The sequence below is a fragment of the Narcine bancroftii genome, chromosome 5, assembly GCF_036971445.1.
Source record: "Narcine bancroftii isolate sNarBan1 chromosome 5, sNarBan1.hap1, whole genome shotgun sequence".
NCBI lineage: Eukaryota > Metazoa > Chordata > Chondrichthyes > Torpediniformes > Narcinidae > Narcine > Narcine bancroftii.
In genome coordinates, this window is record NC_091473.1 from 23560117 (window position 1) to 24089567 (window position 529451).

Below are 529451 nucleotides of genomic sequence, written 5' to 3' on the forward strand. Positions count from 1 at the left end.
AAAGAGAAAGATTTAGGAAGTACCTTGATGGACACTTAAGTCACCGAGGTATGGAAAAAGTGTTGAAAAAAGGGGTCAGTGTAAATGGTTTTCAGTCATCTGCATGAATAGAGTGGGCTGAAGTACCTGCTTCATGACATTTGCTTCGAAATCGGATCAAGCGATGCTTGTTCAGATCAGGCGAAGCTTGTTTTACCAAAGTTGTGTCTTTACTCAAAATTAATTGAAAGAATGATCATTTTCAGACTAAACTGTGAGCCTCACAAAATTGAATCAAGTACTTACCTTGGGCAAGCATGCCTTGTCATCACAGAGCACATCCAATGAAACCCCATTACTGACCCAGCACAATTCAGTTCCTTTTGACTATTGGACCTCATTTTTTGAGGCAAAGTGCCAGTAAAAATAAAAGGATCATAATGCATTAAAGCTCCCACTGAGATATGAATTAGAGGGTCTCCATTCTGACTTTAATGATTTGATCGCAATATCTGATGGACATGTATTCTAATGGTCATTTAACCTTGCTCCATCATGGTTTACAGCCATTTACGCAGTGATGTAGTGATTTCATTTCACTGATCATTCCACACTGCACCACTGCTGCATTTGGTCAGTTGTGGGATGGAACTCTACAAGCAAAGTGGACAATATGATGGTGCAATGGCTCAGTGGTTATGGGAAGGTGGGAGGGGCAATGGCCACGGTCACTGATATCCAAATCACCCCTTCATCCCATCTTCTTTCCTTCACTCCACAGCTGCCTTCTATGGTCCTGGTTTGTGGCTGCCATTTCAGATTTAATGAATTCCCTACATGAAGTTTCAAAAAGACACCAAGAAATGCATATCTCAAGACTTATCATCTCTTTCATGGCATCCTCAATGTCAGTGTGACTTCAACGGCTTTTGCGACCAGCTTCATGATTTGCTGGGGGATCCAGCATGACACTAATGTTCAACACAATGTTACTTGACCAACCAAATGGATTCCCTCCAGGTTCCAGGGAATGGATCCTTCAACAACACATGGCATGTGGTCTGAACATAAACAGGATGGAAGATACAGTTTTAAGACTTAAAGAGCCCTAAGAGCAAGAAGATGGAACTTTTATCTTTCCCTTTGCTGGAATGTCAGAAAATGACAGAAAGAATGAATTGCAGGAGGATCAGCACAGCCTGAGAGCTCTGGTGGAGTTCATTTTACTTTATGCCATGAGTGCAAAGTGTCCAAATGAAGATCAGTTGCCCCTTGCAATTAAGGTAGAAATTAAGGAAAATTGGGTTTATTGCTTTTCTGGTAACATTTAACTTACCAGCTCTATATTATCATCAAATGTTGTGTGTCATTAATGTGAAATTCAATCATTAGCTCTCACAAATAGCAGGGGACCTTAGACATGACACAAGGAGGAGAAATAGAGAGATTTGACTCTGTTCACCAGAACAAACAAATCCATTGTCATCAACAGCTTGTGGTGTAGATGCTGAGACTTAAGGTAGAGAAGGCAGAGCAGGTTATTAAACTCCTCATGCCCGCTCTGCCATTCAATGAGATGATGGTTGATCCTTTACATCAATGCTACATTCCTGCACAATCCCCATAAGCCTTAATATCTGAAACTCTATCTCTTTTGTCTTGAGGATATTGAGCGATTGAGCATTCAGAGCTCTCATGAAGTAATTGCAAAGATTCACCACCCTCTGTCGGAAAATGGTTCTTCTCATCTTTGCCCTTCTCAACTGACCCCTTCTTCTGAGACAATGATCTCTGGTTTGACTCCTGAAATTGTCCTCAACTGAAATTCTCAGTTGAATAAATTCTTCCAACAGCATATCTTAGGTGAATGATTCACTCAGTGAATACAAAAAATGCGAACTACTCGGGGATTTTCGGTTTTTCTTGGGCAGAACTCTTAGCATTCAAATTTAAGGAGAATAAACAGGTAAATTTTGATCATTTAATAATGAAACACATTTTCATATAAAATGCAAAGTACAAAAACTCAAATAAATACTTTTTTCTTACATTTTCACAACTTCCGTTTGGTCGCTTGTTGCTGCTGTGCATCTGTGGCTTTTACATGTGCACACATGCACACACACAAAAAATCAAGAGTTTTCGATTCGGATACTCAAGTGGTCCAGATTTCAGGTGATAGTTTTCGAGAGGTCCAGATGTCTGGATTTCTAGCATCTGAAATTTTGGACTTTTACCGGATAGAGAAGTGCAATAGCATTGAATAATACGACACAGTTAAGGCATTGAACAATGTAAAAGCATAAACAAAACAAGGCAAAGGATGGAAGTAAAAAGAAAATGAAATGTTGAAAGGAAAAAAATCAGGTAAGAGTTGGGAGCAACTTTTGTTTAATGAGGGTAGGAAAAGATTTCCCTAAAATGTGAACAAAATGAAAATGAGATCCTGAATGTGGTAATTATGCTGGCCAGTGTATAAAACCATAAGTAAGCAATAAATATCAACAGGGGTTAGCATGCTGTGCTGTGAATCTAATAAATTAAAGCCTGATTCAATCATTAACCTCCATTTTGTGTTCTGCCTAATCCTGCAAATCCTTGATTTACCTAAAGTCTAAAATCCTATCTTCCAATATATAGGGGACTAACCCTTGAAAGATCCCTGGAATAGACAGTTCCAAGGATTCACATCTCTCCTCATAACAGTTTTAAATAGATAATCCTTTATGCTTTGGCCCAGTCTTAAATTCTCCAGCAGAGTTATGAGTCTCATAACATCTGCCGTATCAATTTTCCAGCAAAACAGATAGCATCATGGACCACATAAATAGAAACAATGGGTACAAAAGCGGTAATGACATCTTTGTGTAAGAGGCTGTTGTCCAAGTTGGGTGTATAAGTTTGGGTGCTGTTTTATCACAATCAAAGGGCATCCAACATTAATTCATGAGTGCATTACCAAGGAAACCATGGTGCTGAGAAAATAGGAAATAGTGGGATTAATTTCACTAATGCACGGGAGGATAAAAGAAGATTTAATGGAAATAGTTTAAAATTTTGAAGAATTTGTATGTAATAACTTAGGGAGAGGCTATTTCCTCTCAAGAATCAATGAATTTAGGAGTCAAAAAGCAATAGTGGAATCACTTAAGCAAAGGAAAGCTTGGTAGAATACTTAGTTGCAGTATAATTGTGGCAAGAACCTTTGTATCTTTGAGGGAAATTTACAGGGCCATGGGTAGAGAATGAGGGAATGGAATTAATTCTAGTTTCACAGCAAGGAGCTGTCACTGAAGTGAAGGGCTGTAAAATTCAACTCTTCTGTAAATCCGATAAAACCAGCTGGTTTGCCTTATGAAGTGTAAGGAATACAGCAATAATCCTTTGGAGTAATAAAGTGCATAACACCAGCTGTTGTTTGATTCTGCTTGCTTTGATCCTGCAGTTAGTCACTAAGCTTCAAGATATTTCTTCAAGTGGAAAAGTAATCATCATAATAAATATATTTACCAGAAGATTTCAAGGTAACTTTTACATTTGGATGCAAGTGATTTAGTAACAATTTATGCAAACGTACAAGCCATTGGTGAGTCTACATTTGGAGTTTTATGTGCAGCTCTGGTCAATGAATTGTAAGAATGAAATCATTAAACTGGAAAGAATGCAGAAAAGATCCACAAGGATGTTAACATGACTGGTGGGCTTTAGTTATCAGGACAGACAGGATAAGCTGGAGTATTTTTCATAGGAGCATAGCAGGCGATGGGGTGACTTAATATAGGGATATCATATCATGAGGAACACAGATAAGGTGAATAGTCACAGACTTTTTAGACAATAGACAATAGACAATAGACAATAGGAGCTGGAGTAGGCCCTTCGGCCCGTCAAGCCAGCACCGCCATTTTACAGATCATGGCTGATCACTACCATCAGTACCCCTTTCCAGCCTTATCCCCATAACCCTTAACTCCTTTGCCCACTAGAGTCTTATCTAACTCTCTTTTGAGCATAATCAGCGAATCTGCCTCTACCACCCTCTGTGGCAGAGCATTCCACAGATTCACACTTCTCTGGGTAAAAAAATGTTTTCTCTTATATTCCACTTGGAAAATACCAATGAAACTTTTGGAATACCACCCTTTTTTCAAATCAGAATCTAAAATGCTCATCATATGTTTAAGACTGTGGTATTGCTGTTGGACTGTATCTCTATTAATACATCACTAAAAAAGGGTATGTCTGAATTTTGTTTTATGTTGCAGTTTTAATGTAAATGTAATAACAGCTTAAGAAATAGACCCGAGGATGTGTCTACTCTGAAGAACAAACTTGCACTGAAGTATACTGTTGAAATTTATCCTTTGTTAGTGACACTAAACGTATAATTTATTCATGGCACTTCAGGTACTGCCTCTGGAATTCATGCCAGTAAATTGGGTGAAAAATCACTGAAGTCAGACTGGCTCTCTGCCGTGTTTAACATTCTCAACCCAGGATGAATTCTTGGCAACTGTTCTTTTTCCTGGAAGGTGGTCACAATCTTTGAATTGCTTTGAGATACATCAAAGGTTGTGATATAATTTAAACATCACAAACCTTTGCCAACATTAAAATATCTCTTGCCACAATAAGACAAATAACCACTTCACCAATTCTTTTTGGTTTAATTTGAGGGAGAGATGTTTCCCGAGAAGTTGCAATGTGAAATTTAAGAATCGGAAGTCAGACTAATATTGCTGATGCAAAAATTCCAAGTCACATTGAATCGGTTGAACCATTTTTATACAGAGGGCCTAAAGTTGGACTCTTTTGAAGATTCAAAAATTGAAATAACCAGATTCCTTCACAAAATAAAAGGCATTCAGGCCAATGAAGACAATAATGCTTCCAACTGAAAGCAATAATTGAAGTAATCCTTCATTTGGTTCCAAAGACTCTGCAACAGATGTGATGCAGTGTGGATTAATGCACTGTCTCACTTGCATATAACTTGCCATTTTTCAGGGTGGCAGAAAGCCTCGATTACCTGCACATAATGGCTCATGTCAGGGAAAATAATGATTGTAAAGTTTATTAACGGATTAAATTTTCATTTCTTCAGGGAACAAAATGAGTAATCCCCTTGCCTTCCAGATTTCTTCATATCATAAAACTGCTTTTATCTCTAACTGTTGTCTGTCCTGATGAAAGATCATCGATCTGAAATGCACTTGTACAAGACCTTTTGAGTAAATGTCTTATTTGTGAGAGTGAATAGGACCTACAATGAACACTGTAAATTTCAGCACACACTTTTCATATTGCAGCTGAACAGTAGTATCATTACTACTGTAATATTATGGTACAGGTACACGATCCTTTATCGAGACATCTAAAATCCGGAAAGCTCCAAAATCCGGCAAGTTGGGAGAGAGGTGGCAGCGCGGGGAGACCGGCAGTGCGAGTTGAGTGGGCGAGGGGGGTGGGGGAGACGACGGGGCGACTGGAATGGGGTGGGGGTGGCTGCGGCAGCACAATTCAGGTGGGCTTAAATCTGGCTTTCCAAAATCTGGAAAAATCCGAAATTCAGAACACACTGTCCCCCAAGGGTTCTGGATAAAGGATCGTGTACCTGTACTTGAAATTATACCAAAATTATTTCACTTTTATTTATTTTTTAGAGTGTAAATAATGCTCTTAGAGACTCAAACCTATAGTAATATTATTCCAAAGCTGAGAAACCTGTTCCTAGTTTTCGCTACCATTGCTGTGTGTATGTGGACTGTTTTATTCTGGTCACAATTGTCTACTTTCACTGATGATCTGCCTGAGATTCGAAATGCAACTCAGAGTCCTTTCGACACAAGTTAACCAGAAACTAAGCCTATTCCCTTCCCTTGTTATATACCTAGAGCAGTAGTCCAACATTTTAAACAATGTTTTCATGAATGGTCTTTTCTTGCTGTTATTGCTCCAGGACTGCCAGGTACCAGTAATTCTATTCGTGCAAGCTATCATTACGCTAGAATATGTAATGGGTGACATCTATAAACTGTGTGATATAAGTGCATAATGACCCAGACACAATCCAATTTAAATACAAGAACTGACAAACAAAATTTCATAAACTATCCACCGCAGATTTTCAGTTAGTTTTCATCCCCATGCAATTATTATTTTCCTCGGTGAAACGGTATGAAATTAAACTAACCTAATTGGAATTGTAGAAAATCCATGCAATATTCTTATAGATTGATGGCAACTTTTATGTGCATAAACAAAAGCACAGTAGAATTTACATTTGCTGAAATGATTTGATATTCCGGTCTGGTCTGTTCATTGTGAGAAGCCACTATCCGAATGAGTCAATAACAATTTTCAATCATACAGTAGTCTACTTTTCATATTATACCCACACTCCTGTTTGGCTCCGAATCATGGGTCCTCTACCGGCATCACCTATGGCTCCTATAACGCTTCCACCAGCGTTGTCTCTGCTCCATCCTCAACATTCATTGGAACGACTTCATCACCAACATCGAAGTACTCGAGATGGCAGAAGCCGACAGCATCGAATCCACGCTGCTGAAGATCCAACTGCGCTGGGTAGGTCACGTCTCCAGAATGGAGGACCATCGCCTTCCCAAGATCGTGTTATATGGCGAGCTCTCCACTTGCCACTGAGACAGAGGTGCACCAAAGAAGAGGTACAAGGACTGCCTAAAGAAATCTCTTGGTGCCTGCCACATTGACCACCGCCAGTGGGCTGATATCGCTTCAAACCGTGCATCTTGGCGCCTCACAGTTCGGCGGCCAGCAACCTCCTTTGAAGAAGACCGCAGAGCCCACCTCACTGACAAAAGACAAAGGAGGAAAAACCCAACACCCAACCCCAAAGAACCATTTTCCCTTGCAACCACTGCAACCATGTCTGCCTGTCCCACATCGGACTTGTCAGCCACAAACGAGCCTGCAGCTGACGTGGACATTTACCCCCTCCATAAATCTTCGTCCGCGAAGCCAAGCCAAAGAAGAAAAAAAAGAAAAAAGCTCAACTACACAAGTCTTTACATGGTAGCTTTCACACAAATTTTAAATGGTTTGAGGTGAGGTGGAGAGATGTTGTTTATGAATTACATTTTTTCAGGATCTGTGTTCCCAATCTCCTAATGTTCGGGGTTTGTTTTAAGAATGTTTTGATCAAGTTTCATTAATAAGAAGTCACAGGTAATTTATCATAACATTTGTAATGTTAGTGCCACTTAATGACGTGAGAGCATTACTGTGACTTGTGCGTCCAGAGAGCATAGTGACAATAAATAAAAATTTGGTAAAGTTTTTCCAGCAGGGAAAGAGTGCATGAAGGTAGCTGAAGATGGAGATCCAGATTTAATCTATGATTTTAATTTTCTGACATATACTTGCAAGCACACACTGCTTCTGGACTGGTGAATTTATAGTTGTATATGTATGAATTAGAAACATTAATGCAATCAGTATATTCATACTCTGAGCCTGAGGGATTTTTAAATATGTTCGAGCTCCTCATTTTATGACTTTCATATAATATGTAATGTTATCAACTCATGAATGCTGAAATTGAATCTTTCTTTAATGTGGTTATTTGAGTTCAAGTCCAAGCCCAGTCCGACAAATGTTACTAATTTTAGGATACAAAACTCAAGGATTTATGACACAACAATCCAGGAAATTGAGCAATGTGTGATGATTCACCCATGTGGAAAGCGAACCAGTTCCAGTGGTCCACAGCCAACGGCATCCACGGGGCAAAGCCTTGGCTGAGAAGCCAACATCATTTCCACCCCACAGGGCGCGAGGGTTGCTGGAAAGTATGGCCTCTTAAGCGCATGATTTTGAATTAGTAAATCAGTTGACTCATCGTTTCCTCACAGTGGCATAGCATGAACTGTACACTGCAAAAAATGCTCACATTTGATGAAAAGTGATGAAAGGATGAACTAGTTCAAATGCTCTGCTGAATGAAATGGACATGGAAATATGTAGAATGCAATTTCAAAGTTGTCTTTTGTTTTATAGTAGCAAAGAAAGATGAAGGAAATCGAGACAATGGCATGATATACAAGTAACGAAAATCCAAAATGAAGATTCATCAAAAAAGATTAGGCAAAATCTGCTAGTTGGTCTCCAAACGTCCAAAACTGAGAAATGCCACCCCATCAGATAAGACCATTAGTACTGAAAACATTCCATGACAGTGTGAAAAAAAAGATAGATTGGTCTGAATAGTCCTTCAGTCTGTCCCTTTGCCTTGTGTGGGTTCACCTTGGATAGGGTTCTCCTCACCTCGGCTGCAGCTATGCAAGGATCCTGTGCATTAGGGGGACATAGAGCATTATTTGGCATCATCCTGTTCTACTCATCAAACCGTGCATAAAAGATGTTCAGTAGGTCAGGAAGGGAGGTGTTATTTGCCTTAATTCACAAGGTTGATTTGTGATCCATTATAGTCTTGGTCCCTTGCCATTTGCGTCTCATATCGCCAGTGCCACACAGGTATCTGTGGATCTTCTGTGCGTACCCCTGCTTTGCCTTCTGGATTGCACGAGAGAATTCGGCCCTGGCTGATCTTAGTGCCACCCTATCCACTATCCTGAAGGCAGCATCACAAGCTCTGAAAAAGGCCCAGACCTTTGCATCTAAGCATGATTTCTGGTTACCCCTGGTTGTTCCCGTAGCAAATCTTTGTTGGTAATTATTGAATAATTCAAAGAATGTTTTTTGAATGTTTGTCAGTATTAATTCCAAAAATACCCAAAACTGACAATGTTTATCAGTTGACAAACATGTCAACTGGTCTATAAATATTCAGTTTATCCATTACTTTCAAATTTGTGGTAAGACACTATTAGTCCTTCAAATCTCTGAATTTCGTCCTGCAGCCAGGGTCATTGCAAAATTATGATTCAATTATCTTTGTTTCTTTTAACAGCCTGGGTTATCTTTCTTTCAGGCCTGGTAATTTATCCATCTTCATAGATTTGTTCAGTAAGAGAGCACCCTTGGAGTGTAAATCCACTTTGAAGAAGCAGGACTGCTGGACAAGTGACAACAAAGAGATCCAAGATGCTTTGCTTAATTAACTGAAGCACAAGATTCAAAAGCATAGGGGATATGATAGAATTGGTTACTGCACTTCTTATTTCACTATGCTTATTCCATCTGAGATTCACATACTTGTTTTCTAACTACATTATTCTAATCTTTCAGGAAGACAGAAGCAGTATCTGTTGCTGAGCTTGGGTTTCTTCTTGATCTGCAATAGCATTTCTCATTCATTAGCTGCCTTCCTGATCTCCATGAACATATCTGGATTTTCTTTAATGTTCATTCTTTGCTTTTCTCCTCTCTCTTTTAAATTCACATACTCTTCCTTTGTTCTGCTTTTAGCTTACGATTCCAATGTTTATTTATTCTAAGCTCTGTAGACCTTGTCATCCAAGATACCCAAGATTTCAGAGTTAAGACTTTTTTGGTGAAATGTTTACCCCAAACTTCTTTATACTTTCAAACCTTATCAAACTTTACTCAAACTTTATCAAACTTTCAAACTTTACTCCATATCACAAATGCTTCTTATTAATCTGAGTCTGATATACCGATTCTGATGAACTTTTGATAAATCACTTCTTAACATAGCAAACTGGGTGTACCCCAATTTAGAAAATAAACTTCTATTGCATATTTATTTTTTATTTTCTTGTCTAACTATGCTAAGTCTAAATGAATTATGTTGAATTATGATAGCTTCTTGGGAGTCACTATCTCGGAGGATCTTTCCTGGACCCAACACACTAATGGCATCATGAAGAAAGCGCATCACTGCTTCAACGTCCTCAGGTATTTGCAAAGGTTCGGTAAGGTATCGGAAACCCTGGCTAATTTCAACATGTGTGTGGTGGAAAGTGTGCTGACCAGCTGCATCATGGTCTGCTATGGGGACACCAATACCCCTGAGTGTAAAGCCTGCAAAAGACATCACAGGCAAAATGCTCCCCACCATTTAAAACATCCACAGGAAACACTGCTGTCGAAGAGCAGCAGCAATTGTCAAAAATCCACATCACCCAGCATACACTCTGTTCTCGTTCCTACCATCAGGAAAGTGCCACAAAACTCACACCACCAGGTTCAGGAACAGCTGCTACCTCTCCATCATCAGACTCTGTATTGCACAGTCAGTTTGTTTACATTTCTTTATTTGGTTATCTGTGTATGTAGCTTCTTGAGTAGTTTTTTTGCACTACCATTAAGTGGTAATTCTCCTTTTCCTGTAGGAGACAGTATCTCAGGGTTGTATATGAGGAAAAACCCAACACCCAACCCCAACCAACCAATTTTCCCCTGCAGCCGCTGCAACCATGTCTGCCTGTCCCGCATCGGACTTGTCAGCCACAAACGAGCCTGCAGCTGACGTGGACTTTTACCCCCTCCATAAATCTTCGTCCGTGAAGCCAAGCCAAAGAAGATATGTACTCTGAGAAAAAATCTGAACTTTGAACTTTGATTGCTACCACTAAAGAACTCTCCCAGTGATTTCTTTTTTTTTCCCTTTTGCCAAGTTCCATTTTGAAAACCTAAATTCAGAATCCTCTTGTAAGGTTTGAAATGGATTACATTGAACTCTAGGAAATATACGTTCAAGATCCCCAACTGTAATAATTTGGTTTCCGAAGCTCTCCTCGAATTAATGCTTTCATGATCGACTTATGCAGCTTAGTTAAGGATACTAGTAACAATTGAGTTTGTATGAGAAACAGCTTAGCAATAGATTTGCCCTTGAACACTCTATTCATGCGGATCCAATGTGAAGGTTGCTGAATTCAATCTTCTCAAGCTTTACCACAGTTCAGGGATTTTATGAGCATGGATAAAGGTTGCCTGTCATCTTTGCTTCAAAACAGAGATTCATACATCGAGTACGAGGTGAGAAGATCCAGTTTCAAGAAGGTGTTGTCATTTTGGGACTGGGACTGTCTAGTGGGGATTCAGTGGTAGAACTCAGTGCTGTAAAATGGGGAAGATTTGTGTGGTATCTTAACTAAACAAAATGATGCGAATTGAATGCAGTTTTTTTCCAGGTAACCATAGCATTAAAACAATTTCAATGTTTCTGTGTTAAATAATGCCAAAATATCTCTGGATTCCAGCATATTATAAAAGTCCTTTCATCTTCTTACCTACTGTGTTTCAATGGGACATCATAAAGGGCTTCTTGCACTTAATTGATTTTTACTATTTTGGGTCAACATCTCTTTTTTTTTTCCTTTTGGGTGTGAACTATAAAGTATTGTCAAATTTTGATTTCCAGCTTTCTTCACAAATTGCTGAGGTGCAGTTGTAACCTAGTTACAGCTGATCTATTCACTTTTATCAGCAAGATCTATCTTTTTCAATTCTCAGACTTTCTTCATGATGCAAATGATGGTGAGGACATGATCTCTAACATGAATTATCTTTAGCACCATTGGACTTCCTGTCACTAAATGAATGAAGAAGCCAGAGAGATTTGGTCATTCAGAGGTAAAGATTTGAGGGAATTTCTGATGTTGATATAGCTTATTTGAATGTCTTGGTAAACTCATGAATTCACTTGGTCCTTGCCGAGGTGAAAATTGAGCTTACTAACAGGACAAGGAATATTGCCAACAAGGTGGACCTGGGGATAATTTAATGTCTCAATTATCCTGAATTTGTGATGAGAACTACAAGTGTAGGATTGGAACTTAGTTTGGATTAAATAATACTTCATTAAAATAGTCACAAAGTTCTTTCAAGAAACAACATTAAGCATTTATAAATAATGTAATGCAAGGTAATCTCAATTAGACAAATATTTCACTGTCTAAATTCAAAAATTGAGCTTACTAACAGGACAAGGAATATTGCCAACAAGGTGGACCTGGGGATAATTTAATGTCTCAATTATCCTGAATTTGTGATGAGAGAACTACAAGTATAGGATTGGAACTTAGTTTGGATTAAATAATACTTCATTAAAATAGTCACAAAGTTCTTTCAAGAAACCACATTAAGCATTTATAAATAATGTAATGCAAGGTAATCTCAATTAGACAAATATTTCACTGTCTAAATTCAAAATATTGAATTCCTGTGGCTTGGATTATGCACTGGAACACAAGTAATGCATGTCGAGCAGAACATTCAACAGTTTTGAGGACGGGGATGTGATAAAAGAAATTACCCTGCATTAGCTTCAGTGATACTGGTAAGTAAGCTTGGTTAATGCCAAGAGTGATCTCTTGTCTGTTCTCTGCTCAGTGATAAACGTACTGGAAGTACTGTAATAAGCAGTGTTAATGGGGGGAAATCTATTGAAGTTTTCCTCATATCAGCTATAATAGTGGTCAAGGAGTCTACTGGCAAACCACATCAAGATCACAAATAGGAAATCACCAGTCAAACCAAATACCAGAGAATCCAGAGTAACTGCATCTCAGAGAAGGCAACATTAAAAAATAATTTTACATTTGATATTGTTCTTTGGCACTCATTAATAATGTTTCCTAAATCATAAAAGCACTGTTTTGATGGAACACTGCACATTCAGGAAATAGTTTTAAATGCCAAAATATATTCCCCAAACCTTCTGGGATTGTCAGAATGTTTCAGACTTGCTGTAACAGATTGCATGCATTATCAGTTTTCATGACCATTAATAAAAGAATCAATATTAAATACTACCCATTATGTTTTTCCCGAGGCTATTTACTTTTATCACTATCATGGCCAGCTTTATGGTTGCATAATCCTTGGCTTTCTGCCCATTACTGTTGTCATTACATTTTTTTGTTCAGTGTTAAAGTGAAAATTGAAAAATGTTCTTGCATCAGCTCTCTAAAGCGAACAGACCAGCACAGCAGAGTGTGCGGGGAAAATGCGGCATATGATCTTCTTCTGCGATAAAGTTGATGATGCAATAACTTTAATAAGGGCACCTTTGTTTTTGTCACCCTATTCTGTGGAACTAATTTGAGAGATGCTTACTGCTGCAAAAAATAAAGGGCAAAATGCTTTAACTGCTTACTATTCAAAGAAATAGGAACATATTGAACACGTAACTACTTCTGTTCTTAAGGAACTATTGAATCACATGCTGCAAATTGTCCATGGACTGGCTATTCAATTGTCTGCAAAGGCAATTACTATTTTCTCCACAACAAAAATGAAGACATGAAAAATAAGTTGTTGATCTTGCATAGGTGGTTGGTAGAGTTGGGGGAAGGGGTTTTGGAGGGGCTGGTAGAGTTGATGGGACTGTGAGGTATTACTGAGTCCAGAGGATCTCAAAAACCAGGAGCAATAGATATGCACTACAACACAGGGTTACTTAAACAAAAGTAGTTTTTAATTATATTTGAACAAGAAAACAGAATTAAACTTTAACTTATTACTTAACCTACCTAACTATTTAATCTCCCCCCCCCCCCCACCCCATAGTAAGCGCAGGTGTGTGTAACGTATATTTAAGATTCAAAAAGTTATTTGGATCACAGTCCAATCTCATTGGTTGCAACCAATTCTTGTGCTGGGCATAGAGGTTAGCATTAACAAAGTTCACCAGTCTTTGGTGCTTAACAGGCAAATGGTTACCACTCAGGCGGGTTCTTGCTGTTTTTCAGAGAGAAATTCCTTTTCCAGGACATCCACAACTGATTCCTTCTCAATCAGTCTTGCTGACAAAACTTTCCCCCTTCAGGGTTCTCCAGATGATCCTCTTCCTTTCATGTCACCTTTCAGATTGCCAGTCTTCTCCTTTGACCAGACAGCCTTCCAAAGTTTGCCAGCTTTGTCCTTCTGGAAATAATTTCTGTTACTCCTCTCTCTGTTTCATACCCTCCCTCTTTGAGAGCAAAACTGTTCTCCCCTGCCTGCAGTTCTGCTGTCGATACTTTGTTGCCTCCTGCAAAAAGCATTCTGAAAAAGTCCTGCAAATCTTCTGTTTTGAAATGTATGTGTGCAAGCTTCTCTAACAATTCCTCCCAAACCACCTCTAAATACTCTGTCACAGAGGAAAATATGCTACAAGGAACAAATATGGGAATGATTGTATTGTATGAATGTATTGTATGGGTGCGTGTAACCCTGTTCCAAACCTATGATGTTACCTAAGACATATTGATAGGAAACATAGCTTAACATTGACCTAAATATTAATATTAACCTCCTTCCATAAAGGAAAATGTTGGACTTCTAAAATGTCCAGATTGGGCAACAGTTTTTTCCCCCAAAGCCATCAAGCTCCTGAATTCCCAGAACATTTGTGGATAATGTACCATGGACCTTTACTGTACAACTTAATACTTCAAATAGCTTTAACTTCAATTCTAACTTATATTTATTTAAATACGCTCTGTGATCCTGGAGAAACACTATTTCATCTTTACCATGTAAGCACGCATGAACGATAAATAAAGGTCACTTGACTTGATTTGATTTGACTTGACTTGAAATGGGGTTGCTCTGTGAGGCATTAAAGGGGCTGAAAAGGCTTCTTGCAATGCCACAAGGAAATCTGGAAAGTATCCACTCACGAAGCAAGCAACACTCTTCTAGCCACTGGAAAGTATTTTTGCTGAAGATTGAAAACTTCATTGATAGAAGAGGATGAGAAGAGATTGCCTGAGTTCTAAGGAGCTTGGACATTATGTTAAATAACAGAATGATAGTTCCCACAGCAAATGTGTTTTATGCAAGGGGGCCATGGAAGCTATCCAGGCCCCAGTGGAGTCAATAATGTAAGGTCTTTGTGAAAGTCTGCAACACAGGAAAATCTGTGTGTCTGCTCCAGTGGTCTGAAGAAAAAGTAGATGAGATTTTATTTTCTGTAGTACAGAATTTTAATGAACTTCGTGAAGGGGGAAGTTGCACAAATTGAGAATTTGGGAAAACCAAGATCAGCATGAGCAGCTGGAATGATTTTGAAGCTAGGAGGCTGGTACCAGTCTGGTATGGGCTGGCAGCGGAACATCCCATGGAGATACGTTTGTGGGTTGTGGGAATTGTGGAATCAGTGAACCCTTTTCTCTGGCTAAGACGGTGCTTCCAGTGTAAGTTTTCCAACAGTGCAATCAGGTGGGGATTTCCAGTGTTTTGAAGGGAAATCTACAATCACTGCTCTCCCATGGATCTGCTGTAGTTGTCCTTCTTGGGTGCTGTAGTTGTCCTTCTTGGGTAGTTGTGGAGGCCAGGTCATTGGGTGTATTTAAGGGAGAGATTGATAGGTTCTTGATTAGCCAGGGCATCAAAAGCTCTGGGGAGAAAGCTGTGCAGTGGGGCAGAGTGGAAGAATGGATTCGCTTGTCGCCATCTGCTACAACAAAAAACGCACACTTGGAGTGTTGGAGGTCAAGCTCTGAGATTTATTGAGGGTGGAAAGGCTCCTTTTATACAGTTGAAGTTCCCGCCGTTTGTTTGATTGGCTGACATCAGCCGCATGAATAACAATCATTCTTGCATGTGAATACCCTTCTTCCCCAGCCTGTTAGTGATCTGTTAGCTGGGCAGCTTGGCCAGCGGCATTTTAGGGCTGCTGGTCTTGTACTGCTCCAGCTTTCAACCGTGTCGGTTTACTGCATTAAGGGACGTGTTACAGTGTGTTATGCTGCTGCTCACTACTGTGTGCGCCACAGTGGTGGGCCACCACAAGCTCATGATTAAATTGCGGGACATACTTGAGGGGCCGAATAGCCTATTCCTGTTCCTATGTTCTATGGTTTTAGATGGCGGCTGCAGATCTGTGGGAGAGTGAAAGAAATTTGATGTTCCGTAGATCTGGAAATACTACTAGAAATGACACAAAAGGAAGGCACGAGTCTTGTTTTGGGTCAGACGTAAACAAGGTCAGCACATGAATGAGGAATAACCAGAAAATGAAGAAAGCTTCTCCCTCAGAACTGAATGTTGAAGACTGAGTACCCCATTTACCACCCCATCTCACCCCATTTACCAAAATGCTGATAGAAAATAGACAGGGAAGCCAGAGTTCACTGGGCTTATAGCATTGCTGCCAATATTAAACTGGAGAATGTATACCTCAGGCTATTTGATCAACTTTAGGAGTTTGATACTACTCCGTACATGCTAAAGAAATTGAAATAAAACCATTAAGAAAAAGTATGGTTAAAACTGAAAATCCTCCAAAACAGCACAGCACTGAGCTAAGGAAATGGAGACATGTTCTAGTTATTAGGGTTATTCAACATTTAGAACTCATGACAGTGAATCATGAGACTATATGCATACTGTACGTCAAAACTCACTGAACACAATGCAGGATGGATTGAAGCGAGAAGAAGAAATTAGAAAATACTCTGTGACTTCAAATTGACTCCAGGCTTTCACCTAAAAAATTGTGAGCCATAAAATTACTGAAGGTTATATAAAACAAGAAGGGCATTAATGAGCTTTTTGATAGAAATACTCATCCTGGTGTGTGCTCCAAATAACTTCAATCGTGGTTGTGATGAAACAGAATAATAAAATCTGCCTGTTCATCAATCCAAAGCCACTTCACCAAGGCACCCAGCATAATCACTATGCATTTCAAACCACAGATGAGATTTTGTGTGAGCTTTTGACAAATAACAAGTTAATATTTGTACATTTATCTAATTGGACTTATTACATAATAAAGAACTGACTCTTTTGACTAGTTATCATGGCATCAATTGGAAGATGCTAATCTTCAAACGGTAGAAAATGAGGACAATCAATAGCAGAGATTTAAAATATTAGTGGTCTTCGCTCATCAAATTTCGCAAATAAACAACAATGTCATGTGCCAAGGGGATGTGGGGTGAAGTGGGTGGGGGGGGGTGGTGGTGGTGGGTGTAGGGAGAAACAAAATAAACTTATGGGCTAAAACTAAAAACATTTACGGGATAAATAAACAAAGTTTTTGCAGTTCATGTTGAAGTTTATTTGTCACGTTATACCTAGTTCAGTGAGAAGAGTTCTTCTGTGAGTGGTCTAAGAGGTCATTCCTAACATTCATATCACCATGTAAGGAGCACAATTTACAGAGTATAGATTGGAAATGAAAGGAAAGATAAATTAGTATTAAGCAATGGCAGCATTGTTCTGGGATTCATTCTGGAGCCTGGGCTGTGGGAAACAAACTTCCTTTAAGCCTATTGCTGTGCACTTTCACACTTTTGAGCTGATTGGCGGAAGGAGAAGAGATTGCGCCCGGGGTGTGATGTGCCCTTTCGCATGTTTTAGCAAAAGTAAAAGGGAGAATTATATGTAGTGAGAAGAATAATGTGTAAAAAATGATTGTTTAATTTATTAACATAACAATTACAGCACGGAAACAGGCCATTAGGCCCTTCTAGTCCGCACCGAAGCAAACACCCCTTTCTAATCCCACCTCCCTGCACAATGCCCATAACCCTCCATCTTCTTCTCATCCATATACCTGTCCAACCTTTTCTTAAATAATACAATTGACTCCACCGCCACTATTTCTCCCGGAAGATCATTCCACACAGCTACCACTCTCTGAGTAAAGAAGTTCCCCCTCATGTTACCTCTAAACCTCTGCCCCTTAATTCTTAACTCATGTCCTCTTGTTTTAAACTTTCCTCCTCTTAACGGAAATAGTCTATCCCTTTCACAATCTTAAATACTTCTATCAAATCCCCTCTCAACCTTCTACGCTCCAAAGAATAAAGTCAGATGATTCTGTTCTGAGAATTGTGATGCATTTAAATCCTTGACCTACTGGCAAGATTTTAATGTAGTTCTTGCCTTTAATGTATCTGCTCCCATACTTTATTAAAAAGGTCTGCCTCTAATTTCTGATGTTCACAACCTGATAATTTATGAAATTATGAATGTGTCCCCCCTCTACCACCAAATGTGACTAAATCTGGTGATTAGCTTTAAGCTGCACAAATTAATCAATGACAATAATATTCCCTACTTTTCGGAATCAGTCAGAAAGGTGGCCTGTGATGTTCAAGTTGGAAGGTGATTTTTAAATCTGAGTCTGCTCCACTCAAGAAATACATAATTACTTTGGATTTGGCTCATAATAGCTTCACTTTACTTCTGATAATTGCTTTCTCAACTTTGTATAAGGCCAAAGTAAATTTCAGCCTCTGGATTGTTTTACTTCTTTATATTAATGACAGTGTGTCATTTTCCATTTCCAATTTCTTTGATGTGAGGTTCTCATTTGCCAAAAGCATTTTTTGTGATATAAATCTGAATAAGCCATTACATATGTAGCAGTTCCCATATGTATTATCCTGGAACTATATCAATTTGTTCAGCAATAACCTCTAATGCTTTCCTTCAGTTAGAAGGCGGCAAATTTCTCAGCAGTTTCAAATTGAATTATTTTCTATTTATTTACACAGGCCGCTCTCAAACATACAGTATAACCTTGCCAAACTCACAACACCTGTCACCAAAGGAGCCATCATCAAATGCATAGAAACACCTCCACATGGAGATTTCTCCACACGGTGGCATATCCCCTTGACATGCAACATTCTTTTATTGTTTCCTTCTTTTACATCCGGGAACTTCCCCATCCACATCACAGGACAGCGGCAATCCAAGGAGATGCCTCACCTTCGTCTTCTCATGGGAATTATGGGATGAATGATATACACAGGCTTTGCCAGTGGTGCTCATGTTCTGAAAAATGAATAAATAATGAAAGGGGAAATGGGAAGCCCAGTGTTTTGTGATATATTTTTTGCACTTTATAAAGCAGGTTATCAGTCAAGATTGATACTGAATGACATTGAAATCAGTTGCAAAAATCTATTTATTTCATTTATCTACAAGATCATTGTTGGGACTGCAAATAAGCATCCAGAAAATCAGCACTTGTACCAGGAATGAACTGGAAGAAACACCAGATCTATCCTGACACAATTTGAGCTCTACTTCAATTCACCATGGAGTCCATTGTAGAAATAAGTCACTTTGAGCTAAGCAAGGGATCTTCAATTTCTGCCTAAAAGGGAAGATTAAAATTGAAATTTCCAGCCTACCAAAGTGTCATCACCAATGATTAATTTAATTGTCAATTGTGCTACAAAATGAAAATGTTAATTTTTGCACCTGAGTTCATTTCTGCTGCCTTTTGACCCTCTTTTACCCAGCATGGGTTATTTCTGTGCAAGAAGATAAACATGGCTTGTTTTTTTCAAAATCCTGAAAAAGCAATAGAGCTGGTTCCTGTTGGATATGCTGATGTAAGGCAATACTTCACTGTTCTATCTTCCAAGACACAAGCTTACTTGGCTTAAATAGCAAGAATTTAATCTACAAGAAATTCTGGACATAAATATATGTCCTTTTATTTCACATGCATTGATTCATTGGTTATTTTTAAAGCTTATTCAAGAGAGGGCACATAATCATCATATATAGTGATCATTTCTTTTCAAAGTTGTGACTTCTTTTGACCAGCTATATTTCCAGCTTTGCATTGCATATAGAGATGCAGTTTTGCAGCTCAATTTTGTTTTTGGGAATCAGAAATATATTTATTTTTTAAAAATATTAAAAATCCAAACTCAGGTCATTGAAACATCACAATGAGCAGTTTGTCCTGATGAGGTTCAAGGAGGCCAATACACTCCAATCGTCCAATCTGTTGTGAAGTTATGTTTTCCTTTCAGTCTATTGAACCCAAGTTGCCACCTGTCTCTTGCCATCTGCTTCCTCCTTTGTTCAGAGTCAGTCAGGAAGCTTGGATTTTTTTTCCCCATGCTAAGGAATTTTCACTCAACAATATAAAAAAATAAAAGCTTTGGTGGGACGCATCTGCTTCTCCAGATGCACAGTCAGACAGAAGCCATTTTCCTCTTGACAACTGGTCAAATTGCTTTTTTTGAAGGGGAAATAAAGCTAATTCTTTGTTCACTGGTTGCAGGATAGATTCTCATACTCAAGATCTTTCATGAAACCATGTAGAAAAAAAGTCAGACTAAAAGGACATATTCACTAAACTGTCCACGGTTTGCCACTTTAGAAATGTAAAGCTTTATAAAAAGCAGAATAAAACACAGCAAGTGAAGTTAAAGTGCTAAACAATTGGAATCGAAGTCGGAACAAAGCGATTTATCAAGAGGGACAACCTCTTTTTAAACTGAAATGTGAAGTATTGGAAATGTCAAGAAATGAACCATGATAATCAGTGTAACTGCATTGCGATCTTATAGGATGCATTCAATTTGTTTTTGGAGGGGGTTAAGTCTAGACTCAGGTGAGTAAATGTAGCAATGGAAAAGATAGAACTGCTGAAAATATCAACTTCTAGTCTTCTCAAAGGGAAACATTAAATAGAATATTAAAGCAACAACTTATATTGCATTTAAGATACAACATTTACATAGAAGGTTTGTCCAAAATATAATGCTTGCAGTTAGCCACAAAGAAACTAGTAACACTGGACAACAATGATTTTGTTTCCTGAACACTTTTGGGTGCATTTTATCGATTTTGAGCTGGCGATCATGAAAATGACCTTAACATTTTCCTATTAAGTACCATTCTTTAATATATAACTCATTTTTGTGATTTCGTGTCATATTTTAAGTCTACCTTAAACAAACAAAACCATGAAGCGCAACATGTTATTGAAAATTCATTTTCTGCATTCGCACTTGGACTTCCTTCCCTGGTGATCTTGATGAACATCATGAAAGGTTTCACCAGAACATTGAGACTATGGAAAAGCGATACTAGGGCAACTGCAATCCATCAATGCTGGCCAACTACTGTTGGACACTGATATGAGAGGCATCAGATGCTGAGAACAAATGAAAATCAGTGGCAAAACATTTTCTGGTCAGTTGAACTAACGCAATGTGTCAGCTTCATTATGCGATTAAACATGCCAAATTCAATAAATGTTTCTCCAACTTCCTACATGATACAATAAATCTGAAATTATCTTTGTGTTCAGCTTGAAGTTATCTATCATTATCCCCAATTTTTCTTCAGGACCAAACCTTTTGAAAAAATGTGTTGTCCAGGGTACTGACCAAAGAGGTTTTATCTATTATAACAAACAAACTACCTTTTAATTACATGCAGCTACTCACTTACATGCCAGACCCCATTTACTTTGAACCAATAAATCCCTCTGCATTACTTCAAGGCAGTGAAATGCAGAATTTCTCCAACTGTGAAGTAACAGTAAGATAGATCACATTTCCCCCAGAACAGAATGGATCAAGTGCAAAACTGACACTGCCATTGCACTCATCAGATATCAAAATGCTAAGGAGTAAACTGCTGGTCACTAAATTAGTGGCAGAGATATTTTTTCTTGAAATAGGATGAATTTTGTTCTTTCACAGAGACTTCCAAGCTCACCTGAAAATAAGAGCAGCATGACTATGGGAGAATTACCACAGACACCAGGTGGACATACTTTTCTTTTTATTGTCTCTTCACCAAATTCATGAAACAAAGGCTGTCGCCATTCAAAAATAGGGACTCTTCAACCCCATTGAATGTAGGCCATCCAGTGAAGTGTGTGAAAGAATGGGATTTACACTAAACATCCACAAAACACAGAATCTCTGCACACCTGCAGTACAACACTGTCCTCCAGCATTGGATAGAAATAAAATAAAAAAAAATGCAGGATAAGACCCTGAGAAATGTGAACCACCTCTCCTGCCTTAACAAAGTTCCCCATCACTTTCATTTCACCAGTTCAGCCTTTGCAATGTGAACAAATATATGTTTTACAACCAAGATCTCAACTCATATCCAATGCTCATTGTCTATTGGCCGTCAATGTTCTCTGCTCTCCTATACTCTCTATGAAGACTGTGTGTGATGTTTAATTGACATAGATGATCTAAGGTAGTAATCACTGGAAATCTACCATTAAAACTCTGCAAATTCCTCGAACCCATTGTCAGAATAAGTGAAAGAATGTCAACATGGTCTATGAGGTCAACATACCAATTAATGAAGTAATATAACCACAGTGCACAAAGTTTGTATTCAAACAGCAGTTCATCATTACTTGGAATTCACACACCATATCCATGAGCATCAGATGTATTCTAACCCGACCCTTCCTGTACTATTGAAATTCCATAGTTTATAGTTTAAATGTACAAATTATGTTTTTGATCGCAAATATTTAAAGATGTTGACTAAAGTTCAGGGATAAACATCAGTTCAGAAATCTTTTGAACAGCTGCCGAAAGGAAGTATTGCATTTGGGCAGCATGGTTAGTGTAGCTAAAGCATGATGTTGTTACAGTGCCAGCGACTCCGGTTCGAATTCAGCACTGTCTGTAAGGAGTTTGTATGTTCTCCTTGTATCTGTATGGATTTCCCCCAGGTGCTCTGATTTCCTCCACCCTTCAAAATGTACTGGGCTGTGGGTTAATTTGGGTGTAATTGGGTGGCACAGGTTTAAATTGGCTTCTTCCTTGTACCCACAAAAAAAATAAATTTGAATTTGAATGCTGAACATTTCGATCTAATTCTTAAATTGGTATATACATTAGAATATGTATGGGATAAATCTTAGAATTTCATCACTCATCTAATTCTGTCTATTTGATCATGATTTAAATTCTCACACTGCACATGTTTTTCAAAAGGCTGATGAGGACAGAGGGTGGTATTCATTCATTGTAAGTGTGTTACTTCAGCTAAGTGCAGAAGTTAAGGAAGCACATGGATCTGCCAAGCACATCACATGACCAGCAGACAAGTCATGATATATTTTCTTTTGCTGCTTTTATCTTTATTATTTGCATGAAAGCATCGCTCTCCAGCTCAGGCTCTCAAATACAGAAAAATATATGTAAGTCGACCATGAAAATAGTCAGCATGGCAACATAATGCTTGGAATGGGCCAATACCTCAAGGCTTTTGCCCATTACAAGGGCATATTTTGAACTCACTTCTGAGTCACTCCCATGTTCTTTGTAACAATTAACTTGAATGCCTTTTAGGATATAAAAAATGAACACTGCTGTCTTTTGCTTGAGTCCTGCTCAACATATTTCCTTTGTGCATTTTCCATCAGTGCAAAATTGAATTAAAAATTAGTTGGCATTTCAAAATGAGAGGTTCGATTTCAGTAGGGAAAGTAAACACAAGAATCAAACATTTTTGAAATTAACATTTCTAACAGATCCTGCATATTAAATCAGCCGCTGAACTAGTTTGAAGATGTATTTCATTTTTTGACATTTTTTAACTAACCCATTGCCGTATCTTATAATATTTTAATTAAAATCATGCAATCTCAAAAAGTGCAGCCGCTACTGAGATATAGAAAATCAGAATCAGCTGGGAGACAGGATGTTATTCAGAATATCACATGATACCACAAGCAATGCTTGTTCACAAATGGATGAACCATAACCATATAACCATTTACGGAGCGGAAACAGGCCATGTTGGCCTTTCGAGTCCGCACCGGTTCACTGATATTGTGCGCCCTCTTCAGGCATTGGTCCCGGTAGATATTCATTCCTTGGTGATGAAACAGATAAATCGCAGTGATATCTGACACAAAATTTGTGAACAACCTTGTTCAGTTTTAGAAGATGGCAGAGAGGGGATGGAATTGATAGCAACTGAACAAAGTGAATAACAGGGTCCAAAGCCTTTTCACTTTATTGGATATTTTGTGACAAATAAACAAGTTGTTACCATATATCTGTTAGATAGAAGCTTTTATTACATAGTCAATGCACTGAATTGCCAAATGTTCAGAAACTGGCACAGTGAGATGCAGCCTGCTACTAATTATTGTGATATGTATTGACACAAGCAAGCCTTGATTTAATAGCAGGATCTCCATCTTTGAGCCAGTAGATAATGGATTTGAGAGCTTCTCCAGTGGGAATGCTGACTGAAAACATTATAAAATACTTCAAAAGCTGGAAATCTGGGAAAAGAGCAGAGAAAATGTATTTAATCTGAAACATTAACTCTTGTTTCTGTTTTCATAAATGCTCCCTAACCTGTTGAATATTTCCATTTATTTTCTGCTATGATGTGAGATGGAACCAGGGTTGATATCTACCAGTTGACTCACAGAGCAAGTTTTCCGTGTTCTTTATATTAGCCGAGGGAGCAATGATGCATACCAACATATACATCCAGCCACAATGGTTTTGTTTGGTCCGTTGACCATCTGGTTAGTCACTACCAATAAAATCAATCTGGAAAACAGTGGGAGAAATGGGATCTCTCCAGTGGTACGCTATGGAAGAGAAGAATAAAATGTTTGTTTTAAATCAGCAAGACACCCTAGATAAGCAAATGATGACCAAGGGAAGGATAAAAAAACTAAAGGAACAAAAAAGGTGGGACTTTTGTATATTTTTAAAAAGTGTCCACAGAACAATTGGGAACCAAATTGTTACACCAACAATGTTCTTTAAAGCTCCAACAATGAAGCTATATTGAAATGGAGGGACAGCTAACCACTACTGTCTTAAGAGTTATACCATGTGACATAGCCCAATTCTTGAAGGCACTTCACACAGTAACATGGTACTACATCCCATTAGGCAATTCACATACAGTATATTGAGCTGTAAAGTCAGTTAATTATTTTTACATATGTAACATTTTAAAAGTTCTATAAATGTGTTTCATCCCAGATTCTATCAACTCCTAGCTTTCTCATCTGCAGAGCTTACCTAGGCTATCTTTGGCTTGGCTTCGCGGACGAAGATTTATGGAGGGGGTAAAAAGTCCACGTCAGCTGCAGGCTCGTTTGTGGCTGACCAGTCCGATGCGGGACAGGCAGACACGATTGCAGCGGTTGCAAGGGAAAATTGGTTGGTTGGGGTTGGGTGTTGGGTTTTTCCTCCTTTGCCTTTTGTCAGTGAGGTGGGCTCTGCGGTCTTCTTCAAAGGAGGCTGCTGCCCGCCAAACTGTGAGGCGCCAAGATGCACGATTTGAGGCGTTATCAGCCCACTGGCGGTGGTCAATGTGGCAGGCACCAAGAGATTTCTTTAGGCAGTCCTTGTACCTTTTCTTTGGTGCACCTCTGTCACGGTGGCCAGTGGAGAGCTCGCCATATAATACGATCTTGGGAAGGCGATGGTCCTCCATTCTGGAGACGTGACCCATCCAGCGCAGCTGGATCTTCAGCAGCGTGGACTCGATGCTGTCGACCTCTGCAATCTCGAGTACCTCGACGTTAGGGGTGTGAGCGCTCCAATGGATGTTGAGGATGGAGCGGAGACAACGCTGGTGGAAGCGTTCTAGGAGCCGTAGGTGGTGCCGGTAGAGGACCCATGATTCGGAGCCGAACAGGAGTGTGGGTATGAGAACGGCTCTGTATACGCTTATCTTTGTGAGGTTTTTCAGTTGGTTGTTTTTCCAGACTCTTTTGTGTAGTCTTCCAAAGGCGCTATTTGCCTTGGCGAGTCTGTTGTCTATCTCATTGTCGATCCTTGCATCTGATGAAATGGTGCAGCCGAGATAGGTAAACTGGTTGACCGTTTTGAGTTTTGTGTGCCCGATGGAGATGTGGGGGGGCTGGTAGTCATGGTGGGGAGCTGGCTGATGGAGGACCTCAGTTTTCTTCAGGCTGACTTCCAGGCCAAACATTTTGGCAGTTTCCGCAAAGCAGGACGTCAAGCGCTGAAGAGCTGGCTCTGAATGGGCAACTAAAGCGGCATCATCTGCAAAGAGTAGTTCACGGACAAGTTTCTCTTGTGTCTTGGTGTGAGCTTGCAGGCGCCTCAGATTGAAGAGACTGCCATCCGTGCGGTACCGGATGTAAACAGCGTCTTCATTGTTGGGGTCTTTCATGGCTTGGTTCAGCATCATGCTGAAGAAGATTGAAAAGAGGGTTTACCTAGGCTATACATACATTATAAAAGTCTACTTCACATACTGATAATCTTGGTTGGATCACTTCGTCAGGTAGGCATTTTCTACAGCTGTTAAACTGATTCATTGTAACTGCCCTGAAAATCTCAATCACCCTGCACACCTTGAGCATACACTAAATGGTCCACATGAACATTTTCACATTTGTTCACCACCTTCACTTGGATCTCCTGGCCCAAAATTATCCACACAATCTTTCCACTGAGGGGAGAATAAAGTGGGATTAGTCTAAGTGTACAGTTGATGGTCAATGCAGAATTGGTGGGATAAATAGCTTGTTTCCATTTTACATGTTTATGACAACAATGAAACCAAACAGGTTGAGGAGGAGATGTTTGCACTGTGCCAGGTGCTTCTGTAGGCTCTTGGTTATTATGCTGACATTCTTCTTCTTCTTCTTCTTTGGCTTGGCTTCGCGGACGAAGATTTATGGAGGGGGTAAAAAGTCCACGTCAGCTGCAGGCTCGTTTGTGGCTGACGTTAAGGCTCAAGTTATAGACATCACTTTCTCATTGGCACTGGCTGTCTCAGAAAGTGATATTGCAGTTGATAATTGGAAATGGAATAAACATTTGCTTATAAGCAATGTGACTATTAATATGAGATCTGCACCTGTGTTGATTATCATTTGTATTAAAGACCATTTATAGAGTTATGTAGCATGGAAGTACCTTTCAGTCCAATTTGTCCATGCTGACCCAAATATTCAACTATACAAGTCATATTTGGCTCATAAACCTTTCCTATCCATGAACCTGATCCAAAGCCTTTTAAATGTTGTTTTGTATCTGTCTCTACCACCTTCTCTAGCAGCTTGTTCCATATACACACCACTTTTTTCCCCTCAAATCGCCATAAAAATTTCTCCTCTCACCATAAGTTTATGCACTTGTTGTAGAATTTCCTGTCTTGGCATAAAACCATGATGGCTCACCTGCTCCAGTACACTCATAAATTTATTGACCTCTATAAGATTATTTCTCCACCTCCTAAGACCAGGGAGAACATCCCCTGCTGATCTGGTCTCCCCTTATAACCTAAAACCACCAATTCAGACAACATTCCTGTGCACCTTTTCAGCACCCTCTCCAGGTTAATCACATCCTTTCTACTGCATGGTGATCAGAACTGCACACAATATTTCTTCTGAGGCCGAACTAATGATTTGTACAATCTTGACTATATCTCTTGGCCATAGCCTTGTGATCGCCATATTGTTGAGACCCACAACCACAGTAGCAAGTGTTTCATTAATCCTTGGGACTACCAGTGCGCTAGCAGCCCTCTCACCTGAGGAATGATATACTCTCTGATGCTATTTCCCCAGTGCTGGTGAAATCTCCCTGGTGACTGAAGCATTTCCCAATTTTTCAGCTGCATTCACCTGATCCAGTAGTGTGGATGAAGAAGGAAATGCGATCAATGCAATACCTGTGGGGTTTGTTCTGACTCTCACACCCATCCCAAAACCAGAGTGGCTCACACTGTTAAGTGCTCCAAGTCGAGCCACGAGCTCCAAGTTTCAATGACCCTGACCTCCAGTGTCATCTGAGTGGAGTTTACATTTTCTCCCTGTGACAGAATGGGTTTCTTCCGAGTGCTTTGGTTTCATCTCACACCCCAAATATATGCTGATACATTAATGGGCTGCTCTCGGTGGTGGGAGAATCAGCAAGCAGTTGATAAGTAAGGTCAGAGAGTATAAATTGTGGGAAACTAAGTGAATGAATGGAACCGATGGGGATACTCCGTCAGTCCTCGTAAAATTGACAGTCTAAATAGTTGTGGTGGGAATGTGGTGAGAAATATATAAACCTATTCATCTCCATACTGCTTACTATATTCTCCCCTTAACATCAGACCTCAAGTCAAATATTTCACTTGAATTCTCCCATAGGCTAGTCCACACTCCTACTGACCTTACAACATCCAATTCACCAAGGACTGAATGTTACACTTCAGTGTTATATTTTTTAATTGGGTTCAACTGTCTTCTCTGATCCCTAGCTGCAAGTGATGCATTTCTATCTCCCTTAAATTCTCAAATATATCTTAATACAACAACTCTTATGTTACCTACAGTGAGAGTATTTTTTTTCAAGATCAAGTTCAAATTTATTATTCTAATCCAATTAAAATACAACTGGACGAGGCAGCGTTCTTCAGTCTTTGGTATAAAAATATGCAAACACATAGCACACATATTTACAACCAATTTATATGCAATACCTTTATCAAAATAAATATACCGTGGAGTCTCAGAGGGTTTATACGAGCAGTCGTTCAACTGTTTCACTGCCTTTAGGAAAATGTTTTTCAGCCTGATGGTTCTGGCTCTGATATTTCTGTATCTCGGGGGTAGCTGGATGATGCTGGGTGGTGGGGGTCCTCAATGATTTTGCGAGCCCTCTTCAGACAACGATCCTGGAAGATCATGTCGATGAGGGTAGGCGGGGGTTGGGGGGGGGGTAGGTGGTGGAAGATCCTTTCTGCTGCTCCAATGGTCCAGTGGATTGACTTCTGATCCAATCCAATTTTATGTCTCTGACCTACCACCTGCATAGCATATGTCATTTCATGTATTGTCATATTTCTTAAATATTTCTTCACTCCTGCAACTGTGAATATTTCTTATCTCTTTATCTTTCATATTTATTATCTCTTTCCTTATGGTAATTTGCTATTATTTTTCTTTTACAAAGAACTTGTCTGACTGCAACAAATAAGATTTCAGTGCATATACACATTATACATATGTGTGTAACAACAAACTCCTTATCATTTCACATTCCTCTAGCGCAAGACCTCTCCTACAACTTCAAATATATCTCCACACTGTTCAGAGATAGAAACTGTTCAATCTCTTCCTATTTTGGGAGCTCCCGATTATGCCCAATGTTTGCCATTTTCATGCTCTCTTTATCACATGCACTCTAATTCATCCAGTCAGGTGATGTATCTCTGGGTTTCCTTGAAGCAATGAAGATACATCTAGGGTGAGGTGGGGCATTATTGACAAGTGATTTATTCAAGGTATAAAATGCGAATTAACTGCACAATGTTCGGGCACAGAGTTCATCATGATACACTCCAGTTCTCGGAGGCACCCTACACACACGTACTGCATTAATGGCTGCTGGCTAGAGGTGCAGTGCTGCCAGAGCTTACCAGTGCACCACTCTGGCACCTCAGGGGGCAGCTCCAGGCACCTCAGGGGCAGCTCCAGGCACCTCATGGGGCAGCTCCAGCACATCCTTGTGGCCGTTTTTGATGAGCTCTGGCACCTAAAAAAAATTAGCACTGCACTCCTGTCAAAATTGCTCTGGAAACCCATCAATCATACACACACAGGACCAGCTGTTTGCAGGAAATCGCATTTCTTGGATTGCTACTTCTAGGCCAAGAAGAGTATAATTTCTGCCCAACCTGAAATAAAGGAGTATTTAGATCAACAGATCTTGGGAATATATTGAGAAAGCTCATGAAATAGATTATCATTGGGAGTGATATTTTTGGAGTGTATGATTGAAAAGTCACTCTCCTGAAGTTTCTGATTGGGCAAATGTATTTGTGGAACTGATGATCCTAGAAAAAAAGCATACTCAACAATGCTACTTAAACTCTCAGAACTAATGACTAATCACTCAAATCGCTTGAAGACTTCCAAGACAGCTGGGACAGAGAAAATTGTAACTGTGAGGGCACTTGACTTTCATAGAGTAAAAAAGGGGGCATAACCCCACCAATTATGCTCCAAGCTCTCTTTTTGCTTCAAGGTGGCTCTCTATCCCCTTTTGAGTGCAAAATAGCAGAACATTGAACTGCTTTTCGACAAAGTCTTCCAATTGTATATAGAGTTGACAAATAACTGCTGGAGGAGTTCAGCATGACAGAGAGCAGCCTCGGGTAGAAATAGTCAGTCAGCATTTCGAGTGTGAACTGTTATCAAGTCTAATATAGTCTTATCTGTATAGGGGGCTGCGCTGGATGGGTCACGTCTCCAGAATGGAGGACCATCGCCTTCCCAAGATCGTATTATATGGCGAGCTCTCCACTGGCCACCGTGACAGAGGTGCACCAAAGAAAAGGTACAAGGACTGCCTAAAGAAATCTCTTGGTGCCTGCCACATTGACCACCGCCAGTGGGCTGAAAACGCCTCAAACCGTGCATCTTGGCGCCTCACAGTTTGGCGGGCAGCAGCCTCCTTTGAAGAAGACCGCAGAGCCCACCTCACTGACAAAAGGCAAAGGAGGAAAAACCCAACACCCAACCCCAACCAACCAATTTTCCCTTGGAACCGCTGCAATCGTGTCTGCCTGTCCCGCATCGGACTGGTCAGCCACAAACGAGCCTGCAGCTGACGTGGACTTTTTTTTTTTTACCCCCTCCATAAATCTTCGTCCGCGAAGCCAAGCCAAAGAAAGAAAAGTATAGGGGGTGGGGGGAAGAAGCTGGGGGAGGGGCTCAGAGGAGACAGAATATAGAACAAAAGGTCTGGGAGGAAGAGAGAAAGTGGAGAGACAAGTAAAGGGAGAAACAGCAGTCAGTAAAGAAGAGATGGAAATAGTGGAATCAGATGGGGCTGGGGGGAGTGGGGTTATCTAAAATTAGAAAAAAAAATCTTAGTGCTGTTAGATTTAAGGCTGTCATGAGGAATATGATTTGTTGTAGCTCAAGGTTATGTTTAGCCTCACCCTTACAATGGATCACCAAGGATGGATGTGCCATCATCAGAATGGTTGGGGGAGTTAAACTGGCAGGCTTCAAGAAGCTCAAGTTTAGATGTACAGAGAATAGGTGTTTAGCAAAGTGATCACCCAATATGTGTTTGATCTCACTGATGTAAAGGAGGCCACACCAAGTACACAGAATGCAGTAGTTTGAACTATGTGAATGCAAACGTCTGCCTTATGTGTTTGTGGTCTTGCATGGAGGTGAGGAGGCAGATGTAGAGACAAGTTTTGCAATACCCGTGGTTACAATGGGAAGTGCTGAAGGGGATGGAAAAGTGGGTGGGAAATGAAGAACGGGCTGGAGGAGTGTCAGAATGACTTATCCCTGCAAAAAGCAGCCAAGGATGGAGAGGGGAAGTGTACTGAAAAGTGTCGGTGTATAATTCGACGGATGTGGAGGCTGGTAGGGTGGAAAGTGAAGACCAGAGGGACATTGTTTGTTTTGATAATCACCACACCCATATCGCCTCCATTTTCCGTATGTTTCTCGATTGTATTGTTACGTCTCAAACCAGCAACAATAGAAGACACAAATCAAAGGGTTAAATTTTAATTTTTATAAATAACTATTAACAATGTATCGTCTGATCACAATTAACCCCACTGTAAGTATCTATAGCAAATATTCTTCTTTCTTTGGCTTGGGTTCGTAGACGAAGATTTATGGAGGGGTATGTCCATGTCTGCTGCAGGCTCGTTGGTGACTGACAAGTCCGATGCGGGAAAGGCAGGCTCGGTTGCAGCGGTTGCAACGGAAAATTGGTTGGTTGGGATTGGGTGTTGGGTTTTTCCTCCTTTGTCTTTTGTCAGTGAGGTGGGCTCTGGCTGCGGTCTTCTTCAAAGGAGGTTGCTGCCCGCCGAACTGTGAGGCGCCAAGATGCACGGTTTGAGGTGATATCAGCCCACTGGCGGTGGTCAATGTGGCAGGCACCAAGAGATTTCTTTAAGCAATCCTTGTACCTCTTCTTTGGTGCACCTCTGTCTCGGTGGCCAGTGGAGAGCTCGCCATATAACACAATCTTGGGAAGGCGATGGTCCTCCATTCTGGAGACGTGACCCACCCAGCGCAGTTGGGTCTTCAGCAGCGTGGATTCGATGCTTGCGGACTCCGCCAGCTTGAGTACTTCGATGTTGGTGATGAAGTCACTCCAATGAATGTGGAGGATGGAGCGGAGACAGCGCTGATGGAAGCGTTCTAGGAGCCGTAGGTGATGCTGGTAGAGGACCCATGATTCGGAGCCGAACAGGAGCATGGGTATGACAACGGCTCTGTACTCGCTGATCTTTGTGTGTTTCTTCAGGTGGTTGTTTTTCCGGACTTTTTTGTGTATTCTTCCAAAGGCGCTATTTGCCTTGGCGAGTCTGTTGTCTATCTCGTTGTCGATCCTTGCATCTGATGAAATGGTGCAGCTGAGGTAGGTAAACTGGTTGACAGTTTTGAGTTCTGTGTGCCCGATGGAGATGGAGTAGCAAATATACAGATATCATATAAACAGTGTATTTGTGAAAAATCTAGACCGTTAGCGTATGAGCCCAATATTCAAAAAGGTAAAATCCCCAAAAGCCCCAGGTCAGCCAGTCAAGTAAGTCAGTCCAAAAACACAGTCCACAGAATTCAATCTCAAAGTTCAATGTCCAAGTTCAGTTCTTTAACTGATAACTAAGGACATTGTATTGAACTTTGGAGAGAGAAATGACTGATGTTGTGTTGCAGTAAACTTACAAATCCTCACTTATGAGGCATGTGCATTTCACTCAACTTTCCAGCTGCCCTCTGCCACTCCAACTGCCTCTCGCTGCTTCACAGCTGGATTCTCGCTTTGTACTTGAAAGTTCAAAGCATTTAGTGAGCCAGCACTCAGCTGTACCACATGTAGCACAGAGGTTTTAGCAAAAATCTATCCTCTCTGCTGCCCTTGACCTCTGATCTGATGATCCACAGCAACCGTACCACATTATGATGCAGCCGGCCAGGATGCTTTCCATAGAGCTCCTGTACAAACTTGATACGATGGTGGCCAGTAGCCTTGCCCACTGCAGTCTTCTCAGAAAGTTCCATCATTGCACCTTCCTGGCAAGTGAAGAGATATTACATATCCAGGATAGGTCTATTCTTAAGTGGACTCCGAGGAACTTGTTGTTCTCTACTCTCTCCGCAACCAAGCAATTAATGCGAAGTTGGAGGTGGTCAACCATGGTCTTTCTGAAGTCCACAATCATCTCTTTCGTCTTTTCCATGTTGAGACTCAGGTTGTTATTCTCGCACCATTTCACGAGATTTTCCTCCTCTTCTCTGTCACATCTGCCAACTACTGTCACATCATCTGCAAACTTGATGACTCTGTTGGAGCTGGGTTTGACATTACAGTCATGGTTCAGAGCCATGAACAAGAGTGGGCTGAGGTACTTGAGTGTTCAGTGTGACAGGGCTTGATGTTCTGCTGCCAACCCAGACAAATTGTAGCCTTTCTGTTAGGAGGTCCAGAATCCAGTCACAGAGAGGGGTGTTTTTTTTTGACATACAGGTCAATGACAGGTCATTTTGGCTCACGAGTCTATGCTGTACATTTTATACCCAATTGACCTACACCCCCAGTATGTTTTGAATGATGGGAGGAAACTGGAGCCCCCAGGGGGAAAACCCACACAGACATGGGGAGAACGTACAAACTCCTCATAGACAGTTTGGGATAGGACCCTCAGTCCTGATTGCTGGTGCTGATAAGGGATGGTGCTAACCGCTATGCAACCAAGCTGCTGAGTCCCAGCAGATGGCTTTACTTCAAGTAGTGTCCTTGTAATTCACTTGTCATTTTCAATCTTGAAAAAAAAAATCCGAATATGACTTTAAAACTTTTCAATTATCCCTTGATACTACAGCGAGGTCAAATTTTGCTGAAAGGCAGGCTTTTAAAATCACTTTGATCTGGCGATGATATCAACCAAACAGGCCTTCAAGAGGTAATGTAGATAGATGGTGATTTGTTACCTTCCCTGCTAAAGCTATTATTATTCACTTAAACAGTGAATGAATGGATGTTTCTGTGGATGTGGACAATAAGGAAAATTACATATATATATAGGAAATAGCTGGTACCCTCTCATTTGTTAGGACTTTATCTATGTTTGCACTATACAAATTACACAAAAAACTCTCTGATCTTCGAATAGCTCGTAAATTGCGCTGTGTTCCTGAATTAAACAGATTTCAGATACTGCACACTGGAAGTGCAAACACTCAATGGTGTTTCTACTCCATAGGAAGTGCTTACGCATCTTCCACCTGGTTTCTTTTAATTCATCCATGCGCCTTGGATATTTCTGTGAAGCTCAACCACCCTAACAGATGTGATTTTCCAGTTTCTGGTGGTTTGTCACTTAGTTCAACATAATTAAGATCAGTTTTGTGAGATACTGGAGTCATTTATACTCAGCTTTCCTTTCCTTATGGCTATTAGCGAAGCAGTGATACATTTTATGACAACAATATTGAAAAGATAAAATCCACAGTGGGATTTCATCTTGAATATAAACAGAGTGGAGAGAGTGCAGCGAAGGTTTACCAGAATGTTACCTGGGTTTAAGCATCTAGAGTATAGGGAGAAATTGGACAGATTAGGTCTTTATTCTTTGGAGCGTAGAAGGTTGAGAAGGGATTTGATAGAAGTATTTAAGATTATGAAAGGGATAGACAGAGTGGATGTGGATAGACTATTTCCGTTAAGAGGAGGAAAGATTAAAACAAGAGGACATGAGTTAAGAATTAAGGGGCAGAGATTTAGAGGTAACATGAGGGGGAACTTCTTTACTCAGAGAGTGGTAGCCGTGTGGAATGATCTTCCGGGAGAAATAGTGGCGGCGGAGTCAATTGTATTATTTAAGAAAAGGTTGGACAGGTCTATGGATGAGAAGAAGATGGAGGGTTATGGGCATTGTGCAGGGAGGTGGGACTAGAGAGGGGCGTTTGGTTCGGTGCGGTCTAGAAGGGCCTAATGGCCTGTTTCCATGCTGTAATTGTTATGTTATGTGTTATGTTATTTCTGAAGTTCAGTTCAATACTACACCTGATGACTTTACATTTTATTCCAAAAATGTTTTTTTCCCAACACAAGGGTTTATCAATGCAGTCCATGTGGAACAGTCATATTTTATGAGTTATGACTGGTCCATCAGATGGCAAAAGGCAGAGTTGGTTAATGTTGCCATAACATTTTATTGTACAAGGTTTAAAACAAATGGTTTGGTGGAGATCATTATCAGAGAGAACAACAATCCTAAACAATCTTAAACTCTTGGAATATTTACTCAAACGACAAATCTCTTGCATCACCTTCAGAGTTCCTCGGAAGCTGGAACTTGGAAATTGTAGCGGTGAGATTAACCAATTGAATAAAATATCCATAATGTTAGATTTAATATACAGTACCACAGTATAGATAGAAATCACTTTGGAGAATTAGGGAATAATTTGAAGGTGGATTATATTCTTTGATTACTTATTTCCTTCAGGACTTTAAATGACTTGAGTACAGTTTCAATGGGACTTGATCTGCTTCACAGAATCTTAAATGTATCATTTTATGCTGTGTTCGTGGAAAATTATAATGAATCAAAATGCCACAGCAAAAGATTTATAAGATCTTTGTCGTACTTGAATTGTAGTTTTTGGTGTCCATGCCGATCCGAATATTTAATACATTACTCTCAGAGGCCCTGGCTTTCTTATGTAATGTTATGTTCTTTATTCAAGATTCAATTTCTTGCCATGTAATAAAACAGTGTCATATTACACAAAAGGCAGATAGATTCACCAGTGGCAGAAATTGTCTGAACCACTTCTTACAGTTAGAGTAAGAGAGGTCATCGAGTGTCTGTAGATTCACCTCCAGCGCCCCCTGCAGCCACGCAGAGTCCAGGCCAAACTATTGGCATCCTAAACTCCAGATTCTAACCTCTGACACAGTCAGGAACCCTTCAGGACCCTCTCGCATCCCGTTTCTGATACCTGGCACCCATTCAGACAGTTTCAAGCCAGTCTCCAGCAGCCTGGCACAATGAGGCAGATGAGGCCATGAAAAATTTTGTATTTTCCTTCAATCTTGCTTTGAGGACCTATTAAAATTATATAATTCAAATTTATGTCCAAATTCTTAAGTGTTCAATTTTTCAGTAAATCTGCAGTTTAAAGCAGAACAAACCAATGACAAACAGACAGAAATTGCAATTAATTAGTTTGAACAATGCTTTCAATTTCTTTTTAGATTGACATTTTGTAAAAAAATATGGTATAAAACTATATTTAAATTGGAATGGTCATGAATGTGTCACAGCACTACTTAAATGAATCTACCCTCAGCACAGACTCACAGTGGAACTCATATCCCATTTCTCCTAAACAATACCTAGGTTTTGATAGTGAGATTCATTAAGGGACAAATTCCAAAGCATTATAATTGAAAAGCACAAACCATTTTCCAGGCATTGGATGAAATTAACAGAGCAACCAATCACTTTTGAATTAATAGAAGCATCCTCTCCAGTAATACTTCCTGTGTTCTCAAACACAAGGGAATGTTGCAGTGCATGGGGGGGGGGGGGGGGGGGGGGGTGGTCTATCTTCATACCTTTATAGGCTCTGGCAAACTTTGTTGCAAGATTTTTGACCTTTCAATCAGCATGACTTGCAGCATGACTTGGAACAGATTATTTTGTCAATCACTGCATTGTTTCTAATAGAGCACTGGGCTGCCCACTTTTGCTTTAAGTATTTGTTCCAACAATAACCTTCTCTGCTGTACTGCATTTTGGGTCAAATGGCAAAGTAATATTAATATCTGATCCCCAGGTATTGCCCAGGATTTTATTCAGGAGAGCTGCACGTGTAGTGAAAGTCAGCATATTGAACATGCAACAAGTTGATCTAGCCAGCTATTCTGCAGGCATACAGCAGTCAGGAGCAAATAATATTTGTGGTGAGTGTGTGGGGTGAAGTAGATTTCAAATTTCCATCTGAGTGGTCTGCAGCAGATAATATTTTCCTCTATTCTCTTTCCAGCTGCCTTTGTGTTGGTCTTTGTAAAATGTTTACCACAAACCAATGTAGCCACCTCTATCAGATTATCCATTCTTTATTGAGATCGCTGATTGGGAACTTGAAAATGGCACACCTCCCCCTCTCCAACAATAGGGTCACGGCTTCAGAGAATAAGGTAAGATTCCAACTCTTTGATATGGGACTTGAATCTTCAGATGTAGACAAGAGTGATACAAATTGAGCCTGCTCATGAGGATTAGCATGGGAAAATGCAAGCGTCAAAGATGAAATGTCCATAGAAACAACATAGAACGTATTCTGTCCAGATGCATCACAGTTTGGTATGGGATGCAATCTGTCCAAGACCGCAACAAGCTGCTGAGTTATGAATGCAGTTCAGGCTCTCATGCAAGCCACTTCTCCTCCAGTGACTCTACCTTCACCTACCATTGCCTTGTGGACACAGCCCATCAATCTAAACCCTCTCACCCTCTTGTCAGACAAAAGATTCACGAGTTTGAAAATGTGCATCTCCAGATACAAGGACAGATTATTTCCTACTGTTATCAGACTCTTGAAAGGACGTCTCATAAGTGAATGATGATGCCTTGCACTGTTTAACTGTACTTTTATCCTTAACACTATACACTGAACTTTTGCCTTTTGTGACATTATACTCAGCATTTGTTTAAGTGCAACACTATCCCCTCTATTTGTGTTGCCAGAATAGCAAGCAAAACAGTTTTTTTTACAATATCTCAGTACACTTAACACTAAAGAAAACTCTGCTCTGGAAGAGCATCACAAATAAGATTTAAGCTAGATTTGAAAGGGAATGGGAACCAGAGTGTCAGGGCAGTGAGGGGAGTAGAGGAGGAAAAAGATAAAGTGAAGATTGCATGTAATGCCAGAAGTCAAAGGGTTGTACATGGTGGAAATCTTTGCAGGTGCATCTATTTTGATGCAAGAAGGCAGAAGAGCTTAGAGCATGGATTGGCATGTAGAAATATGATATTGTGGCCATTAGTGAAACTTGGTTGCAGCAGGGGCAGGACTGCAAACTCAATGTTCTGGGCTTCCATTGTTTCAGACCCAACAGAATGGTGGGGGAGGGGGTAATGGATGAAAGGGGGAGAAGTGGCATTGCTCATCAGGTAAAATATCACAGCTGTGCCCAGACGGGACAGATCAGAAGGCTTGTCTACTTAGGCTACATGGTTGAAGTTGAGGAATGGGAAAGGTATGACTACACTAATGGGCTTGTATTATAGATGGCCCATGAGTCAGTGAGAATTGGAGGAGCAAATCAGTAGAAAGACAGGAGACAGCTGCAGGAAACATGAAGTTGTGATAGTAGATTTTAAACTTTACACACATTAAATTTTTTATTTTAAATTTTAAAATTTAGACATACAGGATGGTAACAGGCCATTTTTGCCAGGAGTCCATGCCATCCAATTTATTACAGCCAATTAAACAACACCCTCAGTTCATTTCAAATGGTGGGAGGAAACTAGAGCCCCCAGGGAAAACCCATGCAGATACGGGGAGAATGAACAAACTCCTTGCAGACAGCATGGGATTTGAACCCCTGTCCTGATCACTGGCACTATCTGGACCAGCTGGGAAAAAGGGGAGAAAAATGGCAGATCGAATTTAATGCAGATAAGTGTGAGGTGTTGCATTTTGAAAGGAAAAACCTAGAAAGGACATCCAAGGTAAATGGTATGGTACTGAGGAGTGTGGTGGAACAGCATGATCTGGGAATAGAGATACATAATTCCTTAGAATATTGCCCTTCATAAATGAAAGTGCAGAGAAGTACAGAGGTTACCTGGTCTTCAGGAACTGAGTTATAGGGAAAGGTTAAACAGGTTAGGACTTGATTTCCTGGAGTATAGAAGAATGAGGGGAGGTTTGACAGAGTAAATATAGATATGTTTTTCCACTGAGGGTAGGTGAGATACAAATCAGAGGTCATGGGTCAAGGGTGAAAGAGGAAAAATTTAGGGGGAATATTGGGGCAAACTTATTCACACAGAAAGTATTGGGATCGTGGAACAAGCTGTAATCTGAGGTGGTGAATGCAGGCTCAGTTTTAACATTTAAAAATAATTTGGACAGGTACATGATGGGAGGGATATGGAGAGCTATGGACTGGGTACAGGTCAGTGGGACTAAGTAGAATAATACTTGGCACAGACCATAATGACTGAAGGGACATTTTCTGTTCTGTAATGTTTTCCAGTTCTATGGTTCTAAATACCTAGCTTGGCTAATAGCGTGGAGCAAAATAGTGTAGAGATTATATCAAATATGAAGGCAACAGAAGCTGTTGTGGAGGATAAAGTAAAAGGCATTAGCAATAGAAAAAGTGCTACTTCGCTGAATCCTTTACCAGTTCATTGCAAAATTCCTGATGACAGGCTGTCTGCATTTAGTTGTAGATCTACCATTTATGATTTATTTCAAACATACAATTTTATGATTACTGGTAATTCATTTTGAAAGTAATTAATAGCAGATGAGTATTCACATTGCTCGATGTCGACAAAATCTAAGTGCAAACAATTAAAAAATACTTTATCGGCAGTACAGTGCTGAACCCTTGTACCAACTGTTGACAACCAAATAATTTCCCGTTCTGGCATTTGCCATCTATCACATGTTCAACTACAGCAAAATTCACCAAGAAAACCAACAACTAATTAGATTGAAGAATTCTCTGGCCATAGATAGCAAAGGCAGGATATAAAATAGTGGATCATAAAACAATAATTTTAAAGAAATAAAAATAAAGCTTGGAGCACACAGGTGGGACAGATCAGAGGATGAATTGTAAAAACAAGGAGATTGAGATATTGGCATATCCCATAATAACTTGGTGATCAACCAACCATTTAGCACAATTTAGCTTGTGAACCAATAGTTGCAATTACATGCATGGCTGAAGACCCTGGGGTTTTGGTATTATAGACAATACATTTCATTTTCGAGGTCAAAACTATACGGCCTGCTTTGTCTGCCTGGGAGTCCAATGCTCCCAGGCTCAGTGACAGCAGAGGAGAGTCAGTATTATGAAATGTGGTAGTGATGATGGATCGAGGCTGGGGAAAGGGAGGGGGTTGCCTTGAGTGGGGTTTGCAAGGAAGCATCTTGTGAAATGCGAGGTTGCTGTGGTCTGGGGGCGAAGCAAAATAAAAATTGGAAGCTGAGAGTGGTCAAGTTTCAAGGGAGGTTGGGCAGGGATATAAAGGCAAGTGGAAGGCCCAGGAGTGTCCTTTCCTCTGCAAGGTTAATGAAACTTGGTTTTCCAGAAATGGCCATCAACTAACGGTAGTCTGCAGAAAATAAAATCGCACCTGCCTTTGCCACCGACTGATCCATTTTGTAGGCGAAAATATTTTAATATCTGACTTTCTACTTCAATTAACAAATAATTATGGCAACTAAATTTTCCTCACAATATTGTTTAATGCATTTCAGAATATCATATAATTTTTTTTTACTGTTTAAAAACATGATTCTATTATTTGCATCAACTACGACATTTGAAGAGCCCACTGTATAGTTAGTAGAAACTCTCCACAGTGTGTGGTCCACACAGTGGCTGAATGTTAAACAAAACAGTGACAACAGATCATTTAAAGCGCAATTTTGGATTCATGTTAGATTCAATGAAATGCTTATAGATATATAATCAAATGCAAATTTTCATTCAAATTACAAATCGTAACAAGGAGCTGATTGTTGACCTCAGGAAGGGAAAATTATTGTACAATCCAGTAATCGTTAAGATATCAGATGTAGAAGGAGAGAGCAGACCTGTAGGAAAAAGAATCTCAGGGTTCAATGTGATGTCATGCTTGTATTGTGACAATAAATCTGAAATCTGTATATCATTGCTCATTTCAAATATTCATCCCATAGATTAAATAACCAAAGTTACAAATGCCAATGAGATAAATGGATGGCAGGAAGTCTAGCAACACAGGTATGAATCCAGCACTGTCTGTAGGAGTTTGTACATTCTCCCCATGTCTGCATAAGATTCCTCTGGGTACTCTGGATTTTTCCCACTCTCCAAAAAAAATGTACAGGGCCCGTTGTTGAATTGACGTCCAGTATTTGGGCAGGATGGGCTCGTGGACTGGAAGAGCCTGTTACCGTGCTGAATCTCTAATAAAAACCTGATGTATAAGTGGCTAATTGGCTTCAGTGAATAAAATAATCTTGCTCTTTAATGTTTCTTTTTCAGTATTATGTTGCCAGCAAAATATTATGTGTGTTCAGATATGGTCTAATCCTTTCTAGCACGTTTGAAATGTAATACAAGTACTAACAAACAAGTTTGTTAAAATAGAGAAAATATATAATCTAAAGGAAGATGATAGTTTAAAGAGGAAAAATTGGTGATGAACACATTGTCCTTCTGCATCAAAATTGAATGAATCAGGTTATCTATTTCAAATCATCCATCTCCTCCAAGGACAACCTTGAAGAAACAAAGCATCACAATGGGCAGTTTGCCACATTTTAGAAAGGCTAGAATTGCCAGAATAATAACTTAAAAACATGAAATCTTCTCTTTCCTACCAATTGATGGAAAATATTTCTTATCAAGCTTCCATTTTCACAAGCTGAGTTGTCTGTTGCTTGTTCCTTTCAACAATAAGAGAGAGTATCAACAGAGAATGAAAAAATATCCTTGGAACAAAGGAATGATGGCTACCTATGATTATGGTAAAAAGCAAATGTTTATTAAATCAAAAATTTTAACACATCCACAACTGTCATCCTGTGCCAATCACAATTAACAATACTCTGGTTTAAATGCATTTTACAGATCTGGGAATTCTTTCATCATCCTGTAAGTATGGAAACTGTGCTATATCCACATTTAATCATTTGCATTTTAGTCAGACTAATGCTAGATACTTGTCAAGTAAACTAACTACGATGCATAGCATAACTCTCAAGGAAGCCAATGTTTGTAAAAGGCCTTGAAGGGCAGCACAAATTTTTGTCACAAACTGTATTTCCTATGGCACTTTTATCTGAAGGGAGCAATTCAATATGTTAGCATAACCCATTGCTGTTTATTACAGCTTCATCCTGCAGCCTGATTTTAAGGATTCCTTCAACTTCTTACCCTCTCTGTTATATACTGAGGAAACTTGGGACTATTTTATGCTAGACCATGAACTCGAACACTATAAGAGCCACATCACACTTGAGAGTGGCTCTTACAGTATTAGTGTGCATGCTCTAGCATAAAATAGTCCCAGTTTCCTCAGTATATAACACTCTCCCCATCAATTTCAATAGCAATAAGAAATGGAATAAAGCCTCTACAGAAAACAAAGAAACGATTCAAGACCCAAAGGCAGTTAAACCACAGAGCTGTGGAAGGTCATAGACAATTCAAAACAGAACCCAAAAGGAAAACAAAGGATCTACACATTTAATATGGAATTGAATATCTTCTGTGCATTAATTTAGTTAACGGGATCAAACAGACCACATCATGAGATCATGCCTTTGACAGACATATTTAGGACAGAGTTTCTCTCAAAGAGATCATACAGTGGATTTATAAACTTCAGATTCAATTGATAAACATTTCTCCCGCCTCTGAAATTTGAAAAGGACCATTGCTCTTGACCATTCAACTGCCGTGAATAAAAAGGTCAAGCCTTAAAGAGTTCTGCATCTTTAGCTCAGTCATTTGTTGTGAGTTTGGTGCCTATCAATGGCCAAAGCAGGAAACAAAATGATCAAAAGGCAGTAAACTTGCAGATCCTGGTGTTGCTTTCAAATACACAGCACAACTTTTAAGATTATTGCTACAGACAAAATATATTCATTGCTTATTGCATTCAGTCAGGGTACAAAGCTTCACTATGCACCTCAATTCAGGCAGCAGAGAGGCTTCAAGACGTGAAACATTAGATTAAATTTGAGGCCATAGGAGGGTTAATCATTTTCTACAGGGTGACACGCTATTTAATTATTCACAAGACAAAAAGGCTGCACCAAAGTGTGTTGGGCTCAAGGTATGGCCAACCTTTCAATTTTCACTTAAGTACTGAAATATGAAAACCTACTTTTTCCATTTTTATACTCATTAAAGAAGAGATTGAGGATCATTTAACCTCAGTTCCACTTACAAAAAATTATACCTCATCAGTATTGGTCCCAGCTCCACAATAACCTTTTTATTTGAAATGATTCATTGATATTGCCAGGTGTCAAAACCCACTTCCCATGATCAGCTTAATTTTTTCCCACAATCAAAGAATTAGCATTAGCACCTCAATTTGTCAAATGTCACACTGCAGAGGCAATAGGGATAACCTCAAAGATGAACACTTTAATCAGAGACTCAAAGTTCTATAAAAATCAAGATCAAAACCATGATTTAATGTAGTTTTGTCCTCATTTTACAGTCTACTTCTCACAATAAAATTCATGTTAAACCATAGATACTAAATGCTATTAGAGACATTCAGAAAAACCTGGCAGCTAAAATCCCTTCATAAAATCTCCTAAAATGTACCCTTTTAAAGGAGAATTTTTAAGCATTTTATTCTATTATTGTTTTATTAAATATTAACCACACATTTTTCTAAGTTGTAGAACTAATTCAAGCAAAGGTAGCAACTAAAATTCACAGATATTTGGGTTTTCAACAAAAAAAAAGAAGCAACTTATAGTTGATACAACAATACAATTTAGTTAGCTAACAGCATTCAATAGAAGAATGAAAGGGTCTAATCCCATATGTCAGCTTCAAGATTCTAAAAAAAACTAACATGGAAATGCATCAGTGTCTGATAATTAAAGAAAAAAAGAGCTTTTCGTGAAAAGACTGGCCTTCCAAAGGTTTGTTGTCCTTTTAAAAACAGGTACCCTGGACTACCACTAATTTATTTTTGGGAGTTCTGCAATGGAGAGAAGAAGGAATAATCAAGCACGGTAACTGAGGCATTCAACAAGATAAATGGAGTTGCCTTTTTAAAAAAAAATCCAACAAAGGCGATACGCTATACTAAAAGTCTGAAATATCCACCTGTCCTCACAGCTCTGCCACAAGTTAGCAAAGTCAAAATACAAAAAAGGTTCTGAACTTTCACTTTTGCAGATAAAAGCAAAAAAAGTCTTGTGCTCCCTTAGCTAGAAGCAAAATTCCTCCAGTTACCACACATAATAGCTTCTTGATGTGTCGACAGGTGTCGATTTCACGTCAGAGGAACCATCTTTGTCCTTCTCGCTGTCTCCATCCCATAGATTTATAAGTGGTGGATAAAGCTCATTCAAGGGAATGGAGGAGGTCTTCTGCATGTATTTCTTCAATGAATGATGGTAGTTCTTCCGCTTGAGGCGTTTGGCAATATAAACACCTATTGAAGCAATGCTAATGGTGGCAAACATTGACCCCATGACAGCTGCAAGAGCAGTGCTTGTCCCTTGATCAGAAATATCCAGTGAGAAGGTCACACCTTTCGTGGTGACGTTGACACATGACTTCTGAGTTTGTTGGTGGATATTGGATACAGTTAGGCAGACCTCATATTCTGTAGAAGGCTGGAGATGAGTCAGGTTATATTCATGGACATCAACAGGGACCCTTGCAGTGTATGTAATGTGAGGGTTGTCAATCTTCATGGTTGCTGAAGACCACTTCAAATTTGAAGTCATGACATTAGAATTCACTCTCCACGAAACTAAGATAGAATGCGATTCAGCTTGCTTCACGTATATTTTCAGTACCTGAGTTCCATCGAGCAAGGTTCCATTTACTCGAATGGTTGCAACGCTTGTATCTGCTCCCTCAGAGTTCTGAGCAACGCAAGTATACCGCCCAGAATCCTCAACGCGAATGTGAGAAACCTCAAGAGTTCCCTCACTGCTTAGCTTGTATTTGTCTGATAGGGTGTCTACTGTGATCTTGCTGCCGAGAGGTGTGACCCAGTAGATTTCAGGTTCAGGCTCTGCCATAGCACGGCAGTCTAAGGACACAGTCATATCCACATCTACATTCAGATGATTTGGAAAGGTCTCATGTGCAATCATTGGAAGACAATGTTCAGCAGTCTCCTGCATGAGAACTTCTTTGACTTGTTGTCCTCTATATTCTGGAGGCATCGCACAAAACATAGACTGAGGCTCCATGAAGCGAATGGTTGTCTTGTTTGAATTCATCCACTGAATTACACAATCACACCTGATTGGGTTGCTATGAATGCTTACTTCACGCAGATTAGGGAGGTTATCCACTGTCTTTTGATAAAGGGCATTCAATGCATTATTATTCAGCATGAGGCTTTCGAGGGAAGGAACTTCCCGAAATGCATAGCGATGAATATAAGACAATTTTGGATTATTTGTGGCTTCCAGTTTTGTAAGTTCAGGGAGATTATCCAAGGCATACCTGTCAATAGAAACAAGTTCAATCATATTGTTGATACCGAGTTCTTTCAAGCGAAGCATGTTTCTGAAATCACCTTCTTGAATTTTGTGAACGGGATTTTTGTTCAAATCCAGGAATTTCAAAGCTGGCACCTTCTGAAGTGCAAGCTGAGGCACTCTTCCCAATTTATTATCATAGAAAGAGAGACTTTCCAAACTGTCCAAGCCAACCAAAGCATTGCCAGGTATTTCTGTCAAATCCATTCCTGCTAAAACCAGACTTCGCAGATTGCTCAGAGGTTTGAAGTTCATATCCAGAATGCCAATTACTGGGTTTTCCCCAATCATGAGGATCTCTAGGTTCGGTGTAGACTCAAACCAACGGCTATCAATCACCCGCAGCTTGTTGGAGTTTAGATGAAGTCTCAACAAATTCCTCAAGCCAGAAAAAGCTTTGGCCGATATGCTACTAATCTGGTTGTGATTTATGTAGAGCTCCTGGAGGCTAGTAAGATCCTGCAAACAAAAGTCAGGCATTTCTGCAATCTGATTCTCTTCTAGGTGCAGTGTGGTAAGATGAGTAAGGTTGGTCAAGCCCACATCTTGAATATTGGTAAAATTATTCTGAGAGAGATCAAGCTCAGTGAGGTTAAACATCTGCTCAAACTCATTGGTCGTCCTGGCAATATTGTTGCTTTGAAGCAAGAGCACCTGAGTGTCAGCTGAGAGATTACTAGGGATTCTGGTTAAACGCAGATCATTGCAGTCCACAGTGGCGGCTTCTCTATATGTTGATTGTGGTGTGAACCATGGACGGATTTCACAAACACACAGCTGAGGGCATTCACTATGTTGCAGGGCTGCTTCAGTTAGGCACATAGTCAGGAAGCCTATCATCACACAATGGAGGAGTGAACAAATCTTCCCTTTTGCCATTTTAAGCACTAATGTTCTCTGTAGAAACTAATTATCAAGGGACTTCAATGCTTGAACAACTTAAACCAACAGATGTAGAAACCAAATGCAGAAGAGTTGTGGATACAGTGAGATACCTGATGCATTAAATGCTGGACTTCTATTGAGCTGGAATTATATTGATCCTCAGAGATGCCTTAGTTATAGTGCATTTGAAGAAGTCTATCTTGTTCCCAGTGGTTTCTGCAAAGTTGAGAAGAAGAAAAAAAAACAAAATCACACTGTTGCAATTTTTTTTAGAAAAATAGAGAGACCCTGAGCTTAACTCCATCTCATGGAGTTGGGTTAGGAAAAAAAATACCTTCTGGGCACATAATTAACATTGTTCAAATAACTTGGAAACAGTAGAAATAGTGATAGGATTTCTTTCTCATTTCTGTACCTCAAAAGCGTGGCTTCAAATAATTAGAATGTAGAATAACAGATAATTATAGATACTGATTCCAATGGCATCTTCAGCAATATACATGTAAAAAACAAAAGTTTGCAGATACTGTGGTTATAATTCTGGAGAAACTCAGCAGGCCAAGCTCGAAATGCTGGTTATGTATCTTTATATTTGCTATATACACTGTTGGCCTGCTGAGTTTCTCCAACATGGTGTTTTTACTTCTGCAATATATGACGTTTACATACATTGTTCTCCACTTAATTGGCTCTTTTGCAGCTGACACCAATACTTGATTTATATATTGCATTATTATTAGGCACATTCATTTTTCCCCACTGATCGTCCCACCTTCATTATATTTTCCACCCAAATGTAAAATCTATTTCCTATTACTTACAACAGTTATTTGGAAATGTGCATGGGCACCTTTGGGTGAATTAAGGTATCATCAGTTTCAACCATGTCAGTTTCCTTTGATATGAACTGGGCAAAAGTACTCCACAGAGGCGAAGAGTCAATGACCCCATTTGACAATGCAGTAGAAGTCTAATAATCCACTGGCCAATCATTCAGAAATCCTGATGTTTTGCCATTTAGTTTAACAGATGATATTTATTCATTCCTAGGGCCATAGTTCCTGTATTTCTTTCAAACTTGCCAGGCCGTAGTTCCCATGCTTCGTTCCAACAAGCTGAGAGCCCATGCCCCGTGCTCCCATTAAACTTGTCAGGTTAACTGGGACATTGCGTTACAACACAGTTGAATATTTTAAAAGTGTGTATTTTAAATACATGTTGGATACAACATCCAATAACCTGAAAAATCTGCCAGTAAAGTCCTGAACATGCCAGATTATCAGATTTTGACCTAAAAGCTCAAAACCTAAACACTTTCTTGATAGAGTTTGAAAATCTAACTGAACACCATGGCTGAAACCCATACACAATCTGTGCTAACTCTTTAAGGCTGAACAGAGAGAATGGTGTGCAGCTTAACACACCATGGCATAGTAGGAAGGCAAGGGGTTTCCTCTTACAATAGATAGGAAGAATAATGAATCCACTATTCAAAGGAGACCTCCAGAGGTCCTTCTCAATATTTAATCCTCAAATCAATCCCTGAAACAGCTGATCTTGTCTTTATTTATTCCTAATAGAGAAATGGGAATATTGGTGCTTTAATTTCTTATTTCCCAATGATGGTCCCCTACAAAAATAATGTGATGAAGCAATAACATTTGTAGGCCAAGGTGACAAAATAACCAGACCAACACCTTGTTACACTGAGTGAAATGAATGACATCTGTCAAAAGTAAATCACAATAATACAAGGTAGGAGGGGAACATTCTGTCCAACTTGTCGGTGATGGCTTTTTGCTGTTTAATTAGTTCCACTTCCTTGCACCTGTCCATAAAATGAAACATTTCACCCTTCAAGGATTTCTCTAATTGTCTTACACCTTGTTAGGAATTCTGCTTCTACCAGCCTGTCAGGCAATACAACTCAGATCACAGTAGATTACAGTATAAATTAAACATTTTCTTATATCACCTCAGGTTTAAAGCAATGAGTAGGAAAGAACTGATGTCTCTCCATTTGCTTATTTATTTTGTGTATTTGTTTATTTACTCCATCAGAATCATTCATGAACTTGTTCATGAATATCAATTTCAATGGCAGCTATCAAAAAAAAATCTTAGTCTTTAGTTATTATCATTCTTTAACCTTGAAATAACAACAGTCTCTTTTATTAAAATGTTCAGCTTGAATTCTGCAGACTTTTAATGACCCTCTGCGATTGACAATTTTATGTGGAAAGGTTATCCTCAACAAAAAAATTCTATCATTTGATGAAAATGCTAGAATGCATTGACATCACAAAATACCTAATATTCCTATTTTGCATTCACCAACAACGAAAAATACTGTACTGTATTGTGGACTTTGCTGGATTTTCCACTGAAAATTCTTAAAACCCAAATGTTCATAAAGTAGAACGCCTTGAACAAATCCTCGGGCACTGTATAATTTGGCAAAGCAACTGTGGGCCTTCATAATGAGAGTGAAGAATCATCAATAAGCAGCACAGAGCATGATAATCTACATCCTAGGGTACTCAAGGAAGTGGCCATTCAGATAGCAGATGCTTTAAGAATTATTTTCCAGAACTCGATAGACTCAGGATCAGTACCCATGGATTGGAGGGTAGCTAATGTTACACCACTATTTAAAATGGGGGGTAGAGAAAAAGCGGGGAATTATCGGCCTGTGAGCCTTACATCAGTAGTGGGAAAAATGATGGAATCCATTATTAAAGATGTAATAGCGGAGCATATGACTAGCAGAGAAGGGATCGGACGGAGTCAACATGGATTTACAAAAGGTAAATCGTGCTTGACAAATCTATTGGAATTCTTTGAGATGGTGACAGGTAAAATAGATGGGGGAGAGCCAGTGGATGTGGTGTACCTGGACTTCCAAAAGGCCTTCAATAAGGTCCCGCATTAACAACTGGCTTCCAAAATCAAGGCTCATGGGATTGGGGGCAAAGTATTGATGTGGATTGAGAACTGGCTGGCAGGTAGAAGACAGAGAGTTGGGATAAATGGCTCGTTTTCTGAGTGGCAGGCGGTGACCAGTGGGGTACCACAGGGATCTGTACTGGGACCCCAGCTGTTCACAATTTACATTAATGATCTGTATGAGGGGATTGGATGTAATATCTCCAAATTTGCAGATGACACTAAGCGAGGAGGGGTTGTGTGCACGGAAGAGGGGGTCAGGAAGCTCCAGTGTGATTTGGATAAATTGAGGGACTGGGCAGATACATGGCAAATGCACTACAATGTGGATAAATGTGAGGTTATCCACTTTGGTAATACAAACTCGGAGGGCAGATTACTATTTGAATGGCAATAGATTAAGAGATGGGGAAGTGCAGAGAGACCTAGGGGTACTTGTACATCAGTCTCTGAAGGCGAGCATGCAGGTACAGCAGACGGTTAAAAAGGCAAATGGTATGTTGGCCTTCATATCAAGAGGGTTTGAGTATAGGAACAAGGATACCTTACTGCATCTGTACAGGGCCTTGGTGAGACCCTACCTGGAGTATCGTGTGCAGTTTTGGTCACCTTATCTAAGGAAAGATGTTCTTGCAATGGAGGGAGTGCAGAGGTGATTCACCAGGCTGATACCTGGAATGGCAGGAATGACTTATGAGGAAAGATTGCGCAAATTGGGATTGTACTCGTTGGAGTTTAGAAGATTGAGAGGGGATCTCATAGAGACATATAAAATTCTGGCAGGACTGGACAGAATGGATGCAGATGGGATGTTTCCAATGATGGGAAAATCCAGAACCCGGGGCCATGGTTTGAGGATAATAGGCAAACCATTTAGGACCGAGATGAGGAGGAATTTCTTTACCCAGAGGGTGGTGAATCTGTGGAATTCATTGCCACAGAGGGCAGTAGAGGCAGGTTCATTAAATATATTTAAGAGGGAATTAGATATATTTCTTCAGTATCAGGGTATTAAAGGTTACGGAGAGAAGGCGGGGACGGGGTACTGAACTTTAAGATCAGCCATGATCTCGTTGAATGGCGGAGCAGGCTCGAAGGGTCGAATGACCTACTCCTGCTCCTATCTTCTATGTTTCTATGAAATTCCAAGTCCATATTTCAAATTTAAATTTCAAATCTGGTAAAATAAAATAGCAAAAGTAAGATAGAAAAAAGTTGGATAAGAGATACAAGAAACAAAAATTAGCTTTTTGCATGAATTCAGATTTTTTCCTCTCAGAAATGTTGCATGACAATAATAAAGATTTATCATACCATTAGTTAAAAATGTATGAATGTGAATTGTTTAGTTCCTACCTGTGAACCAAGGACAAGCGTTTTGACCTGGTTTCACGTCCTACGATGGCAAGTCAAATGAGATTGTGTTGTGGTACATTGGGATGAGCTCCAAAGATTCAGAATTTACTTTGTGTTATGGCTGAAGAAATTGTAGGTTGATTTCATTATATTTTTTTTAATTGCAAAGTCTGGCCCAATGTCACCAAAACAAACCCAAAAGTTAAATTGAATCCAACATAAACCAGGGGCAAAACACAGGATTCTGTTGACACCATGGTGAAGCGAAAATACACACAAATGTTGGCGATGTATCTTCACCTTTGCTACATAAAGGCACTGTTCGACCTGCTGAGTTTCTCCAGCATTTGTGTTTTTTCACAGCATAAACTAGAATGATTATTTAGATAATGCATTATACCACAAAATTACAAATACATTTAGGCTAGCACAAAATCCTTCACCACAAATGCATGGGGAAATGAAAGCAGAATTAAATGTACATTCCAGGATTAGAATATTATATTAGAGATCAGCTTCTTGCACATTCAACTGCACACAATCAGCAGCATTTTATCTCTCCCTTGTCAGCAGAGTAGCTGCAGAGCTACTGCACACATCCACACAAAATAATAAACCCAACTCTGAACCAATTTCACTTCAACAGCATGTCTTCAACAATCTCCAATGATGACCGTTACCTCATTGCCTCCTGGATGTGATTTGCCTCTCTAATTTGGAGCTAGTTTTCCTTTTCAAATGATATTCCTTTTTGATGGTTCAACATTATTGCCTGGTTTAGTGCAGCCTTGGGGCATTTTAAACAGAGCTGCCTGCATAACCGTGCACTTCTAATTCTTGCTTTGGAAACCATGATAATAATGATGTTATTCACATGCAAATTGTGGATGGGGCAATCCACACTTCAGAAGAAAATGAAAGTGGTTCCACATTTCTCCCAGGCAAGCTCCAATTGAGGCCATGATCACTTTTTATTTATTGTTGACCCAATTAGTCTGGAATGGAGATAGTGTGTTAACAGGTAGAGGCCTTAGTACTGAATAAATTGTCCACTGGTACAGTGTAAATATCAGTGGGTGTAATTATTCAATAGTCAAAACTTTTCTGTCAAGCAGCACATCACCCATCAGCAACAATGGAGAATATATCAACTTGTTTTTTTTTTGCAGATCCAATGTCAAATTGAAAGGCAAAGTATCAGAGTCGTGTTATGTTAATGCTGGGGGAAGGGATGTCACTGAGGGGAATGATTGAGAAAGAGTGTGGAAGAGAGATAAAAGAGAAAGGGGGAGAATGGGGAGAAATTACAAACAAATCAATTCAAAAATGATCTCTCATTTTCATTCCTCTCTATCAATTGGATTAGGATTACTGTTCTAACAGAAGGTCTCACCTGGTACAGGTTCTGAGTACAGTTGATTTAAGAACAGGGAAAATGTTACAACTTTGTGCCCTGCCATTGGATGTCATGAAGACTCCAACGTTGGAACATAAATTGGAAAACAAAAAAGCAAAAATTTTGCAAGGCGATGTTCTCAAATTCCAGGCATGGCAAAAACAAAAAGCTCCTGTATATTATTTTGTAGACCATTGTTTTTACATATCCACTAGAAAGTATTTTTTGTTCAATTAGTTGGGAAAATATTTTCCCATTTCTCGACTGAGTAATCTCAAAAATAAACACACCAATCCTACATTGGGGGTAACAATAAAAATCAAACAAATGACATTTAAATAGCACCTTTTACAATTTCTGAATGTCGCAATGTACAGTTGTTCTAACCCTTTCTTTTCAGATTTTTTTTTTGTAATGTTTTTCCGAGATTACAATTTCTTTCTATAATTTATCTACCTCCTTGAGATAATTTTTCTTAGTTTTAATTGAATAACTTATTATTTGGCCTCTTAAATAAGCTTTTAATGCATCCCATAATACAAATTTATTATCAACTGAATTAACATTTGTATCTAAATACATCTGTATTTGACTTCTCATAAAAATCACAAAATTCTACATTTTTTAATAATGACGAATTAAATCTCCATCTATAAATTGATTCAATTCTAGCAGAATTTAAACATGACATCAATAATGGTGAATGGTCTGATAGAATTCTGGGTTTATATTGTACATACGAAATCCTTCCTTGATATGAGCCGAAATTTAAAAAAAATCAATTCTAGAATAAGAATCAAACCAATAAGAATAAAATGAATAATCTCTTTCTTTAGAATTCAATGTCCTCCAAATATCTACCAAATTTAACTCTTCCATTAATGTCAATATTCTTTTAGCCATTTTCATTTTTATTAATGAAGGCAATGTACATTTGTGAATAACTAAGTAATGCAGGAAATGGAAAAAGCAAAAACACGCAAAATTCCCTGAAACAACAGTGATATTGATGAGATTGCGTTAAGTGAGGATAGAAATGTCAGGTTGTGTGCTGGGGTGCTCTGGAATTTTTTACATGCTTCTAAAGGGCAGCACAGTGGAGTACTGCAGAATCTGTGTCGACTACTGAAAGGGAAATGAATCCATAACCTCAGTCTGTGAGAATGTGCTTGGAAAAACACAATCCTGGAGAAATTCAGCAGGTCAGACAGTGTACTGTAAAAATACAGAACAAATATTTCAGGGTTGAGCCGTTCATCTGAAGGGCTCAAGCCTAAAAAAAAATCAGTTATGTATATTTATCTTTGTTATATTAAGGACACTGTTTGACCTGCTGAGTTTCTCCAGTGTTGTGTTTTTACTTCAAACACGGTGTCTACAGATTTTCGTGTTTTACCTCCTGCGAGAATGTGCTACCTGTTAAGCCACACCCAATATCCAATCATTATATATTTCTCTCTGGTAGCTCTGCAATCCATCTTGTGTTTTAGAATGGGTGATCAATTTAGCCACTCCAAGAGCTCTGCTTATTTGCATTAAGCATCAGGGAACAAATGACATGAATGTTTCCTCAGAGAAAGTCTAAAAGCCCCCCTGGGTGCAACTACAATGTAACATGAGTCCCAACCATGTCACTCCTTACTATAAACACTGGCCTTCTGTTTAACTAATCGTAGGTCTCATCACTGTTGTGTTCTCAATCATGGGAGTAATTTGAAAACATCAAACCCGTTTTATTTTTTTCTGCCAGCCTTGTAGTAGGAACAATAAACTTTTTCACATTACATCAATATGCCAACCTTTGGTTGAGATAAATCACTGCTTATGCAGCCCTGTGTAAAGGTTCATTTTACAGGTTGAAGCAATAAAAAAAATACCAAGTCACCTCTTCACTCTCAGGACATTAAAGGTTGAAGTTTTAATGTAAATAAATGCTGGACATAAAGAAATATATGAGTTTTTCCTTATATTCAAGTATTATTAAATTTTCAGATTTAAGAGTCCAAGCATTCATAATATATGCCAAAGAAAGGGAGATTGGCTGAGTTAACTATAAATAGAGGCAGGCAATCTAAACAAACACTTCAGTCTTCAACAGAATGGGAGTCGGGAAAAGATAGGAAAATGAAATTTTTAAACTCGTCTCACTTCCTCCAAATTAAAGGAGTAGACATGGGTCCCAGCTACACCTGCCTGTTTGTGAGCAATTTATGCTGCAAGCCTACGCAAGCACGACTGCTCAACTCTTACTCTGGTATATCGATGACTAGATCGGGGCTGCCTTATGCACTCGTGATGAGTTTGTCAATTTCATCCACTTCACAGCCAACTTCCACCCCTATCTCAAACTCACCTGGTCCATTTCTGACAACACTCTCCCCCTCCCTGGATCTTTTGGTCTCCATCTCAGGAGAAAAGCATTCCATTGACATATATTACAAACTCTCCAACTCCCACGACTACACTTCCTCACACCCTGTCCCTGCAAGAATTCCACCCTCTTCTCTCAATTTCTCCATCTCTGCTGCATCTATTCCCAAGATGAGTTCTTCCAGTCCAAATCTTCTGAAATGTCTGCCTTCTTCCACAAACGTGGTTTCCCCTCCACCATTATTAACTTGGCCCTCACCTGCATCTCCTCCATTCCCCACTCATTTGCCCTAGCCCCTTTTGCCCCCAGAAGCAACATACATAGAATCCACCTCATCCTCACCTACCACCCAACCAGCCTCCGCAACCAACACATTATCGGCCAGAATTTCCAGCACTTACTACAGGATCCAACCACCAGGCACATTTTCTCTTCTCCTCCTCTCTCGGCCTTCTGCAGGGACCACTCCCTCCCTCTTGCACTCATCCCTCCCCACCCATCACCCCACCAACTCCTCCCACCCCCACCCTGGAACCTTCTCCTGTGGCCACGGGAGATGCAACACATGCCCATACCTCCTCCCTCACCATGGTCTGGGGCCCCAGACAGCCCTTTCAAGTGAAGCAATACCTCACTTGTATATCCACAGGACTGGTTTACTGCATCTGGTGCTCCCTTTGTGGCCTTCTCTACATCAAAGAGTCCGGTCACAGATTGGGAGATTGTTTCACCCAGCACCTCTACTCCATCTGGCACAACGAAGACCTCTCAGTAGCCAACTATTTCAATTCGGAGTCACAATCCCACACTCACATGTCTGTCCATGGCCTTATGTACTATCCCACCCAGACCATCTGGAGATTGGAGGAACACCTTATTTTCCATCTGGGCACTCTCCAGCCAGATGGCATCAACATCGATTTCTCTGCTTTCTGGCAACTTACTTGCCTTCCAGCCATCCCTCCACCCCCTGGTCATGACTGTCCCCTCCACCTATCATCTCCTGAACTTTGCCACCCGCCTCCCCCCCCACCTCCATCTTTCTGTTTGGGTGCCTGCCAACATTCTCTCAAACTTTAATGAAAGGCTCAAGCTCGAAACATCAGTTATGTATTTTTACCTTTGCTACATAAAGGACACTATTTGACCAGCTGAGTTTCTTGAGTATTTTGCATTTTTACTTCAACCATGGCATCTACAAAATTTTGTGATTTACTCCTGAACTTTTTAAACCTTTTTTTCTAGTATCACTAAAACCATGTGCTGGTTATTCTCCATATTAACCTGCTGGATGCAAAAGCTTGATTATCAAATTTAAAATCATCTGCAGAAAAAAAAATCCTTCTTTTTGATAGATTAAAAAAAAGTTAAGTTGGAGATCACACAAAACCTTCAAAATCCAAACCAAATTGACCAAAAACTAAAAGAGTTTCTCTCTGCCATCTATCCATTGCTTAAACGTATGAAAGGTGCAAATCAGTTTAATTTTGCACATTATTATTGTCAGTTAAGATGCATAGAGACAGCATTAAATAATTTAAAATTAATCTGGATTGCCTTGAACTACCCATATAATTGTCAAGATAAAGTAATTATTACTCTTGATATGCAATGAATCTATCTTTGTATTAAAAAGTTATCAGATATTATGTTTGATTCTAAGGATTTCCAGGTAAATGATTTATATTTGCTGAAGCCTATAGCAATTTGGTAGAAAAATTGCAGAGTTGGAAGAATTTTAATCTATGCTGCATCTGTAACCGTGCATAGTGTTTTGTATTTATGATCTTTACATCATAGAGCATACCATCCAGCCCAACAAGTGCATGTTTATGCTTGCCAGGAACCTCCTTATCATTTCCCATTAACATGGAACAATAACTATACTGTTTTAAATCGCTAAAAAAACAAAGACAAGAGCTTTTAAGTGAGAAGTGATGCAATTTGAAAATCATTCTAAAATTATTAACTTAGGAATTAATTCTGAAAATGTAAATCTTGCTTGTAAATATGCTCTCCGTTAAGTATCAGAATCACAGTCAGATCCTTAGTCAATAATCTGTTGTTGAAGTAAACAATAGTCCATTTTCAGTGTGGAAGAAAATATGTGAGCTCCTTCAAGCAAGTGGACCTCAGTTTTCACTTGACTACAAAACACCCAGGTCAGGTGAAACATGTACCAGCAACATAATTTAGAGATGACAGTGGCATGATCATTGTTTGGTATCACTCATGTTATTTTGACATTCAACAGGTTAACTATCCTGGCATTAAATTATGTGCAAACAGAAACCTCAATTGCAATAGTGTTGCCACTAAGCTATGTTAAACGACTGACAAATGAAGTTCACGTGCTTTTCCGACAAGATTGAGAAATGCACTTCATATCTCAGTAGCTTCCCAATGCCTCAAGAAACAAATTCCAATATATTAATTCTAACAACACTCCTTAATTCCAACAATATATGCTGAATATTTCTTTTAATATTAAGTTTGTTTTCCAGAAAGAATTATTTTTATTTCTAGTTCTGGGCCTCCCTTCAATTTTTTATACTCCAGAAAACAAACACATTCTCCCTCTCCCTCTCTCAGAGAATCACAATCAGAATTTATTGTTATGAACATCTCACAAAATTTATTGTTTTGCACAGCATCACAATGCAAACATTTCTATAAACGACATTTCAAAATAAATAAAGTTGTGCAAGAAAAAGAAAAAGACAAAATAAGGCAGTGGCCTGTGGTTTATTTTAGTAATCTGATGGTAGCAGGGAAGAAGTTGTTGCCCTGCTGAGTTCTTGTCTTCAGGCTCCTGTACTTTTTTCATGATCATAGCAGAGTGAAGAGGCCATGCCCTGGGTGGTGAGGGTCCTTGAGAATAGAGGTTGTTTTCTTAAGACACCACCTCTTGTCAATTTCCTTGGAGTGAAGGATATGTCGCAGGCCAAGTTAATAACCCTCTCTCCGGAGCTTTTTCCTGTCCTGAGCCTTGACACGTCTATACCAGACAGCGATGCAACCAGTCGGAATGCTCTCCATGGTACACCTGTAGAATTTTTCTAGAGTATTTGGTGACATACGAAATCTCTTCAAATACCTCACAAGGTATAGCCGCTGGTGAACCTTCATGATTCTTTCAATAGGGAAGCTCCAGAACAATTCCTCAGAGATGTTGTCATCCAGCAATTTGAAGTTCTCGACTTTCTCCCATGCTGACCCCTCGATTTCCTCCTGAAGTTCTCATTCTACTCTTTGGTTTTGCTAATGTTGAGTGTAAGGCTGTTGTTATTACACCACTCTCTGTCCTGTATGCTTCCTCACATTGTGATTCTGTTGCCCACCATGGTGTAAATCCGTAAGTAACATTTGAATTGTGCCTAGCTACACAGTCGTTGGCGTAGCGAGAGTAGAGCAGTAGACTCAGCACACAGCTTTGAGGTGTCTCTGTGTTGATCATCAGCGAGGAGGAAACATTGTTCCAATTTGAAGTGACTGGTCTTCCAATGAGGAGGTCCAGATGCAGAGGATCAGGTTTGGAGCTAGCCCCCCCCCCCCACACACCCACCCTCTCACCCTCCCCCTCTCCCCCTCCCCCACCCCCCCTCCCCCACCCCCCCTCCCCCACCCCCCCTCCCCCACCCCCCCTCCCCCACCCCCCCTCCCTCACCCCCCCTCCCTCACCCCCCCTCCCTCACCCCCCCTCCCTCACCCCCCCTCCCTCACCCCCTCTCCCTCACCCCCTCTCCCTCACCCCCTCTCCCTCACCCCCTCTCCCTCACCCCCTCTCTCTCACCCCCTCTCACTCTCTCTCTCACTCTCTCTCTCACTCTCTCTCTCACTCTCTCTCTCACTCTCTCTCTCACTCTCTCTCTCACTCTCTCTCTCACTCTCTCTCTCACTCTCTCTCTCACTCTCTCTCTCACTCTCTCTCTCACTCTCTCTCTCACTCTCTCTCTCACTCTCTCTCTCTCACTCTCTCTCTCTCACTCTCTCTCTCTCACTCTCTCTCTCTCACTCTCTCTCTCTCACTCTCTCTCTCTCTCACTCTCTCTCTAGGAACTTCTCAATCAAATTGTGTTTGTCTCCTACCAAAGTCCCAGGTAAGGACTAACAAGTTCTGAAGTACTGCAGGAGAAATAAAGGGAAAAATGTAATTTTCTTGACTTGGTTTACTTAAAAAGTGCCAATTTTAGGCACAGGGATCCTAAGTTTTTCAAATGCAGATTAGCAAATGTATAAAAAATGTCATTACGCTTTCCCAAGGATTCAATTGCCACAAGAAACATTCAGACATAATTTAAATAGGTTCGGTGTCATGCTGGGGGGTGGGCCTCTCCCCCCCCCCATGAGTTATTGTGCCCCCCACCCACCTGCACCAATAACTTCACTCGAGGGTTGCAGAATGCACTGGATGACACCATTAGAGGGGCTGTTACCAAAATGAATCACGTGACATCATGGCAGGCAGAGGAGGTCCATGGCAGGTAGGGCACCCGCTCCCCAACTGCTCCCACCCCCACCTCTGCTGAGTGAGTTTGAGTTTCCCCCTCCCACCTGTGGTTACCCTAATGTCCTCCTGATTAGATCTCCTGGTTGATTCTGATTCAACCTCTAACTGGTGCTTCAGCTGCTTGACTGGTGTTCATTTAGATTATTGCATATTCCTCAGGGCCAGGGGTGTGCTTTAAATAAGCATCCTGTGAAACTATGCACATCATTACTTTCACTCAAATGAAATGAAGATGTCTCAGGTAGAAAATAAAATTTGCAACAGATAGCCACATCGTTGCAGCACAGGTCCCCCCCCTACCCCCAGCTCTTATCACTGGATGACTTGCACATCTCATCTCTATCACCTCATCATTAACTGCTTCAAGCTACAGCCATGGCTATTCCTTCCCCCAAACATCTACCCTTGACCTTTTCACCTGCAGGTGTTCCCCTCAATTCTTCCTCTTGCTCAAGCATTTCTTCCTCTCACAGAACATCTTCTTGGCTCAGTGGCAAACACTATGTTGCTAACATCCCAATGATATGCATCTTGACATTTGTCCCACATTAAACACACAATTAATTACAAGCTTCATGTTGAGTTACTGCTTCCTCTGGAAGAGAAAGAGTATCCAAGGAATGTGCCAGTTCGCTTACTGAAGACAAACAAAAGCAAGCTGCTGCAAATTTAGGAGATAGGAAGCTCAAATCACAAATCCCTAACAATATCATAACAAAAAAATCTCTTAACTCTGCAGTTGATGCAACTGAAAAGAATAAACTGAAACAAGATGATAATAAAAATATCACGTAATTGCTCCTCTCATTTCAAGCAATACAGCACCCCTAAACATTTAAACCTGCATTAAAAAAAGGTAAAGCTTACTTCTTCAGAATGACTGTGACAACATAATGCTGCATGTGCCGTTATTATTCAGGTGCCTCAGCAGGCATGTTGATGGCTTGTTACCAACACAACTGCGGCCAGTGGCCCATCTCACCTGGTAACAATCTAATGTTTACGTCCCTTGTACTTCCAGCACCCTCCTCACAGCGATAGCTGAAGTTGCAAGGTTATATTTTGAACAATGATAAAAATATTTGTAGTCTTCAAAGTTGCAGTAACATAAGACTGCTTTAATTAAGGCCATCATCTATTTCAAGTGGCCGAGAAAACATTTGAATAATCTTTCAGGGGTACAAACTAAGGCATTCAGGTTTAAGATTAAGAAATGAATTGCACTTTTTAACCATTTCCTTCAAGGTGTTAATAAGCTGGACAGGCATCTTCCTTAATATCTTCCCAATTAAAATTGAAATTCAATATTAATGGACCACCAACTAAGAGAGACCAATAGCAAATATGAAAATATGATGCACAAGTCAATGTTATCTCAAAGCATTAGGAAAACCAGCAGTTCTAAGAAAAAACAATCAATTTTGAATACAAGGTTTCTCTAAAGTATCCTGTAAAATTCCTGGAATTCATTCTGCGGTTGGCACAGCCTACCTGTTGTTTATTGTTATATATTGCACCATCCACATTGCATTGATGGAGAACAGCATAGAGATGGGCTTCCAGTAAGGAAGGTAGGTATATCGTCACAAGTTTTCCATCTGTTCACCAACTCTGCAGGATCCAGATTTTAGCTTTGGTGCCAGGTGCATCAAGCTGTTTTTCACATGGACATCTCTCCATGGACCATCTGCTTCTGTGGTGGATGCAAACTAAAGCAACCCAGGTACCATCGGAAGGCAGTTTATTTCCAGATTAAAGTTCTTAAACATCAAGGAAGATCAAATTTTCATATTCTCTCATTTACAGTTGAAGTTGTGCTGAGAAGCAAACATTTTAAACAAAAAGGCATTGTTTCTATCCACATTATTAAGGAAGTTTTTTTTTTCCCATTTAAAGCACGAGTTATAAATATAATACAAGTTATCCAGTTTGCCACTTCAATATTCAAACCAGACCCATCATCTGAATAGATATTTTAAAAAAAGATGCTGAAGATCTGAATTAAAAATAGAAAATGTTGGAAAAATCTCAGTCGGTATCTGTGAAAAAGAGTTAATATTTCAATTTCAATAATTTGGATGGATGGGCTTCAATCTGAAATGTTAATCATTTCACTTTTTATAAGCACTGACCGATGTGCTGAGAGTTCCCAGCATTTTTTTGTCTTTTATTTTCTGTGAACTTTTGTCTCCTGAGGGTAGAAGAACAATTACCATTGAGATCCAAGCTGGATCAGTATAGAGCACACATGTCAAACCCTGGCCCGCGGGCCAAATTTGGCCCGCGATATAATTATATTTAGCCCGCAAGATCATATCAAAAATGTATTAAAGGTTGCCCGCTGGCCGCCACGCAAGTATAGCGCATGCACAGTAACCGCTGTGTCCCAGGGTGAGAGAGAGAAAAATCCTGGTCCTTGAAAAGTAGTGGTGGGTGGTTTTATAAACACGCTGTTGTGCCCCCGCCCACCCCCCCCACCGCAGCGCGGCCTGGCTGGTGTCAGGGGAAGCCAAGGCCGCTTCCCAGTGGCACAGCGTTTCTTGGAGCTGCAGATGGAGTCGGGACGCCGGAGGGAAGATTGGGGCTCCCCGCCGGGCGATGGGGGCGCCGGCCGCCCTGCGCCTTCCCACCGGACCAGCAGCGGGTGCCCGGAGTACACGTGGAGAGCGAGGCTGGTCGGGCAGGTAGGGTGGAACCCCCCGCCAATCTCGGGAGTGGCGTGGGCTGGATCAGGATTAGCCGCGCTCACCTGCTCCTCCACCACTGACCGGGATCCCAGCGGAAAGGTCCTGGGACACCGGCACGGAAAGAAAAGGGGGACCGGGAGAAACTCAGCAGGTCAAAGGGGGGTCCGGGAGAAACTCAGCAGGTCAAAGGGGGGTCCGAGAGAAACTCAGCAGGTCAAGGGGGGTCCGGCAGAAACTCAGGGGGGGCCTGACCTCGCCAGGATCGTTGCCCACTCCCCCTCCCTGCCACAGGCCGACCCGCGACTCACGGTGACGGGGCCGCTGATCCGCCGAGATGCCGCCCTGCAGCGAGAGCCGATGCCCCCGCACTGTCGTCGTCCAACCCGATCGCCCGCAAACCCCGCCCTCCCACACACAGGCCTGAGTAAGTATTATGAACTTTAATCTCAGGATAAAACAATCTTCCAATAATTTCATGTCACAGTCATAAATATATTCCTGGTTAAAAATGGTCCTGCACCTGGATACAAGCTCATTAGGCATAAAACTTGAAAAGTGTGTAAATCAAAGGATATCTGTACCAATGGAAAAAGGGCATGGCAAATAACCCTGCTAGAGTTCATGCCCACAATCAGTCACCCATTTGATTGTTTCAGGAATCATGTTATTCTCCCACATTCTCAATAGCCCTCAGATTTTACTATTCGACAGGACACTAGCAACATTTGACAAATCCTCTATAGAGAAATATTATTTATTGAATATTTTATTTCGCATTTGTTAATGCTTCTGGAAAGAGTTTATCCAAAACTATTATTAAACATTTATTTTAATAAGAAAAAGTTTAACATTACATATGTTGAAAGAAGAGAAAACATGCAGATGTTGTTGAAAATTTTCAATAAATATTTAGTTCGGCCCTCGACTTAGTCCAAGTTTTTAATTTTGGCCCTCCGTGAATTTGAGTTTGACACCCCTGGTACAGAGTGTCCCACTGTTGAGGTTTTGCCTCACTTGTTGAGATGTTAAACCAAGACCAGGTCCAATCTCACAGGATGTACAATTTTCTGAGGTGCTTATTTTGGTGAGTAAGGGAAGTAATATGCTCTCCAGTGCCCTAGTCAGTATGTTAGCCCGAAAAGCAGATTATCTGGTCATTACTGTGCTGCTACATGGCATATTTTCAGCAGAATTTCCCCACACTATTACAAATATAAAGTGATTTTGAAGTGCAGTTTGTAAAATGCTACAAGGTAACCAGAAGTTGTGAAGCAAAGTAATTATTAGTTATTTCCATTCATAGAGATTAAGGTCGTGATGAGTAATTTGGTGTGCCAATTTATTTTGCAAGTATTGGAACTTGTGCACAAAGTAACTTCTTCAGAAGTATTTCTGTAATGTGATAACCACTATTGTAATATTGTAAACATTTCTCCCAGTTTTCTCTCAGCAAATTCTCAAGGTTCAAGATTCCTTTTTGTTATGCAATAATACATTATATGTAATGTTACATGAAATTGCCTTCTGGTTGCCATAAGACAAAGAGTCATCATTAGTGTTGCCCGGAACCCCTTACAGCACGGGAGAAAAAGAAGCAAAACATAGTCCCTTCAGTCGCTGAGCATCCATGAATTTACCTTGAGAGCTCCCACATCCTCTGCAGCTGCACAGGGTCCTGCTCGATCCTTCGGCAACGAGAGTTCCAGATCCAAATTTCTGACACGATCAGGAAGCTTTCAGAGCCCTTCTTGCCTTCAGCACTCTCTCAAATCCCAGCTCCAATAGCTGGTTCCCACGAGCCAGTCTCTAGCAGCCCGCAGCTTGTATGGGCACCTTCGATCGCAAGCCACCACCAGCCTATGAGGGCCCCTCAGCTGCTGAGCCCCTAGCAGGTTTGCTGCTGTGGTTCCTGCCCTGTAGGTCCGTCTCCTCTGGTTTTCCTTCTGAACGGGGAGTTTTCTCACCTTTTCTGGTGCCCTGTGCCTGTCTGCTGCTCCCCCAGAGTTTGCAAACCCCTGTGGCCAGTGCCGAGCACAAATGCTGTTCAGAGCTGTCGGTATGACTAGGTGGTTGAGCCCTTTGGTGCTGTGTCTCTACTCTCTGGCATCTGCACCAGCAGCAATGCTGTCGCTACAGTATCTCTGACAGCACTGTCATATTTTTGTCTGTGTCACATGCAATATTTCATGTTTGCAGTGTAGGTTAAATGTTGACTGTAGCCCAAGTCATTGGAAGAGTTAGTTCAACACTCTTCTTTAATTAGCAGTACAAAGCAAGGTAGCATGGTTAGTGTAGCAGTTAGCTCAATGTTGCGACAGTACCAGTGACCCTGGTTCGAATCCGGCACTATAGGTAAGGAGTTTGCACATACTCCCCATGTCTGAGTGGGATCCTCGGGAGCTCTGGTTTCCTTCCAAAATGTAATTGGAGGTAATTGGGTAACATGGGCTTGTGAGCCAAAAGGGCCTGTAACTGTGCTGTATGTTTAAATTTTTTAAAAATCTCTTAATCTCCTCTGAAGCCAGCAGGCCATGCCTCAGTTCAGTATCCCACCAGATCATTTGCATACAAACTCAATGGAGATATCTCAGGGGAAGTTTCTCAGTTCTGCCAACTTCAGGATGAGGCCTTAAACCCAAGGCCTTCACAACCAAAAATAACCTCAATGACCTCAATGTCCTAAGAGGGAAAAAGCACAGGAAATCAATTATAGAACAGAATAAAATCAGCTTAATTTCAAAATACCACAATCCTGACATAGAGGTGGTTGCAACCCACCATTTCATTTGAACACTATGAATGATTTCCACGTTTAAAGAAAACTGATCAAGAAGAGGTGGCCAAAGGTTAAGCTGCAAACAAAATTTCAAAAGAAGAGAATCAATACAAAGATACCATCATCTCAGCTCCTAAATTGTGGAGAAGCAATTTCACAATTATTGATCATCATACTAGACTGAATGATGGTCATTGTAGTTTCATCTCTCCTTCCATTTTCTTGATTAAATAACCTTCCATCATTATTCAGTGCCTATTGATTACGTGGGCCATACATCACTGAACAATAGTGGCAGTACCTCAGTCATATGGCCACCTAAACAAATTCCTGGTCTCCAGTTAATTTGGTTTTAAAATCCAAATTAATGTATTGCTTCAAAACTTGAATAGATCATTCCACCTCCCCATTTCAAATCCAGCAAAAAGCCAAGAGCTGAACACCCACAAATAACTAACATGGACTCAAAATGATTGAAGTTATATCAGAGCAAATTGGAACCAAACCCATTGTTCAATTCATTTCATTTACTTCAGTTGCAATAATGTGAGTATTTGGATCAGAATAGTAGTTGAGGTGCATGACTTCATTAGATTTTCTGCTCATAAGGAACAATGCTTAAAATCAACCCATAAATAGGAAGCTATCAGGATCTTAGAAGGTGAATTGGGTAGAATCTATTCTTAATTTTCCATAATCTTTGGTTTCACTCAGTGATTTTAATATTAATTGTGGATAAAATCTAAAACGGTTCCTTTTCCAGGTAGGGACCCTACCCAGACTTTTTATTAGCAGTGGTTCCAGCAAGCAACTCTTAGATTTGGTGAAGACATCATCTAGAAATCTGTGATGTTGGATTCATTTGCAGATAATTCCTTTTGCAGATTTTCTGTAGCTCAATCGTTACTTGAAGTTCAACCTGCAGTTTATTGGGAACCTTCCTGAAGGGCAAGTGTGACCAAAGCAGCCATTCTCAACCTTTTCTTGGCGATGACCCCCTTAGGATACTGCTCAAAGTTTTATGGGACCCCTTCCCTGTGGAGCAGTCAAGCATAATTGGTTTCTTCCAGACTTCTCTCCTACCGACAAAAGGAAAAACATTTTAAAATAATTCATGATTCCAGTCCATGGCCCCTTAAGTGTGCTGTGGCCCCCTCAGGTATGTTTCTCTCTGGAAGATATGAACGGCCCCCACTGAGCATGGCTGCACTAGAGAAATGTTCACTCTCCAGGAACAAATTAGATAAGCTAACAGTGATATGACGCAGAAATGCTGCTTTTTGTATGACCGCATCTAAGACACTGGGCATGCTCAGAACTATACTGTATAAAATGCTTACGGTATTTGAGAAGAGAGCAAAATTACATCAGGGCCTGATGATTTCTCCTCATAAAATGGTAGCACCTCATATGTAGCAGCTGAGTGGTAACTGATAGCAGCATCGATGGAATATACTCAGTTTTTCCAGCATTGGAATTATCCGTTGTGACAGTGGAAGCCATTGAGAACTTTGAAGGAGGATGCATTTCATGTTTTCAAACCATCACATGCTGTGTCTGATCATGGAATCTCTTGTGGTAATGTCAAATGTCTGTGTGTCAGAATTGCTTACTTGTCCATGAGGTTATTTTTTTTCAAGGTCTGTAATCACTGGCTGTAATGGTGACAAGCAAAACTTGCATTTATCTGAATTCTTCCATATTGAATATTAGTATCAGAGGTAAAAGACAGGATTCTGTTGACACTGTGGTTAAGTGAAAAATCACACAAATGCTGGAGAAACTCAGCAAGTCAAACAGTGCCTTTATGTAGCAAAGCTAAAGATACATCACCAACGTTTCAGGCTTGAGTCCTCCATCAATCATGTTCCTCTCTGGAAGATATGGCACAGATAATATGTGCAAAAGAAAAAATAACCACAATGGCAGATTTCCTGTCATTAAAAATGATGTCACTCTGTAATTCCATAAAAATTTCTGAAGTTCTTGCTTTTTAACTTTCCAGTTATCCATTATTAGCTTTCACCTGGCCACACAAATAAGTGATCAGCTTTGAAGTGAGTAGCATTGACAGAAGTAGAAATGACATTTTTTGCACTAGAGAATTTACTACACCTATAGTCGTCAACAATGACAACTAAATGATCATGAGAATATCTTTGGCTTGGCTTCGCGGACGAAGATTTATGGAGGGGGTAAGAAGTCCACGTCAGCTGCAGGCTCGTTTGTGGCTGACAAGTCCGATGCGGGACAGGCAGACACGATTGCAGCGGTTGCAAGGGAAAATTGGTTGGTTGGGGTTGGGTGTTGGGTTTTTCCTCCTTTGCCTTTTGTCAGTGAGGTGGGCTCTGCGGTCTTCTTCAAAGGAGGTTGCTGCCCGCCAAACTGTGAGGCGCCAAGATGCACGGTTTGAGGCGTTATCAGCCCACTGGCGGTGGTCAATGTGGCAGGCACCAAGAGATTTCTTTAGGCAGTCCTTGTACCTTTTCTTTGGTGCACCTCTGTCACGGTGGCCAGTGGAGAGCTCGCCATATAACACGATCTTGGGAAGGCGATGGTCCTCCATTCTGGAGACGTGACCCATCCAGCGCAGCTGGATCTTCAGCAGCGTGGACTCGATGCTGTCGACCTCTGCCATCTCGAGTACTTCGACGTTAGGGGTGTAAGCGCTCCAATGGATGTTGAGGATGGAGCGGAGACAACGCTGGTGGAAGCGTTCTAGGAGCCGTAGGTGGTGCCGGTAGAGGACCCATGATTCGGAGCCGAACAGGAGTGTGGGTATGACAACGGCTCTGTATACGCTTATCTTTGTGAGGTTTTTCAGTTGGTTGTTTTTCCAGACTCTTTTGTGTAGTCTTCCAAAGGCGCTATTTGCCTTGGCGAGTCTGTTGTCTATCTCATTGTCGATCCTTGCATCTGATGAAATGGTGCAGTCGAGAAAGGTAAACTGGTTGACCGTTTTGAGTTTTGTGTGCCCGATGGAGATGTGGGGGGGCTGGTAGTCATGGTGGGGAGCTGGCTGATGGAGGACCTCAGTTTTCTTCAGGCTGACTTCCAGGCCAAACATTTTGGCAGTTTCCGCAAAGCAGGACGTCAAGCGCTGAAGAGCTGGCTCTGAATGGGCAACTAAAGCGGCATCATCTGCAAAGAGTAGTTCACGGACAAGTTTCTCTTGTGTCTTGGTGTGAGCTTGCAGGCGCCTCAGATTGAAGAGACTGCCATCCGTGCGGTACCGGATGTAAACAGCGTCTTCATTGTTGGGGTCTTTCATGGCTTGGTTCAGCATCATGCTGAAGAAGATTGAAAAGAGGGTTGGTGCGAGAACACAGCCTTGCTTCACGCCATTGTTAATGGAGAAGGGTTCAGAGAGCTCATTGCTGTATCTGACCCGACCTTGTTGGTTTTCGTGCCCCAACCAACCAATTTTCCCTTGCAACCGCTGCAATCGTGTCTGCCTGTCCCGCATCGGACTGGTCAGCCACAAACGAGCCTGCAGCTGACGTGGACTTTTTACCCCCTCCATAAATCTTCGTCCGCGAAGCCAAGCCAAAGAAGAGATGTTTAATTATAACCCTGTCCTTGATAAACTGAAGCGCAATGTCTACAAAGTGCTGTATTTGTATCTATATCCAACTCAAGTCAAGATTGTTGTTATCTGATTGTACAAGTACAACCCAATGAAACAGTGTTGTCCGGTCCTCAGTGCAAAAACATGCAGACGAACAACCAGACATAACACACACACAAACAATACATACTGTATATACTCTGTGCAAGATTGGAGATAGTTGCAATTGATAATTTATTGCAAACTTTGTGCAGACATTGGAATACTTGCAGTATCATTAAGGATAGATTTTATATGTCTATATTTTTAGGACTGAAGTCTTGCTAGGCACAAAGATTGATCATTTTGTTTTGTTGACATTTTGATTTCATTATGTGTTTGTAACTTTTGCACTGGAGTGTCATTTATAATAAAGAAAAATTACATTGTCACAGGTGTAATACTATGAAGTGTCCTGGCAGAATTGGACCACAGTGAATGTGTTGAAGGTTTGGTTTCGGGGGCGTGGCAAGATGGCGTAGGGAGTAGACGTGGGATTCCACATCTCCCCAGCTGAATAATTAATACCAAAATTTTAAAAACTGTTTCTACTTTAAAAGTATTTCTGATAGAATTTGAAGGAATTCTGAAAGCCATAATGAAGGGTACTAAAGCTCAAACTTCAAAAATGCACAGTTTAAAAAAGCAGAAAGTGCAGAAGAATTAAGGCTTACCTCGTTGAAGGATCCACAGAGGTTGATTTTGGAGCAGCCAAAGACTCAAAGGATCAGTCAGGCAAAGGTATCATTAACACCAGTGCCCTCGACGCAAGATGGTGCTGCTACTGGTCACTGGCTGGAGGAAGGTCGCACCTGTGATTCAGAACATGCTCCCGGGGACGCAAGGCCTTATGAGAGCGGGAGCCCCACTCCCGATAGTGGCCACGTGCACATCAGACTAGCTGACGACGTGCCGAGCCCAATTGTGGTGATGTCGAGCCTTCGATATGGAGGCCAACTGGACATGTGCGGGGACTCGTGCATGCGCGCGACTTCTGATCGGACCCCGACAATCAGGGCAGCTCTCTCCTGATGGCCCGAACATGTCAGGCCTGCGTGGGAGGAGATGCTGACCCAGACGGAGTAGGAAGGCCTGGGCAGCAATATTAATTTTGGAATCAGAAGAAGAGGAGTTAATGGAACAAACTGAAGAAGATGCTGAAGTAATATTCAAAGTGCTAAACTTCTTCAAGGTAGACCTCAAAAGCTTCAAAAACTTTAAAAACTCCTAGTACTAGATCTCCCACTCTTCAAACTTTTAAAACAGTACAAGTGGAGGAAGATACCACTTTTTCTGTTTCAGAGGAGTTTATGCGGCGTATGGATAATACGGCTCTTCAAGTTACCTAAGGTTTTCAAGAAAGCAAGCTTCAATTTACTGAATTAAGAGAAGTGGCATCAATTAAGCAGGGTGTGATTAAATGTCTAAGAGAAGTAGATGTGGTCCAGGGTGAATTTACAGATATTAAGCGAGCATTTTGTGATTGTACGGACACTGTAGATCGATATACTGAATGAATAGATTATATGGAACATTGTCTTACAGACTGAAATGTTCAGAGGTGTGAATTTTTGCAGAAGATTGGTTTGCTGGAAAATTAAAGTAGATGTAACAATGTTAAAATAGTGGGTTCGCCAGAAGATTTCGAAGGAACGAATCCGGTGAGGTTTTTTCAGAAATGGATCTCTGAAGAGTTTGGAAAGGATGCTTTCCCAGAAGGATAAGAACTGGACAGAGCACATAGGGCAATACGAAGAAAACCTTTTCCTGATCAGCCTCCACAAACAGTTCTTATTCGTTGTTTAAGATATCAAGATCGTGAGTTAATTTTGCGATTGGCAGTCCAGAAAGCTCGGCAGAATCAGGGCCCTATAATGATTCGAGGTCATAGGGGTTTTATTCTATGCAGATTTAAGCCAAGATGTGATAATACATCGGAAGGAGTTTAATCCAGCTAAGGCTGTGTTATGAGAGAAGGGTTATCAGTTTGCTTTTAGGTATCCCGTTGTGTTGAAGGTGTTCTATGGAGATTTTCAGGCCAAGTTCTTTGATGATGAAGCTGAAGCTTTGTCTTTTGCTAATTCTTTGTCGAATAATTCACAGTGTTCTAAGTTACAGAAACAACAGAAATCCCAGGGTTTTTCGAAGCATAATGGGAATTGGAATGGGAACAGCAGGAAGAATGTTCAAGACCAACATTCAACCCAGAAAGAAGAGGATTTATCTTTTGTTGCAACTGGTGTTCAGGACCAATCTGTTGGAGTTGTGGGTGTAGTAGATTGAATTAACATTGTTATTTAGGTGATGTTTTGAGATATATGAATATCAGTTGGGCGGCGGGGGGGGGGGGTGGATGACACTGCAGCTTCTGAAGTCATCTGCCACTAGTGGTTTAGACCACACTCAGTCAAGTGGGGTACCACTTGGTGGTTTTCTTTTTTTAAAAAGAGGGGTTTCTTTCTTCCCCCCCCCATTTTTTTTCTTACGGTTTATTTGTATTTTGTATTTAGAGTAAGGGAAAGGGGTTGTTTGTGTTGGGAGTTATTTGTCAAGATAAAATGTAAAAGCGATAAATCATCCGATAAAGAGGAAGCAAGTTTTGGATAATATCAAGAAGATGAAGGTGGATACTGCTTTTCTACAGGAGATGCATTTGACAGAAAAGGAACATTTGAAATTGAAGCAGGATTGGATTGGACAGATTTTGACATCTTCTTTTAATTCCAAAGCTAGGGGAGTGGTGATTTTGATACATAAAAGGGTACCCTTTATTTTAGAATCTGTTTTTGAGAATACTGGAGAATTTTGAAAGTGAATTGTAAATCATTTTCGGAAGCCTGGACTTTATTGAATTTATATGCACCGAATGAAGGTGATGTACAAATTGTTACTGATGCTTTTTAAAATCTGAATCAATCAAATGAGAATATAATGGTAGGAGGGGATTTTAATTGCTGTTTTGATCCACTGTTAGTAAATCTCCAAAAGTTGTTACAAAAACTAAGATGGCTAAAAGGGTGATAGAATTGATGGAGGAGTTAAATTTGGTTGAAATATCAGACCGAGAAGAATTATTCATTTTATTCTGCTCGTCAGGAGTCATTCTCTAGAATAGATCTTTTTTTAGTTTCAGCTCATTTACAGGGAAGGGTTGACTATGCAGAATATAAGAGTAGAGTATTATCGAACCATTCTTTACTGTTGATTTCTTGAGAGACTGTGGAGTAGGTTGAAATAACTTATCGTTAGAGGTTTAATGAGATGTTGTTAAGAAAACCTGAATTTGTTTTGTTTTTGAGAGATCAGATTCAAATTTTTTTGGAGATGAATGAGGGATCAGTACAAAGTAAATTTATGCTGTGGGATGCTTTGAAAGCATATTTGTGAGGCCAAATTATTAGTTATATAGCCAAAGTGAAGAAGCACTACATGGTGGAACTTCTGGAGTTAAAGAAGGAGATTGCAGATTTAGAGAAAGTTTCAGGAAAATGCAACAGAAGATAATAAGATACAGTTATCTAATTTGAAACTTCACTAGGAAGCAAACTTTTAATTATGAGAGATTACTTTTGAGATCAACCAGCGCTATTATGAATTAGGGGAAAGAACACAAAGTATTGGCAGGGCAAGCTTCTAGAACAATTAATGCAATACAGGGAAATGCAGGTATTACTTATAAACCACAGGAGATTAATGAGGAATTTTGTGCTTTTAAAAAAAAAATTAAAAAAAAAATCGGGATTTGTATGCATCTGAAGGGAATGTAGATACTGAACAGACTGACACCTTTTTGTCTAAGTTGAATTTATCTTTATTGGAGGAGAATGATATAAAATTGTTAGATGCTTCATTTACGGATTTTGAACTTAAAGAGGAGTTACAATCTATGCCGATTGGTAAATCACCTGGTGAGGATGGGTTTATGGTAGAGTTTTATAAGGAATTTCATGATTTGTTGTTTCCGGAGAATATGGATGTATTGAAGCAGGCTACAGATACAGGGTTGTTCCCAGAGTCATTTTTGAGAGCACTGATAACAGTTATACCAAAGAAAGATACAGACCCATTAAAGGTTGCGTCTTATAGACCTATATCTTTATTGAATGTAGATTATAAGATTGTAGCAAAAGTTTTACCAAAGAGATTGGCTAATTTCTTACCAAAATTGGTGCATGTAGATCAGGCACCAATAGATATTCAGCTGATAATATTACTAAATTACTTACAATAATCAATGCGTCAAGACAGCAACTTAACCAACCAATGATACTAGCGTTAGATGCCGAGAAGGCTTTCGACCAAGTTGAGTGGAAATTTTTGTTTAAAGTGTTGGAGAGATTTAAATTTGGACCATTTTTTTATTGGCTGGTTAAAGGCATTATATACTAATCCTTCTGCACGGGTGGTGACAAATGGACAGATTTCTCAGGTATTTACTTTGTTTAGATCAACTAGACAGGGCTGCCTATTGTCACCAGCCTTATTTGCGTTGGTTATAGAACCTTTAGCCCAGGAAATTAGACAAAATATTACGGTTGGACAACGGGAGTATAAAATGTATTTATTTGCGGATGATGTGTTGATATATTTATCTAAACCTAAGAATTCTTTAGGACCTTTACAGCTTTTATTAAAATTTTATGGATCAATGTCAGGGTATAAGGTAAATTGGGGTAAAAGTGAGATATTACCTATATCTGATGAAGACTACTCAGATTGTATGCAAATTAATAAATTTAAATGGTCAGATAAGATTAAATATTTAGGTGTAATTGTTGATAAGGAGTATAAGAATTTATATGGTTTAAATTATTTACCTTTGTTAAATAAGATCAAGTCTGATTTAAATAGATGAAGAGATTTACCATTAACATTGATTGATCAGGTAAATTGTATCAAAATGAATATATATCCTTGTATTCAGTACTTGTTTCAATCAATTCCATGTCCTATACCGGGGAATTTTTTTAAAGAATTAAATGATACATTTTTTTTTTGTCCAAAGGCAAATTATCTCGAGTATCGATGGAAAAATTGACGTGGACATATGACTTGGGGGGGGGGGGGGGTCTTCAGTTACCACATTTTCAAAATTATTACCAGGCAGCACAGTTGAGATTTATTAGTAGATTGTTTGATATTGACCAACCACCGACGTGGCCTTATGTGGAAATGGATCAGATACAGGAAAGATCAATACATCATTTTATATATAAATGGAATTTTTTGTTTTTACAAGCATACAAGTTACCCGTACTGAGTCATTTGTTTAAAGTATGGAGTAAGTGGAATCAATCTATTGGTTTGAAGGATGTATGTTCAATTAAAACTCCATTATATCAGAATCAGTTAATTCCTGTTTCTATGCATAATCCTTATTTGAAAGATTGAGACTCAAAGGGTTTGGTATTAATTGAAGATTGTTTTGAGGAAGGTTCATTTCTTTCATTTGATAGGCTTAGAATGAAGTTTGACATATCACGGAATATATTGTTTGCTTATTATCAAGTACGTGTGATTTTTTTAATGAACTGTTTTGGTCAGGAAATGATACTGCCAACGCAACCGAAGTTTGAAATGTTATTTATGGATAAGGGAAAGAAAGGGTTTGTTTTTGGAAATGTATTAGTTGTTGCAGGTAAAAATGAAGGTAGGGGTATTGAGAATAAGAGATAAATGGGAGCAGGAATTATTTACTTTTATTTCTGAAGAAGAATGATCAGATCTGTGTTTGCATAGTGTTACAAAATTAATTAATGTGCGTTATAGTTCAGTTAATTATAATTTTCCCCACCAGTTATGCTTAACTCCTGAAAAGTTAAAGAGATATGGTTTTAGTGATTCTGATTTGTGTTTTCAGTGTGGAAATCAGATAGTTACTTTTGTTCATTCTGGGTGGAATTGTGTAAAAGTTAAGCCTTTTTGGGAAAAGATTATAAAGTTTTTTGCGAGATTTATTCCAAACAGATTTATCTGTGGATCCATGATTGTGTTTATTAGCTTATATGAACCCATTAACAGCACATTTGGATAAATGCCATCTTTTATATTTATTCTATTGAGTCTGGCAGTGGCTAGGAAATGTAAGGCAGTAACCTGGAAAAATGATGCGGAGTTAAATATACAAAGATGGCATAATGAAATTCAATCATGTTTACGTTTAGAACAAATCACATATAATTTGCAAAATAATTATTCTTTTTTTGAGAAAATGTGGAATCTGTATTTGGAATATATGAATTTAGATGTTGTAATTTTTTTATTTTGATTTTGATTGCTGAATTGATATATTGCAACCTAACCCACTTTCTTTGTTTATAAATACTTTTTTTGTCTATATTAAGCTCCGAAGGGGGGGGGCGAGGGATAGTAAGGGGTGGGATAGTAGGGAGGAGGGTGGGTGGTGGGGGTAGATTTAGATGGGTTTGTTTTTCTTTGTATTTTACATCTGTATTTTGTAAAATTTTAAATAAAATTTTCAAAAAAAAAAGGTTTGGTTACTTACCTTGACAGAGGTGGGTGAATAAACTAGAATACTGATTCACATGTTGTAAATAGTCACTTATCCCCAGGCTAACTTCAAGTGCCGTGAGCAACACATTTAAACCTTAAATTGTAGTTGACCTCTGCATTGCCATTTACAGTTGCCACATGGCCCAATGATTTCTGATGTACAGATTTGCTGAACAGCAAACTCTCATGCAGTGAATTAACTTTCCACAGGACTTGCACAGTTGCCCTTGGTGGGAACTGACTGTGGGGCTAGCTTGTCACAACAATAATAGTGACTTTGTGTTCTTTTATCTTGATGTTGTCTATTGTTCTTTGCCGACAGATTTGAGCAAAAGGTTCTGCCCCACTCTATCACCTTTGATCCATTCACAATGATATTGTGATCTTTCAACCCATGCTGACCTATTCTCTAAAAAAAAGTGCTGATATTTTAGTACCCTTGCCCAATGCAATATTCTTCCTCTATGCTTTAATGATCAGGGTTTCAGCTGTCACACAAGATCAGAAAATCTACATTTGACACATTGGCATGGACATGTGCAAAATTGACCAATTGTTTGGTGCAATTGACTCAGCACAAGAAAGGCTCCAGTCATTGAATTAAGGATCAACAGCAGAAGGACATTCTCTGTGGTGATCACGGACAAGGAAGTGTTTAAAGTTACAACAGGTGCAATTAGTTTATCAGTCCTCATCACCAATGTAAACTGTGACCGGCAGGTTTTTGATGTGTCTTGTGAAGACAAACAAGGACTACAGTATTTTATTACCACACCCAAGACACTGGTCATACACCAACTTAAAAGGAAATGTACAACTCCCACAGCAGTAAACAATACTGCTCCAGAGATCTGGGAAAAATTGAAACCATCAGCATTGTCTATACAGAACTAGCACATTTTCCCTTTGACTACATCCTTTTCTGCCAAGTGCTTTGAATATTTTCCCATAGTCCAAAGACTTGCTGAAAAGTTAAGTGGCTGGTCTAAATTACCCAGTGGCAAAAGAACCACAGGGAGTCAATCAATGTGAAAGAGATAACGGGGGGCAGGGCTACAGGGGAAAGGGGATATTCTGATATAGATCCTGTGGTCTGTTTGAGCCATAAGCAGCAATACCAGCATTATTTCTTTGGCTTGGCTTCGCGGACGAAGATTTATAGAGGGCATTATAACAGCAGCACAACGGACACACGTTCTTCACCCAGACTACATTCTGTGCCTTTTAAACTCACCACATAATTTCGTGCAAGCATGAAATATACATTTATCACCTGAGTAAGGGATGGCAGTAGGTGGCTCATGCTGGTGTCAAGACCTGGTCACTCCCTCCAGAACGTCTAGGAAGACAGAACATGTGGAAGAGGGGCTGGGCGGAAAGGTGTGATTGTGTAACCAAACACTAGGCTCCTGGTCAACTTGTCTGTGAAACAATTCTCCCAAATTCTAAAACTTAACATTTAAATTTAATTTTTTTAATATTTACATACAGCACGGTAACAGCCCTTTTGGCCAACGAGCCCATGCCATCGCTTAATTACACCCAATTAACTTACAATCCCTTGTATGTTTCGAACAATGGGAGGAAACCAAAGCCCCCGGAGGAAACCCATGCAGATGTGAGGAGAACATACAAACTCCTTACAGATAATTTGATATCCATGAAGCCACATAGAATTATGCAGATCTTGAGAATTCCAATGGGAGGGTGCAGTCATTCGCTGTCTCTCATTAGCCCAAGCTTCTTGGAATATAGTCAATTTCAACCAATTTCTCCAATCAATAAAAAACATTAGATAAACCAAGAATTGCACTGTAGTCCTCCAGAATGGAGGACCATCGCCTTCCCAAGATCGTGTTATATGGCGAGCTCTCCACTGGCCACCGTGACAGAGGTGCACCAAAGAAAAGGTACAAGGACTGCCTAAAGAAATCTCTTGGTGCCTGCCACATTGACCACCGCCAGTGGGCTGATATCGCCTCAAACCGTGCATCTTGGCGCCTCACAGTTCGGCGGGCAGCAACCTCCTTTGAAGAAGACCGCAGAGCCCACCTCACTGACAAAAGGCAAAGGAGGAAAAACCCAACACCCAACCCCAACCAACCAATTTTCCCTTGCAACCGCTGCAATCGTGTCTGCCTGTCCCGCATCGGACTTGTCAGCCACAAACGAGCCTGCAGCTGACGTGGACTTTTTACCCCCTCCATAAATCTTCGTCCGCGAAGCCAAGCCAAAGAAGAATTATAGATGTCCATGTTTCCAAAGGTTATTATGTAAATTTATATTTCCAGCTAAGACTTCACTGGTGATGTAAAGGCTATGTTACTCAGACAGTTCTGTCTGCTCGACTGCCTGATGTCCCAATATCAGACTTGGAAAGATGAAAAAGAAAAACAGGCCATGAGCTTGTGCTAGATATCAGGACATCAGACAGTCCAGCAGGCAAGACTCTCTGATTAAACACATCAGAATCAGATCAACTTCACGGAGGTCAATATGAAGAAAAAGTTCTTAAATGAGAATAGCAACTAGACTTTATATTTAAATGAGGTAGTTTAAATGTATTGACTTGTTTGCCACTTTGTATGAAAGGATTTAAAGTCATTTATCTCTGGTGATGTATCAACATTTACAAGTTTTAAGTGTCAGTAATATTATTGATAGCTTCAGATATCCAAGCCATTGTGCATTTGCAATTGGATGCCTGTGATAGAAGGCACTTTAGTGCAGATCTTCCAGGATAAGATTGCACCTGGATTGCACTGAAATGGGTGACTTGATTTGAGTGAACATTTATTCAGTTTGATATCCACAATTGGCATTGGCAGCAAGATTAGTGCAATGCAGTTACAGCACCAGCGATTTGGACCTATGTTCAAATTCCACACTGCCTGTAAGTTTGTTCATTCTCCTCATGTTGTATGGGTGTTCCCTGGGGGCTCCAGTTTCCTCCCACCCTTCAAAATGTACTAGATGTGTAGGTCATTGGGTGCAATTGGGTGGCACAGGCTCATGGAGTGAAAGGGCCTGTTATAGTCACAGTAAAGTTGTTTTCCTGTCTGGATTGCAGGATAAAAAGTATCTCAGGGTAGTATGTGATGTCATGCATGTACTCTGGCAATAAATCTGAATGTTGAACTTTGACTAACCAGAACAAAATACCCAACAAATTAATCAGCATCTATTGAGTCAAGAAAGGCCCCACTTGTAAAAAGTTAAGGATTCTACTTACAATTCAAGTGTTAAATTGCTAATCCTAACTAATCCCTTCAGCATTGCAGTCCCACAATTGAAAGCTGCTCTACAGATGTGCCATTTGTTCACTGTAAAATCCAGTCTAGATTCATCACAAAACAAGTGGATGAGTTAACTCAACTGTAAAAGTAAAACCTCAAATCTGCCCTCAATTACCCAATTTTGAGTTCAACAGATGGGACAATGGGTGATGAACCAATGTCAGAAATGGGAATGTATTCAATGGAGGTAGTAGCAGGTTCAATATATGTGTTTTTGAAATAAATTGGATTAGATAAGTTAATGGGCCCTGATGTTGGAGCTTCATCCATTTTGAAGGTGTACTGAAAAATTGATAAATACTTCCAAATATTCCATGGTGATTCTAACTTACAAGGTAGCAAATGTTTCCTCATTAATCAAGAAAGATGGAAAAGATAATACAAATTATAGAGCACTGATCAGATTTTGCTCATACCTTGATGAAGGGGCTCCGCATAAAACAGAAGTTATGTATCTTTATCTTTGCTATATAAAGTACACTGTTTGTCCTGCTGACATTCGCCAACATTGTGTTTTTACTTCAATCACAGTGTCTGCAGGCTTTCATGTTTCATGTTTTACTTCTATTTTAGATATCGATGTTACCATTTACTTAGCATTGAATCTAACATGGCATTTAGGGAATAATAAGCATGTGATTTAAAAAAAAAACAGAAATCCTATTGGATAAGTCTCTTAAGTTGTATGTGGGTTGTCTCTTCTCTTTGGCTTGGCTTCGCGGACGAAGATTTTATGGAAGAGGGTAAAAAGTCCACGTCAGCTGCAGGCTCGTTTGTGGCTGACAAGTCCGATGCGGGACAGGCAGACACGGTTGCAGGGGAAAATTGGTTGGTTGGGGTTGGGTGTTGGGTTTTTCCTCCTTTGCCTTTTGTCAGTGAGGTGGGCTCTGCGGTCTTCTTCAAAGGAGGTTGCTGCCCGCCAAACTGTGAGGCGCAAGATGCACGGTTTGAGGCGTTATCAGCCCACTGGCAGTGGTCAATGTGGCAGGCACCAAGAGATTTCTTTAGGCAGTCCTTGTACCTTTTCTTTGGTGCACCTCTGTCACGGTGGCCAGTGGAGAGCTCGCCATATAACACGATCTTGGGAAGGCGATGGTCCTCCATTCTGGAGACGTGACCCATCCAGCGCAGCTGGATCTTCAGCAGCGTGGACTCGATGCTGTCGAGTGGGTTGTAACTAGCAGCTAAAAGAGCAGGGAATCCAGCAGATGAAATGTATTTAGACTTAAAGGCCTTTCATGAGGTGCCATAAAACAAGAAAGGATACCAAAGAATTGGGTAATAAGTGGGCATGGGTTGAAGAATTGTTCACAGGTCATTCAAGTTGGGAGGCTCTGCCTAGTAGACTGCTGCAGGGATCAAGGGAGCCCCTTTATCTATATCAATGATTGGGATGTGTGGTCCAAGGCCAGACCCTCAGGGGGAGAGATAATAGGCTAATTAAGTGAGCAAGGACATAGTGGGGAATACAATGTGAAAACTTGGGAGTTCATCCACTGTGGAAGTGAAATGGAAAGGCAGAGCACTAGAGATTTAGAGATAATCTCTCCCCAGTCAGTGAAGTAAGTGATGTGTCCAGCAATGAGGTCCATGGAATTCCTATGTGGTTCAAGGAAACGTGCCATCCTGCACCTGACTTTGGTAATTCCACATCCCTCACTGTAGTTGATCAAATGACCCTAAAATGGCCCATGAAAACTCAGCATAGGGGACAGCTAGGGACCAACAAAGGCCCTCAGATGTTGTGATATGGTAAAAACACAAACGCTGGTGGAACTCAGCAGGATCTCGCAACATCCATAGGATTGACATTTCAGGCTTGAGCCTTCAAGTTATGAGTACAAGCAGGCACGTGTCTGAATTAAAAAGTTGGGGAGAAGGAAAAAAGGGAGGGGGGAGAAGCACAGACCAGCAGATAAACAGTCTTAATTGAATATGGCTGGGACACAGGAGAGAAGGAAGGGGTGTTTCCTTTTGGTTCGGTGGAAGCAAGGTTGGTGGAAAAGAGACAGGGAAAAGGGGAGAAAGAGAGACAGGACTTGAGGAAAGGAGACATAGGGGAAGACAGTTGTTCTTCCAATTTACGGGTAGTCTCAGTCTGCTCAACAGAGAGTGCCAGACTGAGATCACTTGAATATTGCAAGAACTCCTCCATACTCCAATCGGATGGCATTGACATGAACCTCTGGTTGTGTTAGTCCCCCCCCCTCCCCCCCCTCCCCCCCCCTCCCCCCCTCCCCCCCCTCCCCCCCCCTCCCCCCCTCCCCCCCTCCCCCCCCTCCCTCCCCCCCTCCCCCCCCTCCCCCCCTCCCCCCCCTCCCCCCCCCCTCCCCCCCTCCCCCCCCTCCCTCCCCCCCCCTCCCCCCCCCTCTCCCCCCCCTCTCCCCCCCCTCTCCCCCCCTCTCCCCCCCTCTCCCCCCCTCTCTCCCCCTCTCTCTCTCCCTTAGTTCTGCTTCCACAGATCAAACTGTGCAAATCTGCATTTCGACATCAAACTTCCCTATGTCTCTCTCTCTCTCTCTCTCATATTCCCCTGTCTCCTTTCCCTAGATCTGCTTCCATAGATCAAACTGTGCAAAATCTGCATTTCAACATAAAACTTCACATTTTTTACATGAGAAAACATAATTGCACAGAGAACAGACATTCTGCAGTCAATTATGGTCTATTTTCTTAAAACAAAATCTGAAATGCACCCAAGAATAGGAATAGTGCAAGTACAAGCTGGAATAGAACTACAATCTTGCACCCTAAGGTAATATCCAGCACATTCTTGACTAGTTTTCCACACTGACCTAGATAAGCTTTGTTAGTATGAGTTAACTGTATTATTGCTGCACAAGTTCCTTTTCCCCCTTTCTATCATTGCATAAATCAAACTGATTTCAGATACTTTATTCCTACTCTTCCCCTGCCTGCTGTCTGCTGGGCGCAAGTAACAAAAGGCAACAGTCGTGAATATTGTTACTGCATTTATAATTATGTAGCTTGAGGACTTGAGAAATACAATGAACAAATGAGGAAGGTGGAAAGGAAAATACACAAAATATTTTTTCTACCATAATCAGCTACTGCAGAACAATTTGAGACTTATTTGATTTGTGCTAAAAATACATTAAATGCAAAGCATTTATCTCACGTGGTCAGGTGAAGGTTACTACATACTTTTGTCAGCTAGAATATACCATTGCCTGTGGCATTACTCAATGCTGCAATGTTCAATTGCCTGTAAAGTGTCCCTTCTAAAACTTCATCTTGCATACCAGTCCAAGAGTTTAGGTGTACAGGTAGTCCTGACTTACGACAGTAATCGGGATTGATGGATTGGTCACATCTCAGAATAGATGCAAGTCAAAAGTACCAAAACAGTAATTTTTCCTCCAGGTTTTCTTTCAGAGGCAAATTTATGGAATACCCAATGCGAAACAAACAAAGACCACCTTTGCAATGAGCAGGAATTAGGATCAGATATCCAAAGTTAATTGGTGAACAAATCTGAATGTGCAAAGTCAGACTGCCCCCGAAAAAAGTAAGATTCAAGTCACATTTCAAGATTTAGCTTGTTAGAGAGATGCAATTTCTGTTTGGATTGACTTTAACAGAAACATCCCCATGCCTGTCAAGAATCACAGCAAGTGATTTACACAGGCAAAGAGCAGTTCTACCATCTGCAGCCAGCTGCAACACATTTTATCTTGCATATCCACAACTCCAAAGTGACAGGGCGAAAAAGACAGTTCGTCTTTTTTTTGCTCTCTTGGACTATATGACACTCAGGCAATAAACAATACCCTTATAAAAGTTAATTTAAGCAGTGAAGCATTTTATTTTGAATTCGAATACTGATGAGTAAAATGTCACAGAAATCCATTGTGTTCGATTCAGCCATTGTGAATATATTCAAATGAAACTCTGGTCCCTTTATAATATTTTGAATTGAACTCAGCAACAGGGAAATTACAGTCCTGATGTAGAGACCCTGCTCAGTGCAGCCAAAATCTCTGCAGATCTGACATTAAAAGTCTCCTCTCTTCATTAGGCAGCAGTTCAAGAGTAGAGTATGAATAGCTGCGGTCGACATTGTCGCAAGATTAAGCGATGCAGGAACATGGCTGGCCACATGGATGGCACACAAGAATGGATGCCATTGAGAAATAAGCTTGTTTATACTTGGTTTCAAGAATTTTAAACCCCATATCACTGAAGGTTTCAAATGGACAAATTAGAAGTGTTAGACTAGGGTACATTTTGTTTGCCGTTTTGAATAAATACCCACGCAGCAATCCAAAATGTCACCTCACCAAGAAATGCTGGATTCTAGTATTTAAAACATTCATAAACATTAAAGCATTTATAAATATGCAAAGTGCATCAGAAGATACTCATTACTGGGGTAAGGAAGGAAGAATCCAAGGGTTCAAAGCATGCAGAAAACAAATACAATTAAAGGTCTCCAACTTCTTCATTGCAAATATGTGGGGAAGCAGTTATGTGGAACAGCTTAAAAGGGAATATTTGACATTTTAAGTCTTCCTAAAGACAGTAGGATACAGGATCCTTTATCTGGATAGAAGGGAATATCAGGGAAAGAGTTTACTCAGTCAAATCTCAGCGGATTTTTGGCACAGTTCAAGAGTATTGCTTATGCAGCTGCAGTGATTACCTTTTGGGAATTATGACTGCACAATTCTTGTGTTAAAAAAAAACTTTGGAAGATGGCTGATAATCAGCAGTGACAACCAGAATAGATAATCCAGTTTCTGTTTACATGGAGTTTGTAACCAGTCACCTGAGCTCAACCTAGCATGAACCGGCAATGTGATTGGAGCCAGGGAATATTACAGCACAGAAAACAAGCCATTCAGACTTTCTAGCCTGTGCCGAATTATGATTCGGCCTAGTCCCACTGACCTGCACCCAGTCTACAGCCTTCCATACTGCTCCCATCCATGTACCTGTGCAAATTTTTCTTATATGTTAAAATAGAGCCCGCATTCGCTCCCACCACTCTCTGCATGAAGAAGTTTCCCCTAATGTCCCCCGTAAATTTTTCCGCTTTCACCCTTAACCCATGTCCTCTGGTTTGTTCCTCACCAGACCTCAGTGGAAAAAGCCTACTTGCATTTATTCTATCTATACCTCTCATAATTTAGTATACCTCTGTCAAATGTCCCTTCATTCTTCTAGCTCCAGTGAATAAAGTCATAACCTGTTTAATCTTTCCTGTAACTCAGTTCCTGAAGTCCTGGCAACATCTGAGTGAATCTTCTTTGCACTCTTTCAATCTCATTGATATCTTTCCTGTAACTAGGTGACCAAAATAGCACAAAATATTCCAAACTTGGCCTCATCAATATGGTTATACAACTTTACCATACCATCCCAACTCTTGTACTCAGTACTTCGATTTTTGAAGGCGAATATGCCAAAAAGCTCTCTTTATAACCCTATCTACCTCTGCCACAACTTTCAGGGAATTATGTATCTGCATTCCCAGTTCCCTCTGTTCGACTGCACTCCTCAGTGCCCTACCATTTACCATGTATGTCCTACCTTGGTTTGTCCTTCCAAAGTGCAACACCTCACACTTATCTGCATTAAGTTTTATCTGTCATTTTTCACCCCATTTTTCCATCTGGGCAAGATCCCTCTGCAAGCTTTTGAAAGCCTTCCTTGCTGTCCACAGGACCTCCAGTCTTTCTTTGAAAACTCATCCAGGCCACTGATATAGATGACAAACAACAATGATCCCAGCACTGATCCCTGAGACACACCACTAATCAGAGGCCTCCATGGAGAAGCAATTATCCACTACTACTATCTAGCTTCTCCCGTCCAGCCATTGCCGAATCCAATTTACTACCTCACCGTGAATACCGAGCGTCTGAACCTTCCTGACTAACCTCCCATGTGAAAGCTTGCCAAAGGCCAAAGTCCATGCAGATAATATCCACAACTTTTCCTTCATGAAATTTCTTGGTGATGACCTAAAAAAAATTGTAAATTTAGAATGAAATGTAGTGGATTCAAATCAAGCTATAGAACTGGAACACATGAACCTAGTTGATGTGACAACTCAGGACACATGGGAAAAAGTTTGCATTTTGATGGATGGAGTTGGAACTTTGTGGACTGCAATCATCTAGAATCTCAATTATTCTCCACTATTAGCTCAGCATCTATTAAGAGATCTATCTTATCACGAAGACAGACCAAGAATCTGCCTTCTTGCAACACCAGATGTACCCAAGTTGGCTTGTCAATCCCTCAATGGAATCTTCCTATATGAAGGAGGAAAATGTGACAGTCAGCTCATTTATAGCACTTTTTTTGCAAGCTGCCCGTGTGGCATGCAAAACTAAGCATTTCACCAAGTCCTCTGCACGTGTGACAATAAACAATTCAATTATTGTACAATTTATTTTATGCAGCATGTTAACAGACATTTCCCAAGGATATCAAGAACTTTCGCTGTTTCATCTGATGACCTGTTGGCTGAGGAAGGGGGAGGGGGAGGGGAACATCAGCACAAATGATATACAGGATCATCCAGCATGGAGACAGGTTCTTGATACTGACATCAAAGAATCTAACAATTGCCTTTTGTGCAGGCCAGGTTAAATAAATTACTACACAGCTTTCTACGCTTTATGGGTTTGAATGTCACACCCATAGATTTATTGCCCCTGCAGGAGGTAAAGATTTGTTACAAATGGAAATAGCAGGCACATACATACAATGTACAAGAGCTGCATTGGTCTTTCCTGGAGAAACTCCTTTCATTCTTGCTGGGATTTTCTTCAGCTTACACTGAAAGAACGAGAATACCTAGAAGGAATTCCAGATGGCGTCTGTGACCAAGCCACATGGCATATCTCACCAATAATAATAAAAATATGTAATAATAAAACATATGCAGAGGGGAGAAAGTGGTTGTTCATTAATTTCCTCACTTTAAATTGACTGCAGCATAACCAAACCCTTTTAAGATGAGCTTTCTCTGATCAGAAATTGTTGTTGCTCTCAATAAATAGGGTCTCAACAAGAAAGCAAGTTGTAAAATCAAAAAGACACGTGACAATACAATTTTCCTGAGGCAGTTTTATGAAAAAAAGCAACAAGGAATTTCATGAAGTAATGGGTTCACAAAATTATTTAAACCCAGGACGGACTTCAGAATAATTCTTTTGAATTGATCCCATATTCCCACATTTAAATGGTAGTTGCCCACCCAAGCTATTTCTAAAATTTGTATTAGTGGCAAAACAACATCATCTATAATCTCAACAAGCTGTATTAACCATCCATCGAATCAATTATATTGATAGGTTATTAAGACAAGAAGATCGATTCTCTGCCAGGGCATTTACCAGCATACTATCCTCTACTGACCATTGCTGCCCTGAACTCTGATTAGGGGCCGCACAGTTAGCGTAGTGGTTAGCGCAATGCTCTTTTACAGTGACCAGGATTAAATCTGGTGTTGTCTGAAACGAGTTTATATGTTCTCCCCATGCCGGCTTGGATTTCCTCAGGTTACTCCCACCATTCAAAAACGTACTGTGGTTGTAGGTCAATTAGGTGGCACTAGCTCATGAGCCAAAGGGCCTGTTACTATGCTATATGTCTAAATTTAAATATAATTTAAATGTAGCCCAGACCAATGCTAAACTGTTGAGTATTGTGTCTGCATTTCATTCCATCCCTATGGAGCTCTATAAATGCCACCACTGTCTACTTCAAGAATAAACGAAGGGACATCCGCACAGTGCTCATGCTTGCCAGGACAACCAGACACGTGGACTGTGAAGTCTTTGTTTCTGGTCACATTTGATGCTGTTACTGAAACAGCTTCTCTTCAGCTAATTAAAACACTCAATTAATGAATTGAACTCAAACAGCATTTCAGATTAAAAAGTCAGTTTAATAACAAAAAAAAAACAAGAAAATAGAGATTGAACAGTTGAAGACAAAGGGATAAAATTGTGACAAGAATGCTATGATTTGGAGGCTACAATCAATTATTCACCAGACAACGAAGTACCGAAAAAAAGTGATGCTAATAAGCTGTAGATCGAACAGTGTTAAAAGCAACTCAAATAACTGACACTGTGTATCCCATGTATATCCAACAACATTAATAGAAAACCAAAAGCGGTTATTGCAGCATTTCAAATTTAATAACAAAATCACAAATTATAGTAAGCAGTGCTCTGGTAAAGTGGCAGGAAGATGAGAATTTGGAGCAAGTGTCCAATTAACCCTCAAGTCTTTCCTTTCTCTGCTGCTGTATTCAGTTCTTCTTGTTATGGTCCTTCATGCCATTTATAATATCTTGTTGACTTCTGAATTGGGGATTTGATCGATTTACTTTTTTCCCCCAACAAGTAGAAATTGCCCCTCAATTTAATTCCATCACCCTAACCAGCCAGAAGCACCAAATTGAGCGGTGACATACTCCTGGATAGTTACTAATGTTCTTTTCCACTGTTAAAGATTCTCACTTGGTTAAAAACAAAGTATGGCAGTTCCTTCAGGGGGTCACTGGGATTAAGATTGGGGCAGAATTGGGGATGAAGAGTTTTGATGTTTCCATGACAACTTCCATTGACAGTTGAATTTGCTTCCCAAATGAAGCAGAAAAGGATTCTTTTTAAAACAGAACAGTTCATTTAAATGCATTCATTGCACCAGTTTCATTTAATAGCTCGGTTTAAAAAATCTTTAACTGGTAGATTCCATGACCTAAATGGCGGCTGACTCAATTTCTTCAAGCTTTTGATTCAAAGTAGTTCATATAAAGATGAGAGGGCGACCAAGGCTTAAAATGTGAAAGACAAACTTATTGCTAATATTTCAAAGTTCTTCTCTTATAAATAAACTTTTGTGTAGAACTAAGACAAGTAATCGCTGTCTGGACAAATGATTTGGAGGTCGAGGACATGTAGCTTAGATAACCCATGTTGAATTTAATGGCTTCCTTTAAACCCTGCCTTATGATTATTTAATCCATTCAAACTTCTGTTCACAGCGCGTGGCCCCAGAATGAGGTTAAACTCTGTTTAATGCATAACGAAAGAAAATGAGCTTACTCTACAATTTCCAAAGGCAAATGATTTCTGCACTGTTGCAAATGTTTTGGCCGAGTTATGATGAATTGGTGAAAAGAATCAAGCAAGATCAAATTGGCACCTTAATGTTTTAAATCGAGTTAAATAAAAGTAACTATTTCACTGCAGAGTTTTTCATAACACAATTCAACACCCTCACAGAACCTGACGATAGTGTTAATCGTATGCTTTCATTCCTGGTAGACATAGCTGCATATGCCTTCATCATGAAATAGAGGTCACTTGCACTCAGTACCCCCTGCTGAAATTTCTCGCGCTAATGCAGAAAGCCAGCCAAAGGAATTTAGATGACTTCATTAATATTTATTCAACAGCATAACAATGTTGGAAAATGGCAAGTCAAGATCAGTGAACTGGTACCCTCAATGGCATCTAACTAGTTTTCAGTCTCCCTATCCCCCCACCACCATCTAACACCAACACTTTGGCAAGAAAGCAAGCAAATTTTTTGTAATTACAGCATTAGACTATCAGAATTCTAAACAAGATCCATGCTGACTACCCAAGCCCGGACATGCATTTATGATAGACAAAATGATTGATGGATTTTAAACTCACTGAAATGGATGCAACACAATAAGCAAGGAGGCTCTGCCATCAGCTGTGTTACAATTGCTCACAGATTATTTCTTCAGGTGCACAAATTGCATTTTACTGCTCTTTTAGGACATCCCAAAAGGGTGGTGTAGTCAGTGAAGTACTTCTGTAATATAATTACTATTGAACAACCACAATTTTCGTACAGTCAAACTGCACAAACTAAGCATCTACAAATGGAAATTTTCCAGCTAACAGCAAATACTAGTTCAAATCCACCTCATAACTAGGGAAAAATAAACTCAAGCAAAATATTTGGAACAATGAATTACTGAATTTATTGTAAAAGTTTCTCTGATTCATTAATATTCTCTCAGGGAAGGAGATTTTCCATTTTTACAGTCTGCCTATACAACTCTAAACCCACTAAGATGGTTAATGCTCAACTATCCTATGAAATGGACAAACATGCTCTAGTTCAGGGAGCTTTTTGGTATGAACAACAAATACCAGCCATACCACTGATGTACAAATTCCCTGATGGAATAACAAAACATCAGATATTTCGTTATTTGCGACGTCAACATTTGCCAAGGCACCAGGGATCATTTTCAAACTATTGCTTTGTGATCTTTACAAGACAGCAAATCTGGCTCAGGCAGTACCGCACTCTGAAGTTGTACTCAAGTCTGTGGAGTGCAACTTGAGCCTACTGACGAACAAGAGGGCAACCCTATCTACTGGACAAGGTCTCTAAATTACTGATAACATCATAAAATCTAATCCCAAGTCTATGAACACATTTCATGTGCAAATTGGTTGGGACTGAAGAGTTGTCTGCAGCACTTGTCCACTAGACAAGGCAATGGACAAACAGTTAGACATTGCAAAGTTATTTCAGAGAAGGATAAGAAGGCATCTGAGATGCAGCGAAAGTGGAGAGCACAGTATTGTTACTATTTGAAGTGATTTGCTCTAATTAATGTTTTAACTACCAAATGTGGACAGGCATTGGTAAGGCATTAAAATCTATAATTAGAATTTGACACTAACAACTATCACTGGCTAAGTTCACATCTTTAAACTGGATGAGGAGATCATTTTCTGGGGGAAAAAACGAATGCATTGAACTGAAACCTATCCCTGGTGTAAACATTTCCGAGCACCACTGAAATGCAGAATTTTTTTTTAAAAAAGTAAATTTAAATATTCAGATGCTAAAAATCACAATAGGTGGCAGTAAATTAGATATAATTGACATTGGGGGATAAATAAGCAAACACTGGGTTGCATTTCAATGTTGTATTTGGAACCCAGCATTGGCCAAAATAAAGGAACTGGCCACTATTCGCTTTTACTGCTTCAGGAAGTCTTTCTGAATAATTGCAGGTTCTGCCGATAAGAGGACCTGGGTGATTGCTACCAAGGCACTGTCCAAGCAAAGCAACTTAGGAAATTGCAGAATCAACTCAAAACACTTCCAGAGACTAACTCCACAAGCTCCTTCAATCTGTGTGAACACAAACATGTGGTTTTTTTTTGGAGGCCAAAATAAATTCTAAGAATAAAGAGCAGCATGCTTGAAAACAGAGACACAAGTTTCCTGGAAACAAAAGAAGCTGTTCATTTTGTTCCATGCCCTGTATTTTTTTTTGGTAAATAACACTCTAATCAAGTTATTTTTGAACTTTACTTTCAAACTTGAAACATCGGTTGTCTTCTTTTCACCAATACCCCTTAATATTTCCACTTATAAAGGGGGAAAGAATCTTTGAACAAAAATAACTGACACGGAACATGTGTTGTGTGTGTCAAGCCGAAAAAGGGAAGGGGCAGTAAAAGGGAGACGGTTGGGGATGGGGGAAAGTGGATGAAGAAGAATACATCCCCAAATCGTGGTGCTTGACAGAAGCTGTTTCTTATTCTCTTCCCCCCCCCACCCCTCCCAAAGCTGCATTCTTTCCCAAGAGCAACTGCCAAGAAGAACAAGGGCAAGAGAGCAGAGCCACACTAGTCTAGTCTCCAGCAGCTGCAAGGCTTGTTTGCATACCTTGAGACAGTCCCCAGTTGGCCACTCAAGACTCTTTTGAAAAATCATCACAATGTTGGGATGCCCAACCCTTCACTCGTTTCCCTTCCCCCAAGAGAAGGTATTCCAAGAGTGGGGGAGTGGATGGGTCCCTCCCTTGACTGGTTTGAGAGCAGGTCTGGGCCCCAGTCACAGCCTGATTCACTCGTGCAACTTTGGTCCGCGAGCCCTCCTCGTCTGGTGCTGAGGTGAGGCGCCGTCTCGGACAGAGCAGGTTTCTGCCCAGTTCCTTCGGCAGCTTTAAAAGGTGACCGTTGGCTTTCCGGACCTGGAAACCCAGGGCCCACGCTGAGCTTTTCACTCCCTTTTTAAAGAGGCCCATTGTCTCTTTCGATTCTTGCCTGTGAATCAAGGCAGGAAAGCTCCTTCAACAATGTAGCTTCGTTCAAACGCAAATCAGAGTTTAGGAGAGGCAACGTGGGGGCGAGCATGGTACAGATATATAAAAAAAACCTGTGCTCAAATTGCTGGAGGAATGACAGCTCCAACACTCGTTAGGAAAGAAGAGCAGAGCCTTACCCAAGTCAACTGAAGGGATGCATCCAGCTGCACGGAGTGAAACCTGCTGGCACGGGCGCTCGGTCGGGGCTTGAGTGCAGTCACTGTGAAGGACTCCTTTAGTTCATTCCAAGCAGCCGATTTCAGCCAAATTTATTCCATCGGCTCCGGCGCGAGAGAAAGATTAAAGCTGGGAGATTCCGATTCAGTCACAGGATGATCGTTGCCTGCAGACATCGATTTCCCCGGCTGCAACAGCACGCGAGTTGTCTCGCAGCTGGGAGAACCCCGGGCGAGCCAAGGCAGGCTCTTCCCCCCACTGCCTGTGCCAGTGAGCACCTGGGACTCTATAACACAGCCGTCGACTGACTCCGAGCGCTTGATTGGTGGTTGCCCGCTGCCTATCAAGGAACACGGCCAGGCAGAAGGCCATCTGCAAAGCTGAGCGCGGATACAAAAGCGGGGCTTGCCGAGAGACAAGGGGGGAGTTGGGGCAGAGGCCAGTCATTGGAGTTGGGGCTTCCTGACATTATTATTATTTTCCCCCCCCCCCCCACCCCGTGGTGGACCGAGTTGCAAGGATGGTGGTGGCATCACCAAACGTTCCTACTCGCTCATGACAATATTGAGTTTTGCCTGAAGTCTTATCCTCCGCGTCTCAAAACTCCCAAGTCAGGACTGCTTTGGGGGGGGGGGGGGGGGTGGAGTTCACTGGTTTGATAAGATGCCCCGTCTTATTTGATATGATGCTGGGGGGGGGGGGGGGGTGAGTTCACTGGTTTGATAAGATGCCCCGTCTTAATTGATATGATGCTGGGGGGGGGGGGGTGAGTTCACTGGTTTGATAAGATGCCCCGTCTTATTTGATATGATGCTGGGGGGGGGGGGGGTGAGTTCACTGGTTTGATAAGATGCCCCGTCTTAATTGATATGATGCTGGGGGGGGGGGTGTTTACTGGTTTGATAAGATGCCCCGTCTTATTTGATATGCTGCTGGGGGGGGTGGTGGGGGGGGGGGTGAGTTCACTGGTTTGATAAGATGCCCCGTCTTAATTGATATGATGCTGGGGGGGGGGGGGTGTTTACTGGTTTGATAAGATGCCCCGTCTTATTTGATATGCTGCTGGGGGGGGTGGGGGGGAGTTCACTGGTTTAATAGGATGCCCCGTCTTATTTGATATGCTGCTGGGGGGGGGGGGTGGAGTTCACTGGTTTGATAAGATGCCCCGTCTTAATTGATATGATGCTGGTGGGGGGGGGTGAGTTCACTGGTTTGATAAGATGCCCCGTCTTATTTGATATGCTGCTGGGGTGGGGGGGGGGGGGTGGGGGGAGTTCACTGGTTTAATAGGATGCCTGGTCTTATTTGATTTGCTGCTGGGGTGGGGGGGGGGGAGTTCACTGGTTTGATAAGATGCCCCGTCTTATTTGATATGCTGCTGGGGGGGGTGGGGGGGAGTTCACTGGTTTGATAAGATGCCCCGTCTTATTTGATATGCTGCTGGGGGGGGGGGGGGGGTGGGAGGGATTTCACTGGTTTGATAAGATGCCCCGTCTTAATTGATATGCTGCTGGGGGGGGGGGGGGGTGGGGGGGATTTCACTGGTTTGATAAGATGCCTCGTCTTAATTGATATGCTGCTGGGGGGGGGGGGTGGGGGGGGAGTTCACTAGTTTGATAAGATGCCCGTCTTATTTGATATGCTGCTGGGGGGGGGGGGTGGGGGGGGGAGTTCACTAGTTTGATAAGATGCCCCGTCTTATTTGATATGCTGCTGGGGGGGGGGGTGGGGGGGGAGTTCACTGGTTTGATAAGATGGCTCGTCTTAATTGATATGATGCTGGGGGGGGGGGGTGAGTTCACTGGTTTGATAAGATGCCCCGTCTTAATTGATATGATGCTGGGGGGGGGGGGGGTGAGTTCACTGGTTTGATAAGATGCCCCGTCTTATTTGATATGATGCTGGGGGGGGGGGTGAGTTCACTGGTTTGATAAGATGCCCCGTCTTAATTGATATGATGCTGGGGGGGGGGTGTTTACTGGTTTGATAAGATGCCCCGTCTTATTTGATATGCTGCTGGGGGGGGTGGTGGGGGGGGGGGGTGAGTTCACTGGTTTGATAAGATGCCCCGTCTTAATTGATATGATGCTGGGGGGGGGGGGTGTTTACTGGTTTGATAAGATGCCCCGTCTTATTTGATATGCTGCTGGGGGGGGTGGGGGGGAGTTCACTGGTTTAATAGGATGCCCCGTCTTATTTGATATGCTGCTGGGGGGGGGGGGGGGTGGAGTTCACTGGTTTGATAAGATGCCCCGTCTTATTTGATATGCTGCTGGGGTGGGGGGGGGGGGTGGGGGGAGTTCACTGGTTTAATAGGATGCCTGGTCTTATTTGATTTGCTGCTGGGGTGGGGGGGGGGGGGAGTTCACTGGTTTGATAAGATGCCCCGTCTTATTTGATATGCTGCTGGGGGGGTGGGGGGGATTTCACTGGTTTGATAAGATGCCCCGTCTTAATTGATATGCTGCTGGGGGGGGGGGGGTGGGGGGGATTTCACTGGTTTGATAAGATGCCTCGTCTTAATTGATATGCTGCTGGGGGGGGGGGTGGGGGGGGGAGTTCACTAGTTTGATAAGATGCCCCGTCTTATTTGATATGCTGCTGGGGGGGGGGTGGGGGGGGGAGTTCACTAGTTTGATAAGATGCCCCGTCTTATTTGATATGCTGCTGGGGGGGGGGTGGGGGGGGAGTTCACTGGTTTGATAAGATGGCTCGTCTTAATTGATATGCTGCTGGTGGGGGGGGGGGGGGAGTTCACTAGTTTGATAAGATGCCCGTCTTATTTGATATGCTGCTGGGGGGGGGGGGGGGTGGGGGGGGGAGTTCACTAGTTTGATAAGATGCCCCGTCTTATTTGATATGCTGCTGGGGGGGGGGGGGTGGGGGGGGGAGTTCACTGGTTTGATAAGATGCCCCGTCTTAATTGATATGCTGCTGGGGGTGGGGGGGGGGGGAGTTCACTGGTTTGATAAGATGCCCCGTCTTATTTGATATGCTGCTGTGGGGGTGGGGGTGAGTTCACTGGTTTGATAAGATGCCCCGTCTTAATTGATATGCTGCTGGGGGTGGGGGGGGGGGGGAGTTCACTGGTTTGATAAGATGCCCCGTCTTATTTGATATGCTGCTGGGTGAGTGGAGAATTCACTGGTTTGATAAGATGCCCCGTCTTATTTGATATGCTGCTGGGGGTGGGGGGGGGGGAGTTCACTGGTTTGATAAGATGCCCCGTCTTATTTGATATGCTGCTGAGGTGGGGGGGGAGTTCACTGGTTTGATAAGATGCCCCGTCTTAATTGATATGCTGCTGGGGGGGTGGGGGGTGGGGGGGGGGAGTTCACTGGTTTGATAAGATGGCTCGTCTTAATTGATATGCTGCTGGTGGGGGGGGGGGGGGAGTTCACTAGTTTGATAAGATGCCCCGTCTTATTTGATATGCTGCTGGGGGGGGGGGTGGGGGGGGGAGTTCACTAGTTTGATAAGATGCCCCGTCTTATTTGATATGCTGCTGGGGGGGGGGGGGTGGGGGGGGGAGTTCACTGGTTTGATAAGATGCCCCGTCTTAATTGATATGCTGCTGGGGGTGGGGGGGGGGGGGAGTTCACTGGTTTGATAAGATGCCCCGTCTTATTTGATATGCTGCTGTGGGGGTGGGGGTGAGTTCACTGGTTTGATAAGATGCCCCGTCTTAATTGATATGCTGCTGGGGGTGGGGGGGGGGGGGGGAGTTCACTGGTTTGATAAGATGCCCCGTCTTATTTGATATGCTGCTGGGTGAGTGGAGAATTCACTGGTTTGATAATATGCCCCGTCTTATTTGATATGCTGCTGTGGGGGTGGGGGTGAGTTCACTGGTTTGATAAGATGCCCCGTCTTAATTGATATGCTGCTGGGGGTGGGGGGGGGGGGAGTTCACTGGTTTGATAAGATGCCCCGTCTTATTTGATATGCTGCTGGGTGAGTGGAGAATTCACTGGTTTGATAAGATGCCCCGTCTTATTTGATATGCTGCTGGGGGTGGGGGGGGGGGGGAGTTCACTGGTTTGATAAGATGCCCCGTCTTATTTGATATGCTGCTGAGGTGGGGGGGGAGTTCACTGGTTTGATAAGATGCCCCGTCTTAATTGATATGCTGCTGGGGGGGTGGGGGGTGGGGGGTGGAGTACACTGGTTTGATAAGATGCCCCGTCTTATTTGATATGCTGCTGGGGTGGGGGGGGGGGGGAGTTCACTGGTCTGATAAGTTGCCCCGTCTTATTTGATATGTTGCTGGGGTTGGGGTTGGGGGTGGGGGGGGGGGGGTGGGGAGGAGAATTCACTGGTTTGATAAGATGCCCTGTCGTATTTGATATGCTGCTTGGAAACCTACCAGCCTCAGTTAGTTGCACTGCAGTGCAGAAATCCTTCTGCCGTCTTTGTCCAAATGTCACTCACCGTCTGAAAGGAGAAACCAGGGTCAGATTCCGCGTGCAATTTAAAAAAAAATGTTTCTGTGGGTCGAAGTTGTCCAGTTAGCAAACTTAAGTTAACGTGCAAAGTAGTGACCTCCTGAAAACGAGGTTTTGTGTCTAATTTTTTGTCCCTCTGTTGTTTTTTAAAACCACAAGAGAAGTGGGTCTTTTCCCCCCTGCAGTAGCCCGAAAAAAACAAGATGATATGCTGTCTGGTAATTCTGGTGAATAGTCAATGTTTCGTTAACGCTTAAATTAAAGATCTTTGCTTATTTTGAAGGGATTGAATAAAACACATGATAGTAGATTGATTACTTTTTGAAAGTGGGAACTATCTATATCTTCTCATTACTATCTGCCCTTCTATTTTCTTTCCATTTCCACACTTGGCTACCAACACTATTATTTTGGGGAAAAAAACACAAATGCCCGAAACGTTGGTGATGGATCTTCACCTTTGCTACATAAAGGCACTATTTGACCTGCTGAGTTTCTCCAGCATTTGTGAGTTTTTTTTTCTTCACTTAACCACAGCGTCAACAGAATCCCGTGTTTTACCCCAGCCTTATTCTTGTGACTGGTGAGACGGGATTCGATGCAGATCTGTATCTGCTTGAATACTTTGAAGGTCAAATTGAGCGTCTCCAACAGAACCAAGTGTGTTTTTGCATACCTGCAGTTTTATTTTTAGTATTGTTTTCTGATTCCCTTTCGCCTCGAAATGAAAGTAGGGAGAGGTGTACTTGCAAAAGTGGGCTTCCTATGATGGGATGCTCACCCCTCCAGGGTACGTCTGGGACCTCATGGAATGAAAAATAAAATGATCTCCTGTCATTGTAATTGAGATAAACAGGAAAATAAAACACCATGATTAATTTAAAATATTAATGTTGCTGGCTGTTCTTTGTCCCCATATTGTTCAATTTATTAAGTATTAAATGATGAAGAAGGAAATCATGTGATGAAATATGCGATCATCACAGCTGGGGGATTTATATTCACTCAATTAAATAAATCTGGGTTAAAATCATGCATTCAAATTAACTGTGGTTATATAACTAACAAATTGTTAAAAGCATTTCTGGCTTCTCAGTTGGGGAAGAAAATCTGTCACTGTTGTCTGTTCTGACCTACATGTGATTTCAAACTGACACCAACTTCATTGGCTTGGAACTGCCCTCTGATAGGGCTGATTGCCTCACTGAGTAGGTCATGCATTACAATGTGCTCGAATGAGAGTTAAAACAGCATTGACCTCTGCACTGGCAAAGATGCAATTAGCCTATTTGCAATGCAAACTCTTCCTCACTAATGACTGGAAGTATGCCATAAATAGATCTGTGAATCTAGTTAAGTGAGACCAAGCTTAGAGAAGCATAGTTTCCAGCCCAAACTCCTTCATCAAAATCCCCAAGGATGTTTTGTTCCCCTGACGTGGAAATTCCACTGACATGACATGAACCTGGCAGCACTACATCCCTAAAATTATTTCTGAAACCTATGGAGTTGCATGGCATTAAACAAATATGGACAAGGTAGCCCCTTGTCATCTCAATTTTCCATTATGTGGAAAACAGGAAAGCCAACTTGGGACATTGTTCTTACCCTGTTGCAGATGCATCTGCCAATGGAACTCTCCAGAGGCAAAATCCCATCTTCACAATGAAAACACAATCATGAGACAACTTCACAGTATATCTGGAATCTGAAAATTGATGCTTTTGCTACTTTATCAGGAGATACATCCCTCACCTTATCATTGCCATCAAGCAGGGGATCAACACTGGTTCGAAGAGGAACATGGAAGAACATGAGGGGGGTGGCACAGGTGCGTCTAAAATAAGGTGCCAATCTGACAAGCAACTGCACAAAGATGGCTGTGAAATTTGCTTTGCTTTTATAATGGTGTTCCTAATAGTCGCTGATTCTATAGCCAACATATCAGATCAAAGATTTGCAGCCCTGCCAGAACCTGTTATGAATGATGAGGATTATATCATAACTAATGACAGGAAGAAGAAGTCTCCACATACATTGCCATTTACGAGCTTCATCATTCCCTATGATGGGAAATCTGAAGTGTGCAAAAGACAGAACCATGTTCACCCAAGAACAAAACACATGCCTGATAACATTCAATCCATCCAAAACATTCACTCCCTTCCCCAATGAGGCAGCATCATATACTAATTGCAGGATGCTCTGCAACAACTTGCCATAGCTTCTTTACGAACTCCTGCCAAGGCTGGATGGTCGGGCCAGCAATTACATGCAAATATCACATGGCTTGGGCCATCATACATGCCCCCATTCTGCCCCACCCACACCACATCTATAACTCCCACTGCCCGAGAAAAGTAGCCAACATATTCAAAGACTCACCCTCCTCCCATCAGGAAGAATATTCACAAGTAACATCACACCACTGACAGAGTATATAGAAATGTTTTGGGGAGATAAATTGGGAAAGGTTTGTTAGAGTAGGTGACATGAAAACACTTAAAGATCTTATTTGAAATACTGGAGACATAGTGGCTTCTCGCACCTTTTTGCAAGAGCTTTGAAGAGTGCTCAAAAGATGTCACTAATGGATTATTGTTTATCAAGAAAACAGATGAAAGAGCAGGCTGGAGCCATTATTGTCTGCAGGAGACTTGCTGTAAGAGGGTCATGTGGTTTTGCAAGCAGAGAGTCAAACAGGCTTTCTTTCAGTCTCAGAGTGAGAGAAAGAGACACACACACACACACACACACACACACACACACACACACACACACACACAGTGTAGAAAACAAAAAGCTGGCAAGAAGCCCTATTGTGGAAGATGGCCTAGTCACAGCCCTTGTGGTTCATGCAAGAGGAGAAGACTGGCTGTCTAATGTTTCACTTGGAATAAGTGAAAGAAAAAGGAACTCTGTGGTTACATGAAAGAAAGAGGTTATCATCTGGAGAACCCTGATGGGGCAAGTTTTGTCAGCAAGGCACTGAGGTGACTGATGGAAGTACATCAAGTGTGGATGTCCTGGAACAACATATATCTCTCTGAAAGCCAACAAGAGCACCAAAGCCTGGTGAACTTTATACATGTTAAATTTTGTGCACAGTATAAGAATTGCCTGCAACCAGTGAACTTGGAAGAATGAGAAGTGAGATTGACCTGTGAACCAAAGAACTTCCACACACATTACGTACATGTGCGCTTAGAATTAGAAAAGGTTTAAGTTAGGTTAGTCAAGTCAATAGTGATCAGTTAAAGTTTGATTCTGTTTTCACGTTTAAAGATAATTAAAAGCAACTTTTGTTTAAGTCACCATTTGTCTTGGTGAATATCTATTGCTGCTGGGTTTATTGGTCCTCTGGGCTCGTAACACCAGGAAATCCAAGAAAAGTTTATTGCTTGTCTTATTAGACTCCTGAATGAATCTCAAAATAGTATTATTATCTTGCCTTTGCTCTGTAATAATTGATCTTTGTCTGACATTCTGCACTTTTATTCTATGCCTAACATGTTATACTTTATACGAAATGTATAACTGGTCTGCTTCTAAATAAACATCTGCCATTACATCTTAGACATGTGACTATAAACTGCAACCTGAAATATCATCAAATGCCTTCTGTAGGTCACAGACTACCCCCACCTCTCCATGCATTAGTTTCCTTTAATATTATTGCTTTAAAATCTTGTTACTGCCTTGGAACAGTGGTTCATAGAAAGAAGAGCTTGGAAACAAGAGTTACAATTACAGGTAACTTTAATAAACACACAGGAGGCAAATAGGGGAGAACATCAAATGATACTCAATTATTATATTTTTAAATAACTATATAAACATCAGGCCCAGACTGGACTTGGAAACCAGTGGTCACCTATACTCCTCACACTCACACACATGTGCACACTCTATGGAAAGGGATTTTCACACACATTCCTGATCCCCTGTATCAGCGGTGGTGTGGCTCTCTGCAAGCACTGATCTATCGCAGTACTACGGCTCAGCTTAAGTGTAGTATACACCTTACCCGTGATTCTTCCAGCGATGTCCTCAGTAGGGACCTGGCATGGAGCGATGTCCAGGGCTTGGACCACGAAGCAGAGAGCAAGAAATGTGGTCTGCATCAATGCCTTATACAGTTCTGAATTGGACGGCTTGCCAATAATGACCCTAGGTAATTTAAATGAGCCAATGGCAAGGTGTGCACTAATGGGTGGCAGGAGTCCAACCTTGATTGGCAGGTGATGTGACCTCAGAATAAGTTTCAGACAGGGAGGACACATGACCATCTGCAATCCACAATATTTCAGACAGACAGGTAGGCCACACTTCCCCACAATCAACATTTAACACTGACCAATCAGCAGCATCATGGGGGCACTAGCTGAAGAAGAAGACACATCCGCTCAGGCCAATTTAGAATGGAAAGTGAAGCCCAGCCTTGTTACTGATATTCGTGTGTCATCAATAAATTATTAAAATAGAAACTTACCCGAAGACTTCTCCATATTGAGTGAGGATGGACTGGCTTTGGAGATGGTGCAGAGAAAGTTCATTGTTGATTCCAGAAATAAAGGGGTTAGACTCTGAGGATATATTGAAATGCCTGGGACTGTACTCACTGGAATTTAGAAGAATGAGAGGAGATCTTATAGAAATGTATAAAATTATGCAAGACAAGTTGTTTCCATTGGTGGGAGAGACAGGAACTAGGGGACATAGCCTCCAGATTCAGGGTAGTAGATTTAGAACAGAGATGAGGAGGAACTGCTTTTCCCAGAGGATGTGAAATTATGGAATTTGAGGCACTGGAAGCTACTTCAAAAAATATATTTAGACAAAGTTGGATCGATTTTTTAAAAATAGTAAAGGAATTAAGGGATATGGGGAAAAGGCAGGTCAGTGGAAATGAGCCTATCATCAGATCAGCTATAATCTCATTGAATGGTGGAACAAGCTCGATGGGCCGATGACCTATTCTCGCTTATATTTCTTATGTCCTAATATTCTTATTAGAGTTAACAGACCAGCCATTATTCGATTGACCACAGTAAGTGAGTAGGCTGGTCAGCTCTCTCGGTCATTCATAAATAATTGGGTACTGCTCAAAGCCTACCTCAGACTGTGCCTCAGATTGGGGAGTCATTATCTGCGTAAGAGTGCTCTTCTTCCCAATCTGAGATTAACTTGGCCAATTGTCAAGATACTCCAGCACATCAGATATGGAAGAGAAAGCCAAAGATGTTATAGAGTACTTGAAAAAGAACGGGACAATGAGATCAAGTTTACATTGTTCCAGTAAAGTGCCTCTACAGATAAAATGGGGAGTTATGGAAAATGAATCCACACTTGTGCTCTTATGGGGCTCAGATAATACTTTGTAATGAAGCAGCCTTCTTCTACATCCCATGTGAGATCCCAGTACAACCTGTAAGTCACCTGCTGAAGGAAGTCACATCATATTTGAGCATTACAGTCTGACTCTTCTGATAACCAGCTTTTGCATTGTTTTGCATTGAGTAATGCATATGCCAAAATCTATGTTAAGAAATGACTGTCTTTCAATATTTCTTAATCTCCAGTGAATGCCAGTGAAGACTAGGATATATCTTCTGCTCAATGCAAAACAAGATTCAGGGTAGCAGAGAAAAATTCTCATTTTCTGATTGCATGTCTTTACAAGTTTCTCTTGATTTAATTGGTTCGAAATCAGAAATGAAAATTTTAAAAAAGGTGGGAAACTTCTCACATCAACTTTCATTCTGTTACTATTTAATTTCCAATATGTGGTAGATGCTTTATTTCTATGCCACTCTTCAACCCAAGTGATTCTGAGAGAGCAGAATCAGATGCAGGAGCTTGCTGGTCAATGATAAAAGATACATGATACATATGATCACCTTGAGCAAGTTGAATTGTAACATTAAGCTGAAACATCACTACAATCTTTCAGCTTACTTTGATTTTATAGTTACATTTCTCAAATAAAATGTTAAAATGGCCTGGATCAGATTTCTGTGGGAAGAGTTGATTGTTTTACACCAATAACTCATGAAATTAATAATTAATCAGTGCAATTTTCATTTATTGACAGTCTAATAAATTTAAATGGAAGTTGTGTCATTGGAGATTTTTCTCTTGCCAAGAAGAAAATTATTTTTTGCAAACATTTGGCCTTGGTATTTTAGATTAATTGAGGATATGATGCAATTTTACTGTTGGCACGACTTATTGCTGTCAATCTTTTTTTAAAACTGGGATGTACATACCACACACTTGAAAATAAAGAAGTTCTGCAATTATATTTCCTTCATACATGTTCATTTGCTCATTTTTTCAAGGGATGGGCATCACTGGCAAAACCTTCTCCTAAATCCCCTTGAAATGAATGGCTGGGTTGGTCTTTTTATTGATCACCATGCAGGTGTGCCTGGAGACTCATAGAGAAAACAGATTTCCTCCTTTCAAGGGTACTAGTGAACATGATGGGGTTTTGTTCTTATTATGAATAGCTATATTTAAATTAATTTTCTGGATTATTAACTTAAATTCCTTCGATAAGAATTGAACACAGTCTCTGGATTTTAGTCTTAGCCCTGGGATTACAAATCTGCTCATTTAACTTCTGCACCTCTACCATATCCTTTTTCTGTTCTCATTCCTACCCTACCCTTACCATCATTCCAAACATAAATAATAATGCAAAATTGCAGATTGAACTACTGTACAAAGCTGTTAATTTTTTTGTTTCCACTTTGCAGAATAAATGATTACCTCCTGCTGATTTCAAAATCAGCCAGTTTGAAATATTTTCTGAAAGGTTAATTTAATGCGCTCACAATGGAAATCTATTGGACTCATTGTATCCAACTGTGATCTAGGAATTCTTGAAAGTGTTACGTAATACATCCTCATTTTCTAAAAAACTACAGCATTGTCAAACATAATTCTTGCTCCTACGATTCTCTCATTTGTTGGATGCAAATTTAACAAACAAGAGAACCGTAGCAGCAATAATCAAAGATACATCAAAGGTCTGGTTTTGTAAAGTGTACATCAAGTTGCATCAAATGTGTATGTGTGTTCAAAATAGGTTCTACGTGTTCAAAGAGAATCAAGGCTGGACATCTGTTATTAACGAACAGTGGTCTTTATTTATGCACATACGAATTCACAAAAGGGCACACACTCACTCAGACTTACCCAGAATAATACAAAAATAACAGCACACTGGGTGCAAATAAATCACTGCTAAACATTCTCAACTCTCAACTGGGAATGCAAGGGTTAAACACATAATACCCACCACCCTTCTCCAGCACTCAAAATCACAGCACATTAATAAACTGTAAATTTATTACAACTAACAAGCAAATCAAATGAACCAGATCTCTAGCATCACCCATGGCTCAGGATCCAGGACAAATCCATTACAGTCAACCCTCCAGAGCTGCTTGTGGTCTGCAGCCTGGAGTTTAGTGATACCCTCCAGGCAGCAGCAAGAACAGAGGGGGAAAAGAAACTCAACATGATGCTTTTTCAATGCAGGGCCTGTCCACATGCCTTAGGAGGACCAATTGCAGGTCAGCCTCACCTGGGGGGAAAATTTAACCATTGATTGGCACATGGAGGACAAATCACACATCAGCTGCAAGGGCCTATTACACATCAGCCTCACAAGTGGGCAGATCTATCCCTTAATTGGTAAGTGAAATGACATATGACTCGGTTCCAGCCAGAGATGTCATATGATTCTCTGCAGTCCACATTCCAACCAGGTTCCAGATGGAGAGGTCACATGATCACCACAATCCACACTGCAGTGTATCATATTTGCCATTGTCTTCTCAGAGTTAATGTTCAAGTACAGTGTAGATTGCAGAAGTGAGCCCCGTCATATGCAGAACAGGCTTGAGGGTCTGAACAATCCCATGATACATCAAAATATCCCATGCGCAGTGCAGGTGGGCGCCTGTTCCTGTGAAAGAAGATATGAATCACAAAGTTTCTGCACTATGGTCTGTTCTGACTTGATTAATTGGTCTGGAATTTTACTTAGCCTATAGATTGCAAACATGAAGCGACTTCCTTCAGCATGACCACAGTAGTCTATTTCTTGACCATCCTCAGAAGTCAATCATGTGGGCAGTGATGCCCATGGAGTGGCATGTGACTTATTTATTCACAGTACAAAAGTTGACATGTCCCTAAATGAATCAGGTACCAGAAATTGTTAAAATTATGTATTGTCTGAATCTAAATTACTGCCCCAGCAACATTCAATACAATGTGCTCTTTACAAGAGCATCAGGAGGTGCATCAGGTTGCAGACCATCTGTAGTTCTGGAAAATGTAACCTGCTGATGGTCTGCTCTTGTCTTGTAGTTGACTCAATCAAGCAGATCAGCTCTTTTTCTATGAAGCATAGTTGATTATGTCTGATATGTTAAAATTTCACGTCATGATTTGAAGACACACACATCTCATCTCAGAGATAGTTCACCCAGTCAGCAGGTAAAATGGATATGCTTGCCATAAATTCTGGATGGCATATGGTAAAGTTTTGCTACCTAATGCTGTATTTCAGCCTGCCCTTTGGGAAATGGTCTTAATAAAAGAGAGAATGGAATATAAAATTTTTTTGGAGTACCTTTCATAATGACAGTGTGCCCCAAAGAAACTCAGAGCCATAGAAGCATTTCAGAAGCAGTCATTTCAAGCTATCAGAGACACAGCCATCTCATGCCTAACAGTAAGTTCCCACAAGCAATATTGTTCCATTGCTGTTGTTTCTTTTTATTTTAAATGTTTTATTTTTCACACTATGAAACATACTGACCAAAATACACTCAAACATTTCCCTCTTGAATATACAGTGTCATATTCTCCCCTTTTCCCCCTCCCTTCCCTCCCTCCTTCACCCCCCATCCCCACCCACTCAACATTCAACATATATGATACATTAAACCCATTAAAAACTGTTGTCAAACAATGAAAATAAACAAGAAAATTGTGTCATCTATTTTACACACTAGGTCAATTCATTTCGTCGTCTTCTCCATCTGTCATTTTAGGGGGGTGGAGGTCCGCAGTAGAACTTCTCTGTTGTGTTCCATGTAGGGTTCCCAAATTTGTTCGAATACTGTGATGTTATTTCTTCAATTATATGTTATTTTTTCCAATGGAATACATTTATTCATTTCTATGTACCATTGCTGTATTCTCAGACTATCTTCTGACTTCCAGGTTGACATCATACATTTTTTTGCTACAGCAAAGGCTATCATAATAAATCTTTTTTGTGCTCCATCCAAATCGAGTCCATGTTCTTTATTTCTTATATTACTTAGAAGAAAGATCTCTTGATTTTTTGGTATGTTGCTTTTTGTGATTTTATTTAATTCCTGACTTAGATCTTCCCAAAACTTTTCCACTTTCTCACATGCCCAAATTTCACGTACTTTTGTTCCCGTTTCCTTCTTACAGCGTAAAGATCTATCTGATACTGTTGGGTCCCATTTATTTAACTTTTGGGGCCTGTGTAACCAATTATATTGTATCATGCGTAACCTCATGTTTATTGCATTTCTCATAGTTCCGGAGCATAGCTTTTCCCATGTTTCATTCTTTATCTTTATGTTTAGATCTTGTTCCCATTTTTGTTTGGGTTTACAGCTTGTTTCCTCGTTCTCTTTCTCTTGCAGTTTGATGTACATGTTTGTTATAAATCTTTTAATTATTATTGTGTCTGTAATCACATATTCAAAATTGCTTCCTTTTGGTAACCTCAGCCTGCTTCCCAATTTGTTCTTCAAGTAGGTTTTCAATTGGTGGTATGCAAACATTGTACTGTGAGTTATACCATATTTGGACTTCATTTGTTCAAAAGATAATAATTTATTTCCCGAAAAACAATTTTCTATTCTTTTGATCCCTTTCCTCTCCCATTCTCTAAAGGAAAGGTTATCTATTGTGAAGAGGATTAGTTGACTTTGTGTCAATATTAATTTTGGTAGTTGATAATTTGTTTTTTTTCCTTTCTACGAGAATCTTCTTCCAAATGTTGAGCAGATGGTGCAGTACTGGTGAATTCCCATGTTGCACCAGCTTTTCATCCTACTTATATAGTATATGTTCAGGTACCTTCTCCCCTATTTTATCTAGCTCTAATCTGGTCCAATCTAATTTTTCCCTTGTTTGATAAAAATCTGATAGGTATCCTAACTGTGCTGCTCTATAATAATTCTTAAAGTTTGGTAGCTGTCAGCTCCCTTGTTTGTACCATTCTGTTATCTAGCGCTATCCTCAGTTTCCCCCTTTCCATAAGAATTTCCTTATTATTTTCTTTAGCTCCTTGAAGAATTTCTCTGTTAGGTGAATTGGCAATGATTGGAATAGGTATTGTATCCTTGGGAAGATATTCATTTTAATGCAATTTACCCTTCCTATCAGTGTTAGTGGTAAATCTTGCCAATGTTCTAAGTGGTCTTGTAATTTCTTCATAAATGGCTGATAATTTAATTTGTATAGATGGCCTAGATTATTATCTAGTTGAATACTTAGGTATTGGATTGCTTGTGTTTGCCATTTAAATGGTGATTCTTTCTTAAACTTTGTGAAATCCGCATTATTCATTGGCATCGCTTCACTTTTATTTGCGTTGATCTTGCATCCTGATACTTCTCCATATTTCTTCAATTTCTTATGTAATTCTTTTATTGATAATTCTGGTTCTGTTAAGTATACTATGAGGTCATCTGCAAATAGACTGATTTTATATTCCTTCTCTTTTATTTTTAGCCCTCTTATTTTCTTTTCTGTTCTTATCAGTTCTGCTAGTGGTTCTATAGCTAACGCGAACAGTGAGGGAGATAGTGGACATCCCTGCCTAGTTGACCTGCTTAATTTAAATTGGTTTGATATATATCCATTTACTGTCACCTTCGCCAGTGGTCCCTTATATAATGCTTTAATCCAATTAATATATTTCTCTGGAAGGTTGAACCTCTGTAGTACTTTGAATAAATAATTCCATTCTACTCTGTCAAAGGCTTTCTCTGCATCTAAGGCAACCACCACCATTGGCGTCTTGTTTCCTTGTACTGCATGGATTAAGTTAATGAACTTACAGATATTGTCCGTTGTTCATCTTTTCTTAATAAATCCAGTTTGATCTAGTTTTACTAGTTTTGGTACACAGTCGGCCAATCTGTTTGCTAATAGTTTAGCTAATCTGTGCTGAGTAGAGATATTGGTCTATATGATGCTGATGTTAGTGGATCTTTCCCCATCTTTGGTATTACTGTAATTATTGCTGTTTTGCATGAATCTGGCATATTTTGTGTTTCTTCAATCTGGTTCATTACTTCCAGGAGAGGAGGAATTAATAAGTCTTTAAATGTTTTATAGAATTCTATTGGGAGTCTGTCCTCTCCTGGAATTTTATTGTTCATTAGATTTTTTAATATATCCTGTATTTCCTCTATTTCAAATGATTTTATTAATTTATTTTGCTCTTCTTCTTGCAATTTCGGTAGTTCAATTTCAGCTAGAAACTCATCTATTTTGTCTTCTTTCCCTTCATTCTCAGTTTGATATAATTGCTCGTAGAATTCCTTGATGTTTTCATTGATCTCTGTTGGGTAATTTGTAATTTGTTTGTCCTTTTTCCTTGATGCCAATACCGTTCTTTTAGTTTGTTCTGTTTTAAGCTGCCAAGCTAGTATTTTGTGCATTTTTTCTCCTAGCTCATAATAATTCTATTTTGTCTTCATTATGTTCTTCTCCACCTTATATGTTTGTGGTGTTTCATATTTTATTTTTTTGTCGGCCAATTCTCTTATTTTTGTTGTATCTTCCCTTGTTGCTAATTCTTTTTCTGTACTTGCCATTTCCTTTTCCAGCTGTTCTATTTCCCGATTGTAGTCCTTCTTCATCTTAGTTACATAACTTATTATCTGTCCTCTGATAAACATTTTCATTGCATCCCATAATATAAATTTATCTTTCACTGATTCCGTATTATTTCAAAGTACATTTTAATTTGTCGCTCAATGAATTCTCTAAAATCCTGTCTTTTAAGTAGCATGGAGTTTAATCTCCATCTATACGTTCTCGCTGGGATGTCCTCCTATTGCTAATAACGGGTGAGTGATCCGATAAGAATCTAGCTTTATATTCCGTTTTTCTAGCTCTCCCTTGGATGTGGGGTGACAACAGGAACAGGTCTATCCTTGAGTATGTTTTATGTCTACCCAAATAATATGAGTATTCCTTCTCCTTTGTGTGTTGTCTCCTCCATATATCCAAAAGTTGCATTTCCTGCATCGATTTAACCATAAATTTGATTACTTTGTTCTTTCTGCTCATCTTTTGTCCAGTTTTGTCCATTTTTTAGTCCAAATTAAGGTTAAAGTCCCTCCTATCAGTATATTCCCCTACGTACCTGCAATTTTCAAAAAGATACCTTGCATAAATTTTTAATCCTCTTCATTAGGCACATATACATCGAGCAAATTCCAAAATTCTGAATATTTCTGACACTTTATCATTACATACCTCCCTGCTGGATCTATTATTTCCTCCTCTATTTTGATTGGTACATTTTTATTGATTAATATAGCTACTCCTCTGGATTTTGAATTATATGATGCTGCTGTTACGTGCCCTACCCAGTCTCTCCTTAATTTCTTGTGTTCCACTTCCATTAGATGTGTTTCCTGCACAAATGCTATATCTATTTTTTCTTTCTTCAGTAAATTTAACAGCTTCTTCCTTTTGATTTGGTTAGGTATTCCATTCATATTTATAGTCATATAGTTAAACATGGCCATTTCATACTTTGTTTACCTTTCATTTCCGCTTCCTCATCACCACCTTTTCCCCTTATCCATTTCTGTTTTTTTTTGAACGCACTCTAAGACAACACTTCTAAAACATAAAATATTTCCACTATTCCCACATCTAAAATTCCCTTAACCCCAAATGTCACCCCCCCTCTCTGAGCTGCCCCTTGTCCCTTGCAGTGCAACCGCAACTCCCCTCTCCATTTGGATTGCGAACCCACTCGCAAGTGTTAACTGATTTCGCAGTGACTGTTATTCTCTCCCACCCAACCCCCTCCAGAAAAGACTTTTATCTTCACATATAACAAAGCTCCCCCTCTTAATTCCCCCCTTACTTCATTTCTTCCCTTTTCTTCCCCTTCTTTGTTTTTACTTATACATTATTTTTCTTCTTTATATAAAGTTTGTCGTCATTCTTGTTCTTGTTGCATCTCTTCATCTCTCTTTCTGTTTTGCAGGCATTCTGCAAATTCTTGTGCTTTCTCTGGATCCAAGAACAGTCTGCTTTGCTGCCCTGGGATAACTATTTTAAGCACCGCTGGATATCTTAACATAAATTTATAGCCTTTCTTTCATAGGATTGATTTTGCTGTGTTAAACTCCTTCCTCTTCTTCAGGAGCTCAAAAATTATGTCTGGGTAGAAAATTTTTTTTGACCTTTGTATTCCAGGGGCTTTCTGTCTTCTCTCATTTTTTTCATTGCCTTCTCCAATATATTTTCTCTTGTAGTATATCTCAGGAATTTTACTAGAATGGATCTTGGTTTTTGTTGTGGCTGTGGTTTTTGGGCTAATGTTCTGTGTGCCCTTTCTATTTCCATTCCTTCCTGCATTTCTGGCATTCCCAGGACCCTGGGGATCTATTCTTTTATAAATTATTTCATATCTTTGCTTTCTTCATCTTCCTTAGGCCCACTATCTTTATATTGTTTCTCCTATTATAGTTTTCCATTATATCCATCTTCTGAGCTAACAACTTCTGTGTTTCTTTAACTTTGTTTTCAGATTCTTCCAATTTCCTTTTTAAGTCGTCCACTTCCATTTCTACGGCTGTTTCTCATTCTTCCACATTGTGTACTCTTTTCCCTATTTCTGTCATGACCAGCTCTAATCTACTCACTTTTTCTTCTGTACCTTTTATTCTTCTTTTTATTTCACTAAATTCTCATGTCAGCCATTCTTTTAATGCTTCCATATATTCTTGAAATTTTTTTTTATCCATGTACTGTCCATTCTCTTCATCTTCCATTTCTCTGTGCAGAGCTTGATGCTCTCCCTCCTCTTCCCCTGTGTCCGCTCCAGGGCCTGTGTCCTCTATCTCTCTTCCACGTATCTGTGTCTCCCCTGAGCTTCCTGTTGGGCTGTTTGTCTCAGTTTGCTGGGCATTTTTTTTAATGGTGTCTTGTGTTGGTCCTCTTCTTCTGGGATGGTCATCTGCTGTGTCTCTGATTTCCTTTTTTCATTCTCCTCCCTCCTGTTCCTGTTATTTTCTGTATCTTCCCGCTGGGTGCCCTGCTGTCGGGTCTTTCTCAGCTGGTCACCACTCCCGTCGGTTGGCAACCTCTGTTTGGCTCTGTATGCCATCTTTGTAGTCCTGCGTCTGGTGGGTCGTGACCCTGCGGGGTTTCCACTGACCTCAGGGAGTGGGCTCCTCTTTCCACGGCGGGTCCCTGCTTCTTTGTACAGGTAAGGCCTTCACCTTTCTCTTCCGCCGTCTTTCCTTCTTCTTTTCTTCCCTTTGTTTTTGGCTTTTCTTTCTTTGATGCCATTTCCTCCACACTTTTATTTTTTATTTGTTGTGGTTTGTGTGTCTGGGGCTTTGCTTTTTCTTTACTTTTTTCCTTCTTTTCTGGAGAAGGCTGGTATTCTCCTACCGGCCACTACTCCATCACGTGACTCCTCCATTGCTGTTGGTTGAGACCTAAATATCAAGATGACATGAAGAATTCCCTGCTCTATTTCAAATAGTTTTCCTGCTATAAGAATATAGAATAAATCCCATTTAATTATTCATCTTAACCGTGAAGATTGCCTAGTGTGGGTCGCTTTGGAATCTAATTCTGTTACAAAATTTCCTATTATCTCTATTCTTGGATCCTCACTTCTCTTAACTTTAAATAAATTAACTGACAATCTGGTAAGGATCTGGATATGGTTTAGAAAACATTTTGGTTCACTGAAATTTTCTCTTTCCAGTTCTTTTTTTCTAATTATTTCTTTAAACCCATGATTGATGTAGTTTCAAAGAATGGTATAGTTTAGACATTAAATGTTTTAAAGATCTATTTATTGAAGGAAGTCTTGTCTTTTTTGAACAAATGTCAATTAAATATAGTTTCCTGAATACTCCTTTTTTTCTTATTTACAGATGAGAGATTTTTTGTGATCGCTAACAGTTTTGACAAGATGCAATTTTTAATTTGCAACCCTTTTATAATGGTTCAATATCTAACATTTATGACATGTTGTTGGGAACAAGAAGGGCTCCTTTAGATAAAATTTAAAAAAAGCCTGGGAACAGGACCTACAATTTTCAATCTCTGAAGAAATCTGGAATTTAATTTTTAAATTGGTTAAGGCCTCATCTTTATGTGCTCACCACTCCCTCCTACAATTTAAAGTAGTCCATAGGGCCTGCATATACAAAGTTAAACTATCTCGCTTTTATGATGGATACAATAATGGAGATGCATCACTAATTCATATGTTTTTGACTTGTCTGAGTCTTGGGATATACTGGAAGGAAATATTTTAAACTTTTACTGTATTTTTTAAAGTAAATTTTAAGCCTAATCCTTTAAATGCTTTGTTTGGTATTGTTGGAGAGAGAGGCATAACTGTAACAGCATCTGATTTGCATGTATTGGATTTTATTTCTCTAATGGCTAGGTGGGCAGTGTTCCTTAGATGGAAGGTCGTTGCTACATCTACTTGGATTGTGTGACGTTATGTTATATTTAAATTTAGAAAAGATTAGTTGCTCAATATCTGATTTGAATTTAAATTTTCAAACACTGTAGGGACACTTTTTGAATTACTTTTAAAATCTTTGATTTGGTATCAATGCAGAGGTGTTAGCTAATAAGGTAATTTATTACTGCGACAGGGAATTTTTTTCTCTCCTCTTTCCCGAACAGCTTCGGTTTTGGTAGTGAGATTGCCTTAATATAAACTCTTTGATTAAAAATGTGGGGTACCGTGGACGAAATTTTGAGTGTAGTGCGTTTTGTACTTCTTTATTTTTTGACTTTTAATATGTATTCTTATGTACTCTATTTTTTAAATGTGAGTTTCAATTTCAATTTCAATAAAAATATTGAAAAAGAAAGAAATGATTTATCTTGTCTATTACTGCAATGCCAGAGTGGATTAAGTGATCTTGAATCATACTAATATGCTCAATTGTATGACTGAATCTTGGAAAGTGTGAGGAGGTTGTATTTTTCTAGATGAGGTTGTGCATTGTTACAGTTGATGGGAGTGGTGGGGGGGGGGGGGGTTGGTGGCAGGAAATGAATTAAGCTAAACAGAATCAGAATTATATTTATGTCCCATTCACACATACTGCTATGCCATCAATCATTAAACCATTGGAGCCCCCGTTGCTTGGAAACAGTTGAATAGGGTTTCTGGCACAATCCAAGACTGGATCTCTATTCTGTTGTATGGACTGAGAATGTGATGACACAGACATCACTGTGCAACAATTTTTTTTTCTCTGAATTAAATACAATTGACTAATTGTCTAACAGTTGATCATGTGTAAAGGAAAGATTGTCATGACTTGATCAGTGTGATCTCACTTTTGAATAAATCTCTTCTGAGTGTGGCAGCAAAGGTGTAAATCCATGAGAAGTGTTTTCATACATCAGCAACCAGTTTCAGACCTCCTACAGTCACTTTTATCATATTGGAAATTGAAACTAGCACCAACCATTTTAGAATTGTTTAGAAAATCAAAATGACACTATGACACATATGGGCACTTGAGGTCTGAGTTGTAGTGGACACCAGATTGAATCAGAGTCAATATCAGAATTTATTGCCATGAACGTGTCACGAAATTCATTGTTTTGCAGCCACACCATAGTGTAAATATCCACATAAATCACCTTACAAAAATAAATAAATAATGCAAGAAAATGGAGAAAGTGAGGTACTGTAGTGTCTGTGGTTCATTATGCATTCAAAAATCTGATGACAGAGGGGGAAAAGCTGTCCCTGTGCCACTGGGATTTTGACTTCAGGCCCCTGTACCTTTTACCTGATGGCAACAATGCAAAGTGGGTTCCTTGAGGGTAGAGGCTGTTTTCTTAAGACACCGCCTCTTGGAGTGAAAACTGGTGCCGTGTTGCCACTCACCCAGTTAACAACTCTGGATTTTTTTTCTGTCCTGTGCATTGGCACCCCTATACTTCAGATAGAATGCAACCAGATAGAATACTCTCCACTGTTCACCTTTTGAGAGTTTTTGGTGACAAACCAAATCTCCTCAAACTCCTCACGAAGTAAAGCAACTGGCAAGCTTTCTTCAGGATTGCATTGATATTGATTGCATTGGTGAGAATAATAGCACAACTGCACTCAATGGCAACCAGAAGAGCACAGACTCATCAGTTCATGATGTCTCTCAGCATAGAGCATTCCATTTAACACCATCTCTTAATCCCATATGACTGAATACATGTTAAGCAGTTGGAAGAACTTGCTTATTTATCTAAAGAATTTTGCATGGCCATGAGCTAAATTAATGGTTGATTTCCTCAGACTGTTACAACTATCCTCTAAGTGTTTGACAGAGACTGAAAATTGTTTTGCCTTCTTATGGTCTCTGTATAAGTGGTTGATCTTTGAATATTAGAAAGTATTCTCCAGGAATATTACTTAATTTAATTTAATTTTTTTTCAGATTGTGGCATCATTGCCAAAAGGTCAGGAATTATTGCTCATCATTAATTGTTTACATCAATTATATCTTATGCTGCAGAAGTTAGATGGCCAGATTTATCAGATCAATGTTTTAGATGTGGTCAGGGGATAGGTACTTGTTTTACACTTTACTTGGTCCTGCCCTAAAGTGAGACCTTTTTGGATGAACTTGGGAACTTTTTTAGAACAGGTTATAGAAACTAAATTTCCACAAAATCCAATGTTTTTTTTTTAATTAGGTAATATTGTAGGGATAAGACAAAAACCGAAATTAACTATGTATCAAAAATAATTTGTAAAGATTGCATTAGCAGTAGCAACAAAATGCATTGCAGTAACATGGAAATCAGACTCTTATCTAGTAAGGAGTGATGGAGTGCAGAAATGCTTAGTTTTGTTTCCCCTTGAGAAAATTACTTATAATTTAAGAAATAAACAAGATGTATTTTTGAAAATTTGGCACCCGTATTTACAAATTGTGGGAATTGATTTATAGATATTTTCCTTAAACTTTGAGAACTTCGTTAACCTCCTTGGAAGAATTAAATAATGTAAATGGTTAGAATCGTGTGGTAGGTGGTGACTTCTTGGCAACCAAGTTTCTTTATTCTTTTCTTTATTTTCTCTTTCATTTCTTTTCTTTTCTTGTTCCTTTCTTAACATTTTTCTTTTTATTTGGGATTCTTTGTTGGGGCGGAGGGGCTAAGGGGTTTGGGGGTTTTATAATGAAATTGACACTAATAATTGATGATTGCATTTTGTATTTTGCTATAGATAAAAATTTTAAATGAAATATTCAAAAAAATTAATTGCCCCTGAGCTCATGGTAGTTCGCTTTCTTGATTGCGCAGTTCCTTCTGTCTGGGAGGGAGTTCCAGGATTTAGAACCAGAGATGATGAAGAATCAACAACATATTTCCAAATGAAGACTGATATGTGATTTGGAGGGAAATAGGAAGGTGGTGGTGGCATCTCTACACACCTGCTGCCCTTATGTTTTTAGGGATAGAGATTTGGAGTTGCTGCCAAATTAACCTGGGAAAGAAGTTGAATACATGTTGCAGTAGGCTCTGTGCATTAGTAGTGGAGGGAGCAAATATTTAGTGGGATAGAAGGGTTACCACTCAAGGGTTTGCTTTGCCAAATGGGGTTGAGCACTTTAAGTGACATTGGAGTTGCATTCATCAGTCTAATGAAGATGATTCCATCACACCTTTAAGCTGTACTTAGTAGATGATAGAAAGGTCTTCTGTTGTTAGGAGGTGAATCACTTGCCACAGGATACCTGGCCTCTAATCTGCTATAGTTTTTCGGTGGTTGGTGCAGCTGAACTTCTCATCAATGTAATCCCCAAGATGGAGTGGGAGGGGTGGAGGGATGGTAATGATAGTGAAAATGAGGAGAGGGGAAGAGGAAGACAGATTTTCCATTATTGGTGTCTTCATCTGCTGCTGTTTTTGTGGCACATGAACTACTTAGTTCTCATCACCTCAATGCAGTCCAGGTGTTTTTGCATGCAGGTGTGGACTCTTGTATTCACTGTTGAGTTGCAAATGAAATTGAATGTTTCACAGTCATCACCAAACAATCCCACTTCTGACCTGAATATGACATGAAAACCTAAGGAACTCCTGTAATGATGCCCTGGGGTTGGGATGAGGATTGTGAATGCTCAACTACAACTACCTTTCGATGCGCAAGATGCAACTCCAATCTTTGGGGTGCTTTTCCCCTTGTTACCTATTTATTTCAATTTTATCAGGACTCCAAGTAAAATTTAGTGAAAGGCTGCCTTGATTTTCAAGGCCATCACTCTCACCTCATCTTTGGAATTCATCCCTTTGATCCATTGTTAACGGATATGCAGTCTTGACAAATTCTCATTGGGCATCATCAAACAAGTTAATGGAGTGAGGGCACCAGTTAGCATCTTTTACATCATTAGCCAGATTGGATTCATCCTGCTATCTGTGGACAAGATCTACATAGTTAAATTTCCACACACCAGGGTTGCTGTGAGAGTTATGACTGGATTGTCGGGATGGTTGGAGGCACAGCTGGTTCTAGAAGGCAAGTCTTTGGTACCACTGTTGGGATTTTGCGTGGAGTCATTAAGTTTGCTGCATCCAGGGATTTCAGCCATTTCTCAACAATTAATTAAACTAGCTGAAGACTGGTTCCTTTTGCGGGGATGGGGGGTTGAGGAAGGAAGACAAGTTGGAGAAATTACTTGGCAATTCAAGTAGAACATGTTTGCAAATCCTTCAATCTGATCTTTAGGACAACACAAAAATTGTGAACGATGGTGTGTTCTGGGAGTTTCATACCTCTCATTCACTGTTAATTGTTTAGCAACATTCAACAGAGTTTTGATATGAGTTTTGATCATGGGATTATTTATCGTGACATTTAATATTGTTTTATTGTTGTTGCAAGTCTTGTTTTTTTTTAGAGATTTACTTTAGGGGTTGGAACAGGGTGCAAAAGCACTCACAGATTTCACCACAACATTTTTACAGAACCAGAGACACCTGAATTCAAGTCATAAACAGAGTTAATGGTCTCAATTAAGAGCCCGTACAATGGATTGTTTATCTAAGGAAAAGTCATCTAATTAATGAGTCATTTTTTTGGGATGTTGAAACTGAAACCAGTATTGATCAAGCAAGTGATCTAAAAACACAGAATCGAAATGGATCTGTGAAATGGACACTTCTGCAGTTTCTCTTTGTCAGGAAGAACAGTGAAACACCATGACCATTGTAATAGTCATTTTTGATTGACCTATAATTGGGTAAAAGTACCAAAAAAATTGCTTCATCGGATCATGACCATTCATGATGTTCATGACCTAGATGGTCATTTCATCTCACCCTTGACTGGGTTCTTGGAAGTATTGTAGAAGTTATAAGTTTTGTTTCCCTTACTCAAGGAAGAGGGGAGTTGTGACAATCTTTTGCATGAAAGAATATTCCTCTTGAAGCAACTCAACAAGGATTTATAAATTTTTTTTGCAGCCTGATGACTCAGTGTCTCACCTACTTCATGAGTACTTCTGATCAGTTAAAAGTTCTGAATTTCAACACAGGATTTTAAGACTGAACTTCAGGAATTGACTTTCAATAATTGTCTAAGCTGTAATCTTCCCCCTCCTCCCTCCCCCCCCCCACACACACAGGTATATTTGCACATAGTTGGGGTTAAGTTTAGATTTAAGTACGATGTTATATTATTAGTAAGTATTCTTAAAAATATTGTTTTAAAAATAACATTGTCTTGGTGAATTTCTATTGCTGATGGTCTATGAAAGGGCCCCAGCTATGGGCAAATAGCACATGTCATACTGGCAGCAGGGGCTGGCAGCTGTGACAGAGCGTGGGAAACAGTTTCCCTAGTGGTCTGCAGCAGCAAACTCAGTGGCCGAAGGATCCGTAAGGATGATGGCCAGCGAGCATGGTCTTGGAATAGACCACTGATGGGCAATCCCGTGTCACTCTGGCTGCCATGCTTAGCTCTCCATCAGGCCCAGTGGTGTGGGACCCCAAGGGAGGTGTTTGGCTGGGAAAGCACTCGCCCCCAAGTCCTTGCCCTGGCTCATGGTGCCTAAAGAACCATGGAAAACAGAACAAAAGTTCAGTGAGGACAGAAGAGTTACAAAGCACCGTGTTCATCTTTGCTTGCGAAGGGATGGGCCATGATGATGGTCTATGATGTAATATCGTGCTGGCACCTCAGTTTAATGTTTCCCTGATACTGGTCCGAACAGGACTTTCAGAGGTACTCACTAAACCTTGCTGGAGAGAGCAACATAGTGAGCCATAAATTTATAAAATATGTTGTGTATCACCGGCAGCTCATGGCACCTCATTTTTAGCTCTGAATTCATCTCAGCGTGATTTTGATATGTGCATGACAGTGTTGTGGTTATGAAGAAGGAACTTCTCCACACGGACTTTGTGGTAGTCAATGCAGTCATGGATGGTGTGTCTGAGATGGGTAGTTTGGTGGATTCAAGGTCCCCTCCTTCCAGTAAAAGTACACCCGCAATGCTGTTGGGATGGAGTTCCAGGAATCAGACCATGTGATGATTAAGAAAGAGTAATATATTTCCTCACTACCTGCCAATAACCCACTTGAACATTCATGTCTTTTAGGAATTGGCTGACATAGTCATCCCCTGCCTTTGTGGATACTATCACGCTGCTTCCAATCCATATATTAGTTGTCCAGTGTTTCAGCAGTGATATCATCCATGCATTCTGTGTGAACTGACGTCACTGACAGCTCCTCATTCAAAGTTGCTTCATTATGATGCTTGCAGGAAATTAAGCACAACAGCTTTGACTTGTCATAAAAAACAGGCATAACATAATTTAAATCCCAGTCCACAATCATTATGTTTCTAGCAGAAGTTGTTCATTAAGAAACAGTACTGACACAATTAATTCAAAGAGCTAATACAGTGCTTGTAGCTGATTTCTCTTTTATTTTGTGTCTTTGCAATTGTGTCTTTAGATAAATGAAATGGCTGGGTACAGAAATTGCCACCCATCATGAAAATAAAACATGACTTGTGAAATCAATGCGAGAAAATTTAACAGTTTAATTTCACTGCTTCAGCTATGCTTAAATTAGAAAGTTGTGTGGTTGCTTCCCACTCCGGCTCTTGATTACATTATCTTGGGTGACAGAATTTTGCATGATATCAAGTAATTCCTTCGTTGAGATAAGTCAATGCGCCGGTTGATGTCTCAGGTTCCATGACACACTTTAGGAGAAACAATGACCTGGTCTGAATTTTTCACACAAATAATCAATTAACTCAAGATGTGTAGCTGAAGTCTGTCCACAGTGATTGCACTTGAAACATGGTTACACATATCTGTAGAGCAGTTTAGGGGATCATCTGGATCCCATTGGAAATTAGAGCCTTTCCAATGCAATTCCTCATTCCTCAGCATTATTGGTACTTACAATAGCCCTTTTCACATTAGGTAACCGGTAAATTGGCAGTTTGATGAATGGGTTCAAAATAGCAATTTTTGCTGTTCACACTGGACCAATGTTAACCAGTTCTCTGTATCATTTTACACTCACCACCTGGCATCCAAGAGCAAAGGGGCACCTATCCTTCAGTGGTGACGTCTTGAATACCCCTGTCCCTTTCACACTGGACAAACCATACGCCAACTCAAAACGAATCAGTAATGATATACCCTGCTTAGGCAGTTCATCCCAGGGCAATCTGATGTCTGTGTGCCAGTTTGTGAGCATTCACACTGGCACATTAATTCATAAATTGATGGTTAATTAGCAGGTTAAAGTTCCAGTGTGAAAGTGGCTATAGATTGTAAAATCTAATTGGACCAGTTAGTTTCATGGGTGCCAGGAGAGTTGAGGAATTGCTAATCTCCATTTGGTGGGCAGAGACTCCAGAAATGATACATCTGTTGGATGAGAAGAGTCTTGGTCAGTTGACATCACGAGTTTTCTTTTATATTTGTCAAAAATTATTAAGGCACTTAATGCTATTGTTTACCCTTGGTATAGATTATTTTATGCATGAATATCATGTTTCAATTTTGTTTAATTGCAAAACGCACAAAATCTCCCATATTCAATTGCACTATTTAACAGTACTTTTTAACACTCTACACTACAGTTTTGTTTTATTTCAACACTGTCCCCTCCACATTTGTTTTTATGATTACATGGTTTTGTACTATTTATAGGTTGACTTGCCTGGATATCTGTTGTGTTTGGAAGTATCAGGTTTGATGGGTTCACAGAGAGATAAGTCTGGACACAAATGTCAGAAAGGCAACTTTATTGAACACATGGGAGACAAACAAGGGAAGACATCAAACGATATTAATTACTCTACTTTCTTGGCCTCCATTGGTTGTGTTTGACCATGGTTATTGTGCCTCTGGTAGTCACTGGTTTGTTTAGCAGCGTCAACTATGGCTATGGAGACCAATCCTAGAATGGCAGGTTCTGCCACAGTTGCTGCAAATATAGGGCATAGTTGAATTGTTGTCCACTGTCACTGTGCTCTTTGCTTAGCTCTCTGCTCCTCAAACTGACTCAAGATCACTCTTTTTCCTGGCTCTAGGTGTTAATGAAGAGTAACTCACTATTTATTGTGATCATGTGCTGTATTCTCCCAGCAATCTGTGTTGATTTTTAAGGCTTTCACGTCATGCTTGGAGAGGTCCTTGAAACAAAGCTGGGGCCTACCAACATTCCTCTAGCCTATTGCTAGTTCTCTGTAGAGGATATCCTTTGGCAGTCTACCATCTTTAATTCGATGGATATGGCCCAACCAGCACAGTCTATGTTGTCTTAGAAGCGTGAACATTGTGGTAAGTCCAGCATGGGAGAGGATCTCGGAATTGGGACTTTGTTTCTCCAGGTGATGCCGAGGATACGGAAAAGGCTGTACAGGAGAAAACTTTCCATCTTGGAGTAGGTGGTCAAAGTCTTGCTACCATACAGGATGGTGCAGATAATGCATCCATTATACACAGCAGTCTTGGTCTTTGTAGCGAGTTTCTGATTCTCCCAGACCTAAGAGGAGAGACGAGCAAGGATCAGTGGTGCTCTGCCGATTCGCCTATTGATCAAAGGAGAGAGTGTCATCAATGATTTGACCAGAAGTATGTGAACTTGTAGTTGTTGACTGGTGTCTCCATATGTTCTGGGCAAGGACATTTGTTTTCTTTAGGCTGATGATAAGTCCAAAGTTCTTGTATGCCTTAGAGAAGCGGTCCATGAGAGTTTTCAGTGTGCGAGGTTATAGCCAGCATCCTCAGCAAACAGCATAGTAAGATCTTTTGCACCTTTGTACTTGCTCTCAGGAGCACAGGATTGAACAGCTGCCCATCAGACTGGTGTGCCCATATGCGTGCTTCAATAGCAAAGAGAAGAAGCTGCTGAATAAAGTTGGGGCCAACATACATCCTTGTTTGACTTCTCTGTGAATACTGAAGGGTTCTGATGAGCTGCCCTCGAACTGAACAGTAGCCCTCATGTCGTTGTGAACTAACTTGATGATACTATGGAGTTTCGTGGTCAGCTGAACTTGGGGAGAATCTGAAAGAGTTCATCCCTGCTAGCAAGGTCAAATGCTTTGGTCAAGTCGATAAAAGCAACATACAGGGGTTTCTGTTGTTCCCTGAACTTGTCCAGCCATTGATGTCATTGACTGTCCACCAGTCATGGATGAACTCAACTCCGAACCAACTTTTAAGGACTACAACAAGGCAATTGACAGTCTGGCACAAGGGAAAGCTCCTGGAAATGATGGGATCCCTCCAGACCTGATCAAAAACTGCAAGAGCTCACTTGTCCTTCATCAGTGTTGGAAGGAAGGAGCCATACCACAGGATATGCACAACTCTAAAATCATCACTTTGTACAAGAACAAGGGTGATAGAAGTGACTGGAACAGCAATCCTCCCTCCTGAGGATTGTTTACAAAGCCTTTGCTCATGTAACTCTGTCACATCTACCATCTCTGGTGGAACGAGCCTACCCTGAGTCTCAACATGATTTCTGTGCAGGGAGGTCAACTGTTGACATGATTTTCTCACTCCGTCAACTCCAGGAGAAGTGCAGGGAACAACAGAAACCCTCTATATCACTTTCAATGACTTGACCAAGGCATTCAACCTTGTTAGCAGGGATGGGCTCTTTCATTATTCTACTACTAAACAACTATATTGACATTCAGATCGGTCTCAGGCTGGACTCCAATACCAGTGGCCGTATATCTCCCACACACTACTGCATGTGTACACACTTCACAGACAGGACTTTCAAACACACTCCCGACTCCCTGTACCAACAAGGGTGCAGTTATTCTGCAAGCATTGATCTATCACAGTACTACGCTTCAACTTAAGTGTAGTGCACACCTTAACCACAACTTCTCCAGCGATGTTTACAGTAGGTACCTGGCATGGAACGATGACTAGGACTTGGACCAAGAGGCAGAGAGAAAGTACTGTGGTATGCATCGATGTTTTATACTATTCTGAGCTGGGAATCTACCCATTGATAACACTGATTAATCTAAATGAGCCAACAGTAAGGTGTGCACTAATGGGTGGCAGTTGATGCAACTTCTGAATAAGTTTCAGACAAAGAGGTCATGTGACCCTCTCCAATCCCCAATGTTCCAGACAGGGGGACCACATGTCCCTCCACAGTCCACATATAACAACAGTACACACAATAAAACCTTCCATTGTATATTGGTAAATGTGACAATAACAATTCAATCAATTGATAATGAATGGAAGTAGGAAATCCAAAAGTAAAATGGGAACACACTGCGATAAATGGTAGAGGTGAGGATTCATTTCTCTGAAATCTGAATTTGGAAACTTAGAGGAAATGTGGTTGAGGGGGGGGATTAGGAAGGGGGCATAAAATAGAATGTTAGAGAGGCAGAATCCATTTGAGGGTGGATAAGTTTCTTGAATTATTACATCTATTATTGCAAACGAAACAAACATCACCTTCACTAATGACTTCCTTCATTTGTTCTCCAATGAACAATTTTTGAATGATCACTTATCAGATTCCAAATATAATGTAGTCACTGGACTTTCAGACACACATTTGCAATGAGTATGCGGAATCATACGGATCATTATCGAAAAAAATGATAAAACAAAATCTAGGCCTCTATTTAGCTGAAATGAATAAATCGCCCCTTTGCAGTTCCTTTGACGTTGTTCTTCTCTTGTGGTCTCTATCCAGCTGTTTTACATCATATATTTGATTTTAACTATTTCAATTAAAGGTCATGTTCCCGAATTATTGAATTTCCTGACTTTTAAAAAAATCCTTATTTTTAGATTTCTGCTCCTTCTGCCTTGTCGGTTCTTATCAGAACCTTTTCTCCTTTTTATCCCTGGCTCCCTCAGAATTTCATTAATGGTGATTTTACCTTGCCCATTAAGATAAATGGAAGTAATCGCTTTCCTATAAAACACTGCCATTTCAGTGCTCTCTGTTGGCTGTGAATGGTCTCTGATGAAGGGAAAGACTTCAAGTGAATTTCCTGAATTGGTTGGAACAAAATATGTGGGAAGGTTTGCTGGTGCTGCTCTGGTAGGTTTAAACTAGATTTGCATGGGAGGGGAACCAGAGTGCCAGAGCAGGTAGAGGAGTGGAAGAGGGAAAAGATTATGTGAAAATTGCATGTACCATTAGAAGTCAGCGGGGTGTACGTGGTGGAAATGTTCTCTGTTGCATCTATTTCAATGCAAGGAATATTGTAGGAAAGGTAGACAAGCTTAGAGCATGAAGGGGCACGTGGAATTATGACATTGTGGCAATATGTGAAACTTGGTTGTAGGAGTGGCAGGACTGGCAGCTCAATGTTTCGTGCTTCCGTTGCCTTAGATGCGATAGAGTGGTGGTGGGGCGGGGGTGCAGGGGGTTGGGGGGGAGAGGATGAAAAGGGGACGAGTGGCATTACTCATCAGGCAAAATATCATAGCTGTACTCAGGCTGTGCTCAGGCAGGACAGACCAGAGGACTCTTCTACTGAGACTTTTGGGTGAAGCTGAGGAGTGGGGTTGTATTATAGACCGTCCAATAGTCAACGAGAATTGGAGGAGCAAATCCATAGAGAGATAGCAGACAGCTGCAGGAAAAAAATAAGGTTGTGTTAGTAGGAGATTTCAATTTTCCACAAATTGACTGGGACTTCCATACTGTAAAAGGGCTGGATAGCTTGGAGTTTGTCAAATGTGTTCAGGAAAGCTTTCTAAATCAATATATAGAGGCTAAAAAAAAGGTAAAGGTTCCATTATTGTCACATAATACTACATTCATAATGCAACAATAATGAAATTCTTTAACTTTTACCAACTATAGAGAGTGCAATACTGGATGTCCTTTTAGGGAACGAGACAGGACAGGTGACAGAAATATGTTTAGGGGAACATTTTGGATCCAATGATCATAATGTCATTAGTTTCAAGTTAATTATGGAGAAGGATAGGTCTGGGCCTTGGGTTGAAATTCTAAATTGGAGGAAGGCTGATTCTGAGGAACTGAGAAAGGATCTAATGTGTGGATTTGGATAAGTTGTTTTGGGGCAAGGATGTGTGAAGTAAATAGAAGACCTTCAAAGGTGAAATTTTGACAGTACAGTGTTTGTATGTCCCTGTCAGGATTAAAAACAAGGCATAGGGAACCTTGGTTTTTGAGAAATATTGGGATCTGGTTCGGAAGAAGAGAGAGGACATGGTAGAGGCAATGTATGGCATATTTATTGGAAGCATTGTGGATTTGGTGCTGCTGCCTGGTCCTGTCAGCCACCCTGTGACTTCTACAAATGGAAGCCAGGAAATGATCAAGCCTGGCAGTAGAGGGAACAGCTGCCTATTGGCACAATGGCTGCCATGTCTTCCTCAAAGACCATCTCTTGGGTGTTCAATTTCTTGTTGGTCCCTCCAACCACAGAGGAATACAGACACCCCAGTATGTTATGTGATCTTTCAGCTGCGAATGATTCTCATATTCAAACATATGGCCAAAATCCACTCACGCTGGATTTCGGTCTCAAGAAACCTTTTTGGTGTGTTTCACAGTTGAAAACGTGGAAAATTCCATTTTGGGAGCATATTTCTTTTTACATTTTTCTTTGTTGGTGGATTTGAAAAATCACTGTGTTGCGGACCACAGCTCTTGTATGAAAGTGAGCTGCATTTGTCATCCCTCAAATGTCATCAGCCACCTGACAAGTCATCAATCTGGTTCCTGGCCTTTCTGAGCATTGCTCAAGTGTTTCCCATGCCAAGTGACCCCATTCTATTGTCACACAGATTTTAAACATACAGTAACCCACCATATAGAGATTCAGGGTCCTCCGGTGGTAGTACGGGCTTGTAGTTTACCCCCAGTTCATCTTAAAATCTCCTGGGAATTGACGGCCATGTGGCAATTATCATGCCCTGGACTAATGCAGCATTCCCAATTTACAAGACTTCTCAGCAAACCTCCAGAGCAAACATGTATTTGTGAAAATACATCTAGTACATGTTTATTATCAGATTCCAATTGAGCCTCTGATGTCTTGAAGATATTAGTAATTATACTTTTTGGCACATTTGAGTTTCTGCGAATGCCATTTGGTCAGACATTCAAGCTGTTTATGGACCATGAACTCGCTGGCCTTGATTTTGTGTTTGTTTACATTGACAATATTCTGGTCGCAAGTGTAGATAAAGAGGAGCACAGGCACCACCTTATCTCATAGTTTCAGGGGCTTGATGAGTTTGGCATTGTGATCAATTTCAGTAAATGGGGTTTTGGCACTGCTGATCTTATATTTTTGGGACATAGAGTTACACAACATGGTATTTTGCCTGATGAATCGAAAGTGCAAGAGATTCGAGAATTTCCTATACCATTATGTTTGGGCCAGTGGTGATTTTTTTTAGGCATGATGAATTTTTATTGCTGATTCCTGCTGAATGCTGCAGTATCTCTATTACCCCTTACTGAACTATTGAAAGGATCCGATAAGTCCGTGTCCAAAAGACCATTAACTTTTGTGCCTTCAACAATGTGAAGATGTGTGCTTGCAAATGCCACGATGCTGGTACATCGAAACCCCAATGACTTGCTCTCTCTTACCACAGATGTGCCTGCACGTGCTGTGGGAGCAGAGCAAGAAACTCAAGCCCGTGGACAATTGGAACCTCTGGCATTTTTTTCAGCCAAACTATTACAGGCTCAGGCAAAGTATAGTACATTTGGTTGACAATTCTTGGACATCTATCTCGCAGTGAAACATTTCCGCTTTTTTATTGGAAGGTCATCCTTTCACCATTTATCTAGACCACCAGCCACTTACACATACCATGAATCCAAGCACACATCTCCACTCACCAAGAGAGATTCAGCAGTTGGACTTCATCTTACAATTTTATCAGACATACGCCACATCCGAGGAAAAGTGAATATCATGGCCAATGCCTTAAATATAACTTCTGCCTTCGATTTCACTGCTATGGCTCATGCACAGCACACCAATCAGATTTCAGATTTATTGTCAGAGTGCATACATGATATCACATACAACCCTGAGATTCTTTTTCCTGTGGGCAAGGCAGAATTACTACTAATTGGTAATGAAAAAAAACTGTTACTGGTCAAACATGTAAACAAATGAAGAACTGTAAACAAACAACAAATGTAAACAATTAGACTGTGCAATACAAAGAGAATAAAAATGAAAATCAATAAAGTGCACATGTCAGAGTCCTTAAAGAGTCTCTGATTTAGATTGTTGTTAAGGAGTTTGATGGTGGGAGGGTAGCAGCTGTTCCTGAACCTGGTGGTGTCAGTCCTGTGGCACCTCTACCTCTTTCCTGATGGCAGCTGCAAGAACAGAACACGTGCTGGGTGGTGTGGGTCTGTGATGATTGCTTCTGCTGTCTGATGGCAGCATTCCCTGTAGATGTACTCAATAGTGGGGAGGGTTTTGCATCTGATGTCCTGGGCTGTGTCCATTACCTTCTGGAGGGCTTTACACTCATGGGTGTTCCGATCTCATCTGGTATTGATGGATCATCTCTGGTCTCCAACTTCAGGATATAACCCTGGATGAATGGGGTGAAAAGTAGTCTGAAAATTTTCCACAGGAAGTCCTAGGCCTTCTGTGTCAGCAGCTATGAAGCAAGATATTTTTCAGTCTCTTCACAATCAATCAAACTAGAGATAGAACATTTTACCTGGCCTCATGTTAAATGGGATGTTGGATTATGGGCAAGGACCTGCTTGCCGTGCCAATGCTCAAAAATCTCTAGACACACGAAATCCAAGCTGGCGGATTTTGTTGTTCTCGATTCCCATTTCCAGCACATGCACCTAGACTTGGTTGGCCCACTTCGATCATCTCAGAGATAAACTTATCTGCTCATGTGTGAAGATAGGATTATTAGGTGGCAGGAGGCCACTCCTATTACTGACATCTCTTTGGAGACAGTCGCAAGAGCTTTCATGGATCATTGGATTCCATCTTTTGGTGTCCCAGTCACTATTACAATGGATCAAGAGTTTCAGTTCGAGTTGGCGTTGTTCCAAGCTCTTGCTAATCTTCTGGGCACTACCCGTATTTGAACTAAGGCTTTACCATCCTCAGGCCAATGGCCTCGTTGGGCATTCCCATTGACAACTGAAGGCAGCATTAACAGCAGATGATGTTGCATCTATGTGGAGCAAATGTTGGCCCAAGGTTCTCCTTGGCAATTGTACTGCTGTTAAGGTAAATCTTGGATGTTCAGCAGCAGAGCAAGTACATGGCACCACGTTCACCTTGCCAGGTGAGTTTGTGAATCCGAGTCCAAGCACAACGCTCTGTGATCCCGCTAGTATGTTGATTGGATCTTCAGTTGATTCCTATGCTTATTTCTGCTAGTGCATTCAAGAATAGATCCCAGTTGAGTTTTACAAAGAAGTGAAGAAGTTCATTTATTGCAAAGACTAAAGTTGAAATTCAATTTTAAGTTGAAAAATACCAATGTAATTGATTGAGATTCCATAAAATAAATCATGGGTAGAAATAGTAATAAACCAATAAAAGACTCCAATTGAAAAAAAAACATATAGAAACATTTTAAGGGCAATTTTAATGACAATGGCAAATAACTAGCAAATGGGTATTAAATAGATTATTTTTATTCATGAAGGCAATTGCTAATCAAAGATAATTGTAGTTTTAAGTCAGGTTAATGTACAAATACGTTGATTTACAACACAGAACAGTTTTGCTCAGGAACAAGCCTTTTGCTGTGTCTGTGCCATGCCCAAATCAAACTAAAAATCTGTTGTTGTTCCTTCAATTAACCTTCATCTTCATTTATTTATCTGGTTAGTTAATTTCCTTGTTCTTTGTGCTGCTGAACTTCAAAAGTCATTGAGCACAGTTAATGCATTCACCATCTCCAGTGGCTTTAACAGATCAGCAAATGACCCTCAAACCTAATAACAAACCCAAATCTGGCTGACAGGTGCCTGCTTACTTCAGTGAATCTTGACCACAACATAATCAGTTCTATTGTCTCTTTACTTTTTAAAATTTAAAATTTTTTTTCACACTATGATCCATACTGACCAAAATACACATAAACATTTCCCTCTTGAATATACATGACATTTTCTCCCCTTTTCCCCCTCCCTTCCCTCCCTCCTTCCCACTCCCCTCCTCACCCACTCAACGTTCAACATATATGATACAATAAACCCATTAAACAATGTCATCATACAATGAAAATAAACAAGAAAATTGTGTCATCTACTTTTAGCCACTAGGTCAGTTCATTTCGTCTTCTTCTCATTCTGTCATTTTAGGGGGTGGAGGTCCGCAGTAGGACTTATCTGTTGTGTTCCATGTACGGTTCCAAAATTTGATCGAATACTGTGATGTTATTTCTTAAATTATATGTTATTTTTTCCAAAGAAATACATTTATTCATTTCTATGTACCATTGCTGTATTCTCAGGCTAACTTCTGATTTCCAGGTTGACATAATACATTTTTTTGCTACAGTTAAGGCTATTATAATAAATCTCTTTACTTAAGCACTGTTTTAACCATCTTACATAAATATATCTTTGTACACACATTTTTTTATACATGGTTTTAAAGGATTATGGTTAGCACCACACTGTTACAGGCCAGCGACCTGAACTAGGGTTAGAATCCCACGCAATCTATAAGGACTTTGTACATTCTCCCTGTGCTTGTGTGGGTTTCCTGCAGGTGTTCTAGTTTCTTCCTACCATTCAAAAAGTATTGAGGGATGGAGGTCAATTGGATGTAACTGGGCGGCATGGGTTCATGGGCAGAAAGGGCCTGTAACTATGCTGTAATATAAATTTAAAAAAAAATTAAAATGCGCACACAAATGAAATTGTAGCACAGTTTGCATTAATGTGAAGAAGAGATTTTTTTGGATCTGTATTTCATTTTAATTTTACCTCACAGAAAAATATAAAACTAAGCAATTTTTCCAGATAAATTTTCTTTACAGTTCCTGCAGTGAATTAACTTTACTTATCAATGCTGATAAAGGTAGAAGGCACCTAGGAGCACAGTCATTTATATTTATAATTGATTGGAAAAATCAGCTTCCAATAATCTTCCATTTACACAATTTTGGAAAAATGTATAAATCTGAAAACATCTATAATTATGCACTGAACTTTTATAGCCTTAGCATATTCAAATGTGCTTCATAGCCAATTTTTTTAAGAGTTGGAAATATGGCAGATAATGTGGACACAATAAAATCCACAAACAACATGCTAATAGTCATTTCATTGGTTGGTTGAGGGATAAATATTTGTGCAATATTAGGTTTATTTTAGTTCACCTAAAAGGAAGCATGCTTCATTTTAATGTCTCACACAAAAAGCAACAACCCCCAACAGTCCAGTATCCTTCATTACTTCACCAGTGTCACCTCAAATCCTATCTTAGGAGTAGGATACCCAATCCTCCCTCCCTGGTCAAGAATCTGCCGGAATGAGCAATTGGCCTTTTAAGAGCAGGTGCTATTGGTTCAGGTCTATTCTGCTCACACAGGTTGGGTGCCTTAACTTTTATCACTTGGAACAAATCCATGTGGTCCATTCCTGGAAGGCACACTAACCATTTGGAACGAACGTCATGCTTTTTTTTGGCATGGAGCCAAGAAAAATTGCCTAGAAACTTTGTGACTCTTGAGACAGTAATTTGGGCAGTGTAGTATGGATTATGGAGGGTCATGTGACCCCCTTAATCTGGAATCTGGTGGGAATGTGGATTTCAGAAGGGCATGCGACCTTTCCATCAGGAACCTGATCAGAAGTCACCTCACCTGCCAATCAAGCCTTGCCCACAGGTCACTGCACATATGGTCATTGGCCCCTTTAATTGCCTTATCAATGCTTGGGCTGTACCCGTGAAGTGCCAGTTAATGAAAAAGACGAAGGCAGTGTAGTCAACCAATAATCATGGCTTTTATTACAGAAACTAGTGGTATAAAAATGAATGACAATGGGTGCATACACAGTTATACCCAAGGGGAGTGTCCTAAGTGGTAGAGATAATATGCGTCCAATGTCAGTAAAGCAGGGCTAAAAACAAAGAGAGACTGACAGCTCAACATAGATTACCACAACCTGGCAGATGATAGCACTATAAGGCCCACCACATGTGAGCCATCTTCCTCAGAACCCAAGCTCCACAACAGGTTGGGAACCATGGGCAATGTTGGAGAATCATTGGTATGATGTGGGCAGACAAAGGTTTGTGAGCTGAAGTATTGTGTGCTTAGTGTCCCTAGTGTAGTTAGATAAGAGCCAGGAATAACAGGGGGTGGTGGGTATTATATGTTGTAACTTGTTTGTAAAGCCTTCTACCCCTGAGTGGATGCAAGTGTATCATTTAATCCAGTGAGTTTGTGTAGTTGTGTGTCTTTTATCCCTGTTGTGACTCCCCAACAAGTGTAAATAAAAACTACTGTTCAATCAGCTGTGTTCAAAACTTGCCACCCTTGGGACCCATTGAACTGGTTTCACACACACAACAGGGAGTAAAAAAAGTCCATTATAAATTGGGAGAGGGTGAGATAAAAAAAATGCAAATGGCACAGAAGTGAGCTTACATTCAGCCTTCATTGTGCACTTACCTTGGATACAAAAGGAGAGAGAAAACTTGATGGATGAATGCTTCCTGGACCTGGTCAACTAGGTTTTAACGGTGCCAGGATCTCACCTGAAATCATCAGGCCATTAGGATGGTCCAAGCCCCATCCACAAACCTCCTGAGAGAACATTTGGTTTGCAAAATACTGTACTCCATAGCTTTTCATGTACAAAGCCATATGTTTACGCTTAGCCTCTGAACGTCCCTGATTCTTATTTTTATTTTTGCGCTGTCAAAAGGTGAATATGTCCATTGGATCCCAAGCCAGGCTAGACTTCAAGTTCACAGGGGACTTTTGGACTAAGGATTGGGAGGTAAGTTACTTTTTAAAAAAGAGTTTATTCCATTTCAGTGAGTTTATTTATGTGTTTTAAACTCTATACAATTTTACATTAAAAAGTCTAATTTTCTGAATTGTTAACTTAAATTTTAATAACTTAAAAATATTTCTCAATATTAGAAACATCGTAAGCACTGACAGGTTGTACAGCAGCAGAGGCAGTTTTTCACTAGTTGTGTAAGGCTCTCAGGAGCATTAGGGTTTCTTGTGTCCTTGATATGTCCAAACAGCAAATGTCAGGGTTGAACTCTTACAGCTGAAAATAAATCCCTTATTGAGGGTACCTGAAGCCGTGGCTACTGCAACAACATATCAAAAGTCCTACCGACTGATCGATCAATTCTTCAAGGTACACTCACACTCCTATACATTCCAAATGTAAAACAAAGCATTCAGGTACAAGAGACACATGACTAAACTAACTTCTGCAAACAAATGGCAAATGTTACCTGTTCAGATGTCCATGAGATTCAGTTTTACATGGTTAGTACCCCAAAAAAAAGGTCACGTGATTAAATGTATTATAATCAATTTTCTAAGAAAATATCAAAATAGAACTGTGTCCCTATTCCAGGATGGAGTTTGAGCACAACTCCCTGATCCAGAACGAGAAGTCTAGTCACCATATTGATTAAGAGCCAATAGCTGATTGCTAAAAACAAGCACCAAAGATAAAACCCTAATTACAATACAAATTGAATTATTTGTAATGAAATTGAAGTTGCATCTCACAGGATGTGGTCTTGGCCAGGGAAGTGATCCTCGGTCCCTTCGATAGGTGGGTGTATGTCATGGTCCAAGGGTAATTTCATCCAGAACAGAAGCAACGATTTATTTCACGAAATTGAAAAGTTCCTGAAAGGAGAAGATTTCCATCAATGCTCTGGGGTACATCATTCATTCATTAACAATGAGCTGAAATATTTCAACGGAGCTTCAATTGGAGTACCCTTTGAGGTAAAAGATTTATTTTCTTAAATCTAGTTTTTAATGTAATTTGTATAAATATTTCCACATTGTGTGTGTTCTTTTCAACAAATAAGCAAATAAAAGACCAGTTACTATTGAAAGGCCAAGGCAATGAGAAAAGATCAATGTCCATCCAGTTCATAAAACAACAAAAAGTGCATGATTCTAACTATGAATGAACTGCAGCTGATCTGGGGCATAGATAGGACTATCAAGATTCCTTAAAGTGTTATGGTTCATTGATGAGGACTGAATGGAGATCATTTGAAATTTGTTGTGAATTTCCCCATATTAATTTATCTATCCCCCAACAGATTATAATATTGCTGCTTTCTCTTTATTCCCAGATACTGTATTAAATAAAGATATTTGTATTTTTATCTCAGAGAACCAGCAGCACAGTTTTCCACCATTATCTGACAAAAACACTTGTCCGATGACTTTGATTGTTACAACGCTTCATTGATGCACATGGAATGCATTGCTACAGATGTTTCATTATTCTTCAAACAACATCATCTGCTAGCTGTTCATAGTTTTCGAAGTGAACTGTGAAGCTTCAATTCTATCAATGAAATAAATAAAGTATCAGTGTATTTTTTACCCTGCATCAGAAAATGATTGAATGTTGACAGGCATGCAAAAAATGAAATTGATGTACACCATGGAAGACCCTATAACGGTAAATCAAATGAGAACAGAATTTGATTATTTCACAATCATTAAGATAAACACCTCAATTATTTCCTTTATTCACTGTAAATAATTTCTTCATTAAACAAACAAGGTAGAAATTTGACAACTGTGGCAGATATTTAGTTCATAATTCTGTTGATTTGGATGTCTTGTTTCCCAGTCCTTCCATTATCAACAACATTTGCTTTGTGTTCATGTGTTGGAATAAATTCATAACACTAACAGATAAACTTGAAGATCACAGGAACTGTATATGAGCTATTTTATCAGTGAAGAGAATTTTTTACTTCTGCGTACAAACAATTACATAATAAGACATGAAACAAGGACAACTGAGAAAACCACCATCTGTCCAAAGTGAGTCAGAAGTAACAATTGACACAGAATTAACAGAACATGCTGGGATTTTGGAACATGAGCAAATGTAGGGCTGGCAAGGGCCTTCATGCATCACAACTTTCATGCATGCATGCATGCAGAACAAAGTGCAGTAGATTTCAAAATGCTGTATATTTCAAACTGCAACTTTCATCTAATCCACAGCCTTTAAGTAGATGTGGATGAAAACCGGCTTGTTTTTAATGGTGCTTACTCTGAGAAGGTGATCTATCACCCTGAGCAACACATCTGTCATCTGATTTAAAGTGTGATATATAATAAATTAGCTGAGCTCTGCAATATTACCGTCAGGGGCGTGAAATATGCTGGAAACATGGAAGGTAGGAACAGCTGTTACTCTTTTTAAGGCAAGCCAAGCTGCACTGGTAGCAAATCAGTCCTGAAATCAGCTCCTGTTTGTTAACAGAGACCTCAAGGGAAGATTCACTGTATATTCTACACACAGCAAATTTCCGAAACAAATTCTTTATTAACTGGCTTCTGATATGATTTCAAATTTGGCTGTAGATCTAAAATATCAATGGACCTTGAGAGCTGCGGAGTGTAATAATCTGATGCGCCCTTTATGATGGTGACTTCATATCAATTTTATTTAATTCCACTGCAAATCCAACATTTCAGAGGAGATAAACTCTGCCATTTCCTCTCTTTTACCAAACCCATCTACATAGTGGAGAAATTACGACAACTTCAATGAGGTAAATGCATGCGCAGAAATGGCTCATAAGGTGGACTTAAATGTTCAACAGAAATATGTGAGGTGTTCATTATTATGTCATAATTGTTACTTTATTGTCCTGAAACTGTTCTGACTTTCAATATCCTTAGAGTTGATCTTAACATTAATTTCTTGATTTTGTGTTTGGTTATCTTTCCTAATAACTCTTGATGGGATTTGATGTTGAAATATTCCTTGAGATACTATCATTTGTTAAGGGCATTATATACAGTAAGTTAAAAATGATGCTATACTTCATAAACATTCATGAAACATAAATAAATATTCAGAGAAAAATTAAACACAATACATGTAAATGAGTAAATGCATTAATGTTCAAAGCTATCTTTATTTTTAATATTTTTATTGAGTTTAACATATCCTACATACAAAGTCCACTAATATAACAAAGAACATGTCATGTTATACATATCACAAATCAATATAAATGTAATTCAAAATACCTATCCATTTTTGTTCATTTAACATTATTTCTTAAAGATAATTCTGGATAGAGTCCAAGTAAGTTGGATTATACAATCCCTTGGTCAAGACACAGAGTAATTTCTGTCTAACTTGATGATACGATCTAAGACAACCATAATTAAATTCATATATAAGCAGTTATCTAAAAAAAGGAATAAAAAGAAAAAAAAGGAAACAAAAAAACTAAAATTAAATGTAATCTACCCCTTCCCTCTAATCAAGGTTGCTTTGTAGAAAATAATGGACAGATATGGATCAAATAGCAACCTTCAGAAACTAGTCAGAGAATCGCCAGAGCATCTGAATTTCTTTGAAAGCTATCTTAGGCAATAGCTTCATATTTGTTACTAAATGATACTCTCCAAAGTAGAGAGTTTTTAAGTGTGATCATAGAACTGTACAGGTGCAGTATCCCTTAACCATATGAAGCTAACAGGCACTGATATAATTTATGATTCATGTTCTTTCTTTCTTCTTTGGCTTGGCTTCGCGGACGAAGATTTATGGAGGGGGTAAAAAGTCCACGTCAGCTGCAGGCTCGTTTGTGGCTGACCAGTCCGATGCGGGACAGGCAGACATGATTGCAGCGGTTGCAAGGGAAAATTGGTTGGTTGGGGTTGGGTGTTGGGTTTTTCCTCCTTTGCCTTTTGTCAGTGAGGTGGGCTCTGCGGTCTTCTTCAAAGGAGGCTGCTGCCCGCCAAACTGTGAGGCGCCAAGATGCACGGTTTGAGGCGTTATCAGCCCACTGGCGGTGGTCAATGTGGCAGGCACCAAGAGATTTCTTTAGGCAGTCCTTGTACCTTTTCTTTGGTGCACCTCTGTCACGGTGGCCAGTGGAGAGCTCGCCATATAACACGATCTTGGGAAGGCGATGGTCCTCCATTCTGGAGACGTGACCCATCCAGCGCAGCTGGATCTTCAGCAGCGTGGACTCGATGCTGTCGACCTCTGCCATCTCGAGTACCTCGACGTTAGGGGTGTGAGCGCTCCAATGGATGTTGAGGATGGAGCGGAGACAACGCTGGTGGAAGCGTTCTAGGAGCCGTAGGTGGTGCCGGTAGAGGACCCATGATTCGGAGCCGAACAGGAGTGTGGGTATGACAACGGCTCTGTATACGCTTATCTTTGTGAGGTTTTTCAGTTGGTTGTTTTTCCAGACTCTTTTGTGTAGTCTTCCAAAGGCGCTATTTGCCTTGGCGAGTCTGTTGTCTATCTCATTGTCGATCCTTGCATCTGATGAAATGGTGCAGCCGAGATAGGTAAACTGGTTGACCGTTTTGAGTTTTGTGTGCCCGATGGAGATGTGGGGGGGCTGGTAGTCATGGTGGGGAGCTGGCTGATGGAGGACCTCAGTTTTCTTCAGGCTGACTTCCAGGCCAAACATTTTGGCAGTTTCCGCAAAGCAGGACGTCAAGCGCTGAAGAGCTGGCTCTGAATGGGCAACTAAAGCGGCATCATCTGCAAAGAGTAGTTCACGGACAAGTTTCTCTTGTGTCTTGGTGTGAGCTTGCAGGCGCCTCAGATTGAAGAGACTGCCATCCGTGCGGTACCGGATGTAAACAGCGTCTTCATTGTTGGGGTCTTTCATGGCCTGGTTCAGCATCATGCTGAAGAAGATTGAAAAGAGGGTTGGTGCGAGAACACAGCCTTGCTTCACGCCATTGTTAATGGAGAAGGGTTCAGAGAGCTCATTGCTGTATCTGACCCGACCTTGTTGGTTTTCGTGCAGTTGGATAATCATGTTGAGGAAAGTGTAGAGAACAAAACAAAGGACTCTACATCACCTTTGTTGACCTCACCAAAGCCTTCGACACCGTGAGCAGGAAAGGGCTTTGGCAAATACTAGAGCGCATCGGATGTCCCCCAAAGTTCCTCAACATGATTATGATTCATGTATAAGAGTGGTATTCATCATCTCGGGGGATTATTTTCAATATTCATTTTCGCACAAAGTATGCATGAACACTTCAACACTTTTCCAGACTTAAATGAAAAATGCAGAGTGCCAGGAATTCTTTTGATCTTCAAGCGTACTTTACTTCATTTCAACTTGATCAGTGGTAGATGCCTGTCAGGCAAACTTATTTATATGAAATACATTTGCATGCACTGTATGCAACCAATTCTCTAGCAAAATAATGACTGAAATAGTATTTACTGACATAGCTCTATCTCTTCATCAGCAAGTCGCATCAGTAACATAGCTTATCAACCTGAGGACCATGACTGCAAAGATATATTTGGTTAACCACTGAGAAGTGAGTATAGCCTTTGATGTTATTGTCGTCCAGTCTATGCCCTTACCTTCCTAATCCAGAACAGTGAGCACTTGTATTGCTGTCCTGTAACCTCCTCGCCCAGCACACATGAACAACAAACCTGGGATCTCCACGGCAATCAGTGACTTATAGTGTGAACTGTGGGGATGTGCGAGGAACAGTAGAAGCAGCAGAAGTTGAACCCATAATGTGAGTTAGGCAGTCTGCCATTGCCAGTGCATTATCAGACAATGGTTTGGCTGCTGGAATATTCTTTGAAATAAGAGTAATAACTGGACACAAATTTGTTAATATAGTATAAAATGGGTTATCACAAAAAATAGGGATCAGTGTCTGGTCTACTACCTGAGAGATCCTAATATTAAATGACTAGTACAAAACTGTTCATTGGTTATGTGTGAAGTAGTCAATTTCATTCCAGATGATGTTTTGAAAGGATATATTTCTCATCCTGCAACTGCAAGAATTTAAGGTCTGCAAAAATGCGCAAATAACAGGAACATGGGGTTGGGGGTGGGAAGTGGTGCTGAATGTGTTGGACCAGTTTCATGGCCTTGGCCAATTCCCCTCAAAATGAATCTCAGACAAACGCACAAGACTGTGAAAACCTGGCACACGCAAGACATGAGTTGGACTTGCCACTGCGTGATGTAACTGAGTTTGTGTGTTGTGTCCCTCATAACAGTGAAAGCCACAATCTACACTGCATATAGATCTGGAAGCTTTTTAACATAAAAAAAGCTACATGCTTATTGACTCTTAAACATTTTAGGAACAATTACAAAATGGTTAAATAATCAATATAAAAACCTGAAAGTAAATTATAAAAGAAGCTATTGTGGATACTTTTGTAAAGCAAGCGGGTGAAGTAGATATCTGTTTCCATTAAAGACAACTAATTACATGCTGATGTCCAGGCCTCAAGGTTGTGGAACAATCTAAATTGAGATTTAGATGTTGTTGAATGGAAGTGAGGGATAATGGAAGTGAGGGACACATGGAAAATTCATTGAAAATTGAAAGAATGGTGTAACTGGGAGAGCTGAAATGCAAAACAGCATCTTAACAGATGGCACCATTGTGTTTAGAGAGCAGTAGTTCAATAATTCTGACACTAGACCATTGGAGTAAATCTGGCAACACTCAATTTTGCATATGAATGAGAAAATTTGTCTTCCCTTTTGTTTAATCATGTATTTGGTTACTTACTGCTCCACAGCATGAAGGAAGCAACCCAAATTCAAATTTCAATTTCAATTTCCCTTTAAGAAATTCTGGTTTGTGAGTCTGGCAGCATATTTCCTGTCATCATCATTCAGAAGCCTTCCCATTCAGCATGGCCGATCATGGCTCTCCATCCATGATGGTCTCTGACCCTCCAAATTGTAGTTGTGACCTCCCTTGTTCTCCTTCGGTGAAGGCTCCATCTTTGAGCTGAGACTGTAATCAATGTTGAGTTCATGATTATTTATATAAGGGAAAAAAGTTGTTTCCTTTTGCCTCCTTCAGTTGCAGTGTCCATATTTGACAGGAAACCCTGGCCATTGATCACCACATTCATCTGCACAGTGTTTTTAGTTTTACAACCATAAATTCCAAAATGTAGAATCTGCTTGTTAAAAAAAAATCCACCATCTGCAATCCATGGCTTCACGTGACCTTGACTGGGAGGCTAAACAGGTACTACACTTTGCCCAAGAGTGACCTGTAGGATATCGGACGGAAGGAATGCCTTACACCTCCTTTTGCTGAGCACCGACTCCAACATATTTCCTTAAGCTTCTACAATATAAGGATTTTTTTCTATTTTTTAGCAGTTGTTTAGAAATATTGTTTGACACTGAATGGGTAGTCAGAGGGAAGTAAATGTTGTTTTAGATTAGTTGAATAATTGCATTTCTCTACTGTCCAACTGGTTACATGTACATTGGAAGAAAGTTTATATGGCCCTTTTCATGACCTCACGAATCCAAACTCTTGCTTATCCATTGATGCATTTTTGAAGTGTAGTTACTATTGCAACAGAAGAAACACAACTGTTAAATTGGCACATAACAAGATCCCACACCAAGGAACAAGAAGGTAATAATGAGATGACTTCAACCTTATTCACAAATATTGCCACTGCACAGTATTGTTTTGACATTAAAAATAAACATAAAACACTAAGTGGAATCTTTGGCTTGGCTTCGCGGACGAAGATTTATGGAGGGGGTAAAAAGTCCACGTCAGCTGCAGGCTCGTTTGTGGCTGACAAGTCCGATGCGGGACAGGCAGACACGATTGCAGCGGTTGCAAGGGAAAATTGGTTGGTTGGGGTTGGGTGTTGGGTTTTTCCTCCTTTGCCTTTTGTCAGTGAGGTGGGCTCTGCGGTCTTCTTCAAAGGAGGTTGCTGCCCGCCAAACTGTGAGGCGCCAAGATGCACGGTTTGAGGCGTTATCAGCCCACTGGCGGTGGTCAATGTGGCAGGCACCAAGAGATTTCTTTAGGCAGTCCTTGTACCTTTTCTTTGGTGCACCTCTGTCACGGTGGCCAGTGGAGAGCTCGCCATATAACACGATCTTGGGAAGGCGATGGTCCTCCATTCTGGAGCAGAACAACCACATTTTTGGCATAAATAGTAAAAATTCTCTTCTGGGATGTAAATGGAACAAGCTGACATTTAAAAGAAAGGGATGGATATTCTAGATTTGCATTTGTCTGCATCACCTCTCTGGATAAATTTGCCCACACATCTCACTGAGAAGAAAAGAACTGAGACACATTAATAGTTTCATTGGTGGAACTGAAGGACGAGATCTATTCCTCCAGCTAACATTCCAGGTTATAGTTTGATTGGAAGCTAAGAAGTTGAATGTTGACTTCCTTCATTTCAATGATGAGGAAGAGAAACCTGAGGTATTTACTCCTTTGTATTTGTTCTGTTTCTGTGTTATGGATATCTAGAAGTTAAGATGTCCATTTTGATGCATTCCTTACATGTTTATAGGACTCCCCAAATATTCCAAATTTGGGCGCAAACAAATGCATAACTGTTCTCATATTGCTTCCACTCAAAAATCATCTTGTGTTACGACCTCCACTGTTCCCAGCAGAAACACTCTTAATTTATTAGAGCTGTTGCTTTTCACTGCAGAGCAATCACAGAAACAATGTCAATCTTTAAAGACGCATTCCCCTTGGCAACCCTACAGCAGCTCATACAATAAGTCTATCTTGGAGGAGAGAGAGAGAGAGAGAGAGAGAAAGGTTAGAGACTAGGGGGAAGGAGGCTTCAAGGTCCTTGAAGGAAACCCACATAAAAGTGAACAATATATTATAGGGCATCACTAGATATGCTGAGTAAGATAACCTCTACAATATTAATACTGAACTTTAATGCTCAGTCATGCACATCTCCAACATGCCTCTATCCTATAAATCACATGTTTCCCCAATAACCCTCCATAAATACCTTCAGACTTTGAATGGGGATAGGAGGAAGCAGAGTTACAGGTTGAATTTGCCTTCAGTCAATGAAGTGGATCCAAGGACCAAGAGTAGGATCAGGGTCAGATTTATTGACCTAAAATGCTTAGACTGGGAGAGGCCCTGTTCCACAGCATTGTGAGCCAGTGCATAGATCTACCTTTGACTGGGTTTACCCTCTCAGGCACTAGAGGTGTTGACTAAGCTCGTTCTTAACATAAAACACAGGATATTTAACACAAGAACATGCCTTGTTATATTTAACGGTCTCCAGCATTAATTTTACTGAATAAACAAAATGTGAAAACTCGAATATGGCCTTTTTATTGAAGCCCTTACAAAAGAGGATAGGACATTGATGTAAAATGAGCCAGGTAGTCATATGGTGAGGAGTTATATAACTTTTAGTCAGTTAGGGAGCTGACTGAAATTTGACTTCATCTGGTCCATTAATTGAAGATCTCTGCGAAACATCAATTTCATGAGCTATTGTTGAAAGCTCATTCGCAATCTACCATTTTGCTTCATAAGACATCCTAATGGCTTTCCTTATGTGTTTTGTGCCTCAACAAAGTCTGTAACTACAGTTTTTTGAATAAAATTAAAAAGCATGTACATCATGGAAACAAGATTTTTGGCTCAACCAGGCTGTTTGTGATAAACAGGGGCCTTTTCCTGCATTTATTTATTGTCGCTTAGCTGTTTGCTCCTAACCTCCACATAACATTGTCTTGTCTCTCCTCTTAAACTCCCTGGTTTCCTACAACATTTCATCGACTCACTGGCTGAGTCGATGAAGTGTCATCTGGACACTTTAACTTCTTAATGTAGGTAAATGGCAAAATAATCAATTGGGAGTTCATGGCTATATGTGAGAGTGAGTACATTGCAGGGCTTCTGGGAAATAAGGAAAGGGTGCTAGAACTGATGGTATATTCTTTTTGGAGCTTGTATGTTCAATAGGCTGAATTGCCTCTTTTTGTGCTGTAACAAGCAAGTTATATTGGAGATGTTTCCACATCTGTTTGGGTCATAGTGCAGGATTTTCCTGGCCTGATGCAAGCAAACAAACCTCAGCTTCAGCAAACCTTTGGCATTGTAACCCTCCTACTTGTGAGGTTCTTGCTGTATCATCACTCAGGTTGGATTGATCAATCAAGAGGTAAAGGAAAAGTAGTAATCTTCAATCCCTTCATTCCACCCATTTGATTTAGGGATGAAGAAGCCATGTGATTTTTCTGAAACCTTCTGTCATCACATGCACAATGGCGTAACTAGTAGATCTGCGATCTCACACCTCCAGCAACTGGGGTTCAATCCTGACCTCTAGGGTTCCCTATGTGGACTTTGCACATTATTCATGTGATCACATGGATTTCTTCCCACATTCCTAGAACATTCTGTTTGGTAGGTTCACTGACTGCTGTAAATTACCTCTAGTGTGTAGGTTAGTGGTGGAATCTGGAGAGAGTTGATGTAAACATACAGAGCATAAAAGGGATTAGGGTAGGAGTTTTATGTAAATGGATGCTCAGTGGTTGGTGTGGACTCAGTGGACACATTTTGTATCTCCCTGTGGCTCGATAATGCATTTCTTCATCAAGAGGAATCTGTCTGAAATCCACAATGATATTTGGATTGAGTGAAGTGCCCTTCCTCTACGCAAAGAAGTCAGGGCTCTTAAGATAATCGCTGTTCACATTTATGGGAAGCCAGCAATGCTGGCAAATTCCTGTGGCCAAGATGCCAGATGCGGGGCCCAGAGTACAATGGGCTGTGTGGACAGGGTCAGAGATCTGGAATATGTCCGGAGTCAAGCGTGCATCCAGAGCTAAGGTTGGGTTCTGGAACATCTGATATTTTTGCAGTCAAAGCTGGGATCTGGTGTTCCTAATTGTTTTCCATTTTCTTTAAACTTACCATGTTCACTGTATAAGTTGTATTGCATAAGGTGTAAAATAACGTGAAATAAAAAAATACTGAGGTATTCTTGGGGAGTAACCTCTAATAGTCTGGAAAATCTGTGAGTTTGGCACCACCAAAGTCCCAATTGTGCTATGTTAATAGAGTTTTATCATAGATGAAATAATTCTTACAAACACAGGAATCACCAGGGTAATTTCTCTGATGCTGCAGTGAACAGAAAATTGGGAGACATTTTTGAGATCTTCAGGAGCCACTTGGAAAATTCTTGTGGGGATGACAGGGTAAGTTAAGATAAAATTGACCCTGAGAAGGGAGCAATCCAAGTTTGAGGATAATGACACAGGTCTTCCAATTGGATTTAACGATGGTCATTGTCATGGAGTCATTGAGCGTGGAATCAGGCCTTCAGCCCTTATTATGTATGCCGATGAAACTGGCATTCTGGGCTAGTCCCATTTGCCTGCATTTGATCTATACCTTTTGAAGCCCATCCTAAGCTCTGTCCAAATGCCTTTTGAAAGTCAAATTGCACCCAAATCAATAGTTTCTTGTGGCACCTTGTTCAAGAACGAATCACTGTGAGAAAAAAGTTGTCTCTCAAGTCTCAAGTTGACTCTCAAGTTCTTCTTACCATCAATCTATGCCCTCCAGTTCTAGAATCATCGACCCCAAGGAAGAAGACTGCAAGCCTTCACTTTATCCATGCCCTTCATGATTTTGTAACCTCTGTAAGGTCACTCCTCTGCCTACTACACTCTTCAAAGGAATAAACGTCCAGGTGATCTACTCTCTCCCTATAACTCAAGCCCTCTAGTCGGCAACATCCTTTCCAACTTATTAATACCCATAGTTTGGTGTGCAGAACTGTAAGTGTGGTCTAAATGAGGTCTCACAAACACTTTGTGCAGCTGAAGAATAAGGACTCAACGTTTGTACTCAATACAGCACCCAATGAAGACATGTGCGTCAAACACCAAATGCACCAACCTGTCCACTTGAGTTGCCACTTAAAAAAAAATATGTAACTATAGACCCAAGGTTTCTCTGTGATATAGCACTCTCCAGGACCATCTCATTCATAACTATAACTGTTTTTTGTGGTCCTTTCAGCCATGCCTATGAACCTGAGTTTGTCCAGTTCCAACTCTAGTTCTTGCAATGATTTCAGCTTCAATTTCAGGTGGGGTGGTCAGACATGAATATTACATGAATAACAGTGCCTTAAGACTTACAGTGAAGCATGAGAGAAATCGTGCAGGCCTGGTCCCAATTCACATCTGCAAGAAGTTCACCCGGAATTGATCACCAACATGACCCAAAATATGAGTGACCGTGGAACGAATTCTGAGGATTTAACTAATGGGTAAAAAATAGCCACCAGTGGTTTATGTGTCATTTGAAGTAGACTGTATGAACACAGTTTTGATCCTACTTGTCATTTAATATGATAACATGGAGATTTGGTTGCAAAATCCTGAGGGTTTGGTTTAAATATTCTCCTCACAGACCCTGCAACAATGGTCAAGAACTTCTGAGTACCCCTTTAAGTGAAGCCTGGTTCACCCCCAAATGGCTGGTCCTTGATGTGATAGTACATCAGGACATTCACTTGCCACAAAATATAGTGCAGCCTCCATACTGAGTGCTAGCAGGCATTTAAAATGGGAACCAGTAATTTAACAGCATCCAGGCAGACAATCTAGGAGTTGCTGTCCACCTAAGAGGCTATTTCATGTTCTCAGATGGTTCCACTGCCAATGCAGCATTTCTTCAAAACTGAAGTCCCAGGTGATAATAAACATTGAAAACTTCATGCTGACACTGCTGTCAAGGTATATGCATTGAGTTGTACAGCATAGAAACAGACCCTTTGGCCCACCATGTTCATGCTAACCAGTGAACCTACCTACACTAATCTCGTTTACTGCATAAAATAATAGATTTTATCGGACAATACCTTTCACTTTTTATTGATCTTTTGAGCATGTTCCCATGATCACTAGTAGGTGTTTTCCTCATGTGTTTCATCTCAGTTGTTACAAATAACAGTGCAGAGAGGAGGAGCTGATGAGATTTAAATTAAGATTGTGCAATTAAAAATAATCGTGATATTACAGTCAACCTTAGCATGGCCAGAGCTAAGAATTTTATCTCGATCCATAATTTCTCCAGAGACCTGAATGGCAACTCATTCTTCAGTGATGAGATGCTTATGTATTATTGTATTTCAGCCTCTGCCTTTCTATGTATCGATGCCACAGATAATTAATGACTTCATACTTCAAAACAATAATACTCCGCCTTCCTTTGCAGCCCACTAGAAGCTGCCGGACTGAATGTTCCTCAACAGCGTAAGTTCAACAACAGTCCTGTCATCCAATTTTGATTGTTTTGAATTGGCTTGCACTAGAAAGAGGTTGACTATAACATAAACACAGCTGTAGCAGCAGATATTGCAGCTGTCATTACAGTCATTAAAATTACAAAGGTTTGCAGTGTGGATTTTTAAAAAAAAACCTAATCAACTTGTCCTGAAGAATACTCAAATACAACTGCCGAAAGACTTGGAGCAACTAAAATACAACACAGTGTGTATCGTTCTGCAATGTCCTACACAGCACATGTGTGTCAGACTCTATCTGGATTCAGAATATGGCACAAACACAATTATTGTGTTCTTTTCGACATTTTTCATATCAAAAAGCCCACCATGCTCGTTATTCTCTGTCATAAAAAATGGGTTTATTACATCACTGTCTCAGCATATGCTGCTGTTGAGGTTACAATGCACATTCTTCTCTGTACATCCTGCTTTGAGGTACTTATTCCTGCGTACACCTCGTACTGAGCTTATTCAGAGCTTTGTCCCCTTCTTTTGTCCATTCATCTGTTTACTCCACTCTAAATCAAGCCAGGAGACTTGGCTGCTGTGTACACTGGATGACAGTTAAACTAACAGGTTGACAAGAACAGTGCTATTTTTGCTTCCTTCAATTCAAGCCACACAGTGAAATCAGACATCATCATCCTCTTCTACTTCAATGACTCAAATGCAGATTGGGTGACCAATTTATTGAACACCTGTGTTGTGTTTGTGGGTCCAGGCTTGAACTCCCGTTTGCTGACCACTTCACTTTCTCTCACCAGTTCCCCTTGTCTGTCCTCAGTCTCATTCATAGCCAGGATGAGGCAAAATGTAAATTTGAGGAACAAGACATCATATTTTTCTTGGACAGCCTTAAATCCAATGGCATGAATGTCGAATTTTTTTCTAATTTTAGGTAGCTTTCATCTCTATCTGGTTCCACTCCTTCCATCTTTGATTTATTGAATCACATTCTTACTTTTCTCTCTAACCTTTCCTCAATGATATTTTTCTTGAAAATTGATCATATTTAATACTCTGTGCAGACAGCATGCTTGAGGAAAATGCAATATGTACTAGTACCGCTATGATGAGTCTATAGATGACAAGCTCTGTGAATTTTGTCGACATGTGCCCAGCCTGCCCCTATAACCACATGCCATTTGAAGGGAATTGTGACCAAAGTGGCCCCACTAGTTGAAGAAGAAGCAGGAGTTAGCCTCAGACAAAAGGCTTGAACTGTGACAAGAGATGAAAGATTATACATACCTTTTGTGGGACTTTGCTTTCAGTTTTCCTTTTATGTGCACTTGCATGCAGAAGGCCTAGCTCATATGATTTAAACACGCACAACTCTCTTGCATATCATACACTTTGGAATAATGCTCTCCGTAGCTTTGACTGAACTTGCCTCAGGCATCCAGCACAGTGTTAACACAATGTGCAGAAATATTTCTACCTTGTTTTCTATAATGCATAGTTCCAACTTTAAAAAAAAATTTAGAATTCTTTCTCTTTAATTCTTAACAGCCTTCTCTTCCTTGAGAGTAGCCAATAGTTACTTCCATACAATTGATATTTTTGCTGAAATGTATGCAATAATGCCAGAAGGCAACAGTGACCTTCACATGATTGCTTTCACTTTTCACTGAAGCTTTGCCAAGTTTTGCTACTTACAGTTATTGCTGTTACCTGTACAAGCAAAGAGTTGCAGTCCCATCATGTCTGAATGCCTCAAGGCCCACTCTTGCTGTAAAACAGAGTAGCGGTCTCTATACAAGGAGACAAATCCAACACTTAATGAAATAATGTTGACTCCATTCCAATTTCTCTGACACTCCCCAAGATTGTCCTACCACAGATAGCAAACAGGACAAGACAGACTAAACTTCCAAAATTTGATTTAGTTGGAGGTGGGCTAGATGGGCAAGATTGTCTTCACTGAGTTCTCGAAGAAAAGCTTGGGCCTCCTCTGTCCCAAGCTCCCCCTCTCGAATTGTGATTTTACTGCCACCCCAATGACTCTCTTACTTACATTAGGAACCTGTCAACTATTTGTTTTTGATTATTTGTTGATTTTTGTTGGGAAATAGTATGCAAATGCCAAAAAAGTCTAGATATTGATGTCAGCTGATGCTGCCTTTGGTTTGTAAGGTTTCTTTATTCCTGGCCTGGAAGTAAAATTGAACCCATGGAGTGTGCCTGATAGATTTTCTGAATATAATCCTTACACCTGTGAGGCAATTCAGCTGTCATACAGAATGTGGTGCTCCATCTCCAATGGGATATTCATCACCAATGATAGGAGTCATCTGTGATGTTCTCTTTGTCACTCCTTTCAGACATGAATGAGTCATTGGTGTTTGAAACTGTATACCTGCCAGCAGTGTGGATTCCTTCCAATGCAGATAAATCAAGCAGCAGTAAAACATCTCTGAACATTCAATTTGAAAGTACTATTTAAGAATGCTCATAAAGGTGACACATTTAAGGTTTTTAAAAATTAGCATGCCCGCTTTGAAATAAGACAAGATAGAATTTTGGCCTGCCATTAGTGTATCATCTCATCTCTGAAAAATCTCAATGCATTTTAGGTAAGATGAATCCAAGCTAGCCAATGGCATAATACACAATTGCAAAGAGATGAATGACCAGCTAATTACCTTTGATTTTATTGCAGGGCAAACATCGTGCCTTTTCATGCAAAATCTTCATGGTTTCAAGATGGTTAATGCCTCAGATGAAGGACATCAATAATTCAGCTCTCCGTCAATATTTTCATTAATTTCTCACCAAGACTACATCCTCAGGTCCTATTATTTTATTTTATCACCATATGCAATTCCTCCATGTGCCATATATGTCCTCTGAGAAACATCGTTCCCTTTTAAGGAATAAGCCACCATTTATGCAGGCAGGTTGATGTTCATTCTTCACTTCACAAAATGATATTGGTTCTGCATTATGAAACTATTTTAATGCTTCTAATTTACATCTGCATGAGGCGGTGTCTTAAAACAGCACCCTCAAACCTCAAAGACCCCGACCACCAGGCCACTTTGCTATCATCGGGTACAGGAGCCTAAAGATGAGCACTCAGTGGCACAAGGTCAGCTTCTTCCCCACTGCCATCACATTCCTGAGTAATCAATGAACTAAAGACCCTGCCTGACTTTTCGTGCACTCTTATTGTTAATATTATTTTATTGTATTTTTTATAGTAACGTTGTGAGATGGTTATAATATGAATGTTTGCACTGTGACGCTGCCACAAAACCCCAAATTTAATGACAATAAATCTTGATTCTGATTTTTGGACTAAATTCTTCCACAAAAAATGTATTGTTAACATTCATCTTTAACTTCTGTATTTGTGTGGATGTGTTCTGAAGGCAATCCACCCATGAAACACTGCAGTCAGCATATTATTGTTTCAAAGCAATGAGGATTCACCTTACATTCATGTTTTGATGTACCAATGATGAGTTAAACATGGCAAATATTCTCTCCATTACTGATTCAATGTTGGTCAGGATTCCCTCTCCAGGACAAAGTGCTGACATTGTTTACACTGGCCTAGCTTCAAGGAACAAGTAACTCATTATCAAAGCAGTCCAGATACAATCTGTGAGGTCATAGGGACATTCAATCCCACAGAAGGGTGGACCTGTAGCCTCATTAATTTGCTCTGGGTGAGGTAACATTGCTGAGAGTAGTACAGGGCAGCAGGAAGATGATTGAGAGGGGTTTTGAAATATGTGCTTTAAAGCACAGTGGGTGTTAACGTGTCTGCTTGTTATAGTCCTTCCGTGAGGCTGTAGTAATATTCGTCAAATAAATATCAGGCATTATTTGAAATTGTGCAAGCTCAGCTCTGAATAATTGTCTTTCAATTCTACAGAAACAAACAGAGCAAATTTTCAAACTGACGATAATCCCATAGACCATGAGGTTGATGCCGAAGATGCAAAAAATTGATGCCTGTCAATGGATTGTATAATAATCAAAAGTGCCACTACCTTTATGCTTTTGAATGGAAATATGTAACATGATTAAAATATCTTAGCACAAATAAAGCATATAACCAAAAAATAAAGCGGATAAAGCTGATACCTAGTTCCCTCTTTTCATTTATACAAACAGAACATTGTCTTTTCTATATAAAACATAAATTAATGTTAATAATCAAATTCTTCTAGGCTGAGGAGCATGTTCACTGCAAAAATTTAATTGCAAATGTTTAATAGTTGAATGATGCCAATGCACTATTGTGAAGTAATCTCACTCACATGAACAGTGTGAGCTACATTTATTGGCATATGAGAAGCATTATCTGTCCAATTCACTTTGAGTCAAAGCCCACACCAGGATTAAGACACAAAACTTCAGAATCAGTTTTAGAATTTATTGTTATAAACAAGTTGTGAAATTTGTTGCGTTGGGGCAGCAAAGATTCATATAAACCACCTTACAAAAAGAAATAAAAAATAATGCACAAAAAGTCAAAATAAGGCAATGTCTTTGGTCCATTGATCATTTAGGAATCTGATGGCAGCGGGAAAGAATTTACTGTGAAGCCCAGAGAGAAGTACCTTTGAGGAATGTTTAGTTTAGAGATACAGCATGGTAACAGGCCCTAACGGCCCACAAGCCTGTGCCTCCAATTACACCCATTTAATAAATTAACCATCTAACCCATATATTTTTAGAATGTGTGTGTGTGTGTGTGTGTGTGTGTGGGGGGGGGGGGGGGGGTGGGAAAACAGACGGACTGGAACAACCCGGAGAAAACCCACGTGGTCATAGGTCAAACATACAAACTTCTCACAGCGATGGGTTTGAACCTAGGTCATTTGGCGCTGTAACAGTGTTGCGCTAACTGTGACACTAACTGTGCAGCTTTGTAATTCTCCATGAACTTTTTTTCAAATCCTTGAAGTGATGTGTGCATTAATTTCTTTATTAGAGGGTTATTTATAAACCAATGCATTTTATTTTTTTATAGAAACCACTGAAGATTACTGAGCATAGAGCTTTGCAATATTTATATTATCCGCACTTACTGCAATAATTTTACATTCATTGAAATCCCAGTTGATTATTTTGCTAAATATGAATTATTATGGACAGCCATCACCTTTATTTGCAGCTGGCACAATAAATGAAAACTGATGAAGCTGAAGACTTTTTCCATTACTGACATCATCTATTTCTCTGTTACAGACCCAGCATTTAATTTCAGTCCAGGGAGATAACAGGATGCTCGCTCTTAAATTGTATCCAGTGCATGAGCATTGGCTTGGCTGTGCTAAACAGCTGTAAAATCTATTGTTCAGTTACTGTTCAAAGTGATGATATTGACTTTCATTTCTAAAATTTCAGGCTGCTCTCATTCCTCTCTGATATTATCTCACCAGCTGCCACAGAATAAAAGATTCCCAGCGAACAATCCACCTTGCTTGAAGTGATGGATGACGCACAAATTAGCTCTGCCGATGATAAATTGATGGCAATTTATGCAAATACCAAAATCTGATAACCTCAGCTGCTGGATAAACACAGAATGAAATAACAACACTAGCAGCTACTTTTAAAATTGGATTTTGTAATTAATGTTAACCTTACTCCCTCATTGACAACTGCTTTACATTCATATGTGAGTTCTAATTAAGAAGTATTCACTTTAATAGGAGCCATTGCTTTGAAGGACTCATATACTTACTAATAAAAGATAAAATACCAACAATCAATTCATGTAAGCATTCAAAACCATTGTACGTAATTTCTTCATTTAAATGTGGTAACATTCAGAAACATTTTTATGAACACATTAAATTGTTCCATTCCGTCTGCCAGAAATTACTATGAGGTGTTAAAGATTTCAAACATAAACAACAAATTCAGTGAACTTGTTGACAATAGTTGCTGAATGGCGTAGTTTCCTCAAACATAGCTTTTATTTCTTAAGAGGGTGAGAGAGCTTAAATCTCCATAGGATACAAAAAAAAACAAAGCTCTGGAGCAATTCAACGGGTTGAGCAGCATTTATGGTGAGAAAGAAATTGTCAGGTCAAGAGCATGTATGAGTCTTGATGCATTGTCTCATCCCAAAACATCAACAATTCCTTTCTCCATAGATACTGCATAACTGGAGAGTTCCTCAACACTTGTTTTGCTCCAATGCCAACATTTGCATTCTTTTGTGTCTCCCTAGGTTACAATTTGCTTTCTGGATATCTTTGTTCTATTGTCTACAATATTTAAACTGAGGATGAGAATATTACATTGAAATCTAATGCATAGTCAGTGAAATCTAACATGCATTTGTTCACTACAAAGATAGAACCAAGAAGCTCTGGTGCAACAGTGTACTTTTGAGCTCCATTTAACCGACTCACTACATTGATATTTTTGCTGCCCATGTACACTTCGCACTTGCTGATCTTTTTGCTGGGAGTTGTCATGATAATGAATATGTATGATATGTATTAACCTGACCGGAAGTCAGATGGTATGCACTGGAGGTGGAAGGTGCAGGATGATGAAATAAGGGAAGCAGGAAAAAAAGACACGGAGATGTTCAACTGGTAAAGCATGTGGTGATAGTGTTATTAATTTCACATTTCGGGCCACAAATGTGACATTGGCGACGAGGATAAACATTTTGGATTTTAAATGTGATAAACATTTTGGATTTTGAATCAGTGGCTTTGAGCTGGAAGGTTTTCTTCATGGCAGTCACAGGAGCTGAATTTCTAACACTTCGAGGTGTTCCTCATTTTGACCCGACGGGTGATGCAAGCACTGTGAGTGTGAAGTGGAAGGCATGGCTGGAAGAATTTGAAGCCTACGCCGACAGTTGTGGCCTATTTCTCGATAGCAGTACGGCGGAACAGAAAGCGCAGCGGAGGGCGTTACTTCTCTTCACCGCAGGACCCGCAGTTCGGGAAACTTTTAAGATGCTTTCGAATACTGGAAGGAAGGAGGAATACCAGAAAGCCGTAGATGCATTGAATGCACACTATGTGGTGACACCGAATGCTACATTTCAACGCCATTTGTTTCGCAAAACAAAACAAGAAGATGGAGAAATGGTTGCCCAGTACGTGACGAGATTGTGACAACTGGCTGTTGGATGCAATTACGTGGCAGCTGATTTGGACAACCCGTTATTGGATCAAGTCGTGCAGCACTGCAGATCAGACAAACTCAGAAGGCGACTGCTGGAAAAAGGGGGTGAGTTGAAACTTACCAATGCTTTAACAATGGCTGCTGCATTAGAGGCTGTTGAGGGGCAATTTCATACCATGAAACTGAAAGACAACTCAAGCCAGCCCAGTAAAGACAAAGTTGGTCAACAAGTAAATAGGCTCTCGCATAGCCATAGCCAGCCAAGAAATATGCCAACACATGACTTGGAGTGTTACAGATGTGGAAACAGAGGTCATTTTGGAAAAGACCCATGCTACCCAGCAAAAGGCAAAGTTTGTAGAAAGTGTGGAGGTAAGGTCCACTTCACAAAGAAGTGCAAAAGCAAGTCAAATGCAAACCAGAATGGGAAGAGTACAGCTTCTAAGGGCAAAGCTTGGGGGAAAGGAAAGTATCCTGGAAAGAAAGGCACTATTCGCCATATAGAAGGTGACCAGAAAGTGACGATGATGATGACAACCAGGATGGGCAGAAATACTATCAGTTTACATTGAATGATGTACATCATGAGAAGGTCCCAGTGATAATTGGTGGTGTGACAGTTCCGGTCATTGTAGACACAGGCAGTGACAGTAATGTAATTGACCGACATTTATGGGAGAAATTGAAAAGAAAAAAGATCATTTGTACATCAAAGAAGTGTTCAAAGAAACTGTATCCATACACAGCAACCAAGCTATTGCAGACCATTGGATGTTTCACTGTGACTGTTGAAGCTGGTGACAAGTACACCGAAGCAGAGTTTGTTGTTATAGACGAGAGGGGAGAACCATTGCTGAGTAGATGCACGGTGCAAGACCTGGCAATACTTCATATTGGAGCTCGTGTCAATTCAGTTCAGTCATACGAGGATATGAAGCAAGAATTCTCTGCAGTTTTCCAGGGAGTAGGAAAGCTGAAAGGTCGACAACTAAAGCTAGCAGTGGACAAAACAGTCAAACCCAAGGCACAACCAGTGCGCAGAACTCCATTTGGACTTCGTGGGAAAGTCGAGGCCAAAATCAAAGAGTTGATCGAGCAAAACATTATTGAACCTGTAGAACATTCAACACAATGGGTCAGCCCAGTAGTGATCATGCCCAAACCAGATGGTGACATTAGACTGTGTTGATATGAGGATGGCCAATGAAGCTATAATTCGAGAACGACACCCCATACCAACAGTGGAAGAAGTACTTCAGGAGTTAACTACCAGTCAAGTGTTCTCAAAAATTGATTTAAAATGGGGCTATCATCAATTAGAGCTGGACCCAGAATCCAGGGATGTGACAACATTTGTGACTCACTGTGGATTGTACCGGTACAAGAGACTATCGTTCGGCATCAATGCAGCTCCTGAGATCTACCAGTACGAAATCCATCGAGCGATTCAAGGCATTCCTGGAGTTGCCAACATTTCTGATGACATCATAGCCCATGCGGCTACAAAGGAAGAGCATGACAGATGGTTGAGGAGTGTGCTATCCTGACTACAGGGGGCAGGGCTTACTGTGAATGGAGACAAGTGCCAGTTTGGTGTCTCAGAGATGGACTTCATGGGACACAGGCTTACACGGGAAGGACTGAACCCAGCTGATACTAAGGTGAAAGCTGTTGCAGATGCACGTGAACCCCAGAATGCAACGGAGATGAGGAGCTTCTTGGGATTGGTTAATTATTGCGCAAAGTTTATCCCTAACTTTGCTACACTGGCAGAACCACTGAGGAAACTAACCAGGAAAGGTGTACCATTCCATTTTGGCCCTGAGCAGAAGGAAGCATTCACAGCTCTGAAACAAAGTCTGACGAATGCTGATACTCTTAGGTATTATGATCCGGCTGCAACAACCAAAGTCATAGCGGATGCTAGTCCTGTTGGTTTAGGAGTCGTGTTGTTCCAGATGCGTGATGTGGGACCAAGAATCATTACCTAAGCCAGCAGATCTTTGACAGATGTGGAAAGGAGATATTCTCAGACAGAGAAAGAAGCACTCGGACTTGTATGGGCCTGCGAGAGATTCCATGCATATTTGTATGGCATTGAATTTGAACTCATCACAGACCATAAACCATTGGAGGTGATCTATGCCGCCAGGTCCAAACCGTGTGCCAGGATAGAACAATGGGTGCTCAGACTCCAACCGTACAAGTACAGAGTAGTTCACATTGCCGGGAAAGCAAACATTGCTGATCCATTGTCCAGATTGTTGAAAGATGGATCCCCACAATCCAAGTCAGAATTGGGGACAGAAGCAGAGAGTTTTGTACGCTTCGTAGCTATTCAGTCGACACCGGGAGCTGTGACAACGAGGGAAGTCGACCATGACCCAGAACTCATGGAAGTTACAGAATGTATCCAAAGTGGACAATGGGACAAGTGCATTCACAAGGCATATATTCCCATTAGAGACAAACTTTGTTGCATTGGGCAGTGTGTATTGAGAGGGTGTAGAATGGTGATACCACAGAGGTTGAGACCGAAGATTGTATCATTAGCTCATGAAGGACACCTAGGTATTGTTGGTACCAAGCAAAACCTCAGAAGTAAAGTATGGTGGCCAGGTTGTGATAAAGACGCAGAGAAATTCGTCAAAACTTGCCATGGGTGTCAACTCACAAGTAGGAGTAATCCTCCAGAGCCGATCTGAAGTATGCAACTCCTGACAGGACCTTGGATCGATGTAGCTGTTGATTTTCTCGGACCTTTACCAACTGGTGAGTCAATCATGGTAGTGGTAGATTACTATAGCAGATACTATGAGTATTCTGTGATGAGGTCAACGACCACTGAAAAAACAATACAAGCATTGGCAGAGATCTTCGCGAGATATGGATTGCATGTTACACTATACTCTGACAATGGTCCACAGTTCATTTCAGAGACATTTTCTGAATACATGAGGACCACAGGTATCCACCATCATAAAGTAACTCCTAAATGGCTGCAAGCCAATGGGGAAGTAGAGAGACAAAATCAGTCCATCGAAAAATGATTATGGATTGCTCACGCAGAAGGACAGAACTGGAGAGAAGCATTGCTATCCTATATAGCTGTCTATTGGGCAACGCCTCATGCAACCACAGGAAAAAGTCCAGCAGAAGTACTTTTTGGGAGGAAAATCCACACAAAAATGCCCGAAATAAAGGAAATTAGGGACGACCAGGAGATGAGGGACCACGATGCTGAAAAGAAGGGAGCAGCAAAGCTGTATGCAGACTCGAGGCGTGGGGCCAGATACACAGACATCATGCCTGGAGATAATGTTCTTGTGAGGCAAGAGAGTGGTGGTAATCTAGACACACCTATACGGTTGTATCCAGAAGCGGCAGTATGGTGACAGTCAAGTCTCCAGCTGGAGTCCTGTACAAAAGAAACGTGTCTGGTGTAAAAAAAGTACCAATCCAGAGCGACACCGAGTGTAGTGGTTGGAAGTCCAATACGAGATGCTCAGCCTGAGGGACCAGATGATGTTCCAGAGGTAGTTACCAGCATTCCCGATGAAGTGGCCAGAGTACCAGAAACACCAGGGGCCGCAGCGAGCAGTGTTTCCGATGCTGAGGGTGAACAACTAAGTTGCAACAGTAGCATTGCAGCAAGGCTGAGACGGGACAGGAAACCACCTAAGCGATATGAAGATTTTGTGCCATATTTCTAATCTGCCTGCATTATCACGAAAGTGAAAGTTTGTGATAGTTGGAATGAGTTTCAATGAAGCGCAGTAATGTTACTCACCAAGGAAGAGAAATGATAATGGGAACATTTGGACAGTGATTTGATCAATACATCATAAAGTACATGTATGAGTGCTGTATGAATTGCATTTTTGTTTAGTCGACTATTTGGTATTAAATGAAAAAAAAAAGTATTGGAATTTAAACATGTGAGGTGTATAAATTTAAATGTTTACATTTTGCATATGAGGTGAGTATTGTATTAGTATAATTACAGAAGAACAGTTGAGCTATTATATTACATTTGGTTATAACAGGTTTATGTTACATTTTGTGAAGAGGGAATTTGAAGTTTTTTTGTTTTGAATTTGAAGTTGTTTTGTTGGTTCAGAAGGCAGAAAAATGCTATTGATAGTGTTAAAGTGTTTACATTTAAACATAAAGATATAAAGTTTATTTCTGGTGAAAGGAGGGATATCATGATAATGAATATGCATGATATGTATTAACCTGACCGGAAGTCAGATGGTATGCACTGGAGGTGGAAGGTGCAGGATGATGAAATAAGGGAAGTAGGAAAATAAAGACACTGAGATGTTCAACTGGTAAAGCATGTGGTGATGGTGTTATTAATTTCACATTTCGGGCCACAAATGTGACAGGAGTCAGTGTCAGTACATGGAGAGTATACAGTACACATGGGTAATATCAATCATTTTGCAATCCTGTATTGCAGGCTTCCCAGTAAAATTCCATCATTACTATATAATTAACACACAGTTTGAGACAGCCACAGGAAAGTGTGGCTTTTTAGTAGGAAATTGGTTTCCAATAATGTTTTTTTCATGAGACACTGGTAGACTTGCTGAGTAGGCAGTGCAATTTGCACCAGGGACTAGAAGAATGCCACTGCAAGTGGCGTGATGAATGCCAGAGAGCTTTATGCTTGAAATGGTGGTCCTATTTGAGTGGTAGCTTGACCAGCTGCTATTGGAGAAGTCTGAAAGACGTCAATTATCCAGTTTCCCAGAAATGGAATGGACAGAATATTGCCTCGATCCCAGTTTCCCACAAGTTGGGTGTGTTACTCACAGTTTCCAAGTACTTGGTCTCATTAAATGCTGTAGTGGCCCATTTCCCAGAATCAGGGTACCTTGTTCTTTGTGCCACTGATCACTTCATCCTGGAAGTGTCAGATCAGAAGTGGAACGTGACCTTTGCCTCAAGTGCAACCATTTCTGCCAATTTTCATAAATGAAATTCATTCCTCTTTTCCACTCTCTACTTTCACAAAGAGTCAGTGATTGGGTGTTCTACTGCAAACCAGTGACCTTTTCCTTTTCCTCCTGGAGTGGAGGGCTACAAAGGCATGGTTTTGGATAGCAAGGGGGTTATTGTCCAAACACTGTGGGCCTGTTTCAATGGCAGAAGACTTTATGACCACAAACTCCTCTTCCCTCAAATGACTGAGCTCTTGGGATTGGAAGGGGTCCCCACTTGTTTAATGATTTTGGTAGGAATTGCTGGCACCATTCTGTTTCACAAGCGATGAAAGGGTAGTTCTGAGTGTGTTTTGCTTCCAGGTTATAGCTGCAGGTGTCTGATATACAAGGCATATTTGATCGAGTTCTGTGAGCGAAACTGGTGGACCTGTCAGACAGCCTGGTGGATGAATCCACTACCCTAAGTGAGATCATCAAACTTATTGCACAAGGTCTCTTTTCATGCCACCTCTCTCCTGGCAGTCTGTTCCTTTTACATCTCTACGTATTGGCACTTGGGAACACTGGCAGAAAGTACTTCACTGTACTCTTGAACAGAGTGCTGCAGTTACCATCGACAAACTCTGGCAACCTTTTCTTGGGGTAGATCCCCTGCAGCCATCCTGAAGACACTTAGTCCCTTGACATTTCAGGCAGTGTTCAGTGGTTAGCCTCTTTTGGTGTCAGTTACTTTTGATTGATTTCCATGGGTACACAGTGTTGCTAAAATGACAAGTCCTTAGTGCATGTTAATGAGAAAATCAATGCATGACATGCTTTAATCACGCACATTTTAGGAACAGAATTTCCCCACAATATTCAGAGTAATTATAATTCATTATTAAAAAAGAAAGGATTATTCATGTCTTGTTCATTTTTAGAGTTCTCCTGAAGATGTCTTGGTAAATAAGTCAATTTTAGAAGAGCGAGTTATCATCTACTATACTCTTGATATCAAGGGAAAGATTTCTTCACTAATCTATGCCAACAGATATAGAATGTCTTGGACATTTCCTGTGCAATAATAGACATGATAGATTGAAGAGTTCTAAGCTAGGGCAGTAATGAAAAGTCATTACAAGCATTAGTTGCTGGCCCTGTGTCTTTTCTCTCATCTTTTTCCCATTAGCAACCTCTCCCGATAGTACAGCATGCAATAAGAATGTTACTGCACTTTGTGCCTTGGGGCTGTTTGCAGGGGCGCTGCTGTTTTTAAAATTACAAGCCAGCCTTCAAGTTGTTTGGCAGAATAGATGACTTGAAACTAAAAAGCTTAACAGCCATGGTGTTCCTTTCAAGTAAGCTGCCAAATGGCATAATAGTTGTAGTTTCAAAATTCTTTCTAAGTCCATAAATAGGAGAAGGGGAAAACATTCAGCACCCTGTTCCCTATTCAATATGATAGCTTTTCTTTTATATCCCATTCTTCTTCTTACCCCTTGACCTCACATTCTTGAATCCCAACACATCCAAACATTTGATGATGTCCGTGTTGACTGTACTAATAATATTCCAGATGAAAAATTGTAAAGATTCATAACCCCCCAAATGTTTCCTTATCTCAGACCAATGTCTGCTGCACTTTCCTCCACATTTTGAGCTTTCCAGCATAGATAAAAACATTCAGCAATTAACCTGCCAACCCTTATCAGAACATTCAATTAAATCAACAATCAATCAATCCTACAAAGAAATTCTAGACATGAAATGTGAAATGTTTCTCTTTCTGGCATTTTCTGTTCTTATTTAAGATTTCAACTTTTTTTTTGATTGTCAACCGTTAGCAATAGATGGGCTTACAATGTGCATTGGTTCTAGGTCAATTCACAGAAGTTGAGGTGCAGTGAACTGAGATTCACTGGTGGTGTGTTGTACTGATGGCTGGCTCTGCCTCCGGGCTCCACCCTATCTACCCATATATAACTCTAGTTTCCCACCTAAACCCTGAACACTTCTGAAGACCACTGTAAGACCCTACCCTCAGTTATAAGCTAATAAAAGCATTTCTTCTCCTTCCAGTCATTGAGCTTTTATTCCTGCTATAATTTTATTAGCTTATTCCCTAAATGATGGAAGTGCTGCTCAAGCCAGGTATGCTACTGATCGACCCTCGGTCCCCTGACAAGGCTGAGGCATTCACATCTGGTCTAGACTGCTTCCAGGCCAACCTGAAAGTGACCAGAGATGCCTTCCACACTGATGAACTCAGGAGGTGCACACTCGTTTCGAGGGTAGGAACAAAAGGGTATGCAGTCATCAGGGACTGCTCTACATATGACCCCGCAATCGAGGCGTTGAAGGCTAGGTACCTGAAGTCACAAAATGAGGTCCTAGAGAGGCACCGACCCGCTCAACATCGCCAGTGGCCAGGAGAGACATAGAGGACCATCTGCTGGATCTATGGACACTTGCCAAAAAGTGTAGGTATGAAGTGGCTACGGGCCACGTTCGTGAGGAAGAACAGATCCATGACACTCTAGTTGTGGGGGTCTGCTCGACGCACATGAGGCAGCGACTGCTCGAATTGGAAAAGAAGAACTTGGCTAGCCAAGTCGAGCTGGCAAAATCTTTGGAACAGCCCAAGATCAAGGACTGTCTGCTCCCGCTACTCCAGCCCTAATGGCTGCCGCTTCCCATGCAAGGGAGTGCTCCTGCACTAGGGAGTGCTTTTTCTGCTGCAAGAGCCAGCACCCCTGATCTCATTGCCCAGCTAAAGACTATGGCTGTGGCAAGAAAGATCATTGGGCGAATGTTTGCTGCGCAAGGGGAAGCCTGGGGAAGTCCATGGCCTGCACTGCTCCCGGACCCGATTTTAGCCCCAAATCGTCTGCCCCAAATTTGCCTGTACCCACTTGCTACACTACACTCTGAAGGAGGGTGACTGTGAGAAAATGGCGCGAAAAGGCTCGGCAGCCATCTTGCCGCAACAAAAATTCAAACTCGCCACCTTCATCGTCGGATGAGGAAGGAGGGCAGCCATCTTGCTGTGCCACGAGGTCAACACCATCTCAGAAAAGCCAGGACGGTGGGGGCCACTCAAGTGAGGAGTACGGAGTCTCCAGAGTCCTAGCCTTGATGGTTCTAGATCAGGACAAATGTCACTAGCTAAGCAACTCCATAGTGACTGTGAAGGTAAACGAACATTCCATTAAATACCTAATTAACACAGGCTCTACTGAAAGCTTCATAGACTCACGGACTGTACAAGAATACAACTTGAAGATACATCCTTCCAATTATTGTATATTCCTTGTGTTTCATTTGCACTCTACCCATATTCAAGAACATTGTACAGTACATTTGTCATTTGAGGGGGGTGGGAATTTTGTAAAATATGCCTGAATGTACTTAATGAATTGTGTGCTCTGGTGTTGTTGGGTCTGGAGATCCTGTGTCACCTTAAAAGCATGACCTTGGAGTATTCTGGTCCCCTTCCCCCATAATGATTCAGAACGAAGGGCCCCTAAAATCAGAACCTCTCCACACTGAATATCGACCACCCCCCCCACCCCACATCTCTTCCAGAATCTATCCTCGGACTGCAAACCTATTGTTATCAAGGGCAGGAGGTACAGCACAGCAGATAGATTCTGAGACACAATGTTTACTCAATGAAGGTATCATTGAACCTAGCACCAGCCCGTGGAGAGCGCAAGTGGTGGTGGTAAAGGGGGAAAACAAGTTAAGGCTAGTAAATGACTATAGCCAAACTATTAATCGGTATACACTCCTGGACGCTTACTCCCTCCCTTGAATTTCGAACATAGTGAACGATATTGTGCAGTATTGGGTCTATTCAACCATCAACCTGAAAGCTGTTTATCACCAGCTGCCAATTTATTTTGAGGCCGACAATATACGACATTTGAGGCTAATGGTCATCTCTATCAATTCTGGAGGATCCCTTTCTGTATCACAAATGGGATTTCTATCTTCCAGAGGCAGATGGACAGAATGGTGGACGAGTATGGGTTGAAGGCTACCTCTTGCTGCCTCGATAACGTCACCATCTGTGGCCATACCCTGGATGTCCATGATGCCAACCTTCAGAGTTTTCTCCACGCAGTGAAAGCCATGAACCTCACTTATAATTCAAGCAAGTGTGTGTTAAAGACTGAACGTCTGGCTATGCTTGGGTATGTGGTGGAGAATGGCATCATTTGTCCTGACTCCGATAGGATGTGCCCCCTGTTAGAGCTCCTCATTCCCAAGACAACAAAGGCTTTGAGGAGATGCCTGGAGTTTTTCTCATATTACGCGCAGTGGATCCTTCAATACACTGATAAAGTTCGACCCCTTTTAAAAGCCACTTGTTTTACCCTCTTGGCCGAAGACCTAATGACTTTTAACAACCTCCAAAACCGCATTACGAAAACTGCCATGCACACAGTGGACGAGAATGTACCTTTTCAGGTGGAAAGTGACACTTTAGATGTAGCCCTGGCCGCTACCCTCAACCAGACGGGCAGGCCTGTTGCATTTCTTGCCTCGGACATTACAAGGCCATGAGCTCCGAAACCCCTCTGTGGAAAAGGAGGTTCAAGCCATTGCAGAAGCTGTGAGGCACTGGAGGCACTAGCTGGCTGGTAGAAAATTTACACTCCTCACTGACCAGTGCTTAGTTGCATTTATGTTTAATAATGTCAAGAGTGGAAAAAATCAAAAATGACAAGATTGCTAGGTGGAGGATCGAGCTCTCCACCTACAATTATGACATTGTCTATGAACCAGGAGCCCTTAATGACCCTCCAGATGCCTTATCTAGAGGAAGCTGTGCCTCTGCACACACCAGTCAACTGCAGTCTCTACATAATGAGCTCTGACATCCAGGGGTTACCTGCATGGCTCATTTTGTCAAGGTGCACAATCTGCCCTACTCCACAGAAGATGTCAGGGAAATCTCGAGGTCTTGCCAGGTCTGCACAGAGTGCAAGCTGTACATCTACTGCTCTGCAAAGATGCACCTGATTAAGTCATCCAAGCCTTTCGAATGGCTCAGTGTCGATTTTAAGGGACCTCTCCCCACCAAGAACGGGAAAATCTTCTTCCTCTCTATCATTGATGAGTACTCCCGCTTCCATTCACCATCCCATGTCCAGACATGTCCACTTCATCATTCACAAAGGCCCTAGATTCCATTTTCACCCTATTTGGGTATCCCAGCTATATTCATAGCGACCAGGGCTCATCTTTTATGAGTGACGAGCAACATCAGTTTTTGCTGGCAAAGAGCATCGCATCCAGCAGGACTACTAGCTACAACCCCCTAGGGCAATGGGCAGGTTGAAAAGGAAAATGCCATAGTCTGGAAGGTGACAAACTGGCCCTCAAGTCAAGAGGCCTTCCAGACTATAGCTCTCCATTCCATCTGGTCGCTACTATGTACAGCAACCAACGCTACTTCTCATGAGTTCTTATTCAATTTTGAAAGAAGGTTGGCATCAGGAACTATATTCTCAACCTTGCTCACCACTCCTGGAAGCACGTGAGCAGAAGCAAGACCAACCCCCTGGTGGAAAGGATGAAACTGCTCCACGCCAATCCCATGTACACCTATGTGGAGTACCGGATGGCAGGAGGACACTGTCTCCATCAGGAACCTGGCACCCACTGGAACAGAGGATCTGTTGCCTCAAGTGCCCTACGAGCCATGGAACTCATTCTTGTCACTCCCAGTTAGGACCTTAGGGAATCTTGTTCAGGAGAAAAGTGCATCCTTCTCCACCGTAGAGCCAGAGATCCTGCCCACCATTTCTCCCCCACAAGGAGACCAGGAGACTCAAGGAGCCCAAGGCCCTCCTGTGCTTAGGTGCTCCACCAGGATCTCCAGACCCCCAGACCGCTTAAGTTTGTAAATAACTATATATTTTTTTAAATTTCTGAATCAATGTTTTGTGTCTTCATCCATATACCCTAGATTCTACAGGAAGGGGTGAATGCAGTAAACTGAGATTCACTGGTTGTGTGTTATACTGATGGCTGGCTCTGCCCCATCTATCCATATATAACCCTGGTTTCCCACCTAAACCCTGAGCCCTTCTGAAGGCCACTGTAAGACCCTACCCTCAGTTAAAAGCTAATAAAAGCCTTTGTTCTCCTTCCAGTCGTGATAGATTTTTTCACGCTACACGAGAAACAGAAGTTGATGAAGATGGTTCAAAGTGTGTGTGTGAAGGTCAGAACTGCTATGTCCCTTCTCCATTCTCCATCTTCATCACATCATTTGGAAGGTTCCACCTTCCACAACAGTATTGCTTGGTGTGACTGTCACCTTAAAAGTGTGATGACACAAACTCAGTGAAAGATAACCATCTTCGTATTGGGAACGACCTTTACAACCGTCACCACCATTTAGCTTTAATGCAATAGATTGTGAACAGTTCTAGAACTCAAAATTATGTATTCATGAGATGGCATAGGTTTATGTTGAGTAGGAAAGGACCTCATGGACAGCTTTTTACACACAGAGAGGGTAGAGGGTGTGTGGAAGGAGCTGCCAGAGAATTTTGAAGAAGTGGGTACAATCTTGATGTTTATACCTATTGAAATGTCTGTTAATCAATGGGAGGCTGGAGGGACTCAGCAGGTCAAGCAACATCCATAGAGAGAGAGAGATGAACAATCAACATTTTGCATCGAGGGCCTTTCTCAAGACCAGGATGGGAAGGGGAGATAGGAAACATTAAAGGGTGGTGGAGCAAGGGCATAGGAGGGGTTTAGAGGTGATAGTGCACTGGGAAAGGTGAGGAGAGGTGGAGAGAAGATATGGAGAAAACCACAGGGGAGAGGGTGTGGTGGATAGAGAATGTTGAGAGAAAAGTGAATACAAGAGTGGGTAAAGGAGAGATGGCAACACTGGAACCCAATCAGGCTGGGAGTTACCTGAACTTGGAACATTCGATGTTTAGGCCACCCAGGTGGAATATGATATGTTGTTCTTCATATCTATGTTTAGTTTCACCTGAGCAATGGATGAATCTGAGAACAAACATGTCTGTGAGAATGGTCAAGGCAATTGAACTGACTGGAAACTGGGAATTCCAGACCATTTAAACAGTACATGGACAGGAAATTTTTTAAGGGATATAGGCTAAATACAGGTAATCGGGACTAGGTCATTAACATGGATGCTTTGTCTCTTTCAGTGCTGTACAACTCTATTGCTCTATGAGGCACTGTGGGCTATCAGTAGCAGTAGACTTGCCTTCCATACAATATGAAATGTCATGGTCTGTTATGTCCCCCACTCTGACAATGTTATCAAGCCTTTACTTCAGTGAGGAATTCAGAATAATATGACAAGGGTAGCATTGTGCAACTAAAATGTGAGGCACCAACTCAGTGAAGCTCCACCTCAGACATGGTAAAAGAAATATGTAATAAAAAGGGCTAAGTGATTTAAGAACCACAAAGACAGTTCAATGCTCTGCTCTTGTGCAATATATTTATGTGGGTGATAATCCAGCCAGCAGAGAAGAAGGTAGAAGAACATTAACACCAGATTCAGGCTCCTGAATGAACTCCAACATAGTAGAATTAGGTTGCCTCTGCTCTGTGTCAACTATCATTCCCAGTAACTGCATTGTATCCTACTTGTTGTACAATCATGTCTACTGGTCTGCTCACAAAACAGTCTCCACCTCTATATTTCTGACAATAAACTTTAACCTGAACACATTAAGGGTAACAAAGCCTAGCAAATTATTTCAAACGACATGCCTGAAACACTTGTATCTGTATTCAATCAGTTGTGCCAAGTGGATGATTCATCTTGGACTCCTCCAATTCTTCTTCAAGGTCTCATTTGAGAGTGTGCAAGAGTCTCCACTTGCCCGGATGAGCGCAAATCTAAAAATGCTCAAGATATTTAACATTATCCAAAACAAAGCACTGAATTTGTATGCATCTATCTTCTCTCCTCAGCATTCACCCTGCCCTAAACACCTCTCCATAATTGGAGTATGCATCATTTGTAAAATATATTGCAGTAAATTGCCAAGGCAACTTTGTCAGCAGCTGTTGGACAAGGAACAGGTTCAACGAGTCTGAGAAGTCTAGACATAGATTAGTCATAACAAAACTCTTTATTTGCTTGTGAGGGAAATTCACCACAGGGAATCACGCAAACTCACATGCAATAACTATAAATTCAATGGAAAGACAGTAAAATGAAGGCTCGTTAGTGTACACCACAAAAGCCCCACACCTGCACTGGCACACACCTTGGTGTCGATTCTCCAGCATTGGCTCTGCCTCAGAACCTGGAGTGGAGTTTGAGTTCATTCCTCAGGAAAAAGAGACCCAGCTGCTCCAAGTGTTGGACAGTAGGGCCGGCCCAGGTATGTTCAAAATGCAGCAGATGATGGGTGGTCTTGACCTTGATTGATAGATGTGGTGGCTTCCAATCAGGAACCCAGCAGAGAAGTCACCTGACCCCTCACACTTCATTAGCTCTCAAGTATATGATGTTCAGTGCATGACAGCAAACACCATGCCCCCTCAAGTCACAAACCGGCTTGACTTGGAAATCTATCTCTGTTTCTTTAATCCTGACTAACCTGCCTATTAGACCTGTGAAGGGACTATGTCTGAAGGGTTGCAGAAGTTCAAAAAGATAGCACGCCCTCACCTGCACAAGAGAAAGTAGAGATGGACAATAAACGCTGTCTCTGCCAGTGATGACCTCATTCCACATATGTATGAAAATTAAATAGCAGAGAATTGTAAACTTCTTATTCTATTTTGAAGTTACTCCTTTAAAATGTGCATCCTTTGCATTATGTGATGTCTTAATAAACACAGTATGGCTGACATGACAAAAAACATTTTTAGAAATTGTTCAGATTCTTATCACGCAGTGAAATTCCCCACATGATTTCTCATTCTCAACAACAGAGTGGAAATATTTTCAAATCCTTCAACATGAAATGGTGTCTATAATATGAGACCTAATAACTGGCCAGAATTTAATTTCCCTACGACTGAGGTGAAATGATCAATTGCTATTGCACTAGCTTGGGCCATTTCAATGCTGTCTGTCACCCAGCCACTCTCTGTGCTTAGTCTAGTTTTCTGTGTCCAATAAAAATCACAATTAGTAAATATGCAATGCTGGGGATCTGTTCACTCCATACATGCAGAAACTTTGAAATGAAAATGCATGAAATAACGAAGAGGTCAGGTTGTGGATCAACTGATGTTGAAGGTGCAGGTCTTCAGGCTGGTTTATGGCACCCAGCCACATTAATTACTTGGGACCAAAGATTGGAGTTATTAATGCACTGCTATTTGCCAGGGCATAAGGGGAAGAACTTTAAACCGATCACTTCAAGATTGCTGATTTTTTTTAAAGGATTCCCCCAAGTATCAGGTGTCCACCTTCTAAATGTTGGCATTCTTTTGTTATTCTGGTTAGCGCCTGTGTTGACAGTGTATGGCTATGCATTGACTGAAAGATTGCTTCAAGATATTTTTAAAACATTTTTTTAAGCCCCCCCCCCCCCAATGATAAGTAGTACTGAAAATGCAACTGACCTTTGATTGGTTGCATCCGAATGAATACAACTAGAAACTTTAAAAAATGAGGAATCAGGCCTATCGAGCCTATGCCACCATTCAAGAAGATTATGTCTCATCTGACCATGGACTCAGCTCCACTTTACCTGCCCATTCCCTTCATACTCCTATCTATCTGTGCCTTACGTATATCCAACCTCTACTGCTTCCGCAGGCAGAATGTATTTTGGTTTCAAACAGGTTTTGATGGAATGCATAATTTTATTCAGCATTGCTGATATAGGCTCAGAAGGATAGAGGGTGGTGGATACTGGCCTTGCCAGCATTTAGCTTTTTGGTATCTTATTTCACTATTGTTACTGAATTTATTGTGCATCATTGGACTAATGAAGTATCAGGAGAGATTGAGTAGGCTGGGACCGTACAATTTTGAGTTTAGTAGAATAAGAAGAGATGATACTGGGAAAAAAAATGGAACAGGATTGATAGGATATATGCATTGATGGTGATTTTATTGGATGAGAACTCGAGGACCAGGGAGCATAATTTCAAAATAATGGGTAGGTCATTTTGGACTAAGATGAGGACCTCAGAGGAGGTAAACCTTTGAAATTCTCTGCCAAGAGAGCTGTAGGAGCTCAATCATTATATTCCATTGAAACGAAGATCAATAGATTTTGAGGCGTTAAGAAAATCAAAGAATATAGAAATAGTACTGGAAATTTATTCAGTTGTGGAAGTTCAACCATGAACTTGATCAAGGATCAACTGGTTTCTTATGCTCATATTCCTTATGACTGTTGCATTTTATCCAGAATAAAGCAAAATATTTCATCATCAAACGTGAAAGAACAAATCAAACCAATCCAATTGTCTCTCAAAAATGTTATATTGATTCCCAGTAAGAAATAATGAATTATTAATCAGAAAGCTCCCTTTTTATATACTCCAACAGATGGGTTTGAAAATAACAGATTTCAATGACAAAGGCTTGGGGCCATGTGGAACATCAAGTAATTGCAAAAGTAACATCTCCAAGTGGAAAAGGTGTTTATAAATTATTCATTGACCGACATTACCAATAAAACATTAGTGTTGAATAACTTTCAAATATCAAAGCAATAAGTTGCAAGGTTCCCTGTCATACTTCTATAGTTCATTGACAACTGGAAATGACATTTTTTAATTAGTACCATGTTACCTTCTAAACTTAACTTCAGTGCTTATCAAGGTTTAGTATAGGAAAGTGCAGATCTATCACACACGCTGAAGATAATATCCAATTGTGTCGTATCTTAGCAGCTGGACATTGTGAAGGAAGGAATCAGATTTTACATGATTGAAAATATGTTTATTATAAGACATGAATGTGGTCAAATTATCCTGTGTTTTGTTTATTTTCTACCATTTAAAAAAAAACATGAACCATAGAGAAATTCATGAAATTGAAGTGCTTCAGTATGTAATCAGCATTCATGCATTCGACAGGCTTTGTCTTCAGGACTGGCCCAAAACGTTGGTTACCTTTTACTTCTTATAGATGTTCCATGATCTGCTGAGTTTCTCCAGCACATTTGTGTATTGTTCTGGAGAGTGTATTGAGCTCCAACAGTGTCATCAAGTTTGCAAATGACACAACAGTAGTTGGCCTCATCACCATCATAACAAGAGGTGGAAAATCTCATGATTATAGTGCAAGAGCAAAAACCGGTGTCTCAACATGGAAGAGGAAGGAGATGATTGTGGATTTCAGGAGAGCCAGGAATGACCACCCTCCTCTACACATCAATAACTCTGAGGTAGAGAGCACCAAGTACCTTGGAGTGCACATAACTAGTGACCTATCATGGATACACAACATCTCCTCACTTGTCAGGAGAGCACAACAGCAACTGCACTTCCCGAGAAGACTGAAGCCGTCAAGGCTACTGACCACCATTATGTCAACCTTCCACAGGAGTTCTATCGAGAGTGTCCTGGCCAGCTACATCACAGATTGCTGCAGGGAAATGGATCGAAGGTCAATCCACAGAACCATAAGAGTGACAAAGAGGATTACTGGAGACTCCCTTCCCCCGAATGACATGATCCACCAGGATCATTGTCTGAAGAGGGTGCACAAAATCATTGAGGACCCCTTTCAGCTGCTCCCATTGAGATAGATATACAGGAGTATCTGAGCCAGCATCACCAGGTTAAGGAACAGTTTCTTCCCATGGGCAATGAGAATGCTGAATGATCAAAGAAACTGCTCACATTAACCATCCGAGACTCTCATATTTCCAAAACAATATTCATTTTTAAAATTTGTATATCTGAATACTTGTCCTGCATATATATTGTTTGTCTGTTTGTGGGTTATGTACCTTGTACATGAGATCATCAAATTTTTGAAATTTGGTCTCATAAAGGGATCAGATATATCCCTGTGAATGTGATGAGCAAGGGCAATTGATGTCATTTGAACAACAAGAATTAATACGGTATTCTTAATAATTTGATATTTTGCTATTTTCAAATCAGAGCATATTTATGTGATAAGGTGGGTCCAGCAATGTCTTTACCAAAGTGAAGCGACATAGAGACTTCAATAAGAAATGGAAATACAGCAATTTCAGCAATATATCACTTACTTCAAATGGGGACCCCTAAACTGGGGTTCCATAAATCTAGACATAGATGGGATTCAGACTTAAATGTGATAATAGATGAAAAGAATTGGGCTGATTTATGTCGAGATTGTACACCTAATACAATAAATGTAAGTTATAGACTGGTACAATATAATTTTTTTTATACAAGTTTTATCTCACACCACAAAAATTAAATAAATTGAAAATCAGATTTATCAGATCAGTGTCTTAGATGTGGCGAAGAGGTGGGAACATTCTTACATTCAACATGGTCTTGTGATAAAGTAAGATCTTTTTGGCTGGAATTAGGAAATTTTTCAGAACAAATTACAGGAGCCCCATTTCACTGTGAAAACTGAAGAGCAGCTGCTACTGGAAGAGGAGCAGCAGGGAAACCAGAATCATTCGGGTCATGTTGCTCAGTCTGAAGAGTAGAAGAAAGAAGAGGAGAGAACATGGAAGATGACTTAGGGGATCACCCTGATCAAGAATAAAAGTCTTGCTGCCAACTGAGTGGGAAGAGGCAGGAAATATCCACATGAGAGAATCCCTGATGGGGGGACACTTTTCACAAGGAGCAAGTCAATTAAAGGTTCAATTGCAATGCACCTGACCCTCACTACATTCCACTTCCTAACATAGTACACCAATGAGCAGGCAGGAAAGTCCAGACAGTGCATAAAAACCTCTGACAGCTTTCTTTACAACTCCACAAGCACTGTCTAATACAGGGGTGTCAAACTCAAATTCACCGAGGGCCAAAATTAAAAACTTGGACTAAGTCGAGGGCCGAACTAAATATTTATTGAAAATTTTCAACAACATCTGCATGTTTTCTCTTCTTTCAACATATGTAATGTTAAACTTTAGGATATAACTTTAGGAGGATAATGTTACAGGTCAGGAGTAGGTAGCTCAAGTTCACCCTTTGCTTGACCTGAGGGAAACATATTTGGTCCCTGTGGAGATGTAGTCAGCATTCACAGGCTGTGTCCATTTTGGCCTGCATCAGGACTCAGCATTTCCTCCTCACTCCTCAGGCTCTAGGCCTCTATTCACCCTCGACCTACCATCCCTCTACCTGACCAGTCCTTTACCCAACCTCTACTCACCCCTCACTCCACTCGCTCTGCCTCTACCCACCCCATCCTATACACGCCCCTCTACTGCCTCTCCCCTCAACCTGTTCCTCCCTCTACCCATCTCTCACCCTCTAATCACCCCTCCCCTACTCACCCTGCCCCTCCCCTTTTATCTCTTCCCTATCCACCCCTCCTTCTACTCATCCCTCCCTCTAACTGCCCCTCGCACCACCATAACTTCCCCTGCCCATTACTCCTCACCTACACCCTCTGCCCACCCCTGCTTACCCACCCACTCAGGCCCAGCCCGCTGCCGATCAGCCTTTGCGGACAGCCACCATCTCTCTCTTCACGTGCAGGGCCGAACCAGCCGTCCCTGGGGTCCGCGCGGGTGGAAGTGCTGAAGGCCGTGGCGACCGGGAGAAGTGCGCTCGTGCTGTGGAAGGGCCGTCTGGTGCCAGTCGCGCGGGGCTCGCGCTGCCTGGGGGCCGTGCACAGCCTGCCATGTCCGTCGCGCCGACAGGAAATCACAGGCGCTCGCCAATCCGCCGCACCGCTCAACAGGTGGGAGAAGTGACTGGTTGTGCAGGGAGCCTTCCAACTGGCTTGCCGGCTGATGACATCGACAGACTTCTCGTGTTACAATTTCTCGTGTTACAATGGGGAAGGATGTGCAATGAAGGGGGAGGATGGTGGGGTGACATTACCAAAAAACAGCATCGACTCTTGCTGCAGGGCGGGCCACCTCTAATACATTTTTGAAATGATCTTGCGGGCCAAATATAATTATATCTGGCCCGCGGGCCAGAGTTTGACATGTGTGGTCTAATATATCAGTGAATCCCTGATCACATTACTTAGCAGCAACTCCTCTGTTCATCCTGATGAGAGATACCTCACTTAAAAGACTGACCTCTATATCTTGTTCATGGGATCTACTACCTGCATCTGTAAACATTGAACCTTTGCACTGCCATTCATCATCAAAGATGGCGATCTACCTTTATGGCTAATGTCATTGCGGGTGATTTGCATCACAACACTTTGATCAGATTGTATCATACTTTAAAGGTTCCATTATTATCACATAATACTAGATTTAGAATGTCAAATACTTGAAATCCTTTTTAACTTTTGTTTACCATAAGGCAGACAGAGTCACCACTTTGTCCAGCGCCCCTCACAGAAAACCTTGGCAATCTCCCCTCCAAGTACCGACCAGTCCTCTTCCTGCTTAGCTTCCGAGATCAGACAATTCCAGGTGTATTCAGGGTATTAGGTGCTGTAGTCAGGCTATTAAAGATGAAGACAAGAGGTCCGGGCAGAGGGTAGGCGGCGGCAGCCCCGATCCGGGCAAAAGCGAAGGGGAGGCGGAGGCCCCAGCCTTGGTCAAGTGAGGCAGGTGGAGGCCCCGGTCTGGGAAGAAGCGAGGGGGAGGCGGCGGCCCCGGCCTCGGTCGAGTGAGGCAGGCGGAGGCCCCGGTCCGGGCAGAAAGAAGGAGGCGGCAGCCCCGGTCCGAGCACAGGGAAAGCAGCGGTGGTCCCGGCCCCAGTGCAGGCAGAGGGTAGGCGGCGGCCGCCGCGATCCGGGCAAGAGCGAAGGGGAGGCGGCGGCCCCGACCTCGGTCGAGTGAGTCAGGCGGAGGACCCGGTCCGGGCAGAAGCGAGGGGGTGGCGGCGGCCCCGGCCTAGGTCGAGTGAGGCAGGCGTAGGCCCCAGTCCGGGCAGAAGCGAGGGGGAGGCGGTGGCCCCGGCCTCGGCAGAGCGAAGTAGGCGGAGGCCCCGGTCCGGGCAGAAAGGAGGCGGCGGCCCCGGTCCGGGCAGAAAGGAGGCGGCGGCCCCGGTCCGGGCAGAAAGGAGGCGGCGGCCCCGGTCCGGGCAGAAAGGAGGCGGCGGCCCCGGTCCGGGCAGAAAGGAGGCGGCGGCCCCGGTCCGGGCAGAAAGGAGGTGGCGGCCCCGGTCCGGGCAGAAAGGAGGCGACGGCCCAGGTCCGGGCAGAAAGAGGCGGCGGCCCCGGTCCGGGCAGAAAGGCGGCGGTGGCCCCGGTCCGGGCAGAAAGGTGGCGGCGGCCCCGGTCCGGGCAGAAAGGAGGCGGCGGCCCCGGTCCGGGCAGAAAGGAGGCGGCGGCCCCGGTCCGGGCAGAAAGGAGGCGGCGGCCCCGGTCCGGGCAGAAAGGAGGCGGCGGCCCCGGTCCGGGCAGAAAGGAGGTGGCGGCCCCGGTCCGGGCAGAAAGGAGGCGACGGCCCAGGTCCGGGCAGAAAGAGGCGGCGGCCCCGGTCCGGGCAGAAAGGCGGCGGTGGCCCCGGTCCGGGCAGAAAGGTGGCGGCGGCCCCGGTCCGGGCAGAAAGGAGGCGGCGGCCCCGGTCCGGGCAGAAAGGAGGCGGCGGCCCCGGTCCGGGCAGAAAGGAGGCGGCGGCCCCGGTCCGGGCAGAAAGGAGGCGGCGGCCTCGGTCCGGGCAGAAAGAAGGAAGCGGCAGCCCCGGTCCGAGCACAGGGAAAGCAGCGGTGGCCCCAGCCCCAGTCCAGGCAGAGGGTAGGCGGCGGCCGCCGCGATCCGGGCAAGAGCGAAGGGGAGGCGGCGGCCCCGGCCTCGGTCGAGTGAGTCAGGTGGAGGCCCCGGTCCGGGCAGAAGCGAGGGGGAGGTGGAGGCCCTGGCCTTGGTCGAGTGAGGCAGGCAGAGGCCCCAGTCCGGGCAGAAGCGAGGGGGAGGCGGTGGCCCCGGACTCGGCAGAGCGAAGCAGGCGGAGGCCCCGGTCCGGGCAGAAAGGAGGCGGCGGCCCCGGTCCGGGCAGAAAGGAGGCGGCGGCCCCGGTCCGGGCAGAAAGGAGGCGGCGGCCCCCGTCCGGGCAGAAAGGAGGCGGCGGCCCCGGTCCGGGCAGAAAGGCGGGGGCGGCCCCGGTCCGGGCAGAAAGGCGGCGGCGGCCCCGGTCCGGGCAGAAAGGCGGCGGCGGCCCCGGTCCGGGCAGAAAGGAGGCGGCGGCCCCGGTCCGGGCAGAAAGGAGGCGGTGGCCCCGGTCTGGGCACAGGGAAAGCAGCGGCGGCCCCGGTCCGGGCACAGGGAAAGCAGCGGCGGCCCCGGTCCGGGCACAGAGAAGGCAGCGGCGGCCCCGGTCTGCGCACAGGGAAAGCAGCGGCGGCCTGGTCCGGGCACAGGGAAAGCAGCGGCGGCCCCTGTCCGGGCACAGGGAAAGCTGCGGCGGCCCCGGTCCTGGCACAGGGAAAGCAGCGGCGGCCCTGGTCCAGGCACAGGGAAAGCAGCGGCGGCCCCGGTCCGGGCAAGGTAGGCTGAGTGAGAAGTCAGAGGAAATGGGGGAAATTTTGAATGATTTCTTTGCCTTGGTATTCACTAGGGAAAAACATATTGAACCAGTTGAAGTAAAGAAAAATAATGGGGAGGTCATGAAGCATATAAGGATAATCGAGGAGGTAGTGATGGCTGTCTTGAAAAAGATAAAGGTGGATAAATCTCCGGTATCGGACAAAATATTCCCAAGGACACTCAGGGAGGCTTGCGGACAAACAGTGTGGCCATTAACAGAGATATTTAGGATGTCACTGGTCACGGAGGTAGTGCCAAAGGATTGGAGGGTAGCGCATGTGGTTCCGCTGTTTAAGAAAGGGTCCAAATGGAAACCTTGGAAATATAGGCCCGTGAGTCTGACGTCTGTGGTGGGTAAGTTGATGGAAAGTGTTCTGAGGGATGGTATTTACAAATATTTGGAGGTATAGGGATTGATAGGGAGTAATCAGCATGGTTTTGTCAGGGGTAGATCATGCTTGACAAATCTGATTGAGTTTTTCGAAGGGGTTACAAAATAGGTTGATGAAGGGAAAGCTGTGGATGTTTTCTATTTAGACTTTAGTAAAGCTTTTGACAAAGTTCCCCACAGAAGGTTAAGAAAAAAGGTGGAGGCATTAGGTATAAATAAGGATGTAGTGAAATGGATTCAGCAATGGTTGGATGGGAGATGTCAGAGAGTAGTGTTAGAAAAATTTGTCCAATTGGAGGCCGGTGACTAGTGGAGTTCCACAGGGATCGGTCCTGGGTCCACTATTGTTTTGTTATATATATTGATCTGGAAGTTGGGATGGAGAATTGGATAAGCAAGTTTGCGGATGATACAAAGATTGGTGGTGTTGTGGACAGTGAGGAAGATTACCGTAGATTAAAAGGTGACTTAGGAAGGCTGGAGGTGTGGGCTGAGAAATGGCTGATGGAATTTAATACAGATAAGTGTGAGGTGCTACATTTTGGAAAGGCAAATCTAAATAGGTCATATGCATTAAATGGTAGGCTACTTAGATGTGCAGAGCAACAAAGGGATTCAGGAGTGATGGTAAATAGTACCCTCAAGGCTGATACTCAGGTAGATGGTGTGGTGAAGAAGGCATTTGGAATGTTGGCCTTCGTAAATCAGAGTATTGAATTCAAGAGTAGGGAGGTTATGATGAAATTGTACAAGGCATTGGTGAGGCCAAATTTGGAGTACTGTGTACAGTTTTGGTCACTAAATTATAGGAAAGATATAAACAAAATAGAGAAAGTACAGAGAAGGTTCAGAAGAATGTTGACAGGATTTCAAGGTTTGAGTTATAGGGAAAGGTTGTGCAGACTAGGGCTTTTTTCTCTGGAGCGTAGAAGATTGAGGGGGGACTTGATAGAGGTGTTTAAGATTTTAAAAGGGACAGAGAGTAAATGTGGATAGGCTTTTTCAATTAAGAGTGGGGGAGATTCAAACTAGAGGGCATGGTTTAAGATTGAAGGGGGAAATTTATAAGGGGAACATGAGGGGAAATTTCTTTACGCAAAGTGTGGTACGGATGTGGAATAAGCTTCCAGCAGACGTGGTCGAGGCGGGATCATTGGTTACATTTAAGGATAGACTGGATAGTTTCATGGAGAGGAGAGGACTGGAGGGGTATGGACCGGGTGCTGGTCAGTGGGACTAGGAGGGTGGGAATTTGTTACAGCATGGACTAGTAGGGCCGAACTGGCCTGTTCTGTTGCTGTAAGTGGTTATATGGTTATATGGTTATTTGTTAGTGAGTCTACCTAGCAGACTTAATGTTAGAAGTGGTTTGTGCTTCTGTGATGCTTCAACCCATGAGGTGGACAATGATTTGCTGTAGTCTGGAAAGGTACTGTTCTTGTAAGAACTCTTGCTTTCATAACTGGAAACCTCGTCCTTTCCATTCCTCAGTATTCCAGCTTAAATGGGCATGAAAGGACTTTGAATGATTTTTTTTTCATTGTTCTGTCTTTGGAACATTGAACCTTATGAGGGGATGGAGGCATTAGACACACAGGGTATTGAAAGGTGGAGTGTGTGTGTGTGTGTGTGTGTGTGTGTGTGTGTGTGTGTGTGTGTGTGTGTGTGTGTGTGTGTGTGTGTGTGTGTGTGTGTGTGTGTGTGTGTGTGTGTGTGTGTGTGTGTGTGTGTGTATATATAAGAGAGAGAGAAACAAAGAGATAGAGAAAAAACACACACACAAAGAGGGAGGGAGAGAGAAAAAGAAAAAGAGAACAATACCTTTAATGAACTGCATTCGATATGAGATGCTTTCCATCATCTCTTCACATCGTGGATATTCTGACTCCTGGAGGACACAAATCAAGCTATATCTTACCAGTCAAGTCTTTTTGGCACACACAGCTGTCCTGCTGGCATGTCTCTGACTAAAGAGTTCTTGTATGCCCATTTCAGAAAATGGTTGAGTTCTCCCTCCCTTCCCAACAGCCCTAGTGTATTCTGTTGCTCTTTAGTTGTCAGGTGACTTTGTCCTGACAACCTTCTGTGATTGCTGGAGAACAACATGCCAGCAGCTGCACTGAATTGAGACTGATGTTCTTGGAAAACATGCAGATTCCACTTTAGCACTTGTTTTGGGGTGTACACAATCCTAAATTGTTTTCACAAACTCTACTTTAATCAATATACCAACTTTTTTTTCCAAGAACAACACTCAAAGAAACAATGTTTAGTTCACCAAAATGGGTGAACTCTAGATTTTAAGTGACAATGTAATTTGGCCTGCTTATAAACAGGATTGGACTGCCAGAAGAAGCTGTTAAAGCGACTAAAGAATTACAATGAAACATGCTTCATGTATAAGGAAGGGCACAGCTGCACAGATAGAAACAGAAAATTCAGAGAATGTGCCATTAGAGAGGTACAGTGTAGAAACAGACCCTTAAATCCATTTTATTCCTTCCACATTTCCATCACTTCCCTCACACTACCACTTACCAAGCCACCAGGGGACATTTACAATGGCTGGTTAAGCCACAAACCCACACATTTTTGGAATTTGAGAGGAAACTGGAGCATTCAAAGGATATTCCACAGCCACAGGGAGAAGATAGAGATTCCACACAGGCAATGTGATTAGGATTGAAATGAGGTCACTGGAGTTGTAAAGCTGCAGATCTAGTAAGTACCACCCTGAAATGCTGTTTGTCCAGCAAGGAAAGAGGCGAGTGTCACATTTGTGGCCCGAAATGTGAAGCTAATAAAACATCGAACACAAGTTTTATCAGGTAAACTTCTCAGAGTCTTTATTCTCCAGTTTCCTTTGTTCTCCTGCTTGTGCTCTTATGTCCCTCTCATACCACGTGACTTCCGGTACATCTCATACATATTCATTATCATGACATCCCTCCTTTAATCAGAAATAAACTTTACCTTCACTTACCAATATCCCTCGAAAACCTACAAACATCGTAACTAATGGTAATACTATAACTCAACTACATAAAATTTACTTCCTACAGCACTCATACATGCACTTTATGATATAAGATTAAAATACTGTCCCAAAGTTCTTATTAAAACTATGGCACAAAGTCTTCGTATCGTTTGGGCGCTTTCCGGTTTCGTTTCGGCCTGCCTGCGATATTGTCATCGCTTCTCGGTTGTTCACTCTCAGTGTCAGAAATACTGCTCGCCACGGCTTCGGGTGTTTCTGGCGCTCTAGTCACTTCACCAGGAGTGCTGGTAACTGCCTCTGGAACATCATCAGGTCTCTCAGTTTCAGCATCTCGTATTGGCCTTTCAACCTCTTCACTCGATGTATATCTGGACTGGTACCTTTTTACACCTGATACATTTCTCTTATACAGGACTCCAGTCGGAGATTTGACTGTCACCATACTGCCACTTCTGGATACGACAATATAGCGTTGATGGTAATAAGGTGTGTCTAGCTTACCACCAGTTTCATGCCTCACTAGAACATTATCTCCTGGCATGATGTCTGAGTACTTGGCTCCACGTTTCGAATCTGTGTACAGCTTTGCTGCACCTTTCTTTTCAGCATCGTGGTCCCTCATCTCCTGGTCGTCTCGGATTTCCTTTATTTCTGGCATTTTTGTGCGGATTTTTCTCCCAAAAAATGCTTCTGCAGGACTTTTTCCAGTGGTTGCATGAGGCGTTGCTCGATAGACAGCCACATAAGATAGCAATGCTTCTCGCCAATTTTGTCCTTCAGCGTGTGCAATCCTCAATCGTTTTTCAATGGATTGATTTTGTCTCTCTACTTCTCCGTTGGCTTGCGGCCATTTCGGAGTTACTTTATGATGGTGGATAACTGTGGTCCTCATGTATTCCGCAAATGTCTCTGAAATGAATTGTGTACCATTGTCAGAGTATAATGTAACAGGTAATCCATATCTTGCGAATATCTCTGCTAACGCTTGTATTGTTTTTTCAGTGGTTGTGGACTTCAACACCACGTACTCATAGTATCTGCTGTAGTAATCTATCACTACCATAATTGATTCACCCGTCGGTAAAGGTCCAAGAAAATCAACAGCTACGTCGATCCATGGTCCTGTCGGGAGTTGCGTACTCCGGATCGGTTCTGGCGGATTACTCCTACTTGTGATTTGACATCCGTGACAAGTTTTAACAAATTTCTCTGCGTCTTTATCACAACCTGGCCACCATACCTTGGTCCTGAGGTTTTGCTTGGTACCAACAATACCTAGGTGTCCTTCATGCGCTAAGGATACGATCTTCGGTCTCAATCTTTGCGGAATCACCAATCTGCAACCTCTTAATACACACTGTCCGATGCAACAAAGTTCATCTCTAATGGGAATGTAAGCCTTGTGAGTACACTTGTCCCATTGTCCACTCTGTGTGCATTCTCTTACTTCCATGAGTTCTGGATCACGTTTGGATTCTCTCTCGACTTCCTTCGTAGTCACAGCTTTTGGTGTCGACTGAATAGCTACGAAGCGTACAAAGCTCTCTGTTTCTGTTCCCAATTCTGACTTGGATTGTGGACCTCCATCCTTCACCAATCTGGACAGCGGATCTGCAACGTTTGCTTTCCCTGCAATGTGGATTACTTTATATTTGTAGGGTTGTAGTCTGAGTACCCATCTCTCTATTCTGGCACATGGTTTGGATCTAGGTGCATAGATCACCTCTAATGGCTTATGATCTGTGATGAGTTCAAATTCAATGCCGTATAAATATGCATGGAACCTCTCACAGGCCCATACAAGTCCGAGTGCTTCTTTCTCTGTCTGAGAGTATCTTCTTTCCACATCTGATAACGATCTGCTGGCATAGGCAATGATTCTTGGTCCTCCATCATGCATCTGGACCAACACGGCTCCTAAACCAACCGGGCTGGCATCCGCTATGACTTTGGTTGATGCCACCGGATCGTAATATCCAAGAGTATTTTCATCTGTCAGGCTTTGCTTCAGCGCTGTGAATGCTTTCTTCTGCTCAGATCCAAAATGAAATGGTACACCTTTCCTGGTTAGTTTCCTTAGTGGTTCTGCCACTGTAGCGAAATTAGGAATGAACTTTGCACAAAAATTGACCAATCCCAGGAAACTCCTCACCTCTGTTGCGTTCTGAGGTGCACGTGCCTCTTCAATAGCTTTCACCTTGGCCTCTGCAGGGTTTAGTCCTTCCCGTGTAAGTCTGTGTCCCATGAAGTCCATTTCTGACACACCGAACTGGCACTTGTTTCCATTCATGGTAAAGCCTGCCTCCTGTAGTCTAGATAGTACACACCTCAACCGTTTGTCATGCTCTTCCTTAGTTGGAGCATGGACTATGATGTCATCAGAAATGTTGGCAACTCCAGGAATGCCTTGAATCACTCGACGGATTTCATATTGGTAGATCTCCGAAGCTGCATTAATTCCAAATGATAGTCTCTTGTAACGATACAATCCACAGTGAGTCACAAATGTTGTTACATCTCGGGAACCTGGATCCAGCTCTAATTGATGATAGCCCCATTTCAGATCAATTTTTGAGAATATCTTGCTGGTGGTTAGTTCTTGAAGTACTTCCTCCACTGTTGGTATAGGGTGTCGTTCTCTAATTATAGCTTCATTGGCCATTCTCATGTCAACACATAGTCTTATGTCACCCTTTGGTTTGGGCACAATCACTACGGGACTGACCCATTGTGTCGAATGTTCCACCGGTTCAATAATGTCTTGTTCGATCAATTCTTTAATTTTGGCTTCGACTTTCCCACGAAGTCCAAACGGAGTTCGGCGCATTGGTTGTGCCTTGGGTTTGACCGTTTCATCTACCGCTAGCTTCAATTGTCGACCTTTCAGCTTTCCTACTCCTTGGAAGACTGCGGGGAATTCTTGCTTCATATCCTCGTATGACTGAACTGAATTGACACAAGCTCCAATATAAAGTATTGCCAGGTCTTGCGCTGTGCTTCTACTCAGCAATGGTTCTCCCTTCTCTTCTAAGACCATAAACTCTGCTTCGGTGTACTTATCTCCAGCTTCAACAGTTGCAGTAAAACATCCAATGGCCTGCAATGGCTTGGTTGCTGTGTATGGATACAGTTTCTTGGAACACTTCTTTGAGGTACAGATGATCTTTTTCCTTTTCAACTTCTCCCATAAATGTCGATCAATCACATTACTGTCACTGCCTGAGTCTACAATGACCTGCACTGTCACTCCACCAATGATCACTGGGACCTTCTCATGATGTACTTCACTCAACGTAAATTGGTAACAACTCTGTCCCTCCTGGGTATCATCATCGTCACCGTCTATCTGGCGGATGGTATCTTTCTTTCCAGGATACTTTCCTTTCCCCCAGACTTTGCCTTTGGAAGTTGTACTCTTCCTCTTCTGGTCTGCATTGGACTTGCTTTTGCACTTCTTTGCAAAGTGGTCCTTACCTCCACACTTTCTGCAAACTTTGCCTTTGGCCGGGCAATATGGGTCTTTTCCAAAGTGACCTCGTTTTCCACATCGATAACACTCCACGTCCTGTGATTATGGCGATGTGAGAGCCTCTTAACTTGCTGGCTTGAGTTGTCTTTCAGGGTCATGGTATGAAATTGCCCTTCAACAGCCTCTAATGCAGCAGCAATGGCTAAAGCATCGGTGAGTTCCAACTCACTCCCTCTTTCCAATAGACGTCTTCTGAGTTTATCTGATCTGCAGTGCTGTACAACTTGATCCAGTAATTGGTTGTCCAAATCAGCTGGCATGTAATTGCATCCAACAGCTAGCTGGCGTAGTCTCGTCACGTACTGAGCAATTGTCTGGCCATCTTCTTGTCTCGTTCTCCGAAACAAATGGCGTTGAAATGTAGCATTCGGTGTCACTACATAGTGTGCATTTAATGCATCTACCGCTTTCCGGTACTCATCCTTTCTTCCAGTATTCAAAAGTGTCTTAAATGTTTCCCGAACTGCGGGACCAGCAGTGAAAAGAAGTAACGCCCTTCTCTGCGCTTTTTGTTCAACTGTACCGGTATCTAGAAATAGGCCACGACTGTTGGCGTAGGATTCAAATTCTTCCAGCCATGCCTTCCACTTCACACTTACAGTGCTTGCATCACCCGTTGGGTCAAAATGAGCAATTCCACTATGTGTTAGAAAGCCACCGTCTGTCCCAGCCATGAGGAAATATTCCAGCCCCAAAATACTGAGTCAAAGAGAAAATTCTTATCACCTTGAAGTTGTCTGTTTAATCCTCTGTAATCTTCTTTAGTCTTTAATTTTCTTCAAGCTTCTTTCATCCTCGTCGCCAATGTCACATTTGTGGCCCGAAATGTGAAGTTAATAAAACATCGAACACAAGTTTTATCATGTAAACTTCTCAGTGTCTTTATTTTCCAGTTTCCTTTGTTCTCCTGCTTGTGCTCTTATCTCTCTCTCATACCACGTGACTTCCGGTACATCTCATACATATTCATTATCTTGACAGTACTTTCTCTGCATAACCTTTAATCATCATGTCAGACATGCAGTTGGTGTAATCTGAATGAAAGGAATGATCTTCTTCTCTTTAAATTCAGTATACGTTGTTCGACAATGCTTCTATTATCAGGCATGCAATATTCCTTTTTATTTAAAGGTTATCCAATGCAATAATGATCATTAACTAGCTTGGCAGATTTTGAGACCAAATCCAAAAACAGCTGTTCTTCCCTTGAAGTTTCTTGTTCATCCCTGGGGCACCCAGGAAGATCATTCTTGAACTGTCACTCCCGTAGCTCATCAAGTTTAACAATTGATATCTTGTTGACACTTATAGCTGACTGGTCCTGAACTTCATTTTTTCCTCCTAATGGTCCATTAATCATCCAACTAAGTATAGTTTTGAGAGTATAAGGTCCATCTCCCACTCCTTATGGTTCCAGAGTTTTTGGTACTAACCAGTAACTTAATCTCAGTTGATTTCACATAAAATAACATTCTTCAAATGCGTCCACAGTTCGTCATTTTGATGTAGGATGTTTCTTTTAAGCTCAGGCATAGTTTTCCGAATGTATACGCCTAGAGTTCACAAAAATCATTACTATCCAACAATCTCTAAGCCCAAAATAACACTGTTTTCCGTTATTTTAACTTGACATCGTTTTCAATAAAATTTTGACCTTCTTCCTTGTTAATTAGCCGCACGATACAAAATGATGCAGTGCTTCCTGGGTCAAGAAATGCATAAGTATGCTCTATTGCATTAGGGTTGTACAGGTACATTTAAAAGTTTGCAGTTGTTCTCACTGGCCTCAGTAAAACCATTTTTCTGTACTGAGGCTACAGCACTGGTTTCATCTGCTTCTTTTCTTGCTGTTTGTTACTTTTCTGCATTCTTCTTTTCCGAGAAGATGTGTAGCATTTTGGAAAGCTTTTGACTGCATACATCGTAGCTGAGTCACTTTTTGCAGATTTTGCTAGTGTCCTTTACACGAACAATCAAAACATACTCTATTTTCCTTCAGAAAAGCATTTTTCTCACTATGGTCTTTTTGTCCAACTGTGTACACTTTTCCAGAGCAATGCTTACCTTTACAGAACAAACATTACTTCACAGCGGCAAACTTACCTTTTCCTTCATTTCTTTATCTGAAACTGCCACGGAGGTGTCAAATGTACTTTTTTCCAACTTTGGTTTAGGGTATGATTTGGACTTTTCAACTTCTTTACTTACTGTCTGAGTGCCTTTGATAATTCCATACACTGGATCTGTGACAACGTCCACAGAGTTCAATGAACTCCACCAAATCTATAAAAGCAGCCATTTGATCATATTTTTTTCTGGTATTCAACAACTGAACTTCTCTATAGTTCTCTCATCTGGTAGGGTATTTTATTTTAAATGATTAGCATATTAGTAGACATGTCCAGTTCTTGTAGATGGCCGATCTCAGCCACGATATTGCAACATCCTCTTAGAAACAGGGCATAAGCTTATGGAACTTTCATGTCATCCAATTTTACTGACGGCCATGAGTCTTCTGTAATAAGCTGTAGCAATTTTATGCCAAAATGCTTCTTTAGTAAAGACTTAGGCCTTTCAAATCCCTCCATCAGAGGCACATGATGGCAACTGTAATGGAGGATTAAAACCATGTACTCAGATGCTTTTTGCTTATGTGGAACTAACGACACTGGGTCCACACGCAGGTCACCTTACTTTCAGAACTAGCAGATGTAATTAAACTCAGCCATGGGGACTTATCTGAAGATACACTTTGATGGAATTCTACTGTGAGGCCCAGGGAAAGCAGTTGTCAAATGCAACACTCTGAAATTGACGAATTGGTCACAACCTGTTTTGCTCGAGAAGTTTTAATAAGTCTTTGTATCTACGAGATAAACCAGGAAATCATAACATCCTGGTTCCATAATAATTAATCTTCTAAATTGTAGAATGTAATGTTCAGTTTTGATTTTGACTGACAAATATTAGAAGGAGTAGGCGCATGATTAATTGTTTTTGGGGTATATAAGCCTGTGGTCCTGCTGCTGAAGTTTAGACTCTCCGAGGGGTGGGAACATCCCTTGTCAAGAAGGAAGAACAGCCAGAGTCCGAACAACGTCCCGGTCGGGGGAGGTGGAGAAGCTGCTACCAACGCCCTGACAACCTACTACAAGTGTGCAGTCGTTGCCTCGCTTCGGCAGCTGGGACCAGTCCAAGCGTTGATAAGTATAGTTGGGAAGGGCTTGCATATTATAGTGTGAAATCAGCTTTTGAATTAGTAATAAACATTTGTATAAACTGAACTGCTCTTGGTGTGTGTGTCTATTTTCTTTCGGTAGCTCAAACACTGTGACCAATCTAAAATGAACAAAATGAAAGGTATAAGTTTACCCAAGACAGCAACTCCTTACAAGTTCTTTTGGTCGTCTTCTCGTGAACTGTTCCAAATAATATAGACAATCCTCTGAGTGTTGGCTCTTACTTCAATACTGTGTTCTAAACTTCTCATGAACACTTGGAACTGAAGTGGGTCACCATTAAAAACTTGAATCTCTCTCTGGGGGAGAGAAGAGACTGTAACTGGATTAACAATGCAGCCATTTCATCTTGCCTGAGCATACATTACTTCATTCACCTGGATTTCTGTTACCTGATGGGAGCATCAAGTATTCTGCATCGAAAGATGGTATTTGGCTCACATCTCTGTCCACTGTGGTCATTGCTAGGGTTTGGCACCACTGTGCGTTAACATGATTTGTTTGGGTACATACATCTTTCGTAACCGTGGCAATGGCTCTGCCTTGGTATAAAATATTTTCTTTTTCTGTAATCCTTCCTCAAAATGTGACTCCATAACGTTAAATGCTTTAGATAATTTACTTCGAATACCAGATTCCTCTGAGTCTTCTAGTGCCTTCGTCCTGGCTTTATTAACAGCAATTTATGTTTCCAGTTTCAGACATTCCTTTCAGCTCTTTAGCTGCACCTCCCCCCTTCGTATCTACTCCTCCTGCTCTTCTAAAGCCAACATATTTTGAAGCAATTCTTGTTCCAATTTAAGAATGGCCACGTCAGCTTGAACCTTTAAACATGCAGATGCAGTACTTGAAGTACAGGAAGCTCCGAAGCTTAATCTGGAACTTCTTGTGCTTCTTCTGCTTCCAGAATTCGACACACTATCACTTAGTGGTACATCATATGGTATGTCAGATATTGCCTTAATATCTGACTTTTTCTCTAGTTGGAATTGCACATCCTTTGCATCTTCATCTTCTTCACCACCAGCTTGTGACACATCTTCAGCGATTTCCTCGTGGCTGATCTTAAATTCTGTTGATGCTTTTTGTTGTAATTCTGTGGGGTTTGTATTCCCAGCAATCAAAACCTTCTCTGCTTCTCTTGCCTCTTTCAGTCTTATTTGAAGAGCAGTTTTGTTTTCACTTGTATCCAAGTCCTGATGTTGTATAATTCTTCTCTCAGTTCCTTGACCTTCACCTTCTCGATACGTCGCTCCTCAGGGGCACCAATTTCAGCGGCGACTGCCATATTATCCTTATCCATCCAGCTAACCGCCTGGTTCTTAGGCACCAAGCTTAATAATAACTCCAAACCCAAAACAGTCCTCAAAGGACAAGCGGCTATTTCTCCAAACTGTGTTCAAATTTGGAATAAACACACAGAAGGAATCCTTAAGTAAGGCTTGCCGCTTCCAAAGGCCTTGATCCTACTGTTAACAATTGCATCTCCAAGAGTTCTAAAAGCTCTACTGAGCTGAATCAATCCAATTCAAATTCCAAATCCAATTTCCAGTAGTAACGACTACTTTCCATTATAGTCATTTAGAGGATAAAAGAATCTTGTTTTTGTCGAGCCTCATTCAAACAAATTTGAAAGTTAAGTTTTCCAAACTTTATTAAGTGATAAGAAACATTGTTAATGTTATTGTAAGTTGCTAAACTTTATTACATCCATTAAATTTTGTTAGATGCCTTTTAAACGTTGTTAAATAGTCAATAGGAAATAATGTTGGAGCATTCTGTGTCCTCCATTTCGCAGCCATAAGAAAACTAAAACTAAAAGCCTATCTCTCCAACAAGCTCAGAGACCCGCTATGACCCTGGCTCAAAGATGTTGCTAGGAGACAGCATAAAAATATGTTAAAATCACAAAGCCACAAACGGACTGCTTGTGAGTATGAAATACATTTGAACCCCTACAAGCACATACATCATGGTGAGTAGTTAGTGTACATATACAATTTACTGGCCTTTCACCATTTAAGGTTACAATTTTGTAATTAAATATATAATATTTGAAAATTAGCAAGTACAAATGTAATAACCTTTCAATATTACCTTGAGTCTGAGCCAGATGCAGAAGTTTGTAAGTGACATAACGGCCATTCTCTACATCCTGCAATGGCCCCTCTGAATTCAGCTTCTCCAACTGGGCGAGTAGACTCTGAATACGAGAATTTCTGAAGGCAATAAAAAATAATTAGTTGAAAAATAGGTAATTAGAACCTTTGAAAAAAATCAAGTACATGTCGTCTTGAAGAGTCTTAATTTTGTACTTTGGATCTGAACAATAACGTTCAGATGTGTTCCTTTCACATCCACAGTCAAGTTTTAAATTCCCAAACAACAATTCCCAAGGAACAAATGAGAAGATGTACTATTCTGTAAATCTGCATTATTTAACTTCCATATGTGGATGGCCTTACACATTTAGGAAGTCTACTATCAGTAGCTGAAATCATCCACAACTTTAAGACTCCTGGATTTCTTCCACCAGCACTGGTATAGTGATTATAATTCTGAACTATAAGATTTCCAAACTTCTAAATACAACATTTATCTGCAATTTTACTGTACATCTCATCAGGTGTGGTCCTGTTGTCCTCCATCTACCAACAGTATTCCTCAGCCTACCATACAAGGGTAATCAACTATCATACTTATGTGGAAAAATAAGACAAGTGGAAATTTGTAAATATCTCCATTGTTATGATGTCACAAAGGCCAGCTACATCACAAAACAGCTTCAAACCATTGCTTAGGGCTACAAATTTCACAACAGTATTCGGTTCCTTAAATGTAATGCCCATTATAAATTAAATGGTCCATGACATCCAGCAAAAAAAATCACAAAATTAATTTTTTTCAGTAAAGTAATATCCTGAAGTTTTTCTTCAATTAACATTGGAGACCATATAATAGTCAATTAGGTCAGAAGATCAAAACATTAAGCAGTATTGGATCAGATGAGACGAATAAACTATAATTTCTTTTTTTCTATAATCCCCCTGTATAATAGGCATTAATGGTTAATAGATAATCTATACAAAAGAACAAGTAAATATAGAAAATATAAGATTAGAAATCAAAACTTTCAGCTTCCTGTAAAAGACAGATTATAGTAATAGGTCTATTTAAGTAACCAGACTTGCTGAACGAAACCTTTCTTGTTTGGAATTGTATCCATGGTTTTCCCTAGCAACCAAAAATTTCTTGATCATCCATAATAATTACAATCTCTCCACATACAAAATTGAATTTAGCTTTAGATCATTTTTGTCTCTCGTAATAATGAAAGTTATTCTTTAATCCATCCTTTCCAAAATAAATCTGCAATAAATTGCACTTGTTTTCATCTGTGTCTTGCATAATTATCTTTTTTGAAATTTGATATCTCATTATCAAATGCCTTTTTCTGACAAAAACAAATTATCTCCAATTCAGCATTCTTCAACTCATCGAATGTTAGGTAACAACATTTGAGTCTTCAGATTCTCTTTCTTGACACGATTTAAAAGCATAGTTTTTAATCTCAGAATCCACGCTACTACCTTTTTCAAATGAAAGAGTGATAGTATATTAATAAAGTGATCGGACCATTTTCATTAGATATTTGAATAGTGTTTACATTAGTGCTTTGGATTTCAGGATGCTCCATTGAAATTTCTTTTAATTCTTCCAGATTTTTAAGTCAATCTTCTTGAGATTGTGAAAGAAACTGAGGAACAGACACCCATGTGTTGGCTCTTTTCAGAAAAGATTGAACTTTTGATCCTCATGAAGCCATGTCAGCTGGATTATCCACTGTTTTTACATATCTCCATTGATTAGCATGTGAAACCTTTTCGATTTCATCAACTCTGTTAGTTACAGAGGTACAAAACCTTGTGGTTTTGTTATTAATGGATTTAAGCACTGATGTACTATCAGTCCAAAACATGGAGTCTGTTAACTCCATCTGTAATTCCCTTCTTAACACAGTGTCCATTTTGCTCGCCATAGTAGTGGCAGTCAATTCCATTCGAAGTATAGGGACTGGCTTTAATGGAGCCATTCTAGGTTTTCCCATTACAAATCCACAATGTACTTGCTCTTGGCTATTTCACAGTACTAAATAACTGACAGTATCAAAACCACCTTCACTTGCATCAGCAAAGTGGTGTAACTGAGCAAATGTGGCAATTCCAAAGTCTTCTGGTTTAAAACATCTGTTGACTTCAAAGTTTTCTAACATTTTAAGTCTCTCAATCCAATTTATCCAATCCTGTGCGATGGATTCTGGTATAGTTTCATACTATCCAAATTTTCTTTTGCACAATTCTTGCAGAATTTTCTTGACTATTAATACTACCTGTGCCATTATTCCCAAAGGATCATATATTAAACTTACAATCGAAAGAATACCTCTTCTTGTTAAAGGCTGTTCTTTCAAAACAATTGAACTTGAAAACATCAGATTGAACACACCATTGCACTCCTAGAATTCTTTCGACAGGTAGAACATCATAATCTAAATCAAGATGTTTTATTTCCTTCACTCTTTATGCCTCATGAATAACAGTCAATACATCTCAACTGTTGCTAATCCATTTTGTAAGGAAGAAACAAACTTCTTTATTACAGATCTCCTTTAGGCCACCATAACAATCGATAAAAAAAATCACCATCTTCTGATGGTGCTTTTACTTGATGAAACATGGCTTCAATATCTGCAGCAATAGGCTCTTTAGAAAATCTTATCAGAACACCCATTAAAGTACTGGTTAAGTCTGGACCTTGAAGAAATTGAGAATTCAATGTAACTCCTTGAAATGATGCTCCAAAATAAAATTCTACGCAGAGTTTCTTCTTTTGTGGATTTTTAACTCCACGATTAAGTAAATACCATTTTCTACCATTTTTACATTCCAAGATATCTTCTGATACTTTTTGTACATAATCCTTGGCTATCATGTCCAACATGACATTTGCATATTCCAAATGAATGGAAGAAATTCTCTTGAATTTTCTCTTTAAATTCAGCATATGCTGTTCTGCAATAATTTCATTATCTGACATACAAATTTCCCTTTTCTTCAAAGGGAATGGTATACAGTAATGACCATCAGCATGTTTTACAGAATTTGAAACTAAATCCAGAAACTGCTTGTCCTCCTTTGAAGGTTCTTGAATTCAGGAAAGACATTCAGGAAAATCAATTTTAAACTTTTGTTCCCACAGATCATTAAGTTTCACAACTGAAATTCCGTTGAAATTCACATTCAACGTCTCCCGATCATTTTTCCACCCAATGGTCCGTTAATCGTCCATTCACAGCATAAGCTCTGTTATTTTAACTCTTTATTGCTTTCAGAGGTTCGAGAGCTTTTGGTATATCTAATCTGATTAGCATCTCAATCTTGGCATCAATCTTAGGTAAACAAACATATTTTAGATGAGCCCTCTGTCTGATATCATCCTGATATGGAATATTCTCCTTATTCACCAGCTATTCAATCCAGAAATTTCTAAACCTGAAACTATTTTAGTTTCAATGTTCCTTTCATTATTCATTGTCTTCAATAAGATCGGTGATATTTTTTCCATGAAGATTAAGTTTATTCATTAATTTAACAGTACAAAATGATGTGGTACTTCCTGGATCAAGAAATGCATAAGTCTTCAGTATGAAGCTCCCCTATTTAGCTTTAACCTGCATAGAAATTATTCAGAGAGCTTTGTCACTGCCCCCATTAAGACTGTTTGTCTGAACCAAAGCTGACTTTGACTATCTCTAAAGTCTTGGATTCAGATTGTTTTGAACTTGACTTCGTTGAGTGACTTGGGATGCTTTAAACTGCATATATCACGGCTGTGTCGCATATTACAAGTTTTGCTGATGTATTCTTTACACAAGCAGCCAAAACATATTCCATTCTTCTTTAAAATGATTAATTTCTCATCATGCGACTTTTTCTCCAATCGTGAACATTTTTTCTAAAGCATGTTGTTCTTTGCAATACAAACAGCTTTCCTGGACAATTTGATCTTCCTTCTCCTTTGTTTCCTTGTTCTTTCTTGTGCTTATATCTGACACAGCAGTTTCTGTTGAGACAATGACTTAGACCTTTTTACATCTTTAGGAACTATTGAACTATCCTTAATATTTACAAATACCAGTACAGTGTTAACATGCACATGCCATTCCAAAAATTGTACAACATCCTCAAAAGTGGTGTCCCTCCCAGAAAGAATCTTAAGCCCTGCAATTTTGGTTCTCCATAATTCCTCATCTTATAAGGGAATTTGTTTATAATAATCAACAAATTAACTTGCAAATATGCACTACTTCCCATTGTGTTACAACCTTTTATCAGAAAGAGTGGATATGCTTGTAAACCCTTTGTGTCCTCTGATTTTATTGCTGACCAAGAAAGAATCTTGTCTATGTGGGCTCTTACAATTTTATGTTCATCACCTTAATGATGATGCAATAATTATTTTGCCTTTTAACTCCTCCAGTATACCGTTCGAAGTAAAAAAGACGATCTTTAGCGTTTTTATTACTTTTAATGTGATGTTAAAAGGATTTCATAAATGTCAGATATTGTAATGGATCTCCATTAAAAACTGGAATTTCCTTCTTAGGAAAATCGTATGAACCTTGTTGCTGCGCTGTAACATAGCAGAGATTTTATTTTGTCTTGTCAACCATGGCTTGCAACTGGTTGTCTTGAGGTGAATGGAGAATATGGATCTTGAGCTGGTGCCATAGGTGTAGGGCCTTGAATTTTAAGTAATGGCAATGCTGGTGCCATAAATGTAGGACCTTGAGTTGTAAGTGATGGCATTGATGGGTATCCTTAGGTTGTAAGTAATGGCATTGATGGGAATTCTTGACTTGTAGCTGGTTCTCCAGCAATATGAAGAGTCATCAACTCGAATGGTTGAACGTTTTTGAAATACCCTCTTTTCGGGAAGATCCATATATTGTGCACTCTGGAGAGATTGAATGTTGCTAGCTCTTTCCATAGGATTGGTCATTGTCATTGGAGCACTAGCAGTGACACCGGTGGCTCCTTGCTCAAGTATATTTTTTTCTTGTGGCTGTGTTACCCATGCTCTGCTGGAAGGTTAGGTGCTATCCCCTTGGGTATTTCACTTTAAGTGACAAAATCTTGTAGAAGCCTGAGCTAATGCTTTCACTTTGGCCATATTCATAGCATATTGTTCCTCAAGCTCTAGTCTTTTCTCTATTCAATAATCTATTTTGTTCTTCACTACCCATTTGTAACTTCAGTTGCTGATTCCTAATTTCAGCTTCTTAATCCTCTAAAGGATATCTTTTCTCCAACCACTGTTGCTGTGCACAGATAGTAGCCAAGTCTGCTTGGGCCTTAGCATGCATAGCTGATATGCTTGAAGCATGCGATGCTGTACTTGCTATAGATGCCTTTGAAGATCTTCCTGTGCTTATAACCTTGGAAATGCTATCATCTGGATTCACATCTGAACTTTCAGATACCACTAATTGAGTCTCTCTTCTGCATTTCGCTTGATACAGCACCTATGGGACTTTGCGACATACATTCATCTGTTCCAGTTCCACTAATTTTTAAGCCAGTGAATAAAGCCTGCAGTGTCTTGACAGAGTCTCCTTCTTGCTTGCTAGTTGAAGCCACTTCTTCTTTAACTACTGGCTCCAACCTCCTGCCAAGCATTGTCAGTCCACCTTGGTGGCTCAACTCACAAACAGTTCTTTAAGAGGAGCTATTTGCTCAAGGTCGTTAGCCCAATGAGACTTCTTCTTATCCATCTTGGGTTCTTCACACTGCAACCTGGCTTCTGCCCTGGTTTCTCTGGTTCCTGGGAACTGTAAACAAATTTTGTATCAGAGTTTGTCCCTTTAAAGGAGTTGCTGATGGTTGGCTTGTCTCTGTGTGGCTCTATACAAGTTTTCTTATCTGGCTGTTTAATGTTTATAGGAACATATTCTGGGCTTCATGCCAATTCAGCTGCCAGGGCTCTGTCTTATCCTTTCAAGGTCGCAGGTGTCTGGCCAGCTTTTGGCTCAATTTCAAACTGCGCAATTCACAGACAGTTTCCCAACATTTCTAGAATATTTTGTTGTTACAGCGTGGATGCCTCTGGACTTTAAATCAAGTTGCTAATTCTTTTAGACAAATTTTACGAGCTTTTCTTCCAAATTAAGTTCACAATTAAATTTTTCTTTGAATTAAAATATACACAACACTTTCCTTCTTCTAATATACTGTAATTTCAAACTATCATCTTCCAAAGCGTGAGCTACGATATCCCAAATTACAATCTCTTTAATCCAAGAAATCAAACTCTCTGGTTGTTACTTTATGTAGTTTTAATTCATTGATAAAAATAGCTTTGCATTAAGACTTTCATAACGGTCAATTACAAAGCATTTATTGTATAATGATATGAAAGATATATAGAGATACTAGCTTAAAGAAATACCATAACTTTAAAGAGATACACAATTCAAAGAAAAATTTCTCATGCTCACGCTTCCTTCACATCTGGTTGAATGAAAACAGTTAGATGTTGACATATTACATCACAATCACTACAAACAGGCACAAAATTAACTAAGAATCAAAACACAAGATTTTAACCTTTACACTCTGCTCAGGCATATATTCAACATGACTCAAGTGGCTAAAAACCTGCCACAAATATATTACGCATAGTCATTTTTAAAAATACAAAAAAACTTCAGAAGCTAGAAATAAAATCTGCAGACATATCTGCATATGTGAAATCTTTGCTTTTATCAGATTTATAAGCCATAGAATTCTTTCATAGCAGGAGGGAGTCACATGAATACCAGTTTTAGAATACCAGCCCTCTCCAGAAAAGAAGGAAAAAAGTGAAGAAAAAGCAAAACTCCAGACACACAGATCACAACAAATAAAAAATAAAGGTGTGGAGAAAAAGGCACCAAAGAAAGAAAAGCCAAAAACAACGGGAAGAAAAGAAAGAAAGACGCCGGAAGAGAAAGGAGAAGGCCTTACCTGCACGAAAAAGCAGGGACCCGCCATGGAAAGAGGAGCCCGCTCCCCGAGGTTAGTGGAGACCCTGCAGGGTCACGACCCACTGACCGCAGGACTGCAAAAATGACTCACGGAGCCAAACAGGTGCGCAACTGTGCACGACAAAGAGAACACCGACGGGAGGGGGGGACCAGCTGTGAGTGAAATTCCACAGCACGAACAGCTGAGAGAGGCCCAACAGCAGGGCTCCCAGCTGGAAGATAAAGAAAGCAACGGGAACGGGAGGGGTGAGAAAGAAAAAAGGAAGCAAGAGACACAACAGATAACCAGCCCAGAAGATGAGGACCAACATCAAGAAACCGTGGGGAAAAAAAACCCAACAAACTGAGACAAGCAGCTCAACAAGAAAGTCACAAGAGACACAGATACAAGGAAGAGAAATAGAAGACACAAACCAAAGAGCAGCAGCAGCGGTGGTGGCGGCAGAGGAGGAGGAGGAGGAGGAGAAGACAGCACAGAGGAATAGGAGGTAAAATGAATGGACAGTACATAGATTTTAAAAAATTTCAAGAACAAATGAAAGCATTAAAAGAATGGTTGCCACTGGAATTTAGTGAAACGAAAAGCAAAATAAAAAGTACAGAAGAAAAAGTGAGTAGATTAGAGATGGTCATAACAGATGTAGGGAAAGGATTAGAAAATGTGGAAGAACGTGTAATGGCGGTAGAAATGGAAGTGAACGACTTAAAAAGAAAGTTGGAAGAGAGTGATAAAAAAGTTAAAGAAACACAGGAGTTGTTAGCTCAGAAGATGGATATAATGGAAAACTATAGTAGGCGAAACAATATAAAGATAGTGGGCCTTAAGGAAGATGAAGAAGATAAAGATATGAAAGAATTTATAAAAGAATGGATCCTAAAAGTCCTGGGAATGCCAGAAATGCACAAAGGAATGGAAATAGAAAGGGCACACAGATCATTAGCCCCGAAACCACAGTCACAATAAAAAACAAGATCTGTTTTAGAAAAATTTCTGATACACGACAAGAGAAAATATATTGGAGAAGGCAATGAATAAAATTAGAGAAGACAAAAAACCACTGGAATACAAAGGTCAAAATATTTTTTTCTACCCAGGCATAAGTTTTGAGCTCCTAAAGAAGAGGAAGGAGTTTAAAGCAGCAAAATCGATCCTATGGAAGAATGGCTATAAATTTATGTTAAGATATCCAGCGGTGCTTAGTTATCCCAGGGCAGCAAAACAGACTGTTCTCTGATCCGGAGAAAGCATGAGAATTTGCAGAATGCCTGCAAGACAGAAAGATAGATGAAGAGATGTAACAAGAACAAAGAACGATGACAAACTACATGTAAAGAAGTTAAAATAATGTATAAGTAAGAACTAAAGGAGGGAAGGAAAGGGAAGTAAGGGAGAAGGGGGGAAAAAAGAGGAGGGGTTAAAAAAAATTAAAAGAAAAAGAGAAAAGAGGGGGAGCTTTGTTGTAATGTGAAGATAAACGTCTTTTCTGGAGGGGGTTGGGTGGGAGAGAATAAGAGTCACTGTGAAATCAGTTGACACTTGCGAATGGGTTCACAGTTCAAATGGAGAGGGGAATTGTGGTTGCCCGGCAAGGGACAAGGGGCAACTCAGAAGGGGGGGGGGGGGGGGACACTTGGGGTTAAGGGAATTTTAGATGTGGGAATGGTTGAAATATTTTATGTTTTAGAAGTGTTTCATATAGTGCGTTCAAAAAAAGAAAACTGAGAAATGGAAATGGGGAAAAGGGGAAAGGTGGTGGTGAGGAAGCGGAAATGAGATGTAAACAAAGTATGAGATGGCTTATGACTCTTCAATTCAGTCTAAAATGTAACCAACATACTACAACCATCACCCTGGAAAATTCAGACAAGGGGGATTTCAAGACAGGCCTTGAAAAAGTCTTGGTATCAACACCAGGATGAGGACCATAAGGTATTGGCAGGATGATTAGCAAGGAAGAAGGAAAGACTCCACTGGAGTTCTTCTCTTGACAAAATGGTAGAAGCACACTCATCACAAAAGGCATCTGGTTTCATCAATAGGACAAGCAAACTACATCATGACAACATAATGAGCCAAAGAATCACACATTAGATTATAGCATAATCCTGGTGCCATTCCTGGCAAGCCCTTCTGCTGTTCTCAATGAATAGGGGTAATGAACTGGCATGAGAGCAAATTTGTCAATAATGCTATAATAGGGGGGCAAGTATCAAATAACGATGTTGGAATACAGGAAAGAGAAAATGTATGAAGTTATTGTTCCAAGATAACAACCTCTCTCAATGTGAATATGATGAAGGCGATGATTACTGCCTCAGAAGAGAGGGAAGAGTCCATAGCCCCGTCCACATTATTGGCACCGAAGTTGAGAGAGTAGATAGCTTCAAGTTCTTTGGAATAAATATCTCCAATGATCTGACCTGGGACAAGCACATTGATTTGATGATCACGAAAGTGCACCAATGCCTCTACTTTCTTTAAGACTAAGTTCAGCATGTTCCCCCGTCGTTCAACAATGTCTGCAGGTGTACCATCAAAATGCATCCAAGCATGATGTGGGAGCTGCTCTGCTCAAGATCAGAAGAAATGACAGAGGCAGTAAATGCAGCTCAGAACATAATTAAACTTTCTCTCCCCTCCTTCGATTTATCTACATCCTCCATTGCCTAGGAAAGGCAGCCAGCATAGTGAATAATCCATTATACCCTAAACACACTCTCTTCTCCCTTCTTTCTTCAGGAGAAGGTTGAAGAATATGAAATTATGCTCCAACAGGCATAAAGATAATTTCTTCCCTGCAGCCATCAGGCTCGTGAATGAATGACATAACAGTGCCCTTATGTTAATTGATCTTCCTTTCCATTGTAATCCTATACTCTGTAAATTGTGCTCTATACATGGCTGTGTGCAAGACTAGCGATAACTTGATGATTGGTTTCCAGAAGAACTCTTCTCACTGTACTAGATAGGTTGTGACAAATAAAATTAAACTTAATAGTGAAGTGAGGAATATATTAAGCCATGAAGATTGTAGGGCCTACATTTCTACTCCTATTGTTCAAGGTCACAGCAACTAAGGAATGTCAGTTGTTCACTCCAAAAAAATTGTTCCTCATATCAGATTTAGTGCGCTTGTAGAGCAATACAACTTAATATGTATCCATATGAAGATGGTCTACACAATAACTCTGTAATGGTCATTTCTACCATTGCCATTAAAGACAGTTATATTGGGTGCTGGCACATTGGCGAGACCAAGGCTAAATTTATAGCTCCCTACATTTGGCTCTCTCATTTCTTGAATAGAGCATTGAATGTACTATAATGTAGATAAGTGTGAATTTATCCACTTTGGAGACAACAGCAAGAAGATAAATTGTTTTAACGTCAAGAAATTAGGAAAAAGAAGAGGAGTAGTGGCCGGACGGAGAACTCCAGCCCTCTCCAGAAAAGTCGGGAAAAACAAGAGAAAATACAAAGGCACAGAAATAAAAGTTAAAGAAAAGTGAGTATAAAGGTGGAAAGAAGATGGAGACAAAAAAGAAAAATCAAAATCAATGGAAAGAAGAGAGGAAGAGAAGACAACGGAGGAAAAAGGTGAAGGCCTTACCTGTCCGAAGAAGCCCGCTGTGGAGAGAGGAGCCCGCATCCTCAGGTCGGTAGAAAAAGAACTACAACAATGGCTCGCAGAGCCGAGTAAAAGTGCGCAAACGCGCATGCGCGAGGAGTCGCGCATGCGCGATGCGCATGAAAAATAACACACCGACGGGAGGGGGGACCAGCTGGGGAGTCGATCTCCACAGCCGGCAACGTCAGCTGCAGAACACCTGCAGCAAGAAGAGACCACAGAAAACAATGAAAACAAGAAAGAAGAGAAGGAAAGGGCAACAAAGAAACAACAGATGGCCAACCCAGAGGAAGAAGAAGAGGAAGAATACAGTGAAATAGATGAAGGGAAAGGCAAGGTAAAGGATATACTTTCTCTTGTTAGAGGATACATGGAGTCATTTAAAGAATGGCAAACACAGGAATTCAATGATTTAAGAAGAAGAATAAACAACACAGAAGAGAAAGTGAATAAAATAGATATGACCTTAACAGAAATGGGGAAAAAAATGGACAAGATGGAAGAACGGGCAGTAGCAGCAGAAATGGAGGTAGAAGACTTAAAGAAATTGGAGGAATCTAATAAAAAATCTAAAGAGACACAAGAACTACTAGCTCAAAAAATAGATATAATGGAAAATTATAACAGAAGAAATAACATAAAGATAGTGGGCCTTAAGGAAGATGAAGAAGGCAAGAATATGAGGGAGTTTATAAAAGAGTGGATCCCTAAGACCCTAGGATGTCCAGAACTACAGCAAGAAATGGAAATAGAAAGGGCACATAGAGCATTGGCCTCTAAACCACAACCACAACAAAAACCAAGATCTATTGTAGTAAAATTCCTAAGATATACTACAAGAGAAAAGGTACTGGAGAAGGCAATGGAAAAAGTAAGACAGGGCAACAAACCACTGGAATATAAAGGGCAAAAAATCTTCATTTATCCAGATATAAGTTTTGAACTCCTAAAGAAGAGAAAGGAGTTCAATACAGCAAAGGCGATTTTATGGAAGAAAGGGTATAAATTTATACTGAAGCATCCTGCGGTATTGAAAATATTTATTCCAGGACAACAAAACAGACTATTCTCGGATCCAGAAGAAGCACGAAAATTTGCAGAACAATTACAAAAATAGACTGAGGGATGAAGACGGGTAATGAGAGTAAAAATGATCACGATTGATATGTATGTGGGTAAAGACAAAAATAGACTGAGGGATGAAGACGGGTAATGAGGGTAAAAATGACCACGATTGATATGTATGCGGGTAAAGAGGTATAAGAGTGAATAGAGACAATGTGCATACGTGAATGTATCTGTAATTAGAGGAAAATATAGATAGTATAGACAAGAATTAATAAGGGAAGGTAATGGAATAGAGAGAATAAGGAGGGAATTAAAAGAGTGACCTTTGTGACATATGAAAAGTGAAATCTTTTCTGGGGGGGGCTGGGTGGGGGAAAATAGCGGTCACTGCAAAATCAGTTGACGGTTGCGAGTGGATTCGCAAATCCAAATGGAGAGGGGAGATGTGGTTGTCCGACAAGGGATAAAGGACAACTCAGGAGGGGAAGGGGAGATTGGGGATAAAGAAGATAGAAATAGGAGAATAAGGAAAATGTTGGATGTTGTAGGAATGTTGTCTTGTAAAGAGTTGAAAATAAGAAAACAGAAATGGAAAAGGAGGAAAGGTAATGATGGAAAAACGGAAAGAGAAGATAAACAAAATATAAAATGGCTACGCTGAACTATATGACTTTAAATATTAATGGAATACATAACCAAATTAAAAGGAAGAAACTACTAAATTTACTGAAAAAGGAAAAAACAGATATAGCATTTGTCCAAGAAACACACTTAACTGAATTGGAGCACAAGAAATTAAAGAGAGATTGGGTAGGACATGTAACAGCAGCATCGTATAATTCAAAAGCAAGAGGAGTGGCTATATTAATTAGCAAAAATGTGCCATTTAAAATAGAAGAGGAAATAATAGATCCAGCAGGGAGATATGTTATGATAAAATGTCAGATATATTCGGAGCATTGGAATCTACTCAATATATATTCACCTAACGAAGAAGATCAAAAGTTTATGCAAGATATCTTTTTGAAGGTAGCTAATACGCAAGGGAACATACTAATAGGAGGGGATTTCAATCTGAATTTGGATCCAAATATGGATAAAACGGGGAAAAAAATTAACAGGAAAAACAAAGTAACCAAATTTATAATTAAATCAATGCAAGAAATGAAACTTGTGGACATATGGAGGAAACAAAACCCAAAAGAAAAGGAATACTCATACTACTCGACTAGACATAAAACATACTCAAGAATAGACCTATTTTTGTTATCAGCTAGTATGCAGGATAGAGTAAGAAAAACAGAATATAAAGTGAGAATGCTATCGGACCATTCACCCTTAATACTGACAGTAAAGCTAGAGGACATCCCTCCAAGAATTTATAGATGGAGATTAAACCCCATGCTACTTAAAAGACAGGATTTTAGAGAATTTATTGAAAAACAATTAAAAATGTATTTTGAAGTAAATACGGAATCAGTGGAAGATAAGTTTATACTATGGGACGCAATGAAAGCATTCATTAGAGGGCAAATAATAAGTTATGTAACCAAGATGAAGAAGGACTACAATCAGGAAACAGAGCAGTTGGAAAGGGAAATAGTAAACATAGAAAAAAAATTAGCAATGAAGGAAGATACAACTAAAAGAAGAGAATTGGCGGATAAAAAAATAAAATATGAAACATTACAAACATATAAGGTGGAGAAGAATACAATGAAAACAAAACAGAAATATTATGAACTAGGTGAAAAAACACACAAAATCTTAGCATGGCAGCTTAAGACAGAGCAAACTAAGAAAATGGTATTGGCAACAAGGAAAAAAGACAAACAAGTTACATATAATCCGAAAGAAATTAAGGAAAACTTCAGAGAATTCTATGAACAATTATACCGAACTGAAAACGAAGGGAAAGAAGGGAAAATAGATGAATTTTTGACTAAAATGGAACTACCAAAACTACAAATAGAGGAACAAAATAAATTAACAGAACCATTTGGAACAGTAGAAATACAAGAGATAATAAAAAAATTACCAAATAATAAGACACCAGGAGAGGATGGACTCCCAATAGAATTCTACAAAACATTTAAAGACCTATTAATACCGCCCCTCCTGGATGTAATCAACCAGATTGATGAGACACAAAACTTACCAGATTCATGTAAAACAGCAATAATTACAGTGATACTAAAACAAGGGAAAGATCCACTCTCACCAGCGTCATATAGACCAATATCTTTGCTAAACACAGATTATAAGATAATAGCTAAACTATTAGCAAACAGATTAGCAGAACAGGTACCGAAAATGGTAAATTTAGACCAAACTGGATTTATCAAAAAAAGACGCACAACAATATTTGTAAATTTATTAACTTAATTCATGCAGTAGAAGGAAATAAAGCACCTGCAGTAGCAGTTGCTTTAGACGCAGAGAAGGCCTTCGACAGAGTAGAATGGAATTATTTGTTCAAAGTATTGCAAAAATTCAGTTTACCGGAGAAGTATATTAATTGGATTAAAGCATTATATAAGGGACCGTTAGCGAAAGTGACAGTAAATGGACATGTATCAAAGCAATTTAACTTAAGCAGGTCAACACGGCAGGGATGCCCACTATCACCGTTATTGTTTGCGCTAGCTATAGAACCACTAGCAGAATTGATAAGAATAGATAATAATATAAAAGGAATAAAAATAAAAGACAGGGAATATAAAATCAGTCTATTTGCGGATGATGTGATAGTGTACTTAACAGAACCAGAACTATCAATAAAAGAATTATATAAGAAATTGAAAGACTTTGTGAAAAAGCTCTAACTGTGCTCATCCCATTCGCAACGACATACTTACGCGAGTCTGGATTTAGGGCCCTTTTGTCAATCAAGACAAAATCTTGAAATCGCTTGGGTGAATAGGCAAACATGTGGTTTGCTATCAGCAACAAAATGCCACGTTTTGAAAAACTCTTAAGCAATAAACAGGAACAAAAGGGTCATTAAATTTAAATTGGTTGATGAACATTTGAACATTAGTTCTTTAATTTTTTTAAAGAAATGAAAATGTAATTTTTTTGTAGGGTTTTTTGCAATTTTTAATTTGTTGCAATATTTTTTCCTTCCATATGTTTCATGTTTGTTTATATATTATTAAAAAATGATAATACAAATTTGTTTTGGTCACCTCACCTTTATTCTTAAATAAATTATTACTTTAAGGGGTACGAGAACATATTAAAATTTCTTAGGGGTACGGGACATAAAAAAGGTTGGGAACCATTGCCATAGAGCATTGAATGGCAAAGGAAAGTTGCATGGATCCGCATTGTAAAACAATTAGTGATTTTGTTGAAGGTGGATCGTCCATTTGGTCCAAAAATGTGTAGGGGAAGAGTGGGATATGATGAAAATATTTAATATCAGAAGGCTGTCTTATGATATTAAAAGAGAAGGGACCACAGAGAGCATATGCAGATGGAAAAGTTAATTTCTGTTCCTTGCCAAGGTAAACCACACTCGCAGAGCCAAGGAGGTAGGCACAGGTCCATTTCAAAGCTGATATAATACAGTTGATAGTTTAGAGCAAATCTAAAGGAGTGTTGTGGAGAGGAGAAGATACTCATCGGGGTCCCAAATGCCCTCTGAGCAGGATATGAGTAATCTCCTAGGAGATTGCTTCACTCGACGCCTCCTCTCTGTTTGCAACCACAGAGACCTTCCAATGGCCAACACTTTCAATTTCAGGTCATGTTCCCATGTCTTTCCATGGCCTTACACACTGTCCCACCCAGACCATTCACAGATTGGAGGAACAACACCTTATTTTCAGTCTGGGTACCCTCCAGCCACATGGCATGAACATTGACTTTACTGCTTTCCATTCATCTTGCTTGTCTTTTCTTTCCCCTCCCCCCTTTTCCTGTTTTTCCAGTTCTTTTACCCACCCATCCCAGCCATCCTCCCTCCCCCTCATGGCTAATGTCCCCTCCCTCCTTTCTCCTGCCTTTGCCACTCCCCCGCCTTCCCCATCCCACTCTTTTGTTTGGATCCTTGGTGACATTTTCTCATACTTCGATGAAAGGCTCAAGCCTGAAATGTCTGTTATGTATCTTTGCCTTTGCTATACAAAGGACACTGTTTGACCTGCTGAGTTTCTCCAGCATTTTGTGTTTTTACTTCAACCACGGTAGTCTACAGATTTTTGTGATTTACTACACATTGAAAAGATCTGATCGTTTATTTCAATGCTGCATGAAAATTAATGGCCTAGATGCAACAATGGCTGCACTTCATAGTCATAGAGTGTTACAGAAGAAACAGGGTCTTCAGCCCAAATTGTCCATGTCAATCAAACAATGAGAAGCTGGAGGGACTCAAAAGTTCAGCAGTGCCCTATGGATAAAGGGGCTCGATCTGAAATGTTGACTGACCACTCCTGCCCATTGATGCAGCCTGACCTGCTGAGTCCCTCCAGCTTCTCATTGTACGATTGACATGGACAATTTGGGCATAAGGGCCTGTTTCTTGCTTGCTCAAGATTGCAGCATTTTCAGTTTTTGTACTTCTCAATCAACAGCTGATAGGTTGACAAATGCTTTGAAATATTGGTCTTTTGTAAAAGGCAAGGAAAAAATATATTTCTATCCATTTTGGTGAATATAAGTTGTTTTTTTTTTCAACAAAAATGATTAATACATGGCAAAACATCCTGAAAATACAATTTAATTTAGATCCAAAGATTTTCAAATTGGGGAATTTACTGAAATGGTTTTGGTTAATAAATTAGATAAATTCCAAATAGCATTTTTACGATTAGCGTTGGCAGTAGCGAGGAAATGTATTGCGGTTTCATGGAAAGATCAGATAGAACTTAATCTACAAAGATGGCATTCAGAAATTAGGTCTTGTATACCATTGGAGAAAATAACTTACAATATATGGGATAAATATATATTTAGGAAGATTTGGAGCCTATATTTGGATTGCTTTAAGTTGAAAATTTGAGAATGGCAATGGGTACCACTATGACTTGTCTCTAGTATGTTGACCTCTGCCCTTCCCCAAAGCAGAATCCAGTATGATATACTTATTGTGAGGGGAATGTCACAGGGGTGTTCTGCACTGTCTGCATATTCCTCTTTCCCCTTATAACAGTCACCCAGTTACCTACCTCCATCACTGTAAGTGATGGAATGATAAGTTATTCTCCTTACTTTCTTTCCTTTTCTTTCTTTTTGTTGGGGGGGAGTAGATTCTAGAATTAGTGGGGGGTGGGTGGGGGGAATTAGGATCTCTTGTAGGGCTTTCTGTAGTCTTTGTAGTTTATTTTCTATGTCATCATGTATTATTTTTGGATAGTTGCTAACGTTTCAATTTTGTAATTGTGGTTATAATTTTATCTTCTAATAAAATATAGTATTAAAAAAACAAGTTAAAAGAGTGGCTTGAATCATTCTCTTATCTCTACCTTTTGATTGTTGTGATATCGCACGTTGGAGGGTTTGCAGAAGTTATAAGTTATATTTACTGCAGAATGACCCATCTCAGCAGTTTGATTTCACAAGGCAAAGCAGCAAGATTTCGAGACAAATGAATGTTGTGCAGTCATATAAACACAAGTTTTTGCTCTTATACTTGGTCACTAGACAGAAACCAAATCAAAATATGCATGTGTCGAGAATGTATTTCACCCAAGTGTGAAGTTTAGATGAACCTAAAGAAATCCTATGTTTCTGTTAGAACATCGAACACTACAACACAGTCTAGCACCTTTGGCCCTTGATGTTATGCCGACCCATATATTCTTACCAAAAAAAAATACTAAACCCTTCCTACCTTGTAATGTTTTTTTTACTATGTGCCCACCTAAGAGTCTCTTAAATGGTCCTAATATTTCAGCTTCCACCACCACCCCTGGCAAGCCATTCCAGGCACCCACAACTCTGTGTAAAAAAAAAATTACCCCTGATGCCTCTCTTCAACTTTCCACACTTCATTTTGTATTTATGTCCTTTGGTATTTGCTATTCCTGCCCTAGGGAAAAGGTGTTTGCTGTGCACCCTATCTATGCCTCTCAAACTTTTGTAGACCTCTATTAAATCTCCTCTTCTTCACTCCAAAGAGAAAAGTCCCAGCTTTGCAAACCTTGCCTCATAAAATTTAGTTTCCAATCCAGGTAAATCTTCTCTACACTATATCCATAGCTTCCACATCCTGCCTATAATCTGGCTCCTCATCCCCCTGCCTGTAAATACTGTGAACTCAATCAGAGATGATCCTGATCCTGGCACCTGGGAGGCAACATACCATCCAGGAGACTTGATCTCATTCACATATCCTCCTATCTGTCCCCTGATGACCATAGCTCCCCTCTTCTCCCCCCTTCCTTTCTGAGCAAAAGGCCAGACTCAGTGGCAGAGACATACCACAATGACTTGTCTCTAGTATTTTGACCTCCCCCCTTCCCCAAAGCGGAATCCAGTATGATATACTTATTGTGAGGGGAATGTCACAAGGGTGCTCTGCACTGTCTGCATATTCCTCTTTCCCCTTATAACAGTCACCCAGTTACCTACCTCCTTACTTTTGAAGGTGACTGTGTCCCTGAAACTCCTGCCTATCACTGCCTCTGGAGTTCAGCCAGCTCCAGCTCCAGTTCCAAAACTCAGTCTCCAAGGAGCTGCAGCTGGATGCACCTCTTGTGGGTGTAGTCATCAGGGACAATTGTGCTGTCCCAGATTTCCCATCCTGCAATTGGAGCTTTCCACTGCCCTAACTGCTGTCTCCATTACCTTTTCTTTGTTTAAATGTAAAGATCTTACCTGGCCTTAGCTTACCTGAAAGCTCATCCTCAGCCTCTTCTTGCCAAAGTTTTGTGAGCCAAAACCTCAAAGTTCTACTCTGAACCCCCACTCCTACTCTGACCTTCAAAATCCCACTCCTCTGACCCTCAAAGTCCCACTCCTATCCTGAGCCACTCCTACACTGGTTGTCTCTGCTTGAGCTTCCCCTCTTTTTATTTGTTTCTGCCCCTTATCTGCAGTACTCACTCCCACCAATCACTGATCTGTTTAAAAATGTCTTCCATTCCCTTTATAAATGCATTTACCCAAAGCCTGGTCCTGATACTTACTGTTTTCCCAAGTCCTTTACTCCTGTTGCAGCCATGGTCTTGACACTACAAACTAACAAGGAAGATTCTCCATGGTTCAATGGTTGAATTTTACATTCAACATGATCTGTTAGATATTATGCAAGTTGTATTCTTTGACAAATAATGGGGAATAGTTCTGACAAAGGAAGTATCTTTGACATGAAATGTTAGCTTTTGCTTCCTTCTCAAATGCTCTCTGACTTGTATTTGTTATTTTTTTAATTCAGGTTTCCAAAATTTGCAATTTTCTTTGCTTTTTAAACACAAAATGGTCATCAGCTTAAGGTGGAAACTCGAATAACTAATTGTATGCTTGGGGTAGATTTTAGCTCAAAGGGATGGCAGCCCATTCTACATCCCTGCTGACTTTACTTGATTTCTGTTGGAATGGTTGCCAACATGATTGGCTATGAGGAAGGGCTGAGCTGAAGGAAGGTCCATGTGGCCCAGATCTCAATTCCTGATTATGCCAGACAACTATACATTTCCTATTTTAGGACTCCACTTTCAATAATGTTAAGGCACAATTTATTCATTGGAATCTGACCCACACATCTTACAAAAAAAAAGTCCGATAAGTATCTGTCTTGCTTGCTGAAAGGAGTGGATGAAAAAAATTGTGGTTAATTCACATGAGCCATTTTAACTGCCTGTTTTCCCAGTTTCTGCTGAATGGACAGGTTTAAATTTGGCTCTAATATTCAGGCAAATAAACAGCTTGAAAATACACAGATAAGGGCATATGGTATCTCTGTTTTATGTTCACTGGATAATTGGGCCCTCAAGCTAGAGTTGAAATGCAAAGATAAAATAGAATGGTTGTGTGTCCCACATATTGCTCAGTAATGAAATAACTTAGAATTCTGAAATGTTGCTTGTAAGTTCGGTTTAGCATTATACCCTTAACTTTTCTGAAACAAACATAGGAGGCCCTCCAAAGCCCAAGGTCAGACTCATTTTGATATTCCCCATTGAAAATTATGACATTTTTCCATGAAGGCATTTAGTATTTGAGTGGATCAGATCATCATATTTTTGATCCACTTGAACCACAAAGAGAAAATGAAAAGTTGTGCACCAAATTTCTGTGAGAGATTGTCTAAAAAATAAACCTGTTCTACAAAGTACATCAGAAAGATCAAGTTTAATGAGCTACCTTAGTATACTCAGATACTCTGACAGAGGCTGTTCCAATGAACAAGGAATCATATTTATTTTTGGATGCTTCTGACAGAAAAAAAAATAACATTATCATTATTTTACTTCAGGCTAAAAATGGAAGGCAAAGTATGCTCCTGTTTGTGGCATCATTAAGATTTCTGGCTTTTAAATTCCTTTCAAATTTGACAAATGAGGAGACTCCAACAAGTAACATTGGTCAGGGAATAGCAAAGGAAATTTTCTTGAAGATTCCAAATATATAACCTTTATAAATTAACCACTGAAGCACTGGTTGAACATGGAAAGCTCTTAAATATAATGATAAACTTATTTTAGTACCATGAATTGAGAACCTGCATTAAAGTGTCATTTATTTAGGAAAATGTTAAAAGATTGTATTTAAAAACTAATATGGCTGTATATTTGAAAGGCGATCTATGTATGAGAAGGTTTGCTTTGAACATACTCAAATTAGGACTTTTGAGCAATTATCTCCTCCCTAAATTTACTCTTCCCTAATTTCCAGTCTTTTAGATATCTACAGATTAGAGATTTTCTGAGAAACTAAGTTACTACTTTTCCGTTCTCTCATGAGAGTAATTGTATTGACTTATTTTTTTGGTTAAATCCTTGTCAAAAGAGTTTAATAGGATTCATTTCTGGATTAATTTCTAAAATAAGTTGCACTTCCATGAATAAAATTAAGAGTGCTTGGGAGAGCGACTTACAAACTAGTCTTTCCAAGAATATATGGACCAAATGTTTAACATTGGTCCATGCCTCTTTCATTTGTGCATGTCATTCACTTATTTAATTCAAGATAGTACATAGAGCATTTATCCAAAGATAAATTAGCTAGAGGTTTTTCCTACTTTCACCCTCTATGTGACAGATGTCATAATGGGGTTGCTGTTCAGCATTAGATCACTATTGGAAGGGAATTTTTAATGGATTTTCCCATATTTTCTTGGTTACTATTCAACCTCATCCCATTACAGCTTTATTTGGTGTGATGATAGAGAACAATCAATTATTGGTGTTGCATTGCCATGTGATAGCTTTTGCTATTTCAATGGCGAGATCTATTTTGCTAAGAGGGAAGGAATCTATCCCTCCCGGTTATGCATAATGGACAACCCAAACCTTATCATCCTTGAACCTCGAGAAGATTAGATGCAAGGTTTTGAAAATTGAAGTTAATTTTGATAAAATGTGACACACTTTTATGAGATAAGTTAATGTTTAATGAATAATACAGTGGTTTACTATTTTGTATATTACATACGAAACATTGATAATCTCTTCCTGAACTTGCTTATTTACATACAAGCCAATTCACCAATGTACTATTATTCTTTTAGTGGTTTAAATCATCCCAGTGGCTTTTTCTTTTACTAAGGGGTTATAGATTTGGGATAAGCTAGTTAGTCTATTTTCTATTTTTTAATTATTTCTGCAGAAACAAGAGATATAATACTGAATTCTGTCTGGTTATCATTAGTTGCGATGTTCATTTTTATTCTAGGATACATTGTAATTACTCTGTACCTGTACAGTGTATGTTCATACATTTTTTGGTGTGTGTGTGTGTGTGTGTGTGTGTGTGTGTGTGTGTGTGTGTGTGTGTGTGTGTGTGTGTGTGTGTGTGTGTGTGTGTGTGTGTGTGTGTGTGTGTGTGTGTGTGTGTGTGTGTGTAATTCAATTTATAAAAAGACGTGAGGAAATGAAACACCAAGTCTCAATGGGAAATAATTTGATGCATCACATCGTTACCTCACTTCATGATCTGATGCAAGCTATTTTCCCAAATGTCGCTAAACACCATTTGATTTACCAATAGTTGTGTAAAAGAGCAATATTAGCACCAAAAAAACAAGGCCATGCAGGCAATGAATAACAACCTTCTTTCTTTTCTTCCCAGATAACCTGTAAAGAATTAAATACAGTGCAGCAGACATTGGTCAGGTTATACATTTTCCTGTCAAATGTTTAACTTCTTTAACCATCTGGTGTGCCATCGCTTAGTCTTGGTCAAGTTCCGTACAATAGTTTTAGACATGCAGCATGGTAACAGGTGCTTCCAGCTCATCATGAGCCCATACCTCCCAAATATACCAATTAATTTGCAATCCCTGAATGATTTTGGAGCGTGGGGGGGGGGGGGGAATGGGGGGGGCAGAACCAAAGCACTTGGAGCAAACACCCACAGACATTGGGAAAACATATAAACTCCTTAGACAGCTTCGAACCTTGGTAACTGGCGCAGTTAAAACATTACACTATCCGCTACACTCACCATGCTACCCTTAAATTCTGAACGTTACATTCTAAATTTTACATTCAGATTTGATGATTAAATCAGAATTTTTACCTCTGCTCATTTTTTCCATATTGCTATCTCATATGAAACCAAACAAGTGACTTTCAGTAGTCAGTGAGCTATTTAATTGTGTTCCACATTATAAGTTTGCACAGTATATTCCATTACAACAGAAGCAAAATAGGCTAATCTGTAAATTTATCAGCAAACCCCAAGCAAACTCAGCTTAAAATCAGATGCAAGAGATTTGGATTTTATGGATGTGTTATGCCTCAAAACACATGTAATCAAATCTGTGTTTTTTTCTTTTTCTTTTTCAATAGTTTATTGAGTTTTATAAGTAAATTGTACATAGGTAATAAGAAGAAGAATAACTATCCAACAAAGTAAATATGGCTGCAAATTACCTATGATACATTTGAAAAAGACAAAAAGATGTAAAAATTGTGCTAATATTCTAACCCCTCCCTTGTGAAATTATTGGTTGAACATATATGTTCCAATATTATAAGACGGCAAAACTAAACCACAAAATGGGATCTAAGTAACCTTATACATTATGAAAATAATTAAGAAAAGGACCCCATAAACTGACAAAGTTAAAATTCATTTCAGTAATAGATCATCTACTTTTTTCCCCAAAGTCAAGCATGTCATCACGTCTAATAGCCCTTGAATATGAGTTGGAGAGACGGCATCTTTTCATCTCAGTAATATAGCTCTTCTAGCAATAAGGAGAGCAAAGGCAACTACGTGGGATTGTAGCCCTGACAAATTCAAGTCAATCGGCTTACTTGTTCTATACAGGGCAAGAAAAGGATTAGGATTCAAATTAATATGAACGATTAAAGACAAGGTACAAAAAAATACTTTCCAAATACATGGAATGTAAAGGACATGACAAAAACATATGTCATATTTTGAAGAATTATTAGAATAAAATTTAGCCAGTTGAACTTTGGAGATGTAAGCTCGATGTACCTCTTTAAATTATAATAATGAATGTCGGGCACATAGAGAAGATGAAGTTACCAATTTCAAAATAGAGTCCCATGTAACATCAGAAAATAATTGTTGAAAATCTTGCTCCCATAATTTCCTAGTCTTGTCCAGGGATTTACCACTAGACAATAATAATGATATCAACTTTTTATGATTCAGTTTAAATTATAAATCTTCTCTATCATATTTAATTCCAGATCTTGAGGGAGTCTTAATACCAAAGACTTCAAAAAGTCCCTAATCTGCAAAATCTAAAAAAAAAGTGATGTTTAGATAGTTTAAACTTAGAAGATAATCATCCAAATTTTGGTCAATAAAAAGATCTTGAAAAGATTGGATACCTAATTCCGGTCATTCAAGAAAACCAAAATCTTTTACCGAAGATAAAAAAAAGAATTAGTTAAAAGGAGACTGACCAGCAGAAATCTATGATATCCAAAATATTTTCTGCATTGAAACAAAATTCTCAATGTATGTTTAACAATAAAATTATCAGTTAATTTAGAAGTAGAAAAATGTAATGGTGTTCAATTTCAAGATTCAATTTCAAGATTAATCCAACTTGCAGCATCTTGTTTATCCTTATGATGAATTAATAAAGTAATATATCTAATATTAGCTGTCCAATAATAAAATCTAAAATTAGGCAATGCCAGATCCCCTTTCATTTTTGAGTTTTGAAGTGAAGTTTTGTTTAGATGGGGTTGTTTATTTTTCTTTAAAAAAAAGATAGTTGAATCAAACAAATCAAAAGAAGCTTTGGGAGCAAATATACATGCAGCTTGAAAAATATATAGAAACTTAGGTAGGATATTCATCTTAATGATATTAATGTATCTAATTGAGGACATTGAGAGAGGAGAACACAGAGCTAAGTGCTTTGTGCTTTTTCTGAGCTTGGTTTGAGTTCCAATACAGTTGAATTTGGCTCAATTTTCATTCGTGCCATAGTTCCAGTTGTAATTCAAAGAGGCAACTGCTGATTGATTAAGTTACTGAATACAAAAGAATGAATGAAAAACATCAAAGAAGCTAGTTATCAATCAAAAACCCAGCAGATGCTGAAAATCTGAAATTTAATATGAAAATGATGGAAACACTCAACGGGTCAAGCAACATTCAGAACACAGAGCATAGTAAAACACAGAAACAGGCCCTTTGCTCATTATCTCTTCACTGAACATGAAGCCAAGTTAAACTAAACCTCTGCTGCTTGCACATGATACATATCCATGCATATTCAAGTCTATCTGGAAGCCTCTGACACTACTATCACATCTTCAGGCCCTTAAATACCACTATTGTATCTGTAATCTCTTAAATTTTACCTTTATACCATCTCTCTGCATCATATTTTTAAAAGAGAAACAGAGTTAATATTTCAGGTCAAAGACGCTTCAGCAAACTGACCATAAAGTTGAATAGTTCTGAAGCCAATTGTTTGGTTTAATACCAGCTATCAATATGGACGAAACATGTAGCTGATTGACCTTAACTTTTAAGTCATTTTCAATTACTTTAAATTAGGGTACAGTGCATATTTTAAAACCAGAAGAGAAAAAAAATTGCATTATGCTGGTTCCCATTACTAACGTGCGAGTGTAGTTTATCAGACACTCAAATATAATCAAACCAGTGAAACTTTAATTGAGATTTTCCAATTGCAGACAAAATGGATGCACTATTTGCTTGGATCATTGTCTTGATAGTTTTGATCTTAAGATCATACCACATAATTATTATATGCATTAATGAGACTTTACAATTGTTCTGAATTCAGATGTGATGATTATATTGTGGCAGATCATGCTACTTAGTTCTTGAACCGTCATTTGGAGGTTCAGGCTCTTGCAAGAGTGGGAGACCTGGACGTGATGGGGTCCATGCAGCAGACTGGTAACGTGAGACTGGGTGGTTTCTTTTCTTCTCTCTGAGTCAGCAGGTCAACTCGCATTTTCAATCGCAGATAACAAAATCTGAACTGAAATGTTGAATTATTAAACTTATTGTTTGGAATGAATTGTTAAACAATTAAACTCAATGTATGTACAATTCACAAACAACTACAATATCAATATTTCTACCTTTTGAGGTTTCTTCCATATTGATAGCTGGTATTAAACCAAACAGTTGACTTCAAAACTAGTTAATTGTGATTTTCACATTAAAGGTTTGCACAACCTCATGTTCCTTTACAACTGTAAAAATATAGGCTGATATGGAACAATTGTAATAAATCTGTTACCAAGATAGGTGGAAGGAATGATCCTGGATGTAGATTGGAGGGTGGGTTGAGTTGGCATGAATTGTTCAGTGGTATGCAGAAAGGCATTGGATGTGTTGGAGAGGGTTAAGTTGGGTGGTGTGTGGATGTGAGTTCAGTGGGGATGGGTTGCTGAGTAGGAGATGGCCTGAGATGGGTGAAATTGTGGGGTGACTGTTGGATTGGAGGTAATGGGATGAGCTAGGCTGATGTGCACTGAAGTGAGTGATGGTGGGTGGTGAGTTGTTTGGATTTGGTTATTGAGTGAGTGGTGTGGGAGCATCTTTGATTGGGGCAGTCTGTTGGGTGAGATATAGTCAGGGGGTTGGGCTGCGATGGGAATGTTGGTAAGTTAATTTCAGGTGAGTTGAGTTGGGTGGAGATACAATGACAGGGGTGATGGAATTGGTAGAACTGGGAATGATGTGGATTTGCGAATAGTTTAGACGTGACCATCTTTCAAAATTAATTATTTAATCAATGTGAATTCACACTTACATTGCTTGGTGTAGTTACAGTAGATCCAATAATTTATTTATTAATAAATTGAAAAAAAATTAATGTTACATTCAATTTTAACAAAATGTGGAATTAACTCATAAGCTATACGGTTACATTCATAACATAGATGCTTCATTTTCTGTGCCTCCCTATCAGCTGGCGAGGGTACACACATTGCCAACCATTGTCCATAAGAAAGTGAAAACCAGTATGTTATTTACTATAACATTTGGAAATACAAGCAGAGAAAAAAGCTGCAGATTGCAGGAGGAATGTTTATGTGCAAGCTATGAAGCAAACATCAATACATGGTCAAATGAGGCAACAGATACAAGAATTAAAGACAAAATTAAATTTTGCCATCATTTACCATCTGCTGGATTTTAAAATTCTAGCATTTCAGCTCTGTGCTCTAAACTTATATCATTTGTTAATTTCACACCATCAACTGTGAAATAGCATATCCATTCACTTTCACAGAGGGCAAATATTAAAAAAAAACCTGTGGAGGAGAAATTAAATAGATGCCTATGCAAAGCATAATCTGGAGCCCAGCTATTGAATCAGCAAACATAAAGGAAGTTTCGATAAAAACGGATATGAAAAATCAGGCAATCAGTGAAGCCTAATGATTTCAAGTAGAGAACATTGTCCCTCTACTGATGTGAAGGTTTCACTGGTTTCAAAATAAAGTAACAATATTTTTCCTTTAAAATTGTGTGCAACTTTCATCTTTTATTTCAGTTGTCAGGAAGCAAAAGGAGAGTTGAATTATAATAGCTTTAAATATCTCCTTGTGTTTCAAATTACATTCTCTTTGTCACTTTTTGGGCAATGGAACACTTTAACAAATGGCTTTTTTTTGTCTGATGTCTCTTGATCGCTGAAAATGTAGATAATAATTTGGCAGATGAAACAGAACATAAGGCCCAACCACCCTCTATCACATGCACATAATAGAGTTCTTTTAACCTTCTGTTATTCATCAGTGAGTTGTGTCCCACCTACGTAAACCATCTCATGTTGGACTCCCGCAGGCCCCAACTGCTCATTGCTTTAAAACATGAGCATTGGTTTTCTTTTCTGTCATTCTCCAGTTCCAGGTGGGTGTTTTACTCCATCTAATTTTATTCAAACAGTAACTCAGCCACAATCTATGACATTATTACAATGGTTTTAGAGTATTTTATAGAGCGAGTTTGTGCAATATTCCTCATTTTGTTCTTTACTGATTGGGAATATTGTTTATTGAGTTATTTTTACATGGCTCTGAAACCTCCAGAATGGAACCTTTGGCTCTATGTAGCAGGCTAAACAATTAACAATTCTATTTATAAAGTTGTGAAAAAAACTCAGGACATTTTTTTAAAGATCACAGTAAATAGATGTGACATGATGTTGATTTTACCTGAAAGAAACACTCTGAGGTTTGAAACCAGTTTCTTTAGTTACAGATCCTTCAGCCTGAAAGGTTTACCAACTTCCATGAATCAATTTCCCACATTTCCTCACTTCCTTTCCTCATTTAGTCAGTGTTTCTGAATCAGTTTGCTTTACAGATTTACCACAGGTTACTCAGAAGAATCTCATAATCACAAAAAGTTTACATTATGTTAAGGCTGCCAAATCAATTCCACATAAGAGCAATCCCATTTGTCTGATTCCCTTAACCTGTCATCAAACCCCACATTGTGAATCATTTAACGTACTTGTCCAGTAATTTTTCTGAATACCACAAATTAATTTGCCTCAATGATTTACCTTGCAGTCACCCTCCAGATCCAAAGTAATCTCTGTATCAAATCATTTTGCCTCATGTCATATTGTGATTTTATTCCATTTGTTGTCATTCCTTGCCTATAGGTACTTGAACCCCTCCACCAAAGAGTCCACATCCTACTTTATTTTAAATACCTCTATTAGATTTCCTCTCCACCTCCTCTACTCCTAAATCTAATCTCATGCAAGCAATTGGTTACAAAGCCAAAAGCAAGAAAAAAAGATGCTTTTAACTGAGGATTGAGATATTTTTCATGGATAATAATATTACAGAGGTGGAAGAGGGTGTTGAAAAAGCAAAGCCAAGAAAAGCAGAAAGAGAATAAAGTCATTGAAATTTTCATTTGAAGCATATATCACATTTATCAGCTTGGTTACTCCAAGAAAGCCAATGACTTGACCTTCCAAGACACTTTGGATTGGAGAGTTTTTAATTCATGTACTGACAGGTAGATTTGTGGGTGGTGGCACACAAAACTCAAAACGGTCAACCAGTTTACCTATCTCGGCTGCACCATTTCATCAGATGCAAGGATCGACAATGAGATAGACAACAGACTCGCCAAGGCAAATAGCGCCTTTGGAAGACTACACAAAAGAGTCTGGAAAAACAACCAACTGAAAAACCTCACAAAGATAAGCGTATACAGAGCCGTTGTCATACCCACACTCCTGTTCGGTTCCGAATCATGGGTCCTCTACCGGCATCACCTACGGCTCCTAGAACGCTTCCACCAGCGTTGTCTCCGCTCCATCCTCAACATTCATTGGAGCGCCTTCATCCCTAACATCTAAGTACTCGAGATGGCAGAGGCCGACAGCATCGAGTCCACGCTGCTGAAGATCCAGCTGCGCTGGGTGGGTCACGTCTCTAGAATGGAGGACCATCGCCTTCCCAAGATCGTGTTATATGGCGAGCTCGCCACTGGCCACCGTGACAGAGGTGCACCAAAGAAAAGGTACAAGGACTGCCTAAAGAAATCTCTTGGTGCCTGCCACATTGACCACTGCCAGTGGGCTGATATCGCCTCAAACCGTGCATCTTGGCGCCTCACAGTTTGGCGGGCAGCAACCTCCTTTGAAGAAGACCGCAGAGCCCACCTCACTGACAAAAGGCAAAGGAGGAAAAACCCAACACCCAACCCCAACCAACCAATTTTCCCCTGCAGCCACTGCAACCGTGTCTGCCTGTCCCGCATCGGACTTGTCAGCCACAAACGAGCCTGCAGCTGACGTGGACTTTTACCCCCTCCATAAATCTTCATCCGCGAAGCCAAGCCAAAGAAGAAAAGAAAGAGTGGGAGATAGTCTGAGCTTCGGGACAAAAAAGGTTCACATTTGATTTGACGTAGGATTGTAGATTCCATAGAGTTGGCAGCCAAATAATGATGAGAAAATCTATCTTTCAGTTGTTATAAAGATTATTTTGTCAGATTATACTTGAAACTTATTTTACATTCTTTTTTATTAGTCATGCTTAATCATTAAAATCAGAATCAAACTTGAATTATTCCATTCAAATGGATGTGCTACTCTCTGCCAATAAAATGCCTGAAACATGATCTAGCAAGCCTGAAATGTATCTTTTCACCCCATATTACAACAGTAAAATCAGGTAAAAACACAATGCTGGAGAAACTCAATAGGTTAAGCTAAGATAATCTTTCTAGTCATTGCACAGGTGCAATGAAATTTAGAGCACATCCTGACGGTGCACACATACATCAAAAAATAAAATATAAAAACATCACAATAAAACAGTACAATATTCAATATTTGGCGGCATTCAGTTCATGTATAGCTGTGGGGTAAAAACTGTTTTTAAGTCTGTTTGTCCGTGATTTAATGAACCTAAAACACCTACCTGAGAGCAGCAGGTCAAACAGATGATGACCAGGGTAGTAAGGGTCTTTCAGGATGTTGGCTGCTCTACTGATGCAGTGAGATCTGAATAAATCCTCCAAAGAGGGTAGTGAGCAGCCGATAATCTTCTGGGCTGTACTGATGACCCTCTAAAGGTCCCTCTTACTTGTTGCCAAGCAGCTGGCAAACCACGTAGGAATGCATTAGGCCAGCACCCTCTCGATGGAGCAGCGATAGAAGGACACCAGCAATTTCTCATGCAGTTTGATTTTTTTGAGAATTTTTAGGGCATGGAGTCATTGGCGTGTCTTTTTAACTACTGTGATCGTATTTGTAGTCCAAGAGAGATCTTCAGCAAAGTATGTATCCAGAAACCTGAAAGCAGTGACCCTTTCCACAGTCTCCATTGATATATAATGGGTCTGGAAGTATACTGTTTCTCCTTAAGTTCAAGATGAGATGGTTGTCTTAACATCATGCTGTCAATCTTCAGACTTCATCCCTATATGCTGTCTCATCTCCTCTCGAAATAAGTCCAACTTCAGTTATGTCATCCGCAAACTTAATGATGGTGTTGGAAGAATACGTGGAGGCACAATCATGGGTATAAAGAGAGTAAAGGATGGGACTCAATAAATACCCTTGTGGGGAGCCGGTACTGAGTAAAAGGGTAGAGGAGAGATGAGTGCCAGTGTTAACAATCTGGGAGCAGTTCGTTAAAAAGTCCGTAATCCAGAGACAAATAGATTGGGAAAAACATAATTCAGCAAGTTTGTAACCAGGATGAGGGTGTTAAAGGTAGAGATGAAGTCTATAAAACATCCTCATATAGCTGCCCTGGTGTTCTAGCTGAGTTAGTGCAGTGTGGAGAGCAGTGTACTTAATACAGCAAAGAATAAGATATATAACCACCATCTCGAGCTTGAGCCCTTCATCAAGGTACCTTTTGTGTTTTAGTAGTAATATCAGGTAAAATGTTTACTTTTGAGGAATAATCTAAATTCCTTGGCTAACCTTCATTTATAAATTGGTTCATCCTTTCTTTTCCTTTTCTAATGCAATGAAATGCAGCTTGATTAATATTGCCTGCAAACTTATGTGAAACTGCTTCCACTTGAAGTTGTTTCTTGGTGTTATCTTTCCCCATTCCTCAAAATGTAACTCTGATATTAGTGCATCACTTTAGGTCATCGGTTTTCTCGCTGCTTGTATCTGTTGAAACTAATAGCTGCATTACTTCTCAGTTGACAGACAGCCAATTTCCATAACAAAGTGTATGGCCGTAGCACTAATTCTGTATATTCTCATCAATACGGTAGAAATGATTTTGTCATGGGATATCAGCAGCTCTGGCAAAGCCTGCACCTTTTACTCAGCCTTAATTGCTGTGAATAATGTGTCAACATGAAGAATATAATCTAAAACTGTTGTTAGACTGAGATTTCCAAGATTTGGACTCACGACCATTAAGTAATGAGAAATTATTTCCAATCAGAACAATATTAGACTTGGAGTCAAAATACTAAGTGGTGGTGTTCCCATGTATGGACAGCCCTTGTCTGTACAGGTGTTAGAGACTGTGGGGTTGGGAGCTGCTGTCAAGGAAGCCTAAAGGAGTAGCAACAGATGGTACAAATTACAAACACATTTTCCTCCTATTAAAGGAAGTTAATGTGGGAAGATTTTCTGATTTTGGTGAAAGGTTGGCATTTCATGCATTGCCATTTTTGTCTCCTGAGTTAACACAATCCATCAATCTGCTGCATGACATGAACATTCTTCTGGATTTTCTACTGTCAAATTCCTGTATCCTTGAAATATCATAAATTCTGTAATTTTGAAGACAAAGGGTTGGAAGTGGGAAGGAATGAAAAGAGACAGGTTGGAATAAATAAAAGCAATGAAGTGAAAGTGAGGAAGGAGAAGGAGGAGTGAAAGCAAAGGAAGTGAGAGATAGACCAATGTCAACAGTGGGTTGACTGGTATAGATGAGCTCAGCTCAGTGAACGAAGAGGTTTGAAGTCTCTCCTGGTATCATTTCACAAGAAGAGCATGGTCAGTTTTAAAGAGGAAATTTCAGCTGAAATGTATTGCTGAAGATGAATGTATGTGAAGAGAGCAATAAAAAGAAAAAGTACAAATAAATGCTCCTTTCAGGATTTACCTTGTTTGCCTTGCTGGGCTAAAGGTGGGTAAGAGAAGGTGTGAGTGCACTCAGAACTTACTGCACCTGAGGATGAAGTCTGTGGGTTCTGATAAAGAACAGTGTACTTCAGTATTACATGGAAAATCCAGACTAGAGTTGGGAGAGTAATGTAATGAATTCATGTATAATATTTATTTGTTTAATTTAATTTTACAATTAGATTTTATTAACCTTGAAGTTTTCATTTGCCGTGTTCAAAGAGAATCTGCAGCTTGTCTGTCTTCCTGTTAATTAGGAAATGAGCGGAATGTGGTTAACTGAAGTCAGGTAAAACAGAACTACCAGAATGTGGAAATAAAAGCTTTGAGTTTTGCTAAGCATGGCATGGTTTAGCACTGCCAACTGCCAATCTTTGGATTGTGCTTTCCTGTGAGTGAAGAGAGACTGTGAAACGTCATATTACATTTAATGAATTATTTAATTAAAACAGTCACAGAAAAGATGATATATTGCAGTTGTGAAATTCAGGATTTGATGCAATCTGTAATATCTCTGCAGCCTGATGAATTTGGCCTAAAAATGGTGAGCTGCAGTCTGTGATTCAGACACCATGATGCATCGTGGAAGGGAACATTAACCTGGGAGCCGTGGATTAGTTGGTTAATAGATTATTGAATAGTTCCTGCAGAATGGAAGAAGACAAATGTGTCCATCCATCCTATTTAAGGAAGGAGAGAGAGAGAAGAAGAATAAGGAGCAAAAAAAAAGTCTCACAACAGTAAAAGAGGAAATGTGAATAACCATTATGAATAAAATGGAAAAAGTGCAGTCAGAAAATAATAATAGGATACAGTAGAGGCAACAGGGATTGATAAAAGTGAAATCATGCTCGACAAAGCTGTTAAAAAGTTTTTGAGAAGTGATTGACAGAATGGATAGGGGGAAATCAATGGATGTGATTTCTTTGGACTTTTAGAAGGCATTCAACAAGATGCCATTGTAGTGCACGTCGAAAGAATCAAAGGCTTGTTGATCCAAACTAAGGCTTTTATTAACTAGAAGACTGGAGCGTATCACATGTAGGTCGACCAGTCCAGAATGACCTGGGTCTGGCTAGGAGCAACTCTTTAAGACCTGGCAGTAGGCGTGGCTATGCTCTCAGCCAATCAACACCATCCTATACCACAATATATACATATACATATTGGTGATAGAATCTGTACTATCACATTCACCCCTTTTTTGAGAACTGACCCCGGGGTGAATGGAGGGCTGTAAAAAAGAAAAGGGGGGGAAACTGGTGGGAGGTTAGGGGCTGTAACGGATGGGGGGGGCCTGATCATCTGGCGTGACCGCCGTGGTGCTGGGATTGGGGTCGCTGGAGTTGTGTCACTGGCAGCCTCGTTGGGTGCAGCCACCGCTTCGCTCAATTCCCCAATGGCGTTCTTGACAGGCTGGCCTGAGTTGGTAGGGTGGTGCTGATCCCTCTGTTCGAGCACGTGACCTAGGGGAGAAGGAGTTGGAGGAGATTGGGTTGGGTGCTCTGCTTGGTCCGATCTGGCTTGGGCTAGGTTCCTTACTGAGACTGTGACTTCCCGCACGTCCGGGTACTCAATGTATGTATAATGTGGGTTCGCATGGAGCAGCATCACTCGGTCAACCAAAGGGTCGTTCTTTGAGTACCGGTTGTGGCGTCGCAGGAGGACAGGCCCGGGAACCGTGAGCCACACCAACATGATTATTCCCGATTCAGATTTCCTCAGGAAAGAGAACATCCTTTCATGGGGGGTGGCATTGGTTGCATGCATAGGAGGGAGCAGATGGAGTGTAGGGCGCTAGTGAGCACATCCTGCCAGCGAGTGGTGGGGAGGCCTTTGGACCAGAGGGCAAGCATAACCACTTTCCAGACGGTGGCATGCTCTCTTTCGACCTGCCCATTACCATGTGGGTTATAGCTGGTGGTCCTGCTTAAAGCAATACCACGCTCCAGAAGGTACTGCCACAGCTTGGTGCTCATAAATGAGGACTCCTGGTCACTGTGGATGTAACTGGGGTACCCGAAAATGGCGAAGATGCTGTGCAGGGCCTCTATGACTGAGGAGGCGATCATGTCCGAGCAAACGGGAAGCGAGAATACTCGTCGATTCTCCACCTAGCGATCTTGTCGGTCTTGATCTTACCTCACTGGGTATTGCTAAACGTGAAGGAGACCGCACGCTGGTCGGTCAGCAGTGTAAAGCGCCTGCCAGTGAAATAGTGTATCCAACAAAGTACTGCTTTGACTATGGCCTGGGCTTTCTTCTCGGCAGAGGAGTGTCGGCTCTCAGGGCACGGGAGGGTCCTGAAGAAGGCGGCTACCGGCCGGCCGGCCAGGTTCAAAGTGGCCGCCAGTGCAAAATCAGATGCATCGCTCTCTACTTGGAATGGAATGGACTCGTCGATGGTGTGCAGCATTGCAGCAGCGATGTCCGATTTTATGTGGTCGAATGCCGCTTTGGCTTCAGCTGACAGGGGGAAGGAGGTGGTCTTGATAAGTGGCAGTGCCTTGTTGTCATAGTGTGAAACCCATTGGGCATAGTACAAAAAGAAACCCAGGCAGCGTCTGAGTGCCTTCTGGGTGTGGGGGGTGGGGAACAAGTCCATGATGGGATGCATGCAGTCAGGGTCTGGCAATACCACCCCATTCTCCACCACACAACCTAGAATTGTGAGCCGAGTGGTCCGAAAGACACATTTGTTGAAATTGTAGGTTAAGTTCAGCCGAATTGCAGTCTGAAAAAATTTCTCGAGGTTGGCATCATGGTCCTGCGTGTCATGGCTGCAGATGGTGACATTGTCCAGATACGGGAAAGTAGCTGTTAGCCTGTTCTGGTCCATTTCCCGCTGGAAAACCACGACACCATTCGTGACCCCAAAGGGTACCTTGAGGAATTGATACAGCCACCCGTTCTCTTCGAAGGACGTGAAAAGTCGGTCTTCTCGGCGGATCAGGAGCTGGTGATAGGCCAAACGTAAGTCAATGATGGAGAACACACGGTATTGGGCGATCTGATTCACCACATCCGTGATCCGTGGGAGGGGGTACACATCCAGAAGCATGAAGCGGTTGATTGTGTGGCTCTAGTCAACCATAATCCTCGGCTTCTCCCCTTTTTTAACCACCACCACCTGGGCCCTCCAGGGACTTGAGCTGGGTTTGATAATGCCCTCCTCCAGCAGTCTGCACACCTCGCTTGTGATGAATTTCCTGTCTTCGTAACTATACTGCCGTCTTTTGGTGGCCACTGGTTTCCAGCCAGGGGTGAGGTTTGAGAAGAATCCTGGAGGAGCGACCTGGAGGGTGGAGAGGATACAAGTGGGACACCGGGGCGCGGGGGCTGGTGGTGTGGGCTGTCGCTGGCAGGAGGCCTCCGAGGTGGAGTGGTTACAGACAGAGAGTGGGGCATGGGGCCCCCCATAGTGCAGGGAAACAGTTTGGAACTGGCACTGAAAATCCAGTCCCAGCAATACGGGAGTGCACAGTTGGGGAAGGACTAACAGTTTAAAATCGGTAAATGTGATGCCCTGGACTTTCAGGGTCACCATACAATACCCCTTACCCCAGTCGAGTGTGATCTGGTCGTCAATGAAATCTTCTGGTCAGTGGGGAGAATGACCAGTCCGCAACGGTGGGCCAGGTCTGGATGGATGAAACTCTCGGTTGACCCCGAGTCAAATAAGCAATTGGTATGGTGTCCATGCACTTTAATCAGTTCCATTGCTTTTGTAAGGGGATGGGGGTAGTCCTGGTCCAGGGTCACTAATGCAGAGACATGTGCTGGGAACAATGGATTCTTACGTGATGACATCACGCAGCACCGGGCCTGAAGTACACTACGTGTGGTTAGTGACATCACAGAAGCAGTCGGGCTGGAACTGTCAGCATCGAGGAGCTGGGGTTGCTGCCTGCAGCCTGCTGCGGGTGTCGGCCAGACAACGGTAAGTGCTGTGGATCATGCTTGCAGTCGGTGGTGCTGGAGCAGTCAGGCAGGCAGTCGTTGGCAGTAGTGGTGATGGGTACCGGGTCGGTAGTGTCATTGGGTACCAGGTTGGCAGCGTCGGTGGTGGCGGCAACGTCAGTAGCGGCGGCAGGTACCTGGTCGGCAGCGTCAGTAGCAGCAATGGCGGAGGTGGGTATCTGGTTGGCAGCGCTGGTAGCAGCGATGGTGGCGGCAGTGGTCATTGAAGTCGGGGCTTGGGCCTGGGCAGTCATTGCTCCGTGTGGGAGGTCCAAGCAGGCCAACGTCATTGCGGCGAGGCTGGGCTGTACCTTCTCCACTCGGCGCCTGCCTCGTGATGTCAGGTGCCTCCACGCAGTGGAGCCCTCACTTTCATTGGACAAGAGCTCTGAAGGAGAGATGTTTGAATGGGAGGGTGACGGTTGGGCCTCACACGAGGCGCTGTGTTTAATGGTGGCCATTTTGGAGCGACAAACTACAGCAAAGTGGCTGTTTTTAAGGCACTTCTGGCACCTGACTTTCTTTGCTGGACATTGGGACCTGCTGTGCTTATCCTCGTGCAGAAGTAGCTGAAAGGCCATCGGTGGGCCGTGGGGTAGTAGGGTTGAGGAAGGGCATCCTTCTCACTTCATAGCATGGGGTCCAGCCCTGAGAGTAAGCATCCATACTTAAGACCACATCCTCCATTGTCTCTGTGATCCGGATCACGTCCTCTAGGTTTTCTCCCCCGTACTCTAGCAGGCGTTGCCTCACCTCATTCGGTCGGATCCCAGCCACATAAGCATCCCAAATTAGATTGTCGGTGGTCTCAGCCGCAGTTCTGTCTGAACAGGCACAGGCTCTGCCCAGTGCCCTTAGAGCTTGGCTATAAGCTCTACAGGACTCATCGGCCAGTTGCCTCCTCGTCGCTAGTTTGTACCGGGCGTTGACCCTGTTTACCGGTCCTTTCAACACCTTTACAGCTGCGGCGTAAGTGGCTGCATCCTGGATGCTCTCATAGACTCTCTAGGACACCATAGACATCAATACTAGTAGTCGATGGCCGTTCTCCTCCACAGCAGGATCAGAGAGTTGTAAGTAAGCTTCAAAACACCTCACCCAGTGCTTAAAGTCATTCGAAGCTGTAACCGACTGCAGGTTGATGTTGAGGCATTCCGGTCGCAGCATACGCTCCATCCCTTGAAAACTTTCTAGTTAATAAAATTGTAGTGCGCGTCAAAAGAATCAAAGGCTTGTTGATCCAAACCAAGGCTTTTATTAACTAGAAGACTGGAGCATATCACATGTAGGTCGATTTGTCCAGAATGATCTGGGTCTGGTTAGGAGCAATCCTTTAAGATCTGCCAGTAGGCGTGGCTACGCTCTCAGCCAATCACCACCATCCTACACCACAATCTGTACATATACACATTGGTGATAGAATCCGTACTATCACAGCCATACAGGGTTATTCATCAAAATTAATATACACAGGATTGGGGATAATAAACTGATATGGATTGGTTAATGGTCAAAGAATAAAAAGAAGGTATAAATGATTCATCATCATATCAGAGGCAGTGCCCAGAGGTTTAGTGCAGGGACCAGCACCAGGGCTCCAGTTGTTCACAGCCTATATCTTTGAATTGGATTAAGGGTCCATGTGTACAGTAGTCAAATTTCCTGATAATACAAAGCTGGGTGGTGACATGGGCTGTGAGGAAGTGACAGAGAGGATGCAGGTGGGTATACTTGGGCAAAATAAATGCATGAGGACAAGAAATAGACTATCATGTCAAAAAATATGAGTTCATCCACTTTAGTGGATAAAAGGCAAGTGAACAAATTATTTAAATGATAACAAGTGTTGGCGTGCAGAGAAACTGAATGTCCTTAAACCTGATTTACTGGAAGTTAACATGCACACACAGCAACTAACGACATATTGATCTTCATTGCAGGAGGATGGCATGGGTTTTCACCAGACTACCATCATTACTGGTAGTACTGGACCACAGTTTTTTTTACAAAAGGTTTGCTTTTTGAAAAGAATTTCAAAATGAACAGAAAGAATTTCAGATTTGTTGTATCCTGTAGGAAGTTCAAGAAACATTAAATGAATTTTTATTGAATTTAGCATGTTCAATCGCATAATGATGCTGAGACGAGTTCTCAGGCTGACTGTACATATGTGAGGAGCACGGGGTTTATCTTCTTCAGCAATTTTACAACCAAAGTAAAGCTCATAGGCTTTCTTAATAAGTGCAGTCATGCTGCCCCTTGGTGCAGCTTGTTCAGCATCCACCCACCGACAATAAATACAAGACCATCAAGCAAGTTCTAACTGGGTCCCTCGGACTATCCAGACACCAGCGTGCCGCTTGGATGCTGCACCTCGATGCCTTGGGGGACAGGTCCCCGATGGAGCTGATGGACGAGATGCTCGCGCTCATGGGTGAGCACACCAACTGCCCACTTTTCGAGCGTGCTTGAAACATGCCTGGGAACATCCAACCACTTCTAGTCCAGGAGAGCTTCACCGACCTGAGTAAGGTCACCCAGAAGGCCCAAGAGCTATGGTTCGCACGATTCCTGGAGGGCTCAGTGGTCCAGCAGATCACAAGGCACGGGCATGACCATGCCAAGCCTGCCCCTAGCGCTGTGGTAGAGTATCCAGCCTCTGCAGGGGCCCCCAAGAGCATAACCAAGGCCACAGCATACACTCCAGGCCTCTGCTTCTACCACCAGTACTGGAGAGCCAAGGCTCGGAAGTGTCGTTAGCCTTGCTCATTCCAGGGAAATGACCAGGCCTGCCGCTGTTAATGGTTGCGGTGGCTGGCCAACGACACAGCCTCCTCTACCTGCGGGACTCAGTCAGAGACCGGCGGTTCCTCGTTGACACTAGAGCCCAGATCAACATCATCCCGGCCATGGCCATTGAGTCCAGGAACTGACCTTGTGGACCTCCCCACTGTGCGGCCAATGCAATGGCAATCCAGACATATGGAGACATGACAGTCTACTTCCAGATCAGCCAACAGAATTTCACATGGAGGTTCACCGTCTCGTCCCTCCTGACTGCCATCCTAGGTGTCGACTTCCTCCTCGCACACGGGCTTCTGATGGACATTCGAGGTAGGCGTCTGGTGAACGCCCGTTCCTTCCAGGCCATTCGCCTTGACGCCTCCCGCTCGGAGCAACCGCAGATGGCCACGATCAGCACGCCCAGAGACGAGTTCCAGGGAATCCTGGATGAGTTCCCAACACTCCTCAAGCCACATTTCTCCACTGCCCCACCATGCCACAGTGTGTTCCACCACATCCCCACCCAGGGCCCACTGGTTCACGCCAAGGCATGCCAGCTCCCACCTGACAAGCTCTAGGTAGCGAAGGAGGAGTTTTTGCACCTGTTGGAGCTGGGGATCATTCAACGATCCGTCAGCCAATGGGCCTTGCCGCTCCACCTGGTCCCGAAAGCCTCCGGTGGCTGGTGTCCCATCGGAGACTATCGACGGCTCAACGAGGCAACCGTTCCTGACCGTTACCCCATCCCTCACATCCAAGACTTTACAGCCAACCTGCACGGTGCGAGGGTTTTCTCCAAGGTTGACCTGGTGCGTGGATATCACCAGATCCTGGTGCAACCTGAGGACATACCCAAGACGCCCATCATCACCCTCTTTGGCTTGTTCGAATTCCTGCAGATGCCATTCAGGCTCAAGATCGACGCTCAGACCTTCCAGCACCTCATGGACTCTGTGGGCAGAGACTTGGATTTAATCTTTATTTATTTGGACAACATCCTCGTCGCCAGCAAGGACTGGGCGCAAAACAAGGCCCACCTAGGTTCCCTTTTCTCCCAGCTGGCCGACTTCGGCCTTACCATCAATCTGGCCAAGTGCCACTTCAGGAAAGAGTCCATGCAGTTCCTGGGCCATACCATCACAGCCGAAGGAGCCATACCCGCCGCTGCGAAGGTTGCCACTATAAGGGAGTTCCCACGTCCAGACAGCCTCAAGGGGCTGCAGGAGTTCGCGGGTATGGTCAACTTTCACAACTGCTGCACGCATCATAGAGCCGCTTTTCACCCTCATCGCGGCCAAACACAAGATGCTCACTTGGAACCCAGAAAACTGCACCGCATTTGAGGCCACCAAGGACGCCCTCGCGAAGGCCACCATGCTCACCCACCCACACACCGACCTGCATATGGCACTCTGTCGATGCCTCTGCCACAGCCATCGGTGCCATCCTGGAGCAGCAGGTGAATGGACATTGGAAGCCGCTGGCATTCTTCAGCCGCCTGGTCTGCCTACCGGAACGCAAGTATAGTGCCTTCGACTGCAAGTTACTGGACACTATTTTATGGAGCGAAGGACCTTTACAATCTTCACCGACCACAAACCCCTCACCCAAGTGATCGCGATGGCAAAGGAACCCTGGTCGGCCCGCCAGCAGCGTCATCTCTCCTTCTTGTCAGAGTTTACCACCGACCTTCGGCACAAGGCAAGGAAGGACAATGTGGTTGCTGATGCACTGTCGTGACCGGCCATCTGTGTGCTGACGCCCGTCCTCGACTTCAATCAGCTTGCCCGGGACCAGGAATCTGATGAGGAGACAAGGGTCTTCAGGACCACCATCACCGGCCTGCGGTTCCGAGACCTCCCGACTCCGAGTGGCGAAGGCACCATCCTGTGCGATATCTCCTTGGGCACCCCGCGGCCAGTAGTTCCGCAGCAGTGGCGCAGGCAGGTCTTCCGTCACATCCACAACCTTTCACATCAGTCCATCAGGTCCATGGTCCGGATGGTGGCAGAATGATTCATATGGCATGGGCTGTGGAAGCAGATCATGGGCTGGGCCAGAACATGCACCCAATGCCAGACAACCAAGGTGCACAGGCACACCAAGGGACCCGTACAGGAATTCGAGCACGTCCGGGAATGGTTCAGGCACATTTAAGTGGACATCACCGGGCTCTTACCCATTTCCCGGGGCAACCGTTACCTGTTTACAGTGGTGGATCACACCACTCGCTGGCCCAAAGCGATCCCGATGCCAGACGCCTCCACCAACTCCTGCTCCCGAGCACTGTTGCATGGTTGGGTCGCCAGGTTCGGCGTCCCGGGTCACCTCACCAGCGATCAAGGCGCCCAGTTCACATCTGCGCTGTGAGCACAGCTTACCAACAGGTTGGGGATCTGCCTCACTGGTCCCGACTGGGTGGACGAACTGCCTTGGGTGCTCCTGGCCATCCGCTCCACTCCCAAGGAAGATCTGCAGGCGTCATTAACTGAGCTGGTCTACGGTGCACCGCTGGCACTACCTGGTGAGTTTGTCAATGCACCTCACAATCCCCAGCGGTCGCCCCACAAACTACTTCCTCACGCCATGCTTGTACTTGTTCGAACCCCCACCACCGCCCAGGCATGGCACCTGCCTGTCTCACGTTCCTGGCAAACTGCTTTCTGCGGAGTTTGTTTTCGTTCAGCGAGGCCTGACTGCGGCACCTCTGCAGCGACTGTATGAGGGGCCGTAAGGTTTGTACAGCGTTCCGGCTCGACGTTCATGCTGGACAATGGCGGCGGGCAGGAGCTATTTACCATGGTCAGGCTGAAGCCAGCGCACCTTGATCCCACCGAGCCTGTGGTCGTTGCCCAGCCCAAAAAATGAGGCCGTCCAGGGATAAAGGACATTGGCACCGGTTCTGGGGGGGGGGGGGCTGTGTGGCAGCTCACGACGAGGCAGGCATACCGGCCCCACTTCTAAGCCACGCAGTGGGGCAGCCGGCCAAAATGGCATCATCGGGGGGGGGGGGTTTCCCTTCCTTCCAGCACGGGGCTCAGAAACCCATGCTTGTGGACCACGTGACACCCGGGTGACATCAGTGCCCTCCAGCACGGTTCTCAGCCAGGTCCGGGCTGGGAGTATAAGTGCAGCCCAGCAGCCTGCAATAAACTAGTCTGCTCACTGAGCTCAACCCATCTGGTTGTGTGAGTGTGTTATTGCAGGAGCAGTGGAGCTGCCACTACAAGCTGCTGTTATACCCTGTCTGCATCTATCCTGACTAAGAATGTGCGGGGCTCAGACGACATTGCATAGCACTGGCACTAAGTTCATCCCATGGCATGCTTGGACTGACCAAAACAGCTTGCTTTTGGGGAATAAACTAGTAGAGTTAAAATATGACAAGAAATCACAAAAGTAGGTTATGGCTCAAAATAGTATATGATGGGAAAATTTTGAAGGTGATCTTCAAGACCAGTAGCCAAAAATCCATAAAATACACTCAAAAGTGTTTAAAAAATCTTGCTACTTAACAATAGCATTTATTGGCTTCAGGAAACAAAATCTTTGTTGCACAGTGTAATTTGCCTTTGGATGGATTCAAGATTTGACACAGATTTCCAGGCCCAAGTTTATCCAATAAGATGCTCTCTTCTCCATCTGAGCTTCAGGATGAAGCAGCATTGTCCTAATGTATTTGCAGAGGCAGTTGCAATAAAAGAGAGCTAACCAGAAAGAGCCAAGGGAGTGGAGCAGAACTGAGACAGCAATACATTAAATGGAAAAATGAAGGCAAGCAGAATGAAGGAGAGAAAGTGGTAGAGTGCAGGAGCTGTGGGTAGATTGTTTTTTCTGATAAGTGATACAAATGCTCTTTTTGCACTGACTGGATGATTACTTCTTGAACAGATTTCTAATCTGGAATTTGATGGCTTCTGTCAGGAACAATTTTTATTTTGCTTGCATGCAAACCAGAGAGCGATATTAAAATAATTCCTATCCAACAGCTATAATATATTTAAATGTGTGCATTTGTACATTTTTAATTTGGCTCCCAGAGGATGCATAAAACACAGAGCATAGAACATTACAGCACAGTACAGGCCTTTCAGCCCTCGATGTTGAGCCGACCTTTATCTTCCTACCAAAAAAGAGCTAAACCCTTCCAAACTTGTAACCCTCTAATTTTATTTCATCCATGTGCCTGCTGAGAAGTCTCTTAAATGCCCATAATGTTTCAGCCTCCACCACCATCCCTTGCAAGGCATTCCAGGCATGCACAACTCCCTGATGTCTCCCCTAAACTTTCCTCCCTTCATTTTGTAGAACTGTCCCTGGTATTTGCTATTCCCACCCTGGGAAAAAAGGCACTAGCTGTCCACCTTATCTATGCCTCTAAGAATCTTGCAGACTATTAAGTTACGCTTCATCCTTCTTCGATACTGTCCTGGGTAAACTTGTACCTCTCACTTTGTTCGTTTTAGATTGGTCACAGTGTTTGAACTACCGAAAGAAAATAGACACACACGCTGAGAGCACTTCAGTTTCTACAAATCTTTATTACAAATTCTAAAGCTGATATCAAACTACAATATACAAGCCCTTCCCAATTATGCTTATCAACGCCGGGACTGATCCCAACTGCCGAAGCGAGGCAACGACCGCACACTTGTAGTAGGTTGTCTTGGCGCCGGTAGCAGCTTCTCCATCTCCCCTGACCGGGACGTTGGCTGGACTCTAGAAGTCCTTCTTCTTGCTGAGAGATGTTGCTACCCCTCGGAGAGTCTCAAACTTCAGCAGCGGGACCATGGCTTATATTACCCAAAAACTGCTTACCCAAGCACCTACTCCCAGCACAAAAAGAAAGATAAGCGAGCAAGCTAGCATGCCTAGGCTTCTATCGAATAACACAACTTTCTAGCTTATCACTTTGAATACAATGGTTTATTTTGTGTCAACTGAAAGACTGTGGCCAAAACAAGCAGGAAGATTAAATGTTCTTGGTACACTGATGTCTTTTTGTCAGATAACTGGATCTCTGGGCCCCATGGTGGAATTTAGCTTATGTCTGCCGGGTCTCAAACAGGTTATTGATTCTCAGCCTTGCAGGAGCAAAAAAACATGGTTGAAATCCTCCAATACAGCTACAAAGAGAAAAGTTCCAGCTCTGCTAACCTTGCCTCATAAGACTTATTTTCCAAACCAGGCAATATCTTGGCAAATCTCCTCTGCACTCTCTTCATAGCTTCCACATCCTTTCTATAATAAAGTAATCAGAACTGAACACAATACTCTGTGTGGTCTCACCAGAAATTTGTGGAGTTTCAACATGACTCTTAAACTCAATCCCCCTATTAATGAAACCTCACACTCCATAGCCCTTCTTAACTATCCTATCAACTGTGCAGCAACCATGAGAGATGAATAGATTTGGACCCCAAGTTTTCTCTCCTTGCAAAATCATCACCTCTCACTTATCTGGATTGAACTCATTCTGCCACTTTTCACCCAACTCTGCATCCTGTCTTTATCCTTTTGTAACCTATGACAATTTCTCCAACCTTCATATCATCTGTAAACTTACTGATCCATCCTTATACTTCTTCATCTTGGTCATTTATAAAAATCACAAAGACCAGAGGTCTGAGAACAAATCGCTGTAGAACTCCATGAGTTACTAACCTCCAGGCAGAATACTTTCTGTTCACTACTACACTTTGCTTTCTACATGAAAGCCAATTTTTAATTTATATAGATCCCATGCCTCATGACTTTCTGAATGAGTCCCTCATGGGGGACATTATCAAATGCCTTTCAATCCACATAGACAACATCTAATGCCCTACATTCATCAATGTCTTTTGTTAACTCTCAAAAAACTCAATTAGGCTCGTGAGGCATGACTTTCCCTTCACAAAGCCATGTTGACTACCCTTGAGTAGACAGTACGTCTCCAATTGCTCATAAAATCTATCCTTAAGAATGCTCTCCAATAGTTTATTGATGTAAAACTCACTGGTCTATCATTCCTAACATTATCCTTATTACCTTTTTAAATAAGGGAACCACAAGCCATTCTCCAATCCTCCGGCACCTCCCCTGTGGCAAAAGAGGTTTCAAAGATCCTAACCAATGCCTCAGCACTCTCTTCCCTCCCTTCCCACAGCCAACTATGATATATCGCGTCCAGTCCTGAAGACTTACCAATCATGTTTTTCAGAAGATCCAATACTTCCTCCTGCTAAATCTCAACATTGTCCACTGCACAAGCTTGCTCTTTTCTGACCTCACCGAGATCAAGTCCTTTTCTCTGGTGAATACTGAAGCAAAGTATTCATTTAGGACCTCTCCAACCGCCTCCACCTCCGGGCATATATTGCCTCCTTTATCCTTAAGTGGACCCACCGTCATTCTCATCATCCTTATGTTCTTCACATTCACATAGAACACCTTTGAGTCTTCCTTAATCTTAAGTTCTTTCTTAAGTTCCTTCCTGACTGCCATATAATTCTCATGAGCCTTTCCTGTTTTCTACTTCCTCACTCTAATGTATTCTTCCTTCTTCCTTTTATCTAGCCGTCTCATCTGTTTTTGTCAACCACGGTTCCTTTTACCATCTTTTCCTTGTTTCAGTGGGACACACCAATGTGGTCCCTAAACATCCTCCACATTCTGTCTGTGCTTTTTCCCATGAATATCTGTTCACAATTTACTCTCCTCTAGTGCCTCACCCCATCATAATTCATCCTTCCCCATTTAAACATTTCCCCATTTTGTCAACTGTTTCACTTGTCCATAGCTATACTAAAGCTCAAGGAGTTGTGGTCTCTACCACCGAAAAGTCTGCCACCTTATCAGGTTCATTACCCAGCCACCATCATCACCCTGTACAAAAACAAAGGCGAGAAATCAGACTGCTCAAACTACAGGGGAATCACGTTGCTCTCCATTGCAGGCAAAATCTTCGCTAGGATTCTACTAAATAGAATAATACCTAGTGTCGCCGAGAATATTCTCCCAGAATCACAGTGCGGCTTTCGCGCAAACAGAGGAACCACTGACATGGTCTTTGCCCTCAGACAGCTCCAAGAAAAGTGCAGAGAACAAAACAAAGGACTCTACATCACCTTTGTTGACCTCACCAAAGCCTTCGACACCGTGAGCAGGAAAGGGCTTTGGCAAATACTAGAGCGCATCGGATGTCCCCCAAAGTTCCTCAACATGATTATCCAACTGCACGAAAACCAACAAGGTCGGGTCAGATACAGCAATGAGCTCTCTGAACCCTTCTCCATTAACAATGGCGTGAAGCAAGGCTGTGTTCTCGCACCAACCCTCTTTTCAATCTTCTTCAGCATGATGCTGAACCAAGCCATGAAAGACCTCAACAATGAAGACGCTGTTTACATCCGGTACCGCACGGATGGCAGTCTCTTCAATCTGAGGCGCCTGCAAGCTCACACCAAGACACAAGAGAAACTTGTCCGTGAACTACTCTTTGCAGATGATGCCGCTTTAGTTGCCCATTCAGAGCCAGCTCTTCAGCGCTTGACGTCCTGCTTTGCGGAAACTGCCAAAATGTTTGGCCTGGAAGTCAGCCTGAAGAAAACTGAGGTCCTCCATCAGCCAGCTCCCCACCATGACTACCAGCCCCCCCACATCTCCATCGGGCACACAAAACTCAAAACGGTCAACCAGTTTACCTATCTCGGCTGCACCATTTCATCAGATGCAAGGATCGACAATGAGATAGACAACAGACTCGCCAAGGCAAATAGCGCCTTTGGAAGACTACACAAAAGAGTCTGGAAAAACAACCAACTGAAAAACCTCACAAAGATAAGCGTATACAGAGCCGTTGTCATACCCACACTCCTGTTCGTCTCCGAATCATGGGTCCTCTACCGGCACCACCTACGGCTCCTAGAACGCTTCCACCAGCGTTGTCTCCGCTCCATCCTCAACATCCATTGGAGCGCTTTCATCCCTAACGTCGAAGTACTCGAGATGGCAGAGGTCGACAGCATCGAGTCCACGCTGCTGAAGATCCAGCTGCGCTGGGTGGGTCACGTCTCCTGAATGGAGGACCATCGCCTTCCCAAGATCGTGTTATATGGCGAGCTCTCCACTGGCCACCGTGACAGAGGTGCACCAAAGAAAAGGTACAAGGACTGCCTAAAGAAATCTCTTGGTGCCTGCCACATTGACCACCGCCAGTGGGCTGATAACGCCTCAAACCGTGCATCTTGGCGCCTCACAGTTTGGCGGGCAGCAACCTCCTTTGAAGAAGACCGCAGAGCCCACCTCACTGACAAAAGGCAAAGGAGGAAAAACCCAACACCCAACCCCAACCAACCAATTTTCCCTTGCAACCGCTGCAATCGTGTCTGCCTGTCCCGCATCGGACTTGTCAGCCACAAACGAGCCTGCAGCTGACGTGGACTTTTTACCCCCTCCATAAATCTTCGTCCGCGAAGCCAAGCCAAAGACCCAGAACTAGATCCAGCATGGCCCCTCCACTAGTTGGCTGTTCCACATATGGTGTCAAGAATTCTATTGGACACACCTGACAAATTCAACCCCTTTTATCCCTGTTGCAGTGAGGAGTTGCCAGTCAATATTATGGAAGTTGAAGTCTCCCATGATAACTTATCTGTTCCTCAGGGTCCCTAGGACTATTTGGGGGCCTATAGATGACTCCCAGGACATTGTTCTCTTCCTAATTCTGACTTCCACTCTCACCAACTCAGAAGGGAGGAAAGAGATAACTGTGGCATTGGTTGGGATCTTTGAGTCCTCCTTGGCCACAGGGCAGGTGCCGGAGGATTGGAGAAAGGTATGTGCTCCCCTTGTTTACAATGATAATAGGGAGAAACCTAGGAATTACCAACTCAGTAGACACTCCCTCTACCATGTCCTCCCTTTCTACAGCCGTGACCAGTAATGCTACTCACCCTTCTCCGTCTCTGACCTCCTATCCTTTTCCTTTTAAAACACCTAAACCCAAGTACCTACTTCAGCCAATCCTATCTTTCCATCAGCCAAGCCTCCTGTAATTGCCACAACATTGTAATTCCACAATGCTCAATGTTCATCTTTATTCCTAATACTTCTTGCACTGAAATAGACACATTTCAAACCCTCTAACTGACCACATTTATGCTTCATCCCCTGCCTATCCATCCTTATAACTTCACAACACATTGCATCATGCTTTTGACCTTCTGCCCTATTCTCTGCACTCACATTCTGATTCCCATTCCCCTACCAAACTAGTTTAAACTCTCCCCAACAGTTCTAGCAAACCTGCCTATCAGGATATTGGTCCCCCGCAAGTTCTGGTGCAGCCCATCCTTTTTGTACAGGTCAAACCTTCCCCAGAAGAGATCCCAATGATCCACAAATATGAACCCCTGCCCCTTGCACCAACTCTTGAGCCACACATTCATCTGCCACAACTTCTTATCCCTATCCACTCTGGTGCGCAGCACAGGCAGCAATCCCGAGATTACTACCTTTGAGGTCCTGCTTTTCAGCTTCCTTCCTATATTCCCTCTTCTGGACCTCATCCCTACTCCTATCTATGTCATTGGTACCATTGTAGAAAACCCATGTAGAAACAGGGAGAATGTACCAACTCCTTACAGACAGTGCGGGATTCAAACCCTGGTCTAGATTGCTTATGCTGTAAAGGCGTTGCGCTAACCGCTACCCCAACCATGCTGTATTTGAAGTACATATTCCCTTACAGTTCCCTTACATATTCCCTTACAGTATAATGATCTCTATTCTGCATGGTATACAAGGAAGTTATCTAAATTAGCCATGGAAAGTCATCATTTTTATTATTATACTCTATGTACATTTCCATTCTATATCTTATTCTTATTGATGGATCAATCTCTATTTTATCAGGCTATTATTTTAACATTAAAAGGTTTCTAATAGAGCAAACATCTTTACTTGTGGTCTGACTGAGTGTAGAAGCATACATATGAATTTGGAGCATGACGACATCACTTTTCCCCTCAGGCTTCCTGCATTGACCTGACTGCATTCTCCAGTAACCTCTCAATCTTTCTAACCTCTATCTCTGCCTGAAAAATGTTCAAAAATTCTGTTTCTATTGTCCTTGAAGAAGGCTTCCAAGGTACACATGAATTTCTGAGAAAAAAAACCAATTTATTTAATCTCTGCCTTAAGTGGATTGTCTCTGTTTCAATAAGGTGCAGGGTTATTATTAACAGATCTAAATTTGCTATTTAAAGCAGAGTTCTCTGCCGGATGGGAAGGTTGAAGAAGATAACATCAATTTAACATTTTGCAGAGGGCTGCTTCTCAAATAATTCCAGCAAGATCTCATGATAGCTACCAGTACTTATTTAGAAATATTTAAAAAAATCTTTTGGGAAGTGGTGTCTTCTGGCACTCTTCAAGGAGAGAAACATCTCAAATACTCTAAGCATATGGGGAAAATATTCCAATTCCCATTCCTCCAACGGCAAGCAACTCTGTGTGGCCAGGACTTGAATGCTCAACTCTTAAAACCATTGATTTTGTCAAACAAATTACTTTGCAGAAATTTCTGTGCAAAAAACACTGCAAACTATGCAAAGGTATATACTGCATGTGATATAAGCTGGAAAATATTCACTTGTTGGTCATTCTTAGATGAATATGAGGTTTTTTTAAATAGTTCTCTGAAAGGAGCACATTTAGGCTTCATGCCTGTTATTAATAAACATGATGATTCCTGGCAATGTGGGGCAAACAAGCAAAAGTCTGTGCTTTGTTTTGTTCAGAGTGCCAGCACCTAAATACTTGTTAAACTGGGTGTAATGCTGATTATCACAGCAAAGCACAACTCTGAATAACTTATTTCTGAACAGCACTAAATATTGAATTGGTCATACATGCATTCCATCACTCACAAAAACATCGACGATGATCACTTTAATAAATCAATAATTTTCAAAAATAATGTTCTTAGTTTACCAGGTATTAGCTCAAAAGGGAGGAAATTGCCACCATAACTTCATTGTGGTATGGAAATACTTCACAGTGTTTAAGATCAAATCCATTCTTTATCTGAGTTTCCTCGCCAGCTGACATTTTAGGCTGGAAGATTATTCTAATATACATTTATAGTAACTACTTCATAATGCAAATAAATTCATCTAAAATTATTAGCCATAGATCACAAAGATGAAAAGAATAGTGATCCCACCACTTGGGATAAAGAGAATAGATCTGAAATATTTTCACCCATGTGACCAATTAACCTACAAAACCTGTAATGGTAACTCTTATACCCCTTTTACACAGAGATCCCACTAAATTGGCGTGACAATGATCTGTGTTTAAAGTCGGGTCGGATCGGAGTGTTCACGTTGAACAGGTTCAGTGCGACCTTTTACATTGACCTCTGGCATCCCTGCAGCATTATGGCATTGGCGTTCCAGGAAGGCAGGTAAGCCTTTTTCACAAGAGGCAAGGCGAAACGCATCGGCTCTGGTATTACCTACCTTGGAGAGTAAATGTCAGGGTGAAAATGACTCCTCCCCTCATCCCTTAGGGCGGACTGAAGGAAATTTTGTGTGATATTACATTTTCAGTTTTATTACATGGCAATAAATAATTTTGAGTGTCTTTGGAATGTGTGAGGAAACCATAGCGCCCAGAGAAAACCCATGTAGTTATGTAAACTCATTGCAGACAACAGCAAATTCAAATCTGGATCACTAGTGTTGTAAGAGTGCGGCACTTACTGCTCTTCTAACCACGCTGCTCCAATTTTTGGTGCCAAAAGTCTTAATCATTCTGATTGTCCAAAATTTCATACATTAGAATAGTTAATCTGTATATTCACCTTGTTTGCTTGGAGTTTTGTTCTTTGGAGATTCATTGTCATGTTTGCCTCCAGTATGGCAATAATGTACTACTGATTCTGAACTCTTGAAATGTTTTATAGAGCAAAATGGAAAATTACAAAGGTTTTGTAGCCTGAAATGTCGTCTGTCTATTGCTTTCCTTGGAATTCACTGAGTTCCTCTTGCACTATATTGTATATTGCTTGCAGATGATTTATAGAACCATTCTCAGCTAGCTCAGTTAAAAGAAAAGGATACTGAACAGAGATTTTCCACATTGCTCAAAGGCTGATTGACAATGTTACTGAATTGGTTGGGGGATACTGAGGAAAAATAAAATAGAAATAGCATCTGTCCATTTTATAGGATAACATTTTCCTACAGTTGATATATTTTTGCTAATTACCTTTCTCCTTTCCATTTCCATCAGTATATTGAGGGACCCACTGTATTTTTCAAAATTCCTTCAGTTATGCAATAGCATTAACATATTATTACCTCAGGTTGTACTTTACCAGTTATGTACAAAAAAATCACAGCTGTCTGAAAGAGGCTATAATGCTTTATTTTTGTGTGACATATTTAAGAAGTTCATGTAAACCATGAAAATGATGCTCAGGCAGTGGTCAGTTGAATTGAGGTAAAATATTTTCAAAATAGTTGATGGATATTTTTTTGGTATATTTTCTCAATTGTTAATTCTTTTATGATAGGACTCTTGATTATGTGGTCTGCAGTCAAATGATGCCAGCTTCAAGATTAACAATGGGATGTACAGCATTTTACAATGGAAAGAGATAGTAGCTAAAATATACATAATATTTGATTCAACAATCTCTATCTATTAATGAGTGAGCTTTTGCAGTTGATATTTATCATAGTAGCTTTCGAAACCAGTTCACATTGTCCAACAAAAGCAAATCCAGAAAACAAAACTACATTGCGCTGCACGCTGAGCTGAAAGATAATACTGGGACCTTGCGGCTGACAGTCACAGAGGAGTCATTAATCTTTATTTGTCAATTCCTTCAGGCTAATATTTGCTGGAGCAAATGTTATAAATTGAGCAAAATGATGAAACCATATGCTGCTCTGAAGACAAAACTGTTGTATAATGGTTGGGCTGGAGGTGTTGGTGTGTGTAAGACATTTTCTGCTTGGATTAATTCACAATTATGTGTGCTAGACAAAATTTCCTGACTGATTTTCATTGGCTTTGTTGTGATTAACATCAGCCCTGAACGGTAATGCCTACAGAAAGTTTGACTGAGAAGCCTTGGTCACCATTGCTGTAAAGCATAATATAACATGCCTCAATCCATCTCAATAAAATTATTCCTAGAGAGACATCAACACTGTAAATGCTGGAATCTTCAGTGAACAAAGAGAAGCAGAAGGTTCTGCAAAACTCTAAGAGGCTAGTTGACCATCATCTACTTAAGGGCAATTAGGGATGGGTAATAAATGCCCAGATCCCAGTAAAGGACATCACAAGAAAATAAAGTGAAGTAAGTAATTAGATGAAGCCTGCAAACCACATCAAATTAATTTGGTTCGTCTACCAGACACATAAAACTACCTGTGTTCTGCCCCTGGACTCTGCATTGGGTCGAACAGTGGAGCAGAAGACCTCTGACCTTCAGGTCACTTCTGAATTTGCAGATGTGATGGTGAGAAATGAGTTGATCTTTGAAGGTGATGCTGTCAGGAATTCAGAAGAAAGACCTTCACCTTGATCCACTCTATTTTTTAATCAGAAAGCTAAGTGCACTATCTGACTGAAAGCAAAATAGAAATTGTTTCCAAGTGAGCAATAACACTATGTTAATACATACACAAATTTTTGGAGCAACTCAGTAGGTCTTGGGACATCCATAGGAAGTAAAGATAAATAACCAATGTTTCGGGCCCTTCAAGTTATGATCAAAAGGCAGACGGTTGCTTGAATAAAAAAGCTGGGGGAGAATGGAAGAAAGGACAAGAGGAAGAGCAAAGGACAACCAGAAGGTGATAATTGGACATGGATAGGAGGACAGGAGAGGAAAGGTGAGATTGATTGGTAGAGGGGGGGGTGGTTCAGTGAATACAGAGTTGGAGGAAACGAGACAGAGGGAAAAGGAATGAGAGAGAGAGAGAGCTAAAGGAAAGGACAAATAGGAAAGGGAAGAAATGGGGAGGGGCTATCAGAAACTGAAGAATTTAATGTTAATACCATCTAATTGGAGGGTGCCCAGACGGAAAATGAGGGGTTGTTCCACTTTGCAGGAGGTGCCAGTCTGGCAGTGCACGAGTCCATAGGTAAATATGTTGACATGGGAATAGGGCAGGGAATTTAAATGGGTAGCAATTGAGAGATTCCATAATTGCAGTGGACAGAGGTAAGGTGCTTCAGTTGTTTCACTCCAATGACGCTTTGTTACTCGGTAATGTATCATTCGTGGGGAGGTTGCACGCAGCCAGCCTAATACCCTTGTGCAAGCTATTGGGTTGGAACCCCAATTTCTACTGTATATATCTCTGCATCATTCCCCCTGCAGCCCATGCTGAAAATCGACACACTGCTTCAAGATTAAAACTCCCCAGGACCTTCACCCAGGAGCATCAGCTGTTCCAGTTGTGCATCATTTGGCTCAACACTGCAGAAGTCTTCAATTTTTAAAATGAATTTTCAACTCACCTATCCCCTTCTGGTGAACTCTCTTTTCCACAAGATGTGATGTAAAACTTGGTGCACCCTCTCACATCTTACCATGCTACTGTTTCATGGGTGTGAGCAACAAATGATGTGCTGGAAAGCCATGAAAGCAGAACAAGTTTCTCTCCCCAGATAACACCCCCTGAGCAAACACTGCAAATTCCCATTGGATGCTTAGTATTTGCACTGACACAGATTTTAAAATAAGCTTTTCATTATTTGGTTATCAATTGAACAGGTATTATTCATGGACGGTTGTGATCCATCACCGACTTAATAAAAACCAAATAACTATGAAGCTAATCCATCATCTATATTTACTCTTTGACAATATCTTGGAAGGTGGTTTCTGTGTTTATAAATAAATCAATTGATGGAAAAGAAAATGTCATTAAAATACCATCTTGGGATATGTTTCAGATCATACATTGAAAATCAGGTCAAAAATGGTCAAACTTTATGACAAGAAATCTTATCTTTGAGCTTTCTGGTTTGTGAAACCTTCAGCTCCTGACACTACAGTGAGGTGTTTTGATGTGTATGAGATGTGAGGGTCACCCTCAGAAGGACAATAAATGCTGTGATACAGGCAGATGCGCAAAGCTTGTCCTTTGAGACTTCTCTGTGAAAGGGCAAGTGTCAGAGTCCTGTGCTGGCAAGTTAGAATCAATATTCCAATCTACTGTCTAACAGCACTGAGTTCTTCCTTCACAGCTTGGCCACTTGGAAACAAGGATGCTTCCTGCATTGAATGCTGGTCATCCTTGCCTGTCAAGCACACTGGCTTATCTGCTGGAATCTCTGGGCTCAAAACAATCTGCTGGGGGAACTCAGTGGCTCAAGCAGCATCAATAGAGGATCAAAATAATTCTCGCCATTTTTGTTCTTGATGACAAAATGTCGATAATTCTTTTTCCCCCATGGATGCTGCTGACACTCTCCACCAGATTGTTCTGCAGCTTTTCACTCAAGGTTGAAAGATTGGGTCTGAACTTAGGTTACCATGGAAGGAAAATGGTTGGAGGTGTGTGAGGTCAATAGTGAGTAGTTATCAGAGGCCATTAATCTGTAGTTAGGCACTGGGAGAAAGGTCTTAATAGGGTGTCATGGTTAATGCTGCAGTTAGTGCAATGCTGTTACAGCACCAGCAATTGGGACAGGGGTTCGAATCCTGTGCTGACTGTAAGGAGTTTGTATGATCTCCATATGTCTGTGTGGGTTTTCTCTGGGGGGCTTTGGTTTCCTCCCACCATTCAGAACATACTGGGGGTTGAAGGTCAATTGGGTGTATTTGGGTGGCATGGGCTCATGGGGCAAAAAGGAATGTTACCGTGCTATATGTCTAATTTTTTTTTAAAAGATGATCAAGGCCAGATGGAGGAGGCTCTTCAATAAGAATAGAGCTGGGGTCAGAGGAATATCCACTAAGAGTTTGGACTTGGAATCAGAGTACGTCACTGAGAATGAGGCCCTGTTGAGCGTAACTAGAGAAAGTATTTACTGAGGGTCAGGGCTCAGGTCAGGGTGGGAAGGATGTTCACAGAGTCAAGAGGATGCCCAGCAAGAATCAAGGCCTTGGTTCAGGGATTATGATCAGATTAATGGCAGCTGGGGAGGTAGTGGGTGAGTGGTGGAACTCTGCAGCCCTGTTGAAAGGTGCAGGGACAGATTTGGACAGGGAGAATGTTGGTAGTGACTGAGAGCCTCAGGTGATTGGCAGGTCATGGTAGTGGAAGGGCACCAGGTGCTCAATGGTGTTCAGGTGGGTGATGAGAACCCTTGTAAGACAAGAGTGTCAAGGATGAAAATTTCATGTGGAAGGGTTATAGGGTCAGAAGTGAAATCAGAAATCCCTGCCCATGTGTGGGTGAAGGGTCAAGAAGTGTAAAAGATCATATCTTTAAAAGGGTCACAATTTTGGCCTGCTAAATTCCCTTACAGTTCTCCAAGAAAATCTTCTCTGGAGAAGTACACATCCCATAAAAGCCTCATTTCTTTCACAAGGATGACTGTCTCTGAGAGAGGTGGGAACTAGTAAAATCAGGGAAAAGTTGATGGGAAGATGATTATAATAAAATGGGATTCATGTAGGGTTAATGCAGATTGCTTGAAGAGCATTGCAGACTTGCTGACCTGTATAATTCCCCAGGACCTCAGACATTAACCTGGTGCTGAAGGAAAAGGAGTAACCAACCCTAGAGTCTGGCAGGGTGAGCGCTGCAGTCTCAGAACATCAGGAACAAGATGGGTAGGAGGAGGAGGAGCAATACTCCTGATTCAAAGCTTCTCATCTCCCCACATAGCAGAAGCAGGAGACTTTGAGTGAACAGATCGTAACTGATCTCTTCACAATGAGACGCTTCTCAGAAAAGAGCCCTGCTAAACCACAGTTATCATTGAAGACAGTATCATCTCCTCCACAGAAAAATCCTTCAAACCAACTTGGTGCATTGATAACCAGACATGAGAGCCCAGACAACACAAATATCTCAGGCTTATTTTGCAGGTCCAACTGAAATGGCACCTCAGTGCATTAATCCCTGATGCAATAGTTGAAACAGTGCACCACAACTGTTTATCCTGAGCTCGAATCAGGGAGGTGTACAGTACAGAAAATAAAGCCCTCTGGCCCACTGAGTGCACACAGACCATCAAACACATGCTTACACTAAACCGACATCAATTACACTTTCCATGCTCCCCACATTCTCATCAACACACTCCAGATTATAGAGAGGAAAGGTTTAGATGGATATGGGCTGAATATAGGCAAATGCGATGAGGTTGATCAGCATGGTCCATAGACTCTTTTCTGCACTGTAAAATTGTGATTATTCCACTCAGATTTCAGATTTATTGTTAAATACATGACATCATATACAATCTTGAGATTCATTTTTCTGTAGGCCAGGCAGAATTACCTACTTATAGGTAGTTAAAAAAAACTGTCAACAATGTAACATGTAAATAAATAAACAACTGACTGCAATATAGAGAGGAGAGGGAAAAAACAATAAAGTGAAAAACTAAGAGTCCTTAAATGAGTCCCTGATTGAGTTTGTTGTTGAGGAGTCTGATGGTGGAGGGTAGCAGCTGTTCCTGAACCTGGTGGTGTGAGTCTTGTGGCACCTATGCCTCTTTCCTGATTGTACCAGAGAGAACAGAGTGTGTGCTGGGTGGTGTGGATCCTTGATGATTGCTGCTGCTCTCTGAAGGCAGCATTTCCCATGGATGCTCTCATTTGGTGGGAGGGGTTTTGCCTGTGATGTTTTGGGCTGTATCCACTACTTTTTGCAGAACTTTGTGCTCAAGGGTATTGGTGTCCTTCATACCAGACCATGATGCAGCCGATCAGCACACTTTCACCACACATCTGTGGAAATTTGTCTGGGTATTCGATGACTTACCAAACAGACTGGAAGAATTTACAGTGGCTGATTAACCTACCAACCTGCATGTGAGATTAAAACGGATTACCTGGTGGAAACCCACATGGTCACAGGGAGAAGTGCAAAGTTCCTTTTTGAGCAATTGGAGCACTGAGGCAGCAGGTCTACTACCTTTGTCAATGTCTACACCATAATCTCTGGCCACAGGAAATGTACCCCCAAGTTGCTGGGGATTTTTCACTCCTGGAGGCCAAACTGGACTAACCTCTTTCCATGGTGACCTTGCTGGGCTTTTCCCCCCACAAAACACACAAAATTGCCCATCTGGCATTTATCTCACTGATGAGAATCTCCATGTCTTTTGCACTAAATCCCTCTCTTCCATTCAGCCTTTGCATCCTCCATGGCAGCCAAAGTGTGTGTTGTTGGTTGCCATGGGGAAGGTTCCTCTGAGGTCTGTCACCCTTCTATAATTCCTGCACGGCAAAATGTCAACAGCTGCATTCAACCATAGGTAGTCTCCATTTGGGAGAGCTTTTGGTGTAAATCACTCTAATGCCATTCCAAGTGTCAGCTCAAGATTTCTTTTTCGTATTGGCTTCCCACAGAAAAAAAAATGGATACAATTTAGTGTTTTGTAATTGCTTGAAATAATGAAACACTGCCATAAGGAAGTAATCGGTAAGCTTGATGATATGCTCAGTCATTAAAAGCTGGCTACACTGACATACTTATTTACTGCAACAATATTTTGAGCCTTTAATAGCAAATCTCATTGCCTTAGAAATAACGAGATAATTTTTTGTTTGGATGTCTGTAATTCTGGGAATAGTGACAAGAAAGAAAACATTTATTAGGTCTACATGTAGTTGTAGCCCTCTGCATAAAATTGACTTGATTGAGAGAATAGGTCTGAAAAGTGGATGGAGCAGTGAACCGACAACGGTTCAGCAGTCTTTTTTGTTTGTGTCCAATTTTTATTTTGTTGGTGAACAGATGGCACTTTTAAACATTAATATTCATGAGTCTACTCCATTATGCCTGTCCCGCCAAGATCCTAAGTTCGTTTCTATGCCTCTAAGGACATCAAATGAGCAATTGGATGCCCACTATCAATGGAGGCATTGGTGTAGGAATAAAAAGACAGATAAAAGAGACTGAACTCTCCCCCGGCCTTCCTTCACACAACACATGGCATAGCTCTGCATAGTTTTACACACTTTGAAAACAAAATGCATTTCCAAAGGATGGAAACTGAAGTTAATTAAATTGCACTGTATGTTTAATTGGGAGTTTAGTTTGGTGTTGATTTAATATACAAGACTAAAACAGCTGTGCTGACCAGATGGGAAAAAAGTATCTTGTAACCCTATATCCTGAAAAATATATTTGCTCATTTTATGCAACAACATGGGCGAATTTCTAGAGCTGTTTTTGAGTCAGATCTATTTACTTGCTTTCATGAGGAAGCAATTCAATCAAACAAAGTAGATTGATTATATCATTGTTAGTATATTGTCACTGCCCGGGGACATTATAACTAATTGCAATAGAAGTAAACAATAATGCATCTGGTTGTTGCTCATTTAACATATTGCAGAATCCATTAAAATAATCAGCCTTATAATAAACAATGCTATACTGACTGGTGATATATTTGTATGGAATCTTCCCCAAAGTCATTTTGGGAGGGCAGAAAAGAGTACTGTTGAAACACACCAAAATTATTCTAAAATTCTGCAGGCTGTATCTTTAAGAAGGTTAATCTCTGAGTGATCTAAAGTCAATTGAAATATCTGATAAGTGCATTATAATTATTGCATTTTATTACTTAAGTATCCTAGTAGCACGCCAAATAAATGAGAGTCGATAGTTTTGAATAGTATGGATTCTGTTTTTGATGGTCAAGTTCAAAACAGTACATTAATCCCAGGATACTCAAATGAATTAATTGCTATGTACTATTTGATAAAACACTGCAGTGTATGTATTAATCACACATTAACGGCAGGTCTGCATAGACTCAAACCAAAAACTGCTCAAGGGCTCACTCAACCCATTCTGAATTTAATGGCACATGGCCAATAATTTCCATTTGACTACATTTTTCCTTTAGTACACTTGGTCAATCCAGCAACAAAATGTATGACATTTTAGACATATTATATCTGGTGTAAAAAAGAGGTTCCATACTCATTTGTGCTGGTTTAAATGCACATTGTTTTCAAAGTGACATCTTCCCTCAACTCCCACTCCAATACTGAATTAATCACCAGGGTAAGATTCTATCTGCACTCATTTGCAAGACTTTAAACTCTTGAAGCTACCTTAATTCTTTTGAGGCCAGGGTCATTGCCTGGGACATTTTAAAGCCTTCCAATATTTTTATACATACTTACCCAGTTCCTGATTACCATGCACACATACAGTATAACTATTCCAGTCTTTTTAGATGACACCTTTATGGAATTAAAGGTTGAACAGACAATATAATCAAAATATAGGTCTAAAAGTAAGCAAGGTCAAGTTCATGGAAAGATTTAAGCATCCCTTTAATAAACTGTAAAGAATTTAAGTAGAAAGTTATCAAATTTGAGAGTTGAACCACAACAAATTCTTTACTCTCATCTGTAATATCAAATAAATGATGTGCTTGACTTGATGTAATGGCCTCATTCTTGCAGCATTGGAGCCAGAAATCACATTGAAATTGACCCTTTTTATTTAAATTTGAAATCCATAGGTGAACCAATATGAATGTATTTAAGGAGCACAGGCTGGCAGCTGATAGGTGAATGCAGGTGAGAAGGTGAAGGGATGGGATTGAATGGCTCGAGTGGACAATTGGTCATGTAATGAAAGGAAGTGTGTTATATAGTCAGGATAATGTGAACTATTTTGTAACTGCGTAAAAATACACCCTTCTCACTGTAGTAACTGTAGTGCACCACTGTAAGCCAGATGTACATGTATATGTGAGTATGTGAACAGTTTCCTGAGATGGTGGAAGGCATCAGTAAGTAAAATCTCTTTTGTTATTTCAATCTTGCATCTGAGTTATTTAAGAAGCATAACACAGAGACATAACATGGTTGAATCGTTTAAAAAGTTTCAGCAGAAGTGCAATTTAGCATTCAAAAGCTATTTTAAAAATGCAACAGTAGAGGAGAAAGTCAGTTATATATTTCTCTGGACAGGGGAGCGAGGCTTTGATTTATTTAATAGTTGGGAGTTTACAGAGATGGAGAAAATGATCCAGAGCAGATATTTGCAAGGTTTCCTTCTCACCTTGAACCCAGAATTAAGCATGATGAATTTCAAGGCTTAATGCAAGAGACTGATGAAACTGTTGATAACTTCCTCATTAGACTAAAATTTGTTGCTGCAAAATGAAGATTTAAGGATATAGAGGAAAAATTAGTTGATCAACTAATATGGGGAAATGTCCATCCCGAAGTGTAAAAGTCACTTATAGGGAAGAATAGCTTGAAGCTGGCAGAAGCTATAGATACAGCCAGAGCTTTCGAAGCCACAAGGACGCAAATGAAATCTCTTTTCTATGCAGACCCACCCACAGCAAAGAGAAGGAAGGGTTGATGGAATAAAGAACACAATCAGAAAAGTATAAACCCCCAAGGCCTGCAGGAAGTGCAGCAGACAATAACCCTTTGATGACTGAAACAAATGCCCTGCATACGGTTCTGAATGAAGGGCCTGTGGTAAAGCAAACCACTGGGCGAAGATGTGCAAGTCTGGTGTGAAGAAAGCAGTAATACCAGTGAAGAAAAAACGACAAGATGAAAATCCACCACATAAAAGGAAACATCAATGAGGACTCTGACACCCAGATACTGAACATAGAATCCATATACCCTCATGAGATGTCGGGTGAGATGAAAAAAGGAAGTGAGTTAAACAGAAGGATCCAAATACAGAGGACAGTCCAGATCAAGCCAACAACATTTAACCTAAAGATGAAGCTGGATACTGGATCACAAAGCAATCTCCTTCCTCTCAGACTCTGCCATCAGATATTCCCAGAGAACATAATAAAAGTATGTCCAAAAGATAGTGCATTGGAAACAGCAAATGTCACATTAACAGCCTATGGCAGACCCATGATCAAGCAGCTAGGGAGAGCGAAGATCAATAGAATAATCAATGGAAGATCAATGGAAGAATGGATAAAGGAAAGAACATCCTCTGTACATTCTATGTGGTAGACACAGAAAGACCAGCAATTCTAGATCTGGATAGTTGCCAGGACTTGCATTGATCTTTGTCAATAATAAGATCTAGATTAAGAAGATATCCAAAAGTACAGAAACACACAGCAAAAAGAGGAAATGATTTCCACTGAAGTACCACCAGGCCATGGCACACAGTAGGAACAGACTTGTTCATCGAGAATCAAGAGTGGTATTTAATAGTAGCCTGTTACTACTAAATTTCAATTTGTCAAAAGGGTGAGACCTGAGAGCATCAACTATCACCTCAGAAATGAGAGTGTTCCTTGCTGAACAAGGAACACCTGAGCAAGTAATATTTGACAATGGAACACAGTTCACGTCACAAGAATTCAGAAAGCTGGCTGCAGAGTATGGGTTTGTTGACACTACATCATCCCCATACTACCCAAAAGTCATGGGTTAATTGAAAGACAAGTGCACACTGTGAAACACACACTAGTTAAGTGTCGCGAAACAAAAGAAGACCCAGACCTAGCTCTTCTATTATTAAGAGCAACACCTTTAAGGCTGACATGAAGTCCTTGGAAGAACTTCTAAATGGCAGGACATATAAAAAAAAACTCTGCCAAGCAAAATTATACTCTCCAAAAGACCAGGAGGAAACCAGAAGAAGACTGGCTGACATGCAAGGAAAAGGATGCCAGACTTATAACAAATATGCACAAACATTGCCAGAACATTTCCGAGGGCAGCATGTGCATATTCAAGAGCTGATGTTGAAAACATGGACCCCAGCAAAGGTCATCAGAGAAGCTGAGACACCAAGATCATACATTGTGGAGACAGACTCTGGCAACCAGCTGAGGAGGAACAGAATTCACATCCGGCCAACACAAAATGTGATGATGCAGAAAGCTTTATTAGCAGCAATGCCTGCAACACCAATATCAAGTGAGGAATCAAGTGAAGAGACCACACCACAACTACCAAAACATCAACACAGCAGTTTTCAGGTGAAGCACAACAAGCTACATCACCTACATGTGTACCAGCAACACAGAGCCCAATGATTGTAGCCAAATCCACAAGATTCTGAAGCAACATATTGACGCCAGTGCAATATCAATAAGAACTATTTAAAAATAGTTGTGTAAATAAACTAGTGTACAAGTTCAGTTACTTAGATTGCACTGGAAAGAAAGTGATGGAACATTAAATTTTTCTTTATCATGGAAGGTGGGATGTTATATAGTCAAGATTATGTGAATTATTTTGTAACCGCGTAAGAATACAACCTTCTCACTGTAGTAACTGTAGTGCACCACTGTAAGGCATATGTACATGTATATGTGAGTGTGTGAACAGTTTCTTGAGATGGTGGAACGCATCAGTAAGTAAACTCTTTTCTGTTATATGAATCTTGTATCTCTAAGTTATTTAAGAAGCCTCCCAGGTAACTCCAGAGACATAGCAAAGTGGAGGGTGTTAGAGGAAGGAAGGTGGGGGTTATGGGCAGGTAGAACGGGTGGGGGAAGGGAAAGAGAAGGAAGAATGGGACCAGAGAGATTAGGGAAAGCATGGGAGGTGGGTGGGGAGGCATAAGAAGCAAGGAGGGAAGATATTAGAAAGTGGAGAAATTTATATTGATGCCATCTGATTGGAGACAGCCAAGACCAAATATAAGACACTGTTCCTCCAATTTTCATGTAGCCTCAACTTAGCAGTGCAATTTGCTGTGGATAGACATGTCAGTGGAACTAAGTGGCTTGCCACTAGGAGATCTTGGCTGTTGTGGCAGACGGAGTAAATGTGCCCAACCAATGTTCCCTCTAATGTTTAGTAGTTAGTGAGGGCAAAAATCTTGTTGTGCAACTTTTTTTTCCTGTGACAAAAGTATGTGCACACTGAATGCTTGTGCAAATGTAAACTTGCAATTGTTTCAAGATCATTTTAGCTCATTCCATCTCTCATGGCTGATAAAAATGTATTGGCACATTTTAATATAATACAAGTATGATTACACTCTACAAAGTAATGTATTTGGTTAAGATTTTATTAGATACTTTGAACTAGTTTGTTCAGTTTGTGCACACATTCATTTTCTTTGTGCGTTGGTTGCAAAACGTGTATGCACGTGCACATGCATACAGCTTAGAGGGAATAGTGCCCCCAAATCTGTATCCAGGAAAAATGTAAAAGAGACCCGAAGGACATTTTTTTCACATTTTTGGATACATGGAATGAACTACCAGAAGGTGGTAGAGGTGGAAACAATTGGAATGTTGAAGGGATGCTCAGACAGGTGCATGGACAGGAAAGGTTTAGAAGGATATGCACCAAATGGAGACAAATTGGAATAGTTTGGATAGACAACTTGGTTGGCAGGGCAAGTTAGGCTGAAAGGTCTGTGTGTGTGAAACACAAAAATTGCCAGCTACTATCTCAGGCCAAATCTGACTGGTCACACCCTCACCATTCTATTCAACCTAGAGCTCATTTTGTGACCATGTGCATTTTCCATCACAAAGAACATGAGCTTTAATGTTTGTAATGTCCATCCCCTATCTCAGCCAATTGCAGCTATTGTCCATCCATAAATATTTCATACCATCCAAGAAAGACTTTTGCCCTTCGCTTTCCATCACTTTACCCCACCTAAGTGTTGGTTGGCCTTGTTCGATCTGAAACCATGTCTCCACCTCAATCATCATTGATCTATGTTACTCCCTAATGTCTAAAGTCTAACAGCTTTGAATATATTGTTGATCCCTTTTTGCATTCTTGGTTCGCTACAGCTTTGAAATTCCACCCCCCCCACCCTTCCTCCAGACTGTAATTTAAACTAGTCATTTTCAATCTTTTCTGGTTAAGGCCTTTAGGACTCAGCTCAAAGTTTATGGGCCTCCTTCCCTGTGAAGCAGTCAAGTTTAGGTCATTTTGTCTGTACTTTTCACTTCCCAACTACATAAAAACAAAAATATTTTATGATTTCAGTCTGTGAGCTCCTTTAAATGTGCTGTGATCCCTAGGGGAGACCATGTGGTCCCAGTTGAGAATGGCTGACCTATAGTAAGCCCAAGCTTTCTAATGAAAGTAGCAACTTGTGTACTGCTTTCTTTCAACTGAATTGAACCATTTTGCCCAATGAACCATGATTTGCCAACCAAAACTGAATGTGTACCTGACCTCAAAGGGGATCCTGGGGTCAAGATAATTTATGATCATTTTTAGTTTCTCAGGAGGTTTAGTGGTAAAGTTGAATGAAAACAGATATTGGAATTATACTATGGTGTAATATGGTGCAATTGAACAACTGAAAAGTGGCAAAGCAGCAGATATGGATGGAATCCCCCCAGAGGTCTGGAAGGCTGGCGGCAAAACTCTGCATGTCAAACTGCATGAGTTTTTCAAGCTTTGTTGGGACCAAGGAAAACTGCCTCAGGACCTTCGTGATGCCATCATCATCACCCTGTACAAAAACAAAGGCGAGAAATCTGACTGCTCAAACTACAGGGGTATCATGCTGCTCTCCATTGCAGGCAAAATCTTCGCTAGGATTCTCCTAAATAGAATAATACCTAGTGTCGCCGAGAATATTCTCCCAGAATCACAGTGCGGCTTTCGCGCAAATAGAGGAACTACTGACATGGTCTTTGCCCTCAGACAGCTCCAAGAAAAGTGTAGAGAACAAAACAAAGGACTCTACATCACCTTTGTTGACCTCACCAAAGCCTTCGCCACCGTGAGCAGGAAAGGGCTTTGGCAAATACTAGAGCGCATCAGATGCCCCCCAAAGTTTCTCAACATGGTTATCCAATTGCACGAAAACCAACAAGGTCGGGTCAGATACAGCAATGAGCTCTCTGAACCCTTCTCCATTAACAATGGCGTGTAGCAAGGCTGTGTTCTCGCACCAACGCTCTTTTCAATCTTCTTCAGCATGATGCTGAACCAAGCCATGAAAGACCTCAACAATGAAGACGCTGTTTACATCCGGTACCACACGGATGGCAGTCTCTTCAATCTGAGGCGCCTGCAAGCTCACACCAAGACACAAGAGAAACTTGTCCATGAACTACTCTTCGCAGACGATGCCGCTTTAGTTGCCCATTCAGGCCAGCTCTTCAGCGCTTGACGTCCTGTTTTGCGGAAACTGCCAAAATGTTTGGCCTGGAAGTCAGCCTGAAGAAAACGGAGTTCCTCCATCAGCCAGCTCCCCACCTTGACTACCAGCCCCCCCACATCTCCATCGGGCACACAAAACTCAAAACGGTCAACCAGTTTACCTATCTCGGCTGCACCATTTCATCAGATGCAAGGATCGACAACGAGATAGACAACAGACTCGCCAAGGCAAATAGCGCCTTTGGAAGACTACACAAAAGAGTCTGGAAAAACAACCAACCAACTGAAAAACCTCACAAAGATAAGCGTATACAGAGCCGTTGTCATACCCACACTCCTGTTCGGCTCCGAATCATGGGTCCTCTACCGGCATCACCTACAGCTCCTAGAACGCTTCCACCAGCGTTGTCTCCGCTCCATCCTCAACATTCATTGGAGCGCCTTCATCCCTAACATCTAAGTACTCGAGATGACAGAGGCCGACAGCATCGAGTCCACGCTGTTGAAGATCCAGCTGCGCTGGGTGGGTCACGTCTCTAGAATGGAGGACCATCGCCTTCCCAAGATCGTGTTATATGGCGAGCTCGCCACTGGCCACCGTGACAGAGGTGCACCAAAGAAGAGGTACAAGGACTGCCTAAAGAAATCTCTTGGTGCCTGCCACATTGACCACCACCAGTGGGCTAATTTCGCCACAAATCGTACATCTTGGCGCCTCACAGTTCGGCGGGCAGCAACCTCCTTTGAAGAAGACCACAGAGCCCACCTCACTGACAAAAGACAAAGGAGGAAAAACCCAACACCCAACCCTAACCAACCAATTTTCCCCTGCAACCGCTGCAACCGTGTCTGCCTGTCCCGCATCGGACTTGTCAGCCACAAACGAGCCTGCAGCTGACGTGGACATTTTACCCCCTCCATAAAAAAAAATCTTCGTCCGCGAAGCCAAGCCAAAGAATATGAATGATAAACCATTTACTTTCCAAATACTCGTGTTGGCTGGAAAAAAAAAACATGTTTTAAAACTTATTCTTTTAAAAATATTTCATTGGTATTTAAAGTATAAGCAATTAGAAAAAAATTACAAATATGATCAAGTAACACCTTCCTGGACAACACAGCGCCAAGATTCCTGAACAAAACTGAGTCTTAAGATTATGATAGAAGTCCATAAATGAGTCCCATATCCTTTGGAATTCAATATTTGAATCCCTGATAATATAAAAAAAAATTCTAGATTTAATCAAGACATATCGTTTAGCCACTGAGCATGAGCAGGTGGGGTATTAGTTTTAAAATTTATTCAGTCATTTTTATTTTATATATTCTAAATCTTATACCATTAAAATGAAAATTTACTTAAAGATCTGCTTTGGACCAATGTGGGCATGCTGGAATTACTTTGAAATATCAAATGCATGAACAAATCCAGTGAAAAATATCATAAAAAGAAGGCAAAGAGAAAGGAATGAATTGAGGAATTTGAATCAATGGAATAGTTTCTCATTGTTTTCTTGGAGGTCTTGAGGTGCCTTCCGTACAAAGAACTGCATGTAGCGAGAAAGGTGTGACAGATAGCTGATGTTCAGTGAGAATAAACCAAGATCTACTTTGTTTGGCAGAGGTACACTGCTTTGGTCTTTGTACTGCATCACTCACTGTTGCCCTTCATTCTGTACAAAGAGATCACCTTGTACCATTTGTCAAAGTGATGCTTTGAGACTGGATGAACAAACAATCTGTTTGCACCACAGATTTGAATGAGGGAGTCTGTATTATACCAAAGCAAATAAAATGTCACAGGAGGAATAGGAAGCTGACATCAGTAATGAGGAAAGTGGGTAGACCAGGAAGCCTGCCCCGGTGCCTCCCAAAGGATCTTTCATGTCTGAATGAATGACCAAAACAGATAATGTTTTGGATAAAAATAAAATCCAGAAATGTCTCCATACATTGTAATCTATCTTTGGCTTGGCTTCGCGGACGAAGATTTATATGAATCTATATGAAATGGGTAAATGGGTAAATACATACAAGGTTTCTTCTTAGTTTGTGATTCTTTCTCCATCCTAGTTTAACAATGCTGCATCAAAATAGCATTCTAACACTTTTTAAAAGTCCCTTATAGACTGTAAACTTTTCAACTCAAGTCTTCTGAACAGTGTTCGAGGTTACCCTATGTGATGCTGTACAGTATCAGTCACAAGGTACATTGTGTTTCATTGGAGGCCAGTTTAAAATCACACTGAGGGCGCATAGAGTTACGGGCTGAGTATATGCATTGTATAGAGTAAAAAAATGTGGAGCACTTCAGCAAAGAATACATTTTAAGTCTTGACCATTTCAAATGGGGATTATTCTCTGAGTGAACAAGACCAGTTATATTTCACACTAATGAGGTGAAAATTTACACCAAAGGCTTTTTGCTATTGTTTACATCATTTGAGGGCATTTTACACAGGAGTATGTTTTCCCTTCTGCTGAGGAAGATAGGACATGAAGCAATATTGTTCTAGACTGAGATAAATCTATTTTTGACTGGACTGTATCACTTTGTTTCAGTGCTTTAAAATTGAACCTCGGCTTCCATCTGATTACTTAGCCTGGCTCAATTATGCTATTTAGTATCATTTGGTGGAAATCAAGGCCATGTTCTGACCAGCTTCTGTTTTCAATGATCTTTTGCTTGTTTTAGATCTGCTCTGTGTTGGCGCCACCCACAAAATGGGCCATGTCCCAAGTAAGAATTGAACTCTCTGGAAATATTTCAGGTTGGCATTAAGTATTGCAATGATCCTTTGATGTGCACAGATACATTTACATCTTTTAAGTCTGATGGTTATGTTTGTTTTGCTTTTGGTTTCCAGAACTCCTCATACTCATTACAAAGTGTTGAAGGAAGGAATGCAATTCCACCAACTCTCAAACTCATAGTCTTGATAAGAGGTCTTGGGAAGGGGCGTGAGGGAAGGTAGGTGGAGGAGGGGGGTAAAGGGAGAAAATTCCACTGTGTATATTTAATGAGAAACGTTGGTATATATTTTGGTTGATATGGTTTACAGTCGGAAAAATTAAAAAATTATAAATAAAAAAAAGAAAGCACGTCAAAAAAATATGAGGCCTCAACCCGAACCATTGACTATTTCTACCAATGGCCGCTGGCTGACCTGCAGAGTTCTTACAACAGCTCATAGTTTACCTTCCATCTCATATGTTCGAAGTACATGGTTCTTTGTTGGGACTTTGGGATTGGTGACTTCCCATCTGACACAGAATTTATGAAATGGTTTCTGAATATATCTGAAATCGTTTCTAATTTGTGACATAAAAGAACAATGGGCCATCATCACATTTCAATCTCAAAGAAGCTATTTATCGCAGTATATCTGAACAGAAAATCATGTTCAAGTGCATCCAATCAGATCATATGCATGTTGTCGATGGTAAACAGCCAGCCTACTGCAATGAATGAGTCAGTGCATTCCTGACATCCTCAGCTGCACATGGCACCGGGAAGGTCAGCAGGCATCAAATAATAATGCATTTCATTTTCAGCTTCAGCATTGGGTTAGTATCAAGTCAGTCAAGGTATCTTCATACCTATCAGTCATACGATAACTTGTATTAGGTTTTATGCAAGGGATTGGCTGACTTCTTCATTTCTAATATCACTGGTTTGCATAGGACCTAGATTCAAAAGGCAAACGCAAATGAGAGCTGTTTTCTCCTATTTGTAGAACATTTTTAAGGTTGTTAACTAATTTCTATTCATTAAATTTGTAATATCATTGAAATAATTTAAAAAAATCTGAACAGCTACTTAACTGTTTTTAAAATAAACTTCAAAACAACCAAAATGGGCACTGAAAAAAACGAGGTGTCAAGGTGTCAACAGTGTCTTTGAGAGCAGGTGAGTTGATAAAATTCGCTTGCATGGCTCCAAAAGCTGATGTGACCAGACCGGAAGTGCTGAGGGAGGGTGGAATAAGGAAAGGGGAAGAGGGGCGAAGTTTTAAGCAACTAATGATGCAAGTATGTGTGAGTGACCTGATCCTTTAGATTCCCTGGGCCAACATTTTTTTTATTTCCAGGCATTGAATCAAGGGAGACTGCCAGCACGTATTTACAAGACAATGGTTTTGTGCCGGTCTGAGATAAATAAGTGATTTGTTTTTTGTAAAAGATTTGTGAAATTTTCAGTGATACTGTTTTAAATATTATTTTTTCCAAAAAAAGATGATGTCCTCTTTTGCTCTTTTGCCTCCTTTGACTGGAACTTTGTTTCCATGTTCTAAATTTACAAACCAGCTGTGTGATAATAGGCTTTTCGATCTTTCCACTTGAACTGACACAGACAATTTTAAGCAATTATCTCTAACAAAGCACAAATGGCCAAAAAAATTAGCACATCATCTTTGGGAAATAGTGCAAATGGGTAAATGAAGAAAATACTATAAAAAGATTTCAGGCCTGTGCTTTGTGCGGAGGATGACCACCAATATCTACCGATTAAAATCAATGCTTTATTTCTGAAATGTGATTTCTGCTTAATACTTTGAAAGTAACACCAAGTATAATTTAACTAGCAGAAAACTTCATAAAAGAACATCACAAAACAAAATCTCTGAATCAGCATCCTTCTTATTTAAAATTATGGAATGTATTGATTAAAAAAATGATTGCTTTCCCAGCTGTTTCATCGTAACACCGATAATCTTCTGATAAGTAAAAGGATTTTTACTAACTTTAATAATCATTTCATTAAAAGAGAGCCTGACCTCCTCCATTATAATTCTGCAGCGTTACAATCACCAAGACCCCAACGTCAACATCCTGGGGGAAAATCAACATTAAACACACATTCCAATGAAATTGTAATATTTATCCTGTAGCTGCCAGGTCAATCCTTCTGTTCACCATTCTGAATAAACCCCCTTCCTCCAACCACACCACTCAATGCTAATGTTGGAATGTTGCTGCTGTGAGCAATATCTAAAGGCTACATGGCACCCAGCTTCAAACTCTGTGAACTTCACATTTCCTTCCAGGTTCAAGCACAAATCTTCCTTTTCATCACTGGGTCAGACTTCTGCATCTCTCCTCTTTTGCATCCAACCATCTTCACAAGACTATGCATCATCAATTATCAGACAACTGAGGACTGACAACAGCAACCACATCTTGGGAATGAGATTTTTTAAAAAATGCTCATGACAAGTTGTTACCAAGTTTGGGCTTCCAGCTAATAGAAACTTGTATTTGGTATGTCATCAAAGATTCTTGCAAATTTCCAGATGTGTACCATCGAGAGCATTCTGACTGTTTGTATCTCCTATTTGGTATGGTGGTGCCGATGCACAGAATAAGAAAAAAACTACAGAGAGTTGTGAACTCGGGCAGTGCCATCATGGACATTGAGCACATCTACAATAGGCAGTGTCTTAATAAAGCAACCTCTATCCTCGAGGGCCCTCACCACCCAGGACATGCCTTCTTCATTCTGCTACCAATGGGAAGGAGGTACAAAGAGCCTGGAGACTAACACAAGCGCTCAAGGACAGATTTCTGATGGACAATGAACCACAGACACTACCTTACTTTGTCTGATTTTTTTTGCACATATTTATTTATTTTTAAATGAAATTTTATGGCATTATTATGGCACTGTAATTCTACCGCAAAATAAGAAGTTTTGTGACATGTTCGTGACAATAAATTTTGATTCTGAATGCAGAAAAATAGTGATGGAATGGTCAAGTGGGAAGAAAAGTAGCAAATGGAATACAGTGTGAGGCTTCAAATTTATGGAAGGCAAACAAGGCAAAAGAAGAGATGGGAAATGATAGGTAAATGAGAAGAGCAAGGGAATAAAAGGAGTTTGGAACACAAGTCCGGAGGGAACAGGATGGAGAAGTAGAATAATCCTGGTGGCACACATACATGTCTTTGTTTGCCAAAAGCAAATATAAAAGTGGGAAGGTCATGCTAGAATTATATAAAATTAAGATTATGTCATGGTTTGGACTGGATTGGGAGGCAAGGTCAGGTTTGTCCTCAAGACAGGCAGGTGGTATTTGATGGGGTGGGTGACTCGGAATATAAAAAGATCCATTGCCTTTTTTTTTGCCACAATCTATTTCCTTCATGGTATTTACAACAGTACAATATGAAATACTTCATTGTCTTTGTTCACTGTACAAGAACATTGTTATATTTCTTTATAATATTTGCAGTTAGGCAACAATTGCTACTTCTCTCAAGCATTCCATGAACCATAGGTTTGAAGGGTCAATATGCAAGGCCCAGCCACTTAATATACAGTGGTGAGAAGGCCCCAAAAAATGACTTTGCCAGAGTATTTGATTAATTTTTTTTCATCCATGTAATCTCTTTCTAATGGCTCTGATCCCCATCCTCAACTACACCTCCCACCATCATCCAATCACATGCCCCTCTACCTGAAATGGTGATAGAAAATTCAACAATTCTATCTTTAAACTCCAACAATTTCAACCAAATCTTTGCCTCATCATTCCTCATTGCAACATACATCTTCCTTTGCCACATTATGTGTTCCAAGTTTGATTTTTGCCTTATAGTTATAGTTGAGAGATGAAAGTGCTACAGATTGATATGAAATTAAAATACAGGAAATCCGATAGCAGAGTTAGTGCTCTCGGCAGCACACATTGTAGCAGGAGAACAGAAACTCTTCAAACTTGATAAAAGGTGTAACTTGGTGTAAATTTCTCTCTGAGATCCAGTGACTTTGTCTGAATATTCCTCACACCCTGCTCTGTTAAAATTACAACAGAGTTCAGTTGATAATTTAAATGATCCAGGTATTCCCTGATAATTCACTACTTGTGCACCAGGACATATTCTGTGCTGTAGTCTTTTAGAATGTACTTACAAGTGCAGCCACAAGTTTTAATTTCTGTAAAATGTGTATGACAGGTTCAGGACATTTGTTTCAACAGGTCTATGTTGATGTTTATATCCAATGGGAGATCATAACCTGAACGAAGAAATAGGAGGTTTCTGGCAAACCATTCCTCCCTCCTCCAGTCTGCTCTGCTATTCAATAAGATCATCACATATACAGATTTTAGTCACACTTACATTTTCCTCTCCGATTCCCATAACCCTAAACCAAACATCAGTCTGTCTTGGCTTTGAACATATTCAGTGACAGTCTCCACAGATTTCTAGGGAAGGCAATCACAGAAATTCATGATTCTTTGAGATAAAAAGTTCCTCTTTATCTCTGCCTTAAATGGCAAGTGAACTATTTCTAAAACTGTTCCAGATCCCCCCCACAAAGAGAAGCATCCCCTCTGCACCTCCCCTGTCAAATTTTCCAGAATTTCTACATTTCAATAAGATCATTTTTCATTTTAAATCTCATTGAGTATGGTCCCAAACTGCTCAACCTTTCTTTGTATGATAAGTCCTCCACCCCAGGAACCAAGGTAGAGAAATGTCTCCAAATAACCTACAATGCCAATAAAGTCCTCCTCAAATTAAGAAGCCAAAATGCAACAGTCATGCCTTTGTGATTTTACCAGGGATTTGTACAGTTGGAGCAAAATCCTCTCACGGTGCACTTCATCTGACATGACCATGATCACATTTCCTCCATTGTGTGTTTGTCTCAATGGCATGCACTTATCATTCTGGTTTATAGTTTTATTTGTATAACTGTCTCTCATAGGAAAGGAAAGCAACCCATCAAGCAATTTAGCATTCAGTGGCTGGTTTGTATCACAACTCCATGAGTTGCTTTAGGTCCATTTCCCTTGATATCCATGAAAACTTCCAAATTTATTCCTTGCACTGGATTCATGGCAGATTATGCATGGAGGCAGATAATTTATCATCTTCAGTTGCAGTCAAACTTAGAATGTGAACACAAGAAATTTGGTTGAGATACATTCCAGCATTATATATCAAGGCTACAGTGCGATATACAAGTCCATCAGGTAACTGCTGATAAATTGAAATCTTACACAAAGAATTTATAAAATGTAAATGCCTATGGTACAGTGCAGGTTTTTGAAATGAACTTTATAATGTGCATACATCAGTTAAAATTAAGTTATAAGATTCTATTCAAAGAACAGCTGGAAGTAATAAAATTATATGATAGCAAAATTGGTTTATAGATATTTTTATAGGCATGTTTTGTTTATGGAATGTGAGCAGTTAAGGAAAATTCTCTTTATTCTCACAAAGAAAAAGAGCAGTTGCTTCCCATCTGCTACCAAAAGAGCAAAGGCAGCAAACCAGGTTATTTGTAAAAGTTGGTACTTATTTTGCAATCTTTACCTTTTGCACATCATTGTACGATTATTTAATTTTAAAGGAAAAGGATTGCTTCAATATCTTTAGTTCAGCTGGCGAAAATAAAGCATTTCATACACTTGTCTCAGTCCAACCCGTTTCACTTCAAACAAATTATGTAAGTGTTAACGGTTAAATATTACCATTGTCAGGGTGAGGCTAAGTGTAAACTTGAGGAACAACACCTCCTGAACAGTCTTAAACTTAACTTGGATTAATCTTGATGTTTCTGAGTTTACCCATGCTCATCTGATTTTCACTAGGCTTTTTCAGGTGCATTCGACGCTAAGAATGCACTTGAAGAAGCAGAAGCGGCCCTTTAAATTGCCGTTCAGGTGGCAGCGTTTAAAGCGCAACGCTGGCCACCTGAAGGACACAGCTGCACAGGATGCGGCTCTGAGCACACTTCGGCTCCTGCCCAGTGTCAGCTGTGATTAGCAGCCTGACCCTTTAACATCTGCTTTCAGCCAGCTGCATTCAGGTGGCTGGGGGACCCACTGGGCTGAGCTGATTATTCCTCTCGGAGGAGGGTTACGTAGCTTGCCTCAAGACCGCTTCCTGCACATTCAGGTGGCCTCAAAACAGCCGCATATTGCCTAAACATGCGGCTTTACATGCGGGACAATTGGCCACCTGAAAGTGCCTACTGTTTCCTTCTCTCCTTTACCTATTGTACTTGATTTTTTTCTCTCTAACCATCCCCCCTCCCCAGTTCCTATTGCTTACTTCCTTGTCTCTTCATCTCTCACACCTCTATCACTTCTGGGCCTCTCTCCCAGCCTCTTTTCACATTTATGCTTGTAACTTAATTTTATCTTGATGATCCGAGACGCTGACTGACCATTTCAACCCATAAATGCTGTCTGACCTGCTGAGTACCTCCAGCAATTCTTAGTCTGCTCAAGATTTCAGTATCTGCAGCTTTTGTCAGGGCTGAAGGTAGTGGGGCTGCCAGAGTTGCTGTAGTGGAAGCGCTGCTACTGATGCAGACCCGTGGAGACTGAGGGAGCAGAGATGCAGCGCTTCCACAGGGTCCAGCCACCCAGTTAACTGCCATCGGCTCTGCAAAGGCATTGAACAGCCCGTTGATGGAGCTGATAGTGGTTTTAGTTGAAATTCCATGACTGCGAGTCTGTGCCCAAGATGGTGGCACCTATTAATTAGCAGAAGCCACAAGGGGCTGCAGACTGCAAGGAAATGGAGGACTGGAGCAGGGCACCAGAGGACAGGAAGATCACGCCCCATCTGAGAAGAAGTGGAGGGATGATCCAGAGGGATGGTGACCACGGCAGCGTACGAGGGAGGGGGCTCTGTGATTGAGGGACCAGTGCATGTGGCAGGTTGCGGGCGACTCGAGGCAAGGAACCCATGGAAGCTGTGGGTTGCTGGAGATAGCTGTTGGGAGACTCATGCCGTGCTGCAGACTAGAGATTGGCTCAAACTGGCTGGAGGGGTACCAGGTATTTGCAAGGAGGTGCCGAGGGTGCTGAAGGGTTCCTGACCATGTCAGAGGTTTGGATCTGAAGCTTGGGTTGTCAGTGGTTTGGACTGGACTTTGGATGGCTGCGGGGGCTGTGGAAGTGCTAGAGACAAATCTACAGACACTCAGTGACTCTGGGCGGACTCTCTTTTGCTTCTCTCTCTCTGACTGTAAGTGTAAGAGGCGCTTAAACAATTCTTGCTGGTGGTGAATCTGTCTGCATTTCAGTAGGAAAAAGGAAATTTCATGCAATATGACACTGTTTCATTACTATGATACTAAATTGAACCTTGAATCATTTGTGTCTCTCTTAAGTATTATCTGTTTGTTTACTGATTGGCTTTCTCAGGACTACAGAGGTTCTGACTGTCTCTCATAATGCAGACAAAAAGTTCCTTTCTTTCTTGTTGACTGTTGGTCTCTGGAATTGTTACTGTTGAAATACTCAACACATTTTTTTTGCTTCTTTTCCTATTCAAGTTTTGTGATTTTGCTAATGTGGTTATCGTCACAGTCTTATAAATAAATAATACAACAGAAAAAGCTGGAAACACTCAGCAAGTCAAGTAGCACCTGTGGAAAAAAAGACATTCATTTACTCAAGCTACAGAGAAGGTGGTAAAGAGGATGGACAGGACAAAAAGAATATCCTGGTAGGTCCAGACACCCCACTATTATTAAAACATAACAACAAAGAAGCATAATCACCTTCTAATTGCCCCATTGTCCTTTCACCTGGTTTCACTCCATCAAAATGATGTGTCATTCAAACCTCCCACCAACATTTGGTGCAATTTTAAAATTACCATTTTAATCTTTTATCCAGTTCTGACAACTACTTTGCAACAATACCCCTGTTTCTCTTTCCATAGCTGCTGCCTGACCAGCTGAGTGTTTCCAAAATTTCTAACTCCTACAGTTTTTGGATTTTTCAACTTCCATTGAATGGCTTTATGCTGGTTTATGCTGAGGATCTCACCATTTCTTATGTTCTTATACTCTCTTATAACCAAGGTGGGTCAGTGGCAGTAACCAATGGGAAATGGTGAAGGGGTGCTTTTGCAACAGGAAAGCCATGACTAAAAAGGTTTCACGTTAACCTTAACTTTTTTGGAAACAATGTATAAAATTGTCATGCAGTTGACAATGTGCAGGAAAACTTTCAACAAGGATAATGTTAACTATCTGGTCATTGAGTAGAAAACAATCAAATGGAGTTTAATCCAGTCAAGCATGAAGTAATGCATTTGGGAAGGTGAAATAACGTAAGCCAAGAGATGTTGTGAGATCTGGAGTGACAGAGGGTCTAAGAATTGCACATTCACAGATCCTTAAATGTATTCATAAAGTGGTTAAAATGTCATGAATAATAATTTCAATTATTAGGTGTGGCATGATATTTTAGAGCAGGGAGGTTACTGTAGAATACAGAATACATTTCTGGTCATCACATCACAGATGTGATTACACTGGAGAGAGCACAGAGGGATTTACAAGATTGTGGCTGGAACTGAAACACTTTAGACACAAGGACAGTTTGGACAGGCTAGGGTGGTTTCCTTTGGAACCGAGAATTAATTAAAGTGTGTAAAATGATGAGGGACCTCAATGGAGCAAAAAGAGTTAAAATTACGTAGCAATGATTAATTTATGGAAGAAAGCTTGGCAAAGAAATGACATAATAATAAATCCATCCAGAAGATAGCAGGGATCTGTACCTTAATGCTTGTAAACATTTAATAAAATACTTGAATTTGTTTTTAATGAGCCATATCATGCAGTCTGATAGAAATGTATGACCTCTTGCAATGCTGCTTCAGCGGTTTTGGATGCTTCTCAGAGAAAGCGTGTCTTGGGATCAAGAGATCTGCGCTTACCACAGCTAAAAAAGGACTGAGTTTGCCTCTGCATGTCCACTTCTAATTGGGGCTGTGGGAGGGAACACAAGCCAAGAAGTAAAGTGCAACAAGACAGCTCTTAGAGGTCAAGGTGAAGTAGAGCAGAGTCATGAGACAATCCAGCCCAAGGCCCCGTGCATTTTGCGCCAGAGATTAATTATTTGCAGGATGAAGGGTTTCAACTGAATTCCCATTTCTTTTCACCTGATAATGTTCACATCTTATTGTTCTACAAGGTCGATTTTAATTCCCCTGCCTGTCAAAAGGGACAAGGTTGGGGGAGGAGATGGCAGGGAGTCAATTTAAAATAGAGCAGATATTCTTCTGACTGCTTGCCTTAGTCTGCTGATCTGTTTGCCTGACTGAATCTGGCAGTCTTTAATTCGCAGGTGGAAAAGAAAAGTAAACTAAGAACTCCTCTTTAAATAGGTCTATTATTTCAATAATAATTACTGTTAATCCTTTCAGAGCAAATTATGTCAGAGCACAGCAAGACCCTGAGCCCTGAACTTCCACTTGCTGGATGGGAAACCTAATTATACCAGTGTGGCAGCTTCTGGTTAGCCAGCTGTAATGTTCAGCCTTGAAGGGACAATTTCAGTTTAAAAAATAGTGGATGTTTCAGCAGCTTTAAAAAAAAATCATAATAAGAAATATATTGAATGTTGAACATTATGGGCAAAATAATAATGTTGCTTTGAAAAATGCTCACTATAATTTGCAGAGAATTATATGGAAAAATGAATTATTGCTGAAAAATTAGACAAAAGTAAATAAAATTGAAAGCATGCAAAGTTCAGAGAGAATATAAGATGTTCAGAGTTCCAGGAATGCCTCATCTTCTAAAACCATTATGTTATAGAAACAACCCTCAATGGTCCTATCGTTCAATAGCATCGCAGGCCTACAGCTCTATCAACTTAGAGATTGATTATTTAATTGAAGATTTTTTTGATGATCATAAAAAAAAAGGTGCCGGCATGGTCTACTAGACCTCTGAACCTGCACGCCATTCAATTTGATAATGGCTGAACATGTGCCCATCGCATCCTTTTCCTGCTTTCTGTCCACACCTCTCAATCCCATGAGTCATAAGGGCCACATCCAACTCCCTTTTGAGTGCACATAAGAATCTAGCCTCAGTAGGGATTTCCATAAGTTCACAATGCTTTGAGTGAAAACAACTTCTTCTCATTTCAATCCTAAATGGCTTTTCACTTATCTTTTAGACCATGACCCCTTGTTCTGGACTTACCCCAATGTTGGATAAAATGGCAACTCTCTGTCTGCCTTAAGGTAGACAAAAGTTAAAGAATTTCATGACAATTTACGTGACAATAAAGGAACCTTTACATTTACATTGGGAATATTATTTTTTCATCTAATCTGTCAAGCTCTGTCAGAAGTTTATCTGTCTCAATGAGATTTCTACTTATTCTCCTAATTTCCAATTAGTATAACCCCAGTCTATCTAGACTTTCTTCATATATCAGTTCTGCCATCCCAGAAAATGGTTTGGAGAATGTTCATTGCGTGAATGTCCTTTCTCAGATGAGGATAAAAAGTGTACACAATCTTTAAGGTCTGATCTCATCAAGGCCCTGTACAACTGCAGTGAGACCTACCCTTTCCTAGATTCAAAATCTCTCAGAATAAAGGCCAACATGCCATTTGCTTTCTTCACTGTCTGTGGTATCTGCATTCCAACCTTCAATACCTGATGTGTTAATGCACCTCTCACTTTCCTAATATGTCACCATTTGGATAATAATCTGTCTGCCTGTTATTGCCATCAAAGTGGATAATCTTACATTTAAAAATCTACATCATACTCTATCTGCCATGCAGTTACCCACTCTTTTAATCTGTCCAAGTCACAGCTCATATGGCCACCCAGCTGACTGTCATCTACAAATTTGGAGTTATTGTGGCGGCTCATCACAAGGCAGGTGAACCGGCCCCGCTTGTAAGCCAAGCGGCGGAATAGCCAGCCAAAATGGCGCCATTGGGGGTTTCCCTTTCTTCCAGTTTGAGGCTCAGAAACCTGCGCTTGGGGACCACGTGACGCTTGGGTGATGTCAGCGCCCTCCAGCGCGGTTCTCAGCCAGGTCCAGGCTGGGAGTATAAGAGCAGCCTGCAATAAAGTAGTCTGCTCACTGAGCTCAACCCGTCTGGTTGTGTGTGTTATTGCAGGAGCAGTGTAGCCGCTGCTTCAATTGGTGACCCCGACTGCTTCAAATGTCTTTGAACCCATCATGAGAGAGTCTGGGATCAGCAGTATAGCTGTAAAAGTGCCTGAATTCTGGGTTCAGAAGCCCGAGACTTGGTTCGGCAATGCGGAGGCCCAGTTTCACCTCTGCCAGATTTTGTCCGACACGACCAAATTCTACTATGTGGTCACTGCCCTGGACCAGGCCTCCGCCAGACGCGAGCTGCACCTTGTTCAGCACCCACCCACCGAGGACAAGTACGAGACCATCAAGCAAGAGCTTACCGGATCCCTCGGACTATCCAGACACCAGCATGCCGCTCGGGTGCTGCACCTCGACGCCCTGGGGGACAGATCCCTGATAGAACTGACGGACGAGATGCTCACGCTCAAGGGTGAGCACACCAACTGCCCACTTTTCGAGCATATCTTCCTCGAACATATGCCCGGGGACATACGCCCGCTGCTGGTTCAGGAGAGCTTCACTGACCCAAGGAAGGTCGCCCAGAAATCCCAAGAGCTATGGCTCACACGATTCTCAGAAGGCTCAGTGGCACGGGCACGACCAAGTCATGAGGCACAGGCACGACCACGCCAAACCCGCCCCTAGCGCTGCAGTAGAGCACCCGGCCCCTGCAGGGACCAACAAGAGCATAACCAAGGCCGCAGCATTCGCTTCAGGCCTCTGCTTCTATCACCAGCACTGGGGAGCCAAGGCCCAGAACCGTCGTCAGTCCTGCTCGTTCCAGGGAAACGACCAAGCTGGCTGCTGTTAATGGCTGCGGTAGCTGGCCAAAGACACAGCCTTCTCTATCTGCGGGACTCAGTCAGCGGCCGGCGGTTCCTCATTGATACTGGAGCCCAGATCAGCGTCATCCCGGCTACGGCCATCGAATTCAGGAACCGACCTCGTGGACCTCCTCTTCGTGCAGCCAACACAATGGCAATCTGGATGTATGGAGACAAGACAGTCCATTTCCAGATCGGCCAACGGAATTTCGCTTGGAGGTTCACCATCTCGTCCCTCCTGACTGCCATCCTGGGTGCAGACTTCCTCCTCGCACATGGGCTTCTGGCGGACATTCGAGGTAGGTGCCTGGTGGACGCCCTTATCTTCCAGGCTGTTCGCCTCGACAATGCTCGCTCGGAGCAACCGCAGATTGCCATGATCAGCACGCCCAGAAATGAGTTCCAGCATATCCTGGACGAGTTCCCAACACTCCTCAAGCCATAGTTCTCTGCTGCCTCGCCGTGCCGCTGTTCCACCACATCCCCACTCAGGGCCCGCCAGTTCAAGCCAAGGCACGCCGGCTCCTGCCTGACAAGATCCAGGTAGCGAAGGAGGAGTTTTCGCACCTGTTGGAGCTGGGGATCATTCGGTGATCTGATAGCTCATGGGCTTCGCCGCTCCACCTGGTCCCGAAAGCCTCCAGTGGCTGGTGTCCTTGCAGAGACTATCGATGGCTCAACAAGGCAACCGTTCCTGACCATTACCCCATCCCTCACATCCAGGACTTTACGGCTAACCTGCATGGCATGAGGGTCTTCTCCAAAGTTGACCTGCTGTGCCGCATTGCCGAACCAAGTCTCGGGCTTCTGAACCCAGAATTCAGGCACTTTTACAGCTATACTGCTGATCCCAGACTCTCTCATGATGGGTTCAAAGACATTTGAAGCAGTCGGGGTCACCAATTGAGGACATACACAAGATGGCCATCATCACCCTCTTTGGTTTGTTCAAATTCCTGCGCATGCCATTCGGGCTCAAGATCACCGCTCAGACCTTCCAATGCCTCATGGACTCTGTGGGCAGGGATTTCATCTTTATTTATTTGGACAACCTCATTGCCAGCAAGGACTGGGCGCAACACAAGGCCCATCTATGTGCCCTTTTCTCCCGGCTGGCTGACTTCGGCTTTACCATCAACCCGGCCAAGTGCCACTTCGGGAAAGAGTCCATGCAGTTCCTGGGCCATGCCATCTCAGCCGAAGGAGCCACACTGGCTGCTGCGAAGGTCGCCGCTATCAGGGAGTTCCCACACCCGGTCAGCCTCAAGGGGTTGCAGGAGTTCACGGGTATGGTCAACTTTTACAACCACTTCATCCGGGAGCTGCGCGCATCATGCAGCCGCTGTTCACCCTCATCGCAGCCAGGCACAAGATGCTCGCATGGAACCCAGAAACCTGCATTGCATTCGAAGCCACCAAGGACACCCTGGCGAAGGTCGCCATGCTCACCAACCCGCACACTGACCTGCATATGGCATGCTCTGTTGATGACTGCCACAGCCGTCGGTGCCGTCCTGGAGCAGCAGGTGAATGGACATTGGAAGTTGCTGGCATTCTTCAGCCGTCTGGTCCGCCCACCGGAACGCAAGTATAGTGCCTTCGACCACAAGTTACTGGGCATGTACCTGGCAGTGCAGCATTTCCGCTACTTTTTGGGGGGAGGACTTTTACAATTTTCACAGACCACAAACCCCTCATCCAGGTGCTTGCGATGGCAAAGGATCCCTGGTCGGCCCGCCAGCAGCATCACCTCTCCCTCGTGTCAGAGTTTACCACCAACATTTGGCACAAGGCGGGGAAGGACAATGTGATTGCTGATGCACTGTCACGACCGGCCATCTGCACGCTGACACTCGGTCTTGACTTCGACCAGCTCACTCGGGACAAGGAATCTGATGAGGAGACAAGGGCCTTCAAGACTGCCATCACTGACCTGAGGTTCTAAGACCTCCCGACTCCAAGTGGTGAAGGCACTATCCTTTGCGATATCTCCTTGGGCACCCCACGGCCAGTGGATCCACAGTAGTGGCGCAGGCAGGTCTTCCATCACATCCACGACCTTTCACATCCATCCATCAGGTCCACGGTCTGGATGGTGGCAGAATGATTTATATGGCATGGACTGTGGAAGCAGATCGTGGGCTGGGCCAGAACATGCACCCATTGCCAGACGTTCAAGGTGCACAGGCACACCAGGGTGCCCGTACAGGAGTTCGAGCACATCTGGGAACGTTTCAGCCACATTCACGCTGACATTGCCGGGCCCTTACCCATTTCCTGGGGCAACCGTTACCTGTTTACGGTGGTGGACCTCACCACACGCTGGCCCGAGACGATCCCGATGCCAGACACCTCCACCGACTCCTGCTCCCGAGCACTGTTGCATGGTTGGGTCGCCTGGTTCAGTGTCCTGACTCACCTCACCAGCAATTGGGATGCCCAGTTCACATCTGCGCTCTGGGCACAACTTGCCAACAGATTGGGGATCCAGCTTCACCACACCACGGCCTACCACCTGCAGGCCAATGGACTGGTCGAACGTCTGCACTGCCACCTTAAGTCGACGAACATGGCCCATCTCACCAGTCCCGACTGGATGGACGAACTGCCTTGGGTGCTCCTGGGCATCCGCTCCACTCCCAAAAAAGATCTGCAGGCGTCATCAGTTGAGCTGGTCTACGGTGCACCTCTGGCACTACCTGGTGAGTTCGACAACGTACCTCACAATCCCCAGCGGTCACCACACGAACTACTTCCTCACCTTGGACTCCTTCGAACCCCCACTGCTGCCCAGGCAGAGCACCCGCCCGTCTCACATTCCTAGCGCGCTGCTTTCCACGGAGTTCATTTTTGTTCGGCAGGGCCCGACCGTGGCACCTCTGCAGCAATCGTACAAGGGGCTGTACAGGGTTGTACAGCGTTCCGGCTCAACATTCATGCTGGACTTAAGCGGCAGGCATGAGCTGTTTACCATGGCCAGCGCACCTCGATCCCACCGAGCCCGTTGTCATAGCCCAGCCCAAGAAGCGAGGCCGCCCGGCATAAAAAGGACATTGGCGCCGGTTCTGTGGGGGGCTGTGTGGCAGCTCACCACAAGGCAGGCAAACCGGTCCCACTTGTAAGCCACGCAGGAAGGGCAGCTGGCCAAAATGGCACCATCGGGGGTTTCCCTTCCTTCCACCTTGGGGCTCAGAAACCCGCACTTGGGGACCACGTGACGCCCAGGTGATGTCAGCGCCCTCCAGCACGGTTCTCTCAGCCAGGTCCGGGCTGGGAGTATAAGTGCAGCCCAGCAGCCTGCAATAAACTAGTCTGCTCACCGAGCTCAACCTGTCTGGTTGTGTGTGCTATTGCAGGAGCAGTGTATCTGTCACTACAATATTACATAAAATTCCTTCATCGAGATGATTAAGTGATATTGCAAATACATGGGGTCCCAGCACTGAACCTTGCGGTACTCCACTAGTAACTTTCTGTCAATCAGAAAAGGACATTTTTATTACCAGTTTATGGTTCCTGCTTTCCAACAAGTTTTCTGTCCAAATCAGTACATTATCTTTTATATCATGCTGTCTAATCTACACACCAATCTCTTGTGTGGGGCCTTATCAAAGGCCTTCTGAAAATCCAAATACATCCTATCAACTGGTTCATCATTGTCCACTCTACTGCCTACATCCTCAAAATATTCCATAATATTTGATTTTCCTTTCTTAATCATTTTTATCTACAATTTTAACATCAATGAATTTATTCTATAACTTTGACATGGCTATTTTATTAATACCCATTTATTATATATAATCAGTTTCTGTACCACCTCAGTGAAGCTATTTCAGTCCTCGTATACCCAAGGCTTATCACATTCAATCCAATTTCCTTATTGTCCTTTTCTCTTAGATTTTACACATCTTTCCTTATTCATCATTTCTCAGGAGGACTGGCCTCTTATTTACCTCTACTCCATAGTTTAGTCATTCGAAGTGATTTTTAACCCAGACCACATTTGCTCGCCATCTACAATGGAAGAATGTTATGTTGGTTTTCAATTCCTTTATAACCTGTCATATTCCTTCCAGTCTGAAATGCACGGTGCTGGTGGGTGGGAAAAGGTGAAAGAACCAAAAGTTTTTCAGACAATAAAGGGATTTTGGAAAAATTATGCCAAGAGAAGAAAGTGGATAATGAATATCCAGAGAAAATGGAAATTCTGGACTAGAAAGTTTTCTTTTGTTCTTTCTGGGCCCATGAAGATAAGAATTTTTTTTTAATTTGGAGATATAGCATGGTTAACAGGCCCTTCCAGCCCATGAACCCGTGCTGTCCAAATACACCCATGTGACTAAAAAACCTAACCTTGTTCATCTTTGGAACATGGAACAAAGGAAACCCTCATGTACAAATGCCTACTGACAGCAGTGGATTCAAAACATTGCTGGGGATGCAATAATATTGCGTTAACCACTACGCTGTGCCACCTGAATGTTCGACAATATTTACATGTAAATGATGCGTTTAATTATAGAATGTTCCACTGTAGCTATAGGAGCTGTTCTCAAAACAACATTTGCCACTGTGAACCAAGGGAGTATCAGCAATGGTTACCAACAGCTTGATCAAAAAAAGACCTTAAAGTTCGAGAGGCAGGGAAATGGAAAGGTCTAAATAGGGCTTTTCAGTAGTAGAATGTTTATAATAAGAGATGAAGGAGAGACCAGAATGCTATCAGTGCAGATAACTGAGGGGGTTACAGAATCAGAACCTCTGGATGTGGTGGATTTAATATTAAAAATGCATTTGACAAGATACCATATAAAAACACTACTGAATAAAGCAAACTGTATCAGAAGAAATATGTTCAAATGGATTAAAAACTGGCTGTCTCATCAAAAATAGACAGTTGGGAAAAAAGGGTCCTTTTCAGAAGGATGTAACCAGCTGATCAGTTGATCACAATTGTTCCCAATTTACATTAATGACCTGGAAGAAGAAACCCTGAGTATGATTTCCAAATTTGCCAATTGCATGAAAATAGGTGGAAAGGGCATGTGACTTGACTTCATGAATGAAGATTTAGGAAGGGGGCTGTCCACGTCTGCTGCATGCTCAATGGTGGCTGACAAGGCCAATGCGAGACAGTCATGCCCGGCCACAGAGATGGCAAGGGAAATTCTGTTCTGGTTTTGGTGCTGCTGTGTCACGGTTCTTCCTCCATCTCCTTTTGTCCTCAAGGCCAGCCTTGCATGTGTTCCCAAAGGAGGAGACAGACTGGTGAATGGTGTATTGCCAGGTCATGTGATTGGAGGCTAGAGCAGACCACTGGTGATGGGACAAGCACCAAGGGTTTTCTTCAGAGAGTCCTTGTACTTCTTTTTTGGAGCCCCTCTGTCACGATGGCCAGCACAATATTGGGCAAGCGATGACCTCCATCTTCAACAGCATGGTCTCGATGCTGGTAATATGCACCTGTTCTAGGACTGCAATGGTGGTGACGAAGTCACTCCAGTGGATGTTGAGGATGGTGCAGAGGCAGCGTTGGTGGAAGCGCTCAATGAGTTGTAGATGGTGACGGTAGGTGACCCGTGACTTGGAGCCATACAGGAGGGTGGTCAGTACAACGGCTCTGTACACTCTGATCTTTGTGCCTTTCATCAGACGCTTGTTGTTCCAGACCCTTTTGTACAGTCTGCTGAATGCACTGTTTGCCTTTGCCAGTCTGTTGTCAACCTCTTTATCGATTTTGGCATCTGATGAGATGGTGCATCCCAGGTAGCTGAATTGGTGGTCTGTCTTCAATTTATTCTTGCCGATGTTAATGCGGGAGGGTGGTATTCTTCCTGAGGTATAGGCTGTCTTCTTCAAGCTGACTCCCACTCTGAAGAGCTCGGCAGCTTTCGTAAAGCAGGTTTGCATAGGTATCAAGGGTAGCATAATCAGTGAAGAGTAGCTCTAGAATGAGTTGCTCCGACGTCTTGGTGTGGGACTGTAGAAGCCTCAGGTTGAACAAGTTGCTATTGGTGTGTTATCAGATGTAGACACCGTCCTCATCATCAAGGTCTTCTGTGGCCCTCTGGACCATCATTCTGGTGAAGAGAATTGGTGCAAGGACGCAGCCTTGCTTTACAACGTTGCCTTTTCAGAAGGGCTCTGAGAGGTCGCTGTTGTGTCTGACTTAGCCACGCTGATCTTCATGTAGCTGGATGACCATGCTGAGGAACTTTGCGGGGGGGGGGAGAGACATCCCAGTCATTCCATGATTTGCCACAAACCTTTCCTGCTCACAGTGTTGAAAACTTTGGTAAGGTTGACAAATGTCACGTACCCTTGTCCTGTTCCCTGTAGTTCTCTTGCAGCTGCCTGAGAACAAATACCATGCCGATGGTGCTCCTGTTGGCTCTGAAGCTACACTGACTCTCCGGGAGGTGTTCTTCAGCAACGATGGGCACCAGCCTTTACAGGGGTACTCTTGTGAGGATTTTTTCTGCAAGGAGAGCAGAGTTATCCCCCAGTAGTTGGAGCAGTCAGACTTCTCTCCCTTGTTCTTGTACATGATGATGACTGCATCACGGAGGTTCTGTGGCAGTTTGCCTTGCTCCCAGTAGCAGACAAAGAACTTATTGAGTTTGGTGTGTTACACTGGGCCCTCATGCTTCTGGTGGCATTCCATCGACTCTTGTTGCCTTACCACTTTTCAGCTGCTCTATGCCATTGACAGTCTCTTCTCGGGTTGGAATCTTGTTTAGTTCTGTTTTCTCTGGCTGTTGTGGGATACGATGAATTGCAGATGTCGCTGAAGAGAGTCTGGAAGTGTTCCGACTACCAGTTCAGGATGGACATCTTGTCTGTGTAGAGCACCTGGCTGTCTACACTGTGCAAGGGACTCTGGACCTGGTGCAAAGGGTCATACGCTGCCTTCAGGGCTTCATAAAACCCTCTGTAGTCACTGGTATATGCGCAAAGCTGAGTTATCCTTGCAAGGTTGGTCCACCATATGTTCTGAATCACTCGAAACTTGTGCTGGAGATTGCTGCATACAAGGTGGAAGGCTGTTTTCTCATCAAGACAAGACGGTTGGGCAAGGTGCATCTGATTGTATCTCTACTTCACCAGCAATTCTTGGATCTCCTGGTTGTTTTCATTAAATCAGGAACTAGGAATAGAATATGGATGGAGTGAATGAGTGGACGGAAGACTGGCAAATGCCATTGAATGCAGGGAATTGTGAGGTCATGCATTTTAGTGAGAGCAATGAAAAATCAGATTATTTAAATGGAGACTGCAAGTGAATTAAGTACTGAGCGATCAAGGTGTTGACATGCATGAAGCACAATATCTCATCAGGTAAGTAGTTAAGAAGACAAATAGCATTGCAAAGGGATTGGAGTTTAAAAACATTGCAATTGCACATGGTAGATGGTGGGGACTCACCTGGAATACTGCGTAAAATTTCTTTAACTGAAAGATATATCGTAACATTGGCAGCAGTTTAAAGGAGATTCATTCACCAGACTAATTCCGAGGATAAAAGGTTTGTCCTACCATGACAAGCTAAATAGTTTTACCCCATACTTCTTGGAGCTCAGAAAAATGAAGGGTGACCTTATTCAAAGATGGTATGGGGGCTTGACAGGGTGGATGTTGGGATGTTTTTATGAGTGGTGAGATTCAAACAAAGGTTCACAACTCCAAGACAAGGGGCCAATCATTTCAAACCAAGGTACGCTGAGCTTTCTTCTTGAAGGTGGTGGTGAATTTCTGGAATTCTCTGCCTCAGTGGATAGTGGTTGATCGATCATCAGAAGCATGTAAAGTGGAGATGGATGAATGTCTGAGAGATTGATACATAGAAGGAGATGGTGAAATAGCAGACAGGAGGATTTGAGGCCAGCGTAGATCACCCATGATGGGGTAGGGATGGCCTGATTGCTGCCTGCTCCTATTATCTTCTTTCTTGTGTTAGCGAAATAAGTTCAGACAACACCGGACAGCACGGTTGGCCATATCAATTAGTGCAACACCTTTACACCACCAGTGATAGGGTCTGGACTGGGGTTCGAGTCTGCGCTGTCTGTAAGGAGTTTGTATGTTCTCCTCGTGTTTCCGTGGGTTTTCTCCGGGGTTTCCATTTTCCTGCCACTGTTCAAAATGTGCCGGGGAGGAGGTTAATTGGGTATAAGCCATACAGTATGTCTAAATTTAAATTTGTAAAAAATCACCATGGAAGGGTTTGAAATTATGGATAGAATGCTAATGAGCAGAGAGTTGATTGAAGGATGGTCTTACAAATTATGCAAAATTCTGTTAATCCTTTGATGGAGCTCAGATGCTTCATCCAAGGTGATATATTGTATTAGCAGAAAAATTTCAGGCATGAGTTGTCTGAATAGTTACAATTCATTGTGGACCCTTTTAATTTCAGTGCCATTTTAATGGTCTCCATGCCCAGCAATAGCTTTTAAAAAACTTTTTTCTGAAATGATTTCAACGTAACAACCAGAAAAGGAAAAAAAAAATTAGAATATGGTCTGGACTGGCAAAAAAAGGGTATAAGAGCCAATAATATCGCATTTTCTATTAAACGGTATTTCCAAATGAATTGCTCATCTCCTTGAGACATGTTTCACTCACCAATAGCACCTCAGCCCTCTAACTGCTCAACAGTCTCAACACACCTTCTGATACTATTGCCCGCTTCCTCTCTCTCAATTGGGTACCTATATTTAGTGATTGAACTCCTTTTTTGTTGGTTGACTTCAACTTCTGAATGCCCTGGAATTGCCTCCAATAATCTTGGAGACACTTGGCAAAGATATGGAATGACAGGATCATAGATGACTGAAGGAGGCTGGTCCTTCCATCAAGATCATATTGTGGAGCTTGAAAGCCTATTCATGTACTCCCACTCAGCTGCACTTTCATAAAGTAGGTCATATGGCACTGAAACCATTTTTTAAGACATACAGCATGGTAACGGGCCATGGTAACAAGTCCATACTGCCCAATTAACACCCCATTAACCTACACCCCCCCCCCCCCCCCCCGGTGCATTTTGAACAGCCTCTGGGGAAAACCCACACAGATATTGGGAGAAGGTATAAACTCCTTACAGACAGCATGGGATTTGAACCTGGGTCTGGTCCCAATCACTGGCACTGTAAAGGCTTTGCGCTAACCACTCTGCCAACCATGCCACCATTTTTATCTTACTTGAATTCCCCAATGGTGCTCTGTCTTCCCTTTCTTGTAATTGCAAAATTTAATCCATAAATTTTATTCCATGAGAGATTCAATGCATGACTTTGAAATGCAAAATGAAGGGCTGAATTTAAATACTTTCATAAAGTAGGTCATATTTACAGTAGCACCAGAAAGAATAAATCTGTGAAGATTAAATTCCCTGAGAGCATTTTGAATATCCAGTAAAATGTATTCAAAATATTTTGCAGAAATTCTGCTTATTCCAGTCATTGTAGATTTATGTGTCATCAAAATCTTTCATTTTCTTTTGGATTTTTATCTTTTTCCCAATGTTATATAAATCATTTTTTCACTCTGATTTCTCAGAGTATTTTAACATTAGATTAAGAGCAAGCTTTTAAAATATGCAACATAAAACATCCAACACTAAATGTAATGGAGTCCCAATGTGGCAATGTCAATGCTCACATGCTTTACTTTCAAGATGTACTATCACTCTTGACTTCCTCCTCTTCCATCGGACCTGCCAATATCTGGTATTCCAACCAAATGGCTGTCAATGTTGGTATTGGCCAGAGGTGGAAAAAAAATCTAATTCTACCAATTGCTGTCAAGATTCGAGATTCCTTTATTGTCATGCAATAAAACGAGTGTAATATTACACAAAATTATAACAAACCTAGAAATTGTAATATCACTAAAGAGTGATTGATCAACTGGACCCCTTACAGATTGGAAAGTTGATTTTAAAAAATAAAGTTGATAATATCAAATCTGAAGGAATTATTGGCTGAGCTGTAATTAAAGTGATTGGTTATATTTTTAAAATACAAATACTAGGGAGCCAGGACAAGAGGGCATAGTCTTAGAGCTAGAAGGTACCCATTTAAAACGGAGATGAGGAGAAATTTCTTTAGCCAGAGTGTCATGGATTTGTGAAATTCGTTGCCATGTATAGCAGTGGAGACCCGACCATATGGGGGGGGTGGGGTTAAGGAGGAGATTGATTGATATCTAATTAGTCAGTTATCAAGGGACGTGGGGAAAAGGCCGGAACTTGGAACTAGATGTGAGAATAGTTTAGCCCAAGGTGGAGTCGCAGAGCAGACTTGATGGGGCGAATGGCCTTCTTCTCTTCATTTATCTTGTGATCTGTAAATGAAATGTCTCCAGCATTGGGATGTGTCTCTGATAAAGGAAAGAAGAAGTAGGCACATTTCATGATTCCCTGGAAATATGGCATTATATTGCTGGCCCCCCAATTCATGTAGATCTTCAATGATCTCAGCAGATCAGACCACAGTATACTGTCCAGCATGCTCTTGTGCAATTACCCCATCCCTCACTTATCACACACACTTAACATGTACTCATCCCTCTCTGCATGTTCCCATATACTCATCTATACATCCATTTGTCAATCCATCTATCCATCCATCTGAATATTTGCTACCCATCTGTAATGGAGGATTTAGACTAGCTTATGCAAGAAGGGATGCAGTTGCATCAGAAGACATAATCTAAATTCTACCATGGGACCCAGGATCCAGTTGAATAGGAAGACATTATCTAAATTTACACTATTGGGCCCAGGAATGCATATGAATCAGTAGACATTATCCAACATCCACCATGAGGCCAAGAGATGCAGTTGTCTTTTGTTGGTCGCAGACTGTCAGGAGACCTTGAAGATAATGAAATCATTTGTTCAAAGAGATAAGATCGGAAGTAAACAACTTTTGGGTAATATAAGCCATGGTCCCACTGCTGAAGTTTGAGACTCTCCAAGAGGTGGCAACATCTCTCAGCAAGAAGAAGAACTTCAAGATTCCAAACCAATGTCCCGGTCCGGGGAGGTGGAGAAGCTGCTACCAGCACCACGACAACCTACTACAAGTGTGCAGTCGTTGCCTCGCTTCAGCAGTTGGGACCAGTCCAGGCATCGATAAGTATAATTGGGAAGGGCTTGCATATTGTAGTGTGAATTCAGCTTTAGATTTAGTAATGAAGACTTGTATAAACTGAACTGCTCTCGGTGTGTGCGTCTATTTTCTTTCAGTAGCTCAAACACTGTGACCAATCTAAAATGAACAAAATGAGAGGTATAAGTTTACCCAAGACACCATCTATACAACACATGTTGCTTCTCTCTCTCTCTCTCTCTCTCTCTCTCTCTCTCTCTCTCTCTCTCTCTGGATCTCTTCCTTTCTTGCAGATGAAAAAGGTGTGCAAAATCAGAAAGAGGCAAAGAGGAGGTACTGGAGATGGTATGGCCATCCACTGAGCATGTTAATTTCACAGATATTTAGTAACAGAATTAAATATCAGAAAGTCAATTATTGGAATACACTCAATCATGTTGACTTGATGGACCATTGCAAGTGAAGTATGATCACATGTCTAATGACAATCATCTTATTTCCAAGGGATGCATTCAAGTTTATTTTCCTTTCCACAAGATCTTCATATGTGCATCAGAAAGGGCTGAGATCAGCCTGCGTAGTGTCAACTTCTCAGAGGAGATTAGACAATTTAAGGGTGTGCAGTCACATGTGGTCACTCAAACATTCACCCTTTGGTAGGACCAATTGGACAGATTAGTGGATTTTCGCTTTACGCCTCTCATTTCACAAGGAAGCAGGAGCAGTCATGCTTCCAAGAAGCCAGCTGTGAAATGTGTCTCCAGATTAAAGAACAACCAGAATGGTGGGCTGCTGCAGGATATAAGAGTCCTGGAACTGCTGAGGACATGTCACGTCCTGGTTGCAGATTGGCAGCATGCCGATGGAGTGGAAGTGCTTGTAGATGAAAAGCTCCTCACGCCTTGACTGCCACATGTGTGCTGTCACCAATAGCTAGAGCTACAAACCCAAGCACTTACTTCTACTGACTGGCCACATCATGTGCAATGTTTTCATATTAGTTTTCCACCAATAGTGAGATGTTAAGCATGTTCCCAGCAGTCGCCAGGAAGAAACTAGATGAAAGGAGCTGAGGATGCTGGTGACAATGACAACCACTGCTGATGCTTGGCTACATGCTTGACTTAAAACAGAAATTTCTTTCTCTGCTTGTTGCAACTGCTTGCAACCAGATCCCACAACACCGTACACCTTCTGAAATAACTGAAGGCATGCTGGTATATTCTGATACCCCAAATACCACAATGGGAACTCTATTCCCTCTTTCTTGTGGGTCATGGGTCCACGTTTAGCAGACTGATTTCTATTTTGATCTAACAGGACAGTTTCTGCATTGATCTAATGGGTCAGAAGTCTCCAAAGCATGCAAAATAGCCACTCAAAACAAGTACCTGCACCCAATCAAACTCTTGCCACAAGGTACATACATATATAGTTTCACATAAAACGCTGAAATTCTTTTTTTTTTTGCCTGGACCACAGGAAAAAGAATCATAGGGTTGTATGTGGTGTGATGTTTGTACTCTGACTATAAATCTGAACTTTTGAACTTTGAATACATGCAGATAGAACCTTGTGGCACATATCCCTAAAATGAATAAGGCTTTCTATTATTTTGTCTTCAGGCAATTTTGAGGAAGATTAGAGTACAATGCACCTAATGTTAAAGTCCCCTCTGTAGCTTAACTTGAAGGATTAAAATTCATATAGAGTTTTAACTCTTAGGTGGGACCTTCATTATAATTTTTTAATCTTGCTGGCAGCTGCAAGAATGGAATTCCTGTTTCATTTAAACGTAATCACAAGTAGTAATTAAGGTTCTCAATGTGCAAAGGAACAATCAATATGAAAGAGTTTGTGTTGCAGGGTGTCAGTCAGGAGACGATTTCATTCTGATGCTCTCCATGGGTTACTAAATTGCCATTTCTCATTGTCAAGATTCTTAAATGAATCGTTTCCCAACCAAGTGGAGAGTAATTGGCATTTGCTCTGCTAGTCAAGAAGAAATCAACAATGTCTGCAGAAACTTGGACTTTTAACAGTGCTTCAATATGATCAAATATTCCAATGAAGCTTCTTTGTTAACAACAGTGGCACCAATTCAAAATGGACGCAGACAATTTACGCATAGTCCGAGTCTTATTTTAAGGAATAATGAAAGATAGGGATGGAGAGACAGTGAGAAGGACAGGGAATACAGAATGGGACTGCACAATGGCACAGCTTGTAGAGTTGCACTTAGTGCCAGAGACCCAGGTTCAATTCTGACATTGAATGCTATCTGTGTGGAGTTTGCATGTTCTCCATGTGCCAGTATAGATTTCCAACAAATACTCATTATCGCCCACATCTCAGAGATTATTTGGACAGTGCCAGGAGGAGCCAGGAATTAAATCACACATGTCAGCACTTCTATTACTGTTGCAGTCAAGTTTCTGGATATTGGTGACCACAGGAAGTTGACATTAGCCCTTTGTCTATGCATGGGGCTCAGCCAATTCAAACTATCCAGTCTCCTGTCTTGCATTTTGACAATAATCCCAACTATGAAGAATGAATACTGCTAACTATCTAACCTCCAAGTTGTTGCTGGAGATTAGATTCTCTTTATTTGATTGTTATAGGCTGGCACTTGCATGATGGAAAAGGTATTTGTCATTTAGGATTCTGAGGCTGAATATTATTCTGGTCATATTGCACCTACAGAGTTTATTATTGAGCTGCTAAACTGTAAACTGTGGAATCTAATCTCCCTCTGACGAAGCAAAAGTCATCAGCGAAGCAGGTGAAGATGTGTGGTTTCAGGCAATGTTGAAGGCCTGAGATGATGGCTGTTGGTAGGAGTGACATGTTGACAGAGCAAGCCACCGGATTCCTAACCTTGGTGTCTATGTGGGTTTACCCTAGCCACTACTGTTTCCATGAACATCCCAAAGATGTGCTAGTTGGCATACTATCTGTCTCCTGTAGTGCATGGGGATAGGGGATTGTTGGAGAATCAGGAATAGGTTTGGGACCAAGTGAGAGAGAAAAGAAAATTGGGAAATAAATGCAGGAATTAGATTATTGGGTTTTTCTGAGAACAGCCATTGAATCAATGGGCTGAATTGCCTTCTGTTATACGTAAATACTGTATTAGAAAATGACTTCCAGCAACCAGAAGCATCTCCTGAGGTCTGATGTGTCTCCATCTTTCTAATGGATTTTCAGTATTCTATTGATTCCTTATCACTTTCAGTCAAATGTGCACTTTATGTCAAGGGAAATTATTCCCCATTCATCTCAAGAATTTACCATAGTGATGGGGTTTGGAGTTAAATAGTCATATCAGAACACAAACTGATAATCAACAGGCAGGTTATTGGAAAGATAGCACAGTTAATTATCTTGTTTTGATGATGAAGAAGAGCAGGCTGACGGGTGGAATTGCACATATCCTGCTTTTTGGACACAACTTAACTGCACGGTCTTCCATTTTGCCAGCTGTTTTTGGAACAGCTTGACTTGAAGTATGGCAGATTCTGCAGCAGACCTCTTTAGCACTGTCCAGGATGATAATATTGGATGTGTCAAGTATGCTCACCCCTTTCTTGCTGCCATGCAATTTTGCATCAAATGAATCCTTTCCTATGTCCGCCGTACAAGATTTATCCAGATAAAAGGAACTTCTGATGTTCCTTTTAATTTTTCATTTCTCAGTAGAAATTCTGGCTGGCCCTCAGGAAAAAAATAAACTCAGCATTGTATGTAATGTCGTGTATATTGTGTACTCTGACAATAAATCTGAACTAAGACTTTGAACTTTAAAATTCTGTTCCGAAAGAGTAATTTTGGTATTGTCCCTCATTCTAACAATTACTTACCTCAAAAACATTTCCACTGTTATTTTCTCCAATTTATTTGCTTTACTCATTCCCACACTTCATTCCAGATAGGTTTTTCAAGGATATATCTGCATTCTTTCTCTGTGATACTTCTGACTTCTAAATCACGTCGAACTCAATCATTGAGGAATCCTGATACTTAAATTTCCATTTTGTTTTGCTATTTTCAAATACCAAGCTATCATAAACACTGCATGATTTTGCTTCCGTGATGTAGTCAATCGGGAAGCAGGCATGCATTTCATATGGAAACCAATACTGAACTGTTTGGTCTTTCCAATTTAATAATTAGTTGATTAAAGCCTCTTATTAAAAACAGTTCTCTTGTCATGTATCCCTTCTATCCAGTTATAAACTATACCTAGATTTTAGTTAATTCTATATTGATCTATTGTGCATTTACTGTATTTGTAGAAAAATCTGTTGAGCCAGATGAGGATTTATTTCTCCTATTTCTTTATGACTTAGAAGGAGTCCACTCAGTCCATTGAGTCAATGCCAGATCGCAGAGCAATCGGAGTTGTCTCCTTCTCCCTTATTTCCTTATAGGCTGTGCTTTCACACCTGCACATCAACTCCCTTGATTATCCTGCCAACTACCTTAGTAGCCAATTAACATTACAATCAACACTTCTTTGAGATGTGGGTAAATGGGTAAGCAGAGGAAACCTACAGAACAACAGGGAGAGCAAACCTCATTCAGCAATGAAGGTCAATGTCAAACAGGAGTCATTGAGTTGTGTGACAGCCTCACCATTAATAAATTAATCTATTTTAATACATACATACTTGGGGAATAGAATACTAGATGGATGCTTCCCAATTTAGCTCCAGACTATTAGTACATATAACAGTAATTTGCAAATGATTCAAAGAGAGCTAAGGGAGAAAAAAAAATTGATTCAGAGCCAATAAAGACTGCAAATGATAACCATGAGGCAGTATTGATATAAATTTCTGTTGAGGCCAGCTGGCAACATCGTAAGGCAGCATTTAAAGTTGAACTGTTTCACATCCTGAAGTTTAATACAACTGAACAGCTCAACGCTCCCACTCCATCATCATGAAGTGCTTCAAGAGGCTCATCACAGGGCACATAAAGCTACTGCTGCCCCTGTCACTGGACCTCCTGCAGTATGCATACAGATCCAACTGCTCTACAGATGATGCCGTTGCCACTGACCTCCATCTAGCTCTGACCCTCCTGGAAAATAAGGACTCATATGTTCAAAAGCTGTTTATTGACTTCATTTCAGCATTCAACACAATCATACCTCAGTACCTGATAAGAAAGTTGAGCCTGCTGGGCCTAAACACCACCCTCTGCTATTGGATTCTTGACTTCCTGTCGGGGAGTCCTCAGGCAGTCCAGATTGGTAACAGCACTTCAGACCATCAGACAGAGTAAGGGGGGGGGGGGGGGGGGGAATGCCCCCAGGACTTTGTGCTTAGTCTACTGCTGTTCATTCTTCTAACTCATGACTGTGCAACAAAACACAGTTTAAACCACATCATTAAGTTTGCTACAACACGACCATGGTGGGCCTTATTAGTAAGAATGAGGAGCCAGCATACAGAGTTGAGGTTCAGAGCCAACAACCTATATCTGAACGTAAATAAAACAAAAGAGTTGGTTGTCGACTTCCAGAGGGCCTGGGGCACCATGCTCCACTGACCATTGATCGTTCGACTCTTGTGGTCATCAAGAGTTTCAAGTTCCTTGGATTGCACTTGGCGAAGAATCTCACCTGGTTCCTTAACACCTGCTCCATTGCCCAGAAAGCTCAGGAGCACCTCTACTTCCTGCGAAGGCTGAGGAAAGTTAATCTCCCACCCTCCACCTTCACTACATTCTACAGAGGATGTATCAAAAGCATCCTGAGCAATTGCATCACTGCCTGGTTTGGAAGCTGTACCACTTCTGACTGCATGACCCTACAGAGGATAGTGAAGTCAGCAGAAAAGGTCACTGGGGGCTCACTTCCTACTATGAAGGACACCTACAACACTCGATGCAGGTAAAAGGCAATAAACATTGTGAAGGACTCCAGACACATTCAGTCAGGAGGTACCATAGCACTTGGGCCCTTATGTCTAGATTGGGCAACAGATTTTTTCCCCCAAGCCATTAGGCTCCTGAATTCCCAGAACATGTGTGGATAGTGTACCACGGACCTTTACTGTATACATCTTAATATTTCAATGTGTTTAACTTCTATTCTAACTTATATTTATGTAAATATGCTCCCTGGTCCTGGAGAAATGCTATCTCGTCTTTACCGTGCAAGTATGGTATGAAGGATAAATAAAGGTGACTTGAGTTACCGCAACCACACCTCTTCACATCCTGTCCCTTGTGAGGACTCTTTTCCTTTCTTGCAATTCCTCAATCTTCATTGTATTTGCTCCCATAAGGTCTTCCTTCAAAGATTTGCTGAGATGTCTTCCTTCTTTGAAAAACATGGCATCTCCTCTACTACCATCAACACAGCCCTCACCTACATACCCTCCATCTCCTGGTCCTCCACCTTCAGACACAAGGACAGGATTCCTCTTGTCCTCACCTCCCACCCCACCAGTCTCCACATCTTACATATCATCTTCTGCAATTTCCCCCTCCTATAATGTGATCCCTCCACCAGACACATCCTCCCCTCTCCTCCTCTCTCTACCTTCTTCAGGGACCTCCTCACTCTGTGATTCCCTTGTCCACTCCTCCCTTCCACCAATCACCCCCTTAGTACCTACTTCGGTGACTGCCGGAAACGCTACACGCGCCCACACCTCATCCCTCACTACCATTCGGAGCCCAAGATAGACCTTCCAAGTGAAGCAACAACCGCATCCAGTGCTCAAGTGGTGGCCTCCAATTGAGGAAACTGGATGCAGATTGGGAGACTGCTTCATTGAAGACCTCCACTCTGGCTGCTGCAATAGTGGGGATCTGCCAGTGGCAATCCATTTCAATTCCATGGCCTATTCCCTTGCTGTCATGCCTGTCCATAGTCTCATGCACTGTCAAACAGAGTCCAGATGGCACTATCAACTTCTCCAGCTTCCATTAGGACCACCCCAACCCCATCTCTCCCTTTTCCTGCCCCTGTATCTCCTTTCGTCCAGCTCTGTCTCTCTCTTTTCTTACCCTCTGACTCCTTTCCACCAGCTCTGCATTCACAGAGATACCCCCCTCCTGATTCATTCTCAGCTTTTCTCTCCTGGCCTCCTATCCATGTCCATCCATGACCTCTTCAGGTTGACCTGTGCTCCTCCCCCTGCCCCTATTTCCTCTTCCCCCAGCTTTTTTTATTCAGGCACCTGTCCACATTTTGCTCATTCCTTGAAGAAGGGCTCAGGCCTGAAATGTTGATTACATGCCTTTGCCTCCTGTCACTTCAAAGCTCCAGTTCATTAACAAAACGACTGAAACACCTCTGACTTTATGTTAACTGTGTCTCAGGAGAACTCTGAGTTCTCCATTGTGTAGATGTTCCAACTGATTGTTTGGCATGTAACTGTTCATTCAACTTGAAGAAAACCAAACCTTAAAATACATAATAACAATTTTTGAAATTAGAGCTGGGCATAAGATTTGATATGATAATTAAACTTTTCATTTATAGGAGTCAATCTTTAATTTATTCTCTCTCCCAAAAATTTTATTCTTTGACAAGGTCATTTAGAAATTAACCTCAAAATTCAGTCAGTAATTGATAAAGAATAACATCCTAACAGTTAATAGCCAGACATGGGGATTGATAATGATTATTTAAAATGTTGGGATTCCCATCTCCATAACTAGCTGTGTGTATCTCGCGGATCGGGTTAGGATGCCATTGTGTGATTCGTGTGATGGTGACAACAGCAAGATAGCAAACTCATTTTAGGTTTCTCCCAATGGAAAATTGGCAAAGGAGCAAAGCATGTTTCTGCCCTGCCATTGCCTGCTCCACAGATCACACAGCCAGATGTTTATCCCATGGAATCTAGGAAGAGTCATATATTAAACTCATCTTCACTACTCCATCTGTACTATGAAAATCGTCAAGCAGTATCAAAGTTAATTTTCCTGAACTCTCTCCTTTGGAAATGCTTCAATCAACCCTTCATTATGTGGCTCCTGTTTGCATTACCTTAGACTGGATGGAATTGCTTCAAGCAGCTCTGATAGGGGAAACGCAAACAATCCAAATTTAAATGACTGCTAAAGAGGATCAATATGCACCTGTTTTCAAAATGCAGATTCCGCAACTTGGTAGACTTAGTTTGGAAAGCTCTCCGCCTAAACATCAGCAATAGTCTAGTCTATCTGGCGACAGGCCACAGGAAGGGCAATGGGAATGGTGGTGCTTGAATAACTTCACTTGCATTGTTCACAGAGCAGGCTTGACATTTACTTTAGATGTCAATGTATTCTTGCTTCTCTGGGTGCAGTGCTGCTGGAGCTCACCAGAGAACTGCTCCGACACCTCAGGGGGAGCTCCGGCGCATCCTTGTTGCCGTTTTTGGTGTGCTCCGGCACTTAAAACATTAACACTGCACCCCTGTTACCATGCATAATGGAGCTCCAAATGTGTAAAATCAGAAAATGCTGATGGGTGAATCAAAAGGTGCTTTTAAACTGCAGCATCTGGGTAGTCCTCCTGGGACACAGGTGCAATTAGTGGGGCAAAGGTGCCTCCAGCACCTTTTAAGCTGAGAGGGGACAGCCCCAGTAAATCGGCAACTTGGTGATTTAAGGGGGATCCCGCGCCCGCGATGACACGGTAAGTGACGCATCACGCAAATTTGTCTCCCCTGGCCCCTCTGCCAGCTGTCAGTCTCCACCCCCCCCACCCCCACCCCCCCACCATGGCAGTGGCCTCTCACCCCCCCCTCCCGGGCCCTGGCAGCAACCCCTGATCACTGCAAACACTTCAGCCGGGGATTCCCTGTGTCACCAGCACGTAAGCACTGACATTACAGGAGTAACCGGGCCAGCCATTTTGCTGTTCAAACCACCGGTCGACAGGCTAAGTTTAAATGGGTTCCCTAACTACCTCAGAGGTAGGGCAGGGACCCAGTTGACTTTGGATAATGCTGACTGGGTCAGACCCTTTCAAGCTGCCTTGTGAGTGGGGGCTAGCTGTGGTGGTATGTTGTTACACCACTAGGTCTCCAGGGGCCACCACCTGGCAACCTTGTGTATATATAAACCAGTGGCAGCTCATTCTCCTTCATTCTGGCCTAGGCTTGCACAGAGGCAAGGCCTTGCTGCATATATTAGCCTATTAATACTAGTGTTTTACTTGCACTCTGTCTCGTGTGATTGATGCTAGTCGCCATCATTAACCAGGCAATTTGACTGGTTAACCCCATTTTACAAGGCAGTTTGATAGCACCTAAAGGCTCGCCTTGCTGTGGGTGAGGGAGTAGAATGTGTGTGTGTGGGTGGGTGGGTGGGTGGGTGGTGGGTATGTGCGAGTGACAGATTTCTCAATTGCTTGAGCTCAAAGCTTTCCGCAAAGTTACGGTGGAGATTGCAGTATTGGATTCAGGACATTCTTCGCCCAAATGGCAATGCACAGCTCACCTCAAGAGCCATCAAAAAACTCTCATATATCAGCTCAACAGTTAGAGCAGAACCAATGGAAAGGGGCAAATTTATTTTTAGCTTTTTCTTGCAAAGTTGAATGATAAGGGATTCTACACAATTTATTTGGTAGTTTGAAAATTTACTTGTCTAGTTCCACCCGAGTGACTCAGGAAACAGATTAAAGTTTAAGAATATTCACCAGTACCTCAGACTCAATTAATCAGACAGGTCCATTTGATTTTGACAAGGAATACTTAATGATCCTGGTAGTGCACAGAACAATGGTATTCCAATCATTTTGGATTTCATCTCCTTTTTACTTAGTGCTGAAAAATCTGAGTACATACTGATGCTACTGACATTAAAATTTTAAAATACTAATTTCATCTCATGGGATTTCCGGTTGGCCAAGAGAAGTATGTGATGACCAGATACAGTAAGTCTAAATATTAAACAGAGACAGTGTCAGTGTTAGGAAGGGCAGCCCTGGGCTTTATCCCAGGGTGATTGTAGGCTCTCCCCTGGCCTTTTCCCCCAACAAAGCTCTTTCCACAGGGTGTAAATGGCAAAGATTGAGATCCTGTCTATGCTGGAACAGTCTGTCGAAATTAAGAAGGTTGTGTTCATAGGATAAATGTAGAAAGTTGTGTTTATAAGGTGGCTACGAAAATCATTTATAAGAAAACCAGCATAAGTTTTACTCACAGAAGCTTGCAGAAAACAGGTTAAGTTTAAAGCTAACAAACCTCTTAGACAGGAATCAATTCTCACCTCTTTTACAGAACCCCCAGGCTCCAGATATCCTGATGCCTGCCTGATCTCTTTAACACAATATCGCTAATTGACTACCCATAGAATCAACTAGCTGTAATTCATAAATCAGTTTCTCACCCAAAAGCAGTTGTTTGAGTTACTACTTGTAAGACGCGACGTAATTTGTCAAAGGCCCTGGTTGGCATTGTTTCTGCTCAGAAGTTTTGGCCACCATTGTTAAATTCAATAATTTAAGATTAGAATGAAACTAGCCATTAATTGGAAACCAGAAATCGTGCAGGCAGAGAAAGGATATTGGTGTGCACTGAGAGATTTGCAGACTTCTGTTGATTTTTGTATACAAGAAGGACGTCTCTTATTTATGACTTGTCTTCTTTGGCTTGGCTTCGCGGACGAAGATTTATGGAGGGGGTAAAAGTCCACGTCAGCTGCAGGTTCGTTTGTGGCTGACAAGACCGATGCGGGACAGGCAGACACGGTTGCAGCGGCTGCAGGGGAAAATTGGTTGGTTGGGGTTGGGTGTTGGGTTTTTCCTCCTTTGCCTTTTGTCAGTGAGGTGGGCTCTGCGGTCTTCTTCAAAGGAAGTTGCTTCCCGCCAAACTGTGAGGCGCCAAGATGCACGGTTTGAGGCGATATCAGCCCACTGGCGGTGGTCAATGTGGCAGGCACCAAGAGATTTCTTTAGGCAGTCCTTGTACCTTTTCTTTGGTGCACCTCTGTCACGGTGGCCAGTGGAGAGCTCGCCATATAACACGATCTTGGGAAGGCGATGGTCCTCCATTCTGGAGACGTGACCCATCCAGCGCAGCTGGATCTTCAGCAGCGTGGACTCGATGCTGTCGACCTCTGCCATCTCGAGTACTTCGACGTTAGGGATGTAAGCGCTCCAATGGATGTTGAGGATGGAGCGGAGACAACGCTGGTGGAAGCGTTCTAGGAGCCGTAGGTGATGCCAGTAGAGGACCCATGATTCGGAGACGAACAGGAGTGTGGGTATGACAACGGCTCTGTATACGCTAATCTTTGTGAGGTTTTTCAGTTGGTTGTTTTTCCAGACTCTTTTGTGTAGTCTTCCAAAGGCGCTATTTGCCTTGGCGAGTCTGTTGTCTATCTCATTGTCGATCCTTGCATCTGATGAAATGGTGCAGCCGAGATAGGTAAACTGGTTGACCGTTTTGAGTTTTGTGTGCCCGATGGAGATGTGGGGGGGCTGGTAGTCATGGTGGGGAGCTGGCTGATGGAGGACGTCAGTTTTCTTCAGGCTGACTTCCAGGCCAAACATTTTGGCAGTTTCCGCAAAGCAGGATGTCAAGCGCTGAAGAGCTGGCTCTGAATGGGCAACTAAATGGGCATGAAAGACCCCAACAATGAAGACGCTGTTTACATCCGGTACCGCACGGATGGCAGTCTCTTCAATCTGAGGCGCCTGCAAGCTCACACCAAGACACAAGAGAAACTTGTCCGTGAACTACTCTTTGCAGACGATGCCGCTTTAGTTGCCCATTTATGACTTGTACATAAGAATAAATGACTGACAACGAACCATTTCCCTATCTTTAGGAAGAGGATAAGCAAAATGCAAAAAATAAGTTGTAATAATACTTTCAAAGAAATGGTACCCAATTTGTATGTAGGAAAATGCCTTAAATATTATATCTTGTGACTGTGATCTTTGAATGAGACCAAACAGTCTTAGTAAGGTGACCTTGTGTACCCAACACTAACGACTGCTCATTCCCACTAACGTTATTCGAATAAAGTCTGTTTGAGTTGTAATTTTTGTACCTTGACAGGCGCATGGCTATTACAGGTCAACCCCTGTGCGCAGCAGATCCAAGAACAGCTGCCTGCTCGTAAAGCGGGGAGGTAAGGTATTTCCAGTCCTCACTGCTGCTCTACAGACCCATTAGCCAGTGCCATGAGGGGCAGGACCATTGACTTGAGGTCAGGAGCTGCAGTGGTTACCACAAGTGCACTGGCAACCCTTGTATTTTCAATAAAATTTTGTTCAGTGGCCTTCTCGTAAATCCCGTTAATCGGGGCCCATTCCCTGATGACCTGAGTACCCTCCCCTACTTTGGTCCAGTGTGGCCTCCCGTGGAGGTTCCACTCCAGGCGGGCGATATATCGAACCTGTATGGCTGCTTTGCGGATCCCCTCTGATCGCGCCCGCAGGGCATTGTTGACTTCTGGGAGTCAGAGAGGTTCCCAAGGGTGCTGGCCTCCTGATGGGAGAGGGCAGTGTTGGAAACCCTTTCATCCTACAGTCTGAGCAGCCAGGCAGCGAGGTGCTTGCCTAGCCACTGCCAGTGTCAGTCCGGCAGCTGAGTAAGCTCTTTCGGGTAGAAATCCTGGGTCTTGGTCATCACCGAGTGGCTCCCAGCATGCCTCCCAACTACCTCCTCCTCTTCACTTCCTTCTCCTCTGCAGAGGACCTGGGACCGCATGGTGATGGGTCGGGCCTTCAAGGGCTCGGTAGATGGGGAAATGGGATGGTTGTGCTGGGACCCCAGGTCCCTCAACATCCCTTCTCCATCATTGCCATTCAGATGCCCCCATTACCCAGTCAAGCATTGGGCTGCTCCTCCCACCGGACCAAGGATCTAACTTTGATTGGGTCTGGTTGCCAACCAGACCGATGGGTTGCCTATGCCTGATGGAACTGCACCAGTCAGCAAGTGACCTCTGTGTTTCAGATCTCCAGGTCATTTGCTCTGCTTTGGGCAGCAAGAAGTGCCTCCTGCAGGATGCTGCAGCTGCACCCCAGGGGTTCTGTTTCCCTGTCCTTTTGGTCAGAGACAGTCTTCAGCTTTCCCAACAGTTGATGGAAAATCCCTTTATGGCATCTTAGCAGTGATCCCAGCAGCCAATAAGCACCCCTCTTGACTCCCCTTTGCTTTGGGGAACCCTGAATCCTTAAGGAGGGCTACCACGTGAAGCCCCATTCACTCGCCATGGGGGTCCAGCTGCTTAGACCAGTCCATTGGCTTACCAAAGTCTGCTAGCATGCTGGCCAGACTCGCAAATCCCTCCCTGTTGTCAGTCCACCTGGAAATCCTATCCTTGGTGCCTGCACTGCCTTTTTTGCCCCTGTTCCAGAACATTTCACCACACCTGTGTCCAGCCAAGACCCCTGAGACCCTGCTTGCTGTGCCAATTATCTGCTTTTTGTGTGCGCTGCATGAGTTATGTTGGAACCAAGGGGTCAAGTAATCATAGAAAATATGCCTATGTACTATTCATTATGTATTCATTAATCCAGTACTATGTAACAATTTACTATTTACTTCAAGTATACTGTTTAAGGGAAATAGGAATGCATTTAAGTAACAGCCACAGTATATAGCAAAGTTGGCTGAGTATAGTACATGCAGAATTAGCTGTCTCCAAACACAAAAGAGAGAAAATGTATGAACCAATCTAGGAGGAATGCTAAGACATGAGGAGGTGATGAGTAGAACAGAAGACTATGGCCAAACGAGAACAAAGAGTACCATGACTGAGAAGGTCGGAGACAAAGAAAATGTATAAAGCAATTCAGTAGGAAGGTTAAGGCATAAGGAGGTGTTGAGTAGAACAGAAGGCTATGGCCAGATGAGTATAAAGAAATAATTAGAAATATATGGGGTAAGAATTGATTTCTGATCAAGACAACAGGATGTTCTGGCCTTGAGGATTAAGATGGGAGGTCTTCTTCTTTGGCTTGGCTTCGCGGATGAAGATTTATGGAGGGGGTAAATGTCCACGACAGCTGCAGGCTCGTTTGTGGCTGACAAGTCCGATGCAGGACAGGCCGACACGGTTGCAGAGGTTGCAGGGGAAAATTGGTTGGTTGGGGTTGGGTGTTGGGTTTTTCCTCCTTTGCCTTTGGTCAGTGAGGTGGGCTCTGCGGTCTTCTTCAAAGGAGGTTGCTGCCCGCCAAACTGTGAGGCGCCAAGATGCACGGTTTGAGGCGATATCAGCCCACTGGCAGTGGTCAATGTGGCAGGCACCAAGAGATTTCTTTAGGCAGTCCTTGTACCTTTTCTTTGGTGCACCTCTGTCACGGTAGCCAGTGGAGAGCTCGCCATATAACACGATCTTGGGAAGGCGATGGTCCTCCATTCTGGAGACGTGACCCACCCAGCGCAGCTGGATCTTCAGTAGCGTGGACTCGATGCTGTCGACCTCTGCCATCTCGAGTACTTCGACGTTAGGGATGAAAGCGCTCCAATGAATGTTGAGGATGGAGCGGAGACAACGCTGGTGGAAGCGTTCTAGGAGCCGTAGGTGATGCTGGTAGAGGACCCATGATTCGGAGCTGAACAGGAGTGTGGGTATGACAACGGCTCTGTATACATTTATCCTTGTGAGGTTTTTCAGTTGGTTGTTTTTCCAGACACTTTTGTGTAGTCTTCCAAAGGTGCTATTTGCCTTGGCGAGTCTGTTGTCTATCTCGTTGTCGATCCTTGCATCTGATGAAATGGTGCAGCCGGGATAGGTAAATTGGTTGACCGTTTTGAGTTTTGTGTGCCCGATGGAGATGTGGGGGGGCTGGTAGTCATGGTGGGGAGCTGGCTGATGGAGAACCTCAGTTTTCTTCAGGCTGACTTCCAGGCCAAACATTTTGGCAGTTTCCGCAAAACAGGACGTCAAGCGCTGAAGAGCTGGCTCTGAATGGGCAACTAAAGCGGCATCGTCTGCAACGAGTAGTTCACGGACAAGTTTCTCTTGTGTCTTGGTGTGAGCTTGCAGGCGCCTCAGATTGAAGAGACTGCCATCCGTGCGGTACCGGATGTAAACAGCGTCTTCATTGTTGAGGTCTTTCATGGCTTGGTTCAGCATCATGCTGAAGAAGATTGAAAGGAGGGTTGGTGCGAGAACACAGCCTTGCTTCACGCCATTGTTAATGGAGAAGGGTTCAGAGAGCTCATTGCTGTATCTGACCCGACTTTGTTGGTTTTCGTGCAGTTGGATAATCATGATGAGGAACTTTGGGGGGCATCCAATGCGCTCTAGTATTTGCCAAAGCCCTTTCCTGCTCACGGTGTCAAAGGCTTTGGTAAGGTCAACAAAGGTGATGTAGAGTCCTTTGTTTTGTTCTCTGCACTTTTCTTGGAGCTGTCTGAGGGCAAAGACCATGTCAGTAGTTCCTCTGTTTGCGCGAAAGCCGCACTGTGATTCTGGGAGAATATTCTCGGCGACACTAGGTATTATTCTATTTAGGAGAATCCTAGCGAAGATTTTGCCTGCAATGGAGAGCAGCGTGATTCCCCTGTAGTTTGAGCAGTCTGATTTCTCGCCTTTGTTTTTGTACAGGGTGATGATGGTGGCATCACGAAGGTCCTGAGGCAGTTTTCCTTGGTCCCAACAAAGCTTGAAAAACTCATGCAGTTTGACATGCAGAGTTTTGCCGCCAGCCTTCCAGACCTCTGGGGGGATTCCAACCATACCTGCTGCTTTGCCACTTTTCAGTTGTTCGATTGCCTTATATGTCTCATCCTGGGTGAGGACCTCATCCAGCTCTAGCCTTAGGGGCTGTTGAGGGAGCTGGAGCAGGGCGGAATCTTGGACTGAGCGGTTGGCACTGAAAAGAGATTGGAAGTGTTCTGACCATCAGTTGAGGACTAGCCTCGCCAAGCGAACCCAGCTCAGCACAGACATTGGCGACTTCAGGGGTTTCTACGAGGCTCTAAAGGCTGTGTACGGCCCCTCACCCCAAGTCCAAAGCCCGCTGCACAGCTCAGACGGCAAAGTCCTCCTCAGCGACAAGATCTCCATCCTCAAGATGGGAGGTCTACATCTTAGATAACTGCAGAGCAGGAAATTGCTTGAGATAAATCTTATGCAAGGAATCTAGCAAAGAAAGCCAACTTTTGTTCAGTGTAATAATGTTGATCTATATAAACAGAAGAGACTGGAGTCAGTCTTGGGGAATAGCTCACTGAGCAGGTGACCTATGAACTAACGACTGAACCTGAGCTCTGTTAAGCTTTATTCTTGTGCTGTGTAATAAACTGATTGTTGAACCGAATACCTTCTCCTATCACTTCATTCAACGAGCACGCTGGACTCAGACGACACATAGACCAAATTGAGGGTAGGGTAAAGCCAGAGTCCGACAGTTACCATTTCCCACATTTGCCTTCTGAAAGTAAAATAGTTCCCCATCCAAACTGTGTTCAGAGTTCCTTGCCTTTGAAACCTATCAAACCTGTTCCCTCACTCACAATCTGTAAATTTTATTTAATGTTTGTGATGCTTTATAAATTCTTGTTATCATATGTTAACAAAATATTTTGATATGAAATATTTATAGGAAAGAGAATAGTGATTTTTTAAATGACTTTCAAGTCATCATTATTTAGTTATGGTCATTGGAATGAATAATTGTCTCTGATCTTCACAGTTACTGCTTGCTTTGCTGAGTATTTAAGTTGATAAAAAAAGCAGCATTAGTTTATTTTTTCCCCACTTTTAACATAAATGAGATGATGGTTGTGAATTTTTATAAAAGGTCGTTCTTGGGAATTTTTCTAGGATGTAGCTGCTACAGTACTAAATGAGTATTTTTGAATCTCAAAATAATTTCCAGAGCTTGAATATTATAAAGCTCTTAATTATGTAGATTTGAAAGTCCAACATTCCACCAGATAATTTTCTTGCAGCAGAGGTGAAATTGATGTGAAGTCTGCAAAGTGCTGTCAAAAGGTGAATAGTGAATGAGTTGTTTCGCCAACAAAAAGATTAATCATTGATATATTTTCTCAGACAACACAAATTCCATGTTTATTTATGCTTTTGACATGAGCATTCGGTTCTGGATTTAATCTAGTGAATAGACTAGATTATAGGGTTATTCTTTCCAGTTATGAATATCATCCAGGAATTTAATTATCTGCATATCACAAGTCTGAATCTAGTTATCGGTAACATGGATAACAACAGGCTTTAGTTACCTGAATGTGACAATATAATTTGGGTCTGAAAATGTCGACTTCCTACATCAATGCTGTGACGGCAAGAGCAGATTAGGTGCCAGGTATTCTGTAGCAAACGACTAATCTTCTGTTCGCACAAATCCTTTCAAACCCTTGTAAAGCAAAAGCCAGCATCAGAGCTGATGCCTTGATGAAAGGTAAGATAAATGTCAAGTCTTGATGAAGGGGGACGAGGCAAAACATTGACAATTCTTTTGCCTGCACTAATGCTGCTCGACACTCTGAGCTCCTCTGTCAGATTGCTTTTTGATCCAGATTCCAGTATCTAAAGTCCCTGGTGTCTCTAGGCACGGAATGGCTCAATATTGATGATGGACTTTGTAGCTGCGTAAAGTAATGTCAGTTAAAACACAATGCTGGAGAAAGTCAGCAGGTAAAACAGTGTACTTTGGTGAAGGCCTCAAGCCTGAAATGTTGGCTACGTACCTGCTGAGATTCTCCAGCATTGTGTATTTACTTCAATCATGGTGTCTGCAAACTTTTGTGTTTGACTGAAGTAAGGTCAGTTGTCTTGATGCCACAGATGCTGATTTGCTTCCAATTTTGTGTGAGAATTTTGAGCATTTTTAGTGTAACTCACATTGCTCAGTAAATTGCTTTGCATAATGGCTGGAGCTGTGCTATCAGTTAATATGCTTGTAAATCTGACTGCAATGTCCCACCTAAATTTATGGGGAGCATACAGATGGAATGTTTGGAGTTTCCCATAAGAAGGAAGCCTATCATCTATTCCCCACCTCATTCCACATAAACAATATGCATTTTTAAAGGGACCCTTAACAACTTGTTGATTTGTTATTTCAAGTTTGTCATTTGATTGTGCATACAGTATACATATGAAACAGCATATCTCTGGACTAAAGTGCACATATGCAGACAGATAGTACACCCTCCAGATAAACAACATATATACATAGAGATCCAAAATAAATATATCGAAAATAATTTATGGGTTTCTAGGATTGTTCAACAGTCATCACCAGCGAGACAAAACTTTGCCAGCCTGGCAGTCCTGGTTTTTATGCTCCTATATCTCTTTCTTGAAGGCAGTGTTTCAAAGATACTGTGGCTGCATGGCAAGGAACCTCATTGATTCTCTGAGTTCTCTTTAAGCATCACTCTCTGTAGATATTGTCAATAGAGGGAAGGGAAGTCATAGTGATCTTCTCAGCAGTTTTAATCGCACTCCGTACTGACTCCAATCTCATGCTTTGCAGCTACCATACCACATTATGATGCAGGCAGCCAGGCTGCTCTCTATTGCACTCCTGTAGAACATTGTTAGGACAGTGGCCAGTATCCTTGCCCTCCTCAAACTCCTCAAGAAGTGTAGACACTGCTGTGCTCTCCAGATTATTGAGGAGGTATTGTGGGTCCAGGATAGGTCACTTCTTATGTGGATTCCATAGGACTTGATGGTCTCTACTCTCTCCATCCTTTAAATGGACGCCAAGGAAATTTGTGCTCCCCACTCTCTAATTGGATGGAACTCACTCAGATGAATTAAATGCATGAGTAGGCTACTCATGTGCTCAAGCTTGTTCTGTGATTTAATAAGACCTTGGCTGTTGTAACTATGACCTCAAATCTGTATTCCTCTTTATCTAAGGTGGCCATCACCTACAACAGTATGGACCAGACGATTTTCCTCATAATTTTTCACCCATGTTCTCAGTCAAGAAGATTTGGACAGGTCTGGAAGATTTCAAACAATCTCAGGTTTGAAGGCCTGACTTCTGACTGTGCTGTTGAGCTGTGAACAAGAACAGACTAGTCCAGTGGTTGTCAACCTTTTCCTTTCCACTCACGTACCACTTTAAGTATTCCCTTTGCCATAGGTGCTCTATGATTAGTAAGGGATTGTTTAAGGTGGTATGTGGGTGGAAAGAAAAAGCTTGAAAACCACTGTTTTAATCATGCCTAATTGACTCGTATGTGCACAGTGTCATAACTCCAAAAGGAAATCGGACAATGACAATTTTTCTCAAGCAAAACATTTCAGTAACAATTAGGTCTAGAGCAGTGATTCTGAACCTTCCCTTCCCACTCACATACCACCTTAAGCAATCCCTTACTAATCACAGAGCACCGATGGCATTGGGATTGCTTAAGGTGGAATGTGAGTGGAAAGAAAAAGGTTGAGAACCACTAGTCTATTCTACCTGGCAGCAGGCATCAATAAGGGCACTGGGAATGGTGGCATTGAGAATTTGAATGCTGTCACCTAAGCAGGGACAGCTGAATCAAACACAGCAGAGTAATCATTAATTTATCAGTGTTCCACACCAGTGACCTGGTGGAGTGTGGATTGGTGGGATGATGTGATGGCAGGGTCTGAGACTTGACAACAGCAGGCTGAACTTGCATTAAAGATATCTGTGATATCCCTGCATCACTTAAACATTGGGATACTTTTGATGAGCTGCAATAGGGCTCCCCTGGTTCCATTACATTTTGAACCTGCTTCAACCAGGTCTAACAGCATTAAAAAAATGCCATTGTGGATGCCATTCAATATTTACCTGTACAATAGAGAGGTGATATGGGATGTGGTTGCAAAATGAACTGATCCAGTGTGAGATAATCTCATATTTGGCTTGTTCATTTGTGTGATCTAGTGTGTGTTTGCACGGTGTTGTAATCTGGCCAGTATTTGTTTAGTACTGTAAACTATCATGTGTTTATTTTGTATTGTGAACTGGTGTGTGACTATCCAGTGTTGTGATCTTGACCATGTTTGGGTAACACTGTGATTTCGTGTGGATGTCCAGCGTGTTGATCTAGTGCAGCCATTCTCAGTAGGGACCCTCCGACCCTCTGGGGGGCACAGCACAGTTAAGCAAAAGCCTTGTTTTCTTTTCATCTCATGTGACAAATTTGACTTCACTTTAAATAAATCTTTTCATTTAATCCTGAAAAAAGTGCTTGCTGTGCCTGCAACCTGACATCAATCGAGCTCAACTAAATTTATCCATTTTGTCTTATTGCACTGCAGTTTTCTTGTCTCCCCTCTTCACAAATGAAAATTTGGCATTTATCCATAGGGCGCTTTTACACACAACGTCACAGAAAGACACCCAATCATTCTTCATTCTTTCTTGTGCAGATTATTCTCACGCAGATCAGAAAAATAACAGTTACAGATATTTAAGAAAAAATAAACATAAACAACAAAGAGGAAGCTTTGGTTTTCAAAATGTTCATGAAGTTAATTGCTTCAATTTTGCTCACAGAGCAACACTATTTTTTCATTGATTGTTTCACTGATTTTTGTGATCTGTTTTTGGCAAGTGTAGTGAACTGGGAATTCCCTATCGGTGTGATGCTCTAAGGACTGGCTCCTCCCATCTCATATCCTGATATAAACACTGGACCCCTGCCAAAACCCCAGTTCAGTCCACAGACCACGTGTGCCATTCTTATTCAATAAAGTGTGTTGTACTCTCTCTGGTCTTGAGTGCTCTGTCGCACTACTATTTTATTCAATAAAGAATGGAATGGAAGCGCTGTTAAAGCCCATGATGCTCCTCATCGACCCTCTGCCCCCAAAAGAGTTTGTGTACTGGCTGGAGGACTTCCAAATGTACCTGTTGGACACACAAGAGGTTCTACTCAATGGATGAGCTCAAGTCAGCACTCTTCTCTCGCTTCGGCCCTAAAAGATTCCCAATCATCAGGGACTGTATGACTTGCACAGCACCTGTTGAAAAGCTGAAGGCCCACTACATGAGGCCCCAAAATGTCATCCTAGCGATGCATCAACTCTCGCAACGGAAGCAGTGGCCTAGTGAGTCCAATGAGGACTATGTCCTCATCCTACAAGCACTCGCAAGGAATTATGGGTATGAGGATGACACGGCCTGAGAATGGGAGGATGAGTAGAACCGGGATGCTCTGCTCACTGGGGTGTGTTCCAAATACATTTGGCAGCGGTTGCTGGAGAAAGGCAGCACAGCACTGCCTGACAATGGACCACTGGCCTTGTTGCTGGAGATGGCCCAACTAGGGACTGACAATTTTGAAGGTGGCAGCACCCTTCATGAGGACCTGGGTCTCAGAGTGATGCCACACACTGCATTAGCTCTGATGGCGGTGGCCTCGGGCGCTAAGGGATGCCTCTTCTGTGGTGGGCAACAATACCCAAGAACTCAATGTCCAGCTAAAGACTCCATCTGCTCCAGTTGTGGTAAGAAGGAGCACTGGGTGAAAGTCTGCAGGGCGAGGGTGAGCACTGAGAGGTCCAATGCGTTCATGACCCCTGACGGGCTGACTGAAGTGAGCCCGAAACCCAAACCCCCAGCCAGTGTTGTACACCATGAACTTCCTGTGGGAATGCGCAGTGAGAGCAGTGACGCAGGAAAACCCAGCATCCATACTGCCACGTTTCAAAACCGGTGCCATCTTCATCTGACAAGGAGGGAGCACGCCCATCTTGCTGCACCACATGATCAATGCCATCTTGCCGGCATTCAAATTCTGCGCCATCTACAACGATGGAAGGAGGAGGGTGGCCATCTTGCCGCGCCTCATGGCCCCTGCCATATTACCTATATGAGGATCCGAACTGCGGAAGCAACTCCTGCGGGGGGAGCGATGGCATCTCTGGAGTCTTGGCAGCATCATGTTGGACCAGGAAATACCACACCAACTGAACAATTCCACGCCAAAGGTGTGGGTTAACGGGCATAAACTGAAATGCTAATTGACTCTGGCTCAACTGAGAGCTTCATAGACACAGAGACAGTCCAAAATCTCAGTGCATCCCGCTAATTAATGTATATATTTAGCGTCCCATACGCAGTCTGTAAATATTCAAAACATTGTATGGTTCATTTATCTTTCCAGGAGGGGGAATTCGATAAGTTCAAACTGTATGCACTTAAGAATTTATGTGCTCCAGTTTTGCTGGGTCTTGACTTCTTGAGACTCTTTTAAAACGTGACTCTGGAGTATTTTGGTCCTCTTCCTCCCATTACGGTTTGGAACAGAAGGTCCAAAAACTCTGATGCCTATTGTTGTCTCTCCACACTGAATATAGATCTACCCCATCTGTTCCCAAATCTGAGCACTGATTACAGATCAATTGCTACAAAAAGCAGACGCTACAGCGCAGAGGACTGGGTATTCATCAAGGGTGAGACACAGCGACTGCTTGATGAGAACATTATCGAGCACAGTACTCATGGAGATCACAGGTTGTCAAAAAAGGTGAAGAAAATTCCAGGCTAGTAATTGACTATAGCTAAACTATTAATCAGTTCACAATCTTGGAAACATATCTCCTTCCTCACATTTCCTCGCAATCAAATTGCACAGTTCAAGGTCTATTCAACCATCTACCTTAAAACTGCTTACCACCAGTTGCCAATCTGTTCCAAGAACCATCCCTACACCACTTTTGAGGATAACAGGAGATTCATATCAGTTCCGGAGGGTCCCATTTAGTATCATGAATGGGGCCACTCGGGAGGACCATGACACCAATCTCCACAACTTTCTCCTCACAGCTAAAGCCCAGAACCTCACTTACAACACTACTAAGTGCATGTTCATAGCTAGACGCCTAGCCATCTTGGGCTACGAGGTGGAGAATGGCATAATTGGTCCCGTTCCCAACAGGATGTTCCCCCTGTTTGAACTCCTGATCCTGAGGGCCAAGAAGGCTTTGAGGAAGTGCCTGGGCTTCTTCTCATATTAGGCCCAATGGGTCCCTCAATATGCTGACAAGGTCCGACCCCTCCTGAAAAAACACTTCTTTTCCACTGACAGCCAAAGCTCAAACAGCTTTCAACTACATCAGAAGCCACATTGTAAAGACCACCATGTCCGTGGTGGACAAAAATGTACCTTTCCAGGTGGAAAGCAATGCTTCAGACATAGCAATGCCTGTGACCCTTAATCAGGTGGGTACGCTGGTTGCATGTTTTTCCAGGGCCCTACAAGGCCACAAGCTTTGGAATCCATCAGTGGAGAAAGAGCTACAAGGCATTGTAGAGGCCATCAGGCACTGGAGGCACTACATAGTGGGTAGGAAATTCACCCTCATCACGGATTAGTGATCGGTGGCTTTCTTGTTCAACAACACAAAATGAGGCAATATTAAAAATGACAAAATTGCTAGGTGGAGGATTGAAGTCTCCACCTACAACTATGACATAATCAATGAGCCTCCAGATGCCCTGACCAGAGGAAGCTGTGCCTCTGCACACATCTTCCATTTGCAGTCACTGCACGATGTGCTCTGCCATCCAGGCATCACTTGCATGGCTCATTTTGACAAGGCACGCAATTTATCCTACTCGATTGAGGATATCAGGGAAATGACCAGGTCATGCCAGGTCTGCGCGGAGTGCAAGCCGCACTTCTACCGTCCCAGAAAGGCGCACCTGATAAAGGCATCCAGGCCCTTTGAATGGCTCAGTGTCAATTTCGAGGGACCCCTCCCCTCCACGAACGGGAACATGTACTTTCTCACTGTTATTGACAAGTACTCTCATTTCCCATTTTCCATTCCCTGCCTAGACACATGCACGCCATCTGTCACTAGGGCCGTAGACTCTATTTTCACCCTCTTCAGGTATCCCGGCTATATCCATAGCAACCGGGGCTCATCACTTATGAGCGAAGAGCTATGCCATTTTCTGCTGGTAAGAGGCATTGCATCCAGCAGGCCAACTAGCTATAACCCCTAGGGAAACAGACACATTGAGAAAGAGAACGTTACAGTTTGGAAGCCCGTAAAATTAGCCCTTCAGTCCAAAGGGCTTTCAGTCTCACGCTGGCAGGCTGTCCTACCAATGGCACTACACTCCATTAGGGCTGATACTTTGCATTTCGACCACTGTGACTCCTCATGAGCTGATGTTTTCTTTCATGAGAAAGTCAATATCAGGGACAACCCTTCCAACTTGGCTTACAGCACTATGTCCAGTGCTGCTCAGGAAGCATGTGAGGAGGAGCAAATCCGACCCCCTGGTCGAGAAGATGCACCTACTCCATGCCAACTCCACTTATGCCTCCGTGGAATACCCAATTGGGAGGGAGGACACTGTCTCAGTCAGGGACCTGGCACCCACTGGAACTGAGAGTCCACCACCTCAAGGGGGCTAGGATTCTGACCTACTCAGGGTTTTCGGAGAAATGCCAAGGGGCTCAGGTGAGCTGCTGCAGGAAGTGGCTCCAGCCACCCCTCAACCAGAGCCAGTTCACCCACCCCTCAACCAGAGCCAGTTCACCCACCCCCGAGGTCCTGGAACCACAGGAGGGTCAGGAAGCCCAGGGCCAGCTGACCCTGCGGCGCTCTGCCTGCATTTCCAGACCTCTTGACAGGTTGAACTTGTAAATATTTGACTATGTGATATTCTCTGTTTTCACCATAGGTTTCATTCAAAAGGAAGGGGTGAATGTAGTGAAATGGGAATACACTACTGGTGCAATAGTCTAAGGACTGGCTCCTCCCCTGATTCCGCCCCCCACATATCCCAATATAAACCTTGGACCCAAGCTCAGTCCACAGACCTTGTGTGCCATTCTTATTTAATAAAGCGTGTTGTACTCTCTCTGCTCTTGAGTGCTCTCAGTCGCACGACAGCAAGAGCAGTCAAAAATGATGGAAAGAGGCAGAACTGGTTCCAGATCTGGAGGTGTGATACATTTAAGTGGAGGAAGATGGGAATAAAAACCAACAAATTTAGTTCAGGACAAACATGAAAATGCTTAAGAAGACAATGAGCTGAGAAGGATTTGACCCAGGTGGATTAGAACCAAGTCTTTGGAGGTAAAACAGTAAACAAGAGCTGGAAGGCCTTCTGGGTAGAGAGAGAGAGTTCAAATACAGCTTCATTCACACCAGGGGAAAGGAATGATCAAACCTCAACAAATTAGACTTCACATTTCTATTCATCTGTGCAAAACACACAGTGGTCTTGTCAGATGATCTACATTTATGTGAGCAGAGAATATACCTGTACATCTCCTTGACCAATCAGATTGAACTGCATGAATGGAATTATTGAATTTAATCCAGGAAATGTGAACTCGAATATTAAATTTAAAATCAAATCTGAGATAGAGAAAACAAATTTAAAAATAAGGATGAAATTTGGAGAGTGAGGCAAGACTCAGAAAGAAATTGTAAAAGATGTTGCATTCAAATTTGTTTTAAATTCTTGCTCAGAACTCAAAACTGAAGAAATTAGATTCTACACTCAGATGTTCTGTTCCCATGCCTGTAATGTTGGCAGGATTTTCCATTCCATTAAGAGTGTTCTTCCAATTATCTTTTTGAAGAGCCATTTAATAATTTTTTAAAGGTGTAATTGTGCATCTGTTTTGAAGTGTTATGTGAATGTAATAATGGTACAAAGTTCAGAAGATGGCATGAAGCCAACAGTAGTCTCCCTTTTTAGATATGATGTCTGTGGACAGAAAGGAAGGAAGCATGTGAGTGAAGAAGAGGAAAATATGCTGAAAGATACATTTTAACAAAAGCCTTTGGTTTGCTACCTTTTTTGAAATAATCTCCAGAAAATAGAAAGAATTAATGCTTATGACATATATTGTAAATATTTGAATGTACTTCAAAGTTTCAGATTAATTCATAAAAATTTGTTATATTTTCATTTGTTAGAAAATGGATGTAGAACAGTAAGCTAAAGGCCAAATGAATGTGAAATAAACATAAAGGGGGGGAGGAGGCATCAAGGAGGAGATCTAAAACATACTGACAAAGAGAAAATTCAGGGCACTAAGATGTGACCTTGGCTGGTATTCATTGACCATAACTCAATCATGTCTCAAAGGAATTGCTGCTCCACTGACTGTAATAAGGATGATCCACAGACAATTCATCATTGAGAATATGGATACGTGTCCTGTTTCCAAAGATGGATGAGCTAGGTGTGATTTAAAAAGTAAAATTATAGTTAAGGTAATAAATTTTACCATGTGGAATGAATAAGAAAAAAAAAACCTCGACAAGATCATATATTTTACAACTTTTACCACATACTGGCTATCCAAGAGCAATTTATGGGCAATTTAGGATTTTTGCAATTTTGTTTATCAAGGGTAGTTACACAAATTTCTATGACCACCTTCAGTGCAGTGAAAACAGGAACGCTGTCACAGAAATTGTAGCTGAAATACAAAAGGAGATATTGCAGCTCATAAATAAAAGCCTTTTGAAAGAGGTAGGTTTCAAGCAGTGCCCCACAAGGGAATAGAAAAGTGGACTTCGGAAGAGAATTGCGGACTTGAAAACACAGTTCAGAGTATTAAAGGATTGGAAGAGAGTGCACACCCTGCCCCGATCCCTTATGTAGAATTACTTAGAATTTGCAGCAAAAGACAGACCGTTCAGTTCAATAATCTACACTTGGAGTTTTCTCCAATGCTGTTGCTATTCTTCTTTATCTCAGCCTATCAGAAAAAGTTATTATAAATGTAGTTGCATTAGAGCATCAAGCAGGAGAGGCAATGAAAGAGAGAAATGAAAGCAAATGCATATGTTGCTTTATTATAAAATTAGGATATTCTTTTGAGGCATTCAGTGGGGATCATCTTAACTTGCTTCCATTCCACTTCCATGGGTTCTGAGGTAACATGAGGCCACTGTGACACACAGCCAGAGTGGGGTTCAGAAAGGCTTAATAGGGCAGCAGGATGATAGCTTAGGACGTGATGCACTCCTTTACCAGTGTGTTCTTAACAAAGAGACTCATGCCTCACTATGCCATCATGGACATACCCGTCTCCATATTCAGCATTTATGGGCCAGGTCTTCCCTCATGTCAACAGGGATGTTACCCATTTTCAAGGAAGATTTGAGAATATCTTTGAATCATTACCTCTATCCTTCTGAGAATCTCACAAGATGATGGAATTTGGAGAAATGCATGCTTCAGGAGTAATAGTATCTTCCCATCAGTGATCTTTGAGTGGAATTAGGACCTCAATGATGGACATGTTGGCCAAGGAGATAATGCTGACATTGTTTCACATCCTGCCACGGGATCAGTGGATTTTGGGTTTTTGCAGAGATGGTGTTGATGGTGCCTCTCTAGTGATTTAAGGCACCTGTTACACATATTCCATGGTTCAGAGTTATACCCAGTGAGGGGTTGCAGGGAATACTACGTGGCAGATCATAGCATCATTTGAGGCTCAGAATGAGATTTTGGACTCAGTACATTCCAGATTGCCAAAGGCTCTGCTGACACAATCTTTCCCTCAATGCCTATGTCTGTTGTGAGGTGGCTCCTGAGATACAGAAAGTACCCAACATTTTCCAGAGTCTCACCATGGGCCTGAATCTCTAGAGGAGCGTGTTCAGAGCTGGATCAGGTTTGTACAGGATCTTTATCTTAGAATATAGAACATTATAGCATGGTGCAGGCCCTTTGGCCCTCAATGTTATGTTGACCTACAAATTTATACCAAAGAAATAAATATTAAACCCTTCCTACCTTGTAACCCTTTATTTTCCTTTCATCCATGTACCTGTCTAAGAGTCTCTTAAATGCCCCTAATGTTTCAACCTCCACCACCATCCCTGGCAAGGCTTTCCGAGCACCCACAACTCTCTTTGTAAAAAACTTACCCTTGATGGTTCCCCAAAACTTTCTTCACTTTGTAGAGATATCCCCGGAATTTGTTATCTCTGCCCTGGGGAAAAGGCACTGGCTGTCTACCTTATCTATGCCTTTTAGAATCTTGTAGACCTCTATTAAGTCTCCTCTCATTCTTCTTTGCTCCAAACAGAAAAGTCCCAGCTCTGCTAACCTTGCCTCAGAAGACTTATTTTCTTATCCAGGAAAATCCTGGGAAATCTTCTCTGCATCCTCTCCCAGCTATCTCCTCAAAAGGATTCAATTTAACAAAAAGCAAGTCAATGATCCATAGCTTCCACTTCCTATAATGAGATGACCAGAAATGAATATAATGCTCTAAATGTGGCCTCACCAGAAATTTGTAGAGTTGTAACATGACCCCTGAATTCTGGACTAATAAAGCACAGGACTCCACAGCCCTTCTTAACCTTGAAAGATGAATGGATTTGGACCTAAAGGTGTCTCTCTTCCTTTACACTGCTATGTATCCAACCATTAACCTTCTGGTTTGATCTTGCAAAATACATCGCCTCACACTTATCCAATTGAACTCCTTCTGCCACTTTTCCACCCAACTCTGCATTCTGTCCATATCCTTTGTAACCTACAATAGCCGTCAGCACTATCCACAACTTCTCCAACCTTTGTATTACCCGTCTTGTGAATGTTAATTGCAAGGCCCATTCTCTAACACTTGGGTGAATAAGTCAACAGTGAATTGGAACTCGGCCTCCAAATATGCATCTATCCAAGGATCAACAGTGCAGAGAACATTCATTCGAGAGATTGAACAACTTTTAATTTCCTCTGGAGTTAATTCCATCCCACTGGGAAGCACGTTGGAGTCGAGGTTTATTATTGCCATGTAGAAGATGGAGAAAAATTGTGCAGTGATGACACAGGTTTGCTTGACACCAGTCTTTACTAAAATTGTTCTGCTGTGGATCATTTTGTTATGATCACAGATTGCCTGCCTGCATATGGCAGACATAAGATGCAGGCAGCAAAATTGGAGAAGGGTTGTCTTTAATTCTTTTAGAGCAACAGAATTAAAGGCATTTGAGAGATCACAGAAAGATATCTGACGCTGCTCTCTGCTTATGTTTTGCAGTTGAGACTCAGTGAAGATTATGTCTCCAAATGGATGAACCTACACTGTGAGTTGGGAGATGAACAGCAGCTGCCATTTTGAGGAGAGTCCCAGTAATGAGTTTCCATGTGGCAGACATTAGAGAGATTCTCTGTATTTTATCACCTTTCTTGTAGAGGGTCATGATTAAATCACATTAGAGTCCCTTTTAGCATCAAGGAGCTGAAAATTATTACCCCCAAGGAACAATGTTTCTGTGAAGCTGTAAGCAATCTAAAGAATGAAAGGCATATTTTAAATTTCTAATATAAAAACTGTACAAAGGATAAACTTTGGCTCATTATGACTTCCCTATCTATATTGTGTTTATTTTTGATCTTGCAATTCCACTACTTTCTGGGAGCTATCTCCGCAAAAGGACTCAATTTAACAAAAAGCAAATCAATGATCCAATAATTTGAAACTTAACTTGTCTATCTTCTGACATTCTTCTTTGTCACCTTTCAAATATTTGATAATCAATCTCACTCTTTGGGAATAAAATAATCATGCAATTTTTTCAATTCTCACTAACAGAAGGAAGAATCCTATCAAACCTCACACAAAAGAGAAAATAAAATTGCTCTCCTAAAACCACTTCCCATTTTATCAAAAATCCTTCAGCACAGGCAATGAGAGTAAACCTTCTTTGTTGTAAAAAATATAGCAATGCTGGAAGAACTCAACAGGTCTTGCAGCTTTCACAGAAGGTAAAAATATATTACCAACATTTTGGGTTTGGGGCGTTACATTGAGGAAGAGCTCAGGCTGGAAACATCTGTAATATATCTTAATCACCTACAGAATTCCTCCAGTATTTCTGTGTTCTTACTACAATCACAGTATCTGCAGACTTTCGTGTTGTACAAGCTTCTTTGTTGTGCAGTTTGTCAGGAACTAATTTATTTATTATAGTCTAAGTAAAGCAAATCTCCAATGAATTCCTTTTTAGTGCATTTCCAGAAATGATGTAAATAGTATTTACTTTGATTTTTAGGAAGTTTTTGTTTGAAGTCAAGCATGCATGTGTACATGCACGTGTGCAAGCACACACATATTTACAGATAGACACACGCATTCATAATTACAGGGGCATATCTTTGGCTTGGCTTCGCGGATGAAGATTTATGGAGGGGTAAATGTCCACGTCAGTTGCAGGCTCGTTTGTGGCTGACAAGTCCGATGCGGGACAGGCAGACACGGTTGCAGGGTTGCAGGGGAAAATTGGTGGGTTGGGGTTGGGTGTTGGGTTTTTGCTCCTTTGTCTTTTGTCAGTGAGGTGGGCTCTGCGGTCTTCTTCAAAGGAGGTTGTAGCCCACCGAACTGTGAGGCACCAAGATGCACAGTTGGAGGCGATATCAGCCCACTGGCAGTGGTCAATGTGGCAGGGACCAAGAGATTTCTTTAAGCAGTCCTTGTACCTTTTCTTTGGTGCACCTCTGTCTCAGTGGCCAGTGGAGAGCTCGCCATATAACACGATCTTGGGAAGGCGATGGTCCTCCATTCTGGAGACGTGACCTACCCAGCGCAGTTGGATCTTCAGCAGTGTGGATTCGATGCTGTCGGCCTCTGCCATCTCGAGCACTTCGATGTTAGGGATGAAGTCGCTCCAATGAATGTTGAGGATGGAGCGGAGACAACGCTGGTGGAAGCGTTCTAGGAGCCGTAGGTGATGCCGGTAGAGGACCAATGATTCGGAGCCGAACAGGGGCATATATATTTACAGATACACACACATATGCATACTTACAAGTATACATACATAAACATGCACACATACACACATATAAAGACAGTAACACACAGAAAAACATGCACACTTTAATGAATTAATTTATATCTTTGCCTTTACAGTGATAAATTATAATCTCTACTGTAAAGATTGGCCTCATGGGCCCTGTGCCAGATCAAATCAAGTGCAGAATTTGAGACTCTATAATGGGAAGTAGCATGGCTGGCTTGAGACAGGATTTTACATTCATGCACAAATTAGGTATTTATTGTTCATCTCTACATTCCTCTGAAGTTAAAGGTTGATTGAATGTCAAGCACATTGTGTGGTGAACTGCTGAACTGTATTGTATTCCTGATTACTTGGCTCTGCCCCGTCCTGTGACTGCATCTGTGGCCCCTCCCTCTTTTGACCTTGTATAAAGCATCTAACACGCTGAGCCTTCCCCAGAAAGCCTGGGTTATGGCACAGGATAAGGCTCTTGTTCATTGTGAATAAAAGCCTGTGGATCAGTGAATCAGCCTCAGCCTCTCGAGTTATTTACTTTGTGTCAATTTTATTCACAATTTTTTGTTTTTATTGCTAATAATGGACCAACTCCTGAAACCCAACATGCTGGAGATCAACACACAGCACCTGATGCCTCAGACAGATTCAAACTCTGGCTATTCTGTTTCGAGGTCTTCCTTTAAAACTCAGCTGGCATCGTGATCACCAACGCAAACAGATACTCCTGGGTCGGACACTGAATATTCCCAATGACTAGGGACGCCAGCATGTACGTGGAAGCAATGGATATAATCAAGGGGTGATACAGGTAGAAAGTTAACAAAGCATACACCAGTCATATGCTGGCCACCTGCAGACAGTGACGAGGCAAATCAGGCGATAAGTTCTTCTGGGCCCTGCGAGCACTCGCACGGGTGTGCAACTTTCAGGCAGTATCGCTGCCCAAAATAAGGAGGACATGATCCGGGATGCCTATGTTGTGGGCATCAGGTCTGACTACATGCGCCAGAGGTTCCTCGAGCAGAGTAAGTTAGACTTAAAAGGGATGATCGATCTTGCAAAGTTACTGGAGATCATCCTCTGCAATGTGGAAGCATACTCTTCCAACGGGCCCACACGTGGGTCACCATCCTGGGATGCAGGTCTACAGGTCACCGGTCCGCTACTGCACTTGATTAACAAGCCTACCACAGCCGCTGTCTCCCAGGAGAACCCAAAGTGCTACTTCCACGGCCAGGCAAAGCTCCCCCCCCCCACTGAAAACACAGTCTGGCAAGAGACACGACTGCTCCAAGTGAAGAAAGAAGGGCCACTATGCAAGATTATGCCGATCACAGCCCTCCAGCCCCAGCGCCACCGCGTGCACAGCAAGGCAACCGCCTTCTTGGATGCTGGCATCTTCCAGAGACAACGTGACAACATGGGGACCACCATCTTGGATGCCGCCAACTTCCAGGGAGACCCATGATGCCGTGTGGGCACTGACATTATGCCCTCGGAAGGAGACTCAGCGTGGATCGGACCACGGACTGATCCTGGCCTCACCAACTCGCCCTCTCCATGATGGACTAAATGCCTTTTCGACAGTGGGATCACCGAGAGCTTTACTCATTCAGACACTGTCCAATGCTACTCCCTTTAGGCTAAACCGGTTGCCTACAAAGTCGGCCTAGCCTCAAAGTCTCACTGCACAGAAATCCACAGCTACACAACAGTGACACCGACCGTGCAGGGCACAACATAGAGAGACTTTAAGCTCTTCATTATGCCTCAGCTCTGCATGCCACTACTGTTGGGGCTAGACTTCCAATGCCATTTAAAGAGCATTACTATGCAATGTGGCTGCTCTCTCCCACCCCTTATGGTCGGCAACCCACAGTTTCCTAACTGGCCGTTCACCCCACCCCTGGCCCAATTGACACACAGTCTCTCTGCACTCCACATCAACCCCTCCCCACCGTTGTTTGCCAATCTCACCCCACCTGTAAGCGAGTCACAACAAGAAGCAGACGATACAGTTCGGTGTTTATCACGGCGGAGTTACGATAACTCCAGGACTAGGGGATTATCGAGGCCAGCACCAGCTCCTGGAGAGCTCAGGTAGTGGTGGTCAAGGGCAGATGCATACCCCCTCACCTGCATCATCAAATCACTCTGTATAGTGTATGCTCTACAAAAGACCTAAGGATCACCAGTATAGAGCTTTTGAGGAGGACGCGCCTCCACCACTTCCTCAGTGTCCCCTTCAGTGTCACTAATAGCGTTTCCATCTTCCAATGGGAGATGGACCAGATAGTAGACCAAAACGATCCACACACCATCTTCGCATATTTGGATAACATCATGATTTGCAGCCAGGAACTGCAAGATCATAACGCGAATCTCCAGAAATTCCTCACCACCGCCAAATGCCTGAATCTGATGTACCATAAGGATAAATGTGTTTTCCGCACTACCCAACTGGCAATTATTGGCTGCGCCATGGAGAATGGGGACATTGGCCCCAACCCCGACTGCATGCGGCCCCGCTAGACCTCCCCCTTCCCCACAGCTTCAAGTCCCTGAAAAGGTGCTTGGGGTTCTTATTACACCCAGTGGGTTCCAAATTATGCGGATAAAGCCCGCTCCCTTATCAGGTTCACCTCTTTCTGCCGCACAAAGGAGGACATAGAAAAAGTTGCAACGCATGCTGTGGACAAATCTGCCCCCTTCCAGGTGGAGAGCGATGCATCCGATTTCCCCCTGGCTGCCACTCTTAATCAGGTAGGCTGCCCCATTGCCTTTTTCTCCTACATCCTTGAGGCCCCCGAACTCCAACACTCCTCTATAGTGAAGGTGGCTCAGGTGACAGTTGAGGCAGTACAGCACTGGAGGCACAACCTGGCCGGCAGACATTTTACCCTGCTCACAGACCAACGGGCTGTGTCATTCACGTACAAATAAACAGCAGGGTAAGAAAAAGAACGAGCTCTCCACTTTCAATTACGACATCCTGTACCAGCCGGGGAAGCTCAACGACCTCTCAGATGCCCTTTCATAAGGGACATGTGCCAGCACATAGGTGGATCGCCTCAAAGCCCTCCACAATTACCTCTGCCACCCCTGAGTCACAAGATTCTTTTTCACTTTATCAAATCTTGAAATCTGCCATACTCCATTGGGGATGTCAGAGACATGACCAGGGTCTGCAGGGTCTGTGCGGAGTGCAAGCCTCATTTTTACCAAACGGACAGGGCGCACCTGATAAAAACCACGCACCCCTTTAAGCGCCTGAACATGGACTTCAAGGGCCCCCTTCCCTCCACCAACAGCAATACATACTTCCTTATGGTTATTGATGAGTATTCGCAGTTCGAATTTGCCATCCCCTGCCCTGACGTGATCAGCATCACAGTCGTTGGGGCCCTGTATTACCTGTTCATCCTGTTTGGGTATTGCTCATACATCTACAGTGACTGGGGGTCCTCATTTATGAACGACGAGCTGCACCAATTCCTGCTGGCCAGGGGTTTTGCGTGGGTTTGCTCCAGCAGGAGCAAAAGTTATAACCCCCAGGGAAATGGTCAGGTAGAGAGAGAGAGAATGGCACTGTGTGGAAGGCCATCCTTCTTGCCCTAAAGTCCAGGGGATTGCCTGTCTCTCACTGGCAGGAGGTCCTTCCAGAGGAGCTCCATGCCACTTGATCTCTGCTATGTACTGCCACCAACGCTACCCCTCACAAAAGAATTTTCTCCTTCTCTGGGAGGTCTCCAGGAGGACCACCCTACCCCCTTTGCTGATGTCTTCGAGGCTGATCCAGCTATGAAAACACGAGGGGCATAAAACCGACCCCCTGATCAAAAGGGTTCAGCTCCTCTATGAAAACCCCCAATACGCGTATGTTACCTACCTGGATGGGCGTGAGGAAATGGTTTCCATCCAGGACCTCGCGCATGCGGGGGCCCCCAAGTACACCCACCACCCAACACCACCTGCCCTTCCACACGCACAGTTTGTACCGCTGCATCCTCCCAAATCCCAGTCACTCTGGCCGAGCAAGTCGACAGCACTGGAGTTCCAGGACGAGACAGCGGTTCCAGCAACAGCCCCACAACCGGCGCTCCTCCTGAAGATCAAGCCACGGGACCAGCTTAACCTGTAAGATTTTATGCCCCACATCACCCTGTCGGACAATTTTAAAAAAAGGGATAAAAGTGGTGAACTGCTGTACTGTATTGTATTCCTGATTACCTGGCTCTTCCCCGACCTGTGACTGCACCTGTGGCCCCTCCCTCTTTTGACTTTGTATAAAGCCTCTGACACCCTGACCCTTCCCCAGAAAGCCTGGGTCATGGCACAGGATGAGGTCCTTGTTCATTGTGAATAAAAGCCTGTAGATCAGTGATTCAGTCTCAGCTTGAAAGGACATTCGTGAATCTGATTGATTGTTAAAACAACTGGATTCTGAAGCATTATAAACGCCATTATACAGTAAAATATGTTATCTAGAATTCAAGCAACCAACAAAGAAAATCAAGGTAAATAAATAAAATATGAAAATAAATAAGAATAAATAAAGATTAAATAAAAGTTTAAAATTGTAAAAGTAAATATTCTCTAAAGTAACACATAAACCATTAGTGAAGGTGGGAAGCAAATATTCAGCCAGCAGTGTGCTTTATTTGTACTTTGCTTGTAGCCGCTGTTTAAATAAAGTTTGAATAAAGTTGTGTTTGAACAAAATGGCGTCACCCAGGATGAAGAGCTGGTTGATGCCACTCACCATTGAGATGACTCTCTTACATTGTCTTCTTATCGCGACTTAGTAAAAGTCTTTATCTTTATTAATAAATTATTAACAGAAGCCAAATAGCCTGAATACATCTGAATCTTTAAACTAAGTTAATCAGGGTCTATCTGTAAACTTGGGGGAGGGGTGCAGTAATCTGAGATTCACTAGTGATAGGTCGTGCAGATGGCTGGCTCCTCTCCCATCTACCCACATATAACCCAGGTTTTCCGCCTTACCGAAGACCCTTGTAAGACTTTTTCTTTTGCTATAAACAAATAAAAGTGTGTGTTCCTCCTCCAGTCATGAGAGCTTTTATTTGTACTACAAGGGGGCAGATTATAAAGTTATTGTTCATCTTTCAGGTGGCTCTGTGGAGGGAGGAAACACTTGCAGATGTAGCAATGGTTAAATGTTTTCAAAGAATGTGACTGAAAATAAAGTAAAATGCTTTAAGGGTTTTTATATTCATGCAAGTGAAGTTTGTTCAGTGTAAGTAAAGAGTAGTATTTTTGTCTTTTGAACAGTTTATTCTTAATGCATTGTAAGAGTAGGCCTCAAGCAACTGGTATCTTCCAATCCCCGTAGGTGCCAGTTACCAGGGGTTTTACTTTATTTTCTTAAACTATATAATTATGACATTACATCTAAATTCACCAGCTGCTATCTGGGATTCAACTCCGATCTTTGCATCAATGGTCCAACATTTGCACTTCTAGTCCAACAATTTAACCACTATGCAATCCTCAACAACTTCCAGATGCATATTCACCAGGTGCATCATTTCCGAATGCATATATGCACCAGATCGGAAGGTGCTGCAGAAAGTAGTGAATGTAGCTCAGACCATCAATGCGCCTCCCCCACCCCACCTTACCCCATCACCACCGTGGATTCCATCTACATATCCTGCTGCCTTGGATAGGCAGCCAAAGTACATCCCAGACATGCTCTCTTCTCCCTCTTCCCATTGTGTGAAAATGTGTACCATCAGGCTGAAAGACCATTTCTGCCCTGCAGCCATCAGGCTCCTGAATAGACCCCACCACAAAGCTCTCATGTGGCCTTTGATTTGTACTAATTTATTTATTTTTCCATTGTAACTTAATACTCCGTAATTATGCTTTTACTCTTCTACTTTACATGGCTGCATGCATGTTAGAGTTAACCTGTTAGACTGCTCTCAAAAGAATGGTTCTAATTGTTGCAGGTATAATGTAACAAATAAACTTAATCTATTAAATAAAAGGAAGTAGCATATGTTTCAGTTTATGATGTGTTATCTCTGATGGAACACCATGCCATCAATGAACGGTATCCAAGACAAGGTCTCAGCTTCACCATATTACCCACCATGCCAAACCAAAAAGACAGTTGACAGCTAAAAGACACTGGGACTACCTGAGATGATTCCAGCCATGGCTTCGCTGCCAGAATCACTGACGGTGGCCAAATTCAATTTAAGATGGAAACTTCACTCTTCAACGTCAACCCTGCATTGATGCCACTTTGATGTCTCTGCTATGCAACCAATGGCCCTTGGAGGTAACAGTAATTTTTAAGCCATCCATTTTGAGATAAAAATCATGGCATTATAAAAATATACAAATTAGAAGCATGTGTAGCCCTTCTTGCCTTTCAAGTCTGCTTTGTCATTTGAAAATATCAAGCTGATCTTCTAACTTAACCTCATTTTCCTCATCATCCCCGAATTCTATTCCTTTAATATCTAGAAATGTACTGCTTTTAATGAACTGTGACTCGTTCCACAGCTGTTGATAAGAGAGAATTCAAAATTAAAAATCAGAATTTATTGTCATGAACATGTCACAAAATTTATTCCAGATACTTCTCACCCTCTGATTAAAGAGTTTTCTTTTCATTTATGTCAAAATGGCATAATTTGATTACATTTACATTGAGTTCATTTCATTGTGGAATGGTATCTTTCAGTAAAAAGAATTTGCATGAGTAAAAATGGCTTCATATCTTCAGGTCTCCAAGTTCTTAATATTTTGGAGCTATGTTGTCAGTAACCCAGCAGCAATTTGCACACAGCAAAATTCCATATGTAATAAGGATCAGTTGGTCAAATTTTGTGATGTGTTTTGAATAATATATATTGGCTAGACCACTGAGGATTAGCTCCCCTGCTCTTCTTGTAAATAATGCTGTGAGAAGTGCAAAATTTCCAGGGTGGGTAAAATAGCCTCTGTAATCTCATGACACGCAACACTTTCTTAGGATAAGGGAGAACAACATTCATATTAATCAGGTAAACAGCTATGTTTATGATTCACTAATAAGCAACAATAACTGCACTTTCTGAGAAGACTGAAGTGGGCAAGGCTACTGGGCACCATTATGTCATCCTTCTACAGGAGTTCTATTAAGAGCGTCCTGGCCAGCTGCATCACAGTGTGATACAATTGCTGCCGAGAAATGTATCAGAGGTCAATCCACCAGACCATCAGAGCAGCAAAGAGGATTCCATCCCCCTCTCTACATGATCTACCAGGACCGTTGTCTGAAGAGGGTGTGCAAAATCATTGAGGACCCCTTCCACCCCGCACACAGCATCTTTCAGCTGCTCCCTTTGGGAAAGAGATTCAGGAGTATCAGAGCCTGCACAACCAGGCTGAGGAACATCTTCCCATGGACAGTCAGAATACTGAATGACCAAAGGAACTGCTCACATTAACCATCTGAGACTCTCATATTCATGATGCAATATTTATTTATATATATGAAGAATTGTCCTACATATGTATTGTTTGTCTCTAAGTGTTGTCATGTCTAGTTATGTGTTTGTGTGTTTTGCACTGAGGACCAGAGAATGCTACTTCATCAGGTTGTACTTGTGCAATCAGATGACAATAAACTAAACTACAGCACTCAACGACACAACAGCTTCTTCCCCTGAATCCCTGAATAATCAATGAACCAACGACACTGCCTTACTTTTTCTGCATTTAAAAAAAATATATAACGTTGTAAGATGGTTTATCATATGAACATCTGCACTAAAACGACTTGTTCATGACCATAAATTTTGACAGACAAAATTATTTTGACTTGTTCTTCAACCATAAGTTTCAAATCTTGTCAGTTTTCTTGTGTTGAGTTCATTTTATGTTTTGCAATTTGTACAGCTGTTGGAAAGGCAGTGGAAAAAGCTGGGCCTTTTGGAATAATTCCCTCAAATTAAGCTTGTAACAATAAATTCCATCATCTAATCTATGCACAAACAAATTGTGATAAATCAATGTATAATTCTCGAAGAATAATAATCTAGATGAATTTTAAAACCATACCTGGAGTTACTGGCCTTCCTATGTTAAATTACAATGATTGAAACTTCACAACATGTTCAAAAAAAAGGAACTCTCTCTTGCCTGAAGCATGTTAGGTGTTTTATTTCATATAACAGGAAGGAAGGAGATGATCTTCAACTGTGCGCTAATGCCACTCGCATTTAAGCTAAATTAGATTTGTCTAATTTTACTGTCTTGCATGAATTAACATTAATCTGATGCATACATTATGCTTTCAGTTCAAAGTGAGCTTTGTCCTGGCTCACAGAATAGTCTTTTTGATGAGTACATATGAAAATTATACACTTAAAATGAAAGCTTACATTTTTTTGTGTTATGAAAGTACAGTCAGCTGAAACACAATATCACTGGTAAGATTCTGCAAAAATACAACAATGGATTTTATATTGTCATTTTATTGAAGAATTAACAAGTTCCACGGCAAGACAACCTGCTCTGCCTCTGTGAGATTCAAATACACAAATAGAGTGCAGTATCTTCCTCACTAATCCCTCAAATCAAGGACGATTTGCTTCCTCTACAGTTCTTTATAAAGAAAGTTCTTTTTTTTTTAAAATGAATTTGTTGAAAGGATGTGGAAATACTGGCAAATATTGTCCATCTCCAATTGATGATCCAGCTCAAAGCCATTCATCATTGCAACTCTATTTAAGATGACATGGTGAACATGCTAGATTTCTTTCAAATTAAAATAAATTTTAAAATTTATTTACAATACGATTCCAGGCATTGAAACCCACATCACCCAATTAATCTCCCAAAACTGTATTTTTTTTTGGAAGATGGGAGGAATCTGGAGACCAGCATCTTTAAGTTCAAGAACAGTTCATTTACAACTTTGCAACTGAGTACAGGCCTCAACAACTACTGCTCAGTGGCACTGACCTCCAGTATTATGAAATGCTTCGAGGATCTGGTGATGGGACACATTAAAGAGCACCTCCCAGAGACACTGGACTCATTTCAATTTGCCGACAGATGGAACCGTTCAAAAGACGATGCGATAGCCTTGTCCCTCCACTCCGGCCTGACTCACCAAGAGGACTGTGGTAAACCACTGTTATGCTATGATTAGTTGATACCAGTTGGACTCGCCTCCTGAGACTGATCCTTCCCATAGCCCCTTTGCATGCTCCCCATTCCACTCTGCCTTGATCAGTCAACGAGGTTGACGGCTGTTCCAGTCTAGAGTTAAAAGCCTATCAGTTTCATAACTTCAGTCTTTTGTGATTATCGATGGTGCATCAAGAACAAAACCTCAGCATTTAATATGATCATTCCCTAGAGGCTGGTGGAGAAGCTGTCCTCGCTGGGACTCAACACTGCAACTGAGTTCTGGACTTCCTAACGCAGTGGTTCTAAACCTTTTTCAGTCTAAGACCCTTCCTGGCCTAGCATTCTATGGCTCACTAGTGGCAATGAATGAGCAATACTTTCAAGTCAAAGGCACCTTTGTAAGAAATACATCTTTATCTAATTTAAAATATTTTATTTAACAATTTTAAAGAACCAAAAATATTGCAAGCATACTCTGAACATAAAAACCCTCAATCAAAATAAAAATTCAAGCCACTTTAATGAGATCCCTGTTCCTGATGTTTATTCAGCAGTTTCCACATCCTTGGTTCTGCTATAGATAATGCACACCTGAGATTTGCCTCCTCTTCAATGCAGTTTTGTGGCTTTATCCTTGTCCTGAGATTTGGTGCCTCCAACCCAGACAGTGATGCCAGTATGCTCTCCATGGTACACCTGTATAAATTTTCAAAAGTCTTCAGTGACATACCAAATCTCCTAAATCTTCGCAAAGTATAACTGTTGGCGAACCTTCTCCGTGATTGCATCAACAAGGAGGCTCCAGGACAGATACTCAGAGATGCTGACACCCAGGAATTTGAATTTCTTGACTATCTCCACTACTGAGACCTTGATGAGGACTGGGTCATGTGCCCCTGACTTCCTTTGGAAGCCCATATTTATCTCTTTAGTTTTGCCAATATTGAGTACAAGATTGTTGTTGTGGCACCACTCAACGAGCTGCTCTGTCTCCCTCCTGTACACTTCCTCATTGCTGTTGGTTATCCTGCCGACAACTTCTGATATGATCTCCAAAATGAATCACCTAACACTTATCTGAGTTGGACTCCATCAACCACTTTTCCACACAACTCGACATCCTGTCTAAATCTTTTTGTAACTGACGACTACCTTCAGCACTACCCACAACTCCTCCAAACTTTGTATCACATGCAAACTTTCTTACCCATCCTTCTATTTCATGTAAGTAATTACAAAGAGCAGGTGTCCCAGAAAATATCCCTGTGGAACTGAATTCCAGGCAGAATACTTTCCTTCTATTACGACTCTCTGTTTTTTACAATCAAGCCAATTTTTAATCCATACCACCAAGGTTCTGTGGATCCACTGCCTCATGACTTTCTGTATGAGTGTCTCATGGGGGACCTCATCAAATGCCTTACTAAAATCCATATTGACCACATATACCTCCCTACCTTCAATTCATTTTGTTAGCTACTCAATAGAACTCAATTAGGCTTGTGGAGCACAACCTTCCCTTCACAAAACCAGGCTGACTATCCTCAAATAGTCTGGACTTTTCCAAATGCTCATGAATTCTATCCTTAAGAATCCTCTCCATTAATTTGCCCACAACTGATGTAAGACTTACCAGTCCATAATTCCCAATATTCTGCCCATTTCCTTTTTTTTAAAAAAAACAAGGGAACCACACTTGCCATTCTCCAATCTTCCAGCATCTCCCCTGTGACCAAGCAGGACTCAAAGATCATTGCCAATCTCTTCCCTCCTTTCCCACAGCTACCTGGGGTATGTCGCATCTGGCCCCAGGGACTTATTAATCTTAATGTTTTTAACAAGATCCAACACTTCCATTTCCATAATCCCAACATCATCCAGCACACAACCATTTCTATTCTAACCTCACTGTGATCAAGGACCTTTTCTCTGATGAATACTGAAGCAAAGTATTTATTTAGGACATCCCCAATCTCCTCCACCTCCAGGCACATGGTACCTCCTTTATCATTTAGTGGCCCCACCTTTATTCTCATCATCCATCTGTTCTTCACATACACATAAAATGCCTTGGGGTTCTCCTTAATCCTAAATGTCAAGGCCTTCTCATGCACCCTTTGTGCTCTCCTAAGTCCTTACTTAAGCACATTCCTGGCTACCATATACTTCTCATGAGCCCTTTCTACTTCCTAAATCTAATGTATGCCTCCTTCTTCCTCTTGACTTTCTGTTTCACCTGTTTCGTCAACCATGGTTCCCTTTTCCTACCATCTTTTCCCTGTCCTAGTGGGACAAACCAATCTGGAACACAGCATATGTGGTCCCTAAACTTCCTCCACATTAACTCTGTGCTTTCTCCCTTGATCATCCGTTTCCAATTTACTTTCACTAGTTCCTGCCTCATCCCATCATAATTATCCTTTCCCCAATTGAACATTTTCCCATTTTGTCTGCTTTTATCCTTATCCATAGCCATGCTAACGCTCAGGGAGTTGTGGTCACTCTCATCAAAATGCTCATTCATCGAGTGGTCCGTCACCTGACCAGGTTCATTACCCAGAATTAGATCCATTATGATCATTCCTCTCATCAGCTTGTCCACATACTGTGTCAGGAATCCTCGGATACACCTGACAAATCTTTCCCCATCTATCCCTCAAAGTAAGGAGATGCCAGTCAATATTAGGGAAGTTAAAGTCTCCCATAACACCCTATAATATCTGCACCATTACAAATCAGCCCTTGATTTCCCCAAGAGCTATTTGGGAGCCTATGGACTACTCCCAGCACAGTGATTGCTCCCTTCTTATTTCTGACTTCCACCCACACTGACTCAGTAGACACTCCCTCTGCAGTATTCTCTCTTTCTACAGTCATGATACTATCCCTGACCAGTAATGCTACTTCCTCCCACCCTTACCTCCCAACCTATTCCTTTTAAAACACCTAAACCCCACTTCCTGCATCAGCCAATCCTGCCCTTCCACCAGCCACAACATTGAAGTTCCATGTACTAATCCATGCTCAAAGTTCATCTCCTTTATTCCTAATACTCCTATCACCAAAATAGATACATTTAAAACCGTCTAAATAACCATTTATATTTTGCCCCATCTGTCCTTCTCACAAACTCTGAACATATAGCATCAAACTTTTGACCTTCTGCCCTATTTCCTGCATTCACATGATGGTTCCCACCTCCCTGCCACACAAATTTAAAACCTCCCATCAGCTCTAGCAAACCTGCCCAACAGGATATTGGTCTCTTTCCAGTTCAGGTGATGTCCTTTTTGTGCAGCTCAGACCTTTCCCAGAAGAGACCACAATGATCCAGAAATATGAACCCCTTCACCAAATCCTCAGCCACACAATCATCTGCCAAAACTTCCTATTCTTACCTCCTCTCATGGGTGGTACAGGCAACAATCCTGAGATTACCACATTTGAGGTCCTGCCTTTTAACATCTTGCATAACTTCCTATATTTGCTTCTCAGGACCTCATCCCTACTCCTACCTATGCCATTGGTCGTTGTGTAGACCACAAAACCCTGCCCCTCCAGAACGCTGTGAACTCAATTTAGAGACCTCCCTGAACCTGGCATCTGGATGGCAACATACAAGATCCTGAATCTTGTTCACAGAATCTCCTATCCGTTTGCCTAACCAATGAGCCCTCCCCTTTCCCCCCCTTTCCTTCTGAGCCAAGGGGCCAGTGTCTGTGTCAGAAATGTGACGGTTGCAACTTTTTACCTAGTAGATCATTTCTACCCTCACCGTCTCAAAATGGTACACTCATTTTTGAGGGGAACAGCCACAGGGGCCTCCTGCACTGTTTGCCTATTCCACTTCCCTCTCCTAACATTCACCCAGCTACCTGCCTCCTGACTTGGGGGTGACTGTCTCCCCGAAGCTCCTCTCTATCATTGCCTGTCTCCCAAATGATCCGGAGTTTAGCTCCATTTCCCGAACTTGGTCGCCAAGGAGCTGCTGGATGCTCCTCTTGTAGGTGTTATCATCAGTAATAATTGTACTCTCCCAGATTTCCCACATCCCACATTCCGAGTATTCCACTGCCCGAGCTACCATCTACACTAACTATTATTTGTTTAAATGCAAAGTTTTACCTGGCCTTAAATTACTGGAAATAAGCTCGTCCTCAGCCTCTGCTTGCAGAAGCCTCATGATCTAAAGCCTCAAAGTCCCACTCCTACCCTGAGCTACTCACACACTGGCCACTCCACTTGAGCTTCCTCTTTTTTTTTAATTTGTCACTGCCCCTTATCTGTAGTACTCACTCCCATCAATCACCATTCTGATTAACCTTTAAATTGCCCTCTGTTCCTGACACTTACAGCTCTCCTGAGTCCCTTGCTCCTCGTCTTCCAATTACAATTTCCTTGAACGTTAAAGGTCATTTGCTTGCAATAGCCAAGTAAACTTGTAATATATCCAACAGGTATATAATCCCATCCAGGCTAAATCTTCAATGAAAGTTTTTGCTAAAATAATTTATCTCCAATTTTAGAGGAGAAATAGATTGCGTGTCTTAGTTTATAAACAGGAGCCTCGAGTCTTGACTGAAGTGAAGAACAGCAGCAGTAAGAAGACAGGAAAAAAAAAATCACACTTCTGAATCAATCTGAATTTGTCTTGTGTGGAGTTCTGATAGGAACTGTGACTGAGCGTTGAGTGCCAAGCTAGCATGACCTCATTAATCCCAATGGCAGATTGCTTGCCACCCCAACCAAGGTCACCCAGGAGGACCGAGACATGACCTCAGAGCCACCTTAACTTCAGTGGATTGGGAAATCTCCATGGCACACATAGGAACATGCTGTGGCCAACGTCCCACTGGTTGGAAATCAGTGTCCTAACGAAAAGACCACAGTCTGTCCGGTTCGGCAGCAGAATGTTGAGCACCCTCATGCTGAGCACTGGTGCATCTCAGAGCTGTTGTGCTCAGCCCACTCCTGTTCACGCTACTAACCAATGACTGCAACACCAGTCCCAGCTTAAACAGTCATTGTTGGCAGATGACCAGACAGTAGTTGGCCTTATCAGCAACAATGATGAATCACACTACTAAGAAGAGGTGGATAATCTCATGATATGGAGCAAGAATAACAACGGGAGTCTCAACATTGTTAAAACAAAGAAGATGATTGTGGACTTCAGGAGGACCAGGGACAATCACCCTCCACAACACCTTCATAGTTTTGTAGTGGAGAGAGTAGAGAGCACCAAGTTCCATGGAGTCCACTTAAGTGATCTATCCTGGACACACAAAATCTCCTCACTTGTCAGGAAAGTGTAACAGAAACTGCACTTCCTGAAAAGACTGAGGTGGGCAAAGCGACCGGCCACCATCCTGTCAAATTTCTTCAGCAGCTCTATCGAGAATGATCGGGCCAGCAGTATCACAGTGTGATATGGTTGCTGCAGTGAACTGGATCAGATGACAACCCACAGGACAATAAGAGCAGCAGCATGGATCTCAGGAGTTTCCCTCTCACCATCAACATGATCTACAAAGATCATTGCTTGAAAAGGGCTTGCAAAATTATTGAGGACCCCTAGCACCCCGCACACAGCATCTTTCAGCTCCTCCCTTTGGGAAGAGATAGAAGTGTCAGAGTCATAACCACCTGGCTGAGGAACAGTTTCTTCCCACAGGCAGTGAGACTGCTTAGTGACTGATGAACTGCTCATGCAAACGCTCTGAGACGACTATTAATTCAGCAATTATTTATTTTTGCACAGTATATACATCCTACATATGTATCGTCTGTATGTGTATTATGTCTGTATGTGTTTGCATGTTTTGGAAGCAAAGTGGAGCAGAGCATGATGTTTAATCACATTGTACTTGTACAATTGGATAGTAATAAAATCATCAATCAGGCTCTTGAACCTTCCCTTGTTACACTGGTCATGGACTGCTCCAATACCCCAAAAGGTCACTTTTTTTCTTGCACTAGCCTCACTTTGAATAGTTATGATCTATCTTTTGTAATTATTGTCCCTTTTTAATTCATGTTATGCACTCTGTAAAAGATTTACTTCATGAAGTGGTGGTTTAGCAACTGTATGTGCATTTCACCATGTATATGACAATAAGCTCAGTATTATTGTTAATATCTTTTTAAGTAGGTTCTGTAGATGGTTTTATATTTCTACCTTTGAAATATTTTTTTGTCAACATTGTACCTTCATTAGGCTTACAGAAATTTACGTTAGTGTATTTTTATATAACTGGGAAGCTGCAGCAAGTAAGGCTTTCATTGGTTCTGTGTATTGTAATTATTTGAATGACAGTGAACCACCTCTAGGGATTCTTCAATGTGCTCATCATTTATGTCTTGGTTCAGGTTGTGGCTTACCATGTCGACAACAGCTCTATTAATTTTTGCAATCTCATCATCTTTTTCAATCCCTTAAAGTCATCAACATACCACTTCAGTATTATTTTCCATATGCCATTCATGCACTCTTTGGTAAGGTTTCCAGGTGTCCGTATACACAGGACATGCTATGTATTTAATGATTTTGTTCTATGTCCTCTATTGACTTTACCAGGATGCCTATATAAAGATTTTTTTTTCAATAAATTGCAAAATTTATCAGTATTGAGTTGTACGATTTGGAATTTTTAATAATTTTATTTGTACTACTTGAATTTTACTTCATTAATACTAAAACGTTAAATAACTCCACTATTACATTGAAGGAGGTCACCTAAAGACAGCAAGTATTTGTGACATGTAATGAACTCGTTTGAAACCGCAGCCAACGGATGCACATGGGACACATTTCATCGAAACAGGTCATGTGTGCCTTTGTTGGCTGCAGCCACTGGCCGCTGCCAGCCAGCCCGTTTGCAGTTGTTAGTGATGGATCAGTGGCTGGATTAAAGAGGTGGTGTTTGATGTTGGGGTGGAGGTCACTAATGAAAGGGGTGGGGGGGGGGGGGGGGGAAAGATGTCCTGGAGCATTGTCTACAATTAGCAAAATTTTGAAAGGTATGGATTCTTCCAAGCAGTACTTTTCCATTTTACTGGCATAACAATCGAGAAGAGCATCCGAAAACAGCATTTGTTTCATCCAGGACTTCTTATTGCTCTTGTAATATTCTTGAAAGCCCTGGGGTTTTCACTTTGCCAAATAAGAAATGCCCTTAACTTGTCGTCAGCAACACTGCCTCCTATCAACACTGTCACTCTGTCTTTAAAAGCCTTAAAGCCTGGCATTAACTTGGTCTCCTTATGGATGAAGGTCCTTTCAGGTATTTGCTTCCAGAATAAGGTTTTGTCCATATTAAAAATTTGCTGGGGTAAATAACGTCCCTCTACAATTAGTTTATCTAAGATTTCAACAAATTCTTCTGCTGCCTTCACATCGGCACTCACAGACTCACCACTCACTTTAACGTTATGCAGTGGAAAAACATTGTTTGAAATGCCTGAACCATCCAGAGCTCGCACTAAACTCGATACCATAGTCTGGTTCGGCTTTTTCTTCAAGCATCTGGAACAAGCTTTGTGCTCATTTTTGTGTTTGGTCCTCAATCAACGTGATTAGCAATTTCTTCATATCTGATGTAGGTCACTCCCACATTTTCGTTAGCCTTGAACCTTTCAGTGGACCTGATCCTTTAACAACTTGGAGATATTTTTCTTTGTTTTTGAGGATCGTCATGATGGTCGAGTGCGACGTGCTTAAATTGCAAGCAAAGCATTCACTGTTTTTCTACCTTTGTGTTGCTTAATAACCTTTTGTTTCATTTCCATATTGATACTTCTCCTTTGCTTCTTGCTGCCACTGCAATCACAAGCACTGACTTTGCCATGCTTGGGAGCCATGATAGATTGAATGTACAGTACAGTACTAAATACTGTATACAAAGGCAAGGTTCCATTATTGTCACACAATCCTACATTTAGAATGTAACATGCATCGAATTCTTTAACTTTGGTCCACCATCATTTTGTCCAGCATCCCTATCCCCACCCCCCATGGAAACCTACAGCAAAAAAAAATCAACATTATTTCACAAGTCAGTAATTTCCACACTCTTTTTCAGTGAACTACCGTTCCACAAGGAGATCCAGACTTCACATGACACCAATGATCATTAAGGCATTTGAAAGTACAGTAAAACCTTGTTCGAACATGGTAGTTGGGGTCCAAGATTTCATACTGCATGACAGCTGAGTCGCGGAACAGATGCGTATGTGTCATGATTCAAGAAGTAGGAAAACAGAATATTGTGACTCATTCCCTATTATAAGACCTTTAGACTCCACATACAGGTACACAATCCTTTATCCAGAACCTTTGGGGGGGGGGGGGGGGGGAAACAGTGTTTTCCAAATTTTGGATTTTTCTGCATTTCGGAAAGCCAGATTTAAGTCCACCTGAATTGTGCTGCCGTATTCACCCCCACCCCCTCCCAGTTGCACTGCCGTCTCCTGCCCACCCCCTCCCAACGCACTGCCAGTCTCTCGCCCACCTGACTCACACTCCAAGTCTCTTCCCCCTCCACCCCCCTTGCCCATCATAAGTGTCAATTTCTGAGTTTGTGGCTGTTTGCCACTATTAGTCTGGCAACCTAAAATCAATGTTTGGGGTCCACAGACATACGTGAGTGAATAAACAACTCTGTACAGGATTACTTTGCTATTATGCTCTGTGCGACTCATTTTACAGCAATACAAAGACAGCAGCACAAAATGATAACATTCATTAGCTTTTTAGCAAGACCAGAAGCTGAAAAATGGTGTCTGTACGTTAATTTTTCAGTGTGTTTGTTGAATTTGTCTACATGTAAACTTCTCTGTCAAGAGTATTAACTGGATAAAAGAAATGTAAAATGAACTCATCAGGATAAGAAGTGTAAATGCTGAGCTTTGTCTCATGTTGGAATTAAACAGAAGACATTCTTCACCTTTTCATAATTAATGCAAAACAATGAATTTATTTTCAAGCTGTGAGCTCAGAGAGGAGTTGCTATTCAATATCAATTGGGAAATTGCAACAACAACAACATGCTCAATATATACATTTAACCATATAAAGAGCGGAAACAGGCCATGTTGGCCTTTCGTGTCCGCACCGGTTCACTGATTTTGTGCGCCCTCTTCAGGCATTGGTCCCGGTAGATCTTCATTCAATAACGATGGGCGAATTCAATGCAGGTGGAATCTTATTGAAATTGAAAGCAAGATTGTTGTCCTGGCACCACACAACCAGATTCTTGATCTTCATCCTGCTTTCTGACTCATGGTCTTACGATAGAAAATAGAATACGAATACAGAACATAGAACATTTCAGCACAGCACAACCCACCGGCCCTCGATGTTGTTCTGATCTACATATATCTACTGAAAAAATACTAAACCTTTCCTACCTCATAGCCCTCTATTTTTCTTTCATCTATATTACTGTCAAAGAGTCTTGATTGCCCCTAATGTTTCAACCTCTACCACCACTCTGGAAAGGAATTCTTGGCATCCACAACTCTGTTTAAAAACACCCCTGATGTCTCCACTAAAATTTCCTGCTTTCACTTTGTACAGATGCCCCCTGGCATTGGCTATTCCTGGTCTGGAAAAAAAAGGTGCTGACTGTCCACCTCATCTATGCCTGTCATAATGTTGTAGACCTCCACTAAGTTTCCTTTCATCCTTCTTCGCTCCAAAGAGAAAAGTCCCAGCTCTGCTAACCTTGCCTCATAAGACTGGTTTCCCAATCCAGGCAACATCCTGGCAAATTTCATCTGCACCCTCTCCATAGCTTCCACATACTTCCTATAATGAGGTGACCAGAAATAAACAAAATAATCTAAGTGTGGCCTCACCAGATTTGTAGAGATGCAACATGACTTCTCAACTTAACCACAAAATTCTGCATCTTGTCTATATCCTTTTGTCACCTACACACTATCTTTTGCATGAGCCACAAGTCCTCCAAACTTTGTATCACCTGCAAACTTTCTTACCCATCCTTCTGCTTCTTTATCTTGGTAATTACAAAGAGCAGGGGTCCCAGAACATATCCCTGTGGAACTCACTGATCTCCAAGCAGAATACTTTCCACCCATTACTACTCTTCTTTCTACGTGCAAGCCAATTTTTAATCCACACAACCAAGATTCCATGGATCCCCTGCCTTGTGACTTTCTGAATGAGTCTCTCATGGGAGACATTGTCAAATGCCTTACTAAAATTCATATGGACCTTATTTACCACCTTACTCTCATCAATTTCTTTTGTTACCTCCTCAAAAAAACTCATTTAGGCTGTGGAACATATCCTTCCCTTCATAAAGCCATGCTAACTATCCTCTAGTAAACAGTACTTATCCAAATGCTTATATATCATATCCTTAATCCTCTCTAATAACTCGTCCACAATTGACATAAGACTTAACAGTCCATAATTTCCAGGATTTTTCCTATTCCTTTTTAAACAAGGGGACCACATTTGCCATTCTCCAATCCTCCAGCATCTTCCCTGTGGCCAAGGACGACTCTATTATTGCTAATTTCCTAGTATCTCTTCCCTCAGTTCCCACAGAGGTATATCACATCCAGCCCTGTCAATCTTAATATATTTAAGATGATCCAACATTTCCACTTCCTAATCTCAACATTGTCCAGCACACAAGCTTGTTATGTTCTCACCATTATCAAGGTCCTTTTCTCTGGTGGATACTGAAGCAAAGCATTTAGGACCTCCTCAACCTCCTCCGCCAGCAGGCACATGGTGCCTCCTTTATCCTTTAGCAGCCCCACCTTCATTCTTATCATCCTGTTCTTCACATACACATAGAACGCATTGGGGTTCTGCATTAATTCAACTTGCCAAGACCCTCAATCTCTAACAAGTCCTTCCTCAAGCTTCTTCTTGGCTACCATATAATTCTCATGGTCCTTCCAGTTTCCTAAATCTAATGTATGCTGCCTTCTCCTTCTTAACTCTCTGCCTCAGTTGTTTTGTCAACCTCCGTTCTCTTTTTTTAAACCATCTTTTCCCTTTTTCATGGGGAACACCTATCCTGTACACAGCACAAGTGGTCCCTAAACATCCTGCACATTACTTCTGTGGTTTCTCCCCATAACAATCTGTTCCCCATTTACTCTCCTTATTTCATTAGCACTACCCCAATTAATCACTTTCCCATTTTTTCTGCTTTTATCTTCATCTATAGCAATGCTACAATTCAGGAAGTTGTGGTCACTCTCACTAAAGTGCTCCCCCTGCCAAGAGGTCTGCCACCTGACCAGGTTCATTATGCATAAGTAGATCCAGTATGGCTATTCCTCCACTCTTCTTGGATACAATTGAAAAATCTGTCCCATCCATCCCTCTTACAGTAAGGAGATGCCAATCAATATTAGGGAAGTTAAAGTTTCCCATAAGAACAGCCCTGTAATTTCTGCACCATTACAAATCTGCCCTTTGATGCTCCAAGGGCTATTTGGAAGCCTATAGACTACTTGCAATACAGCGATTGCTTCCTTATTTCTGACTTTCACCCACACTGACTCAGTAGATGCTCCCTCTGCAGTATTCTCCCTTTCTATAGTCATGATACTATCCCTGACCAGTAATGCTACTTCCCCTCACTCTTACCTCCCATCCTATTCCTTTTAAAGTACCTAAACCCCACTTCCTGCATCAGCCAATCCTGTCCTTCCACCAGCCAAGTCTCTGTAACAGACATCATAGTTCCATGTTTTGATCCATTCTCCAAGTTCATCTCTTTTATTTCTTGCGTTGAAATAGACACATTTCAAATCTGCCAACTGATTGCACAAACTCACAACACAGAACATCATGCTTTTCACCTTCTTCCCTATTCTTTGCACTCACATTCTGGTTCCCATCCCCCTACCAACTAGTTTAAACTCTATCCAACAGCTCTAGTAAACCTGCCCGTCAGGATATTGGTCCCTTTCCAGTTCAGGTGCAGCCCATCCTTTTGTACAGGTCTGATCTTCCCCAGAAGAAATTACAATGATCTAAAAAATCTGAACCCATGCCCCCTGCATCAACTCTTCAGCTATACATTCATCGGCCACAACTTTCTATTCCTACCTTCACCAGCATGTGGTACAAGCAGCAATACCGAGATTTTCAGTCTTGAGGTCCTGCTTTTCAGCCTCCTTCCTAACTCCTTATATTCCATCTTCAAGACCTCATCCCTACTCCTATTTATGTCATTGGTATCAACATAGACCATGACATCTGGCTGCTCACCCTCCTGCCTGAGAGACATCCCTAAATGCCATCTGGGAGGGAGCATATCTTCTGGGAGCCTCAGTCTCCTCACCTAACTAGGAAATCTCCAATCACTATCACTTTCCTCTTCTCCTCCCTTCCCTTCTGAGCAATAGAGCCAGATTCTGTGCCAGAGACATGATCCCTATGACTTGCCCTGGTAGACCATTCCTTGCTCCCCCAACAGCGTCCAATACAGTATACTGATTTTTGAGGGGAATGGCCACAGGGGTGCTCTGCGCTGACTGTCTATTCCCCTTCCCTCTTCAAACAGTCATTTAGCTACCTACCTCCTAACTTTACAGGGTGACTTTCTCTCTGAAGCTCCTATCCATCACCCTCTCTTTCTCCTGAATGATCCAGAGTTCATCCATCTCCAGCTCCTAACTTAGTCTTCAGGTGTCATCATCAGGGAGAAATGTGCTCTCCCAGATTCCCAACATCCTACATTCAGAACATGCCACTTCCCTTGCTGCTGTCTCCATGACCTATCTTATCTGACCTTAGCTTAACCAAAAGAAGATCTGAAAAGACAGCATCCAAGAAATTCATCTGTAATCACAAAGATGCATCACCAGTTTTAATGCAATTTTGGAATCACAGAGGAATATCAACTCCCCATCCAACACCATCTACCCCACAGCTGTCCACCCCTTCCAACCCCCACTTCTCGCTGGCCCCATCTTCCAGCTGATAATTTCAGATTTATTGTCAGAGTACAATCATGACATCATACAAAACCCTGAGATTCTTTTTCCTGCAGGCGAGGCAGAATCATCACTTATTGGTAGTGCAAAAAAAACGTACATGTACATATGTAAACAAAAGAAATGTAAACAAACTGACTGCAATATTAAAATAATTAAGAGTCCTTAAATGAATCCCTGATTGAGTTCAATGTTACAAGGTCAAACCACAGGAGAAAAGGGTTTGTCCACAGAATGGATCAGAGAAGTAGGTGTAGGATGAGGTGAGGAAGTTAGGGATGGGTCAGGATTTTAAGACTGGATCCGAGCATCAGGAATCAGCATCTTGATTTGAGAGTTTTTTCATGAGTTAAGGATGTAATTAAGTTGTGGGACATCAAGATGCATTTGACCAAATGCCTCAGGTCAAATGAGTTGGCCAGATAAAATGGCTCCTCTTTAAGAACCAGATTTTATTTCTTGTGAAATCCTCTTTCTGCACAAGTCATGAAGGTGCAACTAGATTGGACAGAAGGGCTGTTGAAATGGGGATGGCCTTCTGTTTGACACCAGCACACATGTCCAGCAGCCTCTGCGCATAGGTGGGTTGTAAAACATTGCATTTCCCAGGAGGATTTCTTGGTCATTCTGCTTTCTACAAAAGAAGCCTAATAGGCTGTATATGCTTGAGATTGTCTGATCTCAGAAGCTAAGCAGGCTCAGGCCTGGTCAGTACTTGGAGGGGAGACTACATAGAAACACCAGGTGTTGTAGGTTTTTGTGAGGGGTGCTGGTTAAAGTGGTGCCTTACAGTAGACAAAAGTTAAAAAATTTCATGTTTGTTACATTCTAAATGTAGCATTATGCAACAATAATGGAACCTTTACCTTTTGTCAAAGATCACCTTCAGTCCATCTTGCCTTCACTTAAAAAGTGAAATATTCATAAAATTCATATTTTGATAAAAGTTGTAGGACTTCTTTAATCATAATACAGGCAATACACCAAATGTTCAGAGGAAAAAAAGCTTTGGTTTCAATTACAGATCCATGCTGAGACAGTTAATCATATCAGATGGCATCTGGAATTTTAGGCCAAATCTTCTTCAGCATGATGCTGATCCAAGCCATGAAAGACCCCAACAATGAAGACGCTGTTTACATCCGGTACCGCACGGATGGCAGTCTCTTCAATCTGAGGCGCCTGCAAGCTCACACCAAGACACAAGAGAAACTTGTCCGTGAACTACTCTTTGCAGATGATGCCGCTTTAGTTGCCCATTCAGAGCCAGCTCTTCAGCGCTTGACGTCCTGCTTTGCGGAAACTGCCAAAATGTTTGGCCTGGAAGTCAGCCTGAAGAAAACTGAGGTCCTCCATCAGCCAGCTCCCCACCATGACTACCAGCCCCCCCACATCTCCATCGGGCACACAAAACTCAAAACGGTCAACCAGTTTACCTATCTCGGCTGCACCATTTCATCAGATGCAAGGATCGACAATGAGATAGACAACAGACTCGCCAAGGCAAATAGCGCCTTTGGAAGACTACACAAAAGAGTCTGGAAAAACAACCAACTGAAAAACCTCACAAAGATAAGCGTATACAGAGCCGTTGTCATACCCACACTCCTGTTCGGCTCCGAATCATGGGTCCTCTACCGGCACCACCTACGGCTCCTAGAACGCTTCCACCAGCGTTGTCTCCGCTCCATCCTCAACATCCATTGGAGCGCTCACACCCCTAACGTCGAGGTACTCGAGATGGCAGAGGTCGACAGCATCGAGTCCACGCTGCTGAAGATCCAGCTGCGCTGGATGGGTCACGTCTCCAGAATGGAGGACCATCGCCTTCCCAAGATCGTATTATATGGCGAGCTCTCCACTGGCCACCGTGACAGAGGTGCACCAAAGAAAAGGTACAAGGACTGCCTAAAGAAATCTCTTGGTGCCTGCCACATTGACCACCGCCAGTGGGCTGATAACGCCTCAAACCGTGCATCTTGGCGCCTCACAGTTTGGCGGGCAGCAGCCTCCTTTGAAGAAGACCGCAGAGCCCACCTCACTGACAAAAGGCAAAGGAGGAAAAACCCAACACCCAACCCCAACCAACCAATTTTCCCTTGCAACCGCTGCAATCGTGTCTGCCTGTCCCGCAATTGGGGAGGGGAAAAAAGTCAATTTGTTGAAGTATTATGTATTTTGGGAGACAGGGAAGATGATGTCAAGGGGTTTGTCGGGTGACCAAAGAGCTCCCCAAGGAAAAGAGAATAAAGGATAGATACAAGAAGATCTCCTAAAATTAAAAAAACCCAAAAAGGAAGACGACCAACAATACAAATAGAGGAAAGAGATGGGAAAGAAAAAAAAATGGGAAAAAGAATGAAGAGACAGGACAGAGGAAGAGACTTGCCATGTGGTGGAGATGGAGAGGCCGACCAGAGGCCTAGTAGGATGTAGGCAGTGGTGGCAGTGGCAACAGAGCCCAAAGGTCTGGGACTCACCTAGGAGGGAGAGACAGGATGGCCCCCAACAAGGTTGGATCTTGAGGGGGCCAGGGAAGGTTGCGACCGAAGTGACGAGAATGCTGTTTGGCGCAGTTGATGCAGAGGCCCAGGGTCGTGGGGGCCTAGTCAAGGAGGAGCTGATGGCAACATAGGTTCAGGGACCAGAGGTCAGGGGAACTGAACTAAGAAGTGGACAGCAATGCAGGCAGTGATGGAAGCCTTGTCGGGCATGGGAGTGTTGGGGTCCCCAAGGTTGGGAGAGTCATATTGAAGTGGAGTCAGTGGCAAAGAGGAAGACCTACGGCTGGAATAAAAAGTTGAAGACAAGGACTTACCTAGTAAGGACGCTTCAATTGGCAAAGAGGTCAGGTCTGAGGTTTCAGGCCTGAGGACTCCAGGAACAGCACGGCCAGAGAGCATTTGGCAGGAAAATAACGTGGGAGAATGGCCTGGAGTTGGAAAGCGAGGTGGAGGAAGAACAAAAGAGTTCAATGACATTACAGGGAGGTGAAAGACAGACAAAGGAGGCAGAGGGCCTGATGGAGGCCATTGGCCAGATAAAAAGAACTTTGAAGACATTGGTGGCAGGGGCAATCAAAGAAAGGGTGGAAAGTCTGACAAAGAGTATCTGAAACAGAAGAGAATTGAGAGAGTGCAAGAAAGAATGGATAAGAGAGTGAAATGGATGCACAAGAAAGGGTAAAGATGTGAGCGAAGATAGATACTTTAGAAAACATCAGCAGGAGGAATATGGATAAAATTGTGGGGGTGAAAGGGGAGAGAGTCATGGTGGAGTTCCTGAAAAAGTGGATCTCAGATACACTGGGGAGGGAACTAATTGGAAATCTAAGAATAGTATGACCCCACTGGTCTCTCGTTTACCCCGCCCCCATCCCCTCTGGGCCAAAACAATGACCACGCTCAAAACAAGGCCCCTTAGCTACCAGGATAGAGTAAGGATCTTACAGGTGGTTGTTGTGAAGGCTAGAGGGGAGTGTCCGGTGGAATAGGAGGGGGAGAGAAGTTTTTATTCTACCCAGACGCAAGTGCAGTGCTATTGAAACACAGGAGGGAATTTGACCCAGTTAAAAAGACCCTTAAACAAAAAGGAATAGAGTGTACAATCCTTTACCAGCAACACTGATGATACTAAAGGCAGGAGGGGAAAGAAAGTTTTTTTTAAAAAGAATCCCAGGGAGGCAGAGGACTTTGTAAGAACCCTGCCACTGCTTCAGGATTAAATGAAAATGATTTGGATGAGGGGATTATTAATAACTTGAGCAAATTTGCAGATGACACGAAACTGGGTGGCGGTGTGGGGTGTGAGGAGGATGTCAGGAAAATGCAGAAGGACTTGGACAGGTTGGAGGAGTGGGCTGCTGAATGGAAGATGACGTTCAATGTAAGCAAATGTGAGGTTATCCATTTTGGGGGCAATAATAGGAAAGCTGAGTATTATTTAAATGGAGACAAGCTAGGGAGTGGGGAGGAGCAAATGGATCTGGGAGTACTTGTTCACTGGTCACTGAAGACTAGCATGCAGGTTCAGAAAGCTGTGAAGAAGGCTAATAGCATGTTGGCTTTCATAAAGAGGGGATTGGAGTATAGGAACAGAGACGCCCTTCTGCAGTTGTACAGGGCCCTGGTGAGACCCCACCTGGAGTATTGCGTCCAGTTCTGGTCTCCAATTTTGAGGAAGGACATACTAGCTATAGAGGGTGTGCAGCGCAGATTTACAAGGTTAGTTCCAGGGATGGCGGGGTTGACATATGCTGAAAGGCTAGAAAAACTGGACTTGTATCCAATGGAGTTTAGAAGGATGAGGGGGGACATGATTGAGGTATACAAAATTATCAGGGGGATAGACAGGGTGAAGTCAGATTACTGTTCCCAATGATGGGGAAGACGAGGACTAGAGGGCATAGTTTAAGAATACAGGGTAGGCCCTTTAGGACGGAGATGAGAAAACATTTTTTTACCCAGAGAAGTGTGAATCTGTGGAATGCTCTGCCACAGAGGGTGGTAGAGGCAGATTCGCTGATTATGTTCAAAAGAGAGTTAGATAAGACTCTAGTGGGCAAAGGAGTTAAGGGTTATGGGGATAAGGCTGGAAAGGGGTACTGATGGTAGTGATCAGCCATGATCTGTAAAATGGCGATGCTGGCTCGACGGGCCGAAGGGCCTACTCCAGCTCCTATTGTCTATTGTAAAATGTAAATAAGGAGGAAAGAGGGAAATCAGGGGAAAGATGGACTGTAAATATTGTAAATGAGAGGAATACGAGGGGGATATGTTTTTATTCATAATATATGAATGTAATTTGAAGTAAGAATGAATACAGGGAACTCAAGGAAAGAGAGGGAGATGGTGCTTTGGGCACATCTCAAAATGGCAGGGGGTTTGGCACCAATTGCTTGGTTATTGTTGATGGTGGGGGAGGGGTTAAAGATGAACTTGGAGGGGCAAAAGAAGAGTGAGGGGAATTTATGGGTGTTTTTCATTTTGCTATTGAGGTAATTTAATAGATGGAACTTTCAGTTGTACGAGGATGGGGGGGATAAATACAGACTCTGTATGTTACATGAATGTTAAAAAAGATTACAATGTTTGATAGGTCTATGAAAATTAAAATAAAATATTCCAAAAAAAGAATATGCATTTTGTAAGTGGCTTTACTGCTGACACAATAAATAGATGAGATGTTCATTAAATACAATGAAGGTTTTATTCTGCTTTGGTGCTTTCTGAAAATATTTGGTTGATCTTCAACAATAACAATGATGCTTTTTCTCCGCAGAATGTCAAAAACAGCTCTGGTGAAAGGGTGGGGAGGGGGGTAGGTTTAAAGGCTATAGATTCAATCCTTCAATCTTTCTGGTGAATTAAAGGTCAAGATAAACCATCATAGCATGACAAAGTATTAGTACTGAGCAATCTAATTCTTAGGGATCATGCACAAGCTCTCAAAAACTTAATACCTTTTCTTTGTTCATTGCCGGAGGCAAAATATGCTCATCTCTGCTTCTAGAAGGTTTGGATTCAATTGCAATTATCACAGCATTTGTGTGCTCATGTTAGGATCAAAGGCAAGGTTAGAAGGTATAGGGAACCTTGGTTTTTGAGGGGATATTGGGGATTTGGTTCAGAAGTATATAACAGGTATAGGTAACATGGAGCAAATGAGGTACTTGAGGAGTATTAAAATAATGCAAGAAAAACATCAAGAAATAAATCAGGAAGGTTAAAAGAAGACAGGAGGTTACTTTGGCAAATGATGTAAAGGAAAATCCCAAGGGTTTCTACAGGTATATTAAAAGGATAGATGGGACAAAATTTGTATCTTTTGAAGATCAGAGTGGTTGGCTTCATATGCAGCCAAAAAAGATGGGAGAGATCTTAATTTTTTTTCCAATCAGTATTCACTCAGGAAAAAGGAACAGAATTGTGGGAAGTAAGGAAAACAAGCAATGAGGTCATGGAACCTACACAGATTAAAGAGGAGGAAGTGCTTGCTGTCTTAAAGCAAATAAGGGTCGATAAATCCCTAGTGCCCACCATGATATTCCCTCACAACTAGAGAGGGAAGTGTAGAAATTGTAGGAACTCTGGCAGAAATATTTAAAATGTCCTTAGCCACAGATGTGGTGCCAGAGGATTGGAGGGTAGCTCACCTTGTTCGGTTGTTTAAAAAAGGCACCAAAAGTAACCCTGTAAGTAAGCCGGTGAGCCTGACATCAGTAATAGGTAAATTATGGAAGGTGTTCTAAGAGATCAGATATATAATTATTTGGATGGATATGGACTGATTAGGGATAATCAGCATGGTTTTGGGCATGGTAGGTTGTGTTTAACCAATCTAATAGAGTTTTGAGGAAACTACCAGGAAAGTTGATGAAGGAAAGGCAGTGAATGTTGTCTGCATAGACTTTAGTAAGGCCTTTAACAAGGTCCCACATGGGAGGTTTGTCAGGAAGGTTCAGACACTAGGTATTCATGGTGAAGTAGTGAACTGGATTCGACAATGGCTGGATGGTAGAAGCCAGAGAGTAGTGGTGGATGACTGGTTCTCAGATTGGAGGCCTGTGACTAGTGGTGTGCCTCAGGGACCATTGTCATCCAGATCATTGATATAGATGACAAACAACAATGTGCTAAATTCAAACAACATGTTTGCAGATGAGACTAAGATTGGAGGTGTTGTGGACAGCTAAGATTTTCAAAGCCTGCAGAGGAATCTGGACCAATTGGAAAAATGGCAAATGGAATTGCAGACAAGTGTGACATTGCATCTTGGAAGGACAAATCAAGAAAAGACATATGTGGTAAATGGTAGGGCACTGAGGAGTGCAGTAGAACAGAGGGATCTAGGAATACAGATACATAATTATGTGACAGTGACATCACAGGTGGAAAAGAGTTTTGGCATATTGGCCTTCACAAATCAAAGTATTGAGTATAGGAGTTGGGATGTCATGTTAAATTTGCACAAGACATTGGTGAGGCCAAATTTGGAGTATGTGTGCAGTTTTACTAACTACAGGAAAGGTATCAATAAGATAGAAAGAGTGCAGAGAAGGTTTACTAGGGTGTTGCCTAGACTTCAGGAACAGAGTTACAGGTAAAGGTTAAATAGGTTAGGACTTTATTCCCTGGAACGTAGAAGAATGAGGAGAGATTTGATAGAGGTATTTAAAATTATGAGGGGGATAGACAGAGTAAATGTAGATCGGATTTTTCCACTGAGAGTAGGTGAGACACAAATAGAGGATGTGGATTAAGACTGAAAGGGGAAACATTTAGGGGTTCACAAGAGTGAACCTCATCACAGAGTGTGGAACAAGCTTTCAGCTGAAATGCTGAATGCTGGCTCAATTTTAATATTTAAGAAGAATTTGGATGGGTATATGAATTGGGTACAGGTCAGTGAGACAAGGGGAAAAAATGGTCACAGACTAGAAGGGCCAAAGATGCCGGTTTCTGAGCTGTAATGTTCTGTAGTTCTAATAAGTGCTGTCTAACTCTTGTTTACCTTTCACTTTACATGCTGCAAAGAAAAAATTGCTATGATACCATGATAGTGGGTGCATAAAGACTGTGGTAAGTGAGCAAACAGGAGGGAGATTGAAAACTTGGCTGAATGGTGCATCAACAACAACAACCTTATACCAAAACTACAGAGCTGATTGTTGACTTCAGGAAGGGTAAATCACAGGTGAACAATCCAGTGATCAGTGAGGGCAATCAGAGGTGGAGAGGGTGAGCAAATTTAAGTTCTTGGGAGTCACCATCTTGAAGAATCTTTCCTGGACCCAAGGCACTATTGGCATCTCGAAGAAAGCAGGTCAGGGCTTCTACTTCCTCAGTAGTTTGCAGAGGTTTGGTATGACAGCGGAAACCCTGGCTAATTTCTTCAGACATGTGATGGAAAGCGTGCTGACCAGCTGTATCATAGTCTGGTATGGTGACACGAATAACCAAGTGTAAAGCCCTCCAAAAGACACGACACAGCTCAGGACATCACAGGCAAAACCATCCTCATTATCATTACAGGGAACACTGCCATCAGAGAGCAGCAGCAATCATCAAGAATCCACACCACCCAGCACACCCTCTGTTTTCAATGCTGCTATCAGGAAAGAGGTAACTGGCACCACCAGGTTCAGTAACAGCTCAACGACAAACTCAATCAGGGACTAAAGGACTCTTACTTGTGTGCTTTATTGAATTTTTATTCTCTCTGTATTGCAGTTTGTTTACATTTGTTATTTATTAACAGTTCTTTATTTATATGTATATGGAGTAACCAGATTTTTTTTCACTACAAGTGGTAACTCTGCCTCACCCACAGAAAAAAATGAATCTTAGGGTGGTATGTAATGTCAATGCATGTACTCTGACAATAAATCTGAAATTTGAACTTGAAAGGAAGAAACAGTGGCCAGAATTGTAATTTTTTTTAAACGAGAGGAGGGTTCATGAATAGTGGACCTGGAGTCTTCTCATCAACATGTCTGTCATTCCCATTCCCTTGCCAACATGTCTATGCATGGTCTCATGACTGCCAGACTGAGGCTACCCACAGTCTGGAGGAATATCACCTCATTACATCTGGGCACCCTCCAACCAGATGGTATAAGCAAATTTATCCAGTTTCTGTTAGCTTCCTCTCCCCCAGACCACTATCTTTCCCCGTGTGTCTCCTTTGTTACTCTTTCTCTTCCATTTTCCCTCGGTCTCCTTTTCCCCAGCTCTGCATTCAGAGATCCAAACCCCCACCCCTCTCCCAATCAATTCTTTTCATTCCTCCTTCTTGGCCTCCTCTCCATATCCAATTACCACTGTGCTCCTCCCTCTGCCTTTTCTTTTAATTCAGAGCCTGCCTGCATTTTGCTCACAAAGAAAGGCTGAGGCACCTAACCATGAGTTACATCTCTTTACCTCCTATGGATGCTGCACAAACTGCTGAGTTCCTCTATTATTTCTCTATTATTATGTGAGTGTCCCTGGACTGTGTCTGCTCTCAAGTAAGTGATCTTAGCAGAATAGCATATTCAACTTTCCTCAAGTATACTGAGTAGATATTATAAGGCTCTTTGGAATCATGATGGATCTTTAGTTAACTGAGTCTATTCACAATCTATATCTACAATTTGGCCAAGGGAACTAAATGCCATATTTCTAAATTTGCCTGATGAAATTAAACGGACAGGAATTCTGAAAATGGAGAAGGATGTTAAAACGATGATGGGTATGGGAAAGTCAAGTGATTGGATGATAATGTGGCAGATGGAAATGTGAGAGTATCCACTCAAACGTATTTCTAAACAGAAGATCTCATCGTTTTTTTTAATACAATGGCTTTTGACTATGGGTGCTGAATGATGCAAAGAATGGTGTGTTCCCCCAATCACTGAACTAACTACAAATTAGAGATGTGTAGCTTTTTGCAGAGCTAAAAAGTTGGTGAAAGTGTGATGCACTTTGGATCTTATTTTCCAAAGCAAAATTGTTCTCCATAACACAAGGACACAAGAAAATAGGAGTAGAGGATATCAGGTCGCTCAAGCCTGAAGTCAACTCCTCTTCTATACCTGCTCCCTATTGCCCTCAATCTTACAAATATTTATCTCTCTCTCCACTTAAATAATTTGTCCTCCATCACCCTCAGCAGCAAATTCCAGAGTTTCATTGTCATCTGAGAGAAATTTCCACCAATCTCAGTTCTAAATGAACAGACCCTTACTTTGTAACCGAGTCCCAGTGCTTGTGATTCTACCACCACTGAAAACTCCTTCCATTCTTACATTTTCCGCAATGCACCATTCATTAAATGTGCATTTTCAACTTTATTTTCCAGTTCACAAAGCATTTCCATCCACTCCACATAGAACACAAGTGTCAAACTCAAATTCACCGAGGGCCAAAATTAAAAACTTGGACTAAGTCGAGGGCCGAACTAAATATTTATTGAAAATTTTCAACAACATCTGCATGTTTTCTCTTCTTTCAACATGTGTAATGTTAAACTTTTTCTTATTAAAATAAATGTTTAATAATAGTTTTGGTTAAACTCTTTCCAGAAGAAGCATTAACAAATGAGAAATAAAATATTCAATAAATAATATTTCTCTATAGCCTTTAAGCTCTTTTTAAATGTTTTTTTTCTTCACAAGCCAACAAGTCAAAAAAAAAACTTGCTTCAATGAAAATCCAATCTTTCAACTATGAACAGTCCAAAGTTAACCAAAGAAAATATTAATCCAAGCTTAGCTTGCGACACTGTGATTTACTCTGATGCACCTGGATTTAAACCACATACTTGGCATTTCTTAGATGCAAGTTCATCAGAGTTTGCCTCCCACCTGTCTTGAAAGGTCCTGTTTTCTGTCTTTCGTTTGGCCATTTTCCGTAAGGGTTTATTACATGTGAGTTGGGCGACAGGTCACAGATGCTAATGAAAGTAAAGAGAGGAGGTGGGGGCGATTAGCGGGCTGACGCCAACGCATTTGCAAAGCATTCTGGGATTTGTAGTATTAGCTGTCCATGCGCTATACTGGCGCGGCAGCCAGCGGGCCAGCTCTAATACATATTTGATATGATCTTACAGGCCAAATATAATTATATCACAGGCCAAATTTGGCCCGCGGGCCTGAGTTTGACATGTGTGACATAGAACATCATTGCTTAACGAACCTATTTACACACCCTCAGGTGCCAATGAAATCTGTTTCTGCTGCAAACTACTTTCATTCTTGTCAAAACAATGTCAGGGTGCTCACAATCTTGTCTGCAATATTTTGCACAGCATATTCTCCTGTTTTCTTTGACTTCATTTGATTTTAAAATTAGCTGTGCATCTAATAGATACATCTGTGCAACAGGAAAACAATTCTTTCTCTCCCTCTAAATAACAAAGCACTATGAGTAGCAGCTCATTTTTCTGAAATATTAACTCTTTACCTCTCTCTGCAAATTCGACTGACCTGCTGAGCGTCATCATTTTTTTTCATTTTTCATTTTTAGCACCTGAATTATCTTTTTTGCTTTTCTAACAGCTGAACATGCTAATTTTTATAAAAATGAATGGGATTCAATGCCTTTTTACCCAATGACATTTAGATAATTATATACAATTACATGACATTTATTGGAGTAAAACCCTGGTATCTCTATCTGGAATTCAAGCAACCAGCAAAATAATCAAGAAAAATAAATAAATAAATAAGAAATTAAAATATTCAAATTTAAAATGGGAGAAGTAATTTTGCTCTGAAGTAACACACAAACCTTTGGTGAAGTGAGGAGCAAATATTTAGCCTGTGGAGTCCCTTGGTCATGCTTTGCTTATAGCAGTTGTTTGAATTGTTAAATACCAGACAGCAGCAATAGAAATTAGCCCAGAGAGTTATATTTTAAATTTAATTTTTAATTATTAACATTAATATTACACCTTATCTAATTTATCTACACTTAATGTGTTTGTCTGTGTTTGATGCCTTTGCCACTGCAGCTTGGGCCCAATTCTGGAAAGGCAGTTCAAAGTTCACTCTCAAAAAATCCAATGCTGACACATAGGTTTTAAACCAATGTGACATGCAGGATTTAGATAGATGCAAAGAAGTTCATGAAGTAGGTGGGACAGACTAGGGTCACAGATTATTTATTAACTCACAAAATCCTTGAAGTGATTCCAGAGAAACGTTCTTTTCCTTTGGCCACAATGGAATTCAACAAGCCCCCTTTCAAAGTGACATTTCCTTTTTTCTCACAGAGTGCTATTCTCGTTCACTTACAACACGGAGAAACCAGACAGATTGTCCATAACCACATACAAAGTCACTTCAGTCCTGTAGTACTTCCAAGAGCTCTGTTCAACAGCACTGTTTCCTTAAAATGGCCCCTGAGCAAACTATGTACAGTGTCTTGAATCTGTTGGTCACACAGTCGCTGCACCTGGGTTTTCCAGGACTATTTACTCTCTCTTCAGATGTATCCAATTTAAGAACATGCTTTCCTCACCTTATCTGTCAGCTCACAGCCAAACTCTAAAGCCTGCAGGGTTTTGTTAAACTTGTTCTCAAAGTGGCAGCCTCACACAGATGTAAAATGAAAACATGTAACAAACTTGTATGAAGCACCAATGGCAATGCCCAAAATGAAGAGCTGGCTGATTATGCTCACCATTGGGATGACTCTCAATGTGTCTCCTTATCCCTGCTTAGTAAGAGATACCCCAGACAAAGGCTTTATCTATAATGCGATCGTTCTTTTTGGTGATGCCGTGGAGGGGGAGGAATCTGCAGATGCAGTGACATTTAAATGTCAAAGAATGTGACTGATAAAAAAGTAAAATGTTTTAAGGTTTATATATTCATGCAAGTGAAGTTTGTTTAGCATAAGGAGAGTATAGCATTTTTGTCTTTTAAATAGTTTATTCTTAATGCAGGGTTATTAGTTTGGCATTGTAAGTGTAAGTCTCAAGCAACTGGAAAATGCCCTTCATTTTCTACCCCTGTAAACTACCATTCCCCATAGATGCTGGATACCAGGGGTTTTACTTTAGAACTAAATACTGGGTGGCTTTGGGTGAAGTACTGCATGCTGGAAGTCAACCACAATCACAGATCCAAATATCCACTTATTTTGCCTGGTCTTGTTGGTGGCAAATTTGATGTAAATATCATTCCTTGCAAACAAACTATTTGTCACCTGCCTGTTGTATTTATGAGCTGCCACCTTCATTATCCCATGTCCTAAATGAACTTTGGAAAGATCTTGAGGTATAAATATTGAGAGTAGTCCTCAGATCCATAGTCACTACATCCTCTGTACCCTTTTGGTTTGGATACTGCTAAGATCTCTCCCATCACCTGTTGTGGAACCTTCCTAAAAATTCCAAAGAACACAAACTGTCTGTCCATGATTTCCATCCTTGCCCCCAGCTAACAGTAGGCAAAAAGTTGCTTTCTTTTGCTGAGACTTCTGTCATTTCCATTGTGGCCCTTCTCTGGCTCTTGTGGTCTGCTCAGCAATGCCTATAAGGATATTTTTGGGAAGAGATGAAAATTTAATGGCCAAATTGGATCAATGCACAGTATTTAAACTGAAAAAAATGTGCACAATTCAGCGTTAATCTTACACAACTTTCTTCTGATTACAAGGAAAGAGTTGGGCTAGAACTAGGGAACATAGCCTCAGGGTTCAGGGTAGTAGATTGGGAAGAACTGCTTTTCCCAGAGGGTTGTAAATCTATGGAATTCACTGCCCATTGAAGCAGTGGTGGCTACCTCAGTAAATATATTGAAGACAAAGTTGGATAGATTTGGGATAAGGGATATGTGGAAAATGAACACATCAACTATGATTTCATTGAATGGTGGAGCAGGCTCGACAGGCCAGATGGCCTCCTCCTGCTTCATGGCAGCAAGCCCTGAAGTTAGGGATTTGGCATCAAGATCCTGAAGACCTGACACTCCTTTGCAAATTTGACTCTTTTGCTAATGGGGAATAGAATCTTGTTTTGCTTGCAATGGGAAAACATTTTGCTGATACATTCAATTTTTGTTGTCACTTTGCATGACTATGCCTTGGAGTGAGAATTAAAATGCATTGTGTTTTTAATCAAAAGGTACCAGCTAAAGACTTTTTTCAAGTAATATCCTGAAACATCCTGTCAATTCTCTAGGAGCTTTGGCAGAAAAGATGGCCACCCCCAATAACCAGCCTTTTATCAACTCATCTGTGATTAAATTTAACAGCATGCATGATACAAATAATGAATGCAAATTCCTTTCATTTATTTCTAATAATTTGCAGAATTGGTGAGAAAACAGGAGTCAGTTGTACAGATCTGGAGAGATCTAGAAAGGATGTAAAGAGAAATGGTAAGAATAAATGACCTCTTTACTCTGATCACTATTTTCCTGCTTCCCTGCACAAGATCTGCAAATTAAAAAAAAAACTCTGTTCTATTTTTCATGCATTAATTTTAAAAGCAGACCATCCCTTTATCCTCCTTTAAGAGACCTATTTTACAGCTGATGAACACTACATCACAGAAACAGACTCTTGGTCCTTTTAGTCTGTGGCAAACTATTTTTCTGCCAATCCCCAAGGACATGCACCTGGATTGTATCCCTCTATACCTCTTGTGTCCATGTACCTGTCCACATTTTTCTTGAATATCAAAATTGAGTCTGCATTTACCAATTCAGTTGCCAGTTCATTCTGCACTCATGACCTCTTGTCTTTATCTCACAAAATTTCATTGGAAGAAGCCTGTTTGCATTTTCTCTATCTCAACCCTCCTTTTTGTATACTGTATCAAATCTCCTCTCATTCTTCTGCACTCCAGGGAATAAAGTCCTAACCTGCTTAGCCCTTCCCTGCAACCCAGTTCTTCAAGTCTTGGCAGCATCCTTGTAAATCTGCACTCTTTCAATCATATTGATATTCCTCCTATAGTTTGAGCAAAGTTGCACAATACTCCAAATTTGGCCTCATCAATTTCACGATAACATCCCAACTCCTTTACATAATGCTTTGATTTATGATGATCAATGTTCCAAAAGCTCTCTTTACAACCCTATCCACCTGTGATGCCACTTTCAGGGAATTATATATCTGTATTTGCAGATGCCTCTGTTCCACCACACTCTTCAGTATCCTGCCATTTACCATGTCCTACCTTGGTTTGATCTTCCAAAATGAAGTACCTCACATTTGTCTGCATTAAGTTCCACCAGCCATTTTGCAACCCAGTTTTCCAGTTGGTCTGGATCCCTCTGCAAGCTTTGCAAGCATCCTCACTGTTAATGACATCTCTAATCTTTGTGCTATCTGCAAACTTGCTGATTAAATTTACTACATTATCGTCCAGATCATTGATATAGAAGACAAACAACAGTGGACCCTACACCTATTCTTGAAGCACACTACCAGTAACAAACCTCCCATGAGAGAAGCAATCATCCACCACCAAGCTCTGGCTTCTCCCATTTAACCAAACTAATCCAGTTTACAGAGTATCATCAACCTTCCTGAAAAACCTCCCATATGGAACCTTGGCAAAGGCCCCTCACTAAAGTCCACATAGACAACATCCACAACTTTTCTCTCATGAACTTTCATGGCAACCTCCTAAAAAATATATAAAATTTAGAATTAAATGTGGTGGATTCTACTGGAACATATGAACCAAATTGATGTTATAGCTCAGTACACTTGGGAAATAGTTTGCATTTTGAAGGAAGGGGTTGGACTGGTGTAAACCTCAATCATCTAGAATATCAATTGTTCTCTACTATTAGCTCAGTATCCATTAAGAGATCCATCTTACCCATATAGTCAATATCTAATCCAATTTACTACCTCACCATGAACACCAAGCGGCTGAACCTTCCTGAAAAACCTCCCATGCAGGAGCTTGTCAAAGGTCTTACTAAAGTCCATGTAAACAACATCCATGGCCTTACCTTCATCAACCTTTCCAGTCACTGCCTTGAAAAAAGATTAAACACTACCTACCACGCACAAAGCCAGGTTGACTTGCCCTAATCAATCCATGTCAATCTAAACACTTGCATATTCGATCTCTAGGAACACCTTCCAATATCTCACCCACTATTGATGTCATGCTCACCATTCTACATTTCCCCATATTATGTTTGGAGCCTTTTGTAAATGGCGCAACAATGACATGTTGAATATATCTGCCAGAGACTGCAATTTCTATTCTAGCACCGCTGAAGGTCTTAGGGAAAACCTTGTCAGGCCATGGCAATTTATCCACTTTTATTTGCCCAAAACAGTAAGCACCTCCTCCTCTTTAATCTATATAGGTTCCACGACCTCACTGCTCGCTGGCCTCATTTCCATGGACTCTGGGCCAGATCCTCAAGTAAATACAGATGCAAAAAAAAACCCAAATATTAAAGATATCATCCATATCTTTGGCTCCATACATAGCCAACTGCTCAGATCTTCAAGAGGATCAATTTTTTCCCCTTATTATTCTTTTGCTTTTAACATACCTGCTCAAGTCGTTCAGCCATTGAGCCCCTCGCTAGTCCACCATAGTCACTGTCCTTTAGGATCGTCTCCATTGCTTCTCCTTTTCAATGGGGGGGGGTGGAAGGGGGGAAATGCTCTCCTTTTTTATGGTGCCCTGTGCAGTCCACTGCACCCCCGAGTCTGCAACCCCTTGTGGCTGCTGCAGAGTATCGGCGCTGTTATCTTGGGCACAGATCTGTAGCTGTCTGCTATCACTCTGCAGATTTGCTCCTTCATTTCTCGCTGACTATAGGTGATCAAAAATCCAATCCTATTAATGGGGTCATACGTTTCCCATTCCTCGCACTCATGTAGCCTCAGGGACACAGTATCCATGGATTCTCCCTCTGCGCTCCTATAACCTCTGTAACCCAGTCTCCTGTTTGTTCCGGTGGTGAACCCAAGCTCTTCAAGATCTATTATCATAGTAATAAAAGTATCATATTGTATGAAATTTCTTTTTTCCTGCTGCAAGGACGACAGATTCACTACCAGCAGGAATTGCCAAAGCACCTCTTACTGTCAGACTTGGAGAGAGAGAGAAGCAAAAGAGAATCTCTCTCCCCCACTCGCGCCCCCCCCCCCCCAGAGAGAGTCACCCAGTGTACGTAGATTAACCTCCAGCACTTCCGCAGCCACACAGAGACAAGTCCAAACCTTTGGCAATCTGAGCTCCAGATCTGAACCTCCAGCACAGTCAGGAAGCTTCAGCGTCCTCGGCACCTCCTCGCATTCCGGTTCCAATACCTGGTACCCTTCCAGTCAGTTCAAGCCAGTCTCCAGCAGTCCACAGCCCAATGCGGGACTGTCAACAGCAGTTCCTTGCCCCAAGTCGCCAGCAGCCCGCAGCCCGCCGCGTGCACTGGTCCCTAAGCTGCAGAACCCCCCTCACTGGTCTGCCTCCATGGTCACCGTCCCTGTAGGTCATCTCCTCTGAGGGTGATCTTCCAGTCCTCTGCTTCCCTGGATTCTGCAGCCCCTCGTGGCTGCTATTGATTAATAGGCACCACCATCTTGGGCGCAGACATACGGTGGTGGGACTCAACTAAAACCACCACCACCGGCTTTCTCAATGGGCCATTCAAAGGCTGTGTGGAGATGACAGCAGTCGAGTGAGCAGCTGAACCCTGCAGGACCACTGCATCTCTGCTTGCTCGCTCCCCACTGGTCCACACCAGCAGCAGAGCTGCTGCTACAGTAGCTCTGGCAGCGCCACCAGAGGGTTTTCCCAAGTTCTAAACCTCTGATAAGGAAACTATTGGCACTCGAGTCCTTTCAGGAGCACTGCTCATCATCGGCACCTTCACGAATCCTGGTCCTGATATCCTGATCACATGAGCCAGTCTTCAGCAGCTTGCAGTCCTTCAATCTATGAACCCCTTCCTGATCCACTGCTGGAGTCATCTTCCCTGTGGGGTCCTCTCCCAGGCTTCTTCTTGGCAGGGGACAGGCATGCTTTCCTGCTCTGCTGCCTTGCTGGTGCATTCAGAATAACCCCATCAGTCATATTCCCAGTCTCTGCCATCTATTCTCTCTCCTGATTATAACTAAAACAACTCCCCAACCCCACCTCACTTCACTTCACGCACACACCCACAGCTGATGGAGGAGGCATCAACACTTGGGACAAGTTAAAGCAGACATTTATGTAACAACTCCACAAGTCCTTGAGATGTGGGAGGAAAGTGGAACACCAAGATGAAGTCCACACAGGCAGAGTTTGCAAACTTCACACAGATAGCACTGGAGGCACGAATCAAACCAGTTCACTGAAGCCTTGAGCTGTAACTGACTCAGCAGGACATTTGGAACGGTTTCCCATGAACATTATGAATAAGCATGGAATCAAAATATCACACTATATACTCAAGTGGTAAAAAATATTAATGGTTATCAGAAAACTCAAACCACACGTGAGAGCTGTTCCAAGCTATCACTGACCTTGTATGCACCACTTGGATTCCAACAATGGTTCACTGTTCGCCATCCATTCCAGCAAATTTACAACAACCCTCATGAGGTCATCCAATGCCAACCGAAAAGTTTCATGATTCGGCGGGACAGAAAGATTGACACTGTCCCAATTGACCATTTGAAGCCAGCATATATTGATAATCAGCTGTTTACATCATGACCTATTCCAAAGAAATTGTAAGACACCAGCCAATCCTATCAACTATTGCCCGTGTTTACAAAGGGTTGGAGTAAGCGGGTCTTTTTCAGGATGGCAGGATGTGACGAGTGGAGTGCCGCAGGGATCGGTATTGGGTCCTCAGTTGTTTGTAATTTATGTAAATGATTTGGATGAGGGGATTATTAATAACGTGAGCAAATTTGCAGATGACACTAAACTGGGTGGCAGTGTGGGGTGTGAGGAGAATGTCAGGAAAATGCAGAGGGACTTGGACAGGTTGGGGGAGTGGGCTGCTGAATGGAAGATGACGTTCAATGTAAGCAAATGTGAGGTTATCCATTTTGGGGGCAGTAATAGGAAAGCTGAGTATTATTTAAATGGAGACAAGCTAGGGAGTGGGGAGGTGCAAATGGATCTGGGTGTACTTGTTCACTGGTCACTGAAGGCTAACATGCAGGTTCAGAAAGCAGTGAAGAAGGCAAATGGCATGTTGGCTTTCATAAAGAGGGGATTGGAGTATAGGAACAGAGACGCCCTTCTGCAGTTGTACAAGGCCCTGGTGAGACCCTACCTGGAGTATTGCATCCAGTTCTGGTCTCCAATTTTGAGGAAGGACATACTAGCTATAGAGGGTGTGCAGCGCTGATTTACAAGGTTAGTTCCAGGGCTGGCAGGGTTGACATATGCTGAAAGGCTAGAAAAACTGGACGTATCCGATGGAGTTTAGAAGGATGAGGGGGGGACATGATTGAGGTATACAAAATTATCAGGGGGATAGACAGGGTGAAGTCGGATTACTTGTTCCCAATGATGGGGGAGACGAGGACTAGAGGGCATAGTTTAAGAATACAGGGTAGGCCCTTTAGGACGGAGATGAGAAAACATTTTTTTACCCAGTGTAAGGTAAAACATCATGAGATGGGAATGTGTAGGGAGTTACCCTGTACAGGGCAGTAACAAGAAGGGGAGGTGTCCTTGTACTCCTGTTAGGTAAAACATCATGAGATGGGACCGGAGAAGGAGTCACCCAGTACTAAGGAGTAACAGAATGCATCCTTGTACTTACAAGATAAGAGAGACATTGATGGATTGAGAGGCAGGAAGCTAGCAGGGAAAGGATAGCAACAGTTTTAGTCATTGGACAAGTAATGATATGATGATGTTCTAAGCATGTATCCAAGGGTATAAAAAATCACCATTTTGCTGATAACGGCAGAATGCATTCTCCGACTAACTTTGTTAGTCGCAAGTGTTACAATCCGGTAATAAAGAACAAAGAACCCTGATTTCGACTCAGCCTGGTGTTTGTCTCACTCATTCATGAACAAAGCAGACCTAACAATTTGGTGACCCCGACGTGATGGGTGAGTGAACACTGGACGACGGTTTCTGTTTTTTCTGACAATCATCTCAGCCGGCTGATAAAAAGGTCCAGAGAAGCCTGTTTTAACAAAATTCTCTTTTTTTTTTAAAATCTTTATGATTGTCAGTAAGAACTGGAGATCGGACAAATTAGACGACCACAATTGAAGGTCGCATGCCAGGATTGTAACACGTAAGTGATTACAGACAAGATAAAAGTCCTTAAGGTGTTTGAATGACATTTATTAAGTGCTTCGCAAGAAACTACTAGAGTTTAAAAGTCTTTATTGTGTCGTTGCAAAGTCCAATAGAGTGAGAAGGTGGTCTATAAACAATTGAGGACCTGAGTTTTCTGCCCTAAACTGGTTATTAAGAGGAGAAATCTCCCACGTGAAGGTTGGGCTTTGAAAGAAAACAAAGGTTCAGGCTTATTGGCCTCAATTGTATCTGAGAGACCGACTTATAAATGTCCGGTAGGTATGATAATGTCTGTACACTTGAGAAGTTAAGAATTTATTTCCCCAATTCGCCGTGGTGGAATACCACAGCAGACACTAGAGACCTTGAGACAACAAAAAAAGTACTCAGGGACGCCTGCCTGGTGAACAAGAACGACGACAGAAGGCTGCGACAGCTGTGTCCGGATCAGGTAGGAGATATTAATGAAAAAGTTGACAAACTCCTAAGAGACACCCAGTTTATTCGAAATACTTTTGATAAGTTAAATGAGGGTATTCCCAACATCACCAAGGAGATAAAGTTACGTAAATTCATAGATTGGTACAGGGAAACAGGACAAAAGTATAGCCCAAATATTTGGTTTTCTAGTTGTAATTTAACTTTCAGACCCCTTTGGGAAAACAGAGAGTGGAAAACGAGCAATCAGAGTATACAGGACAGTCTGAAGTCAATTGGAGGACAAGACTTCGAGACTGTTCTTTTAAAAGATATTAGTCATCCAGCTTGCAAGGGGACATTTTTAAAAGCAATTTTCGTTGACATAGATCCCCTAAACAGACAAAAACCTAAATTAAAACAGGCATTAGAAAGCGGTCCCGCAGCTATGGCTGTACAGTTGCCTGCTAAGACTTTTGACCAAGTTATTAAGGAAATTAATCAGGAATTAGAGGAGCGAAATACCAGTAATGCGGCATTGGAAAAACAAAAAATGCTCCGAAAATGTGTAGACCGCTGGAGGAAGAGGGGTTGGTTACCCGGGGGCACTGAGATGTTCCTGACAGGTGAGAGAAAAAAAAAAATTTAAAACGTAGTGTCTTAGATAAGCTGGAAGAAACAAAACACAGAAGGGAAAGGAAAAGTGCCTGTTTCCAGTTTCCAGCCACGAAGTGTCCGGGTTTGCTCTCTCCCTCCCTCCTTTCACCCTCCCCCCTCTCTCTTCTCTCCCCCTCTCTCTCTTCTCCCCCCCCTCCTCTCTCACCCACTCCCCCTCCCAATCCCAATCTGTGGCGGTGCTGCCCTGAAATCCCCAGGTTGGGCAGGGCAGAGAAATACAATTTGGTTTTAATTTTGTGCCCACAATTCCAGCTCCGCATCAAATGGGATCCTGTTTTATCCTCTCTCCCTCCCTTTTTCCCGCACCCCCACCATTGCGGGATCAGGGCAGACATTGTGGGCTGACGTGTAGCTCACTCGAGGTGGGAGGGAAGGAAGGAGTGATAGTTCCCAGTGGTGGGAGACCCAATCTGATCCAGACCAGTGATCACAGGATGAGAACCTTTTAAAACCTTTGAAACGAAAGTGTTAATCTGAAGACTTTTCTCCCAGTGGGGCCAGTGCAAGGCATTTTCTCTCTCTATCTCTTGTGCTCTGTGTATCTGCCTCTCTATCTCTTTCTCTCGCTATGCTCTCTCTCTCTCTCTCTCTCTCTCTCTGGCACCCCAGATGGGACACTGGAGTCACGTCCCTTATATTCAGATATTGAGACACTGGGGTGTGACAAGAACCACGGGAATAGGGACACATCAGACGAGGTACAGGCCCCTTTAATAAAAATAGAAGGGGGAGTAATAGATGTAGAGACCCCTCTGGAGTCCAAGAAAATAGAAAAGGAGTTAGAGATACAGAAATGGAACATGAAAAAGGTTCAGGATAACATTAAAAACTTAAACAGAGATATTAATGTGCTGGGGCAGATCAGTGAGGATCAAAAAGAATTAATGGTAGGTGTATTTAAGGAAGTGGAAAAGATAACTACAACACTGTCAGGAGAAATTAAAGCTGAAGGAATGGTAATAGGAGTAAAGGACGAAAAGTGTAGTACAGATGAGGAAACGAGATACGATCCACCATGGGAGGAAAGTAAAAGGAAAAGACTCGGGAGGGAGAAAAATAGACATGCCTACCTGGACATAGTTAGAACAAAAGAGAAAGATGTGAAACAACTAAACTATGGCCGAAAAGATTATCTTAGAGATGAACGTGACCAATATACCTTTGACCCTGAGACATTGGAAGCTGATAGGGACAGTGACAGTGACGAAGAAGAGTCAGAACAAGGTGGGATAAATAAATGCATGCCAAGAGTAAAGAAGGAGCAGAAATCCCCAAAATTGAGATATCAATGCCCATTACTGATCACGGGACGGGGAACTCAAAAATATGTACCCTGGTCACGAATGGACTTAGAGAGTTTAATGAAAAAACTACCTCTGTTGAGTAATGGGGCTAGTCCATGGATTTCTTGTTTTGAGCGAGAAACCTGCCAAGAACAATTAGCACTCGCAGATGTCAGAACTATCATGATAAAATTAAAGGCAGAAGGGGCCCTGAAGCAAATAGAGAGAATTGTAAGAAGCAGTAAATTGGGGGATGAAATAGAATTTAACCCACTTCGGAATAAATTTTGGGAAGCACTTAGAGAAACATTTCCTACACCCTATAGTTTGGATGCCTTGGTAACCCTTCAACTAAAGGAAGGAGAGACTGCACACGAGTATTTCACTCGAGCATGGGACTTATGGGAAACAGGGACTGGAGAAAGACCCGACCACAGCCCCTTAGGAAGGGCTCACTTTCGTAATGGGATAATAAACGGACTACCTGCTACGGTTCAAGCAAAATTAAGGGACATTGTGGGATTAGAGACAATGTCAGAGGATTTGTGGAAAAGACACCTGACACATGCAATCAAACGACATCGTCAATCAGAGCATGCTAAGTCAGAAAGTGCGTCCCAGAAGGAGGTGGACAAAACAACCGATAAATTGGTGAGAGCCATAGAACATATAGGGGTTAAATTAGCGGCCCAACAGATAGTCCCACAGGTCATGGGGCCAGTGATAAATCCGGGACCCCAAGTAAGAAATGGTTGGGAAAGACAGCTAGGTACAATGTATAGAGGGGAACATGCAGTATGCTGGTACTGCCAAAATCCTGGACACTACCAGCGGAACTGTCCGGAGGCTGGGAGAGCAAGGGGAAAAAGATTACCCTCTATTAGAGGCTATCGGGGAAGAGGAGGAAACTTAAGAGGACAAGCAAGGGGTAGGGGTGGACATATTGATGGGCCCCAGAGAATCGGGGGGTGGCAGAGTGATCAACAAGTCCAGGCACCTCAGTGTAATGACTATATTGAGGAAAGTGCTGAATTTGATTATTGAAGGTGCCCTGGAGAATCAAAAATCACGCCTCCCTGGGAGCCACCAAAAATTTGGGGGACGGTAAATGGAGAAAAAATTGAATTTATGGTTGACACAGGGGCAGCAGTTACGACAGTGATTAAAAAACCCCCAGGGAGCACATTTTCGGGCAAAACATTATCTACAATAGGATTCTCCGGAATAAGGGAAACACAGCCCTATACAGATAACATCGACATGACATTTGGACGACAAAGGGTTAAAACGCCTGTCCTGGTTGTGCCAAGTTGCCCCATTAATTTATTAGCAAGGGACATTCTTACCAAACTAGGAATAACCATACAATGTTCTGAGAAGGGCCTTCGGTTAACATACCCAGGGGATACAATAAGAAGGGGAGGACAGTTTATAGTAATGACCCCATCTAACGCTTCAGAAGTATTTTCTGGAGTCGGCTACTGTATGATGAACCAGGCCCAGGGCTGATTAAACAGTTTTTTGAGTGGAGGGCCAGTATTCCTCGGTATGGGGATTACCATTATCCACTAGATCCTATGCATGTTTCATTAAACTACACCATCCACCCGGACCAGGAATATGAGGAGAGGTGGGACTCTCTAAAAGAAGGGAAGACAGAAACGATACATTGTCCATTTATCTTTGTAGGTAAGGAGGGAATAGCTGCTATGGTTGTCATGACAGAAGAACAAATGGAGTGGTTCTGCTTAGGAGTAGAAAGTGTGCCTCATGTGACCTTGGGTATTGACAAAGATCATCACGCTCGACAGCTGGGTCCGATGGTAAAGGAAGCGATAGGGTGTGAATACAGGCAGACAGAAATCCCGGGATATTCCACCTCGGAGGGAGGAAAATTTGTCAGACTGAATATTGAAGCATGGGACCAGGTAGTGAATGAGAAAGTAGAAAGAGACCGAGCCATAGAAGGAGAAAATATTGATCACAGAGACTCAGACAAATATCTTTCTAATCTGAGTCCACATATATGGACAACGGGGCCCTATGATGTGGGAGTAATAAAAGGAGAGGTATTTCTAGAATTGGCCAACCCCGGGCAGAAACCAATATGGAGAAAACAATACCGCTTGTCGCCCAGTCAGGAGGAGGGTATTAAAGGAACGATAGAAGGGTTAATGGAGTCAGGGGTTTTAAGGGCGGCACCTGACAGTATGTGGTACACGCCCATCATGCCTGTTCCCAAACCGGGTAGAAAAGACTGGAGGATGGTACACGACCTCCGGGAGATTAACTTGGCTACCAAGACCATCGGGAGACCAGTCCCAGACCCATATGTAGCACTTAGGGCTCTGAGTCCGGAGCACGAATACTATACTGTCATTGATCTGGCAAACGCATTCTTCTGCTTGAATTTAGCTGAGGAATGGCAAGACTGGTTAACTTTCACTTACCAAGCACATCGGTACACATACACTAGATTACCTCAGGGTTATAAGGACAGTCCAGGACTGTTCAATCAGGCCCTTAGCGAAATCCTAATGAAATTAAAGCTCCCGGAAGATGTTACACTGATTCAGTATGTAGACGACCTACTATTAGCAGGGAAAACGCCACATGGGTGCCTGACAGGGCAGCCAAACAGGTTACTGGTTATCATGAACATATACAGGGGATGATTTTGAGGTCCCATAACAAAAAAAATGAATCTGAAACTAAGGAGACTTGTAGCAGATTGAATGACTACACAGATGAGTTTTGTGGAGGAAGAGTGCTGTACAACTGGCTCCCCGCTAACTGGGATGGTCGGTGTGCTCTAGTAACCCTTAATGCGCCAGTGCTGATTGTCAAAATGCAGGAGGGAGACGAGGATTCCCTAGAATTGCGCCACACAGAGAGTTGGCTGTGGAGAAAAAGGAGGAGTGTTGGACTCTTGGGGCCGGGAGGAAGGAACCCTGATGGGGTATGGATTGATGCCATTGGCCAAGCCCGGAATATTCCGGACGAATTTAAATTAGCCGATGAGATTGCAGCTGGGTTTGAAAGTTTTCCTGTTTTTAGTGCAATATTTCCCATCACTGTAAATAAGAATGTTAATAGAATCAACCTTATTCACTATAATGTCCAGCGCCTTGCAAATTTGACCAGGGACGTTGTTGAGGCAATACATCAACAACTGTCAGAAACTTCCCTTATGACACTTCAGAATAGGATAGCGATTGATATGGTCCTGGCAGAGAAAGGTGGAGTGTGTGCTATGTTTGGAGATCTATGCTGCACTTCTATCTCTAATAACACAGGACCAGATGGATCACTCACTAAGGGGTTAACGAAACTTAGGGCATTGGCGAAAGAATTAAAAGCCCAGTCTGGAGTCTCCAATCCTGTTTTATCCTGGTTACAGGGAGTGTTTGGGAGATGGAGCACATTGTTAGGACAACTTTTGCTGGGTTTGTTCATTTCTGTATCAATTTTTATCACTTGTGGCTGTTGTTGTATTCCATGCATTCGAACGCTGGTCACGAGGACCATAGAGAGAGCCTTTGCTGACCGTGATGAACTGCCTCCGAAATATCAAGCTGTGCAGGCTGTGGAGCAAGACTATCTCACATTACAGGAGGCGGAGAAAGTTGCTGAGATCGATCTGGAGTCTGAAGGGGAATGTGATGGGAAGGAGGGATTGTGAATTAGATTGTTACACATATAATTTTAACCTTGCTTGTAACCTAAATATTATAACCTTGATTGTAGAACAAATATTATAACATTGATTGTAACACAAACATTATTAATCAGATTGTAGAACAAGTATTATGAATTAGATTGTAGACCACATGTTAACTTGGGAATTTACTAATGTACGGGGGGTTAGCTAGTTTTTTGCTTGGGGGCAAATGGGATGAAACTTGTAAACGGGCAATGGGATCGGGGTGACGGATGGGGGGTGTACGCAAAGGAGGGTTGGGGGAGCCCTCGCCCACCAGCCGAACTGCCCTGTGAACAGAACCCGTATAGAGCTTGGCAATAATAGGCGAACTAATGTAACGCGGTGGTAGCATAGTCAGGGCGAGATTGTCCTCTAAAGAGGACAAAGGAGGGATTGTAAGGTAAAACATCATGAGATGGGAATGTGTAGGGAGTTACCCTGTACAGGGCAGTAACAAGAAGGGGAGGTGTCCTTGTACTCCTGTTAGGTAAAACATCATGAGATGGGACCGGAGAAGGAGTCACCCAGTACTAAGGAGTAACAGAATGCATCCTTGTACTTACAAGATAAGAGAGACATTGATGGATTGAGAGGCAGGAAGCTAGCAGGGAAAGGATAGCAACAGTTTTAGTCATTGGACAAGTAATGATATGATGATGTTCTAAGCATGTATCCAAGGGTATAAAAAATCACCATTTTGCTGATAACGGCAGAATGCATTCTCCGACTAACTTTGTTAGTCGCAAGTGTTACAATCCGGTAATAAAGAACAAAGAACCCTGATTTCGACTCAGCCTGGTGTTTGTCTCACTCATTCATGAACAAAGCAGACCTAACACCAGAGAAGTGTGAATCTGTGGAATGCTCTGCCACAGAGGGTGGTAGAGGCAAATTCGCTGATTATGTTCAAAAGAGAGTTAGATAAGACTCTAGTGGGCAAAGGAGTTAAGGGTTATGGGGATAACGATGGAAAGGGGTACTGATAGTAGTGATCAGCCATGATCTGTAAAATGGCGGTGCTGGCTCGATAGGCCGAAGGGCCTACTCCAGCTCCTATTGTCTAAACCAGATCTGGCTAGACTATCAACCAACCAAACTATTATGTGATGAGACAGATCCAGACAGTTGCCACCCTGCTGGACTTGGAGGGGAAATGGTGCTGTTGTGGCTACATGCTTACGTGGACCTTGCATAGGGATGGTCACCTCTGATGACATATTAGTGGCAATGCTTGGAAAATGTTAATGTGTATGCTTGGGTCAGAACAAGGAGCAGGATGAATGCTACGGGTCACCTGCAGGTCAGGAACGAATGGGGAGGCGCGAGACATGGTCAAGTGAGGTCATCTGGGAGGAAGAAAGGTTGTTGGAAGAAATAAAACAATGACACAGGTTCTTTGCTAAAGACCACTATGAGTGTCTTCTTTATTGATCACGTGGTGTATATTTGGCAGTCACGAGAGAAGATCTCCCTCCAAGACTTCACCCCTGAGTTTCATTTCCTTTCATCTGGAGAAAATGTTGGCAATATATAAGCTATCAACTTTACTGTGTTTACTGCTGCAAGATTTTGAGTTCTTTAGCATTAGAGTTTACCTCAGAGTAATGGGCTGGAATCACCATTCAGGGTCCTCTCATGCCTGCTCTGATCTGGACCAGATGGCAAGGCCTAAGCTGGACAATTAGACATAGAAGTAAGAAGATTATGGTTGAGTATGGAGGCTCTCTTCTCCCCTCCCAAATCTTCCTGTCTGCTGGCAAAATCTTCCTTGCCTTCATGTATTTGGATATTTTTTTAAAATAGTTAAAATGATCGAGAACCTATAAAAATAAAATATAAATGGTAAAACAATACTCCACCTACACAAACAAGAGATAATATCACTTAACCATTGAGCAAGTTTTGAAAAAAAAATTAGATATACCATTAAAGAGTCAAATATCAACTTTCAAAAGACGTGGGGCCCACTTATGGACTATTATCATAACCTAAAGTATTAGGGTCGTTCTGAAGCTTTGGTGCTGTGCATCTCCAGGTTGTTGTCATTTGATCCCTATGTGTCAGCCTTTAACCTTGCCTAGTGGTAGGGGTTTTAAATTATTAGGCTTTTTCCATATCTTTTAAATTGTACATTACAATATATAACTATACTGTTCAATTTTGCATAATATAAAGATCAATAAAAATATTTTAAAGAATAAAATGTGACAATATGTAAAGTCATTTTTGTAATAGTTAATATTATTACATTCAACACAATAATAAAATGAACAACTTTAATTTTCTTTTTCATCTGCAGAATCAAAATCTGCATTGAAACTGGAGGTCTGGCTGGTGTTGGAACTGGAAGATGTAAAGCAGGGGATTCCCAATAGGATGGGACCCTGCCAATGGATTCTGTCGCCAAGTCTCAGATCTATAGTGTGCGCCTGCAAGCCCAGGATGAACAATTAAATGGTGGCAACTCCCTTTGGAGCCACCATCACAGTTTACAACATTGGGCCCAATAACATATGAATAATTTGTCTAATTTGAAGCAAGATCAATTACACAAAGACTGAAGTTGCCGAGACTGAAGGCTTTTATTTACAAGAAATAGACAACATCCCTGTGTTGGTCGCTCACACTGACCCAGACCCAAACTGGGGGCAGGCTTGTGTCATGATAGCCTTTATGGGGAAGGGGGAGGAGTCATGAGCCAGCCAGTGAGAGTAGGGTCATCCAGGAAGGGTTATGACATTTACATATGGCAAATATACACAATAGTGGTTTCACCACATATTCAAAACAAATATTTTCCTTTAATGACTTAGTTATTGACATGTAATTAATGCAATCTACAGTATTTTCTGTATGAACTAAAAAATTCCAGTAGTCCATCTGAGTTATGGAATTTTGAAATTGTGGTCACATTTTGAATGTCTGGATATTATCTATTGCTGACATCTTTTACACTTCCCTAGGCGTGTAGAGTGACCTGGGATTCACTGGTAGGGTGTTGTGCTGATGGCTGGCCTCGCCTCCACCTCCATCTGCTCACATATAACCCTGGTTTCCTGCATAAACCCAGAACCCTTCTGAAGACTACTGTGAAACCCTACCCATAGTTATAAGCTAATATAAGTGTTTGATCTCCCTCCAGTTGTGAGAGCTTTTATTCGCTCAATAATTTTATTTGCTTATTCCCTAACAATGGAAGTACTACTCAAACCTGGTCTGTTGCTGATAGACCCTCTGGCCCCCGAAGTGGCTGAGGAGTTCACATACTGGCTGGACTGCTTCCAGGCCTGGCTGGACTGCTTCCAGGCCTGGCTGGACTGCTTCCAGGCCTGGCTGGACTGCTTCCAGGCCTGGCTGGACTGCTTCCAGGCCTGGCTGGACTGCTTCCAGGCCTGGCTGGACTGCTTCCAGGCCTACCTGAGCGCAACCAGAGGTATCTTTCACACCGATGAATTCAGGAGGTCCACACTCACTTCAAGGGTAGGAATGAAAGGGTAATGCAGTCATCAGGGACTGTACTACATATGATGCTGCCATCGAGGCGTTGAAGGCTAGGTACCTGAAGTTGCAAAACGAGGTCTTAGAAGGGCACCAACTCACTCTATATCGACGATGGCCAGGAAAGACCATCGATGACTACCTGCTAGATCTGTGGATGCTTGCCAAGAAGTGCAGGTACAAAGCAGCTATTGGCTGTGTTCATGAGGAAGAGGTCTGCTCGAGGTGTGAGGCAACGACTGCGAGTCGGGAAAGAAGGACTTGGCTAGCCACGTTGACTGGCCAAATCAATGGAACAGGCCAAGCTCGAGAATGACAACCTCGAGGCAGCAAGCTCAGGCAGATAGACAGAATGGTGGACAAGAATGGGTTGAAGGCTACCTTCCCCTGCCTCAATAATGTCACAATCTATGGCCACACCTTGGAAGACCATGACGCCAATCTCCAGAGTTTTCTCGAAGTGGTGAAAGCCCTGACCCTCACTTATAACTCTAGCAAGTCTGTGTTCAGGACTAAACGTCTGCTATCCTTGGCTACGTTGTGGAGAATGACATCATTGGCCCCGATCCTGAAAGGATGTGCCCCCTGTTCCCAGGGCCACAAAGGCTTTAAGCAGATGCCTGGGGTTTTTCTCATATTACACCCAGTGAATCCCTCAATACGTTGATAAGGTACGCCCCCTCTTACAATTTCCCCTTTTGGCTGAAGCCCAAACTGCTTTTAACTACCTCTGGAACCACATTGCAAAAGCTGCCATGCACGTGGTGGACGAGAATGTACCTTTCCAAGTGGAAAGCGACACTTTGGACATAGCCCTGGCTGCTACCCTCAACCAGGTGGGCAAGCCTGTTGCATTCCCCCCCCCCCCCCAGACATTACAAGGCCATAAGCTCCGGAACCTATCTGTGGAAAAGGAGGCTCAAGCAATTGTTGAAGCCGCGAGACACTACCTGACTGGTAGGAAATTTACGATCCTCACTGACCAGCGCTCGGTCACATTCATGTTTAATAATGTTTAAGAGGGGGAAAAAAATCAAAAATGTCAAGATTGCTCGGTGGAGGATTGAGCTCTCCACCTACAATTATGACATCGTCTATCGGCCAGGAGCCCTTAATGACTCTCCAGGTGACTTATCCAGAGGAAGCTGTGCCTCTGCACACACCGGCCAAGTGCGGTCTCTGCATAATGAGCTCTGCCACCCAGGGGTCACCCGCATGAGTAATTTTGTCAAAGCGTTCAATCTGCCCTACTCCACAGAAGATGTCAGGGAAATGACCAGGTCTTGCCAAGTCTGCGCAGAGTGCAAGTCACACTTCTACCGCCTTGCAAAAAGGTTCAGGCACCTGTGGCATGGTTAACATTAGCACAGAATGGGCACACAAATGCCTTAAAAAAATACAACTTCCCCACTAAAGTCAGCTGTGCTGACCAAGATGCCAACCTAAACAGAAGTCTTTTATTCTGAATATTCAAAAGATGATTTTTCAGCATTTCAAATACCTTGATCCAAATAGGATAATATAGACAGAACCAAAATGTATAGGTAGTTGCAAACACTGAACAACCATTGTTTCTACCCATTCCCAGACATATTCAGTTATTACTAACCATCTCCCTCTCTGTAATCAAAGGCCACTAATCTTGCTGCTTTAATTTTGATGAATGGTCATTGATTTGAAATGCTAAAGGTATTTCATTCTCCAGAGATGCTGCCTGACCTGATAAGTATTCCCAGGATATTCAGTTATTATGAAAGCACAAGCAAAGGATTGTCTCAAGAAAATATTCCAGCAAATAACTTTGTAAAAGGGCAGAATGCTTCCATCATTCATTTAAAATGAGTGAACTGAATGTGTCCAATAACAATATCAAACTCTGTGCTATTTGATGGTGTTATTATCATTTAAAAAAAACCTGGAGGCCCTCACAACAAAATGTGTTTTCAGCTTTTTAAAATTGAAATCAAAATAATTTGTACTGAGGTCAGCAGAACAGGGTTTATAACCCTGAATATTCAAAGATAATGTTGAAGTCTCTTGAATGGGATCTTCATGAAGTCTGAGATAGAAATTAAGTTACATTTTAGAAAATAAAATTAGTGGTATCTTCCCTAAACTTTAACTGCAAAAAAACAATTCCATTCACAAATCAAGATCACAAGCTGCACTAACGCTCTATGCAATGATGGCAGACAAGCATCCAAATTGTGTTGTTTAGGAGTTATCTCTCCAATAAAAACTTGCAAACCTTGACCATGAAAATCGGACATGTGACATCTTTTGCCTGCCCTGTTATTGCCTAGAAAATGCTTTCTTCAATTTGTAAATAAACATTCAATTATAATTTTACTTGCATACTTCCTTGTAAAACATTCTGCGGTCTACCCTAAAAAAATGAAAATACTGCCCATCTGATTTATTGTTTCCATTTTCAATTCATTCAAAATCTTGGTCTTGCAAAAAGGTTCAGGCACCTGTGGCAATCTTTTAATCACAATTTGGACCTGTTAACAGAAAACATGAATGTTATCTCTCCCCCGCCTCTACAACTTTGGAACACTGTTCTCTGAAGTTTGGTCACATCTGTGCCTTTAATCCTTCTAACATAACATGCTTGGCCAGCTTCCAGCATCCCACCTCTGCCACACATATAGTCAGAAGAGGACAGGACCTTCCATGCTGATTCCAGTCAGACAAATCATGCATTCAGTAATATTGCACACAAAGGAGGGAAAACCCAGTATTAAGACAAGGCTGGCTCACCTTTCATTAGACATAAAACCTCTTTCTGGCTTTCTTGCTGCCCTTCATGCTAGCTTTTCTGGTGACCTTTTTCACTTCCAGGCATCATCAAAGTCAATTTCAGAGCAGCCAATAATTAACTGTTCAACTCTGGCAATAGAGAAGCAGGCTCAGTTGCCAGGTCCAAGTTATGTGGTCAGCAGCATTATATTTCTGTAATGCCAACACTAGAATTAGAACTTGCAAGTTGAATTCTGCTGCTCACTTTGCAGCTTGAACCATCTTTTCTGTCGTCAACAATGTGTAAAGAATATGCCATTTATTGCTCTGAATTACTGGCAGTATACATTTTTATGTGGCTAGGCAAATTCTAACTAAGATCATCAATCTGGAGAAGGATCAGTACTTAGGACATGCCTTGTGTTTTTCTTTGATTTCAAAAAAATTAAAGATAAACACTTTTAAGCAATGAGAACTAACTCAACTCTCCTGGATCTAAAATAAGAAATTTAAAATACCTGGCTCTGAAGATTAGTCAATCATAAAAATAGGGGCGATAGGGGCCTTAGACTATTCAATTCCTTGAGTGTGCTTCACCATTAACCATATATCCATGTCATTCAGCTCTGAATAAACCAAGTAGTACTGCCTGCTCAGCTCCCTTGGATAGAGAATTCCAAAGATTTACAGACTAAGCGAGAAGTTCCTCCTCATTCTCTGCACTGCCTCCAAAGTACGTACATCTTCTTTAGATAAGAAAAAAAACTATACACAGACCTGACCTCAGAAAAGTCCTTCAGAATCAGGATATATTGTCAGGAAATTCAATGTTGTCTCTTAAATTCCTTTTGCTTCATTCCATTTGCCTTCTTAATATTTGAATGTTCTTGCTAGTTTTCCTGTTTATTGCAATAAGTTCCCCTGATCTCCCCAAAAACTGCTCACTTAGTTCTAACTGACAGATTCAGAGCCATTTTCATAAACTTGCTGCCTTATGTTCAGAATTAGGTTTTGTTCATTTCCTATCGGTGAACTTGGGAGGCACAGGCTTTTGGGCTAGAAAGGGTCTGTTACCGTGTTGCGTGTATGCTGCATAATCCCAACATTATATATACCCCAGTTAATCTTCCTTTCTGAATTGTCATTCACAGCTCCAAACAAAGACCCTCCCTCCCACAGCAAACATTTTAGATTCCAAATTCATATGGTTCTAATGCAAAATTATTAGTGTTACCAAATATATGTTGTTTTTCAATGTTAGCTTTACTCATCTTTGATATCCTCTATCTGACATATTGTTTCTTTTTTTAATGCCCATAAATCTACCCATGTGTTGTACTAATTCCAGTTCACTGAACTAGAAAATTTCTACAGATGTGTGGTGAAAAGTGTGCTGACTGGCTGCATCATGGTCTTGTATTGGAATACCAATAACCCCAAGCACAAAGTCCTGCAAAAGGTAGAGGTCACATCCCAGGACATCACAGGCAAACCCCTTCCCACCATCAAGAACATTTATGGGAAATGCTGCCATCAGAAAGCAACGGCAATCATTGGTGATCAAGTCTCTGGCACTGAGTCTGGTCCTGTGGCTAAGAATGGAAGGGAGGAGAAGAGGCGAGCTGTCGTGATAGAGGGACCAGATGAGAGGTTCTGTGGAAGAGATCCAGAATTCTAGATGGGATGTTATCTATCTGGTGCCAGAGTCTGAGACATCTCAGATAGAGTTCATGGCATTCTCAGGAGGGAGGGTGAGCAGCTGCATGTCATGGTACATATAAAGACCAATGGCATGGGTAGGCAGGGTGAGGAGGTTCTGCAAGGAGAGTTCAGGGAGTTGGGTGCTAGACTGAAGGACGTGACCTCCTAGGTTGTGATCTCAGGATTACTACCCATGCCACATGTTAGTGAGGTTAGAAATAGGAGGATAATGCAGCTTAACATGAGGCTAAAGACATGATGCAGGAGGGACGGCTTCAGGTTTATGGATCATTGGGCTCCCTTCCAGGGAAGGTGGGACCTGTTCCAAAAGGACAGTTTGCATTTGAACTGGAAGGGGCCTAATATCGTTGTGGGAAGGTTTGCTAGAGCTGCTCAAGTGGGTTTAAACTAGATTTGCAGGGGGAGGGAAACCAGAGTAGATAGAGGAGTGGAGGAAGAAAAATGTGAAAATTGCATGCACTGTTAGAAGCCAACAGGCTGGACATGGTGGAAATGTTCTCAGCTGCATCTATTTCAATGCAAGGAGTATTATAGGAAAGGCAGATGAGCCTAGAGCATGGATTGGCACGTGGAATTATGATATTGTGGGCATTAATGAAACTTGGCTGCGGGTGGGGCAGGACTGGAAGCTCAATGTTTGGGGCTTCCGTTGCTTTAGACATGATAGAACGGGGAGGTGGGGTGGAAGAAGATGAAAGGGTGAGGAGTGGCATTATTTGTCAGGGAAAATATCACAGCTGTGTTCAGACAGGATAGACCAGAGAACTCATCTACTGAGGACATATGGTTGGAGCTGAGGAACAGGAAAGATGACACCACACCTATTCTGTTGTATTACAGATCACCCAACAGTCAACAAGAATTGGTGGAGCAAATCTATAGAGAGGTAGCTGACAACTGCAGGAAACACATGGTTGTGATAGGAGATTTTAACTTTTTATATATTGACTGGGACTCCCATACTGTTAAAAGGCTGGATGGCTTGGAGTTTGTCAAATGTGTTCAGGAAAGTTTTCTAGATCAATATATAGAGGAACCAACTAGAGAGAGTAGAATACTGGATCTCCTATTAGGGAGCAGGTGACAGAAGTATGTGTAAGGAAACTTTGTGGGTTCAGTGATGATAATGCCATTTGTTTCAACTTAATTATAGAGAAGAACAAGTCTGGGCCTCAGGTTGAGATTCTAAATTGGAGAAAGGCCCAGTTTGAGGAAATGAGAAAGGATTTAGAATGCATAGATTTGGATTAAAAAAAATTGGGGCAAGATGTGCGAGGTAAGTGGAGGACCTTCAAAGGTGAAATTGTGAGAGTACAAAATTTGTATGTTCCTGTCAGGATTAATGGCAAGGTTAGCAGACATAGGGAACCTTAGTTTTTGAAGGATATTTGGGATCTGGTTCAGAAAAGAGAGGTGCATAACAGGTATTGGCAACATGCAGCAAACAATGTACTTGAGGAATCTAAAAAATGCAAAAACTCATTGACAGACAATGTAAAGGAAAATCCTAAGGGTTTCAACAGGTATACTAAGAGCAAAAGGATAGCAAGGGACAAAATTGGTCCCCTTGAAGATCAGAGTGGTTGGCTTTGTATGCAGCCAAAAGAGATGGGGGAAGATCTTAAATCCCCCCCCCCCCCATAGGTAATCAGTATTCATTCAGGAAAAGGGCAGAGAGTCCTGGGAAGTAAGAAAAAAAACCAGCAGTGAGATCATGGAACTTATATTGATACAAGAGGAGGAAGCGTTTGCCATTTTAAAATAAGGGTGGATATTCTCCTCAGATCTTGAAGGAGGCCAGTGTAGAAATTGCAGGGGTTCTAGCAGAAATGGTTAAAATGTCTTAAGCCACGGAAGATTGGAGGGTAGCTCATATTGTTTCATTGTTTAAAAAAAATTCTCCAAAATTAACCCTGGAAATCATTAGCTGGTGAGCCTGAGTGGGTAAATTAATGGAAGGTGTTCCAAGAGATCAGATATACAATTATTTGGATATCCAAGAACTGATTAGGAACAGTCAACATGGCTTTGTGTGTGGTAGGCCATGTTTAACTAATCAGAGTTTTACGAGGAGGTTACCAGGAATATTGATGAAGGAAAGGCTGTGGATGCTGTCTACATGGACTTTACTGAGGCTTTTGACAAGACTTAGATGCTTGGTATTCATAGTGAGCTAGATTCGACAATAACTGGACAGGAGAAGCCAGAGTAGTGGTGGATGATTGTTTCTGAAACTTGAGGCTTGTAACTAATAATGTGGCTCAGGGATCAGTGTGGAAACGAATTGTTGTTCTTCATCTATATCAATGATCTGGATACTAATGTGGTAAATTGGATCAGCAAGTTTGCAGATGAGACTATGATTAGAGTCAATGTGGACAGGGAAGAAGGATTTCAAAGCTTGCAAAGAAATCTGCACCAGCTAGAAAAATGGCAGACAGAATTTAATGCAAACAAGTGGGAGGTGTTGCATTTTGGAAGGCCAAACCAAGAAAGGACATACACAGTGAAAGGTAGGGCACTGAGGAGTGCAGTAGGACAGAGGGATCTGGGAATACAGATACACAATTCCCTGAAAGTGGCATCACAGGTGGATAGAATTACAAAGAGCATTTGGCATTTTGGCCTTCATAAATCAAAGTATTGAGTACAGGAGTTGGAATGTTATGATAAAGTTGTATAAGACATTGGTGAGGCCAAATTTGGAGTATTGTGTGCAGTTTTGGTCACCTAACTACAGGAAATGTATTAATAAGATAGAAGAGTGCAGAGAAGATTTACTAGGATGTTGCCCTGACTTCAGGAATTGAGTAACAGGGCAAGGTTAAACAGGTTAGGATTTTATTCCCTGGACAATAGAGGAATGAAGGGAGATTTGATAGAGGCATTTAAAATTATGAGGGAGATAGACAGAGTAAATGTAGATAGGCTTTTTGCACTGAGGGTAGGTGAGATACAAACCAGAGGACTTGGATTAAAGGTGAAAGTAGAAAAATCTAAGGGTAACATGAGATGGAAAGTCAATAGAGAGTGGTGGTAGTGTGGAACAAGGTTTCAGCTGAAGTGGTGAATGTGGGCTCAATTTTCACATTTAAAAAGAATTTGGACAGGTACAAGGAAGGGATACGTATGGAGGGCTATGGACTGGGTGGAGGTCAGTGGGACCAGTTTAAAAAAAAATGGTTTGGAACAGACTAGAAGTGCCAAAGCAGCCATTTCTGTGCCATAATATTTTATTGTTCTAAGGATCCACACCAACCAGTACACGCTCTGTTCTTGTTGTCACCATTAGGAAAGTGGTATAGGTGCCTCAAGACTCGCACCACCAGGTTTAGGAACAGCTGCTACCCCTCCACCATCAGATACTTCAGCAATAAATTCAATCAGATTCTCATTTAAGAATTCTTACTTTTGCACTTTAGTATTTATTTTTCCCCCTCTCTGTATTGCAGTTGCTTCCATTTATTTGTTTGAATGTGTACAGTTTTGTTTGCACTACCAATAAGTGGTAATTCTGTCTCGCTTGCAGGAAAAAATTCTCAAGGTTGTATATGATGTCATGTATGTATTCTGACAATAAACTTGAAATCTGAAGATATTCAATTGCACAATGTTCAATTCAATTTCCAATTCCTCGGCCAATTATTTCTGCATAGTACAAGACTTTTCAGGCATGGGATGAAAAGTGGCAAGTAACATTACTGAGACCATCTCCAACATGAGTAATTCTTAATAGATTAACCTTCACATCCATTGGCATTGCCATTGCTGTGTGCCTCCACCTTCAATATATTGAGGGACACCATTGATCATAAAATCAGTGGATCAGCTACATCTGCAAAAGCAATTGAGAAGCTGGGAATCTTGAAATGAGACTCATTTCTAAGCCTTCCTGCAACAATGCACAAAGCACAAACAGAGACCTCATGGAATGCTCTTCGCTTGCTTGGATAAGCACAGTTCATATAAATCTCAAGATGACCATAGGAACAGAAATAGGCTATTCAGCCCATCAAGTCAGCCCTACCATTCAATCATGAGCTGATCCATTTTCCTGCTCAGCTCTATTGACCGGTCTTTTCACCATAACCTTTAATGCCCTGGCTCATCACCAACTTCAAGATTCAATTTATTTTCATGTAATATAAACAGTGTCATATTACACAAAATTGCTTTTAGGCAGACAGATTTGCCATTGGCAGAAGTTGTCTTAAGCACCTTACAGTCAGAGAAAGACAAGTAAAAGAGCAATCCCTCCCAGAATTACCAAGTGTCCGTGGTTTCTCCTGCAGTGCTCCCGTAGCCTCTGCAGCCATAAAGAGTCCAGTCCAAACCATCGGCAACCCCAAACTCCAGTTCTGATCCTACAACACGATTAGGAACCCTTCATCGCTGTCAGCACCCTCTTTCATCCCAGTTCCTATACCTGGCACCCATTCAGCCAGTTTTGAGCCAGCCGTCCACAGCCGCCACAGTCTGTGTGGGTTCCTTGCCTCAAGTCACCAACAGCCCACTGCCTGTGTGCCAGTGTGGGTCCTACAGTCAGAGTCACAGAAACCCTCACTGGTTTGCTGCCATCTTCTTCTCAGACAGGTAGTGGTCTCCCTGTTTTATGGTGCCCTGCACTATTCCTTCACTTTCCTGGAATCTGCAAAACCTCACTGCTGCTGTTGATCCAAAGAACTGCCATTTTGGGTGCAAACCCCTCAGTTGCAGGATTTTAAATAAAACTGCCAGTGGTTCCTCTAACTTGCCATTCAAAGCCTGTATGGAGCTGACCCAATTGGACCCTGCAGGTCTGCACCAATAGCAGTTGCTATTGCAGCAGCATTGCCATTTAAAAAAAAACTCTCCCTTAAATGATTTGGCCTCCACCAGTGGCAACAAATTCCACAGATTCACTACCCTCTGGCCAAAGAAATTCCTCCACTTCAATTCTAAGTGGTAGCCTTCCATCCTGAAATTGTGCCCTCTTGTCCTAGACTCTCCCACTATGGGAAACAGCCTAACGCCAGTCAAGACAAACTCTCCTGTTTGACTGCCAACACTTCACCCATCCTAAAAATGCATTTCCTCCGCAGCTGGTGTGCAAGGACTGCAGTGTGCACCTTTCAAACCTGCGACCTTTACTAACCCAAAAGGCAAGGGCAACATATGCTTCAAACATACCATCTACAGGTCACCCTTGAAACACACACATTTTCCTCATTTAGAATTTATATAATCAGTTCTTCATTATCACTGGATTTAAATCCTGGAATTCTGTTCAACAGTTCTGTGGGAGAACTTTTACCAGAACCAGTCCAAGGTGATTCATCTCCACCTCAAATCAGAATAGACAATAAATAATGGTCTTGCCTGTGATGCCCAAATCCTAATAAATTAAAAATGCATTCATTTATGTCACACATGCAATTTGGCAATATTTGAAGACAGATGCCAGCAGTATTACCGAACATAATTAGGCACTGAGTCAAGCAAAGTCCATTTCATTCATATGTTGTGGGTTTGTTTGTACTGGTACAATTGAATCCTATGGATATCGATTTAAGTTCTCAGCATTAATGACTGTGCCCATATTTGATCGCTAAAGAAGCAGTGACATTGTATTCCTGAATGCTATCCCAGATGATGTAAAGCTTGTTTTTGATTTTCTTTATTTTGCACAACAAGCAAAAAAAAAGGGTTAAAGTAACCCGGGGATGTGTTGAGTGATTTTGGTTGAATAATTTAAACAAGGAAGTGACTTATTCAATTAAATTCAGCATTGGAACACTTTCACTTTTCTTTGATGTTTGAATTAAATTATGCAGGACAGAGATTATTCCCAGTTCTTTTTAACCTAGAAGTAACTAAAATACTGAAACACACATTGAGGAAAGAAAGACTCACGTTTTTTTTTTTTTAAAAAGCCACTGCAGCCTGAAGACAACAGCAATGAAGTGCATTTGAAGTGTATCCTCCATTGTACCATTTATGTTATAATCACCTAATTTGCACAGATCAAGCTCATATAAACAGTAATACAGTGAAACCCTTGGTATCCAGAATTCAAGCAATTGGCAGCCTCAGGAAACCAGCAAAAAAAAAATTCAAGGAAAATAAAATAAATAAGAATAAAATAATAGTTTTAAAAAAACGTTTAAAATCGTAAAAGTAAATCTTCTCAGAGTGACACATAAACCTTTGGTGAAGTTAGTAGCAAACATTCAGCCGATGGACTGCCTTGGTTGTGCTTTACTCATAGCAGCTGTATGAATAAAATTTGAATAAAGTTGTGTTTGAATAAAATGGTGTTACACAGGATGAAGAGCTAGTTGATGCCACTCACCATTGAGGTGGCTCTCTTAAAGTGTCTCCTTATCTCTGCTTACTAAGAGTTTCCCCAGTCAGAGACATTTCTGTAAACTTGTGGGGGGGGGGGGGTGGAAGGAGGGGTGGGGTGGAGAAAACAATTTTATTGTTTGCCTTTTGGGCAGTTCCATGGAGGGGGGAGGAATCTGCAGGTGCAGTGATGGTTAAATGTTTTCAAAAAAATGTAATTGAAAATAAAGTAAAATCCTTTAAGGTCTATATCATACACATGAAGTTTGTTCAGTACAAGTACAGTAATTTTGTTTTTTAATCTGTTTATTCTTAATCCACGTCTATTCATTAGGGCATTGTGAGAGTAAGTCTCAAAACAACTGGAAAATACACCTATCCAGTATCTACCAATCCCATTGGTGCTGGATGCCAGGGTTTTTTTTTCCTGTATATTAAAAGCCAGATAATTTGTTTTATATAATACATATGGAAGAATAAACACTGACAGTAATACTCCTTCTTTAAAAGTAACCATGCATTTTTACTTCTAGCTGGGAGTACAAATAAGACCTTGATTTAACATCTCATCCAAAATACTACAGAATAGTTTCTCCAGCAATAAATATTTTTAATGCAGGAGTCACAACTAAGGATTCTGAACTTAATTCTATTTAATATTTGAACCCACAACTTCTAATCGCAAGACAAGAACATTATAGTAGAACTGTGGCTTACATTGCTAATGAGATGTCAGTACATGGAATAGACTCCTGGCCAGTGCAGAAAAGCGTGACCTCAACACATTACTTCTACTGCTGCTTTCTGATGGAGCTTTTTGGCCATCCATGGCATAAGAAAAATCTGTTACTGGCTGGCTGCTGCACCCAGGCTCCTATTCAACAATAAATGCATGTAGCTACAATCATAGATTGGCTGCAATACACCTGCTGCAGCCATAAAGCTCTTTCTCTTGAAGAGGCATCAGCTGGCTTTAAGCAATCCAAGTGAGTAATAACTTTCAATTGCCACTTACAAAATTATGCCCCATGGGAGGCAATAAACCAATGAAAAGCATAGTTGGAGTGAGCCACATAAAACAATCATGCAAAGTGACATCCATACAAAGCAATCATGCAAATGACCAGGCAGAATGAATTTGGCAAACTACCTGCATCAGAAATAACAGGTGGGAGAGTTTAATGCAATGTGATCCCCATGGATGCTCTTTAGAGTATTCAGTTTCACTCCACAGCTTGCACAATTGCAGTTGACAAAAAATGTGATTCACAACTGAATCCTCAATCTTCAGGTCTGAGTTAACAAAAAGAATCTAGAAATATGTATCTCCAGAATGAAAGTGGCATAAACATCTCCCTTGTGCTATTTAAAGATACATTAATAAAATATCATAAAATCCTTTACTGCCTGTTTTAAAACAATGTTAATGGACTCCCTCATGTAATGCTGTTCTCAGGCATTAGAAGTTGAATCTCCCATCTTGGCACTGTGTTTCCTTGTAGGCCTGACCTCTGGAAGAAGACAGTCTTCTAACTGTACAAGCAGCACTCTTAGGTTCAAGGGTTTGTTGACAAGGAATCAGTGCATGTTACAATGTTGGGCTGTAGGGTGGTGTGGAGACGGAGTTCTCCCAGGGGCTTGGGGTGGAGCCTGCACCAGCATGATGGTAAGGCTTCTGAAGGACAGTTTCTGCAGGATCCACTCTCTGTACTAAGAGTACTCATGGGAAGAAGTTACCAGGAGGTGCACGTAAGGCCACGAGCATCCTCTCTGAGTTCCTGTACATTTGGAATAAATCTTAAATTCATAACAATATGACTTAAGATCATGCCAGAAATTAATTTTAGGGATTTGCATGAGTGTTAGTCATCTGGATGAGTTGGGAAGCAAACATAATGCCAGGGAATATCAATTCTTCGCATCAAAAGTCCATACCTTTCCAACAGACCAAGAAATATACACAAAATTGTTTCAAACTCAGTTAACATGAATTCTATTTGCATAGCACAGCTCAATAACATTTTCACAGTAGTTGGAGATGGGGTTGCCAAAGACTCTCATTAGTAGGGAAAATGTTTTCTGCTGTCCTCGTGGAAATTTGGTTGCGGTGTGCAGAAACAAACTTTTATCATGTATTTTTATTTCACCCAATGAAACCAATCATCAAAATCTTGAAAAATATGTAAAGCAAGAAACATTCACAAACCTCTGTAACAACATTCTTATTGTTTAATATATTCAGTGGCATTTTAAGCAGTCGCCGTGTGACATTTTGGAAAAAGCACAAGACATCGGAGTTCTCTGAAGAAGAGCACAGATTCACTTGCTGAATAAAATTAATTACTCAATTAGCTAAATATTTGAATGTTAAAAAAAAAGGTTTTAATCTAGCATGAATACAGCAGCAAATCTCATTTGTGCACCCTAAACAAGCCTTCAAGAGGCAATCTTGTCTCAATCCAAAACCAGGGAAAATTCAGATTGAGCAGATTTAATAATAACTACATCTTGTTCCTCTGAGTATAGAATAGTATTGCTACTTGTCAAAATAGTCAGACAGTGTGGTACTTACTGCTTTGACAACCTGGATGATACAGATGTGATTCCTTTTTTTGTTTTTCATACATTTCTTGTTGTAAGTGATTTTCTTCTCTGGCTGGAACTGGAATAATAATTAACAAGTTCATTGTTTTCAAACACATCGCATAACTTGAAGTGCAACATCTTCAGAGATGAAAATAATTGAGTTTTGTATTTTGCCAATACAATAAATGAACTGAGTGCTGAAACAATATTGGGTCTTGCTAATTTGAAATATGAATGTTTTATGTTGTGAATGTGTTAAGGAGAATTAGTACTCATCAACAGCACACTAGAGCTACAAAATATATACTTCAGACTTATAAATGAGTGGGTAATGTTGTTTTGAATATTTTATATTCATTCACCAAGTGGCTTGGAATAGCTTTTGCAACAAAAGAGAAAATATGGTAGAAATTTCTACTGTTTTGGATATTATTGGAATAGATGACAAAGGAGCATTAGTATTATGATTGGCTCAGTTTTACAGGAGGGAAAGTCAAAGTCGAGGCAGCCAATGGTAAAAGGAAACTTCACAGTCAAAGACACCAATAAGTGCTTCTGTGGTAATTACAAGACTCCAGAATGGGACATCGCCTCCTTGATGCCAGGGTCAAGAATGTCTCCGATTGGGCACAGGACATTCTGATAGGGGAGGCTGAGCAGCCAGATGTTGTGAACCATATTGGAATCGATATAGGCAGGAATCAAAAACTTTGGGAGTGAGGTAGAAAGTGAAAAAGAAAGATCTCTAGGATTGTAATGTTAGGATTACTCTGTGTGCCACATGCTATTAAGGCCAATTTGATGCATAGTCCAAAGAACTGGTGCAGGAGTTTCAGATATTTGGATTATTGGAATCTCATCCAGGGCAGGTAATTCCAGTACAAAACAGCTTGCACCTATTTGGACACTTTGTTTCTGGAGGCAGTCACTCCCATTAGAATAGCTGCCTTAAATTTGGCCTATGGTCAGGGATAAGAAGGGGTGACTGCAAGTAAGGAGGGTAGTGGGGTCCAAGAGACAGTACTGGAAAAGTCTCAGCCCTTGATCACGTCTCACAAGTCCAAGATTCTTGTTGTTTGTGTGGATAATAGTGGGGGCAGTCGAAAGGAGCCACCTGACTGTGGCACCATGGTTAAGGAAGGCATTCAAGAGGGGGGAGAGAAGAGAAATGTAGTTGTAATTAGGGATAGAATAGTTAGTGGAATAGACAAAGTTCTCTGTCGCAGAGATAGAGGGTCCCAAAGGCTGTGTTGCCTGCCTGGGTTTGGGACATCTTATCTGACCTGCAGAGGAATTTGCAATGGGAGGAGAAAGCTTCAGTTGTCGTGGTCCATGTGGGTACCAACATAGAACATAGAATAGTACAGCACATACAGGCCCTTTGGCCCTTGATGTTGTGGCAATCCATACATTCCTTCCTAACAAAAAGTACTAAACCTTCCCCACCACATAACCCTCTATTTTTCTTTCATCCATGTGTCTAAGAGTCACTTAAATGCCCCCAATGTTTCAGCCTCCACCACCATCCCCAGCAAGGCTTTCCAAACACCCACAACTCTCTGTGTAAAAAACCCTACCCCTGATGTCTCCCCTAAATTTTCCTCCCTTAACTTTGTACATATGTCCTCTGGTGTTTGTTGATCTGGCTCTGAGAAACAGGGTGACTAAAATGAGGTTGGTCCCTTGGAAGATGAGAAGGGGGTATTGATATTGTTATTGGGTAATGAGGCTTTGGATGACAATTTTGTGTCGGTCTTCACAGTGGAGGACACGTCAAACATGCCAAAGATAGATGTTATGGATGTGATGGGAAGTGAGGACCTAGATCCAATAGCTATCATCAGAGAGGTGGTACTCAGAAAACTTGAGGGTTGAAAGATAGATAAGTCCCTTGGACTTGATGGAATGCATCCCAGGGTACTGAAAGAAATGGCAGATGTTATAGCTGAGGCTTTGGTAATAACTTATCAAATCCAAGTTAATTAGAAGACAGCAAATTTCATTCCATCATTCAAAAAAGGATACAGGCCAAAAGCAGTGAGCTATAGGCTAGTTAGTTTAACACCTGTGGTTAAAGAAGAAATAGTGAGGCATCTGGAGCAAAATGGATCCATCACGCAGATGCAGCATAGATTTAGCAAAGGCAGGACCTTTGAGAGTATCCATTCTTTGAGGATATAATGAGTGTGAAAGATAGAGGGGAGCAGATGGACATTGTTTACCTGGATTTCCAGAAGCTGTTCGATAAGGTGCCACATAAAAGACTTATACAGAAGATAAGAATGCATAGAGTTGGGGTGATGTGTTAGCATGGATAGAAGATTGGATAAACAATAGAAAGCAGGGATTTAGGAATTCTGGTACATAATTCTCTAGAAGTTGAGATAGGGTGGTGAAGAATGCATTTGGTAATGTTGCCCTTCATAAATCAAAGTATTGAATATAGAAGTTGGGATGCCATGCTGAAGTTGTATAAGGCATTGGTGAGGGCAAATTTGGAATATTGTGTGCAGGTTTGGTTGTCGAATTACAGGAAGGATATCAACAAAATGGAGAGAGCGCAGAGGAGATTTACAAGAATGTTGCCAAGGTTTCAGGGTTTGAATTACAGGGAAAGGTTAAGCAGGCTAGGTCTTTATTTCCTGGAGTGTAGAAGATTGAGGAGTGATTTGATAGAGATATTCAAAATTATGATGGGGACAGATTCAAACAAGAGGACATGGATTGAAATTGAAGGGGGAAAAGTTTAGGGAAAACTTGAGGGGGAATTTCACTCAGAAGATGGTGGGAGTGTGGAATGAACTTCCAGCTGAAGTGGTAGATGTGGGTTCAATCTTAATATTTAAGGAAAAGTTGGATAGGTACATGGATAGGTGTGGAGGGTTATGGGCCAGGTGCAGGTCAATGGGACTAGATGGGAGATGGTGTTCAGCATGGATTGGAGGGGCAAAATTGGTTGTTTCTGTGCTGAGATTGTTATATGGTTATATAGTTGGGGTACAGGGGCATTTTCCAATTGGCCATCGATGATGAGTGGTATGCCACAGGGGTTGGTATTGACCAGCAAATTTTCATGATATATATAAACAATCTGGAAGAGGGGACAGACTATAATGTTTCTATGTTTGATGATGACACTAAATTGAAAGTCCGCAGAGAATTATAGAGAGGTTAAGTATGTGGGCAAGGGTCTGGCAGATGTAGTATAATGTTGGCAAATGTGAGATTATCCACTTTGGAAAGGAAAAATGGAAGATCAGAATAATATTTAAATGGCAAGTGATTGCAGCATGCTGCCATGCAGAAGGACTTAGGAGTGCTTGTGCATGAATCTCAAATGGTTGGTTTGCAGGCACAGCAGGCTATCAGGAAAACAAATGGAATGTTGGCCTTCATTGCTGGAGGGATGGAATTTAAGAGCAGCAAAGTTATGCTGCAACTGTAGAAGTACTGGTGAAGCCATATCTGGAGTACTGCATACAGTTCTGGTCTCCTTACTTGAGGAAGGATGTAGTGGCTTTGGAGGTGGTGCAGAGCAAGTTCACCAGGTTGATTCCAGAAATGAAGGGGCTAGCCGATGAGAAGAGACTGAGTCATCTAGGACTGTATTCATTGGAATTTAGGAGAATGAGAGGATCTTATAGAAACATATAAAATTATGAAAGGCATAGATAAGATAGAGGTAGGTAACTTGTTTCCATTGGTAGGGGAGACCAGAACTGGGGTGCATAGCCCCAAAATTCAGGGTAGTAGAGATGAGGAGAAATTCCTTTTCCCAGAGGGTGGTGATCTATGGAATTTGCTGCCCATTAAAGCAGTGAAGGTACTCCAGTAAATATATTTAAGATAAGGTTGGTTAGACCTCTACATGGTAAGAGAATTAAGAGATATGGAGAAAAGGCAGATAGGTGAAGATTAGCCATGATCTCATTGAATGGCAGAGAAGGCTCGAGGGTTGGATGGCCTACTCCTGCTCCTATTATTTATGTTCTTAGGTAAACTGGGAGGGAGGGGGGTTTATATCCTTGCAGGGCAGTTTCAGGTGCTTCTCACAAGAGTTTAAACTTGAATTGCGAGGGTAAGGAACAAGAGTATGAAGCCAGCAGGTGGAGTAATTGAGGAGAAGTTAGAGATTAAGTCCATTAAGTCTAATGGGAAAAAGAGTCAGGACGAGGATGGTCCGAAGTGTATTTATTTTAGTGGAAAAAGCAACATGTATAAGGCATATGAACAAGCAGGGAATAGAGGTACATAGACCATGTGCTAGCAAATGGGATCAGTTGAGATTGGCATCATGGTCAGGGCAAACAAGGCCTATTCCTGTACTGAACAATTCTACACTCAATGTTTTAAGCGTAACATGAGCTGAAGGACATTGTGGGCAACTGAAGTTCAGTTCCTTGCTTTGCACATCTGTGCCATGCTGCTTTCGGGGCCAGCTCATTCAGGTCTTTTATGTTGTTACCAGAATGAACAGGAATCAGTGCTGTAGGTGCATGCACAGTATATGTCCTTTCAGTGTTGGCTGGTTCAAGGGCCTTTTTCTATGCTATGTGACACTGTAACCATATTACTCCACACAATATTCTGGGCAGAAATCTCTCATGGTCTCTCTCAGCAGCACATGACATGTGATTTGAAAATAAATACAATCAAAGGAATAATCAGAGGATAGCGAACAAATATTTACATGTCTCTTGGAGACATTAATATGTTATGCAGAACTAGAGGAGGCAGGAATAATTGTGGAGTCATGGGAGAAATGCAGCAAGGAAACAGTCCACATTAACTTCCAACCACCCATTTACTGTTATGCTACATTAATCTTAATCAATTGCTGTCAGATTCGACCACTTACCGACACACAAAGGGCAATTTATGTTGGCCAATTAACCTATGAACCTGCACATCTTTAGCATGTGGCAGACCCAGAGAAAAGCATGTGGAAGCAGGGAGAATGGGCAAATATTATTGAATTGTATGGTACTACATTTTAAAATGCTTCACTCTTGCCTGGATACTAAGGTTTGCAATTTGCTGAACACCAAATTATTTAGTGTAACATCATAAGGAATAAAACACAAAAGTCTCCAGATGCAGCGATTGAAGTAAAAACATACAATGCTGGAGAAACTCAGTAGCTGAAACACCATACTTATATAGCAAAGATTTTGGGCTTGAGCCCTTACCCTCATCTCCTCTATTTCCTGCTAAAGGGTTGTTAGATTGCATTGGTGCTGTGCCTATATTAGACAAAAAAAACAGTGAGTAGTATACAGTCTGTACACAGTTGCTATTATCAGTTGTGTTAAGTCCACTGTGACTGATTAAACTGTGTTTGGTGTTGAAAGTATTTGTGTTTGTTATCTCTGTTGTGAGCTCTTTCTGTGTGCTTTAATAAAGATCCTCCCTGGGTTCAGCCTATGTCCAGACTCATTGCTCTTTGAACCTACCAAACTTTTCCTTTCCCACACAACAGATTGTTGACTCTATTTCTGTCTCGACAAACCCTCGTGTTCCTAGCACTTTCCTGCTTATATTTCTGAATCCACAAAAGCTAATGTTCAATCACCATTTGCCTGCCGTGGTCTCCTCCAACCCATCTGACATACGGATACATCTGCACAGACGCATCTGAAGCAATTGCAGGGAAAGAGGCAGACTCAGTGTTCAATGACATGACTGCATTACAGGTTCTTTCCTCCAGACAGTTGAGAACTGATAGCTGTCAGGACTTCTTGCAATGACAGGTGGGCAGACAGAAAAGAATTTAAAGGCTGTTTCAAAATGTCATTACAGCTCAATGACACAGGACCACAGGGAGCATTTGATAATTGGAAGAAAAAGCAAATTATATTGCCTGCGTGCAGCAAAAAACGTAGCATTTAATAGATCATAATTAAGCTTGAATCTGTCCACCCACTCCCTGTTACAACGTTCATGGTAAATTCTGGCTTCAACTTAAATTCCACAATAATTGGTGTTATTTCCATTGTTAACAGAAATTCAAGGTTACAAGATGATATGTCTCTGTTTGATCTGGTGCAAACAATGTACTTGTCAGAACAAATATTGATCATCAAATGTTTTGTCAGCAACACAAATGTCATATGGGGATAAGAAAGAATTCTCTTCAATATTATTGAGTGTTGAGAGAGTGAGAGAGGTTTAATTTCATTGCGCATTGCTACCAGGTTTCTGAAAGAGATCACATGACCCTCCACAATCCACAATGCACGGGCCCTTTCTTTACCACTGGATAAAGGTTAAACATCTGGTATAAGAAAAAGGGGGAAAGTGAGGAAGGTCTGCATGTTAGAAGAGATGAAATGACAAAAGACCTTGGTCTCTCACAGGGCTAGAACAGCTAACATTCTGATATGGATGTAAAAATGAATTACATGGAGGATAATCCAGTGATCACATCAGATTTCGCAGTTACAATAAAATCAAAAGAATATATTTATATGTAATCATTGCAAAGTCATTGATTGCAAGTTACAAGACACAGCAAATAGGTGCTGTCCAGTCACGCTCTCTATTGGCAAGACTCAAGAAATTGGCCACAAACACCAACAGACTCTCGCTAGCTCGGACTACTGCATTGGCAGTATCCCTTTTGTCATCAGAGACATTGTGCTCTGTTATATAGGGGGAGATGAGAGGAAGCCAAGGTGGAGATTTGGTGGCACCACCTTCTTCTTTATGCTCAACTTTGATTCCATGGAATGAAATTTAAAAATGTAATTAATTTATTTGAACTCATGCAGACAATAGCACCCAATAACAAAAATCTGATTCTTGGTGCTAGTGGTGAATCCTGAGGAAACATGTAACCAACATATAGATTAGGGCATTAGGAATTACTCACCAAGTCATTGGGTTTAATTAGTGGTTCTAACATTGAAAGGCATCCCAAGATGGTTCACTATAATTGGATATATATTTGAAAGCAAAGCAAGGAAGGAGACTTTTAAGATTGGTAGTCAAATGTTCGGTATTGTCTAAAGATCATATTAAAAGAAGGGAGAGCGATGAGAAGTAAGAAAGATTAAAGAGAGGGAATTTTAGCACTTAAAACGTGGACTCTAAAATATGCAATCACCAATAGCATTGAGATACAGTTCAATGATGCGTGACATCACAAAATTGGAGAACCAAATGCTCACATAAGAAGAAAATTACAAATCTGATGAAGAGCAACCCCACGATTGGGTTTAAATCCAAAGATGAAGATTTGTTTCATAAATGGTAATGATGAATAAAATGATTGCATGTTAGGTGGAGTTCAAGATATCTGTGTGGTGAATGTAAATAAAAATGATATCATTGTCTGATGCTTTGAATTATGAGTGCAAACTTCACACATACTGTGGCGCACATTTTAAAGGTCTCTTTCCTCTGTATTATTCTCTACATTTCTGCATCTTACTGCAGCTGAAACTGCAGGGGGGTTTTCAGTTCAAAGGCTGGAAAGAAGAAAAGCTGCAGCATGCAGAACAACTAAGTTACTGAATACAGAGTCTCTGCATACTTAAGGTGATAGAGTGAGACAGTTATTTCAATATGCAGTCTTGGCCCAATGCAAGCTAAGTTCAGAAATAAGCAAGTGTGTTTGCTGATCACTGAGTAGAGGGTTAACAACTGTTAAAGTGAGAAGGAAATCAGATAATAGTTCAGACCCAATTGACCAAAGTGAATGGTCATGGCCAGATCAACCATGATCCTATTGAATTGCAGAGCTGGCTCAATGGACCAGATGCTTTCTCCTGCTCCTGTTTCTTATGAGAGACTTGATAGTTATGCAATTTCCCTGTAGAACAATTAGAATTTTCCATTCAGGCCAATAACAACACTGAAATTAAAAGTGAAGGTAAAATTGTGTCCAATCAAAATGGAACCATTCAAGAAGATTAGTTTGCTGGCTTCCAAAGAGGTAAAGATTCATTACAGTCAAATAATGCAGTAATGTATAGAAATAATTGAATGTATATAGTTGTCAGTTGTTTTCCTCCAAAGTGCTTACTGGTGTCACGGTGCTAACCCTTCTCAGAAGCCATCTGTTTTCCTTAAGTGTGACTCTTGTACATTAATGGTCTGGTCCAGATCTGATCCATTTGAGCTATTTTTGTCACATTCTGCTGGACTTTGACCCAGTATCACCTTCCATTTATAAATTCATCCATGCGCGATTCTCCTTAGATGTCTGATGTCAAAGCCACATCTTTTAAATATTTTGATACATTAACCAGGTACACTCATTATGCTCTTACAGTACTTTTTCCCTCACAAAGAATAAAAAATGTAAATACATGTGACAAATTTTATATTTGGTCATTTTTGTGCAGATGCATGGGGTCCAAATTGAACCATGAATGCATCACAAGCACTTTCTCGAGATCTGCATGCTTGTAGGTATCATTCTGCACAGTCAGCACAAGGAACCCTCAGGGTGTAAATGTTACGACTCAAGATAAAATCAGAATATGGTCACTATGCATTACTATATCAATCTGAACACAAAATATTAGAAAGGATTAATTTGTCTTGGAGGGGCTGCAATCCTAGACTCCAAGACTTGACATACAATGAGGGAATAATAAACATATTAGGGCTAAATAGTGACCCTTAACATTTTCAAGATATTCGGTGGATCGGATTTAATTTTTTTTTGGTAAATGGTATGTTAGGAACTGGAGTACCATCATGGAAAAAGAGTCCACTAGGAATAGAATTAAGAAAAACCGACACATAGAGTGGGAGAAGTGTGGAATACTCATCCAGAAATAGCAATTAACAAAGGTCCATCTTTAATTTTAAAAGTGAGATTGATAGATTTCATTTGTAGTTAAACAAAATTATTCAGGGATTTGGGACAACATTTGGAGTTAGATCTCATTGAAAGAGCTCAAAGGACCAAATTGCCAATCTTTTCCAAAGTTCCTGAGCCGATAGAAAAAGATTAAGTTTTAATCTTTTCACAATTTCACACATGGGCCTGTCAGATTTTGCTGCAGTATCTAAATCTCCTGAGGAATTCCCTTCTTAAGTAGGTCAATCCAATAGATTTGCTTCAGATTAGCCCAAGGGACTTTCTCCCAAATTCCATCTGTCATTGCGCAGGAAAGCAGACCCATCACAGGAAATGTTGATGTTGTTTAAAGGAGATATTTAATATGGAGAAAAGATTGGACTCCACAGAATATTTTTTGCATATTATCTTATAATTCAATGTTGCTGCAGTTAACCCAAGTTTCTATAGATGTAAATTGAAACTCCATGTTTGTCTTGTCATCAACCTAATTGCCCACTTAATTGAGTCTTAATTACTCTCTTAAGAAGTATTATCAATTAACATTAACATTAAGGAAAGATCCTAAAATGCTGATAATTGTAGCAATAATGTATTTACAAAGAGTAAATTTACTACTGATATCAAAAACTACACACCTATTTTGTAAATAAATGCTGCATGCAGAATTATGCTGTGCACATTTGCAAATTGTTCATTAATATCTCTGAGATGAGATTGTTGTATACATTAATCTGCTTAAATGCGCTTCTTAGATCAGGATTACACTGGCAAGCTGGCCTCCATATAAAAATAGAACGTAAAAAAAATTAAACTAAAGCTGAACACGATTATGATCAGTAACGGAGTCCAGAAAGAGTTTCAAATCTTCCATTCTGAATTAGAAAAAGGTGAAGAATCAAGACAATATAACTTCGTGTTAGGGGGAGGAAGGATTAATAATATTTGCATAATTAATAGATATGTCTGAGGAATGAGGGATAATTAAAGACTATGCTATCTGTTAGCAGAGGTGGGAATCATTTAAAGACCATAATTTGTGAGAAAAGTATCGGCAGGTAAGAAATGGGTTAACAAATGAAAGCCAGCATAGATGTCATCATAGTAAATTGTGCTTGTCCAAAATGATTGAGCTTTTTAATAAATAGCAGAGAGCGACAATGAGGGCAATAGGCTTTGTGTATGGATTTTCAAAAAGGATTTGATGCAGTCCTACAAAATAAACATGTTAATAAAAATTGAAGCCCTTTTGAATTTATAGCTGCATAGTGAAATTGGTTAAGAAATCTAAAGAAAAACAAGTGAGGAGTTATTTTTCAAACAGAATTGCAGACTTAACTAGTGTTTTTGTGATTGTATTTTTGAAAATCCTCAGACAGAGGCAAAACTATGATCCCTGTCAGCTACGTCCAATTCATGTCCACAAAGTATAACAAGCAGCATGCCTCTTTTTGAGGTACTATACAAGCTCAGAATTTGTAGTTGATGGGGTTGTGGGGGAGGGGGGCAGGGGAAGGTATATGGGGATTCCAATGCAAGCATAATGAGTTGCTATTCTTTTCATCTGGAAGCCCCAATTAATTTTACACAATTAATTTTTCCCAATAGTATGAGTTGATCAAAGAATCTTTGGGAAAATAAGGACTTCAGTGAGAAATGGACAACTTGTCTATTTCCATAATTTAAAAAAAAACTCAGGGAATTGACAAAACCTTAAGTGGCAGGCTGGATACATTTTACCCACCAAATTTGATAGAAGTATCATGGAAATATACTAAGGAAAATATCTCATCCTTTAATTATTAACTAGTTACAAATTGGAAACATAAATTATCCCAATAAGAAGCATGCTTTCTTCTGGAGATTGCAACCCTTATGTTAGCTGCAGTTTAATTTTTTTCGTGCAATCACGATTGCTGATTGTTCTCCCATTCTTGCAAAACTAATAATGGAGAGATGCAAATCATCCAGCAGTCTTTATTTAATAATTCTTTATTTAATAATTCCCTGCCACCAACTGCTGGTGTGTTTATACACTAATGGCATGAATGCTGGAACCTGTGAAAGCATTTTGCTACTAAAATCTTCAGTAGTTCTCACTCACATACCACTTTACGTAATCCCTATGCCATAGGTGCTTTGTGATTAGTAAAGGATTGCTTAAGGTGGCATGTCAGTGGAAAGAAAAAGGTTGAGAACCACTGATCTATATGTTTAACTCAAGGGAGGGGCAGGGGCAATGGACATAGTAAAGGTTTATGGGTCTGGAAACCAAGATTTTAAAAAAACCCTTGTCGTCCAATTACACCCAAATTGACCTACTACTCAGTATGCTTTTTAGAGGGTGGAAAGAAACTGGAGCACTCAGAGGAAACCTACACAGACACAGGGAGGACATACGAACTCCTTACAGACAGCACTGGATTCAAACCCAGGTCATTGGCACTGCAATGCACCAACGGCTACGTTACCTTGCCACCCTCAGATTTACCTAATTTAAGGACTTACCATGTTTGGAATCCATTTATCGTCCTCGGCTATCCTGATTGAAAGGCTTTTAGGTTGGAGGGTTCTGGGGCTTCAGGCTGCAGGTGAAGATCAGGGTGGGGAAAGCAAGGGGCAAAAATTGGGAAATACCAGGAGTAAATGAAGGTTGGAAACAATCTTCAAATATTAAAGCAAATGGATGAATTTATCAGTTCTGATTCAAAGAATAATGTTCTTGGAATAATGTTCTTGGATAATGAATACAGATTATTTACAATTTCCTCAGAAACTAACAAGGAATATAATGTTCCCCGAGTGACTGATGGAGGGATGTGATTGCATTGGTACAGCATGACTTTAGTCATAAAATTGGTAATAAAGTACTTCATAGTGAATTTCAAGTAAAGCACAACTATATTCAGATTTTCTCAATCTATTATCTGGAACCAGATTGAAAAATTAAAAAAAAACAAACATGTTGGTTAAAACAGCAAATGAAGTATGTGCCATTCCATGTGGAACATCACGGGTATTCTATGGATTAATACAATGGTTTCTGACAATGAACGTGCAAATCAAAAGGTGACAATATCAATACTTATCTGTGACACCCATATTAGCTAATGAATAACATTTGAGCCATGTGCGAGAAGACAACTAAGGTGAGATGTAAAAATGAATTTTAGGTTTCCTGAATTTGAGTCACACTCAGTAAATAGGGAAAGGCTGCAGTGAGTATTTCTTTTCTCCTCAAGAGACACTTTAATAATCAAGGGCATCAGAGCAATCAGGCCAGAGGGAAGGGTCAAGCTGAGAAAATATTCTCACAGAATGTAATGTTACTCCTCATTTGATGCAGAGAGATCCCAACAATTTAGAAAGGCAAAGAAGCAACGTGACACTTCACTCTTACTTTCCTCTGCTTTATCCCTCTCCCTCCTTATTTCTCAAATTTAAAATGTTCCATAGTCTACTGATTTGTATGAAACAGTTCATTAAATTGAATAGAAATGACCAAGAAACTTGGTTAAACAAAAAGGTTGGTAGGTGTTATGATTGTAGTTTAATACACAAAAGAGTCTGGAAAAACAACCACCTGAAGAAACACACAAAGATCAGCGTGTACAGAGCCATTGTCATACCCACGCTCCTGTTCGGCTCCGAATCATGGGTCCTCTACCGGCATTACCTACAGCTCCTAGAACACTTCCATCAGTGCTGCTTCCGCTCCATCCTCAACATTCATTGGAGTGACTTCATCACCAACATTGAAATACTCGAGCTGGCAGAGTCCGCAGGCATCGAATCCACGCTGCTGAAGACCCAACTGCGCTTGGTGGGTCACGTCTCCAGAATGGAGGACCGTCGCCTTCCCAAGATCATGTTATATGGCGAGCTCTCCACTGGCCACCAAGACCAAAGAAGAGGTACAAGGAGTGTTTAAAGAAATCTCTTGGTGCCTGCCACATTGACCACCGCCAGTGGGCTGATATCGCCTCCAACCGTGCATCTTGGCGCCTCATAGTTCGGCGGGCAGCAACCTCCTTTGAAGAAGACCACAGAGCCCACCTCACTGACAAAAGACAAAGGAGGAAAAACCCAACCCCAACCAACCAATTTTCCCTTGCAACCGCTGCAATCATGCCTGCCTGTCCCACATCGGACTTGTCAGTCACCAACAAGCCTGCAGCAGACAAGAACATACCCCTCCATAAATCTTCGTCCGCAAAGCCAAGCCAAAGAAGAATACACAAAAGCACTGGAAAAACTCTGGAGATCATGCAGCATTTTTTGTAATGGTAAAGATACATAACCAACATTTTGGGCCTGAACCCTTCGTCAAGGTATAAGCAAAAGCAGGCCTACACCTGAATAAAAATGAGGGGGAGTTACAACAATCTCTGCAGATGCTGTGATTGCAGTTTAATACACAAAAGTGTTTGATTGTAGTTTGTTCATTATGCAATGTTTCTTGCTCATAAAAAATGCTGCATGACCTGCTGAGTTTCTCCAGCTCTTCTCAGAAATAAACCCAGGTTTTTATAAGTTTTCTTGGAGCTTTGGATTTGGTATTGTGTTGCTATGTGATTTATGAAAAAAAAACTACTTTATTGGAAAGTAGTTAGACAAATTATAAAGCTGTAGTTATATTCATCTATATTTAAATTTATATGGTACGATATTTAATTGTGATGCCATATATCGTGGCATCCTAGTGGATGACATTTAGTCCCTAAAATCATACAGTTCAGTTGAGAAGTTGTTGTCAAAGAGTGATGGAGTGCCTATTTCTGCAGCCATATCGACTCAGAGACTTGTATATTAACTGCACCACTTGTTTTTATCGTAAACTGAATAGCTTTTTTGTTGCTCATGAGACCTATGTGCGATCTTCTCCTTTCAGCATCCGTCACTTCAAGGTTTCTGGTATAGCAGGCTGGAGGTTGCCTGCGGGATCAGTTTTTTTTCTGACGGAATTTTTAAAAAAAGCCTAGTTGGATTCAGTGGCACAACCCGGTAATTATTTCCTGAGTGGCAATGTGCTCCACCTAGTGGAGTTGCTGGGAGACATTAAGATACACAGCTGTCCTTGGCTACAAATGCCTGACTAATGGACATCTCTCTAGATGAACGACCTCCCATAATATATAATATAAAATTTTAAAATCTGTGCATTTGTTCCCGTGAATAGCAGAACTCATTTTTTAATCTGTCTTCATTTTTGTAATTATTCTTTGTTATCACTCTTATGTACTTCTGATGCCATTAATTACAATACTGTGGCTGTATGATTACCATGTTGAGCATATTGGATGGTTTGCGTGAACTTTTGAACTTATGGAAAACATAGACACATTGACATCTGTAAAAATAGAACCCATTCACTTCCTGGGAACAAACAGTACTTTGTTAGGTAGGTGCACTGTCAACAGGCATAATCTTAATCTCCAGAGTTTCATGGGCTGGTAGAGATGAGGAGGGATTGCATTTTCTCTGGAGATGGGTGAGTTGGGAAAAGGTGAGGAGGGAGTTAGATATTCTCTGGTGATGGATGGGTTGGGAACAGGTGAGCAGGGTATTACATTTTCTCAGGGGATGGGTTAGTTTTAAGCAAGTGAGGAGGGTGTTAGATCTATTATGGGGATGGGAGCAGGTTAGGAAGGAGTTGGATCTACTCTGGGGATGGGTAAGTTGTGAGCAGGTGAGGAGGGAGTTGGATCTTTTCCAAGGATGGGTGGGAATACGTAAGGAGGGTGTTGCATTTTTTCCAGAGAGCTCATTTCCAGCTTTAACAAATATGCAATCTTGCTTGCCACAATAAAACCTGGGTGCCAAAATCAAGCATTAAAAAAAAATTGACTGAGATGCGTTTATACAAGTTCAATTAATCTCATCAGGACACATTCATGAGTTCTTGTTAAGTTGGCTCCAAGTTTAATTTAGTTTTGCAGTAGCAAGAGTCAAACTCTTTTACTCCAAGTTTAACTCAGTTGTTTTGTCAGATTGATTGGGAAATAGAAGTTAATTTAAGCAATGTTTAGCTATCTCTCATTTTATTGTCCACTCTGAATGAAAGCTCCCTTATCCACATCTCAAGGCAAGCTTTTGGCAAAGTTATTGTGCCAACTCCTGAGAACTTCCAATTAGCAAGATCAAAATGTGAGGTGTGACATCAGAAAACTTCCGCTCTCCAGGGCAGCACAAATGTGCTGGTTTGGGATTGGTGCCTGCACAGCAGAATGAAGGGTATACAGAGGAAAGTGGAGAACCCACCACTCACCAATTAGCACGTAGATAAAAACAATCTCCTTAACACCCTAAACAGGTAGTTCTTTATCAGCACAGCCATGATTTGAATAATAGAGAAGATTTGATGGGCTGAATGTCTTTGTTCATTTCCAAAGTCTTATAGCTGCTGACCTTACATCAGATGTTAACATGATTCCCAGAAGCACTCTGTATATTCAGAGGCTGCAAAAACACACCACTATCTTCAGCCATTTTGGCTCTGAAATGCTGGTCACAATCAATAATATATCCAGAATTCCTTGATGTACTGCTTAGTGGCACAGCTGGTAGACCTCTCTGTTTCTCAATGCCAGAGGCCCATATTCACTCCTCACCTCAGGAGCCTACTTTGTCTGTGGAGTTTGCTTGCTATCCCTGTGACTACATGAGCTTCCAGCAGGAGCTCCTCTTTGTTCCCACATCCCAAAGAAGTGGGTAGGTAATGTTAATTGCAGTTTGGCAGAATACATACACCTATACCCTTAACTTTCTTGGAGGAGATTATCACAGTTTTGTTAGGGTACAATAGGCAGGTGGCTGGGCTGCATTTTGTAGGGGGCACATTGCTGCCACTTTGTGCTGGTGGTGAAGGCAGTGAATGTTTCGAGTGGTGCACAGGGTGCCAATAATGGAGTCTGAAACTTTTTGTGTACAGCAGCTACAATCATCCAAGCAAATTGAGAATGTTTCATCAAGCTTCTGACTTGGATATGGTTGGGTGACAGGAGCTGAGGCCTTCACCACAGAATATTTAGCCTCTGACATTCTCTTATGACCACGGTATTTATATAGACTGAAACATAAAGGTCTGTCAGCACTGTGATTATAGTCAAAACACAGAAATGCTGGGTGAACTCAGCTGGTCTCAGAGCATCAACAGGAAGTAACGATACATCACCAATGTTTCAGGCCTGAGCCCTTCCTCAGGTCTGAGTGGAAAAATACAGGCATCACTTCACTTTTGAATTTGTAGGGGTCATCTACTGCATCCGGTGTTCTTGTTGCAGTCTCTTATACATTGGAGAGACTGGACACAGACTGAGAGATCGCTATATTGAACACCTTGGCCAAGTTCACTGCAATAGTGTGGATCTCTCAGTGGCCACCCATTTCAATTCCCTACCCCATTCCCTTGCTGACATGCTTGTCCATGGTCTCGTGCACTTCCAGACTGAGACCACCATAAACTGAAGGAACAAAACTTCATCAGTTGTCTGGATACCCTCGAACTGGATGGCATTAACATTGACCTCCAGCTTCCATTGGAAACCACCAACCCCCACCATTTTCTTCCCTATCTCTTTTCCTTTACTGCTTTTTCTATCCCCTTTTCCCTCTTTCTCCTTTCACAGAACCAAAATCAATTCTTATCTTACCTCTTATATTTAATTAACACGTTTTCGGTTGGTCTCTACTCCCCCCCTCCTATTCTTCCCCCTTTCTTTTCTCAGCCTTTATGAGCCCAGAGGACCCCAAAACCCAGCAGCAATAGATATTCACTAAGACACCAAGACAAATGGTTACTTAAACAAAGGTTGCTTTTAATTATCCTTAAACATGAAAATAGAATCACACTTTAACTTATCACTATTGATTTAACTAACCTAACTTAACCCCCTTCTAATTCTAAGCGTATGTGTATGTAATGTGTAAGTTCAGAAAAGTTCTTTGGTCCACAGTTCAATCTCACTTCTCATTCCTCCAAGTTCACTGGTTGCAGGCAATTCTTATACTGTGCACAGAATTTAACATTTATAAAGTTCACCAGGCTTTGGTGTTTGAAAGGTAAATGGTTACCACTCAGGAAGGTTCTTGTCGGCTTTCAGAGAGAGATTTGTTGTTCCAGGGAACCACAACTGATTTACTTCCATCAACCACTTCAATGTCTTGCTGATGAAACTTTCCCCTCAGGGTTCTTCAGATGATAACCTCTTTCTTTCAGGTCACCACAGAGTTCCTTCTTGTTTCTCTTATTCCAAGTGAAACATTAGACAGCCAGTCCTCTCCTCTTACATGAACCACAAGGGCTTTGACCTGGCTGAACTAAGCACTCACAACCCGTCTTCCAAATGGGGTTTCCACAAGCTTGCCAGCTTGTCCTGTTCCAGTCCCAGCTGCTGTTGCTGGCTGTAACACTGTAGAAGTGATCTCTGTTTCTGTCTCTCTCTCTCTGTCTCTCTCTCTCTCTCTCTGAGAGAAAAAGCCTCCTTGCCAAACCACATGACCCTCTTCGAACAGCTTCAGACAATCTGCAGCTGCAGCTCCGACAAGATCTTTTATCTATTGCCTTTATGTAAACAACAATCCTTTAATGAAGTCTCTTGGGCCCTCTCCAAAGCTTTTGCAAAGGCTGTGGGGCCAATATGTCTAGCATTACCAGAGCTCCAGTATTTCAAATAAGATCTGTTTTAAAGTGTTTGTATGTGACCTACTCTAACAAACCTTTCCCAATTTATCTCCCAAAAACTTATCTATATAATCTGCCATACATCTAATTCAGATGCCTATATTTTTACACTCATACCTTGAAGGGCCTGAAACATCAGTACTATATCTTTACATCCTATGGATGCTTTGAGACGAGCTGAGTTCTTCCAATATTCCTGTGTTTTGACCATATTTGTAAAGATGGTCCATTTGCACAAGATGCTGATGGAGGGAGACTCAGTGATGGCAATGCCTTTGAATGTCAAGAGATGTGGTTTACACTGTCTTTTGTAGGAGATGCTGGTATGATTAATACTTTTGCACTTGCAGCCCATGCCTGAATATGATATTACTGCATGCAGCCAGGGGCTGCCTCAATCAATGATGAACTATGAATGGAATTCAACATTGCTCAATGATCAGCAAGCTTCCTCAGTTTTGATCTTGTTATGAAAGAAAGGTCATTGATGAAAGTGTGCACACCTAACACATCCCTAGGAACAGGCGGTGATGTCCTGGGGACAGGATGTTTGATCACAAGCATCAACCTTTGCATAAGATGCAAAGTGGAAAGATAGAATAGGAGGATTTAACACAAAGGATGTAGTTGAAAATCTATTCATATTTTTTGAGCTAGTTTTGCCTTAAATGTTTAAAACTTCTGAAATTCTGTTGCTCATTTCCTCTCCCTGCTGTGAACAGCAGATTTATTTTTCCCATCACACGGAAGAAAAAACATGTCCTTTCTCTTTTTGAAAACATGGAGTCAGTAAATTCAGTGAGTCATTGAGCTTGATTGTGGCCTCAACTTATGTTTCCCATCTATCTTGGACTCCCTTATTTTTCATTTGTGGACCATACGTTTTAAATATAGCTGCACTCACTTTACATGCGTGTGCATCAGTCCTTCTTTGTTGCTTGGAGATGCAAAATTAATAGCCACAATCAACTGGTAGAATTAAGTCATAATCATAAATTGCTACCCACTCAATTATTTTATGGGTTTATACTGCTTTGGACAGCACCTTCAGTGTGCTGTGGTCATACCTAATCTTTAATTCAGCAGATAACTTTATCTTAGACTGAAAATGACATTTATTAAAGCAGCAGTAACTTTGCATTTTAGCCACTATTTGTTGGTGGAAATACCAACTGAACAACAAGATCTGAATTGAATAAATTTAGAATACTTACCCCAAACATCAAATGCAGCATAATTCATACCAGTTGAGGTTTGCAATTTAAAAACAACATTTGGAACAGAGCAGTATGCTGTGGTTGATATTCAGTTTTGAGTTCTATTTTCTTCAAGCCCAGGTAAATCCTATCTTTCTTGCCAATATTGCAACCAATAACTTTGCACACATTCATGTGGCATCTTTGTAAACAGACGATTATATTATCTCTCTCCACCAGTCCTACTGATATGAGAAGTCTCAGACAAATTATTGAGCGTTACTTCCCCATTCAAGCTGGAACAGCTTTCCAATTCCTGGAGCAAATCGTCTTTTATCCAACAGGACTGGATAAAATTGAATGATTAAAATGTTGTTTTTTTTTTTATTTTTACACCTCAATCAAACCATACGCTTATCGTACAGTAAAATTCCTAAAATCTGAACTGCTCAGGATTTGGGTCTATCCAGACTCGGATTTTTCAGATTCTTGGATAGTACTTTTAAAAGTCAAATTTAAGGAGAATAAACAGCTACAATTTGATAGTTTATTAACAAAACATTTTTCATATAAAATACAACGTACAAAAAAACAAATAAATATTTTTTCTTACATTTCCACGATTTCTGCATGGCCGCTTGCTGCCGATATGCATCTATGGTGCTTATGCATGCATGCATGCCAGCATATGCACGCACACACACAAAAGCCATAAGTTTTTGACTAGTCTGAATTCTCGGGTAGTCCAGATTTCAGCCGAGAGTCCAGATTCTCAGGGGCCTGGATTTCTGGCCTCCAGATTTTTGGACTTTTACTGTATTCTAAGTATACTAGTCAATGGAATGAAGGAAAGAAAACTGGAACTCTCAGACCTATTTTTTTTAAGTCAACTGGTTACAACAATTGTGGGTGAAGAGTTGTTGATTGCTTCACCTTCCCATGATTATGATGATACATACTGCAGTTCATCCACAATGTGTTCATCTCAATTGCCAGGTTAATTCTAGTTTGGCAAAAGAAACAGCAAAGGTAGATGTGGTGCATGTGTATGGATGACTTTCATATTTGAGGAGCATTGGCTAGGGTGGAAGGATAAGGGCAAATAAGCATAAAAAAAGCTTGCAAATGGAGGATAAGTTGTTGGTTGAAATGTTGATCTATTTTCTTCTTTGGCTTGGCTTCGCGGACGAAGATTTATGGAGGGGGTAAATGTCCACGTCAGCTGCAGGCTGGTTTGTGGCTGACAAGTCCGATGCGGGACAGGCAGACACGGTTGCAGCGGTTGCAGGGGAAAATTGGTGGGTTGGGGTAGGGTGTTGGGTTTTTCCTCCTTTGCCTTTTGTCAGTGAGGTGGGCTCTGCGGTCTTCTTCAAAGGAGGTTGCTGCCCGCCAAACTGTGAGGCGCCAAGATGCACGGTTTGAGGCGATATCAGCCCACTGGCGGTGGTCAATGTGGCAGGCACCAGGAGATTTCTTTAGGCAGTCCTTGTACCTTTTCTTTGGTGCACCTCTGTCACGGTGGCCAGTGGAGAGCTCACCATATAACACAATCTTGGGAAGGCGATGGTCCTCCATTCTGGAGACGTGACCCACCCAGCGCAGCTGGATCTTCAGCAGCGTGGACTCGATGCATCGAGTTGATCTATAAACTAATGGAATAATACAATCTACAATGATTACAGTTGGTTTTCAGATGTAATTATCTCCTTCTATCGAGCAACATGACTAAGCATACTCTTATCCAAGGAAGTTGGAATGATTGTCAAATATTAATATGAGTTCATAGCCATCTGATTAGGAGCATATCTAAATGCAATAAATCCCTATTCAAATCTGCATAGTTTTGATGAAATTATTTTTATAAACAAATGAACTTATAATTTAGCATTTGTTAACAAGTAAGTTATAAATATAAATTTAGACATACAACACAGTAACAGAACCTTTCAGCCCACGAGCCCATGCCACCCAATTACACCCAATTGACCTACTACCCGGTACATTTTGAAGGCTGGGAGGAAACCGGAGTCCCCTGGGAAAACCTAAGCAGACACGGTGAGAACGTACAAACTCCTGACAGACAGCATGGGATTCGAACCTCCGTCCCAATCGCTGGTGCTGTAACAGAGTTGTGCCAACCGCTATGCTAACCTTGCATGTATCATAGTGCAAAATTTATAGAACCAAATTTACTGTGTGATTGTACTTAAATTACAATGTCTACCTTATCTAAGCTTTGTTGTTTACAAATCTATCATAGAAATGATCCTCAAATAATTATGCCATTTCTAAAAAGGTAATAAATGGAAACACCTAAAGCAATACTGATACTATCTATATATATATATATATATATATAAACATATAGATATTCTGATATATCTATATATCCTGATTATTTTAAAACAATTTTCCTGGCAAAGTTGCCATAGTAACAGGTAGATGGAAACATACTACTGGTCTTTGGAAATAGCGATCTGACATTATAAGTTTAGGTGATAAATGGATGAATGTAGCTATGAGATGAAAAGCAAGAAAATATAAAAAAATGACTGTTTTAGTATATGACGTTGATATTTCCTTTGGAGTTATGAAACCATCCACATACTGAGCCAATTAGATTTTCAAACATTTTCTTTCCACTCACATACCACCTTAAGCAATTCCTCACTAATCACAGAGCACCTATGGCAGAGGGATTACTTAAAGTGGTGTATGAGTAGAAAGAAAAAGGTTGAGAACCTCTATTTTAGGTGAATGGATGTTAATGATGAAATATTTACTAGTTGTAACACCATTAAATGTCAAGAGTTGGTGGAGATGGTCATTGCTTGAATACTTACAATATGTCATGAATGTAATTTGCCACTTTTGAGTTTCTGCCTTTATGTTCTCACTATCAAGGCCAAAAGGGTAAAGATTCAAAAATCATGAGAGAAAGAAGTTACAACAGCATGATACAAACAGTAGCAGAAAGGTGTTTCAGACTTGGAGTCAGAGATGGGTGATTTTATCAGATTTACTGTGCAAGTCATTTTGCTAAAATTGTGAAATGATAATCTAAACAATCCGTGTGCAAATAACATTTTAAAACATTTTTTGATCTACAATACATTATCTTGATCTACAATACAAGATAATAATTTCTTAATGAATTCAGACATTGCAGTTGAAGAATCTAGAATATTTTTAATGTTCTACTGTCCTACTCTTAAAATATCTAACTTGTGTATTTATCTCCGGGAAGCAAAAAAAACCTTTGAAAGCTTTCAAAAAGTTAAATGCAGATACGTTAAAATGCAACAAATGGAGGAAGTGGTTTATATATAGAGCCAATAATACTGCAATGCAAGTTACACTGCTCTAAAACATTTCAAAATTTCTGTGGAAAATTGTTGCTTTCTATATTTGGAATACTTTGAAATATTAACTACTAGTCTCAGAAAAGATGGCTTTATTTGATCCTGTGTAATATAAAGTGACTTTCAAAGTATTCAGCAACTGGAAAATTGTATATCCAACAGTTCAAATACATTGCTAATTTAAATTAAATGAGATAACAGATGTACTGCAGAAATAAGAAACTTTCTCATCTGATGCGTGGAACAAATGCCGCTTTGGTCAGAAAAAGAATATAATGTTTCTACCTTGGGATTTTTAAAAAATCTTACAAGACCTACATGACACCTGATATAACTTTTAACATCAGCTTGTTAAACAAGCTGCACCAGAAGTTTTGATGAGGTTATTTTATTTTAAGTGTAATTCAGAATAGTACAGAGATCATGTTAGTCTGGCAGAAAAAGGTCAGTTTGAACAGTATGTGTTTGAACAGCCTGGTGCTTGAATATCTTATACAGATGAATTGATTGGAAAATTACTTCTTGTGTTCAGAGAAACAGCAGAAAAATACAATCTATCCAGCAAGATCAAACATTCGTTGGAATAGTGCTAAGTGGAACTAGCACAGCTTCGAATAATTACCATTTAAGGCTGTTTCATTTTGTGAACCCAGAATAAGTGTCATAAAAAGACTGTATGATTAATTTTAAATGAGCGCAGAGAATTTTAGAAACATCTGACAACCCAATCAGCCCCTGAAGCAGAAAAATGAATTGATTTGAGAACAAAATGCTTTAACGTTTATTTTTTCAAGGCACTTGTTTGTTATTTTTCAAACATTATAAAAATCACAAAACATAAATCATTCATGCTTGTTTTTATTGTTGTAATTAAAATAACCAGACTAAATTCAGACATGCTGATTAATCACTGATGTAAAAGGATTTGTGTTGAGGATTTAGTTTTTGTTCCCTTTTTTCTGTAATGAGGAATGACAGCATATTACTTTGGAACTCAGTTTGCTGGATTGCTGACATACTTTACAGGTGCTGCATCTTAAAAAATCAAGTTCAAGATCAAAAGCGGCAGAAGATGGAGAGGACAACATACTTGATTACTGAAATGTGACGGTGAGTAGATTCATTTTATGCATTTAAAATACCACCTTGTCATTCTGAAGACATGGTCCTTGGTGACTGTTGGCTGAGATGCACTAAAATTAATTGCAGTCCAAGGACTGTGCTATAAGTCTGTGCTGGGATGATAATTAAACAGCTAAAAGGTTATGAAGTAGATGATGATAGCTACAGAGCCCACCATAATTTTTAGGACAAAGATATTTTTGTTCCTTTATTTGCCCCTGAGCTCCTCCGTTAAAATTTGTAATCAAATAATTCTCATGTGATTAAAGTGCACCGTCCAGATTTTATAAAAAAAGTTATTTGTATATATTTTGGTTTGACCATGAAGAAGTGACAGAATTTTTAGACATAGTTCCCCCATTTAAGGGCACTATAATGCTTGGGTCATTTGGCTTCACAGGCATTTGTGAGTACTGGGGTATGTTTAATTGCTTCATTAGTGCAGGCATAAGAGAGCTAGGCTCACTTCTAAGTTTTTGATCACCTTTGGAGTCTGTAGATCCCATTATTCAACATGAGGACCAGAGGTGTGACAATGAAAGTCAAAGAAGCCATTATGAGGCTGAAAAACAAGAATGAAATAGTAAAGAGACATCACCCAAATCTTAGGATGACCAAAATCAACAGTTTGGAACACCATAAAGAAGTAAGAACATAATGGAGAGCTCAGTTATTGCAAAGGGACTGGTAGGCCAAGGGAGAAGGCCTCCATTGCTGGCAGGATTTATCATCAAGATGGAGAAAGATCCCCAAATGCCTGACAGACTGATCAAAATCACTCTTCAGGAGGCAGGTGTGGATATGTCAATGACTACTGTCCACAAAAGACTTCATGAACAGAAATACAGAGGCTACACTGCAAGATACAAACCACTAATTAGCCATAGAAACAGGATGGCCAGATTAACCTGCATCAGCTTGATGGCAAGAGTAAAGTGTGTGGACATAAAGGAATTGCCCACGATCCAATAAACAAAATGAAGAGCATGCAGCTAAATCAGGTAAGTTATATTCAATGAGAATCATAACAAGACTGTATATGGAAGAATTATATGGTTTGGTTTGCTCCCACAAAAGATAGAATAAACATGAAAGCCTGCAGACAGCAAGGTTGAAGTAAAAACACAATGACAGACAAACTCAGCAGGACAAACAGTGTCCTTCATATAGCAAAGATAAAGATACATAACCAATGTTTCTGGCTTGAGCCCTTCATCAAGGTATGGAAAAATGTTGACAGGCATCTGAACAAAAAGGTAGTGGGGGAAGGCTGGGGGGAGGAGCACAGCCCCAAAGGCAGAAGGTGATAGGTGGATAAGGGAGGGAGGGCACAGCAACAAGCAGGGGGAGGAGGGATGGCTCTGTGACTGGAGAGGGAAAGGGGTGGAGAGCTAAGAGAAAGAAGACAAGGGGAAAGGAAAGGGAGATAGAATGGAGAGTAGGTTAGCAGAAACCAGAGAAGTCAATCTTTATGCCATCTGCTGGGGAGTGCCCAAATGGAAAATCTAATTTATGGGTGGTCTTGTTGGGATAGTACATGAGGCCATGGACAGACAAGTGAGTATGGGAGTGGAATGCAGAATTGAAATGGTTGCCAGTGGGAGATCCCTGTCATTAGGCAGTTTTATGATGCAAAGTCACATTAAAAAAATGATAGATTTACCCTTTTATGGAAGTCTATAAAGCTGATTCAGCATTGCTTTCATTCTAAGCAATGCCAGGAGCTGTCCCCCCAGAGTGGAGGGAGGTGGGGAAAGTAGTGCAGTAGCACCACCTGTCACTGTGATGTCAAACATACGCACCAAAGAGGGAAAGCAGCCTATACCTGAAATGGCAACTGAAGAGCAGGTAAGAGCGCTGGTGGAGATCTGTTCAAGCAGTCTTGGGACTCAGGCCGATCACCTGCGCAATGTAGTTAGCTATATTAATTATATGATGTGCACATTCAGTTTAAAAAATCATACTCCTGGGTCGCGAGCTGACAACTTCACCACAACATCATCACCTGCCCCTTTGTAGCCGTTTTAAATGGGATTGCCTTCATGGTGGAGAGAGTCACTCCACCTCTGAGAGTAACCCCTAGGCGGATCGTTGTTCGCCTGCTGAATTCGGCTTTGGAGCTTTCAAGAAGATAAGTGAAGGAATGTAAAGGCGGAGAATATTAGCCTTTGCATTCCTTTGTTTTTCACTATAAAAGGCCTACTGATGCGGACAGAGTGAAGGTGCTCAGCGAAGTGACCTCTCAACCTGCACCAAGTCTCTCCAATGGCCACAAAAGGAGTACTGAATGCAGTACATTACTCCAGCAGATTCACGTGAAGTGTTACTTTACTTGAAAGACCTGTTTGAGGCCCCTAATTGTGATGAGGGAGGAAGTATTTTCACAAGTGTTGTACTTCCTGTGGCCACAGGGGAAAGTGGTGGTTGGGGGGTGCAATTGGTGGGGAGGGATTAGTGCATGAAGGAGTCGCAGAGTGAGTGGTCCCTTCAGAAGGCAGAGTGGGGAGGAGAGGGGAAGATACTGTGTGGCTGGTAGTGGAATCATTTTGTAGATGCTGAAAATTACAGAGGATAATGTGATGGATGTGGAGGCTGGTAGGTGGTAGGTAAGGACAAGAAGAATCCCGTGTTTGTTGCATCTGAGAACAGAGGAGGCTAGGGCAGCTGAACAGCAAATGGAGGTGATGAAGATGAGGGCTGAGTTGATGGTGGTGGAGGGGAAGCCTCATTTGTGGAAGAAGGTGGACATTTCAGATGAACTAGACTGGAATACCTCATCTTGGGGACAGTTGCGCAAGAGACAGAGAAATTGAGAGAAGGGAAGAGAATCTTTGCAGGGGACTGGGTGTGAAGAAGTGTAGTCAAGGTAGATGTGAGAGTTAGTGGGTTTGTAATGTATGCAGGTGGAAATCTTGTTTCCCAAGATGGAGATAGAGAGATCAATAAAGGGGACCATGCTGCAGGAGATAGTCCAGGTGGGTTTGTGATCAGGGTGGAAGTTGTCAGCGAAGTGAATGAAGTTGACAAACTCATCACAGGCGTATGAGGAAGCCCCGATGTAATTGTCAGCATAGAAGAGGAAGTGTTCAGGGGCATTGCCTGTGTAGGTTTGCAGCATGGATTGCTCCATAAAGTCGACAAATAGGCAGGCATAGCTGGGACCCTTGTGAGAATCCATGGCTACTCTTTGATTTGAAATGTCAAATGGGGCTTTTTTCTCTGGAGCGTAGAAGATTGAGAGGGGACTTGATAGAGGTGTTTAAGATTTTAAAAAGAATAGAGAGAGTAAACATGGATAGGCTTTTTCATTTAAGAGTGGGGGAGATTCAAACTAGAGGGCATGGTTTAAGATTGAAGGGGGAAAATTATAAGGGGAACATGAGGGGAAATTTCTTTATGCAAAGGGTGGTAGGGATGTGGAATGAGCTTCCGAAAGACATGGTCGAGGCGGGATCATTGGTTACATTTAAGGAAAGACTGGATAGTTACATGGAGAGGAGAGGACTGGAGGGGTATGGACCGGGTGCTGGTCAGTGGGACTAGGTGGGTGGGGATTTGTTACGGCATGGACTAGTAGGGCCGAACTGGCTTGTTCTGTGCTGTAAGTGGTTATATGGTTAAAGGAGAAGTTATTATGAGTAAGATCAAGTTCTGCCAGGCGGAGGAGGGTGGTGCTGGATGGTGACTGGTTAGGTCTCTTGTCAAGAAGGAAACAAAGTGCTTTGAGACCTTCTGTATGGGGGATGGAGGTGTAAAGGGATTGGACATCCTGAGTAAAATTGAGGTGGTCCAGTTCAGGGAATTTAAAGACATTGAAGAGATGGAGGGCATAGTGGACATAGATGGAGAGGGACTGAACCAAGGGAGAAAAGATAGTCATAGTAAGACAAAAGTATTTTGGTGTGGCAAGAGCAAGTGAAAAAAATGGATCTTCCCATTGAAACAAAGACTCATGAAAGATAACTCTTCATGCCTTACAATTAATACAGAGAACTAAGGACACAGATTGATGAAGTGAGAAAATTTCACATGAATCAGGGCTCATCGGTTTCATATTTACTTGAAACCATATCTGGAGGCACAGCTAAGCAAAGGGCTACAGAACATTGTTTAAGGGTGTAAACAACAACTTTTACATAGGCGCAGGAGGCATTGTTTTAGACAGCAAAATACTAACAAATGGAAGTTGTTGAAGGAAAGATCTTCGAAAGGAAAACACATTTAAAGTTAAATTTCTCTGCTGCAGTGCCATAGTGTCAACTTCACTCCAAACATTTTGATGGTTGATGGCTGTCATATGGTTCAATTTACCAGCCACAGTAAAGTTAACATACATCTAGCAAAGCAATACACAAAGGTTCTGGAGAAACAGTAAGGCCATAAGCCTATAAGACATGGGTACAGAAATAGTCTATTCAGCCCATCGTGTCTACCCTGAAATTTAACCATGAGCTGATCCATTTTCCCACTCAGCCCCACTGTCCGGCCTTCTCCCCATAACCTTTGATATCCTGGCTAATCAAAGACCCATCAATCTCTGTCTTAAACATACCCAATGGCCTGGCCTCCACAACCAGCAACAAATCCCACAGATTTACCACCTTCTGGTTGAAGAAATTCCTATGCATCTCTGTTCTAAGCAGACACCCTTCAATCCTGAAGTTGTGCCCTTTTGGCCTAGACTTTCCCACCATGAGAAACAACCATTCTGTATCAATATCAACTCTGTCCATGCCTTTCAACAATCAAAATGTTTCAATGAGATCTTCCCCATTCCTAAATTCCAACGAATACTGGCCAAAGACTTAATGAAGGATTTCTGCCGTGATTATGTTCACTACTATTAAATGAATGAATTATGGGTCAAAGCCACAAATAATTGTATTATTAAGATGTGTTACACTGGCACATAAACAAATCAATCGAAAAATTGGCAAGCTTTTCAATGGATATAAAACATAATTAGGGCAGGACAGTTTGTGTTGTGGTTGGCTCAATGCTATGACAGCACCATCGACTCAGGTATGAAACCAATGCAGTCTGTAAGGAGTTTTTACATCTCCCCCCAAGTCTGCGGAGGTTTCCTCCAGGTTCGTACCAACCCTTTCAAAATATATGGGGATTGTAGGGTTAATTGAGGTATTTGGGTGGCACGGGCTCATGGGACAGAAGGGCCTGTTACCATGCTGTATGACTAAATTTAATTTAAAAATTGCTGAAAGGTGTTTGTACGTTCTCCCCATCTGTGTGGTTTTCCTCCAGGCGCTCCGATTTCCTCCCACCCTTAAAAAGAAAATCAAGGGTTGGAGGTGAATTGGGGTATTTTGGCAAGTTAATTGGGGTTGGGGGCTGAATGGGCCCTATTACTGTGCTCTATGTCTGAATGTAAATTTAATTTAAAAAATACATAAATCCTCAAAAATCTGACTTGGATAGCTGCAATGGCTACTCCTTTACCATTGTATCCTGACTATAGCTTCCAGTCATACATAATTCAATCTATAAATATATGTACCTGATATGTTTGAGGCATTTTTCTTGATAGATTCTTAATATGGCACAATATATTTATATTATGGATACTAATTTACAAGCTATGCTGTAGATGCTACTGATGAAGATTGAGACCATTTTAATGAAAACCGAAATCAGCAATAATTTGAATGAAGAACTGCTGATGTGGATTCAGATCAAAGATGCCCAAAGTAAGTTTGATGTTTTCCACATGCAAATTTAATGCAGAGATAGACAAAGTGGGTTAGTTTAAAAATTCACTGACCCTCCAAGTTATACGAAGCAAGATAATCAAACCTTACTTTTGAAATTTGGATAAAACATGCAAAAACATGTAAAGCAATCCAATAAAATTAAAAGAGATGAAGAGACAAAGTAAAATCTACATATTTCATGTAATTAAAGTTCCATTTGTAATGGGAAGCATCCACGTTGTTTCAAAGCTTCAGAAAATTCAGATGCTGATAATTTACATGAATACAATCATCTACTAAATATGAACTAAAGCTGAAAATGAAATTACACCTCAAAGGACATAACTTGCTCACGACTGAAATGAACAAATTGCAATTAATACATTTGAAGAAGACAAGTTTATTATTAGCACTCCCACCTGGAGTCCAAGTTGTATAAAATTGAAGCTTTACCTTGCTATGAATTCTGTCTGATTCTGTAATTGAACACCCCACCTGGTGTGATATGGAAATAGAGATTAAGAAATTTTCAAATGTGCACAATTCCTCCTCCCCCTCAATCACCCCCATCAAACTCAATTTCAACAGAATAGGGAAGAGTGCCGTAAATCTTTAAAGGATGAATGAAAAATCACGCTTGCTGATGCCTCGATGGCTGAGTAGTTAATGGCAACATTTCATCGCGTGGAATACTTAAATTTTTGGAAATCTCTGCAAAGTGCCAAATGCTTGGAAGAGCAACAGCAAGAATCATGAAGTTGAATTGAGAGGAGATTGGTAAATTCATATTTTCATCCACAGTGAATCTGTCAGGACCAAATTCTTGACTGAGTGATGATCCTGTGCAATGTATGGGTATGCATGGAGTCTGGAGGTTATGGAGAACATTGCAGAGAAAGCAAATCTTGCAAGTGGAGGATTGCAAACAGGATTAGAAAACAGTAATGTTTTTTTAAGCAGCAATGTTAGAAAAATCTGTGAAAAAAATGTAGTGGACATGGCAGAATATGTTAAAAAATATATATATTTAACTGCATCTTCTAGAAATAAAAGCCAAAAAATACTGCAGGTCGGGGAGTTCATGCTTTGGATCTGGAACCCTGTTTGAGTACTATTTCTACAGATACTGCCTGTCCTGATGAGATTTTCCTGTGTGTTTTTTAAAGGCAAATCAGTAATAATTGACTGTCCATTGGTTAAAATCTTCCTGTTGAAGTTGTTTACTACCTGCCTTGATTTGTGGGCTAAATAGTTTCTGTCTGATAACAGTTCTGTGATTCTGGAGGATGTCATGATGCCACTTTAACCTGTTCTGGTATTTAATATGTTCACAACTGATTTAATCATTGGTCTCAGCTCTAATTTCCTGCCTCATGCCCATAACTCTTTCCACATCAGGTTTGAATAGACATGCATGTATCTATGTGGTAGAGGATTCCAAAATTTACCATGACCCAAGAGAAGAAATCCCTTTTTAACCCACTTTCAAGAAAAATTATTCTTCCTCGTGCTATGTTCCTCACTGGGGAAGCATGCTCATGGCCTCGGGCATGTTAGTTTTCCTCAGAACCTATCCAATTTTTTTTCTAAACACCAGATAACAGTGGCCAAAACTACTCAATTTTTCCTTACAAGTCAACTCTTTCATTCCAGGATTCAATCTGTTAGACCTTCTCTGCAATGCCTACAAAGCAAGTATATCCTGCCATAAATAAGTTAGCAAGGAGAACCAGAACTGTCTTTGCAGTACTGATACCGTTGAGGTATTGTCAATTAGGGTTTTTAGACTGCAGGCATGTCTAAAATCAATGAAATTTGCTGTTACATGGGCAGTCTAAAAAGGAAAGTGCATGAATATTTGGTCAATTCCTGCACTGTGATTTTTCCTGCAGGAACCCTTCTACTTTTCGGAGGAAGCCTGCCGTCTAAATCCATTTAAAAGCACCGGGACTAACGTGCACAGGAACTTAGGGGGTTGCAGAGTAAACGACCACAAGGTGAGTAATTATGTTAATTTATGTTAAATTTTTCACAGATTTTTCCAACATTTCTGTTTAAAAAAAACATTACTGCTTTCTAATCCTGTTTGCAATCCTCCACTTGCAAGATTTGCTTTCTCTGCAATGTTCTCCATAACCTCCAGACTCCATGCATACCCATACATTGCACAGGATCATCACTCAGTCAAGAATTTGGTCCTGACAGATTCACTGTGGATGAAAATATGAATTTACCAATCTCCTCTCAATTCAATTTCATGATTCTTGCTGTTGCTCTTCCAAGCATTTGGCACTTTGCAGAGATTTCCAGAAATTTAAGTATTCCACGCGATGAAATGTTGCCATTAACTACTCAGCCAACGAGGCATCAAGCAAGCGTGATTTTTCATTCATCCTTTAAAGATTTACGGCTGTATTTATATCCACAGGAAGAATAGTTTCATTTTGTCTGCCAAGACAAGGATTGCTGAAGACAAAAGTAAATCTCCATCAAATATCCCCGATGGGACCATTTAAGTTAGTCTCAATCTCAGTAGAAATGGCAGTTCCATGACCCCCTGGATGACACACAAGTTTTCTATTGCCATGTTGCCTAGTTACTTTGATTATTGGCTTAAATTATTGAAGTGTAGGTTGAAGCCACATTGCTGGGACTTGAGTGCATCCTTCACACTGACACCACATAACTAAACCGATAACATTTGCATTGCTGTTATTTTGTCTTGGAGAAGATATTAAAGCAAGGTCCCATTTGCTCAGAGATAGAAGTCGGTGTTTTTGCTGAGGACGTAACTCAATGGTGATAGTTGTGGATGCAAATTTAGGTGAAAATTCAGCATCTGAGTTTGTGTGGTGGGCCCAAAGCAACCTTGTGGTGGATAGCATTGCTGATAACTGCCCTAAATTACCCTGTAGAAAATAACGATGAGCTACCTTCTTGAAGAGGTGACTTCGTGAATTTGCTCCCAGATTGTGAATAGGTCAGAAATTCCAGGATTTAGAATAATGACAATATTACAAATAGTGGTTCCAACGGAGGAAGTCATATATCTTGGAGGGAAAACTGTAGGTAGTGGTATTTCTATGCACTGGTTGCCCTTGTTCTTTGAAATGGCAGAATTCAAGGGTTTGTGAGATCTGAATGAGGTAGGCTAGGTAAGTGATTGTAGTTCATTTTGTCAATGTTCATAATGTTCCAGTCATGATGGGAAAGGCCATTTGGGCCATTCAAACTTCTTGAATGTTATTGTATCTGGAATTATCCAGTGTAATCAAGACAATACAATCACTTATATTTTCTTTGGCTTGGCTTCACGGACGAAGATTTATGGGGGGGGTAAAGTCCACGTCAGCTGCAGGCTCGATTGTGGCTGACAAGTCCGATGCGGGACAGGCAGACATGGTTGCAGCGGTTGCAAGGGAAAATTGGTGGTTGGATGTTGGGTTTTTCCTCCTTTGTCTTTTGACAGTGAGGTGGGCTCTGCGGTCTTCTTCAAAGAAGGTTGCTGCTCACCGAACTGTGAGGTGCCAAGATCCATGGTTTGAGGTGATATCAGCCCACTGGAGGTGGTCAATGTGGCAGGCACCAAGAGATTTCTTTAGGCAGTCCTTGTACCTCTTCTTTGGTGCACCTCTGTCTCGGTGGCCAGTGGAGAGCTCGCCATATAACACGATCTTGGGAAGGCGATGGTCCTCCATTCTGGAGATGTGACCTACCCAGCGCAGTTGGATCTTCAGCAGCATAGATTCAATGCTGTCGGCCACTGCCATCTCGAGTACTTCGATGTTGGAGATGAAGTCGCTCCAATGGATGTTGAGGATGGAGCGGAGACAACGCTGGTGGAAGCGTTCTAGGAGCTGTAGGTGATGCCGCTAAAGGACCTATGATTCAGAGCCGAACAGGAGTGTGGGTATGACAACGGCTCTGTATACGCTAATCTTTGTGAGGTTTTTCAGTTGGTTGTTTTTCCAGACTCTTTTGTGTAGTCTTCCAAAGGCGCTATTTGCCTTGGCGAGTCTGTTGTCTATCTCATTGTCGATCCTTGCATCCGATGAAATGGTGCAGCCGAGATAGGTAAACTGGTTGACCGTTTTGAGTTTTGTGTCCCCGATGGAGACGTGGTGCCAGGAGATGAGTCTCTAACTGTAAGAGGCCTATTTTCTGATTATTTCTTATAAGTACTACACTTATGCATCTAGAAAGCAAAACAAAACTACAGCCATTGCAAATATGAAATAAATAAAGCAAATACCAGAGATAGTGTGTTGAGCAGCGTAACACAGAGGTGTCAATGATCCTTCTTTGTTTCTCTCTTTTTTTTAATTTTTATTTTTTATTTTTCACACAATAAACCAAACTGACCAAAATACATTCTCTGAGCTTGACTCATAGTGCATCAATAAGACCCAACCAAGAGGATTATCAAAGCCATTCAGAATCATTTGATACTCATTTGCATTCTAAATTCGCCAGATTATTTAGAATCTACGATATTTCAAATTTAGCTCAGTCAGGTCGAGTGAGGCAGGCGGAGGCCTCGGTCCGGGCAGAGAGTTGGAGGTGGTGGCCCCAGTCCGGGCACAGGGAGAGCAGCGGTGGCCTCGGCCCCGGTCCGGGCAGTATGGACCGGCCTAGGAGGGGAGGCAGACCCCTCCTGCATAGGAGAAGGCCACTGATATAAAACCTACGACCCAAGGATCTCGCTGCCACGTCCCAGCTTGCTTGGCCATGGCACACGAACCATGGGTGTAAAGGGTGGGGCCAGTACTGCGCACACTGCACTCCACCTAAAAGCTCCTTTGTGCAGGCCCGAGGACAGGTCCACGTCCTCCCCCTCCACGTCCTCCCCATCCACATCCTCCCCCTCAAAAGATGCTCACAAACTCAAGCTAGCATGCTGGAACATCAGAACCATGCTAGACAAGGCTGACAGCCACCGACCTGAACGTCGGTCTGACCTCATTGCACATGAACTCCTCAGACTTGACATCGACATAGCCGCTCTCACTGAAGTCCGCCTGGCAGATGTAGGCAGCCTCCAAGAACGTGGCGTGGGCTACACACCCTACTGGTCTGGCAAGCCTTTGGATGAACGATGCCTATCTGGTGTAGGCTTCATGGTCAAGAACTCCATTGCCTCCAAACTCGAAAACCTCCTGACAGGCCACTCGGACCAGATCATGTCCATGCGACTCCCCCTTCAAAACAAGCGTCGCATCACCCTCATCAGTGTCTATGCTCCAACCCTCCAGGCGGAACCAGCAGAAAAGGACAAGTTCTACACTGACCTGCGCAACCTCATTCAACGCACCCCTACAGCCGACAAGGTTGTCATCCTTGGTGACTTCAACGATCACGTCGGCAAAGACTCAGAAACCTGCCCAGGAATCCTGAGCAAGCATGGTGTCAGCAAGTGCAATGACAATGGGCGCCTCCTGTTGGAGCTCTGCACAGAACAGCGGCTTGTCATTACAAACACCCTTTTTCAGCAGAGGGACAGCCTTAAGACTACCTGGATGCATCCCCGATCCAAACACTGGCACCTCCTGGACTACATCCTAGTGCGAGAAAGAGACAAACGAGATGTCCTCCACACCAGGGTCATGCCCAGCGCGGAATGCCACACTGACCACCGGCTGGTTCGCTGCAAGCTCAACCTTCACTTCAAGCCAAAGCCCAGGAACAGTAAACCCCCAGAAAGAGGTTCAATGTTGGAAACCTACAGTCAGACGAAGACAGAGGAAACTTCCAGGCAAACCTAAAAGCAAAGCTCAACGATGCAATCCGCCTCACGGACTCGTCCCCTGAAACCCTCTGGGATCAGCTGAAGACTACCATACTCAATCCACTGAAGAGATACTGGGCTTCTCCTCCAGGAAAAACAAAGACTGGTTCGACGATAACAGCCAGGAAATCCAGGAGCTGCTGGCAAAAAAGCGAGCTGCCCACCAGGCTCACCTTACAAAGCCGTCCTGTCCAGAGAAGAAACAAGCCTTCCGTCGTGCATGCAGCCATCATCAGCGCAAACTCCGGGAGATCCAAAATGAGTGGTGGACTAGCCTCGCCAAGCGAACCCAGCTCAGCGCGGACATTGGCGACTTCAGGGGTTTCTACGAGGCTCTAAAGGCTGTGTACGGCCCCTCACCCCGTCCAAAGCCCGCTGCGCAGCTCAGACGGCAAAGTCCTCCTCAGCGACAAAATCTCCATCCTCAACTGATGGTCAGAACACTTCCAATCTCTTTTCAGTGCCAACCACTCAGTCCAAGAATCAGCCCTGCTCCAGCTCCCTCAACAGCCCCTAAGGCTAGAGCTGGATGAGGTCCTCACCCGGGATGAAACATATAAGGCAATTGAACAACTGAAAAGTGGCAAAGCAGCAGGTATGGATGGAATCCCCCCAGAGGTCTGGAAGGTTGGCGGCAAAACTCTGCATGTCAAACTGCATGAGTTTTTGAAGCTTTGTTGGGACCAAGGAAAACTGCCTCAGGACCTTCGTGATGCCATCATCATCACCGTGTACAAAAACAAAGGCGAGAAATCTGACTGCTCAAACTACAGGGGAATCATGCTGCTCTCCATTGCAGGCAAAATCTTCGCTAGGATTCTCCTAAATAGAATAATATCTAGTGTCGCCGAGAATATTCTCCCAGAATCACAGTGTGGCTTTCGCGCATACAGAGGATCTACTGACATGGTCTTTGCCCTCAGACAGCTCCAAGAAAAGTGCAGAGAACAAAACAAAGGACTCTACATCACCTTTGTTGACCTCACCAAAGCCTTCGACACCGTGAGCAGGAAAGGGCTTTGGCAAATACTAGAGCGCATCGGATGCCCCCCAAAGTTCCTCAACATGGTTATCCAACTGCACGAAAACCAACAAGGTCGGGTCAGATACAGCAATGAGCTCTCTGAACCCTTCTCCATTAACAATGGCGTGAAGCAAGGCTGTGTTCTCGCACCAACCCTTTTTTCAATCTTCTTCAGCATGATGCTGAACCAAGCCATGAAAGACCTCAACAATGAAGACGCTGTTTACATCCGGTACCGCACGGATGGCAGTCTCTTCAATCTGAGGCGCTTGCAAGCTCACACCAAGACACAAGAGAAACTTGTCCGTGAACTACTCTTTGCAGACGATGCTGCTTTAGTTGCCCATTGAGAGCCAGCTCTTCAGCGCTTGACGTCCTGTTTTGCGGAAACTGCCAAAATGTTCGGCCTGGAAGTCAGCCTGAAGAAAACGGAGGTCCTCCATCAGCCAGCTCCCCACCTTGACTACCAGCCCCCCCACATCTCCATCGGACACACAAAACTCAAAACAGTCAACCAGTTTACCTATCTCGGCTGCACCATTTCATCAGATGCAAGAATCGACAACAAGATAGACAACAGACTCGCCAAGGCAAATAGCGCCTTTGGAAGACTACACAAAAGAGTCTGGAAAAACAACCAACTGAAAAGCCTCACAAAGATAAGCGTATACAGAGCCGTTGTCATACCCACATTCCTGTTCGGCTCCGAATCATGGGTCCTCTACCGGCATCACCTACAGCTCCTAGAACCAGCGTTGTCTCCGCTCCATCCTCAACATTCATTGGAGCGCCTTCATCCCTAACATCGAAGTACACGAGATGGCAGAGGCCGACAGCATCGAGTCCACGCTGCTGAAGATCCAGCTGTGCTGGGTGGGTCACATCTCCAGAATGGAGGACCATCGCCTTCCCAAGATCGTGTTGTATGGCGAGCTCTCCACTGGCCACCGTGACAGAGGTGCACCAAAGAAGAGGTACAAGGACTGCCTAAAGAAATCTCTTGGTGCCTGCCACATTGACCACCGCCAGTGGGCTGATATCGCCTCAAACCATACATCTTGGTGCCTCACAGTTCGGCGGGCAGCAACCTCCTTTGAAGAAGACCGCAGAGCCCACCTCACTGACAAAAGACAAAGGAGGAAAAACCCAACACCCAACCCCAACCAACCAATTTTCCCCTGCAATCGCTGCAACCATGTCTGCCTGTCCCGCATCGGACTTGTCAGCCACAAACGAGCCTGCAGCTGACGTGGACATTTACACCCTCCATAAATCTTCGTCCGCGAAGCCAAGCCAAAGAAGAAGTGACAGTGTCATTTTCTCCCCTTTTTCCCCCTCCTTTCCCTCCCTCCCTCTCTCCCATTCCCATTTATTCAAAGTTCAATCTATAAGATACATTAAATCCGTTAAACAATGTCATCACTTAATAAAATAAACAAGAAATTTTTATCTTTTACTTTTATATACTGAGTCAGTTCATTTCGTTGTCTTCTCCTTCTGTCATTTTAGGTGGTGGAGGTCCATGGTAGGATTTCTCTATTTTATTTCATGTATGGTTCCCATATTTGTTCGAATATTGTGATGTTATTTCTTAAATTATATGTTATTTTTTCTAGTGGAATACATTTATTTATTTTTATGTACCTCTTCTTTGTTTCTCTTACCGCAGCTCCACAGATACTGTTTGTTCTGCTGAGTGTCTCCAGTATTTTATGATTTTGGGGCAGCCAGTTCATTTCAAATCTAATTAAATATATTTGAACTGCAGTGTCTCCAGTGTTTGAATATGGAAACATGAAATCCAGACTTTCTGATACTCTAGTAGATATACTCTAGTAAATACTTTAGGAGTATAAACATAGAGAGGGAGAGAAATTCACCTTTCGCTATTTGTTTGAAACAAGTGCAGGAGTATTGACATCGATTTGATTATTCAATGGAGTCAATGGAACCACACGTGTCGGTGGTGCTAGGACTCACACATGCATTTAGCTCCGCTGACCAGAATTAGTTTGGAATAGTTTCAGGCAATGGTTTATTTATATTATTTAAATGCCATTTCTTCTTGTCTCTTACGACATTGAAGAGAGAGATCTCAGAGAAGTCATCATTTTTTTACACTGCAACACCTGCACACAATATTCTTTCTAAATGTGAGTTTGACTCTGAAATGTTCCAGAGGATTGCACATAAATAACATATATTTCTTGCAAATATACTGATTCTAACGGATTACATCTCATCAGTGACTGCAAGTCATTTCTTATCTCCTACATTTACCATACTGTCATTGTTGAGATGTAGCAGAAAAAATAAGGTTTTGCTCTTTTGTTTTGCACAGCTTGCTGAAGGGATCTTAATACAAGTTAATCCAATTATGTCATTACATTGTGATGAAGTGGAACATGAGTCATAAATTTATAAAGATCCAGAATGAATGCATTATCAAAATGTTAGAATACAACCATAAATTAAAGATGATTATTTTACTATAAATCCAATAAATAGAGGTCAATTGAAACAATAAAATATTACCTCACCAACATATGATGGAACTGGATTCCAGCTCTGATACGTGATTGCTTTTAAATTCTCTCCAAAGTAAATAATATGGTGATGCAAAAATGACCCAGGTAACTTTTCTCCCTGCAATTCTATTAATTCCTGAAGGAAATATAACGACACTGATAGGCAAACTCTACTTTCTACTCCATGTGTTGGAGAGGCTACACCTTAGGTTGAGGAGTTGTAGGATTGTTTGACTCTTTGCTTCATGGTGGGGAGGAGACAAGGGAGGCTGACAACAGTTCTTAAGATTACTCTTGAGGATTTTGGGTTTACATCGAGTCAAATTCAATTTATTTCACCAAAGCAGGACAATCAGATTAATAGATGTTTCTTTTCCTTCCTCCAGTCTAGCTTTCTCCAACTTTATGTCATTACACATTTCCATTCTTTTCTGTTTTTTTTTATTGAATCATGCTCAATGTGACTCAAAACTTGATCTTACATGCTGGATTTTGCCAGGTCTTCAGGAGTTGAGTTACAGGGAAAGATTAAACAGGTTAGGACTTAATTCCTTAGTGCAAAGAAGAATGAGGGGAGATTTGATAGAGGTTTACAAAATTATGAGGAGTATAGAAAGAGTAAATGTGAACAGGCTCTTTCCACTTAGATTAGGAGAGATGAGAGGACAAGACTTTAGGGTGAAATGGGAAAGGTTTAGGGGGGAACATTAAGGGGAATTTCTTCACTCAGAGAATGGTGGGAGAATGGAACGAGCTGCCATCTGACATGGTAAATGTGGGTTCATTCTTAAGTTTTAAGAATAAATATGATAGGTGCATGGATGGGAGAGGTCTGGAGGGTTATGGACTTGGTGCAGGTCAATGAGACTAGCAGAATGATGTTTTGGCACAGACAAGAGGAGCCAAATGGCCTGATTTCTGTGCTGTAGTGTTCTGTGGTCCTATGTAATTACAGAATCAGATGGATCTGATTAAGGTATGTGTCTTATTCATGAGGGTAAAATATGTTCTTGCATTAGGAGTATGCCAAAATACACAAAAGTCACTAACTCACACATGTGTACATAACCAAAAGTTGTTTAGCTTTGATACAGATCAGAACTTATAAAAGACACCAACCAAAATTTTTGAAAGGTCTCTTAAAATCTAATTAACTGATCACATATCATTCACATATATAATAGACATATAAAATATGATGGCAGAAGGCCATCTGATCATTTTAGCTTGATCCAGTATTCAATATCATCTTCGCTGATCATTCAAATTCATTTTTCCCATATTTCCAATATATCCTGCCCAACTCCTTCAGGAATGTTCATAATGATTTATCTCCAACTGTTAGAAATTTCTGCAGATCAAACTCTCTCTGGCAGAAGAAAAATCCCTCACCTCAGAATTAAAGAGCTTCCCCTATTTATTGTTAGAGTGCAACCCTGGCCTGGACCCAACAGTCATCGTAAATATCATTCTTGCTTTTAATTTGCTCACTCCTTTGGAAATCCATGACAGTACCTCTCAATCTTCTAATCTCCATTCAACATAAGTCTTTTTGACTTTTCCTAGGTCAGCACTACCATCATGGGAATGAATCTGATGAACCATTGCTAAACTCTTCTGTATCCTTTTCTCAGATACCAAAACTAATCTGCACACAATCCTCAAAGCATGGACTCACCTAGGCCCTGCATATATTCAGCAAGACATAAATGCTCCTACACTGAATTCCTCTTGGATTGAAGACTATGTGTCTTCTTAATTACCTGCATAGTTACTTTCGGCAACTAATATACAAGGATAACTGGTACATTACAACTCTCGCTTTCTAAATCTATTACCATTTATATAATAATCTGCCTTTCTGTTATTACTACTATATAATTAATTAAAATAATTAAGAAATATAAAAGTTTCTCCAACTCTCTTTTGTCCATTCCCTTTTTGGGAACAACTTCTATGAAGTGCTCTTTTCTTACTTTCCCCAAGTCTTCGATTGTTTCAATTTCATTGCCACACGTTGGTCTTTTTAATTTTAGTCTTGCAAAATCTAACATGTTTTATTCTATCTTGAATTGCTTTAAAGTTAGTTTCTCTGAACAGAATTTTCAAATACTTCAGTGATTTAAAAATGTGACTCTTTTTTTCTCAAGACACATTGACCATTTCATCTTGTTCTGTAATTAAGTAATTTAATCTGCTGGAAACTCACACTTTGAAGTAAATTTATTGTTTATTGTCTGCCCCCAGCTTTTCCCTTGTTTAATAACCACACATACACAACATCATGTTTCATATGCCATCCAATCAAGACAATTCTTGACTTTCTGGTAATCTTGTCAACAAAGTGGGAGATGGGTGAGGATTTTAGACAAAGGTCTACTCATCTCTCTTTGCTTCTTGTACAGAGTGAGGCTAACTATTGTATTTTACCTATTAAGTTCACAAAAAAGTACAAGATCTTCAAGACAAAACAACCAATTATTATTATTGCCATATTGTTGACTTTCATGGCTTAATTAATCCAGATTGATGTTGTTTTGTAAATAGTGCCATGGGGATTTGTTCCAAGTTTATGAATACCATCTTTGAAAATGTCCCATTTGTCAGTGTAATTTTCCTTTTTCATTTTATATCCTCAATTACATGTTTTCATTTAATCCAACATATTGCTGAGCCCAGGGGAAATCTCACCCTCTGAAGAGGTTCCTCAGGCGGCATGGTTGGTGTAGCGGTTAGTGCAATGCTTTTACAATGCCAGCCATTGGGACTGGACCTGAGTTCGAATCTCCCACTGTCTGGAAGGAGTTTATACTATCTCCCCGTGTCTGCATGGGTTTTCTCCAGGAGCTCCGTTCCCTCCCACCCATCAAAAATGTACTGGGGTGTAGGTTAATAGGGTCTAAATTGAGCGGCACAGACTTGTAGGGGTGAATTGGCCTGTTACAGTGCTGTATGTTGAAAAAAAAGATAGGAAATGGTTCAAGTATTTGCACATTATCCCATATGTTAAAAGGGCTGCATACTGTAGGTAGGCAGAAAATGTCATTGGAAATTGAACTGGGCATATTGGTATTTTGATAAATACAATCCACCACTCCATAAACAGTATAATGCTGAAAATTATGGAAGATCATGTGGATCCTGCAGAACTTACTCAATACAGTATTCAGAACCTGAGACTCATGGACCACTGGTGGTCCTATGCATTTGTTATAGCTGGACTGTGGCAATGTGGTGAAAACAAATATTACGTACAGGTAAAATAATCAAATAATATGCAAAAATTCTCAAAAAAAAACCTTTTCTCCCAAAATGTAATATAAACCCTGTTAGCATACTGGGAAGGGCCAGCATCTCCCACTGTTGGTCCACAAGTGAAAAACATAGTTCTGAAGCGGCGTGATCTTATCCTTTGTGCGATAGCTGCTCATTCTACAAATGGAAGTATTTCCCCACTGTGAATACCATCCTGTCACAAAAGCAATCTACAAATGTAGAGAAACTATATTGTTTCTGGAATTTCCTCAAGAAAACAAGAGTAAATAATTGATGAAACCTTTACCATATTAGAAAGATGTTTAAAATGATTATTATTTGACAGGAATTGAAGCCTTGTATTTGTGGATCGGCTTTTCATCAAATTCAGATCTGATCTACAGTACTTTTTATCAGACAGCTGTTCACCATTATTGTTAGAAATTATGTTCATCATTAATGAGAACGCAACTGCTGAGAACACAGAGTAAGGTGACATCTTTTAGTACTTGCTATGACTTATTTTAACAACAGAGTTTTCATTATCTTTGTGCTGGGATCATAAGTCATGTGTGCCTGATGTGATTATGAGGAAATGTTTCTTTTAAACTCAACAAAATGAGACCATTTTGGTGTTATCAGAAATTGTGTTCAACTGAAATAGATCTCTGCAGGAAAAGCAAGAGCTCTTGCATATTTTATGAAGGCAAAAATAAATGAATCCCTGTACCAGATATGACATAATGTTTTATGATTTTTTTTGTAAGCTGACCCAAATAAATCCTTCCAGGGAATACGGTACCATGTGAACTTATTTCCAAATTAACCTTTTTTTTGCTGTGATGGTTGTAAATTACAAAATCGAATTACTCAATAGTATTTTTCTAAACTTCATTTCAATCAATCCAAGAGCCTACTTTTGGAGCAATCTTAGGAAATGAAATATAATGAATACATATATCCAATTATTATTTGAAATAAGGAGTTAATTCAAAACAAAGCATATGCAATGGACAATTATCTCATGCCTTGGAATTTAGTGCCTATTTATGCCCTAACATGCAAAATTCCTTTACTTCCTGCTTCACTCTAAATAGTAACATTTCTGTGACACCAGTCTTCATCTCAGAGAGTTGTGAAGCCTTGGGATCAGTCTCCCCAGTCCCTTGAGCACCCCACCCCCCCAACTCCCAATCCCTGGGACCCTCCATTTCTTCCGGATGTCCAGCTTCCCCTGATCCTTTCCAATCCCAATTCCCCCCCCACCAACTCCTTTCGATACCCAGTTCCCCACACTCCTCCCATTCCTGGATCTATACATTCCTCCATATCCCCTGCTCCCCCCTATTCTTCCTGATTCCTAGCTCCCCCTTCTTCTCCCAATTCTTTTAATACCTCACTACTGCTAGTCCTCCCAATGCCTGGTACCTGCCAGTCCTTCTAAGCTCCCACACCCCCCTATTTTTCAGCCTCTCTAATTTGTTCTGAAATGCAGTTTTAATAAATGATTAACAGAGAGTAATTTATGAAGACATGCGAGTTATAATCTTACATCTCTGGTTTCCAGTTCAATTGAATAAGCATTTTACTCTGACATTAGTTTCATGAATTGTAAAGACTGTGTTTCGCAAATGAGGAAACAAGACACGTCCCTTCACTTTGATGTAACTCAATTACAGTCAGGGTCACATCAGATTCAGTAATCAACAGAGGGGACATCCCCTGTCAGGACCTTACTCAGCCAAATATGGCCCAGCCAGTACACAACTGGCAAACTCAGCTCACCAGTTCAATGAATGTTCATCAGTAGTTTAGCTTTGTCAGAGGTGCTACTGGCCAGCAATAGTTAAACAAAAACCTGCACGAGAAGTGAAAAGTCTCATAGAACTATTTAAAAATGAGTGGAATGTTCTCAGTCACATGTTTACAACCAAAATCTCATCAACTGTACATGTTTATCATTTACTATTTATGGGACTTTGCTCATACAAATAAATTGTTGCAATGTGTGTAGCACAGTAGCAAATTTTTCAGGACTTAATTAGTCTGCAATGAAGTACTTTGGATGATGCTGAGGACTTGAAATAGTCTCTGTAAATACTGCTTCATTTCCCTCGATCTTTTATTATTCTGTGAATAATGATTAGGAAATCTCAGCAATGTAAGATAATGCATCACGAGTGATTCAAACTCGTCTCTAATGCAGAGACTACAGTTTTATTTTTTTTATATGTAGACATACATCACGTCAACAGGTAACGAGTCTGTGTCACCCAATTTACACCCCATTAACCTATACCTCCAGTACGTTTTGAACGGTGGGAGGACACAGGACCCTCCCTGGAAAAAACCCATGCAGACATGGAGAGAATGTATAAACTCCTTACAGACAGTGCAGGACTTGAACCCCAGTCCAGTCCTGATCACTGGCGCTGTAAAGGCATTGCGCTAACCGCTATGCCAACCGTGCCACCAAGACTAGTTTTTATTCTTTTGTAATCATACTTTCTTGCTTTTCTCTTGGCTTACCATGGATCAAAATGCATTGAGAATGTTAATTCTTTATTGAAAATCTAAACATTGAAACATGTTCTGAATCAAAGATCTTTAAATTGAATCGTCAGCTCTGTTCCTCTTTCTACATCTGACACTTAACCTGCTGAGTTTTGCCAACATTTTTCTGTTTTTGATTCAGATTTAAAGGAGTTGTAAGGATTTTTATTCTCAAAATCTCTATTTTTTCCTTACTCAGGTTATGTATAAGCAGATCTGATGCTACATGGAAGAAACATCACGCTGACAGCGACGGAAATCAGGGTTGAACCCAGGTCACTGGGAGACAGCGCCTTTACCAGCGGTGCCATGGTGCTACTTGAATGCAATTGACAACTTGAGAATCAGAAGCAAGCCAACATCATTGCAGAGATGCTGAACAGAAATGGGAACTAGCTATTTTATAATCAGTTATTCAATTAACAATCAGTACATGACCGATTTTCTCACAGCAGCTGCTGAACTCCAACAGCTCCAACCTTACTTATCACCTCCTGGATTCCTGTTGTCTAATCAAACCAGCATTGTGCCGCTATAGGCCAATTGTGATCAGCAGTATCAGAGAGGCAGACGTCATGCCTGAGACAGTATTTCAACTCCAAGATGAAAGGAGACATAGATTTTAAAATATAATTTCTTTTTTAAAATATTAAAGTAAATCAAAATACCACAAAAAGACTAAGAGAGTTTATTTCAAGTGCTTGCAAATGATGGAGTGAAGTTATATATCCACAGTTGTATATTACCACATGGCTGTCCTGTTTAAATATTAAACTGACAGACAACCTCAACCTCAGCTGAAAAGCCTTATAAATCTCCAAAACATATGACCAGTTTCAGCTTAAAATCGAATCAAACCTTCCAAATGTTTTTATTGTGAATAAGTGACCATTAACTTCTATGAGGTTGGTTTAACTCTACTGACATGGCTGCCTACCTTTTCATAAAATATGACCAAAAATTACATTGGTTGATCAACATGACCATTATCAGTACTTGTAACGTGATACACAAATACTAAAACAAGTAACAACCGTTTAAAATATGCACTTGGTTAAAAAAAAATTTCAAAGAATGGGATTTGTTGCATACTACTCTTTGCAGACGATGCCGCTTTAGTTGCCCATTCAGAGCCAGCTCTTCAGCGCTTGACGTCCTGTTTTGCGGAAACTGCCAAAATGTTTGGCCTGGAAGTCAGCCTGAAGGAAACTGAGATCGTCCATCAGCAAGCTCCCCACCATGACTACCAGCCCCCCCCCCCCCCCCCCCACATCTCCATTGGGCACACAAAACTCAAAACAGTCAACCAGTTTACCTATCTCGGCTGCACCATTTCATCGGATGCAAGGATCGACAACGAGATAGAAAACAGACTCGCCAAGGCAAATAGCGCCTTTGGAAGACTACACAAAAGAGTCTGGAAAAACAACCAACTGAAAAACCTCACAAAGATTAGCGTATACAGAGACGTGGTCATACCCACACTCCTGTTCGGCTCCGAATCATGGGTCCTTTATCGGCATCACCTACGGCTCCTAGAACGCTTCCACCAGCGTTGTCTCCGCTCCATCCTCAACATTTATTGGAGCGACTTCATCTCCAACATCGAAGTACTTGAGATGGCAGAGGCCGACAGCATCGAATCTACGCTGCTGAAGATCCAACTGCACTGGGTAGGTCACATCTCCAGAATGGAGGACCATCGCCTTCCCAAGATCGTGTTATATGTCGAGCTCTCCACTGGCCACCGAGACAGAGATGCACCAAAGAAGAGGTACAAAGACTGCCTAAAGAAAGCTCTTGGTGCCTGCCACAGTGACCACCGCCAGTGGGATGATATCGCCTCAAACCGTGCATCTTGGCGTCTCACAGTTCAGCGGGCAGCAACCTACTTTGAAGAAGACCGCAGAGCCCACCTCACTGACAAAAGATAAAGGAGGAAAAATCCAACACCTAACCCCAACCAACCAATTTTCCCTTGCAACGGCTGCAACTGTGTCTGCCTGTCCCACGTCAGCCACAAATGAGCCTGCAGCTGACGTAGACTTTACCCCTCCATAAATCTTCGTCCGCGAAGCCAAGCCAAAGAAGAAAAAACATTCATATAACCTGGTTTTCAGTAGGTCCCACAACTTAAATACATAGACCAGTTCCCTGCACCTGCAAGACATTTGGGATGTTCTCATTTAATTAATTCTTAACACTTTACCATTCATTCAGCATTTCAATTTTCAAGACGTAGCAGTTCTGTCATTTAAAACAAACAATAGATTGAATAAAACCTTTATACCAATCATTTCTCAACTGGTCCCGAGCCTTCTGTTTATTTGCAGTCATCATCACATACTGCATAATTTACATTTCCAGTTAAATCTGATGCATGTTCTTGCTTAATATCAGCAGTTTTATTTGAATTTGATTAGTCGCTTAATTATACTTATTATGATAGGCCTATTAAAATGCAATTACCAGTGATTTAGTCACTTGGCTGATAAATGTTCCACACCCACCAGAAGAGAAGGTAATATTTATCAGATTCTGTTCTCCCCCTCTCTCTCTGCACACAATGAATTAGCCTGCATCCAACTACATTCAAATTGCTCAAAAACAAATTCTGAGCCAATGCAACAAACACATACACAAAAATGGACAACAGAGTCAATTTTCTTTCATCACAAACATTTGACCAAAGGCAAAACTAGTTCATACTTATTCCAAGACAACATAAATCAGTGGTCTACTTAGGCAGACAAAAATAAAATCCCTTGATATTTCATTTCTTTGCCTCGTGCTTTGAGTAGCACTGAAAGATAAAAAAAAATAAACAACAAGATTCATTCCATCATTAGTGCATGCTTATCTGAAATTTTATCTTGTTTGGATATTATATCACTATCTTGTATATGCGTATTCCTTGGAGGCATTTTGGTGTTTTTTGCTTCATTCAAGATGGTTCATTAATGAAAGTTCTTTGCGTTAAAATTGACATTGCTGTCCTTCAGTCTATTCCAGAAAAGTCAGTTCAATTCTTTTGCTTTATTTCCATTGTGCATCGCACAAGTCATTTTACAGCATTCTGGCACATCCGGAAAAAAAACGAATCATTTCAGTGTAGAAAGAAGAGATTAACGTGAGAATTAAGGAATGTTGTTTAAAGTTTTCAAAAGCCAATTTACGTTATCCAGGTAAATACCTGGATAATTATGGTCTAATCATTTATCATTAATTTCCTCTTTAATTGAATAGCTATAGTTGTATATGGCATGGTCAAATGAACATCCAAGGTGATTATTGGAAATAGCAATATGTTCCAACCTATCAATGCAGTGATTCAGACTGTTTCATCATTTGACAGAGCTGTAGCATATAAAGAGCAATGAGCTCTCTGAACCCTTCTCCATTAACAATGGCGTGAAGCAAGGCTGTGTTCTCGCACCAACCCTCTTTTCAATCTTCTTCAGCATGATGCTGAACCAAGCCATGAAAGACCTCAACAATGAAGACGCTGTTTACATCCGGTACCGCACGGATGGCAGTCTCTTCAATCTGAGGCGCCTGCAAGCTCACACCAAGACACAAGAGAAACTTGTCCGTGAACTACTCTTTGCAGATGATGCCGCTTTAGTTGCCCATTCAGAGCCAGCTCTTCAGCGCTTGACGTCCTGCTTTGCGGAAACTGCCAAAATGTTTGGCCTGGAAGTCAGCCTGAAGAAAACTGAGGTCCTCCATCAGCCAGCTCCCCACCATGACTACCAGCCCCCCCACATCTCCATCGGGCACACAAAACTCAAAACAGTCAACCAGTTTACCTATCTCGGCTGCACCATTTCATCAGATGCAAGGATCGACAATGAGATAGACCACAGACTCGCCAAGGCAAATAGCGCCTTTGGAAGACTACACAAAAGAGTCTGGAAAAACAACCAACTGAAAAACCTCACAAAGATAAGCGTATACAGAGCCATTGTCATACCCACACTCCTGTTCAGCTCCGAATCATGGGTCCTCTACCGGCATCACCTACGGCTCCTAGAACGCTTCCACCAGCGTTGTCTCCGCTCCATCCTCAACATTCATTGGAGCGACTTCATCCCTAACGTCGAAGTACTCGAGATGGCAGAGGTCGACAGCATCGAGTCCACGCTGCTGAAGATCCAGCTGCGCTGGGTGGGTCACGTCTCCAGAATGGAGGACCATCGCCTTCCCAAGATCGTGTTTATGGCGAGCTCTCCACTGGCCACTGTGACAGAGGTGCACCAAAGAAAAGGTACAAGGACTGCCTAAAAAAATCTCTTGGTGCCTGCCACATTGACCACCGCCAGTGGGCTGATATCGCCTCAAACCGTGCATCTTGACACCTCACAGTTTGGCGGGCAGCAACCTCCTTTGAAGAAGACCGCAGAGCCCACCTCACTGACAAAAGGCAAAGGAGGAAAAACCCAACACCCAACCCCAACCAACCAATTTTCCCCTGCAGCCGCTGCAACCGTGTCTGCCTGTCCCGCATCGGACTTGTCAGCCACAAACGAGCTGACGTGGACTTTTAGCCCCTCCATAAATCTTCGTCCGCGAAGCCAAGCCAAAGAAAAAGAAAAGCATATAAATCAAGTCTTGAAACCCTCAAAAAAATGGGATCAATTTATACACCGGATATACTTTTGAGTCCTTCAATTCAGCTCAAAAAACTGCTGGATGCCGATTCGGCGTATAAGTCAACCCTTGAAAAACCACAAAAAAAGCCAACTACTGAACAACAAATTTTCCTTGTAAATTTTATTGAACAAAAATACTTTTTGAACCCTTCCAAATCACTATCATCATCTGAGGCAAAGATCGCAGCAAGAACGTCCATACTCTCGCTGTTTAAACAGACATTATACGGGTCCCAGTCTGTGTCTGATGAGGTGACTTCAGCTTCATCATCAGTTTCCCACAATAAATCTTCTTCCGTGCCATCAATTGCACAAGAAGTTTCGACATTTTTAAACGATTTTATCACAGTCTCTACTTTAACTTTATCCCATGCCTTGAGCACGAAGTTACATATCATATCAAATGATGCAGCATGCATTGCCCTGCCTTTTGTAAACAACTACTCTACTCGTTATTCATGTATACCATTCCTCACACACATGATCTTTGAATGGTTTGTTCAAGCAAATATCGAAAAGTTGCAATAGAGTCATCAAACTACCCTAGATAACGACCATGTAAGTGTTATTTTGTGCTAATCTACTTTTAGTATTTTCAGTTAAATGGTTATGAAACATATCCCAGACCAGCAAACTTCATTTTTTGCATAAATAGCCTGGCCCCCTGTTCCACACATTGTCGATCCATAGTTTTACACCATTTTCACCCATCCATCCTTTTTCATGAAAATGTACAAAATTACCCCCTGGGTATTTTATTTTAGGTTTAATTTTGCATTTGAAGATTAGCATAGGTCTTTGTTCCGTTGGCCATGCACAATAACGCCACGTTAACTTGGTCCTTGCGTGACCTGTACTTCTGATTTGCACAGTTTTAATACCTTTACACTGTTCAACATTCCACTGTTCTATTGCCTATCGTATCAAAATTCATGGGGGTTTTGTCTATGTTTCCAATATTTGCTAATGCAAACTGGTGTTTCTGCCAGTTATGTATAATAAACTGGTGAAAACGTACAACTTCATAATCAAGATCTTTTGGTAGTTTCTGAGCAATTTTTGTTTTTTTATCATAATACCAAATTTTTCTTGTTCATGAAACAATTGCACCAGCCGACTGCAGCCTCAAAATCATCATTGAGGTCTGGGTGTGACTTTGCCCACTTTAGTGCAAATGTTCTTATTTTATTTTGAGTGACTATGGAGCAATCTTGCCTCTGTTCATGTACCCATTCCCCAACTCTGGCCAACAAGTGATTCCTTTTCTCATTGAACATTGCTTTTTGGTGTTTTTCTTATATATTCTTCTTTCTTTCTCCAACCTCTTCCCAACTTCTCATATATTAGCACATTTTATCCAGCAGCTCAGTTGTTGGTTTTCTTGGTCATTTTTATCACTTTTACTTCATATTTCTATCATTTTGATGGATCCTCCATGATAACAATCACCTCCAGCCAAAGCCCCAGCAGATCAATCATTCTTATTTTTGCGGGTCAACTTAGACACCCTATATGTGATAAAACCCTAAAAATGAGGCTTAAAGAGAGGGGTTGACTTATCTGCCAGTTGACATAAGCTGTAATGTACGGTATATATCCCCATTGAAATACATACTGTCAAAAAAACATTATCAAAAGCAACTGTGTGTTTTGCTTTATCTATGCTTTTTAAATTGGCACTTTTTGTGCATTCATACATTTATTATAAATTACATTACAGCAAAATCTTATTGATCGTGAATTCAAGCGACTGGCAACCTCAAAAGACTGGCAAAAAAAATATCGTGGAAAATGAATACCTCGGTTAAAAAATAGGAAAGTTTAAAATTGGCGCCCCTTAAATGCTTACCAATCCTCACAACATGCAATCTCAAGAAACTAGCAAATTCACTTATCTGGCATCTACTAATCCCCATTGGTGCTGGATGCTGGGGTTTTACTGCATTTGAGTTCCATTTTATGCTTTAAAATTACATCAGATTCCTTAAAACAGTTTTAAAACACATATAGCTAGATAAATCCTTGGGGCCTGAACAAGTGTATCCTAAAATATTATGGGAAACAGAAAAGAAAATGCAGAAGCCCCCTCAGGGATATTTGGATCATTTGCACGAGTGAGTAGCTGAAGGACTGGAAAGTGGCTCATATTTTGGCTTTATTTAAAAAAGGCTGAAAAGATAAGACTTGCTGATGAACTTAATGCCAGTCATAGGTAAATTACTGGAGGGGATTCTGAGAGGCAAGATTTACTTGCATTTGTAAAAGAGAGGGAAATCATGACTTTTTTGAAGTGGTAACCAAAAAGATTGATGAGGGTGGGATGGTACACATTGTTTACATGGCATGGCCTTTGGAAGATCAAATTGCATAGGATCCAGGATAAGATAGCCAATTGGATACAGAATTGGCTTGATTGGAAAAGAAGAAGGGTGATAGTTGAGGGATATCATTTACAATGGAGATGTGATGACAGGAGTCAATTCTGGGACCACTGTTATTTATCATCTATATTAATAACCAAGATCACAAAAGAGTTAGCAGGTTTAGTAAGTGGATGGCACTAGAATTACTGGTACTGTGGTCTGAGAAGGTTATGTAAAATTACAACAGAATCCAAATGAAGCACCTGGAATTTAGCTCAGACAAGTGTGATATGTTACTGTTTGGTTGTTTAAACCTGGTTGACTGACACAGTGAATGGTTGGGCCCTGTTGCAGAACAAAAAGGCTTGGGGGTACAGATATTAATTCTATGAAATTGGCAACACAGCCAAGTCGGGAGGTGAAGAAGGCATTTGGCATGCTTGCCTTCAATGGTTAGTTCAGTGGTTCTCAACCTTTTTCTTTCCACTCACATACCACTTTAAGTATTCCCGATGCCATTGGTGCTCTGTAATTAGTAAGGGATTGTGAGGTGGTATGTGGGTGGAAAGAAAACAGTTGAAAACCACTGTTTTAATTGCATGGTTTCAAAAACTCCAAAGGAAATGGGCCAATGACAATTTTTCTCAAGCAAAATATTTCAGTAACAATTGGGTCTAGAACAGTGATTCTCAACATACCCTTCCCACTCACATATCACTTTAAGCAATCCCTTACTAATCACAGAGCACCGATGACACAGGATTACTTAAAGTTGTATGTGAATGGAAAGAAAAAGGTTGAGAACCATTGGATTAGAGCATTGAGTACAGCATGTCAACATTGTAACTGTACAAGATATATGCAAGATGGCACTAGGGAGTATTGTCCATAGTTTTAGTCACTCAGTTCAGGAAAAATATCATTAAGTAGAACGGGTGCAGCAAGAATGTTGCAAGAACTAGTGGACTTGAATTATAAGGATGGCAGGATAAGCTGAGACTTTTCTCCCTGGAGCATAGGAGGCCAAGGGGGTCAAAAATGAGGTTTAAAATGTGCAATGAGGGGTAAATGGACACAAGATTTTTCCTGCAGTAGGGAAATCTAAAACTAGAGTACATGGATTTAAATGTGAGAAGAAAAAGATTTAAAAGGGATTTGAGAGGAATCTTCTTCATACAAAGAGAGAGTACATTGAATGAATTGCTTGAGGAAGTGGTAGTAGCAGAGGAAATTATTACTTTCTAAATACTTTATACATTCATGGAAAGGACATGTACTATACAAAGTACTGGTGAGAACACATCAGGAGGACTGTGTGCAGTTCTGTTCTCCTTAGTTGAGGAAGGATGTACTTGTTCCAAGGTAGCGACAAATGAGGTTGCAATGGCCACTTTGACTCCTCACACTGGTGAAATCCCTAACTTGCTATGTTGTATCTACAATCAGGAAACTCTCATCAAAATACAAAATGTAAACTGGACTTTCAAATTAGTGGATCAAATTGGTAAATTCTTTGTGGCTTAAACCTAGTGAAGCAGGGAACTCAGACTGCTGCAAACAGGAGTGGATCACGGGAGATGTGAGGAAGGCCATCAGAAGTGCTGTTGGAGAAGGTAGAAGCATGGAAAAGGGGTCAGCATCAGGGTTAGACTGAGACTTAACCCCTTCATACCTTCACTCCGGACAATCTTAATCTCAAATGTAAGATCACTGGAGAAGAAAATTACCTGAGGCTGCAACTGAACCAAAAAGAACCGCAGGGCTGCTGTGCTCTGGTGATTACAGAAACGTGGCTCCAGGACATCATTCCAGACTCAGCGATTGAACTGGATAGCCTTATCTCCTTCAGGCAGCCAGAGACACAACTGTTTCTGGCAAGATTCCAGGAAGGGGTCTGTGAATTTACATCAATTGGAACTGGTGCACCAATGTCTCTGCTGTGAAGACCTTCAGCTCAGCAGAGATAGACTACCTCCTGGTGAAATGCAGACCCTTCTACCTGCCCAGGGAATTCTCGGCCAAGCTGATTACTGCAGTCTATGTTCTGCCTTTGACTAACAAAGGTGAAGCCATGAAGAAGCTTTATTTTGCCATCTGTAAAGCCCAGACTTCCCACCCTGATGGTGCTATGATTGTTGCTGGCGACTTCAATCACGCCAACCTGAAAACAGTCTTACCACAATTTCAACAGCCTGTGAACTTCACCACCAGAGGAAAGAACACCCTAGATCAGGTATACACCAATGTTTCTGTTTCATACAAGGCTGCACCCTGCGCCCGCCCCCCCCCCCCCCCCCCCACCCCCACAACCTTGATTACTCAGAACCTGCTTACCCCAGCATACAGTCCATTGGAAAAGCAAACTAGGTCACTTCGCAGGGAGATCAGGACATAGTAGAGGTGGGACCATAGTAGCGCTGCAAGACTGCTTTGTGACCACGGACTGGTTGTGTTTCAGGGAGGCAGCCTGAAACACATAGATTGCAAGTCGGGGAATATCTGTAATATAATTTGACCTACCTTTGAGTGACATGAGCTCAGTGACTGGCTACATGAGCAAGTGCATTGAATTTGTGCCCTTAACTCTCGTGCATGCGCCAACCGAACTCCAATACACGAATCCACCCCGCATGTGCCAACTGAAGACTCACACATGTGCACAAGAATAAAGATGGCTGTGCCTAGCCTATGGACCATGGGACACCGACTAACAAGGCAAGTACGCATATTTTGGCTCTTTCAAGCCCTGTATCCCTGTTATAGTTTGGTCAAATACAATACAACTCCAATTATCTGAAATAGGATTCTCCAAAATCCTCAGTTATCCAAACATTTTTCAGACCCAAACTGACCAGGGACATTGGGCATCTGCTGGCAGCAGCAATGGACATCAGGCCCTCGGAGCCGGCACCAGTGGACCTCAGGATCCCTATGGCGGCAGCTGCAGACCTCGGGTTCCCGTCACAAGCGGAGCCTCGGTGGGAAGGTGTCGGTGATCGGTGGTGGCCAGCAATTTTTTGGTGAGAATTAAACTTTATTTTAATGCTTAAAAAGCCTTACCTCGTTGTTTGTTGTATAAACACAAATACAAGAGATTTGCTGTTGCTACTGGTCTGTTTTTAAAAAACGACCGGTTCTCCGAAAAAAAAACTGTTTATCTGAAATGGGCCCAGTCCCGACCATTTAGGATAATCGGAATTGAACTATGCAAGATAAATGGCATAAATTTTATACTTTTTCTTATTTAAAAAAAAATTCAGTCGTATGTGTGGATGGACGTAAGTCACATAGATTGCAAGTCGGGGAATATCTGTAATATAATTTGACCTACCTTTGAGTGACATGGTCAAATAATGAGTATCTGCCTAATAGATCAGAATTCGTTGGAAGTATAATTTTGGCAATTAATTTAATGACATTTGTTTACACTGGATAGCTATTCTGATGGCTGGACTAATTGTGAGCAGTTGGAAAACCTGAGAAAACTTTAAATCCTCTCCATCAAAGTGGTCTAATTCATAATGCATTATGGACTTTCATTAGCAGATGATAACCAATCCAAACAGGAACTGAAACACATGTGACAAACATAACCCATCATTATTGGTTAAGCCAACATAATTTGTGATTAAGCAGATGCACCTTATGTCCCTTTAAGATGTTAACAAAATTTGGATTGGAAATAATTAGGATATTTCCAACTATTTAAGAAAGTCACAACAAAATTTGGTTGCCATCGTTTAGATGCCATGGGAGCAAGATTCCTCCAATTTGTGGCTGGTGCCACTAGGATTGATCTACTGTCTATCACAGTCCCAGTTCCTCCTTCAAATACAGGTCATGTTTACCTCCTCCTTAATATTTATGAGCCAGCTCTTCAGCGCTTGACGTCCTGTTTTGCGGAAACTGCCAAAATGTTTGGCCTGGAAGTCAGCCTGAAGAAAACTGAGGTCCCCACCATGACTACCAGCACCCCCACATCTCCATCGGGCACACAGAACTCAAAACGGTCAACCAGTTTACCTATCTCGGCTGCACCATTTCATCGGATGCAAGGATCGACAACGAGATAGACAACAGACTCGCCAAGGCAAATAGCGCCTTTGGAAGACTACACAAAAGAGTCTGGAAAAACAACCAACTGAAAAACCTCACAAAGATTAGCGTATACAGAGCCGTTGTCATACCCACACTCCTGTTTGGCTCCGAATCATGGGTCCTCTACCGGCATCACCTACGGCTCCTAGAACGCTTCCACCAGCGTTGTCTCCGCTCCATCCTCCACATTCATTGGAGCGACTTCATCCCTAACATCGAAGTACTCGAGATGGCAGAGGCCGACAGCATCGAATCCATGCTGTTGAAGATCCAACTGCGCTGGGTAGGTCACGTCTCCAGAATGGAGGACCATCACCTTCCCAAGATCGTGTTCTATGGCGAGCTCTCCACTGGCCACCGTGACAGAGGTGCACCAAAGAAGAGGTACAAGGACTGCCTAAAGAAATCTCTTGGTGCCTGCTACATTGACCACCGCCAGTGGGCTGATATCGCCTCAAACCATGCATCTTGGCGCCTCACAGTTCGGCGGGCAGCAACCTCCTTTGAAGAAGACTGCAGAGCCCACCTCACTGACAAAAGACAAAGGAGGAAAAACCCAACACCCAACCCCAACCAACCAATTTTCCCCTGCAACCGCTGCAACCGTGTCTGCCTGTCCCACATCAGACTTGTCAGCCACAAACGAGCCTGCAGCTGACGTGGACATTTACCCCTCCATAAATCTTCGTCTGCAAAGCCAAGCCAAAGAAGAATATTTATGATCACACTGCCAGCTTCAGTACATTGCCAAAATAAAATCTACAAAGGATCAACAGTCTAAAGTATGTAATCAAGCCTAAAACAATACAAACAACTACTTTCCATCCCACTATGTTATCCTTCCCAAAGCCTATACCCTGTACCTCTCCTCATGCCCTTGTAAATTTTCTCCTAGTGACCAGACACTCGGTTAGCTGGGAGAAGGCTGCAGACTTCCAATGAAGGAAACAACAGATAACTCTGGAGCATAACTCCAAGAAACTCTCAAGAAATTCCACCCCCACATGAGTGGCAACAAACAGTGAAAAAAAATGTGGTTGAATATTTAAGAACATACAAGCATAAAAAATAGGAGCAGGAGAAGGTCATCTGACCCACTAAATTCCACAAATTCACTACTCTCTGAGAAGAGCAGTTCCTCCTCACTTCTATCCTAAATTTATTCCCAGAATCATGAGGCTATGTTCCTGTTCTTGCTGAACATCAAGTTGTACATCGTTAAGTGATCAGATGTACAAAAAAGGACCAGCCTTTTTTGAAACTTCTACCTTTGAGATTGTAATCAAGAAAAAAAAAACTATTAACATTTATCATTAACATTTCTTTTAGACAACATTTAAAAACTTGTAGTTCCAGTTTGAAGTCAGTGAAACCATTGCATTCTGTGTTTTGACCAAATTAAACATGTAAAGCAGAGGTATAAATTGACAATCCTGTCAAAATCATTCATACTTCAGACTTATTTTATTCTATTTTCAACTCTCTAGTGAATGACAGCAAATTCAGAGCCAAGTGTCAAGTTTTCTTGCTCCTTGCTCACTAAGTGTTCAAACTTTGCTCATTTTCCTCCTGCCTCAAAGTGATCAGCAGTTAGTGAAGAAAGTAAAAGTGCCTCTTTGATGCCCAAACTTTCCTTTGTTATTATGATGAGAATACATTTTGGAGATAATTAAGGATCAAAGTAAATCTCAGGCCCAAAAAAACGTCGGCTGTCTTTCACTTTTGATCACCTGCCGGGTTTCTCTTTCACTTTTGTGTACTGCACTAGAGCCTAGCATCTGCAGATTTCTTGTTTACCTCTAAAAGCTAAAGATTTTGTGGGGCAGTGGTAGCACAAAAGAACGTAAGATCATAAGAGAAAGGAGAAAGAGAAGGTCATCGGGCCTGTCGTGGTTGCTTTGGCATTCATTGATCTGATGGTAGGGTCATCTGCATTTTCTCCATATCCCTTAATTCCCCTCCTATGTAAAAATCTATCCAACTTGTCTTAAATATATTTACTGAGGTAGCTTCCACTGCTTTAATGCTCTGTCGAGAATGGATGAGATCACTCGAGTCGTGAGGAATGATAATAGTTCACAGGCACAGGGTGCAGAATCATTCTGGGCAGAAAAAAATAAATAGTCTGAAATCACTGGTAGGAACATGATTTTGGTCCCTTTTAGGATTGAGTATAAATCAAGATTAATGGTGGCATGTAAGATGAGTCCACCTCTAATTATTTAATGATCAAAATCACCCATAAGGTAAATTGGCAAGCATAGTGAAGATGAATTCATTGAGAGTATTCTGGATGGTTTTGCAGAAATTGAGGAATCAACCAGGGATCAGGCTATTTTCAATCTGGTACTATTCAATAAGTCAGGACTATTTAATGATCAAAACATAAAAGGATTCCCAAGGGAAGAATCATCATAATACAGCCTGAACCCAGTTTCCTAAATTTAAATGAAGACAATACAATGGTTTGCCTTGCCCTGATTGGCTTACTGAAATTTCCATCTTGGTTTCAGATGCTGGCTATTCAGAGTTTGCCATTCCCTGTAATCACGATCAAGATGCCTGCCTGACATGCTGAGCATTTCCAATATTTTCTGTTTGTACTTCACATCTCGAACATTGATGAGATAGGAAGGAGCTAGAGAATCTGGTGGCATAATGTCTCCCTCAATGTCAGCAAAATGAAGGAGCTGGTTGTTATCTTCAGGAATTGGAGAGGACCACATGTGCTGACTTGAAGATGGTGCAGAACTTCAAGTTCTTAGAAGTACATATCACCTACAACTGGTCACATGGATGTGACTATCAAGAAAGTGCGCCAGAATACTGAGAAAAATTTGGCTTGTCCCAAGGTCCCTTATAAAGCACTACATATGCCCCATAGAAAGTATTCTCTCCAGATCCAACACAGCATGGGATGGGACATGTCGTGCCCAAGACCAGAAGAGTGGTTAACACCTCAGACCATCACAAAAAATTTTACTGTGCTTTGGAATATATGACAAAAAGATATTTTAATTCAAATTTCATAACCTGTAGTACTTTATTCATTTACCATAATTTATTGACTGAACTTACTCAGTTAGACTCAGCTGCTTCTCTGCAATTTCTTCTGAGTCAGCACATAGTATTTTTCAGCTTTGCTTCAAGGCATTCTAAAGCAAGAGTGATCATCTCTTTACTTTGAATAGTCCATGGATATCCCTGACTACACAAAATTTCAGCCTTCAACTGTCTTCTTGCTAATGCTGCAACTTCGATATAGAAGGTCTAAATTTCAAGTAGAGTGGATAACAGTTTAAAAGGGAGAAAAGCAGCTGGTGGCATAAGGCAGCTTACTATCAGCAGTTCAATCAACCTCTGGAATCTACATTTTGTCTCAACATTATATGTAAAAGGGTGCATCTGCTGAACTCAAAATCACAACTTTGTTTGAGGGAGAAGTTGACAGGCATTGAACTTTAATGTGCAATTTCTTCAACTTCTCTGTAGGAGACGAAGTTTAAATCCCCTGATCTAGTCAACATTCTGAGCATAAAGAAGTAATTTATTCAGGAGCAGATTGGGTCATGGAGTCTTACAACATGGAAACAGGCCTCACAGCCCATCATGTCCATGATAGCTGGGAAGAATGAATCCATACTCATTCCATTTTCCCTTTCACATCCTCCATCAACATTCCACCAGTGAAAGACTAGTTAGAATGCCAATAGGTGTCATTTTAGAGATGAGTGCTCACCCCTCTCTATTTCCCTCTCTCCCACACATTTGCAGGCAGAAATCCAATGGGGGACATACATAGCAAGTTGATTCCAACCCTGAAACACCCAACAAGATCATCCTGCAGTGACACAAGGCCAGAGGTGAAAATCTTGCTGCAACACACATACCTTTGTGATTTGGATCTCTACTTTTTGTTTGCATGATTTTCCTCTATTCTTTCATTCTGAATACAATGATGGTTTGGCAAAAGTTTGTTTGAATCTCTTTTGCAAACAGCATTGTGCAATTACCTTCATGACATGGGCTCCAGCAGGTCAAGCAGGTTGCTTGCTATCTCCTCAAGTGCAGTTAAAAGTCCCTCAGACAACAAATATTATTTTTGCAATGATGTTTAGGCCAAAATTAGTTTTGTATTTAAGGAACATGGAAGCAAGCTACTCAGCCCACAGAATCTGTGCTAACATCCAGCAGCACCTACACATTCTGCACTCATTCCATTTTATTCTTCGCACATTCCCATCAACTTTCCCCGGATTCTACTGTTCAAGCACCAGGAGCTATTTACAACAGTTAATTATCACCCTGCACCTCAAAGAAACCAGGAGGAAACCCACGCAGTCACAGGGAGAATTTGCCAATTTGCACAGAAAATACCAAAAAGTATCAAATGGGGATGCTAGGGCTGTGTGGCAGCAGCTCTACGAGGTGTCTTAATAAGCCACTTGAATGAATAATAATCATAATAAATTAACAACTGCAGTTTATATGAAATACAAGGGTCCATTTTCAGTGAGGCAGAACTAGACAACTGTCATCCACATCCAAAAATTATGTTGGACAAAAGTGAATTCATTTTAAAATGGTTTATACAAGTATGGAGTAAAATGAGACCATTAATACCATTTATGAATGACAAGAGTGTGATTATGTTAGGGAAACATTAAGTGGTGTCAGAATGTAAGTAAGTTGTAAATATTGTCTGTGACATTGGAGGGACAGTGTAACAGTTGAACAGTTGTCTGATTAAACACAGCAGAATACAATTTGTACTTACAATGCAGTTTAAGATTATGTGATTTATCTTCAATGATTTTATAATGATGGTTGTTTATTTTGATTTTTAAGGGATGTAAACAACTTTATATTTAATTTTGAGTTATTTTTGAATTATTCATGCATTGCCCTTATTCTTCTATTTCAGTTAAGAACAACTTTAATAATTAAATCCAGAGTTCAGATGGAAACTGCAAGCATTTTGAACTTAAACATAAGTAAAAGAAACAAAATGCTCACTGCGTTAAATGGTATTGCCATAGATCTTTCACAGTCATAGCAGTGCACAAAGATGACACCCTTTATTACCACACAAACTATTTCAGGCCCTCTTGCTATTCTTAATTTATTTCGAACAATGGATTTGTGCATGCAACACCATTGCTACTGGCAAGCCTTTATATCATAATGAACCAAGGCAGCCACCAAGACTTGGAACATCAGTCAAATGTTGTCAACACATCTTATGTGATTCATGTTTGATGGTGATAGCATCAATCTCTTTGTCTGACAACTCTTCACAAGAGTAATTGACCTTATTTTCAAAGTGAAATATGCTTTATCCTGCTCTCATGCAGCTTGAAAATATGAAATTAACTGTTAATACTCCAGTATTGGAGTAGCCTGACTGTACATTCATGAAAATATTTCTTATAATGACATGGCACTCAATAAGCCGTGACATTAATTCCCAAACTTCTTTCCGCATCCCCATTTAGATGACTGTATTTTGAACTGTTCTCTTGAAAGTATCGGCTGAAAAATTGTGTTAATCTGGAATTCATAAACTCTGGAATCAAAGCACAAAGAGCATTTGTATGATTTTAGACTGAAGTCTTCAGCTTGAATTCAATTTTCTGTTTAGCCTTGAAAACATAGGCTGATTACATTTGTGTTGTTATTTAGAATTGAAGTATATATTTTGTTCGATGTTGCTGTCACTGAACAAGTAACATGAATCTTTTCTAAATTTGTGCGATTAAAGCATTTTGGGATGAAATAAAAAATCCTTCATATGATTTGAATAAATCAATTTTTGTCAATGCTGATTTCAGGTGGACTCGTGACAATTTTCCAATTAGTTTGACAATGTTTTCAGCATTAAAAGCCATTAGATTTTCTCAGAGGAAGATTTGTTGGGATATTTATTGCTTTGTCAAAAAATGTTGATATTTCTTCTTGTCAGTCGGCTGTCAAAATACCTCATTCATAGACCATGAAGAATTGATAAATCAATGATGTCAAGCACATTTAACTCAGCTGAACAAATGTGTTCAGAATTATTAAAACACAATGCCAAATAAAATTCTGATTACACTTCTTTAGCTTAGTAAATAGATTTGAAATTGATGATTATCCTAGCTCATGTTAATTTTTTTAATGTTGTTTCTGATATGATAAAGCTTGATATGAAGAAATGATTTGGGAGGTACAATTGTTGGGTCTAGTTTTCAAAGTACATATAAAATATGGCTGAATGTTAAAAAAAATCATAAAATGAAGAAAATGAATGGGATCTTATATCAATTTTTCCATTAATCCTTTCAGCTATTAGCAGTAAGAGGCAATTTGCAAGATAATATCAAAGCATTTTCATTATAAAATGCAATGAAACCTTCTCAGGATTTCTACTGAATATTAATAAATATAACAAATATTCGAGTATCACAGATGTTACACATTCTACTTGAATATAATTGACTCCAGCAAAGAACAATAGGCTTTTAAATGAACATAAAACAATGGCAGAGTTCAGAGTTAAATGAACTCTAGGAATTTTGTCTCTCAGGCACTTCTATTAAAGATACAAAAGGATAATATCATTGGTCTTTGCATAATAAAATAATAAAGCTTAAACTTTGTGACTCAGTTCTAGGTGGCAATCTGCTTAAAAGAAAAAAAATATTTTGTGACCCTCTTGCATTGTAATGTTTCAGGGCTGGGAAGAAACATTTCATGCCTATCAGAAAAGGATCTCATTGCTGTGAACTTTTTTGTGGCCGTTCCAATCAGTTGGCATGAACACGCATAATGCCATTAAATCAAACCAACAAATAAACACTATTATACATCTACAGGTTGGTAAATATGATACAGCAATTGGTAAAGTCAAAATTGTGGCAGATAATCAGGAAAATCATTGAAAATACATTAAGCTAATTTGATTTTTTTTTCATAAAAACTGTTGTCTTCCACAACCAAATCGATTGAGTAATTTTTCAAGCCTTGATACATTTCAATGTACAACCCATAATTAAAATAAATTGGAAATATACGACATTCCCACGATTAATCCAATGTCTAAACATGAACAACAAACACTGACTTAAATATTCAACGGATACTATTGGATCTGGCAATCCAGAATTGCTATGGATGCTTTATCCTGATGTTATGTGGCAAAAAAGATTTTGGAAAAAAAGTCCAGCAACTCAAGCCTATGACAATATTCAATCAAAGAAATTGGACACAGACTGAGAAAATGCCTCATTGAACATCTTCACCCAGTCCACTGCAATAGTGGGGATCTCCCAGTGGCAACCCATTTCAATTCTTCACCCTATTTTCATGCAGACATGTCTGTCCATGGTCTTTTGCATTGCCCGATAGAGACTACCAGAAAATTGGAGAAAGAACACCTCACATTCCATCTGGGCATCCTTCCATCATATGGCATTAACTTCAACTACTCCTGTTTCCATGAGCTCTCCCCCATTTCACTGTCTCTGTCCTTCCCCTTTCCCTATACATACTTACTCCCTACACCCCAGCAGCCTCCACATACCAACTCCCTATGCCCCGGCTGCCCATGCATACTAACTCCTGATGACCTGACCATCTGCACATACTAAATCTTGATGCCACAGCCGCTCATGCATACTGTTCCAATGCCCTGGCTGCCCATGCATACTAACTCCTGATGCCCTGACTACCCGTGCATACTGACTCCAGATGCCATGGCTATCCACGCATACTAACTCACGACACCACAACCACCCATGCATACTAACTCCTGACGCCGCAGTCACCTGCGCATACTAACTCCCTACGCCCCGGCTGCCCATGCATACTAACTCCCGACTCCACAGCCACCCGTGCATCCGAGCTCCTGACACCATGGCCACCCTCCCTATCATCCTCATTACCCAGCAATTAATTTTAATGCAATGCTTCAAACATTCTTCAAGCCTAGTGTGCTTTAAGCTGTGTACATTGCAGTAATGTTTTTCTTTTCAGTGTAAATGGCTTTTGAATAAAGGTTTTCAGCATTTAAATAAAAAAATAATTTAATAAACAGTAGAGTGCAGTATTGTTTTGACTTACCATAATTTCTGTTTACGATGTGAGTCCCAGAACCGAGCCCCATTGTTAGTCAGGATTGACCTGTATCTCCTTTCTACAAGCTCTCTCTCTCTCCCTCTTTCTCTCTGACTCCTTCCACTCATTTTGCACTCACAGAGCCACCCCTCTCCCCTGATCAATTCTCACCTTTCCTCTCCTGTCCTTTCCATGTATAATTTTGACTTTTTGTATGTTGGCCTGTGCTCTTCTCCTCCAGTCTTTCTATTCTGCTCTTTGTTCATACCTTGACGAAGGACTCAGGCCCAAAACGTTGGTTATATATTTTTACCACCAATGGATGCAACATGACCTGTCGTGTTCCTTCAGCATTTTTGTGTTTTTACTACAATCACAGTGGCTGAAAACTTTCATGTTTTACTCCAAAGCAGATGTTCATCCTAAAATGTCCCAAAAAATATCAGATAAAGAAAGAAAATCCTTCTCTTTTATTTTTCCGTTGGTTGAATTATGAATTGAATAAAATGTACATAATTCTGGTGCTCCTGAGCACTGATATTTGTGTTTCTTTAATGATTAAATCCGTGTTCTGTTGCACGTTGTTATGATTTTGGATTGACAGTTTAGAGATCCCCCTAAATCCACCATTCTCAACGGGGGCCATACAGCCTCCTCGGGGCCACACCATATTTAAGGGAGGCCATTCAATTAAATCATAAATATCTATTATGTATTTTATGTAGTTGGTAGGAGGGAAGTATAGAAAGAACCAATAAACTTGACTGCTTCACAGGGAAGGGGGTCCATGAACTTGAAGCAGAGGCCTAAGGGGATCAAAGACAAAAAAGAGAATGGCTGCTCTAAATGGTCCATAAATGGATACCAAATCACCAAGTCCAATACTATTTTCAATTTGATGTCAAGAAGCTGTCTTTTTTCTTTTTTCTTCTCATCTTTGGCTTGGCTTCGCGGACGAAGATTTATGGAGGGGGTAAAAAGTCCACGTCAGCTGCAGGCTCGTTTGTGGCTGACAAGTCCGATGCGGGACAGGCAGACACGATTGCAGCGGTTGCAGGGGAAAATTGGTGGGTTGGGGTTGGGTGTTGGGTTTTTCCTCCTTTGCCTTTTGTCAGTGAGGTAGGCTCTGCGGTCTTCTTCAAAGGAGGTTGCTGCCCGCCAAACTGTGAGGCGCCAAGATGCACGGTTTGAGGCGATATCAGCCCACTGGCGGTGGTCAATGTGGCAGGCACCAAGAGATTTCTTTAGGCAGTCCTTGTACCTTTTCTTTGGTGCACCTCTGTCACGGTGGCCAGTGGAGAGCTCGCCATATAACAGGATCTTGGGAAGGCGATGGTCCTCCATTCTGGAGACGTGACCCATCCAGCGCAGCTGGATCTTCAGCAGCGTGGACTCGATGCTGTCGACCTCTGCCATCTCGAGTACTTCGACGTTAGGGATGTAAGCGCTCCAATGGATGTTGAGGATGGAGCGGAGACAACGCTGGTGGAAGCGTTCTAGGAGCCGTAGGTGGTGCCGGTAGAGGACCCATGATTCGGAGCCGAACAGGAGTGTGGGTATGACAACGGCTCTGTATACGCTTATCTTTGTGAGGTTTTTCAGTTGGTTGTTTTTCCAGACTCTTTTGTGTAGTCTTCCAAAGGCGCTATTTGCCTTGGCGAGTCTGTTGTCTATCTCATTGTCGATCCTTGCATCTGATGAAATGGTGCAGCCGAGATAGGTAAACTGGTTGACCGTTTTGAGTTTTGTGTGCCCGATGGAGATGTGGGGGGGCTGGTAATCATGGTGGGGAGCTGGCTGATGGAGGACCTCAGTTTTCTTCAGGCTGACTTCCAGGCCAAACATTTTGGCAGTTTCCGCAAAGCAGGACGTCAAGCGCTGAAGAGCTGGCTCTGAATGGGCAACTAAAGCGGCATCGTCTGCAAAGAGTAGTTCACGCACAAGTTTCTCTTGTGTCTTGGTGTGAGCTTGCAGGCGCCTCAGATTGAAGAGACTGCCATCCGTGCGGTACCGGATGTAAACAGTGTCTTCATTGTTGGGGTCTTTCATGGCTTGGTTCAGCATCATGCTGAAGAAGATTGAAAAGAGGGTTTATTTTCAATTTGATGTCAAGAAGCTGTAATTATTAGACAAAACAGGAAGATAGAGTCAAGGAGGGAGGAAAACGATGCTTTGGATGTAGGAAGCTTTTCTGAACGTCAAAAGACAATATTTGTTCCCAAAGAGTATCAGCAATCTGGAAACACGTTGCCTGAAAAAGGGAGTGAAACAGAACCAATTTTAACATTTAAGAAGATTTGTTCAGGGACATGACTGTGAAAGGTATGAAAGGCTATGGGCTGGATGCAGATCAGGGGGACTCGGCAAAAGAAAATGGTTTAGCACAGACTAGAAAGGCCAAAGGGGCCTTTTTCTCTGCTATAATGTCCTATGATTCTATGGTTCTAATGGGACTAGGCAGAATAATAATTTGGCACTGACTAGATGGGCCAAAGGACCTGTTCCTGCAATGTTCTAAAAAAACCAGAAAGGTAACTGAATGCACACTTGAAGAACTCTAAGTTGCAGGCTGAAAACAGGGGAGTTAGGTGCAAACTAAATAACTATTATTAGTCAATATGGTTACAATATGTCAAATCTATTCTTAATTTTTACTCAATTATTTTTTTTTCTGTAATAAATTTTAACCACAGCTTGATCTAGACCAGCCACTCTCAACCTTGTTTTGGCTAAGGCCCCCATTAGGACTCTACATAAGAAACATTCAAAAATTATTTCAGTCCTTGGTCCCTTTAATGTGCTGTGAATGGTTGACCTCGGCATTGATATAAGTATCATATTGCAAATTGCCTGATTGACTATGTATTCCCTTTTGATCAAAATCTCTGATCAATGTGAAAAAATTCAGTTTGTACAAGAATTTTAGTGCTTTAATGTTCTATGATTCTATGGTTCTAATGGGACTAGGCAGAATAATAACTTTGCACTGACAAGATGGGCCAAAGGACCTGTTTCTGCAATGTTCTAAAAAAACCAGAAAGGTAACCGAATGCATTTTAGGTAACTAAAATGGAGAAATGACACATTTGCTATGAAATAAAGTTGAAGCTGTTGGTTCACTTCTTAGATCTGAAAATCATCTGCCTTCCCTGAGTATAAAGCCTTTGTTGAATGGCCTTCAATAAATTCATAAATTTAATAGGTTAATGGAGTTAGTTGAAGCATCAGAGTTTGTCCTTGGGAATGCTTCTTAAGCAGGACTTAGAAATATTGGATAAAATGGGTTCCAATAGGAATGAAATTCTTTCATTGGGATCGATCGTACTCCAGTGCTTAATGGTTAATTCTTGTCATTATGACCTCCAAATGTGCATGCAAGTTAAAAATAACCACTGAAAGACAAGGTGGGTAGGCTACCTTTTTAAAAGAACAGAGAGACTGACTCTTGCAGTTCACAGGTTGCTATTGTCCAACGTTAAACCTTATTTAAGCCACCAGTGATACTAACAGGAATGGGTGAACAGTAGGCAGATGATTTTTACTCAAGCCACATTTAGGTGTGCCTACCCACATTATCTTCCACCGCTATTATTAACCTGAATTCACACATTTACATTTGGAGAGCAAAATGACAAGAATCAGTATATTGAGACCATTTATTCAAATGTCAGAACATAGATTCGGATTAACTACATTTCCTAGCCATTCATTTTCAACACAAGTAGGTGCTTTGTGAGGGCCGGCTCCCTGAATTTTCTCTTTTCACTGCCATAGTTCTATAAGTATAAAATTTGATAGTATTTACTGATAGCTGTAGCAAGAGAAGGGCTGAAAAGAAATGAGTTTCTGTTCACAATGCATTTCTAAAATGGTCGCAGAGGCTAAAAATACAATCTTGTACTCATCTATGTTCAAGTTGCAGTAGATGAAGTTACTATTTTAAACTGCAACAATTGTTGTGTAAGTGACAGAAAATTATTTATAGCTTTCAAACCTGAACCCTTAAAACATCTCAATCCTACCTCCTGCTGCATTTCATAGAAGATGGGGGTGAGTGTGTCAGGATTTGTCATTGACAAATTCACTTTCAACTGGGGGAGGGTGTGTTAGAGAGGGGGGAATAATTGGTATTTGATATGTTTTAGGGTGTCTGACTTCATTTCTATATTAACAAATGTTTGTTCTCAATTCATGTGAAATAAATTTCTCTGGCAATTTGCAGGCAAACAGATGGTTCGGAGGGCTGAATCTATTATTTAAATGCCTTTGCAATCTTTTTTAATGGAGTAGTTAAGGAGAAATGTTTCCCTTGGGCTCAGACAAGCTTCCAATGAACTACAGCCTTACCATGACTTGTAGTTTCATGTGGTACTGGCCCAGACCCTCCATCAAATTCACATCTTCCCTCAATTCAAACCCTAAAATCTCCCCAACATGATCAAAAATCAATCACCTGGGAATCTCTCATTGTCCCAAACCATCCCTCAGTCCTCAACTCCGCTGCTCACTCTATCCGCTAATGATCTTGTCCTGCCCCATCATCTATCTTCAGTAATCTCCCAAACCCCTTGCTCTATCCTCAACAAATGCTAAACATTAACTTGATGCCATGGAGTCAATGTGGCCATCGATAAGATGAAAAGAAAATGAAATAACTTTAAATAATCCTTGGAGTTAAAATAGGTTGATTATCTCTGCCAGGCTGCGCATCACCGTTCTGAAACTGTGCCTCAGTAAATCATAAATCCAGGAGCTTTCAACTTCCACTGTCAAATTCGTTCAAGGAAATTACACTCTCAGCAATGGAAATCTGCAGACAATGTTACGGTTTTTCATTCAAACTTTAATTACCCTAACTGGTGGTAGTTATAATACCTGTAGCTGCAAGTTATTACTTCAAACTCAAGTTGCATCATACATCTTTCACCACATTTGCCCTGAGTGCGCATGAACTTTGAGCAGCTCAGCAATCTGCAGATATGCTGAGAACCTTTGCCGTCATTGCTCAACTTTTCATTGACATATCACTTCAACATCTTGTGCAAGGGTCACTAGTGACCAGAATCTCAGCAGGATAATCTGCAAGAAGACTATGTCTGCAAGAACAGGCCTGAGCTTGGTATTCATCTTTTGATATCCCAACACCAATACAAGTCAAGGATGAGATGGAATTCTATTCATTTGCCTGAAAAGTACATCAGTTGTCCAACAATACTCAAGAAGAACTGTATCTGAAGGACTTCAGCAGTTAAAGATTTCAACTCATGAATACTTTCTCAAGAACAATTTTGGTTAATAGATGCTGGCCTTACCATATGATGCTGGTAACAGGCCCTTCCAGCCCACGAGCCTGCACTGCCCAAATACCCAATTAACGTACAAGCCCTGTACGTTTTGAAGGATGAGAGGAAACCTGAGCATCTGAAGTAAATCCATACAAACACAGGAAGAACATACAGACAGTGGTGGATAGGAACCAAGTTAACCGCTATGCTGTGTCGCCCACATCAACATTTTTCCATCACAAGAAAAGGACAGATCAATTATTTACAAAGGTTTATTTTTCTAATGTACAGAATAGAGGGTTTCTTAATCTACCACTGTCTCAGAAAGAAACCATTAAACCACACCTGCCCAATTGTTGCCTCTGCTACTCGCAAAGTTGGTACCTACTTTATCTGGCAAAACCTGCAAGGTATTTCTCCTCAACCCCTTTTCACATGCCAGTCTGGGTGTTTTCTTGCAGCTTAGCACCTTCCCTTCCTGCTTACAACATGCTGCTGCCTCTTGCAGCGTTCACAGACTTTATGTTGCGCCACACACCTGTACACTTTTGGAAGTTTCACACAAACAGTCAAGAAGTCAGAAGTACTGGATGATGAGATTGTAGTGCTTGGGTGTTCGTCTGTGTTTGAACAGAAAGCCACTCTAGCCTGTAGCATGGTGGTTTCACAGGACAGAGTGGAGTTTCAACACTCTTTATCGTATTGGTGCTGGAGGTAATCCCAACAAGGAAACTTGCTTCAATATTGATGTTGATGGAAATGAAGTTTGGAAGCAGAATAAGACGTATAGTCGGAATCAGAATCAGAATCAGAATTTACTGTCGTGAAATTTGTTGTTTTGCGGCAGCATCTTAGTGCAAATATTTCTGTAAACCACATTACAAAATAAATAAAAATAGTGCAAGAAAATGTAAAAGACAAAGTGAGGAAGTGTCTGTAGTTCATTGTTCATTCAGAAATCTGATGGCCGAGGGGAAGAAGCTATCTTTGTGCCGCTGAGTGCTTGTCTTCAAGCTCCTGTACGTTTTTCTCGTGAAGAGGGCCACGGCCTGGGTGGTGGGGGGTCATTGAGGATTGAGGCTGGTTTCTTAAGATACCACCTCTTGTAGATGTCCTCAATGGAGTGAAGACTAGTGCCCGTGATTTCATAGGCTGTGTTGACAACCCTCTGGAGTTTTCTCCTCTTCTGAGCATTGACACCACCACACCAGACAACGGTACAACCAGCTAAAATGCTCTCCATGGTACATCTGTAGAAGTTTTTGAGAGTCTTTGGTGACACACCGAATCTCCTCAAACTCCTCACCAAGAATAGCCACTGGCGACCCTTCTTCGTATTGCATCGACAAGGAGGTATTGTTGCAATTATATTGTCTGTTTAGTGCTTTCAGTTCACCCTGTTTTTGCAAAGAAACTCAGGACTTAAGTGTGGTTGACAAATAAAAGAGGCAGGGAATTTAAAATTCGTTTACTGATATGAATTTTTCAGTGCTTGTTACATTCTGGAGAGCAGCGATAAAAATTAGCCCAGACGGTGTTATATTTAAAATAATATTTTTAATTATTAATCAACAATTATATTTCACCTAATCTAATTTAACTAACTTAACTAAACTTATCTACACCTATCTAAATTAACCCCCAACTATGTACAAATATTATGGTGTGTGTGGAATACCCCAAGCCACTACAATTCAAAGTCCAATTCTCAAAAGATAGTTCCAAGTTCAGTTTCAGAAATTCAGTGACTTTGACATGTGGGTTTGAAACTGATTTGACTTTAAGATGCGTGAGACATGCAGGCCTGAGGTGGAGTTAGTAGTTCACGAAGTGGGTGAAAGAGACTGAGGGTAACTGATGTTGATTAACTCATGAAACCCTCGTGGAGGTTGGATGCATTGGATTTTGGGCAGTTCCTTTATGCCTCCACACTTTGTTCTTGCCACCACTCTGATACAGGTTAACCTTGGTCTCATCTGTCCACAAGACCTTTTTTCAGAATTCAGCAGGCTCTTTTAAATACTTCTTGGCAAACTGTAATTTGGCCATCCTTTCTGGTACTAACTAGTGGTTTGTATCTTTTCTGATCATGAAGTCTTCTGCAGACAGTAGTCATTGACACATCCATTCCTGCCACCTAAAGAATGTTTCTGATCTGTTGGAGAGGCATTTGGGGATTTTTCTTCATTATGATGAGAATTCTTCTGTCATCAGTAGTGGAGATCTTCCTTGGCCCACCAGTCCCTTTGCGATTACTGAGCTCACCAGTGCCTTCTTTCTTCTTAATGATGTTCCAAACAGTTGATTTTGTTCATCCGAAGGTTTGGACGATGTCTCTTACTGTTTTATTCTTATTTTTCAGCCTCATAATGCCTTCTTTAACTTTCATTGGCACAACTCTGGTCCTCATGTTGAAAAATGGCAACTACAGACTCCAAAGGTGATCAAAAGCTTTCTGGCCAGAGAAAAAATGAGCCTTCCATCTCGCATGCAGCCATCTTCAGCGCAAACTCCAGGAGATCTAAAATGAGTGGTGGACTAGCCTCGCCAAACGAACCCAGCTCAGCGCGGACATTGGCGACTACAGGGGTTTCTACGAGGCTCTAAAGGCTGTGTACGGCCCCTCACCCCAAGTCCAAAGCCCGCTGCGCAGCTCAGACGGCAAAGTCCTCCTCAGCGACAAGATCTACATCCTCAACCGATGGTCAGAACACTTCCAATCCCTTTTCAGTGCCAACCGCTCAGTCCAAGAATCCGCCCTGCTCCAGCTCCCTCAACAACCCTTGAGGCTAGAGCTGGATGAGGTCCTCACCCGGGATGAGACATATAAGGCAATTGAACAACTGAAAAGTGGCAAAGCAGCAGGTATGGATGGAATCCCCCCAGAGGTCTGGAAGGCTGGCGGCAAAGCTCTGCATACCAAACTGCATGAGTTTTTCATGCTCTGCTGGGACCAAGGAAAGCTGCCTCAGGACCTTCGTGATGCCATCATCATCACCCTGTACAAAAACAAAGGCGAGAAATCAGACTGCTCAAACTACAGGGGAATCACGCTACTCTCCATTGCAGGCAAAATCTTCGCTAGGATTCTCCTTAATAGACTAATACCTAGTGTCGCCAAAAATGTCCTCCCAGAATCACAGTGTTGCTTTCGCGCAAACAGAGGAACTACTGACACGATCTTTGCCCTCAGACAGTTCCAAGAAAAGTGCAGAGAACAAAACAAAGGACTCTACATCACCTTTGTTGACCTCACCAAAGTCTTTGACACCGTGAGCAGGAAAGGGCTTTGGCAAATACTAGAGCGCCTCGGATGCCCCCCCAAGTTCCTCAACATGGTTATCCAACTGCACGAAAACCAATAAGGTCGGGTCAGATACAGAAATGAGCTCTCCGAACCCTTCTCCATTGACAATGGCGTGAAGCAAGGCTGCGTCCTCGCACCAATACCAGCATCAATGTAGCAATGAAACATACCTGAGAACTCACAAACACCCGTGAAGCCAATGTCCGAAGCATTATGGTACCCTGAAACAGGCAAAGAATATATAAAAAAGTGTTGTAATTTCTTCATGGTCAAACCAAAATATGTATAAATAACCATGAATAAAACCTGGAATGTGCACTCTACATGTGAATTGTTTCTTTACAAATTTAAAACTATGGGCAAATAAAGGAAGGAAGGGTCGTTGTCCCAAACATTATGGAGGCCACTGTACCTTTGCCTCATGTGAATTCTGCAGGACCCGTTGAGCTTCTCCAGCACTTTTGTCTTTTGACTACAATCACAGGGTCTGCAGACTTCCTTATTTCACTGGAAATTAGAATAACTGTATTTAGGGAAATGTAAACTGAGACCTGTGGCAATTTCTAGTGATTTAAGTAACAGCATTACAAATCAAGAAACATGAGTTTAAACCCCACCAATAATGTCTGGGGAATTGAAACTTAAATAATTAAGTAAGTCAGTTAAAAGTCTAGTATCAGCAAAAGTAACAGATAAATTACTGGACTGTTGCAAAAATTCAACTGTTTCACTAATATCCTTTGGGGAAGGAAAGTTGCATAAAACTAAATGCCTGAAATCTGAAATGAAGCAAAGAACTTAAAAGTTGTGGTGAATGTCTGCCAAGCTGCCTGTCTCCCCCCTCTGGCGAGCATTGCTATACTAACATTGGCTGTGCATTATCTCTACAGTTAAGGATACTCCCCATGGATATAACTATATATGCATCTATTGTCTTTCATTATTGTACCATGAGTTTCTGCTAATAAAAGCCATGATTATTGTTTGACCACATCGTCTTTGTCTACTTCATCAACTGGCACTTCAATTTTATTAGCAGAAATGGATGCAGCCCTCAAGCCAGAGCGGCTGATAATCAACCAGTCTGCCCTGAGGGTCAGAGAAATTTTCAACCACTGGATTGCTTGTTTCGATTACTACATGGCTCAAATCAAAGTGGTCGATGAGGCGATACAGTGGGGCCACCTGAACTCTCTGCTGGGTGAGGTCCCTTTCACCGTAACGCAAGGAGCTACCACTCTGGCTATAGCCCGGGATTGTCTGACTGATTACTATGCAGCTCCACGGAATGTGGTACTTGCTCGACACCAGTTGCTGACTAGACGCCAGAAACCCGGGGAAAGTGATGTTGCCTATGCACTGGCTCTCGACTCACTGGCAAATGAGTGTGATGTCAGGGCGGTCAATGTGCAACAACACTGCAATTCCTTGAAGCTGGATGCTTTAGTCAATGGGATTGACTCCAGTTACATCCGACAGAGGCTGCTGGAGACAGATCCCTTAACCTACGACCGGGCAGTCACTCTAGTCAAAACACTGAGAAGTACCATGCATTCCAGTGAAATTCTAGAAACCGAAAAGGAAACATCCAGGAGTGCTGGAATCCCAAAGGAAAGAAAAAGGCGAATTCCTGAAAAATGCTACTTCTGTGATAAGAGCTGGCACTCCAGACAGAAGTGCCTGGCTCGATTTGCTACCTGGAGCTATTGTAGGAAACTCGGCCACTTTGCTAAAGCGTGTAAGGTGAAAAGTACTCCCACTGATAAGAAGAAGAGAAGCACCAAGAAAATGCATCCTGGAGCTGCAGGAATGAAAGACAACTGTGAAAAGGGGGAATCTTCAGACGAGCAGGCTGAATCGCCGTCAAGTGACGGCGAGGTGAGATCGCCTATGATAGCTCAATTGACTCCAAAGCTTGGGGGATGTTACAGATTGGAATGGTCGACTATGAAGAGGGAGGTGAATGGTGGGATTCTTGATTGTCTAATACACTCGGGAATGCTGACAGCTACATCCACGAGAGAGTTGCCAGAGCCTTAAGTTTGCGGAGATATTCAGCGAACCGAAAGATATCGATGGCTTGTAGTGAACTTACAAAAACTGTACGGGACAAGTGTAAAGTTTCTTTAAATTTGCAGGGACATTGCCTGGCGGATGTGTGGCTCTTTATTATGCTGGAGCTCTGTGCCCCTGTGGTACTGGGGTTAGATATTCAATCTCAGATGAACAGTGTAGTGTTAAACTTTGGTGGGCCACTACATACACTTACCATCCCCTGCGCTAGTTACTGCGATCTGTCCACATTAAAGATCAAAGCTCCCTCCCTTTTCAGTGATTTATCCCCCGATTGTCGGCCGATTGCCACTAAGAGCCGTTCTTACAGCAAAGAGGATCGTGAGTTTATCAAAGCTGAAACCCAGAGATTGCTTGAAGAAGGAGTAATTGAACCCAGTAAGAGTCCTTGGCGAGCCCAGGTGGTAGTTGTGAAAAATCACACTAAAAAACGACTGGCTATTGACCACAGCCAGACAATCAACCGTTATGCTAACCTAGATGCCTACCCCCTTCAACGCATTAATGAAATGGTTTATCAGATAGCGCAATTCAAAGTGTACTCCACTATCGACCTCAAAGCACCTTACCACCAAATCCCCATTAAAAAAAAGGATTGACCCGATAGAGCCTTTGAGGCTGAAGGGGGGTTTATACCAGTTTAAAAGGGTACCTTTTGGAGTCACTAATAGTGTGTCAGTGTTTCAGAGGGAAATGGAGAAGATTGTTAGGACGTATGAGTTACAGGGTACATTTCCCTATCTGAATAATGTCAATATCTGTGGGAAAACACAGGCTGAGCACGACATCAAGTTAAAGAAATTTTTTAGCAATAGCTAAAGAACTCAACCTTACATTTAACGAGGGCAAATGTGTGTTCAATGCAACAGAGTTACCGACTCTGGGCTACATTGTCCGCAAGGGCGAAATCCGACCCGGAAAGAATGGCCCCCTTTAAGAAGTTACCACCCCCAAACTTACCAAAAGCCCTTAAAAGGTGTATGGGATTCTTTTCCTACTATTGCAAATGGGTTTGGGACTACGCCACAAAGGCACGCCCTCTGTTTGACACTAAATCTTTTCCTCTCTCTCCAATGGTCTTGAAAGCTTTCAAAACAATTAAAGCTGATATTACCAAAGCTGCACTCTCTGCACTCAGGAACCCTTAATCAAAAGGGCAGACCTGTGGCATTCTTCTCCCGCACGTTACGCGGATCTGAACTTAAACATCCTGCCATTGAAAAAGAAGCGCAGGCTATTATTGAAGATGTTCACTGCTGGAGACACCTTCCAGCCGGCAGAAAATTTACTCTTGTCACTGATCAGAAATCTGTAGGCTACATGTTCAGTACTAAACACAAAAGTAAAATCAAGAACGATAAGATGACACGCTGGCGAATGGAACTCTCAACTTATAATTATGAGATCCAGTACAGACCGGGCAGGTTAAATGATCCGTCTGACACATTGTCACGATCTGCTGTTGGTGCTCAGCTGGCGGGGCTAAAAGAGATCCATAGCAGACTGTGCCTCCCAGGAGTCATGAGGTTCTTCCACTACATAAGGGCTAACAATCTTCCTTACTTTCTGGAAGAAGTCAGGAAACTGACTAAAAGCTGTCCTGTTTGCGCAGAAAGCAAACCGCAATACTTCAAAGCTCCAGAGGCCACTCTCATCAAGGCAACCCAACCTTTTGAGAGGATTAGCTTAAATTTTAAAGGGCCGTTACCTTCCAACAACAAAAATGTATATTTCCTTACTGTAATTGATGAATATTCCAGGTTTCAATTTGCGATACCCTGACCTGATGTCTCATCAGTGTCTGTCATTAAATCATTTGACAGAATTTTCAGTATTTTTGGTTTTCCCAGTTACAATCATACTGATAGAGGCTCAGCATTCATGAGCACTGAACTGTGGCGAGCCCTGCTATGAAAAGGAATTGCCACCAGCCGTACCACGTGCTACAACCCACAGGGCAATGGGCAGATTGAAAGGGCTAATGCTACAGTCTGGAAGACTGTTAATCTTGCTTTCAAAACACATGGTTACACTGTAACCCGGTGGCAGAAGGTGCTGCCTGAGGCATTATATTCTATTTGGTCTTTATTGTGTACTGCAACAAATCAAACACCTCATAAATGTATGTTTGCCTTTCCTAGGAAATCAGGAACTGTGATGGACTGGCCAGCCTGTTTATCTGAGTCTGGAACCGTGCTGCTGAAGAGCCACGCTCAGGCGCGTAAAACAGATCCCCTAGTCCAACCAGTTCAGCTACTGCATACTAACCCCAACTACGCTTCTGTTAAATTCCCAGACGGGAGTACTGATACTGTACCCCTAAGAGATCTGGCCTCGCCTGGTTCGCCCCTTCCTCACACCCCTACTCAGAGTGAGCCTGAGAGGTTGGACTCACCCCCCCCCCCCACCCAGCCTCTGACCCCTAGTCAGCTTTCAGATGGCCATGCTGAGGCTCCACTGCCTCACGCTGGTGATTCTGGAGCAGGTCCAGAAGTTATTCCTTCCCACACTATAAACTCAGGACCAATACCCGTTCCCAAGGTTGCAAAGGAGTCACCTGTTTTGAGACGAAGTACCAGAATTCGTAAACAACCTGATAGGCTGACATTTTCATAAAACATCTCATTATATTTCAATTGCTTGCTAGATAATGGCATATTTTGGCTGTTAGAGTATCTCAAGGCCAAACATGGTATCCATGTATCGCTTGCTTCAGTCTTTCCTAGCAGCTGTCCTTTTGATTTTAACCCTTCTTCTGCCGGGGGGAGACTGTTGTGAATGTCTGCCAAGCTGTCTGTCTCCCCCCTCTGGCGAGCCTTGCTGTACTAACATTGGCTGTGCATTATCTCTACTGTTAAGGACACTCCCCTTGGGTATAACTGTATATGCATCTATTGTCTTTCATTATTGTACCATGAGTTTCTGCTAATAAAAGTCATGATTATTGTTTGACCACATCGTCTTTGTCTACTTCATCAACTGGCACTTCAACTGTTTAAAAATAAAAGTTACACATTTCAAAATTGAGATGAAGAGAATTTTATTTTCTTTGAGAGACCAGTAAGTCAAATGGTGGTGGAAGCAGAGTCTTTGATAATCAAAGGAGTGAAAGATTACCAATGAACAAATGGGAATGCAGAGTTGAAGTTACAATTAGATTAGCTATGACCTTACAATAGTGAAGTTAGCTCAAGGCATTGTCCATTCCAGCTCTGAGCTCCTATGTACGTGTCACCAGGTGAGACAGCATGTGTAAAAAGTGAAACAAAGTTAATAATTTGGATTGATGGCTTTCAATTACCTGGTCTGGCCTAAATGCAACTCAAAAGTCATGAAGATGGTTGATTCTTAAGTACCTTTTGAAATGGCCTAGCAATCCACACAATTCAAGGTACCAGCCATTAGCCACAGCTAACCTTATTGCTGGCCCCTCACACCCTCCCCCTTCTCTCCCACTCTTGGATCCTTCCTACCCTCCACCACTTGATCCACCCTATCCTCTTCCCCCCAACTCACCCCCAACACCCTCTACCCCATTGATGCTGACTCCCATCCCTGCTAGTCTTTACCACCCTGCCCACCCTTACCCTTGGTAGAGGCCTCACCTTCGTCCCCCTTTGCTTACACCTAAATGAGTCCACACATGCCATGATGCTGAACTCTTCTTCCATTAGCTTGGTCTCCATGCCTTCTTCTACAACCAGGATTCTCCACACCTCACTACAGACATCTTCTCCCTCTTCAAACCTTCTTCCTCCTCCTGAACATCTCGTTCCTGCCTTTTGCTTACTCTGGAGTTTTATATTTCCAACTGCCACCAGACATCATTTGTTTCAACTTCAACACTCCCCTTACCGATTCCAATCTCACCCATTTGGAATGCTTGGCCCTCCACTCCCTCTGCACCAATCTGAACGTCACCATCAAACCTGTGGACAAGGGTGGTGATGTTGTAGTCTGACTTCTACAGGTATCTGGCCGAAGCAAGATGACAACTCTCAGACATTTCCTCTGACTTAACTATCCACAAGACCCCACCAACACTCATTAACTGTCTCATGCACTATCCAAGAACACATCATTTCCGGTCATCTCCCTCCCACAGCTTCAAACCTCATTGTTTCTCAACCCCACACTGCCTGGTTCACCTCCTGCTCAAGATCTACAAACTAAATTGTCCTGGAAGACCCTTTCATGTCCACATGCTCCTGCTCCACTGAATGGTTTACCTTGACTCTGTTTTGTCTCCCCTTGTCCAGTTCCTCCCAATCTACATCCATGATACTTCACAAGCCCTCCATCATTTCAACAACTTCCAGTTCCATGAACTTGATGGCCTCATCTTTACTATAGACATCCAATGACTATACATCTCCATCTCCCACATTGAGGGCCTCAGGCTCTTTGTTTCTTTGTCATCAATAGACCCAACCAGTCCCCCTCCACCACCACCTCATCCAGCTATCAGAACTTGTCCTCACCCTCAATACCCTTTCCTGTGACTCATCCCACTTTCTCCAGGTCAAAGCTACATGGGCCCCAACTATGCCTGCCTTTTTGTTGACTATGTGGAGCAATCCATGCTACAAGCCAACACAGGAAAGGCCCCTCAACTCTTCATCCGCTACACTGACAACTATTTTGGTACTGTCTCATGCACTCATGATGAGCTCATTGACTTTATCCACTTTACTGCCAACTTCAAATTCACTTGGTCCATCTCAAGAAACAGCCTCCCCTTTATCACTCTCTCTGTCTTTATCTTGGGAGACAAACACTCGACAGATATCTTCTACAAACCCACCAACTTCCACAGCTACCTTAACTACACCTGTTCCTATCCTGTCCCCGAAAGGATTATATTCCTTTCTCTCAATTCCTCTGCCTTCATAGCATCTGCTCCTAGGATGAGGTACTTCATGCTAGATCATCAGAGATGTACTCATCCTTCAAACAATGTGTCTTCCCCTCTATCGCCATGAACTAGGCCCTCACCTGAATATCCTCCATTACCCACACATCTAGTCTGGTCCCCTCTGCGCCTTCACACAACAAGGTCAAGATTCCCTTTCTCTTCACCTCCCACTCTACCAGCTTTCGCATCCAACATTTCATCCTCCGCTATTTTTGCCACCAACTACTTGATCCCATCACCAGACTTATTTTCCCTGCTCCTCCCCTCTCTCCTTGGAGGAGCAACTGCTCAGCTTCTATCTGGGCACCTCCAACTGGGTGGCATTAACATTGATTTCTTTGGTTTCCCCCCCACTTCCATGTTTCCTTGCCTCTAGGTCTGTCTGTCTCTCTTTCTTTCTGTTTCTCTGTCTCTTTTACCCCAGCTGTGCATTCACAGAGCCAAACCCACCCCTCCCACAATCAATTCTCAACTTTCCTCTTTCGTGGCCTCCTCTCCATAACCCATTAACACCTTTTGTTTGTTGGCCTGTTTCTCCTCTCCCTAATCTTTCTTTTAATTTAGATGCCTGCCTTCTTTTTAGTCGTAATTTAAAGATATTATTATGAACTCCTATTTTAGTAAAATAGGATTATCACTGTAAGGGATAGTATAAACAGGAGAGACTGAATGGTCACAGTTAACATTTCACACAAGCACAAGTCACAGCCCAGTGATAATTTGATGCATTGGAAGAACTGAGGGAAGACTTGTCACAGTCGGTTCCAGGTTCGATGCATTTGCAAAGACATTGTGATTTTGCAGGGGAGAACCATTCTGACTGCTGAAGAGAAAGCAGCTTTTCGAAACAGCTCTTGTGGCCAGCTATTTTTGTGGAATTCAGAGCAAAGCACGCTCTGTGAATGACTGAGCCTTTTTGGTGGATTGACCTGTGCCAGGAGGGTCTTTTTGGAAGCAAAATGCTTCATTTTGATTGTGACTAACAGTGAAGGTCACTTAGAGAGATCAGTGTCAGGATCTTGGAAGCTTCGTGGAGGCCACCCAGTTTGAGTCTTGCCTGCAAAAGGACTGGAATGTAATGACCACAGCTCGTGTGGGATGGACAATTTTTCAAAGGCAATGCAAGAAGAAATTGTGAGTCTCTATCAGTCACAACTCCAGTTTTTCCTTCAGTTCAACATTAATTCTAGGCATCAAATTTCAAAATACAATGATTCAATGCTGAATTTGAAAGACTGAACTTTGAAGTAACTTTCTGGATTTTGGCCTGAACTGTAATAGTTTGGATCTCTCTCTCTCCCCCTCTCTCTCTCTCTCACACACACACACACACACACACACACACACACACACACAGAGCTGGGGATAGATTTAGTGTTAAGGATAGTTTAAGAGTTAAGACTATAGCTTAAGAGTAAGAAATAAAATTAATGGTTTAAAATTAAACACTGGTTCATTGTCTCTTGCTGCTCGTTACACATGGATCATAACAAAATGAGTAAAAAGTAGGCAGGCATCTGAATTAAAGGCCTGTAACATCTTTAATTCCTATGGATGTTGCGAGACCTGCTGAGTTCCTCCAGCATTTCTGTGTTCTTACCATAATCACAGTGTCTGCAGACTTTTATGTTTCACTCCATTAGCAACAGCTAGCCTTGTTGCAATATGTGACAAATGGATGGGAAACTACTTGATGTAATTTTTAAAAATGGTCATGAAATCTTTTAGAGTGATATTAAAGAAGGTAATTATAGTTTTAATAAAATATACATGCTTTACATTTGTACAAATTGTGTAATATGCAGTATGCCCTGGTCTGGAGATAAACCAGGAAGCTGCCAGCTTCTATCACTGGTCTTAGATGCATTAGCTCAAGTCAATCAAAGCAGAAAGGACAATGCTATTTGGTCATCTGATTCAGAATTATTCAGAAGACAAATGGCTGGTCAGTCCCCAACAATCACAACTGCAAGTATGGTTGATCCTGTGTGAGTACAAAATTGAGCATGACTGTATTATCAATGGTATTCCATTTTATCAATTTTTTCCAGTGTTACACTCAGTTAAATTGTTGCTTTGACCAGAAAAGTATGGAGGAAAAATAATAACTAAATTAAGATTTAAATCTTCTTACATATATGAAAGTGAAGTGGAAGGAGTCCAACATATTCCACAAATATACACACTTAGCCTCAAACATTGCCTCTAAATGTGGAATTTTTCTCTATCCAGTTGAGGGTTGTCCATTACTTCCTATTTTGCTCCCTGTTTCCTAAATATAATAAATTTTGATGTCACTGTCACTATTTTGTATCAGTGGAATGTTATCGCCCTGAGCCAGAGGTTGATGTCCAGATCTTACTCCAGAGATTTAAATCTATCATCCAGATCGAAAGCGGTGCCGCTTTGGATTTTGTTTGGAAGAGTAAACCAAACACTAATCTGCCATTTTGAGTGAAGTTGAAGAAAATACATGACTGTCAAAATGACAGCGGAGGATTTGTCCTGATGTCCTGATTTAATTTATTTTCATCTTATGTCTATACTCAAATAGCCTTGCCATTTTTGTAGTTGTTCATGTGTGATCTTGTCATGCAAAGGCTTTCTTAGATCACTTAGATACCAATCTAGACTATTCTACAATGGACTTCAAAAATGCTTCTTTAGGTAACTACTTTGGAACTTCCTGAGATAGAAAGGTGCTTTATAAATGATTTTCTCTTTATTTGTTCTAAAAACTTATTTTTCAAGCTAGTTATCCCAGATGATCTTTTATGTTCTTCACTATTTTATCAGAGCATATCTTGAAGGATTGGCTCCCAAGATGCCAATTTACTTCATTGTTTGGAAGGCCTCCCTCCCCACTTAATGGAAGAATCCATGTTATCGTTATGTTAAGCTAATCCCACAGAATGAGTCAGTCTGAAAAGCTGGAAAGAATATTTCAAATTGGTGGTTCAACCATTATAGTAACCACAAAATCCTTGTTTCCTCTCCTTTGATCCTCATGGTTTTCTATTTGATACCTGAGTCATTGCTTCTTTTCTTCATCTCCTTGTTCAGCATCAGAAAGGGACAAAGATTTTGCAACAAAGTGGGAGCAAGATATTTATTGAGTACTGAGGCTGGATATGGAAATGTTTATTATTCGAGTTCTATTGAACCACTTCTCATCTTACCTTTAAGTTATGGATGGATGCAGGTTGGCTAAAATCAAACTTTTAAAGTTATGTTTCAGGATCACTAACAGCTTCTACATTCATTGGGCATCCTTAGGTGCTCTTGGTGACTATGGTGGACCACAAGTCACATAAATACCAGATCAGGTAAGGGCAGTCCATTTCCTCTTCTGAAATGCATTAATGAACCAGATGAGCTATCATGCAGCTATTTGTACTCATCATTACTTCTGATGAAGGATCATTAACCTGAAACATTACCTCTGTTCTCTCCACAAATTCTGCCTGACCTGCTGAGTGATTCAGATTTACTTTTAAATTCAAATTTATTATCGAGTACGTTCAGTATATGACATCACATTAAACCCTGAGATTCAATTTCCTGCGGGCAAGGCAGAATTATCACTTGTTGGCAGTGCAAAATAAAAATGACTCAATGTACATGTAAACAAATAAAGAAATGTAAACAAACTGATTGTACAATATAGAGAAAAAAATCAATAAAGTGCAAAAGTAGGAGTTCTTAAATGGGGCCCTGATTGAGTGTGATGTTGAGGAGTCTGATGCTGGAGGGGTAGCAGCTGTTCCTGAACCTGATGGTGTGAGTCTTGTGGCATCTATACCTCCTTTCAGCAAGAACAGAGCGTGTGGTGGATAGTGTGTATTCTTGATGTTTGCTGCTGCTCTCTGATGGCAGCGTTCCCTGTAGGTGTTCTCGATGGTGGGGAGGGTTTTACCTGTGATGTCCTGGGCTGTGTCCATGATCTTATGATTTTCACCATGGTGTCCTAATACCAGACTGTAATGCAGATGGTCAGCACACTTTCCACCACATATAAATTTCCCAGGGTTTCCGATGTCATGCCAAACCTCTGCAAGTTCCTGGGGATGTAGAGGTGCTGACATGTTTTCTTCAAGATGTCATTTGTGTGTTGGGTCCAGGAAATGTCCTCCAAGATAGTGACTCCCAAGACCTTAAATTTGCTCACCCACTCTGCCTCTCATGATCACCTCTGGTTTTCTCTTCTTGAAATCCACAATCACCTTCTTGGTTTTGGTGACTTTGAGTACAAGGAAGATGCTGGTGCACCATTCAGTCAAGTTTTCAATCTGACTCATCCCCCCCTTTTTATACAACCCATTAATGCAGTATTTTCAGCAAACTTGTGGATGGTGTTGCTGTCAGACCAAGCTACACAGTTGTTTAAAGTACTTCTATTTTTAATATCTTTAAATTCATTTTTAAAACATTCCTGACAAGTGAATTTTAATTGGCAAAAAGGAATTTGAATACAGGTCTTTAAATCATCATCTTGCGCATCTAGATTACTAATAGTTTAATATTACAATTCTGCCCTTATAAAAGCAGTATTTTCTATTGTAATCCTTTGCATGGAAATATGGCCCAAGGAGTCCTAAAATGTGATACATTAATTGAAACTAAATCTCTAAGTTTCTTCAACTAAGGTCCCAAAATGTTGTCAGCAAAATGGAAATATTAGAAGCTTGTTCTATGTGCTTTGAAAGGAATATTTGATTCTGATATTTGCTTTCAAAAATGTGAATGATAATGGAACTTGAATAATGAGGAATTAGTCATTATTCAAACAAAAACTTGAAAAATACCAAAACTATGCATAATTTAAGTGGAATTTTTAGAGAGGTTATTCAAAAATGTTCATATTAAATGAAATAATTATGAATTAGAAACTCAGGGAATGCATTAACACTAAGTCATATCAGTGTGATTTTAATTCCTGTCACCAAGCAGTCTGTCACAGGATTAAAAGAAATGTTCTGAAGTAATGAAATATTCTCTGTCAAAGATGTTAGCAAAATAGTGTTATCCTAATGGAAGTAATACCATAGATGTTAACCCAATTTGAAAGACTGCACAATTCTGGCAGATTTCATAAAAGCGGATCTGCAATGAACCATTTATTAAATTGAGAGCTCAAAGAAGAAGTTACTGGTGATTATGACACTATGCATAACTTTCAGTGGAATATGGTCCATCATAGATTTGATGTACAATAAATGTGTCACTGGAATAATTACTTAACATTAATGCATTGAATCACCTTTCTCATTCAGCTGATTTATGCATTCAAGTCACCAAAAGTGTCACGATTATTATTCCGATTGCATTTTATTTTTTGGCCATAGGTTAGGTACAATGCAATCTTATTTTCCTAATCCAGAAATCCGAGAATTAGAACATAGACAACATACCCAGATCAATAGCAATTGTAAGCGCCAAAGGCTCATTGTTTACCATTGTCAGTCGGCTGTGGGCGTTCCTAGCGTCCCGGGGTCAGAAGGCTGTGAGCATTCGGTATCTTCCAGAGTGCATGCGCGAGACTGGGGTTGGCGCAAGAATGGGGGTTGCGCACGGTTGGAGCAGTTAGTTAGCCCATGTTAACTATAATGGAGGAATAGACAGTGGGTGAGTGAGGCTCGGTTTTTTTTTCTGGTGAGATCATTATACATTAGACATTAGATATTTACCATTACCAAATTAAAAAACATTACACAAACGTTACAAATCCTTTTGTATTAATTAATAAATGGTTTTAAGATTCATCTGGACTTCGTTGTGAATTCCTCAAACGCTTCAAAGTAAAGAGCCCACTTAGCCTCTGAGCGCCTTTTTTATGGATATTAGTTGCTACATTTAGTCAACAGAAAATAGATGTTTGGATTGAATGGACATTGTTGGAACATTTGGGCTGCTTCCCCTCTTCTGTTTGGAGCATACTGAAAACAATATGGCAGCCATGTTGGAAATGCCGAAGACAGGCCACTGACAGCATCCACCTCCATCGGTCTTAGCATCGGCCACAGAGGAATCCAGGGCTTCCAATCCTAGAGCAGAACATCCTATGAAATAGCTGGCAGAGTCATTTGCCAAGAATCACAGCAATATCACTGACTGCTGCTGTGGTGGAAAACTCACATGTTGACAGCAGTGCATCACAGCCATCAGAAGTGGTAGGCTTACATTTGTGGATTCCTTCTGTGTATTCATTTAATTTGAACACAGTTTGGAGTGCTGCCACTTGACCATTTGGGACTGTGGATTTTGTGCTCGTGCTGTGCATGTTTGGTGCTGAGCTTGTTGGACAGTTGGATGGAGACGCATAAAATGGCCACTGCCGACGTTGCCATTGAGGCGCAGTTAAAACCACTGCAGAAGACTGAATTTAACATCAACAATTTGGAAATGGCAGAAGGTGTGTCACCAAATGGTGGTGAAGAGGATGAAGATGCAAAGGATGTGCAATTCAAGCTGGAGAAAAAGTCAACTATTAAGGTAACAACTGACGTGAAGGATGAAATACAACCAGGTAACAGTGTGTCAAATGTTGGAAGCAGGAGAAGGAAATGAAGTTCTTCTGGATCAAGCTCCAGTTTCTAGTGCAATATCTGCACATTTAAAAGCTCAGGCTGAAGTGGTTCCTCCTGTAACACAATAAATATTGCTTAAGGATAAATATGCCTTAAAAGAACAAGAGGAAGAGCAGGAAGAGCAGCTCAGGAGGGAAAAGGAGCATCTATGTAGGGGAAAGGAGCAGCTCAGGAGGCAACTAAGGATGAAAAAAGAGCAGCTGGAGCTAGATGCAAACATTGCTGCTAATGTGGCCAAGGCAAGGGTCTTAGGAAGCTCAAAGAGTTCTGGTGTTTGATATAACTTATTTGAAATGACTGATGGTATGCAGTTGTATTTTGAGAAAGGACAACAGGAAAAGAAAACATTTAATGTTAAGGCAGATTATTTTGTACCACAGTTACAAGACATGCATACACGTGGACAAATCCTCTCAAACCACGGTATTACCAATCCGCAAGGCCAACAATAATAATCGCAGATAGAGCTGTAGCTCAAAGCCAATCTTTCACCACAGCTCCCTTGACACTCCAGTTAATCGTCAGAAATCCAGGTAAACATGCACATGTGACATCTCCAGGTATCAGCAATGGTGAACAGAGTAATGCATTCACAGCCGTAGAAAGGCAAAAATAAATCACTGCATATTGGTCCAACTGCAGTGTCTCTCTTCCATACCCAAGAAGAAGATTCAAGTTTTTGATGGTGACTCGCTTCAGAACCAAGCATTCATTAAGTCCTTTAAACACAGTATTAAAAGCATGAGCAAAAACCACATTATTATCTGGAACAGTACACAGGAGGACAGCCAAGAGAACTTGTCAGGAGTTGCCTACTTTTGGTGTCAGACAGAGGACTTGGGAAGGTTAAGTCTTTACTACAGGAGCATTTTGGCAACGAGCATAAAATTGCTCCAGCTTATATGGAGAAGGCTCTTTCATGATGTCAACAAAACTGGGTGACACAAAGGCTCTACAGGCATATGCCCTCTTTCTAAGAGGCTGTTGTAATGCCACGGAAGATATCAACTACATGCATGAGCTTAACGTGCCTGCTAATATGCCAGTCATCATAAGGAAGTTGCCTTATAAGCTGAGGGATGTATAGACAATTGAGGCCTGTAAGTTCCAGGCAGGACACAGTCAAAGAGCTACCTTTAAGGATATGGTGGATTTCCTTGAATGGAAGTGCAGATTGCAACAGATCCAGTATTTGGAGAAATCAAAGATGCTCCAACAGTGAGCAGAGATATGGGGAGGTCCAGGTCAGCCTCATTCAAGAATAAAAGGAAGTACCTTTGCCACACCTAGCCCTTTTCACATTGTCTAAATGGTAAATTGGTGATTCAATGAACTGGTTCAAAATAGTGTTTTTGATGTTGACACTAGACCATTGTTAACCAGTTCTCTGCACACTTACCACCTGGCATCCCAGAGCAAAGGGGTGTCTATCCTCCACTAATTGGGCCCAGCATAGCCCCTGTCCATTTCACACTGGGATAACTGGTGCACAGATTCAAAACAAATCAGCGATGATACACCCTTCCTAGACAGTTCATCACCAGGGCAATCTGACCCCTGTGTGCCGGTTCATGAGAGTCCACACTTGCACATTAACTGGTAGATTGGTGGTTAATTACTGGGTCTCTGTGACAGATAAGGACAATGATGAAGGATCTAAGGAAAAGGAGAGGTTGCCTTCTGTGAAGAGCTGTTTGTTCTGTGGAGGTGGACGTGTCCACATGTCCACAGGTGGTGTGGATGTGTCCAGAATTGAAAAAGAGGGCACATGGGGAGAAAGTTGCTTTCCTAAAAGAAAATGGAGCCATGTTTTGGCCGTCTGTGTAAAAGACGCATCAGCAAAAACAGCAGGAAGTGGCTCAGCTGCCCAGAATGTTTCATATCCACCAAAGAAAGAAGGAAATTGAAAAGGAGCAAGCAGAAAGAAGGGAAGAAGCTGAAAACAGTGCTGTAGTCTCTATTCAGACAAGTGGTCATAGTGGGGGCAGTGAAGAAAATTGGAAATTCTCAATAGTGACTGTACAAGTCCAGGCCAGGAAGGAAAATGCAACAGTGCAAACTTATAGATTTTTTGACTCAGGTAGCACTGCACCATTTCGCACAGTGGGGTAAATGAATAAGATTAATCTTCAGGAAGAAAGTCAAAGAATCGACTGAGAACTATGGGTCAAAGGAAGGTCAATGAAACCAGCATTGTTTCAGGCCTAGAGGTCTCTGGACTGGACAGCAGTGATTTTTGTGATGTCCCAGGCATATACACTCAGAAGACTATGCATAAGCACAAAGCAAACACCTCACATGAAAATGATATTGATCGGTGATCTCATCTGAGGAATGTTCATCTATCTGAAATTGGCTTTGAGACAGAGTTGCTGATTGGCTCCAGAACCACTAGATGTAATACAGAGTGTGGGAGATGGAACTTATGCTGTCAAAACCATGCTTGGTTGGACGATTAATGGACCATTAGAAGGAAAAAAATTGTGATGTTCAGGAGCAGGTCAGCGACAAGTGTCAACAGGATAACCGTTGTAAAACTTGAGCTGTGGGAACAGCAGTTCAGGACTGACTTCCTGAGGGCCTCAGTGATGACCAAGAACCTTCAAGAGAAGACAAGCAGTTCTTGGATTTAGTTTCAAAATCTGCCAAGCTAGATGATGTCCATTATTTATTGGATTACCTTTAGAGGAAAGTCCTGTGAAGGTGTTGGTTAATCCCTTGGACACAAAATCTGATCTGGAAGATCCAACAACTAGAAGCATTATGGACCTGTCCTTCCTCATCCTAATCACAAAATGTTGGATGTGGCTTCCTTAACCCTTGATGTGTAATCTCTCCTCAATGATCCAATAGATGGTTTTGCATCTACTGTTCCTGCTAAAGGTGCTATTTGTTGAAGTTTTAAAATAAAGCCAGATGGACATGGATGCTGCAATGCGACCTGTAAAACAAGAGCTTGCTGTCCAGGAAGGTATAACTCTGGATTGGAAGGAGAAGCACGTGGAAAGCCTTGCACAGAGTGCAGAGATGAAAAGGATTGTTGATGAATAAGCTAAAATCGGTTTTCAAATGATGGACACCTAAGTCAAAAGGAATGAAAAAACCAAGGCAGAGCTAGAGAAAGTAACCAAAGAAAAAGAGCAAGTTTTAAAGGAGATGAATTCAATTGAAACATCATTTTCTGAGTTGTTCAAACGATTCGAGAAACATAAGGAAGTACAGGAGAAGGTTAGAGAAGTACAGGAAGTTGGATTCAGGATCTTCATAAGCTGAAAGACTTTAAGGTTGACAGATGCTTCAAACCCACAAACTTTGGAACGGTGACATCTGCTCAACTGCATCATTTTTCTAATGTGTGCAAGGTTGGTTATGGAACTGTTGGTTACCTGTAACTGCATAATAACCATGGTCAGAAAATGAGCAAACAAAAGAATTACCTAGATCCACCTCACATTGTTAACACCCACGGTGCAGATGCATGGAGGCTGCATCTTATCAATTTCCCTGCTGTAAGAGCAGAAAATGTACAGTTTTAGAAAAAGGAATGAGAGATATTCTCAAGGACGTCTTCCTACCTTGGAACAAAGCATACAGATTCCTTATTCAGAATATTCAGAGATTGCAGAAGGAAGAGAGTTTTCAATTTCTTTTCAATTAAAGTACAGTTGGGGACAGTGACAATAACATGGATAAATGGATGCTTTCATTTACACAATCCCTAATCCGATTTTTCAAAGCAGAAATGGAAGCATTCAGATTCTACTCTGTGGTGCCCAGATTAGTCAAAATTATGGACGTGCTCACGAACTAGTATGTGTGAATGAACAGTAGAAGGTTAAAGGGTAAAATGGCACTAAGAATTGTGAAAGAGCTTTGGAAACTTTGCTGTTTTATTCGACATGTGCTAGCTGATGGCACTTTTTACATCATTTATCACTGAGCTCATGTCCCAGAATCCTCTGGTGAAAATTTTTCTTCTTTTCTTTGGCTTGGCTTCGCGGACGAAGATTTATGGAGGGGGCAAAATGTCCACATCAGCTGCAGGCTCGTTTGTGGCTGACAAGTCCGATGCAGGACAGGCAGACACGGTTGCAGCGGTTGCAGGGGAAAATTGGTTGGTTGGGGTTGGGTGTTGGGTTTTTCCTCCTTTGTCTTTTGTCAGTGAGGTGGGCTCTGCGGTCTTCTTCAAAGGAGGTTGCTGTCCGCCGAACTGTGAGGCGTCAAGATGCACGGTTTGAGGCGATATCAGCCCACTGGCAGTGGTCAATGTGGCAGGCACCAAGAGATTTCTTTAGGCAGTCCTTGTACCTCTTCTTTGGTGCACCTCTGTCACGGTGGCCAGTGGAGAGCTCGCCATATAACACGATCTTGGGAAGGCGATGGTCCTCCATTCTGGAGACGTGACCTACCCAGCGCAGTTGGATCTTCAGCAGCGTGGATTCGATGCTGTCGGCCTCTGCCATCTCGAGTACTTCGATGTTAGGGATGAAGTCGCTCCAATGAATGTTGAGGATGGAGTGGAGACAACGCTGGTGGAAGCGTTCTAGGAGCCGTAGGTGATGCCGGTAGAGGACCCATGATTCGAAGCCGAACAGGAGTGTGCGTATGACAACGGCTCTGTATACACTTATCTTTGTGAGGTTTTTCAGTTGGTTGTTTTTCCAGACTCTTTTGTGTAGTCTTCCAAAGGCGCTATTCGCCTTGGCGAGTCTGTTGTCTATCTCGTTGCAGAGGGTAGACGGCAGCGGCCCCGATCCGGGTGAAAATAAGGATACACAAAACAATCGCTACCTCATGCTCCCACAAGTAAGGGAATCTGTTATTGATAAATGTACTGAGGCAGCAGTCGCCCAAGTGCAGTCCGTTACTGAGATTGGAAGAGGGATCCGAGACAGAAAGACCTTTCCTGTTAAGTACCTTTTGAAAGTTCTGGTTATTCATCAGGATTCAGAAGCACAGAAAAAGCTGTTTGATTACAGAGGGCTTGGAGTTAGTGTTCTGGAAATGAGCAATAGATTGGCAAACTTCATCAAAATTGTCAACACTGCAGAAAATAACCTGCAAGGACTACTAAAAATTCCTGAAAACTACAAAGTGATCTTTCTCCAGAGAGATGGAACTGGACCATACAGTGCTGTACCTTTAAATCTTATTGGATTAAAAGAAGATTCATTTTTTTAATTAATAATTCAGATACAAGATTCCAGAAGCTATGGACATCATTTATGACTCATTATTTTATTTTATAAAATTACTCCAATGTACTAAATTGTTTGACTTGCATCTTTTCCTTGTTCCTTATGCTTTTACCTTCATTTTTCCATTTAATACTAGTCATATATATAGCATCTGGCAATGTGGTTAGAGAAGGGGGTTTGAGTTTTTCTCCTTTACTATTTTCTTCTTTCTTTTTATTATATTATTAGTTTTTTCCCCCCAAAAAAAGGTGTACACTATTTAGAAAATGAATTATGGATATGATTTACAATTTATCTATGTTAGTGATATGCCAAATATCTTAGTTTATGTAACTGTCCATACTATCTTATTGAATTGTACCTTTTATGTTTGTATAAGTTCTTAATTAAAATCAATAAAATTATTTTAAAAAGGGAGGAGTGCAGATTATTTGGCCAATGCAGCCAAAGAAGAAGAGAAATATGGAAAAGTGAATATTGTGCACCCCAAGCTGGATGCTTACAGAACTATTCCTAATCCAAGCAATTGGAATTTGAACCCAAATGTCCCTTATGATTATTATTATGCCAATGAGACTGTTTATGGTGTGGAATTCCCCTTTATTCCAGACAAAGGGAACTGTGCCAGACATATCCTCAAGATTTCTTTCAAAACCAATGGATGTAACCAAGTTTGGTTTGAATTTTGCTGGTGCTCAGAAAAATGTTGGATGTGCTGGGGTGACTGTAGTAATAATCAGAGAGGATCTGCTGGGATATGCACTGAAAGAATGTCCAGTCATATTTGACTATAAAGTGCAAGGGAGTTGCAGTTCTCTGTACAACCTACAGTATTTACATTATGGGATTGGTCTTGCAATGGATCAAAAATTCTGGGGGTGTGAAGCCACAGGCCAGAACAGTGCTGTGAAATCAAAGCTGATTTATGATGTAATTGATGGATCAAATGGATTCTATGTGTGTCTGGCTGCCTCAACCTGAAGAAGCGCAATGAATATTCCAATGTGCATTGGGAATGCAAATGGAGACAGTGTTCTTGAAACAGAGTTTCTTGACAAAGCTGCTAAAAAAATAATATGACATCATCAAAGGGCCATAGATCTGTCGGTGGGATTTGAATTTCCATATATAATGCTGTGACAGTGGAAGAAACCCAAAAACTGGCTGAATTTATTTTTGTTGTTTTTTGGACCTTGCCCCTTGTCCACAACACAGACTACAGATTTTACTGGTCAAGAGTGGTGGTAAAGATCACTCTTTTCAAAGTTATGTGCTGGTAATCTTTGGCCTATTATGAATGAAGAAAGAAGATCTACGTAATATTGGAATTTACTGCATTTGATTGTTATTTATAATTGTTTAATTATTATTTGAGACATAACAATTAGGCGTGGTGTAAGAGCCAAAGGCTCATTGTTTACTGTTATTGGTTTGGCTGTGGGCATTGGTGGCGTCCCAGGGCTGTGCACCTTCAGTATATACCAGTTCACATACACTATGGACGGGGGTTAGTGCATGCGTGGGGGTTGCATGTGGTTGGAGCAGTGAGCTAGCCCACATTGACTGTAATGACAGAATAGACAGTGGATGAGTGAGCCTCCGATATTTTCTGTTGACCATTACCTAGGAGATTGAACGTTACGCTCCAGAAGAGACTGGTCATTATACGTTAGACATAAGACATGTACTGTTACTAAGTTTAAGAACGTTACCACAGATCTTAAGAGTCCTTTTGTGTTAATTGATAGAGTGCAGTGTCTGCTATGGCAGAGCTATGGAATAAAGAGACATCCACACAGTGGAGTTATTGTTTGAATTTTCCTCATCATGCGAAGGGGGCGCCCACTTCTCGTGACAGGTGCGCTGGCTTCCGGAAGTGACATCAGCCAGAAGTGGGGAGTTCCCTTAGTCCACACATGGCATCAACTGCGGGCTTCTCCTCGGTGGTGGAGGGGGGCCCACACCATCTTGGGTCAGCTGACTGGTGCAGCAATTTGGCCCGTCTAACCACGCGGTCGCTCGGCCTGCAACACCACCCCCAACCCCCCCCACCCCCCCCACCCCCCAGAATTGCCACTGCCCTCTGAGCAGATTAACTTACCTTCTCTAGGCGGTCAGCCTCTGCACCTGACCTGGGGGTCTGGGGCCAGCGGGTCTGATTCAAGGTGCACTGCCTTGAGGCGGCAGATTGTAAATCTGTCCTCTCGGCCACCAATGTCCGGTGTAAACACGACAACATCTCTCTGCATCACCTTGAATGGGCCTTCGCATGGACACTGCATAGACATGCATGTTCCTTGGTGTCCTCTCCGCACGAAGACAAAGTGGATGGTTTGCAGGTCTGCAGGGACGTGGCTGGGCGGTGAGCCGAGTCGAGACGGTGTTGGGGGGAGGGTGTCCATTCATCTGCTTGCACCCTCAACCTCTGGAGAATGTCTAAGGCGTTGGGCTGTGGGCTGGGGGAAGGGGGTTTTGAAATGGATGTGCCCAGGAATGGTGAGTGGGAAACCATACACCATCTCTGCAGACAAGGCTGGCAGGTCCTCCTTCAGCGCTGTGTGGATGCCTAAGAGCACCCACAGGAGCTTGTCCACCCAATTCGGGCCTTGCAGTCAGACTTTCAAAGCGGCCTTCAGGTGGAAACGCTCAACCAGGCCATTTGCTTGAGGGTGATTGTGGTGTACTTGGCTGCCGCAGAATTTAGTCAGGTTACTCCAGAGCGAGGAGGTGAACTGTGCCCCTTGGTCCGAGGTGATGTAGGTCGGGATTCTAAAATGTGTGACCCAGGTGGATAAGAAGGTTCTGGCACACATCTCTGTGTCACACATGGGCATTGCCTCCGGCCAGCAGGTTACATGGTCAATCTCCATGAACAGATACCACATGCCCTGGCTCACAGGGAGTGGGCCAACAATGTCTACATGTACGTGCTCAAACCAGTGCTGCGACGGCTCGAAAATCTGGAGTGGGGCTTTCGTTTGTCTATGTACCTGGACGCATTGGCACTGCAAACAGGTTCTGGCCCACAGGGTCACGTCTCGGCAGGGACCGTGCCACAAGAATTTGTTGGACAACAGGCGGACCGTGGATCTTATGGAGTGGTGGGACAGGCTATGGATCTGGTCGAAAACCCGCCGTAGCCAGGTCGTGAGTAGGATGGGTCTGGGAAACCCTGTGGAGACGTCACACAGCAGGACAGACCTCCTGGTGAGGGGCAGAAGTCGCTGGTGATGACAATCTGCTAGGCCTAGACGTCCGTGTCTTCCGTCTGCTGCTTGGCCAGCTGGGCGACGTTGAGTCCTCCTGGGGTTGCGACGATTGTGGGTCTAGACCACACATTGGACTTGCCTGCCACATGGCGAATATCCATGGTGTACTCTTGAGATGTGGTGATGCCAAATAAAAATATTTATTTTGGATTAATTTGAAGGAGAATGTTTATCACATTTTGAAAATCATTTATCAGGGCAAGTTCAAAATGAATGCACATGTTCTGTATTGATAGAAATGCAGATTAAGCCCTCAATAAAATGTTACCTGGCAGCTATCTCAATGATTTCAAGAATTTACACATAAGTGTGACATGTCCTGCAGTAGATGAGTTTCTATTTATACTATGATCTCTATCATTAGTGGAGAATAACCTTGTTCAATATCATGTCGTTAATTTTTGGTACCTGCATATTAAATGGAGAATCATAATCATAATGACTAGAAATTCAGTTTATAAACCTACTCTTCAATGAAGGTATCTCGTGAACCAAGCATAAAAACAATCGATCTATCGAGACTCTCGTTTAACTATTGATTTGAATTAGAATCAGAATTTATTATCCCGAACAAGGCACGAAGTTCATTGGTTTGCGGCAGCATCACAGTGAATTTAAAGTGGTTACACAAGGAGCAAACTGACTTCAAATGTTCACTCCGGGCCTGGATTCAATGACAATTGAACACAATTTTGGTCAAGCCCATTTTTGGAGCATCATTAGCAAATGCCTTCACACATCTGCAAACCAACTCAGACCAAACCACTAAAACACTCAAGAAAGCTGAGCATCCCAACAGATTGATCTCAGATTTTCTACCACTTCAAACTCATTAGACCAAGTAAATGACTGTAAGTGAATGGTGAAGCAATGAATTGCACCATTTTGAGGTGCAATAAAATACCAGTTGATGCTCACCAAATGTATTAATACAAGTTTCCAAGCTCATTTACTTTTCCATTGGTTTAGTTATTGGTATAAATCCCATATACAATGAGTTCAGCACACTGAAATGTAGAGTCATTACATTATTAAAAAAATAATTTTCGCTCCACATTGCAGCAATAAACTGCAAGCAGGCAGGATTCAATATGGAGAGAGAAAGCACCCTCATTTCACCAACAAAGATCTGCAAAATGTTGATTGCTGGATGCCAAGGACAGGGTAGCATGGTTGGCGTAGCGGTTAGCACGATACCTTAACAGCACCAGTGATCGGGGTTCGAATCCCACTCGATCGTTAAGGAGTTTCTACATTCTCTGTGTCTGTGTGGGTTTTCCCCTGGAGCTCTGGTTTCTTTCCACTGTTTGAAATGTTCTGGGAGTGAAGGTTAATTGGGTGTAAATTGGGCATCACGGACTCATGGGCTGAAATGGCCTGTTACCGTGCTTTATGTCTAAATTTAAAATGTAAAATTCTTACCTGATACTTCAATCCATTCATGTGGAGAGACATTACCAGCAAGAAATGGCTTTTGTTTCACTCCTTCTATGACTGGAGATTATTGACAGATAAAATTAGTTCAATTTTGCACAAAAAATGCTGGAAAAACTCAGCAAGCACTTAGCGTTCATTATGTAGCAAAGATAAAATACATAGCCAACGTTTTGGGCCCAAGTCCTTCATCAAGGTACAGTATGAGAAAATAGAGGCATGCGCCTGAATAAAATGGTGGGGGGTGGGGAAGGGGGAGGAGCCCAAGTCCACAGACAAGAGGATATGGGTGAGAGGACATGAGAGCAAAAAGCTGAGAAGTGACAAGGGAAGAGGATAGCTCATTGAATGGAGAGGGAAAGGGATGGAGGGCTGGAGGAAAGGAGACAGAGGTAAATGTTGGTTACATATCTTTTTCTTTGCTACATAAAGAATGCTGCATGACTTGTTGAGTTTTTTTTTGTGTAAACTACAATCACAGCACCTGCAGATTTTCTTGTTTAAATTCATTTCAATGTCCAGATCGGATTAGAAGAAAAATCCTCTTGAGCATTTTACAATTGTAGCAGTAAGTTTAAGTTCTATGTCACATAGAGCTTGTTAGTGAGATCAGTTTCCCATCTCATGAGCAGAAAAACTAGTAAGACACAATACAAAAGTGTGGAGGGGGAGAGGGAGAGAGAGAAAATTAACTATTTTTGGGTTAATTGAGGTGCATGATAATGTGACAATGGCAGAAAAGAAATTCTCTCCTCATTCTCATCAACACTTGCCCCACCACCTACTGCCCCCCCACCCCCCACCACATCCAGGGATCTGTTTTTCTGACCCTTACATCTGCAAAAAATTTATATCCTTTCTGCCAAAGAACAGTTTTTGCCTAATTAAATTCTTAATGTTTTTTAATAATATTTTGACTAAGATCCATATAAAAAAGACTTCTATTCTAAACCATAAAAGGACCTCCATGTTGTTTTGCATTTTGAACTGCCAATCTTAATCTTAAAATTAATTCTCTATCCTGATATTTCAGACACTTTACCAAAACAGATTGAGGTGGTTGGCCAAGCAAAGTTTCCTTCTCAAACCTCTATGTGCTTTGTCTAATTCCAAACCATTCGTAAACATTTCCACACCTAACACATCCGGTATCCATTTTTGAAAACATTTAACCAGTTTAATCCTTCAAAATCTTCTGGTAATCCCACAATCTTCACATTATTCCCTATGGCCCTGATTCTCCAATGAATCAATTTTCTTCAATAAATCAGCCTTCTCAATCCTCCATCCCGTAAAAGAATCATCAAAAGTATCCAGCATTTGTTGACATTAATCAATATCACAAACACAATCTTCCAACTTACCTTCCATATTTCTTAACTTTTTCTTAAACTTTATCCACCATTTTTGCATATCAGCTTTGATAGATGAAAAGGGTGATGAAGAAGGCTTTTCATGTGAATAGGGTGGTGAAGAAGGCTTTTAGTATGCTGGCCTTTATCAATCTTTGCATGGAATAAAGGAGTTGGGAAGTGATGTTGAGATTGTATAAGGCATTGGTGCGGCCTAATTTAGAGTTCTGTGCAGTTCTGGTCGCCTAATTATAGGAAGGATATAAACAGAGTGGAGAGAGTGCAGAGATTTACCAGAATGTTACCTGGGTTTAAGCATCAAGAGTACAGGGAGCGATTGGGCAGATTAGGTCTTTATTCTTTGGAGCGTAGAAGGTTGAGAGGGGATTTGATAGAGGTATTTAAGATTATGAAAGGGATAGACAGAGTGGATGTGGATAGACTATTTCCATTAAGAGTAGGAGAGATTGAAACAAGAGGACATGAGTTAAGAGTTAAGGGGCAGAGGTTTAGAGGTAACATGAGGGGGAACTTCTTTAGTCAGAGAGTGGTAGCGGTGTGGAATGAGCTTCCGGGAGAAATAGTGGCGGCAGAGTCAATTTTATTATTTAAGAAAAAGCTGGACAGGAATATGGATGAGAAGAAGGTGGAGGGTTATGGTCATTGTGCAGGTAGGTGGGACTAGAGAGGAGTGTTTGGTTCGGTGCGGACTAGAAGGGCCTAATGGCCTGTTTCCATGCTGTAATTGTTATGTTATGTTATATTAAATATCTTCCATAACATTTGCAAGCTTACTACAAGTACACAATCCTTTATCCTGAACTCTTGGCGGACAGTGTGTTCTGAATTTCGGATTTTTCCGGATTTCAGAAAGTCAGATTTAAGCCAACCCGAATTGTGCTGCCTTATCCACCCCCACCCCCTTCCAGTTGCGCTGCCATCTACTCCTCCCCTGGCCTGCCCAACTCGCACTGCTGGTCACCCCCACCCCTTGCCTGCCGAACTCGTGCTACCGGTCTCCCCCTTTTCTCGCCTGCCAAACTCGTGCTGCCGGTCTCCCCCCTTGCCCGCCCGACTCATGCTGCCGGTCTCACCACCTCACCCACCCGACTCGTGCTGCCAGTCTCTCGCCCGCCCGACTCGCGCTGCCGGTCTCTCACCCACCAGATTCATGCTGCCGTCTCTCTCCCCACTTGCCGGATTTTGGAGCTTACCGGATTTTAGATGTCCGGATAAAGGATTGTGTACCTGTATTAACAGATGTAAAGCCCAAAGAAATCTGCTGTGACATTGCCTGGGACTGTGTTTCAAAATAATCTTTATATTTAGAGAAGTGCCTACCCTGGGCAGCAACAGTTTTCTTTTGAATTCCTTCTTGTTCACTAACCAATTCTTCTTCTGGACTGGTTTCCTGATATTCCTCCTCTCTTGCTAAACCAGCTCTTTTATCTCCTTCCTCCACAACAATGTTTTTTTACTTCCGCACCCTTGGGTTCTGGGCCTGTCCTCTGCCGATCCAACTCACTGGATCAATGAGCACTCACCTCCCCCTCGGGATGGAAGATACTCGGAGTCGCCAGCTGTCATCACTCAAGGTGATGAGGAAGAATATCCGATATATCTGGTTGCAGCTCCGAGGTAGGCTGAACTTCTTTGAAGCTTACTGATTGCTTTAAAATCAGTTTCTTCATCATTTTTTCATTCTTATATTTAATTATTTCTAAAAACGAACACTAAAAATGTCATATATTTAAAGGGCACTTAAAAATGTTTTTTTATTCAACTCTGCTGGGACAGATGTTCACTCACATCTCTCCCCTACGCCATCACCCCACATCCCTCCCCCCCCCCCCACCCCGTACTTCTCAAACCCAACTAAACTCTGTTAGTGACAGAAGAGAATGCTCATGGACCGGCACATCAGATCGTCCCAGGGATGAACTGCCAAGGGAGGGAGTATAATTGCTGATTCATTTTGAATCGGCGTACTGGTTTGTCTAGTGTGAAAGGGGCAGGGGGTACGCAATTTGACACTGCTGGAGGATAGGTATCCCTTTGATCTAGGAAACTGGGTGGTAAGTGTTGAAGGGTGCAGAGAGCCAGTTAACATTGGTCCAGTGTGAATGGTTAAAAATGCTATTTTGAACCAGTTCATTGAGCCACCAATTTACTGATTAACCAATGTGAAAAGGTTTGTTTGCTCAAGATTCCAGCATATGCAGTTTTTGCATTTCTCTACAATAAAAGTCCAAAAATCTGGATTCCAGAACTCAGACCACCCAAAAATCTGGACTCTCAAACTTTTTTAATTTATTGGGATTTTGTGTGCGTGCATGTATTTGTAAGTGCAGATGCTCAGCGGCAACAAGCTACCACGCTTAATACAGGTAATCTTATCACAAAGAAATTCATTTGAATATTGTATTTTTATTTTACAATGTTAACTTTTAAACATAATTCAAGCATTACACACCTTTTTAGTTGTTAAAAAATTATGCTAAAATTTTTGTCAAGTGTTGACTTTATTTTTTTTAAAAACTGCTCATTTGATCATTGAAGTGTATCTGAATTTGATAATGAATAAACTATCAAAAGATACCTGTTCATCTCTTCATTATTTCTCCTTAAATTTGAATGTTGAAATAGTCCTCAAGAATCCGGACAATCCGGACTGGCACAATCCCCGAGCAGTCCTGACTTAAGGATTTTTACTGTATTTATTTTCTCTTTCCTTATTCTGACAAAAGATTTTGATCAGAAACATTAACGCTGTTTCTCTTCCCATGGATGCAGCCTGATCTGCTGAGTATTTCCATCATTTGCCATTTTTAATTTAGATTTCCATTATTGTGATTTGTTTATATTCTCAATTTTCAACATTTATTGCTAAATTTCAATTGAAAATTTCTCAAATATTAGAGAAGGATTTTGATGACATCGACAGTGCCACTCATTATCTCAAATTTGAGAATTGTGCTTCATACCTTGTTCAGAAAACCTCTGATGTTGAGAAATCATGTAATGGTGAGATTACTTGATGTCCCATTTATGAGGGAAAATGAGGTCTGATGAACTACTCATCACCATGATCTGCTAGAGACCTTCTAAATATTCTGACACTCTGGATTTCGCAGCTTGCATTAAACCCCAACAACCAGGATCTCAAGCTTTCAGAAATGCAGTGATTTGATCCAATTGTCTCCCTAGTTCTAAGGGATAGAGGAATGAGTGGGCAGACTCAGTAGCAAAGTACTGAGTCCTCCTCCTCTCCCCTCTGCAGATCTGGTTAATCGATCCCCCTAGATTGATGAACAAAATCGTAATGAAAACTGTCTACATTGTAACAGAAATGATCTTCTTGGGTCTCAACAGTCTGAAATTCAAGAAAGACCAGGACAATTAGAGCGTAGAGTGGTACTCTGCTAACTGTTTGTTACAAACACACATGGCAGTCTCAAAAATTAATGACCAATAGGTGCAGTTCAAAAAATTTGGTATTGTGCTAAAGCACACCTGCTGCCCTTCAATGTATTAAAATTAATCCCCTGCAATTTGTTTATCATTTTATGAAGTACTTAGTCAATATTATAATTTTCCAAATCATTCACTCTTTTTGTGAAAGAGGAATAAAAGGACAATGGGCTCTTGACAGTCTGAAAGATGAGCTAAAATTGAGCCTTCATGAGAACAGCAGAAGAATCAGCATTGCTATGTCATTGTCAAGCTATGTTCAAGGAAAGCCCTCAGACCTTTAAGGACCCATCTCATGCCAGCCAAAAAGTAGCAAAACAAAATGATGATATGGAGATGAGGAAGCACAAGGGAGAGGGATACACTTTGATCCAAAACCAACATATCAAGAAATTTATTCTGCCATATACCTTCTACTTAAAATGGGAACTCCTATACAGGGGGTTCATAAGTATAGACAGAGATGAAAATTAGATTTAAATGTTAGAAATTATGAACAAAACTGATTTGATCTTTGTAAGGATTGTATGAAAAATACAATAAATGTAAGGTACAGGTTGGTCCAATATAATTTTTACATCAATTGTATCTCACGCCACAGAAATTAAATAGGTTGAAGTCAGATTTATCAGGTGAAGAGGTCAGTACTTTTTATTAACATTCAACTTGGTCATGTCCCAAGATAAGACCTTTTTGGATACATTTAGGAATAAATATTTTAGAACAAGTTACAGAAATTAAGTTTCCACAAAATCCAGAACTATTTTTATTGGGGAATATTGTAGGGACAAGACCAAAATTGAAATTATCTAAATACCAAATGGAATTTGTCAAATAGCATTAGCAGTAGCAAAAAAATGTATAGCAGTTACTTGGAAATCTGATTCACATTTAGGTAAGGCATGGTGGAATGCCAAGATGCATAGTTATGTTCCCCTTGAGAAGTTTACTTATAAGTTAAGAAATAAATATATTTCTGCAAATTTTGCACCCATGGCCCACTCCTCAGGCCAACACTAGAAATGGTCATCGAATGTGATAACCAGCAAGACCTTGCACAGGCTGAGATGCCCATTTCCATAACCACCTGTGGAATGGTGAAACTGGCCAACCACCACCGGAGGATTGCAGAGGGCCCAATTGGGGCCTGGATGCTGGAATCAACCAATTGGTGGCCAGCCCACTCAAGCCATGCCCCAGTGGTGAGTTCACTATAAAAGGCAGAGCTGCCCCTGAATAAACTCAGCGTCGAATACACTCTTTCCTCTGCATGTTTTGAGCTACAGCCCAGTAGCTATAACTGTGAGCTATAACCTGACTGTAGCAGTAGCCACCCCGTCTTTAAAAATTTTAGGTATAAGTTGATAGACTTTTTTTGAACCTGAGAGACTTGTGTTAACCTTCTCCAAATAATTAAATAGAATAAATATTGGAGATCCATGTAGTGAGTGGAACTCTCTTGGCAATCCTTTCTGCCTTCCTTGCTTTTCGTTTTTTCTTTCTCTCTTTTCTGTTTTTGTCTTTTTTCTTCTATTCCTTTTCAGGTTTATAGGGTGGGAGGGGTTGGGGGAATGGGGGATGAAGTGTGTAATGGATTTACATTTTTTCTATTTGTATCTTTTCAATTTGCTACCTTACTCCATGTATTGCCAAAAGTTTTAAATAAAACTTTCAAAAAAAGGGAGTGGGATACATAGATAATTTAAAAAAAAATTAAATTAAGTTTAAACATACAGCACAGCAACAGGCTCTTCCAGTCTATGAGTCTCTGCTACCCAATTACACCCAATTGACCTACAACTCTCGTGGTGAAAGGCATTTGTATAGAGGTATGGACTGGCCAGTTCAAACCTCCCTGAGCTTTCCTAACCTCTCCCTTGGCTCCTCCCTGGATTTCACAATAAAAACTGGTGTGCCCAAACTTGCCGTCTCTTGCTCCTGTACCTGGAACCTGGCCAAGTAGTGTATCAGTAATGCTAAGTCTTTTGTTAATTAAAGCCGTTTAATCACCCCAGGATGTCGATGTGATTATTGTGTGCACCACAAACTCCTACAAGTTTGATGGGTTGGAGGAAACCCACCCAGAGAGGGGGAGAATGTGCAAACTCCTTACAGACAGCACCATATTTGAACCCTGGTGCTGTAACAGCATTGTGCTAACCGCTACACTAACCGAGCTGCCCTGTTATCGTCTGTGTCAATGAGCAACCCCTCCAAACAATTTGCTATTTTGGTGAAATCCAGTGCCTTGGGTGGCCCATGTACCACCACAAGGTGCAGTATCATCAGCGAGGCAAAGATAACATGATGCGCTGAAAGACATGAGTCAAAGGATGCAAACAGTGAGAGAGTAAGTAAATACGAGTGCAAAAAATTGTCACTAGAGAGTTAGCCACCATTTCAATCAATAAATCAATATTAGGGTGGAAACAGTTCCATTCTTGTCTCACTATAATCATTTTTGTGGTTTGACAATTCCACAAAGATTGCAAAGTTTATGTTGTTAAAGATGGGAATGATATGATATGCCAACATAAATAGCGTACAAAAGTATTCAATCCAATATTGCAACAAGCACAATTCACCCACCCTGGAAATATGGAACTCCTGTGATCTACAGCAGGTTAAATTGCTTTAATTTGAAATGTATACATTAAAAACAATGGTTTTAATCCACTAAAGGCTTGTTTCTCAATCTCATAATCAATCCATGCTTCCCTCACTCAGCCACATATTATCCCATTTTACCAGCCTGTGCCAGTTCTTCAAAAGCAAAAAGCAATACACAGCAAATCCAAATTAAAATCAGAATGACAGAAAGTTCTGAAGAAACATCATCAATGTGAAATGTGCACCCTGTTTCTCCCCTTCAGATGTTACCTGAACAGCAGAGGGGCTCTAGGATTTTCCACTTTTATTTTATGGCATTGGTTATTTTTTTTCTCCCCTCATCTTTCACCCCATTAGGCTGCCAGTTGAAAGTTAAAAGTTGTGATGAGATCTTTCCTTTGACATCCAAGTGATGCTGGATTTCTCAAAATATGAATGCTCACCCTTCACTCCCTGCTTTGATGAGAATAACAGTGTTGTTGTCTTGTTTCCCTTTGCTAGCATGAAAAGGACACTGAGTTAAATTTTTTCTTTGAGAGAAGCAAAAAACAATAATGTATTGTATATTGTTGGCTGGTCTGGATCTGAGGTATAATCTGATTTCTCAAAGAACCACTCTACATGTGGCTGACTTGCACTCCCACATGAGGCCTTAATGGAGCTGACTTTTATTTTCACAATAAAAACAAATTAAGATGATACAGCATTGGCTATCAGTCACAACAGAAAGGTAGACATACAGCATAGAAAGTACAATACTGGGTCTATAAGAATGAACACTTCCTTTTTCTTGAAGAGCTCAGACAGGAAAACAGGAATGCCATTGATTCACTTGAGGTGGACACAAATTAATAAATAATTTAAATTGTTCATTTAAACTCCTGGTTGAAGGTAATCCAGAGAAGAAAATGATTTCAGCTCTGGAATAGATGTTTTGGCTTATTGAGTTGGTCATGTTAAAATTCCCTCTGAGAGATTTTCTGTGATGACTTCACTTAGTGGGCACTTAGTCTGACATAGTATGCACTAGTATGCACTAGTCTGACATAGTATGAAGTATGAACGTATACACGTATGCACTAGTATGAACTAGTATACACTAGCATGAACTAGCATGCACTAGTATGCACTAGTATGCACTAGTATGCACTAGTATGCACTAGTATGCACTAGTATGGACTATGCTCTGATGATTTACACAGTATATCTGTATACTTAAACATTAGCAATTATCCATCAAACTCCACCCTCAAACCCCTGGATGAATATCTGCCTATAATCCTTTGTGCATATTTGCTGAGATATGCAACAGAATATAATAAGGCTTGATACTACCCATGAAATACAAACATATCATCTGTCTTCTGCTCCCAGACAGAACAAGTTTAGAATTGTATAGAACCACAGAACATTACAGCATGGAAACAGGCCCCTTTGGCCCTTCTAATCTGTGCCAAATAATTTTTCTGCCTCGCTTCATTGACGTGCACCCAGTCCATAGCCCTTCATTCCACTGTCACCCATGTACATGTCCAAATTCTTCTTAAATATTAAAATTGAGCCTGCATCTACCACTTCAGCTGGCAGCTCATTCTACATTCCCACCAGACTCTCTGTGAAGAAGTACCCCTTAGTGTTCCCCTTAAAATTTTCACCTTTCACTCTTAACCCATGTCCTCTGGTTTGTATTCCACTTACCCTCAGTGGAAAAAAAATCCTATCTACATTTTCTCTATCTATCCCCCTCATAATTTTAAATACCTCTATCAAATCTTCCCTCATTCTTTTATGCTCCAGGGAATAAAGTCTAACTTGTGTAACCTTTCCCGGTAACTCAGTTCCTGAAGACTGGACAACATCTAGTAAATTTTCTCTGCATTCAATCTTATTGATATCTTTCCTGTCATTAGGTGACCAAAGCATCACACAAGACATAACATTCCAACTCTTATACTCAGTACTTGAATTATGAAGGCCAATAAGCTCAAAGCTCTCTTCACAACACTATATGCCTGTGATGGTACTTTCAAGGAATTACATATCTCTATTCCCAAATCCCTCTGTTCTACCACTCTCCTCAATGCCCTATCATTTACTGTGTACGTCCTTTCTTGGTTTGTCCTTCCAAAATGGAACATCTCACACTAGTCTGCATAAAATTCCATCTGCCATTTTTCATCCCATTTTTTAAGCTGGTCCAGATCCCTCTACAAGCTTTTAAATCCTTCCTCACTGCCCACAATTCCCTCAAACTTTGTGTCATCTATAAACTTGCTGATCCAAATGACCACACTATCATCCAGATCATTGATATGGATGACAAACTACAATGAGCCCACCATAGATCCCTGAGACACACTACTAGTCACAGGTCTAAGATGCAATCATCCACCACCCCACTCTGGCTTCTCCCATCCAGCCATGGTGGAATCCAATTTACTAACTTACCATGAATACCGAGCATTTGAACCTTCCTGACTAACCTCCCTTGTCAAAAGCCTTACTAAAGTTCATGTAGACAACATTAACAGCCTTTCCTTCATCAACTTTCCTGGTAACCTCCTTGAAAAGCTCTATAAAATTGGTTAAACATGACCTACCACACACAAAGTCATGTTGACTATTCCTAATGAGTCCCTGGCTATCAAAATAATTGTATATAACTGTATATCTGAAAACAACTTCCAATAATTTACCTATTACTGACATCAGGTTCACCGGCCTATAATTTTCAGGGTTACTTTTTGAGACTTTTTTAAACAATAGAACAATATGAGGTACTCTCCAATCCTCTGGCACCACACCCATAGCTAAAGGCATTTTACATCTTTCTGCCAGAGCCCCTGCAATTTTTACACTAGCCTCCCTCGAGATCCGAGGGAATATCTTGTCAACCCCTGGGGATTTATCCACCCTTATTTGCATTAATACAGCAAGCACTTTCTCCTTTTTAATCTGTGTAGATTCTATGACCTCACTGCTTGTTTTCCTTACTTCCCACAACTCTGTGCCTGTTTCCTGAGTGAATATGAATGAAAAAAAAACACAAGATCTCTCCATCTATTCTGGCTCCATACATAGCTGACCATTCTGATCTTGGAGGGGACCAAATTTGTCCCTTACTATCCTTTAGCTCTTAATATACCTGTAGAAACCCTAAGGATTTTCCTTCACTATAGGTGTTTTTATGGAGCCACACTGCATTGAGACCAGTTCCATTGGGGGAGAAAGAAGGCAGACTTACCTTTTTATGGAGAAGGCCTATAAGGCTGCTGCATTGCTTTTCTAGAGAACGGTGTTGGGAGCTGTCCTCTGGAGCTAAGGGAGGCGGGGCAAGCAGTGCAGTAGCGCTGCCCGTCGCCGTGACGTCTAGCATACACGTTGAGCATTGGCCACCTTCATTATCCATAATCCCCCACGCAGCTGGAACACAGATTGCTTCCAGCTGCTTGAGGGATTATGGGTAATGAAGATGGCCATTGATCCACCTTCTAGCTCTTCTGCTCGATGCTGTACCTCTGGCATGTCGAGCATGGCTCTTCACTCCCCTCTTTCATCCATCGGACTCCCCAGCTCTTCTTCTCCATGTCCACACCTCAGCATCTATCCAGCTTCCTATTGGGCCATGGAGGTGGGCTCTGACTCTCCTTGCTCTTTGAACAGGACTCCCTTTATTCCCAATCATCTTGCACACTATTCCCACTCTCTCTGGCTCCTTGCTGCCCTCCTGCTCCTCAGTCTCAGTGGCCTTGGTGAAGGAATGGTGGGGTTTCATCTTGTATTTGTATGTGTGAGTTCTTAGACAACACATGAATGAAGGAAAAGGTTCTTTACTTTAAAGTTGATGTAAACGGCACCATGAGGCATGCCACGAGGCTGCAAGCTTCCATTACAGATCTTGCATACTCTGTCGGTCCCCTGCTGGCAGCCAAGTATAATCAAATAGGAGCTAAATCCTTAAGGCATTGCTAGTTGCATTGCACTATCATTACAAGAGGTGGAGGGAGAATAGGATGAGGACATTTTCAGGTGGCAGGAGGGAGCTCTAACCCCAGCACCAATCACTGTGAGTGCTCTGGAGGTGGCTCTTGGGTCATGGGCTGACAGCATCATTGCAACATCATCAGCCTGCCCCTAAGCAGTCTCCTTCAGTTGCATTGCCTTTTTGGAGCAAGGTGGAGTGACTCACTCCAGCTGTGAGACTACCCCCTGGACAAATTGGAATCCACATCCAACATCTACCAATGGCATTTTTATAAAGGTAGGTGAAGTGATGAAAATGGAGGAGAATATCTACCTTTACATTCTTTCTTTTTCCTCTATAAAAGGACCTAGTGTCGGCCAAAGTAACCTCACGTCTTCTTTCAGCCTTCCTGATTTCTTTCTTGAAGCTTTTCTTGCATTTTTTAAAATACTCCTCAAGTACCACATTTACTCATGCTACCTGCAGTACACCTGCTAAACACCTCTCTCTTCTTCTGAACCAGATTCCCAATATCCCTTGAAAACCAAGGTTCCCTATGCCTGCAAACTTTGCCTTTAATCCTCCCAGGAACATGCAAACTCTGTACTCTCAAAATTTTACCTTTCAAATTCTTCCTCTTACCTTGCATAGCCTTGCCTGAAAACAACTTAGTCCAATCCACGCATTCAAGATCCTTTCTAATTTCCTCAAAATTACCCATTCTCCAATTTAGAATATCAACCCATAGCCCAAACCTATTCTTCTACATCTTCTTTCTTTGGCTTGGCTTCGCGGACGAAGATTTATGGAGGGGGTAAAAAGTCCACGTCAGCTGCAGGCTCGTTTGTGGCTGACCAGTCCGATGCGGGACAGGCAGACACGATTGCAGCGGTTGCAAGGGAAAATTGGTTGGTTGGGGTTGGGTGTTGGGTTTTTCCTCCTTTGCCTTTTGTCAGTGAGGTGGGCTCTGCAGTCTTCTTCAAAGGAGGCTGCTGCCCGCCAAACTGTGAGGCGCCAAGATGCACGGTTTGAGGCGTTATCAGCCCACTGGCGGTGGTCAATGTGGCAGGCACCAAGAGATTTCTTTAGGCAGTCCTTGTACCTTTTCTTTGGTGCACCTCTGTCACGGTGGCCAGTGGAGAGCTCGCCATATAATACGATCTTGGGAAGGCGATGGTCCTCCATTCTGGAGACGTGACCCATCCAGCGCAGCTGGATCTTCAGCAGCGTGGACTCGATGCTGTCGACCTCTGCCATCTCGAGTACCTCGACGTTAGGGGTGTGAGCGCTCCAATGGATGTTGAGGATGGAGCGGAGACACCACCTACGGCTCCTAGAATGCTTCCACCAGCGTTGTCTCCGCTCCATCCTCAACATTCTTCTACATAATTAACTTGAAACTAATGGCATTATGATCATTGGGCCCAAAATATTCCCCCAACATACTTCTTTCACCTGACCTGTCTCGATGCCCAGTAGGAGATCCAATATTGCACTCTCTCTATATATTGATTTTGTAAACGTCCCTGAACACATTTGACAAACTCCAAGAAATCCAGCCCTTTTACAGTAAGGGAGTGCCCGTCAATATGTGAAAAGTTAAAATTTCCTATCACAACCTTGTGCTTCTTTCAGCTGTCTGCTAACTCCAGTCAGATTTGCTCCTCCAATTCTTGTTGACTGTTCAGCGGTCTATAATACAACCGAATGAATGTGGTGCTGTATTTCCTGTTCCTCAATTCCACCTATATAGCCTCTGTAGATGAGCCCTCTGGTCTGTCTGCCTGAGCATGGCTGTGATATGTTCCCTGACAAATAATGCCACTCTTCCCCCTTTTAATCTCCCCACCTGTTCTATCAGTCTGAAGCAAGAAAAGCCTGGAAAATTGAGCTGCCAGTCCTGCCTTCCTGCAACCTAGTTTCACTAATGGCCACAATGTCATAATTCCACGTGCCAATCCATGCTCTAAGCTCATCTACCTTTCCTATAATACTCCTTGCATTGCAATAGATGCTCCTAAGAACATTTCCACCATGTACAACCCATTGACTTCTAACACCATATGCAATTTTCACATCATCTTTTCCCTCCTCCACTCCTCTATCTGCTCTGGCACTCTGGTTCCCATCCCCCTGCAAATCTAGTTTAAACCCACCAGTGCAGCACTACCAAACCTTCCCACAAGGATAGTGGTCCTCCTCCTGTTCAGATGCAAACCATCCTGTTGGAACAGGTCCCACCTTCCCTGGAAGGGAGCCCAATGATCCAGAATCTTGAAGCCCTCCTCCTGTACCATGTCTTTAGCCATACGTTAAGTTGCATTTCCTCCTATTTCTAACCTCACTAGCACATGGCATGGGTAGCAAGCCTGAGGTCACTTTTCTGGAGGTTCTGTCCTTCAACCTAACGTCTAACTCCCTGAACTCTCCTTGCAGGACCTCCTCACCCTTCCTACCTACGTCACTGGTCCCAACATAGACCACAATATCGGTCTGCTTACTCTCCCTCCTGAGAATATCCCATGAACTCCATCTGCAATATCTTGGACCCTGATACCCAGGAGGCAACATTCTGTCTGGAATACTCGATTTCTTCCACTGAATCTCTTAACTGTCCCCCAAACTATGGAATCCCCTATCACTGCAGCTCTCCTCTTCTCCTCCCTTTCTTTTTAGCCACAGAACTAGACTCCATGCCAGAGACCTGATCTCTGTGGCTTGTCGCTGGTAGGTCACTCCCCCCCCCCCTCCAACATTATCCAAAATGAAATACTTGTTATTGAGGGGAATGGCACTGCCTGCCTTTCACCCAGCTACTCTCTTGCCTCCTAGATGTGATAGTGTCCCTATAACTCCTGTCTTTCACCTCTTCTGCCTCTTGAATGATCCGAAGTTCATCCAACTCCTGTTCCAATTCTTTAACTCGATTTATCAGGATCTGCAGCTGGATACACTTCTTGCCTTCTCAGTGTCCATTCCACCAGTCTTCTTAATTAACAGATCTTCCTTCATAATTTCTATCACATTCAATAAGATTCTACAACCTTTTCCAGGCAAATCATCTCCTCCCTTCTCCCTTTCCAAAGGGGCTGTTCTTTTCATGTCTCCCTGGTCACAGAGGGAATAACGTTATGGAGAGGAAAGATTTAAAAGGAACCTGAGGGGTAACTTCTTCCACACAGAGGATGGTGGCTATGTATCCAGAGGAAGCATTAGAGGTGGGTACAATTATGTTTAAATGACAAAAAAGGTACATGGATAGGAAAGCTTCAGAGGGATATGGGCCAAACACATGTAAATGGAACAAGCTCCAGTATGCAACATTGTCAGCATAGATGAGTGGGGCTGAAGAGCCTTTTTCTGTGTGCATACCTCTATGACTGACTTCAATTTGCATTTGGTTTCTCCAAAGTTGAGGAGTCCAAACCATGAGAAATGAAATAATCTCACTGGATTCAAAGTGTGGTCTTGGTCAGCTCCAAAAAAAAAAACAATCAAATTTGTGAGATATCATTTCCTGTGCATCAAATTATGCTGACTGTCCTTCTTCAGTTCTTGTCATTCCAAATACTGGATGATCCTGTCTTTCAAAATCTCCTCTGGTAAATTATTCACCACTGATGTTAGGCTTGCCAGTTTGTAGTTACCAGGCATTCCCTTGAATAAAGGAACAGCATTAATAACCCTCTGGTCTTGCTGCAATTCACCAATAGCTAGCGACAATGCAAATGTCAGTTAGGAAGCCAGCAATTTCTTCCCTAACTTCACATAATGTCCAAGAATGCACTTGGTTAGACACTGAGGATTGATCCTATTGACTTTTATGCACCTCCTCTTTTATAATGTGCTTATGCTCAAAAATATTACTGTTCTTTTCCCTGAGTTCCATGGCTTCCATGAGCTTTTTCCACAGTAAATGCAGATGAGAAATTAGATATTGTATTGTAATGGATAAAGATTGGGAGGAATTTTGTAAAATAAGAGTAGGTAACATACATACACACATTTTAAAATAGATCTTATTTGAAATACTGGAAAATTCATATTCAGTAACATTGCAGGATCTATGAAGACTTTTATGCACAAGTAGGTGGTAATTGAAATGATGTCATGAAATGAATAGCCATTGTTTTGGAGGAGACAAACTGGCTGTTTGCAAGTACCTACAGGGCGCTCACAGAAAGGTCACACTTGGGTTTTGTTTATCTAAGACAACAGCTTGACCAAGGGGGAGAACGCCTGTGGTTTGCTGAAGAAGGTGGGGATTTTTGCAAGTGAGAGACTCACATGGCTTTCTGGGAGTTGGCAGTTGAAGAGAAAGAGAGAGAGAGAGAAAAGACAAGTTCAACAAGCTCTCTCAGTAGTGTGTGTGTGTGACACTGAAAGCAACTGAACAGTGCAAGCCAGGAAGGGCTGGTTGGAAACAGTAAGTTGCAGAACAGTGGATGGCTGGAAGTGCTATATATCTGATGTTTCTCTTGGAATAAGTGGAACAGAAAGGGACTCTGTGGTAGCCTGAAAGAAAGAGGTTACCATCTGGAGAATCCTGATGGGGCAAGTTTCATCAGCAAGTCATTGAGGTGACTAATGGTGGTACCTCAGTTGTGGAAATCCTGGAACAACAAATCTCTCTCTACAAACCTTACAAGAACCTTCCTGAGTGGTAAATATTTACCTTTCGAGCACTAAAGCCTGGTGAACTTTATACATGTTAAATTCTGTGCAGAGTATAAGAATTGCCTGCATCCAGAGAACTTGGAAGAAGGAGAAGTGAGATTGAACTGTGAACCAAAAAACTTTTCTTAAATTTACACACACATTACATACACCTGCACTTAGAATTAGAAGGGGGTTAATTTGGGTTAGTTAAGTATACAGATAAGGTAAAGTTTGATTCTGTTTTCATGTTTAAAGTTGATTAAAAACAACTTTTGTTTAAAAAACTACTTGTCTTGGTGAATGTCTATTGTTGTTGGGTTTTGCAGTCCTTTGGGCTCATAACAGTATATTTTGTGAAGTACCTGAATTCATTCCTCAGAGGTGACTCTGAGTTTTCATTTGCCTATTGCTTTAATTCTCCTTCCCACTCACAATCTGTTCCATCAATCTGTGGCCTCCTCCACTGTTTCAATGAAGCCTAATGCAAGCTTGAGTAACAGCAACTCACTTTCCATCTGGGGCACAGCAGCTTTCAGAACTCAATATTTGATTTAAGGTAACTGTTTGAATCAGAACTGGCCCCAATGCTGCTTTAGGATATCCATCTTTCTATTAACGCAGTAACTTTCTCCACTAACTTTGCATAAGCTTCTGAGCATTTCTCCAAGCTGATTTTCACAGCTTGTGGATTTCTTTTGCTTGTTTTCACTCTCACTCTTTAATGCTCTAAGCTAGATCACATCATCAACAACTCCTTTTTATCATATCCATCCCTTCGCTGCAACTAAAAATTCAAATGGTTTTCTAAATTTCCAGTCATGACCAAAAAGTACTTCCATGAAATGCCACTGCCCAGACCGTCCAAACTTCTGCTTTCATTTCATATTTTCAGCCCTTGTAGATTTTTAAAATATATTTTCTTTTAACCTTTCTTCAAAGTTTGGCAATTTCCATTATATGGATGTGGTCCAAATCTCATACTGCTCCCTGAAGAAAAGATAAAGCTCCAGGTATATTCACCCTATCTCCTGCCCTATCTTTGGGCTCAGACACCAATTTCTGATCCCGATTGTCTCAGTTTGAGCATGAATGGAGGGATAGACCACAGAAATAGGCCCTTCAGCCCATTGAATACTTTCCCACCTTCAAGGTCAAATCCTCCATTAATCCCATATTTAATTTTCCGTATCCTTTATTGAGTCTCCACAGATTCCACCTCTCACTCACTTGGGCAATGAACAGCAACAAATTAGCCCACAAGTGTAGGAGGAATTGATGTTAAAAGGACCAAAATATTGCTGGAACTGTTGGGGCTGCTATTATGGGGAACAAAGAAACATTGCTCAAGTGGGTTCCAACCACCTATGCCAACTGCCATTAGCTCCGTACAAACTTTAAATGGCCCATTAAAGGAACTCACGGTAGTTTTATTTAAAATCCCGTGATTGTGAGATCTGCACCCCAAGATGGCGGCGCCTATGATCAGCAGCTGCCATGAGGGTTGCAGATTTCATGGAAGCAGGGGACTGATGCAGGGCACCACAAAATGGGGAGACCACCCCTCATCTGAGAAGAAGAAACAGAGTAGATGACCTACAGAATGGTGCCTGCAGCAGCGGACCAGAGAGAGACTCTGTGCCTGAAGGACTCACAATGGCAGCGGGCTGTCGGTGACTCAAGTGAGGAACCCTTGCAGGCTGTGAGCTGTTAGAGACTGCAATCAAAGGATTCGCATCAAGCTGCAGAGTTCTGGAGAGTGGAGCTGAAGGGATACAAGGTATCAGAACCAGGATGTGAGAGTGTGCTGAGGGTACTGAAAGGTAATCATATTAGAAGTTTGGATTTGGAGCTCAGATTGCTATTGGTTTTGACTGGATTCTGTGTGGCTACGGTGATTGTGGGAACACTGGAGGTGAATCCACAGACACGGTCACTCTGAGGGGGAGCTCTTTTGCTTTTCTTTCTCTGACTATAAGAGGCACTTCAGGAAATTTCTGCCTATGGCAAATTTGCCTGCCTTACAGCAAACAAAAAGCGATTTTGTGTGATATCTCTTCTTTTCTTCTCTTTGGCTTGGCTTCGCGGACGAAAATTTATGGAGGGGTAAATGTCCACGTCAGCTGCAGGCTCGTTTGTGAATGACAAGTCCGATGCGGGACAGGCAGACACGGTTGCAGCGGAAAATTGGTTGGTTGGGGTTGGGTGTTGGGTTTTTTCTCCTTTGTCTTTTGTCAGTGAGGTGGGCTCTGCGGTCTTCTTCAAAGGAGGTTGCTGCCCGCCAAACTGTGAGGCGCCAAGATGCACGTTTTGAGGCGATATCAGCCCACTGGCAGTGGTCAATGTGGAAGGCACCAAGAGATTTCTTTAGGAAGTCCTTGTACCTCTTCTTTCATGCATCTCTGTCACGGTGGCCAGTGGAGGGCTCGCCATATAACACGATCCTGGGAAGGCGATGGTCCTCCATTCTGGAGACGTGATCTACCCAGCACAGTTGGATCTTCAACAGCGTGGATTTGATGCTGTTGGCCTCTGCCATCTCGAGTACTTTGATGTTAGGGATGAAGTCGCTCCAATGAATGTTGAGGATGGAGCGGAGACAACGCTGGTGGAAGCTTGGAAGCGTTCTAGGAGCCGTAGGTGATGCCGGTAGAGGACCCATGATTTGGAGCCGAACAGGAGTGTGGGTATGACAACGGCTCTGTATACGCTAATCTTTGTGAGATTTTTCAGTTGTTTTTTTTTCCAGACTCTTTTGTGTAGTCTTCCAAAGGCGCTATTTGCCTTGGCGAGTCTGTTGTCTATCTCGTTGTCGATCCTTGCATCCGATGAAATGGTGCAGCCGAGATAGGTAAACTGGTTGACCGTTTTGAGTTTTGTGTGCCCGATGGAGATGTGGGGGGGATGGTAGTCATGGTGGGGAGCTGGCTGATGGAGGACCTTAGTTTTCTTCAGGCTGACTTCCAGGCCAAACATTTTGGCAGTTTCCGCAAAACAGGACATCAAGCGCTGAAGAGCTGGCTCTGAATGGGCAACTAAAGCGGCATCGTCTGCAAAGAGTAGTTCATGGACAAGTTGCTCTTGTGTCTTTTTACTACATGGCAATAAATTTAATCTCGAATCTGAGTATCCAGAGGGCCTCGAGGAAACCAATACAATCACATGGGGAACAGGCAAACTCTACAATGACAGCGTCCAAAGTCAGAATTGGACCTGTGTCTCTGGTGCTGAAAGGTAGCTGAGCCATTCTGCTGCCTGGTGATGCGAAAAGATGCCAAGCCCCAGAGTGCAGATAACTGGCAGTCTTCGAAGGGACCATTAACTAAGGATAAGCTTAAACTGGGCTCTCACTGGAACCAAGTACAGGAGGCTTGTGGCAAGCACCTGGGGCACTCAGCATAATCCTAACACCATAAAGTTCATTAAAAAAAAATAAATTTAGACATATGGCATAGTAACAGGCATTTTTGGCTCACGAGCCCATGCCACCCAATTACACACAACCTTGGTACATTTCGAATGGTGGGAGGAAATCGAAGCATTCAGAGGAAACACACTCAAATACAGGGAGAACATGCAAACTCTTTATAGACAGCACCAGATTCACTCATCGCAGGCACTGTAATTGCGCTGTGCTAACCGCTACACTAACTGAGCTGCTCAAGGCAGTTTATGGCTTTATTAAATTTAAAACTAGATGGGTTTGAAGTCGAAAAGAAAGTCAAACCATTGTGAGTTATGTCTTGCAGCTTTCCAGTGCTTTTGCACTTTGCAACATAATGAACGCAAAATAAGCATACTGATATCATCAGTTCTCTAAAAGTAGACATTAATTTATTTTTGCCTGCAAGCACATACCTGAACATAATACCAAGAAGAGAAAGGATTTTTTTTTAACAGCTGCAGCCTGTCAGTGCTGGAGTAAGCCATTGCGAAAATGCAGAGTATTGACATACTGACTATTCTGGCTGCAATCTGAAACATACAAAGACTACTGTGAAGGGAAAGGAATAGATGCAGGCAACCCCTCACATAAAAATCAGTCCATCTTCAACACCAGGAATATTTTAGTTTCCCCAATTTTTTTTCTTCTGGCAAAGATTCATAATCCAGAACATATAAAAGCGGACATACGAGGATAGTGTCAACAGCAAAGCTGTCGTTTCAGCCAAATGTGGAATAAATGTTTAACTTTTCTACTGAATCATGACCTATCATATCTATTGATTAGAACCTCATCCTCAGTTGATTCCACAGAACATGCAATATGGTCAAGTCAGCATGGTTGCAGATTCAAAACGTGCTGGACCAAGGAAGATGGCAGACCACAGAGCACCAGATGATAGAGGTTCAACCTGTATAACTGATAGCATATATCCAGGATCATAGAGGAACAATAAAGAAGCAAAGTATAACTTTCTTTCATCAGTTTGAAAAATTCTAAAGTATAATATATTAACCCAAAAATGAAACATAAATAATAGCTTTTTAGAACAGGAGTTGACACTTAATATATAGAGGAATTAAAGCAAGATCGCTTTCCCAATGGCAAGTTGCATTTCTGATGGAACTGCACTTAATACTAAAATGCTCACAGCGAAATAAATTGTAAAGTTCAAGAAATTTGCAAAGTGGTGGTTCTTCCTAAACACTTGCACTTGTTTATGTTCAATTGCATCATGCACAATATAGATATTTTTAAATGGATAGTTCTGTCAAATGAATTTTTCATGCTCAAGGCAGCTGACAAAATGTCATTAAACTAAATCAACAGGACAACCTTTGGGAAACAAAAAAGGACACAGAAAAGAAATATTTGCCCATTAATTTTTTAACCTGTACTGTGCATTTGCTTGGTTGAATTTTCCATCAATGTTTCCAGCTGGCTGGTCTTGTTGCAGATTGCTCAAAAAATAAATACTTTAATTCCGTAAGCAGGAAAACACAATTGGACCAATGATGCTTATACAATGTTCAGATGGCAAATCTGCAGGAGATTGGAATGCTTTGGATTAAAGCATTCACTTCATTTAAAATCCAACACAACCATTCTTCTTAGTTGAATGCAGTTCAGGAAGATGACGGTTTCTAAATTATTTTATTGTCATGAAATAAAATAGAAAATGTAATCAATGCAAAATTTCCTTTAGTCTGCCTTAAGGCAGATAAAGTCACCGTTAGTGTTGCCCGGTGCCGCTTACAATATGAAAAAGAGAAGCAAAAGAGAGTCTCTCAGAAACACTGTCCCTCAGAAACATGGATTCGCCTCCAGCACCCACAGCATCTGCAGCCGTATAGACCCCTGTTCTATTTGTTAGTGACCTGAGCTCCAGATCTAAACATCTGATATGATCAGAAAGCTTTCAGAGGCCAAGGCCCAAGGCCTTCTTGCCCTCATTTCCCTCTTGAATCCCAGTTCTGATACATAGTCCCCATCAGCCAACCTCCAGCAGCTTGGAGCCTGTGTGAGTCCTTTTACCACAAGTTGCCAATAGCCTGCAACCTTTGTAGATCCTTCAGCGGCTGAGCTCCTCACTTGTCTGTTCCCATGGTTACCATTCAATAATTCCAATATTATTTTCAGAAAGACAAGCAAAGTTTATAACTTGTACTATAAAAAGCATTGCATTATTTTCATGTCAACCAATGCCTTTTATTATATTGTTTCAGATTTGTCTAGAATGGAATTTCATGGAGGACTTGAGTTGACTCACATTCAACGCAAAATATTTTTGCCCCACATTTTGCCATGAGTGCATCAGGAGAAACTACGGTAGTAATTCATGCTACAAATATAATGGTGGAGAGATAGAAAAGACAATTACTCAGTGATCAAAACCTGAGTGTTAATTTTGTTGCACATGTCTTCCCATTTCCTGCAGTATTTTATTCTCAAAGTTATTTATTTATCTGATATTTTTACAAAGAAGATGGATGTTATCATTATCTCCTCAGTTCTTGCTGTGGGAGAGGTGTTATTGTATTGGTGCCTGGTTAATAAGTGAATCCTTACACTTTCACTGTGCCATCTCCTGAAGGGACATTTTCCTCTATTTCCTTTGTGCTCCAATCATTCTTCGCTTGTTATTTTCCCTTCTTGAGATCAACCTTCACAATAATTGGGTGACCGGAGAACAAAGAAGCAGGTTAGAAGAGAAGGGAGGTACCACAGGGTGGCATTGGCTTGTGGGCCAGAAGGTCCTGTTACCATGCTTATCTAAATTTAAATTTAAGAGGAATTATTTTCCTTCCACAAATAAAAGAAACAAGAACAGCAGTGGCCAATTCAGCCCCTTAAACCTGTTCTGCCATTCAAAATGATTCACCAACATTTCACCTCATTTCAGCCATCTTTCCTTCACTCCTTAGCTGTGGAGAAACATCCTCCCCATATCCACTGCCAACATCTTTATTAAACTTTCACCTTTCAAGTTCTGAAATTTCCTCTTGCCAAGTTTTTAATATTACATTTTCTTCTTTGACTCAGCATCAGTTTTGATCTATCTGTGTACCTCCTAGGAATAGTATCTTGTTTGAACAACAATACAAATCAAAGCAATTTGTTCTGTTGTGATTGCCTGTGATGTATTCTGTTTAATCACACAATACCCAAGCAGCTGAAATCACAATGCCTGTCAGCCTCAAAAATATCAGTGTGATATTTTTTCAATTCTCAGTGAATTCATCCTCTTTGGGTGAATTTGTCAATTCAGTGTAGAAACAAAGGTGTCATGAACAGAGGTTTAAGACAGCCCCATTATTAGATACCAGATCAGCAACATACCAAAAGGCATTTAAATACATTTGTATGAGATGGATATCAACTTAAAAGTTCTGCAAGAAAACCCAACATCTTTTAATCCACCAAACCACTCAATGGAAATTGCTTTATCAATGATGTTTTGTTGCTTGTACACAGAGGGGGCATACCTTCTTACCTTCAGACAGTTACTTTGAAAATACCAATCATGTGCACACTTTGAAGTTGTGGAAAGATCCAATCCATCCAGCTATAAAAGATGGCAGGAAAACTCTGGAAGCTGACACATTGAAATTTACACAAGGATGTGTGGCACCCTTGTGAACTGCAAACATTTCAGTAATCATGTACTCCATAAATAACAGCCTGTGCAATTCAGAAGTTTTTAAAATAAAACAATAATAGACACCCAACAGGAGAAAGGGACAAGCTCAACAATAACGGTCCAAAAATACAAATGAAATAATGATCAGCTCTTTTCTGTGTTAAGCTTAAAATCGACAGGGCACTGGGAAAATTCTTCTGATTAGTTCCATGGGATCATAGAACATAGAACATGACAGCACAGTACAGGCCCTTTGGCTCACGATGCTGTGCCAACCTATATAAATCTATTCAACAAACAAACCCTTCCCTACTTCACTCCCATAACCCACTATTTTTCTTGCATCCATGTGCCTGTCTTTTTAATGTCCTTATTATACCAGCTTCCACCACCACCCCTGGCAATGCATTCCAGGCACCCTGAAAGTGTGAAAAAACACCCCTGATATTTCCCCTAAACTTTACTCCCCTCCCCTTGTACTGATATCCTCTGGTGTTTGCTACTCTTACCCTGGGAGGAAGGTGCCAGCTGTCTACCCTATCTCTGCCTCTCATAATGTTGTAGACCTCTATTAAGTCACCTCTCATCCTTCTTCATTCCAAATAGAAAAGCCCTAGCATTTTCATTGATTCAAACAGACAGATAAAGCTTTTCTATTCATTCAAACAGGCAGATAAAGCATCATTTTATATCCAGATTGAAATAGGGTGAGCTCAATAGTTCCCAGATGCTGAAATTGAGAGCAAAAAAAAACTTCTGAAAAGATTCAGCAGGTCAAGCAACATCTGAGGGTAGAGAAAAAACTTGTCAACATTTTTGGTTGAAACTCTGCATTTCGACTGCTAATGGAGAGGAAAGATAGGCAGTAGAAAGAGAAGAGGGAGAGTTGAGATAGGGGTCAGCAGGTGATAGGTGAATGGAGCAGATGAAACTGAGGGGAAAGGAGAGGACAGGAGTTGAGAGGCAGAGTCAGGTGGTTTATAGGTAGAGCTAGACCAAGAAAGAACAAAGGGAGATGGAATCAGGTGGTGGAGAGGAGAAGACAAAGATGGAGACTCCTGCCGGAGAGTGATGCATGGGAACACAATGACTATCAGTGCTGGAATCCAATAAGCAAAAAAAGGTTACCGTGGGGAGCAAACCAATTTGCTGGAGGAATTCAATGGGTTGAGCAACATCAGTTGGAGAAAAAAAATCAATGTTTTGGGTCATAATCCTCAAAGAATTCCTGCAGAAGATTGATTTATGTTCCAAATATCACCATGATAGGAGAGGTAAGGGGCAGATGGAATCAGATTTGCAGGAGGGGATCCAGTATATGGAACCAAGTTGGGGGGAGGGGGGGGGTGGAGACAAAACTAGGTGATGGAGGGGAAAGCAGAAACAGAAAGAAACTTTACTCCTTCTCCTTTGCTTGGAAACAATTGATAACATTGAGAGCCAACCATTTCAATTCCACGCTCCACTCCCAGATTAACATAGCTGTCCATGGCCTCGTGTACTGTAAACCAAGGCCACCCGTAAATTGGAGGAGCAATACCAAATGTTCCATTTGGGCACTCTCCAATGAATCGCATTAACATCGACTTCTCTGGTTTCCGTTAGGCTACTCCCCATCTCCTCTCTTCCTTGTCCCTCTTTCTCCTATCCTCCAGCTCTTGTTAGGTCTGCTTTGTTCGAGAATGAGTGAGTCAGACACCAGACTGAGTCGAAATCAAGGTTCTTTATTACCGGATTGTAACACTTGCAACTAACAGTGTTAGTTGGAGAAGGCGCATTCTTCCAATATCAGCAAGTGGTTTTTTTTAAATACCTCAGGACACGCACTTAGTAAATTATCATATCATTACATTGTCCAATGAATAAGCTGTTGCTACCCTTCTCTGTTAGTCTGCTGCTCATCAGCTTGTTATTGCCAAACGGATCTTGAGCGTACAAGGTCACACCTGCATCCTGTTACTCCTTAGTACTGGGTGACTCCTTCTCCGGTCCCAACTCATGATGTTTTTACCTTACACTCTCCACCCCTTCCCTCTCCATTCAGAAAGATATCCCTTCCTCCTATCCCTTCTGAACTTTTTTGCTCTTGTCCTCTTCCTCCCATATCCACCCACGACATCTTGCTTGCGGGCCTGTGTTCATACCCTGCCCTCCCCCTCATTATTTTATTTAGGCGCTTGCCTGCATTTTGCTTATAGGGCTCAGACCCAAAATATTGGTTGTATATATTTATCTTGGCTACATAAAGAATGCTACGTGACTTACTGAGATTCTCCAGCATTTTTGTGTAAACTACAATCACGGCACTTGTGGGCTTTCTTATTTAACTGAATGAATCTAGATAGACTTAGTGGGTCAAGCAGCATCCATGGAAAGAAAGGGTCAGTCAATTATTCATGTGAAAACCCTTCATATAGAGAGCCAGTCTGTTGACTAGTTTACATTTAAAATTTTTTTTACCTGCAACACGATAGGAGCCGTTTCTGGCCATTTAAACCTGTGCCACCTGATTACATCCAAATTAACTTACAACCCAGAATGTTTTATGGAAGTTGGGAGAAAATTGGAGCACCCAGAGGAAACCCATGTAGACATGGGGAGAATGTACAAATTCCTTACAAACAGCGCCAGATTTAAACTGGGGTCGCTGGCGCTGTAATAGTGTTGCGCTAACGGCTACATCGACATAGCCGCTCTCAGTGAAGTCCGCCTTGCAGATGTAGGCAGCCTCCAAGAACGCGGCGCGGGCTACACACTCTACTGGTCTGGCAAGCCTATGGATGAACGACGCCTATCTGGTGTAGGCTTCATGGTCAAGAACTCCATTGCCTCCAAACTCGAAAACCTCCCGACAGGCCACTCGGACCGGATCATGTCCATGCGACTCCCCCTTCAAAACAAGCGTCGCATCACCCTCATCAGTGTCTATGCTCCAACCCTCCAGGCGGAACCAGCAGAAAAGGACAAGTTCTACATTGACCTGCGCAACCTCATTCAACGCACCCCTACAGCCGACAAGGTTGTCATCCTTGGCGACTTCAACGTTCGCGTCGGCAAAGACTCAGAAACCTGGCCAGGAATCCTGGGCAAGCATGGTGTCGGCAAGTGCAACGACAATGGGCGCCTCCTGTTGGAGCTCTGCGCAGAACAGCGGCTTGTCATTACAAACACCCTTTTTCAGCAGAGGGACAGCCCGAAGACTACCTGGATGCATCCCCGATCCAAACACTGGCACCTCCTGGACTACGTCCTGGTGCGAGAAAGATACAAACGAGATGTGCTCCACACCAGGGTCATGCCCAGCGCGGAATGCCACACTGACCACCGGCTGGTTCGCTGCAAGCTCAACCTTCACTTCAAGCCAAAGCCCAGGAACAGTAAATCCCCCAGAAAGAGGTTCAATGTTGGAAACCTGCAGTCAGATGAAGTGAGAGGAAACTTCCAGGCAAACCTCAAAGCAAAGCTCGACGATGCAATCCGCCTCACGGACTCGTCCCCTGAAACCCTCTGGGATCAGCTGAAGACTACCATACTGCAATCCACTGAAGTGGTACTGGGCTTCTCCTCCAGGAAAAACAAGGACTGGTTCGACAAAAACAGCCAGGAAATCCAGGAGCTGCTGGCAAAGAAGCGAGCTGCCCACCAGGCTCACCTTACAAAGACGTCCTGGCCAGAGAAGAAACAAGCCTTCCGTCGCGCATGCAGCCATCTTCAGCGCAAACTCCGGGAGATCCAAAATGAGTGGTGGACTAGCCTCGCCAAGCGAACCCAGCTCAGCGCGTACATTGGCGACTTCAGGGGTTTTTACGAGGCTCTAAAGGCTGTGTACGGCCCCTCACCCCAAGTCCAAAGCCCGCTGCATTGAGTAAGACTCTGCTTTCAAATGGAGACCATTCAAGAGAAGCAAAGATATATCAGTGATGAGATGTGGGTTGATGCTCCTGATGCTGTCAGTAAAGAATAATTTCAATCAAACTTGTGATGCTTTTCTAGTTAAGCCCGGTACAGCAAAGCTAAAGAAAGAATAATGCAGAGTTGGAACAAACTTTGGAGCCTTCTTTAAGCAACCTATTCTGTGAACAAACACCAATGACTGATCTTATACAGGCATGAATCTTATGCAAGCCAAAGTTTCCAAGAGATAAAGTACCATGCTTTGTCATTGACAGCAAATTCATTTACATAATTGTCTTTCCTGTCAAGGACAGGATGGACTTCATTTTGAAAAATGACTTGACAAGTTTGCATCTATCCAGCTCTGGCAGAGAAAATCATTCGCATGAATCACAGACAATAATTACATTCAGTGATAGGTAGTTCTATGTGAGAGCCCTTGTGAAGTTGAGAGTTCACAAAGAAATATGGGTATCTTCAATTGTGATCTGAAGAAAACTAACAACTTTTTTTACAACTAGATGAATCTTTCTGTCTGCCTGGCTCTTGCCCACAGCTAATTAATTCTTACTCTGCTACTAAGTGTGCTATCATCTGAGGAATTAACACTAGTGCTGTGCCCTTGCTATTGTTATAAGTTAAGTTATGCTTGCTTGACATAGACTGTGGAATAGAAATCATAGGTTGTGGATACCTTCTTCACCCAGGAGTGCAGGCATATGAACATGGCTGCAGAGCATAATGAGTAGGGAGACAAATTGTGTTATGACTTTATAGATGAATGGACATGGTCTCCACATTGAACCCATAGACTTCTGTCCACCCAATATTCCACAATGGGACTGTCATCCTTCTTTCTCTGATGAAACCAGATGGCTGAAGTATTAAAATGCTATTAAATGTTCCTTTGGCTATGGTGGTTACTAGACTAGCAATGAAACACTGAAATTATTGAATAATATTGATAAAATCTATTGCAGTATTTAAGGTAATTAGGTTCAACTAATTAGAGATTCAAGATTCTTTTAATGTCGTGTAATAATACAGAACATGTAATGTTACCCAAAATTGCGTTTTGCCTGCTGTAAGGCAGACAAAGAGTTGTCACTAATGTCATCTGGCGCCCCTTTACAGTAAGAGAGAAAGAGAAGCAAAAGAGAGGTCCTTCAGAGTCAATGAGTGTCTGCAGATTTGTCACCAGTGTTCTCTCAGCCTCTGCAGCCGGAAACACCTGTTTGATGTGTTGGCAGCCCGAGCTCCAAATCTCCAACATGATCAGGAAGGCTTTTGCTCCCAATGCCTTTTGGGAGCCCTTCTTGTCCGCAGTATCTCGCGAATCCTGGTCCAATTCCTGGTTCCCATGAGCCAGTCTCCAGCAGCCCCCAGCCCATGCGAGTCCCCCAACCACAAGTCGCCCACAGCCTTTGAGAGTCCCTTAGCCGCTGAGCTCCTTGCTGGTCTGCTGCCATGGTCACCATCCTGTAGGGTTGTCTCCTCTGCTTCTCCTTCACAATTCCTTCTGGTGTCCTGCGTCGGTCCTTTGCTCCACTTCCTCTGCAACCCTTTGTGCCCGCTACTGAGCACAGGTGCTGCCATCTTGAGCACAGACCCCATGGTTGCAGAATATCACTTAAAAACACCTTCGGCACCTTCAACAGGAGCTACAGCAGCTCCTCCAATTTTTTTTTTAAACAAGTCTGGAATAAAAAGTTAGTATCTGTAATACTGGCCATGGAACTAGCAGATAATTGCAAAAGTTGATATGCTTTACCAAGGTCTTCCACGGAAGTAAACCTGTCACTCTTATCCAATGCGACGCCAATACAACTCTCAAATGGCTGCCTTCTCCTTTCCTGTTCAGTTGAGGATGGACAGTTAATTCCAGTCTTGCCACAAATCCTATCATGGACTGAGGAGCTTTCTACATTGCAATCTCTTTAAACATTTGAAAGGTTTAAAAAAATGTTTAGCTCTTTTGCTTTCCTCTACTGCATCATTAACCATTCAATTATTTTTTGATAATTTATTGATTCACAATTCATTGGTGTAAAAAAAATGACAAAAAATCTCCTTTTATTTTTGTAAGCATTATGTTCCAAAGATTGTTGTTGCCTTCAGCAGGTCACTCTCTCGTGAATAAATTTAAAAAGAGTGCAGCGAAAAGATGGCAAGAATTGTGCCACTGTCTCACAAAGATGCAGTAAAAAGGGAGTTCAAATTTATGTTAGCAGAATAGCAAACAAAACATCCAATCACTGTGACGACTCTTTCCCAGACAATGTATAAATTAGGAAATTTCAATGCATTTTGTCGGTCAGATTTTACCTTGCATCTGATGCATTCTGCCCTTTGAAATTCAGTCGAAGAATACAACAACAAAGGGACAGAGCCTGAGATCCACCATCATCATAATTGATTGTCAGTAGCCTGCAAGAAACAAGCAGATGTTGGATTCACACTTGGGATAGATGCATGTAGATGTGGGTATGAACAAGGAGATACAGCTAAAAGGCTGAAAGGGGAAGTGTGAGTAATTGGATCTAGACCAGTGTGGTAAAACACTTAAGTATAATTGTTTGGTCAGGCACACCTACAGGTTTCTGTATTAAGGTGACGGTTCTACAGCCCCCTGCAGCTCAGTGCAGGACAGCCAAATGGATTGATGTGGGCTTGTGTTCTTAAGTGAATAAAAGCCGATTGGTTTCTGTACAATAGTCTTTTGAGTAATTGATGGTACATCAACCGGTGGTTTTCAAACTTTTTCCTTCAACTCATATACCACCTTAAGTAATCCCTATGTCATTGGTGCTCTGTGGTTAGTAAGGGATTACTTATAGTGGTATGTGAATGGGAATAAAGGTTGAAAACCACTGTTTTAATCGTACCTAATTGATTCATTATGTGCACAGTTTCATCACTCCAAAGGAAATGGGCCAATGACAATTTTTCTCAAGCAAAATATTTCATTAACAATTGGGTTTAGAGCAGTGATTCTCAACCTTCCCTTTCCACTCACATACCACCTTAAGCAATCCCTTACAAATCACAGACCACCGATGACATAGGGATTACTTAAAGTGGTGTGCGAGTGGAAAGAAAAAGGTTGAGAACCACTGCATTAGACAAATAAAAACAAGGATCAAATCTAACCCCTAAGGGACATGATGGGCTGAAAGGCCTGTTTCAGTGCTGTAATACTCCAGGATTCTATGGCTATCGCAACCACATTTTCTCTCAGGCAAACAAGTCAATTGATGTTCACTGATTCCCAGGTGGTCTGCATTGTTGGTGTCACTTTCAGACAAACATCTCCTGCAAGAGTGAGAAGTGGGTCATTGAACATCAGGCAATGTGCTTTATTCAAAATCCTCCACCCTCCAACTGGATGGCATAAATATCAACGTCTCTGGCTTTCATTAAACACCCCCCCCCACCCCCTTCTTCTCTCATTGTCTCTCCACTCCCTTTCTCCTTTGCACAGACATGATAAATTCTACCTAGTCCCTTATCATATCCAATGAACACCTTTTGTTGGTCTGGATTCCTCCCCCATTGTTTGAATTCTGAGACTTTCTGTTACATCCTGTTTCTGCCTTTTCTGATTTTTCCTTGAAGAAGGGCTCAGGTCTGAAATATCTTTGTCTACTATGGATGCTGAAAAGACCAGCTGAGTTCCTCCAGCATTTCAGTGTGTTTAACTAAAAATCCTGCCACATGTTCATTGGTGGCAGAACATGGCTGCTGTGCAGATTGGATATGAAGCTCTTCACCGGGCTCCTTATGAGTAGAGATGAGGCATCAATGTTCCTACACATTCTTGAAATTATAGAGTCAAAGAGTGATGCACCACAAAAACAGGGTCTGGCCCCCGTGCCCAGGCAGAACATCGTACCAGTTATAAAGTGCGAAACTCCAGGTCTAATGAGTGTCACCAAAATGTCAACTTCTGAGCTGTAGTGTGGTCAGCAGGCTCAGAGCATGTCAGCTCCTCTGCACATTAACTGCCTGGAAGCTCTTCCACTGCTGGACACATGAAAGGCTAAGTGGAGAAAAAAAGATTATGAATTGGTAGGAATTCCAGTCATGCATAAGACTGGAAAAGAGGAGAGATAACATCATAAATCAGTCTCACTTCTGTGACAGAATTATCCCTTAAGAAATAGAAGTCACAAGTGAATATTATTAGATACCCATGGTTTACTGATATCAAGTATGCCTATCATTTTCAACTTGGTTAGCTTCTTGAGTCACTCCTACACTTGTACATGGTGACATGCCCAAAGTGGTTTCCTACTGAGATACCCACAGCAATGTCTTCTTGTGAGAGGGCTCCTCTTATCACAGAAGGTATCTTTTTCCATCTCCTTATTGATACATTGAGAGAAGTACTCTTAAATGAGTTCAATGTTTAACACTTTGAATCTACTGCCAAATTACAAATTCTCCAAATTTTCTCTTGTAATGACCCATAAATGCCCGGGTGGCCATTCCATTATGAATTTTTATCATGTCCAACTGTTCAATGCCAAACTTCAAATTAAAACGATAACGTGATGTCCATTTTAAAATGCCAGCAACAGGTGCACAGAATTCACACCCGAACATCCCACATTTTACTGAACTCTTCATTTTACTGACCAATCATTCCTGCAGGCACTGCACATTAATATGGTGTGGCTGGTAGATTGGGGGAGGTGGGTTGTTCATGGAAATGAGGAAGGAGTGATCATTGCAATAGGTGTCAATTTATTAAATAACATTGGCAAATATTTCATTGAATCATGATATTATGCAGTTCAGATTCTGGCCTTCAATCAGCAACTCCAAACCAACCATCGAGCATCCATTTACATGAATCTTTCACTGATTCATTTTAATTTTTCCACATTTCCATCAATTCCTGCCAGATTCTACCACTCACGTGCACTCTGGGTGCAATTTACAGTTGCTAGCTCACAGGCCACTCTGCATGCCTTTGGAATGTGTGAAGAAACTGGAGCACCCAGATAAACCCAACATTGTCTCAGGGATAAGGCACAGACTCCGTAGAGATAGGTCTGTATTGAACCCAGATCACAGGTGCTCTCAGGCAGTTTCCCATCTGACTCTGTGTTGTCCTTTGTCAAAGTTATGCCTGATTAGTGAAAGAAGAGGGCACAATCATGTCGTGGATAGGGGAAATAAAAATGAACAATGGATAAATGTACTGTCCATGGTCATCGACTATTGTTTGAGAAATTTAAGGAAGTAGGCCAATGTGATATGAAATCATATATGGTCAGGAACTGGACAGAAGATGAGAGAAATGTGTTTACTTTCTTGGGGTGTCTCAGGTGTAACTGGCATGCAGCTAAGGGGTTGATTGTAAAAAAAAAAGTGTAACTAACTCTTGAGCTCATCATGCTTAGAAACTACCTCCGGATTCAGTGTTGAGTCAAAGGATGTAGTCAAAGGATGCACCTCCAGTGCATTTAATAGTTTGGCTCAACATGAACAAATCTCTAATTACTCTCATTAGCTGTAGAGAAAGCTCTGAACACATAATTCAATAATATTGAGTGTTAAACAATTTTTGCAATATGCTACCTTACAATTCTGAAATTAGGTAGTCTGCACTCGACCAAAGTAATGCATTTAACACAAGCACCAGAGAACAGCAGATTTGCAATTCCCAGGTTAGGTCCGAATTTTTAATAAGTATAAAAAACAGCATTCTTATTTATCATTGATAATAGACTAATTATGTTCAAATGATAAACTACTGATGAGTTGGATGTCATTGAGTGATGAGCATTTCGGCAATCATTTTAATTAATTCCCATGAGCAAAGATTTTCTTCAAAGAAGACATCTTGCTGCATTGACCTTTCTCACTGGGTCAATGAGATGTACCTATTGTGGGCATTTTCTGTTGAATGCTTAAGGACTATTAAATTGTTTTTTTTAAATCCAATTGTTGAAAAGAAATTGGGAGGGACTGCAGAGGAAAATGCTGTTGAGGTTGTAAAGAGCAAGCTTATGCTAACAGGAGGACTTCATGAGAAAATGTTCATTTTTTTTTCTTCGTGATCCTAATTGACAGGAAGGAAACCTTTGACAGGAGGCTGTCACTGAAAGCTCCTGGGGATGTTTCCAATGGTCAGCAGGTGTGCTGACTGCAGATTAAATTTTGGGAGGAGTAGGGTAGGAATTAGTTAAGGATTGCTGTTATCATTGGAAGTGAAAATCATGACAGGGAAGGGGTTCTGGGGGAGACACTGACCACAGCAGGGGTTTAAAATGCATTGAATCAGACACATGGACAAAAAAAAAAGGTTCAGGGGGATTTGGGGCAAATGCAAGCAAACAGAATGAGCTCAAACAAGCAACTTGTTCAGCTGAAGGGTCCATTTTCATGCCTGAAAAGCTTGCCTTGCTCTCACAGAATTCTGCAAAGGTTCTATTTGAATGGAGTTTGAGCCTCTAACTGCTGTCTCAACTTGCCTCAACTCTGGTTCTGAGAGTCCTGAAATAAAAAAAGGAGGCCAGTATGGAACTCGGTGACTTTTCCACAGTTGGGTTGGGAGCTGCCTGATGGGGCAGTTAGGAGGGTTGTACACTCTTTTCAATACATTCATAGGGCTTCTGTGTGCTCTCAAAGCATGGACTCAATGTTTTCAGTACTGTCCCACCTGCTCCTTCTCCATTTTGAGCAGTCCTGGGACCAACAATCCCAGGAATCAGTGAAGATATTGGATTTCTTCAAGGAGGATTTCAGTCTTTTCCTCGGTCTACCTGATCATTTCTTTCTGTGACGGAACTCAGAACAGGGTCTCTCATGCAGGAGCCTGATCTTAGTCATCCAAATAGCAGTGCCTGGAAGAACAGCCAGTTCAGCATAACAAGGACGCCCATGGTGGAGATATTAGCTGTGGAGAAGATGTCAACTTTGTCAGCATGGAGACGTTTTCAGCATTGCTTCTCTTCATTCCTGGAAGAAAAGTTAATACTGACCCTTTCGTAGGCTGGTTACCAGATTTGGAATGATCTTTATTTTAAGTTAAATGTAAATCTTTAAATCAATGGTTCTCAACCATTTTCTTTCTACTCACCTTAAGTAATCCTTATGCTATAAATGCTCTGTGATTAGTAAGGGATTGCTTAAGGTGGCATGTGAGTGGAAAAGGAAGGTTGAGAATCACTGCTCCAGATCCAATTGTTACTGAATTATTTTGCTTGAGAAAAATTGTCATTGGCCCATTTCCTTTGGAGTGATGAAACCATGCACATAATGAGTCAATGAGGTACAACTAAAATAGTGGTTTACAAACTTTTTCTTTCCATCCACATGCCACCTTAAACAATCCTGCACTAATCACAGAGCACCTATGGCACAGGGAATACTTAAAGTGGCATGTGAGTGAAAAGAAAAAGATTGAGAACCATTGCTTTAAATGATAGCATAATCAAATTTGTTAGAACTGGAAAAACATTTTGATTCAACCTTGATTTTAAAAAAAAATCAGTCTTCAGAGTTCCCTCAGTGGTCACTATTGATGGTCTCCAGACCATAGAGAGGAAAAGAATTAGCTTCCATCTGACAGTACTTGCATTGCTTAAATATAAACAGTTGTAGAGAATACAAATCTATATCTCCAAACTCAGAATGAGAATTAGAATTTACTGCCATGAACATGTCACAAAATTTGTTGTTTTGCAGCAACATCTTAGGGCAAGTTGCTATAAAATTACATTTAAAAATAAATAAAAAAGTACAAAAAATAAATTAGTGCACATTGAGGTTGTGTCTGTTGTTCATTGCCCATTCAGAAAACTGATGGCAGAGGAGAAGGAGCTGTCCTTGTGCCACTGATGGTTCATTTTCTGGTTCCTGTACCTCCTTCTTGATGGTTGCAGTGTGAAGAGGGCATGGCCTGGGTGGTGAGGTTCCTTGAGGATAGAGGCTGCTTTCTTAAGACACTGCCTCATAGATGTCCTCAATGGAGTGAAGATTGATGCTCATGATAGCACTGGCCAAGTTTACAACTCTCTGTTGTTTTTTCCTGTCCTATGCATTGTCACTTTCATAGCAGACAGTGATGGAACCAGTCAAAATGCTCTCCATGGTACACATACCAAATCTCCTCAAACTCATTACAAAGTATAGCCCTGGTGAGCTTTCTTCACAATTCTATTGACATGGAGGCCCCAGGACAGACCTTCAGAGCTGTTGACACCTAGGAACATGAAATTCATAACATCTTCCATTACTGACCCCTCAACGAGGACTGGGTTGTGATCTCCTGATTTCCCTAATCTGAAATCCAGAATAAGCTAGTTTGTTTTGCTGACGTGGAGTGCAAGGTTTTTGTTGTGACATCTCTCAACCAGCCAATATATCTTCCTCCTCTTTATTGCCATCTGTGATTCTACCAATGACCGTGGTGGCATTGGCAAATTTGTCAATGGTATTTGAATTGTGTCCAGCCTCACAGTCATGGGGGTAGAGCAAGTAGGACAATGGGCTAAGCACACATCCTTAAGGTGCACCTGTGTTGATCATCAGTGAGGAGGACACATTTCTGATTCATACCGACTATGATATTCCGATGAAGTGGTCAAGGGTCCAGTCCAGAGTGGGGTGCAGAGGCACAGGTTTTGGAGCTTGATGACTAGCACTGAGGGTATAATGGTGCTGAAAGCTGAGCTGGAATCGATGATGTACATGTTGCTGTTGCGTGATCCACAGCTGATTGGAGAGCCAGTGATATTGCATCTTCTGTGGAGTGATTGTGATGGTAGGTGAATTGCAGTGGGCCCAGATCTTTACTTTGGTATAAATTAATATGGTCATAACCAACTTCTTGAGGCATTTCATCCCAGTAAATGTGAGTGTTACTGGACGATAGTCATTGAGGCAGCTCACTCCGCTCTTCTTGGGGACAGGAATGATTGACACCCCTTTGAAGCAGGTGGGGACCTTCAACTGTAGCAATGAGGAAACTATATCTTCGCCTGAGCAATTTATTAAAAAGGATATTTTTGTCCTCTCATTCTCATTTTATTCTTAATTTGAAAACTAAATGGATACAATTTCACAATAATTATCAGGAATAAATTAAAAGGAGTTGAGAAAATAAATTAATATACCAAGTCATTTTAACGTAGTGACATCCATGTCACTCGAAGAGCTTATGCCAGGTCAGGAGGGAGTTCTGAAAAGCAGAAGTGGCATTTTATAACCTGTTCACCATTTAAGTGCAGCCAATAGCTTTTGACATTCTTCTGCATTGCAGCAAAATAAAAATCCAAATCAATTAGGCTTTCGAGGTGCAGAATGAGCTTCTCAAGGGAAGGTTACTTTTTGTGAGCTGGGTCAACTAATTGAGTGATGAAATTTGCTTACTTTATCATGTTGAAGGAAAATAAAAAATAGTTTGCAATCCTGCTGTTTCCAATTACAAATAATAAATCCTATTATTCAAATTTCAAAAGTTGTATCACTTAATTTTTAACTTGCTGTCAACCTGGAAAGGTTTAGCATGCAAATTAAATGTTATTGTGTAATGAAAATAGAAGTATCTTCCATTGTTAGATATATTATTTTGTATGGATGCAAGTATTAGTTTGTACACAGGCAAAATGGTTTAGTCAACAGTGCCTTCCAGTAGACATGAGGTCCTAGACCTTGACTATTCCAAGCAGAATTGATATGAAGTTATTTTTAAATATGATTGAAGTCATTCTCTTGGTCTGCGAGAATATCTCATAGACAAAAGATTTGTACACCAAAAGGTTCAACTCAGCTCAACGGATTTCAATAAATTCACAGTACACAGAGAAGATAGAGGAGGTGAAGAGGACAAATGAACACACCTGCATAAATATGTAGAAGGAATCTTTTTAACAAAAAGATCACAACAGATAAGTGGCCATCAGAAACCACAGGAATAGGTATCAAACTTCTAATGAAGTGAGGTTAAATTTATGTGATGTAATGTGGGGGGGGGGGCATAAGGGGGGATGATCATGGTGGACTCATGACTCAATCACATACGTTCTGTGAGGATAATTCCCACCTGAACCCCACCATATTTCTCCTTAAAATGAAATCCATCATAAAAAATTCCTCCAGGATAATTGGTTCATGCTTCAGATTTTAATTTGACTTGATTATCTCAGTAAGACTGTGCTATCACCAGTGATTTGTCAAACAAAATCTCCCATCCAGAGAGAGAAAGGATGCAAATCAATAAGAATTTCAGTGAAGAATAAATACAAGTATCAAGCAATAATTATCAACTATCTGGGAGTGAAATTCCTATAATTGTTTTTTATTAAAAGAAAATAATGGTCAGCTCAAATACAAACAAAAATAATATCTAGCCATTTTTTTTGCTGAAAAGAATCACCCATTTCCTATGGCCAAGTATTCCATGGTCTAACAACTCTGCACTTCTCTTATTAACATAGCTGGAGGTCAAGGTTTTCAGTTCTGCTCAAAGCACCATTCTCTTCCTCCTAAATTGTTGCTTTGGCAACCTTGATTGTTTAGAAATTCTAATTCCCTGCTTTACTCTCTCGATCACTGCAAAGCTCTTACAGCTAATTATGAAATCCCTTTCTTACAATACACCCCATCCCTTGCTTAATACAAATATAAAAACATGAAACAACAGCTGATGCTTTTACTATACCATATGTAATCCAGCTGTGGTATTTCACCCTATTATACATTTCCAATTATCTGTTACCTTAGAAACAATAATAGTCCTTCCCTATTTTCTTTCAAAAGATTTCCAGTTCTACGACAGTACTTCATCATGTTCTAATTCAGTCCATACTCTACCATTCTCTCAGATTTACATTCTCCACATACCTCCTCCTCAGAGTATTCTTCATGTTCATTTAGGCTGTTTCCTCCCATATTTATTTTAGGAGTTTATATGGTCTTCTGACACAGTTCCTCTTTTTTTTATTTCCATCTGGCACTTTAGAATAGCTATTCCACTCACAATTATTTTTCCCTTAAGGGCCTCATGATAATGTTTTGTCAGTTGGCTTTCCACCTTTGCCAATGTGTTGAAGTTATCTTAGTTCTATACACAGTAACAAATGGTGTTGTCAGTCCACAATTTTGTGCCATCATTCATCCAATTCAAACTCACTTTTAAATGATGAGTTCCTTTGATGTGACTGGCACTGCAATTTTTGGCACTATTTGGAATGGGATCCAGCCCTCTTTTCATGGCTCAAGTTACCCTTCAATCAATATCATCCAAACAGTCAATCTGGACATTAAAATATCACATCTTGGGGTTGTGCTCATTGTTGTACACAATTCCTACAATCCCATCATGACACAATGCAAGAAGAGTTTCATTAGCTCTCCCCAGTCCATAGATTTCTCCATGGTAACATGACAAGTGGTCATCACAGAGAAATCTTCAGGATGCAGCCCTCTGCAGCCAAATATGGATCCAGGTTATTTATTCTTCATCCCATAATGTTTTATTCAATGATATAGTTTACAAATAATTGAATTTAATAATTTTGAATCTTTTGCAAACTGTCCCATTGTGCACAATATGTGTGCATGAATGTTCCAGTGAAGTAAACCACAGGTAATAGAAACGTAAAATACTGGAATTACTAAGCTGATCAGGTAATATGGAAAGAGCAGAGTTAATGTTTCAGATCAATAGCTATTCATTGTGAATGACTATTGTGACAGTATTTTGAGGTGGTTTGGGAGGAATTGCGAGAGCAGCTTGCACACACACATTTCAAAACACAGAATATTTGCAGAATGCTTTTTGAAGAAAGAGCAGCAAAGTTGCAGAATACAGCTTGCCTGGGAGAGCATGTGAGCTTTGCAGGCAGACTCAGAATAGTTTTGCTCTCAGAGAGGGAGGGAGTGAAACAGAGAGGACACACAGAAATCAGTTCCAGAAGGACAAAGCTGGAAAACTTTTGGAAGGCTGTCTGGTCAAAGGAGAAGACTAGCTGTCTGAGGTGACCCGAAAGAAAGAGGATCATCTGGAGACCCCTGAAGGGGGAAAGTTTCGTCAGCAAGACTGATTGGAAAGGAATCAGGTGCGGATGTCCTGGATCAAAAGGGATCACTCTCTTAAAACCAGCAAGAACTCTCCTGAGTGGCAACCATTTGCCTGTTGAGCACCAAAGCCTGGTGAACTTTGTTACTGCTAACTTCTGTGCACAGTACAAGAATTGCCTGCAATCAGTGAGATTGGACTGTGATCCAAAGAACTTTCCTAATCTTAAATATACATTACACACAACTGCACTTAGTATTAGAGGGGGGATTAAGTGGGTTAGGTAGGTTAACTAAATAGGTTAAGTAATAAGTTAAAGTTTAATTCTGTTTTCTTGTTCAAATATAATTAAAACCTACTTTTGTTTAAATAACCCTATGTTGTAGTGCATGTCTAGTGCTGCTGGACTCTGAAATTTGAAATGTTAACTTTGTTTTTCTCTCTACACAACTGTCTGCCTTTGAGTATTTCTGCAACTTTATTTTTATTTCAGATATACAGCACCTGTAACGCTGCACTTTTATAAAACAAGCTTTCACTTCAAGAAAAATTGAGTGGGATGGTTTCTTCCTATCTGATGTGAGGAACTTCCACCAAAAACTAAACTTGTCACAATTGAATTAAACAATTGGAATATTAACATCTTTAAACAGTTAATGTCTTCACCTGCACCATAAAATCAACAATTTACATCAATGATGTACTCAGTGAAGTGTGTACTAATATAATGAGTCCATTGAGTTTTGTAACTAACAGACCTGAATTTAACTGGAAAGGCAATACTCCAGAAAAGTGATCATATGTATCACTTAACTGTACTTTAATAAGCAATTGCGACAACCTCTAACTACAAATCTGGTAGTGATACACTATCCTCTTTCATCTGGCTCCACCCCATCCTGTGCTGTAGCCCAGGCTTTCTGGGGAGGGGTTGTGGTATTGGAACCTTTATATAGGGTCAAGAGGGAGGAGCCACGGGTCCAGTCATAGGACGAGTGGAGACAGATTCAAGAGGGTACAGGAGTTTACCACATTCACCCTTTTTTTTGTCTAGTGGGGTGTTGTGGGGCACAAAGTCTTACAAAATTCTTAGAGCAGTGGTTCTCAACCTTTTTTCTTTTCTCTCATATACCACTTTAAGTAATCCCTATGCCATCAGTAAGGGATTACTTAAGATGGAATGAGAGTGGGAAGGAAAGGTTGAGAATCACTGCTCTAGACCCAATTGTTACTGAAATATTTTGCTTGAGAAAAATTGTCATTGGCCCATTTCCTTTGGAGTGATGAAACCGTACACATAATGAGTCAATTAGGTACAATTAAAACAGTGGTTTTCAAGCTTTTTCTTTCCACCAACATACCATGTTAAGCAATCCCTTATTAATCACAGAGCACCTATAGCATAGGAAATAGTTAAAGTAATATGTGAATGGAAAGAAAAAGGTTGAGTCCCACTGTCTTAGAGGGTTGTCTGTCCGGTGGCCTAGTGCTCCATTGAGACTGTAGAGAGTTTGTTTCTCTGCTGCAGCTGGAGCCTTTGATCCTTCCTGGACCTCCAGCGCTGTGTTGGCCTGATGGGGCATGGTGGCTCGACTGGATGACTGGGTCAGGGGTGGGGCTAGGCTGCCATGGTATGTAGTGTGTGTCCATGGGAGGGAAGGGTGCTGTTTGATGGGTATACTCCTCAAGGGCCCCTGCACGCGCGAGGTGCTGGATAGAAATAATTTCCTCACAGCCATCTGGGTAGGCCACATATGCGTATTGGGGGTGTGCACGGAGGAGCTGGACCCTTTTGACCAGTGGGTCAGTTTTATGGCCCTCACATGCTTCCATAGCAGGATTGGCCCTGGGGACATCAACTAGGATGGCAGGGTGGCCCTCAATGTGGACTTCTTGGAGGATAAAATTCATTTGTGAGGGGTATCAGTGGTGGCATTACATAGCAGCAACCTGATTGCTTGGAGTGCCTCGGGAAGGACCTCCTGCCAGTGAGAGACAGGCAGCCCCTTTGACTTAAGGGCTTTCCACACAGTGGCATTCTCCCTCTCCACTTGGCCTTTCCCTCAAGGGGGGGGGGGGTTATAACTAGTGGTCCTGCTGGTGGCGATATCTCTGGCCAACAGATATTGGTGCAGCTTGTTGCTCATGAATGAGGACCCCCAGTCTCTGTGGACATATGAGGGGTACCTAAATAGAGTGAACAGGTTGGGGAGAGCCCTGATAACTGTGGTGGTGGTCATTTGTGGGCAAATGATGGCAAAGGGGAAACACAAATACTTATCGATGACTGTGAAGAAATACACGTTGCAGCTGGTGGAGGGGAGGGGGCCTTTGAAATCAATATTCAGGTGTTCAAATGACCATGTGGCTTTCACTAGGTGTGCCCTATCAGGTTGGTAGAAATGTGGTTTGCACTCCGTGCATACCCAGTAGTCCCTGGTCATGTCTCTGACCTCTCGAATGGAATATGGCAGATTATGAGATTTGATGAAGTGGACGTCTTGTGACACTGGGGTGGCAGAGGTCATTGTGGAGGGTTTTGAGGCACTCTATCTGGGCATTGGCACATGTACCTCGGGACAGGGCATCTGGGGGCTTGTTGAGGTTCCCTGGCTGATAAAGAATATCATAGTTATAGGTGGAGAGTTTGATCCTCCACCTCAAAATGTTATCATTCTTTATCTTACCCCACTGTTTATTGTTAAACATGAATGCCATGGCCTATTGGTCCATGAGCAGGGTAAAACCTGCCAGCCAGGTAATACCTCCAGTGCCGCACCGCCTCAACTATCACCTGAGCCTCTTTCTTGATGGAAGAGTGTCAGATTTCAGAGCCCTGGAGGGTATGGGAATAAAAGAGCACTGATCGACCTGCCTGCTTCAAGGTGGTGGCCAGGGCAAAATCGGACACATTGCTCTTGACCTGAAACAGGGCAGATTCATCCATCACATTTGTTGTGGCTTTAGAGATGTCCTCTTTTATCCATTTGAAGGCTATGCAGGCCTCTCTTGTCAGGGGGAAGGATGTGGACGATAAGGGGTGGGCTTGATCTGCATAATTGGGCACCCACTGGGTAGTAGGAAAAGAACCCCAAGCACCTTTTCAGGGCTTTGAGGCTGTGGGGAAGGGGGAGCTTTAGCAGTGGGCACATGGAGTCAGGGTCAGGGCCAATAACCCGATTCTCCACAACACAGCCAAGATTTGCCAGGCAGATCGTTTGGAAAACACATTTATCCATCTTGTAGGTGTGGTTTAGGTGTTTGGCTGTTGTGAAGAATTTCTGCAGGTTGGCACCATGATCTTGCAGGTCATGGCTTCAGATTGTGATATTATCCAGGTAGGGGATGGTGGCTCGCAGTCATTTTGGTCTACCTTCTTGTCCATTTCCCACTGGAAAATGTAGACACCGTTGGTAACCCCAAAGAGGACTTTACCAAATGGTAGAGGCGGCCGTCTGCCTCAGGTGTACTGGTGGTCTTCTGGACGGTTGGGGAGTCAGATTTTAGGTCAATCATGGAAAATGCACGATATTGGACAAATTGATTGACCACGTCCGCAATGCGAGGGAGGGGTACCCATCCAACTGGATATAGCAATTAATAGTCTGGCTATAATCAATCATCATTCTTAACCACCACCACTTTGGCACTCCACGGGCTAAATGATCCCCTCATTCAGGAGTCAGCAGACCTCTGCTTTAACAAACACCCTGTCCCTTTCACTGTATCGCCAGCTTTTTGTAGTGACTCTGTGAACAGTGGTGGAGGATCGAAATGGAGAGTAGAGAGACCATTTGTCGGTTGGGTGATGACGGACTATGGGTTGCCGACCATGAGGGGGAGGGGACCATCGTATTGCATTGTGACACTCTTGAGGTGGCATTGAAAGTCCAACCCCAGCAGCACTGGTGCACAGAGCTGTAGCATGATAAAGAGTTTAAAGTTCCTGTAAGTCAAGCCCTGCATGGTCAGCTTCACAGTGGTGTAGCTGCAGATCTCAGTTGAATGGGTCTTTGAGGCCAGGGTGACTTTATAGCTTACTGTTTTTTTCTTTTTTGGGAGTAATGCTGTATCTTATTGCTGTGGATGAAACTCTCAGTGCTCTCACTATCAAAAAGGCATCAAGTCACCTGATCATTTATTGAGACGCCCATCATAATCCAGGAGAGTTTATGTGGGCTTTTCTGGTCCAGCACCAAAGAGGCTAGTGTCTGTTCATAGTCTGGCCCATGTTGACTCGTGGTCTGAGAGCCTAATGGTGCCACCCAAGGAGCAACATGGTTATGCCCAGAAGTTGGCAGCATCCAAGATGGAAGCCCCTGTGATGCGGCATGGTCATCCCCAGAAGCTGATGGCCAAGATGGTGGCTCCCATGCTGAGCACTTGGCAGCGCTGGAAACAGAGGGTGGCTGTGATCAACAAACATGGTGCCCTTTGTTTCTACACTTTGAGCATGGGCAGCGTTTTCAGGGATGCTTAGGTTGACCTCAAAAGTAGCATTTTGGGGAGACTGCGGCGGGTTCATTAATCAAACGCGATAGCAGGCTGCTGGCCTGTGCCAAGGTGGCAGCTCCCGTGCCATTCGCTGAGTATACTTCCATGTTATGGAGAGCGATCTCCAACGATTTCACAAGGTCGATCATCCCTCTTTAAGTCTAAATTACTCTGTTCGAGTAGCCTCTGGTGCACATAGTCTGACCTGATGCCTACATCATAGGTGACCAGGATCATGCCCTCCATGTTTTGGGCAGCCAATACCGACTGGAAATTGCACACTCGTGCAACTCCACCCAGGGCCCAGAGGAACTTGTTGCTCGATTCACCCGGTCACTGTTTGTGGGTAGCCAGCATGTACCTGGTGTATACCTCATTAACTTTCTCCCTGTACTGGTCCTTCTGTATGTCCATTGCCTCTGTGTATGTTGAAGTTTCCCTTATCATCCAGATCACTTGATGTCCGACCTGGGAGAAGAGGAGGTGTAGCTTGTTTGCCTCTGTGGCTACAATTCCAGTGGAGTTCTGTAGAAAGACTTCAAAGCAGTGTAGCCAGAGCTCAAAGAGGTCAATCTCCAGCTTATCAGACTTCAAGAGTTGTTCCACCATTGGAAAAAAAAATTATTGTAAATAAAACTGATAAACTATCATTAACTCAAAAGACTAGAGTTACAGAACTAAAGGCTTTTATTTACAAAAAACTTGAAGGTCATCCTGTGCTGTGACCCTGGCTTTCTGGGGAGGGGTTGGTGTTGGAACCTTTATACAGGGTCAAGAGGGAGGAGCCACGGGTCCAGCCATAGGACAGGGTGGAGCAGATTAAAGAGGTGTCCAGCAGTTCACCACAGGTAGTTGAGCCAGATCACGTTGCGCTTTGCTTGAGTCAGCCCTGCTGATCTTGGTGCTGAACACAGTGAACAATTTTACCAGGACATTGCGACCGTGGAAAAGCAGTATCAGGGCAACTGGTATCCATCAATGCTGGCTGAATATTGTTGGACACTGACACAAGAGGCATCAGATGCTGAGTACAAACAAAAATTAACAAGAAAACTTTTTTATGTCAGCTGTGTGTCAGCATCATTAAACATGTTAAATTCAATAAAAGTTAATTTAATATTTCTCCAACTTCCTCTGTGATACAACAAATCTGAAATGATCTTTGAGTTCAGCTTGAAGTTGTCAAATATTGTCCCCAGTTGCTTTTCAGGAAGCAAACATTTTGGAAGAATTAATTGTCCAGTGGAATTTTAAATGAGGAGTTACAGGATTAGGGGCCTGAGGTGAACAGGAATTTCTTCTCAGAATTTTCAAGCCTGTTCTGACTTAGACCCACCTATCTGAAGCATTAAATCTGTTTCTCTTTCCATAGCTGCAGAGTTGACCAGTGTTTTTTTTTTAATCCCTGTCCACAGTCTTCTTTTGTCAGCCAATTTGAATTAATTGCTCACCCCTTGCAATGGCTCTTTCTCAGGCTCAGAAACAACCCCTCCCACCCAGAGGCCATTCCTTTCTCTATCAGTCTTCAGAGTTCCCTTCCCCAAACTCAGATTCACTGATCATCCAATCTCTCCCACATGATCCCTGATACCCCTCAAAACTATGTATGTAGTTGACCAACCCTCCCATCCAACACTGATCCTTTTGTATGAATCTGTCTTTCGACAAACTCCTGATCCAAAACAAATGAAAGACAATTTATACAACCACAAAAAAATGGTCTGATGATAAATCAGGAAAATACTCAGCAACCAGAATTCAAATTGCAACAAAAAAGGTTTAAGTATATTTTTTCCTAATGAAGCTAAATTTTTTAGCAACTTTCTGAAAATAAAAGGAAATATAGCATTCTCCACCAATAATCCCTCTCAGAACTGACATCTTCTGACTGTTTTCATTTAAAAATCAATAAAACATACAACTGACTCGAGTAGTACATTAAAGAGTAATAAAATTTACAGGACCATTTTATTCCAGTTTTAGTGATGCTAGGAAACAATTATTTTTTAGACAGAAGAGATGGATTTTATTTTGTTTAATTTCTGTGTCCTTTTGACTTGATAACATAGACAAGACCACCACGGTGCCTAGAGGAGGAGCAACCCACAGGTTAGTGCTAAATTCAAGTTGGTTTCAGTTTATTGCTTCTTGCTTGGAACTACTGTTGGAAAGAGTGGAAAAAATCGATCTAAAAAAGTGCCAAACTTCTTTCTGAGGAGAGACTTGTCTCAAAAAATTTTTCAACAGGGCATCATGTGGATAAGACAGTTTGATTATATGATTTTTCAGTAATCCAGTATTAAGATTAGCAATGAAAGGAAAAATCTGCACTTTTAATCTAAACCTGAAAATAGTGACAACCATCTTGCCTGGCAGAATGGAGATGATGTGGTGTTTCCTTCACCAATCAACCTTCGTGACCACACTTCTATTAGTGACTAAGACTGATGTGTGCAAGCAACTTGCAGCCTCAAACAACTGGCAAAAAATTTGAGGAAAATAATTTTTTTTAAAAAAAATAAAAAATTAGGGAGAAAATAAATAAATTAAAAATTGAAAATCAAATATTCTCTGAAGAAACACATAAACCTTCAGTGAAGATAGGAACGGATATTCGGTCAGCAGAGTGCCTGGTTCGTGATTTGCTCATCAAAACTGCTTGGATAGAGTTGTGTGAAACAGCAATGGTGTTTGCTATTGGGGTGGCTTTCTTAAAGTGTCTCCTTATCCTTGCATAGTAAGAGGCTTTATCTATAAACTTTGGGGGGGGGGGGAGTTATCTACAATGTTATTGTTCATCTCTTGGGGCAACTCCATGGAGGGGGAGGAACCTACAGATTTAAGCTAGTGGAGTTGTTCTAGTGAACCGGTGAGGACTCGAAAGGCTGACATGGCCTGTTTCCGCTCCGTAAATGGTTATATGGTTAAGTCAACAGCAGCCTGATGTCCACATTTTTCTTCATTTTTCCATCTCTTTATTCATCTTCCATTAGCTTTAACCAGAGTTGTTGATTGCTCTTTGAAAGCTTTCAGAGATTTTTGCATTGCTAGTGGTCAAATACTCTTTGAGACCCATTTTTTGAGGTTTTATTCACAACTATGAGTAAACTAAAGTGTTGGAGATGGGCTGGGCATATGGTTCACATCAAGAAGTCTGCTGTTCAGCAATCAAAGTTGATTAATTCAGGCACTTAGGTAACAAGCTCTCAAGAGTGGAGGAAACTAAGAGCTCACCAGGTTCTTTCAATAAGAATAATCACTCAGAAAAAAACAAGGAAGGATTGGTAAACAAGATGATAAGACAAAGAGGAGCCCATTGAGTATGCCCCGCCATTTAATCATGAGCTGATCCATTTTTCCACTCAGCCCCACTACCTGGCCTTCTCTGCATAATCTTTGATGCCCAAGCTAATCAAGAACCTATCAATCCTGAAGTTTTGCCCTCTTGTCCCAGACTCACCCACCATGGGAAACAACCTTTCTATATTTACTCTGTTCACACCTTTCAACATCGAAAATGTTTCAATGAGATCCACCCTCATTCTCCTAAATTCCCATGAATACAGGCCAAGAGCTGTCAAACGCTCCTCATATGATAACTCTTTCATGCCCAGAATCATCATTGTGAACCTCCTCTGAGCTCTTTCTAACATCAGCACATCCTTTCTTAAATGAGGAGCCTAAAACTGCTCACAATACTCCAAATGAGAGTTCAGCAGTGCCTTACAAAGCCTCAACTTCACACACAAGCAAGGCTATTAGACCTAACTAATGCATGTCTGACCTGGTCATGCTTGTCTGCATTTGACCTGTGTCCATCTAAATATTCCTATTCATATACCTGCTGAAATATCCTTTAAATATCATTATTGTACCCATGTCTTTCACTTTCTCTGGTAGGTCATTCCATAGACACACCACCGTCTAAATGAAAAAGATACTGTTCAGATCCATCCAAAATCTTCCACACTCATCTTAAGTCTATGCCCTCTAATATTGGACTATCCTATCCAGTCTCTACCTTTTCATGCCATGGTTATGATAAAGGATTCAGTAGGGTCTTTGCTCCTATCACTGACACCAGCCCTACCATTATAACCTGCTGTCCTCAGGGTTACGTTGATAAAGAAGCTCCCACCTTATGCAGCCCATCCATTTCACTGCCAGAATTATTGGGTAAATAAAAGTGGTGAAGGATTGACATTAAGAATGCACATAAACATTCAGATAGATTGTAGGATTTGCTAAATTAAGATGACAATTTATTTTATAATGAGGCATCAAACATGCCAGATTTAATCCCTTTGCTTTTGGTTTAGTCATTAAAAGAATCAATATTGCAGCAAAAAGACCAGAATAATGACAGAATGAACAAATAAATGGGAATGAGAAGGCATAGTTTACCCTCTATCTCCCCTGAAGGAATAATTGATTTTTAAAAAAAATTGTTTGCCTGTTTGTCAAGGAAAGGTCACAATTTTTCAAATGGAACAATTTTTTTTAAGGAAGTGATTTCTGTTAAAAGAGATGAGATGTGTCTGAATGGCAGCCCAAGGCTTTTTAATTTACTCTTTTTAAATATATTTCTATGCAGTACCTGGTCTAAGTGTAGCCCAAGGTATTTGCTTCCATAAAAATAAACTTTCTGAAAATGATTCTGAAAGAGAACAATATAGAATTTCAATTTATTTTACACTTTAAATGATAGCAGAGTGCAATGGTCACTTGGCCACACAATTCATTTTAACATATTTTTCAATGCATTACATTTACCTGATAAATTTGCTGCTTACCTTGAAGGATAAGTGAGAGTGATTGAAAGTAAGATAACATTTGACAGAATGTGCCATCTAAGAGTGCTGATAATAGTAATGTCAAAGGAAGATGTTGTGATTGTTGGAAGTCAATCATCCTAGCTCCAGGCCATCACTGGTGAAGTTGCTCAGGACAATAATACCCAAATGCAACCATCTTCATGTCACTGAACTTCTTTTCATCACAAAGTTATAAATGGAGAGATTGCTGATGAATATACAACATTTAATTTCATTTGCAAATTCCTCAGAAAATGAACTGGTCCATACCTGAATGTACCATGACATTGACAATATTATGAGCTCATAAGGGGAAAGCAACACTTGCACTTCCACCCCCAACAAGACAGAGTTCCAGCTTCAATAATATTGCCATTGCCAATTTTGTACATCATCAATATCCTGTCATTCATCTCTAACCAGAATCTCAATTGGGCCAGTCACATAAATACAATGCTACGAGACAAGGTCAGTAGATGGGTCTATGGTGGCAAGCAATTCAGTTCCCAACACTACAATACTTTTTCACCATCTACAAGACTCAAGTCATTGGGGTGATGGGATACTCTCCATTTGCCTGGATGAGAGCAACTCCAAAACTCTCAATGAGATTGAAATCATTCTGGATAAAGCAGTCACTTTGACTGGTCCCCCATCCTGATCCCCAGAACCTGGAGATTCAACAACAGTTTTTTTTTCCTCCCCCAACAGCTTTCAGGCTCTTGAACCTACTCATACTATCCTAGCTATAGCTACTCCAGGACCACCAAAAAAATGTCTTCACCATAAAGAAATAACAATTTTTTTGCACTAACTGCAACTGTGAATTTATTTATTATTTTTATTGTATCTTTTTTGTCTCCTATCATGTTGTGCTAAGCTAATTTATAACATTGTTGTTGGTGTAATTTTACTTTCCTGTGTAACTGCAGCAAGTAAAAATTTCAGTGTATCCATGCACAGTACTTTTGTCCATGACAATAAACTCTCATACATTTACTCATCTACCAGCCTAAATATTAATACCCAGCAGCACTAACTCACAAATGACTGTCCTGTGTGAGTTCTACAAAATGCACTGCAATGAATTGCTGAGGTTAGTACAGCAGCATCTCTACAACCCTCAATCTACCACAAAGAAGGACAATGCAACAGGCATACATTCATCTCCATCATTTGCAGTTTCCTCACCATCATATCTAGGACGTGATTTCCGTTTCTTCAACACCATCCCTCTGTATTTGTGAAAACCCCCAATAGGACTAAATGGTTAAGAAAGTGGCTCACTACCACTTTCTAAAGAGCAATGGGAAATACACACCGTCCTCGCCAGCAATGCCCAAATCCTGAAAATAATGAATAACTTATAATACACAACATACTTTTTTAAAAAAAATGTCACCTATTAACTAATGGATGGTTTGGAGTCCTGACTTTCATTCCATTACACTCCAAGAATGTTTCTGAAAGCCTTATTTTGGGATAACTACAGCTAAAACTCAATTTTTTTTTTTTTTAAACAGCACGTATGAATCCAAACCAAGCAATTATTGTACAACTCATAGGAAACTCTTACCTTTACAAATAAATTAATCTCCAAGAAATCTTTTTGTGGCAGTCATTCTTTCTCATTCCCTACCAGACAATCCAGCATAATTGTAAGACTGCCTGTACTCATTCTCTTAAAGAGATAATGGGTAAACTAATCTACATCTTTTCCTCGAGATCTTAAGTGCCAAAGGAGTGAGTGCAGGGTTATGATGATTTCTGTTGTGTTGTGTGAAAAAGGAATTGACCAATAAATTATACCACTGTCATGGTCATTAGTCACATTTATCAATGAGGAGAAAATGTACCTTTTCTTTTAATACAAAGAAAATTGCCTCATCAAAATTAACTTCACATTGAAATACTACTTCATTATCACTGCCACACCCTAGCTCTTATTTATTTTGAAATGCTTACTTCATGCAATAAAACAAATATATTTATTTTGTGTGCTTTGGAGGGACAGAACAATAGACCATTGAGGAATTGTGATAAATATTGCTGGATAGTGTTGGTATTTTTAATCAGACTAACATTCTCAACATTTTCCCTTAGATCTGTTTAAGACCCAAATAAACAATCAAACAACAGGCCTTTATAGAGGATTCCTCAGACAGCTACACTGGAAATGAAGAATTTATGCTTTAATTTCACCCCCCAGCTTCAAAGCAAATGAAGGTGCAGATGGCTCACAAACAGAACATTCATCATACAAAATGCATCTGCTTCAAACTGACCCAATTTACCTGAACCTGAAGGAAAAGATCCAACTCATCGCATTTATATATTATCTTCTGGGAGAAAACCACTGAAACTATTCAAACAGTTACCTACTCTGAACATGTATGAAGCAAAAATAAAGAGGTTAGCTTTGAAATGAATAGACAAATCATATCTCACATTTTTATTGCTTTGCAGTAATATTTTCTGCCTGCTTATTCTGTTGTGTCTGCATTCACACAATCCAAGCAGGAAACAACAGCATACCTGTCAATGCTGAAGAGGTCAGGAACATCTTTGAATAAAGAGAAGTTAATCAAAATCCAGCTGATTGAAAGGTTAGCTAACCTTTATGTTCCTGCTGTGTAAACCTGATTATTTCACCATTTTAATTATTGATCTGCTGTGGTACGGGTAATGTATGCAGTATCCTTACTAAAAGCAGTTACAGAAGGATCCATTTAACAAAATGTGTTTTTAATAAATAATTCTATCCATTTCTTTCTAAGTCACAATCATTCCCAGTGCTATTTTCTGTAGAAGGCTAATGAAATTCTGTCAGAGGATTTTGCAAAAGATTTCTAACGATGTTGTCGTTAAGTAGAATCTGATAACGGTTATGAACTGCCATCCTTTTGTTGGCTGAAGATTAATTTTGGCACACTACCCTTTCGTGCAAGAGCAGCTGCTGTTGCCTTTAGCTGTCTTCCAGATTCAAAACAATACCACCCAGTGAAATACTAATTTGCCTGTAGGCCAATGAACACTACAATGCTTTTCCTGTGATGCTTGGTATCATTCAGTTTCTGAGAGCTTGAATTATTCACCATGATTTGACCGCCATTGAATCATTGTTTCGCCAAGAAATTATTTGAAATCCTCAGGCTGTGCTACTGAGTCGTTTAATTTCAGCTTGATAAATCAACCATTTATTTGTGCATTGGCCCCAGATTTATATATTGCCTCAGGCTATGAGGCCCCAAATTATATATTGTCACAGAAAATTAAATCTGTACATTGGTGCTTCCACATGTAATATGCAGATGTAATCTATTCACCTGGATTCATGATCCAGAAGTCTAAGTTTCAATATCGTCATGCCAGGAAAGGACATTGTTAATTAAATAAATCAATAGCTAATAACAGTGGTCAAGAAATGGTCATACTGCAGAATTACATCTGTTTTATTCATGACCATTAGAAGAGAAAATCTGCTATCCTTTTCTGATCTGCCCTGTATACAGTTCCAGAAAATCAAAATGCTTGAAAAATTTAAAAAAAGAATCAGCCAACATTGGAAAGATAAAACAAAAAGAGTAGGTACTAGAAATACTCAGAAGGCCAGCTGCATCAGTGGAAATGAAACAGTCACCGTTTCAGGTAAGAGACCCCCATGTTGGAACTGAAAAGGAGAATAAAAAACATTTATAAAGCTCCAGTGAGGGTGAAGGAGGGGGTGTCTTTGACAGGGTAAAGCCAGGGTGAAAGATGTGACCATGAGGATAAACTTGAAATAAAGTTGTCTGGTCAATAATGATTGGGAGAAGTTACAGAGTAGGAATGTAGACAAAAAAAAACCCAAGATAAAATAAAGTGGAAGTTGCAAAATGCAGAGCAGGATGACTTGCCTTGCAGGCTACACGTCTCAATCGCCAGTGTGGAGGAGGCAACAGTGTAAACACCAAATGTAGTGCACAAGACAGCACAAGGACATTGCTTCACTGGAAAGTCTGGCTGGGTCCCAGAATAGTGGGAAGAGAGGAGCTGAAAGGATAGGTATTTCAATACCTGCAGTTGCAGGGAAAATGTCAGATGGTGAGAGGGAGATATGGTGTGGTTGGTGAGAATGAAGAATGGACTTGGGAATTACAAAGGGAGTGGTACCAATGAAGTGCATAAATATGAAATACGAAGATGTGTCTGGTGTTGGAATCTCTTTGAAGGTAGCAAAAATTGGGAGAATCATCTGTTGAAAGAAGAATCAAGGGAGGAAGAAGCAAGTTCAGAGGGACAAGATGAGGCTGAACCAATAGGTTTACCAGGGCAGTCCTGCTTGTGGATTTTGGGCAGGAGATATAATTGGGCTGTGTGGGGTTGTGACACTAAGTCTAGAAGCTCTGGCTTCAATGAAAGGGTCAATGAGGGGTGTCTGTGCCTGCCCTCTGTGAGATAGAAATCAGTTCACCAGGCCACAACAGCACCATCCTTGCCAGCAGGTTAGTTGATGATATCAGGTTTTGTCTCAGTGAATGAAATGCTGAATGTTTGGGAAAGAATAGATAGGATCATGAGAGGGGATTAGAAAATTCAAGACAGCACTAGAGAGAGAAACTGAAAAAAAAAATTCTCCTTACATCAAGAAAATTACCTTGAATCTACAACGTACATTGTCTTTTCTTATTGACACTAGGTTCTGCTGACTGACTTCAGAACATCCTTAGAATAACAACTTGTTCAGCTATTAATCAGCTCAGGCCTTTCCCCCAATCAAAACAACTTCTTGGTGAAAATTGATTCCATGGGACTAATTGGTTTCAGCATATTTTTTTAGAGAATCTCAAGATTCAATTTATTATCATAGTAATAAAACAGTGTCATATAATATGAAATTTCTTTTTGCCTGCTGAAAGGCAGACAGATTCACCACCAGCAGGAATTGCCTTAGCACCTCTTACAGTTTGAATTACAGACAGAGGAAAGCAAAAGAGTCCTCCCCAGAATCACCGAGTCCCCATAGATTTGCCTCCAGCGCTTCTGCAGCCCCTGTAGCCACAGAGTCCAGTTCCAACCATTGGCAACACAAGCTCCAGATCTAAATCTCCAACATGGTCAGGAAACCCTCAGCACTCTCAGCACCTCCTCACATCCCATACCAAGGTTCCCATACCTTGTACCCTTTCAGCCATTTTGAGTCCGTCTTTAGCAGTCTGCAGCCCAGCATGATTCTCCTGACAGCAGTTTCCTGCAACACATAGTTTCCGTGGGTTCTCACCTCGAGTCTCCAGCAACTCTTTTCCTTCATTCCCCGTGGGTCCGCACCAGAGGCAGCGCTGCTATTACAGCGGCTTTGGTAGCTTCACCATCTTGGTATAGAGAGGACAATCATAAGGGATGGATTGGTACCAATCAATTGTCATAGGCACAATTACTTAAATTGTATAAATGGGGACTGGGTAAGGAGAGAAACCTGGATCATGTCAGAGAAGTTATGGGCAGGTCAGGTTAATATGAAGACTTAGGACCAATTATTTTGGATTATTGGGTTTAACTTTGTTCCAGATTAGTTAAATACATGGGAGTGGAAATAACAGGTAGAAGTTGCACAGAGCATTAAGACACAGAGGCTTCAGCAGAACGAAGCATTTTATTAGAAACTATATCATATCCTTTTATAAAGTTGTTTATACTATAATTGCTTTGTATTTTCTCATTTTGTGGTAGTTGTGCAATTTGGTTGCAATCAACTTATAAAAAGGGTTTTGATTCGTGCAGGTCTGGATGTGCTCGTTATCTCTACCCAACTCAGATAGATTTAACTTAGAGTTGACAGTTGCCAATCTTGAGTTTCGGACAGAATCAAGAAGGAAATGCTTGAAGACCATCGTCACCAATCTACCTTTATACATACACATATGTTGTATATGCATGTTCCAATACTAGCAGAAGTAAAACAAAATCTGAGAATGTGATCTATAAAGTGCACGGCCTGACCACTGTGCTAAATGAGTTAGATTTACAATAGATTTGGCAGGCAAAAAAAAGCTTCTGCAACCTTTACAAGCAGGGCCAATATAGAAGTAAAGTTCCTGAAGCCAAATACAGTAAATCCAGAGAAGCTAACAAGTAAATGGACAGAGATTTCAAAAGAGTAGATGAGGTTAGAAGAACCAGTTTGCATAGATAATTCTAATGACATGAGGAATATTCTGCTGATCACTGGTCAATGTAAAGATGACTAAAGTGGAACTTGCATATTGTTGAATTAAAGCTATGCATATTTCATGAGATGGGATATGGAGGAAAAACTGCCCTCATTTTGACGAGCATAGATAATCCAGATAATGCCAGCAAAACAGAAATGTTAACATTGTTGGAAAAAACCAACAATGGACAATAGAAACTGAAACTCAATTAAACTCAATTATACAATGAACAATAATTATTTAAAGGGTTAAATTCAGACAGTAAGTCCAGATTGTTATCCCTATTAAGTGTGCTGTTTACGTGGTGACAATTTTTTTGTACTCCGAGAATCATGCAATCAACATGCTAAAAGTGAGGTTCTTGGAGCATCAGTCATTGGCCCTGGAGACCAGGAGGCCTGTGACAAAACAAAGCCATTAGTGCTCCAGCCATTGCTGGCAGATGTTTTCAGATCCTGCTGGTTCTCAATTAAACCATGCCATTGTGCATTTGGTTTGATGAAACAAGGAGTATTTCACAAAAGGCTGAACTCTCCCATGATTTACTGCAGTGGTTCTCAACCTTTTTCTTTCCACTTACATACCACTTTAAGTAATCCCGATGCCATCAGTGCTTTGTGTTTAATAACAGATTGCTTAAGATGGTATGTGAGTGGGAAGGAAAGGTTGAGCATCACTGCTCTAGACCCAATTGTTACTGGAATATTCTGTTTGAGAAAAATTGTTATTGGCCCATTTCCTTTGGAGTTATGAAACCGTGCCCATAACGTCAATTAAGTACAATTAAAACAGTGGTTTTCAAACTTTTTCTTTACACCCACATACCACCACAGGCAATCCCTTACTAATCACAAAGCACTGATGGCATAGGGAATACTTAAAGTGGTGTGTGAATGGGAAGAGAAAGGTTGAAAACCACTGATTTAGTACATATTGATGAAATTCAGGTCAAATTTATGGAATTAACTATTTTTTTTATGTACATAAGACAGATTTTGGGTTACATACATAGCTTTTCAGTTGGTTTATCAGTGCTATTCAGTTTTCACAGAATGACGACAAATTACAGGGACAAAGGGCATAGAAACAGAATACTCAGCCCTAACAGTTCATGTTGGTGTTTATGCAGCATTCAAGCCTCCTTCCCACTTTCATCACCAACAATTCCCTGAATTCCCTTTCTTCAACTGCATTAGTACTGCTCTCTTCAACTACTTCATGTTACACTGAGTTACACAGTCTCAACACTCTTTGAGTAAAATGATGTCCTGTGAATTTCCTGCTCAATTTTTTTCATCAAGGTAAGATTGTGAAAAAGAATGTTGATGAAAAGACAATGTATACAACTGTAGAAAGTAGGATTAAATAATTAAAATATAGAGCAAGGGGGAAAAGATAGAAAGTCACTTACTGTAGTGTGGTCATCATGTGCTTCTCTGTCTGGAACAGTGAGATTGCGCAGGATCATGAGACTTCTCTAGCTGGAGCCTAGTTGGAAGTTGCATCACCTGCCAATCAAGGTTGGACTCTGCCCACCCATTAGTTCACACCTGACTATTGGTCCCTTTAATCATCTGGAGCTGTGGTTCTCAACCTTTCTCTTTCCACTCAAATACCACTTTAAGTATTCCCTATGCCTTAAGTGCTCTGTGATGAGTAAGGGATTGCTTAAGGTGATATGTAGGTAGAAATAAAAAAGTTTGAAAAACCACTGTTTTAATTGACTCGTTATGTGCATGGTTTCATAATTCCAAAGGAAAAGGGTAAATGACAATTTTTCTCAAGCAGAATATTTCAGTAACAATTGGGTCTAGAGCAGTGATTCTCAACGTGCCCTTCCCACTCACATACCACCTTAAGCAATCCCTTTCTAATCACAGAGCACTTATGGCATAGGGATTATTTAAAGTGTTACATGAGTGGAAAGAAAAAGGTTGAGAACCACTAACCTAGAGATTACCTGGAGCGGACAATGCTTCTTATAAAGTCCCCAATATGCAATAGCTCTTCCGCTTTTGCTCTTCGGCCCTGACGGACCCTTCTATGGACAATGCTGGAAGAGTTGTTGGTAAGGTATGCACCACGTAAGGTATACTGCTGTAGCTAGCATCTGAGGCATGGCTACATTAGACAAGGAACAGCAGGTAGTGTATCATAGTCCTTGGTTGTGATAAGTCTGCATAAACAGTTCTAGTATCAGTAGTATTAGGAGAATGTAACTGGGTTGTACTCTGCTTGTAGTATTAAGTCCTGATGTGACTGGTTGTAGTGTGATTGAGAATACTTGTGTGTGTAATCCCTGTTGCGATCCCCTCATGCGTGTTTCAATAAAGATTATTTCTGCATTCAGCCTGTTTCCAAATCCACTATTCTTTGAACCCATTGAACTTGTTTCCTTTCCCACACAATCCTTACCGTCAATGGCAAAACTTCACATTTTATATTTCATGTTACATCACCTATTTTTATTTAAAGAATGTGTTTATTTTTTACAGAACATGTGCTCAGTAAATTCACAGCTGATCACCAACAAGAGAATTGATATTCTTAATAACCATTTGGGATTATATTGCTTCTAATTAGAGTCATAGCAAGATTCTGCACAGAAACAGGACCTTTAACCCATCAAGTTCACACTGACCATCAACCATGCATCTTTTCTACAACCTCCATTAGTACCAGAGCACCATGGGGCTGCATTCTTAGCCCCTTGCTCTGCTCATTATACAGGCAGTCCCTGGGTTGAAAATCCCCACTTTACGAACATCTCATTCTTAGGTTCCGAGAAGCCGACCGGAAGAAGAATGATGTGAACATCTGGTTTGAGTGTGGTTATGCTGTAGGATATTCTTGTGTGATGCTTCCATCACACCCAGCATCATGAGGTCTGTGTGTGTGTGTGTGTGTGTGTGTGTGTGTGTGTGTGTGTGTGTGTGTGTGTGTGTGTGTGTGTGTGTGTGTGTGTGTGTGTCTTTGTGTTATATTTTATATCAATCTCCTCACACTCAATGTCACCAAAACCAGAGGTGAACAATCCACTAATTATTGAGGAATCTGAGGTGGAGAGGTTGAGCAAATTTAAGTTCTTGGGAGGCCTTATTTCAGAGGATCTTTCCTGGATGCCACACGAATGGCATTGTGAAGAAATTGCATCAGTGCCTTTACTTCCTCAGGAGTTTGCCGAGGTTTGGTATGATATTGGAAACCCTAGCAAATTTCTATAGCTGTGCGGTGAAAAGTGTGCTGACTGGCTGTAACACCAATACCCTTGAGCAGAAAGTCCTATAAAAGATAGTGGACACAGCCCAGGACATCACAGGCAAAACCCTCCCCACTATCGAGAACATCTAAAAGGAACGTTGCCATCAGAGAGCAGCAGCAATCGTCAAAGATCCACACCATCCTGCAAACACTCTGTTCTCGCGGCTGCCATCAGGAAAGAAGTATAGATACCACAAGATTCACACCACCAGGTTCAGGAACAGCTCCTATTTCTCAACCATCAGACTCCACACAACAAACTCAATTAGAGACTCATTTAAGGATTTTTGCATTTTATTGATTTTTTTAATCTCTCTCTACAGAAAATTTTTAAACTTTATTTATATGTTTCCATGAATACGTATCTTCATGAGTATAGTTTTTTACATGACCACTAAGTGGTAATTCTGCCTTGCAGCAGGAAAAAAGAATCTTAGAGTTGTATGTGATGTTATGTAAGTACTCTGACAATAAATCTGAACTTTAAACTTTGAATTTAACTTCTGGTGCAGATTTAAAATGGACCTTGATGCTCCATTGCAACATATTTAACTGTTATATTTTGTAATAAAGAAATCTCTTTTCCTTACTCAAAATTTACTGCAACAGAAGTAATGAAACCAATGTTTTTTTCTTCACAGTTAAAGCCTGTCCCAAGGTGCTGTAGAGAAGTGCAAAGAGAAAGGATGCCAAGACAAAAGGTAAATATTAAGAAAGCAAAAGAAATTAACAAAGTATGGAACACCTGAAAAAGTGAGAGCCAGGCAGGTTGGAGGATACAATTAGCCAAAGGTATGATCATCCATGAGAGGGATGGAGGGAGGGAGGTGAAATTAAAGACCAGAGGGTAGCGAGCTGCTAAACATGCTATGCTCAAAGTGGTGGCCTAACACCGTGAGCCCACAGCCTACACTGCCGGCTGAGACAGAATACGCTCTTCGAAGTCGACACCTGACTAAGCAGCACGCAGCTGCAGAGTCCAACTCCAATGGGGTGGCCAGTGGCAGCCAATTCTGTGGAGCAAGGGAAGTAGACACACACTCGGGGATGAGAGGGGCTCACTGATTGGCCGCTCCCCAGATAGCACTAAACAATCAATCACAGGAAGCGGATCGTAATAGAAACATAGAAACATAGAAGATAGGAGCAGGAGTAGGTCATTCGACCCTTCGAGCCTGCTCCGCCATTCAACGAGATCATGGCTGATCTTAAAGTTCAGTACCCCGTCCCCGCCTTCTCTCCGTAACCTTTAATACCCTTATACTGAGGAAATAGATCTAATTCCCTCTTAAATATATTTAATGAACCTGCCTCTACTGCCCTCTGTGGCAATGAATTCCACAGATTCACCACCCTCTGAGTAAAGAAATTCCTCCTCATCTCGGTCCTAAATGGTTTGCCTATTATCCTCAAACCATGGCCCCGGGTTCTGGATTTTCCCATCATTGGAAACATCCCATCTGCATCCATTCTGTCCAGTCCTGCCAGAATTTTATGTCTCTATGAGATCCCCTCTCAATCTTCTAAACTCCAGCGAGTACAATCCCAATTTGCGTAATCTTTCCTCATAAGTCATTCCTGCCATTCCAGGTATCAGCCTGGTGAATCGCCTCTGCACTCCCTCCATTGCAAGAACATCCTTCCTTAGATAAGGTGACCAAAACTGCACACAATACTCCAGGTGGGGTCTCACCAAGGCCCTGTACAGCTGCAGTAAGGTATCCTTGTTCCTATACTCAAACCCTCTTGATATGAAGGCCAACATACCATTTGCCTTTTTAACCGTCTGCTGTACCTGCATGCTCGCCTTCAGAGACTGATGTACAAGTACCCCTAGATCTCTCTGCACTTCCCCATCTCTTAATCTATTGCCATTCAAATAGTAATCTGCCCTCCGGTTTGTATTACTAAAGTAGATAACCTCACATTTATCCACATTGCAGTGCATTTTCCATGTATGTGCCCAGTCCCTCAATTTATCCAAATCACACTGGAGCTTCCTGACCCCCTCTTCCGTGCACACAACTCCTCCTAGCTTACTCTCATCTGCAAATTTGGAAATATTACATCTAATCCCCTCATCCAGATCATTAATGTAAATTGTGAACAGCTGGGGTCCCAGTACAGATCCCTGTGGCACCCCACTGGTCACCGCCTACCACTCAGAAAATGAGCCATTTATCCCAACTCTCTGTCTTCCACCTGGCAGCCAGTTCTCAATCCACATCAATACTTTTCCCCCAATCCCATGAGCCTTGATTTTGGAAGCCAGTCGTTTATGCAGGACCTTATCGAAGGCCTTTTGGAAGTCCAGGTACACCACATCCACTGGCTCTCCCCCATCTATTTTACCTGTCACCATCTCAAAGAATTCCAATAGATTTGTCAAGCACGATTTACCTTTTGTAAATCCATGTTGACTCCGTCCGATCCCTTCTCTGCTAGTCATATGCTCCGCTATTACATCCTTAATAATGGATTCCATCATTTTCCCACTACTGATGTAAGGCTTACCGGCCTATAATTTCCTGCTTTTTCTCTACCCCCCTTTTTAAATAGTGGGGTAACATTAGCTACCCTCTAATCCATGGGTAGTGATCCTGAGTCTATCGAGTTCTAGAAAATAATTCTTAAAGAATCTGCTATCTGAATGGCCACTTCCTTAAATAATGCCACCAGTCAGGTGGCATGATGATGTCAGAGATGGGCTTCTGAGATCTTTATAAGCAGAATTGCCAGCACAATGAACCAGAGTTGAATTCACTCCCATTGTGTGTGTCTCTTCTTTGAGCACAACCTCTCCAGCAGTAGCAGCCACTACAGTGGTGACCCATGACTGGTCCCACCGACATCGTAGACCTGAGAATAAGTGACCAGCCTGGAATCAAGGTGGTCACATTGAAGCTGCCCAGCTTCTGGACATCACAGCCATGGGTGTGGTCGCAGCAAGCTGAAGAGCAGTTCGCCATATGGAAGATCACCACCGATGACACCCGCTTCTACTATGTGGTCAGCGTCCTCGAGCAGGAACAGCAGCACACATTACCGATTTCCTGCAGAAACCTTTGGAACAAGGGAAGTATCAGGCCATCAAGGAGCTACTAACCCAAGTATTCGGACTTTCACGGCGTGAACACGCTGCCCGTCAGCTACACATGGATGATTTGGGGAACAGGGGCCCATCCACCCTCATGAGCAACACGCTCACCTTGAATGATGGCCATATCCCTTGTGCTGGAGCAAATTTTCCAGGAAAGGTTACCCGAGGCATCAGGCTACTCATAGCTGAAGAGAATTTCGCGGACCCCACAAAGGTAACCGCCAGAGGCGACCTGCTCTGGGCAGCAAAAAGGAATGCCAGCATTTCATTAGACCATGTGACTTCTTCTCATCAACATCGGCCTACCAAGAGGCCGCTCAACGGTCAGACCACCAAGTCTGCCTCCAAGCCTGCAAACCCCGGTGAGCTGTATTGTTTCTACCATCAGTGATGGGGTGCTGAGGCCCACCGATACCAATCACTCTGTGGGATCCCAGAAAACGCCAACACCAGCTGTCGATAGTGGCTGCGGCGGCTCGGCTACACAACAGCCTTCTTCATGTCCGGGATACAGTGTCAGGCCAACGCTTCCTGGTTGACACCAGGGCCTAGATCAGCATCCTCCTCCCCCCCCCTTCGCTTCCAATGCATGCCACCGGAAGGCAGGGAGTGGGTTACGGGCTGCTAATAACTCTTCAATGCAGACATATGGCACCTATACTATCCCCCTCTGTTTTGGTAACCACAGCTTCACTTGGGGGTTTGTTTTAGCAGACATCCACCAGCCTCTCCTGGGGGCAGACTTCCTGAGGGCTAATTCCTTACTAGTTGATGTCAAAGGCTGCCGGCTAGTACATGCAAAGGCCTTTCAGACCCTTGCACTAGAAGGCACCAAACTGACCACTTCCCACCTACACTCGGTGGCAAGTCCAAGCAATGAGTTTGCCAGGATTCTAGTCATGGCCCCCTCCATTGTGGTGTTGCACTTCAACTCCACTGAGCCTGAACATAGGATAAGGCATCACATCCTCACTAAAGGCCCCCCACTTCACACCAGAACATACCGCCTCTCGCCAGATAAATTCAACCTTGCCAAGAAGGATTTTTTTTTTAAATGGAGGAACCTGGCATTGCTCGCCACTTCAATAGGGCCTGGGCCTCCCCCTCCACATGGTCCCTAAGGCATCAGGGGGTTGGAGACCACACGGGGACTACCGCCGGCTAAATGAAGCCACCACGTTGGATAGGTACCCCGTCCCCTATAATCAGGACTTTTCTGCTAAACTACAGGGGGCACAGATATTTTCCAAAATTGACTTAATCTGTGGCTATCATCAGATCTCCGTCCATCCTAAGGATATCGCAAAGACTGCCATTATTCCACCATTTGGGCTATTTGACTTCCTCAGCATGCCCTTCGGCTTATGGATGCAGTGGGCATGGATTTGAAGTTTGTGTTCATCTACCTCGATGACATCCTGATTGCAAGCTATGACCATGCCGAACACAACAGACAGTTGTGCCACAGGTTAAGTAAGTTTGGCCTGACAATTAATCCAGAAAAATGCCAGATCAGCAAAGATTAAATTGACTTTTTAGGTCACAGGATCGACTGCCACGGGGCTAAACCATTACCTGACAAGGTAGAGGCCATTCGAGCATTCCCCAAGCCTAAGGGGACTACAAGAGTTCACTGGCATGGTGAATTTTTATCGCAGATTCCTACCAGGGCCAGCTCGCACCATGAAATCTTTATTCTCCCTCATGGCAGGTACGAAGAAGGTTATTTTGTGGAACCAAGAGGCATCCGATGCATTCCAGGAAATAAAATATACCCTGGCTAACACCACCCTCCTGATACACCCGTCGGTTCTGACACAGTAGTAGGGGGAGTCTTGGAACAGTGGTGAGTGGACACTGGCAACCCCTTGCATTTTTTTAGTAGACATTTGCGGGTGCCTGAACTGAAATATAGTGCTTTTGATAGAGAACTCCTGGCATTGTACCTGGCAATCAGACATTTTAGATACTTCCTTGAGGGCAGGAAGTTCCAATTTTTTACAGACCACAAGCCCCTCACCTTTGTCTTCACTAAGGCTTCCAACCCGTGGTCAGCCAGGCAACAAAGGCACATTTCATATATTTCAGAATTTTCTACTGACATTCAGCATATTATGGGAAAATCCATTGTGGTGGCTGATCTCCTGTCACGTCCCACATTACAGGCAGTACACACCTCAACATCTAGCATTGACTATAAGGCTCTGGCTGAAGCACAGGCAGCGGACAAGGACATTGACGCATATTGCACTGCGATTACTGGCCTCCAGTTGGAGGACGTACAGGTTGGCCCTGGGGAGCAGACCATCCTGTGTGACACATTTACGGGTAAGCCTCATCCCATCATTCCCGATGCCTGGAGGAGGCACATTTTTGAGGCCATACACAACCTGGCACACCCCACCATCAAAATGATCGTCAAAATGGTTGCTAGTCGATTTGGCCTCTACAAAGAGGTCAGCCAGTGGGCCAGGAATTGTACACAATGCCAGACCTCGAAAATCCATACCCTCACTAAAGCCGCCCCTAAAATCATTTCAACCGCCATGTTGCCATTTCAGCCACGTCCACATAGATCTGGTGGGTCCCCTACCAATATCCAGAGCCACATGCTACCTACTGATCCTAGTAGACAGGATGGCCGGAAGCCATCCCTTTGCCAGAGACATCTATGGAAATGTGTGCCAGGGCTCTCCTGCACAACTGTGTGGCTCGATTCAGGCTTCCAGAGCATATAACCTCTGACAGGGGCTCCTATTAGCATCTGGTCTAATCTCGCTAATGCCCTCGATTCTCAGCTCCACCATACCATAGCTTACACCTCCTCAGGCCAATGGTTTGGTGGAGTGATTCCATCAACACCTTAAAGCAGATCTCATGGCCAGACTCAATGGCCCTAACTGGGTGGATGAGCTCCCGTGGCTACTCCTGGGGATCCAGACTGCTCCTAAAGAGGACCTAGAAATGGAGTACGGTGCCCCATTCTTGATTCCAAGGTATTCCTTTGCCACCAAGGACACTGTGGATGATTTCCCTGCGGCCGCCTTGTCCCACTTGCTGGATAACCTGGCACACTCGCCCCGACACAGCCAAAGCAGTATGGCTCACCGACGACATTCATACCTAAAGAACTTGAGACTTGTAAATTTGTATTTGTCAGATGTGGGGCACACAAAGACCTTATGAAGGCTCATACAAAGTTATATGACACAGTAGGTCAACATGTCTTTCGGATATTGGGGGAGAAATGAGACTTTCACCCTAGACCCAGCATTCCTTGTCTCTGACCACCCAATCCATGACCCACCCCCATGCCGAAGGATCAGGCCTCCCAAGCACAAGGCCTTGCCTAATGCTGATTCTTGGTGTGGGGGTGTATGCAGGCCACCGAATGTGCCATGTCCGAAGCAGCAACCCGACCCCGGGAGCACACGGCCTACACGGCTGGCCGAGACGGGCTACACCCTTTGAAGTCGGCGCCCAACTCTAGTGCCCCACTCCGATGGACTGCTGCTGGCCAGCCCATCGGGTGGAGCTAGGGAAGCTGCCACATTCAGGGATGAGAGGAGCTCAATGATTGGTCGCTCCCCGGATAGCTCTAAACAACCAATCCCAGGAAGCGGATCGTAATGCCTAATGTCAGAGATGGGCTTCTGAGCCCTTT

The 529451-nt window shown here is 41.6% G+C and overlaps 1 protein-coding gene and 1 long non-coding RNA gene across 11 annotated transcripts; one reads left to right on the forward strand and one right to left on the reverse strand.

Annotated features, from left to right (window-relative positions):
• Nucleotides 1-41440: 41440 nt before the first annotated feature.
• Nucleotides 41441-184043, reverse strand: lrrn1 (leucine rich repeat neuronal 1). 10 transcript variants are annotated; one of them, XM_069936947.1, is made up of 6 exons: nt 183290-183310; nt 173248-173314; nt 168860-169010; nt 129791-129913; nt 94147-94214; nt 41441-46222 (listed from the first exon to the last, which is right to left on the reverse strand). In XM_069936947.1, exon 6 carries the CDS (start codon nt 45998-46000, stop codon nt 43850-43852), a length of 2151 nt encoding a protein of 716 aa, XP_069793048.1. In that variant the 5' UTR covers nt 46001-46222; nt 94147-94214; nt 129791-129913; nt 168860-169010; nt 173248-173314; nt 183290-183310; the 3' UTR covers nt 41441-43849. The 10 variants fall into 10 exon arrangements, 5 of the variants coding, with proteins under 5 accessions (XP_069793048.1, XP_069793049.1, XP_069793050.1 ...); XM_069936948.1 differs by lacking the exon at nt 168860-169010 and having other exon boundaries at nt 183290-183306; XR_011357376.1 differs by lacking the exons at nt 41441-46222; nt 94147-94214 and adding an exon at nt 183809-184043 and having other exon boundaries at nt 168860-171001; nt 183290-183411.
• On the forward strand, nt 183110-303268 carry LOC138763197 (uncharacterized). Its single transcript, XR_011357385.1, has 5 exons — nt 183110-183167; nt 233256-233400; nt 250895-250970; nt 251067-251170; nt 302970-303268. It is a non-coding gene; the product is annotated as an uncharacterized lncRNA (long non-coding RNA).
• The last annotated feature ends 226183 nt before the right edge of the window (nt 303269-529451 follow it).

What these genes read in the sequence shown, in the direction of transcription:
- lrrn1 (XM_069936949.1), bottom strand. Translation starts at nt 46,000, where the DNA reads ATGGCAAAAGGGAAGATTTGTTCACTCCTCCATTGTGTGATGATAGGC.